The following is a 576,716-nucleotide window of genomic DNA, read 5'->3' on the forward strand; positions in this document are numbered from 1 at the left end:
CTATGCAAAGAGCCTTTGCAGATTTGATTAAATCCTGATGTGCCATAGGTGGCACTGGTAGTAAGTAACCCGCCTGCCAATGCAGGAGACAAAAGAGACCTGGGTTTGACCCCTGGGTCAGGAAGACACCCTAGAGGAAGGCATAGCAACCACTCCTATATTCTTGCCTGGAGAATCCCCATGGACAAAGGAGCCTGGAGCGCTACAGTCTATGGACTGTAGGGTCGCACAGAGTTGGATACGACTGAAGTGACTTAGCACGCTGTAAATGTAATCACAACTCTTCTCAGACCGAGGTAGAAGATATAACTACAGAGCAGAAAGTTATGTAACAATGAAAGCCAAGATCCGAAAGATGCAGCCACAGCCAGAGAATACCCACAGCCCCTGGAGCATGGAAGAATCTAAGACCAAAATACCTCCCAGAACCTCTGGAAAGAACCAGCCCTGCTGACAACCTTGAATTTAGCCCAGTGATAACTAATTTCCAACTTCTGGCCTCCAAAACTACAAGAAAATAAATTCCTGTTGTTTTGAACCACTAAGTTTGTGGTAAGTTTTTAGAGCGGCAATAGGAACCTAGCACAGCACATATATAATATGATAGAAGCACATATAAAATATGGTAGAAGGAGAGAAAGATGAGATTGAAAAGGAGTAAGAGGAATCTGTAGTGTCCAATGAGTAACAGAAATTAAGGGAGAGGTTTCAAAAGAATATCCAGGATTGAAAACAGACAGAAATTCTATACATCTCAGATTACAATTTCAAGGTGCAGAAGGGAGCAGAGGGCATGAGTGAAGGGGGTCAACTGTAAGGACTTTTAAATTGATTTGGTTTCCTTGCTCATATCCAAAAAGAAGTTTGAGTTTTCAATATATAGGTTCAAGGTCAACTCTCTTCTATTCCCTGATGTTCAAAGGAAAATATTTTTCTATGTAACTTGCTGGGCTTTAAGCTTTTCACATGCATATTTTGAGGCTGCATATAATACAGTGGTGCTCTCACTGGAAGATTTCCATATCAGCTGCAGGAAGCTGGTGAGATAGCGGGCTGAATTACTCAGGTAAACTTAGTTTCTCGGTGTCATTGTTTGAAGTTTCAAGAAGTTAGAATACAATTTTATACCTAACTGATTAATTCCTTTCCAAGCCTCTGTATTTTATAAAATGATGGTTTTGATGTAAGTGTGTGTGTGTGCATGCACGTTGTTCAGTGACGATATGACAGTAAATGAATTTACATAAAGTCAGCTTCATAGATCTGTATGTGAGGTTGTCCAGGCTCCCTACCTGATCTGACCTTGGGACCAAAGAATGTTTACATCCGTGATGAGTCTATCAGTTCTTGATGAATCACAATGCTTGCTATGTTTAATCATTGCTGATAGTAACAGCTGACAGCAAAACCTGAATTATATTTAATAGAAGAGAAAAAACATTTTTTTACAAATGACTGTTTTTGCATATGGATGGAGTGAACTGAAGGTTATTCTGTGTATTTTTATAAAGTATATGAAATTACAGAGGCTGCATTTATTTCCTTTTGAAAATAAACCCTGAAAATGCTTCCTGATAAGCCCTTTAATTTAAAATACCAGAATGTAATATCCTTTGACTTTATAGTATGAGAACTGCTTGTCCTAGCATCCCCGAGGAGTGAGATTCTCCCTCATAGGTCAAAACATTATTTTGATTGGGTAGAAGGTAGGGGAAAGAGAGTATTGATGTCTTTAATGCTCTTAACCATTGAGGACGGGAAAGAACAAGCAAATTTTGTTTAAATATCATGTACTTCCTTCACTGTCCCATCCACTGGCCAAAGGGGCATGCACTGAGCTCCGCTGGACAATTGTTTGGATTTTTTTAACAGGAGAAAACTTCCATTTCTATGTACCTAACTGGGAAATGATTTTCTTTGCCAAAACAAAGCAGAGTAAAGCAACACTTCATCACCAGTCTGAACACACAAGCATATTTCCTCTCCATAAACATCTTTAAGGTGCTATAGATTCCTCTGCAAACCAATCTGATGGGTTGCAGCTGAGGATGCTTTCAGAAGGCATGTGACTGTAGATGCAGTAGCTTTTATGTAACCATGGCAACAACAAGCTTCTTCTCTAGTGTTTTAATTTGGGAGAGGGTAGGGAAAATAGCATGGGACCTGATAGGAACTCCTGTTTCAAGCTGGGAAGGGAAGGGGTAGCTATGGCTATGATATGTAATTTGTCCTTTTCATACCACATGTTACAAGGGTGGATCTTGGACAGCTTTTGCGTTTTTTTCCTTCTAGTCTGTCGTCCACTGGCCCCCATTCTTCTACACTGATTTAAGCTTGATGCAACTTGGAATGACACTCACAGGCACACAAGCTAAGATTCTGGGTAGAACTGTTAGTCCTAGCCCTTCCTCCTTCACACTCCTCATGTTTGTAATGTCCTTCTCTCCAAGCAAACATGACCCAAATCTTCTTTGTGACAATCACACTTAAGTCCTGCTTCTATGGGAACCCTGTTGTTCAGTGGCTAAGTCCTGTCCAACTCTTTGAGACCCCATGCACTGCAGCACTCCAGGGTTCCCTGCCCTTCACTGTCTCCCTGCTGTTGTTCAGTCACTCAATCGGGTCTGACTCTCTGCGACCGCATGGACTGCAGCACATCAGGCTTCCCTGTCCTTCACTATCTCCCAGAGTTTGCTCAAACTCATGTCCGTTGAGTCAGTGATGCCATCCAACTGTCTTATCTTTTGTTGCCTCCTTTTCCTCTTGGCCTCCATCTTTCTCAGCATCAGGATCTTTTCTAATGAATCAGCTCTTCACATCAGGTGACCAAAGTATTGGAACTTCAACTTCAGCATCAGTCCTTCCAATGCATATTCAGGGTTGATTTCCTGTAGGATTGACTGGAAACCCTGAGCACTTGTAAATCACCTCAGTCATTAACCCCTTACTCAACTTTTTCCTTAGCTTTAGGACTGGTTTTAGCTGGTCCATACTCTCCTAGCATCATCCAAGTTTCTCGGATTACGCCTCCTGACTAAGAATTGAGCAGGACCCTCTCCTGCACTGGCCGATTTTCCATCTTTCCCCACTGAGAGGTGTCTGGTAAGGCAAAAACGTAGCTAGAGGATGACAATCTTATTTCCCAAATCCTGGCTGTTGCATGGCCTTGCTGTGTGTGGCAGGCTTGGGAGCAAGGTTTGAGAGTTTCATGGTCCTTGAGGTGCAGCTGTCCTTTCCTGGAAGCCAGCTCTGGCCAGTGGCCTGGGAAGCGGGCTTTCTGGGGATCTCAGCTCCTTCTTATTTCTTCACACCATCATGGCTGTGCCACCACACATACCTCTCTCCTAAGAGAACACAGGAACTAAAACAAAGCTCAAAAATGGCTTTTGATCAGTTTTGTGTTTCAACTTCATTAACTGCCCACTGTTTGCTCTGAAATGCGAGGCTGTGGTCAGTCTGTAGTTTGTCCACCCACACTGGATCTCCTTCAGCTCCATGGTAGATGTCCTGTGGGTTATGTGCTCTGGAAGCAAAGAAGGATGATGACTGTTTTGGGTCAGGGACAAGGAGATCCTGGGAGGAAGGAAGAGGCCACATCCCCCTTTTATCTGTATCACAATGACCTTTTAAGAGAGCTTCACTTGGAATAGAGAAACAAGAGGCTAGAAATACTGGGAATGTTGGTAAATGGGACTAAAATTGGTGCTGGGTCTGACAGTGGATGGAGAGGACAGAGGCTTCACTAGACTATGATTTCCACCCCAGCAAAGTGGTTTTCCCCTTAAGGGCTGAGATAAGTGGCTTCTGGGGGTGTTCAGCCCTAAATGCTATTAATCCATATGTAGTTAACTGGGATATTTCTGCATCATACCAATGTTCTCTTGGTAACCATTTTATCTAAAATGGAACATTTCCAAAAGCTGATTATAAGCATGTGAAAGAAATCTTAGCTGCTATTTTTTCAAACTTCAATCAATTTACAGGGATGATTATATTCAACTACTGAGGGAAGGGTTGACGTAATCTATCCAAAATTGTTCCTGAGTCATCGCTGAAAATGTTTATATCTACGGACTGATTCTTGTCTTGTGGTTTCTTTTCCTTTTAATTAGCAATCTTCCCCTCTTGTGAGTGTATGTATGTGTGTATGTGTTTCCTTTTCCATCCATTTAAAGCTTCTATCCTAGAAAAGATTCCTACAAACAGTAACTGCTATTTGAATGGTGAAATCAGCAGCACAGCAAGTGAGGCTCTTATAATGAGGTGAGACCTGTTGCCTCTTCAGTCTCATAAGAAATATTTGAACACATAGATATTTTTAAATGTTAGGAAAGATTGCGTGAAAAAGCATATTGACTCCACCTGTTACACATTAGGAAGATTCATTTGATTCTGTGTCAATCTATTATTTTTAGAATCATTTTAACATCCATTTTCCCTTCTATTGCTTACTTGTCCCTGCTCCTTTATTTAGACTCTTTGCCATGCAAATATTATTTAAGCCTTACTCAGCCTTATGTGGTGATTTTAAAATGTTTTAATGTTCCATTTGACATTCCCACTGGTCCCATTTCTTGTGCTGAAAATGTATTAATTCCCATATCAATATATATGTATATACATTCTTGCCAGTCAGGGGTATAAAAAGATATTTCTTTTGCATATATTAGACAAGTCATTATAAGTAGAAGACAGAAGGTGAGAGGGAAAGGAGGGAGATAAAAAGAGCAAAGAAGAAAATGAGAATATAAAGCAAAAGTAACGGAAGTAAGAGAGAACTCCAAAATACAGAAAGTAGCAGAAAGATGGAAAACATACTCAAGTTAAAGATAGAAAATAGTGAAGCACCCTCTGACAGGGAAAAATGCACAGCAAAATCAAATAATAATGAAACAAATTATTAGAGAGAAGAGAGAAGGAATCAGATTAGGGACTGAGGCAAACCACAAAGGAAAACAGAAAAGGAAGTAAGCCTTTGGTACTGGGTCATTTCAATTTAACTGAAATGCTCTGATTTCCTGTACTATCAGGCACATTTTTTCTAACTTTATCAGAAATGTTATCCCCCAAGTATTATTCTTATTAATGTTCTCTTCATTTCTGCAGGAGGCATAAAAATAACTGATGAGTGTGGGAACATAAGCCGTGCGGTTAGTGAGGCAGGGGTGATAATTAGAACATGCTGTACTATGCAGTAAACAAAGCTATTATGAACGGGAGAGTTCTTTATAGAGTGTTTAGAAAGAGGATGGAAATAATATACTTTCCCTTGACTGGCTTAAAAGCTCAGCTGGTTTCTACCCTGAGAAATTTAAAAAAAAAAAGGCAGTTGGAGTTAATTGGCCAGTGGATTTGGAATCTAGTTAAATGCAATCACAAATATTATTAATAGATGCATTATTTCATATTAATTTCTAACTTACATGATCCCTTTCCTATTGAAAACTTCATTTTTTGAGCTAAGTCTCAAAAATTTCATGAAGCTAATTTAATGAAAACTCTGTGATTTTTGAACTCATGTTTTAAGAGTTCTTTTTTTTTTCTTACTAACCTTTAATAGTTCTGATTTACAGTTCTAAAAATGTGAAACACTATTTGTAACCTCTGATTTATTTTGTACTTCACTTGCCACACTCCCACTTATAAATGCAATTAATTCTCTGATTCTGGAAATATTCTCCGTTATGCAAGCATGCTCAATCGCTCAGTCATGTCTGCATCTTTGTGACTGCATGGACTGTAGTAGCCTGCCAAGCTCTGTCCATGGGATTTTTCAGGCAAGAACACTGGACTGAGTTGCCATTTCATCCTCTAGGGGAACTTTCTGACCCAGGGCTCTCAAGGGGGTCTCCAGCGTCTCCTGCATTGACAGGTGGATTCTTTACCACTGCAGCCCTGGAAAATCTATTCTCCACTAAATCAGTCCAATATGACTATATGACAATATTTGGAAGAAACATTTTCAAAGCTATATCAGATTTATTAAATATTTTATAATGCATTTTCTCTCTCCTTCCCCATCTCCAAGGAAAGATATTAAGAAACTCATGTTATACTTTGTCTTCTCATCTAAGTCGATTGATCATATCACCCATATTTTTCATAATACAAATTCTTTTCAGCTACTGTAAAACATTATATTTATTGTCCTTCCTAAAAATAGAATTCTTTATTAAACTAAAAGACCCTAATATTTCAATATTGTACATAGTTCTTTTCATGGTAAATATTGCTTAATCACATTTTTGGGTTAGTCACAATGGTCTGGGGATAAAGTGATGCATGTATGTGCTTTCTATGGCCACACACTCTGGAAAAGAACTGTGAAAAAAGTCTGATTACTGATACAAGAAACTGTAAGCCAAGTAGGGAAATCCTGAATAACACAGGAAAATAGGTAAAGTTATGGATGGCCTCATAAGATAGAGTACACTTTACTTGTATGTGAAAACAGGGTCCAGAACTCAAAGCAACTTTTTAGGTAAAGACATTGATATATTGCCTAGTGCTGATACTTGTAAGGAGTAGAGAAATTCTGTCTGGCTTTATTTGTGCTCATGTGCCCAGTATTGGCCTTGGTTCTAGGAACAGGAAGAAATAATTGTCCTTATCTTGATGGATTTGATGATCTATCAGGAGTGGTGGAGATGGGCTCATAAGCAACCAAGTCTGCTGAAAATTGCTGCAGCTATAGTCCAAGGGCATACAGAGGAACACAGGTCCAGAGCGTGGGCAACAGGCCACGAAGGCAAATGGCCTGGTGAGTATTCACGCCTGGCAATAGTTTCTGAACTTGTTTCCCTGCTTGCCCTTACAATCTATCCTCCAGAGTGATCCTTTTGGAAACTTAAGGCTAATAATATCATCTATCACCTCCAGATTCTGCAGAAGCTTCCATTTCATTTTAAACACAATCCACAGGCCTTGCCTGGTATCCACACACCTGTGATTTGGCCTCTGACAACTTCCAGCCTCATGTCCATCTCCTCCTTTCTCCACGCAGGGCCTTCTCTCCTCTTGTATCTCCCCCAGCTAGTTCACACCCTTGGACCATGCTCTTCATTCCTACTGTTATATCTATTCTCCTCTCACTTCCTATAGGGCTCTTCAAACATCTGCTCAGAGAGGACTTCCCTAAACAAACTACTGAAGACAGACTTCCTCTTTCTCTTCTTTCTCTATCACTAAAATTGCTTTATTATTTTCCATATAATTTATTACCTCTTGATGTTATACAACTTATTAATTAACTTGCTTACTGCATGTTTATTTTCACCAAAGTATGTAAACTCAGTGAGAGCAGGGATTTTATGAGTCTTTTTCTCTGAAACATCCTCTGTCTAGAATGTTGGTGTTATTGTTTAGTCATCAAGTCGTGTCCAACTCTTTTGTGACCCCATGGACTGTAGCCGGCATGCCAAGCTCTGCTCCATGGGATTTCCCAGGCAAGAATACTGGAGTTGAGTTGTCATTTCCTTCTCCAGATGATCTTCGCAACCCAGGAACTGAACTCGCATCTCCTGCATTACAGGCAGATTCTTTACTGCAGAACCACCAGGGAAGCCCTCTGTCTAGAATACTGCTTGTCCAAAAAAAAAAAAAAAAGAAGAAGAAGAAAGAAAGACTTTTAATAAATACATGCTTTAAATAAATAAGTAAATAAAAATGGGAAATAGTCCTAAGGGAAAGTGTAGTCATCGTCTAAAAATAAGCAGAATTTTCACTCAATCTGAATCACCTTTCAAAAACTGAAGCTTTCCTCCATTAGCCTTTCTGGTCTCATAAGGTAGGACTTTCAAAGATATTCAAGCAAACCCTAAGTTCTCATTTGTTAAGAAGAATTCCTCCTGTAGAAAATTCCATGCCTTAGACATAAGATTGGTTTAAATGAGCTCAAAATTCTTCCAACACTAATAATTCATGATTCTATAGACAAAAATACTTAATCACAGGAGACCTATGGTTGAATACAAAGTATTTAAAACTATTTCAAAAAGTAATAATGTCTTGGGTCTGAATCTTTGTGATAAATAAAAGTGGATTCAAATATATTTGTGAAATTTGAAATAAATAAATTGAAATAAGCTTCTTGATAGAATGAACTTAACTATGTGAATGGATATTGCTAATCTTCAAAGCAGGAATATCCTTTGCAGTATTAACCAGATTAATTTGAATGTGAATATATTTGGTTACAGAGCAACTTACATACTTTAGGAAATAATTTTTTTCTTTCTTTCTTTTTTTTTTTTAATAAAACAGTCAGTTAGCAGGACTTGGCAAATGTGTGAAGTGCTTAGAATTTGCTTTCTCTGTCCTACCTCTCTTTTCTGACTCCCTTTCCCCCTTTGAGTGCCCTTGTGCCTGAAACTAACACAGATCTGCAAACTTCTCTGAACTTCACACATCATGGAAAACAATCTGACAAGAATTTTTCAAAGTTTTCACTAAACATAATCTAAAATAAATTGTGGAACTTATTCTATGTGATGATGGTCATATTTTAAAATGATTTAAATAGCAATAAAAATAACTGCAATTTTTAAAACAAAATTCTAAGTGACTTCATCCTTCACCATAGAGATAAACAGTGCAGATATGATCATTCTTATAGGAGAGAAAATTAAGGCTCAGAAAGAGAAAGTGGCTCCTTCTTTTCCCTGAATTACTAACAATGGAACCGGGACCTGATGTGAATACGTTCACCATAATGTTCAGTGTCAAAGATGCCTAGTAAGACATCACCAAGCATTGTGGCATCAGAGTAAGTGGTGGTGCCTGCTGACAGAGGAGGTGTGGACTGCCTCAGGGTACTTGAAATAAGAGCTCAACAGAATATATCTTTTACTAAAGTACTACTGAACCTGTTCCCTAACCCCATCCCCCAAGACTAGCTGTGTAGAAGAATGAGAAGGTTGGTTTGGCTTCTGGAGAGAAAGGTAGTGCCAGTCAGTGGGGAGAGGTCCCATCTCCACTTGTTTTTCTTTCCCTGCACTGAGTCTGACTGTTTGCTATGCTTCTTCATTGCCATCAACAACATATGAAACAGAAGAATTGTGTCTTTAATAGTGAAGGCACAATGGAATTTGAATTTGGGAGGCTTGCCAAACATCTCCTCTTTCTGAGCCTCCACTTAGTTTTTTTTTTTGCTACCAGCCATAGAGAAGGTCAGGAGAAAAAGGCATGATGATAAACTCACTTGTAAAATTGTTCTAACAAAGCATCTGTGAGCTACTGCTTGATCAAAATGACAGACATCAATCAGAATAATAACTTCAAATATGAGATTTTCAATTAGTGAGTGAACATAAATAAACGTGTCTGGAAAATCAGCATAAGGGATTTTAGACAGAGACAGCCCATACATAACAAGAGAGGGGCAGGAATCAGGGAAAAGGTATACAGTTTGGCAAATGCAAAAGAGACCCCAGAACTCAGGGTCAGAAAAGACCTAGAGAAATCAGCTTTCAGATAAACGAAGGCCTATGCATAGTTGTCCTTGAGTGATGCTTTTGAGCTCATATATTCCTTATTAGAGATGCACAAAGAAGACTAGCTTCCATTTTGCAAGGGATGGAATAAAAAAGCTTCCTCTGCTGCTTAATATCACTTCCCAGATCCCCCTAACCAAATCACCTGATTAGACAAACTATCAAAATAGAAGGTCTAGCACTCTTGAGGGGATATCCTTTAGGTGTGGAAAGGAGAAAATGGAATGTTACAAAGGTCTGGGAATTTTCTGAAATGTTGAGCTTGGCTTTTCAGCTAACTGAATAATCCAGAGTTTAGTCCATGGTATCTGACAACAGAGTAAAAAAGTGATTAACACAACTAGGACAGGCTTACTTTTCAAGCATAAACAAGGAAGAAGAAAGGAGGAGATGCTTGACTGGCTGCATGCCTCACAGACCAGTGTAATTATAATAACAACAAAATAAAACCTTGGAAACTCTATGTATATTCTACCTTTCATTATAAAGCCACTAAGGTCTTTTCAAACAATAACTCATTAGTCTTTACAATACCCTTGTGAAAGAGTTGAGGATGTATATGTTACTAGTATTTTGCATTTCTATTGTATTTTCCCTCTAAGGAGATAGAAGTGAGGTGGCTTGAGGTTGTAAACTAGAAACCACTTCAAATTGATAGATGGCTTTGAATTCAGGCTTTGTCATGGCTTCAAATGTGCTCTTTCACCATGAAAAATATTGTATTTGTGGAGAGGAAAGAAAGGGAGGTAATGAGTAGGCATCTGCTTTGATGGTCCCTCGATGGCTCTTTTTTCTCATCTCTCTGTACCCAGTTGTTCTGAGTTCAGGCAATGAACACTTGGCCACATTGAGAGGAGTCTCAGCCCAGTTTCCCATCTTAAAGAAACAGAAGTCTGACTTTCAGACACTCCTCTATCATAACTAGTTCAGGGCTTCTTAGTATTTCTCTAGTTTCTGGTGAAGTGAAAGTGTTAGTTGCTCAGTCATGTCTAACTCTTTGCAACCCCATGAACTGTAACCTGCCAGGCTCCTCTGTCCATAGAATCCTCCAGGCAAGAATACTGGAGTTGGTAGCCATTCTTTCTCCAAGTGATCTTCCCAACCCAAGAGTCAAACCCTCATCTGCTGCATTAAAGGCAGCTTCTTTACCATCTGAGCCACTAGGGAAGCTCTAACATGATTCTAGAATCTCCTGCATTGCTCTCCTCACTCAGGAGCCCAAATCCATGACTGATATTCTTAAGCTGGTAAAGTCAGGTAAGGACCTGAAAGAGTTTAATTATAACCACCTTAAACCTTCCGCTTTCAATCTAATGATGATGCCCTTTTCTTAAACAAGAGACTGAATTAAAGAGTCTTTTCCAACATACAGCTTCCTCAGGGAGTTTCTTAAATATTTCTTGTGACCTCAGCTCCTTAACAAAAGATATATTGAAAACTATTCTGAATGGTGTAAGTAGACCCTCAGATGGGTTGGAGGTCTGTGTCTAAGAAACAGTAAGCACTCTTTAAACTTTATGACTTAAGAATGCAATGTAACATATAAAATAGTGGGCACAAAGCAGAGCTGTATTATCATATGTAATCAATGATATAAATATAATCAACAATAATTGATGATCTAAGGTAATATAGACTATTAGAGAAAAGAGTTATTGAAATGTGCTACCAAATTCCTGCATATCATGGGAGTCTTTTTGTGTTGCTGTTTCTGACTTGAGAAGAAGGGTCATTCTTCTATAATCTACAGATTTATGATTTCTTTTTTATTATGTGTCATGAAAATTTTAAAACATGAAGAACTGTTCTATTATCCAGATTTATCAAAATGAAATTGTTTTGAGGACTATAATGTTGCAAATTCAGTTGAAATGACCTTTACTGCTCCCTAAGCCATTTTGCTCTTTCCCTCCCTCAGGGTAATCAGCATTCTTTAATTTGATAAGCATCTTCATACTTGTTATTATTGTATTATTTATACTTATATTCACATGCAATGTATAGCATTGTGCTGTATCTAACAATTTTATTCAACGAGAGTTATATAAATGATTTTTTATCTAGGCTTTTAAGTCAGTATTATTTTTAAAGATAATTATGATGATGTTAATATTGTTGAGTTTTATTATTTAGAAGAGTCTGAATTGGGCAGTATTTTAATCAAATAGAAATATGACCAAACTTAATGTAATCTACTATACCTGAATAAACAACTTGTATTAACACATGAAAATATTTTGCTGTATTTATTCAGATTTCTATCTCTCTATTTAATACAAGGAAGCATGATTGAAAGAATTAAATCCTCACTTTCCAGTCCTTTCCCTTCTTTATTGGTTAGATATAGTCATTATTCTGAAGTTGGTATGTGCTATTTCCACACTTTTTTACAATTTGCCTGTAATATAGTCTTGAATATAACACTTTTTAGTATTTTGGGGTATTTTTATTTATACAATCCCCTGCTTCTGCTGCTGCTAAGTCGCTTCAGTCATGTCCGACTCTGTGCGATCCCACAGACAGCAGCCCAACAGCCTCCCCGGTCCCTGGGATTCTCCAGGCAAGAACACTGGAATGGGTTGCCATTTCCTTCTCCAATGCATGAAAGTGAAAAGTGAAAGTGAAGTCGCTCAGTCGTGTCTGACTCTTAGTGACCCCATGGATTGCAGCCTACCGGGCTCCTCCATCCATGGGATTTTCCAGGCAAGAGTACTGGAATGGGGTGCCATTGCCTTAGTTCAGCTCTTTACATGTAGTTAGACTTTCATCTAAAATGGATTTCTATCACTGTCCCTTACTGTCTCCTGAAGTTTGCCTAAGTTTCCATTGAATCGGTGATGCTATCCAACCAGGAAGTCAAGAGATACTTGGAGCTGCAGGCAAGTTTGGCCTTGGGGTACAAAATGTAACAGGGCAAAGGTTAAGAGAGTTTACCAGGAGAATGCACTATTCATAGCAAACACCCTTTTCCAATAACACAAGAGATGACTCTATACATGAACGTCACCAGATGGCCAATACCAAAATCATATTGATTACATTCTTTGCAGCCAAAGATGGAGAAGCTCTGTACAGTCAACAAAAACAAAACCTGGAACTGACTGTGGCTCCTTATAGCAAAATTCAGGATTAAACTAAGGAAAGTGGGGAAAACCACTAGGCCATTCATGTATGACCCACATACAGAAGAGGTGATGAATAGATTCAAGGGATTAGATTTGGTAGGCAGAGTACCTGAAGAATTATGGACAGAGGTTCATGACATTGTACAGGAGGCAGTGACCAAAACCATCCAGAAGAAAAAGAAATATAAGAAGGCAAAGTGGTTGGTTAAGGAGGCTTTACAAACAGCTGAGGAAAGAAGAGAAGTGAAAAGCAAGGGAGAAAGAGAAAGATATTCTCAACTGAATGCAGATTTCCAGAGAATAGCGAGGAGAGATAAGAAGGCCTTTTCAATGAACAATGCAAAGAAATACAGGAGGAAAAAAAATGGACTGGGAAAGAATAGAAATCTCTTCACAAAAATTGGAGATATCAAATAACATTTCATGCAAGGATGGGCATGATAAAGGACAGGAATGGTAAGGACCTAACAGAGGCAGAAGAGATTAAGAGGTGGCAAGACTACACAGAAGAACTGTACAAAAAAGGTCTTAATGACCTGAATAACTGGGATGGTGAGGTACCCACCTAGAGCAAGACATACTGGAGTGTGAAGTCAACTGGGTCTTAGGAAGCATTATTTTATTACTTAGCTGCTGCTAAGTTGCTTCAGACCTGTCCGACTCTGCAACCCTGTAGACGGCAGCCCACCAGGCTCCTCTGTCCCTGGGATTCTCCAGGCAAGAATACTGGAGTGGGTTGCCATTTCCTTCTCCAGTGCATGAAAGTGAAAAGTGAAAAGTGAAAAGTGAAAGTGAAGTCGCTCAGTCCTGCCCGACTCTTAGTGACCCCATGGACTGCAGCCTACCAGGCTCTGCCGTCCATGGGATTTTCCAGGCAAGAGTATTAGAGTGGGTTGCCATTACTTAGAGATCTATATTTATTCATTTTCCCTGTGAACAGCTGTTTTTCAAACAATATTTGTAACAATGTCTCCCATTGGTTTTTCAATACCTCTCTTGTCACCCATCACATTTTCACATATCAGTTCAGTTCAGTTCAGTTCAGTCGCTCAGTTGTGCCCGACTCTTTGCAACCCCATGAATCGCAGCACACCAGACCTCCCTGTCCATCACCAACTCCCGGACTTCACTCAGACTCACGTCCATCGAGTCGGTGATGCCATCCAGCCATCTCATCCTCTGTCGTCCCCTTCTCCTCCTGCCCCCAATCCCTCCCAGCATCAGAGTCTTTTCCAATCAGTCAACTCTTCACTTGAGGTGGTCAAAGTACTGGAGTTTCAGCTTTAGGATCAATCCTTCCGAAGAAATCCCAGGGCTGATCTCCTTCAGAATGGACTGGTTGGATCTCCTTGTAGTCCAAGGGAGTCTCAAGAGTCTTCTCCAACACCACAGTTCAAAAGCATCAATTCTTCTGCGCTCAGCTTTCTTCACAGTCCAACTCTCACATCCATACATGACCATAGGAAAAACCATAGCCTTGACTAGACGGACCTCGGTCGGCAAAGTAACGTCTCTGCTTTTCAATATGCTATCTAGGTTGGTCATAACTTTTCTTCCAAGGAATAAGCGTCTTTTAATTACATGACTGCAGTCACCATCTGCAGTCATTTTGGAGCGCCAAATAAAGTCTGACACTGTTTCCACTGTTTCCCCATCTATTTCCCATGAAGTGATGGGACCGGATGCCATGATCTTCGTTTTCTGAATGTTGAGCTTTAAGCCAACTTTTTCACTCTCCTCTTTCACCTTCATCAAGAGGCTTTTTAGTTCCTCTTCACTTTCTGCCATAAGGATGGTGTCATGTGCATATCTGAGGTTATTGATATTTCTCCCGGCAATCTTGATTCCAGCTTGTGTTTATTCCATCCCAGCGTTTCTCATGATGTACTCTGCATAGAAGTTAAATAAGCAGGATGACAATATACAGCCTTGATGTACTCCTTTTCCTATTTGGAACCAGTCTGTTGTTCAATGTCCAGTTCTAACTGTTGCTTCCTGACCTGCATACAGATTTCTCAAGAGGCAGGAAATGTGTCTAATTTGGGTTTTTCATTTTGTTTCATTGATGTGATATATCTGTATTGTCCAGCATTACAGTGTTTTAATAAATATGATAAACGAGACGAGCCCTTACTCCACTTTCTCCTTTCCTTTTCATCTAGAGTATTCCTTGCCCTTTAACCTTCCAAATGATCTGTTGGTCAAGTTCTTGGAAGTTTTTTGTAGTTGTATCAAATTTATATAAACTTTTAGGTAAATCAACATATATTGATGGGACTTTTATGTTTCTAGCTATATAAATATTACTTTATATTCTTCAAAATTATTCACAACTTTCCCTAACATTTTTATATCATTTGCTACATTAGTACATTTACACCTAAGTGCCTGAGTTTTCTTGCCATTTTTAATGATATCTTCTGTTATTAGTTTTCAGATTTATTACTGTGTATTAGATTGCAAAGAAATGGTAGATTTTAGAATGTAAATGTTGTGTAAAGCAATATTACATCGCCCTCATTAATTCTAACAGACTACTTGTAGACTCTCATACTTTGCAGATAATAAAGCTTTATCATTCAAGTTTTATCATCTATTTGATGTGTCAAATCATTAGATAACTTTGATCACTTTAAGGACATGCTCTTCCATTCCTAATTGGCTATAGCCCTTTGTTGTTGCTTATCATCCATAAATGCTTTATTTTGTTCAATTTTTTACATCTACTTAGATGCTCACAATACCACTGCCCTTTAATCTGATGATAGGGAAGAACAGTTTATTTTCTAGTGTTAAACTATCCTTGCATTGCTGGTATAAATTCTAGTCCATTTGTGGAGCTAAATGTAGTATGAATGATATTTGTCAATCACTTATTTTCTTATATTGTCATTCATTTTAATAAAATTTTATTCTAGCCTTAAAAAACTGTATAGCGTTCCTATTTTTTCAAAGACTGGGATTACATATATGATTCTAAATTCATCTATGTATCATGTGTATAAAATTGGGCCAGGAGAAGAGAAAGAAGGTAATATTAACTATTATTTCAATTTCTGTAATACATAGGTTTCTTAGAATTTATTTTTTCAGTTTATGTGTTTCTATCAGATGGTCCATTTCATTTTTATCTCCAAGTTCATTGGTATAAAATTATATACAGTGTTAAGCTATGATGTTTTAAAATTAACATCATTTTTACATTAATATTCTCTTTCTGTTTTTATGAATAATAGTATTCAGTTGAGCTATATTATTTGTTGCACATTCTTGCTAGAGATATTTATATTTGTTGATTCCTTTTAGGAAGTGACTTCTAATTTTACTATTATACTTTTTTATTAGTTTTGTTTTCTATTTCATTTGCATTATGTTTTAATTGCTATTATTTTCTCTCATTTACTGTTTGTATTAGTTATATTATTTTCCTGGCTTTATCTGTTAAAAGTTTATTCAAATTTGTCAACCTTTTTTTTTAAATTTTTTAAATGTATAACTTAAAGTCATCAATTTCTATTTAAGTTTAAATCCTATAAAGTTTAATGTTTATTGATTAGCTTTCTATTCACTTCTAAATATTTTATTTCTATTTTTCCTTTCACTCAGGGCTTATATGTAAGGTGTATATATATTTTGTATGTAGGTGTATATACATTAATAAATATACAATAGGTATATATATATTTTGAAAAATACAAATGCTCAGGTATTGCTATTTTTCTCCAGATCTCCAGCTATGTTTCTAATGAGCAGTCCTATTTAAAAACAACTGGCAAACTAGTACAGCCACTATGGAGAACAGTGTGGAGATTCCTTAAAAAACTGGAAATAGAACTGCCATACGACCCAGCAATTCCACTGCTGGGCATACACAGCAAGGAAACCAGAATTCAAAGAGACACGTGTACCCCAATGTTCATCACAGCACTGTTTACAATAGCTAGGACATGGAACCAACCTAGATGTCCATCAGCAGACAAATGGATAAGAAAGCTGTGGTACATGTACACAATGGAGTAGTACTCAGCTATTAAAAATACCATATGTGAAATACATTGCCAGTCCATGTTCAATGCATGGGACAGGGCACTCAGAGCTGGTGCACTGGGATGACCCTGAGGGATGGGATGGGAAGGGAGGTGGGAGGGGCTTTCACTGGGGGACACATGTACACCCATGGCTGATTCATGTCAACGTATGGCAAAAAAACACTACAATATTGTAAAGTAATTAGCCTCCAATTAAAACAAATTAATTAACTAAAAAATATAAACAACTGGACTATATAATGATCTTTTATCTAGGGCTTTTTTCACTTTTTCTGTTTCATATTCAGTGCTCCTACTTCAGTTAGTTTATGTTCTCCAATTTCTTCATCTAATCTTCTTTCTTCTTTTTTTCTGATGCTCTTTCTCAAGACTTTATCAAGTGTAGCAGAAAAGCTTTTGTATGTGATGTGCTGAGTCACTCAGTCATGTCCAACTCTTTGTGACCCCATGGACTGTAGCTACCAAGTTACTCTGTCTTTCGGGATTCTCCAGGCAAGAATACTGGAGTTGGGTTGCCATGCTCCCAACCCAGGGATTGAACCTAGGTTTCCCTCATTGTAGGTTAATTCTTTACCAACTGAGTCACCAGGGAAGCCCAGGAATAATGGAGTGGGAAGCCTAACCTTCTCCAGGGGATCATCCAACCCAGAAATTGAGCCAGGATATCCTGCATTGCAGGTGGATTCTTTACCAGCTGAGCTACCAGGGAAGCCCAAGCTTTTGGGCTTGGGCTTGTATGATAAATATTTTATATATTTAAAATATATGATATATATTTTAGAAAACACATATATGATATATATTTTAGACATATATATGATATATATTTTAGAAAACTTTTTAAAAATCCAAAATCTTTATTATTTAATTTTATATTTTTATTTCTACATTTATTTAGTCAGATAATATGTCCCATGTGACATTGATTCATTAAAATGAAAGAAAACTTCTGCTCCATGCATACTTCAAAATTATTTTTTAAACATAAGGTGTTGTAAATAGTTATAAAAAGTAGAAAAAGATATAGATTTAGATATATTTAAATCTATTGATGTATTTATTTCAATAATTTGGATGTTGACTTTTTTATGGTCTGCTTGATTTTTCAGGGTCTGATTGATTTATATTAAAATATACACAATAAATAAAATACTCAGTATACCTTGACTTTTGATTTTTCTAATTATGTTAGATTTTGCTTTGTATCTTTTAACATTATTACTTTAGGAATATACATGCTTATGACTGTGATGCAGTGTTATGATTGTTCCTTTTACCACTGCATTACTTCTTTCTTTTCCTTAGATTCTCTTTGGTATGACATGTGTTGCATGAATTTAATATTACTCTATTATTTTAAAGCATTCCTTTAGTTATTTTTCCATTCCATATTTTCTTTCTCTCTTTCCTTAATTTTTTAATCATCCTGTGTCACTTTGTCTTAATGAATCTTCACCAAGCAGCATGATGGATTAAATAATCTATATTACATTTTCTGACATTAATAAGAGGTTTCATTAACATTTTTAATATTACATTTGTTGATATACTTGATCTCATTTCCACCACACTTATGTTTTCTATTTATGTTTGTCATTGTCACTTTTCTATTCTCCTCCAAGCTTTTGCTTTATTTATTTATCTTTTTAAAATAATTTTTAAAATTTTATTTTAGATTGGAGAATAGTTGATTATCAATTTTGTGTTAATCTCAGGAGTATAGAAAAGTGATTCAGTTATGTGTATACATATATCTATTGTTTCTCATATTCTTTTCTCATTTAGCTTATTATGAAATATTGACCAAAGTTCCCAGTGCTATATAATACGTCCTTGTTGGTTATCTCTTTTGAATAGCAGCGTGTATATGTCTGTTCCAAACTCCCAGTATCATCAGGTTTTTATTTCCTTTTTGTTTTGTTTTTCTTTTTTCTTCTGGTTTGAAAGTCCTGCATTACATTTCTTTTCTTTCAAATGTTTAGTCATATATATTCATATATATGTATATATATGCATTCACATATATCATAATTATTTATTAAAATACAAATTATTTGCTAGGTCTCTTTCAGGATATGACATAACAAAGGAAATGTTATATTTTGATTTCAGACTGAAAATATCCTCTCAAATATTCTTATCACTAATTGTTTAGAATTTTAGTTCTGCCTTTTAAAAGATATAAAGCAGTTAATATTTTTTTTGCATTTAATAATTATATTACCAATATGTCTTATCTATTTCATTACTTGTCATTTTTCTTAGATCCTACTTCAACCTTTAATAAAGTTTATTCTTTACTTGTGATCTCCTTAAAGACTTGTGGACATTAACTCAGCATTTACCTAAGAAAAAATATAGATGGTTTGCCTACTTTTCAATAATGCTGGCTCTAAAATTCTAGACTGAGGACTTTCTTACGCGTTACTTTGACATCATTACTCACATTCTTTAGTGATACCTCCAGGATGGTGATATCTGCTCAGTCCATTTGCTGTCTCTTTGTTTGGAATAAATATTTTCCCTTAGTTTTCCTAAACTTTGACATTTGTCATTTCTACTAGTAGCTGTCTTATGGGGTGAAATTCTTTTTTTAAATATTCCATTTATAAGATTGGAGAATGATAGGATAAAGGTGTGGGGTGAGGAAGATTGGTCCAGAAAACACTCTTTTAAACACATTGGAAACATCAACATATTTACTATCATGTGTCCTACTATTTAGTTAATAATCTTATGTCCAGAGTAAAGATGAGAAAATGGAGACATTATCCCTTCACAAAGTGTTTACTTATTATACAGAGTGAAGTAATTCAGAAAGGGAAAGACAAATACCATATATTAATGCATATATATGGAGTTTAGAAAGACAGTACTGATGATCCTACATTCAGGGCAGCAAAGGAGACACAGATGTAAAGAACAAACTTTGGATTCTGTGGGAGAAGGCAAGGGTGGGATAATTTGAGAGAATAGCACTGAAACATGTACATTACCATATGTAAAATAGATGGCCAGTGAAAGTTACATGCATGAATTAGGACACCCAAAGCCAGTGCTGTGGGACATCCCTACCCCAGAGGGATGCGGTAGGGAGGAAGGTAGGAGAGGGCTTCAGGATGGGGGGGGGGGGACACATATATAACCTGTGACCGATTCAAGTTGATGTATGGCAAAAACCATCACAATATTGTAAAGTAATTATCCTCCAATTAAAACCAATTATTTTATTATTAATCATAGTAAAAACTCAGCTTTTAGATCTGAACTTGAGATTCTCCAATTTGAAGAAAAGTCAGCCACTGTGTTTTGAACATTGATGTTCTTGTTCCCTTTAATCTTATTTTTGAGAATTCTTAGTGTTATTAACTATATCCCAGCCATTTTCTATAATAAACACATGGCAGTGATATGTATAATGTTGAAAGTGTTAGTTGCTCAGTTGTATCCAACCCTTTGCGACTCCATGGACTAAAGCCCACCAGGCTCCTCTGTCCATGGAACTTGCCTGGCAAGAATACTGGAGTGGGTAGCTATTCCCTTCTCCAGGGGATGGTCCCAACCCAGGTATTGAAACTGGGTCTCCCACTTTGCAGGCAGATTCTTTAACATCTGAGTACCAGGGAAGCGACAAGCAAAGTAAGCAAGGAGTAGTCTGCAAGTGAACTGGAGTCTGTTTTGCTCTTTATTGTTGCTTTTTCCATCTGTTGGTTAGTACAAAAAGGTTTATATGGAATGTGATCCTCACGTTTTGTTTGCCTGTTTTCAATTATTGTATCCAAGATGGTGTACTTGAGGGAATTCACATGCTGGTTTTGTTTCTGATTATTTTATTTGATGGATTAGAATACTGTTAGTTAATGTTAGTCACTCAGTTGTGTCCAACTCCTTGTGACCCCATGGATTATAGCCTCTGTCCTTGGAATTCTCCAGGCAAGAATACTGGAGTAGGTTGACGTTCCCTTCTCCAAGGGTTCTTCTCAACCCAGGGATCAAATCCAGGTCTTCTGCACTATAGGCAGATTCTTTACCATCTAAACCATCAGGGAAGATCAATACTCTAATCTGCAACAAGTTCCTGCGACAACTTGTTATGGTGAGTACAGTACAATGAATTACCCTCCCTGGATTTGTCCTCATTTTCTCATATACAATATGGACATAACATTGATATCTAACTAATAAGACTCTTATTGATATTATATAGATTGATATTTCAATATACTTAAAAGAATGTTTCATGAAACTATTTTTCTCTTTGCCATACATGTCTATGTTATCACTCTCTAAGTCCTATTAACATTATTAAGAATTGCCAATCATTCCCTGCTATCTACCATGTTGCCGCCTCAGTTCAGACTCTGATTATTGCTCAACTAGACTATTATAATAATTTTCAAAGTGGCCTATGTGCCTACACCTTCACTTTAATTATTCCTCTACAGTGTCACCAAAATTGCTTTCTAAATTGCAACTCCACTCACATCGCAGTCCAAAGTCTTCTAGTGGTCTCTCATTACTTTCGCATACCTTAGTGTGACTTCTTTCAGCTTCTGGCCTCAATTTGATCCTTCGTGCTTCTCTCAGTCTACGATTTTCTTCTTACGTCTCTTCGGACACAACGGAGCAACTAACACTTTCAATTGTCATCTCTCCCTCCTCTGTGTTTGTGTTCATGTTATTGCCCTCTAGAAGACCCTGACCAACACTGGCCACATGTCTAGTCTTCATTCATCTCCTCAAGCCAGCAGGATCCACCAGCATCTCCTCCTCTTAGCAGTGTTTGTTAATCCTAACCCCCAGACTGAGCTCCAGGCTCCTGGTCTGTGTTGATAAGAACAGATAATTTTGCACTTACTATGATTGCTCATTTTTTTGTCTCTGTCACTGATCCTAAAGTGAACTCCTTGAAGATAGGGACCCTGTGCTGTTAATCTTTATTGGAAAAATAACCATCTGGTATATAGTGAGAAGGCTCAATATATATTTGCTAAAATCAAGAATAGATGATTCATGTACTGAATTTTAATAAATGATTCACAGTGAGGTGCATGGAATCAATATGGTTAGACCATTGATGAATAAAGGCCCATTAGATTTATTTTCAATATTATCATTTAATTTAAAAAGTAATGAATGAGGTACCTACCTGGTAGACAACAATTTGTTACCAACCATTGGCCATAATGGAAGGAAATGGCAACCCACTTCAGTGTTCTTGCCTGGAGAATCCCAGGGACGGGGAAGCCTGGTGGGCTGCCCTCTATGGGATCACATGGAGTCAGACACGACTGAAGTGACTTAACAACAATAACAATTGGCCATAATAAAGGATGTAAAGTAATTTAGATCCATATCAGGCTCACAGAGGTATTAAAAGAAAGGTTAAAAAGTTATATAGTACAACACAGAGTGTTATATTGAGCCTTAACATCAACAATGGTTTTGTGACGTTTTCATTCTGGAGCTCTAACAGACATTTTAATCTATCTATTCCTGTAAGTAGTGAAAGTAGGAAAAATGTTAGGCACTCAGTCATGTCTGACTCTTTGCAACCTCATGGACTATATAGGCTGCCAGGCTCCTCTGTGCATGGAGTATTCTAGAAGAATACTGGAATGGGTATCCATTTCCTTCTCCAGGCAATCTTCCCAGTCCAGGGATAGAACCTGGGTCTCCTGCATTGCAGGCAAAGTTTTTACCATCTGAGCCACGAGGGAAGACCTATTCTTGTAAAGTAAGTGCCTAATAAAGACACCATGAGCCCTATCTATGCATGCCCACCACCTTGGTCATCTGTACCTTAATGCTGTCTGTAGAGTATGGCCACCCTTCAGTCCATGTGCGTAATTCCTACTAATACCAGAAAACAGCAACCACCAAAGCAGTAAGAGTGAATTTAATTTTAAAAGTGCAATCATGTTCTACCTTGTGCAGAACTGGACTTGGAATTATTTGTGACTGTGATTTAGCATTATTTCTGGGGGGAGAGTCACTCTGTTTAATACTAATAGTCTTCCCAGGAAGTTTCATTAGAGTGAACTGCAATTTTTATTGCTCAGGATTTAACAAACTCCCATCTAAAGTCTCAGTGCCACTTTCTGCCAGCCTCCCAATCTCAGGTGAAATTCTAAATTCCAAGAATGTCAGCCCAGGACTCAGCTCATCACCCAAGTTTCCTGGCTGAATCTCATACACCAGAGACCTCACGCCTCTTCCCTCCTCAGGAGCGCCTTTCTCCTGAAATTTCTCTGCTCAACACTCCTGACAGCAACCTGTCTGCAGATGCACCAACAGCTGCTCCTGCTGAAAAATGGGCTTGTCTCTCTCACGGGGGCTATGATTTCTGGCATATGCATGCCTCCTACTGTCTCTTTGGTTTTAAAGCAATTTTCAGCACACCTGCTTGCTTGAACTTTACTGACAAGCCCTCTTAAGAGTTCACTGAAGAAAAAAATATCCGTTTCCTAGGTACTTCCCTGTAATTCTAAATTTCACTTTAAATCTCCCAGTAAAGTGTTTACTCCTGTGGATGGAGAGACAATCTGTGTAGAGGCAGCCTTGCTGCCTTAGGCGGATCCCATCAGCTCTCATATCACAGCAGATAGAGAAAGGCATGATCCATTAAGGCAATAAGGCCAGCTTATTCCTCCCACCGAAATTGCACCTTAGAGTGTATTTGCTATTACTGTGTCCAGTCTGAGTTTAAGTATCACCAGAGAGATTATATCTCACTCAAAAATTCTCCAACTAGTTGCTGCTTCTTTTTCGGTTTTGGTTCTACCAGCTTTTCAACTTGAGTCCATCTCTTAGATATACTACTCATTTTGTTTTTACTACATTTTCTAGCCTTACCTTGAAAGTGTTCTCCATAAAGTTGCACTCTTAATTATGTAACAGGCCCATTCGTGTGACCACTGTCCTTCAGTGTCACTATTTAGCCTCTGCATAGGTTACTTGAAAGTGAATATTTACTCAGGTTATACAGTCACCCAGCAATTTAAAACCCCTTTTGATTTTCTATAGTTCAGGGGCCTGTCTTAAGGTAATTGTCTCAATGTTCCAATGCAGTCATCATATGACAATGATTGATGTCAGAAATCACTTCTGATGATTGCTCCTATGGAACTGGTGGGTACTCTCAACTGTGGTCAAGGTTGACCAATTTCAAGTATCGTGAAGCCAGTGAATTGAATAATAATTGAAAGTTTCTAATGCAGGCTCAAGTCAGCTGAAATTTATCTAAAATAGTGAGAAAAGATGGTCTAAGTGCAGCTGTAGGCACTTAACACTAATATCATAAACAGGAGGTAACAGGAGGCCCCTTAAGGCCCATCCACAACATCTCAAAACCGAAACTGATAAGCATCCCTAAAGTAGATGATGGCTGGATTCAGTGGGCCTTTTGGACTTAGAATTCTGTTACAATGTCCCAAATAAAACAACATAAAAATACAGAAGAGGGAGCAAGACAATCCATGTAGGAAATAAAGCCAGTGCTGTTAACCCTTCGCATGTAGAATTTAGTCATCGATACATGTAGGCAGTAAACAATCACCACATAAAGAAGAACTCCTCTTTGTTTGATTAATTCAAGTTCTCTTTTTAAGTAAATTTTCTACTGCAAAACATTAAGAAAAAATTTTCTTCTTGGGTGAAGAGAGTGGTAAGTTGAAACAATATTAGCTTAAATAACTACTGTGGATTATTAAACACTGGACTTCACTATACGCTGATGCAATGGATATTGTTATCTCCATTTCATATCTGATTAGGCTCAGTATCAATGACAGCACAGCCTGTTAGTACAGGGCCAAAATGTGAATCCACTTGGTTCTTTCTGACCCTAACCCAATACTTTTCCATCTTCAGCTCAATCATAAAGATGGCTCAGTCTCAGCTACCAAAATCATATTGACTCCAGTGCCATCCCTCATTCTCTCTTTATCTTAAATAGCTCTGTTTCTATGCTTGTGCAAAAGGCAGCTTTGGGATGGGGAAGACCATGGCTGTGAAAGGAAACCAGCTCCATTTACTCTCTAGCTCTGCTTCATACAAGCTCTATTAACCTGGACAATCAAATTAACCTCTCTGAAATTCAGGTTTTTCATCTGCAATGGGGGAATAAAAATTCTTGAAATAGACCTGTTGGGAGGCACAAACACCTGGCAGACAATAAATGTGAAGCAAATATTAATTCCCGTCCCTTTCACTGTCAATTTGTCGGCTCCAGATTGAATATGATCTTCCTGCTTTGACCTCCCGTCTCCCTCCTTATACAATTCAATTCCATTCACTTAGCATCTGAGCATAATTGACACAATGAATACACGTTGAGTGAATGAAAGACCTCTTCAAGATTCAGATCAAATGTCCTCAGGACTCTGAAACCCCAGCCCCACCCTCGTTAAGATCCATGACTGTCATATCCACACAGCACTGGTTTACAGACCTTCATTAATGTTTATCATGTTGTCTTACAGTTATTAGCTCCTGAATTTTCTCACTAAATGATAAGTTTTTCAAGAGTAAAAAATATTTTTCACTTTTCCTTATAAACTTAGCACTTAACAAGTATCAGAAAATTGATTTAACAAAGTATTATGTAAAGATTTAACCTGAATTATTAATATTAGTTAACATTGATTAATCTTACCTATAATATATTTAAAAGCATTTGAATTCAAAAAAGAAGTTAAGGGGATTAAACAAGTCAGTCCTAAAGGAAATCAGCCCTGAATATTCATTGGAAGGACTGAATTTTAAAAGGATTCATTGAGCTAAAGCTGAAGCTCCAGTACTTTGGCCGTCTGATGCGAAGAAACGACTCACTGGAAAAGACCCTGATTCTGGGAAAAGACTGAGGACAATAAGAGAAGGGGGTGGCAGAGGATGAGATGGTTGGATGGAATCACTGAATCAATGGACATGTGTTTGAGCAAGCTCCGGTGATAGTGAAGGACAGGGAAGTCTGGCATGCTGCAGTCCATGGGGTCACAAAGAGCTACACATCACTTAGCAACTGACTGAACCACAAAGGAAGTTAATTAGAGAAATTTTGACTGTACCTTAGCCAGATATGAGTAAATTAGTTCACTTAGATGTATATCATAGTTCTGTTGCATGCTAATGCAAGAGTTATATTTTGAACAATCACATATTTAATGATTGAGGGTGGAAAAATGTTAGGTGTAAATTATCTACAGGTAACTCTATGGTAAGTTGGTTTATGAAACAAAGAATTTGTTCTTTTACAGTTTTTTTTTTATTTATTTATTTTAATTGGAGGCTGATTACAATATTGTAGTGTTTTTTGCCATACATCAACATGAATCAGCCATGGGTGTACATGTGTCCCCCTATCCTGAAACCCCACCCACCTCCCTCCCCATCCCATCCCTCACTGTCATCCCAGTGCACCAGCCCTGAATGCCCTGTCTCATGCATCAAACCTGGACTGGAAATCTACTTCACATATGGTAATATACATGTTTCAATGCTGTTCTCTCAAATCATCCCACCCTTGCCCTCTCCCACAGAGTCCAAAAGTCTGTTCTTTACATCTGTGTCTTTTTTGCTGTCTCACATAAAGGGTCATTGTTACCATCTTTCTAAATTCCATATATGTGCATTAATATACTGTATTGGTGTTTTTCTTTCTGAGTTACTTCACTCTGTATAATAGGCTCCAGTTTCATCCACCTCATTAGAACTGATTCAAATGTATTCTTTTTAATAGCTGAGTAATATTCCATAGTGTATATGTACCACAGCTTTCTTATCCATTCATCTGCTGATGGACATCTAGGTTGCTTCCATGTCCTATCTATCATAAACAGTGCTGTAATGAAGATTGAGGAACACATGTTTAAAAAAGTAAATAACTCCCTTAATCAAATTATTCAGTAAATAGCAAGTTTTCTTAAAATAGGGTCCTGCTGCTGCTAAGTAGCTTCAGTCATGTCCGACTCTGTGCGACCCCATAGATGGAGGCCCACCAGGCTCCCCCTGTCCCTGGGATTCTCCAGGCAAGAACACTGGAGTGGGTTGCCATTTCCTTCTCCAATGCATGAAAGTGAAAAGTGAAAGTGAAGTCGCTCAGTCGTGTCCGACTCTTAGCGACCTCATGGACTCCAGCCCACCAGGCACCTCCGTCCATGGGATTTTCCAGGCAAGAGTACTGGAGTCGGGTGCCATTGCCTTCTCTGAAATAGGGTCCAGTGTACACTAAAATGTATATGTGCTGAGTGCTAGGTCACTTCTGTCATGTCCTACTCTTTGCAACTCCATGTACTCTAGCCCACCAGGCTCCCCTGTCCATGGAATTCTCCAGGCAAGAATACTGGAATGGGTTGCTATGCCCTCCTCCAGGGAATCTTCCCAACCCAGGGATCGAACCCACATCTCTTAGGTCTCATGTATTGGCTGGCCAGTTTTTTACCATTCATGCCACCCCCATATATACATATGTATATATTTATATATATGCATATATTTATATGATATATATGTATATATATCATTGTGAACAAGGATACAAAGCAAATTAAAAAAAGAAACAACACACCTCCCACCCCCTACCTCAATAAAGACACTCACTTTCACACACTGGATTCAGCTTTGTGGTAGTGTTTGCGGTATTGCTGATGTTAGGTGTGCACTGAAAGCAAATGCATCTGTCTGTGTTTCCTCAGGAGTTTCCAAAAAAAGTATGAGTTCCAGTCACCACCATTGCCACTTTTGAATAGGGATAAGGCTCAGTTATCTTCTTAAAATAGAGCCGGCCAGCCTCATCTGGTTGTCTTAGAGAATTCCCAGAATGGCAAGAACAGGAGAGATTCATTGTAATCATATGCAATTTGACCTCAGCTCTCACTCTCATTTCAAAAGCACCAGAAAACAGTTGGGCTTCATTTATAAACAGTATAAAGGGAACTTCTTCTGGTTGCTGCCTTCTACCTTGCCTAGCATGTTCTCATCATTCCATCCCTTGTGACTCAGAACGACTTCCTATCTTATAGCCCTCATTCACTGACCCTTTGCTCTAAGCTGTCTGCTAATCTACCCTTCGAATGTTGGTTGATAATTATGCAATGTCTTCATTTGTTTGCTCAGGCTTGTTCTCAGCTTTCAATTAATTGTGAAAACCTATCAAGTAGACTTTCATATAGTGAACATGGCTCTGCTGCTTGTGAAGCTCCCCAAGGATGGTGGCTGAAGATGGTTTCTATTTTGCCTATTAGAAACCCATTCCTGCTAAAAGGATACCCACCTCTGAGAGGACAGAGCTCCTCTTTGGGCTGAGCTAGAGGGCAGGACCAGGCAGAAGTCAAGGCTGACTTTGTTTTTCTTTGGAATGGGCATTTGATTCCCTCCCAGAATGGGGAGAGTGATGCCTAATTAAGAGAACGAGCAAATATACTTGGCTTTGGGAAGATGACTCACCCCTAGGAAAACCCATTACTTTCTCAGAGCCCTGCTATATTCACAATTTCTCCCTTTTTATGGCACATATAAAGTGGTTAGAACTCCCACACACTTTTCCTTTAGCATCTCTGAAAATTGTTCAGCCCTGTTCAGGCCTTCACCTGTGATAAAAAGCTTATATTGCATATTCTCAGACAGCGAATGGCATCGAAGACACCTAATGTGACTGCCCAGTGCATTGACATTCATATTTAGTACTCAAAGGCAAGTCATTTCTGAGGGAGGGAGCTGGGCTTGTTCTGTAATACTCTGAGACAGTCCTGTATCTCCTGCTGCGGTTCCTGACAGATCTTATAAAAGATCGTAAATTACTATCTGTTGAAATATATGAATTTAATGGATTCCATTAATGCACACCTGCACAGAAGAGATTTCAGGAGCCCAAAGATATGATCAGTCAAACAGCTTTAATAGTTATTAATTACAGAAGCAGACTATTTATCCCCTGCCTACATAGAAATCTGCAAGTAGTGTAATACTCACACTTCAAGGCTTTCTGGATGGAAGAAGGAAATGGGCTTTGGTTGAAAGGATCAAACACTTATTTTAGCTAATGCATTTCCATGCTGGGATTTTTTTATTTATTTATGGAAGAGTGGTCACTATTTCTGTATGTGGATTTTAAGTAATTTAGTGTCATGGAGAGTGTGGATTTTTTTTAAAGAGTTGTATAAAAATGCCTTGACCAGCATTTAATATAGGCCACTTCTTTTTTACCTGTAAGTGCATGAAAATAAAAATATTTAGATAAAGCCTAAAGCAACCATGTATGGTTGTGAGAGTTGGACTACAAAGAAAGCTGAGTGCTAAAGAATTGATGCTTTTAAACTGTGGTATTGGAGAAGACTCCTGAGAGTCCCTTGGACTGCAAGGAGATCAAACCAGTCAATCCTAAAGGAAATCAATCCTGAATATTCGTTGGAAGGACTGATGCTGGAGCTGAAGCTCCAATACTTAGGCCACCAGACGTGAAGAAGTGACTCATTGGAAAAGATCCTAATGCTGGGAAAGATTGAAGACAGGAAGAGAAGGTATAACAGAGGATGAGGGTTGGATGGCATCACCGACTTGATGGACATGAATTTTAGCAAGCTCTGGGAGTTGGTGAAGGACAGGGAAGCCTGGCATACCACAATCCATGGGGTCACAAAGAACTGGACACAACTGAGCGACTGAACTGAACTGAACTGAACTGAAGCAACCATTCAGGAAAGTTCAAGTCAAATGCTCCTGTGTAGTCTCGACAGCATGTAGGTTGAAGTGATTGGGCACTTTGGAGTATATGCAGTATCATAAGCAGTAGCTATTACTCAGTTATCTAGGGACAAAGGTCTCATCAACTTTACCTCATAAGAATCATAATCATAACAGAATTTAATTTTCATCACATGTTGGATGCCTTACAGCATCTCTATGAGGCAGATACTATTGTAATTTCCATTTTATAGCTAAAAAATTAGGGCATGGGACAGTGAAGGGTCTCAATTTGGTCTCATACTTAGGGCTGAATACAAGCTACATATTGCCCGACTCCATGCCCTTGACCACTATGCAATGCCGCCTTCCAACCATATGAAAAGAATGCCCAGATAACCCAATTTTCATTCTGGCAACAATTACTTTATCTACCTGAACACAAACTTTGTGATACCAGCTATATAAAGGCATATCACCTAGAGGAGGGTAGATTTCTCAATACAGAATCAGTCTCTCAGTCTGAGAAATCTGATGAGACGAACAAGAGGGCCAAGAATCATGTCCAATTGTGTCCACCATTTTTGCCATAAGCATCTTAGACATCTTTGCCACAAGCATTTATGCTGCAAATCTTTCTACCACTTACAGAACTAACTATAAGGCAGTTTTGCAGCAAAAGATAAAATAATTAAAAAGGGAAAGTATTAAGAGGAACATAATAAAACATGCTGCTGCTGCTGCTGCTGCTGCTGCTGCATCGCTTTAGTCATGTCCGACTCTGTGTGACCCCACAGACGGCAGCTCACCAGGCTTCCTGTCCCTGGGATTCTCCAGGCAAGAACACTGGAGTGGGTTGCCATTTCCTTCTCCAATGCATGAAAGTGAAAAGTGAAAGTGAAGTTGCTCAGTCGTGTCTGACTCTATCGACCCCATGGACTGCAGCCTACCAGGCTCCTCCGTCCATGGAGTTTTCTAGGCAAAAGTACTGGAGTGGGGTGCCATTGCCTTCTCCTAATAAAACATGAGGAATGAATAAATAAAATTTAAAATACTTTAATGCAAAATACAAAATAGTTGAATACATTTAAAATGTCTGTAGATTCATGGAAATATGGCACAAAAAATCGATTTTATTTTGTGGCTCATATCTCTCACTTGTCTCCTAAGTCTGAGAAACACTAGGCTGGAAGAAGAACAAGCTGGGATCAAGATTGCCGGGAGAAATATCAATAACCTCAGATATGCAGATGACAGCACCCTTATGGCAGAAAGTGAAGAGGAACTAAAAAGCCTCTTGATGAAAGTGAAAGTGGAGAGTGAAAAAGTTGGTTTAAAGCTCAACATTCAGAAAATGAAGATCATGGCATCCGGTCCCACCACTTCATGGGAAATAGATGGGGAAACAGTGGAAACAGTGGCAGACTTTATTTCTGGGGCTCCAAAATCACTGAAGATGGTGATTGCAGCCATGAAGTTAAAAGACGCTTACTCCTTGGAAGGAAAGTTATGACCAACCTAGATAGCATATTGAAAAGCAGAGACATTACTTTGCCAAGAAAGTTCCGTCTAGTCAAGGCTATGGTTTTTCCTGTGGTCATGTATGGATGTGAGAGTTGGACTGTGAAGAAAGCTGAGCACCAAAGAATTGATGCTTTTGAACTGTAGTGTTGCAGTCCCTTGGACTGCAAGGAGATCCAACCAGTCCATTCTAGAGATCAGTCCTGGGTGTTCTTTGAAAGGAATGATGCTAAAGCTGAAACTCCAGTACTTTGGCCATCTGATGTGAAGAGTTGACTCATTGGAAAAGACTAATGCTGGGAGGGATTGGGGGCAGGAGGAGAAGGGGATGACAGAGAATGAGATGGCTGGATGGCATCACCAACTTGATGGATGTAAGTTTGGGTGAATTCCAGGAGTTGGTGATGAACAGGGAGGTGATTCATGGGGTCGCAAAGAGTGGGACATAACTGAGTGACTGAACTGAACTGAACTGATACTGTTTTTGTTTATTCATTAATCTGTCTCCTTGTTTTGCATCATTCTTTTTCTTTTTCCCTAAAATTTCTTCAATAAGAGAAGTTCAGTTTCCAAATATTAGTATGCATATTTGTAACTGAGTTTTGTGTTGCGTTGTGACAGTTTTCTATAATATTGTTGTTCTTGGCACACTGTCACATGTCTGTTGATTCTTGTTCCAAAGTTCTATGGGAAATGTGACTTCAACTCTATGCCTTTGGGGTCCTGGACCTCTTTATCCTCCAGTGTAACCTGTTTTAAAATAAGCAACCAACTTAGGGCAAATCATTGTCAGCTGGCAAGATTTTTTGTATTCTATATGTCAAGCCAAACTGTCAACCAGTTATTTTCTTTTAGGGAAAAAATTGCCTTATAGCCAATTAGTTATGTGGTGAAAAAAGTGCTTGTGGCAAAGATATTTACAACAAAAGTACATAGAAAAAGGTCTACTGACTGAATTAACTAAGATATCTTTTTCCAGTTATGCAACTGGGGAATGTGCCTATAGTCTGGGGAATTGAGGTCTGTCCTCAACTATCAGAACCAGAGTCAGAGGCAGATCATTACAATGAAGATTGCTACATGCTCTGTCCCTTATCTAGATATTTGACCATGGCTATACCTCCACGTGGGCTTCCCTGATGGCTCAGATGGTAAAGAATCTGTTCTCAATGCAGGAGACCCATATGTCTTTTGAACTTATTTAAAACTTATTTCTTTTAATATTAGCTATATTCTGGTGGACAAAAGACTCAGAGACATCTTTCCATTTCCCATAGGGCTTAGCACAATGCTATGAATGTGGGTAGTATTCTATGTTTTTATTCAATCAATATTAGAGACTGATTCGGTATAGGCCATTATTTTGCTATCTTTTCAAATAGCGTCCTTATGAGAAATTCCTGGTCGTCCAGTGGTTAGGACTCTGCTGAGGGCGCAGGTTCATCCCCTGATCTGGGAACTAAGATTCCACAAGCCATGTGGTGTGACCAAAAAATAAATAAACACACACACACACACACACACGCACATACACACACACATACTTTCCTTGTGATTTAAGGTACTATTTTAGTCCCACTTCTATGAAACCTTTAAAGACAACAGTAGCTCACCCTATTCTTTTTCTGAATATACACAAATTTATACTATTGATTGCCCTTCTTGGGGACCAGTCCTCAAATTAGCAAACATTTATTGAGGAATTACCAAGTGCCAAGTGCTACTTGAAATACTTCTAATGTATTTGAACTTTCAAAAATCACAAAAATCCACTAAAAATTTATCATTATTACCCTCATTTTACAGGTGAGGAACTTGAGGTACAGAGAGATCAAAATTTCTCTGCTGTCCCCAGTTGTGAAGTTCAACTTGGTAGAACCAGGATCCATACCAGAGCCTTTGATACAGAACCAGAGTCTTAACTCTTGCCTCTCAGAAGCCAGAAGATTAATGAGGGCTTCTAATTAAATGGAGAGGTTAACTGGACATGAAAATTAAAAAATAAATAAATAAATAATAACACTTGAGGAAGCTTAGCAGTGAAGTGGAGGATAAAATGGTATAGGTAGCCAGAAGTTTGTTTTGTTTTTAAGATGAAAGGCCCTTCAGTTCAGTTCACTCATTCAGTTATGTCTGACTCTTTGCAACCCCATGAATTGCAGCACTCCAGGCCTCCCTGTCCATCACCAACTCCCGGAGTTCACTCAAACTCACGTCCATCAAGTTGGTGATGCCATCCAGCCATGTTATCCTCTGTCATCCCCTTCTCCTCCTGCCCCCAATTCCTCATAGCAACAGAGACTTTTCCAATGAGTCAACTCTTTGCATGAGGTGGCCAAAGTACTGGTGTTTCAGCTTTAGCATCAGTCCTTCCAATGAACACCCAGGGCTGATCTCCTTTTGGATGGACCGGTTGGACCTCCTTGCAGTCCAAGGGACTCTCAAGAGTCTTCTCCAACGCCACAGTTCAAAAGCATCAATTCTTTGGCACTCAGCTTTCTTCACAGTCCAATTCTCACATCCATACATGACTACTGGAAAAACCATAGCTTTGACTAGATGGAACTTTCTCGGCAAAGTAATGTCTCTGCTTTTCAATATGCTATCTAGGTTGGTCATAACTTTACTTCCAAAGAGTAAGCGTCTTTTAACTTCATGGCTGCAATCACCATCTGCAGTGATTTTGGAGCCCCCCCAAATAAAGTCTGCCACTGTTTCCACTGTTTTCCCATCTATTTCCCATGAAGTGATGAAACCAGATGCCATGATCTTAGTTTTCTGAATGCTGAGCTTTAAGCCAACTTTTTCACTCTCCTCTTTCACTTTCATCAAGACGCTTTTTAGTTCCTTTTCACTTTCTGCCATAAGGGTGCTGTCATCTGCGTATCTGAGGTTATTGATATTTCTCCCGGCAATCTTGATTCCAACTTGTGCTTCTTTTTTTGTTTTTTAATTTTATTTTATTTTTAAACTTTACATAATTGTATTAATTTTGCCAAATATCAAAATGAATCCATCACAGGTATACATGTGCTCCCCATCGTGAACCCTCCTCCCTCCTCCCTCCCCATACCATCCCTCTGGGTCGTCCCAGTGCACTAGCCCCAAGCATCCAGTATCGTGCATTGAACCTGGACTGGCATCTCGTTTCATACATGATATTTTACATGTTTCAATACCATTCTCCCAAATCTTCCTACCCTCTCCCTCTCCCACAGAGTCCATAAAACTGTTCCATACATCAGCGTCACTTTTGCTGTCTCGTACACAGGGTTATTGTTATCATCTTTCTAAATTCCATATATATGCATTAGTATACTGTATTGGTGTTTTTCCTTCTGGCTTACTTCACTCTGTATAATAGGCTCCAGTTTCATCCACCTCATTAGAACTGATTCAAATGTATTCTTTTTAATGGCTGAGTAATACTCCATTGTGTATATGTACCACTGCTTTCTTATCCATTCATCTGCTGATGGACATCTAGGTTGTTTCCATGTCCTGGCTATTATAAACAGTGCTGCGATGAACATTGGGGTACACGTGTCTCTTTCCCTTCTGGTTTCCTCAGTGTGTATGCCCAGTAGTGGGATTGCTGGATCATAAGGCAGTTCTATTTCCACCAACTTGTGCTTCTTCCAGACCAGCGTTTCTCATGATATACTCTGCATATAAGTTAAATAAGCAAGATGACATTATACAGCCTTGACGAACTCCTTTTCCTATTTGGAACCAGTCTGTTGTTCCATTTCCAGTTCTAACTGTTGCTTCCTGACCTGCATACAGGTTTCTCAAGAGGCAGGTCAGGTGGTCTGGTATTCCCATCTCTTTCAGAATTTCGCACAGTTTATTGTGATCCACACAGTCAAAGCCTTTGGCATAGTCAATAAAGCAGAAACAGATGTTTTTCTGGAACTCTGTTGCTTTTTCCGTGATGCAGTGGATGTTGGCAATTTGATCTCTGGTTCCTCTGCTTTTTCTAAAACCAGCTTGAACATCTGGAAGTTTATGGTTCACATACTGCTGAAGCCTGGCTTGGAGAATTTTGAGCATTACTTTACTTGCATGTGAGATGAGTGCAATTGTGCAGTAGTTTGAGCATTCTTTGGCATTGCCTTTCTTTGGGATTGGAATGAAAACTGACCTTTTCCAGTCCTGTGGCCACTGCTGAGTTTTCCTAATTAGCTGACATATTGAGTGCAGCACTTTCACAGCATCATCTTTCAGGATTTGAAATAGTTCAACTGGAATTCCATCACCTCCACTAGCTTTGTTCATAGTGATGCTTTCTAAGGCCCACTTAACTTCACATTCCAGGATGTCTGGCTCTAGGTGAGTGATCACACCATCATGATTATCTGGGTTGTGAAGCTCTTTTTTGTACAGTTCTTCTGTGTATTCTTGCCAGCTCTTCTTAATATCTTCTGCTTCTGTTAAGTCCATACCATTTCTGTCCTTTATCGAGCCCATCTTTGCATGAAATGTTCCCTTGGTATCTTTAATTTTCTTGAAGAGATCTCTAGTCTTTCCTTTTCTGTTCTTTTCCTCTATTTCTTTGTATTGACTGCTGAAGAAGGCTTTCTTATCTCTCCTTGCTATTCTTTGGAACTCTGCAGTCAGATGCTTATATCTTTCCTTTTCTCCTTTGCTTTTCGCTTCTCTTCTTTTCACAACTATTTATAAGGTCTCCTCAGACAGCCATTTGCATTTTTGCATTTCTTTTTCATGGGGATGGTCTTGATTCCTGAAAGGCCCTTCCTGCTGCTACTGCTGCTCACTCTTCGCGACCCCATGGAATATAGCCTATCAGGCTCCTCTGCCCATGGGATTTTCCAGACAAGAGTACTGGAGTGGGGTGCCATTGCCTTCTGCGAAATGCCCTTAAGCATCTTTAAATGCTGATGGGTTAGGACAAGACAGAAGCTAGACCCTGTAGGAATGAGAGAGAATAATTCAGCAGAATGTGGTCACTCACCCAGTTCACAGTGCTTTGGACCAGGAGAACAGCCATCTTCACCTTTATGGACCATGACATGGTGTCCTAGAAATCTTGCTTTTTTCTCATCAACTGCTACACTCTTTTTACATGAAAAGTTGATCCTTAAAATCTCCGATTACTTTGCATAGCTCAGATTATAAATTCTAAATTCCTCCACCTGATTCCGAAAGTCCTCCATGGTCTCCCTTGTGCACTCTGGCCTCATAATTTATTCAGCAAGCTGATCATCTCTCCTCTGGTCCATTCCACACAGAGCGACTTCCAGTTTCCCATTATCTTTGGCTAAGGGAGCCTGCTCTGCCAGTAAAATCACTCGTATTTTATTAACAAGAACTATAGGAAACTTCACCTCCTTCACAAAGTCTTTCTTTCTTCCCAGGCAGAATTAAACATTCTCTTTTGTGTCCCCCTGCATACGCTGCACATACTTCTTTCATAACAACTATAATATTTTATTGCTCTAATTTGTTTACATGAGTGGTTTTCCCTATTAAATTGAAAGGTGCTTGAGAGCAAGGGCAACTCCATCAGCCTCAGTTCTCTCCTATGAAACTAGCGCATAGTAGGTGCCCAGATATTAGTTATGAAGAATGAATAAATCCATGTGTTTGTAAAGGAAGATAGAATATATTATTGGTTGATGTGGGGTGAGGAAATATGATGAAGACATTTTTTTTTCCCTCCTCTAAAGAGCTGGAATAATGTACTTGGTTTACAAACAAATCATTCTTTCAAGAACAGCCCAGTAACTGTCTCAATAAGTGAAGGATGTATATTAGAAAGGTATTATACTTTCCTTCGACATTTCATTTCCTGTCATTTTTTATGTGCCCATACAGCTGTAATAACCTTACTTCTACAATCCTGATGATTAGGAAAACCATTTCTACACATAAAGTTTCTGCATGTACAAGTGTGGCTTAGAGTAGGTAGATGTGGATGATGTAGCTGATGGTCATAATGGTAAGTTCCCCAGCTTTACCCTTCATGGCTTAAGTAGGTCCACAGAAATCACTGACAGAGTTTCATATTGTACCATACTGTATTTACATTTATAGGAATAGCATATTTCTTAGCATAAATAATATGGTACATTTTGACATTCTTTAATTTGACCAAAAGTTCAATCCAGTGAAGGAGATCAAAATTATATTACTACCCATTCTATGGCTGTGAAAGCCAAAAAGATGGTTAGTGACGGAGCCAGAAAGAGAATCTAGGAATTCTGAATCCCTATTTTACTTTTTTACAATACGCAATTTGACTTTCCAAATAGAAGCTCTCTTGGAAGGAAGCACCACTGACAAAATTCAGACAAATAAATGAGATAATTTTAATCTAATTGTTATTTAGATAATAAATATATCAGATATTTATCTAATTATTATTTATATAATAAGTGTCTCTTGACTTAACAGGACAAAGAAAGACATTTTCATTTCTAAAGCTTATACCTGTATTATATGACTGTGGAGTATTTTTGTATGCCTGACTACTTGGAGATTAACTGTTATTAACCCCATTATTGACATCATCATCTTCAATATTGCTAGCAATTTTATACTATTTAATAATTCTTACAATACTTTTATTCATATCCTCTAGCCTGATTTCCACAAAAACTTTGTAAGATAAGTAACATACTTATGTATCCATTTTACACACAAGAGAACCAGGTCTCAGACAAGTTAATAATCAGATGGTAAGGGGCATGACTTACTCTTGACCTCAGGTGGTGTAACATTGATTATATGCTCCTTAAACAGTTGCTGTCCCCTCAGACTTTGCTATCCCTTTTGTTCTGGCATTCTTTTCATGGCATAAGGAGGTCTCTACAAGGCCTAAATCATAGAATCTCAGTACTATCCCTTTGTTGAGCATCTACTTCGGTAGGAAAAAAATGAATATTATTAAGGTATATACAGAAAAAAAAAGATATATACAAAAAGACTGTGGAAGTGAAAAGGAAGTGAAAAGTCCCTTCTTGTTTGGGATCCTGGAACTTTGGGAAGGAATGATATTGTGCTAAGGTGACTAAACCTCTGATGGGTTTTGGGTATTCCCATGATTTTCTATCACTTATAGAATAAAATCTAAACAAACCTTGGATTTCCACATCCAGGGCTTTTCTACTGCCCTATCTTCATCTCATACCATGAGAAGGCTTTAGCTGTACTCCATTTCTTATATTTCCCTAGTTATAGCACACAGAACACTCATTTTTAAAAAAATATTTTGTGCCCTTACATAGACTATTTCCTTTCCCCACAATGGACTGTTCTTAACCCTGTCTTTCTTACAAGCCTTAGCCTGTTACCTTCTCAAAGATACTTTCCAGCAACCCCTAGGAAAACGTATGATTCTCTCTTTATGTGCTAGTATTCATCGTCTTTTCCTCCATTATGGAAATTTATGGTCATCCATCTGTTTCCTCTACTAGAAAATGAGCTATTTGAGTCATTTAAGGTCAGGGAGTATAACCTATTTGACCTTTATGAGCTCATCACTGAACCCAATACTAATAATTTGTTGAATGAATAATGAATAGATCCTATAGACAGTAAAGGAAAACTCTCATTAGACTGAACACATAGTTTTCAATAGAGAAATTTCTTCTGCATTAGCCCTGAAAGTCATTTCTCCTTTACTTTAATCACTGCTGGTATAGAGATTGCTGCTGCTTCAAAACAATAAGCCCAAATTCTTTTTTAAATTCTGCATTACTATCATAGATGATCCTCTTTAAAATATTAAAACTGGTAACCATGTACTTTCTAATTTCTTTCTTATCTAGAATAAATAATCATTATATATTTAATTATTTCAGTTATGATATAGCTACACACATTTTGGTTCATTATTCTCTGGTCTGGGAGAGGTTTGTCAGTGTTCCATTTCAAATGGATTTCCTGGAGTCTGCTTGTAACTCTCTGGAACACTTCATAGAAACAAGGAGAAAAAGTCAGAATTGGCCTGGAGCTCAGAGCTGCCTTAACATTGGGAAAGGGCTCAGAGGAGTCTTCTAAAAGTGAGAAGGTAGATTATTATATTGCATTATTAATATGCAATGGATATGCATTTATTCATGTATGGTTGGCTCTACCTTTTCCGCATTAAATTACTTTCTACCTTATGAAAACTTAGTTCCAAATGCTTTTCTGAAGTGCAAATTGTCCAGGGAGAAAAGATTGTTCTGTTAGGTTGGTATTTGAGGCCAGCCCTAGGTAAAATGGTGAAGTAGATGATGATTTTTATTGGTATCTTTCCATCCTAAATAAAAAGGAAAAGAACAAAAATAAAGAAAACTCACTCTGCTAATGTATCATTATCTTCATTTATTTCTGTTTCCCATAGTTTCTACAGGAAAACACACCCTAACTATTGTGCATGCACCCTATGTCCCTTTTAAGGATAATGATAAGATAGACATTTGTTGTGATAACAAACAACTTCAGATCTCAGTGGCTTAATACAGAAATATTATTTTCCTGATCACATAAATCTAACATAAGTCCAACAACTCCACAGGGCAGCTATCTTACAAGTAGTAACTTAGCAACCCAAGTTGCTCCCATCTTTTTCCTGACATCCCATAGCATAGGCTCCACAGCCACACCAAAGGGGAAGAGAGCCTGAAGGGTTGCCTCCCAATTCTAAAACACTTTGACCAGGAAGTGAGATTTATCATTTTCATTCATAGTCGTTTGACTAGAACCAGTCACATGTTTGCATCTAATAGTAAGGAAGTTAGGAAATGCTGGAGAATTCCCAAACATTGAGTGAGAAGTTACCATCCATTCTTCACTCTATCTCCAGCTCCTGCTAAAACAGAAGTGGGCAGGAAGTAACACTAAAGCTAATCCTATATAGCAATAAAACTTGCCCATTTGGAGTTGTATTTTCTAGTAGATTCTGGGGCAGGCAATCAATTCAGTTTGCTGTTTCTATCACCCTCACTAGATAATATTTTTCTCAACATCCTAAACAGATTATGGTATTTCTCCCCCTTGTGGCTAAAATGTTTCTGCCCCAAATTTATATTGAAGTTCTAAACTTACAGAATGTGACTATATTTTGAGATTTGGTCTTTAAAACTCAATTAGCCTAAAATGAGTGGAGCGGGCCCTAATCCAGTCTGACCTGTGTCTTTTTAGGCAAAATAAATTGAACACACAGGGAAAAGCTAAGGATACACATATGCAAAGGAAAGACCATATGAAGAGGCAGTGAGACAAGAAGAAAGGCTTCAGAAGAAACCCGTTTCACCAACGCCTTGAACTTGGACTTCTAGCCTTCAGAACGTTAAAAAGTACATTTCTGTTGTTTAGGTTACCCAGTCTGTGACATTTTGTCTTGGCAGCTGTAAAAATTTAATGGACTCATCTTTGGCATGCCCACGGTATCAGACAGGATGGACTGACTAAGTTACACTGTAATATGTAAACTCAAGCTCTCAATATTTGAAACACAAGCAGTTTATTTCTTGATCTTTGTAGGTTCCCTTCATAGGTCAACTTAAGGCTCTGCTCTATGAGATACTGACTCAAAACCAGACTTATAGAGCCTCCAACGTCAGAAACATTGAGAGCTGTTCTTATGCAGGAGAGAGAAGCCACTAAAGTACTTCCTGGCAACCACTTCCTCTATTTCCCTGACCAAAGTGGGCCCTGTCTTGGCCCAAATCCAGGGCAGATGCAGGGGATATGGCTCTTTCATTGTCAGGAAGGAGTGGTGCCTGGAGTACTTGAGGACTGCTCTGTGGCTGTCCTACCACACCCTGTGATCGTGCAGATAATGATGAAATGTCTGCAGATGTGGAGGGTCATTAGAGGAAGTAACTGATATTTCCACTGACTTTACTCTTACATATGTTGGAAGCATGCTCAAGCACTCTGGGTTGAGTATATTCTATCTTCTGCTAACTTTATCCAAGTCATTTTTTTTCCGTATGTCATTTAAAATCTCTAGGTTTCATTTTTTTCCTTATTAAAAGATGGAACAAGACCAGATAATCACTAAAGATCTTTTCCTTATTATAATTCTGAAATTTCATTATTTTGTACTTGCTCTCTATATCCTGCTAATTTAACTTTTATTTTCCTTTCTCCCTTCCTTTCATCTATCCTTCCTTCCTTTTGGCTTTTTTCCTTCTTTTTTTTTCCTTTCTTCCTCCCTTAAAAAAAAAAAAAATACAGTAAAAGTACATTTTAAAGGCCTATGACATATCGGCCTCTGAGTGAGATACACTGAAAATGGAAAGCTGCTCAAACTTCTTGGTGTTTTGTGGTCAGAAAAATGAGGGGATGGGTAGACACATGAATAATTATGTACCAATTAGCAGATGTAAAGACACCTCAAAAATAATTAGAAAGCTAATCAGCAGGCTTCAGAGAGTAACAAATATGTACTAAGCAAATCATGAAAAAAATCCATGATGAAAATGCCAATAGTTGAAACCATAATGAAGATTCCCTGAGTGAAGGAATTCCACAAAAAGCAAAGCAAGAAAGAACATCACTCAGAGAGCTCCACAATGTGGACCAACTGATAGCAGCCACGACGTGGACCAACTTATAGCAACCAAAGCTTGGTTTGCAGCATGTGAGCCAGTAAGACTGAGAGAGTGGCTCGACTCAGACTGTAGACAACCTGAGAACGTGATAAAGACAGGAACTGGAGACCTACCACCAGTTGTGAAAGAAAACAGTATGATGAACAAGGTGAAGCTGCTTTGTAAGTATTTAACAAAAGCAAATAATAATAATGATGTTAAGAATGTTATGAAGAAATAAAAACAAGGGTCATATAGAGCAGAACTATATCTTAAGGCAGTTATCCCCACACTTTTTGGCACAAGGGACCGGTTTTGTGGCATATAATTATTTCATGGACTGGGAAGGGGGAATGATTTGATAAATGTAATAAATAATAATATTCATTGTGCACTTTATTTCTAATCCAATGCAACTACTGATCTGACAGGAGGTATTGTTCCACAGCCAGGAGTTTGGGGACTCCCGTCTTAAGGGACTTGCACTGCATCCCAGGAGGCTTACAAGTGTGTGTGTGTGTGTGTGTGTGTACACAGGGGTCCCCTTAAGGATGCTTTGATGGTTACTTTTACATTTCTACTTAGTAAGACTATGAGTTCCTATTGTTTCATGAAACAGTAGTCAAGATATTACTGTTGATGGTATTTTGTAGATGTGATTAGCACTTATAATCAGCTGACTTTATATAAAGGAAATTATCCTCAATGATGTATGTGGGTAGCATTCAATCAGTAGAATGTTTTAAGAATAAAAACCAAACAGAGAAGCAACAACAGCAACATATAAAAACTGAGGATTCCCAGAGAAAAGCAATTCTGTCTCAAGATTGTAAAATAGAAATCCCCCTGAGTTTCTGGCCTGCCCTCCAAACTTCAAACTTTTCAGTCCCCACAAGGGCTTGAGTTAATTTCTTAAAATTTATCTATGTATCTATCTGGGCTTCCCTATTTGCTCAGATGGTAAAGAATCTGCGCACATGCAAGAGAACGGGGTTGGGAAGAGCCCCTGGAGAAGGGAATGCCAACACACTCCAGTATTCTTGCCTGGAGAATACCATGGACAGAGGAGCTGGGCTGACTAGAGCCCATGAGGTCACAAAGAGTTGGACATGACTGAGTGATTAACACACAGAAACAAACATAAACACATGTCTATCTATCTATCTATCTCCTATTGGTTCTGCTTCTCTGGAGAACTTGACTAAAACAGGTGGGACAAGAGAAGCGAGAATAAATCTTTCATCTACTTTTCTGAGAGCAAACCTCTGTCTTTAAGGCCTTTGTTAAAATGTTTTTGGTAATTGACAAGGATCGATTTCAGAAATATCATTAATCACAGGAATTCTTCCTCTTCAACACAGGAAATAATTTTTCTTTGGCTTTCTTTTGTTGCTTAAAAGTGAAAGTGTTAGTCACTCAGTCATGTCCAACTCTTTGTGATCCCATGGACTGAAGCCCACCAGGCTCCTCTGTCCATGGAATTCTCCAGGCAAGAATATTGAAGTAGTTTGCCATGCCCTTCTCCAGGGATTTTCCTGACCTAGGGATCGAACCCGGGTCTCCTGGATTGCGTGTAGCCTTTACCTTCTGAGCCACCTGGGAAGCCCCACCTGAAATTACAACTCAAATCTTTCCTTTCTTCCTAACTGTATCGCTATGTCATGGGCAAAACCTCGCTCATTTCAGACCAGTGATTTCAGACACTTTTGCTGGTTTGATTGAAGACGACCACAAGATCCAGCATCTGAGCTCTCGGAGGCGCCCTAGAGCTCTGCGGAGGCTGTCACTGACAGTCAGGCTCTCTGTCTGCACTACGGTGCACAGTGGCACACCCATCCGTCTAGGTGTATGAGAGCCACTTCCACCGTCTCCCATGAGTGCTCTCATCTCACTCTGTGCAGGGTAAGTGATATGACTGACAACCGAGAAGCTCGCCCAATTCATTTCCAAGACACTTCAATTTGGACTACAGTATAATCATACCCCAGATCAGATGGAACAGTTTCTTGTCTCTCAGATAGTGAGTATTCAGGCACAAAAATGATCAATTTAGCATATGTTCTCTCTCTGTCTTCACTTCTGTTTGCAAACTTCTAGAGGGAAATGTGTTAGGGAAATGTATAGCAGAGGGTACCTAGATCAAAAGATTGGAACTGTCTTACTTTTTAAAAATACACTTTTCATCCTCCATGCCGTATCAAGGAATTGCTGAAAAGCAACCTACATGGCAACACCTAGTGAATTATATTTTTATTGTTGTCATTCAAAACCTTATGCAAATTATCTCTACATGTTTTCTTAGGACCCATGTTATTTCGCGTTGGTCAAGTTCTCCTTCTGTCTTATGTTAAGAATGTACTCTCTTTGTTACAAAGTACTATACCACGGTATCAAGAGGAGAGAATGGTGATTTTATGGCAGGAATGACAACTAATGGCTCAATGGAGAAAGTTTTGTTTGAATGGAATGCTGAAAGACAGAAAAAAGTTTAAGTGAGGTGCGTCTAGAAACAGTCTTTATTGCCTGCCTCAAAAGATTTATTTTCAAATTCTTCATCAGGAACAAGTTTAATCTCCTTGTTAGTCAAAGAGCATCACTAACAAGAATATTTTCTTGGTTAAAAAAAATGGAAGAAAGTAGTCATATTTCTTTATGATTAGTTCAGGTCTTATTTAGATCCCCATCTAAGAATGCAAAAGTGCAAAAGTCTGAAGCAGAATTTCAATAAGACAATCTATTTTTAAGGCAGTCCCGAAGTATGGCTATTGAGGACAGTTAGAAAAGAGCTTCAATATGAAGTGATGGAGAAATTTTGGGAAAAAATTAACAGAACTGGATTTGCCCATGTGGTGATTTTCCTCTTGGCACAATGGTCATGTTCAGTAAATGCTTTGCCATGCTGAATTCAAGAAGCTTGGAGTTGATCCTGTCTACCATCCCCACAGCTTCCATCCTATGTCTTCAAATCTTATCTGTTCTTCAAGAACCTGCTGTGGTCTCCCCTGCCATTTCAATAACTTAGCCCCTTTGGATAGGGTCATTCATCCATTTAGTAAATATTTATTGAGGGCTTAGACTGCATTTTACAAATCTAGACTGTATTCTGGGCTTCCCAGTTTGTGCTAGAGGTAAACAGCCTGTCTGCCAGTGCAGAAGACTTAAGATACACGGGTTCAATTCTTGGGTAGGGGAGATCCGTTGGAAGAGGGCATAGCAACCCATTCCAGTATTCTCACCTGGAGAGTCCCATGGATGGAGGAGACTGGTGGGTTACAGTCCAAAGGGTCACAAAGAGTCAAGCACAACTTAAGTGACTTAGCATTCACACAGGCTTCATTCTATTTTAGTGTAGTTGTTTTCTAATTATTTCTTGTGTTTCTCCATGGAGGAAGACGTACTGCCTGGAACTCTGAAACTTTTCAGTAGGAATCACTGTCTACACCCATAGTTTTAACTCTCTCCTGGATTCTGAGACCACTTGTGCTCCAGGAGAAATTAGAAAGGGACAAATGCACACTAGTTCAAGGAATCAACACTGTTTGGACCTTTATTTTTCTTTGTTTATTCAAAGATTTATTGAGCATCTACCCTATTTCAGGCATGAGGATAGAGGCCATACAGAAAGTAAAGATGCATAGACACATTTCTCATCCAGAATTGTCTAATTAGGCAAACAGATAAGTAAGGGTAAGATTTAAGGCAACGTGGGAGGTACAGAAATTATAATAGAGGACTCTAATTTCCATGGTGATGTGAGAGGAGGAGTATAACAGAAACAGTCTGCTTAGAAAACATTGATTTTTTCTTCTGAGCTTCTATGTAGCTAGGTCCTCACAGTGTTAGATACCCTTGGTACTCCTGGTTTTCTTGTCTGACTGTTAAGATCCATACCATCTTTGTCTCTCATTCCTCTTTTGCTTCTTTTACCTTTATTTGTTGCATTGGTTTAGGTTACAAACTTGGTTTAAACTATTAGCTAATGCTTCTTGTACTGAATTTAAACTTTCCATAGGGGAATGTTATTCTGGATTACGTTTATGTTCTAATGTAACTGTCAGTTTTGTGACACATGCCTGTTGGGTCTATTGCTTAATTTTTAAATATCCATCAAGATTCCAGGGGTCATTCATCATTCTACAGCTACATGAGTCTGTAGTAAGCCTTTGACTCTGGTAATGTATTAAATGCAATTTTTTTTTTTCTTTACAAAGTGGAAGATGACCAGAATTTGAATTCCAGGCCACCAATGACTTTCACAATCCATCTTTTTAATTTACGAGAGATATGTTAAAACACACACACACACACACACACTTATCCTGCAAATTTAAGTTAAACTTCTATCCTTTTGCACCATGTTGGCCCTCAAGGTCATTGTTTCCTTCTTAACTAAACTAAATGTAGGCCTAAGGGTTTGTTGAATATCCCAGTCCAAAGAAACCCCCATCCCTTTGTTCCATTTGTATCAAAAGGGCACGGGTAATCTAACATGAAAGATACCCAAGGATTCATTGTAGTGCATTCATGTCATATGATAAAAGAAAGAAGGAGAAAACTGTATGATAAAAATGCAATACACAAATTACAGATGAATCGAGAATTTGTTCCTCTCTGACTCTGTGAACAGAGTTCACATTTTCACCTTATTGTTTAATTGAATATGGTTATTTAGGACACTTAAGATTAATTCAATTGCTAATGTACATCAGAATCTTTCTTTTACAATAAAAGGCTGGATGTGCAGGTTGGTTAGGAGGGAGAGCCCTGTAGAGGAAAGGGAAAGGAAGACAGAATAAAGCAGCATCCTGTCTTGTGGGGGAACAAAATTTGTCATCCCAAAATGTCTCTTTGACATGTAGATTATTTTGATCTGAAAACAATCAAGGACCAAAAGACTCAGAAAGAAATACTGACCTTCTCCCTGACTGCCTGAAGGATTTAGTTAGGAAGCTTGTTCTTGGAATAGAATTACAAGAGACATTGACTAAAAATATGAACTAAGTATGGTGGGATGCCGGAGTCCAACTCCACCAACCAGGGATTCAACCTGAAGAGATGGACAGTGTCAGCCAATGAGACAGCCTCTCAGTTTTCTATGGACTGCCTGTTTATTCCAAGTTTAAGATTAGGTCAGAGGTTTGACATTTTCAGTTCCCCCTCTCCCAGATTTATTATCTCCATAAATCATTGTTGCTCTTCAAACTGAGTTCCTGCTTCAGTGATTCTCTGGGAATCAGCCTTATCGTCTACTATCTACCTCCTTTAATGTGTCCTATAGTTAACTTGTGATTACATTGTAGCTCATGCTACATTCCTCAGTTTACTACTTATCTTTCTAAATTCTGTTTGCCCCTAACATCCTGAGCTCTCTATCTCTTAAAAAGGCTTCTAGCTATAGTGTCTCTAAAAATTCCTAACTTCTATAAGCTATAGCAAAATATGCTAACTTTACAACATTCCTTAAATCTTTAACTTCTAACTGTTTTAATTATTTCTAAACCCTAAATTCAGTAAACTCCTTTGCCATAAACATTCTCCTCACAAATAGGCTTCAAATATCAATCCCTCCCATGGCCTCAACCTACGGCCTATGTGCTCATCCTGGAACAGTCTTTTGTAAAAGTCCTTGAACAAATGTCAATGATTAACTTTATGAATTATTTTCTGAGCAATGCTGCAGAAGGCTTTGTGCCTTCTCATGCTCCTCTCAAGACCAGTAAGCACCTTAATGTTCCTTTTCAGTCAATTCAGCCGAGGAGAGGAAAAGACAAGTCAGAATTACAAGGCCTCCTAACTCCTTCATCCCGGGATCCATGCCTGCAGAATGAGGAGAGGGGGCTGGTGACCGTACCTCCATTTTGTCATTAATGCCTAACGTGGCTCCCGACGGTGGGAGAAACTCAGCAGGGCTTAGAGACCTGAGCCCTCTCTGTGTCTCACTGTCTCTGCTTGGAACCAGCAAATTCTGAATTACCAAACAATTGCTTTTTCATCTACAAGGGAATTGTCTTCCTCCCCTTTGAAGTTCTAAACCGCTAAACCCAACATCCTCTCTTGTCTTTAGCTAAAGATGTTATTTAAGGCAAGACATTCAACCATTTTGGTAAGTTACTCAGTTTTCCTGGGTCTCTCCCATGTACACATGTTATTAAACTTTAGTTTTATTTTCTCTAGTTAATCTGTCTCATGTCAATTTAATTCTTAGACCAGCCAGAGGAATCTAAAAGGGCAGAGGACAATTTCTTCCCTCCAACAGCCTTATTCTCACCCATATAACATTCCACTCAAGGTACTCACTAGGCACTGGCATGGGCTTGGGCAACTCTCTTACTTAATGTGACATCTCAGTCATTAGACTAAAACCAAGAATGAGGACAATAGTCAGGACAACTGATAACCAACACATTATAAATATCTAAAATCTCACATCCTCATAAGGCATCTTCCTTCACTAAGATCTGTGTAAATCATTAACCAGAATTCAGAAATAATGGGTTGTTTATTAATATATTCATCCTTCCATCTTATACTATAAAAAGTTCGTGAAATAGAAAATGTACAATCCAACATGGATAAAAATACTTTGATACTTAAAAAAAAAATCTTAGTTATCTAAACAATTCATATTGTTCCAGAAAAATATCTACTTCTGCTTTATTGACTATACCAAAGCCTTTGACTGTGTGGCTCATAACAAACTGTGGAAAATTCTTCAAGAGATGGGAATACCAGACCACCTGACCTGCCTCTTGAGAAATCTGTATGCAGGTCAAGAAGCAACAGTTAGAACTGGAAATAGAACAACAGACTTGTTCCAAATCGGGAAAGGAGTACATCAAGGCTATATACTGTCACCGTGCTTATTTAACTTATATGCAGAGTACATCATGCAAAATCCTGGGCTGGATGAAGCACAAGCTGGAATCAAGATTGCCAAGAGAAATATCAATAACCTCAGATATGCAGATGACACCACCCTTGTGGCAGAAAGCGAAGAGAACTAATGAGCCTCTTGATGAACGTGAAAGAGGAGAGTGAAAAAGTTGGCTTAAAACTCAATATTCAGAAAATTACGATCATGGCATCTGGTCCCATCACTTCATGGGAAATAGATGGGGAAACAATGGAACTGTGAAAGACTTTACTTCGGGGGGCTCCAAAATCACTGCAGATGGTGATTGCAGTCATGAAACTAAAAGACACTTGTTCCTTGGAAGAAAAGCTATGACCAACTTAGCATATTAAAAAGCAGAGACATTACTTTGCCATTAAAGGTCTGTCTAGTCAAAGCTATGATTTTTCTAGTAGTCATGTGTGGATGTGAGTGTTGGACTGTGAAGAAAGCTGAGCACCGAAGAATTGATGCTTTTGAACTGTGGTGTTGGAGAAGACTCTTGAGAGTCCCTTGGACTGCAAGGAGATCCAACCAGTCCATCCTAAAGGAAATCAGTCCTGAATAGTCATTGGAAGGACTGATGCTGAAGCTGAAACTCCAACACTTTGGCCACCGAATGCGAAGAACTGACCCATTTGAAAAGACCTTGGTGCTGGGAAAGATTGAAGGTGGGAGGAGAAGGGGGTGACAGAGGATGTGCTGGCTGTATGGCATCACTGACTTGATGGACATGAGCTTGAGTAAACTCTGGGAACTGGTGATGGACAGGGAAGCCTGAAGTGCTGCAGTCCACGGGGTTGCAAAGAGTTAAACATGACTGAATGACTGAAATGAACTGACTTACTGAAATAACTCATATGGCTGAAATCCTTTTAAAGAATACCGGTTTAAAGATTTTTAAAGATTATTTGTATTGAATACACATTACTGACTTATTCTATATATTTTAATGGTAATTAATATCTTTTAGAGCATAATTGAAATGCTAAAATCCCAGCCATCATCCCTTGATGAAGAATGGAGTGAAGATATGGTATTAATTAGTATGGCCTAGACATTAATTTGGAGAAGGCAATGGCACCCTACTCCAGTACTCTTGCCTGGAAAATCCCATGGACAGAGGAGCCTGGTGGGCTGCAGTCCATGGGGTTGCTAGGAGTCAGACATGACTGAGCGACTTCACTTTGACTTTTCACTTTCATGCATTGGAGAAGGAAATGGCAACCCATTCCAGTGTTCTTGCCTGGAGAATCCCAGGGACAGCGGAGCCTGGTGGTCTTCTATGGGGTCGCACAGAGTCGGACACGACTGAAGCGACTTAGCAGCAGCAATAGCAGACATTAATTAAAATATTGCATTTAGGTGTTTACCATTTTTGGAATAGAACTGAATGCAGAGTTTCTGAAAATAACAAGGAAAGATATGAAACCCTTCTTAAGTGGACAATGCAAAGAAATAGAGGAAAGCAACAGAATTGGAAAGACCTGAGATCTCTGAGAAAATTGAAGGTATCAAGGGGACATTTCATGCAAGGATGGGCATGATAAAGGACAGAAACCATAATGACCTAACAGAAGCAATGAGATTTAAAAAAAAAAAAAAGTGGTAAGAATACACAGAAGAACTATACAACATAGTCTTAATGACCTGAATAACCATGATGGTGTGGTCACTCACCTAGAGTCAGATATCCTGAGTATGAAGTCAAGTAGGCCTTAGAAAGCATCACTATAAACAATGCTAGTGGAAGTGATGGAATCCCAGCTGAGCTATTTCAATCCTAAAAGATGATACTTTTAAAGGGCCACACTCAACATGTCGGCAAATTTAGAAAACTAGGCAATGCCCAAAGGACTAGAAAAGGTCAGTTTTCATTCCAGTCCCAAAGAAGGGTAATGCCAAAGAATGTTCCAACTACCATGTAATTGCCTTTCCTCCCATGTGTTTACCTACATACAGAGATTTTGTTAAAAAATATTAAACTGCAGGGAAATTTTTAATTAAGTCTGAAATATACTGCTTATTCCACTTCAGTGAACCTGAGAGTTGGCAAATTCCTAACATTATGATGTTTTTCTCATCAACTATACTTGTGTGTGTCTAGCACACCTTTCCAGGGCTTCCCTGGAAAAGTCAGCTGGTAAAGAATCTGCTTGCAATGCAGGAGACCCTGGTCTGATACATGAGTCAGGAATATCCCCTTGAGAAGGGATAGGCTACCCACTCCAGTATCCTTGGGCTTCCCTCGTGGCTCAGATGGTAAAGAATCCAGCTGCAATGTGGGGGACGTGGGTACAATCCTTGTGTTGGGATGATCCCCTGGAGGAGGGCATGACAACGCATTCCAGTATTCTTTTCTGAAGAATTTCCAGGGATAGAGGAGCCTGGAGGGCTACAGTCCATGGGGTCCCAAAGAGTCAAACAAGACTGAGTGACTAAACACAGCACAGCACACCTTTCCGCAGTTAAAAAGATAACAGAACTATAGAAATTGACACTCAGACCTGGAATGTTCCTAATCTCTCTTGTGGTAATTTGATTCTGCTGTGTGACCAAGATGCTGCAAACCCTACCTGAAAACCACATATCAACAGGATACTGGATCTTGAATAACAAATTAAAAACAGAGAAAATCTTTTCTTCAATAATAGAAAATCACTCCCACATAGAGGCTTGTCCCCTACATGCAATCCATTTTTAAGCATGAGAAAAGTTTTAGTTAACTTCTATGATCTTCTCATGTTCTTCCAGCTACTTCTTCTGCTTTGTCATCCAAGCCAAGTCAGTTGGGGGGTGGGGGGGGGAGCTATGATACTTAAAATAGATGTGCTGACATCCAGGGTACCTCCAAACCTTTCACTGTGTTACTTTCAATTCAGGGGTTCTGTGTTCTCTATTTCCCACTCTTCTGTCTCTTCTCTAACACTATTTCTTTTAACTTCCTGAAGAGTTACGATTTAAGGTTGTGAAAACACAAGGAAAAGTACATTATGCATGCAGAGTTTTATAATATTTAATTGAGCTTTTCCTGGCTGACCAATACAAAAGGCTCAGAAATTCATGTGTGACATGTATGTCCAGTTGTGTTCATTTCACCTGCTAGCAAGGTTATGCTGAAAATCCTTCAGGCTAGCTTTCAGCAGTATGTGAATGGAGAACTTCCAGATGTACAAGCCGGATTTAGAAAAGGAAAGGGAACTGGAGATCAAATTACCAACATTGGTTGAATCATAGAGAAAGCAAAGGGATTCAAAAATTCTTAAAGATATGGGAATACCAGACCATCTTACCTATCTCCTGAGGATTTTGTATACAGGTCAAGAAGCAACAGTTAGAACAGGACATGGAGCAACAGACTGGTTCTAAATTGGAAAAGGAGTACATAAAGCCTGTATATTGTGACCCTGCTTATTTAATTTTTATGCAGAGTACATAATGCAAAATGCTGGGCTGGATGTATTACAAGTTGGAATCAAGATTGCCAGGAGAAATATCAACAGCCTCATATATGCAGGTGATATGACTCTAATGGCAGAAAGTGAAGAGAAACTAAAGAGCCTCTCAATGAAATTGAAAGAGGAGAGTGAAAACCTGTCATAAAACTCAACATTCAAAAAAACTAGGATCATAGCATCTGGCCCTATCACTTCATGGCAAATAAAAGGGAAAAAATTGGAAACAGTGACATATTTTACTTTCCTGGGCTCCAAAATCACTGCAGATGGAGACAGAAGCCATAAAATTAAAATATACTTGCTCCTTGGAAGGAAAGCTATGACAAAACTAGACAACATATGAAAAAGCAGAGACATATGATGTCAGCATCTTTGCCTACAAAGATCCATACAGTCAAAGCTATGGTTTTTCCAGTAGTCATGGAAGGATGTAAGAATTGGACCATAAGGAAGGCTAAGTGAGGAGAACTGATGCTTTTGAACTGTGGTACTGGAGAAGATTCTTGCAACTTGGACTGAAAGGAGATCAAACCAGTCAATCCTAAAGGAAATAAAACCTGAATATTAATTGGAAGGACTGATGCTGAAACTGAAGCTCCAATACTTTGGCCACCTCATGTGAAGAACTGACTCATTAGAAAAGACCTTGGTGCTGGAAAAGGTTGAAAGCAAAAGGAGAAGGGGCAAGCAGAGGATGAGATGGTTAGATGGCATCACCAACTCAATGGATAGGGATTTGAGCAAACTCTGGGAGATAGTGAAAGACAGGGAATCCTGGCATACTACAGTCATGGGGGTCTCAGAGAGTTGGACATAACTTTACCTACTGAACAACAACATTTTTGGGGTAAATTATCTAAGTGTGATTTGGCAGATGTAGCTATATGCAAAAATACATAAGGATTATATTAGCTAAATCAGTGTTGGTTATAAAGAATAAGTGAAATAATGTGCACAAATATTTAAAACAGTTCTTGTCACATAGGAAATAATTAATATTATCTGTTTTATTGGACTGAACCTAAAAAAGTGCAACTTGCAGCATCCACAGCCATGTTCTCTAGGATTTTTCTTTAACTCAGGCTTGGTTTAGATAAATGGCCTTATCAGAGGGTATCCATCCCTGCCTGCTTGGGGATGGGGCAAGAGGCTTCAGGCAGAGGCAATGATGGCATTAAGATTGTTCTTGATGATCTTTGGCAGAAGTCTACCTCCATGGTGGAAATGGAGGCAATGGGCTCCAACTCCCAAAGGATGGTAATGAAATTCTAAATAGGAATTCAAAGTGAATACAGTAGAGCCTAGGGGAAGGCCATGACTTGGTAAACAAAGAGAAGTCAGAGGAATACCCCACATACATCAAGTAGTGGGCTATTGACAGTTGAGGAAAATCATGCTCTCCGTTGTGCCTTCATAATAATGCTCTCATGTTCTCAATTTGGGGGCCAAGATTGGCTCAAAAACTGGATTGGACTAGAACTGCAGTTTGAAATGTCTGCAGGTGAGTAACTTGGGAATAAAGCCATTTCAGAATGTATTTGAAATGTTCTAAGTATTGTGTTGTATTTCTCCTGGTTCAAAAATGTCAGGGTTGAGATGCTGAATACTATCCCCAAAGCCTGACATTTATAAGTGATGAAGTCAGTCATAAAACCTTACTCTTCTCTTCCAGTACCGTCAACTGCTTCTTTTCTTAATAGTAGTGTTGTCATAATTGTGGCTTTATGTATACTTAATCTTCCAGCTGGAATGTAAAGGAGATGATGTATTGGGTTAGCTGCACCTAGCCAAGATTGCTGCACAATAGTGCTTCATAAATGATTATTGATTAATTTATAGATTGCTTTTGTATAATCTAATTACCTCATATAATGGTATCCACTTATGCATGTAATAATTATTGGTTGTAAAGAATGGTGATATTTTAAAATTTAAAATGTAAAGATTAACTTGTAATTGTAGGACAATAGAAGCAAAAGTATACTGAAAATATTTTCCACATTTTTTAACTCTTTAGTTCATATTGATGGGCCTAAATATATAAATTATTCCGTATGTCTCATTACATTCTGATAACATTATGAAGATAAAACAGCCATATATTTACATGTCTAGTAGGAAACATAATAAATTAAATCCTAAAGCAGGTAAAACAGATAAACATTTAAGATTGCTTCAGATAAATTTGTGTGTGTTAGATCCCATGGTAGATGCTTGCATAAGCAGGGTTCTTATTGCATGCATGTGTGTGTGTGGGCACGCTAAGTTGCTTCAGTCATGCCAACTTTTTGTGACTCTATGGACTGCAGCCTGACAGGCTCCTCTGTCCATGGGATTCTCCAGGCAAGAATACTGGAGTAGGTTGCCAGATAACAGAATTTATTCTCTAGAGTTTAAGTATAAAGAGATTCTAAGTTGAAATTTCAGAATCATGTTAGGGTCACTTTTCTTTTGCTTTGGGCAATAGTTACTGAATCAGAAATCCTGTATTAATGTTGCTTCATGTATAAGCTTTTATTTAATTTGCCCTTGCAAAATGGGTTCTAGACACACTTCCACTTCCCCACATAATTCAACTACAAATCAGTTTTGTCAAGGAGCATCTGATGGGTAGAACCTAAACATATCTTTGGGCTTCCCAGGTGGGACTAGTGGTAAAGAACCCAACAGTCAAGGAGATTCAAGAGACTTGACTTCGATCCCTCGGGAAGATTCCCTGGAGAAGGGCTGGCAACCCACTCCAGTATTCTTGCCTGGAGAATCCCATGGACAGAGGAGCCTGGTGGGCTACAGTCCATGGGGTCACAGAGAGTCGAACACAACTGAAGTGACTTAGCATGCAGGCTTACAAACATGTCTTCATCCCAGCTACAAGTTAGCTGGAAAATACAGCTTTCTTTTTATTTATTTATTTTTGCTACAATTAGGTACTGGAAATGTAGAATTCATATTACCTGGAAACAAACTATTGAGTACTGTTTCAAATAGTCCCTAATGTTGAACAGCTACTTCAGATGTCAAGAAAGCATACAGCCATTAAGAATGTTTTGTCATTTGTGTTTAATTTCATGTTCAACAACACATCCTCTAAAAGTCCCTTTCTGTCCTTATCATGGATTGTACTAAATAGACTATGTGCATCTAAAATCTTCATTTTTTTTTAATGAAAGAAGACAGTTTGCACAATGTTCTCTCTTTATCAAATGTATTTGATAGCACACTGACAGTTTCAGGAACCTGGATGTGACTCATTCACTTCTGAAGCTATGAGGGTTCTGATTATGTCACATCACATAATTCGTGAACTAAACTTCTGAATCCTGGTTTTGATTATAGTCAAGGAAGTATGGTAAACTGAAAAGAAAAACATGTGCCAAATCCTTTCTTATCTTTATTGTTTTAGCACTTGAGAATATTGATATAAGTATTTGTAAAGCTAGGCAGAAGCTCTTTAGTAACTTTATTAACCTACCATTCCCAAATTATTTTAAAATGTGATATAATGCAATAAAGAAAACAGATCTTTAAAATTTAAACTTGATGTTAGTAAAAGTTAAACATCTGCAACGTGATTAGTCAATTCTTACTTATCTTAGTCACAAGTCAAAGGTCATGTTTAGATTAATGTCTATATTTTAGACAAAATTGCCTAGATCCCTGGGTTTCAGATAGGATGTCCAGGAGGTAGAGTAGATTAGAAGAGTGTAGCATGACATAATAGTGGTATTAAATAAAATGAGAGTAAGTTTCAAAAATGTAGATAATAAAGCTAAAAAGTGAATTATATGATTATATCAATATAATTAATAAACAGGAACAAATCTGGCTCTATATATTTTATCAGTCAGAGTTAAGTGGGAAAAAAAATGTTACTTAAACAATTCATTGTGTTAGAAGTAGGGCTGATGGAGGTCCAGCATCTAAGAGGCCCATCAGCAACACAGTGATTGATAAGAACCAAAGTATCATATCTTATCAATAATGGTAATAATCTCACTATTAAGTAAGGAGGTCTCCACACTCCCAGCTAACTATGGGGTTTCTAAGATTCCACATTCATAGACAGTAGCCATCTGAGTGACTTCTTTACTTGGAGCCAGCAGAAAATTCTTCAGACCAATGGTAAGGTGGAATATGAATTAAAATAAAAAGTAGGAAATGAGGTCTTCTAAAGTCACATTCTTCCTGGAATACAAGAAGGGGGTTAACAGCAACAAGATGAACAGAGATCATGATTACTATTCTACAGACAACCTGCTTTCTATTTGTTGTATTCTTCTAATACAAATCCGGGAAATAAGTCTTCAGGAAGTCTCTGAGAAAATGAGAGACATCTTGTTAACAGCCCTTACTTCACCTGCCTTAATAGAGAAGGGGTAAAAAGGAAGAGAAATACTGATAGAAACTCTCTAAATAAGTATCCTACCACTTTTCTTTAGACAGCCTACCCTCTTTATCTGACAAGCATACAGGGCTCTTAGTTTCCTTTTGCTCACAAGTTTTCCTCTTTTCTGATACCATCCAGGCTTCTTAACCGAGGTCAATCTCTCTATAATTCTATTTATTTCTTTTTTCTTTAAAACTTTTTATTTTGTATTGGGATATAGCCAAATAACCGGAGAAGGCAATGGCACCCCACTCCGGTACTCTTGCCTGGAAACTCCTATGGACGGAGGAGCCTGATAGGCTGCAGTCCATGGGGTCGCTAAGAGTCAGACACGACTGAGTGACTTCACTTTCACTTTTCACTTTCATGCATTGGAGAAGGAAATGGCAACCCACTCCAGTGTTCTTGCCTGGAGAATCCCAAGGATGGGGGAGCCTGTTGGCTGCCATCTGTGGGGTCGCACAGAGTTGGACACGACTGAAGTGACTTAGCAGATAGCCAAATAACAGGTTTCCCAGGTGGCGCTAGTGGTAAAGAACCTGCCTCCTAATGCAGGAGACATAAGAGATGCAGATTCGATCCCTGGGGTCTGGAAGATTCGCTGGAGGAGGGCATGACAACCTACTCTAGTAACCTTGCCTGGAGAATCCCACTGACAGAGGAACCTGGCAGGCTACAATCACAAAAAGTCATAGGGTCGCAAAAAGTGGGACATGACTGAAGCATCTTAGCATGCACACATGCATAGCCAATTAACAATGTTGTGATAATTTCAGGTGAACAGCAAAGGGACTCAGCCATACACATACATGTATCCGTTCTCCAAACTTCCCTCTCATTCAGGATGCCACGTAACATTGAGCAGAATTCCATGTACTACACAGTAGGTCCTTGTTGGTTATCGATTTTAAATAGAGCAGAATCTACTGTTTTCTTACCTAGTTCACATGCTCAAACTCTACATCTCTGCCAAATTCTTGGAGCATTTTAAGTCCCCAGCTCTAAAATTCAGCACTTGATGTATCATCTATCCTGTGTTATTGTTTCTTCTATCTTAATTTTCTTACTCTGCTGAACAAATTGCAAATGATACCAAGCAGTGTGAGATAGCTAATCGCAGAAAAAAACAAATTACAATAGTCAGGAGTAATGGGTACAAGACAGCATCACAAAATTTGATAAGAACAAATGTAAAGCCTGACTTTGGCCAATGACAAAAGCATGCCATGAACTGCAGAGCAAAATTAATTCAATTCTGTGCATTTTGGAGTCCTTAAAATAATAAAATAACAAAATTCCCATACATAGAAGCAAAAATGGAGGCATGTAGAGAATAGTAGTACATATGGTAAAAACTTTATATAAAAATAAGAATTACATCTTTTATTTGTTCATTTATTTCTATATAGTCATTAAGTATTTTTGATGATGTGAGAGATGTCTCACACTGAGTTGAGTATGAGGAATTTATGGGTGAAAAATGAGCTGCTTTCTCCTGAAAGATCTCAAAAGTTGCTGTGCAAATTAGGGACTTCTGTACAGTATGAGGAACAGAAAATAGAGGCATGTTCAAAATGTTAAGTGATTACTGATCCATAGACAAATTATAGTGAATAAGGGGTCCACAAAAGCTGAGGTTGATTCCAGGATCCATCGTGTTTGAAAAGAGCAACAGATTGTAACCACACAGTCAGGCAGTCAAGACAAGAAGGATGCGGTTCAGTTCAGTGCAGTTGCTCAGTAGTGTCTGGCTCTTTGTGACCCCATGGACTGCAGCACTTCAGGCTTCCCTGCCTATCACCAACTCCCAGAGTTTACTCAAACTCATGCCCATTGAGGTGGTGATGCCAGCCAATCATCTCATCCTCTGTCATCCCCTTCTCCTCCTGCCTTCAATCTTTCCCAGCATCAGGATCTTTTCAAATGAGTCAGTTCTTCTCATCAGGTGCCCAAAGTACCAGAGTTTCAGCTTTAGCATCATTCCTTCCAAGGAAATCCCAGGGCTGATCTCCTTCATAATGGACTGGTTGGATCTCCTTGCAGTCCAAGGGACTCTCAAGAGTCTTCTCCAACACCATAGTTCAAATAGCATCAATTCTTCGGCGCTCAGCTTTCTTTATAGTCCAACTCTCACATCCATATATGACTACTGGAAAAACATAGCTTTGACTAGACAGACCTTTGTTGGCAAAGTAATGTTTCTGCTTTTTAATAAGCTGTCTAGATTGGTCATAACTTTTCTTCAAAGGAACAAATGTCTTAATTTCATGGCTGCAGTCACCATCTGCAGTGATTTTAGAGCCCCCAAAAATAAAGTGTGTTCCTGATTCCACCGTTTCCCCATCTATTTCCCATGAAGTGACGGGACCAGATGCCATGATCTTAGTTTTCTGAATGTTAAATTCTAAGCCAACTTTTTCACTCTTCTCTTTCACTCTCATCAAGAGGGTCTTTAATTCTTCACTTTCTGCCATAAGGGTGGTGTCATCTGCATATCTGAGGTTTCTCCCGACAACCTGGATTCCAGCTTGTGCTTCATTCAGTCTAACACTTCTCATGATGTATTCTGCATATAAGTTAAATAAGCAGGGTTATGATGTACAGCCTTGAAGTACTCCTTTCCCAATTTGGAACCAGTGAGGGATGACAGAGGATCAGATGGTTGGATGGCATCACCGACTCAATGGACATGAGTTTGGGTAAAGTCCGGGAGTTGTTGATGGACAGGGAGGCCTGGCATGCTGCAGTTCATGGGGTCACAAAGAGTCAAACACAACTGAGCTACTGAACTGAACTGAACTGAGCTGTTCCATGTCCAGTTATAACTGTTGCTTCTTGACCTCCATACAGATTTCTCAAAAGGCAGGTCAGGTGATCTGGTATTCCCATCTCTTGAATAATTTTCCACAGTTCGTTGTGATCCACACAGTCAAAAGCTTTGGCATAGTCAATAAAGCAGAAGTAGATATTTTTCTGGAACTCTCTTGCTTTTTTGTTGATCCAATGGATGTTGGCAATTTGACTTCTGGTTCCTCTGCCTTTCTAAATCCAGCTTGAACATCTGGAAGTTCACAGTTCACATACTGTTGAAGAATTACTTGCAGTCCAAGGGACTCTCAAGAGTCTTCTCCAACACCACAGTTCAAAGGCATCAATTCTTCAGCACTCAGCTTTCTTTATAGTCCAACTTTCACATCCATATATGACTACTGGAAAAACCATAGCTTTGTCTGGACAAATCTTTGTTGACAAAGTAATGTCTCTGCTTTTTAATATGCTGTCTAGATTGGTCATAACTTTTCTTCCAAGGAGCAAATGTCTTTTAATTTCATGGCTGCAGCCACCATCTGCAGTGATTTTGGAGCCCAAAAAGTTTTTTGGAATTTTGGAAAATTTTGAGAATTACTTTCCTGGTGTGTGAGATGAGTGCAATTGTGTGGTAGTTTGAGCATTCTTTGGCATTGCCTTTCTTTGGAATAAGAATGAAAACTGCCCTTTTGCAGTCCTGTCGCTACTGCAGAATTTTCCAAATTTGCTGGCAGTGCAAATTTTGAGTGCAGCACTTTCACAGCATCATCTTTTAGGATTTGAAGTAGCTCAACTGGAATTCCATCACCTTCACTAGTTTTGTTCATACTGATGCTTCCTAAGGCCCACTTGACTTCGAATTCCAGGATGTCTGGCTCTACGTGATTAATCACACTATTGTGGTTGTCTGGGTGTGGTTAGATTCTAATTAACACATATGAAAATAATTAAGAGATTGAGATGTACTCTTGGAGACCACATGGAATTGAAAGGCTGAAAAAATAGTCTTATGGTAAAAAATGACAAAAGAAAAAGAGAAATAAAAAAGAGATAAAGATAATCATATTTCAATACTTGAAGGACTTATATAAGGAAAAACTTAGACCTACTCTGAAAACATACAGGGAAAAATGAAACTTTGTGACAGAATGGTAAGGAGATAGATTTTCAGCTAACTAATGAGAATTTTCTAACAGTAAAAGCTGTTCAAAATTAAAATGTGCTGCTTTGGTTAGGAGAGCCCTCAAATAAATGACCCTTGTTCATTTGGAGTTGTATTGCATCATATATGAGGTTCTTGCTTCCCTGGTGGCACAGATGGTAAAGTATCTGCAATGTGGGAGACCTGGGTTTGATCCTTGGGTTGGAAAGATCCCCTGGAAGAGAGCATGGAAATCCACACCAGTATTCTTGCTTGGAAAATCCCCATGGATACAGGGGCCTCATGGGCTACAGTCCATGGGGTTGCAAAGAGTTAGAAAAGACTGAGCCACTAAGCACAGCACAGCACAGCACAGCACAGTTGCTCTGTCATGTTTGACTCTTTACAACCCTGTGGACTGTAGCCTGCCAGGCTCCTCTGTCCATGGAATTCTCTAGGCAAGAATGCTGAAGCAGGTAGATGGTCCCTTCTGCAGGGTATCTTCCTGACCCAGGGATCAAATCCGGGTCTCCTTTATTGCAGGATGATTCTTTACCATCTGAGACACCAGGGAAGCCCATCTTATAATAATGATGAAGATTTGATTGTGCTTATTTTCATTGTATATTTATTTCCATTATGCTTACTGATTATCTTCTAGTTACCATAATAGAGAACTTATATTTAGCTAGTTTATTTTGTTGTTTCTGAAACAGGGCACAGCCATGACTAATGGGAAGACACCAACAGGACAAGTTAAAGGATATGGACAAGGTTACTCAAAGTAGGAGCAGACTCCCAGGGAGGTATAAGCTTTGTAGGAGCCCCAGAGTTCCCCATAAGATGACTAAGCTGCTGTTACTACCACTGCATGATGCATGCTAGGTCACTTCAGTTGTGACTGACTCTGTGGGACCCCATGGACTATAGCTTGCCAGGCTCCTCTGTCCATGGGATTGTCCAGGCAGGAATACCGGAATGGATTACCACGCCCTCCACCAGGGGATCTTCCTGACTCAGGGATCAAATCTGCATCTCTTATATCTCCTGCATTGGCAGACAAGGTCTTTACCACTAGCACCACCTGGGAAACCCCTGCTCCCACTGCAGTTAGTGAAAAATCAGCCAGGACATTCACCTTATTATTTTCACACAAGCGTTTGACACTTCATTCCCTATTCCCTGGGTTCTCTAGAAACTCTGTAGAAGAACCTGCTCACCAAGTCCAATAGAGTGGTACAAAAGAGTCCCAGAGTTTTCTGCTTGAGAGTGGACATTAAAGGGTAAGTTCCTGGGAATAGGATGCTGTGGCAAACATTGGCTACAGGTTTGATGATCTCAACGGGACAATGGCCTTGGATGTGTCCAGCTTTAAGGGATGAAATGAGCAATCTGACTATGACTCCAAGCATCCCCCAAATCTGAAATACTCAGAGAGATTTTTGACATCTTTCCAGAATAGGTATTTATGAAGTATGCTGCTGTTGCTAAGTCGCTTCAGTCGTGTCCGACTCTGTGCGACCCCATAGACAGCAGCCCATCAGGCTCCCCGGTCCCTGGGATTCTCCAGGCAAGAACACTGGAGCGGGTTGCCATTTCCTTCTCCAATGCATGAAAGTGAAAAGTGAAAAGTGAAAATGAAGTCCCTCAGTCGTGTCCGACTCTTAGCGACCCCATGGGCTGCAGCCTACCAGGCTCCTCCATCCATGGGATTTTCCAGGCAAGAGTACTGGAGTGGGGTGCCATACTGAGTAACAAAAAATGGCTAGTTTTTTTAATTAGGAATCAGAGTCTACATTTACATACATAGAAAAATTATAATTATTTAATTACAGACATCACCATTTACTTTACTGGATAATATGCTTATTTATAATTATTTCTTACATATACATTCCTCTATGGGGACACATGGTGTGGAGGATAGTGCTCCTTTCTATTCAACTTTGCAGTGGATGACTTTTGGACCCAGAGCATTGCAGACAGATGTGTTCCTGTCCCAGTGTTCACAAGGGTCAACAAAGTGAAATTACACAGTAACAGAAGTACCACATTGAGGGACCTGGGAATGATAAGAGAATGCCCTTTACTCTGGGATGAATACTAAACCAGAGAAACTAAAGAAGACCAATATTCATTATACCAAAATACAACTAGGGTGCAGGAATCCTGAGCTACAAATGTAAGACCTGATTCTGGACTGATTCTTTTTATCTGTAATGGGATTAAAAAGAAATCGCTCAGCCGTGTCCGACTCTTTGCGACTCCATGGACTGTAGCCCACCAGGCTTCTCCATCCATGGGGTTTTCCAGGCAAGAATACTGGAGTGGGTTGCCATTTCCTTCTCCAGGGGATCTTGTCCACCCAGGGATTGAACCCAGGTCTCCCGCATTGCAGGCAGACGCTTTACCCTCTGAGCCACAAGGGATAGCCAAAGTCTCTGTAGCTGTGTATACACACACACACACACACACACACACACACACACACACACACACACACATATACCTGTGTACAGGACAAAGGAATAGTATCATCAAAGTGCTGCTGTTTATGCAAAAGATGGTGTTGTTGTTCTTTAGTCTCCCAGTTAAGCCCCATGGACTGCAACACACCAGGCCTTCCTGTCCCTCACCATCTCCTGAAAATTGCCCAAGATCATGTCCATTGCATCGGTAGTGCCATCCAGGCATCTCATCCTCTGATGCCCTTTTTCTCAACATCAGGGACTTTTCCAGTGAGTCAGCTGTTCACATCAGATGACCAAAATACTAGAGTGTCAGCTTCAGCATCAGTTCTTTCAATGAATATTCAGGACTAATTTCCCTTAAAATGGATGGATTTGACCTCCTTGCTGTCCAAGGGACACTCAGGAGTCTTCTCCAACACCACAGTTCGAAGGCATCAATTCTTTGGCACCCTGCCTTCTTTATGGTCCAGCTCTCACAATCATACATGACCACTGGGAAGACCATAACCTTGACTATATGGACTTTTGTCAGCAGAGTAATGTCTCTGCTTTTCAACACACTGTCTAGCTTTGTCCTAGCTTTTCTGCCAAGAAGCAAACATCTCCTGATTTCATGGCTTTAGTCACCATCCACTGTGATTTCAGAGCCCAAGAAGAGGAAAGCTGTCACTGCTCCCACCTTTTCCCCCTCTATTTGCCATGAAGCAATGGGGCTGGATGCCATGATCTTTTTTTTTTTTTTTTTTTGCCTTTCAAAGTATGTATTTATTTACTTATTTTTTTTATTTTATTTCATTTAACTTTACAATATTATATTGGTTTTGCCATATATCAAAATGAAGCTGCCACAGGTATACATGTGTTCCCCATCCTGAATCCTCCTCCCTCCTCTCTCCCCATACCATCCCTCTGGGTCATCCCAGTGCACCAGCCCCAAGCATCCAATATCATGCATCAAACCTGGACTGGTGACTCGTTTCATATATGATATTATACATATTTCAATGCCATTCTCCCAAATCATCCCACCCTCTCCCTCTCCCACAGAGTCCACAAGACTGTTCTATACATCAGTGTCTCTTTTGCTGTCTTGTATACAGGGTTATTGTTACCATCTTTCTAAATTCCATATATATGTGTTAGTATACTGTATTGGTGTTTTTCTTTCTGGCTTACTTCACTCTGTATAATAGGCTCCAGTTTCATTCACCTCGTTAGAACTGATTCAAATGTATTCTTTTTAATGGCTGAGTAATACTCCATTGTGTATATGTACCACCGCTTTCTTATCCATTCATCTGCTGATGGACATCTAGGTTGCTTCCCTGTCCTGGCTATTATAAACAGTGCTGCGATGAACATTGGGGTACACGTGTCTCTTTCAATTCTGGTTTCCTCAGTGTGCATGCCCAGCAGTGGGATTGCTGGATCATAAGGCAGTTCTATTTCCAGTTTTTTAAGGAATCTCCACACTGTTCTCCATAGTGGCTAGTTTGCATTCCCACCAACAGTGTAAGAGGGTTCCCTTTTCTCCACACCCTCTCCAGCATTTATTGCTTGTAGACTTTTGGATCGCAGCCATTTTGACTGGTGTGAAATGGTACCTCATAGTGGTTTTGATTTGCATTTCTCTGATAATGAGTGATGTGGAGCATCTTTTCATGTGTTTGTTAGCCATCTGTATGTCTTCTTTGGAGAAATGTCTATTTAGTTCTTTGGCCCATTTTTCGATTGGGTCATTTATTTTTCTGGAATTGATCTGGAGGAGTTGCTTGTATATTTTTGAGATTAGTTGTTTGTCAGTTGCTTCATTTGCTATTATTTTCTCCCATTCTGAAGGCTGTCTTTTCACCTTGCTTATAGTTTCCTTTGATGTGCAGAAGCTTTTAAGTTTAATTAGGTCCAATTTGTTTATTTTTGCTTTTATTTCCAATATTCTGGGAGGTGGGTCATAGAGGATCCTGCTGTGATGTATGTCAGAGAGTGTTTTGCCTATGTTCTCCTCTAGGAGTTTTATAGTTTCTGGTCTTATGTTGAGATCTTTAATCCATTTTGAGTTTATTTTTGTGTATGGTGTTAGAAAGTGCTCTAGTTTCATTCTTTTACAAGTGGTTGATCAACTTTCCCAACACCACTTGTTAAAGAGATTGTCTTTAATCCATTGTATATACCTGCCTCCTTTGTCGAAGATAAGGTGTCCATATGTGTGTGGATTTATCTCTGGGCTTTCTATTTTGTTCCATTGATCTATATTTCTGTCTTTGTGCCAGTACCATACTGTCTTGATGACTGTGGCTTTGTAGTAGAGTCTGAAGTCAGTCAGGTTGCTTCCTCCAGTTCCATTCTTTCTCAAGATAGCTTTGGCTATTCGAGGTTTTTTGTATTTCCATACAAATTGTGAAATTATTTGTTCTAGCTCTGTGAAGAATACTGTTGGTAGCTTGATAGGGATTGCATTGAATCTGTAAATTGCTTTGGGTAGTATACTCATTTTCACTATATTGATTCTTCCAATCCACGAACATGGTATATTTCTCCATCTATTAGTGTCCTCTTTGATTTCTTTCACCAGTGTTTTATAGTTTTCTATATATAGGTCTTTAGTTTCTTTAGGTAGATATATTCCTAAGTATTTTATTCTTTTCATTGCAATGGTGAATGGAATTGTTTCCTTAATTTCTCTTTCTGTTTTCTCATTATTAGTATATAGGAATGCAAGGGATTTCTGTGTGTTGATTTTATAGCCTGAAACTTTACTATATTCATTGATTAGTTCTAGTAATTTTCTGGTGGAGTCTTTAGGGTTTTGTATGTAGAGGATCATGTCATCTGCAAACAGTGAGAGTTTTACTTCTTCTTTTCAATTTGGATTCCTTTTATTTCTTTTTCTGCTCTGATTGCTGTGGCCAAAACTTCCAAAACTATGTTGAATAGTAATGGTGAAAGTGGGCACCCTTGTCTTGTTCCTGACTTTAGAAGAAATGCTTTCAATTTTTCATCATTGAGGATAATGTTTGCTGTGGGTTTGTCATATATAACTTTTATTATGTTGAGGTATGTTCCTTCTATTCCTGCTTTCTGGAGAGTTTTTATCATAAATGGATGTTGAATTTTGTCAAAGGCTTTCTCTGCATCTATTGAGATAATCATATGTTTTTTATTTTTCAATTTGTTAATGTGGTGTATTACATTGATTGATTTGCAGATATTGAAGAATCCTTGCATCCCTAGGATAAAGCCCACTTGGTCATGGTGTATGATCTTTTTAATGTGTCGTTGGATTCTGATTGCTAGAATTTTGTTAAGGATTTTTGCATCTATGTTCATCAGTGATATTGGCCTGTAGTTTTCTTTTTTTGTGGGATCTTTGTCAGGTTTTGGTATTAGGGTGATGGTGACCTCATAGAATGAGTTTGGAAGTTTACCCTCCTCTGCAATTTTCTGGAAGAGTTTGAGTAGGATAGGTGTTAGCTCTTCTCTAAATTTTTGGTAGAATTCAGCTATGAAGCCGTCTGGACCTGGGCTTTTGTTTGCTGGAAGATTTCTGATTACAGTTTCAATTTCCATGCTTGTGATGGCTCTGTTAAGATTTTCTATTTCTTCCTGGTCCAGTTTTGGAAAGTTGTATTTTTCTAAGAATTTGTCCATTTCTTCCACGCTGTCCATTTTATTGCCATATAATTGCTGATAGTAGTCTCTTATGATCCTTTGTATTTCTGTGTTGTCTGTTGTGATCTCTCCATTTTCACTTCTAATTTTATTGATTTGATTTTTCTCCCTTTGTTTCTTGATGAGTCTGGCTAATGGTTTGTCAATTTTATTTATCCTTTCAAAGAACCAGCTTTTGGCTTTGTTGATTTTTGCTACGGTCTCTTTTGTTTCTTTTACATTTATTTCTGCCCTAATTTTTAAGATTTCTTTCCTTCTACTAACCCTGGGGTTCTTCATTTCTTCCTTTTCTAGTTGCTTAGGTGTAGAGTTAGATTATTTATTTGACTTTTTTCTTGTTTCTTGAGGTATGCCTGTATTGCTATGAACTTTCCCCTTAGGACTGATTTTACAGTGTCCCACAGGTTTTGGGTTATTGTGTTTTCATTTTCATTCATTTCCATGCAAATTTTGATTTCTTCTGTGATTTGTTGGTTATTCAGCAGCGTGTTGTTCAGCCTCCATATGTTGGAATTTTTAATAGTTTTTCTCCTGTAATTGAGATCTAATCTTACTGCATTGTGGTCAGAAAAGATGCTTGGAATGATTTCAGTTTTTTTGAATTTGCCAAGACTAGATTTATGGCCCAGGATGTGATCTATCCTGGAGAAGGTTCCGTGTGCAGTTGAGAAAAATGTGAAATTCATTGTTTTGGGATGAAATGTCCTATAGATATCAATTAGGTCTAACTGGTCTATTGTATCATTTAAAGTTTGTGTTTCCTTGTTAATATTCTGTTTAGTTATCTATCCATAGGTGTGAGTGGGGTATTAAAGTCTCCCACTATTATTGTGTTATTGTTAATTTTTCCTTTCATACTTGTTAGCATTTGTCTTACATATTGTGGTGCTCCTATGTTGGGTGCATATATATTTATAATTGTTATATCTTCTTCTTGGATTGATCCTTTGATCATTATGTAGTGACCTTCTTTGTCTCTTTTCACAGCCTTTGTTTTAAAGTCTATTTTATCTGATATGAGTATTGCTATTCCTGCTTTCTTTTGGTCCCTATTTGCATGGAAAATCTTTTTCCAGCCCTTCACTTTCAGTCTGTATGTGTCCCCTGTTTTGAGGTGGGTCCCTTGTAGACAACATATGTAGGGGTCTTGTTTTTGTATCCATTCAGCCAGTCTTTGTCTTTTGGTTGGGGGATTCAACCCATTTACGTTTAAGGTAACGTGAACCGTGAACTTCCTGATGTTCAAGCTGGTTTTAAAAAAGGCAGAGGAACCAGAGATCAAATTGCCAACATCTGCTGGATCATGGAAAAAGCAAGAGAGTTCCAGAAAAACATCTATTTCTGCTTTATTGACTATGCCAAAGCCTTTGATTGTGTGGATCACAATAAACTGTGGAAAATTCTGAAAGAGATGGGAATACCAGACCACCTGACCTGCCTCTTGAGAAATCTGTATGCAGGCCAGGAAGCAACAGTTAGAACTGGACATGGAACAACAGGCTGGTTCCAAATAGGAAAAGGAGTACGTCAAGGCTGTATATTGTCACTCTGTTTATTTAATTTATATGCAGAGTACATCATGAGAAACGCTGGGCTGGAAGAAACACAAGCTGGAATCAAGGCTGCAGGGAGAAATATAATAACCTCAGATATGCAGATGACAACACCCTTATGGCAGAAAGTGAAGAGGAACTAAAAAGCCTCTTGATGAAAGTGAAAGTGGAGAGTGAAAAAGTTGGCTTAAAGCTCAACATTCAGAAAACGAAGATTATGTCATCCGGTCCCACCACTTCATGAGAAATAGATGGGGAAACAGTGGAAACAGTGTCAGACTTTATTTTTCTGGGCTCCAAAATCACTGCAGATGATGACTGCAGCCATGAAATTAAAAGATGCTTACTCCTTGGAAGAAAAGTTATGACCAACCTAGATAGCATATTCAAAAGCAGAGACATTACTTTGCCAACAAAGGTTCGTCTAGGCTATGGTTTTTCCTGTGGTCATGTATGGATGTGAGAGTTGGACTGTGAAGAAGGCTGAGCGCTGAAGAATTGATGCTTTTGAACTGTGGTATTGGAGAAGACTCTTGAGAGTCCCTTGGACTGCAAGGAGATCCAACCAGTCCATTGTGAGGGAGATCAGCCCTGGGATTTCTTTGGAAGGAATGATGCTAAAGCTGAAACTCCAGTACTTTGGCCACCTCATGCGAAGAGTTGACTCCCTGGAAAAGACTCTGATGCTGGGAGGGATTGGGGGCAGGAGGAGAAGGGGACAACAGAGGATGAGATGGCTGGATGGCATCACTGACTCGAGGGATGTGAGTCTGAGTGAACTCCAGGAGTTGGTGATGGACAGGGAGGCCTGGCGTGCTGCGATTCATGGGGTCGCAAAGAGTCGGACACAACTGAACGACTCATTTCATCTGATGAATCCGTTGCAATGTACTTTATTGTTATGGGTTCGAATTTATACACGCTTTTTGTGTTTCCTGTCTAGAGAATATCCTTTAGTATTTTTTGGAGAGCTGGTTTGGTGGTGCTGAATTCTCTCAGCTTTTGCTTGTCTGTAAAGCTTTTAATTTCTCCTTCATATTTGAATGAGATTCTTGCTGGGTACAATAATCTGGGCTGTAGGTTATTTTCTTTCATCACTTAAGTATGTCTTGCCATTCCCTCCTGGCTTGAAGAGTTTCTATTGAAAGATCAGCTGTTATCCTTATGGGAATTCCCTTGTGTGTTATGTGTTGTTTTTCCCTTGCTGCTTTTAATAGTTGTTCTTTGTGTTTGATCTTTGTTAATTTGATTACTATGTGTCTTGGGGTGTTTCGTCTTGGGTTTATCCTGTTTGGGACGCTCTGGGTTTCTTGGACTTGAGTGATTATTTCCTTCCCCATTTTAGGGAAGTTTTCGACTATTATCTCCTCAAGTATTGTCTCATGGTCTTTCTTTTTGTCTTCTTCTTCTGGGACCCCTATGATTTGAATGTTGTAGCGTTTAATATTGTCCTGGAGGTCTCTGAGATTGTCTTGATTTCTTTTGTTTTTCTTTTTTCCTCTCTGATTCATTTATTTCTACCATTCTATCTTCTAATTCATTAATCCTATCTTCTGCCTCTTTTATTCTACTATTTGTTGCCTCCAGAGAGTTTTGGATCTCATTTATTGCATTATTCATTATACATTGACTCTTTTTTATTTCTTCTAGGTCCTTGTTAAACCTTTCTTGCATCTTCTCAATCCTTGTCTCCAGGCTATTTATCTGTGATTCCGTTTTGATTTCAAGATTTTGGATCAATTTCACTATCATTATTCGGAATTCTTTATCAGGTAGATTCCCTATCTCTTCCTCTTTTGTTTGGTTTGGTGGGCATTTATCCCGTTCCTTTATCTGCTGGGTATTCCTCTGTCTCTTCATCTTATTTAAATTGCTGAGTTTGGGGTGTCCTTTCTGCATTCTGGCAGTTTGTGGAGTTCTCTTTATTGTGGCATTTCCTCACTGTGTGTGGGTTTGTACAGATGGCTTGTCAAGGTTTCTTGGTTAGGGAAGCTTGTGTTGGTGTTCTGGTGGGTGGAGCTGGATTTCTTCTCTCTGGAGGGCAATGAAGTGTCCAGTAATGAGTTATGAGATGTCTATGGTTTTGGGGTGACTTTGGGCAGCCTGTATATTGGAGCTCAGGGCTGTGTTCCTGTGTTGCTGGAGAATTTGCTTGGTATGTCTTGCCCTGGAACTTGTTGGCCCTTGTGTGGTGCTTGGTTTCAGTGTAGGTATGGAGGCGTTTGATGAGCTCCTGTCAATTAATGTTCCCTGGAGTCAGTGTTTGGACTTAAGTCTCCTGCTTCCAATTATCAGTCTTATTTTTACAGTAGTCTCAAAACTTCTCCTTGTATACAGCACCATTGATAAAATATCTAGGTTAAAGATGAAAAGTTTCTCCACCACGAGGGTCACCCGGAGAGGTTCACATGGAGAAGAGAAGAGGGAGGAGGGAGTTAGAGGTGACCCGAATGAGATGAGGTGGAATCAATAGAGGAGAAAGCGGGCTAACCAGTAATCACTTCCTTATGTGCACTCCACAACTGGACCGCTCAGAGATGTTCATGGAGTTATACAGAGAAGAGAAGAGGGAGGAAGGAGACAGAGGTGGCCAGGAGGATAAAAGGCAAGAATGAAAAGGTGAGAGACAGATCCAGCCAGTAATCAGTTCCCTAAGTGTTCTCCACCGTCTGAAACACACAGAAATTCACAGAGTTGGGTAGGGTAGAGAGGGGTTAGGGAGGAGAAACAGGCGACCCGGTGGAGAAAAAGGAGAGTCCAAAGGGGGAGAGAGCAGTCAAGCCAGTAATCTCACTCCCTAGTAAAAAATGGGTACTGAAGATTGGGTTCTTAAATGTACACAATTGGTAACAAATACCTAAAAGAAAAAATTACAAATCTAGAGTAGAGTTTGAAATTTCAAAAATACAATGTTAAAGAAAAGAAGAAGGAAAAGAAAAGAAAAAAAAAGTCACAAAAATTATAAAGAAGATATAGGTACAAAATTGATAACAAATACCAAAAAGCATAAATTAAAAATCTAGAGTAGAGTTTGGAATTTCAGAAATACAATGTTAAAGAAAAGGTGAAGAGAAAGAGAGAAAAAAAAAAGTCACAAAAGTTATTAAAAAAAAAATAGGTACAAAATTGATAACAAATACCAAAAAGCTAAAAATAAAAATCTAGAGCAGAGTTTGGAATTTCAAAAATACAATGTTATAGTAAAGAAGAAAAAAAAAAAAAAAGAAACAAGGTCACAAAGTTATAAAAAATATATATATGAAGTTTGCTTTTTTTAAAAAAAAAGTGTCTTTTTTTTTTAAGTAATAGTAGGTTATAAAAGTGAAAACTAAAGGAGTAATAGAGGACTTAAAGATTTTTAAAAAATTTAAAAAAAGAAAGAATGATCATAAAAATAATAAAAATATATATAGGACTTTCTCTGATGTTGTTGTGGGTATTGTGGGGTCAGTTCATTTTTGGCTAGTTCCTTGTTCCGGCTTATATTTCTCAAGATCTATAGGCCCCTTCCTATGTAGTCGGTACTAACCACAGGGTTTTAATCTATTGCCTGTCACTTCCAAGGTGGTTCCCTCTGTTATAGCTTCTTCTGTTTGCTGGTCTCTTCAGTGTCTGATTTCTGCCCTGATACAAAGGGGGCGGTGGTGGACACTTTTTTTTTTTTAAGGCTCACTTGTTCAGTCATGCTGTAGGGAGGGAGGAACGCTGCAAACAAATAACACTGGCGTGTGCTCTCAGTGCCTCAGCCACGCTGGGCCTACCTCCGCTCACGGCTCATGTAGCCTTCCTGCCCACACTACTCAGGCTCTAGGTTGCTCCGCCAGGAACCATCCGCGGCCGGCCCTGGGCTGCTTGCACCTCCCAGGTCTGAGCCGCCCAGGTTCAGGCACTCGGGTAGTCCTCAGAGGTGCAGACTCCGTTGGGCCTGCGTTTTGTGCACTTCCCAGGTCCGAGCAGCTCAGGTGATGAGGTGTTTGGCGAGCGTGGTTGCTGCCACTTGTCGCCTCCCCTCTGCTCGGTTATCTGGGTATACAACCAGCGCACCTTCTCAGGCGGATGTTGACTGTCCAGAACCCCAAGAAGTTTTAGTTAGCAAAGAAGCCTGCTTACAGTTTTGTAGATAATGTCTCTCTGGGACTGCGATTGCCCCCTTCTGGCTCTAGCTGCCTGTCACTGGAGGGGGATGGTCTGCAGCCGGCTATCTCTGTTCAGTCCTTTGTTCTGTGCGTGGGCCTGGCGGTGTCTTAGGTTAGGGCTGGCTTTTCACGTGGTAGATATCCCACAGTCTGGTTTGCTAGCCCAAATTATTTCGCTCAGATAGCACTCGGGATATTCAGGCCAGATCCTTACTCTAAGTGATGCAGCCCACACTGCGCCTCCCTGCCCAGCCCCTGCTTGCTAATGGCGGATGCAGGCGTCTGCGCTGCTTCTCCTCTGGGGGAGTTACCATAGGGCTCCTAATCTGTGGGTTTTAATTGTTTATTTTTCCTCCCTGTTATGTTGCCTTCTGTGCTTCCAAGGCTCAGCACAGACTCGGCAGTGAGAAGGTTTCCTGGTGTTTGGAAACTTCTCTCTTTTTAAGACTCCCTTCCCGGGATGGAGCTCTGTCCCTCCCTCTTTTGTCTCTTTTTTTTATCTTTTATATTTTTTCCTACCTCCTTTTGAAGACAATGGGTTGCTTTTCTGGGTGCCTGATGTCCTCTGCTGGCATTCAGAAGTTGTTTTGTGGAATTTACTCGGCGTTTAAACGTCTTTTTGATGAATTTGTGGGGGAGAAAGTGTTCTCCCCGTCCTATTCCTCCGCCATCTTCCTTTTTTTTTTTTTTTTTAAATATTCAGTTTGAAGTCAGCTCTTCCAGTCTTATCCTTCACCCTTATCAAGAGGTTCTTTAGTTCCTCTTCACTTTCTGTCATTAAAGTGGTATCATCTGCATATCTGAGGTTGCTGATATGTGTCCTGCCTATCTTGATTCCAGCTTGTAACTCATCCAGTCCAGCATTTCTCATGATGTGCTCCAGATATAGATTAAAAAAAAAAAAGGGTGACAGCAGACAGCCCTGTCATACTCCTTTCTCAATCTTGAACCACTCAGTTGTTCTGTGCAGGGTTCTAACTGTTGCTTCTTGACTGACATACAGATTTTCAGGAGACAGGTAGGATGGCCTGGTACTCCCATCTCTTTAAGAATTTTCCACAGTTTATTATGATTCACACAGTGAAAGGCTTTGGCATAGTTCATAAAGCAGAGGTAAATGTTTTTCTGGAATTCCCTAACTTTCTCTATGATCCAGAGACTGTTGGCAATTTGATCTCTAGTTCCTCTTCCTTTTCTAAACCCAACTTGAACATCTGGAAGTTCTTGGTTTGCATAATGCTGAAGCCTAGTATGCAAGGTTTTAAGCATGGGCTGCTGCTGCTGCTGCTAAGTCGCTTCAGTTGTGTCCCAGTCTGTGAGACCCCATAGACGGCAGCCCACCAGGCTCCCCATCCCTGGGATTCTCCAGGCAAGAACACTGGAGTGGGTTGCCATTTCCTTCTCCAATGTATGAAAGTGAAAAGTGAAAGTGAAGTCGTTCAGTCGTATCCCATTCCCAGCGACCCCATGGACTGCAGCCTACCAGGCCCCTCCGTCCATGGGATTTTCCAGGCAAGGGTACTGGAGTGGACTGACATTTCCTTCTCCGTTAAGCATGGGAGATGAGTGCAATTGTCCCATGGCAAGCACATTCTTTACTACTAGCCTTTTTGGGAATTGGGATGAGGACTGACCTTTTACAGTCCTGTGGGCATTGCTGGGTCTTCCAAATTTGCTGACATATTGGATGCAGCACCTTAATGGCATCATCCTTTAGGGTTTTGAATAGTTCTGCTGGAATTCCATTGCATCCACTGGCTTTATTAACAGCCATGTTTCCTAAGGCCCACTTGAATTCACTGTCCAGAATGTCTGGCTCTAGGTGGCTGACCACACCATTGTAGTAATCTGCTTCATTCAAATCTTTTTTTGTACAAGTTCTTCTGTGTAATCTTTCCATCTCTTCTTGATCTCTTCAGCATCTACTAGGTCTCTACCATTTCTGTGCTTTATTGTGCCCATCTTTGGGCAAAATGTTCCCTTGATATCTCCAATTTTCCTGAAGAGATCTCTAGTCTTTTCCCTTCTGCTGTCTTCTTCTAGTTTTATACACTGTTAATTGAAGAAAGCCTTCTTATCTTTCTGTACTGTTCTTTGGAAATCTGTGTTCAGTTGGGTATAACTTTTCTTTTCTCCCTTGCTTTTCACTTCTCTTCTTTCCTTAGCTAGTTGTAAGGCCTCCTCAGATAACCATTTTGCCTCCTTGCTTTTATTTTTCTTTGGGATGGTTTTGTTCACTGCCTCCTGTACAATATTATGGACCTCCATCTATAGTTCTTCAATCACACAGTTTACAAATTCCAATCCCTGGAATCTACCCATTTACCACCACTGCATATTCATGGGTGATTTGACTTAAGTCATACCTGGCCCTGGCTGGCCTAGTGATTTTCCCCACTTTTTTTAGTTTAAGCCTTAATGTTGCCTTGAGAAGCTGATGAGATGAGCCACAGTCAGCTCCAGGTCTTGTTTTTGCTGACTGTATACAGCTTCTTCATCTTCAGCTACAAAGAACATAATCAATTTGATTTTTGTATTGACCATTTGGTGATGTCCATGTGTAAAGTCATCTCTTGTGTTGCTGACACAGGTGTTTGCTTTGACTACTGCATTCTCTTGGCAGAATTCACTTAGCCTTTGCCCAGATTCGTCTTGTTCTCCAAGGCCAAACTTGACTGTTATGCCAGGTATCTCTTGGCTTCCTACTTTTACATGCCAATCCCTGACCCCGATGATCAATAAAACACCGTTTTTTTTTTTTTTTAATGTTAGTTCTAGGAGGTCTTTTAGGTCTTCATAGAATTGATCAGCTTCAGCTTTAGCATCGGTGGTAGGGGCATAGACTTGGATTACTGTCATGTTGAATGGCTTCCCTTGGAAACAAAATGAGACTATTCTGTCATTTTTGAGGTTGCATGCAAGTATTGCATTTTGGACCCTTTTGTAGACTATGAGGGCTACTCCATTTCTTCTATGTGATTCTTGCCCATGGTAGTAGACATAATGGTCATCTGAATTAAATTCGCCCATTCCCAGCCATTTTAGTTCACTGATTCCTAAGATGTCGATGTTTATTCTTGCCAATCTCCTGCTTGAGCACGTCCAATTTATCTTTGTTCATGGGCCTAACATTCCAGGTCCTATGCAATACTATTCTTTGCAGCACTGGGTTTGCTTTCATCATCAGACACATCCACAACTGAGTGTTGTTTCTGCTTTCGCCCAGCCACTTCATTCCTTCTGCGGCTTGTATTTGTCCTCCATTCTTCCCCAGTAGTATATTGGATATCTTTAAATCTGGAGGACTCATCTTTTGAATTCATATCTTTTTTTTTTTTTTTTTTTGTACAGTTCATGAGGTTCTCATGGCAAGTATATTAGAGTGGTTTGCCATTCCCTCCTCTGGTGGATCACGTTTTGCCAGAACTATCTGCTATGACCCTTCTGTCTTGGGTGGCCCTACATGGCATGGCTCATAGCTTTATTGAGTTATGCAAGCCCCTTTGCACTGACAAGGCAGTGGTCCATGAAGGGGATGCAAAAGATATCATTTAAAAAATCCTAAAAGTAAGATAACAGACTAAAAAATATATTTGAATGTAAATAAATAATAGAGTAATATCTACCAGGTAGAAGTTTACCAAATAGTTATTGTGACTGAAAAACAAATACTTGGCCAGCTTTGAATGTAGATATTATAGAATCAATTTCTTAGTACAAGGTTAAATCTGAATTTTTGCAAACATAAATGAATGTAGCAATTTACTTATTGAGAATCTAAATGCTGCTGCTGCTGCTAAGTCGCTTCAGTTGTGTCCCAGTCTGTGAGACCCTGTAGACGGCAGCCCACCAGCCCACCAGGCTCCCCCATCCCTGGGATTCTCCAGGCAAGAACACTGGAGTGGGTCGCCATTTCCTTCACCAATGCATGAAAGTGAAAAGTGAAAGTGAAGTCGCTCAGTTGTGTCCAACTCTGTGTGACCCCATGGACTGCAGCCTACCAGTCTCCTCCATCCACGGGATTTTCCAGGCAAGAGTACTGGAGTGGGTTGCCATTGCCTTCTCTGAGAATCTAAATGGTCATATATTAAAGTTTAACATGGTGCAGAAACAATCATTTCTCTGCAAAATTAGTTACTCTTAGCTTCAATAGTCCCACTGATACACTAAGAGCAAAGTTTATTTATAACATATATACCATAACATCACTAATCTAGTCACATGTACCAAATTGCAATTCAGGGGGGGAAATCAGTAATATATTTTTCTTTCCTTTTTTTTTTTTTTTAAAGCTTTGAGCATATCTCAAAAATCCTTCAACTTTAGATACCAAAAATAGTTAGCAATCTCTAAAATATATTTCAGCCATGCCAAAAGTTTGGGACTCCATAGACTCAAGGGGATGCGAAAGTATTGTCTTAAAGTGTACTTTTAAAGGATGTGATTTTGAAGTTGGTAAGTGAGAAGAAACTTTGAGCTATTTTGTTTCCCTTCCACTATTTCTTATAGGCTTTATATTCTTCACTACATTGAGATCAGAAATGATTTATCGTAAAATATTGTTGCACATGATTTTGCAGTTTTTCCTCCTCATGACATTTAGCAGTAGCAAAGTTGAAATTCTGCTTTTAATTCATCCTCACGAGATAGGAAGACTCCTCAAATAGGACTATTTTCTTGAAAAATTCTTAGCCTAAGCTGAATTAAATAACTTAAAATTAAATATAGCTCTTAATGCTTCTAAAGATTAGCATTGTGATATAATCTAATTTCTATTATCCTGCCTTTTTATTAGCATTTAAATTTTTATAAACATTTGCTGGCTCAAAACGGATATTATGTTCTTGCAAATGTTATCTATCTAATGCACTCTCTCTTATTCATAATAACTGCTAATATTGTTTAACTATTTGAAGTTTCTTAATAATTTTGTACAACAAATTAACAGCTTTCAAAATCAGCATTAATTATCTTAAGATTTTATTATTGTAATAAATAAATATGCTTTAATTCAGTTGCCTGAAGAAGAAGGTTTTCAAGTTGCATCTAAAATGCTTATCTAAATATAAAAATGAATATCAATGAATATTCAAATGTTAATGCCAATTCAGGGTCCACATAATTTCATATTGACATCACTGTGATGATTAGAAATGATGGGAATATGTGTGGCCATATCCCCATTTAGTAGGTAGATGACCAATATGCTAGAAACAAAACAGATGTTTGGTTACTTTGTCTTTCATGGCTGATGAAACGATGCATCATATTTTTATGAATACTGAAGCCAAAGTTAAACTTTAGAGCATCTCTATGTTAAAAAAAAGATCCTAAAATAAAGTTAAGAAGAAAAATAAAATAAAAATTCCCTAAATCTGTAAATAATCCCTAAAGAGGAAACTTGAATCATGAAAAAAAAAAAAAAATCCTACAAGAAATTTCTTAACCCTGCCGGTAATTGGGTACTGGAATTTAAAACAGCAATGAGATGCCATTTCACACTCATCAGGTTGGAAACAAAATTAACAAGTATCAAGCATTGGTGACAACACATATAAGCAAAAAGCCATAAGTGACTCATTAATACATAGTAAATGGGAAGATAGTATACTTAGCAGCCAGCAATTTCATTTTTAATCCATATCCTACAGAAATATTTGTATATGTACCCCACATATAATATTGGAGTTGAATTGTAACCAAACAATACCATTTAGCAATTTTTTAATTTTAATGTTTAATTTAATAATTTAATAAATGGGATCTATTTTGTTAAGTTAACAAATATAAAAAGTATTCTTGGTAGAAAAAGCAAGCTGTAAAATGATAACTAAAGCGAGGTAATACATATTTTTAAAAGAGGCAAATTATGTCGTTTGTGGCTTCACCACATGGTAAACATATAAAGAAAATGCTTGGGAATGTTGCACAACAGTTTTAAGATGGTGATTGCCTCAGAGAAGGTAACCAAATATAGCTATTCTATTATATTACTCAGAAAACATATGTGAAAAATGAAATCTCTAGAAAGCAAATAATGCTTTTTATAGATGAGTAAACTAAGGTATGGAGGACTGAAGTCACTGTCCCATGACTGCACAAGTAATTAGAGATGAAGCAAGAATTTGAGCTAAGGCTATCTTGTTTTAGCCTACACTCTTAATTATGGCAATACACTGTGTTAAATGGTGAACTTATTTCAGTAGGTGTTGAAAAAAAGGAAAAGAAAAAAAAAAGCTATTTCCATTAATTGGCAGGCAGATGATTTGAACCTTTTCTAATTGATTCAAAACACCTCCCCATGGCCCTGGAACCTTAACAGAGGTGGGGGGGGGGTATTCAAATATTTAGCTCAAATGATGGAAGATCTGTTACAAAATAAAGGACAATTTAGTGTAGACCATGAAGTCCAAGGGATTTCTATATAACCAATCAACCCAGATATTTGGTTGCTCTTGGTAATTGGTGTTTCTTTGTAGGAATTCGAGGCTGGCATTTCTTAGAAAATTTTATGACTTTCTGTATTCTGAGAAAACATCAGTTAAGATGTTGGGGAGATAGGGGAACGTATTATAATTTTGTGAGATTTAAAATGTGACAAGCAACATTGAGAGTTTACTAATTTAAAGGAATCTGTCAATGTCAATTCCAAGCAAGAGCAATTAACAGAGACATTTCTGGGAGTCAGAATCAGTTCAGATCAGTTCAGTCACTTAGTCATGTCCAACTCTTTGCAACCCCATGAATCGCAGCACGCCAGGCCTCCCTGTCCATCACCAACTCCTGGAGTTCACCCAGACTCACGTCCATGGAGTCAGTGATGCCATCCAGCCATCTCATCCTCTGTTGTCCCCTTTTCCTCCTGCCCCCAATCCCTCCCAGCATCAGAGTCTTTTCCAATCAGTCAACTCTTCGAATGAGGTGGCCAAAGTACTGGAGTTTCAGCTTTAGAATCAGTCATTCCAAAGAACACCCAGTAATGATCTCCTTTGGAATGGACTGGTTGGATCTCCTTGCAGTACAAGGGACTCTCAAGAGTCTTCTCTAACACCACAGTTTAAAAGCATCAATTCTTTGGTGCTCAGCTTTCTTCACAGTCCAACTCTCACATCCATACATGACCACTGGAAAAACCATAGCCTTGACTAGACAAACCTTTGTTGGCAACGCAATGTCTCTGCTCTTGAATATGTTATCTAGGTTGGTCATAACTTGCCCTCCAAGGAGTAAGCGTCTTTTAATTTCATGGCTGCAATTACCATCTACAGTGATTTTGGAGCCCGCAAAAATAAAGTCTGACACTGTTTCCCCATCTATTTCCCATGAAGTGATGGGACCAAATGCCATGATCTTAGTTTCTGAATGTTGAGCTTTAAGCCAACTTTTCCACTCTCCTCTTTCACTATCATCAAGAGGCTCTTTAGCTCCTCTTCACTTTCTGCCATAGGAGTCAGAACAGGGGCATACAAAAGTGATAACAATGGAATCCATCGCATTGTAACTGATACTATGTGTTTGTGGTGGTCCTGCCTACTATAAACAATGAGTCACCCTTACAAATAAAACATATAAGTAAATTTAGCTGTGTCATGCAAATCCTATGAGCAATCTTCCAAAAATAAATTTGGAAGCAAAATAAGCCCTCAAATTGGTGAGTTCAACAGATGTTTGTGCATATCATGAATGATGCTAAGAGATCAGTATGGTACATTATCAAGTGTCACCCGATGATGAACGTTGGTGTTTGAATATTTGCTGTAAGCAAATATTTGTAAAGTAGACAAAACACTTTCATCACTGAAAAGGAGAATGAGCTTGTGGTATATAGCATAATGTCCTCCAAAGATGCTTGCATCTTGAACCCTGCAATCTAAATATTCTTATACTGCAAATGGGATTCTGCAGATGCGATTCTACTCTTCTTGAAAAAAGGAAATTATCCTGAACTATACAAGCTAGTCCAATGTAATCACAGATATCAAACAATGAAAGAGGGAGGCAGGTTAGAAAGAGGAACATTTGAAAGTGCTATACTGCTCACTCTGAAGATGCTGAGAGGAGCCACTAGCCAAGGAATGCAGGTGCCTCTAGAAGGTGAAGAAAGCAAAGAAATGGCTGTTCCCCTAGAGTCTCAGAAAGAAAGCAGCTTACTGACACAATGTTTAGCCCAGTGATAAATTTTAACTACAAATTATAAGATAATAAATTTATGCTTCCTTAAAGCAGTAATTTTGTGGTAACTTGTTGTAGTAGCAATGGGAAACTGATGAAGACCTTGTACAAAACACTGTGAAGATGCTTTTGAATCCACCCTTTTAAAAATGTTTTTACCATGTATTTATTTTTAATTGGAAGATAATTATTTTACAGTATTTTATTGGTTTCTGTCATACATCCACATGAAGCAGCCATAGGTATACATATGTCCCCTCCCTCTTAAAACTCCCTCCCACCTCCCACCCCATCCCACCTATCTAGGTTGTCACAGAGCACTGGTTTGAGCTCCCTGAGTAATACTGCAAATTCTCACTGGGTATCTCTTTTAAATACGACAGTGTAATTTTTCCCATGCTCCTCTCTCAATTCAGCCCACCTTCTCCTTCCCCTACCGGGTCCACATGTCTGTTTTTATGTCTGCATTTCCAGTGCTGCTCTGCAAATATGTTCATCAATACCATCTTTCTAGATTCCATATGTATGCATTAATATACAATATTTAATTTTCTCTTTCTGACTTACTTCACTTTGTATGATAGGCTATAGGTTCCTGCACCTCATCAGAACTGACTCAGATGTGTTCATTTATGGCTGAGAAATATCCCATTGTATATATGTATGACAGCTTCTTTATCCATTCGTCAAAGGACATCTAGGTTCCTCCCATGTCCTAGCTACTGTAAATAGTGCTGCAGTGAACATGGGGGTATGCGTGTCTTTCTCAGTTGTGGTTTTTCTCAGGGTATATGTCCAGTAGTGGGATTGCTAGGTCATGTGCTAAGTTTTGTTTTTAGTTTTTTTAAGGAATCTCTGTACTCTTCTCCATAGTGGCTGTATCAATTTACATTCCCACCAACAGTGCAAAAGAATTCAAAGAATAGCAGATTTACAATATTGTGCCAATCTCTCTTCAGTAGCAAAGTCACTCAATTATGCACATATACACAATTTTTGGTTAATAGTCTTTAACATTGTGGCTTCTCAGAGGATACTCAGTGTAGTTCCCTAACTCTAACTCTAACCCACAAGCCACATGGTGTAGCCAAAAAACAAAAGGTGAAGAAAGATTCACTCTTAATAGTCCAGCCACAATATTAATGAAAAATGAAAGAGAATTTACATGTTGGCAACATTTGTCATGATTTAAAGATCAAGAATATGGAGAAAGGAGATTAACGCTTTCCATGTTTCTAAATTTTTATTTTAAGAGTAGTTTTTAAGTATTTGTGGTGTATATTTCAATATTCTAAATTGCTTTATTTAACTCTTATTTTTGCATATACAGTGTGTATACATGTATCAGGTTGCTTCTTAATGATTTCTACTATCAAATGAAAATATTAGGTAAACATCATTTTCATGTATTATTGAAATGCATTATTTTGTCACAGTATAACAGTTCATAATAATACAAAACTATGCATTGATTATTGTGTCTTTTCCTTTTTTCCCCATACAAAATCCTCTACAGCTTTATATAGTTCTGTCATAGACAAATAATTTCCTATGTATTATTGTTGTGGCTCACTATAATTTTAACATATGTCAATAAATTATTATAAAAGTATAAAATATCTTCTGATTGCAGGAATTCCTGAGGATTCCTGGAAATTTTTAATTCACACTTTCTGATTCCTGAAGATAAATATGTCTTTAAAATTTGGCAATTGTTGGTATCAAGAGTGCAGCAGTGTGACTCCTCTTAAAAGTACAAAACTAGTGTATCCTTTTTCGAACCCACACATTCAAGATTATGTATTCTAAAAGCTATAATATGTGAAACATGCAGTATCTTCCAATCAGCACTGGCAGAAATAAAATTAAGTGCTGTAAACAGCAAAGGTGAATTCCTGGAAAAATATGATACATCCATGATTATAATCATACAGTTTCCATCATCTCCACAATGTAAGAACAATGGTCAAATCATTTCTACCTATGTGGTAGGAAAAGGACTAAATGGAATAGATATGGGAGAACTACCTATATTGAATAGATTTCTATTTCTGAGTCAGATTTCACAGCATTATCATTTGAGTCTCCATCTATTATTAATAGAAATGGAAAGCCCAGACTTGAAGTAGCTAAGTTATTGGCACAAATTCCTTGATTCTTACCTTACTTGATACTCTGAACGATTCACACAAGTCATCATCTAATGAGGGATTAGCATAGACTTTGAATTAAACATTTCTGGGGTTTGAATTGCTCATTTTACTCTGCTTGTAACTATTTCTATGAAATGAATGAAATGTAAACCAATCACTGGCAAACTAAAACATAAAAGTAACAGCTTTTCATATTATGTTTGCCATTTTTGTGGGCTTCCCTGGTCCCTCAGCTGGTAAAGAATCCACTTGTAATATGGGATATCTGGGTTAAATCCCTGGCTTGGGAGGATCTCCTAGAGAAGGGAAAGGCTACCCACTCCAGTATTCTGGCCTGGAAAATTCCACAGACTGTATAGACCATGGGGTTGCAAAAAGTTGGATGCGACCGAGTGACTTTCACTTTCACTTTCTTCTCATTTCTGTGGCTACAAAATCAGACTGTTTATATGTGTGGCCCAATATTTCAGAGATGTTCAGGAAAATGACAAATGATTCAGACAAAAACCTGTTCTCTTGACACCTCCCTTGCCAGGGGATGAAATGAGGCCCTTCATGTCACAGTAGAATGTGTACTGGGCACAAGTGTTCCTTAGCAGCTGGAATGAGGATGAGCACCTCTGGGGATGGCTTCATGAGAATTCCATCTCAAACACAGAAAACAACCTACTTGAATGTCCTAATTAAGACTTCTGAAATTGAGATAGCAAAGAAACAAGCAAAATCCATTCTCTTTATTTAGACATTCTGACAGAAAAGTGTAATGGAACATCTGTTGTGTAGTATGTTTAAAACAAAATCACAACAGCGAAGTTTTTTTCCATACTACCTGAGGTAGAGTCTGTCTTTTGGGAGCTTGACTAGACTGAGACCCCCATGTGGTCTGCCTACTCTTGGTTGGAGTTAATGGTTCTTTCCTTTTCCTCTCATTCTAAAGACCTTCCATATTCTAATTGTCCATTCTTTTCACTCTTCTTTGGTTTTTCAAAAAGGAAAAAAAAAAAAAACAGCAATACCAATGAAAAAAATAGCATGCCTTATATTCATTGACTACAATCATTTAATCATTGACTATTTAAGCTGAAAATGTTCTTATTACCTATTTCGAGCAGCTTCATTTTTAGAGTCACAAAATAAGACCTAAATGATTTTGGTATCACTACCTATAACTTTTAATCCAGAGTCTCTTCTATTTAACAATAGATACTATCTGAATTTTCATTTTCTGTTTTTTCTATTTATTTTACTAAATTCCAAGATGTCGAAAATCCAACATGGGCTTACATCCGCATTTCTAACTATCACATTTTATTTGAATGCAAAATCAATCTTTAGAGGGGAAAACAAATTTCTTCAGATGCATATTTCATTGCATAAGAAATCAACAAATAAGGACTCCAGTGAAGTGATGATGGTTCAGTTTGTTACAAATCATCAAAAATATGTCAAGATATGCATTCCAAGAAATGCATTTTAATGCAATAATAAAGTCTTTGGGGGTAAAATATTGCATAGAGAATACTTTCAAACCCATATATATGCATATGTGAAGTTAATGAAAATCTCTTAGTCGTATCTGACTTTTGTGACCCCAACGACTGTAGGCCACCAAGCTACTGTCCATGGAATTCTCCAGGCAAGAACTGGAGTTGATTGCCATTCCCTTCTCCAGAGCACCTTTGCTTTCAAATCCATACACACACACACACACACACACACGCACACACACACACACACACCAGTTCAGTTCACTTCAGTCACTCAGTCATGTCTGACTCTTTGTGACCCCATGAATCGCAGCACGCCAGGCCTCCCTGTCCATCACCAACTCCCGGAGTTCACTCAAACTCATATCCATCGAGTCAGTGATGCCATCCAGCCATCTCATCCTCTGTCATTCCCTTCTCCTGCTGCCCCCAATCGCTCCCAGCATCAGAGTCTTTTCCAATGAGTCAACTCTTCGCATGAGGTGGCCAAAGTACTGGAGTTTCAGCTTTAGTATCATTCCTTCCAAAGAAATCCCAGGGCTGATCTCCTTCAGAATGGACTGGTTGAATCTCCTTGCAGTCCAAGGGACTCTCAAGAGTCTTCTCCAACACCACAGTTCAAAAGCATCAATTCTTCGGTGCTCAGCTTTCTTCACAGTCCAACTCTCACATCCATACATGACCACTGGAAAAACCATAGCCTTGACTAGATGGACTTTTGTGGTCAAAGTAATGTCTCTGCCTTTTAATATGCAATCTAGGTTGGTCATAACTTTCCTTCAAAGGAGTAAGTGTCTTTTAATTTCATGGCTCCAATAACCATCTGCAGTGATTTTGGAGCCCCAAAAAATAAAGTCTGACACTGTTTCCCCATCTGTTTTCCATGAAGTGATGGGACCACATGCCATGATCTTCATTTTCTGACTTTAAGCCAACTTTTTCACTCTCTTCTTTCACTTTCATCAAGAGGCTTTTGAGTTCCTCTTCACTTTCTGCCATATGGGTGGTGTCATCTGCATATCTGAGGTTATTGATATTTCTTCTAGCAATCTTGATCCTAGCTTGTGTTTCTTCCAGCCCAGCGTTTCTCATGATGTACTCTGCATAGAAGTTAAATAAGCAGGGTGACAATATACAGCCTTGACGTACTCCTTTTCCTATTTGGAACCAGTCTGTTGTTCCATGTCCAGTTCTAACTCTTGCTTCCTGGCCTGCATACAGGTTTCTCAAGAGGCAGGTCAGTTGGTCTGGTATTCCCATCTCTTTTAGAATTTTCCACAGTTTACTATGATCCACACAGTCAAAAGCTTTGGCACAGTCGATAAAGCAGAAATAGATGTTTTTCTGGAACTCTCTTACTTTTTCGATGATCCAACCGATGTTGGCAATTTGATCCCTGATTCTCCTACCTTTTCTAAAACCAGCTTGAACTGGAAGTTCGTGGTTCATGTATTGCTGTGTATATATATAATTTCTTGTATTCTGACATGTCAAAGTTCATTCTTCAATTATGTAAAAATTTGGGCCTCAGCACTTAAATTCATTATAACCAGTGTAGTTATACCTCTGGAAGAAGTTATTTATTCTTTGTAGCAATTGTCACTTTCTTAGTAGTAAAATTGTAGGTGTACCTATTTTTTTAGGGTCTCTCTATGAGTTTCCTATGGTCAGAATCTAGTTTGATATTGTTTATTTTTTAATACTTAGTACAATATCATTTTATTAAATCTCAGGAGTATGAGCATATATTGTTTGCCTTATGAGAAAATCCTATCATCCCCCTTTCTAGTCATAAATTCAGAAGATATGTTAAGACTAACTTCAGCTTTTATTGCCTGAACTTATACTAATTGGGGATGATGATATTCATCATGAATTTATTTGAGCACATATTATATGCAAGATTCTGGGTTTAAAAGAGCTTTACCCATATTCCACTTAATCATGAATTTGAATAATACAACATAGAGCAAATTTGAAGAATGTTTTGGGTTAAATTGTTTCCTTTAAAGATGGAGATATGTTGTAATTTTAATCCCCAGTATCTATAAATGTGACCATATTTAGAAACATTTGGTCTTTGCAAATGTACTCAAATTAAGATGAAGCCATATTGGGTTAGAGTGGGTCCTTATATGACTGACATTCCCATAGGAAGAGGAGAGACACAGATAAAACTAAGTAGAGAATGCCACGTGAAGATAGAGGCAGCAATTGTAGTTAGATCTCTGGAAGTCAAGGGACACCAAGGATAATGCAGCCACCAGAAGCAGGCGAGGCATGGAATAGATCCTCCTCAGAGCTCTAGTGTAGAAGGAAATGGCAGCCCACTCCAGTATTGTTGCCTAGAGAATCCTGTGGACAGAGGAGCCTGGTGGGCTGCTGTCCATAGGGTCACACAGAGTCCGATACGACTGAAGCAACTTAGTATGCATGCATGCATTGGGGACTGAAATGACAACCCACTCCAGTATTCTTGCCTGGAGAATCCCAAGGATGGAGGAGCCTGGTGGGCTGCCGTCTATGGGGTCGCACAGAGTTGGACTCGGTTGAAGCAACTTAGCAGCACCAGCAGCAGAGCTCCTAGTGGGAGTCAATCCTACTGACACCTTGATTTCAGACTTCTGGCCTCCAAAGATTGAGAAAATAAATTTATGTTGTTTTTTGCCACCGAGTTTCAGTACCATGTTACAGTAAACCTAGGAAACTAACACAAAGAGTTAACATGTTATAATGGGATTAATACTTGAACAATAAACAGAAGGGAGTGTGCATTCCCTCTCTTCTACTTAGTATGTGCATGCATAGACAAGTTACTTAACCACCTCTGCTAATTAATTTCTTTATTTATAAGATAAGGACTGTTATACATACTTGAAGACTTACTGTGAGGACTAGAGATAAATTGTAAGATATCTAATAATGTCATTTGGTGATATGTATTCAGTAAGTTATTATCTTTGTTACTAATTACCAGAAGCATTTCACTTTTCATAATTTTAATACTGCTTCAGATTAGAGTTGCATTGTATATCACTTCATATTTAGTTTACATCACATATACTATTGGGATGTGCACATTTTGGATACTCAATAAATAAATTTTTGATTGACGTAATGGTTTTGAAAGCATTGCAAAGGTGAATAGCAGATACTAAGCTGTTGTCTTTCTTCATGTTTTGAAAAAATTGGAGGAAAAGGATTGATCTGTCAGTATCAATGTGTTTAAAATTTATAAAATTATACAACCCTTTAGAAAGAGCATAGAAAGATTTCAGCTGGGCATTGAACAAGAAGCATATGACACAGAAGGGACCTTTTGAAAAGTGGTATACCCCACTCTCTTTGGCTGTTCAAGAAACCAGACAGTGATTGCTCTTTGAAACATCAGTATCTGTCCACATGCTTCCAGCCATGTCTCTCTGGAAATTAAGAAGTCAAGTGAAATTGAACATTTGTTAGTAGTGCTTGCTCATTTCCCTCTTTGTAAATATGATATTTAATATGCATTGGGGAGGCTTCTTGTCCCATCTTGATTGATCACTTGTAAATTACCAGGGACAATTCCTTTTGGTGAATGAGAAACATAAACTCATTTATCTTTATATCATATCTTCTTCAAATTAAAGTAAAAATATACAGTTTGCACACTAAAGTGGGTCTACTGTGGAGCAATGTGGCTATAAAACAGCATGCTAGCAAGCATGACATGATGAATGGAATACGATAAACTGCCATGATTGCCATTTCTCCCCCAAGCTGATCTCAGGACTCTCACCTATTGGGGACACAATAACAACACTCCAGGGAGCCCAGTAAACCACCTTGAGGGCAATGATCCTCAGATTACACAAGGTAGCTGTTCATCCAAGTCAAGATGAGAAATATTGACCACATGATACATCATGTAGGCATAGCTTCCCCTCCTGTATTTAAATGCATACTACAACCACAAAAGGCACAATGCTGGTTAGGGGTGAGAGCAATATTAGGACAAGAAGTATCTTGAGAAGGTCTGATGCAAAAGGCAGAAAGAAAAAGGACTAGCAACTTCTTCAAACTTCCTAAGAACAGAAGGCCAAGGGGAGGGAATCATCCCTTTCCTACCTTTAAAGGCACTGTTTTAAGAAAGAACAGAATTATTACTGCGGAGACATGTTAACTTTGAATAGAGTCCCTGACACGGATAAAAACCAATTTAATAAACTCTCTCTTTTGGATTCTACTCATACACTCTAGGAACTTGAGACTTGGGAAGTGTGAAATACATGGAGTAAATCTTCTTACAAAATACTTCACTGTACTGTGCATTTTTTAATAATGTAGGTCAGGTTCCAAGTTCTGTGTAGGTAGGAACATTGAAGTTGATCTTTCACACTGTGCTATAAGGAGTCCATTATTTCCTACTTCCCTAGACCATTCACACTAAATTCTCCACATCATATTTCCTTTTCATATAAAATGTGCACATTTGATCCATTTCTTCATCTTCCTAAAATAGTTATTTTTTATATAAATATATTTATTTATTTGGCTGTGCTGGGTCTTCCTTGCTGCATAAAGCTTTTTGCTAAGTTTGGTGAGAGGGGGCTACTCTCCAGTTCTTGTGTGCTGGCTTCTCATTGCAGTGACTTTTCATACTGCAGAGCACAGGCTCTAGAGCATTTGGACTTCAATAGTTGTGGCACACAGGCTCAGTAGTTGTGGCTCCCAGGCTTTAAAACATGAGCTCAGTTGTTGTAGGGCACAGCTTAGTTGTCCCATGGAATGTGGGAATCTTCCTGGACCACGGATAGAACCCCTGTCTGGCAGGCAAATTCTTTACAAATGAACCACCAGGGAAGCCCTCCTAGATTTTTAGATGCACTTTTCCATTGGACAATACATTAGCTATTATTTTTATTATTATTTTGCATTGCCTTTATGCTCAAGTTTTATCTAATAAACAAGGGGGAAAGGAAGTATGGAAGGACAAAAAAGAAAGCTGTTTCTTAACAGCGAGTAGTCTTAGCATCTAGTAGACTCTCAAGAAATACTTAACTAATTTATGGCAAATGCAGCAATTTACTAGTCAATCAAATATATATTCAATTTATTTTATTTATAAGTCAAGTAGAGTAAGGGTATTCAAGAAGTCATAAAAAACAGTGATTTGGACACTTTTCTTTCTAGCCAAGATAGAGTGATAGCCACCAGATTTACCTTTCCATTTGAATCAACATATAGACAGAATATGGAGAAGGAGATGGCAACCCACTCTAGTGTTCTTGCCTGGAGAATCCCATGGACAAAGGAGCCTGGTGGGCTGCTGACCATAGGGTCACCCAAAGTCAGAGATGACTGAAGTGACTTCACATGCATGCATGCACTGGAGAAGGAAATGGCAACCCACTACAGTATTCTTGCCTGGAGAATCCCAGGGACAGAGGAGCCTGGTGGGCTGCCATCTATGGGGTCACACAGAGTTGGACACGATGAAGTGACTTAGCAGCAGCAGTATATACAGAATATATGAAACAGTAGTTCTCAAGATGCTGAGCATCAACGTATAAAGGACAGTAATTCCTGTACATAAGAAAGGATCAAATGACAGGAGACCTTTGATTGCCCCTGCTTACTCGCAAGAGAGGATTTCCAGTCTGCAGGAGCTGTGAGCCCAGAAGAAGCTCAGTGGAATTCTTGAGTTGAAGAGATGGAGTTGAAAGTCCAGGGAAGCCAGGTGGCTAAAGTGTGCAGGGCAGAATATTTGAGAGAGCTACACAGGCAATTTGGATTCTGCAAAGCAAACCAGTTGAATATTCAGCTGAATACATGAATATGAGGACACTTCCTATAACTGGGGAAAAACTACTCTAAAGGATAAGAGGGAACAACCTATAGAGCTCACACAGAGTCAGAAAGAGTTTGTGTATCCACCAGCCAGGGTGAAATTCCTCATAATTTATGGGGCATCAATAGAGAAATCCTTTGTCTCTGAAGTAAAGAAAAATTAATCCTAGAACAAATGTTGTTTTTATCCTATCTAACAAGGCTTTATAGCAAGACCTGAAAGGATCAAAATATTTTCAAGTGACATAACTGTATCTCAGAATAAAACTGAATTAATATTTATAAGCTATAGGAACAAAAATATTCAGGACTCGACAAGTGAAAATCTACAGTCTAGGAGTGCAAAAAAAAAAAAAAAAAAAAGCAAGAAAATAAAATTCATAATGAAAAGAAAAATCAATCAAGGGAAACTGACTCAGAAATTACACAGATCATAGAATTGATAGAGTAGGACACTGAAACATTTATTATAATTGTATCTGATATGTTTAAGAAGTGGGAGGAAATATAGAACATGTTAAAAAGAGACATGAAAGCTATAAACTCAACATAAAAGGAACCAGTAGAGATGAAAATTGCATAGTCTACCATGAAAATGGTATTAATGGCAGACTCAATACCACAGAAGGAAGTGATTTAAAGTCACTGCAAAAGAAACTTTTCAAAATGAAACAATGAAAGATAAAAAGAGACAGAATGAGAACCCTAAGAGAATGTAGGTAATCATAATAACTGAGCTATAATTATAATTCCTGAAGGAGTCAGAAAAAAAAAAAAAAAGCAAATACTTGGAAAAATATTGGCCATATATTTTCCAAATTTGATGAAAACCAAACACCTCAATTCAAAAATTGCAGAGACTTCCGATCATCCCAACCTGAACAAAGCTAACAATTTCTCAAACCCATCCATTAAGAGAAAACTCTGGAAAGTAGCTGGCAAAAGGATTGGGGTGGAAAATACATTATGAATGAAAGAACAAAGATAAAACAATAGTAAATTTCTTGTTTGGACCAATGTAAAAGAAAAGAGAACAGGCAATCATCTTTAAATTATTAAAAGAAAAAGGAAACTAAACTGAGAAAGATTTATCCAGTAAAAGACATCCTCCATCAATGAAAGAAAATAAGAGCCGAAAGAGTTCATCACCAGCATACATGCCTTATAAGATGTGATAAAAGAAGTCCTACATGCCGAAGAAAAAACTTGACCTATAAAAAAAAAAATATACTATATTATAAAAATAATAGAAAATATGTACTAAGTGCATATGTAGCATAAATATTAAAACATATGTAAAATCATATAAGTGTCAAAAATAATTTAAACTTCACAAGGAAAGAATTATACAATTGAAATATTTTTGTGCTATGTTCAGTGTAGTATCACTGGAAGGAAGACTACTGTCAGTTGGAGAAATCTTAAAAACAAACTGTAAACAACCGCTAAAGTCTCAAGACAAAAAGGTATAGCTAACAAGGCACAAAAGAGATAAAACTGTCATTCAAAAAAAAAACAGTTATTCCAAAAGAAGTTAGAAAAGGACAAAACTCATTTGGCCAAATAGAAATCAAGTAGCAACATGGTAGAGTTAAACCCCATCATATCAATGATTACAATAAATAGAAATAGTCTGTTCCAATGAAAAGTCAGATATTTTAGTTGGATAAAAAGCAAGACAAAAGTATGGACTACCTACAAGAAACCCACTTTAAATAAAAAGACAAAAATAGGTTACAAATAAAAGAATGAACAAAAACATAGTATATGAAAAGGAGCCTATCAAATATAAGAATAGTCATTTCATTAAACTGACCTCATTCATTCATAGAAAAAAGCAATTGTAAATATTTTCCCACTTAATTAAAAAAATCAAAGGAAGCAAAAATTGATACAATCACAAAGAGAAATATTCAGACCTAGGCAAAAACTTATACATAAAATTTTATAGCAGGTTTATTTTTTAGTAGCCAAAACCTAGAAAGAATCCAAATGCTTATCAACTGGTGAATAATATATTGGGATAATGCCTTTTGCAGCAACATGAATGGACCTAAACATTATCATACTGAGTGAAATAAGTCAGACAGAGGAGAAATATTACATGACATCCATTACATGTGTGTGTGGGGGAGGAATAATATAAATACAATTCACAAAAGAGAAAGAGATACACAGAATTAGAGAACAAACTTGTGGAGAACAAATTTGTGGTTGCCAGGGGAAAGATTGGGGGGCGGGATAGTTAGTTTGGGGTGGCCATGTGCACAGTGTTATATCTTAAGTGGATAACTAACTAAGGACTACTTATAGCCCATGGAACTCTGCTCAATGTTATGTGGCAGCTTCAATGGGAGAGGGGGTCGGGGGAGAATGGATACATGTATATGTGCAGCTGAGTCTCTTCGCTGTTCACCTGAAACAAATCACAACACTGTTAATCGTCTATACCCCAATACAAAATAAAAACTCTAAAGAAAAATAAAGTTACCTTTAAGGGAAAATGAGAATATATTTATATAATGGAAAGTGACTAATCAATATAATGAAATATTACAACATACTGCAACATGAGTGAATAAATAATTATTCTGAGTCTAATAATTCAGACTAGAAAGAGAATCTACTGTGTTATTCAATTTATGTAAGATTTTCCAAAATTCAAACTGATCTATAGTGACAGAAATCAGATAAGTGGCCATCTAGGTGTTGAGAGAGAGTGGGAAGGAGAAAGACCGGCAGAAGTGAGAGATTACAAAACAGCATCTGAAAATTTTTTTTGAGTGATGCATATTTTATTTCTTATCTTGACTGTGATAGTTCCATGCATATACACAATATGTTATCAAACAAATAGTTTAAATATATACACAGATTTTGTGTTTTAATCACTCAGTCATATCCAACACTTTGTGACCCCGTGGATTGTAGTCCACCAGGCTCCTCTGCCCATGAAAATCTCCAGGCAAGAATACTGGAGTGGGTTGCCATTCCCTTCTCCAGCAGATTTTCCCACTCAGGGACCAAACCAAGTTCTCCTGCATTTCTGGCAAATTCTTCACCATCTCAGCCACTGGGAAAGCCCATATATACAGCTTTAGTTCAGTTCAGTTCAGTCGCTCAGTCGTGTTTGACTCTTTGTGACCCCATAAATCACAGCACGCCAGGCCTCCCTGTCCATCACCAACTCCTGGAGTTCACTCAGACCCACGTCCATCGAGTTGGTGATGCCATCTAGCCATCTCATCCTCTGTCGTCCCCTTCTTCTCCTGCCCCCAATCCCTCCCAGCATTAGAGTCTTTTCCAATGAGTCAACTCTTCCCATGAGGTGGCCAAAGTACTGGAGTTTCAGCTTCTGCATCATTCCTTGCAAAGAACACCCAGAGCTGATCTCCTTTAGAATGGACTGCTTGGATCTCCTTGCAGTCCAAGGGACTCTCAAGAGTCTTCTCCAACACCACAGTTCAAAAACATCAATTCTTCGGTGCTCAGCTTTCTTCACAGTCCAAATCTCACATCCATACATGACCACTGGAAAAACCATAGCCTTGACTAGACAGACCTTTGTTGGCAAAGTAATGTCTCTGCTTTTCAGTATGCTATCTAGGTTGGTCATAACATTCCTTCCAAGGAGTAAGCGTCTTTTAATTTCACGGCTGCAATCACCATCTGCAGTTTTTTTGGAGCCCCCCAAAATAAAGTCTGACACTGTTTCCACTGTTTCCCCATCTATTTCCCATGTAGTGATGGGACCACATGCCATGATCTTCGTTTTCTGACTGTTGAGCTTTAAGCCTACTTTTTCAGTCTCCTCTTTCACTTTCATCAAGAGGCTTTTTAGTTCCTCTTCACTTTCTGCCATAAGGGTGGTTTCAGCTGCATATCTGAGGTTATTGATATTTGTCCCGGCAATCTTGATTTCAGCTTGTGTTTCTTCCAGCCTAGCGTTTCTCATGATGTACTCTGCATAGAAGTTAAATAAGCAGGGTGACAATATACAGCCTTGAAATACTCCTTTTCCTATTTGGAACCAGTCTGTTGTTCCGTGTCCAGTTCTAACTGTTGCTTCCTGACCTGCATACAGGTTTCTCAGGAGGCAGGTCAAGTGGTCTGGTATTCCCATCTCTTTCAGAATTTTCCACAGTTTATTGTGATCCACACAGTCAAAGCCTTTGGCATAGTCAATAAAGCAGAAACAGATGTTTTTCTGAAACTCTCTTGCTTTTTCCATGATCCAGTGGATGTTGGCAATTTTATCTCTGGTTCCTCTGTCTTTTCTAAAACCAGCATGAACATCTGGAAGTTCACGATTCACATACTGCTGAAGCCTGGCTTGGAGAATTTTGAGCATGACTTTACTAGCATGTGAGATGAGTGCAATTGTGCAGTAGTTTGAGCATTCTTTGGCATTGCCTTTCTTTGGGATTGGAATGAAAACTGACCTTTTCCAGTCCTGTGGCCACTGCTGAGTTTTTTAAATTTGTTGGCATATTGAGTGCAGCACTTTCACAGCATCATTTGTTAGGATTTGAAATAGCTCAACTGGATTTCCATCACCTCCACTTGCTTTATTCATAGTGATGCTTTCTAAGGCCCACTTAACTTCACATTCCAGGATGTCTGGCTCTAGGTCAGTGATCACACCATCATGATTATCTGGGTCTTGAAGATCTTTTTTGTACAGTTCTTCTGTGTATTCTTGCCAGCTCTTCTTAATATCTTCTGCTTCTGTTAGGTCCATACCATTTCTGTCCTTTATCAAGCCCATGTTTGCATGAAATGTTCGCTTGGTATCTCTAATTTTCTTGAAGAGATCTCTAGTCTTTCCCATTCTGTTGTTTTCCTCTATTTCTTTGCATTGATCGCTGAGGAAGGCTTTCTTATCTCTTCTTGCTCGTCTTTGAAACTTTGCATTCAGATGCTTATATCTTTCCTTTTCTCCTTTGCTTTTCACTTCTCTTCTTTTCACAGCTATTTTTAAGGCCTCCTCTGACAGCCATTTTGCTTTTTTGCATTTCTTTTCCATGGGGATGGTCTTGATCCCTGTCTCCTGTACAATGTCACGAACCTCCGTCCATAGTTCCTCAGGCACTCTGTCTATCAGATCTAGTCCCTTAAATCTATTTCTCACTTCCACTGTATAATCATAAGGGATTTGATATAAGTCATACCTGAATGGTCTAGTGGTTTTTCCCACTTTCTTAAGTTTAAGTCTGAACTTGACAATAAGGATTTCATGATGTGAACCACAGTCAACTCCTGGTCTTGTTTTTACTGACTGTATAGAGCTTCTCCATCTTTGGTTGCAAAAAATATAATCAGTCTGATTTCGGTGTTGACCCTCTGGTGATGTCCATGTGTAGAGTCTTCTCTTGTGTTGTTGGAAGAGGGTGTTTGCTATGACCAGTGCATTCTCTTCTCAAAACTCTATTAGCCTTTGACCTGCTTCCTTCCATACTCCAAGGCTAAATTTGCCTGTTACTCCAGGTATTTCTTGACTTCCTACTTTTGCATTCCAGTCCCCTATAATGAAAAGGACGTCCTTTTTGGGTGTTAGTTCTAAAAGGTCTTGTAGGTCTTCATAGAACCGTTCAACTTCAGCTTCTTCAGCGTTACTGGTTGGGCATAGGCTTGGATTACTGTGATATTGAATGGTTTGCCTTAGAAACAAACAGAGATCATTCTGTCATTTTTGAGATTGCATCCCAATACTGCATTATGGACTCTTTTGTTGACTATGATGGCTACTTCATTTCCTCTAAGGGATTCCTGCCCACAATAGTAGATATAATGGTCATCTGAGTTAAATTCACCCAATCCAGTCCATTTTAGTTCACTGATTCCTAGAATGTCGATGTTCACTCTCGCCATCTCCTGTTTGACTTCCAATTTGCCTTGATTCATGGACCTGACGTTTCAGGTTCCTATGCAATATTGCTCCTTACAGCATCGATCCTTGCTTCTATCACCAGTCACATCCACAACTGGGTATTGTTTTTGCTTTGGCTCCATCCCTGCATTCTTTCTGGAGTTATTTCTCCACTGATCTCCAGTAGCATATTGGGCACCTACTGACCTGAGGAGTTCCTCTTTCAGTATCCTATCATTTTGCCTTTTCATACTGTTCATGAGGTTCTCAAGGCAAGAATACTGAAGTGGTTTGCCATTCACTTCTCCAGTGGACCACATTCTGTCAGACATCTCCACCATGACCCACCCGTCTTCTGTGGCCCCACGGGCATGGCTTAGTTTCATTGAGTTAGACAAGGCTGTGGTCCATGTGATAAGATTGGCTAGTTTTTTGTGATTATGGTTGCAGTGTGTCTGCCCTCTGATGCCCTCTCACAACACCTACCGTCTTACTTGGGTTTCTCTTAATTTGGACGTGGGGTATCTCTTTACGGCTGCTCCAGCAAAGCGCAGCCACTGCTCCGTACTTTGGACAAGGGGTATCTCCTCACGGCCACCCCTCTTGACCTTGAACGTGGAGTAGCTCCTCTCGGCCCTCCTGTGCCCATGCAGCCACCACTCCTTGGACGTGGGGTTGCTCCTCTCGGCCACCTCCCATGACCTCGGGCGTGCAGTAGCTCCTCTTGGCCACCGCCCCTGACCTCGGACATGGGGTAGCTCTTCTGGGCAGCTCCTGTGCTGATGCAGCCTGGCACTCTCAGTTGCTGCTCCTGACCTTGGGCGAGGGGTATCCCCTCTTGGCCACGCTTCAGAATCTAATAAGGTATATACAGTTCAGCTCAGTTCAGTATCTCGGTCGTGTCTGACTTTCTGTGACCCCATGAATTGCAGCACTCCAGGCCTCGCTGTCCATCACCAACTCCCGGAGTTCACTCAGACTCACATCCATCAAGTCAATGATGCAATCCAGCCATCTCATCCTTTGTCATCCCCTTCTCCTCCTGCCCCCAATCCCTCCCAGCATCAGAGTCTTTTCCAATGAGTCAACTCTTCGCATGAGGTGGCCAAAGTACTAGAGTTTCAGCTTCAGCATCATTCCTTCCAAAGAAATCCCAGGGCTGATCTCCTTCAGAATGGACTGCTTGGATCTCCTTGCAGTCGAAGGGACTCTCAAGAGTCTTCTCTAATACCACAGTTCAAAAGCATCAATTCTTTGGTGCTCAGCCTTCTTCACAGTCCAACTCTCACATCCACAGAAGCTCTAAAATTGTTAACTTATAAGATCTGTGAAATATAATGGCATTTGCCATTTCTAGTTTGAAAGAAAATCTCAGAAAAATTAATAAAATCTCTGTGGTGCAATTGATTTCAGAGACGGACCACAATGCTTGATTTCAGAAGCAAATCAAAACAGAAGCTCAGTTTTCCACAAAATTTCTGTGTCTGGCCAATACTGCCAGAGACAGGTCAATTTCAGAAATTTACATTCTTAAATTATGCATCTGAATAGGAATTTGTGCACTCCAGGGGGACACATAAAGCTATGAGTTAAACATGGATTCTTCATAAGCCAGCATTTATCTTCAGAATTTTCAAAGTTAAACTTCTGTCATTAGTCCATTTTTTTGATTTGATGGAAAAGATGTTGTTGTTAGAGTGCTACACTCAATATGTCATCAAATTTGGAAAACTCAACAGTGGTTACAGGACTAGAAAAGGTCAGTTTTCATTCTAATCCCAAAGGGCAATGCCAAAGAAAGTTCAAACTAGTGTACAATTGCACTCATTCCACGTGTTAGCAAGGTTATACTTGAAATCCTTCAAGCTAGGCTTCAGCTGTATGTGAGCCAAGAACTTCCAGATGTACAAGCTAGGTTTAGAAAGGGCAGAGGAACCAGAAATCAAATTGCCAACAGTCATTACATCGTGCAGAAAGCAAGGGAATTAAAAAAAAAAAAAAAAGCATCTGTTTCATTAATTACATGAAAGCCTTTGACTCTGTGGAACACAAGAAATTGTGGAAAATTCTTAAAGAAATGGGAATACCAGACCACCTGACCTGTCTCCTAAGAAACCTGCATGTGGGTCAAGAAGCAACAGAACTGGACATGGAACAACTGACTGGTTCAAAATTTGGAAGGAATTTGATAAGGCTGTATACTCTCATTCCGCTTATTTAATTTATATGCAGAGTAAATCAGGCAAAATGCTGGGTTGGATAAATCACAAGCTGGAATCAAAAATGCCAGGAGAAATGTCAACAACCTCAGATATGCAGATACCACTCTAATGGCAGAAAGTGAAGAGGAACTAACTAAAGAGCCTCTTGATGAGGGTGAAAGAGGAGAGCCAAAAAGCTGGCTTGAAACTCAACATTCAGAAAACTAAGATCTTGGCATCTGGTCCTATCACTTCATCAGTTCAGTTCAATTCAGTTGCTCATTTGTGTCCGACTCTTTGCAACCCCATGAATCACAGCACGCCAGGCCTCCCTGTCCATCACCAACTCCTGGAGTTCACTCAAACTCACGACCATCGAGTCGGTGATGCCATCCAGCCATCGCATCCTCTGTCATCTCCTTTTCCTCCTGCCCCCAAACCCTCCTAGCATCAGAGTCTTTTCCAATAAGTCAACACTTCGCATGAGGTGGCCAAAGTACTGGAGTTTAAGCTTTAGCATCATTCCTTCCAAAGAATACCCAGGGCTTATCTCCTTCAGAATGGACTGGTTGGATCTCCTTGCAGTCCAAGGGACTCTCAAGAGTCTTCTCTAACACCACAGTTCAAAAACATCAATTCTTCGGCGCTCAGCTTTCTTCACAGTCTACTCTCACATCCATACATGACCACTAGAAAAACCATAGCCTTGACTAGATGGACCTTTGTTGGCAAAGTAATGTCTCTGCTTTTCAATATGCTGTCTAGGTTGGTCATAACTTTTCTTCCAAAGAGTAAGCGCCTTTTAATTTCATGGCTGCAATCACCATCTGCAGTGATTTTGGAGCCCCCAAAAATAAAGTCTGACACTGTTTCCACTGTTTCCCCATCTATTTCCCATGTAGTGATGGGACCACATGTCATGATCTTAGTTTTCTGAATGTTGAGCTTTAAGCCAACTTTTTTAGTCTCCTCTTTCACTTTCATCAAGAGGCTTTTTAGTTCCTCTTCACTTTCTGCCATAAGGGTGGTGTCAGCTGCATATCTGAGGTTATTGATATTTGTCCTGGCAATCTTGATTCCAACTTGTGCTTCTTCCAGCCCAGTGTTTCTCATGATGTACTCTGCATAGAAATTAAATAAGCAGGGTGACAATATACAGCCTTGATGTATTCATTTTCCTATTTGGAACCAGTCTGTTGTTCCATGTCCACTTCTAACTGTTTCTCCCTGACCTGCCTACAGGTTTCTCCAGAGGCAGGTCAGGTGGTCTGGTATTCCCATCTCTTTCAGAATTTTCCACAGTGTATTGTGATCCACACAGTCAAAGGCTTTGGCACAGTCAATAAAGTAGAAATAGATGTTTTTCTGGAACTCTTACTTTTTCTATGATTCACCAAAATTGGAAAACTCAGCAGTGGCCACAGGACTGGAAAAGGTCAGTTTTCATTCCAATCCCAAAGAAAGGCAATGCCAAAGAATGCTCAAAGTACTGCACAATTGCGCTCATCTCACACGCTAGTAAAGTAATACTCAAAATTCTCCAAGCCAGGATTCAGCAATATGTGAACCATGAACTTCCAGATGTTCATGCTGGTTTTAGAAAAGGCAGAGGAACCAGAGATCAAATTGCCAACATCTGCTGGATCATGGAAAAAGCAAGAGAGTTCCAGAAAAACATCTATTTGTGCTTTATTGACTATGCCAAAGCCTTTGACTGTGAGCTAATAGTTAATGGGAGAAAGGTGGGAAAAGTGGCAAATTTTATTTTCTTGGGCTCCAAAATCAGTGACTGCAGACATGAAATTAAAAACACTTGTGACTGAACAATAACAACATTTGGGGTTTTATATTTAAGCACTCTAAGTCATGTCATTGAAATTTGAGGGACTTCCTTGGCAGCCTCAGTTAAGACTCTGCACTTCTACTGCAAGGGTTGCAGGCTCAATCCCTGGTTGGGGATTAAGATCTTGCATGCTGCATGGTCAGAAAAAAAATTTTTGAAACTTATTCATATAGGTTTTGTTTACTCATGTAGTGTTAAACTATTGAAGATGAACATCACAATGCAAAGATACCTTAGTTGGGGAAATTAGTTCAAAATATCTTGATTTACTAGATGAGCCTTAAGAGCTTGAATGATTGGTAAGATCTGGTATGATAATAGTCTTGATATATTCCTACTTCTGAACCATTCCTTAATTATAAGATAGATTTGTCACACTTTTGTTCTTCCTTACATTAGCATTGGTCTCATAGTTTTAAGTGAATGACCCAATCTTCCAAATTACTTGTAAAGCCTTTGAATGCCAATCCCATGCCATCTCTTCTCTCACATCTCTTAATTTACTTAACACAGGCAAAGCACAGAGGAGGCATTCAGTGGTTGCTAAATGGTATAAAACACTTACTGTCTATTCATATCAGAGCCCATTAACATTAGACCTTCCCTGGAAGCTAAATTTATATCTTCATTTTTACGGCTGTGAGAGGCTAATATTCTAAAAGGATAGAGAATATGGTGACTCTGTATTTTGAGATATTTGGGCTAGTTTTAAACCATAAAGAGAATCTGACATTTTTGTTGTCCAAATCAAATATTTAATAATTCAATAAACATGTTGATATCACCAAATCAAAGGCTAGTGATTCATCCATTAGATTTGGAGTACCTATCATATACCAGGTACTGAACATTTATGGAAGAAATCTTTATCAGCAGTCAAAGGAAAAGATGATTAGCAGCAAGTTGGGAAATTAGACTAGATAAATAAAATAAGAATTCCAGTTTCTTAAGGTATTAAGACTACGTGACTTCCCTGTGGCTCAGGCGGTAAAAGAGTCTGCCTACAATGCTGGAGACTCGGGTTCGATCCCTGGGTCAGGAAGATCCCCTGGAGAAGGAAATAGCAACCTACTCCAGTATTCTTGCCTGGAAAATCCCATGGACAAAGGAGCCTGGTAGGCTACAGACCATGGGGTCACAAGAGTCAGACACGACTGAGCAGCTTCACTAAGACTACATCAGATAATGTAAAATTCGGTGCAGGAAAAAGCACATTTTGTGTATTTCATATGTGGTACTAATTATTACCATGATGTGATGGGGCTGAGGTGGAAAATCTCTTTGCTTTCTATAGTTTTATGATTCAGTAACACAAATTGGTATATAACTGGATAGAATTTTCTCCAGAGTACAGTTTGCACTTTTTATCTTTAGTTCCCCCTCTCTAGGGAGAAAAATGCCTTCTCTACTCAGTTAAGCCCATTTGCAAGATTCTGAATATTATACAGTCTCACATTCAACACTTATCCTTAAGGAAACAAATAGGATGTACCTAAGCAATGTTTCCTTCATTCTTTCTGAGGTTATTTCTCCACTGATTTCCAGTAGCATATTGGGCACCTACTGACCTGGGGAGTTCCTCTTTCAGAATCCTATCATTTTGCCTTTTCATACTGTTCATGGGGTTCTCAAGGCAAGAATACTGAAGTGGTTTGCCATTCCCTTCTCCAGTGGACCACATTCTGTCAGACCTCTCCACCATGACCCTCCCATCTTGGGTTGCCCCACGGGCATGGCTTAGTTTCAATGAGTTAGACAAGGCTGTGGTCCTAGTGTGATTAGATTAACTAGTTTTCTGTGAGTATGGTTTCAGTGTGTCTGCCTTCTGATGCCCTCTTGCAACACCTACCGTCTTACTTGGGTTTCTCTTACCTTGGGCGTGGGGTATCTCTTCACTGCTGCTCCAGCAAAGTGCAGCCGCTGCTCCTTACCTTAAAAAGCCTCTTGATGAAAGTGAAAGTGGAGAGTGAAAAAGTTGGCTTAAAGCTCAACATTCAGAAAATGAAGATCATGGCATCTGGTCCCATCACTTCATGGGAAATAGATGGGGAAACAGTGGAAACAGTGTCAGACTTTATTTTGGGGGGCTCCAAAATCACTGCAGATGGTGACTGCAGCCATGAAATTAAAAGACCCTTACTCCTTGGAAGGAAAGTTATGACCAACCTAGATAGCATATTCAAAAGCAGAGACATTACTTTGCCAAGAAAGGTTCATCTAGTCAAGGCTATGGTTTTTCCTGTGGTCATGTATGGATGTGAGAGTTGGACTGTGAAGAAGGCTGAGCGCCAAAGAATTGATGCTTTTGAACTGTGGTGTTGTAGAAGACTCTTGAGAGTCCCTTGGACTGCAAAGAGATCCAAGCAGTCCATTCTGAAGGAGATCAGGCCTGGGATTTCTTTGGAAGGAATGATGCTAAAGCTGAAACTCCAGTACTTTGGCCACCTCGCGTGAAGAGCTGACTCATTGGAAAAGACTCTAATGCTGGGAGGGATTGGGGGCAGGAGGAGAAGGGGACGACAGAGGATGAGATGGCTGGATGGCATCACTGACTCAATGGACGTGAGTCTGGGTGAACTCTGGGAGCTGGTGATGGACAGGGAGGCCTGGTGTGCTGCAATTCATGGGGTCACAAAGAATCGGACATGACTGAGCAACTGAACTGAACTGAACTGAACTGAAGCAGTGTTTCCACATGAAGCAGTGTCTTCACTTGGTCTTTTTGAAAACTTGCATGCAGATGGAGTAGATAGTGCAGGCATATCATCAAGGCTGGTTGGAGAAGTGAGCGGATTCTCTTTTAGGAGATGAGGTCAGTTATAGGGAATTGCTCATCAAATGCCTTTGGCACTCTTACCACCCAAAGCCACCAGGTTCTTAATATATGCCCTGAAAGATGTATATGTGTTTGCTAGTCTGGAAACAGCACAGACTGCATTCTGCTCTACTTTTTCAGGAAACATTTCTTTAAAATGCTTTGCCATCTGATTAAACATATTTTAAGCTGTTTTTTTATGTTGCTTTCATAACAACAAGATGTCCAGTGCTTTCCATGGGAAATGATAAGAATTCTAAACAGTAAGAGAGGGCAGCTGAACACTTGATTTCTGGCTCTGGCATTGCCTCAACTGAGTTATCTTGAGCAAATAATTCATGTCCTATGACTCTCAGTTCCTTGAGGTATCCGAAGGTCTCTGCTTCCCCTCTTCCCACAGAGAGAAACTTTCAACCCCTATTCTTTTTTTTTTTTTTAATTAATGCAACCAAATAAAAAAAGTGCATAGGCCAAATTTGTCAGGCATTAAATATATATCTAGATTTATATAATATTAAGTCTCATTTAAACATATTTTCCTAAATTTGTAAGAGTGTTGTACTTTTATTTGTAGTCATTTTGTTTTATTCCTAAAAATGTTATAGTCAACCTGGCTTCAGTTTGCTAAACTTTGGCCTATAAGGTATAATTAAAAAGCAAACTTTGGCCAACTCAGTATTGAAAGACAAGGACAAAATCGGTGGACTAATACAACTTGAGTTAAAAACTTACTATAAAGGTACAGTACTCAAGACAGTATGGTATTAGTGAACGAGCAGACAAATAGATCAACAGAAAGAACAGAGGGTCCAGAAACAGACACATAGATATAGTCAAATAAACTTTGACAGATAAATGATGGAGAAGATAGTCTTCTCAGCAAATGGAGCTGGAACATCTAGACAGCCACATATTTAAAAAAAAATCTAAACACAGACTCTAATGTCCTTCACAAAACTTAACTCAAAATGTATCAAAGATCTCAATGTAAAATGCAGAATCATAAAATTTATAGGTAGCATAGAATATAACAAAGGAGAAACTCTAGACAACCTTGAATTTGGTGATGACTTTTAGATAAAAAAACTAAAAAAAAATGAAGCAAAAAATTAATAAGCTGCACGTCATTAAAATTAAAAATTTCTATTCTGCAAAAGATACTGTCAAAGAATGAAAAAGCAAAACATTGCCTGGGAACTATATCTATTTCCAAAAGACATAGCTGATAAAAGATTATTATCCAAAATAAAAAGAACTATAAAAACTCAACAGTAAGAAAATAAGCAATCCAATAAGTAGATCAAAGACAATAGCAGATACTTTACAAAATAATGTACAAAATGACAAGTAAGCTTATGAAAATATGCTCCACATGTCATCAGTAGTGAGATGCCGCTAAGCACCTAAGACAATGGACAAAATCCAGAATGCAGAAAACACCAAATATTGGCAAGGATGTGTGTCAACAGGAAATGTAATTTCTTGCTCCAAGGAATGCAAATTGGAATAGCCAGTTTGGAAGAGAGTTTGTCAGTTTCATACAAAACTAAACATACCTGTGCTATATGATTAAGCAATGCTTCTTAGTATTTACCCAAATGAGTTGAAAACTTATGCTCACATAAACCCTGCACACAGAGATTTACAACATCTTTATTCATAGTGCCCAAAACTTGGAAGCCACTAAAATGTTCCTCAGTAGAAGTAATGGATAAATAAATTGTGGCATATTCAGGAAATGGAATATTACTCAGTGACAAATGGAAAAGAGTTATCAAACCATGAAAAGACACAGAAGGAACTTAGATGAATATTACTAAGTGAAAGAAGCCCATCTGGAAAGATTGCATGTTATATGAATTCAACTAAATGACATTCTGGGAAAACAACAACAACAACAACAACAAAACTATGGAGCTAGTAAAAACATCAATGCTTGCTAGGGGTTTGGGGCAGGGGGATGAATAGGTAAAGCCCAGAAGAATTTTATTGCAGTGAAATCACTCTGTATGATACTATATGATAAATACATGTCATTATGCATTTATCAGAGTCATTGGAAAAGACATTGATGCTGGGAAAGATTGAAGGCAGGAGGAGAAGGGGATGACAGAGGATGAGATGGTTGGATGTCATCACTGACTCAATGGACATGAGTTTGAGCAAGCTCTGGAAGTTGGTGATGGACAGGGAAGACTGGTGTGTTGCAGTCCATGGGGTCACAAACAGTCAGACACCACTGAGTGACTGAACTGATGCATTTATCTAAACCCGTACAGAATGTAAAACACCAAGAGTGAACCCTAAGGGTAAATTAGAGTCTGGGGTAATGATGATATGTCAATGTAGTATACCAGTTATAACAAAGGTACCTCTCTGTGGGGGATGCTGATAATGGGGAAAGTCATGCAAGTGTGGGACAGGAGGCAGAAGGGAAATCTCTGTATCTTCTTCTCAGTCTTGTGGCTCAGACAGTAAAGTGTCTGTCTACAATGCAGGAGACCAGGTTTGAGCCCTGGGTTGGGAAGATCCCCTGGAGAAGGAAATGGCAACCCATTCCAGTACTATTGCCTGGAAAATCCCATGGACAGAGGAGCCTTGTAGGCTACAGTCTATGGGGTTGCAAAGAGTCAGATACGACTGAGCGACTTCACTTACTTTGCTAAGATAGCAAAGTATATTTAGAATCAAAACCAAACCAAGAAAAACAAAATGACCATAGAATATGGGCACCATTGGCCCATCATTGATATGTGACTTTTCTACAAGGATTAGACCTTCCTTCCAAGGAGTTCATAAAAACACTGTTGAGAATGGTAAAACTTTAAGGTTTATTTCAAGAGTTTATCCAAATGTGGACTACCTTGAATCAATAGAAAGAACAAATGAGGATAAGAGGCTCGGTTTTGGAGAAGAAGCTTGGGTTGGGCCCTGATGTCTGAATGAATGAAAGTGTTAGTTGTTTAATCACATCCAACTGTTTGGGACTCCATGGACTGTAGCCCAAGGCATTAAGCTTTATCCATAGAATTCTCCAGGCAAGAATATTAGAGTAGGTAGCCTTTCTCTTCTCCAGGAGATCTTCTTTGACCCAGGAATCAAACCCAGATCTTCCCCATTTTAGGAAGATTCTTTACTATCTGAGCCACCTGGGAAGCCCCTAATGTTTGAACAGCTCTTTATTAATCAGGGTTTGCCAGAGAAACAGAATCAATAGAATTGGTTCATTTTAAGAAACTGGCTCATGCAATTGTAGAAGCTAAGTGAGTTCAAAATCTGATGGAGGAGTTTGTCAGACTGGACAGTCAAGAAAGAGTTTCAGTTTAAGTCCAAAGGCAGTCATCTGTAGCATCAGGAAGAGCCAATGTCACAGATAAAATCCAAAAAGTAGCCTGCTGGAGAATTTCCTCTTGCTCAAAGTGGTCTTTTCTTTTTTTAGGCCTTCAGTTGATTGAGTGAAGCCCACCCACATTATGGAGAACAATCTGCTTTACTCAAAGTCTACTGATTTAAATACAAATTAGATATAAAAAAACACCCTCACAGAAATATCTAGAAAGATGTTTGACCACATATCTGGATACTGTCACTCAAATAAGCTGATGCATAAACATAATCATCACAGGCTTAAATAACAGGAAGCAATTGTACAATTTGGTGAAATCATAAATAATTGTAAGATTAAGAGATACCATGGACAAATATACACTTTGTGGTTTTGCTAAATGCTAGGAATATTCATAGGAATGCACACTCTACAAAGATAGGAAAAGAAAATGAAACTTCATCTCTTTAGCCAGATACTGTTTGGAACCTTTTTACATTAGAGAGGAGATAGAAAAATTATCAACAACACAGCACTCTTCAATACTTTAAATTTTAGGATGCATGACTAGACATGGATACCTTCCTTTTCTTCCTATTCAGTATGTTCTTAGAAATAAATATAGGGAGCTAGTATTCAGATGAAAGGCAATTGGATGATAAATAAAATAAATAAGCTAAATAATTTTTCTTATCTCTTTGCATTTTTAAAGTATTATATATTTAACTTTATTTTTTCCAAACCTTAGAATTGCTTGCTCTTTCTTACAATTTATGTTTCAGATCAAAAGTCACAATTCAGAGAAGTCTTTTTGTACTTATTTGCTCAGTCACAGCCAACTATTTGTGACTCCATGGACTGCAGCTCCTTTGTCCAAGGAGATTCTCCAGGCAAGAATACTGGAGTGGGTTGCCATGAAGTCTTCTTTCTCTGCAATAAAAATGTTTATCCCCATTCCTTTGGGTCATGTGGTGCTCTTTTATTTACATTATAGCAAATGTCACTGACCTACACAATGGATACAGTGTGACTTATGAAAATAAAAGATCCGTGGGGGCAGTAGGCACCTCTTGTGTATGTATGTCATGATGTATGTCCAGATCTGCAATAGTATCTGGAGCATAGAAAACATATAACACTTAACTAGTGCAAAGGAATTTGAAGCTTCAATTCCTGTGAAATATTTTAAGACCATTTTGTGCAAAGATTTATGTTTTAAAGGGATGACTTTGTGGAAATATGTAAAGTTGTGCCTTTGAAAAAAATATCTCCAGTTATCTGCAGGGTACAAAACATTGCTCCATACAAATAGAGGCCGAAACAGCTAATTTTAAAACCCTCCTTTTATAGGTGAGGTAACTGCCAACTAAGGTCCATCTTGTCAAGGCTATGGTTTTTACAGTAGTCATGTATGGATGTGATAGTTGGACTATAAAGAAAGCTGAGTGCCAAAGAATTGATGCTTTTGAACTGTGGTGTTGGAAAAGACTCCTGAGAGTCTCTTGGACTGCAAGGAGATCCAACCAGTCCATCCTAAAGGAAATCAGTCCTGAATATTCACTGGACGGACTGATGCTGAAGCTGAAATTCCCAATAATTTGTCCACCTGATGTGAAGAACTGACTAATTTGAAAAGACCCTGATCCTGAGGAAAATTGAAGGTGGGAGGAGAAGGGGATGACAGAGGATGAGCTGGCTGGATGGCATCACTGACTCAATGGACATGAGTTTGAGTAAACTCTGGGAGTGGGCGATAGGGAGGCCTGGCGTGCTGCAGTCCATGGGGTCGCAAAGAGTCGGACATGACTGAGAGACTGAACTGACTGACTGAACTGAACTGCAGTCCACAAAGTCTAAGTAACTTTATCTAGGTTGATTTGTAGGAAAGATAACTTTAAAACTTCAGAGCACTCAACAATAGAAAGAGTTATTTTGCTATAAACATGTTATTCTGTTACTATGTCATGTCCATCTGTTTGCAACACCATGAACCACACACCAAGCTCCTCTGTTTTCTACCATCTCCCAGGGTTTGTTCAAATTCATGTCCATTGCGTTGTTGGTGCTATCTTAACATGGTATTCTCTGCTGCCCTCTTCTCCTTTTGCCTTCAATCTTTCCCAGCATTGGGATATTTTTCAGTGAGTTGTCTCTTCACATCAGGCAACCAAAGTATTGGAGCTTCATCTTCAGTATCAGTCCTTCCAATGAATAGTCAGGGTTGATTTCCTTTAGGATTGACTGATTTGATCTTGCTGTCCAAGGGGTTCTCAAGAATCTTCTCCAGCACTACAACTTGAAAGTATCCATTCTTCAGTGCTCAGACTTCTGTATGGTCCAACTTTCACATTCACACATGACTACTGAGAAAACCATAACTTTGGCTGTATGGACCTTTGTTGGCAAAATTATGTCCCTGCTTTTTAATATGCTGTCTACATTTGTCATAACTTTCCTTCCAAGCAGCAAGCATCTTTTACTTTCATGGCTGTAGTCACCAACTGCAGTAATTTTGAAGCCCAAGAAAATAAAGTCTGTCACTACTTCCAAATCTCCCCCTTCTATTTGCCATGAAGTGATGGGACCAGATGTCATGATCTTAGTTTTTTGACTGTTGAGTTTTAAACCAACTTTGTCACTCTCTTTCACTCTCTTTGCTTTCTGCCATTAGAGTTGTATCATCTTCATATGACATTATTGATATTTCTCCCAGCAATCTTGATTCCAGCTGCGAGTCTTCCAGCCTGAAATTTTTCATGATGAACAATGTACTTTTCATATAAGTTAAATAAGCAGGGTGACAGTATAGAGCCTTGACGTTTGGAACCAGCCCATCGTTCCATGTCTGGTTCTAACTGTTGTTTCTTGGCCTGTATACAGGTTTCTTAGGAGGCTGGTAAGGTGGTCTGGTATTCCCATCTCTTTAAGAATTTTCCTCAGAAATTCTTTAGCATACACAGTCAATGAAGCAGCAGTAGAAGTTTTTCTGGAATTCCCTTGCTTTCTCCATTATCTAACAAACGTTGGCAATTTGATCTCTGGTTCCTCTGCCACTTCGGACCAAACTTGCACATCTAAAAGTTCTTGGATCATGTACTGCTGAGGCTTAATTTGGAGGATTTCAAGCACAACCTTGCTAGCATGTGAAAGGAAAACAATTGTGGTAGTTTGAACATTCTTTGGCATTACCTTTCTTTGGGATTGAAATGAAAGCTGATCATTTCCTGCCCTGTGACCACTTCTGAGTTTTCCAAATTTGCTAACATATTGAGTGCAGCACATTAATAGCATCTTCTTTTAGGATTTGAAATAACTCTAGTGGAATTCCATCACTTCCACTAGCTTTGTCCATAATAATATTTCCTAGGGCCCACTTGACTTCACACTCCAGGATGCCCCATTCTTTGTGAATGACCTCACCATCGTGGTTATCTGGGTCATTGAGACCTCTTTGAATATTTGTTTGTATTCTTGCCTCCTCTTCTTAATGTCTTCTGCTTCTGTTAGGTCCTCACTATTTCTGTCCTTTATCATGCTCATCCTTGCATGATATATTCCCTTGATATCTCCAGTTCTCTTGAAGAGATCTTTAGTTTTTCTCATTTTGTTGTTTTCCTCTATTCCTTTGCACTCTTCATTTAAGAAAGCCTTCTTGCCTCTCCTTGCCAATGCTCTGAAACTGCATTCAGTTGGGTATATCTTTCCCTTTCCCTCTTGCCTTTCAGTTTTCTTCTTTCTTTAGCTATTTATACAGCCTCCTGAGACAACCATTTTGCCTTCTTGAATTTTTTCTTTGGGATGATTTTGGTCATTGCCTTCTGTAAAGTTTTACGAACTTCTCTCTATAGTGCTTCAGGCACTCTGTCTACTAGATCTAGTCCCTGATTGTGACAAAGGTCACATTTGTCACCTTCATTGTATAATCATAAGGGAATTGGCTTATGTCATACCTGAATGGCCTAGTGACTTTCTCTTCTTTCTTCAATGTTAGCCAGAATTCTGCAATGAGGAACTCATGATCTGAGTCACAGTCAGCTCCAAGTCTTGCTTTTGCTGACTGTATAAATCTTCTCCATCTTCAACTGTAATGAACATAATCAATCTGATTCTATTGACCATCTGGTGATGTCCATGTTTACAGTCCAAGTGTAAATGTCCATATATAGAGCTATATAGTACATATAAAACTATATAGTACAGCTAAAATAGCTTTTAGAATAGCTTTTTTCAAATCAGGTTCTTCATAACTTTATTCTACTTAGAGATTCCTAGTATCAAAATAAAGTTTAGAAAACAACATTTAAAAAGGACTCTCCTGTTGCTTTATTTTAAAAAGTAATATCTACTAAATAGCATACATAATAATATACAATATTCAACCCCTAATATCTGGCTTCCACTTTTACAATGCCTGTATATTTTATAAACAAAAGAAAAGATAGTAATGCTTGACTTTTTTAAGGCAATAAAATCCAATAAAATTGTAAATGAAAAACTTTTAGAAACATGAAGTCTTTAGAAAATAATATAAAGTATTTGAGTAAAGAGGCAATACAAATCCAAAGAAAATATTATGAAATAAAGGTCAAAGTCAGGATTTGGTTGGTCTTCATATTATCAACCACAAAACCATGAAATATGAAGCAAATTTCTCAAAAAGACTCTAGTTAGGTTGTTTTGGAAACCTCATCACCAATAGAGGATCCAGTCCCCTTTGAAAGAAATTTCCAGTTCAGTTTCATTTTAGGGCAGCCTAAGTGCTCTTAAGGTTTGCATATTTCAGGATCTCACATTTAAAGAGACAAAATGACAATCTTTTGGCTTTGAGGAGGGACAAAACAAGTTTAATGTATCAAATTCCTAAAAGAATTTCAAATCATAAAAGTCACTTATGGGGATGAGTTTTTGAAATTACTTAATACGAAGGATATTTGGATTATTTAACTTCAAGAAGAGAAGGTATTTTTTGATGATTTTTTTTCAAATACATAGGAGAGTAATTAGATTTATTCTGAATATATCTTGTGGTCACAGAGCAGTCAGAACTAGAAGCAATATCTGGACAATACAGCAATTCCAGCTTAAAATAAGAAAATTTTAATAAGTGGAGCTGCAATTGGATATCTCAATATATAGAGTTATCCATTCCTAGAAAGATAAAAATAAATCAAATATTAGTGTGATCCTCAGTACTGCAGTAATCAACACTTTCATGAATAACTGAGCCAAATAAACTCCATGGTGTCTTCTTGAGGTTTGCTGAGTTTAGATGAGATTTTTCTACTCAAATGACAATTGGAGCTAGATGCCAGCTCCATGATTTGTAAGCACAGAATGGTTTTAGAGCTCTTCAAATTACATCTCAAACAAAGTCTTACCATTCTCATTAATTATAAAAGTTCTATCTGATTTACTGAAACACATAAATCTCTTCTAATGTAATCAATACACTGAAGTGACTATTACACTTAAAAATATACTTTATTCCATTATTGAAGAAAACATGGTTTTCTTAGCCTGATGAACTTGGACAAATAAACCCACCTTCCAGAATCTCAGTTTTCTCATCTATAAAATGGAAGTTTTATGTTCCAATTTCTATTTCAAGTTCTGCATCAAGTAAACACCTAGTCATCATCAAAGGCTGGACAACAATTTAAAGAAGACACCTATGGTTCAGTTTCAGACCTCTGTTTAGGAATTCTTCTTACCATCAATTTATGACACAAGAATACAAGTCTTATTAGGTTATAGTCAAAATTTGTTTTTATTCCAAAATCCCATTTTTCAGTTTGATCACTCATCTTATTCACTAGTCTTGACTCTGAGTGACTTTTAGCTACTTCCAAAAATTGAATCTATCTGCAAGAGATGACTATTTATCACTATTAAGGCCTTTTTAAAAAGTGCTACAAAAAAGGCTTTGAAGAAAATTTCAAAAGAGTTGAAACAGGATTCTGAACTATAGCAGCATCATTAACAATAATTGTATAATTGTCCAAAGGACAAACATTTTTTGACAGTATAGTTTCTGATATGACTCAAAATGGTGACAGTATATTTCTTCAAGAAAATATTAAGGAAAAATACAAAGCAGCATCTGAGAGACAGAACATAATAAACCTTATAACAGTTCAGAGGAGGCGAGGGGAACCCCTTTATATTGACTAGTTAAAGATAAAATCTGCCTAGACTCTGAAAAGTGAGCAGATTATTGGCATCTATTATTATCTGAATTTTTAAAATTACTTCATCAGAAAGTATTAATTCGTAATGCTAGTTAGATTTCACTTAGAAAAGAGTTGAATTCTGAGGGACTAGAACAAAATGGATTTAAGCTTTGTCTTGGCAAAAGTCTGAAAGGGCCAAGAGCAGAAGCCACAGTCAGAGCAAACTGAAGTGGATTGAAGACCAAAGGGATGGTCCTCTCTCTGCCTCCTTGGTAACATGTTCAGTTCTCTCACGTTTAAAGACCAGCATTTTCTTAAGGAAGTAAAATCTCACCCACTGCCAACTACCAAATACACCAACAGACAACATCAATAAGAAACTGAACCAGTGTCTACCTTAGATCACGCACTCAGTTAGTTCACTCAGTCGTATCTGACTCTTTGTGACCCCATAGATTGCAGCCCTCCAGGCTCCTCTGTCCATTCTTCAGGCAAGAATACCTTAGACAGCTAGTTCTTAATCCCTGTTTACGTACTTTGGTGTATAGGGTTTTGTTTTTTTTTTTTTGTTTTTGTCTTTATTTTTTCCTAGGAAGATGCTATCTAACAAGGCTCTCAATTTGACTTTTATAACCATGCCAGAAAAACAGCTATTAAATGACAAGATTATCAGGACATTTAAACACACAGAGATGGGTTTACACAAGGAGGCTGGTGATGATGAAAATGATCTTTTCTCAGAAGTGTCACTCAAGTGAAAACCACTTACTCTTTCTCTGTCTCCAAGAGCTGGGATAGGAATGTCAGTAAACTGGTGTGTCACATGTATGCAAATTTCTAAGTGTTCTAAAGGTCATTTACAATCCACAAGGCTTGGCATTTTCCTTCCAGAACACTAAAAGAAATAATTTAATTAACTCTTCCAAAGAAACATAATCAGACTTAATTGGAATTTGTGCTGGTCAAGATATTTGATTCTAGGATCTAGATAACTGAAAAATAAATGATACAAACACACACACACATTATAGTTGGTGTCAGTAAATTAAGTATGTGAAAAGGAGATCAGAACTTAAGAGTAGGCATGTCATAGGAATTCAGGTTAGCACTCTGGTAGTTTTTCCTTGGCTCCTTTCTTCAAACTCTTAATCTGTAGAAAATATGTCAAAAATGAGTCAATAAGAAAGCTTGCCTCTGAAACAGGAGCCTCAACAACAAATGTCCAACTGTCATTGTTTAAGCTGCAGCTTACTTATGAGCAATTGAATCACATTATTTCAGCTAAATTATATTTTACTGCAGTGAGAAGCCAAACAAAATAAACTTTTTTTTCCTTGCACTTCAGACTTCAGTGATATGGAAAAACATTGATGTCTCAAGAAAACAAAAGCATCTTTAACCAAAAGGAATATCCCAGGAATGATAACTAGCTCTTGTAGACCTAAAGGATAGATTAATAATAATAATAATAATATTTTAGTCAGATATTTATCATCTGTATGCATAGTTACTTAGAGAGTGATTGTCACCATATAGAAAGCAAACAGTGGATATTCCTAAACTGCATTTGGCATGTTATAACTTTTTCTAAGATTTGTCTTGCTAAATGACTAATAATTGCCACTAATAATGATAAAAACTATTATAAATTAAGTAAGGCAGTATGTTAACTTATTTGCATGGATTTTCTCTTTTAAGTGTTACCAAAACACTATGTTTCTATAGGTGAGAAATCTGAGACTCAGAAAGGTAAGTAATTTGCTCAAGGTTACCCAGCTAGTGAATGGGGTTACACTGGTATGTTAGCAAGTGACAATACAATGTCAACTGGCTAAGAGTGGGGAAAAAAGGAAGAATGAATTATTTCATGAACCTGAGCATTCAATAGCAGATATAATCTCAGTATGCCAAAGATATCATTGAGATTCAGTCTCTTGCTTCTGTGTGATCTTCACTCTTAGGCACATTTTATATATGATGGCAAAGATGATGGTAGCATCCTAGGTTGTGTCTGTAGAAGTAGATATTATATACCCACAGAGATATAATACCATAGTCTCTGTCACTTTAAATCAATTTCTATTAGGGTATTTTAAGGTGTTGCAAATAAACACCTGATGAAATGTGAGGTTCAAACATTTCTCCAAACTTAGAGTTTGATACATGCATTGAAGTTTTTGCTAACAATGTGATGGACAAGGTGATTAGTCTTCAAAATTTACAAATAGCTTATGATGCCTAACAGCATCAAAACAAACAACACAATCAAAAAATGGGCAGAAGACCTAAATAGACATTTCTTCAAAGAAGACATATGAATGGTCGATAGGTACATGAAAAGATGCAATGAATTTCTTTTATGTCATATTTGCTGTTTTTCTGGGGGACAAAAAGTGTTTGAGTTCAGTTCGGTTCAGTCGCTCAGTCATGTCTGACTCTTTTCGACCCCATAAATTGCAGCACGTCAGGCCTCCCTGTCCATCAACTCCTGGAGTTCACTCAAACCCATGTCCATTGAGTCGGTGATGCCATCCAGCCATCTCATCCTCTGTCGTCCCCTTCTCCTCGTGCCCCCAATCCCTCCCAGCATCAGAGTCTTTTCCAATGAGTTAACTCTTCGCATGAGGTGGCCAAAGTACTGGAGTTTCAGCTTTAGCATCAGTCCTTCCAAAGAACACTCAAGACTGATCTCCTTTAGGATGGACTGGTTGGATCTCCTTGCAGTCCAAGGGACTCTCAAGAGTCTTCTCCAACACCGCAGTTCAAAAGCATCAATTCTTTGGTGCTCAGCTTTTTACACAGTCCAACTCTGACATCCATACATGACCACTGGAAAAACCATAGCCTTGATTAGACGGACCTTTGTTGGCAAAGTAATGTCTCTGCTTTTCAATATGCTATCTAGGTTGGTCATAACTTTCCTTCCAAGGAGTAAGCATCTTTTAATTTCATGGCTGTAATCACCATCTGCAGTGATTTTGGAGCCCCCCCCCCCCCTCAAAAATAAAGTCAGCCACTGTTTCCATTGTTTCCCCATCTATTTCCCATGAAGTGATGGGACCAGATGCCATGATCTTTGTTTTCTGAATGTTGAGCTTTAAGCCAACTTTTTCACTCTCCTCTTTCACTTTCATCAAGAGGCTTTTGAGTTCCTCTTCAATTTCTGCCATAAGGGTGGTGTCATCTGCATATCTGAGGTTATTGATATTTCTCCCGGCAATCTTGATTCCAGCTTGTGCTTCTTCCAGCCCAATGTTTCTCATGATGTACTCTGCATAGAATTTAAATAAGCAGGGTTACAATATACAGCCTTGATGTACTGCAGCGAAGAAAAAAAAAAAGAAACTCCATTAGGAGGAAGGGGAAGTACATCACTAACTCTGTAGTGATAAGAGTTCCTCTTGATGGTTTTAGTAAAGTCATGAGGATGACTCACAGAGCCCCACATGAGGTCTATGACTAATCTGAACTGACTATTGTGGAAAGGAAACGAGACACTCTCATTGGTAAAACTCAGGTTAAATGCTAATATGGTAGAGATGAGATAGAGATTAGGCTATGGCTCCACCCAAACATAAACATAGTTTCAAAGAGGAAAGTTTAGAAAGAAATAAGTGATTTGCTACAAACTATACATAAGTATTGTCTGCATAGTAGATATAATTAATTTACATTAATTTCACTTTACATACTTGGAAAATATATAAACCAAGATCTGTTTTCTATCTGTCTATATCTATCTATGTCACACACTAGTAAAGTAATGCTCAAAATTCTCCAAGCCAGGATTCAGCAGTATGTGAACCATGAACTTCCTGATGTTCAAGCTGGTTTTAGAAAAGGCAGAGGAACCACAGATCAAATTGCCAACATCTGCTGGATCATGGAAAAAGCAAGAGAATTCCAGAAAAACATCTATTTCTGCTTTACTGACTATGCCAAAGCCTTTGACTATGTGGATCACAATCAACTGTGGAAAATTCTGAAAGAGATGGGAATACCAGAACACCTGATCTGCCTCTTGAGAAATTTGTATGCAGGTCAGGAAGCAACTGTTAGAACTGGACATGGAACAACAGACTGGTTCCAAATAGGAAAAGGAGTTCGTCAAGGCTGTATATTGTCACCCTGTTTATTTAACTTACATGCAGAGTAAACCATGAGAAACGCTGGACTGGAAGAAACACAAGCTGGAATCAAGACTGCTGGGAGAAATATCAATAACCTCAGATATGCAGATGACACCACCCTTATGGCAGAAAGTGAAGAGGAACTAAAAAGCTTCTTGATGAAGGTGAAAGTGGAGAGTGAAAAAGTTGGCTTAAAGCTCAACATTCAGAAAACGAAGATCATGGCATCCGGTCCCACCACTTCATAGGAAATAGATGGGGAAACAGTGGAAACAGTGTCAGACTTTATTTTTCTGGGCTCCAAAATCACTACAGATGGTGACTGCAGCCATGAAGTTAACAGACGCTTACTCCTTGGAAGGAAAGTTATGACCAACCTAGATAGCATATTCAAAAGCAGAGACATTACTTTGCCAAGAAAGGTTCATCTAGTCAAGGCTATGGTTTTTCCTGTGGTCATGTATGGATACGAGAGTTGGACTGTGAAGAAGGCTGAGTGTCGAAGAATTGACGCTTTTGAACTGTGGTGTTGGAGAAGACTCTTGAGAGTCCCTTGGACTGCAAGGAGATCCAACCAGTCCATTCTGAAGGAGATCAGGCCTGGGATTTCTTTGGAAGGAATGATGCTAAAGCTGAAACTCCAGTACTTTGGCCACCTCATGCGAAGAGTTGACTCATTGGAAAAGACTCTGAACTGGGAGGACTGGGGGCAGGAGGACGACAGAGGATGAGATGGCTGGATGGCATCACTGACTCGATGGACGTGAGTCTGAGTGAACTCTGGGAGTTGGTGATGGACAGGGAGGCCTGGCGTGCTGTGATTCATGGAGTAGCAAAGTGTCGGACATGACTGAGCGACTGATCTGATCTGATCTGATATCTATCTATTTATCCACCCATCCATCTGCATGCATGTGATAAGTCACTTCAGTAGTGTTCAACTATTTGTGACACTATGGACTGTAACCCACCAGGTTCCTCTATCCATGGATAGAGGATATTTTTACAGACAAAAATACTGGAGTGGGTTATTATGCCCTATTTCAGAGGATCTTCCTGACCCAAGGATCTAACCTGTGCCTCCTGCAATTCCTGCATTGCAGGTGGATTCTTTACTGCTAAGTCACTGAGGAAGCCTATCCAGACATTTATCTATGCCTTTATATCTCAACAACTTGATCTCTATTATCATAAGGGAATGTAGTCTTCAGCCTAAGTACAAAGCCCCAAATAAATTAACCCATAGCCTCTGAGTATCTAATGTCCCAAATTCTAGTGATTGTTTATTTAAGCAATTTTTAATAGCAGATTTCCTTATGTGAGTTTTTTGTGTTTTTTTACAATTCATACCATAGCGTTTCAGTCAAACCCCCTACCTCACACCCCTCTGTCATGCATGCATACCTCAAAGGCCATTCTTCTGAATTCAAAAGGTCATAATCAAGTCCAGGAGTCAAAATGTCTACCTGAGTGATGTTTTATCCTGAGTTGTGGCAATCGCTTCAAATTGTGGTGTTATTATTGTTTACTTGTGTTTTTACATTCCTTTTGCTCAATTACATAAGGTTTTCCTTCTGTTCTCAGGACAGAAACCAAAGTCCTGAATCTAGCATTTAAGATCTTTGATAATCTGGACTTGATGTACATTTCCTATAACTAATATTTCTATACACCATTAGCTCTAAATATGTAAGAAGTTTAGCATTTGAAGATCTTTCTAAAAATTAAGAATTCTAGACTTCACTTGCTGTTGATTCTAACTCAAGTTGTTTAATATGGTCCAGAAATCTATATTTTTAATGAACGTTTTTGCTAGCCAAGATGGACTCTGTTCCATTGTGTAACAAACACACCTCCAAATCTTAAGGGCATGGAACAATCAAAGTTGATTTTCTTCTTGACAAATTATACAACATAGGTCAGCTAGAGGCTCTTCTCCAGGACCATAGCAAAAAAGTTTAAAAAAAGTTACCATTCACCTAAAGTGAGGAAAAGAGAATGTATTAAACTGCTCACTAACTCTAAAATCTTCCACTCAGAAGTGACACCATCTTCTCATCTCTTTTGTTTAGACTTTATTGTACAAAATTAGTTCTGCGGCCATGTTTAAGCTGAAGGGATGCAAACTATTTGGTAAATGATATTTATGCAGATATTTTGAGGACTTTTTTTTTGGACACAGGTGCCATAGTTTTTAATCCTGAGTTAGCTTGCCCCACAAAGATTTAAAAAACAACAAAAAAAATGAAATGTTAGTCACTCAGTAGTAGCCATTCAGTTCTCCAGGGGATCTTCCTGACCCAAGGAGCCCAGGTCTTCGGCATTGCAGGCAGATTCTTTACTGTTTGAGCCATCAGAGGAGCCCAAAGATTTCAAAACCTACCTTTAATTTTCCTCTGTACATTTGTATATCCATTACCAATGCTGAATTTGTCTTCCCTATTTCTAGCTGCAAAAGAAATTCCAACCCTAAGTTTATCTTCTGGAACTAAGAAGTCAAAAGGAATTTTCTGCTCAATAATTTATTTGCTTTTACTGTATTTTCTAATACTCACCTTGTTCAAAAATAATTTAATATATCTATAATATACAATGTAATCTTATTTTTGAGGAAACAAATCTTTTAGCAATCAAATCATGGCAAAAGAAATACAAAGGAAATTAACTTTATCTACTCAGCAGAATACAACTATCAACAGATTATTTTCTGAGAATTTCTCTATAAATCAGTTGTTTAAAAATCTTTTATATTTCTCCATTTGGACAGTATCATAGTGATTGAGATGTCTAGGAGAGTATTGCCAATGTTAATTAACTCATTAGGCTGTATGTTCAAAATGAAACAATATAAAATAAAATAGTATAGAATAAAATGCAACACCTTTACAATGAAGAAAAATGCTAAAATTGAAACCATATGTTTGCTATGTATATTTTAAGCTAATACTGAGGCAAGTCTTTTAAATTAGAGAAGAATGAAAAGCTAGGTAGAGATTTTGTAGATATTTTGAAAAGGAATTTTGAGTATTTTCAGGATTTATATATTATCGGCAGAAGATCTTAATTATTCCTAATTGCCACTTCAAATTGTATGATGTCCTTGCTTCAACAAAGGTGTATCACTACTAATACTTTAAAATTTCAAACTATGATTAGCCCATTGTTCAAATTATGATTGCAATAATGAGGGTGAGAATAAAAAAGTTAATGAGTAAAAAAATAAGGAGAATGAAAATATACAGTGCTAACTAGGAGAGACTTTTAGCAAATAGAGGAGAAAACAATAAAATTGAAGTGGGTATGTTTATGTTGTGAAAAGTTGTCTGATAAGGAAAAGCTGAACTACTACCAGTAAACTAAGAATATCAAAGAGAGACTATGGTCTGTGCACGATCCATTTGACAGAAAAATAAAGTTGACTGTAATATAGGAACATTTAAGTGAGACAACTTGCATAACATAGGACGGGAAAAGAGGAGAATGAAATTAACTTGCTTGCTTTTTAAAGTAATGTGTTTTAGTGAGACTTGAACTTCCGAGATTGATAGGAGTAGGGGTGGGGAAAGCTGTGAAGTGAAGTGAGTCCTGCAGTTGTGTCCGACTCTTTGCAACCTCATGGACTATACAGTCCATGGGATTCTCCAGGCCAGAATACAGGAGTGGGTAGCCTTTCCCTTCTCCAGGGGATCTTCCCTACCCAGGGATGGAACCCAGGTCTCCTCCATGGCAGGCAGATTCTTTACCAGCTGAGCCACAATGGAAAGCTGAGAAGGTGCCTAAAAGTTGTTTTATTTAGCACTTAATAATAAGACCATCTGCCCACTTAAGTTTCCTAAAGATGAGGAAGGAATCCCACACCCACAGTCCCACACCCTCTCAATGAGCAGAGTGCAGAACCTTTGTCAGCTTTTCATTTGTTGATCAGTGAAAATTGGCACCTCTCTGTGTGGAGAAGTTTGTTAGTCTTCATTACGTTATGTCCACACCTCAACTGATCCACCATTTTCAGGCTCAACTCTGAGAATTTCTCCAGTTCCGCTCAGTTCAGTCGCTCAGTTGTGTTTGACTCTTGGTGACCCCATGGACTGCAGCACACCAGGCTTCCCTGTCTATCACCAACTCCCGGAGTTTGCTCAAATTCATGTCCATTGCATCGGTGATGCCATCCACCCATCTCATCCTCTGTCATCTCCTTCTGCTCCTGCCTTCAATCTCTTCCAGCATCAGGGTCTTTTCCAATGAGTCATTTCTTCACATCAGGTGGCCAAAATATTGGACCTTCAACTTCAGCATCAGTGCTTCCAGTGAATATTCAGGACTTATTAAGGACCCCCATTTTCTGAATTGAACCCCATGCTCAATTCTGAGAACTTCTCCAGAGTAGATCCCAAATTATTAATGGATTAGAACTCGGACTGTTAACAAATACAGAGCTAGGGAAAAACATACTAGCAATAATCCAAGGAGGACAGTGACAATTCCAAATTAATCAAGTGTATACTGAGTGCCTATTTGTGGATCAGCTATTGTACTATGAATTTTACATATGTAATTTCTATTTGGACTTCCCCAGTGACTCAGCAGTAAAGAATCTGTCTACAAGGCAGGGGACCCAGGTTCCTGGGTCAGGAAGATCCCCTGGAGAAGGAAATGGCAGCCCACTCCCGTATTCTTGCCTGCAAAATCCCACGGAGAGAGGAGCCTGGCAGGCTATAGCCCATGGGGTCACAAAATATTTGGACACAACTTATCAACTAAACAACAACACAAAAACAACAAAATTCTAGTTACCATTTGATCAGTGTTTTATTGACCATATTCTCAGAAACTTTAGACAGGAGCTGGAGGACTAACTAGCACAGACACAGGTTCAAGTCAGAGGAAGCAGAAACCAGAGTAGAATCATGATGGATGGGTGTAGACCACTGGAGGCTGAGGGCAAACTCTGAGTTCTGAAAATGTGCCTTTTGTGTCCCTGTCTTTTCCACTTCTCCTACTTTGAATCCCCCTCACAGAACTGTTGAAAATTAAAATTGGTTATCAGAGTCTTCATCACACTGACATGTGAGTGAAACCGGCTTTAGGTGCCAGCTAGCTAAGAACACCAGACAATTTCTCTTGAACTGAAGGTTTAGAATAAATAAATGTACTCATTTATATATTATTCAGTCACATATTGAATACCTTATACGTGTCACACATTAGGTTAGGCTTTATTGTCACATGTCAATAGAAGCTATAAATTGAAAACTGAAATTCCAGGTATTAATTAAGAAAGGTGAGTTTGAAGAATGAGATTAGCAAGGCCTTCAGTCTGCTCTAATATCAGACCTCAATGCCTTATTTCCTCAATTTCCCCTTATTTGTTTAACTTGTTCATGGAAATACAGGGAGAACATGGCCACTTAGATTGGAAGAAATAAGTCTCAGCTTACACACTCAAACAGGCCTTCTTATAAGAGATTGTCAACAAAATAAATACATGCATGGAATGTAGTTTTATACCTTGGAGAGGAAGTTGAAACATCATATAAGAAAAAGCATATCTCTATAGGCGACCACTCTTGCTTGGAAAATCCCATGGATGGAGGAGCCTGGTAGGCTGCAGTCCACGCGGTCGCGAAGAGTTGGACACGACTGAGTGACTTCCCTTTCACTTTTCACTTTCCTGCATTGGAGAAGGAAATGGCAACCCACTCCAGTGTTCTTGCCTGGAGAATCCCAGGGATGGGGGAACCTGGTGGGCTGCCATCTATGGGGTTGCACAGAGTTGGACACAACTGAAGCGACTTAGCAGCAGCAGCATATATACCTCTATAAATGAGTAAAATTCAAATAAAATTTTAATGAAAACCATATCCCAAGATACTCTAGTTCTTTCCTGAAGCAAAGAGACACTGTCCTGTGTGATAGGGCAGTGAGGAGGAAGTCCAGGCATTGTTGTATGAAAGTTCAGGTTCAAAACAGTAAGGCCACCTACGAGGTCTTCCGTGTCAAGAAATATGTCATATTCTTCTATCACTAAATTGTTCTCCAGGGCATGCATTGTTTTCCTATATTGGGACCCACAACTGTCACTTGCCTTGAAAACCCAGATATTTCTAGGATATTCCAGCAAGCTGCTGGAAGTCACTTCAAGGACATGGGTGAGGTTCAGAGAGTTATCTTCCCACATACCCACAACCTCAGCGTAAAGGAAGGACCAGGAAAGGACAGGCTTGGCTGAGACTATGCTATGAGGTCAGGTTGTTCCCAAATTTAAGCTAATATTTCAAAATAGCAAGCAGATCACTGGTTTCAAAATATGGCCCCCAGATTAGTGACATCAGCTTTGCTTCAGAACTTAGTATTAACACACTTCCTCAGTCACTGCTTCAAGATTGTTGAAGAAGAAACTAAATTGGGGGCCCAATGATATGTTTCAAGAAACCCTCTCAGTTCAGTTCAATCATTCAGTCATGTCTGACTCTTTGCAACCCCATGAATCGCAGCATGCCAGGCCTCCCTGTCCATCACCAACTCCCGGAGTTCACTCAAACCCACATCCATCAAGTCAGTGATGCCATCCAGCCATCTCATCCTCTGTCGTCCCCTTTTCTTCACACCCCCAATCCCTCCCAGCATCAGAGTCTCTTCCAATGAATCAACTCTTCACGTGAGGTGGCCAAAGTACTGGAGTTTCAGCTTTAGCATCATTCCTTCCAAAGAAATCCCAGGGCTGATCTCCTTCAGAATGGACTGGTTGGATCTCCTTGCAGTCCAAGGGACTCTCAAGAGTCTTCTCCAACACCACAGTTCAAAAGCATCAGTTCTTTGGCACTCAGCTTTCTTCACAGTCCAACTCTCACATCCATACATGACCACTGGAAAAAACCATAGCCTTGACTAGACAGACCTTTGTTGGCAAAGTAATATCTGTGCTTTTGCATATGCTATCTAGGTTGGTCATAACTTTTCTTCCAAGGTGTAAGTATCTTTTAATTTCATGGCTGCAGTCACCATCTGGAGTGATTGTGGTCCACTGGAGAAGCGAATGGCAAACCATTTCAGTATTCTTGCCTTGAGAACCCCATGAACAGTATGAAAAGGGAAAATGATAGGATACTGAAAGAGGAACTCCCCAGGTCAGTAGGTGCCCAATATGCTACTGGAGATCAGTGGAGAAATAACTCCAGAAAGAATGAAGGGATGGAGCCAAAGCAAAAACAATACCCAGTTGTGGATGTGACTGGTGACCGATGCAAGGTTCGATGCTGTAAAGAGCAATATTGCATAGGAACCTGGAATGTTAGGTCCATGAATCAAGGCAAATTGGAAGTGGTCAAACAGGAGATGGCAAGAGTGAACATCAGTTCTAGGAATCAGCAAACTAAAATGGACTGGAATGGGTGAATTTAACTCAGATGACCATTATATCTACTACTACGGGCAGGAATCCCTTAGAAGAAATGGAGTAGCCATCATGGTCAACAAAAGTCTGAAATGCAATACTTGGATACTTGGATGCAATCTCAAAAATTACAGAATGATCTCTGTTCATTTCCAAGACAAATCATTCAATATCATAGTAATCCAAGTCTATGCCCCAACCAGTAACGCTGAAGAAGCTGAAGCTGAATGGTTCTATGAAGACCTAAAAGACCCTATAGACTAACACCCAAAAAAGATGTCTTTTTCATTATAAGGGACTGGAATGCAAAAGAAGGAAGTCAAGAAATACCTGGAGTAACAGGCAAATTTGGCCTTGGAATATGGAATGAAGTAGGACAAAGGCTAATAGAATTTTGCCGAGAGAATGCACTGGTCATAGCAAACACCCTCTTCCAACAACACAAGAGAAGATTCTACACATGGACATCACCAGATGGTCAACAGCGAAATCAGTCAGCAAAAACAAGACCGAGAATTGACTGTGGCTCAGATCATGAGCTCCTTATTGCCAAACTCAGACTTAAATTGAATAAAGCAGAGAAAACCACTAGACCATTCAGGTATGACCTAAATCAAATCCCTTATGATTATACAATGGAAGTGAGAAATAGATTTAAGGGACTAGATCTGATAGTCTGATGAACTATGGACTGAGGTTTCTGACATTGTACAGGAGACAGGGATCAAGACCATCCCCATGGAAAAGAAATGCAAAAAAGCAAAATGGCTGTCTGGGAGGCCTTAAAAATAGCTGTGACAAGAAGAGAAGAAACCCTCTAGGTGATGCTAATTCCTAGCAAGTTTAAGAAACAGTGACCTACATGGCACTTTCACTGGGGCCCACCCTATTTTGTGGATTCAGGAAATAACCTAAGGTTTAATAAGTTTCTAGTTCTTTCCTGAAATCAGACTTTGATGTCATCCAAAAGGGCTAGAATAAAAGCTTCCTGTGCTGGGAGTTGGGAGTAAAAAAGTAGGATGAGATGAGAATAAAAAGTAATCAGGATGGTGTGAAAAAAAATCCAGAAATGAAAGAACAAGGATGAGAGATCCCAAGAAGACACATATATTAGCATATTTTCTAGCTTAGTCCTAGCTTAACTGCAGTCTTTGCCGTGATAGAACTTTACACTAGTGACTACTGGGTTGCAGACCTGCATTAGGTCTACACTGGGGACCATGTTATCCTGGGATTTTGTTTTTCTGTCTCTAAAGGCAGTAGCAGTAGGTTAAGCTGTCTCCCTGTTTGTGAGCTTTCTTCTGCCCCAATTTGTGTGTGTGTGTGTGTGTTTTCTTTTTGAAATGCATTCTAATGTACTTACATCTTTCCAGGGATTAGGCCTGACAGCAGCAGCCCACAATAAAGTGAGCACTTGGTCATACAACAATGAGGAAGAATGAACTACAATTAAGCCAACATAATTGCATACAAGCAACACCCTCCAAAGTAGGGAACAATGAATCTTTGGCTCAAAGTAATAAGGGATCAGGAGATGAAAATGTTGAAACAGCTCACTGGAGCAGTCTTAAAACTCACAAAGAAAGGAAAAATCAAAACAAAAAATTGCCATGGATTCCTAATCCCAAGAAATCAGCCTGTCCTCCAAAATGTGAGATGCATACTTTCTAAGGTACATGGTTATTTGCACATAGGTGCTCAGTCATGTCTGGCTCTTTTTGACCCCATGGACTATAGGTTGCCAGACTCCTCTAACCATGGGGTTTTCCAAGCAAGAATACTGGACTGGGTGGTCATTTCCTTCTTCAGATGATCCTCCTGACATAGGAATCCAACCCGTATCTCCCATGTCTCCTTCATCTTCTGCATTGGCAGGCGAATTCTTTACTACTGAGCCACCTTGGGAAGTGGTACATGTTTAATGACCACCACTTAATCCCTCCTGGTTTGGATGGACAGTGGACTGTTGTTTGGAAACCATGTTCATTTGCAAGGGTAATGAGTCTTATAATTAGCTCATATTTAAATTGTTGCAATTCATTCTATTTATTAGTACTTTCATTCCAACAACCAATTAAGTACATACCTTCCTTGAAATGATTTTTAGAATTCTCCAATCTCTACAAAGTAGACGTAGGTTTTCAAAGTAGTTTTTCTTACTGCAAGTCATCTAGAAAACAGACTTACTCTCAGAGAGAAACTGTGCCAGTGAAGAGCTTGGAGGTACAAGCTAAAATGAATATGCTTATTACTTTTTAATCTCTTCCTGATGAGGGAGCCAAGAGGCCATTGTACTGTAAAAGAGGGGGGAAAAGCAGATAGGTATTTCCATTTTCTTTAGAAATTATTTTTCTACTTGGGACTTCATAGCACAGGATTAAGTAATCTTGATTGAGTCTATGTGTTCCTATACTCCCCATATCACACAATCTTTCATAATTAAGAATTAGTGAATTAACAACTCACTTAATTTTTCAGAAAATATTTAATAAGTTTTTACTAGGCTTCTAAATGTGATTTAGTCATTACCCAAACAGGTCATGCTATAGTTCTTTTTCCCAAAGAACACATCCTCTATTGTAGGGTTGTGTTTGGTCAAGACTAAGATGCTTGACAAATCCTAGATTGCTAAGTGCAGAAGCAGAGAAACTACAGACACACAGAGGGAAATACATTACCTTGGAATAGAGAAGATGAACATACTACAACTGAGCTGGACATGAAATTCTTCGCAAAACTGCAAGGATCCTACTTTCCACCTTCTTCCTTGTACTCTCCCTACAAACTTACAAAACTGAGCAAAAAGTTTTCAGTTCATTTGAAAACCATCTGCACCATAATCTAACCAGGGAGTGTATTTTGTCACATTAGCCTTTTATAGGATATGGAGGACATCTGTTAAAATTTAGCTCTTGTCAGTGATGAAGAAACTCAGTAGAAGAGGCATCAGATTGGTTGAAATTTTAATAAAGCTGTAGGGGCTTTTGAAACTTTCCCGAATGAGGAAGAGACAGAAATGGAGAGACAGAGAAATAATGAGAGACAAAATAGACACAAAAGGGGGAAATCAAGGGAGAGAAGAAGAGAAAAACAAACAAACAAAAAATTGAGAAGAAGGAAAAGTCAGGATATTTGGAATATTTCCATTTTTTTATGTGAAATCTTGTGTTTTAGAAGCGCATTCTATGTGTGAGTGGGTATATGTGTTCATTCTCTATTTGATCTTACCTGACATATGTTTGCTTTACAAGTGTGATTAGCCAGTTGTGTTTGTGTCATGTGGGAAAACCTTTTCTGCTCACTACAATAGAAGCAGGGTCATGTGATTTTGGTGTCAGATACTGACAAACACAATTCTGGATCCCTTACCTGTGCTTCAGATCAGATCAGATCAGATCAGTCGTTCAGTCGTGTCCAACTCTTTGCGACCCCGTGAATCGCAGCGCCAGGCCTCCCTGTCCATCACCAACTCCCGGAGTTCACTTAGACTCACGTCCATCGAGTCAGTGATGCCATCCAGCCTTCTCATCCTCTGTCATCCCCTTCTCCTCCTGCCCCCAATCCCTCCCAGCATCAGAGTCTTTTCCAATGAGTCAACTCTTCACATGAGGTGGCCAAAGGACTGGAGTTTCAGCTTTAGCGTCATTCCTTCCAAAGAAATCCCAGGGCTGATCTCCTTTAGAATGGACTGGTTGGATCTCCTTGCAGTCCAAGGGACTCTCAAGAGTCTTCTCCAACACCACAGTTCAAAAGCATCAATTCTTCAGTGCTCAGCCTTCTTCACAGTCCAACTCTTACGTCCATACATGACCACAGGAAAAACCATAGCCTTGGTACCTGTTAACCTAGTGACTTGAATACACAGGGTTAGTACTAGATTTCCTTTGGACCCAAGTTAGTTGAGTTAGAAGCCAGGAGCCATAGACTTGGAAGATAAGCCCAGAGACAAAGAAAACTGAAGCTATAAGGATTGATAAAATTAAGGACTCTCTCTTATCTCAGATATGGATCAAGCATGTGTTAGAAATGTTTGTGCTTACTAATGAAGTACCTTTCATTTGCCTTTATATTGTTTTTTTTTGCTTAACTTAAGGAGAAAATGTGCTTTATTTAAAGGAACCAAACAGAATGAAAGCACAACAAAGAAAAGAAATCATTTTGATTTAAATCTTGGCAAATATTCAACTTGCAATAACTTGAAGATTTAATACTATTACATGCACAAAAAAATAAAGCCTAATGCTCATCCAAGCATATTTCAATCAAAACTCTCTCTGAGAACCTTCCTACTGACAATACAATTTCATGCAAAATAAACAATAAGATGCAAAAACTACTGTAAGCAGTTTAGGAAATTACATATCAAATATCTTCCTAAGAGCCTGGGGAAGTTTTGCCTAACAAAACTGAGCAGAAGTTTTGCCTAACAGGTCTCATTGCATATGCAGATTTAAATAATTCACTTGTTTAAGAAATCTCCTATTCTCTGTTTACTGTAGCACTTCAGTGGTGGGTTGTCACCAGCAGTCATGCCAAGAGTCAAAAGGAAAAAGAAGAAAAAAATTTATTTTTCTAGTACTGAAGAAAATGACATGAAAATAATTAACAAGCCTAGGGTTTTGCAATAAAGTCAGGTAATGATAGTATATTCAATCAAAATCTATTCTCCGTAAGTGTGATTTCATAAACAGGGTAATTTACACAGATATGAATAGACATACACTGAAAAATTGTATGGTCACGCTTAGTTAGCTACCTGACCAACTGGTCCCGTATGTCTCTTATTACATAGATAAGAATCCCAGAGACAGATGCTGTCCAAGGTCACAAGACCAGTGAGCATGGGCACTTGAATGAGTTGACAGAACTTCCAAAGTTGGTTCCTGTCTTAACACATGGCATCTTGTATATGTGAACAAATCTATACAAAATATTAAATGTGTGTATGTGTATGTATATCCTCCCAAACTTAAAAGTTATTTAGATTTTGATTAAATAGAATAATTCTCCAGTTGTCTCATGCACTCACAGATCTCTGATGATTTAACCAACAATAGAATAATAAGATAAAAGGACAACAACAATAAATTAACCAGATCTTCTCTAAAAGAGAAAATTAACAAAGTCAATGTCTGCAATACAAGTTGTACTAGGGTAGTTATTTAGAAGTTTTGGGGCTGAACTTTGAATAGAAATGGTCTGATTACCAAAATTCTTGTGCTTTCAAAAGATTAATTTTTCTTTCAGTCTCATTTAGAAAAATTAAATTAGCATATATTAGAGGGAATATAGAAATACTTTTTTACCACCTCTTTTTCAGATAAAAGTGGTCCACAGAGTCTAAAGTATTTATTGATAATGAAAGCACAAAATAGATGTGACCTTAGTTGGATGTATTATTTGTGATTTCCAGACTGTATTTCACATTTTCAGTTTTTCTCTATAATATCTTCACAGGCATTCCAAGACCTCAACTTTGCTTAAATATTGAAAAAGAAAAAAAAAAAAAGTACCATGCTTAGAACAGTGGGAAATTCAAAGTAGAAGAAAATGTCCTGTCTCTAGTGGAGTTCACATACTTGCTTGGAAGAGATGACCTTTTTAGATGAAAAGTGAATTTCCAGTTCAAGGCTGTATTCCATTCAGCAGCAAAAATAAAAGAAAAATGGCATAGAGGAAAAGTTGGATCCAATCAAGTGTGGGAGAAACTGTCCTAAGTTGGAGATTGAGAAGGTTCTTCTGAGAAGATAGAAATGTGTGAAACAGAAATCAGTGAGGAAAGAAAGCCTTCACTTGAAAAAAATCTGGAAGGATGAAAGCCGAGTTAATAGTGTTTTTCAAGGATAAGATCTATATGATTATGGTATTTTAATGAGAAGAGTCAAAGTTTGCTTTATGTATATACATATATATATATATATTTAGTCATTAAAGCCTTTGCAATAAATATATATTACTAATATAGTTATAAGGAAAAGAATACAAGGCCTAGTGAAAAGTTTAAACAAAGAAGCAGGGTCTTGATATCTATATAGCATTATGGGCATGATGAGGGAAGCACGGTGACTAGAACTGATCTGTGGAGGGTGATAGAATGGAGTGACAACAGAATTTGCACTCAAGTTTAGTAATGTTATGAAATTAGATTTGGAAACTCACTGACTAAGATAAATCAGATGACGGCTGATCCTCATTCATCAAGTAATTCATCATTTTTCAACAAATATTTATTGTGAATATTAGCTTTATCACAGGCATTGCTCTTGGGAGAAAAATAGCTGAACTTTCTTAGAAAGCGTACTGCATGGGGAGAGAGGGTTTGCTGTGTAAATTAATGATAAAATAAAATTTTAAAATCAGATTGCTACATTCTTGAGGAAAATTAAGTGGAGAAGGTACAAAGGAGATGAAACCTGTGGGGTCCTGCTGCTGATTGTGAATCCTTATCTGAGAGGGTGACAGAAGCTATGATATTAATGATAAGTCTTAATGAAGAAAAATGGAGTGGATCTGGTCTAATAGGTGTGGGTACCAACCAGAATTTCTTGGAGGAGGAAAAGACAATCCAGTCCAGTATTCTTGCCTGGGAAGTGCCATGCACAGAGAAGCCTAGTGGGCTTATAGTCATTGGGGTCACAAAGAGTCATACAGCACTGAGCATGCATGTACACATACCAACCACAATACATGAGACTATGTGCATACAGAATGGTAACGTGACACCTAAAATCTCAGGACTTCTCAGAACACCATAAAAAAAAAAAAAAAAAAAAAAAAAAAGTTACAAAGCCAAAGGAGGGGGGCGGGGGCGGGAATCTTCCTTCCCAGACAACTTTCAGCTACTCAAAGGCAAACTGCCCTTTAATGCTTAAATGGCCTTCATCCGATCAGCTTCCCAGTGGAAAAAATAAAGACAGATCAACAAACATAGGATCCTGTTCCTAAGTCTGTAGTTTTCAGTTTCATAAATGCAACCCTTTTCTTTATTTGGGGAGACAGCCTAAATAAATATTGCTCTCCCTCAGATATGAGTAAATATTCAACTACACAAAAACTAAATATCTCAGAGTCATTTGTTGACAGTATTAAAAAAAAATTCATTGTAAATATCAGGAGGAAAATCATTCTGGACAGATGGAAAATCTGGGTTAGAATAGCTTGAATGAGCTGTAGATGACTCCAGAGAAAGCAGATTTGGATGGTTGGAGACAGGTGTTGTCACGAGTCTTATTCTGACCATGCTAAGCATGGATGCTTTGTTAGTCAACTTGATTGCTATAACAAAATACCATAAATTGGGGGACTTGAACAAAATGCATTGATGTCACAGTTCTGGAGGATAGAAGTCTGAGATAAGGGTGCAATGTGGTTATATTCTGGTGTGGACCCCCTTCTTGGCTTGCAAATAGGTCTTTTTGCCCTGTCCTCCCATGTCAGAAAGAGTAAGCGTCGTTCTCTTCTTACAAGGAGACTAATCCTGTCTTGGGGGCTCTATCCTCATGACCTCATTTAAACTTAATTACCTTTTTCAACTAGAAAAATACACACAGCCTAAAAGAAGAAATTATGCTTTACACCGAGGGCTTACGCCTGTGAGACAGCCTCTCAGATAGCTCTGAGGGACTGCTCCAAAGAGGTAAGGGAGGAGTTAGGATATATAGGAGTTTTTGCAATCAATCAGTCAAGCAATCAGTACCCCCAAACCAGGTAGTCAGAATATCCAAAGATTACCATTACTTAATGCAAACTAAACATCTCAAGTTAATGAGTTTAGCACTTTCCTATATATGGGAAGATGCAAAAGTCTAGACTTATTGAAATCACTACTTTGATATACACCCTAACTTTCTAGGACCAGTATGCTATTTTATCCATCCTGAATCCCACTGCAATGACAGTGACTGACAGCTTAATGGTGCAAGGTCCTTTGTTTGCTGATATGACAGGCAACATGCTTTGTCTACACTCCCAAAGACCCCATCACCAAACACGATCCCATCAAACGTGAATTTGGGTGGAGGGAGGAACAAAAATTCAGTCCATACAGATGCTAATTATATTTACATGTGGTGAGGTCAAGGATGCAATGAAATATTCACATTCGGTGTTTTGGTAAGAGGGCAAAATGGAATACAGGATTTAAGAATCACATTATGTAGATTTTTTTTTTTTTAAGAAATGGGACTAGATGTAATTGAGAAGTTGGGGAGTATACATAATACTGATGGGTATCTATATTAATATGAAAGCAATAAGACCCTTCCACATGAGAACATGAAAACACGTTAGTTAAGTAAAACCTAAAGCTATCTTTCTGGCGTTTCCCCTGGAGAAATCATGAATACAAGTCTTGCCCTTAGTTTAAATAAATCATTTTGTTTAGTTTATAGTTGTGTATCCTTGTATACTTATTGACGTTAATCAAACTTATAAGGAAATATTTTAACAGTGGGATTTCCTGTCACAGGGAAATTGGAACTTATCCTGGTACTAGTTATCCATCAAAGCACTGAAGGAGGAAACAGACAGAACAGGCTCCATCTTGAAAACAAGACTCCATCTTGGGCCGGACTGTGGACTTTGAGCTATAAGCCCAGTATCTATGGAAACAACAGACCAACTGGAAAACCAGACCCCCCAGATGGAAGACCCCCAGGGCTCATATATAGAGTCTCCAACGCCTAAAATGATACCCGAATTATCTGTGTAACCAAATAGAATCATAAATTTTATTATGCTTATTGGGGTATGACCACAAGCCTATTGATAATCGTCTACTAGGCTTAAGGCGTATGAATCGCAGGTTAACTTTGATTGTATCTTTCTTTTCCTTTGTTCAGAATAGTTTCAGGGAATTTGGGGAGGTGGGTTTGGGCACGTACACTTAGGGTATATAAGGTTTTCACAAAAACTGGTCGGGATCCTTGGCTAAGAGGAGACTTTGCCTTGGGTCTGCTGGTGTAATAAACTTCACTCCACTTGTCTGCATTGTTCTTCTGAGTGAGTTTGTACGCTTGGCTACAACAGCACAACTTGGTCAAGATGTTAAAACTTGTTTACTATAGATCATGGTCAAGAATTAGATGGCACATAATCATCCAATTCTTTTTATAATGAGTTAAGCAGTAATTCTCTTTCTTTACTTAATTTCACCAAGAAAAAAGATCTTATATTCAAACAAACCTGGTTTTGAATCTTAATACCATAAATTTCTAGTGAATTTAGGAAAGTTACTTAACAGTTTTATTATTTTCTATACCTTGGAAATACGAATATTACCTTTCTTCCAAGATTGTTATAAGATTTAAGTAAAATAATGAATAGAGGGAGGGATTAAACATGTAACTGACACATAGTGTTCAATCAATGCTATCGATTGTTTTGTTAACATTAGAGGAGAGGAAACATGCAGTCAGGGATTTAAGCATTTGGACTTAAGCAGTTGGACATAAACATTTAGTTTCTTTGAAGTCTTCTGTTGAAATTTAAAACATTGTGTGCACTTTTATTTTCTCCCATAGCAATCTGTTTATGTTGATATAAAATCTTTCTCCATCAAATTATGGTACATACTGACTCTCCAAGAAAAATCTCTGTGGCTTTACACACTATCTAGAATTCTGCTTCATACCACCTGGGATGCCACGCACTGAAAAAGAGTGCTTGAACATAGAGAAGGGCTCATCATGCAGTCTAGATAAAACTGTTGTTCAATATTAATGTAACATTCATATTTGTGAGGTACACCCTGGATCTCTCAAGTAAAAAGACAGAAACATCTTAATATTTGGCAAATAATAGACTATTATCTCATATAAGAAGCTATTCCTCAGTCGGCCTTTACAGATGGATGTTTTGATCCACTTATATAAATTCTTGTGAACTGAGTTTGAGTGACCTTTATTAATCAGTCATATTAAATATAGGGATATGCCCTACAAATATACACTTGGGATGGGGTAGGTAGGTAATTAAGTTCAAGTCTGAGCTATTGAGTCCTGGGAAATATGAAGTATCATATGGAGGATGATACACTCAAGGTTATGGTTCTAGTATACACACAGACAAAGAAAAACATACTCAGTATTATTTCCCTTGAGGCCCTTGTGTTTTAAATAACTTTATTTAACAATATGCTTTTTGACATTTTTACTGATCATAGGTAGATGCTTGATAAAGTTCCTGATCAGCACAAGATAACTTACTTCAACCAGGGTTACTGCAGTGACTGTGTGTTATCTTACACAAAGTAAAGGAACCAGAGACTTGGTCTAAGTGTGAGTAACTTTTGTTACTAAAGAGGATTTTTTTTTCTTTGCTTATAATAGTTGACATTTGTGGACCTTTATTACTTAGCTTTGTAAATTTAAAGACCCAGAATATAATTACTAATCGGGAATGTAAACTTTCCTCTCTGGCAGTTAACGTTGAAAGAGTATTTGGAAGTGGGGACATGTCTGATATTCAACCCCTGAGGAGGCATCTGAGCCCCTTAGGAGGCATCCTTTATCAGTCTGCCTTTTATATGTCCCAGTTTCACAGAATACCTGTTGGTATTTTACCGTCTCTTACTATCTCTCATAGCACTTAGCATAGAATTGCAAATTCCTAGTGATTGATTAAACCAATTTAGACTGGTTCACTTGCAGATGGCCCAAAGGGAAAAACACAAAAACAAATAAAATGGGGGGGGTGGGATGCAAGTTCTTTCTTTTCCAGAGCCTTTGGAAATTTTGTAATACAGAGAGCAACCTCTCCTCACTCACTGTTTCTTTTTTCAAGATTCCATACAGGTGGTTTTGTGCCCGCCACCACCAACACAATTTGTAAATACCAGAATATAAAACAGGCCATTGTTCCAAGCAATTTGCAGTTTCACGTTGATATCTTGATGTCTTTTTTCCTGAGTCATTCATTACAACATAATAGGGCAAAATCACACACTCACACCTCCTTCAGATGAATGTGACTAATTCACAGTTTGAAGAAAGGACAGGGCCAACTCTCATTCTTTTTCCACTTTATGGACTGTGTATGCAACTCAATCCAATTTGGACTCTGCATCTGAAACTTTGAAAATATGGTGACCTAGGAAGGGTTTGTCAGAGGCGGCAATGGCACCCCACTCCAGTGCTCTTGCCTGGAGAATCCCATGGACAGAGGAGCCTGGTGGGCTGCAGTCCATGGGGTCGCTAAGAGTCGGACACGACTGAGTGACTTCACTTTGACTTTTCACTTTCATGCATTGGGGAAGGAAATGGCAACCCACTCCAGTGTTCTTGCCTGGAGAATCCCAGGGACGTGGGAACCTGGTGGGCTGCCATCTCTGAGGTCGCACAGAGTCGGACATGACAGAAGCAACTTAGCAGCAACAGCAGCAGCAGGAAGGGTTTGTGGGGAATAGGAACTAAGACAGAGTGTGTTGAATGCTTGCTGAGTCACTTTAGTCATGTCCCACTCTTTGTGACCTCACGGACTGTAGAGCACCAGGCTCCTCTGTCCATGGGATTTTCCATGCAAAAATACTGGAGTGTATGCCATGCCAATACAGGAGGGTTGCCATGCCCTCCTCCTCCAGGGGATCTTTTCTACCTGAGTAGAAAAGGGCTCAAACCCGGGTCTGAGTAGGGCTTAAACCTGAGTCTCATGTTTTCTGCACTGGCAAGCTGGTTCTTCACAACTAGCACCATCTGGGAAGCCAGAGGTGTGACTTAGTCACATGCTCCTACTCTGATTGATTCTATTTGGAGGCCTCAAGAGGAAAAGGCAATTTCACTTACAATTAGTAGCACATAGAAAAAGAGGAACTAACAGTTGGGGATAAAAAGTAACTGTGCAGTGCTTATACTCATGATAATATTAATTTCTCTAGAAAATGTTCCCAAGTCAGTCACTTGGTCCATTCAGTCTTAGGCTATGACTTTGATCAATGACATGGCTCTGTTTGGGGAAATTAGTTTTGTTCTTGGCACCAACTTCAACGTTTGAAGGTGTGTTCTTATGGAGATATTCTTTGATGATTCATTTTATTGTTAGCAGATATCTTAAACTATTCACATTTATAGATTATTGTAAGGAAGCAAAACTTATCACTCCGAAATGTCTCTTTGGCATGTAGATTATTTTAAGCTGAAAACAGTAAAGGTCCAAAAGGCCCAGGAAGAAATGTTGACCTTCCCCCGAAGAAGGAATTCATAGGGCCTGGACTCCATCTTAGGCCTGTTCTTGCTGATCATGCTCGGCCACCTTTCCAATGGACTCTGAACTCTGTGTTTAGTGCCTATGAAAACAACAACAGAAGGATAAGACCCTCTCCAGACAGGGGAACCTTGAAGATCATATCTAGGTTACTCATTGCCTAAGAGAAACCATACACTAATCACCCCTTCCTCCAGACAGGCCATAAATTTTTCTGTATCTATTGGAGTGTAACCTCAGGTTTATTGATTATTGGCTAATTGTTTGACTGTTTGAGCACATGAGCACATAGCACGTGAATAATGGTGTTATTGGGATTGTATTTTCCTTGGTTTATGTAAGTCTCAAGGAATTTGGAGTGGTGGGTTCAGACACGTACTCATGGGGTATAAAAGATTTTCACAAATGCTGGTCGGGGTCCTTGGCTAAGAGGAGACTCTGCCTTGGGCCCGCCGGTGTAATAAACTGCACTCCACTATCTGCATTGTCCTTCTAAGTGAGTTTGTTTCCCGGAACATGTGGCTACAACACCCCAAAGAGCTAAAATTATTTCATAGATGTTTTGTTTCTGGGAGAGAGTTCTCACCAGAGGTATTTACAAAGAAAATGGGCTAGGTGTGGTGGAGGAAATGATTCAGGGCTTAGAAGTCAAGTCCACTCTGTCTCTAATTGTCTCTGCATCTCAGAAGATATTTATTTACCAAAGATTTCCTTTTTGATCTCCATGTGAATTGCCTTCCTCCCCTTTGAGGTCCTAAATCCCTACCCTAATCACCTCTTTTGTCTTTAGGTGAAGACTACGATGGGGGCTTTAGGTATTTTGGCAAGTTACTCTGTTTTCCTGGATCTCTCCTATGGATGCATGTTGTTGGGCTGCAGTCTACAGGCTTGCAAACACTCAAAACTGAAGAAAGAGCCTGGAGCAAGGAACAGAGACATCTGTGGGTTAATGAATAAGGGATCTTACATGTCTGAAAGAAAATGTCCTGGGACAACTCCCCACTCTGGAAGGCAGACAGCAGGTAGGACAAGGCAGCAGGCTTCACTCTCAGGGAGAGAAGGAGATTTCCAGTTACAGAATTTCTGAGTCAAGTTGGCTCACTGGTTACTAGGAGCACCAGCTGAGGAGCACACTGTACACTATCCCTTCAAAAATCATCCTAGAGACATCCTAATCTAAAGAGTAGAACAATCACTAGCTTCGCTGGTGCAAGTGAACAAACATTTACTGATTAGACTCTATGCTTAAGACAGAAGGTCAATCATGTGAGCAGGGCATGGGTGAAGTTGGCACTGGTCAGGAGTGGGATTACAGAGAACAAGAGAATAGCCATCTTGGGTGGCCTGATCATAAATATGTTATGGAACTTTGGTTTGATTTTTTCCTGTTACTCTGTCTTGTGTCAATTTAATTCTTAGATCAGCCAAAAATACTGACAGGGCAGAGAAAAAGTTCTTCATTTCTGACAATATTCACTATTTACCATTCATTTCCTGGGATTATGAGATTTAGCCCTCTGTTTCCTAAGGATCAAAGAGATTTCCTTCATATATTTTATTAATTTTTAATTATCATTATCTCATAAAAACTGAGGGGGATATATTTTATTTCCAAAATGATGTATTTCATTATTTTATAGACATGCTATAACTTTGAATACTCAGACTTCATGATTTAATAGAATTTTAAAATATCCACTTTATGTCTTTGTTTGATCAATGGGTTTTAAACTGGGCTTCTAGATCCCTTTTCAGAGTCAAGGCAGAAAAGAAGTAAGAGAAGGGAGAGCCCCTTCCTCCTAACCTAATGCCTTATTGAGTATTCTCACTTTCACTGCTTTACACATTAGGAGACATATTTGAAAAATAAAAATTAGATAACTACCAGTCAAGACTACAGTATTTTAGTTCTTTTATTAAATGAAACATTTTTATTTGATATTGATTGATTGTTTTTTCTAGGTTCCCTTTATGTGGGCACTTAGAAATATAATATAAATTGAATGATTAACCCCTTCTCTCTGAGTCCCTCCCTGGCCCATTCTAAAGTATAGCCTGGGAAGTGTTTCTTTTTCTGTTTCTAACAGATTGTTTCAAGTGTATTTTTAGAAGCATCTTTGTAGTACTGCAATAATTTATTTCCCATCCTTCACATCACAACATGGATTCCTAGAAGGTAAAGACTTCAGCATTTTTCTTTGTATCTATAGTATCCAGCTCTGAGGAAGAGTCTAATAGGCATGTAAGTCAAGATGCCAATTGAATTTGATCTAATATGAGCAGAAGACCTCAAGAAATGATGCAAATTTCAGTCAAAATAGGTAATCAAGTGAGAGAAATACTTCTCTAATCACAAGGAGATTGTGTATTCTCACCACAAACGGCTGGGTAAAAGACAATTATTATTATATCTTTGAAGCAGTAACTCTCTGCCTCTTAGTTGAAAACTAGATTACCTGAGTGATGAACTGACTCCTTCTGTCTTTCATTAAATGTTCATCACAAATCTACTATATACATAGGGCTACACTAGGGACTGGGGTACAAAGATGAACAAACTGTGGTGGACAGTTCTGAGGTTCTCATGATGAGGAAATAAGACCTCCCTAGAGTCAAACTGTAGCTCAAGGTAGAATACAGGGGGCCAATTAATTAGTTCTAAGAGAATGCACTCCAGGGACGTTCAGAGGAAGACAGAATATTTGGGAACCAGGTTTCTTCAGTTAGGGAATGGGGTTTTCAGGAGGCCTTTAAGAATGGTTAGGATGGACATAGGCATACACTGTGTGTCTGGAACTATATGGAAGAAGGTGACACAGACGGAGCCAGACGGGGAGGGGAGATGCAGACAGCGGTAGCCAATCGCAGAATGAGCAGGAAACATGCAAACAAGCTGAGTCGCTATTCACAAATAGTTCAGGTTCAGTTGTCTGGTATGTGTCCAGTATTATACTAGGCTTTGTGTTGTTTACTATTCCCCCACATACAGTCACTGAAAAACAAACAATCTAATATATATTGAGAATTTCCAGGTGCCTAATTTTCCCAAACGACAAGAAAAACATGAGTATTATACTTGGAAAAAATACAATAAAAATGGAAGTTATCAAACATTGGTATGGTTTAGAAGAGGACAATATGTCTTTATTTTTTTGGTTTGATGCTTACCTGCCCCTACCATGAAGGCAAAGAAATAGAACTTTCAAAGTCTCTTCATACAACTCTAAAACATTGCAACCAAAAAGTCATGGCTTTCACACCAGACTTTCTGGGAGATAGTCAAACACCAATTTTTCTGACTTTTCGTCCTGTGAGAGCACAAAATGTCATGGCTAAAAATGACATTTGGAGTGAGTTCACTTTATTAGGGAGGAATCTTAGGACCAGAGAGTTGCTCTCTTTTGCTTGGAGACTTTATATCCTCTCATTTGAATCCCTGGCGATGTGTGCTTTTCCTTTTATTCTAACCCAAAAGTGCAGCTTCTGCACCTAGGGCCTCGTTCGTGTTCGCATCTCAGGGAGGGAACCCAGACTCATTTAGGAACTTGGATCGGCCGGTTTCTTATCCAGAGTGAGGAGAAAACCTCCACATTTGGAGCCCTAGAAGTTTTCTGGCCTCCTTGAAAAATGGGTCTCTGGCTGTAGAAAGTTTCCTCCCTCTGCTAATAATTCTGATTTCCAGGAGGAGAAATTAGGAGAGATTTGGAAAACATACACATCCTTGAGAGGGCTAGGCTAATCTCCATCTCTGTTCCTTGTCTTGATAAAATTTCTCAGCATGTTAAAAAAATAAAATAGGATAAACCAAGCAGTAGCCTACAATTTGTTCTTTAATTTTTATTTATTCAATACTAAAATCAACACCTTCCTGCACACTGACTTGTATTTTCTCTTCTTTTGTTAACTTTTTATATTAATAAGTGGGGAAATCTAAATGACCCAGATTCATTCAGGGTCATTCATTTTCAGTGTTTAAAAAAAAAAAAAAAGAACAAATTTGATATTTGAATGTTTCAGTCATTTTTTTCCCATCTAAAAAAATCAGCTGCTCATTCAAACTTAAATGTAAATTTTTAAAGTGTTAATAAGTCAGAGATTTTACATCTTAAATATAAAGATCAAATCCTTAAAGCAGAGAAGTTACCAATGGTGGAATTATGAACTTCATTGAATTTGGTCTTCACTGTTTCTGAAACCAGATGATGTGGGTTATCTACTTGTCTTTCAGACAGAAGAATAAATGCTTCTAAATCTCATACATAGAATCCAGAAAAATGGTATAGGTGATCTAATCTGCAAGACAGAAATAGAGACACAGCCCTAGAGAACAAATGAATGGACACCAAGAGGGACAGGGAAGGAAAGAAGTAAGATGAATTGCTAGATAGGGATTGACATATATACACTATTGATACCATGTATAAAATACATAAGTAATGAGAACATACTGTACAGCTCAGAGAACCCTATTCAGTGCTCTGAGATGACCTAATGTGAAGTGAAGTGAAAGTCGCTCAGTTGTGTCTGACTCTTTGCGACCCCATGGAATATACAGTTCATGGGATTCTCCAGGCCAGAATACTGGAGTGAGTAGCCTTTCCCTTCTCCAGGGGATCTTCCCAACCCAGGGACTGAACCCAGATCTCCCACATTGCAGGCAGATTCTTTTTACCAGCTGCGCCACAAGGGAAGCCCAAGAATACCGAAATGGGTAGCCTATCCAAAAAAGAGGGGATTATATGTAGAGCTGATTCACTTTGCTGTACAGTAGAAATGAACACAACATTTAAATCAATTGCACTCTAATACAAATCAATTAAAAAAAAAAAAAGTGAAGTTCAATCAGACCAGGAACCTGCATCAGGAGCATAGCATTTGCTCCTGATTTTCACCTTTCTAGGTTCACTCTACCAGCAGAAGGCTGCCTCTGCCTCCCAGGAACCATGTTTAGTTTTTTGACTCTTACTTGCTTATTACTGGTCAAAACAAACAATGAAAACCCCAAAACTTTCAGACCAAATTCACAAATGAAACTCATTTACTTACCAAAGGAAGGTTTCAGTTCAGTTCAGTTCGGTCGCTCAGTCGTGTGTGACTCTTTGCGACCCCATGAATTGCAGCAGGCCAGGCCTCCCTGTCCATCACCAACTTCCGGAGTTCACTCAGACTCACGTCCATCGAGTCGGTGATGCCATCCGGCCATCTCATCATCTGTCGTCCCCTTCTCCTCCTGCCCCCAATCCCTCCCAGCTTCAGAGTCAACTCTCTGCATGAGGTGGCCAAAGTACTGGAGTTTCAGCTTTAGCATCATTCCTTCCAAAGAACAGCCAGGACCGATGTCCTTTAGAATGGACTCAAATTTTAAACTTCTTCCAAACCTACTCGTTTTTCTCTTTCTCTTTGGAATTTCTTTCTTTTTTCTTTCTTCACATTCTTTTGTTGTCTTTTATTTTTATTTTACAGTCCATTTCTCCCAAGAATGTTCTGATAATATGGCAACCGACCCTGTGGAAAACTAGCAAGCATGCATTGTGTTTGTGGTCTTGCTTGTTTCCATGGAGTAAATATTACTTTCATGGGTACAAATACTCCTTTCATGGATAATTTGCCTTGTATGAGTATGTGTAAGCAAACTCCAGGACACCAAATTCCCTCAAAACCTCTCTCTCACACTCATGCATTCATGGGTGCACATACATACACACACACACCCCTGAAAAGCCACCCATCAGAGAGAAAAAGAGATGCCTAGAGAAAGAAAACCCCACAACCAAAGAATACAGCCAAGAATTCTCCCACTTATTAAAATGTCATTTTGGTCTCCTGGTATTTGAAGTTTGGGGCCATCCATGTTCTAACTCTTCTCTGTAGAGTTGAAGAAAAATTCAGTTCTCAGCTGGGTTCTTACATTTTTGTTTTCCTTCTCAGAAAAAGTGAGCTCTAGGGAAGAGGAAAAATCTGAAGAGTTAGTGTGTATGTTTTCATTTGTTGCTTTGAGATTCAGAACTTTTCTGTATTGCCAGTTTGAAAAACATTTTTTTTTTCTCTTTAAGTGCACAGGGACCTAGAGATGATAAGCTTAGGACTTGGTTTCAGTCCTAAGGCACAACATCATAAGATTTAAATAATGTCTTATAGGTTTTCATGCTGTTTTTTTCACCAGGGAGTTCTAAGCATGCTAAAATGTGCAAGGTTTGCTTTCAGAGTTCATTTCCCATTGGTTTTCTTTCCTTTCAACATTTTTTCCTCTAAAGACTTTTCTCTCTTTCCTGTTCCTTCTTTTTATTCCCTTTCCTCTTTCATTCCCTCTCTTCTCTATATCTTTAATCACCTTTTTCTTTCCCTTCTTCACCTCTGACTCAACTCTTCTTCCAAAATTCTTAAAAATCTTCACTCAAATTTCTTACAAGACATAGCCATGCAGTAAGGTCTCATTGCAAAACACTGAAGCATTTTGGAGCAAGAAAAAGGTCACTGACATAAGCAATGAGAACAGCCCAAAGAGGAGCTGAAGCTATAGAAGGAGAGGGACCATTCAGTCAAAACCTTAAGCAAATCCTGCTGCTGCTGCTAAGTCACTTCAGTCGTGTCCGACTCTGTGCGACTCCATAGACGGCAGCCCACCAGGCTCTGCTGTTCCTGGGATTCTCCAGGCAAGAACACTGGAGTGGGTTGCCATTTCCTTCTCCAATGCATGAAAGTGAAAAGTGAAAGTGAAGTTGCTCAGTCGTGTCTGACTCTTAGCAACCCCATGGACTGGAGCCTACCAGGCTCCTCTGTCCATGGGAGTTTCCAGGCAAGAGTATTGGAGTGGGTTGCCATTGCCTTCTCCGTAAGCAAATCCTAGAGGAGTCAAATTCAACATGACTGCTTGTCATTAGAACTGCTCAGCCTATAACTCTGCTGCTTCTTTCTGGCATATCGCAGTATATGTTGAGTTGGGTTTGACCATGATACAGGTGTAGGAAAGTAAAATGTGAGAGGCAGTAAGATTATTTCAAGACAAATGATTCAAGAGCTGATGCCATGACAATATTTTCAGGAAGGTAGAGACTAAGTCAGACTGGGTTCCAGAGTGAGGAAAAGGCAAGACAAAACCTCCAGAAGATTTTTAGTAAAACTGCAAGATGAGCAAGAAATTAAATTTGTTATAAGACTCTGAGATTTGGAGGTTGTTTGGTACACAATTAATAACATAACCTATTCCAAAGAATACAGTAACCAAGAGGAAAAAACATAACATAAGCTATTGGCTTTCAGAAATAAGAATGTAGAAGCTCAAAAGAAAATGAGGTTAAATTATTGTCACTTCAAGGAAGATTTCCCCAAGAGTATAAAAGATGGCTGAAACTAATCCTGTATTTTGGATAAATACAGAGAGCACTAATTCCTGTTGTCCATGAACATGACATGCTTAAGGTCCAACATGTACTTCACAGCATTTGCAAATGTTGCTGCAGCTAGCCAAGAGGAAAATGTGCCTTGTCATAAATGTTCCCATCCCTGCTAGATCAATCTCTAGGTCTGTGCCAGCCTGGGATTTAAGTGAATCGATTACTTTCTCATGCTATGGGATAAGCAGTACTCTATCATCATTTTCATATTTTATTCACTAAAATATATCTATCACGTATTTACTTCATTCAGTGTGTTTTATTATAACCTATGGGGAAATATGTATGACCATGGAGAATTGTTTTTCCAGAATAAGTACCCATTGTTTTCATGCCATCGGTGGCTTCTGGAAAATTTTCCCATGAACCTTTTCATCAACCATTTTGATTCATCAACTCATTTCAGGTAACATTCAGTTAAGGAATTCAACAGGATTCAACATAGCAGGATGGTGTCAAACTACAACATTTGACCTCAACTGTATCCCCAAGTTCTTATTCCCAACTAGGTGAACAGAGAACAAATCACATGGTCTACTTTAGAGAGACAGGGGGAGCTTTCTCCTCATGTTTCTGTATTGACCTTTCCACTTGGCCTGCAGTGTTAATGCAGGCACAGCAGACGGTATGGGTGATTGCAGCTTCCACCTCCGCCAAGGAAGAAGTATATGGTAATTCCATCTTCCTCAATAATAGGCAATGACTTGAGGTTAAAATCTGTATATCTTCTTGGTCCAAGAAGGTTTCATTGGTCACTTAAGGTAAAGAACAACTTTTGCACCACCTTTAGTAATTAAATGGACCCCATTACCCAGCACATGCACAATACAGAGTGATAAATGATAGTTATCCCTCTTGCTATTAGGGACAATTTTATCACCAAATATGAGAGATTTCAAAACTGTATTAGGTGTGAAATTGCTAGAACAATGCCAAACTAAAATATAATAAATTATATATTTCATTTACTGTCTAAATGTTATAACTTAAAGTGTCCTCCAATAATGTTATTGGTAATAGTTTCATTTCTTTGAAACTCCTAAGACCTTTTATTTTTTAAAAAATGTGAGAATGAATGTTCACAAAATATCAATTTGGGCAAGTTTTATTGGTAGGCAGAATAGGTATTTCCCACAAAGCCTTCAGGAAAGCAGCTCTGATTTAAGTAAATTCCTGCCTGCCAATTGCCTGACATTGCATCTGAAATTTCCACCATTAGATATAAATTTGTTTATACCCATGTAATATATATAAATACATAATTTGTTTGCACCTCCACCTATATATAATGGAGAGTTTCCTGCTCAAAGCAAATATTTTTAAAATGAGAAGTGCTCTCAGTCACTTTTTATTATCCACACATTTTCAGTTATTATGACATCTTTTCCATTGTGATAACATCTATTTAAAAGAAACTTCTTTAAGATGAGATCACAACATGTCTGTTTTGAAGACAACAGAATAAAGGAAGATGTAACAAGATAAATGTGAAAATGGGGGGATGTATGGAGTGGGAAGGAGGATCATAAACATTGTAATTAAAGGATACAAGATGTCAAGAGACCAGGGCAAAAAAAAAAAAAAAAAAAAAAATATATATATATATATAAAACCAAAAGACACTGTAGAGATCAGACTGCATCAAAATCTTGGTATTTCCCAATAATGCTCTTTTAGAATATAAGGAGTTGCTAAGTGATTGCGATTAGAACCTGGGAGCAGAGCTTTTCCTATGATGGAGTGTCCCATTAAAGCATACTGACTCTTTTTATTTCAGAACAAATTTGACCTGAGTCCAATGAGATCTATCAACATCCCATCTCTGCTGACTCATTTAGCTGCAAGAAGTTCACAAATCAATTCAAAATACAAAAATAGGGAAGGTGCAAAAAATAACAAAGAATTGAAGAGATACCATGTAAGATTTCTAACATTCTTTTTAAAAAGTAAAGCAAAGAAAGAAAGAAATGAAAAAAAAATAAAACTGTTTGGAAATTATTTTTAGGGGGAGACTGAGTACAAGACCCCTGTACCAGGTGTATAGTATGCAAAAGACATAACCTTTCATCTCTAGGAACAGTATATGGATGATCATGAAACTGTACAATTTGGAAATGGGCTTCCCCACCACGGCTGGAATACCTGTCTCCTGCGTCTCACATCCATAGCCTAGATTTATTATCATGGAAGCTAAAGGGAGAGATGTGGGACTCAGCTGTCAGCCCGTGTTGACACCATGCAGCAAATGCTGTTCAAATGGACAAATTTTCACTGGGATGATGCCTACCTCAATCGTTAGTCACTCACCCTTCATAGCTTATCTGCTTTAATTTGTTTATCTTGTTTGGTCATTAGTTTTGTCTAGATTTTATATTCATTATTCTGTATCGTATCTCTGACATTTAAGTTTAGGAGGTGATTGTTTACCATATACACTGATTCTCCTAGGCCCTCAAATATTCCACAATCGATGCTAACAAGATAGTAACTACGAATAGTCATTATTTGGCTATTTTGGGACACATTCTCTGGCTCATTTTAATGCATTCTTATGTTTCCCGTCTCCTGGGACCTCTCACATATTCCTTTTGAACCTTTACTCTTTAATGCTACTCAGACAGAGCCTTTGTACCTCTTTGGAATGAATAAAAACAGTCTATCTCAGGTGATTTAAATCTCTCTCTCATGTGCCTTTAAAAATGCACACTTTGCTTTTATCAAGCCCATATTTTGCACTTTCGAGAGAAAACACTGAAGCTGGCATGGGTTGTCTTATCAGCCTGTATTATAGACGAGGGGACCAAGTAGGGACAGGCTTGTCTTCTCAGTTCCCGAGTCGCAGCCACAGAAGGAATGTATTATGGATGTTGTACATCATTTGTCTGGCCTGTTTGCTATTGTACTTTTTGTTACTAGTTTATCTGTTTACTGCATCTGGAGTTTGCATGCGGCCTTTAATTGGGACTGAGCAGGGAACAGTTATTCCTGGGGCCTAAGTAAATATGCACAGCCCTGGGTTTCCTGGGAGTTTGCTAAGCTTGATGCTATCAATTCGCTGGTCCTACGGGAGTGAACCTGGGTACCTACTGGTACCAACTGCTCCTTCCACTCTCCTTCTTTGCTTTTCTAGCTTTACTTAAGCTTTTTTTCTCCCATAGTGAAGTTACCACTGGTGTCCAGTCATTGACCCATGACTTTCTAAAAGTCTATTAAAGCTCCTTGGGATATTTAGATGCATTCCATGTATTGGCAAAATCGGTGTGCATGGCCTTCTTTCTCTATCTTATGTCCTTAGGCTACAGTGTTCATATAATAATAGTATGACATAGTATAGTATCGTATAATGGACCTTGGTATGAAAACAGACAAGATAGCTTTAGATGGCTATGATTTCATGAGTAGACCTAAAGCAGGCTCTGCTTCCTGCTATTCTAAAAAAAAAAAAAAAAGATCTCACCTACTTATGTCAAACTGCTCAGACATACTGACAAAGCAGTGAATGCAAAAATGCGGCTGACTTCTGCAGGATTGTGTGAGCAGTCAAGCATCTCCGGCCAAGTGCCAGACTATCCAATACAAGGTCTGATACACTGTGTCAGACAGCCCTGTACCCTAGACTTGCACTGGAAGGGATATAAGATGGAAAAAGAAGGCAACAGGAGTGTTTCTCCTCAGCATCATGTGAGGTTCATACACTGATAGTTTAATTCTGAGCACAAACCAGCCACCTAACCATAGCTAAGCTTTTTTTTTTTTTTGCAATATTCTGTTATTATCCTTTCCATAATAACCAAAATACAAAAACACTTTCAAGACAATGATAAACACTGAAGTAGAATACAACTCCGTGTATCAGGACCCCAGATTAACCAAGTTAGATGTCTAGTCCAGGGAACAAAATATTCAAGCTTTAAATAAATACACAATAAAAATAGCACACTCTTACTATAGGGTTACTGGACTGTAGCAGTAAATGAACTGAATAAAATTTTATGGCTTCTTAACATGCTGAGGTTTTTGCAGTGTCTTCCATCTTGTAGCTTAACAACATTTTGCAGTCTGCTATCAGTGAAACTAATAGTGCAGATGAAAATTTTATGAAAAATGAGAAATCTGCATTGGGTTTTATATTATGTCAGTGAAATGAATAAAGATCGTATTTTGGCATTAACAGCTAATGGTGAGAAAAGGAGTGGGGGCTTACTCCATTTTGGGCCTTGGAATTGATGTTTTTTAAAGAGTCAGCTGTAATTATGATATTTGAATGTCATTATCGTTAAACTGATGAATTATTTAGGAAGAAGGTGAACAAGGCAAAGAGTTCCTCAGTGTGCTCATGCATTTGAGTTGTATTTTACCGGTCAGGTGCTCCTTTTAGAGGGCTGTATTAATCACATGGATGGTGCAGATATGTTGTATTATTACTTCTCTCAGCAAGGTCAAATTTCTCTACTACAGAGTATTTGAGGGATAAGAATAGAGGAAAAGGGGAAGAGGAATTGCTAAATAATCAATCATATTGTAAATGTTGATAGGAAATAGTCCTTACTCTTTGAAATGGATTGTTTTATATCTTCTATTTGAGTTGTTATAATGATCTCCTTATCAACTATTCACTGGCCTCTCAGCTTTGCTTAGCTTAAAGCAAGCTTTTTGATAAGGAAGAAATTTAATTTGAGAAAAATAAGACTAGAAGAATGATATCATGTGGATGAGAGAAATATTTAAAGATACAAGTAACTTTTCCTGCACACATTTTCCTTAAACCAAATGTCATATTGATATTGAGCAACTTTTATTTTCTCATTTCTTTCTCTAACACTCCCTCTCCAGGAAATAGCATTTACTTGTTTCAGTAGTTTCGTTCCTTAGGAGACTAAAATAATTTTCTCTCTAGATTTATTTTAAAAATTGTATTTCCCTTACCTGGCTTATATTGTTATGTCCCTGCTTCCAAATAGACACTTGGCATATTGAATCCTTCATGATCACTGATTACCAAGGAGTATAATTTTGTGTGTTATACAAGATGGAACATACTGACTTTTACTTTGGGATGCTAAAGTTAATGGCGTATTGTATCTTAACTTCATCCTACAAAATACAAGTAAATATTTTGCTTCCTACACACTTTTGTGCATTTTTAATAGTTTATAGAATAATGCATAGTTTTATAGTTTATAGATTGAATACTTTTGTTCTAGACTATTCTGAAAGTTGTTTCTGGATCAAAGACATTTTTTTCCCCCTAAAAAACCTATAGATTTTAATAATTCTAATGATGTGATCGCTCCCATTTGCCATTATTTTTGTAATTTTGTTTCCCCTGCAGTTTTCACAGGGGATTCTGCTATGACTCATGTCCCATAAGAAAACAAAGAGCTGAATGCTTGGAGTTGACTTGTATGACTTTAGGGACAACTCTAAATGATACTCTTTCCCCGTGTTTCTTCTATTCATCTTAGTTTTTTTCAGAAAAGATCCAGAAATGCATGACTAAACTCCTGTCTAATATAAAGAGTATGCACTTAAATGAACTACCTGTTCTACTTTACATTAGGGGGAAAATGCAGTGGGGAGTCTATGGAGATAAAGAACACTCAACATCCAAGTCAATTTTCAGTCAATATGGCAAGATTATAACAGGGAAGTGCAAATCAAAATTGCAGTGAGATATCACCTAACACTTAGAACAGCTATAGCATGTGGAGAAAAGCAAACTTTTGTGTACTGTTGATGGGAATGTAAATTGGTGCAACTGCTATGGAAAACAGTATGGAGCTTCTTCAAAAGATTAAAAATAGAACTATCGTATGATTTGGAAATTCTATTTCTGGCTACTTATCTGAAGAAAACAAAACATTAATTTGAAAATATACAGGCAATTACATGTTTATTACAGTATTATTTACAATAGCCAAAATAATGGCAACAACCTAAATGTCCATTAATGGATAATGAATACATAAATTGTGATATGCTGATACACACACACACACACATATGTATATATGAAATGAAATATTATCCATCCATGAAAAATAATGAAACCTTGCCTTTTGTGACAACATACATAGACCTTGAATGCTTTAGGCCAAGTGAAAGAAATTGGACAGAAAAAGAAAATTACCATATGGTTTCATTCGCATGCAGAATCTAAAGCAAAGCATAACAAAACAAACAAGACAGAACAAAACAAAAGTTTTGATCTCGAGAAGAGATTAATGGTTGCCTGAGGTGGGTCATGGAGATGAACAAAATAAATAAAGGGGGTCAAAAGACAGCAGAGTTCCAAGTATGAAATGAGGAAGTTATGGTGAGACAATCTACAACACAGTGACTATAGTTAATAGTACTGTATTCCATATGTAAAACTAGCAAGAGATGTTGAATGTTCTCATCACAGGAGAAAAAGAGTAACCATCTATGGTGTCAGATGTTAACTAGATTCATTATGGTGATCAGTTTGCAATACATAAAAATATTTCAAATCACAGCATTGTACACTTCAAATTAATATAATATTATGTTAATTAAAACTGAACTAAAAATAAAGAAAAAAATCAAAACTAAATTTTTTTTCATTAATCTTTTTTTGGGTGGTTCTTAAATTTTAGTGTTAAATATTTAAGGTAAAGAATTTCCTTTCATTAATTTGAGAAAATATTCTACAATTATTGCTTGTTAAAATACTTTTTGATTTTTTTGAAAACAACTCGAAACAACTTATGTCACTTTTAACTTGGTATTGTCTTTCATCTGTTTATCTAGGTTTTTCTCCTCTCCAGTGTTTCAAATACCTCACGTGTTTACCAAAACCAGTCCCACACAAGCACACATAGATACGTACACTCTCATGACAAAAAAAGAAGCCTGTTAATTTATTCAATATTTACATTGAATGAGTAAAATTTTATTTTCTTCAACAGTATTTATATTTCATACCATTTAATGTATAATAGGGGCTTCCCAGGTGGCATTAGTGGTTAAAAAAAAAAAACACCTGCCAACGCAGGAGACTCAAGAGATGCAGATTCGATCCCTGGTTTGAGAAGATTCCCTGGAGGAGGGCATGGCAACCCACTCCAGTTTCCTTACCTGGAGAATCCCATGGACAGAAGAGCCTGGCAGGCTACATTCCATAGTGTTGCACAGAGTTCTACACGACTGAAGTGACTTAGCACACACACAAAGCATAGTGAAAAGTAAGGATCAGGCACACATCTTATTCACATGTGAATTTGTAAGCATTAGAGCTGACACAAATTAACAAATGAGCATTATTGTTCAGTCGCCCAGTTGTGTCTGACTGTTTGCAACGCTATGGCTGTGGCATGCCAGGCCTCCCTGTCCTTCACCATCACCCAAAGTTTGGCTAAGGTCATGCCGATTTCATCAGTGATGACATCCAGCCATCTCCTCCTCTGACACCCTCTTTTCCTTCTGCCCTCAATCTTTCCAAGCATCAGGGACTTTACCAATAAGTTGGCTGTTCACATCAGATGACCAAAATACTGGAGTTTCAGCTTCACCAGCAGTTCTTTCAATGAGTATTCAGGGTTGATTTCCCATAAGATTGATTGGTTTTATCTTGCTGTCTAAGGGATGCTCAGGAGTCTTCTCCAGCACCACAGTTCAAAAGCATTGATTTTTTTGGTGCTCTGCCTCTTTACGGTCAAGCTCTCACAACCATATGTGACCACTGGGAAGACCACAGTCTTGACTATAGGGACCTTTGTCACCAGAGTGATGCCTCTGCTTCCCAATACATCATCTAGTTTTGTCACAGCTTTCCTGCCAAGAAACAATCCTCTTCTGATGTCATGGCTGCAGTCACTATACACAGTGATTTTAGAGCTCAGGAAGAGAAAGTCTGTCACTGCTTCCACTTTTTCCCCTTCCATTTGCCATGAAACAATGGGGCAAGATGCCATTATCTTTGGGTTTTTTTTAATATTTCGTTTTAAACCAGCTCTTTCATTCTCCTCACAAATGACTAGCTTTGACTAAAGAGTAAAAAAGTAATAATATTCTGTTTCTTGTTACTTAAGATGCTTACTCCTTGGAAGAAAAGTTATGACCAACCTAGATAGCATATTGAAAAGCAGAGACATTAGTTTGCCAACAAAGGTTCCTCTAGTCAAGGCTATGGTTTTTCTAGTGGTCATGCATGGATGTGAGAGTTGGACTGTGAAGAAAGCTTATCGCCAAAGAATTGATGCTTTTGAACTGTGGTGTTGGAGAAAACTCCTGACAGTCCCTTGGACTGCAAGGAGATCCAACTAGTCCATTCTAAAGGAGATCAGTCCTGGGTGTTCTTTGGAAGGAATGATGCTAAAGCTGAAACTCCAGTACTTTGGCCACCTCATGCAAAGAGTTGACTCATTGGAAAAGACTCTGATGCTGGGAGGGATTGGGGGCAGGAGGAGAAGGGAATGACAGAGGATGAGATGGCTGGATGGCATCACCAACTCGATGGACGTGAGTTTGAGTGAGCTCTGGGAGATAGTGATGGACAGGGAGGCCTGGCGTCCTGCAATTCATCGGGTCGCAAAGAGTCGGACACGACTGAGTGACTGAACTGAACTGAACACAAATCCTTGTAAGATTGCTATTATTTACTTGTGTCTCTTTTCTCTATTGATTTTTAATTAATGTTGTTTTCAGAAATTGTGCAAGTCATTCAGTCTTGACTCTAGATAAGCTCTAAATTTAGTTCCACTCCCTTTTTGACAAAAAACACATATACAATCTGAATTTCATGAGAACGAGATGCTAATAACTTTAGTGCTTGAAAACCATATATACATATACTGTGTTTGCATTCTTCTGGAGAGTTAACATAAATGTAGTCAATTGACAAAAATCTTCCTTAGAAATAATCAGTACTATTTTGATCCCACTAATAAGTTCTGATTTTGTTTATTTATTTGCTATTCCTGCCTATGTTCTTGTTGTTTTTATTCAATTGTAGTTTAATAGATCATATAAAGGCAGTTTATTTTACTGTTTGAAGCAGCAATAATTGACGGTCCTAATTTGAGAAAGATACAATAAGTTTCAAAATTTGTATCTATTTCTTACACCATTGGATGTGCAGTAGTGAGGATTAAAAACAGAAATCAAGTCTTTCCTTCTGGAGCTTTTTAGAATCAGAGTTAGAAAAAGTATTTCTTTGGGATTTTGTCAATCAATATTTACAAGACTTCCATGAAATGTTTAGAACTGAGGCTCCATGCTGAACAAGTCAAATGTGGCTGAATTTCACCCGGGGACGAATGTTGCAGGTATTAAATTATCCATGGGCTCCAGTCAAGCAATTCAATACTCAATCTGCTCAAAGCCCAAGGAAATAAAAATCACATAAGGAATTCCAGTTTGAAAGAATATTTTCTTTTTAATTTCTGACGCACAATGGCAGGCCATCTGACATCATGTCACATCAGCTTAACTCCCTGGCTGCAACAGACCTGTTGTGCAGTATCAGTGGGGGAAATGTACAAAGAGATTCTTGTCCTCAATCAGATTTCCCTGGTATCAGTCTGGACAGCAAGCAGTCAATCCCAATTGAGCAGGCAGATGGAGACAGAGCAGATTAATAAGTGGATCCTCTTTATCTGAAGAGCTGGCAGGCATCATGGTTCACCAGGCACCTGAGTTATATTTTTAAATAGGTCAGCACATCGAGCGTTTACAAAGGGGAAATGGAGTTCTCTGGAAGATTGGCACCAGTAGGGAACACAGTGTGGGAGGGGGAGCTCAAGGTGTGCTTTGATGGAGGCAGTGGATTTGAAACAGTGGAGGATGGAACAGAAAGACTTGCTGTCTCTGTTTCACGATCCAGTTTGAAAAAAAAAACTGTACTTGGAAAGCACATAAAGCCCATCTGGATAACCTCTCTGAACGTGGTCAGGCATTTTGGTTTTTAAAACTTCATATACCATTACCACTGCCACTAAAGAACCATCATCAGGGCAAAACACAGGGTTCTTATTCATTTCTTTTTTATTTTGCATTTTACACAACACAGACTTCTCTGGAAGCTACACAAGAAGTAGAGAAATTGGTCCTTCAAACAAAAGCAGGTAAACATGAGGTATCAGATTCAACTGTAAAATAATAACACAGGAGTGTGTGTGTGTTTGTGTGTGTGTGTGTGAAAAAATTCATTAAATTGCCTTGAAATCAAGCTCAAAAGGAAATAAAACTTTGTTTTGAACAGAAGCAGCCAATAAACCAATATATAAGTAATACCCTTTAATGATCCCCAAGATTCCCAAATTTTACTACCTTTCCATAGGCAACAATGTGATCAATAGCTTATACTTTGAACATTAGCCTGTCTCAACCAGGGAGCTTCAGTCCCTAAAAGAAAACAAGATAAAATCTGTTACTATGTTTTCCAGAGTATGGATTCCAACAGATGGAGTTATAAGAAGGTCCAAGTTTAATTATTAACTCCAAGAACAGGTGGTGTATTTCAAACATCCCATTTCCAAACAAACCTTGACTTACCAAAGAAGTCCAGGGAGCATAAGTGAGGACTTACCAGTTAGCTGCTAGCTTGTGTTAACGGATAATTTACTATTAAAAGAAAAAAAAAATGTCCAGTGTTTTGAAATGATAGCATTTGTCTTTGACTCCTTTCTCTATCTGGTGGTAGAGGAGGATTCTTGGGATTGTGCCACATTACCCAGATTGAACAAGGCAGGATCAAGTGATTCACACTCACAGGGTTTGCCTCCACACTTGATTTGACAGCTGGAAGTCAAACTCCATTTGCTTGTGTTGTTTCCAAGGGTAGATAAAAAAGACATTTGAAAAGAATAATTTGGGACCTCTAGGGAGAATAGTGTATTGATTGAGATGAAGTGTGGAAGCCTAAAGGAGCAAATTTCTCCTAAAATGAGACTCAGGAAAATTAAGTAGCAAGGGAGCAATGAAGTAACAATAAACGCTTAATTTGGAAAGGTTTTTTAAAGTCTCCCAGAGTTATTGAATCCTCTGATCTCAGCATCTTAGATTTAGTCAGTGATTAAATGATTATCAGATATGACAGTGCAGTATGGTGAGAGTTTCCTCTATAACGTCTGTGTGGGGGCAAACATTTTCTTCCCTTGAAGGATGGAGGCACCAGTATTGGTGCTAGATGTCTGAGCTGTGCTGGGATGTAAAAGTGAAATGGCACAACCTCAGTCTTCCTTCAAGTGGTTTGAGAAACCAGAGAAAACCAGGAAGGTAGGTAGAAACAGCCTCAGCATTGAGAGTTGAGGTCATCCTGGAATCTAGAAAGAGGAAAGTGATCATGGGAAGATTGGATGCAGTGGGTACAGAGCAGTAATCTTGGGGCAGGGAGATACAAGTGAGCTGGAGTTGGTGGTAGGCCTGAATTTTTCAACTTGACAACTTGGTTCTAGGAGAGCCTGGATCACTAGATCTAGAAGTGGTGCTCTAAGGCATCCACCTCAGCTTAAAAATACAAGCAGCTTTGTCTTTCCTCAATTCTTCTCATGCCCAGCAGAAAACGTTTCCAGTGCTTTTGATTCTTATTGCCCACCTCTCCTTCTCTCACACTGCCTCTCAGGAGCTTAGCTATAAAAATGATAGCCAAATGGATCTTCCAAGGAAACAAATGATGATCACTCCTAAAACGACCTCCATGTCCTACAGACCAATAAAAGATTGATTATATCTCTGAATAAAACATCCTTCTCTGACTTCTGGCATGACTACAACTAGAGATGGATTTTGTTGTTCAGTCATTAAGTTGTGTCCGACTCTGTGACACTCTGGAGTGCAGAGTGCCAAGGTCCTCTATCCTCCACCATCTCCTGGAGTTTGATCAGATTCATGCCCATCCAGTGGATAAGGAAATGGCAACCCACTTCAGTATTCTTGCCTGGAGAATCCCATGGACAGAGGAGCCTGGCAGGCTACAGTCCATGGGGTTGCAAGAGTCAGACATGACTTAGCAACTAAACCACCATCATCACTATGTCCATTGAGTCGGTGATGCCATCCAACCATTTCATCTTCTATCATCCCCTTCTCCTCCTGCCTTCAGTCTTTCCCAGCTTCAGGGTCTTTCCCAATGAGCCAATTCTTCACAACAGGTGGCCAAAATATTGGGGCTTCAGCTTCAAGATCAGTCCTTCCAATGAATATTCAGTGTTTATTTCCTTTAGGATTTATTGATTTGATCTTCTTGTAGCCCAAGGGATTCTCAAGAGTCTTCTGCAGCACCACAATTTGAAAGCGTCAGTTCTGCACTCAGCCTTCTTTATGGTCCAACTCTCACATCTATACATGAATATTGGAAAAACCATAGCTTTAACTGTGTGAACTTTTGTCAGCAACATAATGTGTCTACTTGTTAATACACTGCCTAGGTTTGTCATAGTGTTCTTTTTAAGGAGGAAGTGTCTTTAAACTTCATGGCTACAGTCACCATCCTCAGTGATTTTGGAGCCCCCCCAAAATGAAATCTGTCACTGCTTCCATTTTTTCCCCTTCTATTGCAATGAAGTGATGGGACCAGATGCCATAATCTTATTTTTTAATGTTGAGTTTCAACAACTAGAGATACCAACAATGAAATATAACCATATAGCTTTTAACAGAATATAATTAAAATAAAATTTAAAAGTAAAAATAAAATTCCCACTTCTGTAACATAACACATTTCATTTGCTATAGTCTCAGTTGTTCAGTTTAGTCTAGCAGACATAGAGTCAACTCTTAAGAGGGGTAGAAGGATGAGTAAGACATTATCCCCATCACCAAGAAGGGAAGAAAGTATTCATCTAGAGTAACCATGACATATTTAGTCTAAGGAAGAAAACAAGCATTTACTTTGACAATTCCTTTTATTATGTGAAGCATTTTTCATATTTTAACATAGACTTTAAATCTGTCTTTCTTGAGATTTTCATTGGGCGCCTATGCAGTATTTTCTTAGATATTTTACTGTTTCAGATATAAAAGATGTTTCTCATATTTTTTATTAGTAATACAGCTGTAAAAACATCTTTTAACATGCTATTTTCTTCTCATGTTTTCACACTCTATTTACATGAATATGCCAAAAAAAAGCAAGCAGATATTATTAACATTTTTTCCTATAGAAAAACACATATAGATCCTTTAATATTCATTTGCCTTTGTTTAGTTCCTCTAGAAATATGGCACATCCCACTAAGAACTGGCTAGTTGCTCATAAACGAACCACAGAACATTCTGGGGCAGCTTTAAAAGAACATCCTAACATCACCTAGGTGCATTTATTGTATATATTTACATACCCTTACTCTTGAATTTAAAATCATTTTGCTGGTTTTCATGCTTTGTTTTGTCTTTTTTACCCTTTCTGAGTTCTAACTTCTCTTGGTTTTACTAATGTAATTAATGCTTATGTTTAATTAATTAATGTTTAATTAATGTTCACTACTGTTCAAGAAAATTCTCTCTCTGAACAATACTTCTCTGTTTTTTCTGTTCATGGGAAATACCAAAACACCTGCCCCAGCTTAGCTCAGACCTTGGTTCCCTCCATCCTTTATCTAGCCACAGTAAGGCAAGATCATGGATGAGTCCGATAATTAAAGGACAAAAATCTGGCTTTGATATTCAAGCTGCCTTACTCCCAGGAAATGTGTGGATGGATCATAATGAAAAAAATCAGTACATAATAAATTTCAGAAAAATTTCCCAAGCTACTTATATGTCTACTTTTTTGCTCACTGAAAGTGAAACATCATCATCTACCAGGAAAAAAGCCTTTGAGTTGCATTTACCCTTTGATTTCCTTTTCTTATTCATTAACCTGGTCGTTCTTTTCATACTTGGTGTGAGTGCAATGACTGTATTGGAGTGAAAACCTCTATCTTGATGCTGAACAGATTTGAACTATTCATCAATTTTGTGTGTATGCTCATAATTGCATATACATATAAGGATAAAGCATCTGCCTGCAATGCAGGAGACCCGGATTCGATTCCTGGATCAGGAAGATCCCATGGAGAAGGAAATGGCAACCCACTCCGGTACCCTTGCCTGGAAAACCCCATGGACGGAGAAGCCTGGTAGGCTACAGTCCATGGGGTCGCCAAGAGTCGGACATGACTGAGCGACTTCACTCACTCGTAACTATATATATAATTTTACTAGCTTTAATACAGCATATACATAATCAATAATATAATACAGAAAAAAATCAGTGGTTTCTTCAGTCTCTCTCAATACATTTTATACAACAAGGATGGCTCCTTTCTTTCTCTTAACCTATAGATCTCATTTATATAATTTATGTACATATGAATGTATGCATATATTCTTAGGTACATGTTTTCTCTTCTGAATATGTTATAAACTCCTGAGGACAGAGTTTGTGACTTGTATTCCCCTTGTATTCTATTCAGTTATTATAATAGTACTAAGTATAATAAATATCAGGTGATTAATGAATTTATGTTAAATATTATATATATATATATCTAAGATAACTTTTAGTCTATTATCACAAATGACCCTCAAGTTGCATTTTCTACCTATAAATGTCCTAATTATTTTACTATCATTTGCAATCTATTTGATATTTACCAAGAAAAAGCAGATGTGTTTATAGTGGCTAGCATTAAAGTTGTCAAAGAAAGCAATCATTAAGGTACAAGAAAGACTCATGATGTGATTAAAATCAGCTCCCTCATACCAGAATAGGCAGAAACCAAAGTACGAAAGCAAACTTAAAGTTCTGCCTCTTTTATATCTGTAGTCATAATCGGTGGCAACCTCCTTTTTTAGTTTGGTTTTTACCTTCTTCCGAGAATAGAAGACACTTCATTATGTTTCCTATTTTTTCCCCCTTGATAAATGACTCCATTTTTCCCCAAGTTGGTTGGCAAAATGGCCAACATTAAATGTTCATTTGTTTAAACTAACAGAGTGTGGTCAGTTGATTCCCAAGGGAGGAGAGAAAGCCAAACAGGTCTAAAATGGCATCTTTTAAGAACACATTCAATTCATTATCTTTTTCATAAAGTTCACATATGCAAGCATTAATCATCACGGTGTGGCTCTGGGCAGGAAGTTCTTACCTAAGCAAGTTCTACTCTATAATATATCTTTAGTGTTTAATGGCCTTTACAGCTTAGATTTTATTGTGTGCTCACTCATCTGTTGTTTTATGAGCCAGTCTGTGTCTTTGTGATGAACTGATTAAGCAACTGGTTTCGAAGTTAAATTCATAAGCAAGTCAACACTCCATCCATGTCTAATAACCGCTTTAGCCCATTATGCTCTTATCTCTTCTCTAGCATATACAGTGTCAGGCGTGGGGAAAGCTTCTGGAAGAACTTAAGACTGCTTAATAAATTAAGCCATTGAAGAACTCAAGATGATGATTGAAAAATGAGAATATTAAAGGAGTACCTTGATGATCTTCTTCATTTTACAAAATGTCATCTATGTTAAGATGAAAAATAAACTCCAGAGGAAACAATAGTACTATGGAGGAGGGGAGGAATAAGGATCAAGAAAAGAAAGAACTTTCTCAGCATACAACATGAAATAAATTAACTAAAGAACAGTTGAGGTTTTACTCAATGACATGATTTCAGAAGAATTTGGATGAAGATATGCCCAAGGTAATGAAGTGAATCATATATATGTTGGGAGATAAACTTGGTGACATTCACAGTCAAAGTCCATGATGATAATCATTATTTGAGAATGAACAGAGTAAGGGAGCAAAAATTGCCACCCTTAAGTGCCTCTTTGGCATATAGCTTATTTCAAGCTAAGTATAATTCAGGCCCGAAAGACTCAAGAAGAAACTTCAATCTTCACCCTAACTTTCCCCCTAAAAATATAGATAGAGGGGCTATCACAGTAATAATTCTATCACCAGAGGTCTCTGCATTGAATAAGGGCTAGGGATAGAGGGAGGACTTCTTAGAGACCAGGGTTGTCTTCCTACTCTTTGAGTTCCCAAAGCACTACCTCCATCATCCTCTTGTGTCTTTAGCTGAATAAGAAATTTAAGGTGAGGGCTTCAGTCATTTTGGAAAGTTACTCACTTCTTCTGGGTCTGTCCATTATATACATTTTATTAAATATTGCCTTGATTTTCTCCTATTAATGTGTCTCATGTCAATTTAATTCTTAGGCAAGTCAGAAGAACGCAGAAGAGTAGAAAAAAATTTCTTCCTCCCCAACAATAGTCTTAACCACTTACCAACCAACCAGTTTGGTTGTTTTCTCTTTTCTTCCTTTCTTTCTGTTTGTGTTTATTGAATTTTTTTAGTTCAACTTAAAGCCTTTTAATGATGATTATTTCATATATAAGCATAGTCACAGCTTCAGTTTGTTCACTGATGCAAACACAAAATTCAGAGTGAATTTGTGTACTAATGGGTAGTTTTATACCATTCTATGTTCAGCTACCTTCTGTGGTTAGCATGATGTGACTTTTCAAACAAACCTGGCTTATAGTATCAAAATTCAGAACAGTCTGCCTCATTTTTCTTGCATAAGGAAATAAAATTGCTTATTTTTTTAGTTTAGAAGGAAATTTACACTTTTAGGTAATGTGTACTAAAAAATAAGATACAAAAAAAAAAAAAGAAAAAGAATGTCAAGAACATTTCCAGTTCATCCTAAAACACATGCCAATTTAGCTCCCCTAGAAAAGACAGCAGAATTTCTTTAAAACTTAAAAAAAAAAAAAAATTTGGCTAAACAAAATTCCCTATTTCTTTAATTCAATCTAATTTGGGCTTCCTTGAATATGCAAAATAATTGATTTCTTACAGAGATTTCTCCTATATTTGTAGATGGAGATTAAATCACCCCTTAGCCTTCACTTCTCTGTATTAAATTAGAACTCTATCACCTCCCCAGCACTGTTTTATGCCAGCTCTTTAAAGATTTATGTTGCTTTCTGCTGAATTCTTACTCAAAATTATTTCTGAACAAAATTGGGCTGAATTCTTTACATGCTAAAGCTCATACTGCCTTTCTAAGATTGATGTATATCATCATCTACATTTTGAAAGTTGAGGAAGAAGTTAAAGAGGAATTAGGCCTGTCATCATTAATAGACCCTGAATCATGGCTAGGATTAGAAATGAGAAGCTCACACCACAAATAATAGCAAGATGAACAGCAACTTCATCACTCACCAGTCACCAAACAGGTTGCCCTCCAATATCATCTTTATTTTATAGCACTATATTTCTTACCTCTGGGGATCTTTGTGAAATGGATGGGATGATCAGCTGGGCTGTGATGGATGAAACCATGCTGATTACTTGTTTTCCAAGATTGAAGACTCTCTGAATGTTAAACCATATCCAGTCTGTGGTGGACAGACTTTAAGTGGCCCCATGATTCCCACCTCCTAATGTACATGCTCTCGTGTAGCCTTCGCCCTTCAAGTGTGGATACAAACTGTGCCTTTCTTCCAACTAGTAGAGTTTGCAAAAGTAGTAGGATACACTTCCCATGATTATATCAGGTTTTATATACTCTGTCTGGCCAGACTTGTACTTGCTTTCACTCTCTTACTAAAGAAGCAATCTGCTATGTTGTAAACTGTCTACGGTGAAGATGACAAAGCAGGGGGCTACAGAGTCGAGGATGGCCTCCAGGTGACAGCTAGCAGAAAGCTGGGCATCTCAGACTGTACACACACAAAGAAATGAACTTGCCAATAACTGAGTGAGCTTGGAAGTGGATTTTCCCCAGTTGAACTGCCAGATGATAATGTAATCTGGTCAAAAGATACCTTGACTACAGCTTTGTGAAATCAAAACAAAGGACTCAGCTAAGCTATGCCCAGACTTTTGACCCACCAAGACTGTGAGATAACAATTGTATGCTATTTAAGCTTTTTTTACACTCTTTTTACACAATGTATAAAATTTACATGTCCTCTTTTCAGATAAGGAGTTAGGAATACTGGCTAAGATGAAGAGACTTTCGCAAGAAGCTCCATAAAGGGACCGTAACTCAAAACTGTGCAGATGATGATAAAGACATTTGTAGGCTTTAATCAAATGATATCTCAATGTAAGAAGATATGACACAAGATCAGATTTAACACTAGGATATGCATTTTACTCTTTCCCCATACTCTTCAGGAAGTTACACTGTAAAAACTAGAAATGAAGGAAGAAGATTTAAGTATAATACAGAAATGTTGATGTGATTTTTAGTATTGTAAGGAGCTGTACTTTATTACAAATTTTAAATAAATTTTAAATTTGAACCATGCCTATTGGCCTCATGTTCAGTTAAGTATTTCCTTAAAACAAGAAAATAAAAAGAGTTATTTATATTTCACACATGGGAAAAATAAGAAAAAAGAAAGAATAAAGAAGGAAAGTGTGAAAAACAGAAAAGGTGGAAAAAAAAGAGAAGTGAGGAAACAAGGGAAAAGGGAGAGAAAGAAGATCGACACAATATGATAACAGTACTTTCCTTAGAATACATAAAATACAATTATTTATATACCACTACAGTAAATTGGACTTCCCTGGTGGCTCAGATGGTAGAGAATTCCCTCACAATGCAGGAGACCTGAGTTCAATCCCTGGGTCAGGAAGATCCCCTGGAGAAGGAAATGGCTACCCATTCCAGTATTCTAGCCTGGAGAATTCCATGGACAGAAGATCTGGAAGGGCTACAGTCCATGGGGTCACAAATAGCTGGACACTACTGAGTGACTAGCACACTCAGAGCACTCAGTAAATTAGTTGCTTTAACTTTGTGTTAATATAGAATAATTCGCTTAAAGCATATGTTTAAAAGGAATAGAAATTCCTTATGTTATAGACATTATTACATATCTAAATTATACTTCTGCATAGTACTAAAAATTAATGACTCAATTTTTCAGAGTTTTGAACAAAATGCTCACAACTTCTGTATTTTTTCTAAGTTTCAGCTTATTCTCAACTACTTGTCAAGTTTGTATTACCAGTAATCCTCTTTTAACAGTCTTTCAGGTTTAATACCTCCTAATCTTTCCTTGTCTTCCAACTCTAGCTACCCACAAGACTGGTATTTGAGTTAAGAGAAGTACATTGACTGAAAGTGACCACTCTGGCACAAGCTGTTTTACTACAGGAGGTCTTAGTAAGGAACACAGAACTAATAAGCCACCACCAACCAGAAGAGTTTGGGAAAGGTCAAAAGGAGACACCATACGTCCAACCACCTCCCAGAATCCTTATCGCTGGGATCCATTTTGGCTGAGCAATGTGTGTGCCACCAGGAAGGACTCTGGGTCAGAATGATTGACCAAAGACTACCAGGAAACTAATCTCATCACCATAAAACCTGAGACTGCGAGCCATGTGGCAGAGCAGTTCTCCAGGGCTGCCTACTCTAGTGCTCTCCACCCGGGTGCCCTTTCCAATAAAGTGTCTTGCTTTGTCAGTATATGTATCTCCTCAAAAAATTCATTTCCAAGTGTTAGACAAGAGCCCACTTTTGGGCCCTGAAGGGGTTCCCCTTTCTTGTAACACTTACATCCTTTTTTAATTGACCATGATTAACTGTTTGCTTAATTGACCATGATTAACTCTGTTCACTTAATATAAAAAATTAAATGAGAAGGACCCATTTATAAACCCTGACACACTCTGGCATACTAAGCCAATGGTCTTCAAGACCTTCAAGGAATAGAATTTAAAACTTTTGACAAAGCTTAGTCAAGGATTTTTGGAGAAGGCAATGACACCCCACTCCAGTACTCTTGCCTGGAAAATCCCATGGACGGAGGAGCCTGGAAAGCTGCAGTCCATGGGGTCGCTGAGGGTCGGACACGACTGAGCGACTTCACTTTCGCTTTTCACCTTCATGCATTGGAGAAGGAAATGGCAGCTCACTCCAGTGTTCTTGCCTGGAGAATCCCAGGGATGGCGGAGCCTGGTGGGCTGCCATCTATGGGGTCGCACAGAGTCAGACACGACTGAAGTGACTTAGCAGCAGCAGCAGCAGGCAAGGATTTCTGAAGAAGGGTAGCATTCAGTCACTGATTCTGTAGCTTAACACTCTTGTACACTGTGATTTTCTTCTCAGGCGTCCAGGGCCCCTCATGCCTCCCTTGGATAATCAAATTTTCTATTTTGGTTTTCCATGTGCATTATTATGCTTGCTGCTGCCAAGTCACTTCAGTCGTGTCCGACTCTGTACGACCCCATAGACGGCAGCCCACCAGGCTCCCCCGTCCCTGGGATTCTCCAGGCAAGAACACTGGAGTGGGTTGCCATTTCCTTTTCCAGTGCATGAAAGTGAAAAGTAAAAGTGAAGTCGCTCAGTCGTGTCCGACCCTCAGCGACCCCATGGACTGCAACCTTCCAGGCTCCTCCGTCCATGGGATTTTCCAGGCAAGAGTACTGGAGTGGGGTGCCATTGCCTTCTCCGATTATTATGCTTAAACATGTTCTAACTCTTGTACTTTCTCATCCTTGAGGAATATTCACCAGAAGGAAAACCTGCCTTGTACTATTAGCTGATGTTTGCTGTCCTGTCTAGTTCCTGTTTAGAAAATAAAAGTGAAAGTGTGTTAGGCACTCAGTCTTCTCTGACTCTTTGCGACCTCATGGACTGTAGCTTGCCAGGCTCCTTCATCCATGGGATTTTCTAGACAAGAATACTGGAGTGGGTTGCCATTTCCTTCTCCAGGGGGTCTCCCTGACCCAGAGAGCGAACCTGGGTTTCCCACACTGCAAGCAGACTCTTTACCATCTGAGCTACCAGTTCTGGTCTAGAGTTCCACTTGAATGACTCCACCAAAACCAACCTTCCACTTAAAATACCCTGTCTCTATATTTTATTCATGATGTGAAGGTACCTGACTAAAGGATGTTGGATCTGAACCTCAAAAATACTGGAAAATGCCTTCATATTTCAAGGTCTGATCCAGGCCTTTCCATTTCAGTTTATTATTTGATCAATCTTGATGACACAATTTTAAAAAATATTATTTAGTTTGGAAATTCTAGGATCCATTTAAGGAGTCTAGAGTACTTCTCAGATATCACAATAAAAGCTATCATTCTGCTTATATTACATATAGGCAGAGTGTGTGTGTGTACCTATATATCTAATAGGTAAAAATAAGATTTTGACTACTTTTTACTTCCCACAGTCAAAGATATAGCATTTTGTATAGCATTTGATGCATTGACAATTAATTAAATGCTTTGGTGAAATAAATGCTTGCTAATCAACAGTTAAAAGCCAGTTTAAAAACAATTGAAAAACCTAAACTTAGAAGTAAACAGCTCAAAAAGGTTTATTTTTCTCTATTATTATGTTAAATGGCATAATTAAAAATACTCAAAGTACCCAGTGCTCAATGTGGAAGATGACTCCCCAAGTAAAGGTAGTTTAAATAACATTTTTAAAGAAATAGGACCAGGTCCCTTGGAGGCCAATAATGTCATGTTGCCTCAGCCTCATGATTCAGTGTTTACCAGAGAGATCATTCGAGTAACAAATGCAGGAGAACAGCTGCAAGTTTCCATGGGGTGGAGGTAAATTTAGGTGTGAAAAGAAGCTAATTGCCTTAGTGTGTGCCAGACTTTTCAGGTGCTAACAAGATCCTATTCAAGGACCCTGGGAGAGTTGAAAGGGGTGCCTGGAACTCAAGTTATTGACTCATATCCTAAAATCAGTAATAAAAAAAAAGTCCTTGAATGCAGCCAAGGACAAGAAAGAAGGTTAATCTGTCTATTATCAATCTATATAGATAAATAAAGATAAACTTGATTTAATTAACATGTATTATTTCTTTCAGGAGAGATGTGGTCTAAATCAAATGCCTTGACCAAGGTGAATACTTAGAACAAGATTCAATTTCTAAACTGCTCATGTCTAGAGACTGATAAATACACTGTGCACAATTTCTACAGTATTTTGGGAGAAGATGGTTCTCAGATCCAGAAATAAAGTAAAAGTTATTTCAGTTCTTCACTGTGACTTTGAATACGTAATACATATGTGTATGTAAGTGTGTGTGTAAAGCATATGTGTATGTAAGTATGTGTGTATACATTTTTTGTGTATGAATCATACTAAAAAGTACTCAGTGCTCAATTGCATATACTTAACAGTTAAATAAATGTTCTCTAAATGGTCTGAAATGATAAAGAGCAAAGTAGCAGAGAAATCAACTAGTTTTCAATTGGACTTTTCAGTGCCATGGGGGGAAAAAGATTTAAGAGTGATTAAACTGTTTGATAGCATCTGCCACAGGTTCCTGGTGGTTGTTTGATGGTGGACTTACCCTTATGGGATATCCATGCCTGTGCCATCACACGTTGACCATTGGTAAGACCTCATGGTAGGACAAATAGATTTGCAAATCTGGGATCTTACACAATTCATCTATCTACAATCCTTTGTGGCTTTACACGGATGCATGCTCAGTTGCTTTAGTCGTGTCTGACTCTTTGCAACCCTATAAGCTGTAGCTCGCCAGGCTCCTCTGTCCATGGGATTCTCCAGTCAAGAATATTAGAGTGGGTTGTCATACCTTCTCCAGGTGATCTTTCTGACCCAGGAAAGGAACCCACATCTCCTGCATTGATGGCAGATTATTTACCGCTGAGCCATGGGGGAATCCCTTTCCAGTTCTAGGACTGGACTATTCTCAAGTAACAACGCAGATAGTATTATTTTTCAATTTGTTTCCTTTACAAAGTATCCACCACTATTTTTATCAGTTCTTTACTCTTAATTTCCCAGAGATTTTCAGTCAGGGCTAGAGAACAATTATGAAGCTGAAATTTCAGAAAGTTAACATTTGAGCCAGCCTTCATTGACAATGAATGGGTAAAGTACTCTCTAGAATTTTCCTAAAATTCTTCACTCCTACATCTACTTGCTAAACTTCTTTCTCTACATTTGCTCAAAAGTCACTTCTTTCAAGCAGTTTTCCAAGACTCTCCCACTTCTTATTGTTGCATAGTGTTTTGTCCACACTTAAGTTATAACTAGGGCTTCCCAGCTAACGCAGTGGTAAAGAATCTGCCTGCCAAAGCAGGAGTTGCAAGAGATATAGGTTTGATCCCTGGGTCTGATCCCTACGTCAGGAAGATCCCCTGGAGTAGGAAATGGCAACCTGTTCCAGCACTTTTGCCTGGAAAATTCCATGGACAGAGGAGCCTGGCAGGCTACAGTCACAAAGAGTCACAAAGAGTCTGGCATGACTGAATGACTGAGCACCACCACCAAATTGTAACTCGCCCCTCAGCCTTAGAGCTAGGCCTAATGTTGGCTGCAGATTCATTTTTCCTTAGATTCTGTTTTCTTGCAGTTTCTGAAGTCAAGTAAACAATTTTCATATTATAGATTGGATTAGTTACAGGAGGACAGACTTGCAAAAACAAAAATAAGAAATGCAGGACTTCACTGGTAGTACAGTGGATAGGACTCTACCTTTCAGTGCAGAGGACGCAGGTTCAATACCTGGTCTGGGAAGATTCCACAAACTTTGGAGAAACTGAGCCCACGTACCAAAAATACTGAGCCCATGTTGTGCAACTATGGAAGCCTAGTTGCAGAGCCTGCACTCTACCACAAGGGAAGCCTCCACAATGAGAAACCTGCACATCAATCACAATGAAAAGTGGTTTCTGCTCATTACAACTAAAGAAAACCCACACACAGCAACACAGACCCAGTGCAGCCAAAAAAAAAAAAAATAAAAAAATAAAAAAATAAAGAATACAAAGAAAAACAAGCTTATCCTAATCTCCAAAACCCTGTTAATCATGCCCACTTTTTTTTTTTTTTTTTTTTTTTTGGCAAATTCTACTGAGATGGGCTTCTGCCATAGGACTTAACTCCCTGTGTATCTCCTACCTTCCCTTTGGAAGAGGCATCATGAGTCCTTTCTTTCTGAGGGCCTCATGTCCTCACTCTGGTCCTAACAATGCAATCAGGGATGCTCTATTTATTTTCAAAGATGAAATATATTTTCAGAAAATCTCCATTGTCTACTCAATCTGTGCCTCAAGCTGAGATATTTACACCTCATTGTTTCTACATCTCTTCTCTTGAAAGTTAAGCTCTTGGAGATGGGATAAAGATATGACAAGGTTTCTCTTCAGCTCTGGGAAAATGCTATGACTTGAGGTGGAATGTGGTGCATGGCTGATATATGTGGTCATATTTTAGGACTCCAGAAATGAGGAAGGTATTTCAGTAGGGCATACATGGGATGCATGTGGGGGTATACTTGAGAGAAGAGATGCTTGTAATGTGTTTGTTTGTTTGTTTTTTCCCTCCCAGTGGATGATTTGAGAAAGTTTAGCTTAGTTTTTTTTTTTTTTCATACTAACTAGTTTCAGGATGCCAAAGAGACCATATGTATTTACCAACCTGTTTCTTAGGAAAATAGTTTATGCCATTGAACTGCTTATTGAAGAATTGAGGAATAAATACCATACACAAAGTTTAGGTCATTGACAAATGCTCAATACTTCTTGATAGATAAAAACTGAAATGAATTGAGAAGGATTACAAAGTAATAATATTAATACATGTAGAATCTTATGTTATATGGTAAAACACAAGTCTCTGATGAAAGAAAGAACAAATAATGTTTGAAAAATGAGTGGCATTAATTAGGAAAAGCCTATTATAATGAACCCAAAATCTTCTATTGTGTCAATTTCCTATTCTTTCCTCCCTGGAAATGAAGAACAGCTGGTTCCTGTCCTCTATTTAATAGATCATCATATTTCAAACACAATTCTCAGAGCACCCTTTAGTCTCCTCTTTGCCAAGCTAAACAACATCACTTTCTTAAACTTTTCCTGTGGGACATATTTACCCTTGAATCATAGTGTACACACTTGAAGTATATTGCCTTCCGTAATCCACAGTTTAAGCTTGTTAATTTTAGGAAAACTGCAAAAAAGGAAAAAAAAATGTTTTGACAATAACTATTATACTTTGGTAATTATTTTGTTATTAAGAAAAAAATAAAGGCTTGTGCATCATGGATACATGTCAAAGACAGTTTAACCTAAAGGATATATATTTAGGTTTCTTATTCCAAAATCATTCTTAAAATAACATTCTTCAGATAATGGGAGTTATGGCTGACCTGTCCATCTCAGTTGCTTCTATGGTCCCTAGTAATGGCCATGTACAAATGTACACGTGATGATGTATATAGATCAACAGTAGGAATAAGTCAGACAATCTGTTGACTTTAAACAAATAGATTGCTTTAGGGATTCCCTGGTGGTTCCGTGGTTAGGATTCCGAGCCTCCACTGCAGAGGACTGGATGTGATCCCTGGTCAGAGAACTAAGATCCTGCAAAGTGCATACTGCAGCACAAAAAAAAAAAAAAAAAACTATTTTTAGAGCAGTTTTAAGTTTGCAGAAATATTGAACAGAAAGTACAGAGTTCCTATATGCCCCTTTCTCATCTTTGCCCATATAAACCGATTCCTTCTTTTATTTATATCTTGCATTTACTGTGGTATATTTGTTACAATTGATGATCTCGATTGACTTATTTGACTTAGAAGCTATTTCCTGTCATAAGGCTTGAATCTGAGCCCCTCAGAGCTGTCTTTTAAGGGAATGTAATCCATACGGTAGCACTGGAATGTAGCTCCAATACTTTGGCCTCCCAATGCGAAGAATTGACTCATTGGAAAAGACACGGATACTGGGAAAGATTGAAGGCAGGAGGAGAAGGAAACCACAGAGAATGAGATGGTTGGATGGCATCACCGACTCAATGGACGTGTGTTTGAGCAAGCTCCAGTAGTTGGTTATGGACAGGGAAGCCTGGCATGCTGCAGTTCATGGGGTCGCAGGGAGTCAGACACGATTGAGCGACTAACCTGAATTGGACTGAATCCAATACAGAGACTGGAAGTGGGTTTCCTCCCATCTGCCAAGTGGATTACTTGACAATTTTGAAGAGATGCAATGTTTTCTGAGGTTGCTTCCATGCTCAGCATGAAAGCAGGTCAGCTTTGATTAACAATTATTGTTATGCACAGAGATGAAGAGGATGGTTGCATAGATGAAGTCTATTTACTATATTAGACTATCAGAAAGGCACTGGATTATAGAGCAGGAGCCAGGATTCTAGGTCCCTCCAGTCTAATTTTTTGACCTCCAAGAGCTTATCTGACCTCTCTGAACCAAAAGTGCAATAAAATGGAAAAACATTATTTTAACTTCGTTAAAGTAGCACATTGAACTAGAAGTCTTGAAAGTACTTACAGCTCTGAAATGCATGATTCAAAGTGTTTTTGAAGAACACTGCTGATACAGCTTTCATCAAATCAACCAAGAGACATACAGCTGACATTTACCTCCTTGTAGTCTCCATGTCTATAAGTGACTATTTCCATAACTGAATACAATAACTTATTTCTGGCCCAACTATAACCAAAGTTATACACTAAAAACTCCAAAAGAGGAAAACAAGATGGAGAAGAAAAAATAACTGAGATATTTTTCATTTGATCATTACACTCTATTTTGGTGACTGTCAAAAATAATATCTAATTTACAGTGTTTCATATTTAAGCATCTGGCAGTTTGATTAATTTGATTAATTCATTTCTTAGAATTCTATCAACTCTGCCACACCATAACTTGTATAAAAAACTACACAATGCAAAATAGCTTTAAAAGGAATTAAAAATGTCATTATTTGAGATTTGATGTTATTAAGTTCTCATTTGGAAAAGGCAAAATAAGGTGAAATTAGAAAATTAAGAGAAAAGGAAAAAAATAGATTTTCAGGCTAAGAATGCATTGCAAAAATATGTAACAGATGCTTTATTTTAAGGCTTATAAAATATATATTGCATATAATAAATATTCTGAAGGATACTAGATTGTTGGTTTCTTTAAAGGAGTATTTGTTGGGAAATACATGCTTATATTTTAGGGCAAGTTTTTGATTTCCAGTTAAAAATAAGATTGCCTTCTGCTTGGCACTCAAGTGTAGTAAGTCCAGCAGGATCCTCATGGAGAAAGTCTGCTCAAGCACTGGGTTACCTCCTTGTCAAACATTTTGCTCTGGGGGGAGAAAATCAATCTATTTGCTGCACTAGTCATTATGCAATCTGCTATCTGGACATCATATTGCTGATATGTTGAAAACATCTCTAAACTGACAGCTTTCTGAACTGGTTTTTCCAGCTCTCCAGCTGATGAGCTTATAGCCACCCCACATTTTCCTGACCACTGCAATTTCACAAGCAGGGTCTAGTGAGGTAATCACCTGACCTCAGCAAAACCATTGTGTAAAGGGAATTTTGGTAACCTTGCTGTCAGCACAGCTGGATGGACTCACATTGCTTTCCTTTGCAGATTTGGAGTCTGTGAATTCCAGCAGCCTGAGATGGTGTTCCTGGGTTCTTGCTAGCATGTGTTTGCATCTGGCTCATGCTTCTTTCTCAGGTGGTTAAGCAATGCCCATTTCTGGAAAAGTTCAGGAGCACAAAAGAATATTTGCATGCAGCCTTTCTTGTGACACAGGACTTCAGGACTGACCTATTATTTCAAAATAGAGATAGAAGAATCTGCAGAAGGGCAAAATCCACATAGTCACCCAATGCTTCTTGAGTGCTTATTGCAGGTGTAAATGCTTTTTTTGGTATATGTGCACATTCAGATAACGATTGCATAAATTTGCATATTTTATTCTAACCCTCATAGATTGTTGCAAAGTCCAAGGCAGGATTATCATCCAGAATAATATCTTCATGGAGATTTTAAGTTTTGAATGATCTCACACTTATTAAAATAGCTTCCGACTCATTGAGTACTCCCTGGACATTGAAATTGGGAAGGACAGAGACAGAAACTGTGGGGAAGGGGGGAAAGAGCTGGAGACACCAGGAATTTGGAAGCAAAGGGAAAGAGAACAGCAAATTAATTCTTAATGGGATTAGTGATGATAGATTAGGATATTGGATTGCTGGTGTGGTGCAACATTATTCACATTTTGAGATGAGTATTTGTCTTCTCTCACCTCCCTATTCCCCCGTCATCCCCTTGTGTTCCATCTAAACTCCAATTTCCCAACTGTTTTCCCTTCTCCAGAATCCTGCTCATGACTGACATGCTTCCTCAGAGCTGCAGACTAACCCAGTAACTCCACTATCACACCAGATCAAATGTTTCAGCCCTTCAGTTCTGACCCTCAGCTACACTGTAAAGTATGGGGAGACCTTATTTATAAATAACCAGAAACAAGTGACTAACAACAGTATTCATAATCTTAGATCTCATTGAGATATTAATACCTAAAGAACATGGGTAAAGACTGCTGCTGCTGCTAAGTTACTTCAGTCATGTTTGACTCTGTGCAACCCCATAGATGGCTGCCCACCAGGCTCCCCGTCCCTGGGATTCTCCAGGCAAGAACACTGGAGTGGGTTGCCATTTCCTTCTCCAATGCATGAAAGTGAAAAGTGAAAGTGAAGTCACTCAGTCGTGTCCAACTCTTAGCGACCCCGTAGACTGCAGCCTACCAGGCTCCTCTGTCCATGGATTTTCCAGGCAAGAGTACTGGAGTGGGGTGCCACTGCCTTGTAGAGACTGAGATACCTTAATTGAAATAAACAATGGAAGGATTTTTAAGGGTTAGGGGAGGCCTTAGTCAGAATGATCATTCTAATATTCATCAAATCAATAGGCAGGTGTCTAAATATATAAGCAATTTATGTTGTTGTTTAGCAAATTCTAGGTGTTGTAATTGAGTGCTCACTGAAATGGAAAGTTTATTTGTTTGTTTGTTTTAATCTAATGAAGGGTATCTTCCTTCTCACTGTACCAAGATATGGTATCCAAAATAAAAGCAGAAGCAGTTTCATGAGAAACAAAGAGGAACTTTATGAGTCATGTAGATGTTAGGTGATAGTTCAGCCATTCATTGTCAACATAATGAAGTTAAACTTGACAACCCGTCAATCACCCTTCTGTTGTCCTAAATCATATGGGCCATTCTGAAGAGTTAGGAGCAATTCCAATGTGACTACCTTCTAATTGCACTTAACCTTTTTCCTAAACATCAAGCAATTGCTCTTAGGATCCACTCTCAGTTATTAAGCAGTCTATGAATACCAGTGAGTTCAGGGACCTTGAAGCACTGGCCATCCCTTATGCAGAGATATAAGTTAGCATAGGAAAATAATATACCTCTTATTTTTGGTCTCAACTTCTAAAGAAAAAGAGTTAGAAGAGCTAAGATGTCTCTTCAAACAAAGCTGGTGATAAATTTTTCATCTAAATGAAGAATATTTGATTTTCATACATTTTGAGTCCTCTCTTGCTATGATGTCACTAACTATGGTCTCTTGAATATTGTTATCCTTCATATATATAGTGTTGCAATAAACTAAAATGATTAAGTTGCCCTGACCCCTTGAGTAATACCTGGTTATTTGTTCCATGCCCTTCTAAGGCAAGTCTCTATGAGATAGCTTGAGAGAACCCCTTTGAATCCTGAACTGCACTGAACTTAACCTCTTTGATGTTTTGTCCTTAACATAGCTTATATTATTAATTGCAAAGAACAAGAGTGGTTGAACTCTGCATCTTTGCTTTAAGCTCTTCAGGTAAGCAGATGAGAACATTTGCTGACTGCCCACTGTGAACAGGGCACTCCACTGGACACTGAGTTTATAAGCAAAGCAATTAAGCAAGCAAATAACACTGCTTTCCTGGATCTGAAGTTTTAATAAAAGAGGGATGTTGTAGGTGGAGATAATACACACATCCTATTCCAAACCATAATGAGAGCTTCAATTAATAATACTATTTTGAGAATCGATTCCCTGTCTTGGTGAGATTCAGACTTTCTCTCAGGTCATTGTTGCTGCTGTGCTGTATCATTGCACTCCAGTCCCTCTCTCTGCTCACCTCTCACATTCAATTTGATGGAACATCCTATAAACTTCCTGGGGTAGATACTTATTTGTTTGTACATGCTCTACCTCCCTATTTATATGGTGAAATTTCTGAGATCAAGTAGACATACGCTCTCATATTCCTTACTCTTGGCAGAAAGGACTCCCAAAGGAGTCCATAACACTCTCTTCCTCAGGTTCGTACAAGACTAATCATTTTTCAGACTCAAGATCTTAATGTAAATGTCACCTTATCAGTGAGGACTTCCTGGACTGCCTATTAAGAACATTCTTCAACACTACCAAGGAATCAGTCTATTCTTTAGCATCCTGTTTGTTTCACAGCAACTCTTATAATTATTTACTTTATATGCTTCTTCATTTTCTATTTTCCTATTAGACTAACTAAAATAATCATGAAAGATTATGCTGTGAAAGTGCTGCACTCAATATGACAGCAAATTTGGAAAACTCAGCAATGGCCACAGGACTGAAAAAAGTCAGTTTTCATTCCAATCCCTAAGAAGGGCAGTGCCAAAGAATGTTCAAACTACCACACAGCTGTGCTCATTTCACATGCTAGCAAGGTATTGCTCAAAATCCTTCAAGCTAGGCTTCAACAGTACATAAACCAAGAACTTCCAGATGTGCAAGCTGGATTTAGAAAAGGCAGAGGAACCAGAGATCATATTGCCAACATGTGTTGGATCAAAGTAAAAAGCAAGAGAATTCCAGAAAAACACCTACTTCTGCTTCATTGACTACACTTAAGACATTGAATGTGGATCACAACAAGCTGTGGAAAATTCTTAAACAGATGGGAATATCAGACCATTTTACCTGTCTCCTCAGAAACCTGTATGCAGATAAGACGTAACAGAACAGAACGTGAAAAAGATGGACTGGTTCAAAATTGGGAAACAGTACATCAAGGCTGTATGTTGTCACCCTGCTTATTTAACATATATGCAGAGTACATCATGTGAAATCCTGGGTGGGATGAATCATAAGCTGGAATCAAGATTGCTGGGAGAGATATCAATAACCTCAGATACGCAGATGATACCACCCTAAGGGCAGAAAGTGAAGAGGGACTAAACAGCCTCTTGATGAAGGTAAAGAGGAGAGTGGAAAAGCTAGCTTAAAGCTCAACATTCAAATAACAAAGTTTGTGGCATCCAGTCCATTCAGTTCAGTTCAGTTCAGTCATGCCTGACTCTTTGTGACCCCATGAATCGCAGCACGCCAGGCCTCCCTGTCCATCACCAACTCCCAGAGTTCACCCAAAATCATGTCCATCAAGTCGGTGATGCCATCCAGCCATCTCATCCTCTGTCATCCCCTTCTCCTCCTGCCCCCAATCCCTCCCAGCTCCAGGGTCTTTTCCAATGAGTCAACTCTTCGCATGAGGTGACCAAAGTATTGGAGTTTCAGCTTTAGCATCAGTCCTTCCAAAGAACACTCAGGACTGATCTCCTTTAGGATGGACTGGTTGGATCTCCTTGCAGTCCAAGGGACTCTCAAGAGTCTTCTCCAACACCACAGTTCAAAAGCATCAATTCTTTGGCGCTCAGCTTTCTTCACAGTCCAACTCTCACATCCATACATGACCACAGGAAAAACCATAGCCTTGACTAGACGGACCTTTGTTGGCAAAGTGATGTCTCTGCTTTTGAATATGCTATCTAGGTTGGTCATAACTTTCCTTCCAAGGAGTAAGCGTCTTTTAATTTTATGGCTGCAATCACCATCTGCTTCATGGCAAATAGATGGGGGGAAAATAGAAACAGTAACAGCCTTTATTTTATTGGGCTCCAATTTCATTGTGGATGGTGACTGCAGCCATGAAATTAAAAGACACTTGCTTCTTGGAAGAAAATCAATGACAAACCTAGACAGTGTATTTAAAAGCAGAGACATCACTTTGCCGACAAAAGTCCATCTAGTCAAGGCTATGTTTTTTCCAATAGTCATGTATGGATATGAGATATAGACCATAAAGAAGGCTGAATATTGAAGAACTGATGCTTTTGAACTGTGGTGCTAGAGAAGACTGTTAAGAGACCCTTGGACAGCAAGGAGATCAAATCAGTCAATCCTGAAGGAAATCAACTCTGAATATTCACTGGAAGGACTGATACTGAAACTGAAGCTCCAATACTTTGGCTACCTGATGCGAACAGCTGACTCATTGTAAAATACCCTGATCCTGGGAAAGATTGTGAGCAGGAGGAGAAGAGAGTGACAGAGGATGAGATGGTTGAATGGCATCATGGATTCAGTGGACATGAGTTTGAGCAAACTCTAGGAGATAGTGAAAGACAGGGAAGCCTGGTGGGCTGCATGCCAGTGGGTAATAAAGAGTCAGACACAAAGAAGCAAAGGAAAAACAACAACTCATGAAACAAGAAAATTGCTGATTTCATTCTCCAGTGTAAAACCTGAGCTTAGTTCATTCTCTATTTCATTCATTCAAAAATATACATTCAAGTACTTATATTTCAAACATAAATACAAAATATATTTTAAAATGTTGAATTATATACAATTCATGCATCTGGATCCTCAAATGGTGAAGAGATGATGATAGAAATAAACCTTTGCCAAAAAATCACATATATGTAATGTATCAACTCTAAAGAGGCTTCTGATTCTCAGTTAAATGTCAATTTTTAAAACCAAAATTATAACTCTGAAATTAAATTTTAAGAAATTACAAGAAAAAAATTGCTAGAAACAATCAGTATATTTAAATTAGAAGAGTATCCAGTTTTTGATGAGTTTGGACACAAAAGATGATGTCAACTGTAAGTGACTGACCTCTTGAGTTCTATGGCTCACACTGATTAATGCTGTACAGGTTCTGAGTACCTAAAGCAGACTAGAGTCTGGGAATTCAGGAGTGTCCCACTTTGTAAGTAATGAACACTGATAGAGGAAGTGGATCTATTCAGATTACTGCCTTAATTTCACATTGTGTAGCCTATTCCTTGATTGTCAACCATCTTGACACTGGAGATACCCTCTCCAGTCCAGCTGACAGACATAATTATTTCTTTTTCATGAAGATCTTACTATTTTTGCCAGTTGTTAAACAGCTACAAATGGCAGTGGGGTGGAGCAGAGGTTCTTACCAAAGTGGTTTTATTATTGGATCCAAATTAGATAATCAGTTGCAATAACCCATGTATCTGGCAGCATTCTGGACTTTTTTGTAATTGTGTATGAAATATTAAGGTTAAAAGGAAAAGTCTGAAACTTGTTTAGACTGAGAACATACCAACTTTCTTACCTTTATTGACCTGGTAATATCTACCTATCTTAACCATGGCTCTGACAGTACTTTTGGATCAACATGGAAAGATCAAAATAAAATCCTAAGGTCATGTATATGTGGAATTTCCATTGTTTGCTATCAACCGAACTTGAGGGAAAGCCAATAGTTTGATTCACAGATTGCCTTAATGGTCATCCAGGTAATCAATTAATCAAAACTAGATATCTAGGGGACTCTGAGGATACAGTGAAGTACAGGAAATTGTCATAGGACTCAAGGAATTCACAAGACATGGACAAGGGGTGCTTTCATGGAATCCATAATCCTAGGGCTGGAGGCAGCATTAGAAATAATCTAATCAAACACCTCACTTTACAGTTTTGCAAAATGAAGCCTAGAAAATGTAAGTGACTTGTTCAAGGTTATTAAGTGTACTAATGGCAGAGGAGAGCCAGGGCCTTTGATTCCCCACCAGGTAACAATTTAGAAGGAATTAATTGACATCAACTGAACATAGAACAGGAACTGGGACAACACCTTGGGGAGTATAAAGGTGCTCAGGACTTGCCAAACAGAAATCTGGAGAAAGAAATTACAATAACAGCCTCCATTTATTGAGAAGCTATTACGTGCAAGTCACATTGCTTGACATTTTATAAAATGTTATCTAATGCTCATAATAGCTCTGCAAGGTAGATATTATTCATTTCATTTTCCAGTTGAAGAAATAGATTCAGTGAAGTTAATGAACTAGCCCAAGGTCATAGAGTTAGAAATAAGATTCACACTGAGCTATGCTGAACCAAAACTCATATTCTTTCTGTTCAACCAAATTTTCTCAAAGGAATATGAAAGATGTAGAGGCCATGTTTGATCTGACCAGCAAGCTCAACTATCGGAAGCACGCAGCGGGTAGATTCAGATGATCTAATTGGCCATGATTATGGGAGACTTTTCACGCTGGACTAATGAGTGAGGACTTTGATAAGGATTCATGAACTAATAGAGACACATTTGAAAACTGCTGCTTCAGAAAAGGGTCTCTTGTAGTGAAGGCTATGTGATCAATCAGTTAGAAGATTGATGAAGACATAGATATCAAAACAAGAGCTTGCTGTTTCCTAATTCCTCGAATTTCTTTATAATACTCAGAACTATTCTGGCAGGAGAATTGGAAGGACAACTTCAAGTCCCCAGCAGATACTTTTCCTTCCTGCAAAGCTAGTATTAATTTTCAGCTTGTACTTCCTGTTGAAAACTATTTTGATTCGTCATACATCTGTTCTGACGGAAGTACCCAGGCCACAGTTGATGTTGCAATTTTGGATAAAACTCTTTTGTATATCTAAAATAAATTTAAGCTTTTAAAGGCATCCTACTGCATCCTGTGTGTTTCCCTATTGCTATTGTTCAGTTACTAAGTCATGTGCAACTCTTTGTGACCTCATGGACTGTAGCAGGCCAGGCTCCTCAGTTCTCCACTATTTCCCAGAGTTTGCTAAAACTCAGGTTCATTGAGTTAGTGGTGCTATCTAGCCATCTCATCCTCTACCACTGCCCCCTTCTCCTTTCACCCTCAATCTTTCCAGCTTCAGGGTCTTTTCCAATGAGTCAGCTCTTCCCATCAGGTGGCCAAAGTATTGGAGCTTCAGCTTTAGCAACAGTTCTTCCAATCAATATTCAGGGTTGATATTCTTTAGGACTGACTGCTTTGATCTCTTTGCAGTCCAAAGGACTCTCAGAAGTCTTCTCCAGCCTCAATTATTTGGTGTTCAGCCTTCTTTATCATCCAACTCTCAAGTCCATACATGACTACTGGAAAAAATATTTGTGTGCTCATGCCCTCAGTCATGTCCAACTCTTGCGACCCTATGGACTACAGCCCACCAGGATACTCTGTCCGTGGAATTTTCCCAAGCAAGAATTCTGGAGTGGGTTGCCATTTATTCCTCCAGGAGAGCTTCCCCAGCCAGGGATCAAACCTGCCTCTTCTGCATCTCCTATATCAGCAGGCAGATTCTTTACCATTTAGCCGCTTGGGAAGCCCATTATAGCCTGACAGACAAGAGGTATCAGAGAACAGAGTCAAAACCATAGTTTTGACTGTATGGATCTTTGTCACCAAAGTGATGTATCTGCTTCCTAAAGTGCTTTCTAGGTTTGCCATAACTTTCCTTCCAAGGGACAAGTGCCTTTTAATTTCATGACTGAAGTCACCATCCGTAGCGATTTTGGAGACCAGGAAAATAAATTCACTAGTAGATCTAATACTAGTTAATCTAATATTAGTGTTACAAAAATCCTGAAACTTTACATTTTGTTGTCACTGTTTTCTGAGCACAGCAAATGAGGCTGTTCAGCATTTTGCTCCTGTTTGCCTTTTCCTTACTCTAGTTTCCCTCCATATTCCCACCACTCATTAATAGACACAAGTCATTTCCAAGGGCTCAAAGAGCTTTTTGTCTTTTCTGCCCCTTCTATGGGAACTCCCTTTGCTCCCTGGAACACTTCTGTTCAATTTTTAAATAATCTTAAAAACAACATTCTGTAGAACATTATCATATTTATGCTACAATAGACTCTTGTACTTAAACATCTCAAAAGAATTATGTTTTTTGGCTGCTGTTAATTTGATTTCATGTTTCCCTTTAAACATGATTTCTCATAGATGGAAATTCTGATTTTCAACAGAGGTTTGATTTTTTCCAAACTATAAAAGCATTGGAACTCTTTCATAAATATTTTTAGGAGAAACTATTGAAGAAATGAAGAACAGAAAACTGAAAGAAAGGCAAGAAGGCGATGGAAAAAGAAAGACATATTTATGCATGAACGAATTAAATCTGCTAGTAGTTGAGTTTTTTTGTTTTGAGATTTCTAATGTCTCAATTTGTAGTTGGTTAAAGAGAGAGGTTGATTGTTTTACCTTAACGTGGATACCAGTTAGATTTCCCAATGTATACCAAGTGCTACCAGCCAAGAAATCCAATCTACATGTGGGTCACTGGGAAACTCAATCATGTATAAATATTGAATGAGTACATAAGAATCCAGATTGAAGTAGAATTTGATACTTGTTTAGACTGAAAGCTCTTTAGAGAATTATTGGGAACATGTTACTTAAGGAAAGAGATGATGATGATTTACTTTTTAGCTTCTATGCCTTGCACAGTATCTGGCTCATAGCAATGTTTTATTCAAAATGTAGGTGAATATTAAAACAATATTCTATACTCTATGCTTGTTGACTGAGACCTGATTTTATTACTGCTGTTACTGCTGCTACTGCTAAGTTGCTTCAGTTGTGTCCGACTCTGTGCAACCCCATAGACGGCAGCCCACCAGGCTTCCCCATCCCTGGGATTCTCCAGGCAAGAACACTGGAGTGGGTTGCCATTTCCTTCTCCAATGCTTGAAAGTGAAAAGTGAAAGTAAAGTCGTTCAGTCGTGTCTGACTCTAGCAACCCCGTGGACTGCAGCCTACCAGGCTCCTCTGTCCATGGTATTTTCCAGGCAAAAGTACTGGAGTGGGGTGCCATTGCCTTCTCCGAAGATTTCATTACTAAGTAGTGCTATATAACCCATGTGAGCCCCAGTTTCCTCTGAAGAGGAACAAATGTATATCTACTTCCTTTTGCTGTTCTGAAGATTACCGGAGATAATATATTTTAGAAGACTGATTTTTTTTTTTAATATTAAAATACTTAGGAAATCTGAATTACAGCTATTAGGAACAGACTGAAATAAGTTAATCAGTTCTCCCTATAAGCAATAGCATTTTTGAGGAGGCAAATGAGGAAGAGTTATTGGTAAATATTAATTATTATGAGGGTTAATGCTAAGGGTCAATTTACCTTTTTTCCCAGTTTCATATCTCAAATTATTCTTTTCATGCCTTATCATCTTATCAGTTAAAATTGCCTATACTTAGCCTCACATTGTAAATACAGCCAAGAAGTTAAAACAGCCAAGGTATATCTTAGAGAGATCCAAATAAATAGATCACTGCTGACAGATTTTTCTCCATAACGATCTATCACTGAAACAAAAGAACTTCCACTAGTAATCTATAAATATCAGTTGAGCACTAAAAGAAATTTCTAAGAAATATGCCATATCAATTACTATAGAAGCTGTGTTTTTTAAAATAATAAAAATTTATCAACTTGTGTCTGATTGGATGCAGTTCATCAAAAAACTACAGTTCTATTTGGTTTAGCATTGATCTATAGGAGCTGAAGTGCTGGGTTTAACTCTTTTTGTTTTGTAACTTTTATTAAAAAGTTCTTCACCCATTTCTCCCACACCTCTGGCACCACCAATCTATTCTTTTGCATCTATTAGCTTGGCTTTTTGTTTATTTATTTGTTTTTAGATTCCTTATATCAGAGAGATAATACAGTGTTTGTCTTTCTCTGACTTATTTCACTAGCCTAATACTATTTAGAGCCATCCGTGTTGTTGAAAATGGAAAGATTTCATTGTGTTTTAATGGATAAAATTATTTAGGTATATATCACCATTTTTTTATCTATTCATTCATTGAAAAACATTTAATTTGTTTTCATATCTTGGCTATTATAACTAATGTTGCAGTGAACATACAGATGTATATATTCTTTCTGAGTTAGTGTTTTCATCTTCAGATAAATACCTAAAGTAAAATTTCTGGGTCTTATGGTAGTTCCATTTTTAATTTTTTGAAGACACTCCATACTTTTGTGAAGAAGCTTCGTAATTTTTTGAAGACGCCATAAAGGATGCACCAATTTATATTCCTCCTAACAGTACACAAGGGCTCATTTTTTTTTCCACATGCTCGTCAACAATTGTTATTTCTTGTCTTTTTGATAATAGTCATTCCAACAGCTGTAAGATGATATCTCATTGTGGTTTCAATTGCATTTCCCTGATGGTTAATACTACTGGGCATCTTTTCATGTACTTGTTGGTGATCCATATGTCTTCTTTGAGAAATGTCCATTCAGATTTTCAGCCCATTTTTAATGGGATTTTTATTTTTTTTCTATAGAATTGTGTGAGTTCTTTATGTATATTGGAGATCAACTTCTTATCAGATATATGATTTACAGATATTTTCTTCCATTCATTAGATTGTCTTTTCATTTTATTGATGGTCTCTTTTGCTGTGCAGAAAGTTTTTAGTTTGCTATAGCCCCACTTATTTACTGTTGCCTTAGTTGCTTTGCTTTGGTGTCAGTTAAAAAAAAAATCACAAAGGTCTATGTCATGGAGCTTATTGCCTGTGTCTTCTTCTAGAATTTTCACAATTCCAGGTCTCACTTTAAATCTTTAATCAATGTTGAGCTATTTTTTGTGTATTGTAAAAGATAGTGGTTGAGCTTTTGCATGTGACTGTCCAGATTTCCCAACATCATTTATTGAAGAGCCAGTCTTTTCCCCATTGTATATTCTTGGCTTCTTTGTTGTAAATGATTGGGTTTATTACTAGGTTCTCTCTTCTGTTCGATTGATCCATATTTCTGTTTTTATGTCAGTCACATACCTTTTGATTATTGTAGCTTCGTAATATAGTTTGGAATCAGGGAGCATGATGCCTCCATCTTTGTTCTTCTTTCTCAATGTTGCTTTGGCTATTTAGCACCTTTTTGGTTTAATACAAATTTTAGCATCATTGCTCTATTCTGTGAAAAAATACTATTGAAATATGATGGATATTACCTTGAGTCTGCAAATTACTTCGAGTAGCATGGACATTTTAACAATACTGATTCTTGCAATTTATGAGGATGTTAAACCTCTCCATTTATTTGTCTCTTTTTCGAGTTCTTTCATTAATGTCTTGTTAAGATATTTCTTGGTATATATCTAGTGTCTGTCAAAGTAGGTACCAGGAAGAAAGTATTAATAAGAATAATAACGGAAAACTTGTTGCTGCTTGGAAGGTGACTGACAAAAAGGAACTAATCCTCCTTGAGTTCTTTCTTAGCACCAGACAAGCAAGGGCTTGTTGATATGGAGGCCATTGTTGTTCTTTAGTCACTAAGTCCTTTAGGACTTTTTGTGACTTCACAGACTGCAGCACACCAGGCTTCATTGTCCATTAGTATCTCCCAGAGTTTGCCCAGATTAACATCCTTTGAGTCAGTGATGCTATCTAAACATCTCATCCTTTGCTTCCCCCTTCTCCTTTTACCTTCAATCTTTCCCAGCATCAGGGTTTTATCTAATAATTCAAGTCTTGGCAACAGATTGCCAAAATATTGGGGCTTCAACTTCAGCATCAGTCCTTTCAATGACTATTCAGTATTGATTTCTTTTAGGATTGACTGGTTTGATCTCCTCACTGTCCAAGAGACTCTCAAGAGTCTTCTCTAGCATCACAATTTGAAAGCATAAATTCTTCAGTGCTACTTTATGGCCCAAATCTCACATCCTTACATGATTACTGGAAAAACCATAGCTTTAAATATGTGGACCTTTGTCAACAAAGTGATGAGACTGTTTTTTAATATGCTGTCTAGGTTTGCCCTAGTTTTACTTCCAAGGCACAAGAGTCTTAATTTCATGGCTGCAGTCATTGTCTGCAGTGATTTGGGAGCTCTGGAAAATAAATCTGTCATTGTTTCCAATTTTTTCCCATCTATTTGCCATTAAGTATTTGGACTGAATGCCATGATCTTAGTTTTTGGAATGTTGAATTTTAAGCCAGCTTTGCCACTCTCCCCTTTCACCCTCTTTGCTTTCTGCCATAGAGTTGTATCTTCTTCTTATGATGTTGTTGATATTTCTCCTGGCAATCTTGATTCCAGCTTGCGTCTTTCCATCGAGCATTTTGCACGATGTACTCTTCATATAAACTACACAAGCAAGGTGACAACATACAGCCTTGAAGTACGCCTTCCTCAATTTAGAATAAGTCTGTTGTTTCATGTCTGGTTCTAACTGTTGCTTCTTGTCCTGCATACAGGTTTCTAAGAAGACAGGTAAGGTTGTCTGACTTTCCCATCTCTTTAAGAACTTTCCACAGTCTGTTGTGATCCACACAGTCAAAGTCTTTAGTAATGAAGCAGAAGTAAATGTTTTTCTGGAATTCCCTTGTTTTCTCCGTTATCTAGTAGATGTTGACAATTTGATCTCTGGTTCATCTGCCAATCTAGCTTGTACACCTGGAATTAATGAGTCACATACTGTTGAAGCATAGCTTGAAGTATTTTGAGCATTACCTTGCTAGCATGTGAAATGAGACCCATTGTGTGGTCATTTAATTGTGTGGTCTTTTGAACATTCCTTGGCATTGCCCTTCTTTGGGATTGGAATGGAAACTGACCTTTTCCAGTCCTGTGGCCACTGTTGAGTTTTCCAACTTTGCTGACATATTGAGTGCAGCACTTTAATAGAATGATCTTTAAGGATTTGAAATAGCTCAGCTGGAATTCCATCACCCTCATTAGCTTTGTTTGTAGTGATGCTTCCTAAGGCCCACTTGACTTTGCTCTCTAGGATGCCTGGCTCTTGGTGAGTGATCATGCCATAATGGCTATCTGGGTCATTAAGAATTGTTTTGTACAGTTCTTTTGGTATTCTTGACACCTCTTCTTAATCTCTTCTGCTTCTGTTAGGCCCATGTAGTTTCTGCACTTTATTATGCTCATCTTTGCATGAAATGTTCCCTTCAGTTCAGTTCAGTCACTCAGTCCTGTCTGACTCTGCGACCCCATGAATCGCAGCACACCAGGCCTCTCTGTCCATCACCAACTCCCGGAGTTCACCCAGACTCATGTGCATCGAGTCAGTGATGCCATCTAGCCATCTCATCCTCTGTCGTCCCCTTCTCTTCTTGCCCCCAATCCCTCCCAGCATCAGAGTCTTTTCCAGTGAGTCAAATCGTCGCATGAGGTGGCCAAAGTTCTGGAGTTTCAGCTTTAGCATCATTCTTTCCAAAGAAATCCCAGGGCTGATCTCCTTCAGAATGGACTGGTTGGATCTCCTTACAGTCCAAGGGACTCTCAAGAGTCTTCTCCAACACCACAGTTCAAAAGCATCAATTCTTTGGCGCTCAGCCTTCTTCACAGTCCACCTCTCACATCCATACATGATCACAGGAAAAACCATAGCCTTGACTGGACGAACCTTTGTTGGCAAAGTAATGTCTCTGCTTTTGAATATGCTATCTAGGTTGGTCATAACTTTCCTTCCAAGGAGTAAGCATCTCTTAATTTCATGGCTACAGTCACCATCTGCAGTAGCCCAGAAAAATAAAGTCTGACACCGTTTCCACTGTTTCCCCATCTATTTCCCATGAAGTCATGGGACCGGATGCCATGATCTTCGTTTTCTGAATGTTGAGCTTTAAGCCAAGTTTTTCACTCTCCACTTTCACTTTCATCAAGAGGCTTTTGAGTTCCTCTTCACTTTCTGCCATAAGGGTGGTGTCAGCTGCATATCTGAGGTTCTTGATATTTCTCTCAGCAATCTTGATTCCCGCTTGTGCTTCTTCCAGCCCAGAGTTTCTCATGATGTACTCTGCATATAAGTTAAATAAGCAGGGTGACAATATACAGCCTTGATGCACTCCTTTTCCTATTTGCAACCAGTCTGTTGTTTCATGTCCAGTTTTAACTGTTGCTTCCTGACCTTTATACAGATTTCTCAAGAGGCAGATCAGATGGTCTTGTATTCCCATCTCTTTCAGAATTTTCCACAGTTTATTGTGATCCACACAGTCAAAGGCTTTGGCATAGTCAATAAAGCAGAAACAGATGTTTTTCTGGAAATCTGTTGCTTTTTCCATGATCCAGCAGATGTTGGAAATTTGATCTCTGGTTCCTCTGCCTTTTCTAAAACCAGCTTGAATATCTGGAAGTTCACAGTTCACATATTGCTGAAGCCTGGCTTGGAGAATTTTGAGCATTACTTTACTAGCATGTGAGATGAGTGCAGTTGTGAGGTAGTTTGAGCATTCTTTGGCATTGCCTTTCTTTGGGATTGGAATGAAAACTGACCTTTTCCAGTCCTGTGGCCACTGCTGAGTTTTCCAAATTTGCTGGCATATTGAGTGCAGCACTTTCACAGCATCATCTTTCAGGATTTGGAATAGCTCAACTGGAATTCCATCACCTCCACTAGCTTTGTTCATAGTAATGCTTTCTAAGGCCTAGTATCTGCAATTTTCTTGAAGAGATCTCTAGTCGTTTCCATTCTATTGGCTTCCTCTATTTTTTTGCATTATTCTCTTCAGAAAGCTTACTTATCTCTTCTTGATAGTCTCTGGAACTCTGCATTCAGTTGAGTATGTCTTTCCCTTTCTTCTTTGCCTTTCACTTCTCTTCTTTTCTCTGGTATTTGTGAGGACTCCTTGGACAATCATTTTGCCTTCTTGCATTTCTTTTTATTGGGGCTGGTTTTGGTCACCACCTCCTAAACAATGATACAAACCTCTGTCCATAGTTCTTCAGGTACTTTGTCTACCATTTCTAATCCCTTGAATCTATTCATCACCTCCACTGTATAATTATAATGTATTTGATTTAGGTCATACCTGGATGGTCTTGTGGTTTTCCCTGCGTTCTTCAGTTTAAACCCAAATTTTGCAAGTAAGAATACCATGATCTAAGCCATAGTCAACTCCAGGTCTTGTTTTTGCTGACTGTATAGAGCTTCTCCATCTTCAGCTGGAAAGAATACAATCAATCTGATTTCCGTATTGACCATGTGGTGATGTTCACATGTAGAGCTGTCTCCTATGTTGTTGAAAGAGGGTGTTTGCTATGACCAGTGCTTCTCTTGGCAAAACTGTTTGCCTTTGCCCTGCTTCATTCCAAGGCCTAACTTGCCTGTTCCTCCATGTATCTCGTGACTTTCTACTTCTGCATTTCAGTCCCCTATGATGAAAAGCACATTTTTTTTTTTTTTTTTGGTGTTAGTTCTAGAAGGTCTTATAGGTCTTCACAGGTCTTATAGGTCTTCACAGAATCAATATGCATGTATTTTCATTTAATCCTTGCAAGAGAGTAATTAGAGTTTTACTGTTACAGAGAAGGTAATTAGGGCTTAGTGAGCCCAGGTAACTTGCCTAAGGCCCACTAACCTGTGTGCTAAGTGACAGAGCAAATATTGAAACCAGTGTCTCAGATACTTATTGCAAGTTATGCCAAAACTCTTCCATTTACCTCCAGAATGTCTCTTCAAATTGTGAGTCTGTCTTTTAGTCCTGCATGTCTGATTTGTATGTAATGCACCATACTCCCATGCCTTCTGGCCTCTGTTAGGTTTAATTGATAGAAGCCTCAGGAGAAGATGGGAAGGAGATAAAGGAGAGGGAAAGGGGTATTTCTTACCTGGCTCTTTTGCTGTCAGATCCCCTTGGGGCATCTGTGTCCTTAAATAGAAGACCACCACTTTTCTCAAGGTGGTCTGTTTAATAGAATACTGTCCTTTGGGGTCTTGGTCACTTTATCTTCTCCTTGTTCTTTAGGCTTAGAGGTGGTAACAGGTCTCCAGGTGCTGACCCGGGTTCCTGCTCTACTTGTGCTTCCTCTATACCAGCCTGCTCCTTTGTGTTAGATCCTCCTGGAATTACCATAAATTGAGTATGCCATCTGTTTCCTATGACACTTTGGCTGATACAGGTGAATCTGGAATGCCTTTCTCATGTAGAAAGTTGCATAAAAATACAATGCAAGGTAAATGCTTTCTCCAAAATTCATAGCACCACAATTGTGTTGCTAAATCTGTTTTTAAAAGTGAATTGAAATTTAAAACTGTTTGTGACTTAAGAACTCATACCTAAGAATGAGTGCTGTCCTAGCACTGTGTTCCCCAGACAAGAAGCATGCTATGACTTTTAATCATGAAAAATGCATTCACTGCAGAAATTCAACATGAAGTTTATGTAGAAAATGTTTTCAGTCAACAAAATGCTTCAAAGCAGTGAGTAAAATTTTAGAGGAAAAGCAGATTTTGGGGGATGCTGTGGGAAATACCAATTAAGGATCATGTTTTTCAATGTCTGTCTTAAACTATAAGAAACACATGTATCCTTCAATGAGAAATCGTTGAAGATATGGTTAAGTGCTTGTAATAATTGCTTATTTTGTGATGAAATAAATTTCTTAAAAACTCATTGAAAATATTTTTTAACAACCTTCTTAGCACAAACTATATGCCTTTCTTAGTAAAAAGTAAATGAATAAAAATAAATAGTTCTTGGATTTATTTTTTTCTGTTTTTTTTCTGTTTGTTTGCTTAGCTCTTCTTTCTCTTTATTATAACAGGATTTAAATAAAAGGAAAATAGTGTTAAGAGAAAATTATGAGAGTTTATTTTATATACTGTTATGAGTTTCAGAGAAATCCAAATTAAGCTTAAAAATAGGGGGTTTTAAACTACAGAGTTGGCTATTCTAATTCACACATCAAAAAGTAAATGTTTGAACTTTACCTTTGAGGATTTAAACAAATTTCCATAGACAACTCCTTTAAGTTTAGTAAGAAAAAAATTATTTTCTTAGACTCATGTCAAGAAAAGAAACCAAGTTCTTATTCTTCTTAGAAATGAAATCCAAATATAAACCACACTATATTTTATTTTAAAATGCTAAAAATTATTTGCATTTAAATTATTTAAAAACTATAACCCCAAGGGAAAAATACTAAATAATGATACAATTTGAATTACCTTTAAGAATACATTTGACACTGGCAGTAGTATTGCCCTGTGGATTATCCATTCCAACCTGCTCAGTCACACCTGGAGCTAGATTCTCCCTGTTTCCTGTCTTTGTAGCTGTCCCCTCTATTGCCGAAGTCGTCTTTTGAGTCCCCCTTGACAGTTGAATTCACTGGTTCTCAAATTTTAGTGTTTGAATGAAACTTCTGTAGGATTTATGGTAAAACAAGTTTCCTGAATTCTCCTCCTCTAATTCAGTAGAGGCCTAGGAATCTGTAGTTGAGCAAGCACCTCAAGCTTCCTGATGCCTATGGCTGGAGAACCAGATCAGGAGTAAATATGAATTTGATATTCTCTAGGATTTTGCATTCATCTTGGTCATAGAGAGGAGCCAGTAGATTAAGGAGATCAACGTATTCCATCTATGACAAGTCTTGACTCAGCAACAAGACTCACTCTCTACAAATGTAGCTTTTTGGGGGTGTCCTCCTTCCAAAAAAACAGAATTCTACTTGGTTCTCAAGATGAGGGGTAACCTTGACTCTCAGACACGCTAACTGGGTAGTATGTGTTTTGCTGTGTCCTGTACAAGTTACCTCTGCTGTCAGCACTCTATCTCTCTCTTAAGACTTGACATTCTCAGTGAGAACTTGGTAACTGCTCCAAGTGTTTGCTCATGCATGTCTACAGATCATCTCTCTTCAACTTCTCCGTACTCTGAGTTACCATTATTTCCTGTTGGATCCTTTGTCTTGAAAGAAGAATGGCAGAGTAGTTGATTTTACATGCACCAGAATCAGACGGTCTAAACTGGAAACTGACTTTGTCCTTTACTAGTTCGTTGACCCTGAGTATGTTACAGATGTCTCTAACTCAGTTGTTTCTGTGTAAAGCGAAATTAGTGATTATTCATAATATTGTTCAGAGAATTAATGTGATATGTACAAAGCACAAAACACAGTTTCTGCCACATATTAAGTACTAAATAAGTATTAGCTAATAGTATTATCAAAGTGATTACCTTACTAGATTACACAGTTTTGTATGATCTCTGGTAGAATGGGCTCTCTCAGTCGCCTGCCATTCTTGGTCTCATCCTAGAAGGAGGACACAGCTACCCCTGGTCTATATCCCTCACCCCCTCAGACAATCAGCCAGCTGTCTGAGGGTAACAGCTACCTGAGGTTATTAGCAAGGTCTTATTGCTCTATCCTTTGTGCTTTTCTGGGAAAAGAGGCTTCCAATCTTTTATTGTTAACACACAAAGACATGGATAAGGCTCCTAAAATTTCAAACTGTTCTTTCATGGGTTTCTTCCTTTGTTGGTTTGCCAGAACGATTATGTATCAAAGATTATCTGGCTAGAGTCAGCAATTCCTTTGACCTAAAATTAAGAATGAAGTAACCTGACGAAAACTATAAAGGGGAAAAAACCTTATCAAGAAGAGAAACGGCATAGATTGTGTCAGATATCTAGCCACTCATGTAAGAAGTATTTGCATGCATAATGGAGTAAGCATGAACTCTCAAAATTGCTAGCACTACCAAACCAGTCTACTCCAGACTCCACTTGGGGCAGCAGGCTAGGCTCTTGCTACATGTTCTTCTTTGGAAGGCGGGCTTTCCCAGTTCACACATTTCACCATTGCATGGATTCTTCCATAAACTGAATTTCAAAGGTAAAGAGAAGAGGGGGTGCTAGTCTAACGCTGCCTCTTAACCTAATACAGTGAGGGATGCGGAGAAGCGTAATGCAGCCTCTATCCTGTACTTTGGTGATGCTGAAAGGCCCTGATTTGCTCCCTCTTAGCGAGGAGGCAGCTGTGTTGTGGTGATATCAGTCCATCCGATTCAGCAGCAGCCTGCAAGGTCCCGTGTGACATGGAATAATGTCCCAGAAATCCGCACTGCCAGCGAGGCCCAGGGATCAGCAGAGCATTTGTGGCTCTGGGGCTCGACCTGAGGTTTGCCTGGGACGTCTCCATGTAAATGAGTGCTGGGGACACGATTTGGACAGCTTAATCCTGCAGTGTCAGGAAGGCGGGAGCCAACATAAGCTCCAGACACGCTTTCATTCAATACTAGAATACAATTGGACTATCTCAACTTCTGTTTCCCATTATCTCCCAGAAACCCGCAACAGTTTACTAGGAAGAAAGAAAAAAGGAAGAAGGGAGGAAAAAAAAGACCAGTCTCGATCCCCACTGAAATCCTATTCAGAGGATTTGCTGCAATGGCATTCCAGCTTCAAATAAGACTGATTAAAATAAAATTACTCAGTCTCCTGACCCATAGCAAATTTCATGAGCTGCAATTTGTCTAGTAGTTGAGCTGTGAGTACAATCTGATTGGCTATAATTTAGGTTTATAGTTCCTTTTTCTTTTTTTCCCTTTTAAACACAGTAGAACCCAGCGATCCTGAAGTAAAAAACTTTAGAAAGGAAAAAGGAGGATTTAGTAAAAGTTTAGAAAAAATGGAAAGAAAAAAAATTAAATATGTTAACAGTTTGCTTTTCTAAAACCTTGAATTCTCAGTGTCTCTAGAGCTTTGCAGAGGGAGAATGTCCTTGCTTTGTGCTTGAGGTTTCCATTCTAAACTTCCTAGTTCTGTTTGCCCTGCTAGATTGCCTTTGTTTTTTTTTTTTTTTTTTCTGTAGTCTTTATGTCCTTTTTTCTCTGTTTACATCTCTGATTTCTAGGTCTGTGAACCATGGTAGATTTTCCAACTCTGAAAATGCTGAAGACCCACAGTGCCAAGAATTTCCAACCTCTCCTCCAGGGAAAGTGGCTTTTTCTTCCCAGGCTCAGCCAGTTTTGCCACAGTTATCAGTGCTCTTGGAGACAAGTGTGCTTCCTTTCCAAATGAGCGAATGGCCTGTAAGTCACATTAGCAGTCCTGGCTGGAGGGCACTGTGGAAAATGCCTTTGACCTTCTATCATTCCACGTGCTGGTGTTGGGACAAATCTTTTCAATATCCAGAAAGGGAAATGCATTCAGGGGACAGAAACTGTGGGTAACAGTTGCCTGTTTTCTCTTTACAAAGCAGAACCACAGAGATTTATATATATATATATGGTAAGTCTGGGCTTAGGACTGCAGTCCTGTTATTAAGATGTCTCAGGTGAGTTAAAGTGAAGTATGGTGATCAGTTCAGTTCAGTTCAGTTCCTCAGTCATGTCTGACTCTTTGCAACTCCATGGACTGCAGCACACCAGGCTTCCCTGTCCATCACCAACTCCTGGAGTTTACTCAAACTCATGTCCATTGAGTCGGTGATGCCATCCAACCATCCAATCCTCTGTCGTCCCCCTTCTCCTCCCACCTTCAATCTTTCTCACGATCAGGGTCTTTTCAAATGAGTCAGCTCTTTGCATCAGGTGGCCAAAGTATTGGAGTTTCAGCTTCAACATCAGTCCTTCCAATGAATATTCAGGACTGATTTCCTTTAGGATGGACTGGTTGGGTCTCCCTGCAGTCCAAGGGATTCTCAAGACTCTTCTCCAACACCACACTTCAAAAGCATGGTGATATGGAAGGTCAAATGGAGAGACATTTGGAAACACAGGCGGATGTCCAGCCTTTTCAGTGATACATCACTATGACTGAAGAGTAATTATATACTTTGGATACAGAATTTCCTTAATTTTCTCCAAGATGAAGAAACACGCCAGCCCTTCCTTTCTCTAACCAGACCTCGCTTCCTGGCAGTCAGGGACTAAAGAGGTTACTTGGGGGCAGCATTTAAAGAGCAGATGGACCCGGGCACAGATTCCCATGGCTGTGCCGGTGTCTTCTGGAAGCCACGGCCTGGTGAGTTCTTCAAAGGAGGGGATGAGCAACACCATCTTTATTCCCTTGGAGGCATCTGTGATATTTCTTTAGCCGGATAAAGAATTTTAAAGTTTTACTGCCCTAGAGGTACATGGAACACAGTAGATGTTCAATTAAAGGCTGTAGAAAGGTGAATGACTCCATGGAGCTGCTCTGCTGTAGACGGTGTTCTGAGTGGGGAAGGACCCCGGCAGCCTGCTGCGGGTCTCTGCTGTCAGGGAGACAAAGCAGGAATGCAGACAGCATTACCTGCCTCTGGGACTCCTTACAACCATCCACTGTTAGGCAGAAAGGAATTGAGAAGACCTCTGCCAGAATAATGGATTCAGGAATTCCTTCCCTTTCCCATGTTGCTCTCTAGATGAAAAGAAGCTACTTCTGTGGAAAGTAAAACAGCTTGGGTTCAGACAAAATTTGGCCTGAATATGAGCGCTACAGGTTGCATGTTAACTGGGACAAATTGCTTTGCATCTCTGAGGCTGAGTTTCCTTTTCTAGAAAATGCAAATAAGACAATCTACCTTGCAGGAATGTTAGGAGGATTAAATAAAATGAGGTCTCTAAAACTCTTGGTACCTAGTAGGATCTTAATAAGTGAACTTGGTTATGATAAAAACATATGAAGAATACTTGACACTCTTCTGCAGAAATCCCTCTAATTCACTTCTTCTCATATATTGCTTAAGGCCACTCTAAAAAGGGGGAGATTTTTTTGAACTGCCCGTGCTTATTTTAAAATTTGTAATCATTAGAGAGTCTAAAATGGGAATCTACCATTCTATTTTATAGAGTCTCATTAATTTGATATTCAGGAGAACATGGAAAATTGATTCCAACTGTAAGTCATTTAATTTTTTTATTATGAAAAGATTCAAACTTATGCGTAAGGGGGTTAATGAAATCCATGTACCCATCAGCCGTCTTCAGGTAGGATGGACACTCAAACCCTGACAGTCTCATAGGACCTCAGATTTCCATATTTCCACCTCCAGATGACAAAGATGACCTGGACTTATATTCTTATTTTATACTTGAGAAAACTGAGATTCCTAGAGATTGTGATTTGTCCAAAGTCACATTTAATCTGAAAGTGGAGTCCATCCCAGGGCCCAAATCTGATGCCCACTCCCAGGCATTTCTCTTTCCTGACACTTGCCATGGATAAAGATGGGAGAAGAAGCTTGAGAGGTAATCCAAGTGTTAGCTTGGCTACTCTCTCTTTATCTGCATCTTTCATCCTCTTAAAAATCAATTAAAATAGTTACTGACTTCTGACAAGTAGCTGTTTTCTAGAAAAATTTACTTTGTGTAACCCAGAGTGTATTTCAGATTTCAGAGTGGCAGTTTTCATGTTCCAGTGAGGTCACTCAGTCGTGTCCGACTTTTTGCGACCCCGTGGACTGTAGCCCACCAGGCTCCTCTGTCCATGGGATTCTCCAGGCAAGAACACTGGAGTAGGGTGCCATTTCCTTCTCCAGGGAATCTTCCCACCCACGGTTCGAACCCAGGTCTCCCGCATTGTGGGCAGATGCTTTAACCTCTGAGCCAAGCCAAAAACACACTGGGTTGGTTATTCTACTTCCACTTAACTTGATGATAGTTAGGAAATTTTTCCCATTAGTAATACTCCTTAGTCAACATAAAAGGTGATGTCAGATTAAAGAGTTTCTCACTCTAAATTGCTGAACATCCCAAGGAAGTACATCGCTTTCAGCAGGAATGATCATGGTCCAATTCTGAAAACCCAGGAGAGTTTTGGGTTTTTGGAAGACTGGACACCAGAGGGTGCTAAAGAGCTGCACAATTTACTTCTGGGTCTTTAAGAAGTTTCCATGGTGACGGGGTCAACTGGCCTTGAGAGGAGAGTTGAGCTTGTTTGGTGCTAGCGGATGTGTTCCCAGCTTAGAGCTCTGTTGGAGGCATCTGCCTACCTGGAGCCACAGGCCATGTTAATGGACCGCGGTGTGCCATCGCCTGGTTGCTGCTGACTTGACAGTTGGTTTGGTCAATCCCATTGATTGTGAGGAAGTCAACTGTTAAAAATAGAATCAATGGTGCTATCACCAGCTCACTAGCCATTTACAGGCACTCATAAATACTGAAAATGACTGCCCAGAGGCTGAGCTTCCAGGCTTCTTTTAGCTTTACTTTGAATTTGCTGATTCTTGCTACATCAGCAGAAGAGAGAATTTGAAAGAGCTGAGAACAGCCCAAGCTGCATGAGTCTCTCAAGAAAGAAATTATTAACAAAATGTCGACTCCCATGCATAAAGCTTCTTTTGAAAATCTTTCCTAAATTCATTAAATATCAGGTTTGGTGCTTTGGTCCTGCTCTTCATTCCTGGTACCCACACTTCTACTTCTCAAGAATAAATTACTCCTTTAGCTATGAAATCAAGTCCATTTCCTCACCTGAATGTACCTTCTTAGGGTTTGACACAATGCTCAGCACAATGTAGAATAATAACAGATTTTCACCTTCAGAATCTTATAATGACTTAAATGTAAGAGACATATAGTGAGCAATGTGGACTATTTTATAAGCTCTAGGTTTGTTTGGTATATTGAGTTAACATACTGGTGGGATCTCAGTTTAATTTACATTAAGAATATGGAAAATGTATGAGTGTGTGTGTGTGTGTATATATATATATATATATATTTATACATGTGCTCAATCACTCAGTCGTGTCCGACTTTTTGCTCCCCTGTGGACTGCAGCCTGCCAGGCTAATCTGTCCATTGAATTTTCCAAGAAAAAAATATTGGAATGGGTTGACATTTCCTCCTCCAGGGATCTTCCTGACTCAGGATCAAACATGTGTCTCTTGCATTTCCTGCATTGGCAGGTGGATTCTTTACCACTAGCACCACCTGGGAAGCTATATATATATATATATATATATATATATATATATATATAAATATATATAAACATATATGTATATTTATTTGTTCTTTATATACTCATATATATATGATTTACATATACTCAAGTAAACAATACATGACTGAGTATTAATTTGTGCAGGTTGAATACTAAATAACACATGGCTTTGAAAGCTTAGTCTTATAGTCTTGTTTTTCTTCTAATCATATACTCCTTCCCATAGTAATTTAATTCTGTATTCATGATTTATGATGATATACACTTTAATACTTTTATTCATACATCACACTCTTCACCACTCATTCATTTTTTCAATAATTTATTCAGTTTTGAATTCAACAAATATTTTGGAGACTCACCATATACATATCTTAAGGCAGAGTAAGAATCTGCCTTAGGATACAGCAATGAATGAGATGCAATTCCTGACCTCATTGGAGCTGACACAAGCAAAATGTTAGGTAAATCTTAAAATAGAGATATACATGTAGCATTACAGGAGAGATGGAACACTATCAACTCCTGATGCCTGAGATTAGACTAAACTTCTTCAGGGAAAAGTGGCATATGGACTGAATCTTAAGGAATGAATTAAAGTTAGCCAGGTAGTAAGGGGAGGATGAGGCTACCCAATGGAAGGTCAATGTGTGAAGTGTCTCAAGGTGACAGGTGCTTGATACATGCTGAGACTGACAAATCTTTTAGATGAAGAGATGAAGTGTCAAGGGACCAGCAAAGAGAGACAAGCAGAAAAGATCAATTACAAAGAAATTTGTATGTCATCCTAAGGGGTTTGGACTTTATGCTGTTCGAAATGGAGAATTATTGAAGCGTTTTAGACAGGAGATTGGTAAGGTCAGAGCCGCATTTTAGAACGATCACACCGGGCACTGATTAGAAGAGGACAAAGCAAGAAACAAGAACACCAGATAGGCAACTGTTTCAATCATTCAAGAAAATTCCATAGAAAACTGAACTCAAGTAATAGTTGTCATGAAGATGGGCAAAGGTGTTGAGAGACGTAGATCTTTTATTGTTATTGATGAGCTCTGGGGCATACTTGAGAGGCAGGCAGGTGGTGATGAAGCCCTGGATTCCAGATCATGCCATAATCTGGGTGAATGGTTGTGCCATCTTCATAGAAATATGAAGCCAAAGCCCTCCTGAAAGCCTCAGTTCTGGGATGAAATATTCCATGCTTAATACTACTATATCTTTGAACTCATGTCATCACCAAATTGTACCATGAGCACTTATCACACACTGTTGTATTCTATAATTGTTTAAGGTAAGGTATATTGTATTTTATAATTGTTTAAGGTAAGTGGGTCACATTTCCATGTCTATCAGATAACAAAAACAAATATTCTACCTGTGTTCACCTGCTCAGTTATTTTTATAACTGGAGCACATAATCATGTTCATATTCATATTTAATGATCCTCTGATTTCAGTTTAGGGTCGAGGTTCATAATGTGAAATTGTGGGTTACAAAGAAACATTTTAACCATGGGATCAGCTCCTATATTTTGGCCACCCGATGAGAAGAGCCACTCATTGGAAAAGATCCTGATGGTGGGAAAAATTGAAGGCAAAATAGAAGGGGACAGTAGATGATGAGATGGTTAGATAGCATCACCGACTCCATGGACATGAATTTGAGCAAACTATGGGAGCTATTAAAGGACAGGGAAGCCTGGTGTGATGCAGTCTATGGGGTTGCAAAACTTGGACATGACTTAGTGACTGAACAAAACCACCATGGGATCAGAATATGCAAGTAGCTTTCAAGTTCTTTCCTGATAGACCTCCAACTAGCTTCATATATACATATGTTTGTATATATATAGTTTTTTTCATGACATTATGACTTCTTATGTGTTCTTTGGATTTAAAGGAATGAGAAAAATTAAGTTATAATCGATTAGTGACTTGGAAACCTTAATTTTAGTATATACTTATACCATTAAACCAAGATAAATCCATGGTTTGGGGAATACACTTTTTTTTATTACTTTTAATCATTTTCTCACAAATGCATTTGGAGAATTCTGCAGATCACAGTCTTACCAAACCTCTGTACTGCATCCCACCTGCACAGACAGCAGTGCCCCTTCCTTAATGTCCTCTTGCTTGTTCTGAGGGTGGTTTAACAAGGTGTCCAAAACAGAATCAGAATCACTTCCCCCGTGGGCAGAACTCATAGATGACTATTTCAACTTAGAGAGTAACACAGAGAAGGCAGTGGCAACCCACTCCAGTACTCTTGCCTGGAAAATCCCACGGATGGAGGAGCCTGGTAGGCTGCAGTCCATGGGGTCTCTGAGGGTCGGACACGACTGAGCGACTTCACTTTTACTTTTCATTTTCATGCATTGGAGAAGGAAATGGCAACCCACTCCAGTATTCTTGCCTGGAGAATCCCAGGGACAGGGGAGCCTGGTGGGCTGCAGTCTATGGGGTCACACAGAGTTTGACACGACTGAAGCGACTTAGCAGCTCCAGACCAATAAATTTATACCTCTATTATAATTTAATGGCTACATAGCACACCTAAGCATATTTCATATAATTTATTTAATCAATGCCCTGAGGTATTAGCTTTTGCTGAGCCTTTGTAAATACATAGTATGATTCCATGGACAAATGCATGCACTTATTGTTGCACCCTTCTAAGTATTATTAAGATTAATTTCAAATAGTGAAATTTGAGTCAAGAGATATACATATGTTTTAATATTTTTAGAATTTTTATTTTATCTTGGAGTACAGTTGATTAACAATGCTGCATTAGTAGGGTTTACAGCAGAGTGATCAATATTTATTTTGCCAAATTTTCCTCTGGCAATGCTGTACCAACTCACTGTCCCATGAAGACTACAAGAAAGTGAGAAAGTCCTTGGTGCCCCTGTACTCTCACAACATAGCATGGAATGTGGGGCTTTTCATTATTTATTGATTCAGTGAATATGAATATGAAATTATAGTGTAGACCTTCCTCAAATAGCAGAAATATTAATTTAATCTTTTGATTGTATTTTACCCATTTGTTTTTCTCCTTTTGCAATAGACTTATTCTCTTTGTCTCAGTCTGTAGGAGTATCTTCAGTATTGGTGATGTGTTTATTTGCACATGACCAATCTTATCATGTTTAAACCATGGCTTTGCTGTATATTTGTAAACAGTAAAAGTCTCATAGAAAATGAATGTTTGGTAAAGATTTGAAATGAATCACTGATAAAACAAGGTAAGTAGGCCTGTTTTTTTTAATTACTCTCTATGAAATTTATACATTTCCTCCATGGTTCAGCGGTTTTTTTTTTTTCATTTTTAAGTGACTTTTGGGGGCAATTTTGTTATTTTTCATTTTCTTTGGATATTCTTCTAGTGACTTACTTTTCCAGTGTTAATTTTACAGGGTCTTTCAAAATTCTGTTTTATGACAAGTGTATTAAAGTTATGTTGTCTTCCGTTTCTAAAATTCTTACATTTATTTATTATTATTCTTTAATATTTTCTTTGTTATGAACATTGGAATTAACTTCCAATGTTCATATTTTTTTTTATACAAAGAATCTTTTTCTGGCTTGTTTTTCAGTTTTAATCTTCAAAAACATAATTTTGGCTCTTATGTTTCTCTCTCTCTTTTTTTGTTTGCTTTGATAGAATTAAATATTCTTCATTTTCTAACCCTTTGAGCTGATAGATTAATTCATATATTTTTTGTTTAATGATAAATTCATATTTATGAACTTCATGAATGTATTTTAACAGCATTATTGAGGTGTAATAATTGACAGGCAATAATATTTAAATTGTACTAGTGGATATGCTATAAGACAATTGTCACAGTCAAAGTAATGAACATCTCTAGCCCCCCAAACATTTCTTTAGACTTCCATGTCCTGCTGTATTGCTTCCCTCCTGCCTTGCTCCATATACTGCTCTCCATTCCCAGACAGCTGCTGATGTGCTTTCTGTCACTGTGCGTTACTTTGCAGTTTCTTGAGTTTTATATAAAAAGACTCATGCAGAATGTTCAGTGCGGGAGGGGAGGGATTGGTTTCTTTCACTTAGTATAATTATATTGGGATCCATCCACAATGACACATGTATCAGTTGCTCATTCTTCATTATTGCTGAATAGTATTTCAATGTACCAACACATTGTGTGTGTGTGCATTAGTCACTCAATCATGACTGACTCTTTGCAACTCCAGGGACTGTAGCCCATCTGGCTCCTCTGTCCATAGAATTCTCCAGGCAAGAATACTGGAGTGGGTAGCCACTATTCCTTTCCCCAGGGGATCTTCCTGACCCAGGGATTGAACCTGGTTTCCCACACTGCAGGCAGATTCTTTACCATCTGAGCCACCAGGGAAGCCCAACAATATTACAGGTTATTTATCCATTGATTCATTGAGAAACATTAATATTGTTTCTAGTTTGGGGATATTACAAATAAAAATGCTGTGAACGTCCGTATACCCATGTTTATGGACATAAGCATTCATTTTTGTTTGAAAAATACTTAGGAATAAAATGGCTGGATCCTATGATAGGTACATATTTAACTTTTTAAGAGACTACTAAGTTTGTCTCCAAAGGGATTGAATCACTCCTCTCAGCAGTGTCCAAGAGTCCTAGTTCCTCTACATTTTTGCCAAGGCTCTGCATGCTCAGTCTGCTTAATTTTGCTATTTTAATAGGTACCTAGTTGTATATCACTGGGATTTCAAATTGCGTGAAATTCTGCGTTCAGATGTATCCTAGGTATTCTGTGATTTCCTTTTCAAATAATATTATTAAATGGAGTTCAAAATTCCTACTGTTGGGATGTTTTGCTTTCATTAGTTTTATAATCATTATATAATATCATAAAATTATAATTTATATTTCAGTTGGGTGTTCTTTGGAAGGAATGATGCTAAAACTGAAACTCCAGTACTTTGGCCACCTCATGCGAAGAGTTGACTCATTGCAAAAGACTGATGCTGGGAAGGATTGGGGGCAGGAGGAGAAGGGGATGACAGAGGATGAGATGGCTAGATGGCATCACCAACTCGATGGACATGAGTTTGAGTGAACTCCAGGAGTTGGTGATGACAGGGAGGCCTGGTGTGCTGTGATTCATGGGGCTGCAAAGAGTCGGACACGACTGAGCGACTGAACTGAACTGAACTGACTCTTGAACCACATGGGTTTGAACAGTACATATCCATTTATATGTAGGCTTTTTTTTTGTTTTCAATAAATACATATTATAGTTCCAGTTGATCTGTGGTTGGTTGTAACTGAGGATGCAGAATCCATGTAATAATAGTAGACTGTAAAGTTATATATGAATTTCCTACTGTGGTGTAAGACTTGACCCTAATCCCTGCATTTTTCAATGGTGATTTATATTTCTAATATGGACAAAAATAGTATTTACTTAAACTGATCTCGTATAGCCATTAATTAAGATATGATAATTATATAAATACTTAACACAGTGACAGAAATTATAAATTAAATGAAACAATTGTTTTAAGGTCAGCAGTGACGACTCCATCTTGTACATGATGGGACATTGAAGAGAAAGGACTGAGGACTGGGGTATATGAGAGGAACCTAAGATTACGAGTTGCGAATCTGGTTATCTTATATTTATGCTTGGATAGCTAACCTTGGAAATTCTCTCAACAAGAATCTTTACATATATTTCCATTCCCTGAAGGACTAGATTCAGAGTCACATAAAGAACCAACAATTTTAAAGTATCCTAAAGTTCTTAAATGATAAAAAGTCATAAAACAATAGTTACATAAAAATGAATACAATAGTTGATACATAAAGGGTAATTTACTGAGTGTTATAATATGCAAAATTTTAAAATATAAACCTGTTCATTAAAATTATATCTCTGCATTTTGCTTTACAAATTTTTCTAACAGCCAGGACTTATCAGTATGCATATGGATGGAAAGTTAAGTATCTGAGGAAGGTAATTACTATCTAATCAAATCACAGACAAATTTTGATGCCACCAGTTAAAATAACTGTTTGGACAATCGGTCATTAAGAAATGACAAAGGTATCATTAGAAATAACATTACCAAGTCAAAGAGAGTAATGAAACTCGAGATCCAGATGGATTTTAAAAATAACATTTAAAAAAAAAATAGGAACCTAGATTTATGAGATACTCATGAGTACCTACAAGACAATCATTATACCTGTTAGGTTTTCAGACAGCTTTTTTGGTCCTCAATTTCCTAATCATTAATCAGAGGATACACTTACATGTTCGCCACATATGGTTAAAACTCTGATAGTTCATCATTTTGTATTTTTATGTACCCCTCTTTCTGACAAAACTTAAAAAAAAATTACATTGATTAGAAAGAAATACTTATTCCTACAACTCAGAACAGTGGCCAGAAAATGTAGTGCTCTAAAGTAAACTCTATTAAGAAGTCCTGGAAGAACTGGATCATTTAGCCTGGAGAAAAGAATACTGAGGGAGGGTTATTGTTATCTCCTGAGGCATTTTCTCAGTATCTAAATCCGAAGGCTTTCTTATGTTTCTTGTTTAAGCCACATGTAAATGAAGACATTAATATGATCTGGTGGTAATTTTCTGTCCATGACCTTACTGGGACCGTCAGAATGTTCCTGTGAACTGCATTTTTCCCTGGCTGTGAGCTGCAAGTGTGGCAAGTTAGTGAATAACCAAATGTGACTTCCCAGGTGTGGCTAGTTGTAAAGAACCTACCTGCCAATGCAGGAGACATAAAAGACACAGGTTCGATCCCTGGGTTGGAAACATTCCCTGGAGGAGGAAATGGCAACCCACTCCAGTTTTCTAGCCTGAAGAATCCCATGGACAGAGAAGACTGGTAGGCTACCGTCCATAGATTTGCACAGAGTTGGACACGACTGAAGTAACTTGGCATGTAGGCAAGGATTCTGATGGAACGAAATAAAGTGATCCATCCCACAGCACCCTGAGGAGCCTGGACCAATGAAGAAAATCTTAAACCAACATAAGAAATGTAGTTTTGCTTTTTAACATGTACAGCAAAGACTCTGTTCAGTAAAACAGTGAGTTATCCCACTGAGTTCTGGAGTGCCCTAGGGTTAACGCACAAACATTCACATACACACGCACATAACCACTACGATGGTAAGTAAAAACTGTTTTCAGAGTGGACGTCTTAATCCCATAAAGACACTTACTGAATATTCATTACTTTAGCCATTTCATAAATATTTTCTCAGAGCTGACTATGTAGTTGATACTGTCCTGAAAACTTAGCACGTTGGTAAGCAGAATTTCATGTAAATTGTGTTCTTTAAGCTTAAGTGCAAGCAAGATAATGATAAAACTTTTGCACAATTAAACATCAAATTATCATGAAAAATGCTATAAATGGTAGTGAAAGCTACCACAAGAGCCCAACAGAGAGAATTAGCCTCGGTATGCAAATCATTATAAGATGATATTTGCACTAGGCTCTGAAGGTTTAACAGACATTAAAGTGAAGTAGAAAGATTATTTCAAGCAGATGAAATAGGATGTGCAAGTGCCCTGCAGTCTCAGAGACTTGATTTCATTACTTCCTACCCAATGTGTGTCCGCAGTACTTATTATATGTCTGCTATGTGCTATGTATGGGCTTCCCTCATAGGTCAGCTGGTAAAGAATCCACCTGCAATGCAGGAGACCCTGGTTCAATTCCTGGGTGGGGAAGATCCCCTGGAGAAGGGATAGGCTACCCACTCCAGTATTCTGGACTACAGAATTCCATGGACTGTATAGTCCACGGAGTTGTAAAGAGTCAGACACAACTGAATGACTTTCGTTTTCACTTTCACTTTTATGTGCTATGTATAGTTACTGTTCCCTATGTTGGGAACAGGGTGATGAAAAAAAAATTGGGTCTGGGATCTCATGGAACTTTTAATCTAGGGCAACAGATAAATATTAAATTAAGAGTTACACAGAATATTGTTAAATTACAATGATAATAAACCCCAGAAAGCACATGATACATTGCCTTACCTCAGATATGGGGCGGAGTTACAAGATGGGAACAGGAAGTCCTTAATGAAATGATATTTATGCTGAAACTTGAAAGATAAAGATTTGATTATTCCAAAAGCAAGAGAAAAGTTTTCTAGAGATTGAAAATTATTGATTCAAAGTTTCTGAGCCAGGAAGTATCTTGGTCCATGGGTGGAAAAGAATGGTGACCACCGTGGTGGGAGTAGAGCAGAGCCAGGCAAAGAAAGGGTCAGAAGAACTGGCCTGACCCTGGAAGCAATGGTAAAGGATTCAGTCTCTATTTTAGTGGCATTAGTCAGCTACTGAAATAGTTTAAAGGAAAGAGATGTAATGGGATCTATATTTTAAGACTATCTGATGACTACTTTGTGGAAAATGGGTTAAAGGTAGGCAGCTGTGGAAAAACTTGATCAATGTGGAGACTATTGGCATCTTTCAGGTACAAGATGACATAGCTCAGAATACAGACTTAGAGCAGGAGAAGGAATTTGATTCATGTTTAGGTAGCATATTTAGGAAAGATCCAACGCTGTTTTGATGCCATGACCTAGACCCAGTCACCGTGTTGCCAATACAAGCAAATGACAGCATGTACCATACTCTCTGAGTTCTGCTTGCCATAGTGTTACATACTGGAAAGGTTACATCTCTATCCATCACTGCTCAGTGACCTTAAATTTAGCTTTGGTGCACATGTGAATCACACTGATATTTTAGTGCATTAAAGTTAAGTCATTAACAGGGTACTTTCTGAACTAAGGCTCAATACTTACCTGAAAGAGGAAAAGAGTATTTATTAGATGTCAACAGCATAATGGCACATTTTAAAGAAGTATTACATCTGATGGTAAAATAAGGAGAATACAATTGCAATAAAAATAATTTAAGTCAGAGAGACTTATCCTGATGAAAAGTAGAGAAAATTCAATACTTAAATGAGGTAGATTAAAAAGGTATTAGGTCATGAAGCGAACTGTGAACCATAGAAACTTCTAGAGCTTTGGCAAGGGACTCTGCAGGTTGTTCATCATAGTTTTCATAATCAGTGCTTCCCAGTTATGCAATGCGCAGCCTAATCAAAAGTTTCTAGATAAAGAAGGCTGAGCACCAAAGAATTAATGATTTTGAATTGTGATGCTGGAGAAGACTCCTGAGAGTCTCTTAGACAGCAAGGAGATCAAACCAGTCAATCCAAAAGGAAATCAACCCTGAATATTCATTGAAATGACTCTTGATGAAACTGAAGTGCTAATAATTTGGCCACCTGATGTGAAGAGCTGACTCACTGGTAAAGACCATGATGCTGGGAAAGCTTGAGGGCAGGAGGAGAAGGGGATGACAGATGATACGATGGTTGGATGGCATCATTGACTCAATGGACACGAGTTTGAGCAAACTCCTAGAGATAGTGAAGCACAGGGAAGCCTGGTATGTAAGGGTTGGACATGACTGAGTGACTGAACAACAAAATTCTGGTCCAACTCTGCTGTCTGTGTGCCCCATGTATTTAGACAAGTCATTTCACCTGTTGGATCTTCAGTCTAATTTTAGAATTGAACTGTGTTGCCTAGATATGTGTGAATCCAGTTATACAGTTCTATGATTCCAAGTCAACACTGGAAGCTGACAATCAGGTAGCTTCTTAAAGTGTTGAAACAGTGTTTTCTGCCTAGGTCTGGGGTAGACTTTTGTTCACTCAAGGATTTTTCTAAAGATAGTTTGGTATATTTAGTGAAACTGAAATCAGATTGGGATAGTTATTGAAACTGAGTATCTGACTTCTTTCTGTTACTAGACCTCAGCAAAGCCTCATTTCATAATTCTGTGGTTCATTCAGCCAAGCTTTGTCTCTGAGTCCTAGATTAGAAAGTGTTTTACAAGATGGGGTCTCGGTAAATCTGCCAACACAAAAATGTGCAATCCTCAATGCCTGAAGTCAGTTTTCCATACAACTTGACGAGGTTTGCTATGAGACCAAAATACATTTTCAGCTGTTACAGACAGCCCTTAAACATTTGCAGCTCGATGCAGTTGAATATTCACACTGTGTTTTTAATTAGGCTAATGTGTGCTTGCTCCAATGTATAATAAAAGACATAATCCATAATTATAACCCCTTTGCACTGCTTCCTGTCAGAGGGATTGTTTAAAAAAAAAGTCTTGTTCTATCTTTCAATTTGTTAATGGGATTATGATGAGCAAAAAAGCCTGATTACCATGGCCGAGCAGGCATGCCTTAGCAAGGTGAAAGGATTAATACTACAGGTCATCAGTAATTTAAAGATGTCAATTGCCAGGCTCATCCATGGGTTTCTGAGAAATGAGAGAATCTAGAAAATGTTTGCTCCTAGGAGGTGAGCACATCAGCTAAGTGAGTGGGGAAAACATATCCTCATACAACTCTTCAATTCAAAATGATGTGCCAGTAAAAGGAAATACTCCAACCGTGAATCGACATATTACGAACAAAAAATAAGAGTGAAAGGAATGGAATGCATTTTCAGTGAATGGAATTTAAAACATATTTTATAGAATCAATCCTATCCTGGCTCTTCATCATGAATCTTGGCATCTAATATCATGTACTGTGGGCTTCCCTTGTGGCTCAGCTGGTAAAGAATGTGCCTGCAATGAGGGAGACCTAGGATCAATCCCTGAGTTGGCTACCCACTCCAGTATTCTGACCTGGAGAATTACATGGACTATTCCATTGGGTCACAAAGAGTCGGACATGATGGAGCCACTTTCACTTTCATCATGTACTGTTGTTACCTGTGTAAGATTTTTTTTTTCCTTAGATGGATTTCATACTCCACAAAGCAGGAATTTCAGCATGTAGCACTGGACATTGTCCATAGTGGGTTCAGGTCACAAGGTCACTGATAATCATGATGAGAATAATCCCTAATGTTCCATAGATGCCTAGGCCAGAAAAGGCCATTTCAAGCCAATCTTGGTGGTGGTTTAGTTGCTAAGTTGTATTCAGTTATTGGGACCCCTTAGACTGTAGCCTGCCAGGCTCCTCTGTCTGTGGGATTCTCCAGGCAAGAATACTGGAGTGGGTTATCATTTCCTTCTCCAGGGGATCTTATCAACCTGGAGATTGAGCCCTGGTCTCCTGCACTGCAGGCAGATTCTTTACCAACTGAGCAACAAGTCATCTTAGCAGACTTCAATGGTAGGTTTATTCTCATTTTAAAAATATATAGAATTAATGTTTAGTGGACTATAACACAAAATACTTAATTCTGTGTCTTTTGTCAAATATATTTTTCCCTTCTGGACTTTTTGAATATAGTCACTTTTATGGCTACTTACCTCTTTATGACTATCATGGCTGTAGAGTTCACTAGGTGACATGAGGATAAAAACAAGTTTTGGGTTGCACAGAATAAGCATTCAGAACCTTGAAAACAGAATTTTAAAATTAGTGTTATTCTCAATCTGAAAAGAAATCAACTCTCTCCAATTGTTAGGGAGTGAGAAAATTCTTAGCCTCTTTGCAAATTATTTTATTGAATTATCTCCCCTCTTCTTGTATGAGAAACTGTATTTTCTCTAGGCTGGGGAACAGCAGAGGGAAAAGAATGGCTAACAGCCTCTGTGCATGCAATGGGAAAGAAAGCAGAATACTCACTGGAGATGAAAAAATACAGACAAGCTAAATATTAGTTCTTTTGAGTATAAGTTTTAAACAATTTCTATTTAAGTAAATAAAATCTGAAAACAATGAATTATTTAAACTAAAAGAGCAGTGATTTAAATATCTTCAAGTCAATAAACCAAGGAGGTTGTATTTTACTGATTCTGACAGTATAAGTAATAATAAGTTCTTTTTCCAGGACTATTTTTCAGTTGTCTTTGATGTATCTCTGTTGTCTTAGAAGAAAATAAAAGAGCAGAATAGTGTGGGGTTTTTTTGGAATTAATTTTGTCAATAACGTCTCTTCTCTTTATTACACAATATAAGAACAATTAAGTCATTTTTAAAAAGAAAGTAACTTTGAAGATAGCAATTTTATGTTATTGCCTTTCTTAAAAAAAAAAAAAATGAAGGACCTAATAAGGAAATACTTTTTATTACATTTGTTATTGATGCTATAAAACACAATTTTAACAGCCAGGAAATACAATGCAATTGATCATATGTTAGAAATGCATTAATTTGAGTTACTGTATTTTTCATATGTAATTTGAAATTATGTATAGACATAAAAATGTCTTATTGCATGGTATAAATCTATGCATTACTATTTCATTACATTAAATTAAAACCATGTCTATAAGAGATTTTCCCTAAAGTTTCCCTGAATTTTCTGACAGGGTTTCCTGGAGGATGCTCTTTTAGATTGAACTGACCATGGTCTATTATTTGGGATAATTTTCTTCATAGTCCCAGCTCTGGTCTATAGTTTGCTGCTTTTGACCTATTGTTTCTTGAAACAGTCATCGAATGAAAATAATGTCATCCATAAAAATGACCATTTAGTAATAAAAAATAAAGGACTTTACTGAGGACAGAATAATCAAACGAGAGACAGCAGTTTAACAGCCCTTTTTAAAGGCTACTTTGTTTTCAGAAGGAGATGCTGCCTCCCAGATCCATCTCCATCACTCAGTGTGTCAAGAAGTGATGGCAAAGGAGTGTGCTCTCAGCCTGTTTGGGTTCCTCTTGCACAGTTAGCTGAGCTCAGAAGAAAAAGGATGCTTCCAATCAGCAGGATCAGAGAGTATTTTTCCAAAATAATGGTATCCCTTTGATCTATTTGAAGCCATCAGAACATTAACAAAATATCCCACTTTTAACCATATATGGGACTCAAATTGCCTAAGTATTTGCCATGTAAATGTAGTGTGTCTGTGTGTGTGTAACTTTAGGTCTCTGTGCTCCTCAAAACCTAAATGTTTTAGTTGCTAATCCTGTCTTAGGTAGAATTTCAAGAAACATTTTTCATAATATTGTACTGATCTGCTTTCCTCACCTCCGCCACACAAAGCATAATTATCTCACTATTTTATATTCTATCTCTACCTATCTGAAACTTTTCTAGAGTTAAATTTGTAAGAGAGTAGAGTTTCTTTGACTTCCAACTAGTAACTGAAGAATGCTTCATATTTTACTGTTTTTTTTCATGTGATGATGCAGTCTCCTGCTCAGGTTCATAACCTTGGAGGTCATCTTTCATCCTGAACACCCTTTGATTATAAATTTACATCACACAAATCTCCTTCTATCATCTCCAGAACATAGCAAGGCTGTGACCAAAGCTGTCTCAGGAAGATGCCAATTCAATAATTCATACCGTTATTATATCTCGGCTGGTCGCAGTAATTCATCCTAGTTGTAACACCAGTAACTCTCTCAGCCCTGTATTTTAGTAGTGCTGAAGAAATCTCCCATCTATTGCCAGTGCTGTGGCTCTAACATATCTGACCTATTCATCTAATACAATTGAATTATGCATCCAAGTGTCTCCATTTCATTAACAATTTATACAGCTTTTAGCACTTCGATACCTAAATTCTTCAACAAAAGATAATATAATCAATGGTTATGGGGATTGAGGGCCATCATAACACGAGAAGCAGCTTTTGGAAAACCTAATGTTTCTCTAAAAGAATCCACCTAGAAAATTACAAAGCAAGCAGAAACACAAAGAGAAGGTGTCAAATCAACCTTATTAAAGGAAAAATCTAAAAGTAAAACTATAATGGAATGAAGAAGCATTATCTGAAGCTACTTTTGAAAGTTTTGAAAGCTCTTCATTAAGCTAAGAGAGAGAGGAGAGTGGTAGAAAAGTATGTCTGTTTATTACATCATTTAATATATATTTATTAGGCATCAAATATGTGCCAGATACTTTCTAGAATAAAGCAGTAAGCAAAATAGGGAAAGGCCATGAAGCATTAAAGGAAGTGAATGAACAAAGAGACAATGACTATGTGGTTGTGTTTGAACAAAGTATGCCTGGGAATGGCAGCACTTTGGCTATAGTTTGAGGATCTAACTCACTTCCTAATCAACACCTAACAGAATGTTCTCTTATGTTCTTATGAGAACTCCTATTTACTTATATAAAAGCAGAATGTGGGCAAACAACTGTCCAATTTTATAAAATAAGTTTGGGTTGTCTTGTATTCATATCTGTTAAAAGAGCCAACAAATGAGAAAACAAAAGCACAGAACAGCTTTAAGGTTCAATATTAGTCAACAATAAATTTAAGTTTAAAATGCTATAAAGCAAAACAGAAATATATTAGAAAAATAGAGAAAAGAAAAAAAAATCTACAGGAAGCAAATGAAAATCAAGAATCAATTTCTTTTCACTGAAGAATTGCTTGGGGCTAGTGCACTGGGACGACCCAGAAGGATGGTATGGGGAGGGAGGAGGGAGGAGGGTTCAGGATGGGGAACACGTGTATACCTGTGGTGGATTCATTTTGATATTTGGCAAAACTAATACAATTATGTAAAGTTTAAAAATAAAATAAAATTTAAAAAAAAAAGGAAAAAAAAAGAATTGTGAAGAACTTTCAAGGAAGACTTAAAACTAGAAAAAAATTATAAGGCTTTTGACTAACTCACTCTTAGGAACTGATTTAAGGGAAAAATGCAAATTCTTAATGATAAAGTGTAGATAGCTCTTTCAAGAAGTATAGCAATAAAGTGGAATCAAAGTAAGCAATAGGTCTGAGGATGGAATTTTCTAGAAGGGGAGAAAACTGAGCTTGTATGTTCTCAGTTACAACTCAGTTGTAAGAAGTTAATTTGCAGGGTGGGGGGAAATAAAACAATGAAACAAGTAAATAAGTAACAGAGGGTGTTATTCACAACATACAGTCCTAAAGGAATAGTAGAATCATTAGATAAAGTAAGGTTGCATAGTAAATGTTAATGGAAATACAAAATGTATAGGTATGTTTGGAAGGAAAAAAAGTTAAGGAAGGACAGTAGGATTGAGCTCTCTCTCTCTCTCTCTCTCTCTCTCTCTCTCTCTCTTTTTCTCTCTCTGGCAACAAATGGCTTTGATAGCTCAAGAAGGAAATTCACTCTATTGAGTGTGTATCGTGTGGATTTACTTAACAATATGGTGGGCGTGCTGTGATTCATGGGGTCGCAAAGAGTCGGACACGACTGAGCGACTGAACTGAACTGAACTGAACTGGAACAGTATGTATGCAGAATTTCCATATGGAGTTATTTAGTTAACAGAACCAGTGTTGACCCCACCACAAGAAAACACATTTTCAGAAATATTACAATAGCAGCTATGTACTAACAATGCTTGTTTCATGATGTCATCCAGCTGAAGTTTAAATAAGTTATATGTCTTGTGATGAGAAAACAGTTAATGGATATTGCTTTTAACTATAAGTCATGCAACTATTTAATATGGTGTTTATCTACAATGAGAAGATCTAAACTTTAGTTTGAACTTAAAAATTAATGGTCACTACTTTCTCTCAACCTCATTCTGTCTGCCTCAACTTCTAAACCTGTGCAATACACTCAGGAACACCTCTTTCATTACATAGAAATTTTCCTTTATCTTCCAACTATTCTTATGAGTATTTCTACATCTTCAACCACTCAAAAATATTAACTTTTTTTTTTTAAGCACCATTTCTTATGACCTCTAAGTTGTAGCTTTTCATCCCCCCACAAGCTTTCTCCCATGGCCAAAAGTGAGCTTGGGTCCACATGATTGCTCCCTTATGCTGCTCACCATTGGCTTCTCTTCTGATTTTCTTTTCTTGGAAGCCTATTTCCAATTATACTGTCCACATCACCGGTCACCACCATTGATTGACATCTTAATCATATCTACAATATCAATGAAGAGTTTGAAAGCTTTCTGGAACCCATTTCTCCACTTGTCTTTATCCCATGAGGATTCAGTATTCACAATTATGCCCCTTTAAGAACTCTGGGCTTTGAGGTTAATTCCACTTGGCTTTCCCATCCACTGTGACGTCAGTTCAAGATGAGGGTCACACTTGGGCTTAGAGTATATTGAGGTCTTCTGTTATCTCTCTCTTCAAGTTCATCTCAGAAACTACATCTATAAGTGTATTCCTAACACTCATGATCATACTACTACTCAAAAATCTCTTATGAATATAATTCTATATTAGATAATATTATTCATGTTACTTTGCATGGAGTCTAACACCCTTTAAAATTTCACTTTAAATTTACAGACTTTTGAAGTTTTGAGGAATACCTTATTTCCTTTAAAATACCCTTTTCTTTAAAATGAGAGCTTTCACTTTATGATGTCTGAGTAAACTCTTAAGTTTTCATGCCTCTGTGCTTCAGCTAATTCTGTATTTCCCATCAAGACCAAGTTTTTCTTCATTTTTCCCTCTTTCTCTGTCTCACTTCTTCTGGGCCCAGCTCCAATATCCCACATTTAACTTTCCTTAAGTCTCTGCTTCTAACATAACCATGCATGTGTTTCATCATAATCTCACAGCACTTGGCTCATGTCTCTCTCTTTCCTTATTATAGTGAACTTATAAATAAAGTAGGCATGCAGCATTGATTCAATGATAACTTTCCTTGGTCTATGTTTCCATACTTATAAAAAGACATAGCTAGAATGCTGCTGCTGCTACTAAGTCGCTTCAGTCGTGTCCGACTCTCAGCGACCCCATGGACTGCAGCCCACCAGGCTCCTCCATCCATGGGATTTTCCAGGCAAGAGTACTGGAGTGGGGTGCCATTGCCTTCTCCATAGCTAGAATAGATGTCACCTAATATTCCCATTAGCTCAAATATGTTATGATTTATTAGCAGAATATAAATTCTCATCATTTTTCATATGCCAATTACTCCCTGTAAATAGTGGCATGGCACTTGTACTGTAGTGCTTTACCAGCTTCCTTTGTCTAGTCACTGTTTATTGACAGTTTCCTGTATACAAAGCCCAATATGTGTAATGTGTGTGTGTGCATATAAAATTATGAGCCATAACCTTAAGTGGATTCAGTTCAGTTCAGGTCAGTTCAGTTGCTAAGTCGTGTCCGATTCTTTGTGACCCCATGAATCACAGCACACCAGGCCTCCCTGTCCATCGCCAACTCCCAGAGTTCACTCAGACTCACGTCCATCAAGTCGGTAATGCCATCCAAACATCTCATCTTCTGTCGTCCCCTTCTCCTCCTGCCCCCAATCCCTCCCAGCATCAGAGTCTTTTCCAATGAGTCAACTCTTCGCATGAGGTGGCCAGAGTACTGGAGTTTCAGCTTTAGCATCATTCCTTCCAAAGAAATCCCAGGGCTGATCTCCTTCAGAATGGACTGGTTGGATCTCCTTGAGTCCAAGGTCTCTCAAGAGTCTTCTCCAACACCACAGTTCAAAAGCATCAATTCTTCGGCACCCAGCTTTCTTCACAGTCCAACTCTCACATCCATACATGACCACAGGAAAAACTATAGCCTTGACTAGATGGACCTTTGTTGGCAAAGTAATGTCTCTGTTTTTCAATACGCTATCTAGGTTGGTCAAAACTTTTCTTCCAAGGAGTAAGTGCCTTTTAATTTCATGGCTGCAGTCACCATCTGCAGTGATTTTGGAGCCCAGAAAAATAAAGTCTGACACTGTTTCCCCATCTATTTCCCATGAAGTCATGGGACCAGATGCCATGATCTTCATCTTCTGAATGTTGAGCCTTAAGCCAACTTTTTCACAATCCACTTTCACTTTCATCAAGAGGCTTTTTAGTTCCTCTTCACTTTCTGACATAAGGGTGGTGTCATCTGCATATCTGAAGTTATTGATATTTCTCCCAGCAATCTTGATTCCAGCTTGTGTTTCTTATAGCCCAGCATTTCTCATGATGTACTCTGCATGTAAGTTAAATAAGCAGGGTGACAATATACAGCCTTGATGCACTCCTTTTCCTATTTGCAACCAGTCTGTTGTTCCATGTCCAGTTCTAACTGTTGCTTCCTGACCTGCATATAGGTTTCTCAAGAGGCAGGTCAGGTGCTCTGGTATTCCCATCTCTTTCAGAATTTTCCACAGTTTATTGTGATCCACACAGCCAAAGGCTTTGGCATAGTCAATGAAGCAGAAGTAGATGTTTTTCTGGAACTCTCTTTCTTTTTCCATGATCCAGTGGAGTTTGGCAATTTGATCTCTGGTTCCTCTGCCTTTTCTAAAACCAGCTTGAACATCTGGAAGTTCATGGTTCAAGTATTGCTGAAGCCTGGCTTGGAGAATTTTGAGCATTACTTTACTAGCGTGTGAGATGAGTGCAATTGTGTGGTACTTTGAGCAGTCTTTGGCATTGCCTTTCTTTGGGATTGGAATGAAAACTGACCTTTTCCAGTCCTGTGGCCACTACTGAGTTTTCCAAATTTGCTGACATATTTAGTACAGCACTTTCACAGCATAATCTTTCAGGATTTGAAATAGCTCAACTGGAATTCCATCACCTCCACTAGCTTTGTTCGTAGTGATGCTTTCTAAGACCCACTTGACTTCCCATTTCAGGATGTCTGACTCTAGGTCAGTGATCACACCATCGTGATTATCTTGGTCATGAAGATCTTTTTTTTAATGCAGTTTTTCTGTGTATTCTTGCCACCTCTTCTTAATATCTTCTGCTTCTGTTAGGTCCCTACCATTTCTGACCTTTATTGAGCCCATCTTTGCATGAAATGTTCCCTTGGTATCTCTAATTTTCTTGAAGAGATGTCTAGTCTTTCCCATTCTGTTGTTTTCCTCTATTTCTTTGCATTGATCACTGAGGAAGGCTTTCTTATCTCTTCTTGCTATTCTTTGGAACTCTGCATTCAGATGTTTCTATCTTCCCTTTTCTCCTTTGCTTTTCACTTCTCTTCTTTTCACAGCTATTTGTAAGGCCTCCTCAGACAGCCATTTTGCTTTTTTGCATTTCTTTTCCATGGGAATGGTCTTGATCCCTGTCTCCTGTACAATGTCACGAACCTCTGTCCATAGTTCATCAGGCACTCTATCTATCAGATCTAGTCCCTTAAATCTATTTCTCACTTCCACTGTGTAATCGTAAGGGATTATATTTAGCTCATACCTGAATGGTCTAGTGGTTTTCCCCACTTTCTTTAAGTCTGAATTTGGCAATAAAGAGTTCATGCTCTTAGCCACAGTCAGCTCCTGGTCTTGTTTTTGTTGACTGTATAGAGCTTCTCCATCTTTGGCTGCAGAGAAAATAATCAGTCTGATTTCAGTGTTGACCATCTGGTGATGTCCATGTGTAGAGTCTTCTCTTGTGGTGTTGGAAGAGGGTGTTTGCTATGACCAGTGCATTTTCCTGGCAAAACTCTATTAGTCTTTTCCCGGCTTCATTCCGTACTCCAAGGCCAAATTTGCCTGTTACTCCAGGTGTTTCTTAACTTCTTATTTTTGCATTCCAGTCCCCTATAATGAAAAGGACATCTTTTTTGGGTGTTAGTTCTAAAAGGTCTTATAGGTCTTCATAGAGCCTTTCAACTTCAGCTTCTTCAGCATTACTGGTTGGGGCATAGACTTGGATAACTGTGATATTGAATGGTTTGCCTTGGAAATGAACAGTGATCATTCTGTCGTTTTTGAGATTGCATCCAAGTACTGCATTTCAGATTCTTTTGTTGACCATGATGGCTAATCCATTTCTTCTAAGGGATTCCTGCCCACAGTAGTAGATATAATGGTCATCAGAGTTAAATTCACCCATTCCAGTACATTTTAGTTCGCTGATTCCTAGAATGTCAATGTTCACTCTTGCCATCTCCTGTTGACCACTTCCAATTTCCTTGATTCATGGACCTGACATTCCAGGTTCCTATGCAATATTGCTCTTTACAGCATCAGACCTTGCTTCTATCACCAGTCCCATCCACAACTGGTTATTGTTTTTGCTTTGGCTCCATCCCTTCATTCTTTCTGGAGTTATTTCTCCACTGATATCCAGTAGCATATTGGGCACCTACTGACCTGGGGTGTTCCCCTTTCAGTATCCTATCATTTTGCCTTTTCATATTGTTCACGGGGTTCTCAAGGCAAGAATACTGAAGTGGTTTGCCATTCCTTTCTCCAGTGGACCACGTTCTGTCAGACCCCTCCACCATGACCCGCCCATCTTGGGTGGCTCCAAGGGCATGGCTTAGTTTCATTGAGTTAGACAAGGTTGTGGTCCTAGTGTGATTAGATTGACTAGTTTTCTGTGATTATGGTTTCAGTGTGTCTGCCCTCTGATACCCTCTTGCAATACCTACTGTCTTACTTGGGTTTCTCTTACCTTGGACATGGGGTATCTCTTCATGGCTGCTCCAGCAAAGCATAGCTGCTGCTCCTTACCTTAGATGAGGGGTATCTTCTCACTGCTGCCCCTCTTGACCTTGAATGTAGAATAGCTCCTACCAAATAAAAGGAATTCTTTGAACTGTCACACTTACATGGACATATTGACTTTACACACATGTCAAATCTTTCTGTAAAGCATACATATGGAGTCCTTTATTAAACTGAAGACTTACTCTAATTTTTTGAGTTGTATGTTTCCCAATACTCAGTTGTATTTATCTTCAAGTCTGTTCAACCTATATTGTGTGACATCCTAATTATTCAATTTAATTGTATATATGTTAACTGATGAAAGATGCATATTAAAAAATACAGCTGTTAATTTTAAGAAAAGTAGTTTAATTTGAATGTCTGTAATGGACATAACCTAAAGTCATCCCTAATGAGTCATACTCTTGTATAATCTCTCACCTTAAGTGCAGGTAGAAACTGTAATTTGCTTCTAACCTACAGAATATGACTAAGCTGAGGGGAAACCATCCCTCTACTTAGGTTATGTTATGTGCCAAAAGTGATGGCATGTTACTCCTATGATTCTATTACATTACCAAAGACTCCATCTTAGTGCACTAGAGAGAGGGATTCTTACGTTGGCCTTAAAGAAGTAAAGAGCCTTTTAGAAAACGACGTGTGGGGAAAACCATGTAGCAAAGAACTGGGGGTAGTTTCTACGACCTGAAGGTCACCTTCAGCAAAAAACCAGTAAGAAGCCAAGAGCATCAGTCACAAAGCACAAGGAAGTAACTGTGGCCAAAAACCTGAAGGAATTTCAAAGATGATTCTTTCCTCAAATGATAAAATAGGGTGACTGACAATTCGATATCAGCTTAGTGGGCCTCTGAGCGGAGATTCCAAGTATAAGTTATGTCAAGAGTCCTGACCTTAAAAATCTATAAGATAATAAATGTGTATTGTTTTAAGCCTCTAAGTTTGGGGTAATTTGTTATGCAAAAATAGAAAACTAATACAGTGCCATAGAAAGATTCATTAAAATCAATTTCTTAGTCACAAAAAGGCTACCACATAATACTGCTCTCCAATTTAGTCAAGGCAAAACAATGATAAATGTTGGAGGAAAAAATGTAAATATACACAAGTATATTTCAGATGTTGCTCCATTTTAAAGAATCTCAGTCTAGAAATCATAAATAATGCATTAACAGAGTTTATGCAAGGAAAATAGTGATAAATTATAATTCCAGTTGAGCTATTTCAAATCCTGAAAGATTATGCTGTGAAAGTGCTGCACTCAATATGCCAGCAAATATGGAAAACTCAGCAGTGGCCACAGGACCGGAAAAGGGCAGTTTTCATTCCAGTCCCAAAGAAAGGCAATGCCAAAGAATGCTCAAACTACCACACAATTGCACTCATCTCACACGCTAGTAAAGTAATGCTCAAAATTCTCCAAGCCAGGCTTCAGCAATACGTGAACTGTGAACTTCCAGATGTTCAAGCTGGTTTTAGAAAAGGCAAAGGAACCAGAGATCAAATAGCCAACATCTACTGGATCATCAAAAAAGCGAGAGAGTTCCAGAAAAACATCTATTTCTGCTTTATTGACTATGCCAAAGCCTTTGACTGTGTGGATCACAATAAACTGGAAAATTCTGAAAGAGATGGGAATACCAGAGCACCCGACCTGCCTCTTGAGAAACCTATATGCAGGTCAGGAAGCAACAGTTAGAACTGGACATGGAACAACAGACTGGTTGCAAATAGGAAAAGGAGTGCATCAAGGCTGTATATTGTCACTCTGCTTATTTAACTTATATACAGAGTACATCATGAGAAATGCTGGGCTGGAGGAAACACAAGCTGGAATCAAGATTGCTGGGAGAAATATCAATAACCTCAGATATGCAGATCACACCACCTTTATGGCAGTAAGTGAAGAAGAACTAAAGATCCTTTTGGTGAAAGTGAAAGAGGAGAGTGAAAATGTTGGCTTAAAGCTCAAAACTCAGAAAAATAAGATCATGGCATCTGGTCCCATCACTTCATGGCAGATAGATAGGGAAACAGTGGAAACAGTGGCTGACTTTATTTTTCTGGGCTCCAAAATCACTGCAGATGGTGATTGCAGCCATGAAATTAAAAGACGCTGGTAAAGCGTCTGCCTGCAATGCAGGATACCTGGGTTCGATTCATGGGTTGGGAAGATCCCCTGGAGAAGGAAATGGCAATCCACTCCAGCACTCTTGCCAGGACAATCCCATGGACGATGGAGCCTGATAGGCTACAGTCCATGGGGTCGCAAAGAGTCAGACACGACTGAAAGTCTTTACTTTCACTTTACTCCTTGGAAGGAAAGTTATGACCAATCTAAACAGCATATTAAAAAGCAGAGACATTACTTTGCTAACAAAGGTCCATCTAGTCAAGGCTATGGTTTTTCCAGTGGTCATGCATGGATGTGAGAGTTGGACTGTCAAGAAGGCTGAGTGCTGAAGAATTGATGCTTTTGAACTGATATATCGGAGAAGACTCTTGAGAGTCCCTTGGCCTGCAAGGAAATCCAACCAGTCCATCCTAAAGGAGATCAGTCCTGGGTGTTCTTTGGAAGGACTAATGTTGAAGCTGAAACTCCAATACTTTGGCTACCTGATGCAAAGGGCTGACTAATTAGAAAAGACCCTGATACTGGGAAAGATTGAAGGCAGGAGGAGAAGGGGATGACAGAGGATAAGATGTTTGGATGGCATCATCGACTCAATGTACATGGGTTTGGGTGGACTCCGGGAGTTGGTGATGGACAGGGAGGCCTGGTGTGCTGCGGTTGATGGAGTCTCAAGGAGTCAGACACGACTGAGCAACTGAACTGAACTGAACTGATAATCACCAGGTTTATACTCAAATTACGGAGTGGACAATACCAAAAATTTGAGTTATTTTATGCATCTCTGTTTTAAGTTTGAATAAATAATTTAAAGAGTATATCCTTAAAAAAATCATTTCATATTTTAACTCTTTCAATTAACAAACTCGCCACAGTGATTTATTATGTTGGATAAAAGGGTTTTCTCTACAATACCTAGAGAACTCTGGCCTAATGAGTGACTATAGGATGAGCATCCTATGGCATCTCTTCCACAGGTATTCATACAGAGAAAGAAAAAAAACAAAAAAAAAAACAAAAAAAAAACAACTCTCCCTTAGACTATAGGGAAGTTTTGAGGAGTGAAGGCATTTTATATGAATAGCTGTTGGGGAAGAACAAATGGTATGGCTTCAGTAGGTCCTGGCCTTCCCTGGAGGCTCAGAAGGTAGAGCCCACCTGCAATGGAGGAGAGCCGGCTTCAATCTCTGGGTTGGAAATATCCACTGGAGAAGAGAATGGCAACCCACCTCAATATTCTTGCCTGGAGAAGTCAATGGACAAAGGAGCCTGGTGGGTTACAGTCCATAAGGTCACAAAGTGTCAAAAACAAATGAGTGACTAGCACTTTCAGTAGGTCTAAAAGGGCCCCTACAACAAGCATAACCTGGTGTCAAGTGCAGTTGTAGGTAAGAGTGTGAGTTTTAAAAGTGATGAGACTCCAGTCTAAGAGAAAGACGTTACTATGTGATCACAAAATGACTGAACGTGGATGGACACATTCCATTTCCTTAGTTTTAGTTCTCTGTCCTTCAGTTTTTAGGAAATAGTATGTTCATTTCAAAAATCACAAAATCATTGAATCCATGATGATTTTAGGAAAAATCAATTTGGAGCTTTTGCTGTAAGTCCAGTTAAGACTCAATCCAATTCCCAAGATGTACAATTTAAATAAAGGAGAATCTCAAGACCTGAGGAATGAATTCACTAGCATTATTCCAAGTAGGAAGAAAGAAGAAAGTTGATAATGAATCACCCTACTTAGGTGTCTACTGTTGAAGAAACCTCAGTTAGCCAAGAACTCCATTAAAAAATATGGCAGCACTGTTTATAATAGCCAGGACATGGAAGCAACCTAGATGCCCATCAGCAGATGAATGGATAAGAAAGCTGTGGTACATATACACAATGGAGTATTACTCAGCCATTAAAAAAATACATTTGAATCAGTTCTAATGAGATGGATGAAACTGGAACCTATTATACAGAGTGAAGTAAGCCAGAAAGAAAAACACCAATACAGTATACTAATGCATATATATGGAATTTAGAAAGATGGTAACAATAACCCTGTGTACAAGACAGCAAAAGAGACACTGATGTATAGATCAGTCTTATGGACTCTGTGGGAGAGGGAGAGAGTGGGGAGATTTGGGAGAATAGCATTGAAACATGTATAATATCATGTATTAAACGAGTTGCCAGTCTAGGTTCGATGCATGATACTGGATGCTTGGGGCTGGTGCACTGGGACGACCCAGAGAGATGGTATGGGGAGAGAGGAGGGAGGAGGGTTCAGGATGGGGAACACAGGTATACCTGTGGTGGATTCATTTTGATATTTGGCAAAACTAATACAATACTGTAAAGTTTAAAAATAAAATAAAATTTAAAAAAATAAAAAATAAATAAAAAGTATGGTATATAACCTTTGGTTATTGTAATTTTTATTGCTACTATATTATCCTTACACTGAATGCCTATTATCCCAGCTACTGATTCTCACAGGTATTTGTTAGCAACTTTATCATGTTGCAGTTTATACCACTTAAGCAGGCCATGATGATATATTACAGTCAGCTAAAATGTAGAACATTCTTAGATTTATTTTGACACCTAAAGCAACTTTTCATTAGGCTGGTAACAAGCCATACAGATGCCACAGTCCTCGCAAAGGCGTCATTAGGATGTCGAAAAAGTGCTGACATAAATGCGGACGTTCTCAAAAACATGTTTAAGAAACTGATAAGGTGGAAGCTCTTAATTTTCTCAGGTAGCAGTAGGAGAGGAATCTATATGCAAATGGCAAAGCAACAGTGCCCGTTTCTCTTTACAGAAAAAGTTCCCATTATGCACGTCTAAGAGCTCCACCCTCTCTGACTGACTTTTTTATGAAATTACAGAGAGCACTGGGGCATTGTTTGAGCAACATCAAGTGCCTTCAACAGGCAACAGCTGCTTTGCCATTCTTGGGATGGCCTAATCATTTCATGGGACACATAAAGGACTCAGGATGAGTTAGGCAGAGGAACTCACCGAAATGTATTATTAAGTAATGAAACATAGAAACAAAAACAAAGCCATGCAACTTATTCTGAATCTATATTTTACCATCTATATGACGGAAAAGAAAAGAAAGGTACAATTCCCATGGACCAGCCTGCCAACATTAGTTACTAATGTAAGGGAGTTCCGCATGTATCTCTGTGCAACAATTTCCCCTAGAACTTCTGTTGATTTGAAGTCAAGTGGGACCATCAGCCTACCAGATGCATTACTTTAATAAAACAAAGTTTTCATACAATTCAAGTGGGATTATTATAGATATATATGTTTTAAAAAATGATATGCCAGACTGAATTAAGTATATCAGAAAACAGACATATCACATAATCTGTAGTTATTCATTTGTTTATTTTATATTTAACAGTATTCATAACTGTTTATTCAAATCCCTTTTTTCTTTACAAGTTAGTAATCACATCTCAATTCTCTGTCTTCAGCTAAACTGATCAAGTCATCCTCTTATGTTACTGATATCTTTTCAAATCTTTTTTTTCTTTTCAAACTTTGAGTCATTGCTTTTTATCTTGATCATTTCTGCCTTCCTGTGTAGCAAATCCTCTATTATAATTTTTTAAAACTTAAGAGTTTTGAAAAAACATTCCATTCTTATTTCCACCCTTGTACTCAGTGTTTTTAAATGGCTATATACACAGTTTGAATAATTTTTATTATTTAACACTTACCATTTTATAACACACAAATAATCTTCAATTTTCTATGCTTATCATGCTAAATATGATATATCTTACTTAATGGGACTTACTTGAACCACTCCAATCTCTGCCCTAAACCCTGTCTAGAATTTCAGCAAAATACTCACTTCTAATTGTTGTTGCTGTTAGCATTAATGATAAGAATTAACAAATAATACTACTAACTATGTTTACTTTATTATTCTAATTATCTTGACGGTGATGTGATCTGGTTTTTATTATACATGGAGACCTGGCCTGAGTGCTGTAGATCACATGTTACCTCTTAGTGTTTAAATACCAAGATCACATGCCATTACAAGATCACATATTTGGTATGCTGCATCATATGTTTAACTTAACTGGATAAATCAACACAATAGACTCAAATAAGTTTAAATGTCTTGCTAGACTCACACACGGCAGGTTGTCATTACCTTGTGAATACTTTTCCATCTATTCATCCTTTTTCTTCCATTTCAGATGACTGAGAATTGACCAGAGAAAGAAGAGGATAATCTGGCACAGAACAAATTAAACACAAATGAAACCTGGGAAATCACACCCAAGAGGTACTGGAAAGATGTGAGAGACATCAAAAGATACTTCCACATGCATTTTCCCTTACCATCTAAGCTCAGTTTATCTGCAATATTATGTGAATATCCTGACTACCTGTGTAATTCTGGGTTCCACTATGGATTCTCACTTTAGTTAAAACTCACAACTACCATTATGCTAGCTTCCATGAATTATTTTACTGCACCATATGTTGCAAAGCTAAGTTCTGGTTTGTGGGAAGTTCTAAGTATGTAAAAAATACAAAGAACTTATTTTACACAAAGTAACACACTACATATATTCATAATATGCAGTTTTATGAGTAACTTATGTCCTGGAGAGGCAGTGTATTAAAAGGGAAATAAAAGCTCCTGTAGATACTCTCTGATTCTCTAAACATCCTCATTAAGAAAGACATGACCATGGAAATAATGACTCTCAGATCAATCTTGATCACTATGGACTGTGACCTTCAATAACTTATTCAGGGGGAATGTCAAGGAGCTGAGTCAAATCTTAAAGCACTTCCTAAGCAGACCAGTGCTTACCAAATCAGTTCCTGTCAATGTCTTCATGAGAGTTCTGTTTCTTAAATTTACACACAATAGGTCATTAATACTAATTAAAAAAATAAAAACATTGAAAACAACTATAAAAGTGAACCATTATAGAAATAAAAATTGTTTGTAGGTCTCAGAAAGCTAAAAAAATTTAGTAAAGAATTTTGAGCTCAAAAAGCTATGAGAAGGAAAACCAGAGAGATGAGACTTTTAACCAGAAATAGATTTTCCTGACAGGAGTTTAATCTGAAATGATATCACCTTAATCTCTGAACAAACTAAAATCATTCATTTGAAATTTCTAATTCCCATATATCTATGAGAATTAAATATAAGTATTTGCTGGTGGAAAATAGTATTTCTGTCACCTCAAGGCACAATGGCTAGTACTCAATCAAAACTGCTCAGGAAAAAGACAGATAAATTACCATAATTTAAATCAAGAGCACAAGACTTTAGAAACAAATATACAGAATATCTGCAATGGAGTTAATAATTATAAGCTTGAAATATTCAAAATAAAACAGAAAATTATTGCAGAAAAGAAAAAAGTTAGAACTCTAAATATATATATATATATCTGAAAAATGCAATTTTACCAGAAAAGTGGGTTATATACGTGTGTACATGTAAATGCCATTTCTGGGGAAAAGAATTCAATATGTAAGCTTAATAGCATATTAGATATAGAAGTAAAAGAATTACAGGATTGATCATTAGAAAATATTAAAGCAAAAAAAGAAAATATTAAAGTCCAAGAAAGCAAATAGAAAATTTAAAAGATCATAAGAAGCATGTGGAAACTTGGTGAAACAATTTAAAATATAATTGGAGTTCCATGTAAACGAGGAGAGAGAATTCCACAGATATCATTGCTTTCAAGACATCATTGCTGATTCAAGAAATGCTAAAATTTTCAACCAATAAATACTAGATTAAAAAAGAAAAACTATAGCAAGTTACTATATCAGACAACCAAAGACAAAGAGAAAAATCTTGAAAACAACCAGAAAAAAAATAAATCCATTACCTTCAAAAATCAATAATAAGGCATACAGCTGAATTTAAAGAAGAAATGATGACAAAAGCTAAAAGAAAATAATTGACAAGCTAGAATTTTATATGAGGCAAAAATATCTACAAGTATGTCTTATGGACAGAACTACAATAAAGATATGCTAAAGGGATTTTTTCAGGCAGAAAGAAAATAATCTAATATGGAACCTGAAAATGCAAAAATGACAGAAGTTATCTAAAAAGTAAACCTTGTGGTAAATCTAAATTAATGTTGATAGCTTAACTCAGGGATGAGCACATGATTTTATATAATGAGTCAGATAGTAAATATTTTAGGTTTTGAAGGCCACGTATGTCCTCTGTTTCAGATTTCTCATTCTTTTCTTTATATATATATATATATATATTCTTAGCTCCCAGGCCATAAATAAACAGACTAGGGGCTAGATTTACTGAATCCTTATTTAAAGTAACAACAATAAAGTAGCACGGGTTGCCATGCCCTTCTCCAGGGGATCTTCCCAACTCAGGGATTGAACGCATGTCTTTTATGTCTCCTGCATTGGCAGGCGGGTTCTCGACCACTAGTGCCACACAGGACAGCCTTGACTATACGGACCTTTGTTGGCAGAGTGATGTATCTGCTTTTCGATACACTCTGTAGATTTGTCATAGCTTTGCTGCTAAAAAGCAGTCCTGTGATTTCATGCCTGCAGTCACCATCCACAGTGAATTTGGAGCCCAAGAAGAGAAATCTTCCACTGCTTCCACTTTTTCCTCTTCTATTTGCCTTGAAGTAATGGAGTTAAATTTCATGATGTCAGTTTTTTTGTTTGTTTGTTTGTTCGTTTTCTTTTTTTTAATATTTAGCTTTAAACCAGCTTTTTCACTCTCCTCCTTCACCCTCATCAAGAGGTTCTTTAGTTCCTCTTCATTTTTTGCCATTAATGTGGTATCATCCACATATCTGAGGCTATTAATATTTCTACCACCTATTTTGATTCCAGCTTGTAACTTATCCAGCCCAGTATTTCTCATAATGTGCTCAATGCATAGGTTAAGTAAACAGGATGACAACAGGCAATCCTATTGTACTCCTTTCTCAGTCCTTAACCAATCAGTTGTTCCATACAGGGTTCTAACTGACGCTTCTTGACCCGCGTACAGGTTTATCAGGAGACACGTAAGATGGTCTTATATTCTCATCTCTTTAAGAGCTTTCCACAGTTTGTTATGATCCACACAGTAACAGGCTTTAGTGTAGTAAATGAAACAAAGGTAGATGTTTTTCTGCAATTCCCTTGCTTTCTCTATGATCCAGTGATGGTGGCAATTTGAATACTACTCAGCCATAAAAAGAATGAAATAATGCCATTTGCAGCAAAATGCAACATCAATGCACCTAGAGTTCATCACATTAAGTGAAGTGAGGCAGACGGAGAAAGACAAATATATATCATCACTTGTATATGAAACCCTATAAAATAATAAACTGTAGTAACTTATTTACAAAACAGAAATTGACTTGTAGACACACAAAATACTCTTATGGTTACTAAAGGAGATAGTGAAAGGGGATAAATTGTATGTAAAACAGATAAATAAGGACTTACTGTGTACAACAAGAAACTATAGTCAATACTATAATAGAAAAAAAAAAAACTCTGAAATTCCATTTATATATAAAAATGAATAACTTTGTTAAAAACCTTGAAGATGACATTGGAAAATTGACTATACTTTGATAAAAATAGTTATTATTTTTTATATTTTTTTAATTGCCATAATGCCTATTTGTTTATATTTTATCTGTGTCTTATTTTTTCAAGTTTTTTTAAAAATAAATTTTAATAGGTATATAGTTGATTTACAATGTTGTATTACTTTCTGATGTATAGCAAAGTAATTCAGTTACCCATTATAAATATCCACTCTTTTTTTAGATTCTATTCCCATATAGGCCATTACAGAGTATTAAGTAGAGTTCTCTGTGCTATATCATATGCTCTTATTAGCTATCTATTTTATATATAGTGGTATGTATATGGCAGTCCCAATCTCTCAATTTATTCTTTCTGTTACTTCACCCTTGTGAACTATAGTTTCTTTTCTACATCTGGAATTCTATTTCTGTTTTATAAATAAGTTCCCCATTTTTTTAGATTCCCCAATTTCACATACAAGCAATTTCATATGATATTTGTTTTTGCCTGTTTGACTTGCTTCACTTGGACACCCTCTAGGCAGTTGATCAAATGGCATAATTTCATTCGTTTTGAATGGCTGAGTAATATTCTATTGTATATATGCATCACATCTTCTTTATTCATCCCTCTATCAATGGGCATTTAGGTAGCTTCCATGCCCTGGCTACTGTAAACAGTGTGGCAATGAATATTAGGGCACAGGCATTGTTTAAATGTATGTCCAGGAGTGGGATTTTTGGATAATATGGTAGTTCTATTTTTAGTTTTTTAAGGAACTTCCATAATATTCTCCAGAGTGCCTGCATCAATTTACATTCCCACCAATGATGTAGGAGGGTTCCTTAAAAAAATAGGTATTCTTGATTGAGGATTGTAAATAGTTGTAGAGAAGGATACCACTGTTACAGAGTTAAGATCTGACCTCAAACAGACTTTCAGGTCTTTGCTAAATCTTTGATTTTCCTCAGCAACTCCTCTCTTGTTCTCTTCAGCAACTATCTAGCGCTCCGCATAGTCTCTCCATATCTACTATTCAAAGATATAAGAAGATATAAGAAAAAATTTATATATCTTATATATTTGATATAAGAAAACATGTTTATTGACTAGGTCATCCCAGGTGGCACAGTGGGAAAGAATCCACCTGCCAATGCAGGAGATGCAAAGATGTGGGTTTGATCCCTGGGTCGGGAAGATCCCCTGTAGTGGGAAATGGCAACCCACTTCAGTATTCTTGCCTGGAAAATCCCATGGCCAGAGTAGTCTGTCGGTCAACAGTCCACTGTTTTGCAAAGAGCTGGACATGACTGAGTGACTGAGCACACACATATACCTGTTATTCAACCTCTACTTTTCTCTTTCAATAATGGTTTCTTGAAACACAGAGAGAAAATCAAGGTCATAGAGCATGAACTACCCATATTCTGGTTCTTACATTTGTTTCCTAAAGCTTTTATTAATTTATTTATTTTCCATCAGACTTTCCTTTCCAGGTCTAACTTCCCCATCAGTGCTCCAGAGATCTACCAATTTCCTGCAAGACTTTGTTTCAGCAATTTTTAATCCTTTTCATTGTCAGTTGGTTCTTTTCCACTGCCTCTTTACTTTCAGGCTGCAAATCTATGTAAATCTCCCTCTTTTTGCAAATAACCTTCCACAAAACTGTGTGCCTCTCTATCTTCTGATCTCACATCACTGATATGTTTCATCATTGTTTTTTTCAGATTATTCAGGTTCACTGTAAAATATTTGGAAGTTTCAGAACTGTATACTTAAATAAGATTTGTTCAGAAGTGATTTTAGTTAATCCTTTAACATACTGGTGTATTCTTTCTTGTACTTTATTCTGTGTATGGGTTTTTTTTTTATTTTTAATACAGTCTTGTGGCTCAGATGGTAAAGAATTTGCCTGCAATGTGGGAGACCCAGGTTCAATCCCTGGGTTGGGAAGATTCTTTGGAGAAGGAAATGGCAATCCACCACAGTATCCTTGCCTGAAGACCTCCATGGACAGAGGAGCTTGGTGGGCTACAGTTCATGAAGCCTCAAAGACTCAGATACAACTGAGTAACTACAGTTTCACTTTCTGTAGCTTAAATTCTATTGTTTTCACCTTATTATATCAAGAATGTTATATTTGTTATCACGTATTTCTTGAAAAATAATTTAATGGTAGTATGTTAGTCCATTTATTGCTGTAGCATATCTTTATTTTTCCTACACTTGTGGCATTAACAAATATTTAACATTTGTCAATGAACAAATAAATATATGTTTGTTAGGTTCTATTTATGATCTTCTTTATTTTCTCATGTAAAATCAAGTTAATATTCAGTGTGTCATTCCCACTTGAATCCTATTAATATTGCTAATAAAACAAGTCTGAAAGAAAACTCTCAATCTTTATTTATTTAAAAATATCTTAATTTCTTCTTTATTTTTGAAGAATAGTTGTGCTAGGTATGGAACTTTTGGTTGAGTCTTTTTCTTTTATGACTTTGAGTATGTCATACCACTATATTCTGCCTCTATGGTTTCTGATAAGAAAGAAGCAGTTAATTCTATTGAAGATATCTTGTACATCATGAATCACTTTTCTCTTGCTACTTTCAAGATTCTCTTTGTTTTTCAGCTTTTTCGTTATATGGCCTGGCTATAAATACCTTTGAGTCTCTCCTTTCATTTGTTGAGTATCTTGAGTGTGTAAATTAATTTTTTATCAAAAATAATTTTCATCAAGTTTTTGTCAATTATTTGTGGTTTATATGGTCTATTGAATCACTTAGAACCAGAAAACATTGAACAAATGCTCCTAGAGGAAATATAGGATTAGATACCTGAGAGCCTCTGGTTACATCATTTAATTAATTAATTAATACATAGCCTTGTTCTATATGTCTTGCTATTTAAATACATACAACTATATACATATATATGTATGTGTGTGCATATATATATATGATTATTATATATATGGTTTATTAAATTGAACTCATTATATATATATGATTATATATATATATATGTATATACATGTGATTTATTGCATTGAACTCACTCCCAGATGCACTGTAACTAATGCCTGAACAGAATTTAACACATATCTGTAAGGCACCTCTAAGGAAAATTGCATTTAAGAACACTAGTCACTCTTTACCTCTAGACCTAGCAGCCATTATAAAGAGTAAAATCATCAACACAAAGGACAAAAGTGCAAAAGAGGCAGCAAATTGAATGCAAAACACATTTGTTTACTATATGAGAGGTGAGACAAGAAATAATAGTATCATCATTTTATCTGGGAATGTTAGTGCTGTTGACTAATTTTTTTTCCACCCTGCATGTTCATAAATGGCCATAATATTACCATGAGCATTTATTGCAGGGTTACAAATAAGTTTTAGTGAGTAGATGGATTTGCAAATGTGGATTCTGTGAATAATGAGGATTATCTATACACACATGTACACACATTTATTACAATATCTCAAATGATAAGTAATATTAGAATTGTTGATAAGTACATAGTCGATTTTAAAAAATCAATTGTTTTTGTAAATAACACCAAATAGCAATTAGAAAATATTTTAAAATCATGCTATTTTCAAGAGCCTCAACAGTATATCAGATACATATAAGGAAACCTAATGAAATACATGGAAGACCTTTTCTAGATAATATAAAATATTAATTATATTAATAAATTGGAAAACTCTATACTTTTTAGTTAATTATTCATAAATTGGAGGATAGATTCAATGCAATTATGCCATTATTTGGAAAATTTGAAAAACTCCGCAAATTGGAAAACTCAGCAGTGGCCACTGTGCTGGAAAACGTCAGTTTTTACTCTAATCCCAAAGAAACGAAATGCCAAAGAATGTTCAACTATCATAAAATTGCACTCATCTCACATGCTAGGAAAATAATGCACAAAGTTCTTCAAGTGAGGCTCCAACTGTACGTGAACCGAGAACTTTCAGATGTTCAAAGCTGGCTTTAGAAAAGGCAGAGGAACCAGAGATCAAATTGCCAATATCTGTCGTATTATAGAAAAAGCAAGAGAGTTCCAGGAAAATATCTACTACTGCTTTATTGACTATACCAAAACTTTGACTGTGTGGATCACACAAATTGTGGAAAATTCTTCAAGAGATGGGAATACCAGACCACCTGACCTGCCTCCTGAGAAATCTGTATGCAATTAAAGAAGCAACAGTTAGAACTGGACATGGAACAACAGACTGGTTCCAAATCGGGAAAAGAGTATGTCAAGGCATATAGGAAAGGAGTATATTACCAGAATGTTGCATCATTGGCAAAATATGTACCCTGCTTATTTAACTTATATGGAGAGTACATCATGTGAAATGCTTGGCTGGATGAATCACAAGCTGGACTCAAGATTGCCGGGAGAAATATCAATAGCCTCAGATATGCAGATCACACCACCTTTATGGCAGAAAGCAAAGAAGAACTAAAAAGCCTCTTGATGAAAGTGAAACAGGAGAGTGAAAACACTGGCTTAAACCTCAACATTCAAAAAACAAAGATCATGGTATCTGGTCCCATCACTTCATGGGAAATAGATGTGGAAACAATGGAAACAGTGAGAGACTGTTTTTTGGGGATCTAAAATCACTGCAGATGGTGTGTGCAGCCATGAAATTAAAAGATATTTGCTCCTTGGAAGAAAAACTATGATCAACCTAGACAGCATATTAAGAAGCAGAGACATATGAAATAGAATATTTTGAAATACATAAAGGATATGAAAATTTTAAAATTTACTATCACCATTGTTACTATCAACATTACCATTAAGATGCAAGTGTTAAAGCAGCAAATGATGCTCAACTACAAAACAATACGGTTGAGCATAAGCAAAACCATGCATGACAAGGAATGCCTCTTCAGGATCGGTGCAGCGCCAAGGCCTCAAGGCAGGAACGAGCAGAGGTCTCAATTAGACACAGTGCCTTAGAAACTCCTTCAGATGCTATGGACCTGTGCTGGTGTAAGTGGAGCTTACATCTCTGAACAATGGCAATAGGGCTTGCCTCCTGGCCATTCATCCCAGGAGAAGAAATGCAAAAGAAATTCACTTCTCACTCTCCTGGGCAGGGGAAAGAGATTGTCATCCCCATTTTCCAGGCTAAATATGAGTCTACCTTTTGGTTTTGTGTTTCAATGATGATGATTATTTTTTTCGATCCTACAAACCATAATCAAATAGCTTTATGTTCAGTTTTTTGGTTATCAAATGTTGACAGTGACTCCCTGAACATTTTTGATTCTTCCAACTAGTTATCAAATGGTCATTCTTGGCCCCTTGTCTACCTTTATTTCAAAAGTTCTGGGTTAAAGGGCAAGCATTGGAGTTCTCAATTCTGACCGAAATTCAGGCTATCTGGAAGTGTTTATTTGAGTTTCAGAAACAATAATTAGGTACCAACAATGAAGATTCTTGCTGAGACATTTTATTCTCATGAGAATTTTGCTATATGCTTTAAAGGGAAGAAAACAGGCAAGAGGAGGCAGAAGCCCAAACTCCTGGTTAATGGCTAATGGAGTCCCAGTCCCGAATGCCACATTTGTGGTCATTTTGGTACAATCAGCCATTAGAGAACTGTTCAGTTCCAAAATTTTGTGTCGTTTAACCAGTGCACCTTTCCAAGCTATCTTGGAATCTAACATGATTACCAGAATTTTGCATCATTGGCAAAATACGGAAACAAATAGATTTGGATAACTTGTAGTAATATTTATCCTTGTTGTGTTGAGCTAAATAAGTTCTTCTTATTAAATTAACTTTTCAATAATCAAAACATTTGTCCTTTCAAGGTCAGTTGTGACACAAAAACATTGATTATAATTTTCATCAGTCTGACCCAAGTTTTATTGATTGGATTGAGGAGAGAGATTGTTAAGTGCTCAAACATATCATTTAAAATACTATTCTTTAGGGTAAACATGTAGATTGTTTTTAGATATGATTGTATTCAATCATTTGGGGGATATTTTATTGATTTTTCACTCACTTTGAACATTTCTTCTTTTCCTCTGACTTTGTATTTACTTTCCCAGAGTAAAATGCATTTCTAAGATCCCCGACTCCCTCTGTACCAAATAAACATACATGCAAAACAAACAAACAAACAAAAAAAGATCTGTACTCTTTTACTACTGAAGAATTCATAGATGTTCATTTATCCCCTAATAAGAGGTGAGCTGTTATTTGATGGACCTTCTTCTTCTAAGATTGATATATTTTTTAAATAATCTTCTATAATGAGAGTTATAGAAATGAACTTAATTCTGTTAAAATGACAGAATCTGAGGAAACTCTAAGTCCCAGAATGAACGTATATGGTATTTTACATGGAAATTTTATTTTTCTATTAAAGTATATAGATTTTCAGCATACTGTGACTTAGAATACACTTTTGACTCAGGTTTTTGTTGGTGGCTCAGGTGGTAAAGAATCTGCCTGCAATGCAGGAGACCCAGGTTCATTCCCTGGGTCAGGAAGATCCCCTGGAGAAGGGAATGGTTATCCACTCCAATATTCTTTCCTGGAGAATTCTATGGACAGAGGGGCTTGGAGGGCTACATTCTATGGAGATGCAATAAGTTGGACACGACTGAGCGACTAATATTTTCACTTTTCACTTTGCCTCATATATGGAAGGACTAGTCTTTTTGTCTAATATCTGAAGCAATAAAGTAGTGACGTCAAAAGGGAAGAAGAAATATTGGAAAACGAAGGAGGAAATGTCTCAAAGAGATCATTTAATTTTTAACAGCAATAATAATTCTTTTCAAAATTGCCTAGCTAAATACCTTATTTAAATAAAATTTCTTTCTCGACAAAAGCTTCTGATTCTTAAAGAATGCGTGATTTATAACATTCCTGTGGAAAAAAATAAACTCATTTGGGAGGAATTAAAAATAAAGAAAAGAAAACTCTCCATCTAACTTATTAAAAGGATACATGGAAACAGTGTCAGACTTTATTTTTTTGGGCTCCAAAATCACTGCAGATGGTGACTGCAGCCATGAAATTAAAAGACGCTTACTCCTTGGAAGGAAAGTTATGACCAACCTAGATAGCATATTGAAAAGCAGAGACATTACTTTGCCAACAAAGGTCCGTCTAGTCAAGGCTATGGTTTTTCCTGTGATCATGTATGGATGTGAGAGTTGGACTGTGAAGAAAGCTGAGTGCCGAAGCATTGATGCTTTTGAACTGTGGTGTTGGAGAAGACTCTTGAGAGTCCCTTGGACTGCAAGGAGATCCAAGCAGTCCATTCTGAAGGAGATCAGCCCTGGGATTTCTTTGGGAGGAATGATGCTAAAGCTGAAACTCCAGTACTTTGGCCACCTCATGCGAAGAGTTGACTCATTGGAAAAGACTCTGATGCTGGGAGGGATTGGGGGCAGGTGGAGAAGGGGACGTCAGAGGATGAGATGGCTGGATGGCATCACTGACTCGATGGACGCAAGTCTGAGTGAACTCCAGGAGTTGGTGATGGACAGGGAGGCCTGGCGTGCTGTGATTCATGGGGTCACAAAGAGTCGGACACAACTGAGTGACTGAACTGAACTGAACTGATACTTTAAAAATAATGTAATTTACTATTGTGATGTATTCCTGAATCCCCCACCTTAAATTTGTAGTAACTTAAGTTTTTCATATGATCTGCAAAGGGGTATGGCAGTTACTCCTAAATTTTTTAATTGGAGGAGTCCACTAAAATTTTCAATCCACAATAACAGGAACTGCAAACCAATACCTCTTCATTTCTTCAAGTGCCTATCACAGCATCTGATCTGCTGCTCTGTCAGCTCAGTTTCTCGGTCATGTCTGACTCTTTGTGTCCCCGTGGACTGAAACCCACCAAGTTCCCTTGGTATGTAGTAGTTATTATTAAATGACTTAAAAGTAAATCCATATTAATAGACTGGTTGAATTTAACTGAAACATTTTTTAATTGCTAGGATATCTTAATACAGGATCAAAGACTCACCATTGACTGAAGTGAATTTCTTGATGTGACATATTTTCAGGTCAAATTTGTATACATCCGAAAATAACTTTTAATTCCTAATAAAACAATGACTATCATCAATTATTCCTAGGAAAACTAAAATCCAAAATATCTAAAGTAGTTGTTTAGTTATGTGAAAAAATCTTTTCTTCACTTAAAAGCTTCATAGTTCTTTCTTTGTTTTCTGTTTTGGTTTGAACCATGTTTTCTGAAGCATGTCTTCTACTTCAAGAAAGAAAACATCTCTTATCACTATGGAAACTCGCTCTTTCTCTTGAAATCCTCTTTGATATCCAAATCACATTTTTTGGATATCATGTTGAATAGATAATTTAGAGTATAAACTGAAGATTTGTTCTCTGGAGGATATGTTATCCTGGAGAATATCCCCGAGGCTCCTTGCGTACTTGGATTTTGTGACAAAATTTTGTTGGACAGAAACACTTTAGCCTATTTTATTATTAGGCTGATTACCTTTAAAAGGTAATATAATAAGTAAGCTTATGATAAATGTATTACTACTATGTGTATTCTGATCGTTTATGAATTTGGTTCTTGGTTGTCTACATATATACTGCTGCTGCTGCTGCTGTTGCTTCAGTCGTGTCCAACTCTGTGCGACCCCATAGATGGCAGCCCTCCAGGCTCCCCCGTCCCTGGGATTCTCCAGGCAAGAATACTGGAGTGGGTTGCCATTTCTTTCTCCAATGCATGAAAGTGAAAAGTGAAAGTGAAGTCGCTCAGTCGTGTCCGACTCTTAGCGACCCCATGGACTGCAGCCTACCAGGCTCCTCCGTCCATGGGATTTTCCAGGCAAGAGTACTGGAGTGGGGTGCCATTGCCTTCTCTGGACATATATACTAGATGTGTGTAAAATGAAACAATTATCCTTTCAAATTTGCTTGTAGTATTAAAAGCTGAAAATGATATATTTTCTAACAATATTGTAATTTTATGTTTTATTAGGAATTTTCATCCAGTATTGACTGAAAAGACCAATAGACTCTCTCAGCATGCTATGCTGTGCATTTATTTACTGTTACCACTGATATAATAAAATTATATTAGAGTACTTCATCAGCCCACACTATCCTGTATTAATTTACTTACAAAGTCATTCCCAGTAATAGCTGATTGGTCCCATGAAAACTGTGAAGACAATTCCTTTAACAAATAAAAGGGTTGGTAGTCAGTAGGAAATGAGGAGGAATAAGAGCTTATGCAATATATAGCAGAAGCATGTGTTCAACCACATTCTTCCAGCCACCTTTCATCCTGTTTCATTTTTTGTATTTTGTACTCAGTGTCATTGGTACCCAGGTTCCTGAAACCTTCAATAAAAATACTACCATTATAATCATCAACATAGATTACAATGAAAATGTTGCAGAGTGTCATTGGAAAGGCTTCTTAAAATATAATGAACAGTTCTTGCTTGGAAATCCTAACTGGAGCCCAATGCTTCCTCTTTTGTGTGTAGCAATTTAGTGGTGTAGAAAAGCTGAAAATATATTGGGGCAGATTTATTCATTGCTTCATGTGTTGGACCACTAATTCAAGAAATATTTATCTGATATCTTTTATTTACCTTAGGATGTGTTTGGCCTTGGGGATAAATGTGATCTTTTGACTAGAAAAAATGATATTTATCAGTTATAGTACAATAGCAGTAAATAATGAAATTAGCAGAGGCAAATGCATCTTCATTTGCCTAAGAAGGTCAGTAAAGTAGGTGATGCTTGGTTAAGTTTTGGAGAAAGGGTAAGGATGTCTCAGAAGGAAATGTTGGTAAAGTATACTCCAGGGAGAGGAAACTGCTAAATACAAAGATCACTTAGGTATGTGGGAGAGAGAGACTCAATGGAAACTCGAGTACTTAAGTATTGGGTATTGTTAGAATTTGGCACTTACGAAGAAGGCAATGGCACCCCACTTCAGTACTCTTGCCTGGAAAGTCCCATGGATGGAGGAGACTGGTAGGCTGCAGTCCATGAGGTCGCTGGGAGTCGGACACGACTGAGCGACTTCACTTTGATGTTTCACTTTCATTCACTGGAGAAGGAGGTGGCAACCCACTCCAGTGTTCTTGCCTGGAAAGTCCCATGGATGGAGGAGACTGGTAGGCTGCAGTCCATGAGGTCGCTGGGAGTCGGACACGACTGAGCGACTTCACTTTGATGTTTCACTTTCATGCACTGGAGAAGGAGGTGGCAACCCACTCCAGTGTTCTTGCCTGGAGAATCCCAGGGACGGGGGAGCCTTGTGGCTGCCGTCTATGAGGTCACGCAGAGTCGGACATGACTGAAGCTACTTAGCAGCAGCAGCAACAGATGTTCAGTAAACTATCCCATCATTATTTTTATGGGTGTGGTTCAGGGGATGGAAAGCAAGAGAACATGAGCAGATTCAGTGACAGTCCTTTTGTCGATGTGATTGTCTCCCGTTTCGAAAACTGGATTAAATTATTCCTTTCTATTTAATACTAAGATTAGGTGAACTGAAAAAAACTTTCCATCTTGCGTTTAGTTTCTACAAGGTGATGTATAGAATTAGGTTCATAGTCATCCTCTTCTGTCCCCTTCTGTCCCCCCTCCCCTCCTTCCCTTTCGGTTCTCTTTCCCTCTGCCTCTTCTCACCTTTTCTCTCTCCCTTCCTTTCTTCTTCATTTTTTTAAGTTATGTGAATATAACTCAAATCTGAGACTCTTGCCTTTGACTTCACATGTGTAGAAAGAGCTAAAATGCATTTATAAAATCCTAAATCAACATACCAGCTTTTTACACAGGTGGTCAGGGCAAGGCAGATAATTTGATTACCTTTAGAGCAGAACCGAGCAGGCTCATTATCCCAACAAATATCCAAAATCTTTCTTCCTTTGGTTTTTATCTAATATCTTCAATTCTACTCTAGAGTTCTAAGCTCCCAAATATCACTCTCTGCCTGCACTGTGGTCTTATCTCATATCTCTTTTACCACTACCGATCCTTGCCGTGTAATTGTTTGCCTCTTGAGCCATCTTTTGCTTCCTGTCACTACTCCTACAAACACCCTGTGTGCTACACCCACTTTTTCTCCTGCCTCTGGTTCAGCCTCCACTCAGGCCAGCCTTGGTACCACCATCCATTATTTTGATTATTTTCTTGCCAACCACCTCCATGCACTTGATCTCTCTCATCTTCCATCATACCAACTTTGTAAAACTTTATTCCTAATTAACATGGTCTTTCCTGACATTTTTCTTGGGCATTATAGTGCCAGGAAAAAAATGCACACCTGCTATGATTGATGTCATTATAAATTCAATATCTTCAGTCTAAACTGGAATCCAGTAAGTTTCAGATTTGGTAAAACTCTTCAAGTCATTTTCTCTCACCTTTCTCCTTCCTCTTCCTTTTCTTCTTTAACAAAAAAAATATAGATTTTATTACCTATGTTGAAAATGGAAACCCTGGAAGTTAAAAATGAACAAACTTGCCTGTGAGCTTTTTATATCTAATAGGAAAAAAAGATGTTTGACCTTCTTTTCTATATTGTTCTGCTCTGCTTTATCCAAATGTATCTTTAGAACTCAATTGCTATCCAGCAAATTCTCTTCCTCACAGTTTCTCTTGGGAAGATCCAAGCCTTGAAGCATTGTATCATGGAGCACTCTTTTCTTTTTTTCTTCCTATGACTGTTGCATATTAGGTAGAATTCTTTACTGAGCAATAATTCAACTTGCTTGCACTGACCATCCAACTTTAATTTTCTTGGCTGCTGAGATATTTAGCTCTTTTTAGGCTGAACCTTGGAATTTACTTCCAAGACAAGGATAATCTGAGAAATTCTAGACTCAACTCATTTGGCTTTTGATGAGGCTTCAAAATCATTGAATTTGAATTAAATTTGAACTCTTCTGACTGAGCACTCAGGAAAGAGGCTGAAGTCTTTAAGAAAACTCAGCAATAGAGAGAGGGAAGAGTCGCTCTAGAAATTTTAATGTGTTGCCACCTTCAAGCAACACTGCTCTGGTAAGTTGAATTCCTCATTTCTTTCCCAGCAATTCCTTGCTGATAATCACCTACAGTCTCCTCAATTTGCAAAACCCTCTGGAATCCATGCTTTTGTATTTGCTATATATGTCTTTCCCTGAACTGTTCTTTTCCATTTTCTCTCCTCTGAGCCTTTTCTCTCAGATAGTCCTCTTTTTGTGGAGAAGGAAATGGCAACCCACTCCAGTATTCTTGCCTGGAGAATCCCAAGGACAGAGGAGCTTGGCAGGCTACAGTTTATGCAGTTGCAGAGTTGACATGACTGAGTGACTAAACCACATCACAAATCTCTTTTTATATATGTTAGCAATCACTTCTTTCTCTGCATTTATATTTTCATTTCAAATGTACTAGATAATGTATCTAAATTAAATATGTTTTATGTTTAAATATCTTGTTGATTATTCTCATGCTTCTCTGAAAATATTAAATAAATAACAGTATCTTAATATAAAAAATAATTTTATTTGATTATAGGTTCTATCATTTTTTTCTGGATTGAGTTATCATTACAATTATCCATAGTATACAATTGACCAAATGATATAATTATTTTGTTACATTTTGAGAAATAATTACTTCACAAAAATTATGGGAACTAATCTCTTAATGACATAAAGGGCACTTATTTATAAGCTTATAAATTCACGTGTCTAGCTATGAATATTATTTCTAGAACAAGACAGAATTCACCAACTCTTTCTAGTTTCCATTTTTAAAGACTAAACACGATAGATCTTGTTCAGTAAATATATAGAGGGGAATAGAATACTCTTGTCAAATGTTTTTCAATTCTTTGACTCCTTTCTGAGTTATAAGGAAAAAAGAAAGAAATCACATAGTGATTTAGCATTAGAATTTATTTTTAATATTCTATATGACATCAGTTCAATCAGTTGTCTCTTAATTTTTTTGAAAGCAAGCATTAGAAACACCTGGTTCGTAAGAGGGTTTTTTTTTTTTTAGTTACCAAAGTCATTCTTTCTCAGGCCCCAATTCACCACTTTGAATTGTTCTTTTATTTGATGTCTCAGTGTAGGTTCTGATAACGGCAGGTGATAAACCACAGTAAGCTTTTCTTTTGCAAAGATAATGGCCATTTGAGAGGGTAAGCAGAAAAGGAAAATCTGGCAGGAAGATCAGCTTCAGAACAGATGACACCTGAACTGTTCAGGTTCTGAAAGTTGATGTCTCAAACACTCCCCAAACCTTCATACCTTTAGAAAAGATATCATCCTTGAGAATTCTGCTAGAAAAGACATACATTTCAGTCTGTCTCCATAATTATGTCTTTTATCATCCAACAGCATAATCACCTCGTGTTTGTGTTTTCACTAAAAGGTACATTCCTTACAGACAAAGCTTGTGTTTTTTACCTACCTTCCATTTGCAAAGCAGGGCACATGGGAAGTGTATAACTAACGCTTATAAGAATGGATGTAATAAAATAATACAAAAGTTATCAAAGATAACTAACTCATTTTGGTTCCTTCCTGCTTTGTGCCTACCTTATGTAAAAAAAAAAAAAAAAATCCTTCTGGAAAAAGAACTTATGAATTATCTACCTTCATTATAAATTAGCTACTACTTCACTTGCTGAGAACAGCAAATGAGATTAAAGCAAAAAGAAGAAAGGCAAGAAGACTCAGTATAGGAAAAAGATTACAAAGAGGAAAAGGAAAGACAAATAATGCAGAGTTTATAATTGGAGCTAAAACATACCTGGTAGTTGGAAATAAAATGGCTAAAGGTTTCCTAGTATTCTAGGGTAATAGAATCAAGAAAAAACAGAAAATTTTGAATTCAGTAGTTTTTGAAGTACAGTAGAAAGATAGGAAATTCCAATTAAAGGGTAAAATATGATATTTATGCACAAATTGAAGGCAGCTTCATATCTGAAACTGCAAATTCACTGCAATAAAACCCATCCCTTTCCCTGCCAGAGTTTATTCTTTTCAAGGTGAACATATTCTCTTATAGCTCCAAGGCTGATCTCTTGGGCTGATAAGGTCTTGGTTGTATTTCCATTGCAGTAGAATCAAGTAGAGGACCTTGTAAAATTAACGTTCCTCTGCTGCTCTGAAGATAAGTACTTGGCTGACCCCAGAAGTGCAGAGCTGACTATCAAGTTCACCTTCTTTCCATATCCCTGTGTTGAAAAAAAGGCTGAAATGGTGAATAATTCATCCCAGTGATAAGCAATGTGGCCTTGTTGGTAAGGGCTTTGTGATGTTATCACCTTCCTTTCTCTGAGTGGAAGCCTATCAAAGGGTTTTGCTTTATGTCTATTCCACTAAGGAAGGAAACAAAAAAAATTAATGAAGGTCAAAGTGCAAAGGTCCAACTGGAATAATTTCAGTCATTTTTTAAAGTCTGATATTATTACATTTGGGATATTGATTATGCAAAAAATGCTGGTTTCCCAGTATGGAATGTAATGAGTCAGTTAAAATATTATGATTTATTATGGACCAGGGAAACCCACCATCCATAAGTCTTTACACTGACCATCAGTATACTTGAAATGTTGAAATGTCAGTTCCCCAAACTTCTTTCATTCACCTTCATAGGAGTCTCTTCTTTCTCTTTCAAGAATATATGTGCCCTACACTCATCACTAAAAAGCTTTCAGTAATTTATCAAAAACTTAAAAACCATAACTAATCAGAAACATTCGCCCTGAGCACAGGACTTGATCAACTACTTCAGGCAGTATATTTGAACCAAGAAGAGTCAGGGAAGAGTAGATATACCCAAGGGAGTTAATTTGGTTATCAATACAATAAATCTAGGATAGACTTAGAATCCTAAATCTAGGACTAGGTTACTATTTCAAAGAACATTTACATTTCATTGGAATCAAAGTCATAACTTAAACTAAGAAGATGATTCTAATATTTAAATTTCTGCATCTAAATAGGACCATTATTTGTGTTTCAGAGCATTTTATAGTATACATAAAAATAACCAATATATTTTATTGTCAGTTCATAAAGCTGGTCTTCCTGGCAACATTCATTCATTCATATAACAGATATTTCTTTTGAGACCAGTGTGTGCAAAGCACCATGCTGATGCTATGAGAATAGATATAATGAAGATAATAGGTATAAATAAGGGTTTCCCTTCTATAGGCCAGGGAGATAAGTAAGCAACTGAAAACCAAAAACATTGTCTTGTAACACAAAGATAATTGAGAAATACTGGAATTTGTATACCAGTCTGAATATGGCAGGGAAGGTTTTATTAAAGATATTACAGGGTTCTGTGTGCTGGTGGTAATAGGTAGGTAGAATTGTATCCCAAACAAAAATAGTTTTATATTTACAGACATAAACAGGAATATATTATAGAAAGTACACATGTTTCATCTTTGGCAAAGTGTCAAGTGAAAAAAAAATGGCCATAGAATGGGCTAGTCAGGTAGATGGAGTATATATAATGGTTGTATGCTGTGCATAGAATTGCATTTTATTCTGTAGGTGGTGGGAAACCATGAAAACCATGAACAGAAAGGTGGCCCGGTCACTCACTCCATTCCTCTCGGGTGACATTAGCTATATTTCCAGATGCATGCGTGCATGCTAAGTTGTTTCAGTTTTGTCCAACTCTGTGCAACCCTATGAACTGTAGCCCACCAGGCTCCTCTGTCCATGGGACTCTCTAGGCAAGAATACTGGAGTGGGTTCCCTTGCCCTCCTCGTATTTCCAAGTACTACCATTCTAAGTACAGAGTGCCCTCTTTTAGCATTTTTGTGTCCTTTTTGGGCTCAGAATTTATTAAATCAACCATATGAACATGATGTGTACTAACTTATTCATTTCGTATTTGGATAAACCCACATGGGTATGGAACACATATTGTAATTTCCTGAGTCCACAGCAGAACTTTATGGATATAAACAGAATTCTTATGGATATATAAGAAATAGAGCATAATATTTCTTAGTTTTTTAAGTAAGAAAAAATAGAGAATGGACATGTGTTGAAGTTTAAACCTTGGTATTTGTTTTTTAAATGTATCTCTAACCCTTGTGGCTCAGACGGTAAAGCGTCTGTCTACAATGTGGGAGACCTGGGTTCCATCCCTGGGTCGGGAAGATTCCCTGGAGAAGGAAATGGCAACCCACTCCAGTACTCTTGCCTAGAAAATCCCATGGACAGAGGAGCCTGGTGCAGGCTACTGTCCATGGAGTCGCAAAGAGTCGGACACTACTCATTTTCACTTATTGATGTATAGTTGATTTACAATGTTACATTAATTTCTGTTGTACAGCAGAGTAATTCATAGGTATATATTCATATTCATATTCTTTTCCATTTTATGGTTTATCAGAAGATATTGAATACAGTTCCCTGTGCTATAAAGTAGGACCTAGTTTATCCATTCTATATATAATAGTTTGCATCGGCTAGTTCCCATTTTTTTGTTTGTTTGTTTGTTTTTCTTTTTCTTGACCACGTTGCTTGTGGGATCTTAGTTCTGCAATCAGGGATTGAACCTGCACCCTTGGTAGTGAAAACGCAGGGTCCTAACCACTGGACCAGGGAATTCCCTGTCCTATATACCTGTTTCACAGTCTTGATCAGTATAATTACAACTAATAACTTTTTCTTTCATGTGTTTCTCCTTGAATTAGAGCCTCTCTCCCACTTAAAAAGGTTTTAATCAAATTTTAGAAAGATTTAGAAACATTCACCAAGTTTCTTAGCAGAAAACTCACCACTTAGCTATCTGAATGAAAGTGGTTTTCTTGAACACACTTTTTGTCTACTTCCTGACTTATACCTTCAAGTCTCTCCTGTCTGCATGTGTTCATCTTTGAACATTTTTACCTTACTTTGACATTCATAAGTACCACTCATCCAGGCTTCTTCCTGGTCTTAATTGTCCCCACATTTTCCCTGCCATTCTCTCATTATTATTTATGTCCACTGTTGAGTTTCTTTGATTTACTCCATAGCTGTAAATTTGTATTTCCCTAAAATTAAACTAGAATTGATCATTTCAGAGGTATAGGGGTCTAATTTGCCCTAAAATATCTAGAAATATTGCAATAATTACAAACCCATCTTTTAAAAAGAGTTTAGAAAATTATTTAGGGCTCTCTGACTGGAATGATTATAGCAGTAAGAACAAGTTATAGGAAAAAAAAAAAAAAAGTTTTCCCATGTACCTAGAAGGCCACAGGTAAGTCTCATTTCAGAATTTGTTTGATTCAGTAGCTCACAGATACCATGGAGCCAGTTTCATCTGGTTCTTCTGCTCTGTCTTTTATAAAATAAGGTTTATTTTCATAATGGTAGATTGGCTGTAGCAGTTTCAGACTTCATATTGCCATACCAAGCTGTCCAGCAGAAGGACTTACTGGCTTTGGAACATGCCGGACTTTTAGCTAGAGCTATAGATCTTGACTTGTCTGAGTACTTGAGTCCAGTGGTATTTGTCTCCTAAGCAAAATATTTCAAAGCCCTGCCCATCTCTGAGGCCCTTACTTTAAAAGTGTCTGTATCGATCATGGGCTCTGCCTTTAGGTGATTCACAATGACAGATTCTGGTGGAGAGAGGCTGATAATTTGCTCTTGTCCTCAGGCTGCATCTTCATCAGGAATTCAGCTGTCCTCTTTGTAGTCATAGAATATCTACAGGAGATCCTCAAAAAGGCCTCTGTGTTAAATTTGTGATGCTACATTCTGTTATGTCACTTACTGCCTGATTTTTCTTGTGAAAATCTAGCTCAGAGATGAGAATTTGCCTTTTTTAGGCCTTTCAGACTTCACATGTCTAGACTTTGAGCCATTGGATTCTGTCTGCAAGCAGAGGAGCTTGCTGATAACCTCCTTTCCACCACTCGAAATAGTACAAGATGGCAGAACATGAGATACCTGAAACCCTCGACAGATGAGATTGACTGCAGTTTATTAGTTGCTGTGTATTAGTGGCTTGCTGTGCCACACAGGAGCTGCAACTATGAGCAGAGTGAATCGAAAAAGATTGTGGGAGGCAGGCATTGTAGTATCACAAGGGTTAGGCACCCCCTGGTTCCATGGTAGGATTGGCTTTACTGAATAACTTTGAGGTTTGGCAGGCAGGCAGAATCCACTGGTTTGAGGACTGACTAGGGCACAGCTGGGCCAAGTAATAGGGGAGCTAGCTTGGTGGGGAGACTTTTCCACTGAGTTGGGAGCATTTCTAGCAAGAGCAGGGAACTCACATTTGGTTCTTTGGGAACCTGTGAAGATCAAAAATGTGAAGGTAAAATTTCAAATTGTAGATTTCATAATTCAAGGAGTTCTCTTTTAACAATGATTAAGTTTTTTTTTTTTTTTTTCCCCCACTGCTTCAAAATAGCCATTATCAGACCAAGCCAAAATCTTTGTTTCTTTCTGAAGCTGGCCAGGATTTCAATGTTTTCTTAGACTATTGTTGTGCTTAGTATATACATGTTCTAACTTTAAAAATACAAAAGCTGTGGTTAAAACATTGTTTTTACTGTCTAATATTTCAAACATTCCAATCTGAAATATGGAACCTTCTCGCTTTTCTAATACATTCTCTGGTTAAACTATTATCTTGTGATACTTCACTTCCGATCTTTTTTTTTTTTTTTTTTTAACTAGGATTCTTGGTTGCAAGGAATAGAAATTAACTGTAGAAAATTTATACAGAAAATATAAGTTATTGAGTAGCTTATAGACTCCAACAGAATGCTGGAGAAACATGTTCATAAATACGAGCAAGAACTAAGAAGTCTAGACAGCAAAAATCGCTGGCATATAATGGCCTAGGAAGGGTCTTGATCTTAATACTGCTGGACTTCCCATGACCACATTCCAACAGCAAGCCAACTAACACTGAAACTTGTGCTAAATTCTCAACTCTTTCCTGGTGGGTCAGACAGTAAAGAATCCACCTGCCATGCAGGAGACCTGGGTTTGATCCCTGGGTGGGGAAGATCCCTTGAAGAAGGAAAGGGCCACACACTCTAGTATTCTTTCCTTGAGAATTTTATGGACAGAGGAGCCTGGTGGGCTATAGTTCATGGGTCACAAAGAGTTGAAGACAATTGAGCAACTAACACTATCCTACTATTGTTACCAGACTCCTGAAGCCATCATCACGGTAAAAATGCTCCAATTGATAAAATCTTATTTCTTGACACATAATGGTGTGTTATTCACATAAAATGAATAAATCTTAAGTGTGTAGCTCAATGACTTTTTACAAATCTATTAACCTTGCCACTAGATCTGATATCAAGATGGTAAAATTTTCAGGACATTAGATGCCTTCAGCATCCTTCACAGCTATTTTTTCCCTAGATCAGCTTTTGTTTTTTTCTGCTCTTTAATACAAATGAAATTATATGTATACATATATGTATGTATATATGTACATATACATATATGTATTCATTTGTGTCTGACTTATTTTTACAAATATTAATTATGGCATTCAAAAATGTTGTATGTGTCTGGCTTATTTTTACAAACATTAATTGTGAAATTCAAATGTGTTGTATATATAATTTGTTAGTCATTTTTATTGCTGTATATTATTTCATTATACTAATATATATTCATTCATCCATTGAGGGCCCCTCTCTCTGGGTTTTTGGTTATTCTAAATGAAGTTGTTATGGACTTCATCATACTTGTCTTTTGGTACTCATTTATATTAGTGTCTATTGAGTATATATATATAAGTGCATTTCTGGCTCATAGGTTAGGCAGATGTTCAGTCTTGTTAATAACTAACATCTATTGTTAATAACTACAAATGTCTTCTATTCTGAGCTCTGAATTTTTAATTTCTCAAGGATTTCCTCAAATTAATAGAGATTTTTAAATTTAGTGAGGTTCAATTTGTCAATTTTGTTCTTGTGTTACTATTTTTTTGTGCAAAGTTTAAAATAATATATTTGCTTACCACAAGATCATTAAGATATTATATTATTGTACTATTTTTACTATCTTTTGCATTTAGATAAATGACCCATCTGGAATTTATATTTATACATGCTATAATGAAGGAGTCAGGGGTTATTTTTCCATATGTAGTCTTAGAGGAGGTCATCAAGACAGCATGACGGATGATTGACCTGTGAGTTGGACATAGACAACTGCAAGCTCCTCACCTCCTCTCTGTCCTTAGAATATGTGTTCTGACCATCTTTCTAGCACTGGGATCATTTTCAAGGATGTAGCCTTGAGAGAGCAATGAGTTATTGAGACCATCTGAACACATGTATGTGACTGAACCCCTATTAAAACCTCTCTATAAGCTCTTAATATGTATTGAGCACAGGCAGGGATTTAATCACATTATGAATCCCTAGAAAAGACTCCCATGTAAGTTTGCTTCTTCTTGGCCCCACCACCTACCAATCTGAGTGGTTGCTTCCTTCATAGATCTCTCTTTGCTGCCCATGGGGAGATCAGTTAGCAAATCACATATAGATATTCAGTTGATCCTACGGTATTTGTGGAAATAAACAAGCAAAGCCTATTCAGAGGTTTCTATAAAATAGGAGTTATTGACCTCACTTGTATTTGGTGGAGACTCAAAAGCAGGCAGAGAAGTAGGAAAGTTTTATAGCTGAAAAATGGGAAGGACTGAGATATTCCTTGATTGACAGCTTTTTATTTTTATTTGAGTTCTTCTTTCATTTTCTCAGTAATTTTTTTTTCTAGGAATTTAATTATTTGGGTCCAAGTGCTATTTTAAAAATATGTTCTTTCTTAATTATTTGCTCAGTTACTTATTAAGGATAATTGCTTATCTGTGGAAGATTTAGATATGGATGTGGATAAGGTATAGAAAATCTGCTTGTTCTGTCCATCATTGAGAGAGAGAGAGAGAGAGACATTTGGTAAAACCTCTATGCCTGTGAGCTATTTGTCTATTTCTCCTTTTAGTTCTATAAATTTTCTGCTTTCAATATTTTGAAGGGGGTTTCTGCTTCTGCCTTGGGTTACAGGAAGCTTCAAAGAAAATCACTTCCATCTTAAAAATGAATAAGACCCAGATTATCTACAAAATTGTATTTTTCTTGAGCCCATGAGACCACTGAGGTAGCAAGGCAGCCCCAAACCATAAACCACCAAGTGGATTCTTTCTCATTCCAAGTCTTTCCAAGGTAAGCTGAAACATGTGATCTGTCTCAGCTATGGCAGAACATAGAAAGGACTTCTTCGCTGCAAAACAAGCAGGTGAGGATGAGCTAAAATTTTAAAGAGCTCTCAATGTCCAAGTGTGGGCTAGTAAGACATTGCCAAGTATTGCTGGGGACACCTGGCCAAAGGAAAAGCAGTATTCATGTGAAAGGTCTTTCCCACCATGTGGTGAGGAGCAAGTCTGCGGCAGAGTCAGAGACTAAGTCCACTGATAATGCAGCAGCTGATGGGGACTACGGGGTAGGGACATGCCTGAGACACCTGTGGGCTTCCCAACCCTTCTCACTCACAAAGTAAAAGATTTACATCTGTAAGCGAGAGACAAAAAAGCCACTTTCGTGGGGCCCATGGACAACAAAAGCGCCAACTGGGGATAGTCATAGAAAACTGCATCACAGAGACAGGGGTGAGATGCATCCTTGGACCAAATCTGCTCTTGTGACAGATGTGCTACTGTTGAGAAAAGGGTGAGGAAAAGAGGGGCAGCATCATGCAAAACTCCCCTCATTCATAAGGATCTGGATGCCAGGGAGGTGAGGCAGGTAGGCTAAAAAAGTCCCACCCTCAAAGCTGCTTCACAGGACCTTCTGAAAACTGAGGCTGGACCAAAACAACTGAAAAACCCTCTTACCTATATCAGAAATCTGTGGTCAGCATCTAGGTTGCAGGACTTCTATGGTCAGCATCCAATTGCAGAGAATATGGATAGAATACACAGATGTGATTCTCCTATGCATATTTGGAGACTGAGCCTTTGCTATAATGCTGTTTCCATCTTTATTCTTTTTTATTTTTTTAATCTGGGAAATGCCAGCTTTGATGTGCTTCCTTTCTGAAGTTGCCTGCTTCTCTATGAGAAGAAGATTGTCTTCCTTTTGCACTGGAATGGTGTGAGGACCTCCCTCACAGCTCTTGTTATCCTTGAACTGTGATTGACATTAGCATTTCATGGGTGAGAATTGCACATCGTTTGTCTTTAAATACATTTCTATAATACAGGCACACTTGAGTGTCATCTGTCATCATCAATGTGTATATGAGTGAGCAGATCTAGGATTGCATAACTCTTGGCTATTTTCTTAATGTTTCCTAATTTCCATTTATCAAATGAATGATACCCATAACTTTATTTTAAAAAATATCTCAGGCATTAATAGTACTCATATGCTTGTGGGACTTTATCCAACTGTCTGGAGTTCAGATTTTAAGTCTTGTGTTTTTTTTTTTTTTCCCCAAATGTCTCAAGTTAGCCATCGTGATTTCCCAGAGACTCTGAGGTGTCTAGTGTGTTAGTTTGCATTTCTCATGTCCTTGGTAACCCATTCACATAGCCATTTTTTATGTTTCTATCCAACTATAAATCCTATCAGTGCATCCAAACAGAAGACTTGGGAAGAATGGAAGAGAGAGAGCATCAGTCAATCTGTTAAGGTGAGCGCTTTAGGATAACTGAGTGACAAAAATGGGCAAGGACACTAATCCTTTCTGGTTTCTGACATAAACATAGGCTGGGTTCTTTCCTCCTCTTGATCAGGGGACGTTTACACATTTACACAAAGACATGAACTCAAGTAAACTCTCTCTAAGAATTTGTTGGGATTTTGAAAGTTCTATAAGTCAGGCTTGAAAAGGGGCAGGCCAACAGGCAAAGTGGGCTAGCCAATGTTACCTGAGAGAGAGCCACAGGCCCAGGGAGGGGTATATCTGTTCATCAGGCCAGAGGAGAGACCACTGACTTTAGTGTACTCTATGGTGTCCGAGTGGTATCTCAGGCCTAGTGCTAATTTAACAAAGATCATTAGAGTTTTAACCTTTATGGGCCCAGCTAGGCTTAATCTGATTCACTCAGCAGCTTTGAAGAAAGTAAAAATCTAATATTTTATTTCATCAGGGATGATGAAGTGTCTGATATTGATCTGCCTAAGCAAATCAGATATGGTCCATGCTTCCTTGGATCAAAAATAGAAAAATGAAACTCATTGATCATTGAAAAACCCCATGGCTCTCATTTTTTACATATGTCATTGGTATATAAGCTCAAATTTCATATTAGGTGGAATTGATGAACCAGCTTAATATCTAAGTATTTATTGTTGTTCAGTTGCTAAGCATGTCTGACTCTTTGTGACCGCATGTACTGCAGCCCTTCAGGCTTCCTTGTCCTTCACTATCTCCTGGAGCTTTCTCAAACTCATGTCCATTGAATCAGTGATACTATCCAATCATCTCATCCTCTGTCATTCCCTTCTCCTGCCTTCAATCTTTCCCAATATCAGGGTGTTTTCCAATGAGTCTGCTCTTCATATCAGGTGGCCAAAATATTGGAGTTTCAGCTTCAGCATCAGTCTTTCCAATGATTATTCATGGTTGATTTCCTTTAGGATTGACTGGTTTGAACTCTTTGCAGTCCAAAGGACCTTCAAGAGTCTTCTCCAGCACCATAGTTTGAATGGATCACTTCTTTATGGTCCAGCTCTCACACCCATAATGACAACTGGAAAAACCATAGCTTCGACTAGACGGACTTTGTCTTAAAGTGAGGTCTCTGGTTTTTAATACACTGTCTAGATCTGTCATAGATTTACTTCCAAGAAGCAACTGTCTTTTAAATTGATGGCTGCAGTCACTGTCCACAGTGACTTTGGAGCCCAAGAAAATAAAGTCTGTCACTGTTTCCATATTCTCTCCATCTATTTGCCATGAAGTAATGAGACTGAATGCCATGATCTTAGTTTTTTAAATGCTAAGTTTTAAACCAGCTTTTCACTCCTCTTTTTCACCTTTATTAAAAAGCTCTTTCGTTCCTCTTTACTATCTGCCATTAGAGTGGTATCATCTGCATATTTGAGGTTGTTGATACTTCTCCCTGCAATCTTGATTCCAGATTGTACTTCGTCCAGCCTGGCATTTTACATGGTGTATGCTGCATATAACTGAAATAAGCAGAGTGATAATATATAGCCTTGACATACTCCTTTTCAAATTTAAACCAGTGCATTGTTCCATGTCTGGTTCTGTTTCTTTTTGACCTACATACGTGTTTCTCAGGAGTCAGGTAAGGTGGTCTGCTATTCTTATCTCTTTAAGAATTTTCCACAGTTTGTTGTGCTCCACACAGTCAAAGGCTTTAGCATAGCCACAGAAGAAGTAGATGTTTTTCTGAAATTTCCTTGCTTTCTCTATGATCCAATGGATACTGGCAATTTGGTCTCTGGTTCTTCAGCTTGTATATTTGGAAGTTCTCAGTTCACATACTGTTGAAGCCTAGTTTAAAGAATTTTGAGCGTTACCTTGCTAGCAGGTGAAATGAGCACAATTGTATAGTAGTTTGAACTTTCTTTGACATCACTCTTCTTTGGGATTGGATTGAAAACTGACGTTTTCCAGTCCTCTGGCCACTGCTGAGCTTTCCAGATTTTCTGAGATATTGAGTGCAACACTGTAACAGCATCATCTTCTAGGATTTGAAAGAGCTCAGCTGGAATTCCATCACCTCCAATATCTTTGTTCTTAGTAATGCTTCCTAAAGGCCACTTGACATCACTACCCAGGATGTCTGGCTCTAGGTTAGTGGCCACACCATCATGGTCATCAGAGCCATTAAGACCTTTTTTGTACACTTCTTCCATGTATTCTTGCCACCTCTTCTTAATATCTTCCACATCTGTTAGATCCTTACCTTTTTCTGTCCTTTAGTGTACTCATATTTGCATGACATATTCACTTCATATCTCCAATTTTCTTGAAGAGATCTCTAGTCTTTCTCATTCTATTGCTTTCCTCTTTTTCTTTGAATTGTTCACTTAAGGCTTTCTTATCTCTTCTTGCTATTCTTTGGAACTCTGCCTTCAGTTGGTTATATCTTACCCTTTCTTCTTCACCTTTTTTTCTTCTCTTCTTTTCTCAGCTAAGTAAGGCCTCCTAAGTAAGGCCTCCCCAGACAACCATTTTCTATCTGCATTTATTTTTCTTTCAGATGGTTTTGTTCACTGCCTTCCATACACTGTTATGAACCACCGTCCATAGTTCTCAAGTACTCTATCAGATCTAATCCCTCGAATCTATTTGTCACTTCCACTGAATAATCATAAGGGATTTTATTTAGGTCATACCTGAATGGCCTTTTGACTACCCTGGGTAGCTCTGGTAAAGAATTTGCCTACCACCTAGGAGACCCCAGTTTGATTCCTGAGTCAGGAAGATCCGCTGGAGAAGGGTTAAGCTACCCACTCCAGTATTCTTTTGCTTCCCTGGTGGCTCAGATGGCAAAGAATCCGTCTGAAGTGCAGGACACCTTGGTTTGATCCCTGGTTTGGGAAGATCCCCTGGAGAAAGGAATGGCTAACCATGCCAGTATTCTGGCCTGGAGAATTCCATGGACAGAGGAATCTGGCAGTCTATAGTCAATGGGGTTGCGAAGAGTCTGACATGACTGAGTGACTTTCACTTCATTTCACTTTAAATGGCCTACTGGTTTTCCCTACTTTCTTCAATTTAAGTCTGAATTTTATCATAAGGAGCTCATGATCTGAGCCACAGTCAATTCAAGGACTTGTTTTGTTAACTGTATAGTGTTTTTCCATATTCAGCTGCAAAGAATATAATCAATCTGATTTCGGTATTGACCATCTGGTGATGTCCATATGTAGAGTCATCTCGTGTTATTGGAAGAGAGTGTTTGTTATGACCGGTGTGTTCTCTTAGAAAAATTCTGTTAATCCTTGCCCTGCTTCATTTTGTTCTTCCAAGGCCTGCTACTCAAAGTATCGCTTGACTTCCTACTTTTGCATTCCAGTCCCCTATGATGAAAAGGACATCTTTTTTGGTGTTAGCTTTTGAAGGTCTTGTAGGTCTTCATAGAACCATTCGGCTTCATCTTTTTTGGCATTAGTGTTTGGGGCGTAGACTTGAATCACTGTGATATCAAATGGTTTGCCTTGGAAACAAACCAAGATAATTTTGTCATTTCTGAGATTTGCACCCAAGTGTTGCATTTCAGACTCTAGTCAACTATTTGGTTCAGTTCAGCTGCTCAGTCATGTCTAACTCTTGTGAACCCATGGACTGCAGCATGCCAGGCTTCCTTGTCCATCACCAACTCCTGGAGTTTGCTCAAATTCATGACCATTGAGTCAGTGATGCCATCCAACCATCTCATCCTCTGCCGTCCTCTTCTCTTCCTTCCTTCAGTCTTTCCCAGCATCAGGATCTTTTCCAATGAGTCTGCTTTTCACATCAGGTGGTCAAAGTATTAGAGTTCAGCTTCAACAGCAGTCCTTCCAGTGAATATTCAGAAATGATTTCCTTTAGGATGGACTGGTTGGATCTTCTTGCAGTCCAAGGGTCTCTCAAGAGTCTTCTCCAACACCACAGTTTAAAAGCATCAATTCTTTGGTGCTCAGCTTTCTTTATAGTCCAACTCTCACATCCACACATGACCACTGAAAAAAACCATAGCTTTCACTAGATGGACCTTTGTCAGCAAAGTAATGTCTCTGCTTTTTAATATGCTGTCTAGGTTGGTTATAACTTTTCTTCCAAGGAGCTAGTATCTTTTAATTTCGTAGCTGCAATCACATCTGCAGTGATTTTGGAGCCCCCTAAATATAATGTCTGTCACTATTTCCATTGTTTCCCCATCTATTTTCCATAAAGTGATGGGATCAGTTGCCATGATCTTAGTTTTTTGAATGTTGAGCTATAAGTCAACTTTTTCACTCTCCTCTTTCACTTTCACCAAGAGGCTCTTTAGTTCTTCACTTTCTGCCATAAGGGTGGTGCCATCTGCATATCTGAGATTATTGATATTTATCCCAGCAATCTTGATTCCAGCTTGAGCTTCATCCAGCCCAGCATTTTACATGATATACTCAGCATATAAATTAAATAATTAAATAAGCAGGGTGACAATATATAGCCTTGACCTACTCCTTTCCCAATTTGGAACTAGTCTGTTGTTCCATGTCCAGTTCTAACTGCTTCTTGACCTGCATACAGATTTCTCAGGAGGCAGATAAGATGGTCTAGTATTCCCATCTCTTGAAGAAATTTCCATGTCAATTATTAAGGCTACTCCATTTCTTCTAAGGGATTTTGCCCATAGTTGTAGATATAATGGTCATGTGAATTAAGTTTGCCTATTCCTCCCCATTTTAGTTCATTGATTCCTATGTCAGTGTTCACTCTTGCCATCTATTTGACCACTTGCAATTTACCTTGATTCATGGACCTAACATTCGAGAGGTTCCTATGCAATATTGCTCTTTATAGCATTGGACTCTGCTTTCACCACCAGACACATGCACTACTGAGCATATTATACTTTGGCTTAACCTCTTCTTTTTTTTTTTTTTTTTTTTTTTGAGGTATGTTTCTGCTCTTCCCCAGTAGCATATTGGACACCTACCGACCTGGGGGACTCATCTTCTTATTTCATATATTTTTTGCCTTTTCATACTGTTCATGGGATTCTAAAGACAAAACTGCTGAAGTGGTTTGCCATTCCCTTGTTCAGTGGACCATGTTTTGTCAGAATTTTCCACCATGTCTTATGCATCTTGGGTGGCCCTGCAGGGCATGGCTTATAATTTCATTGAGTTACACAAAGCTGTGATCCATGTGATCATTTTGTTTAGTTTTCTCTGATTGTGGTTTCCATTATGGAGGCCATGCAATTGAAGTTCTTGCTTCTTATGTCTGCCCTCTGATGGATGAGGATAAGAGGCTTGTGCAAGCTTCCTGCTATGAGGGACTTGCTATGGGGAAAACTGTGTCTTTCTCTGGTGGGCAGGGTCATGCTCAGTAAATCTTTCATCCAATTTTCTGCTAATGGTGGGGCTGTGCTCCCTCCCTGTAGATTGGCCTGAGGTGGCCCAGTTCTCTCTGCTGTAGTCTCTATGTTAGGGCTGCAGGCTCTATAGTAGGGCTAATGGTGACCTGCTCCAAGAGGACATATGCAAATATGCCAGCCTTCCAGGAGTGCTTTTGGCAGTTCCCTGGACCCTGTGGCAGGCCACTGTCCAATCATGTCTCTGCAGGAGACTCCCAACCACACCCAAGCAGTCTTTCAGGTGTCACTGCTCCTTTCTCCTGGGTCCTGTTGTGCACAAGGTTTTGCTTGTACCCTCTAAGAGTCTCTGTTTCCCCCAGTTCTGTGGAAGTTCTGTAATCAATTCCCACTGACCTTCAAACCTGGCAATTCCAGTCCCTTTGCTCGAACTCCAGGAATACCTAAATATAATTTAGGTAATTTTATTTAGATAATTTGTTTAGGTTTTAATCTGGGAGATAGTATGATTTCAAAGGAAAAAATCATTTCACAAAATAGTAGCTTCTCAAAAGGTTATATGTTTCAGGAAGGATTGTCCCAGGGATTCCTTATCAGAAAACAGAGCTGTCCTTGGGCATATGAAGGTAGAATCATTTGAGAATGATCCACCTGTAGCTGTAAATATGTGTATTTGTGTATGTACTTTTCTTTTCCTCTTTGGAAATTCTCTCAGGATTCACTTGAAACCAGTTAAACTTCAATTCATAAGGAAAAATACATGACATGCTATTTTAAATATTCTTATTAAATAATGATATTCATCAGAAAATGTTTATGAATCCCAATTCATTCCCCATGGTACAGACCCTTTACTCTCCTGGGATAGCTGAAATGAGTATAATAAGAAATTTGCATTGTTTTCTAATTATTGTCCTGGTGTTGCTTCTATTGCTGGAGTTGCTTTTATCACTCTCCTTCACCCTTTTAGAAAGACTAACAAGCAACGTGTTAAACTAAGATACTTGAAATGCCACAGTCCAGTGTACTGTGTTTCAACCCTTTCCTTTGAGGTAAAGCAGCCATATGATTATTCCATTCAGTTTAAATTCTTAATTCAGTACCAACCCTTTGCCTTCTTCAGAAATTCTCCCCTAAAGGAGTTCTGTAGGATTGCCTGGATTTTTGTCTCTCATAATTTAAAATCTATCTTTGTCTTTAACATCTGACCCTATGATGATGATGATCTTGTAGGCTCTTTTAAAAAATAACTGAAGCTGCCAACCCATTGCTCATTAAGTTAGTAGAAAATACACTCTCCATGGGAGTTTTCTACAAATAAAATGATTTGCAAGTGCTTCTTCCAACTCCCTCGCTTCAAACCAAGGCTTTTACATTATTCAAGTCTCCATTGCACACTACTATTTTTAATTTTGTTTAATTTTTTTTTCCATTTGTGTGTCTGACTTTGAAGATCTATAGTTCTTTTCAACATTTAAGGTTTTTGGGCCCCTTACCTGTTCACAAAGGCATGCTATTTGAATTAATATTAACCATCAAAGCTTATTGAATTCCACTGACAGCAGTCATTGTGTAGTTAGCTTTGTTTAAATACTTATTGCCCACACTGTCTTTTAGTTTTCAGTGGCCTTCTATCTGTGTGACCAAAGAAGCTATTTGATTAAAAAATCTAACTGTTCTTCAATGGTGAAATTTCATAGCCCTGAAAAAGCAGAACCAGGATCACCTATTCACTTTTTTAAAGACTATAGAGAACTGAGCAATGCATTATCTGTGATGTAACAAAATGTGGAATTAAAAGCAATATATTACTTTCAAAACAGAATAATTCATTTAAAAAATGACAGGAAAGTTTTTGGTCCTGGATGGATGTGTTAGACTGGTGATACTTCACAAGTTGATTACAGATTCCCAAATAGAAGGGGAAAAAAGATAAGACATTGCAATTCGGCATTAATTTACTTCCTCACTCATTCATTGACTCCCTTAAACATTCAATTTCATTTAAATATATTCTGAGAACTCACAGCAAAAGACACTTTACTAACCATGCTGCTGCTGCTGCTGCTGCTGCTGCTGCTGCGTTGCTTCAGTCCTGTCCGACTCTGTGCAACCCCATAGACGGCAGCCAACCCGGCATCCCATCCCTGGGATTCTCCAGGCAAGAACACTGGAGTGGGTTGCCATTTCCTTCTCCAATGCATGAAAGTGAAAAGTGAAAGTGAAGTCACTCAGTCGTGTCCGACTCTTAGCGACCCCATGGACTGCAGCCTACCACGCTCCTCCGTCCATGGGATTTTCTAGGCAAAAGTACTAGAGTGGGGTGCCATTGCCTTCTCCACTAACTATGATGGGAACTCCCAATTTTAAAGGAGGAGAAAGAGAACAATAAAAAGATAGCAGTAAAAAGAAAAGGAAAAAAAAAAAAAAAAACACATAGGATAAGAATTAACATTTATTGAGGGAAACTACATTGATGTTTTTGTTAATATTTTTAATAGACTCCTTTGTGCCTGACATGATTCTTTGTGCTTTTATGCAATTAGGTCATTTAATAAAAATAGCTCCATTAAATAGCTATTATTATCACCATAATAAGAAGGTGAAATTGTATGCCATATAGGTTACATGACTAGACTGTAACAGTCAGAATTTCAATCTTGGCTTCCTAGACTGAACTCCACATATATGCAGATACCAACTGTTCAGTAGGAAATTTCTCATGTCAAATGAATAAACAATAAACAAAGGCATACCTTCTTTTCATTAGACAACTGAAATGTATTCTTTTAAGCTGGTTTTTCTGATCAGTGTTGCTGGTGGCCTGAGGGCACTTGACATTTGGAAGTTGTAATTAGGAGGAGATAAAAGTCACTAGAAAAATTAGATAAGAGGTGAAAGATAAATTTCACCAACTCCTTTATTTTGACTAATCAGTTATGATAAAATGGCCTCTACCTATTTCCTTTACTCTTTATCTTTGGATTGCCCATCAGACTATAGCTCGTGAGTTCTCTCTTCTTTGTCATGCTCATATACTTATATAACATTTAATAAATATCTAATATGCATCATGGCTGTTGTACATCTACCTCTATGAGAGATGCCATGCTAGATTAATGCTCAGGCAACTTTAGAATCAGAGTAGGCACTTGGGTTGCAGGCTTGGAATTAATACAGGAGTACGTAGAGAAGAAGAAGAAGAAAAGTGGAAATAATAAGAACCCAGCTTCCTAGCCTGCTTTTAGGACAGTGCCACTGAAATGTGAAGTCTGGTTTCAAATGTAGGAAGACAGTTTACAAAAGAAGAGCAGGAGCATGGGCCTTCTGGTCCTTGCTTTGTGGTTGAATTTCTTCATGCACGTGTGCCCGAGTCAGTGACATTGTGACTGCTTTAGAGAGGAAGGTAAGAGAAGGCCTCTGGCCCTGAAGGAATTTCTGTTGACCCAAAATCCAGTAACTGAAAGGAAGCCAAGCAAAGTCAGTGACTAAAATGATCCTTCATTAAATACTCTTTGGATAATTGCATCTGTTTTTCTGTCCTTGTGTTATCCATTCTGTTTCTCTACTTTCCCAGCTATATATATATATATATATATATATATATATATTTTACTTCTATCATCTGACTTCTCATGCTCTCTCTACCCTAACTACCCTTTTTCATGGACTCCCATTTGTAGACCGAGTTGTCCATCAGGAAATAAAGAAGCAAACCTAAAAAATAATTTACCAGGACAATCAATTTTTCTAACCAGAGTGTGTTTACTGGTAACCATATGAATGCACACACACATAACATTTAAATGGCCATGTAAAAGCACAAGAGTTAGCTAGAATCCAGATAGCAACTGCATGTTCTATTAATAATCAAATGTGTTGATCAGTTTTCCTTCTAATATGCATCTCCATGCCTTAATGCCTAAGGCTCCCCTGGTAGCTCAGCTGGTAAAGAATCTGCCTGCAATGCAGGGAACCCTGGGTTGATTCCTGGGTCAGGAAGATCTGCTGGAGAAGGGATAGGCTACCCACTCCAGTGTTCTTGGGCTTCCCTGATGGTTCAGCTGGTAAAGGCTGTCTGCAATGTGGGAAACCTGGGTTCGATCCCTGGGGTGAGAAGATCCCCTGGAGAAGGAAATGGCTATTCACTCCAGTATTCTGGCCTGGAGAATTCTGTGGACTGTTTAGTCCATGGGGTCACAAAGAGTAGGACACAACTGAGCAACTTTCAATCACTCACTGTTTCAATGATTGTGTTCATTTTGATCCTTCATTCCGAAATGCCCTGCTACATACTTAACTCCATTGATAAAATGCTTTACCATCCCCAGAGGGTCAATTCAGAGATCAGTAAATATTTATTGAAAGGATTTGTTGAATGAATAGCAATGCCCTCCTCAGAGAGGAGCTCTCCATTCCCTTCTCTACATGCTTAAAGATTTCAGAATCTACAGAGAAACTTCATGGGGGATAGTGAAGAAGAGTGGTTCCTGAATGCCACACTGATGGGGATGGAACATCTGTCATTCATTGATCATGTGATTTCATCTGGCTTGTTTGATTGTGTCAACCTTCCGCCATTAAGGAGGGCTGCTCATTCTACTCCCCTATCGCTGTGAGCCCCAAAGGAACATCTGCCAATTAGAAAAGACATGATCATATATTTGGGAGTAATCTTCAGAACTTGGTGACAGATGAGATTGAGAAGAGAAAAGAACAGAGGAGCCCCAGTTATTGGGTTGAGATACCAAGAAATGTGGGAAGGGAGTGCTAAATCTGGGAATATTTTGGACTGGCATAGGAAGGGTAGATGATACCCATTTTCTCTATAAAGCTTTCTTGGTGACACCTGTGGGCAAAGACATATAGAGTTGGATTAGTGGGATGGATGAGATCAGATCTGTAACTCTGATGATGAATTTAGTTTTTGTCTTTGTCCTTTTTTGCTTTCAGCTTTATTTAGACAGGAAGCCCACTGAACCGAAACAGGTATTACCCGCCCACAGTACAGAGCTGAGTGCACTGTCAGTGCTATATAAATCGCCTTCTTCTTCAGGATAATAACAATATAGATCATTCCTCTCTTCTGGGATGGCAGATCTCATGTTCATTTATAACATTTTGGACATCCAATTCAGTTTTCATCTTCATATTTAAACACCATTGCATTTGTGATAATGATAATAATGAAAACTAAAGATGGTTGGCATATTTCACATTTGAGACTTGGGGGTTCAGAAATCCAAGGTAGAATTTTCTCTCCTGTCTCTTTACTATGAAGTGTCTGTATTATTAGGATGGTTTGCTGGATGCTTATCCCTTTCTTTAACTAATTGGTGGAATTTATTCTCTGGTTTTGAACGGAGTCTTCCAATTTCCCAACTGAAAATTCTCAAATTCACTGTTATCTCTGTCATATGCTGTCCATACACATTTACATGAATACTAGATAAGTTTCTTAGGTTAAGAAAGGGCTTATATATCTTTGAAACTGTACCTCCAAATGATTTGATTATTTGAATTTGATTGAAAATTACCTCAAAGGGAAGTTTTCTTATATCTTCATGGATGAGATTATTTTTGTATAGAATAATTCTCTGTAATTTTTGGTTGTCACTTAGCTGAACTACCACAGAAGTTTTAAATTATCAAACATTCTTAGAGTATCTCTACATATTTATGAAGTCAAAATAATCAGTTTGTAAGTGAGAAGGCCTGTGAGTGATGATTTAATATCAAGTAAGCAAAAACAACTTCTCATATAATTGAGATCATAATTTCAGTCAAATACGGTATTTGTATATAAATATCCAGAAGTCCCTATCTGGAAAACAAGTACAAAACTATTCCCTTTAGAACTTTATGCTATACGAGAGCCATTTTGTTGGTGTCTGAGCATCACCTAAACAATCCATTTTGAGAAGGAATATAAATTCTCATTATTCTGAATTTTATGTATCAAACATTTTTATAAGGTTGACAAAGACAGTTGGGTTTTTTTTTTTGTTTCTTGTTTAGCTAATTAAGTAGCATGTGTAATGTTCATATATGCTTACTATGTTTGCCCTTATTTCTAACACTGAGAGACCATATAGATCTGGGGATTACAGTAAAAACATATTTTTAACCTCATCAATAAAGATGAGATAAGGGAAATCAGGGAAACTGCTATATATATTGGAGTAGAGATAAAATGTGGAGTGTTTTGACTATAAAATAGGAATTTGGCTTTGGTTTAAAATTTTCCAGTCCAAACTCTGCCAGGTGAAACACAATAGCTAGTTCTCAGTTTATATTCCTGAGTATATGTGTTCAGCTTCCATTACAACTCAGTTGCCAGAAAAGGAACAACTGATGACATGGGCTGTCTCTCTATTATAGTGAAGCTGCAGCTTTATAAAGTAAAAACTGTCATGCTAGATTCTTACCAAGGAGAGTAAAACTAAGTTAATCTTGGTCAATTTCAATGTTTTCTTTTGCTTTATTGTTATTACAAACCATTCAGTGGAAAGGAAAAGGAAAGTGTCACCATAGGTTCATGAAACTTGAAGCTAAAGGCTAAATGAGTTTCTCAGACTGAGCTCATTCAGAGGGAGAGGCATACATATCTCCACACAACACACTGACTAATCTGCATTTACTGAACACCTGGCTTTATTTGGCATCTAAGCATTTGTGTTCTTGCCTGGAGAGTCCCAGGGACAGGGGAGCCTGGTGGGCTGCGGTCTATGGGGTCACACAGAGTCGGACATGACTGAAGTGACTTAGCAGTAAGTGTTTGTGACTAGAATATTGAAGGCCATCTCTCTATTTATTGGAAATATGAGGAGAAATTTTATATATATATATATATATATATAAAGAAAAAGATATATATAAGCTTTCTCCTGATAAATATATATATTATATATAAATTTATATAATTATATATAATATATATCATTATATATTTATAAAACTATAAATAATATATACATATATATGTGTGTGTGTGTGTGTGTATATATATATATATATATATATATACATAAAAGATAGAGAACTTCCCAGGCGGTGCTAGTGGTAAAGAAGCCATCTTGCCAGTGCAGGAGATATAAAAGACATATGTTTGATCTCTGGGTTTGGAAGGTCCCCTGGGGGAGGGCATGGCAACCCATTCTGGTATTCTTGCCTGGAGAATCCTCAGGGACAGATGAGCCTGCTGGGCTACAGTCCATGGGGTTGCAAAGAGTCGGACAAAACTGAACCGACTTAGCACACACGCATGCAGAAGACAGAGAATAAAGCATATACAGCAGAATTAAAGGCTTTATAATTTTTTATGTAGGGTTATATGAGGGGAATATCAGTGAAAATTATCAGCTTTACTGTCCTATCATGATGTCCAGGATGTTTATAATTTCAGAAATACGTGTAGATGGAACACCATACCTGAAAGAAATCTGAGAGATTTTATACTTCAGTTTCTCTTTCTTCAACTGGAATGTTTGCCAGAGTTCATGGATCTGGCCAGAGGCAGACTGTGAAGTGGAAAAATGGAGTCTATTTCCTGGTTCCCAAGACAGCATTCTTTTCTTTGTACTGAACAGAGATTTTTACCTTTGACTCTAGAATTGTTAAGACCTCAGGTGCCCACATAAAAAAGGAATGCTCTGCATTGTTTTTCTATAAGATTTTGGTTTACAATAAGTTTGATCATGCTTTCAATTATGACAACTGACTAGCAAACAAGCTCCTGAGGGAATAGGCTGTAGACTAGATATATGGATAATAAGAATTCTAGAAAAAAGGGGGAGGGAACACTTATTTTTGCTTCTATTCTAAATGTAAGGTGAACAAACTGATCAGTGAAATCCTCTGCTTTAATATGGCACATAACTATGGTGTGTGTCTTAATTTGCATGCACATGCATCCTTTCCAATCAAAATAGAAGAACAAAGCACTGCAATTAATTCTTTTATTTGTATGCATATCACAGAAATCCATTTAACCTTAAATGTCCTTTGAGGACAGATTTTATAATGGTTGCATCCTACATCCAACTATATGTAAGAAAACCAAGCTACTGGTTTGGACCAGACTGGTACACAATTGTCTAAGTTTAAATGCTTTCATCTCTCCTATAGCTTTATTATTCAAGGTACTTTACTCCATCCCAGTGAGGGTGCTTGTGGATAAAAAGCAAACAAATTTACCTTTTTTCCATTTTGCCCAAAGTCCTCAAAGACCATGTAAGGACTGAGTGAAGTAAGCACCTGGGATAACAGCCTTTACTGTCTGAGAAACAAGTATAAATGAAGAAATACCACATAAAGCTGTGGTTCTAGTTTAACTCAGTTCAAACCATAAATGTGCATCAGACAGGAAAGTCAAAAGAAAGATTTCCAGAAATGCTCCAGCCTGGCTAGTTCAGACTTGTGATGTTAATCACAAATCTCTAACTTCTTGGATCAAACTAATTACTTAGTATCTCTGCTCCCCATGCTAAATGAAGGAAGTAACCCAATCCTGTATATTGCAGAATTGTGCCCGCTTCTTAAATAAAGTGGTAGGTCCTTTTAAAGCTGAACCCTGGTTCTGGGAAACCCCCACTGGGCAATTCACATGCCCAGTTGCAGAGCTTCCTTTATCAATATCTGACTTCTTCCTAAAGATCCAAATTGAGAGTTCAGTTCCTAGTCCTTCTACTCATTATCCAAGGACAATGCATGACTTCTTTAAATAGAGTCATTCGAAACATTAAATAAATAAAAGCAAAAAAAGAGCAGAAAAGAGCCAAATAACGGGTACAGGGAAGCTGCTTGTAGTGGAATTGTTTTCCATTTACATACCTGCTACCACTCTTCATTCCATGTTCCCATTTGTCCCGTTCCAACTGCAAGGAGTAATGCACTCTTCCCATCACTTGCCTTTTTGCTCTTCCAAGAACATGTCCAGTGGTCCTTTCCTAACAAATTAATTTATAGCAACTCCTTAAGGAGAAATTATCTTGGGAGACAGAAATTATCAACAGATCTAGGACCCTAGGGATTTTAAAAACTTCAAATCTATTGCTTTATGATATTTAAAAAGGTATGGCATTTCATAATTAACTTTCATTACTCTATTGTGATAACAAAGTCATTTTGAATAAGAATATGCTTTTAAATTGTTGAACATAAAACAAAAAAGAGATTTAGTTGTGGTCAGGCTAGTTGTTTCTTGGAATATACCAAATGAATTCTATTAATCTTCTTCATCATCATAGAATCTCTTCAAGCATTTATGGACTAATGGCAATCGAGTGTTCCTTAAGCTCAACAGAACAATTCTATTTCAGTGCAATTCCAAACCACTAACTCATCCCAAACGTCTCCCCTACCTGATGGAGGAACAAGTTCCCTCAGGTTTTGTTGCATCCCTTTCCCACTTCAGACACAAAGGACTATTTTTCCAGGAGCCAACAAGAAGCATGACCAAAGAGAGAAATATATTTGGAGTGCTACAGGGAATCCGCTGACTTTCCAACCTAAAAGAAGGTTGGGGCTTAGACATTGTAATAAAGCTGTCAGGGAAAATATTGAAGGCACCCCTGGCCTCTCTTTCCTGAATCAGTTAGTCTTTATATAAAGGTCAAAGTTCTGGGACACTGAGCAGTTAAGAAGACGGGCTTTTGTGGGGTATTGTGTTGGGGCAGGTATGGATAAGGTGGCTTCCTGGTGGTCTTGGAATTGTCCTGAGCAGATGACTGCTTGCTCTGTCTGTCCAAAGTTTGCTTTCTTGCAAACAAAGAATACAAGCCAACCCTGTACTTCCTCAAGAGTGCAGCATGAAGTGAACGTGTCAGCTCTTCACCCGCCTTTGTCACCTGCTCCTCGTGAGGTTTCTCTCCCTGGCAGAGCTCTGTGACTGATTTGCCTTTATTTCTTGGCAGCAGTCAGCGTGTTTCTCTGCAGCTCAGCAGAAGGGCACACCTGCTGCCTCCCAACTTTTGAACTGGAAACCAGAATTTGACTGTGGTCCTCGGGCAAGCTCTGCCCTCTGTGGGTCCCTGGGAGGATGACAGAGCTTGAGATGACACTGATGATACACATGGAAGAGATAGCAAGAAGCTGAGCCTTCATGGCCCAGGGAGTCAAGGCAACACATTTGAGGTTTGCAGCCTATGCAGGCACTGCTATTGCAGTAATGAGAGACTAGAATATGGTGATGGTGAAAATACAGCAAGGTCTTATTGAAGTGTATTCTCCTACAGCTGGTTAATTAGGAGTGGGAAAAAAACACTCTGAAATGCTTGGGTTCACAGACCTGCAACTATTAACCTTAACTTTATAATATGCCAGGCAACAGAATGAGATATAAAAACTCTAGGGGAAAAAATGTCATTTGAATGAACTTTTAAATTTCAAAAACAGTACACACAGTATTTGAGATTTTAATTTTGTGTTTAGTGGACAGTATTGATGTGCTTCTTAATCCATACTCTCTCTGTGCCCTCAGATAAATGCTCCATGAGGACAAGGACAGTGCCCGATTTTTCACTTTCTGTGACTGAAAACTGAAATTCAGAGACAAAGACCAGAAAAGAGGAGAGGTGAGGAGCAGGCGAGTAGTGTAGCTCTCTAGGGCCACTGCTTTGTAGGAGCCACTCTCTAGGAGCTGCTTTGTAAGAAACTGATTTGTTTGTCTGCTTCCATCCTAACAGCAAAGTATATACCAAACTTACTCCTTCTAAGAGCAGCCTAGAGCATAGAAGGGGCTCCATCAATTCATAGTCATTGAATAAATAGATACAGAAGTAAAAATGACCCTTTTTGTTAATAGAAGGACAAGTGATGACTAAACTAAGCCAGCCTCTCCCAGTCAACGGAGAAACTGGTTCTCAGCAACATTTTAAATTCCATGACTTAAGGGAGATTATTTGTCTAGATTTCTGTTTCGTGCTCCCCTTTCTTAATCGTTATCTGTTTTCTTTTAGGTACTTAACAGCTTTACCTGTTTCTTCTCATCTATTATCAAAGTCTGTTCACTTACAAAGCTCTGAAATCAGTCTCAGACACCTACTGGGAATGGAAGTCTCTTTGTTTCTTCTCATACGGTTATTTCTGTATTTTAGTCTTGGATTTTCCTCTGTGCTTTCCTATCTCCCTACAGGATACTTGGTCTCAAGTTTCACTGGCCTGCAGTCTCTATCACTGGGCAGGTCTTGGAGTTATCTTATCAAAGTCAAATTGTATATTAAAATCAATAAAAACTGAGAAGATCATGACTTACTGCTGATTTCCTCTCTGAATCTTTTTGTAGGAAATCAGACTCAGATGTCCCAGTGAAAACTAAGGCTCTCTTAGAAACCACTTTGTTTCTTAACCCAAACTCCTTTCTTACCTCTTAAATTCCTAGTACTGTGGATAGCATTTTTATACAAAAAACAAAAGCACAGATTTTTTTAAAAACTCTCGAAACACTATCTATCATCAACCAGTTCCTCAAATAATATCCAATTCATCAGAGCAATCTTTTGATTCCAAAACCAAAATCTGTTTCAGATCTTTTCACTTTTCTTAACCCTTATCATCCCTCTAGGCCAAGCCACCAACATATCTTAGATGAATTCTGTAGTAAATTCTTCATTGCTTCTTTGCATTTTCATTGATTCTGAGTCCATTCTCAGTCACCAACCAAGAAATCTGTGTATGAATCAGTCATAATACTGATCTCACACAAAGTCATGTTCATGTTCCAGTCTATCCCTCTAATATTATATCCTCACAATTTTCTCATCTCCCACCATGTCCCAGCTGTAAAGGCATCTAATATCTAGAATAGAAAAAAGCTGTTTCTCTGAACTTATGGTTGCCAGAGGGGAAGGGGAACAGATAGTTAAGGAGTTTTGGATTGACATGTACACACTGCTATATTTAAAATGGATAATCAAGAAGGACATACCCATATAGCACAAGGAACTTTGCTCAATTTTATGTACTAACCTAAATGGAAAAAAAAAATTGAAAAATAAGATACATGTATATGTATAACCAAATCACTTTGCTGTACATCTGAAACTAACACAGCATTATTAATCAACTATACTGCAATATAAAATAAAAACTTGAAAAAAGCTTTTTCTGACTCCAAGATCTTTGTAGACATTATCTATAAAGTTGGAACTAGCACTCTAGCTCACCATTTAACACTTTTCTTTCTCCTTTCAGGTCTCAGGTTATTGTTTTACTTTCCCAGAAAATTGTCTCCTGTATCCACACCTACTCCTTTGCTTCCTTTATTTCATATCACTGAATTTGTTTTCATCATTTTACTCATTCACTGTTTGCCTTCCTCACTGGAATGTAACCTCAACGAAGACAAAATAATGTCCTGTTGTTCAACACTTATACTGCCAACATGGAACATTGTGATCAACACAATCAGTATTCAGTAAACAATTGTTGAATGAATAAATCAAAAAATGCATGCATAAAATTAAAATGTAACTTTCTTTGGTGGATATTCACACAGGTGCCCCTTAGTCTGCACCAGTTAATCTTTAGTCTGTTAAAACTAAGCATCTCATTTTATAATCTTCTGGAAGAATTCACACACTCTTCTGTTAATCCAACAAAACATCATTCTGATAAAACACAATGGTTTTCAACATTTTTTTCAGTTCTGAATAATTGTATTTGGCTTGACAAATGAGTAAAATGCATTTTTGCCTATGTATAACTAAGGGGCATAATTTATATGTAATCAGTTTAGGGGTATACTCTTTTCTCAGGTGACACACAGCTTAAAATTACACTTGTAGAAAAATGATACAGGAAGAAGGGAAGGAACTACTAATTGCCTTGGAACACATCACATTTTAGTGCCATCTAAGAACATTGGACTTTTTGTTTGTTTCATGGAAAATGCAACTAGCATTATTATAAACTTATACTCCAAAGAAAAAGGCTGTGTATTTGGTCAAATGGTAACTTACATCACTTTGCATTGTCTTTAACAAAGCAGACACAGATGGGGTACTCACTCCATTGTGGAAAGAAAGAGAAAGGAAGGAAGGAAGAAAAGGAGAGAGGGAGGACAGAAGGATGAAGAAACAAAGAGGCAGGCTTGTCGGCTGCCATTCTTTCTTGTCATTCAACCACCATATTCCCTTCTTCCACTTCTGCTTCTCCTAGATTCTCAATTTACAATTTGACTCAGTAAGACCTTGCTGTCAGACAATACCTAGGTAAATTAAGGTGATCAGGATGAACTGAGTTAGAACATCAGCTGTGCCACTTACCATAGCTGTTTTAAACAGTTTTGGCATCTATAAAATACTGTTATTAGTACATAATCTACTTGAAGTGTTATGGCAATTAAGTGACATAATGAATGAGCAGTAATAGTACAGAGCCGTAAATGTGGAAGTGGTGGTGGTTTAGTTGCTAAGTTGTGTCCAAGTCTTGCGACCCCATGACTATAGCGCTACAGCTTCCTCTGTCCATGGGATTCTCCAGGCAAGAATACTGGAGTGGGTTGCCATTTCCTTCTCCATAAATGTGGTAGACCTTAATTAATATTTACCTACAGTTATTGATAAACCATGTCAACGTGGAATCCAACCACCAGAAATCTTTAATTACCAAAATAAGCTGATAATAACTCTTGGGATAGAAAGCACCACCACTGAATGCTGTTGGGGTGAAGGTTGAGATTCTTTAGGTAATTTATTTCTCCTCTATCCCTTTGATGACTTTCTTAGCTTTTTCTCAGTGCTCTTCTGAGGGCACTGTGTGCTGTGCTTAGTCACTCAGTCGTGTCCGACTCTTTGTGACCCCATGGACTATAGCTCACAGTCTCCTCTGTCCATGGGGATTCTCCAGGCAAGAAAACTGGAGTGGGTTGCCATACCTTCCTTCAGGGGACCTTGCCAACTGAGGGATCGAACCCAGGTCTCCCACAATGCAGGAGGATTCTTTACCAGCTAAGCTACCAGGGAAGCCCACCCTTCTCTACACATGACTTAAAATTCATGTAAATAAGCCCAAAGCAGAGATGCTTCACCTAGTGAGACATTTACACATAAAATATAGTATTGGTCTCTACTCTTCCTTGAGAAACTGCAAGTTTGACTACATGGGTCAACCAGAGTTGACTGCCAATCACAGATTGTATGTATCATTTATTCATTGGTAAATTGTTGTGGGGATGATACGGGATCTTTGCCCAAAAGTAGGAGACCACATAAACATATTTATGGCTGATGACCCCAATTTATGCTTTTTGCTATTTTTCTTTGCGGAGAGCTAGAGTAAGAATGACAGTGCAGGATGAGCCCTGCTGTCATTCATTTACAATATTTAATTGAATGCACTGTCTTTGTATTTTATCTTTTATTCCTGGCCCCTAGGGACACTGGGCAGTATGAGGTTCTAAGTCACAATTCCGTTCACTAAGTGTGTGCTGGAGCTTGTAATGAGTTTGTCTAAAGCCTTTCACACCTCTGCTTTCCATAGAAGGTTCATTTATCTTTCTGAAACAGAACAGAGCTGTTTTTAGATTTCCCTGATTTCCACAGACGAGACACTCCTGGGAGCCTGCTGTAGGAAGTATTCAGTAAGGCACATTCTTAGCTGACTGGCTGATAGGGGAATAGAGAAAAGCAGCCAGAAAGCCCATGTCCTATATGCTTCGTCCAAGCTTCAGAGTTATTAATTGTACATCACAGCATTCTCTTTCCTTTAAATACATGTCTAACTCCTTTATTAAAACTTCACACTAATTGCTTCCATTGCATCCCTCAATGGGTTGATTTCATATGCAATGTATTAATTACACTCTGCAAAGACTCTAACATAAATTCCTCTGGTGTCTGTCCCTTATTGCTTCTTAAAATTGTGCTCTTTCATTTCCTTACCTGATGATGACTTATTCTAGTTGCTTTCCCTCTCCTCTTGTTCTACCTTCATCGAGACATAGCAGTCATATAAATGGAAGAGATTTCCAACAAAGTATTGACAGAAGTGGGTTCACATTCTTGTATACATTCCTCTATTTCATCAAGTCATAAGGTATGCTAGACAATTTTTTATATTCATTTTAATTTATTTATTTGTCTGCTGGATGACAGCTGTGTCACGTGACATCTTTGATCTTCACTGTGGCAAGTGAAATCTTTAGTTGCAGCATGTGGAATCTAGTTCCTGACCACGGATTGAACCATGACCCCTGCATTGAGAGTGTGGTATCTTAATCATTAGACTACCAGGGAAGTCTCTGCTAGACACTTTTTGCTATGCTATAGCCTCTTTATAAAGCATTATGGATGCGAGTAACAGACCAGAATTGTGGGTCAGAATAATTCAACACAATATTAATGAAAGAGTAGGAGGCTACAGTAAGGAGGGAGAGTGAATGAAGACAAAAGGAAAACAAATGTGAAAAATGAGAACTCTTCCTGGCGTGTCCCATACGTTTTACTCTTGAAAGCAAGAAATAGCCATCAGAAGTCCCTGGAGTGGTCGCAGCACACCACATAGTCTCTGTCCAAGGTGATAAGTATTACCCTGAACACTCAGCTCCAGCAACAGAGTTTCCAATGGACAATTATGCAATTATTCACTTCCTTTGTGCCACAGAAGAAATACATTGTATTTGACTCAGATAAAATATTCATAGATTTCCTAATGATACAAATTGGATGTTTGTAGTGATTGTATACAATCGATTTTGAAAGACTAAGAGGTAAATCCATATTTCTCTCAATTGTCCACATGATTTGTGAATGTGATATAGTCTTTGATATTTGAAAACCGGAATATTGAAAGGCCAGTGTTTTGAAGACCTGATTGCCATTTTATTTTCTAATAGTGTAAATTGAGCTATAAATACTGTTTCCTGGAGCAACTAATACTGGTTGATCAGCATATGACAAGGAGTCCAGAGGGCAAAGACTCTTGAGAGTCACTTGGACTGTAAGGAGACCAAACCAGTCAATCCTAAAAGAAATCAATCCCGAATATTCATTGGAAGGACTGATGCTGAAGCTGAAATTCCAATAATTTGGCCACCTGACATGAAGAGCCAACTCATTAGAAAAGACCTGGATGCTGGGAAAGATTGAAGAAAGGAGGAGAACGGGACAACAGAGGACGAGATGGTTGGATGACATCACTGGCTCAATGGACATGAGTTTCAGCAAGCTCTGGGAGGTGGTGAAGGACAGGTAAGCCTGTGTTCTGCAGTCCATGGGATTGCAAAGAGTCAGACATGACTGAGTGATTGAACAAACAAAACTAGAGGGTGATCTTGCTAGTTTAGCATGGAGAATGAATGATACTGTTCCCATTGACCTCAGAGCCATATACTTGTATTATGGTCCATCACTTCAAACAGACAGATAAGTACAAATAACAGATAAACCCAAGCTTCAAGGAAAATATGAAATTTGAGAACTAAAGTTATGCAAAGGCATTAACTAGGAATAAGAACATGTGAGTTCTTATTTAATCAGTCTCTCCAAGCTTCAGTTTTATAATTTGTAAAATGAGAACAGTGCCTACATTACCATTTTTGTTGTTATTGCTGCTTATTTGCTAAATCGTGTTCGACTCTTGTGACCCCATGAATTGTAGCCCACCAGGCTCCGTGGTCCATGGGATTTCCCAGGAAGAGTCTGGAGTGGGTTGTCATTTCTTTCTCCAGGGGATCTTCCTGACCCAGGGGTCAAACTTGCACCTTCTGCACTCACAGTTGGATTCTTTACCCGTAGGCCACTTGGGAAGCCCCATCGATATTTTAAGGACAAGTCATTTGATGATCATAATACTTTAAGGAAATGAGTAATTCTGAGTATTTTTATCATTCATGTTAGCCAAATTGGCCTATATTAGTAGGCCAAGTTGGCTTATTATTAACCCTGTATTAGTGTCCTTTTTGGAGAAGGCAATGGCACCCCACTTCAGTACTTTTGCCTGGAAAATCCCATGGACGGAGGAGCCTGGTGGGCTGCAGTCCAAGGGGTCGCTAAGAGTCGGACACAACTGAGCGATTTGACTTTTACTTTTCACTTTCATGCATTGGAGAAGGAAATGGCAACCCACTCCAGTGTTCTTGCCTGGAGAATCCCAGGGACGGGGGAGCCTGGTGGGCTGCCGTCTCTGGGGTCGCACAGAGTCGGACACGACTGAAGTGACTTAGCAGCAGCAGTGTCCTTTGTATCCTTTATCTTGGAAGCATAGGTGTGCATTCCACACATCTATTGTTTGATTTCTATTGTTTGTTTATTTGTGTTTCTTTCTTTCTTTATTTTTTGCATTTTCTTGAGGAATTCTCATTGAGTACCTGAAGCTGATAAATTACTTTTGAGAAACCTAGAAGCTTTTTGGAGCTTTTGGAGCTTACATTTATTACATGGAAATAGTCTTCTCTATCTATTCTGTAAAACAACTAGACATTTGAAACATCTCCCCAAAGATCTGCATCTCAAAACATGAGCCTGTCTTGATGGAGCCCTTCATAAGAACGTGGGTCTGTAAATGGGATCACTGGTGCTTTATTGATGTTATATGCCCAAGGCAGCCTTCTAGAGAGTTTTTCTGTGTTGTATTTCACTATTATAACTCCATCATGGTCAATTAGCAAGACAGACTCTTGGCTTTTAGGTTTGAAAATGAGGCTTCTTGATTATTTATGTTTCTAAGATGTTATCGAGTAATTCAGCTTAGTAAAGAACTTCGATGTATTCCATCATGATGACTGTAAATCCAGGTGTTAATACTCTCAGATGGCCCATCATCTCACTGGAGATACCTAATAAAGCGGCCATTAACCGACTGTATATGGTGATGTAAACTATACCGCTAGCTGAACTTCCCATTACCAAGAGTACCACTGTGGAGGCGGAGGAGATTATCTAAGTAGGGACCAGCCATGATCATAAAGAAAGCATAGAAACAAAGATGTTCTCTTTACCCAGTGAAAATATGTGTGCATAAGGCATCAGTCCTGAAAGGGAGGTATGAAGGAAGATTTGATATGTTGCATTATAAAATTAGTAAGGTAGATTACTTTCACTCTGCAGACATTGAGCAGTGTGGAATGTAACAGCTTTTAGTGATGCTGGTTTGTCCCAGAGAATTTTTAGTTATTTTTGCCTTGGCAAATCCACTGTCACAGAGGACTGAAAATCAGACAAAAGAAGCAAAAGGCGCTTGTGCTTCTGCCTGTAGATACACCCAGTAAATGTTCTGACATCGCAAATATTTGGGTCAGAAGTTGTCACTTAGGTTTATGCTTTTGGGAGATAGAAAAAAGAACTAATTCCAATGTCCTAAACAAAATTGCATGTGAGATATTGGAATGGTGAACAAAACCAAGACTGTGACCCTGGAGACGTAGATTCCAGGGTTAGTTCTTCCTTCACACTAACAAGCTCTAGAGACCCATCACATCACTGTGGATCCTAGTTTTTTCTTAGTTGAGGAAAGTCAGGATGGATAAAGACAAAGTTTGTGTGCTGTCTTTGCTTTATCCTGAGCCAGGGAAGATATTATCAAATAATCAATTAAAAAAAATTGAACCCAAATGTGACATCACAGTCCTCTACACAGTTCTCCAGGAGCAGCTGCCTGACAAGTGAGCCAAATCCAGGTGTGGGAGGACATTGTCAGAGCTGTAATACAATTTACCACAGGACTATACAATCTGGCACCATGGTCTTTTCAGTTTCCAGTCTTTGTATTTAGTAAAATTACTCAATCCCCTACCCACATGGAGTCAGAGGGCATCTCCCAGCATTTTCGTCCCCTGTGCTCTGAGAGCCAGCATTTGCATCAGCCCATCGCCTGTCAGTGTTATCCCCTTTGGTTCCTCGTCTTTTCACTCTTTTTTTTTTTTTTTTTGTAATAATCAGACACTCCAATCACTTGGGGCATTTTATTATTATTATTATTTGTGTTTATTTTTAAAATGTATTTGGCTGTGTTGGGTTTTAGTTGCAACACGTGGGATCTGCATGCGGGACCTAGTTCCTGGTCAGGGATAGAACCTGGGCCCCCCGCATGGAGCACAGATTCTTAACCACTGGACCAGGGAGGGAATCCCCTCTTTTCACTCTTACTCTTTCTGTCCTTTTCAATAACTTCTTCTGTCACTGGACATACAGTTCTGACTCAGGAAAAAAAAAAAAGCATTCTTTTAATTTAGCCTAGGGAAGACAATATGGTTGTGTACTAAATACCCTGAAATATTTGAATATTCCTGACCATTAGGTGGCTTTTCTACATTTCTTTACCGTCATGACTAATAGACCAGCACTGGGCTAAACGCTGTGGGAAATTGAAAGAGTCAGCTGAAAGCATGGTCTCTGCCTTGCTAGAGTTTATAATCTAATGGAGGAGAGAAAAATATATACAAAACACCCCCAAGGAAACATAAAGTACTATAACAATATACAATCTTTAAAATAGCATCCATCCTGCAAACTGTTGACAGATTAATCTTCCCCAAGCACTGCTTTTATCATGTCCTCTGCCTCTCAACAGCCTTCACAGCCTTATTTCTTATCACATTAAGTCCAAACCCCTCTGCTGTTTTTCAGGACCTCTTTAATCTGGTTTCACCTGGTTTATCCAAATTTATGTCCCACTTTTTTCCCCACCAGGCCAGAATATTTCCAAATCTTCGGTGGTGGTGTCTTTCCAAGCTTAAACATAGAAAGTATGACCCCAAACCTACTTTACCTTACAGTTTTTTGGAATATTAAAATATTACCCCAAATTTCAATACATAAAACAACAACCACAACAAAAGATCAAATTTGACTTCTTCTTTGAAACTATTTCTTAATGGGACAGACCATATTGACTTTTCAGTTATTGAAATTTTAATACTATTTCTATACTCTTTAGATATTTATTTTCAGATCTTGAGCTGTCCCCATATTATCTGAGAAACTGTGAACTGCAGTCTCTAAAATCCTTAATCCTGGTTGCTTTAACTGTATTGTAATGCCTTGTAGAATTACTGAGATAACTAGAGATAATATATTTAATGGACTTAGAAGTGGTTTTGGCTGTGTGTGTTGTGTGCTAATCACTCAGACTTGTCCGACTCTTTGTCACTCCATGGACTGTAGCCTGCCAGGCTTCTCTGTCCATGGAATTCTCAAGACAAAAGTCCTGAAGTGGGCTACTCTTTCCTTTTCTAGGGATCTTCCTGACTTAGGGATTGAACCCGTGTCTCTTGCATTGCAAGCACATTCTTTACCATCTGACTGCCAGGGTTTAGGCTAGTTACCACTAAACCAACTTTTATTTTCCTTTGCTGCTGCTAAGTCACTTCAGTCGTGTCTGATTCTGTGTGACCCCATAGATGGCAGCCCACCAGGCTCCCCCGTCCCTGGGATTCTCCAGGCAAGAACACTGGAGTGGGTTGCCATTTCCTTCTCCAGTGCATGAAAGTAAAAAGTGAAAGTAAAGTCACTCAGTCATGTCCGACTCTTCACAACCCCATGGACTGCAGCCTACCAGGCTTCTCCATCCATGGGATTTTCCAAGCAAGAGTACTGAGTGGGGTGCCATTGCCTTCTCTCTTTAAATGGCTACAAAAATAAAAAAGTAGAATAATAGAAATGTCAAGACTGACTCTTAACCTACTGTGTCCATAATTCTTAACATATAGGGCAAGAGTATATATTTCTCAGATTTCAAGAATACATTTTGGGGAGATTACACATTGTCTGGTGGTTCAGATGGTAAAGAATCTGCCTACAATGCAGGAGACACTAGGTCAGGCAGATCCTCTAGAGGGGTCGGTAGTAGGCTCAGCAAGCACTCAGAATATCATAGAACCGTCTTCAGTGTACCCAGAGTTTGAACTTCTACTGAAAATCATTGCTATTCTGAGACACAAAAGCACAGACTTTGATCTAAGTAGGAACACAGGGAACTCTTGAACATTTTAGACAGAGAATTGGCCATTGGCATGCATGGGTTCTTTACTGTCTCAGCCACCAGGAGCAAAGAGATCAAACCAGTCAATCGTTATCTTTGTTTGTTTGTTTTGTTTTTCAAATGCTAATTTTCATTTATTATTTGAGCTTTAAAAAATATCAGTAATTATTTTACATGGTTCTCACATATGCAGATCTCAGAGATTACGGTCTTAAGGGAGATCAACCCTGAATATTCACTGGAAGGACTGATGTTGAAGCTGAAGCGCCAGTATTTTGGTCATCAGATTCAAACTCACTGGAAAAGTCTCTGATGCTAGGAAAGATTGAGGGAAGAGGAGAAGAGGGTGTCAGAGGATGAGATGGCTGGATGGCATCACCAATGCAATGAACACGAACTTGGGTAAACTCTGGGAGATGGTGAGGAACAGGGAGGCCTGGAGTGCTGCAGTCCATGGAGTCACAGACAATCAGAAATGACTGGGTGACTGAACAATCAACAACAATGCATGGATTTTTTTTGGTAAAGGCACACGCAAGTTTAGGGTTTCCCTGGTGGCTCAGCTGGTAAAGAATCCTCCTGCGATGAAGGAGACCTGGGTTCGATCCCTGGGTTGGGAAGATCCCCTGGAGAAGGGAATGGCTACCCACTCCAGTATTCTGGCCTGGACAATTCCGTGGACTGTAGAGTCCATGGGGTTGCAAAGAGTAGGAACCGACTGAGCAACTTTCACTTTCACACAAGTCTGGACATGCAGAGAGCAAACTGGGACATACAGTGTCCTTCTGCACACAGGTATATAAGGCAGTTGCTTCGCCTCTGTGATGCAGATGGACAGCAGTAAGAGTCACCTGGTTCTTCAGGAGCTGAATAGCTTCTGGACATGGTCCTCCAAACCAGGATATATCAAATACATATAGCCCATAATGCTGTCTCACTGCTACCTTGCAAAATTTCTCTCCGGTTTTGAACTAGCACATGCATGGCCGTGAGAAAATAGAAAGAAAATGCAAATTATTTTATTTTTCAAAATAATGGATGTTCTCATAATAATGTACAGAGTAGTCATTGCTGGTTCTGGCTCTACCTTCAACAGCTATATGAGCTTTGGCAACTGACTTCTGAACTCAGTCTCCAGGAAAGCTAAGAGAACTAAGTAAATTATTTCTGCAGTTCTTTTGATTTCCATAGTACAATGATTTAATCAGTCTTCAAACAAGTAAATTCTCAGAAACTCGTAACTTTAACATGAATTTTAAGGATAATACAGTGTGATAGTACTTTGTCAAGGTTCTGCTGAGTTATCCCATGTGCTCCAGTGGCTTGACCAATTTTACAAAAGATTGAAGCCAATTTCAAGTATTAGAATTCAAGTGTCAGCATTTTTCCACATGAAGTTCTAGGTCCATATAGGGTCCTCATGCCAAAGCTATTCCTGAAAGGACCTTCCCACACCTGTGTGTCTCTGTGTGAATGCACATACGTGTCTGTGCGAGAGGTGGCTGAGCGAGGGTAGGGAAGAAACGTGTCCAGGAATCCTTTCAGGTAAAAGACACACCCAGTTAAAGGGGCAAGGGGAGGACTATACACAGTCCCATGAACTTTTGTGGTTGGATTTGGGGCACAGAAACACTTAGCCTGGCAGTTTTGACTATATTTGCCTTTATTCAAAGCAACCATTTAAGAAAAAGTCAAGAGGACAAAATCACGGTTATATTCATTGTTTGCACATCTGGTGGTAGAAGGATAAATTTTGAAAATGCCCTAATAAAAATTGAAGGCAAATGGAGTAACATCCAAAGAAAATGTTGGTTCTGTATTAAAAGTACCTCATTTATACCAGCTCATTCCAGATGCACAGCTGGTTGCCCTGCAACCTCCACTGTAATTCTGTAAAAGCCTCCCTTGTAGGCTGTGCCGCCTGTCTGCTTTGTATCCCCTGTGATATCCTAGCCCTCCCACCCCGCCCTTTTCTGCTTTTACTGTTTCCATGTTTATCCCAAGGAAAAGTTTAAAAAAAAAAAGGCAACAAACATCCTACTTCTTTTTTGTTTTTGTTTTGTTTTTTTGGAGAGCACTTGTGCAGTGGGAAGCAACATATCTACAGCACCTAGTGATTCAACTGGGAACTATAAGACTATACTACATGCCATAGCTTTGGGCCAGCTTTTATAGCTCAATAAATTTGGGGTTTGTTAATGGATCCGCTATAAAAGATTAAAATTCATTTATAAATACTGATTCCCAGTCCATTATATTAGGATTATCTACAGATTAAAAATGAAAACTATGTTAAAACAACATTAAAGCCTTAGATTCAGATCTTCTCTATTTGGCACAAATCATCTTCAGGCTTGAGAGCAAAAGAAAAGAACAAAGAAGCTATTATTTTGTTAGAGAGAGAAAAAGAGTAAATCTTCTTAAAATCCTGGTCAAATATACAACCAGTTAAAGGGTCCTTTGATGAATATTTCTTCCTCTCTAACTGGTTTCAGACTTTGGACATTCAGAAGAGCAAGTATCATTTGAACAAGACCCTCCTGATTATAATTTAAGCATAATAATAAAGATAACATCACTTATTTTTAAGTTCATACTGCCCAGCATTGGCCATTCAAGTGACCTTGTTTACAAAAGCAAAAATCTCACACAGACTACCTAAGGGTGATTATTTTTATTCAACCGACTTGTCAATGCCATGGACATGGTCACAGGCTTCTAACATTATGGAGATCAGTCACTATTCATCAAGCAGGTGTGGGCTCTCCTTTTCTCTCAATTGTTATGGTTAGTAAAGATACACAGCAATCTTTCCTTTGTGGGTTAATCACCAAGCTGAGAGTAATGATGCCTGGCACGCGTAAAGCACTTGGTACTTTCAGAAGAGCTTTCATATATGCTGTTCTGTGACCCTGACAGTGTTCCCACGAAGTGTGTGTGGTGGTACAGCCCATGGTGTAGATGAGGACATGGAGCAGAGAGCAGGAGGTGCTCATCTCAGGCTACCCCACCAGTGCTTGTGTCTACTGCCCTGCTTTTCCCCATCTGTTCACTCTCAATTGTGTAAATACATATTTAGGAATCTACTCTTGGTCAGAAAGCCCAAGATTTAACAAAAAAATAGATTTTTTGTTAAAATCTGAAATCACACCAGGGAATCCCATGTGATTCTTGCCAGGTTAACATTATCCCAATAACAACTTTTTATGCTAGATGACATGACTTTATGATTCTGGGTCACTAAAAAGGAGTTTGTGCGTACTTGCTGTATGTGTGCACTTTAAAGCTAGAGTTTTTAATTTATGTTTCTTTCACCTGTCATGTAAAGCCTCTCCTGGGGTGTGTGTGTGTGTGTGTGTGTGTGTGTGTGTGTGTTTGTGTGTGATAAGCAATGGAACAGTAATGCAGCATTATATGTTCTATTTATTCATGTAAAAAACATGATTTTGTTTAAGAAAATTATAGTAACTCAAATACTATTTGAATATGTGCTCCTTGCTTTAAACATTTAAAAAGTCTACATCTATGACAAAAATTTCCTTTAACCAATCATCCAATCTGAATCCTCCTGCTTGCTGTATATTTTCTACACAACGTTTTATATATATATATAAATATATATATATATATATATATATATGTACCTATGCCTGTTTGTTTTTACAAAAAAATACATTATGGTTTGTGTATCATTCTGATGGTTTTGCTTAATTTTTAGTGAAAATTTTGTCTTGACTATCAACCTATTATCAATCTGTATATCTATCACTCTGTAAAGACAACTGCTTCTACAGTATGCCATAATACAAATGCACAATGTTTTAATATCATTTCCCTGTTAAATTAACATTTGCATTATTGCCAAACTTTCCCTGACATAACAGTGCTGGGCGAACACCCTGCTATATGACTCACTTTGCATATGTGCCTGTTTCTCTAGGGCAGAAATGATTAAGCGCTGGTGCTGTATCATAAAGTATGCAGATTTTTAAAAATTTAAATAGCTATTGCTTAATATACTTCCCCTCAATGATTGTGCCAATTTACATTTCCACCAGCTATAGATGAGAGTGTGCTATACCTTCACGTAGTTGTCTATATGCGATTCTTTCAGAACTTAAGTATAGTCTAAATAACAAATGTATAAGCCATAAGCACCAGAAGCCTCCTTTGATGTTTGGTTCCTAAAGTTGCATTTTGAGGTACAATGGCAAACTGGGTGGCGAGAGCAGAGGGGAAACATTTTAAATACTCTGGAGTGTGAGCCCAAGCGAAGATGTTTATCTGAGAGAAGAGATTTAAAAACAAAAAACATGCAGCTGTCCTCAGATGCTTAAAAGATTCATGCTCAGAGTTCCAAGAGCATAGAACCAGGGCCAAATACAGAAAGGGGAAGGACAGAGGCATATCAGTATCGAGTCAGTGAAACTTCACCCAACACAACCTTTGCTTTCACAGGCCAGATATGCAATCACTCACATGGTCATATCTCTATGAAAAACTTACGAGGTAAGATACTTTTACTAACACTTTCTCTTTCTACCCCAGCTTTCCTTCTGCCAAATTATTATTATCAAGTGACTTTGGAGTGGCTCTCGGTTTCCTGAAATCTGAGTAGAGAAGTTCATTTGCAGACACATACAATGCAGATTTAATGGGTTAAATTTATACAATATACAGTCACATTTGTCTGGTTAGATTGCCTCTATCTAGGTTCCATAGGCTAGTATATGCAAGAATTGGATGTGTAGAACTTGAATGAAAACAATCATAAAGCTACACTTCGTGTGCATAATAACCCAGTAATAGCCTGTCATTTTCTTATCTTCAAATTCTGATAGACTGAGAGCCACTGTCCAGTGACCAGTCCTATCTTCAGTTCCCTGCTTGGCTCCACACACACGTCTCTCATCATCCCTGGAGATCTCTACGCCACTGCACCATACCATACGGTTCTCCTTGTCAGCACCCAGGCCATGACTTTGCCTGCACTTGGCAATGGCACCCCACTCCAGTACTCTTGCCTGGAAAATCCCATGGACCGAGGAGCCTGGTAGGCTGCAGTCCATGGGGTCGTGAAGAGTCGGACACGATTGAGCGACTTCACTTTCACTTTTCACTTTCATGCATTGGAGAAGGAAATGGCAACCCACTCCAGTGTTCTTGCCTGGAGAATCCCAGGGATGGCGGAGCCTGGTGGGCTGCCGTCTATGGGGTTGCACAGAGTTGGACAAGACTGAAGCGACTTAGCAGCAGCAGCAGCAGTCCCTGCCTAACGGGGCCTTTTCCTTTGCGTCTACACTGGTTCTTATTAATTACTTAATGATCTGGTATATTGGTAAAGATAACATAAAACAAAGTATAAATATTGGTAAAGATAACATAAAACTCTTAATAGGCCACTATAAAAGGGCGTTTATCATAAATTGGCTGGTGTGTGTCATTAATTCACAAAGGATTTTAGGCTCATAACTGCATGTATATGCGTGCACACACAGACACAGACGCCGAAATGTTCTGACATCTTTTACATTAAAAGCTTGATATGAAAAAAAAAAAAAAAACTTGGTAGATGTTTACCCAAATTAGATAGTAGTCTAAGCACTTTATGTGACATAACAGACAAGTTAAGATGTGGACAGAAAATTTAGCAAACTATTCAGTTAGCAAATTATCAATGGTTAGAAACACATATCTTTCAAAACTTGCAAACTATTCAGTTATCAAATTATCAATGGTTAGAAACATATATCTTTCAAAACTTGCTAAAAGAAAGACATTTTTTCCTACTTATCCCATAAAGCAATGATACTATAAAATTATTAGCATATAGAGAGATGATTAAAGATCAAGCAGTCAAAAAATTTCAGGAAAATGGTAGATAGTATGCCAGGCAGTTAATAAATAAATACAATAAATGTAAATATGCTATTTTGCTGGGTTTCTATACTGTTCAGAGTGGATACTATAGTTTTGCTTATGATTTAACTAAATATTAAGTTTCATGATTGGTTTTATATTTAAATTTTTTATTCTTTACCTTTAAGAGGGTCACCAAAACACTTGGGCTTCTAACTCTATAGAATCTTGGATATTTTTCTACTGCTGCTGCTGCTGCTAAGTTGCTTCAGTCGTGTCCGACTCTGTGCGACCCCATAGACGGCAGCCCACCAGGCTCTGCCGTCCCTGGGATTCTCCAGGCAAGAGTACTGGAGTGGGGTGCCATTGCCTTCTCTGATATAAATGATGATGACTTTTTTAAAAGTATATTGGTTCCCTTCAAAGTCAGTGAGCCTCACGTATCTGGAATAAACCAGAGACTGGATCATTATCAGCATGATATTTAATAGAAAAAAAATTATGAACAAGTTGAAAGATCAAAATCCCATGATTCTTTTAAGTTGCTCTATATCTCTATTTCTCAACATGAGAAAGAATATCTTAAGAGAAAAGATTAATTAGACTCAATGACTATTTTCTTAAGATAAAAGGGAAGAAGAAAGAAGAGGAGGAGGAAGAGAAACAGAAGGGAAGGAGGAGGAGGATGAAGAGGAAGAGGGAAACAAGCTAATTATATATCTACATAGCCAGTCCTTCTAGAATGAAGTTAAAATTAACATTCCATAAGATAATACAAGTTGCATATGTAACTATTCAAAACAGAGGTGCCCAAGTAGGCACACACAGCAAGCGACCAAGAGTTCTCTTTTCTTCTAATTTAGATATTACTCAAAACGCACAAGTTCAGAGTGAAGTAGCACACTGCTCCCCTGGCATTCACTATGGCTTGCCTGTGGCAAAATGCTACTTCTCCTTCCTATATTAAGGGATGGGAAAATAAAAAAAATTTTTTTTTCCAAAGCATGTTTGAAAAAGCCCAAGGGCTCTTGAATATCAAATAGATGATATTAAACAACATGGATGATTGAAGTGTAAATGAATTAAAAAAAATCTGGAGTTTTTCCCCATTACATTAAATATCCTTAAAAAGCTATGAAAAAAGAGAGCTAAATATCTGGAAAATGCTCTGAAATATTTGATGAACAAAAGCTAAACTCTGCTTATCTGTGCACACAAAATGTATGTGCATATATAGAAGCACATGAGTATGTGTGTAAAGATAGAACTAGTTTATATTTATTTTTCAGCCTGAAAAAGTTTTGATGTTGAAAATGTTATGATAAATGTTGATAGAATTGGAAGCCATTTGTTCCATTTGCTTCACCTATGAATAATCAGATATTATTTCAATTTTTTTTGTTGAAAATAGCATTTGAAGCTGTAGTAAGCTGAGCCCTCAGGTGTGATTTTTCTTGACACTGCCTTCACCATCACTCTCCAATACCCTTCTGTCCTGATTAACAGTACGCTCTGACTAATCAGCACTTTGGAGAGTTTACAAAGCAAGCACTCACTTTAAGTTTTCCTGTCACTAAAGGGCAGCTTTTTTCCTGTGAACCTTTATCTAAACATGGATGTGTGCATATATATACGTTCTCATGGCCCACTCACATTAAGGAAACATCTAGCAGATCTATTCATTAAATGATACACATGGCTGAAACTCAGGTTCATAGAATTCTACAAAAAAGTTCTAAATTCTTAACAGTTTTTGGAAACTAGCAATATGAAGGATCTTTTGAGAATTTTTGTTTTTCTTGTCTTAATTTTTATAGTTTAAGTCCAGCAATGGGTGGAGAAGAGACACACCTAGTATTTGAATCATGAAATATGGTAGGAAAAATTCACTCTTCAAAGTATATGTGTATATTCACATATACACATATGTGTATTTAGATTTTTGTCCAAAATGGCCTATGTTTTAATCACTTTGAGAATTGACTTGATCACAATTTCAAAGTTTCCTTTATGTTTTAGACTATCCTTTAAGTCCCTCTTTTTTCCTATAGACTAACATAGATATCGGAAAAGGCAATGGCAACCCACTCCAGTACTCTTGCCTGGCAAATCCCATGGATGGAGGAGCCTGGTGGGCTGCAGTCCATGGGGTCGCTAAGAGTCAGACACGACTGAGCGACTTCACTTTCACGTTTCACTTTCATGCATTGGAGAAGGAAATGGCAACCCACTCCAGTGTTCTTGCCTGGAGAATCCCAGGGACGGCGGGGCCTGGTGGGCTGCCGTCTATGGGGTCTCACAGAGTTGGACACAACTGAAGCGACTTAGCAGCAGCAGCAGCAACATGGATATAAATCTTCTTGTTCTAATCGGAGAGAGTATGGGTGCAGTTTGAAAATATGTGTGAATATTTTTGACTTTCGCAATGACTGGAACTGAGAAGGGCAACATATCAATTGTAGGGTAGTTACCCTGCAGCAAGAGTGGTGACTCTGCAAAGAAATAATTGGTTTGCATTCCACATTAATTTCCAGTATTCTATTGGACATTCATGGAGGTGAAAAAGCAGTTTAGCAATACCCTCAGCTAGAACAATACTTGGTTCTAGATTATAAAGTAAGAATGTTATTTTCTCAGTGATAATGTTCGTGACAGTGCTCAGAAATGCCTTGTCTTTTGTGTGCTTTGCAATCACTCTTCTGCAAGCACTTTGAATTTCTTTTTACTTTTGTTGTCAGCAGACATAGTTACACTTTGGGCCTTACCAACATAATTGACCCCCTTCCTCTATATCCTCCATTTTAAGAATCCCCCTCTCTGATAATCATCACTCACATTTTTGGCTTACACTCTAAGCATCAGGTTGAAGAAAACTTTGACCTCACAAGTATTAACAGTTAGGTGATTCCTCACCTTTTTAGGGTCCCTCACTCCTTCTCCATGTCTCCATTTTCTTCCTTAGTTTAGACTCCCTCTTTATTGCCTTTTCCTTTTTTAGCCTCTCAGTTTTTCTGATCTTTTTTCTTTATTATACTGACTTGTAAAAAAGGACCAAATTTAGTTAGATCTACACTTCCACTTACTCTGAAACTTAAAGGCAAAACCAATATAAACAAAAACACACAACCATGTTAACTGATACAAGTTTACAGTTATGACCACCAACTACACAAGGCTCCTTGGTCTTGCCTGCTGCTGCTGCTAAATCACTTCAGTCATGTCCAACTCTGTGCGACCCCATAGACGGCAGCCCACCAGGCTCCCCTGTCCCTGGGATTCTCCAGGCAAGAACACCGGAGTGGGTTGCCATTTCCTTCTCCAATGCATGGAAGTGAAAAGTGAAAGTGAAGTCGCTCAGTCATCTCCGACTCTTAGCGACCCCATGGACTGCAGCCCACCAGGCTCCTCTGTCCATGGGATTTTCCAGGCAAGAGTACTGGAGTGGGGTGCCATCGCCTTCTCCATTGGTCTTGCCTAGGAAGACTGAAATATTTTCTTTCACTGGTTGTCTTTCCTAGAGGATGCTTTCAACAGATATTCTATTGTCTTTCTTTCTGTATCTCTTTCTTTGAGAGTGCAATATCACAATATTAGTAAAATCCATCCTGACGTTTTTACTTAAATGAGTGTACCTCTGTCTTGTTAAGCCTCCCCTAACCCTGTATTAGCTTTCTCCCAACCTTATCACCACATGTCATGCTTCATATATTATTTATTTGTGTTTTATGACATCTTTAACCACATTAAAATGCAAGTTTGATGAGGGCAAATATTTTTGCTAAAATTTTTCATAGTATTTATAATTTTGTTTCATATGTTTGTACATATGTTACATACATATGTATATATATGTATGTATACATATGTATGTATGTATACATATGTATACGTATGTATGTATACATATGTATATGTATGTATGTATACATATATATACATATATATATATGTTATATATAATATATATGCTGAAAACAGCATAGAAAATTTTCTACCAGAAAGGCCCTTTAAATCAAGAGTCTCAAAGCAGGAAAGAACAGGAATATTGGAGAATGAAGCCAAAAATTATAAATCACGGAGGAAGTGATGTGTAGAATCAAATCTATGGTAAGGAAAGTATACCTTAAGGTGGATTTGGGGCATATCTTACAACTAGTGACTGTGGTGCTCTTTCTATTGGTTCAGTTCAGTTCAGTTCAGTCGCTCAGCCGTGTCTGACTCTTTGTGACCCCATGAATTGCAGCATGCCAGGCCTCGCTGTCCATCACCACCACCTGGAGTTCACTCAAACTCAAGTCCATCGAGTTGGTGATGCCATCCAGTCATCTCATCTGCTGTCATCCCCTTCTCCTCCTGCCCTCAATCCTTCCCAACATCAGAGTCTTTTCCAAAGAGTCAACTTTTCACATCAGGTGGCCAAAGTATTGGAGTTTGTTTTAGACTGATCTCCTTCAGAATGGACTGCTTGGATCTCCTTGCAGTCCAAGGGACTCTCAAGAGTCTTCTCCAACACCACAGTTCAAAAGCATCAATTCTTTGGCGCTCAGCTTTCTTCACAGTCCAACTCTCACATCCATACATGACTACTGGAAAAACCATAGCCTTGACTAGATGAACCTTTGTTGGCAAAGTAATGTCTCTGCTTTTGAATATGCTATCTAGGTTGGTCATAACTTTCCTTCCAAGGAATAAGCGTCTTTTAATATAATGGCTGCAGTCACCATCTGCAGTGATTTTGGACCCCAGAAAAATAAAATCTGACACTGTTTCCACTGTTTTTCCATCTCTTTCCCATGAAGTGATGGGACCAGATGCCATGATCTTCGTTTTCTGAATGTTGAGCTTTAGGCCAACTTTTTCACTCTTCTCTTTCACTTTCATCAAGAGGCTTTTTAGTTCCTCTTCACTTTCTGCCATAAAGGTGGTGTCATCTGCATATCTGAGGTTATTGATATTTCTCCTGGCAATCTTGATTCCAGCTTGTGCTTCTTCCAGCCCAGCATTTCTCATGATGTACTCTGTATATAAGTTAAATAAGCAGGGTGACAATATACAGCCTTGACGTACCCCTTTTCTTATTTTGAACCAGTCTGTTGTTCCATGTCCAGTTCTAACTGTTGCTTCCTGACCTGAATATTGGTAGCCAGATCCAATAGCCAGATCCTGTAAGGTGCTGGAAGGATGACTTTATTATATTAGAGTCATGTTGTATACAAGTTGCTTATGGAAGATAATCATTGATGGCTATTTGAGCCCTGTTATATGTCTAAGACCAGAGAATACATTAAAGATTTGATTTAAAAAATAGTATAATGGAAGTATCTTTCTTCATAAGAAGCTTATACATGGAATAATCAGAAACTGAGGAGGGTATAACATAATATTTAAATCAAATGATTGGAAATGAGATAACATGATTATGATTGTTGACAGGCTCTAAGTTGTATGAGATTGGTTCAGATAATAAAGTTGGTCATACTCCCAAGAGAGGGCTCACTAAGCCAAGAGAGAATAGAACAAACTTGACCACATAGATTACATTTGATATTCAAGTTGCTGAATGAGAAATGAGCAGATGGGACTGGTAGTAGAGCTTGTAGGTGATAATTGTTTTTGGTGGTAATGACTGAATCATGGCTCAGAATATATATTAAATGTGATGTAAAGGAAATTAGGTGTTTTCAGATTGTAGTGCTGGAAAAGACTCTTAAGTGTCCCTTGGACAGCAAGGAGATCAAATCAGTCAACCAGGCAGTATCAGGACTGAAGCTGAAGCTGAAGCTCCAATACTTTGACCACCTGACAGGAAGAGTTGACCCATTGTCAGAAGAGTCTGATTCTGGGAAAGACAGAACAGGAGGAGAAGGGGATAACACAGGATGATCTGGTTAGATGACATCATCGACTCAGTGACTATGAGTTTGAGCAAACTCCACGAGATACTAAAGGACAGGGAAGCCTGGCGTGCTGCAGTCCATGGAGTCACAAATGTCGGACATGACTTAGCAACTGAGCAACATCAAGGAAAACGAGAAACAAAATCTGGCACTGTGGGATGACACGAGCTAGGTTAGCAAGTCAGGAACCATGTGAATATCCTGAATACCCCTGGGCAGGACCCAGCCAGCAAGTCAACATGGGAAAAGAAAGTCTCAAATAGGACTGGTCAAATATCATTTAGTGTTGGAACATGAGCTCTAATGTACTTCCAGAGTTGATCATCTATGATTCTGTGATGCAATAAGGGTGAACTGTTAGGGTTGTTAATTAGTTAACAAAGAAAACAAGGTAGGCAGGAATGGATACTGTCTGTGCAAGACAGATTTTAAAAAAGAAACAATAAAAACTCAAAGGTAAAGATTAATGTGAGTTAGAGGCATCAGAGGAAGCTCCCATTGGAGAAATACAGCTTGAGGGTAGCCATGGAGGATGAGTGGAAGCATAAAGGCTGTAGGAATTGGGCATGGAGAAGAAAAGATTAAAATCTTTCAAGTAGAGAACAGGTATAAACATCTTCAAATAAAATATAGAAGAATATTAAAATGAGCATGGCCATGAAATGGTGAGAAGACTTGGCTGTTGAATGAGAAAGAGGACCGTATTGCTGATTCATTTCAGGCAGATTCAGTACTTTGTTGCAGGATTTGGACATTACTCTTCCTCAGTTCTTATCAGTCTGCCTGGGTAAGCTCTGTGCTCAGGCATGTGCATAAAAGCTCCTAAAGTAAACCCATACACAGTCATTAGGAAAATGAACCAGGTCCCTGGGGAAACATTGTGATATACAGTGTCTGAGCTTCTTCAATATCCTTATGTAATAAGGTGCCTTATAAATGTTATTAGCTGCAGGTTTTATGGCAAATTTTATGCCATTTTGATTATGATGCCGCTGGATGACAGCTAGTTTACGTTGCTTAAACATCCTCCGTATCTAATGTCGAAAGGAAGCTAATTAGCTATAACCGTGAAAATGGCTGTGTCATGTGAAAAGGGAACTATGTAGAGTAAATTTCTTTACCCTAGTATTGAGAATGTTATACAATGATTACCTCCAATTTTAAAACATTTAGGCAAGCTAAAAGTCACAGAAAGAAAATTTAAAAAATGAGAAGGTATAACTGTTGTTTTTTAAAAATATTTTTTCTTATTTGTAGCAGGCATCATGACCCAAATTCCTTAATGGTTTATGCCCCAATGAATCACTTTGTTTCAGTCACCACTTCCATGTGGTTATATGTTTATTAATGTTTCCTGATGGATCATGAGTCCATATTTCTTTAGAACATCCTCGACGACATATTCTGAACATTATTTAAGACTCATTATTCATTGAAATAAAACATGCAAAAGCACAAGTTGGGTAGTGGGTATATTTTATTAGTGTGTGTTGTATTCCAAGTCCCTCGTCAACATAAAACTCTGTAAAGAGTCTATAAATCTAATTAAGGGCATTAGAATAAGAAAAAATCACTGAGTGGTTAGTTAGGACAGGCAAGCCTTATGTGGAAGGGGAAGGATATTCTTAGTTACAGTTATAAATGGTTATTGAAAAATCCTTAATACTTAAATACAGAATTGACACAGATAGTGTTGACCACGAAACCAGCACAAGCATGGGAAATAGATAAAGGCTACTATTTCTTTCATTGTAGAGACATTATTTCAGGAAAGTAACCTCAAAAGTTCAGAGATATTTATGGCAGATTTTCTCACACACCATTTAAAAAGTCCTTTCTTTAAGGAATATCTTTTCCTTTTGTTGATAGACCAGTAAACTGACCATATGGGGTCAAATTAGCAAGGTGGAGCATGGGAGGTGGGATGGGGGTGGAAACTGCTTTCAATACAGCCTGTGTCATACCACAATTTGTTAAAATAAAAAACGGATTGGCAAACTAAGAGTCCACAGCCTGGATATGGTTCACAGGTATATTTTCTTTATTCTTAACAGCATATTAATATTACCCTTAATATTCCCTGGTGGTCCAGTGATTAGGACTTGCCGCTTTTACTTCCAAGCCCAGGTTCAATCCCTGGTCAGGGAATCAAGATCCCACAAGCTGTGTAGCGAAGCCAACAAAAAAGGCCAATGTTTGAAAATAGATTTCATACAAAATGTTCATATTTTGACTCTGTTGGAGATCTGATAACACTGAGACTGCATTCTTTTTTTTCTTAATTTATTTATTTTAATTGGAGGCTAATTACTTTACAATATTATATTGGTTCTGCCACACATCAACATGAATCCGCCACGGGTGTACACGTGTTCCCCATCCTGAACCCCCTTCCCACCTCCCTCCCCGTACCATCCCTCCGGGTCATCCCAGTGCACCAGCCCCAAGGATCCTGTATCGAACATGGAGTGGCGATTCGTTTCTTATATGATATTATTCATGTCTCCATGCCATTCCCCAAATTATCCCACCCTCTCCCTCTCCCACAGAGTCCAAAAGACTGTTCTATACAACTGTGTCTCTTTTGCAGGGAGCAGCCTCCCAGAGGTGGGTCCCATCCCTCCGGGCTGACACAGTTTCAACCCTCTCTGGTTGTCCCAGTCTAGCTTAATTCATGATTTTATGAGCTACCTGACCCTGAAGGGATCCTTCCTTCAGGAAATGAGAGACTCTTTGGCTTGCATTTGATAGCTGAAAGGGAGCATTCACATAAATTCTTTTTGAACAGAGAATATTGTTTACTAGTGACCCTATGACTCTCATATATGAGGGAGCTGGAAATTTCTTTCCAAAAAAAAAAAAATATATATATATATATATATGAACAAGATTGTCCATTCCACCATTGAGGTCATCCTGGCTTATTGGATTCTTTGTCAGTAACAGAAAGAGAAGTTCCTAAACTTCAGAAAACTGAGTGAATACAATCGTCCAATAGACATCTCTATGGAGCCTAAGTCCCTGGGGCACATAATCTTTCCATGAAGTGATTAAACTGTTAGTTGCCAAATTTATTTAATTTATCTTTATTTGTATTTATTTGTATTAAGGTATAATTGGCATACAACATTATATTAGTGTCAGGTATACAGTTTACTTCTACATTTATGGCTTTTTGCCCCTAAAATGTCTGGTCTCATCAGATTTAAATTTTGTATCAATTTCCTGGTGCCTGGCATGCCACAGATACGATAATTTTTCCCATGCTTAAAATAAACTCTATTCCAAGATTTCTGGTGCATCTCTTTTGGAGCAAGAAAGAGTGAGTCCAGGGAAACTCAGACAAGGAAAAAAGTGGTAATTGAAAGAACTGATGTAGAAAAAAAGGAGGCATCAAGATAAAACTGTGTGTTACCAAGTGTAGTGAGCCAAAGTTGGCCTTATCTGTCCACCCATTTCTGTACGGCCTAGAGTATTTGAGTTAGTATCAGTTTAACCATACCCCCTACAAACTAAGAATTGGTTTTAGGTTGATGCAGAGCTCACCAGCTGAGCTAATGGAGATCTTTTCCTGTTTCTTTTTTCACAGACCAAATGGGATGGAGGATTCCTATGTATCTTTCATCCAGTTCTGTAAGCAGCAATGATTGACACAGAGACCTGTAAACATCTGTGTTAAAAATAAAAACAAAAAATGAAGAAACAACAAAACTAAACCACATCTCAAAACCAGGTATTCCTGATTCAGTTTGCTTGTTGGGACACCTGAATCACCTTCAGCAAAAAGAAACCAAATTCAAGAAAACCAACTACTTTTGTTCCAGATAACCAGTGGAAAAGAAAAAAAAGAGTCAATCAACATAGCATTTTCTCTAAATTGACACAGGGCTATCTATTTTGATGGGTTTTTCTCCAAACTGAGCAGCTTAGTTGTTACAGAATCATACATATAGAGCCTCATGCTTGCTTATTTATTCTGTGCAGAAAATTTAAAATGACTGAAACAAGGTCTCAGTGCTCAAGAAACTTACCATATATTTTTCTGAAATAAAGCTCACCTACAAATTGCTGTAGCATCAGTCAAAATATTGAAAGTGTTAGGTGAATGGTTTAAATAAAGAACTAGTATTTTATAGAGGAGAGATAAGCCTACAACAATGTTTGGCATATAGTCAACCTTCAATAAATCTGTGTTGAATAAATGACCAAACAAATGAATGGACATTATTCACCACTGGCTTGATTAGATAATGCCTTACTGAGAGGCTGAGCTATGTATGCATTGGTCTGCAGGGGATAGTAGAATTGCCACAGCCAGTGATGAGGTAAAATAGAATATATTCTAGATGGAGGCAATTTTATGAAAAAGAGTGTGAGAAATACTTGGGAAACAATGAACAGATAAATTTGACTAAATGAGAAAACTGGGAAACTGTAATGGAATAGTCCAAATAGAGTCAGGAGCTAAGTTAGAGACAATTTGTGAATAAAATATTTACATCATACAAAACAAAGACCAAATTGAGAGATTAATGGAGTTCAAGTTTTGTATCAATCTATATTAAATAATTTGGGCAGCAGCATTCCAAGACAGATAACCACAATGGTGTGATCATTCACCTAGAGTCAGACACCCTAGACTGCAAAGTCAAATAGGTCTTAGGAAGCATCTCTACAAATAAAGCTAGTGGAGGTGATGGAATTCCAGTTGAGCTATTTCAAATACTACAAAATGATGCTGTGAAAGTGTTGCTTCAATATGTCAGAAAATTTGGAAAACTCAGCAGTGGCCACAGTACTGGAAAAGGTCAGTTTTCATTCCAATCCCAAAGAAAGACAATGTCAGAGAATGTTCAAAATACCACACAATTGCACTTATTTCACACTATAGCAAATAATTTTCAAAATTCTTCAAATTAGGCTTCAGCAGTACGTGAACTGAGAACTTCCAGATGCTCAAGCTGGATTTAAAAAAGGCAGAGGAACCAGAGATCAAACTGCCACCATCCATTGGATCATCAAAAAACAAGAGAGTTCCAGAAAAACATCTATTTCTGCTTTATTGACTAAACTGAAGCCTTTGAATGTATGGATCACAACAGACTGGAAAATCCTTCAAAAGATGGAAATGCCAGACCACCTTACCTGCCTCTTGAGAAATTTTCATTCAGGTCAAGAAGCAAGAGTTAGAACTGGACATGGAACAACGGACTGGTTCCAATAGGGAAAGTAGTATATCAAGGCTGTATATCGTCACCCTGATTATTTAACTTATATGCAAAGTACATTATGTGAAATGCTGGGTTGAATGAAGCACAAGCTAGAGTCAAGATTGCTGGGAGAAATCTCAATAACCTCAGAAATACAGGTGACACCACCTTTATGGCAGAAAGCAAAGAGGAACTAAAGAGTCTCAATGAAAGTGAAAGAGGAAGAGTGAAAAAGCTGGCTTATAACTCAATATCCAGAAAACTAAGATCATTGCATCCAGTCCCATCACTTCATGGCAAATAGATGGGGAAACAATGGAAACAGTGAGAGACTTTATTTTCTTAGGTTCCAAAATCACTGCAGATGGTGATTGCAGCCATGAAATTAAAAGACGCTTGCTCCTTGAAAGAAAAGCTGTGACAAACCTAGACAACATATTAAAAAGCAGAGATATTACTTTGCCAACAGAGGTCTGTCTAGTCAAAGCTATGGTTTTTCCAGTAGTCATGTATGGATGTGATAGTTGGACCACAGTCTGAATGCCAAAGAATTAATGTATTTGGACTGTGGTATTGAAGAAGACTCTTGAGAGTCCCTTGGACCACAAGGAAGTCAAACCAGTCTCTTCTAAAGGAAATCAACCCTGAATATTCACTTGAAGGACTGATGATGCAACTGAAGCTCTGATAATTTGGCCACCTGATGCGAAGAGCTGACTCATTAGAAAAGCTTCTGATGCTGGGAAAGATTGAAGGCAGAAGGAGAAGGGATGATAGAGGATGAAATGGATGGATGGCATCACTGATTCAATGAACATGAGTTGGAGCAAGCTCTGGGAGATTGTAAGGACAGGGAAGCCTGTCGTGCTGCCGTCCATGGAGTCACAAAGAGCCGGACATGACTGAGTGACTGAACAACTACAAATTCCAAGACAGATGCCTAAGTCAGTTTTTGGCTCTTTTTTTCTTTATTTCTCTTATCTATGATATCACATTATTGAAACTCACAAAAGGCCAACGATATATGTATCAATGAATCAACCAGAAATGAAATATGGGTAGAGTACGACCATGTAACCTTTAATTTTTCCTACTGCATCATTGTAAGTTTGACTTCAAAAAACAGCTAATTTTTACAATTATTTTAATTTACAGCCTTAAATACCCATGCTTCTCCTAAATGTAAAGAATCAAACTGGATAATGAGTGCCATGTAGTAACAATAAATTTAGTATCTGAAATTTTAAATTTTTAACCAATTATTTTATTGTCAAGTACACCTTCATGCAAAATGATAGTTTAAACAGTAATTTTCCAAGCTGCACTTTTAAGGTTTTTTCTTACTTTGTTATTTCACAGTCCTGTTCAAAGTAACTGAAAACAGAACTTCAAAAGTTAACCACTTAAATCTGATTTTTCAAACAAAGCAGAAAACCTACTCAGATAAGAAGGAGTATGTTGCGAAGTCACTTCAGTCGTGTCTGACTCTGTGCAACCCCATAGATGGCAGCCCACCAGGCTCCCCCATATAAACATAAATAACTAGAAGAGGCAATTTTAAATTTCATGTGCTGCTTCTTATAAGCTGTGTCAACATCCCAAATTCTAATACAAAATTTTAAGAACACATTCACAAAGGCACCCAGAATTTCATTTGGTTACTTATTCTCAAATTTTCTGGTGCCATGTCCCTTCAGCTATGATTATTGGTACAATCCGGTCATTTTGTGGGGAATGGATTGGCTGTCCCTGGTGGCTGCTTCGTCAGTGAAATGTTTAATAGTTTCCTCTTGCTAGAACAGGGCCCCAGTGAGAAATGAGACTCCTGTGCTACTTTTGGAATTAAAGAAACACATATCTCTAGTGTTCTGTCTGACTACCTCATACTCTAGCAAAACTAACACCTAACACACAACTTGCACAATCTTTTGAACGCACCAGTTATAAGTATACTATTGACATCTGGCAAAAGAGTAAGGACTTTTTACAAATATATGTTTCTGCAATTCCTACAGCATCAGAACATAGTGTTACAGTCTGTATTACTAATTTTTTTTTCTTCCCGAATATATTTGTCCCTTTTTATTAAATTACTCATTATTCTATTTGAAGATTCCTTCTCAAATAGAATGGGGGCATTTTCAAAGCGGGGATTTAATGAATATAATTAAGACAGATATATACTTGTTTCTCATTTTTATTGCCCTAAATATTTTCCCCTATGTTTAATTATTTGGGGCCTAAGTTCTGCTTTAAATAAGTATCAGAATTGACCCAATGAGGAATGCAATTTCTTCAAAAAGAGAACTAGAATCCTGATTGCAATATATCCATTAAAATGTCCCCACAAACTGCTCCAATCTAAATTATCTCAGGCTGCTGTGTCTTTCCAGCCTTATTGATTTGAAAAATAACAAACAAGTATAAATGACATTTACAGCTCTTAATTGGTGTCATTAGCAGTTCTTATTATTCTGCAGGACAAGCACTAACCCTTTATTGAGAATTCAGTGATGCAGGTCTGCTTGGGACTCATCAGCCTTAAAGACAAGTAATAAAACAGCTGAGTGACTGACTTAGAGCCCTATTCATCAACAAAGGCCATAGGCAGCTGGGCCCTATTTTCCCTTGATTTGTTCTATGCAATTATTTAGACCTTGGAACTCCAAAAGGAAAAAGGCACAGCAATGGGAAGAATTTGAATTAATTCCTCATGCCCTTCAGTCTTAGAAATCCTTGGGGTGCATTTTAGGATTTTTATTTGTGTGGCTGTATCTGTGTTTGGTCATTAATGGATTCAACTAGACATATGAAACAATGGGTAGGAAAAGGTAGAAATTTCCTCTGTTCTTCCTTATCTGCAGTCGTCTTTGGCATCCACTAGATATCTACTGATGACTCTGTGGTAAAGAATCCACCTGCCATTGCAGGAGGCAGGGGTTTGGTCCCTGGGTCAGGAAGATGCCCTGGAGAAGGGAACGGCTACCCACTCCAGTATTCTGGCCTGGAGAATTCCATGGACTGTATAGTCTAGGAGGTTGCAAAGAGTAGGACATGACTGAACAACTTTCACTTCACTGTCTCCATATCTGGGTAGCTTTCATCATATTAAAAAAAAGTTCAGAAAGGTAACATGAAATGGGCATCCATCTTGTAACCCTGCCTCTATGAGGTTGACTGAATAATTGGATGTAAACAATAATACATATAAACCTAACAGTCTTTGAATCAGGTTCATTATAAATGAGTTGCACAACCCATGTATGTGGGTTTATATTTTTTAATTTCATTATTTGCCACGGAAATGTAGCTGAGAAGTGGTATCTGATTTTTTACCTACAGCCTGCTTTTTACTTAGCTGCATCAGCCTGGCCTGTATGAAGCAGAAAGTAGGTCAAGTAGTGTAGATTGGGCAAGTGGCTCCATTAAAATCCAAACCCTGCTCCGCCACATTCTTCCTCAATGTCCTTTCCTGCCATTAGACACTTGTGTAATGGAACTGCTCAGCCTTGCTCTCAGACTTCATTGTAGCAGTCTGCAGTCATATCAGAATGACACACTCAAATTAATAATCCAGGAATTTAAGAAAAAAAATACTACATTATAAGTCCAAATTCTATTATATGAAACAGAAAAAAAGTGTGTATCAAAAAATCAAAGGCCATTTGATAAGCTGGTTCAAAATTGTCAATCAAAATTTAAATATATATAGATAAATGTCTGAGGAGTAACTTATATACATTCCCTTGCACATATGAAAATCTGATGTAAATTTCTGCCCAGAAGTGAGGTGTTTACATTCCATAAGGAAAGGGTGGATGTCTTCTTTTCATTTTCATTTGCCTGCCAAAACCAAGCTTAGAGTTGTGTGTTTTCCATGTTGGAGCCAATATTATGACTTGTCTATGAAAAACAAGGTATAGGTGACAAATGCAAGCTGTTGCGTGTTTCCCACTATGGATCTATGAGCCCCCAGGATTCTGTGCTCCTATTCTTGTGCTTAAACTGCAGGAAGCAGCCCTATTCCATCAGAGGGGCATGGCTACCAGGGGTGGTTATTTTCTACTCTCATGCCCAAAGATCAGTCATGTGTCAGAAGACAATCTTAGTTGGGAATAAAAATTCTAAATCCCCAAACTCAGTCATTCTGGCCTTTCTTCCACCAATGGAGAGGAGGGGTCTTACCTAACTCTCTTTAGCACTGCCCAGCAGCCAGCTGTAGACAGTCAGCTCCAGAGAGCTACTAAATGGGCTCATACAAGACTATGTCATCCTAAGCCATGATAAGCCAAACAGGAGCAGCAGAGGGCGAAAGATTTGGTTTCTGTATCAGATTCCAACCCTTTGTTCTTAGTCCTCATTAATCTGTTTCATGCTCTTTCTGTTCAGTTGACTCCCATTTTTCTGCTGAACTTACTATAGTGAGTTTTTATGTATTTCCATCTTCAGATCAGCTTCCTAATATTCATGCACCATTTGTGCAGATGCAAACAGACAAATACAAGATTATATGAAGGGAAAATGTTTTGGTTGCCCTAATATATCAACAGCAATTCTTCACTCTCTCAAAGTTATATCTACCTAGAACTTGTTAGATTTTCTAAAGGGTTATTTTTACTGTCAGTTACCATCACCAAGATTTCTATTTACTGAGTCTTTGTGACCAGGTGCTCTGCTAAATGACTTAGAGCCATGATTTCCTATAAATATCACTAAAATCTTTACAGATGGATATTACTATCTTTAATTAAAATATAAGAAAACTGAGACTCAAAAATATAACATATTTTATCCAATGCCATGATAGTGATGATTAAGATAAACTATTAATAGATTTTAAAGCCCATGCTCAAATTTGAAGCCCATATTTTAAAATGCTATTTTATAGGGTTTCATCTGATTAAAAACATTATTCCTAAAAAAAAATCAGTTTATACATTCTAAACACAAGGTTCTTGGATCCGCAGAGGTCAAGAGATTAATTTTATGGAGCTGTGACATCACTGAAAGGTAAGGTGGGTGTGACTGTTTCAGCGTGGGATGATACTCAGTATATTCTCAAGAGGACCTGACCCCAAATGGTTGTAAAGGGTGGCTTGGATGGTAAAGAATCTGCCTACAATTCAGGAAACTCAGGTTTGATGCCTGGGTTGGAAATATCACCTAGAGAAGGGAATGATTACCCACTTCAGTATTCTTCAAGAAGAATTCTACAGACAGAGGAGCCTGGTGAACTACAGTCCATGGGGTCACAAGGAGTCGGACACAACTGAGTGATTAATCCCAGATGGTTATGGAGCACTAAATAGGTTTTCCTACTCTCAGGTATTAATGTACAAAGGAATACTGTACCCTGGGTGCTTGATGTTCAAGTGCATCTTTTCAAATGGAGGTGCTGGAACACTGGTGTAAAGCATTCATGTTTAATTACATGCTGTGAACTATGAAACTTAGAGAAGATGTACAGTGTGGAGATCAATGCCTCATTTCACTGTGTTGAGAGGGCAACTAACACTAGAAGAATACTTTCCATCTTAAGTACATGAAAAGTACAGAGGAAGCCAGAAACTGATGATGGAAGCAGGAAGGTGTAGGTCTGGTAGAGTGGTTCTCAATGCTTAATGTACAGCAGAATTATCTGTAGAATCAGATAAAAAAATATCAATGACCAAGCACTATTCCAAGCCAACCAGAATCAGAATTTCTGGGGTTGGGTTGGGTATCTGTGTTTTTGGTGTAGAGTGAATTGAGGACCACTGATCTGGTGGTTATCTTCCAAGACAGGAGGAATAGGATTTTGAGGGTAGGAAGGATTATAGAAAAGTTTCATAATTTTTCCCAATAATTCTCAATAAAAGTTGGGATCATCTCTTGATTTCTCACTATGTCCAAAACCAGAAGTATACACACCCTCACTCCCCAACACACACATGTATGTATATCCTCTATGATATTTTCTAACATTCCCCTGGGCTCTATCATTCAAACTGTGCTAGGATATTTTCAAATCAATTCATTTATTCTAAGTTGTAAGTGGTGATTTGCTACTTTTCAGAGATATTTAACAGAAATGATGTTCCCATGAAATTCCAGACATCCAAAAATAGGAACTTTATCCAGATGTTTCCTAGAACCCACATGTCCTTTTGTATAAAGACTCATATATGGAGACCAATGGTGATGAGAAGTCATTTAGTAGATTAGTTCATTGACTGTAACAGCTTAAAAGAAAAGTTGGTGAGTTATGTGTGAGATATTTCAAGTTTGGGATTCCCATGGGAGGTTAATGCAGGGGATTTTGAGTGGGATGATATTTCTTAAGAAAGACTTCAGTAATGATGAAAATAGCATTCTGAGCAATGGGCTTCTGATTTCAGAAATGATAGGTAGATACCTGTTCTACATAAAGCAGAATTTTGAAAATGAAAAAGATTTTCAATGTCCAGCCATTTGTGGAAGTCTGTTATTCTGTATCATCTTATGGTGAAATTGTGTTCTCCACCAGGCTGACAAACTCCACACTTGAATGCCAAGCATTATATCCAGAAAAACCTGTTAACATTACCAGGTGCTGAAGAAGATCCACAAATCTGTATCTACATGACATTTACACATTTCTGTTCATGAGCCTCTGTGAAGATGGGAGGTTCTTACTGAGGTCTCCTCCTCCATGTTTCAGTGGGTGAGGTGAGGTTATACAGATTGGATTCTGTGGGTCCTCAGATATTCACAAACCTACTCAATTTTAATAAGAACTAGTTTGCGCATGCACGTTAAGTCACTTCAGTCATATGAGACTCTGCCACCCTATGGACTGTAGACCACCAGGTTTCTCTCTCCATGGGATTCTCCAGGCAAGGATACTAGAGTGGGAACCATGCCTTCCTCCAGGGGATCTTCTCGACCAAGGGATCAAACCCACATCTCTTATGTTTTCTGCCTTGGCAAGTGGGTTTTTTTTTTTCACCACTAGTATGACCTGGGAAGCCCGATGAAATGGTTCAGTTCAGTTCAGTTCAGCCACTCAGTCGTGTCTGACTCTTTGCGACCCCATGAATCACAGCACGCTAAGCCTTCCTGTCCATCACCAACTCCCGGAGTTCACTCAAACTCACGTCCATCGAGTCAGTGATGTCATCCAGCCATCTTATCCTCTGTTGTCCCCTTCTTCTCTTGCCTGCATTCCCTCCCAGCATCAGAGTCTTTTCCAATGAGTCAACTCTTCACTTGAGGTGGCCAAAGTACTGGAGTTTCAGCTTTAGCATCATTCCTTCCAAAGAAATCCCAGGGCTGATCTCTTTCAGAATGGACTGGTTAGATCTCCTTGCAGTCCAAGGGACTCTCAGGAGTCTTCTCCAACACCACAGTTCAAAAGCAACAATTCTTTGGCGCTCAGCCTTCTTCACAGTCCAACTCTCACATCCATACATGACCACAGGAAAAACCATAGCCTTGACTAGATGGACCTTTGTTGGCTAGGTAATGTCTCTGCTTTTTAATATGCTGTCTAGGTTGGTCATAACTTTCCTTACAAGAAGTAAACATTTTTTAATTCCATGGCTGCAGTCACCATCTGCAGCAATTTTGGAGCCCCCAAAATAAAGTCTGACACTGTTTCTACTGTTTCCACATCTATTTCCCATGAAGTGATGGGACCAGATGCCATGATCTTCATTTTCTAAATGTTGAGCTTTAAGCCAACTTTTTCACTCTCCTCTTTCACTTTCATCAAGAGGCTTTTTAGTTCCTCTTCATTTTCTGCCATAGGCTCATGTTAGCTGTATATCTGAGGTTATTGATATTTCTCCCAGCAATCTTGATTCCAGCTTGTGCTTCTTCCAGCCCAGCGTTTCTCATGATGTACTCTGCATATTAGTTAAATAAGCAGGGTGACAATATACAGCCTTAACGTACTCCTTTTCCTATTTGGAACTAGTCTGTTGTTTCCTGTCTAGTTCTAATTGTTGCTTTCTAACCTGCATATAGGTTTCTCAACAGGCAGGTTAGGCGGTCTGGTATTCCCATGTCTTTCAGAATTTTCCACAGTTTATTGTGATCCACACAGTCAAAGGCTTTGGCATCGTCAAGACAGCAGAAATAGATGTTTTTCTGGAACTCTCTTGCTTTTTCCATGATCCAGCGGATGTTGGCAATTTGATCTCTGGTTCCTCTGCCTTTTCTAAATCCAGCTTGAACATCTGGAAGTTCACAGTTCACATATTGCTAAAGCCTGGCTTGGAGTATTGCTTTACTAGCGTGTGAGATGAATGCAATTGTGCAGTAGTTTGAGCATTCTTTGGCATTGCCTTTCTTTGGGATTGGAATGCAAACTGACCTTTTCCAGTCCTGTGGCCACTGCTGAGTTTTCCAAATTTGCTGGCATATTGAGTACAGCACTTTCATAGCATCATCTTTCAGGATTTGAAATAGCTCAACTGGAATTCCATCGCTTCCACTAGCTTTGTTCATAGTGATGCTTTCTAAGGCCCACTTGACTTCACATTCCAAGATGTCAGGCTATAGGTGAGTGATCATACCATTGTAATTATCTTGGTCATGAAGATCTTTTTTGTACAGTTCTTGTGTGTATTCTTGCCACCTCTTTTTAATATCTTCTGCTTCTGTTAGGTCCATACCATATCTGTCCTTTATCGAGCCCATCTTTGCATGAAATGTTCACTTGGTATCTCTAATTTTCTTGAAGAGATCTCTAGTCTTTCCCATTCTGTTGTTTTCCTCTATTTCTTTGCATTGATTGCTGAAGAAGGCTTTCTTATCTCTTCTTGTTATTCTTTGGAACTTTGCATTCAGATGCTTTTATCTTTCCTTTTCTTCTTTGCTTTTTGCTTCTCTTTTTTTCAAAGCTATTTGTAAGGCCTCCTCAGACAGCCATTTTGCTTTTTTGCATTTCTTTTCCATGCGGATGGTCTTGATCCCTGTCTCCCTTACAATGTCATGAACCTCCGTCCATATTTCATCAGGCACTCTATCAGATCTAGTCCCTTAAATCTATTTCTAACTTCCACTGTGTAATCATAAGGGATTTGATTTAGGTCATACCTGAATTGTCTACTGGTTTTCCCTACTTTCTTCAATTTAAGTCTGAATTTGGGAATAAGGAGCTCATGATCTGAGCCAGAGTCAGCTCTTGGTCTTCTTTTTGCTGACTGTAGAGAGCTTCTCCATCTTTGGCTACAACGAATATAATCAGTCTGATTTCTGTGTTGACCATCTGGTGATGTCCATGTGTAGAGTCTTCCCTTGTGTTGTTGGAAGAGGGTATTTTCCATGACCAGTGCTATGACCAGTTCTTTTGGCAAAACTCTATTAGCCTTTGCCCTGCTTCATTCCGTATTTCAAGGCCAAATTTGCCTGTTATTCCAGGTGTTTCCTGACTTCATACTTTTGCATTCCAGTCCCCTATAATGAAAAGGACATCCTTTTTGGGTGTTAGTTCTAAAAGGTCTTGTAGGTCTTCATAGAACCGTTCAACTTCAGATTCTTCAGCATTACTGGTTGGGGCATAGACTTGGATTCCTGTGATATTGAATGATTTGCCTTGGAAATGAACAGAGATCATTCTGTTGTTATTGAGACTGCATCCAAGTACTGCATTTCAGACTCTTTTGTTGATCATGATGGCTACTCCATGTCTTCTAAGGGATTCCTGCCTGCAATAGTAGATATAATGGTCATCTGAGTTAAATTCACCCATCCCAGTCCATTTTAGTTCACTGATTCCTAGAATGTCGACGTTCACTCTTGCCATCTCCTGTTTGACCACTTCCAATTTGCCCTGATTCATGGACCTAACATTCCAGGTTCCTATGCAATATTGCTCTTTACAGCATCGGACCTTGCTTCTATCACCAGTCACATCCACAACTGGGTATTGTTTTTGCTTTGGCTCCATCCCTTCATTCTTTCTGGAGTTATGAAATGGTTCAGGAGTTCTCAAATGCCAATGCAATGATTCACCTTAGTGATAAGATATATTTTAAACTGCTCAGTAGAGGATGTCAAAGCAGCAACATTTATTTCAGCTGACAAGTGTTACTCTGTAAATGGTATGAGACCCATTCCTAATCTGTAGGATTGCTTTGAAAAGCCAAGGTTGAGAGAGAGAAAGCTATGAGGTCTCCATTGTTCAATCAAACATTCACAGAAAGTAAAAAACAGATTTCTTCCAACTCACATAGCAAAAAACTTAATGAAACCTGTTATTGACAGGCCATCATAGATAAAGGTGAGTATTGATGATGCTATTTTAGACAGTATGACTTTTGAGTCTTATTATTTTGGAAAGAGTTATCCTCTTTTAAAAGCTATGTGAGTATACTACCCAAAGCAATCTATAGATTCAGTGCAATCCTTATCAAGGTACCAATGTTATTTTTCACAGAACTAGAAGAAATAATTTCACAATTTGTATGGAAACACACACACACACACACACACACACACACACACACACAAACCCAGAATAGCAAAAGCAAGCTTGAAAAAGAAGAATGGAACTGAAGGAATCAACCTGTCTGACTTCAGACTATACTGCAAAGCTACAGTCATCAACACAGTGTGGTACTGGCACAGGCAGAAATACAGATCAATGGAACAAGTTAGAAAGCCCAGAGATAAATCCACACACCTATGGACACCTTATCTTTCACAAAGGAGGCAAAAATATATAATGGAGAAAAGACAATCTCTTTAACAAGTGGCGCTGGGAAAGCTGATCAACCATGTGTAAAAGGATGAAACTAGAACACTTTCTAACACCATAAACAAAAATAAACTCAAAATGGATTAAAGATCTAAATGTAAGATCAGAAACTATAAAACTCTTAGAGGAAAACATAAGCAAATCACTGACATTAATTATAGCAAGATCCTCTATGACCTACCTCCCAGAGTAATGTGAATAAAATTAAAAATAAAAGGATGGGCCCTAATTAAACTTAAAAGCTTTTTCACAATGAAGGAAACTATAAGCAAAGTGAAAAAGCAGCCTTCAGATTGGGAGAAAATAATAGCAAATGAAAAAAACCAGCAAAGAACTAATCTCCAAAATATACAAGCAGCTCATGTAGCTCAATACCAGAAAAACAAACAACCCAATCAAAAAGTGGGAAAAAGAACTCAATAGACATTTCTCCAAAGAAGACATGCTGCTGCTGCTGCTAGTCGCTTCAGTCGTGTCTGACTCTATGCGACCCCATAGACGGCAGCCCACCAGGCTCCCCCGTCCCTGGGATTCTCCAAGCAAGAACACTGGAGTGGGTTGCCATTTCCTTCTCCAATGCATGAAAGTGAAAAGTGAAAGGGAAGTCACTCAGTCGTGTCCGACTCTTCGCAACCCCATGGACTGCAGCCCACCAGGCTCCTCCATCCCTGGGATTCTCCAGGCAAGAGTACTGGAGTGGGTTGCCATTTCCTTCTCCAAAAAGAAGACATACAGGTGGCTAATAAACACATGAAAAAATGCTCAACATCATTCATTATCAGAAAAATGTAAATCAAAGCCACAATGAGGTATCATCTCATGCCGATCAGAATGGCTGTCATCAAAAAGCCTACAAACAGTGAATTCTGGAGAGGGTGTGGAGAAAATGGAACCCTCTTACACTGCTGGTGGGAATGCAAACTAGTACAGCCACTGTGGAGAACAGTGTGCAGATTCCTTAAAAAACTAGGAATACAACTGCCATCAACCCATCAATGCCCCTGCTGGGCATAGACACTGAAAAAAAGAGACACATGTACCCCAGTGTTCATTGCAGCATTGTTTACAATAGCTAGGACATGGAAGCAACCTAGATATCCATAGGCAGATGAGTGGATAAGGAAGTTGTGGTACATGTGCACAATGGAATATCAGCTACAAAAAGGAACACATTTGAGTCAGTTCTAATGAAGTGGATGAAACTGGAGCCTGTTATACAGAGTGAAGTAAGTCAGAAAGAAAAACACCAATACAGTATATTAACACATACATATGGAATTTAGAAAGATGGTAACAATGATGCATACTATATACAAGGCAGCGAAAGAGACACAGATATAAAGAATAGACTTTTAGACTCTGAGGGAGAAGGCAAGGGTAGGATGATTTGAGAGAATAACATTGAAACATGTATATTATCATATGTAAAGTAGATGAGCAGTACAAGTTTGATACATGAAGCAGGGCACTCAAAGCTGGTGCTAAGGGACAACCCAGAGGGATGGGGTGGGGTGGGAGGTGGGAGGTGGGTTCAGGATGGGGGACATGTGGACACCCATGGCTGACTCATGTCAAAAACCATCACAATGTTGTAAAGTAATTATATTCCAATTAAAGTAAATAAATTAATTTAAATATATAAAAGCTATGTCTCCACAATAAGCCCATGTGAAGAGTATAAGGAAGACAAAAAGGAGAAGCAATATTTATAGACCTAACTATTCTTTAGGCTTATGAAAGTTTTAACCTCAATAGAAAATTGTCATTTATCCCAGTCATCTTAATTCATCTGAAAGTCATTTAGGGGCTTCCGTTGTGGCTCAGAGGTAAAGAATCTGTCTGCAGTGCAGGAGATGCAGGAGACTCGGGTTTGATCCCTGGGTCAGGAAGATCCCCTGGAGGAGGGCATGGCAAGCCACTCCAGTGTTCTTGCCTGGAGAACCCCAGGGACAGAAGCCCCTGATGGTCTATAGCCCATAGAGTCACAAAGAGATGAATACAACTGAAGCAATTGAGCATGCATCTTAATTAATGATTTAGAAGAAAGCAAAGTCAACTAGAATTCACATTAGTTTTATACCTGGCTTCCTCACTGATTGACTTTGTGACCTTGAACTATTTATTTAATATTTCAAGACTTCAGTTTTCTCAACATAAAATGAGGGAATCAGATTAAATGATCTCTAATATTCCTTCCAGCATTAACAATGTGCAAATGTATTCGTTGAAGATAGGAAACCTCAAATGAGCATTTGGTTTAAGTGTGACTGGTTTTATAATCAGATTTATTGTCTATGACCTATTCAGAATCCACTGTCTACCGGAGGAATTCTAAACTCTGGTTTCAAACATCACTGCATTCAGAACCTCAGCACTGAGAGACTCTAGCTTCTTTCTACCCTGCCATTTTATTTAATGGATTAGAGGACCATGCCCCAGTAAGAGGATGTCTGGCTGAGGCTATTCAGGTGAGCTAAGCACAGAACTGGGATATTCTACTTGAAAATCAGTACTCTATACTACCTTTTGTATCTTTATTTAAAATGTGTATTTCTATATATAATCTGAAACCTAATTCTCGGGGTCACCTGATTTTAAGGATAAGTGACAAAAGTAAGTAAATGAAAAGGTTGATTAAAGTTGGAAATTGCACAATAGTCAACCCTAATATTTTTTTTTTCCCGTCTAAAACTACATGTACAAACTCCACCACTTATGAATTAGGAATTGGCCAAATTATTTCAATGTAGTTCTTAAAGTTCACATTAAGTGATCATGATCTTTAAGGCTTTTAGACTCAAAAGTCTCTCCAAGTAAGGCCATAGGGATGGGCTTATATTTCTGTTGTTTTGTTATCTGTTCTGCATCTGAAGGCTAGGAAGCCAAGATTGAAAACAGAAATCATCTCTAGCACAAATTGTCCACACAAACATGAACAAATCATTTCTCCTCGAATATTTTCTCCACATCAATTAAACAAGGGTATTGGAATATAAAGGCTTTATTGCTCATATTAACTCTCAAATTCCAAGATTCCAGTAAATTTATAGACAGATATACTTTATTGACAGACCTATGCCCCCTCCACCAAATTAAACTAGATAATAAACACGATGTTAAAATGAGTGAGAAGTTCAAGTTTCCAGCTCAAGATTTTTTTTTTTCTCCTCTTCTTCTTCATGGTATGCTGTAGGAACTGGTTAAACTAGAAAATTTTAAGTTATAAATATTTAAACTGCTTTTTTACAACACAGAGCTTAGATGCAAAGGCATTAGGCACTTTAAGAAATAGATTGAAAAGAAATGTCATTATCTTGATTTTCTGAATTGATTTGCTTAATAACAATACTTAGCATTTATATAGTGTTCTGTATTTTCAAATTGCTTTATAATCATTAATCAGTTAATTCATGCAACCTCTCTGTGAGGTCAAGATTATTATCCCAATTTTACAGACAAAGAAATGGAGATATGGAGAAATTAAGTGACTTGCCCAAAGTCATTGAGGAAGTGAGTGACAGGCTCTGGATTAAAACTTTGAGACTGAGTCTACACTGGCTAAATGAATTGTAGAATTGACATAATCAACTAAATAATTAAAGAAGAAATAACCATTTTCTCCAAAATAGCTAGAAAATTGATATAGCACTGGGCACTTACAGGCTTGAATTATCTAAATGGTTATTTCACATTTCACATATAGAAATAAACTATAGACATATTTGTAATTGAAATCTTATGTGATGTTTTGCTTTCCTTAATCGTAACAGTCTGTCCCAATCTTATTGACTTATTGGTGCTCTGTAAAATGCTCTCTTTTATTTGAGAAATCCCCAAATGGCCCCAGGATGCACTGCATTCTAATCTTTCTCCCTGCCCTCAACCCCATCCCAGGGCAGAAAATTAGTAAACATCTGGATAAACAGAGAATGTTTAACTTAAGATATGAATACTTTTTATTATTATTATTATTATTATCATACAGCCAAGAGTAGTAAGGAGAAATAAGAAATATTTTGTAGACCAGATACATTTTTGTTTGGTCTTTAAAATATGAGTCATATTCTGATAAAAGGAAGCTAAGGCAGAAGAAACACCCTGAGCAAGAAGAAAACAGTGAGGAAGAAATAGGTTGGGTAAAAGTTGCAAGACAGAAGTCAGGCTCAGTGGGAAAGATGTTGCAAAAGAGGAGATAAGAATATACAGTATGATGAGGCAGAGACACATTAAGCAGATCATAAGCTTGATTCAGAGGCATATTCGAGACTTTCAGGCAGAAGGGTGGAAACCCATATACAGGTTTATTTATTCCTCTCAATTAGTTTTTACTGTTGTTACTGTTTTCCCCCAACTACCTTTAAAATTTTATAATGAAAACAATGCTTGAAGAGAGATGCTGGAAAGCTTCTAGGCTTTGTTATGCTTTTAACTAGCTCTGGAACCTGGGACAAATCGCTTTTGTTAGCAAACTCTACTTCATTAAACTGGATAAAGTAAAAAAGGGGGCTGATGTTACCTGAGCATCATACAGGGGTACTGTGTCAGATCCCTTCCATCTATCATCTCATATAACACTGAAGGGCATTGGGAAATGGAAGTTATTTATTTACGGATGAGAAAACAAAAATTTAGAAAATTAAAGTAGCATGCTCAAGGGAGTGTCAGAGCTGGTTTTTGAATTAAGGTTTACACAGAGTTTAAATCCTAAGCTCTAAGCAAAATTATCTGATATCTACCTGTATATGGAAAACATGAAATTAAGATAAACTTAAAATAAAAGAAAAGTAAGTACATTTTTCAAGTAAACTGATAATTTCCCAATGCTACTGCACATTAGGATCACCTGGGCAATTATTCTTCTTGGTTGTGCTGGGACTTGATTGCTACATGCAGGCTTCCTCTAGCTCCAGTGAGCAGGAGGTACTCTTTGTTGCGGTGTGCGGGCTTCTCTTGTTGCGGAGCACAGGCTATAGGTGTGTGGCTTCAGTAGTCGCAGCTCACAGGCTCAGTTGTTGTGGCACAAAGGCTAAGTTGCTCCATGGCATGTGGAATCTTCCTGGAGCAGGGATGGAATCCATGGCCCCTGCATTAGCAGGCAGATTCTCATCCACTCTTCCACAAGTGAAGTCCTCCTCTGGGAATTTTTTAACTATTATACCTGATCCTACTCAAATTTTCTGATTTAATTGACAAGCAATGTTACCTAGGCATTGGAATATTTTAAAATTCCCTATGTGATTAGGGACCATGGATCTAAGCAAACGATGTTAGACTCATCTGGGAGATGCAGCAGCTAACCATACTCAACATGAGAAATGATAAAGATATATTCTGGTTGAGATTTTTTATAAAACTGTAATAGAATTAACATTGGATTTTCCCAGTTGCTCAGCAGGTAAAGAATCTGCCTGCAATATGGGAGATATAAGAGATGTGGGTTCAGTCCCTTGGTCAGGAAGACCCCTGGGAGGAGGAAATGCTACCAACTCCAATATTCTTGCCTGAAAAATCCCATGGATAGAGGAGCCTGGTGGGCTACAGTCCAAAGTGTCACAGAGTCAGACAGGACTGAGAGACTAAGCTTGCAATAGAATTAACATAATGTATTGATTAATTAATGCAATGATAAGTATCTAAAATATATTAAAATATCAAAAAATGGAAATCATTTACCTGATTTTCAAGGGTTTGTTCTCTTCCTCTGATTTTGTCTTATTTCTGTCTGTGTCTGTCTCTTCTTTTGGTCTCTTTCACTTTGTCTCTGTGTCTTTTCTCTTTTCATGACAAGATCTAACTGGAATCAGCTTAATCTCTGATTATTTCAAAAATCATCACAGGCTATAATTGCCTCATTTGCAGAATCAACTCATGCTTTGCTCATAAGTGGGGAAAAGAAAAGACTTTGGGGATAGACACATCCAAGTTTTAATCTATCGATTGTTGTTTGGTCGCTCAGTCATGTCCCACTCTTTGTGACCCCAAGAACTGCAGCACGCCAGGCTTCCCTGTCCTTCACCATCTCCGGAGCTTGCTCAAACTCATGTCCATCGAATTGGTGATGCCATTCAACCATCTCATCCTCTTTGGTCCCCTTCTCCTCCTGCCTTCATTCTTTCCCAGCATCAGGGTATTTTCCAGTGAGTCAGTTTTTCCCATCAGGTGGCCACAGTATTGGAGCTTCAGCTTCATTATCAGTCCTTCCAATGAATATTCAGGGTTGATTTCCTTTAGGATTGACTGGTTTGATTTCCTTGCTTGTCTAGCAATTACATAAGTGTGTAGTTTTGAGCAAATTGATTAACCTTATTAAATCTCAACCTTTCTCACCCATCAAGTAAGAATAAATACATTTAACTCATAGGAAAATATGCTAAAATAAGGGGACTCAAACATGCTTCCCTGATCCACATCCTGGCAGAGACTGGTCCTTCATTTACTCCCCTTTCTGTCACTTTGGAGAAGGAAATGGCAACCCACTCCAATACTCTTGCCTGGAAAATCCCATGGACGGAGGAGCCTGGTAGGCTACAGTCTATGGGGTCACAAAGAGTCGGACAGGACTGAGCGACTTCACTTCACTTTCACTTTCTGTCACTTAGTAATGCCATTCAAAGTAGTAGCTTACACTTAGCTTCCTTGCCACAGTGTCTATTCCATATAGTTTGGTATTAATCTTTATTTTCTTTTATATCATTTTACCATCAGACTTGTTCAAGCTGGATTCAGAAAAGGCAGAAGAACGAGAGATCAAATTGCCAACAACTGTTTGATCATTGAAAAAGAAAGAGAGTTCCAGAAAAACACCTACTTTTGCTTTATTGACTATGCCAAAACCTATGACTGTGTGGATAACAGCAAAATGTGGAAAATTCTTAAAGAGATTGGAATAACAGATAACCTGATCTGCCTCCTGAGAAATCTGTATGCAAGTCAAAAGCAACAGTTAGAACTGGACATGGAACAACAGACTGGTTCCAAATAGGAAAAGGAGTACATCAAGGCTGTATATTGTCACCCTGCTTATTTAACTTATATGCAGAGTACATCATGAGAAACGCTGGGCTGGAAGAAGCACAAGCTGGAATCAAGATTGCCGGGACAAATATCAATAACCTCAGATATGCAGCTGACACCACTCTTATGGCAGAAATTGAAGAGGAACTAAAGAGACTCTTAATGAAAGTGAAAGAGGAGACTGAAAAAGTTGGCTTAAAACTCAACATTCAGAAAACTAAGATCATGGCCCCATCCCTTCATGGCAAATAGATGGGGAAACAATGGAAACAGTGACATACTTTATTTTGGGGGGCTCCAAAATCACTGCAGATGGTGATTGCAGCCATGAAATTAAAAGCTTTTCTCCTTGGAAGAAAAGCTATCACCAACCTAGACAGATAATAAAAAGCAGAGACATTACTTGGCCAACAAAGATCTGTCTAGTCCAAGCTATGGTTTTTTTCTGTAGTCACGTATGAATGTGAGAGTTGGACTATAAAGAAAGCTGAGCACCGAAGAATTAATGCTTTTGAATTGTAGTGTTGGAGAACACTCTTTTTTTTTTTTAATTTTATTTTATTTTGAAACTTTACATAATTGTATTAGTTTTGCCAAATATCAAAATGAATCCGCCACAGGTATACATGTGTTCCCCATCCTGAACCCTCCTCCCTCCTCCCTCCCCATACCATCCCTCTGGGTCGTCCCAGTGCTCTAGCCCCAAGCATCCAGTATCGTGCAGCATCTCATTTCATACATGATATTTTACATGTTTCAATGCCATTCTCCCAAATCTTTCCACCCTCTCCCTCTCCCACAGAGTCCATAAAACTGTTCTATACATCAGTGTCTCTTTTGCTGTCTCGTACACAGGGTTATTGTTACCATCTTTCTAATTCCATATATATGCATTAGTATACTGTATTGGTGTTTTTCCTTCTGGCTTACTTCACTCTGTATAATAGGCTCCAACACTCTTGAGAGTCCCTTGGATTGCAAGGAGATCCAACCAGTCAATCCTAAAGGAACTCAATCCTGAGTATTCACTGGAAGGATTGATGATAAAGCTGAAATTCCAATACTTTGGCCACCTGATGTGAAGAACTGACTCATTGGAAAAGACCTGATGCTGGGAAAGGCTGAAAGTGGGAAGAGAAGGGGACAACAGAGGATGAGATAGTTGGGTGCATCACTGAGTCAGTGGACATGAGTTTGAGTAGCTTGTGGGGAGTTGGTGCTGGACAGGGAAGCCTGGCATGCTGCAGTCCGTGGAGTCACACAGAGTTGGACTCAGCTGAGTGACTGAACTGAATTGAACTTAACTGTCAGACTTGATTTACTGTCTCTAATTGTGCTTACTTCATTAGATTTTTTCACTTGCATTTGTTTTTTGTGTAGAGAGAGGAATATGATGTTTATTTATATTATTTTTTTTTTAAAATTTCCAGTCCTCTCTGACATCATCCCTGTCCTAATTCTTTTTATCCTCATTCAAAACAAAATACCTCAACAGTTCAGTTCAGTACAGTCGCTCAGTCATGTCTGACTCTTTGCAACCCCATGAATTGCAGCACGCCAGGCCACCCTGTCCATCACCAACCCCCAGAGTTTACTCAAACTCATGTCCATTGAGTCCGTGATGCCATCCAGCCATCTCATCCTCTGTCGTCCCCTACTCCTCCTGCCCCCAATCCCTCCCAGCATCAGACTCTTTTCCAATGAGTCAACTTTTCACATCAGGTGGCCAAAGTATTGGAGTTTCAGCTTCAACATCAGTCCTTCCAATGAACACCCAGGTCTGATCTCATTTAGAATTGACTGGTTGGATCTCCTTGCAGTCCAAGAGACTCTCAAGAATCTTCTCCAACACCACAGTTCAAAATTATCAATTCTTCAGTGCTCAGCTTTCTTCACAGTCCAACCCTCACATCCATACATGACCACTGGAAAAACCATAGCCTTGACTAGATGGACCTTTGTTGGCCAAGTAATGTCTCTGCTTTTTAATATGCTGTCTAGGTTGGTCATAACTTTCCTTCCAAGGAGTAAGCATCTTTTAATTTCATGGCTGCAGTCACCATCTGCAGTGATTTTGGAGCCCAGAAAAATAAAGTCTGACACTGTTTCCACTATTTCCCCATCTATTTCCCATTGAAGTGACAGGACCAGATGCCATGATCTTAGTTTTCTGAATGTTGAGCTTTAAGCCAACTTTTTCACTCTCCTCTTTCACTTTCAACAAGAGATTTTTTAGTTCCTCTTCACTTTCTGCCATAAGAGTGGTGTCATCTGCATATCTGAGGTTATTGATATTTCTCCCAGCAATCTTGATTCCAGCTTGTGCTTCTTCTAGCCCAGTGTTTCTCATGATGTACTCTGCATATAAATTAAATAAGCAGGGTGACAATATACAGCCTTGATGTACTCCTTTTCCTATTTGGAACCAGTCTGCTGTTACATGTCCAGTTCTAACTGTTGCTTCCTAACCTGCATATAGGTTTCTCAAGAGGCAGGTCAGGTGATCTGGTATTCCCATCTCTTTCAGAATTTTCCACAGTTTATTGTGATCCACACAGTCAAAGGCTTTGGCATCGTCAAGAAAGCAGAAAAAGATGTTTTTCTGGAACTCTCTTGCTTTTTCCATGATCCAGCGGATGTTGGCAATTTGATCTCTGCCTTTTCTTAAATCCAGCTTGAACATCTGGAAGTTCATGGTTCATGTATTGCTGAAGCCTGGCTTGGAGAATTTTGAGCATTACTTTATAGCGTGTGAGATGAGTGCAATTGTGCAGTAGTTTGAGCATTCTTTGGCATTGCCTTACTTTGGGACTGGAATGAAAACTAATCCTTTCTACTCCTGTGGCCACTGGTGAGTTTTCCAAAGTTGCTGGCATATTCAGTGCAACACATTCACAGCATTATCTTTTAGGATTTGGAATAGCTGAACTGGAATTCTATCACCCCCACTAGCTTTGTTTGTAGTGATGCTTTCTAAGGCCCACTTGACTTCACATTTCAGGATGTCTGGCTCTAGGTGAGTGATCACACCATCGTGATTATCTTGGTCATGAAGATCTTCTTTGTGCAGTTCTTCTGTGTAGTCTTGCCACCTCATCTTAATATCTTCCTCTTCTGTTAGGACCATACCATTTCTGTCCTTTATCAAGCCCATCTTTGCATGAAATGTTCCCTTGGTATCTCTAATTTTCTTGAAGAGATCTCTAGTCTTTTCCATTCTGCTGTTTTTCTCTATTTCTTTGCATTGATCCCTAAGGAAGGCTTTCTTATCTCTTCTTGCTATTCTTTGGAACTCTGCATTCAGATGCTTATATCTTTCCTTTTCTCCTTTGCTTTTTGCTTCTCTTCTTTTCAGAGCTATTTGTAAGGCCTCCTCAGACAGCCATTTTGCTTTTTTGCATTTCTTTTTCTTGGAGAGCTACCCCACACCCAAGGTCAGGGGCGGCGGCCGAGAGGAGCAACCCCATGTCCAAGAAGCAGCTGCTGCGGAGGCACAGGAGGGCCAAGAGGAGCTACTCCACTCAAGGTCAGAAGGAGGAGGCCTGAGGAGATACCCCTCATCCAAGGTAAGGAGCAGCAGTGTGCTTTGCTAGAGCAGCCGTGAAGAGATACCTCAAGTCCAAGGTAAGAGAAACCCAAGTAAGATGTTAGGTGTTGCAAGAGGGTATCAGAGGGCAGACACACTGCAACCATAATCACAGAAAACTAGCCAATCTGAGCACACGGACACAGCCTTGTCTAACTCATGCCATGTGGGGCCACCCAAGACGGACGGGTCATGGTGGAGAGGTCTGACAGAATTTGGTCCACTGGAGAAGGGAATGGCAAACCACTTCAGTATTCTTGCCTTGAGAACCCCATGAACAGTATGAAAAGGCAAAATGAGAGGATACTGAAAGAGGAACTCCCCAGATCGGTTGGTGCCCAATACGCTACTAGAGATCGGTGGAGAAATAACTCCAGAAAGAATGAAGGGATGGAGCCAAAGCAAAAACAACACCCAGCTGTGGATGTGACTGGTGACAGAAGCAAGGTCCAATGCTGTAAAGAGCAATATTGCATAGGAACCTGGAATGTCAGGTCCATGAATCAAGGCAAATTGGTAGTGGTCAAACAGGAGATGGCAAGAGTGAACGTCGACATTCTAGGAATCAGCAAACTAAAATGGACTGGAATGGGTGAATTTAACTCAGATGACGATTATATCTACTACTGTGGGCAGGAATCTCTCAGAAGAAATGGAGTAGCCATCATGGTCAACAAAAGAGTCTGAAATGCAGTACTTGGTTGCAATCTCAAAAACAACAGAATAATCTCTGTTTTTTTCCAAGGCAAACCATTCAATATCACAGAAATCCAAGTCTATGCCCCAACCAGTAATGCTGAAGAACCTGAAGTTGAACGGTTCTATGAAGACCTACAAGATCTTTTAGAACTAACACCCCCAAAAATGTCCTTTTCATTATAGGGGACTGGAATGCAAAAGTAGGAAGTCAGGGAACACCTGGCGTAACAGGCAAATTTGGCCTTGGAATACGGAATGAAGCAGGGAAAAGGCTTATAGAGGTTTGCCAAGAGAACGCACTGGTCATAGAAAACATCCTCTTCCAACAACACAAGAGAAGACTCTACACATGGACATCAAAATCAGATTGATTATATTCTCTGCAGCCAAAGATGGAGAAACTGTATACAGTCAGCAAAAACAAGACTGGGACCTGACTGTGGTTCAGATCATGAACTCCTTATTGCCAAATTCAGACTTAAATTGACGAAAGTAGGGAAAACACCTAGACCATTCAGGTATGACCTAAATCAAATCCCTTATGATTATATAGTGGAAGTGAGAAAGAGATTTAAGGGACTAGATCTGATAGACAGAGTGCCTGATGAACTATGGATGGAGGTTTGTGACATTGTACAGGAGACAGGGATCAAGACCATCCCCAAGAAACAGAAATGCAAAAAAGGAAAATGGCTATCTGAGGAGGTCTTACAAATAGCTGTGAAAAGAAGAGAAGCAAAAAGCAAAGGAGAAAGGAAAGATATAAGCATCTGAATGCAGAGTTCCAAAATACCTCATAGAATCTACATTATTAATTGTTGAAATATATGAGAAGCATAGTTTACAATCAAGCTTTCTGAAAAGCAGTAAGATTCTCATTAATGGCATCATTTTTCCAGTTGGTTTCAATGATGAAGATTTAGGCAACCAAAAGCATTGAGGGAGTCTCTGAGTGTTGCAGTATGGGAAAGTGGAAATATGTCAAAGTCCATAGAATTTTATTTTTGTCTAAAGTTATGCTCACACAGGACATCAGTAACCTGATCTTGAACATGACTTTTTCTTGATGTTACATGACAATGAGACTGGGAAAAAATCCTCACCAGGGCCCTTCAGCAAAAACTTGATGCCCTAAAGCATGAGATTTGATCCCCCTATCTTAGCACAAGACTTCAAATGATTGTTAGACTTTAGAATTCTTTTAAATCCAGCTACTGTGCTTAACTGGAAAGGAGACAGCGAATTTCAATAGCTGATATACAAAGTTATCTAGGGACATTTACCCCTCTTTCATTGCAAAGATTTTAGGGGCTTTTACCCATCTTTCATTGAAAAAAATCTTGATTCAAGTTTCTTTATTTGAAATTCATGGGTAAAATTGATTTTTTTCCCCTAGCTCCTTCACCAATATAGTTGGTATTTGAATGGCAAAATATATTTCCAAATTGTTTCTTTTCTGGACACTGGAATCTGGAGGTGCTTCTCTGGTCTTTCTGTTTACTCAAATTTTGCTCAGACTTAAAACCCCATTCCAAACACCGCTGTGATGCTGTCTCTCATTTAGCAGTTCTTACTGATCTCCCTTAAATCATTTTCAGTGAGGATGTGCTGCACCACAGCAATTGAACAATTTTAATTATATGATATTTTGTGCTCTGCCATATCTTATTTTCTACAATGCATGCATTTTAAGTTCATGTGTCAGCATTGATTGGAAGCTTCTGAATGACACGGTACTTGTTTCTCAACATGCATCCTCTACAATTCTGTATAGAAGGTCCTCACAAATTTATGCTTATTTTTTGATCCTCAGTGACTTTGGTTTTAAGGAGAAGAGGAATGGAAATAATTTTAAGATAGAAAAGTTGGCCTAAAGAACAAAGGGTAAATTTAATGAAATCTTGGATTATTTACATACACATTTACTTTATGACTTTTCTGTGGCATTTGAAAAGCTTAACCTAGTTCTCTCTCCCTTGCATTTTTCTAAGTCCCCTTTCTCTGTTGTTACTTGGTATGTGCTTTGGGAATGCAAATTATTTTTTTTTAAGATTAGACCAAAGCAAAACATAATTAGAAAAGGAGATCAAAGATGCATCCTCTAATATGTCTCAAGGCCAAATATGAATGATTTCTGAATTTTACTAAATGATTTCTGCTATTTTACTAAATCATGTCACACAGATAATCAAAAGTTATGCTACCACATTTAATCGTGCATTTTGAGATGGATAGTGTGAATTTATCCAAAATAATATTGATCTTCTTTAACACTGCAAGTGGACTCTTTGGCTTGGCAAGCTAAAACTTTGTCTGAAAGCTAAAGAGCATGGTGATACTTTACAAAGACATAAACAGAAATGAAAATGAAAAGCAATAAAAAGCAAAGCATAGACTAGAATCACCTGATCTCACAAAGCATTTGGAAGCTCTCTAGATTAGCAAGAGGTGGAAGCATCCCTTGTAATAGCAGGAAGGAAAGACTATTCTGCATAATTGGTTGCCTGACCTGGCATTCCTACTTTCATGATAAAATGTTTGCTAAAATTGTGAAGCTTAATGAAAGTAAACACAGTATTTTGCCTTAAAGGAAAATAAAATATAGAGTGGCACATCTATTGTACTCTCCATATATGTGAAAGATTATAATAAATAGGAGTAGGAAGACTTTCTCTGCCTTTTAATGTATGATAGATGGAAGCAAGCAAACAAGTAAAATCAAACAATCAAGGCAAAAAGAATATTTTATGGTAGACAGTACCTCAAAAATCAATTAATCCAATCTCCTTATTATGATGAATAAACAAGCTGCCTGAAGGAGGTGAATAACTTAGCCGCCTAAGTTGACCCCTAGTTGACATAGTCTGGTCAACTTGGTCAAACACAGAAAATGACTAATTCTCAACTTACCGTTTTTTCACTACATCATCATGCAAAAGAGGGACTCTGATAAAAGTACGTAAGATTGTGGGATGTATTTTCAAAGAGAATTGCAGATGTGTATTTTGAAAAAAGCTTTGTAAAAAGTGTAGATATCTACCAAATGTGCTGTGTGCTGTGCTAAGTCACTTCGATCATGTCCGACTCTTTGTGACCCTTTGGATCATAGCCTGCCAGGCTTCTCTGCCCATGGGATTCTCCAGGCAAGAATACTAGAGTGGTTGTCATGCCCTACTCCAGGGGACTTTCCAGGCCCCGGGATAGAACCTGTGTTTCTTATGTCTCCTGCATTGGCAGGTGGGCTCTTTACCACTAACACCACATGGGAAGCCCATCTACTGAACAGCCTGGTTCAATTGCAGGGATATTTGAGGAAGAAAAATCGAGTAGATGATGCTAACATGTCTCTGTGTCCCAGAAAGGAATTTCAATGATATCTTTTTTGGAAGCAGGTTGATCCAAATTTCACAGACTTCACAAATGGTCATAGATGCTGTTCTGAGGTAAATAATATTTGTTTCTAGAATAATGCTAATCAAAGCCCCTTACTTCCCAAGAAGTGATGGTGACTAGACTGTTAAATGTTAAGGACCCCAACTGGCTGAATAACCCAATTTTGTGACCCATTAATGTGCAACCTTAGGGAATGACTTGGCTTTCAAATCTGAGACTGTTGATGTTGGGGCAAAATATGGTTATAGAACTCCACCATCCTGGACTTTCAGGAATCAATTCTGTTACTCTCCATCCCAGCAATTTGGGAAAGTTGAGTTACTATTAGTTTCATTTCATAATTCATTAGTTTGATTGACTGTCACTAAGCTGAACATCTGGAGACAAATGAAAGGTACATAAATAACAATCACATTTTTACAAGATGGGAAAATAAAAATCTATTTTGGAAAATACAATGGTAATAAACTGCTCTAGAAGCTGTGTAAATGAAGGGAAGCCATCCATGTTTCACTTTGTCATAAATCCAAGTAAAACAGCTTCTTTAGAAATACAAGATTCCAACTGGCTATGTGTTTTATCTTGGCAATTTCTGTAAGTGTGTGAAAATCTATCTAAAATACATATAAGTTATATATATATACATATACACATATATGTAAATATACACAACTATATTCTTTGAAATGTTTCTATGAGGTGAATATATGTTAGTGGAAAATTCTTCCCCAGTGTGATTTTGTGTCTGAATTCTAAAGCAGAGGGAACTGTAAAATTCACTGCTCCATCACTGCACTCTCCATAATACCAACCAGATCACAGAATCTTGTGCATATTCAACTGGCAAATGAGATCACCATCTTTTTCTTTCTTTAAAACTCTCTAATTGCTTCTAATTACACTTCAAATTGCACCCACACTTATTGTCATCACAAGGCAATTTTTCATCTGACCATGCATGCCTACCTTATTTCAAACCATTATGTCCCTTTACCCCTCCTCCAGTCTATTAAACTTTATTTTATTTATTTTTTTGTTGAGCACCACAAGAACTTGTCCTCACCTTAGGCCTTTCATACTCCCTTGTCTTTTCCTGGAGGCCTGAAATTCTAGGAATTTTATGTCTGTCTCTTTCCAACCAGTTCCTCGGAAGGACCCTATTTGACTCTCTAATTTAAAAGAGCTCCATTCATTCCAGTCAGTTGCTGTTCAGTCCCTAAGTCATGTCTAACTCTTTGTGATCCATGGACTGCAGCACTCCAGGCTTCCCTGTCCTTCATTTTATCCCAGAGTTTGCTCAAACTCATGTCCATTGAGTTGGTGATGCCATCCAACCATCTCATCCTATATCACCTCCTTCTCCACCTGTCCAGAATCTTTCTCAGAATCTTTTCCAATATGTCAACTCTTTGCATCAGGTGACCAAAGTATTGGAACTTCAGCTTCAGCATAAGTCCCTCCAATGAATACTCAGGGCTGATTTCTCTTAGGATTGGCTGGTTTGATCTCCTTGATTTCCAAAGAAATCTCAAAAATCTTCTCCAGCACCACAGTACAAAAATGATTCTTTTGTGACTCAGAGTAGGTACCAGATAAACATGAAACAAATTCATTTATTGAAATGAAAAACAAATCCCCCTATTGAAATAGGGGTCTAAGAAGACAAGAGAGAAAATATCTAAACCCTAGAGTATCCTATAACATCACAGTTAAACTGGGCCTTCTCTCTCTCTTCTTGGGGAAAGGTGGTGAGGATTGAGCATCTTTCTTTACCACAAGGAAGAGAATCACAAGATTTAGGAAAGTGAGGATGGATAACTCCAATGATTTCCAAATGAAACCTTCTTACTCTTTACAGGACCCGAGGAAAACCCATTACTGGACCCTGGAAGATGCAGCTTACATAATTCACTTTCCTGTCCACATGATTGTGCTTAAATTAGCATGAGATAGGGTAGAGAAATCTAAGAATTTATCAATATCCCCTGCTGTTTCTGACGTACAAACATTTTGAGAATTAAGTGAACTGCCAATCTTTCTACTTTCAGTTCAGTTCAGTTGCTCAGTTGTGTCCAACTCTTTGCAGTCCCATGTACCATAACACGCCAGGCCTCCCTGTCCATCACCAACTCCAGGAGTTTACCCAAACTCATGTCCATTGAGTTGGTGCTGCCATCCAACCATCTCATCCTCTATCATCCCCTTCTCCTCCTGCCCTCAATCTTTCCCAGCATCAGGGTCTTTTCAAATGAGTCAGCTTTCTGCATCAGGTGGCCAAATATTGGAGTTTCAGCTTCAACATCAGTTCTTACAATGAACACCTAGAACTGATCTCCTTTAGGATGGACTGGTTGTATCTCCTTGCAGTCTAAGGGACTCTCAAGTGTCTTCTCCAACACCACAGTTCAAAAACATCAATTCTTTGGCACTCAGCTTTCTTTATAGTCCAAATCTCACATCCATACATGACTACTGGAAAAGCCATAGCCTTGACTAGATGGGCCTTTGTTGACAAAGTAATGTCTCTGCTTTTTAATATGCTATCTAGCTTGGCCTTCCAAGGCATAAGTGTCTTTTAATTTCATGGCTGCAGTCACCATCTGCAGTGATTTTGGAGTCCCCAAAAATAAAGTCAGCTACTGTTTCCACTGTTTCCTCAATCTATTTGCCATGAAGTGATGGGACTGGATGCCATGATCTTAGTTTTCTGAATGTTGAGCTTTAAGCCAACTCTCCTCTTTTTTTTCACTCTCCTCTTTCATTTTCATCAAGAGGATTTTTAGTTCCTCTTCACTTTCTTCCATAAAAGTGGTGTCATCTGCATATCTGAGGTTATTGATATTTCTCCTAGCAATCTTGATTCCAGCTTGTACTTCCTCCAGCCCAGCATTTCTCATGATGTATTCTGCATATAGGAGACACAATATGAATTCCATCTTCACTAACACTGTGGTATAAAGAGATGCCTTTGTTCAAGTCACCAGTCTCCATATGTACTCAACCTTTGATGGAAACTATGGTGGGTTAGTGGCAGGTGACTGAGTTATAAAGTTAATATTTCTTAAAACCTCTTACATTTCCAGCAATGTGTTGACTTCTATATGCTTTAAAAAGAAAAATAACTATCATGGCACTGATTATACCTCAAGTAACTAAATGATATTGTGAGGAAACAGGCTTAGAGGACACAGTCAAATTACTGCACAGCAAAATTGAGTGCTGTACAGATTTAGTCCATCCCTCCTTGCTGTTTTCAGAGTCTGACTCTTAACTGGATAGACACTGAGTCAGGATATTAGACTGTTGATTTTACTTTAAATTGTGTGTGTGCATGTGTGTGTGTGTGTGTGTGTGTGTGTGCATGTGTATATGTGATACAAGATGGTTTGGATTCCAACTATGGATCTGTACCACATGTCAAAAAAGGTTAAACTTGTCCGGAGCCAAAAATCATTAAGTTTCAAAGCTCACTCATAAATGATCTTCAGTAAATCACTCTGGTCTTCTGGCCAACTCTGATCTAAAATATATCTGAGTTTAATTACAAAGTGACTAAGAAAATTGCTCAGAAACAAAATCTTTCATAAATAAAATATAAAATGATAATTTGTGATGAATGCACAATGAGGTTAATGTGGCCTGAAAGAGTCATATGCGTTTAATTTTGGAGGTGAGACTAAAACTGGTTTCTGAAAGACTCTTAGCCTTTTCATGGTTGAAAATGAGAGAAGACACCAACTGAGGGAGTGAGGATGATTAACATGCTTTAATGGTGACACAATGATATTCCTCTTAGAAAATTTCCTTAAACTATATTTATTCATTTAACATATATGATATCCCTTCTGTACATTACTGGAATATCAAGGAAGGCAATGGGAAATTGAGTACAGATTTCAAGGTCAGAATTCTGATATTTCCTGGCATTTTTGCTAACTTTATGGCCTTGGCTATGCTACTTCATTTCTCTGAATCTCATTTCTTTTTTCTATAAAATGGACATTATAGTACCTACCTCACAGAATTACTGTAGGGGTTAGGTAACATGAATGATATTTCCTACCTAGCCCAGTACTTGACATATTCTATAAATCTTAGGCACTTTCCTTCACCCTGAGGTGGGAAGGAGATTGGTTGTCTCCTAAGTCCAAAGTGTAGCTAATAAAGATGTCATCACTCTGTCAAGTTAAGGAGCTGTGATGTTGTGATAAGATTCTTCACCGATTGTTATTTGCCCCTGTTAGTCACTGCTAGAGTCCCATTTCTCAGAATTCAGTCTCAGGGCTTCCCTGACAGCTCAGTTGGTAAAGAATCCAAATGCAATGCAGGAGACCCCAGGACGATTCCTGGGCTGGGAAGATCTGCTGGAGAAGGGTTAGGCTACCCATCCTAGTGTTCTTGGGCTTCTCTTTTGGCTCAGCTGGTAAAGAATCTGCCCACAATGTGGGAGACCTGGGTTCTACCCTTGGGTTGGGAAGATCCACTGGAGAAGGGAATGGCTGACCACTCCAGTATTCTGGCCTGGAGAATTCCATGGACTGTGTAGGCCATGGGGTCACAAACAGCTGGACACAACTGAGTGACTTTCACTTTCAAATTCTATTTACCAAAGCTTTAGTGAACACTGATCTGGTCCAAGTTGTGTGTTCACAGAGGAATGGGTAGCTTCCTCAACCTCAAGAAAAATCATTTTTAATTGAAGAAAACCTTTGCAAATTAACATAGAAAAGTAAGCAATGAGGAAATTAGAATATAACCAAGTCTTTAAGTGAGTTGTACAGACTAAAAGGAGAGGAAGGGAAATTCATAATGAACTTAGGTCTTAAACTGGTATGTGAAGTATAAACAGCAAATTAATATGCAAGTGAGAGAAGGAGAGAATATATACGCTGATGGTAAGGCTGCAAGGGGATGCAAATGAGCATTCCGAATCATGGGAAGTGAGCAACCAAACCTGACTACAGGGTGAGGATGAGGAGAGTGAGAGAGAAACTGGAAAAGTAAAGTTAGGGTGAGATTTTAGAACTCTTTAAAAGTCAGGCAGGTGAGTGTGGAATTTAACTTCTACATGAAATATAACTAACTTCACTTTGCAGATGAAGGAAGGGGGTTTGGGGTCAGCAAGTCTCCAATGGTCAGTTTTAATGACAAGTTTCCAATCACAGCAGTGAAATGCACAGTGTCCAGGACTATAAAGCTCTCCCATGTAGGAGTTCAGAAATAGCATCTCCACCAGCATACATTTAAAATATGATTTGATCTTTTCAGATATTTTATTTAGACACAACTTACATTCTTTGTTAAAAAAAAAAAAAAAAGGTGGATCCCTCTGTAATAGAAACAGGATATCCAGAAAAGAAAAACACTAATCAAGTCCATGTAATTCTATCTGATGCTCTTATCCTCAGGATAGTGAAAATCTGATGGATTAAAACAGCATAATAGACTTACTGCCTTTACAAAACTCTATGGGATGTTTCTAGGGTGAAAATCAGCAATTTTGAATTCTGGTGAGCAGCAAATATTGTTTGGGCAGACTTTTTAATATTTCTGGTCTTCAGAAACCTAATCTCTTCCCATTTGGGGGCGACAGTGACCTTAAATCAGCTATTCACAATCTGTTGGCAAGTGAAATCAAAATATATGCTTAGACAACCTTTTTTGCACATCTTCATGGAGGGGGAAAAAATAATAAAAAGGAGTTCTCGGCTCAGAATATAAACTATGCTGACAATTACACTTGGCCTGCCTAGACATTTCCTGTGCTAAACTCCACGAAGAGAGTAATGCAAAGCTGCCTTGCACATGGAGAAAAATCAATTTCATAAGAGATATATCTTCATGTGTCATGATCCACTGTATGATTGTGGCCTTTGATGTCTATTTAGCTGGCAGCAAATTTACAGCCATAACTTTTAATTCCCAGCAATGAATGCAGCAAAAATAACTTAACAGTTAAATAGGAACCTTGTGCTCATTGGGTGACTGTAATCAACTGCCAGGAATGACCTTGAAATTGGACATTCCTCTCTGCTTAAGCGCCATTAGCAATATTTTTCAGAAAGCAAACCATTTAGCTGGTTGGCCAAAAAAAAAAAAATACCGATAAAAATCTATTCTTGGCTACTCTCTAAATTGCATTGCACTATCTGTTCACCAGCTGAGGGTGAAGAGCATTGTATATTAAAAGATTTTCATTATGTAATAATGTGAATACCAGCAGCAGTAATTATAAAATCAATAATTCGTAATAAATATGTCCTCCTCATATAATTACTAAATGATTGCAAAACCAATATTATGCACTAGTTAGAAAGGAAAAGGTTGCTGTTAAAGACTGTCTATATTACACATTATTGTTCAAATCTTAAACACCCTTGGTCAAATGAAGCAAAACTTCATCCTCATCAGAATAAAACTAAATGCTATTTCTTTTCAAGCTACTAAAAAGTATTTGATCCATGGTGAAACTAATTATTAGATTTAAAACACTTGTCTTCAGCATGACTATGTATGGTCCCTCTACTGCTTCCTTGATTTGGATTGCATCCTGTTGTGATTTTTACCTCAATGAAGGTATGTATAGGTACCATCATTCATTTGCTTCAGGAATTCATCTAGTTGCCATGTCTCATGTCTTTTAATGAAGCCCAACCCATAGAGAAAATTTTGTTAATCTTATATTTCAATTTACCATAAGAAGGAGCCTGTTCCTACTGGGAGAAAGTCACCAAATTCCCTTTTTCTGAAGATGGGGTGTGTTTTGGTCTTTGCATTATTTCTGAGCTGTCCGCAACCATCTGTGGTTGCTAAGGGGTCATGGCTATTTACTTCTGGTCCTAGCAACACGCTGGAGTCAGCGACACCACTCTGATTGAAACTCAGCACCTTTGGCATCAGAAGACTTAGAAGTTAGTCCCCTAACTCGAGCATTCTCCCATAATTCCACAAGGAATAGTTAATATGCACATTTGTTAAGCTCCTATTGTGTGTGTAGACAGCCCTGTGTTGAAAAACAGGAGGAAACAAAAGAGAGAGAGAGAGAGAGAAAAACAAGCTTCAGGCAATTTATATTATTAGGATCATTAAGTATTTTGGAAAAATTGTAGGAGAATTATATTTTATGTCACAAAATTAAAAAGTTATGTGTCACAAAGACTGTAATAGTCTTGACTCATGAAAATAATAATAATAAGCTTGCCTGATGAAAACCCTCATGCATAACCACATGATACAGAAAAATCTGATTGGTATATAGCAACCTAATGTCAAGATCAAAATGAACACTGAGGCCTGCAACCATGACAATTCAAATACCAACTCCATATTTCTAGGGCTTATTTCTCTGGCCACTCAACCTAAACCTGGTAGTTCACATTCCTGAGCTGTTCAAATACCTGCCTAGCATTTTGCTCTTTTTACTTTACATATTGTATTAGAGCTCTCCAGAGAAATAGAATAAATAGAATTCATGTGCTGGTGTGGTGGTGTGTGTGTGTGAGACAGAGAAAGAATGTGTACAGAGAAAGACAGCTAGAGAGACAGAAAGAGAGATTTCTTTTAAGAAATTAGCTCATCTCATCATAGAAGCCAGTAAGTACAAAATCTACAGGGTAGGCAGGTAGGCTGGAGATCCAGAAAAGAGCTGATATTACAGTTCAAGCATAAAAGCAGTCTGGAGGCAATATTTCCCTTCTTGTGGGACCTCAGTCTGTTTTTGCTTCAAGCCTTCAACTGGATAAGGCCCACCCATATTAGAGAGGGCAATTTGCTTTACTCAAACACTACTGATTTAAATATTGCTCTCATATAAAGAATATCTTAGGGAAACAACCAAACTAGTGTTTGACCAAATATTTGGGTACCATGGTCTAGCTGAGTGGGCACGTAAAATTAAGCATTACACATCTTAACTCCACAGCAAAGAATCTACCAATTGAAAAAAAGACTTTTGATACCAATTCTTATCTGAACTCCATTTTTTATGTAATAATATAGAGAACTAGCTCCTTGCAGTTCCACATACTTGACACAGTGTGGGGCTCATCTATCTTTTTTTTTTTTTTTTTTTTTCAGCAAATGTGTATCATGAGGTAATTCTTAAGGGGAACTCCCATTTCTAACTAGTCTTAAAATATAAATTGTTTACAAATATAACACATATGACTATTGACGCAACATAAATTGATTTTTTTTTTTTTTTGATGTCTAACGGAAGCAGAGAGGTGATCATAGCACGTCACATGTTTCTGACTTTTCTGCTTGGTCTGGTGCAAATATTTACAATGAAAATAAGTATATGATGTTTCACAACATCAGAAACTTAGTGACTAGACAATTTTATGAAAGAATATTGATAAAGATTATTAATGACTATTTGGTATTAGCTTTTGGAAGTAAACTAACTAGTCTTAAATATTTGTAAGCTTTGGTGTACTAATTCTATTTCTAATAATTTGGTCTATAAAAATACTTATACACTTGTCCAAATATGCAGGTGTTCTCATTGTAGTATATTTGTCATGGGTATAAAATGGAAACAGTATACATGCTTAATCAAAAAAGAATCAATAACTATAGTATGGCTCTACTCTGAGTATAGAATAACTATTAAGAAGTGTAAGAAAGACATATGCATCATCAATGGGAAAGATCTTCAAGATATATTCCTAAGCAAAAAAAAAGTCACAGAATAACATATGGAATATGATTCCTTTTATTTTTAAAAGAAAGATATATGCATATTTGTACATATATGCGAAAAAATACTCAAAAGACTATCAGAAGAAACATCGAACTACATCACAAGGAAGAAAAGCACAAGCATACAGAGTGCAGTAAAGGGAATATTTTGTTTTAATCTATACACTTGTTTTTTTTTTCCAGTCATTTAAAGTTATGCATACCTGTAGTCTATTAATTTTCCTTGCTGTATACTATATAACACCTCACTTAACAAATACATACAAGTATGTTCTTTGTTACATATATACATGGCTACTGGAAAAACCATAGCTTTGACTAGATGGACCTTTGTTGGCAAAGTAATGTCTCTGCTCTTTAATATGCTGTCTAGTTTGGTCATAGCTTTTCTTCCAAGGAGCAAACGTCTTTTAATTTCATGATTGCAGTCACCATCTGCAGTGATTTTGGAGCCCCCCAAAATAAAGTCTCTCACTGTTTCCATTATTTCCCTATTTATTTGCCATGAAGTGATGGGACCAGATGACTTGATCTTTATTTTTTGAATGTTCAATTTCAGCCAATGTTTTCACTCTCCTTTTTCACTTTCATCAAGAGGCTCTTTAGTTTTTCTTTGCTTTCTGCCATAAGGGTAGTGTCATCAACATATTTGAGGCTATTGATATTTCTCCCGGCAATCTTGATTCAGCTTGTGCTTCATTCAGCCAGGCATTTCTCATGAGGTACTTTGCATATAATTTAGGTAAACAGGGTGACAATATACAGCCTCCACATACTCCTTTCCCGATTTGGAACCAGTCTGTTAGTTCCACATCCAGTTCTAACTGTTGCTTCTTGACCTGCATACAGATTCTGAGGAGGCAGGTAAGGTGGTCTGATATTCCCACCTCTTGAAGAATTCTCCACAGTTTGTTGTGATCCACACAGTCAAAGGCTTTGGCATAGTCAATAAAGCAGAGATAGATTTTTTTTTTTTTTTTCTGGAACTCTCTTACTCTCTCAATTATCCTACAGATGTTGGCAATTTGATCTCTGCCTTTTCTAAACCCAGCTTGAACATCTGGAAGTTCATGGTTCACATATTGTTGAAGCCTGGTTTGGAGAATTTTGAGCATTACTTTGCTAGTGTGTTAGATGAGGGCTATTGTCAATAGTTTGAATATTCTTTGGCAATGCCTTTCTTTGGGATTGACATGAAAACTGACCTTTTTCAGTCCAGTGACCACTGCTGAGTTTTTCAAATTTGCTGGCATATTGAGTGCAGCACCTTCAGAGCATCATCTTTTAAGATTTGAAAGAGCTCAGCTGGAATTCCATCACCATCACTAGCTTTGTTTGTAGTGATGCTTCCTAAGGCCCACTTGACTTTGGACTGTAGAATGTCTGCCTCTAGGTGAGTGATCACACCATCATGGTTATCTGGGTTATGAAGTTCTTTTTTGTATAATTCTTCTGTGTATTCTTGCCACCTCTTCTTAATATCTTCTGCTTCTGTTAGGTCCATACCATTTCTGTCCTTTATCGAGCCCATCTTTGCATGAAATGTTCCCTTGGTATCTCTAATTTTCTTGAAGAGATCTCTAGTCTTTCCCATTCTATTGTTTTCCTCTATTTCTTTGCACTGATCACTGAAGAAGGTTTTCATATCTCTCTTTGCTATTCTTTGGAACTATGGTTTCTAATGGGTATATCTTTTATCCTTTATCTTTTGCTTCTCTTATTTTCATAGCTGTCTATAAGGTCTCCACAGACAACCATTTTGCCTTTTTGCATTTATTTCTCTTGGGGATGGTCTTGCTCCTTGTCTCCTTTACAATGTCACGAACCTCCATCCATAGTGCTTCAGGCATTCTCCCTATCAGATCTAATCCCTTGAATCTATTTGTCACTTCCACTGTATAGTTGTAAGGGATTTGATTTAGGTCATACCTGAATGGTCTAGTGGTTTTCCCTACTTTCTTCACCTTAAGTCTGAATTTGGCAATAAGGAGTTCATGATCCAAACCACAGTCAGCTCCCAGTCTTGTTTTTACTGACTGTATGGAGCTTCTCCTTCTTTGGCTGCAAAGAATATAATCAATCTGATTTCAGTGTTGACTGTCTGGTGATGTCCATGTGTAGAGTCTTCTCTTGTGTTTTTGGAAGAGGGTGTTTGCTATGACCAGTACATTCTCTTGGCAAAACTGTTAGCCTTTGCCCTGCTTCATTCTGTATTTCAAGGCCAAATTAACCTATTACTCTAGGTATTTCTTGACTTCCTATCTTTGCGTTCCAGTCCCCTGTAATGAAAAGGACATCTTTTTTGGGTGTTAGTTCTAGAAGGTTTTGTAGGTCTTTATAGAACCATTCAATGTCAGCTTCTTCAGCATTATTGGTAGGGGCATAGACTTGGATTACTGTGATATTGAATGGTTTGCCTTGGAAACGAACAGAGATCATTCTGTCATTTTTGAGATTGCAACCAAGTACTGCATTTCAGACTCTTTTGTTGATGATGAGGGCTACTCCATTTCTTCTAAGGGATTCTTGCCCATAGTAGTAGATATAATGGTCATCTGAGTTAAATTCACCCATTCCAGTCCATTTTAGTTCGCTGATTCCTAGAGTGTCGACGTTCACTCTTGCCATCTCCTGTTTGACCACTTCCAATTTGCCTTGATTCATGGACCTAACATTTCAGGTTCCTATGCAATATTGGTCTTTACAGCATCAGACTTTACTTCCATCACCAGTTACATCCACAACTGGATGTTGTTTTTACTTTGGTTCCATCCCTTCATTCTTTCTGGAGTTATTTCTCCACTGATCTCCAGTAGCATATTGGGCACCTACCCACCTGGGGAGTTCATCTTTCAGTGTCCTATCTTTTTCCCTTTTCATACTGTTGTTAGAGTTCTCAATGCAAGAATGCTGAAGTGGTTTGCCTTTCCCTTCTCCAGTGGACTACGTTTTATCAGAACTCTCCACCACAACTCGTCCATCTTGGGTGGCCCTACATGGCATGGCTCATAGTTTTAGTGAGTAAGACAAGGCTGTGGTCCATGTGATCAGATTGGTTGTTTTTCTGTAATTGTGGTTTTCAGTATGTCTGCATTCTGATGGAGAAGGATAAGAGGCCTATGGAAGCTTCCTGATGGGAAGGACTGACTGAGTGGGAAACTGGGTCTTGTTCTGATGAGAGGGGCGGCCATGCTCAGTAAATCTTTAATCCAATTTTCTGTTGGTGGGTGGGGCTGTGTTCCCTCCCTGTTTTTTGACCTGAGGCCAAACTATTGTGGAGGTAATGAAGATAATGGGAGCCTCTTCAAAAGGTCCCATGTACACACTGCTACACTCAGTGCCTTCAACCCTGCAGCAGGCCACCGTCAACCCATGCCTCTGCCAGAGACTCCTGAACACTCACGGGCAAGTCTGGGTCAGTCTCCTGTGGGGTCATTGCTCCTTTCTCCTGGGTCCTGGTGCACACAAATTTCTGTTTGTGCCCTCCCAGAATCTGTTTCCCCAGTCCTGTGTAAGTTCTGGCGGCTCTATGTGGGTTAATGGCGAGCTCCTCCAAGAGGGCTTATGCCATACCCAAGTCTGCTGCACCCAGAGCCCCTGCCCCTTCAGCAGTCCACTGCTGACCCGTACCTCCTCAGGAGACACCCAAACACAGTTCTGTATCAGTCTCTGTGGGCTCTTTGGGTCCTGGTGTGCACAAGGTATGTTTGAGCCCTCTGAATGTCTCTGATGGGTATGGGATTTGATTCTAAACATGATTTTGCCCCTTCTGCCATCTTTCTGGGGCTTCTTCCTTGCCCTTGGATGTGGGATATCTCCTCAAAGTTGCTCCAGAGCCATGCAGCTAGTTCAACTTACACATAGATATTTAAGATACATTTTGTCCACATTGATGTACAAGAATATCTACAGAAGTATAATTGTGTTATATAAAGTAGGAAAAAAGGAATGGCCATGATTTACAGAATTTGATCTAAATATGAATGGAGGGTAAATATATAGGTTAGAGACATTTTTGTAATACATTATAAAGGAAGTTCATAGAGATGTAATAACATTAAGAACAAAGGATTTTGCCTAGCATGAAAAAATCAATATAGCAAGAATAAATGTCTTTAATGCATTTAATTTTAGAGAACCCAAAGAACTTTCTGCATACTCACTTTTTGTCTTCACTTGGTTGTCAGAAAAGTAAAATTTATGCATGAGATCCAGAGATTCACAGAATCAGAGACATTTAGTGAATACACAGACCTTATTATACCATGATTATTTTATCAGTGAGTGCCTTCTTTCAGTTGTTCCAGTCTTCTGGTCCTACCACTATACTTCTATTCTTCAATGCCAAGCTGCAATATGGATATTCATTACTACACCAAATGTATTTTTCAAAAGTAAACTAAATTTTAAAAAGTAGTTACAGCAATAGGTAGGATTTAATTATGTTTGTATAACCATTATTTGATGATTGGACAAATATTTTATTATGATAACTTTCTTACAATAACTTTTGTTATTGGAATTATGATATTAACAGTTTTTTATTTTATAATTTTATACTTATCTATTAATAATTTCCCTAAAATTGTCATACACCCATAAACAATTTTCTTTAGAAGGTAATATGTAATATAATCGACCAATTCATTCCCTTCTTCCTTTTCAGTATGCATTTAAGTATGTATGCATCTATCTATCCATCTATCCTATACATAACTTGTCTTGTCAGCTTTCTATCTTGGGTACTATTTTTGCCATACGTGCTACATTCTGGAACTCTTTTTTTTTCTTTAGGTCTCTGAAATAATTGTTATTCTGGAACATTTACTTGCTGTTCAATCATTTTATAATTCCTACTCACACCATCTTTCTTAGTCTTACCCTCATTTTGTTGATGTTCATCATCAAAAAGTTTCCTTAAAGTGTGCAGGAGATGTACATTTGTTTACACATTTCAAAATGCCTCCAACTAGTTAGAATTAAAACTACATTAAAATAATTTTCATATGGTCTTTGAAGGCTTTCCACCATTCTTGATTCAGTGTTACTTTTGAAAAGTCTAATTTTACTCCAATCTCATTCTTTGTATGTGTAATACCCCCCAACCCCAGTTTAGTTGATTTTCTTCATCTCTGTTGTTTTATAATTTTTCAGCGTTGTGCTTCATTGCATCAACTTTCAATCCTTACACAGAGAAAAGTTACCAACTTGGTTACTGCTGCTGCTGCTGCTAAGTCGCTTCAGTCGTGTCGGACTCTGTGCGACTCCATAGACGGCAGCCCACCAGGCTCCCCCATCCCTGGGATTCTCCAGGCAATAACACTGGAGTGGGTTGCCATTTCCTTCTACAATGCATGAAAGGGAAAAGTGAAAGTGAAGTCACTCAGTCATGTCCGACTCTTAGCAATCCCATGGACTGCAGCTCACCAGGCTCCTCTGTCCATGGGATTTTCCAGGCAAGAGTACTGGAGTGGGGTGTATATTAAAATATACCTAAGGAAGGGTCTTTCATTTAACAAGCACAGTTTAGAATAACTAATATCCTTTTTTTTTGAAGCATGTCCTCCATTGCAGGCATAGCATGTTACTCATTTGAGATGTTCATGTATAATCCAGGTTATTATCAACACAGATACTGCATCAGTTCAGTTCAGTTCATTCACTCAGTCGTGTCTGACTCTTCATGACCCCATGAATCGCAGCACGCCAGGCCTTCCTTGTCCATCACCAACTCCTGGAGTTCACCCAGACTCACATCCATCGAGTCAGTGATGCCATCCAGCCATCTCATCCTCTGTCGTCCCCTTCTCCTCCTGCCCCCAATCCCTCCCAGCATCATAGTCTTTTCCAATGAGTCAACTATCTAAATATTAGTGGTAACTGGACAAGTTAACTCTAGTGTCTCTTTCCCTTCTGTTGCATAACTCAGACGAGCAATGTTTTGCATCTTATTAATACAATATTGCTCTCTTGTTAAGACCTAATGTATGTGCCTCTTGCTTTCTCATTACTCAGCTTCTTTGTGAATAGAGACCATGACTTATATTGTTTATATACTTCTACTGCTTAGAATTTTACAGAGAATGTAGATAATTTTCAGTGGGTTTCTGTTATTTTCTCATGAATCCATTCATACAGATTTTAGCTCTGATCCTTCACTTGTATTCTGTAATTACCATCCACAATAAGTCAAACTCGATCCTAGCAAAGCAAAAGAAGAAGTACCACAGAGGATTTTTGATATTCTCCTATTTCCCTTGCTCACATATGCTTTCTTCCTTTTCCTGTCCTGTTACTATGGGATGGATGTTCTTTTACCATCTCTTAACTTCTCAAAGCCCTCAAATTAAGTACATTAATAGCACCTGCTCTTCATATCATTGCTTTATTCTCCATCTTTGTCTTTCTTTCTCAAGCTTGGTACCAGTTATATTCAAATTTTCCATCAATATTTCATCATCTTAGGAGTTGTATTAGTTATTGCTGTGTAAAAATAACACATTAAAATTTATTATTTAAAAAAACAATTATTTATTATTTCTCAAAATGCTATAGAAAGTTGGCTGGGCCTGGTTAGGCTTGACTGAGCTGAAGTAAACTCTTGTATATGTGATTAGTTGGTGGATTAGTGGGGTCTAACTAGTCCAGATGGCCTCACTTGCTAATCTGAGTTGGCTGTCAATTGTAGCAGTGGAGTGACTTGGTCCCCAGTCTTTTATCATCCATAAGTCTACCCTGGGCTTGTCCACCTGGGCAGCAGGATTACCAGAAGGAAAGCAGAAGTATACACAGCCTTTAGAGGCTTAGGCTTCAAATGGCTTACTTTTACTTCTCCTGCATTCTGTTGGTAAAAAAAAAAAAAAAAAAACAAGGTCAGTCTAGATTCAAGATGTAAGAAATTAAACTCCACTTCTTAATGAGAAAAACTGCCAAGTTTAGCTGCAAAAGGACTTAGGTCAAGGAAGAAAATTAGTATAGTCATTTTTAAAATCAGTGTGAAATTTGTGTCCTCTGGTCATAAATTTTCATATCTTTCCTACATTAGAAATGCACATATCCCCTTGTTCTAAGACTCCCCAAAATTTAATTTAATCACGTTATTGCACTTGAAGTTAATGACCTTGTGACCTCTGTTAGGTCCAGAGGTAGTTCTTACTGTGTAATGTGTCAATTCAGAGACCTATGAACAGGAAAGGATAGATTTTTTTTTTATTCACCCCCTGCTGTAGGGTCTGCTGCTACTGTTGCTAAGTTGCTGCAGTCGTGTCTGACTCTGTGCAACCCCACAGACGGCAGCCCACCAGGCTCCCCCGTCCCTGGGATTCTCCAGGCAAGAACACTGGAGTGGGTTGCCATATTCTTCTCCAGTGCATGAAAGTGAAAAGTGAAAGTGAAGTCGCTCAGTCATGTCTGACTCCTAGCGACCCCATGGACGGCAGCCTACCAGGCTCCTCCGTCCTTGGGATTTTCCAGGCAAGAGTACTGGAGTGGGGTGCCATCTAGGTGTGTTTATTTCTAGACCTTCTCATATGCCAGAAATTATACCCATAGCTCTTCATATTAAAGTCCAGAAGCACTTTATTTTTCCAACACTCTAAAGTCCTTTTTTTCTTTTGGATTTTCTACTTCAACTTCTGTTTGAAAACCAGCTGATTCTCTCCTGAACTGACCTCTTTCTTGTAAAACTTTGCTAAAGGCCATGATTTGAAGCCAACTCACGATGCCACTGCATCTTTCCAACCATTTTCCTGTGAGCCATAGCTCAGTGGGCAAGATCTTCCATCTAAGTTATTGCACATGGCAATTTTGCCAAATATCTGAGACCAGATTAATGTATTTTCTTAATCTTAATCTTTCTTAATTAATGTGTTTCCTTGTTGCCTAGTGTCTAGCACTAAACTAATGCTTCAAATTTTACTTTTGTGTTTTTTCTTTTAATGATGACAGTACCTAGCTTTTATTGTCAGTTTATTTATTATTTAGTAACACTAGCTGCTATTGCAAGCAAAACCATTCCAATTCTGATACCAATTCTGATGTGTGTTTTTCCACACCACCAAGCAATTAACCCAAATCTGACACTTTCTTCCTGGAAATAGCAGCAGATCTCATAGGTTAATGGCTCAGCAAACAAGACTGCCCTCACTTCAGATGCCAGTTGCAGGTCCAGGTTTCTTTTTGTGCTTCTGATCAACTAGCTATACATTGGAGGTTCCCATGACCGCCTTCTTAGGTTTGATTAAGTTGCTTGAGCAGTTTACACAATTCAGAGAAATGATTTAGTTACTAGATTACCAGTTTATTATAAAAGACTATAAATCAGGGATGGCCAAATGGAAGAGGTTTCTAGGGAAAAGGTGTGAGCAAGGAACACAGAACTTCCATGCTTTCTGGGTGCACCATGCTCCCAGCACCTCATCAAGTTCACCATCTTGGAAATTCTCCAGAGCATGTCTTTTGAGGTTTTATGGAAGCTTCATTACATAGGTATGATTGATTAGATCACTGATCATTGCTGTTTGAATTCAATCTCCAGCCCTGTCCTCTTTCCTAGAGGTTAGGGGTATTACTGAAAGTTTCAACCTTCAATCACATGGTTTCAATGTTTCAATCATATAGTTGGCTCATTGGCAACCAATCACCATCATTGGGTGCTTTCCAAAAGTCACTTCATTAGTGTCAAGAAGGAGTTTCTCATCTGAGGAAATTCCAAGGGTTTTAGGAGCTCTGTGCAAACAACATGGATGAAAACCAAATATATGTTTCTTATCATAGATCATAATATCACATACTTCAGTGCCTTAATGCCATTTCTTACTCTAGCCAATTGTGATGAAAGTATTAGGTTGGTGACCTTTTACATGGAGTTTAAGGACATAGGTCCCATTTATAACCAGAATGCTAAAGAGGAGACATATACCAGATTCCTTAAGAGCTTATCATACAGTTACAGTTCTGAGCAGTAACTCCACCCACACATTGCTTTACACCATAGTCCAAAGGCAACACGGCAGTTAAATTAGGAGCAGAATAGCTGACTGTACTCACCATTGTTCTCCTCTTTATTCCATATGATTCAGAATTTTTTTGTAAAATTCAGTGAGACATTGAATATCTTTCAAGGTGTGTGTGCGAGTGTTTGAATGTCTTTCAAGGTGTGTGTGTGTGTGTGTGTGTGAGACAGAGAGAGAGAGATGCATATATGGAAGCATTTGGAAGGAATCTGGGTGAAACAATAAAAGTTCCCTTCCCTGTGTAAAGCAGGAAACTGAGAAAACATCAGAGGGACCCACGATGATGCCACTGGTCAGAGAAATAGAGAGATTTACTCCAGACTGTGCTCTTCACTGCCTAGAGGAGAGTCAAAGACATACACTAGTCCTGTAACCCAGGAAAAATTTTCCTAATTGTCATTTGTTTGTGATTTTGACCTGTATATGCCTGGAATTTCTATGATATTTATCACCTCTGCATTAATGTGGCAATTGATATAAATTCTTCCCTGGTAGCTCAGCTGGTAAAGAATCCACCTACAATGCAAGAGACCCTGGTTCGATTCCTGGGTCACAAAGTTCCCCTGGAGAAGGGATAGGCTACCTACTGCAGTATTCTTGGGTTTCCCTGATGGCTTAATGATAAAGAGTCTGCCTGCAACACAGGAGACCTGGGCTCAATCCCTGGGTTGGGAAGATCCCCTGGAGGAGAGCATGGCAACCTACTCCAATATTCTTGCTGGAGAATCCCCATGGGCAGAGAATCCTGGCGGGCTACAATCCATAGGTCACAAAGAGTAGAATGTGACTGAGGAACTTAGCACAGCACAGCATATAAATGACCTCTTTTGTTCAAAATACTTTCAAAAATGCAAATTGTCTAGATGTTCATTAAGAGGCTCTATCTAAACTAACATATCCTCCATAAAATCTATAAATATTTTAATGTAGAAGCTATTTTGAGTTCTTAGGAAAACAGAGAGTTATTTCCTCCTTCAGACACATTGTATGGTGACTTACCCAACACCACTTCTCCAATTCTGTGACACCAACTAAGAGTCTACAAACTCAATTAAATTCTGACACTGTTTACCTGAAAGTTGAATAAGATCCCATAAGCTAAAGAGTTCAATCCCACTGTATTATCACATTTCAGATGCCAATTGTAAGTTCCAGGCCACTCATATTTTCACTGACATGCTGTGAATAAGGAGTTCCTAGGATTCCTTCCTGGAGTTTGATCATCTGCTAGGACAGGCTTCCAGAAATCAGGAAAGCACTTTAGTTACTCTTGCTAGTTTATTATAAATGCTACAACTCAGGAACAGCCAAACGGATCAAGTGTGTAGGGTAAAGTGTGGGGGAAGGTGCTTGTGGGGCTTCTCTGCCTTCTCTGGGTTTGCCTCTCTTCTCAGAGGTTGGGACAGTGGGGCTGAAATTGCCACGTTTCTAGTTAAAATTTGGTCTTTTTGACAAACAGCCTCCATCCTGAAAGTATCTAGGTTTTTAACTAGAATTTTAACTAGAAGCATGGCAATTTTTATAGAGTTGCTTAATAGGAAAAAAAAATGATGCTTCTATTTTTTCTATCATTAAGGGAATTCCAAGAGATATAGGAGTCTTATATCATATAAGACATATATATATATGGTCTTTGTTGTAGAAGATATATATATATATATATATGTAGCTGTGCCACACCCACCTACTTCATTCACTAAGTAGAAGGCAGAACGTATGCTGGATATTGAGAAATTTGCTTTTCTGTGGTGAGAAAAATGAATCCGATTATGCATGCTATAAACAAGACAGTATTTTTTCTAATGGACAAAGTGCACTCAGTGAATTAAAAGGGCTGCCATTGTGCTTCCATAATTCTTTTTCTGTCCTCAAAGTGAATAAAGCAAGAATACAGTAAGTAAATAAACAAGTGAATAAAATCAACAATAAAATCTTTATCACTTCTTTCTGCCTAGAAGTATACATAATACATCTCACATAATGTCATTTTGATGGTGCCACCAGAAGAACCCAGTACCCAAAAGAGGCCTTGCACCCAAGTCCTTATGTGTGCTTTCTTTTCTTATTATTGAAGTATAGTTGATTTAAAATATGTTAGCTTCTGATTTACAACAAAGAGATTCAGATATATATATATATACACACACACATATACATATATATATATTCAGTTATATATAGATAATTTCTTTTTCATATTGTTTTCCACTATAGTTTAAGATTATGAAATATAGTTCTCTCTGCTATACAATATAAACTTGTAGTTTATATTTATATATGTAATAGTTTGTGTCTACTAAACCAAACCTTCAAATTTATCCCTCCCCCACTTCCCTTTCCCCTTTGGTAACCGTAAATTTGTCTCCTTTGCCTATGAGTCTGTTTCTGCTTTGTAAATGAGTTCATTTGCATCATTTTTTAAGATTCTGCATACAAGTAATATCAAGTGACATTTTTCTTACTCTATTTGACTTTTATGCTTAGTTGCTCAGTAGTGTCCAACCCTTTGTAACCCCATGGACTGTAGCCTACCAGGCTCCTCTGTTCATTGGATATTTCAGGCAAGAATACTGGAGCAAGCTGCCATTTCCTACTCCAGGGAATCTTCCCAACCCAGGAATGGAAGCTGTGTCTATTGTGTCTCTTGCATTGGCAGGCAAATTCTTTATTGCTGCTCCACCTGGGAAGCCTCTATCTAACTTAATATGATAATCTCTAGGACCATCCATGTTGCTGCAAATGGCATAATTTCATTCTTTTTATGGTTGAGTAGTATTCCACTGTGGGGGTGGGGGGTTCCCAGGTGGCATTACTGATAAATAACTCACTTATGCAGAAGACATAAGAGATACAGGTTCCATCCCTGGGTCAGGAAGATCCCTTGGAGGAGGGAATGGCAAGCCAACCTGCTCCAGCGTTCTTGCCTGGAGAATCACATGGACAGAGGAGCCTGATGGGCTACAGTCCATAGAGTCACAAAGAGACTGACAAACCTGGGGTGACTTAGCACTCATGCACACATGTGTCTGTATATATATGCATACGTATCATCTGCATGCATATATATTATCTGTCAATGGATACTTAGTCTTGGTTGCTGTGAATGCTGCTGCTGCTGCTGCTGCTAGGTCACTTCAGTCGTGTCTGACTCTGTGCGACCCCATAGACAGCAGCCCACCAGGCTCCGCAGTCTCTGGGATTCTCCAGGCAAGAACACTGGAGTGGATTGCCATTTCCTTCTCCAATGCACGAAAGTGAAAAGTGAAAGTGACGTCGCTCAGTCATGTCCCACTCTTCGCGATCCCATGGACTGCAGCCTACCAGGCTCCTCCATCCATGGGAGTTTCCAGGCAAGAGTACTGGAGTGGGGTGCCATTGCCTTCTCCAGTTGTTGTGAATAGTGCTGCCATTAACACTGAAGTGCATGTATCTTTTCTAATCAGGGTTTTTTTTCCAGAAATATCCTTAGGAGATGGATTGCTATATCATATGGTAACTCTACTTTTAGTTTTTTAAGGAACCTCCATACTGTTCTCATAGTGGCTCCACCAATTTCCATGCTCAATAACATTGTATAAAGGTTCCCTTTTCTTCACATACTCTCCAAACTTTATTATTTATAGAGTTTTTATTGATCGCCATTCTGACCACTGTGAAGTGATGCCTCATTGTGGTTTTGATTTGCATCTCTTTGATAATTACTGATGTTGAACATTGTTTTATGTGTCTATTGGTCATCAGTTTGCATTCTTTGGAAAATGTCTGTTTAGGCCTTCTGCTCATTTTTTGATTTTTTTGTTGTTGTTGTTGTTGTTGCTGTTATTGCTTGGTTTTGACTTCTATAAACTGTTTGTATATTTTGGAAAATAATCTTATTTTACTCACATTGTTTGCAAATATTTTCTCTCACCCTGTGGGTTTCTGTTTTGTTAATAGTTTCTTTCTTATTTGTTTATTTTTGCTTTCATTTCTATTGCCTTGGGAGACTGATATAAGATAACATTGCTATGATTTATGTGAGAGAATGTTTTGCCTATGTTCTCTTCAAGGAGTCATTTGGTGTCATGTCTTACACTCAAATCTTTAAGCCATTTTGAGTTTATTTTTGTGTATGGTGTGAAGGAATATTCTAGCTTCATTGATTTACCAGCAGCTATCCAGCTTTCCCAGCACCACTTGCTGAAGAAACTGTCTTTCCTCCATTGTGTATTCTTGCCTACTTTATCAAAGATTAATTGACTATAGGTATGAAGATTTATTTCTTGGCCCTCTTTACTGTTTCATTGTTCCATATATACATGTTTTTGTGCCATTGTTGTTTTGGTTACTGTAGCTTTGCAATGTTGCCTAGTATTTGGGAGGGTTTTGCCTCCAGCTTTGTCCTTATTCTGAAGGACTGCTTTAGCAATTCTAGGTCTTTTATGGTTTAATATAAATTTTAGGATTACTTTTTTCCACTTCTATGAAAAATGTCATGAGTAATTTTATAGGGAACATATTAAATCTATAGCATGTTTAATTAAACATAGGCATTTTATCAATAATTCTTCCAATTTAATCCAAAAGCAAGATATATATTTTCATTTCTTTGAATTATATTCAATTTCCTTTATCAATGTTTTATAGTTCTCAGTATATTACTTTTTCACCTTCTTACCTAGGTTTATTCCTAAGTATTTTGATGCAATTTGAAAAGTGATTTTTTCTCTTTCTGATATTTCATGTCAGTGAAATGCAACAAATTTTTGTATGTTAAACTTGTATTCTGCAAACTTAAGTAAGTAGTTTTTCTAGTAGTTTTTGTATGTCTTTAGGGCTTTCTATAGAGTATCATGTCATATGCATGTGATGATATTTTACCTCTTCCCTTCAAATTTGGATATCTTATATATCCTTTTTCTTGTCTTATTACTGTGTGTAGAACTTCTAATACTATGTTGAATGGAAGTAGTGAGAGTGGGCATCCTTGTCTCATTCCAGAGTTTAGCAGGAAGGCTTTCAGTTTTCACTGCTGAGTATTATGTTGGCAGTGGGTTTTTCATAAAGGGCTTTTATTATGTTGAAATATATTCTCCCTATACTCACTTCAGTGAGTTTTTATCATGAATTAATGTTGGATTTTATCAAATGCTTTTTCTTTATATATTGAAAAGATCATGTAATTTTTGCTACATGATCTTTCTTTTCTTTTGTTAATATGGTATATCACAATGTTTGATTTGTGTATGTTGAACCCTCATTGTGACACTGGGATGAATCTAACTTGATTTCCAGTATGATTTTTTTATGTATTGTTGGATTCAGTTTGCTAATATTTTCTTGAGAAGTTTTGAACCTACATTCATCAAAGGTAATGGCCTGTAATTTTACTTTTTGGTAGTACCTTTGCCTGGGTTTGGTATCAGGGTGATGGTTGCTTCATAAGATGATTTTGAGAGCTTTCCCTCTAGAGGCTGGGTTTTTGAAATGACTCCAGCTGTGGGAGTGATAGGCAGAAGATACATTCCAAGGATGGGGAATGGTGAGGAGCTCCTAATTGTCTGAGTCCAGTCAGTGGCCACATCCTCTGCATCACCTCCTCCAAGATGTATGTATGTATGTATGTCAATGGGTTATAAGAAAGGACTGAAAGTTCTCAACAGCAAATAGCTTTATTTTGCACAACAAAATAAAGTAATACTGGGCTATAACCCAAATTATAAACACCCATGAGTTCACACTGATACAAATAAAAATAAACAATTGAAAAGGAAGAGGAATATTCAATGCAGAATTCAAATCATTTACTATCCCCACAAAGAGGTGAAATAAAACTCATCGGTCATTATGAGCTGCACATAGTGACCACAGTGACTTCCTTCCAAAGAGAACAGTATGGAAAATGAGTGAAAAAAAAAAGTAATTTTGCATTAGAGAAGCTTAACAAACACTTTTTCAGCCAAGCAATCAAAGTCAGTAACAATGATGTCATGTTGATAGAATGTGTTCTTTATATAAGTAGAATGCCACTTCATCTCTGCAGTTTTCCATCTCAAAGAATTATGAGAAAATCATCAGATAATGAAATAAATCAAAATTGAGGGCTTTCTACAAAATATCTTACCAGAACTCAACAAGGTCATGAAAAACAAGGAAAGTCTAAGAAATTGCCACAATTAGTAGGAATCTAAGGTTCAGTGTCACCAAATACAATTTGATATCCTAAAGGTCAGTTTTCATTCCAATTCCAAAGAAAGGCAATGCTAAAGAATGCTCAAACTATGCACAATTGCACTCATCTCACACGCTAGTAAAGTAATACTCAAAATTCTCCAAGCCAGGCTTTAGCAATACGTGAACCATGAACTTCCAGATGTTCAAGCTGGTTTTAGAAAAGGCAGAGGAACCAGAGATCAAATTGCCAACATTCGCTGGATCATTGAAAAAGCAAGAGAGTTCCAGAAAAAACAACTATTTCTGCTTTATTGACTATGCCAAAGCCTTTGACTGTGTGGATCACAATAAACTGTGGAAAATTCTGAAAGAGATGGGAATACCAGACCACCTGACCTGCCTCTTGAGAAATTTGTATGCAGGTCAGGAAGCAACAGTTAGAACTGGACATGGAACAACAGGCTGGTTCCAAATAGGAAAAGGAGTACATCAAGGCTGTATATTGTCACCCTGCTTATTTAACTTCTATGCAGAGTACATCATGAGAAACTCTGGGCTGGAAGGAGCACAAGCTGGAATCAAGATTGCTGGGAGAAATATCAATAACCTCAGATATGCAGATGACACCACCCTTACCGCAGAAAGTGAAGAGGAACTGAAAAGCCTCTTGATGAAGGTGAAAGTGGAGAGTGAAAAAGTTGGCTTAAAGCTCAACATTCAGAAAACGAAGATCATGGCATCCGTTCCCATCACTTCACGGGAAATAGATGGGGAAACAGTGGGAACAGTGGCAGACTTTAATTTTGGGCTCCAAAATCACTACAGATGGTGACTGCAGCCATAAAATTAAAAGACGCTGACTCCTTGGAAGAAAAGTTATGACCAGTCTAGATAGCATATTGAAAAGCAGAAACATTACTTTGCCAACAAAGGTCCGTCTAGTCAAGGCTATGGTTTTTCCAGTGGTTATGTATGGATGTGAGGGTTGGACTGTGAAGAAAGCTGAGCGCTGAAGAATTGATGCTTTTGAACTGTGGTGTTGGAGAAGACTCTTGAGAGTCCCTTGGACTGCAAGGAGATCCAACCAGTACGTTCTGAAGATCAGCCCTGGGATTTCTTTGGAAGGAATGATGTTGAAGCTTAAACTCCAGTACTTTGGCCACCTCATGCGAAGAGTTGACTCATTGGAAAAGACTCTGATGCTGGGAGGGATTGGGGGCAGCCTCACGGATGGGGACGACAGAGGATGAATGGCTGGATGGCATCACTGACTCAATGGACGTGAGTCTGAGTGAACTCCGGGAGTTGGTGATGGACAAGGAGGCCTGGCATGCTGCGATTCATGGGGTCTCAAAGAGTCAGACATGACTGAGCGACTGAACTGAACTGAACTGAACTGATGAGTCCCTAGTCGTAGTCTCCAGGAAGACTGACTCATTAAAGCCTAAAAACAAAATTGTAACAGGGAAGCACAAACTCATACAAATGCACACACACACACACATACACTCACCACAAATATAATAATTATTGACAATAGATAGCACAATAGAAGTAGAGGAACATCCTAGACCTCCTGCATTTTTATCTGCCTCTCCGTCCAAGGAACCCACATAGTTCATCTTTCTTGACTCCTGTCGTTAACAACAACAACAAAAATATGTCAAGTTTCCTGGTTTCTATTTGAGTGTATTTCAATACAACCTGGTGTATACAGACCATTCCTGGTCCACCTCTCAGAAAGGTTTACTCCTTCATTTCTGTATGACACCTAATGTTAGAAACTCATTTACTTTATGGGAGTTCTTTAATACTTGGATAAGAAAAGTAAAACATGTCTTGCCTCAGGCCAGTAAATAAATGACTATCTTCAAATTTAATATAAAAATGATTAATTTTCATAGATAGTGGTATAGTCTAGTAAAACCTTGTACATTTGCTCTATTAAATAGGTGAAAGAAATAAAAATTTAATGAAATATTTTATTTATAGGATTTTTTTAGTATAAAGTAAGAGAGTGATGCTGTTCTAAAGCTGGAAGGAATTTTTGACACAGGTTTTTATATTTTAACATAGAAATGACATGCTTATCTATACAGGATTCCATTTTAATGGATCCATTCATTTTATTCATGTAGCTAAACTGGTTATCCTATTGCCCTTAACTATGAAAAAAGCTAAATACTTTTTCACGTTAACATCATCAATTTAATGTTTTACAAAAGAGTTTAGAGTTAACTTTGGATGCGTGTGTGCTATGTCACATCAGTTGTGTCCGACCCTTTGGCACCCTATGGACCATAGCCCACCAGGTTCCTCTGTCTATGGGATTTTCCAGGCAAGAATACTAGAGTGGGTTGCCATGCGCTCCTCCAGGAGATCTTCCTGACCTAGACATGGAACCCATGTGTCTTATGTCTTCTGCATTGGAAGGCAGGGTTTTACCACTAGCACCACCTAGGAAGCCCAAGAGTTAACTTTTTGTTATTGTTCTGTTGCTAAGTCATGTGTGACTGTTTGTGGCCCCATGGGCTGCAGTACACTGGCCTTCCCTGTCCTTCACTATCTCCAAGAGTTTGCTCAAACTCATGTCTCTTAAGTCAGTGATGCCATCCAACCATCTCATACTCTGACACCCCCTTCTCCTCCTGCCCTCAATCTTTCCCAGCATTAGGATTTTTTCCAATCAGTCAGCTCTTTGCATCAGGTGGCCAAAGTATTGGAGCTTCAACTTCAGCATCAGTGTCAGTCCTTCCAATGAATATTCAGAGGTAGCTTTAGCAAGAACAAATAACAGTAACTCCAAATAAGTAGAGAATGAAATTTTGAAGTTTCATATATTTATGTTGTGTATAGGAACATTTCACTTCTTCCAGTTCATTGACATCTAACCCTCACAGAATATTTATTCATTTATATATTGATTAATTTCTTCATAAAATGTTTTAATTAAAAAAAAAAGACATTTGTTGTAATACTACATAAACCTCTCTACCTAAAACAAAATGGCATTATACTGTTGTTTAGTTGCTATGTCATGACTGACTGTTTTGCAATATCATGGACTATAGTCCTCCAGGCTCCTCTGTCCATGAGATTTCCTAGTCAAGAATACTAGGATGGGTTGCCATTTCCTTCTTCAGGGTATCTTCCTGAACCAAGGATTAAACTTGTGTCTCCTTCATTGGAAGGTGGATTCTTCACCATTGAGCCACCAAGGTTGGGCCCTCAATCCAACGACATAGATCCGGTGTCCAACCATGTCCTTGTAAGAGACAGAAAAGGAGAACAGACACATACTGAGGAAGAAGTCACATGAAAACCCACATGCAGACTAGGCAGAAGCTAGATCTGTGCTACTCTGAGCAAAGAGATACCAAGAATTGTCAGAAGCCACTAGAGAAAGGAGAAAGTCCTGGAATGGAGTCCTTGGAGCCTCCAGAAGGAATAAACTTTGCCAACACCCACATTTTGGACCTCTGGCCTCCAGGAGTGAAAAAGAAGAAAGTTTTGTGGGTTGAGACCATTTGGACTGGATACATGACTAAACCCCTTTAATACTTCCATGGGTCATATATTGCTATCTCCAGGAAATTGGCTTCAAGACCCTCAGGGCTACCAAATTTGGAGGAACGCTTAAGTTCCTATGTAAAATGCAGTTTTAGATACAGTTGTAGATACAGAGGGCTGACTATATAAACTTTTAAAATTCTTATGGGCAGATGAGGAGATCTTCTTGTCTTGTGGCTATCCAAGACAAGTCTTATGTATGTAAGATTTTTGGGTGTTTATTGATACGTACCAAGCTGTAGTGATATACCTATTTTTTTTAATTTATGGTCTTTTCATACCCTCTGGGAACTAAGGCCTGTTTCAGATTTTACCCAGGGAGCTCCTAAAGTTCTGAACCCATATCCCATCATTGTGGGATTTTTTTTTATTTTAAACATGTCCCTTCTTCTTGGCATTCTAAGATGCTCTGGGTTCATCTTGTAAATTGCTGCCCTCATTCTAATATCATTCATTTCTTCAGTGAGCTCTTGTTCCTTTTATTGGAGCATAAAAACCAAGGGGTAGACAATAAGTATGTTCATTCTTACTTGGATATTGTTTCTAGGCTCCCTCAGAGCAAAAAAAAAAAAAAAATTATTTACTAGCCAATGTGAATATGAATATCTATAAATATTTTATGTGTAATTATTAAATATATATGTATTTCTGTATGTATCAATATTAAACTACACATGAGGCCATGCTATCTCTTATTCTAATTCATTATCATGTTATCCTTCTAGCCTCCTTATACTTATCTCCAATAAAGCATCCAGGTTCCACCATTCTCTATCCACTTATTTAAGTGTTCATTTCTGTTACTGAACACTTGCTTTATATGATTTGATACCACAAGTATACTATTAGCAAAATGGATAACCCTTATCCCAGTGAGAAATAATTTTGCAAACTAGTACAAGACATATGTACTATTTCTTTTGCCTTAGGCTTTACATATTCCCTTCATTTCTAGCAACTTAGGTCAGGACACTGCTATCTCCCTGTCCTCTTTAGTGAGTTTATTTCATATATTTGTGATACATTTATAGTGTTTTGTCACATTCTGCACTCCATCTTGTGATTCACAAGCAAGGTTCACTCTTGTGTTGTAAAGTTCAATACATTTTTACAAATGCATAGTGTAATGTATCAACATTAAGCAGCATATAGAATTGTTTTGCAACTCTAAAAAATCACCTGTGATTCAACTCTCTCCCTTCCCATGAGCCCCTGAAACAACTGATCTTTTTGCAGTCATTATAGATTTACCCTTTGCAAGATGTCATACCACTGGGATCACACAGCATGTAGCCTTTTCAAACAGGTTTCTTTCACTTGGAAATTTAAGATTCATCCATTTCTTTTCATGGCTTGCTAGCCCATTGCTTTTTATTACTAAGTAATATTCCACTGTACCAGCATACTGAAATTTGTTTATCCATTCACCTAGTGAATGGTTGTTTTTAGTGTCTTTATTACTATTATTAATAGAGCTGCTCTGGACATTTATGTCCATGTTTTTATATGGATATAAGTTTTCAGATCAGTTGGGTAAATACCAAGGAGTACAATTGCTGGATCACACGGTAAGACTATATGTGGCTTTGTAGGAAACTGCCAAACTGTCTTTCAAAATAGCTGTACCATTTTACATTCCCATGAGTAATAAACGAGAGTTTCTATAACTCTACTCTCTTGGTAGTAATTAGTCTCATCAGGTTTTTGGGATATTAGGCATTCTAACGTGTGTGTAATAGTATCTCATAGTTATTTTAAATTGAAATTCCCTAATGATAAATAAAGGTCCATCTAGTCAAGTCTATGGTTTTTCCAGTGGTCATGTATGGATGTGAGAGTTGGACTGTGAAGAAAGCTGAGCACTGAAGAATTGATGCTTTGGAACTGTGGTGTTGGAGAAGACTCTTGAGAATCCCCTGGACTGCAAGGAGATCCAACTAGTACATCCTAAAGGATATCAGTCCTAGGATTTCTTTGGAAGGAACGATGCTGAAGCTGAAATTATAATACTTTGGCTGCCTCATGCGAAGAGTTGACTCATTGGGAAAGACCCTGATGCTGGGAGGGATTGGGGGCAGGAGGAGAAGGGGACGACAGAGGATGAGATGGCTGGATGGCATCACTGACTCAATGGACGTGAGTCTGAGTGAACTCCGGGAGTTGGTGATGGACAGGGAGGCCTGGCATGCTGCGATTCATGGGATTGCAGAGAGTCGGACATGACTGATTGACTGAACTGAACTGAACTGAATGATAAATAATGGTGATCTTTTCAAATGCTTTTTGAAATCTGCGTGTCTTATGCGGGGCTTCCCAAATGACTCAGTGATAAAGAATTCACCTGCAATGCAGGAGCTGCAGGAGATGTGGGTTCAATCCCTGGGTAGAGAAGACTGCCCAGGAGGAGGAAATGGCAACCCACTCCAGTATTCTTGCCTGGAAAATTCCTTGGACAGACGAGCCTGGTGGACTGTAGTCCATGGGGTTGCAAAGAATCAGATGCTACTGAGCAGTATCTGTTAAGATATTTCTCACATTTAAGTTGTGTTGTTTATTTTCCTGTTGTTGAGTTTCACACATTCTTTGTATAGGTAATATTCCTTATCACATATATTTTAAAATTTTTTCTCCCATTTTTGGTTCCAGTATCTTACAGTATTTTTCACAGAGCAGATATTTTGAAAGTTAATAAATCTGGCTTAACAATGTTTTTTAAATTATATACTTTTGGTGTTTTTCAGAAAAGTCTTTGTTGTTGCTCAGTCACTAAGTCATGTCTGACTCTTTGTGTTCTCCATAGACTGCAACACACCAGGATCCTCTGTCCTCCACTATATCCCGGAGTGTGCTCAAACTCATGTCCATTTAGCCAATGATACTATCAAGCCATCTCATTATCTGCTGCTCCCTCCTTCTTTTGTCTTCAATCATTTCCTTCATCAGGGACTTTTCCAATGAGACAGCTCTTCCCATCAGGTGACCAAATAGTATTGGAACTTCAGCTTCAGCAATAGTCCTGTCAATGAATATTGAGTTGTTCTCCTTTGGGATTGACTGGTTTGATCTCATTGCAGTCCACGCATGGATCACAGCCTTGTTGTGGCAAAGGAACTTGTATAACTCAGTGAAGCTATAAGATATGCCATGGAGGGTCACCCAAGATAGACGGGCCATAGTGAAGAATGCTGACAAAACGTAATCCGCTGGAGAAGGAAATGGCAATCCAGTACAGTAATCTTGCCTGGAAAACCCCACGGATAGTATGAAAACTCATCACCATTCTTCATAAGAAACATCCTCTTTCTATGGAATTGCTTTTGCCTTTCTTCAAAGATTTAGTGACTAAATTTATAGGGGCTATTTCTGGGCTTTCTATTCTGTTTTATTGTTCTATGTGTTCATTCTTTCACCAATATCACATTTTTTATTATTAGCTTTTTAGTAAGTCTTCAAGTTGGATGATATGACACATAATTTTATACTTTTTCAGTCTGTATTCGTTAGTCTAGGTCTTTTATCTTTCCATATGAATAGTAAATCAGTTCATTGCTATCTGTAAAATAGCTGACTGAGACTGTGATTGAGTTGTATACAATAGATCAAGTCTGAAAGTATTGGGATCATAACAATGTTGAATCTTCTAATTCATGAACAAGAACTATCTTTTCATGTATTTATATCATTTTTTACTTCTTCTGTCAGAGTTTTGCATTTTTCACATACAAATCCTATTATTTATATTATTAAGGTCATACCTGGGCTTCCCTGGTGGCTTAGCTGGTAAAGAATCTGCCTGCAATGCAGGAGACCTGGAATCAATCCCTGGGTGGGGAAGATCCCCTGGACAAAGGACAGGCTATTCACTCTGGTATTCTGGCCTGGATGATTCCATGGTCTGGAGAAGTCCATGGGGTTGTAAAAAGTCAGACACGACTGAGTGACCTTAACTCACTCACTCAAGGTCGTATATAAGTAGTTCAATTTTGGGGTTGGGCTGAGATGATAAAGGGTACACTATTTAAAAGTTTAAATTCTAAATGTTTAAATTCTAAGGAAAGTAAGTGTCTTTTATATACTGACCTTGTATGTTGTGATATTGTTAGTCATTTATTAATTACTAAGAGTTTCATTATCACTTCTTTGGAATTTTTACACACAGACAATTATATCATCTGAGAGTAAAGAGTGAAAAAGCTGGTTTAAAACTCAACATTCATAAAACTAAGATCATGGCACCCAGTCCCATCAATTCATGCAAATAGATGGGGAAACAATGGAAACAGTGGGAGACTTTATTTTCTTGGCCTCCAGAATCACTGCAGATGGTGACTGTAGCCATGAAATTAAAAGAAGCTTGTTCTTTGGAAGAAAAGCTATGACCAACCTAGACAGCATATCAAAAAGCAGAGACACTACTTTGCCAACAAAGGTCCATCTAGTCAAAGCTATTGTTTTTCCATTAGTCATGTATGGATGTGAGAGTTGGACCATAAATAAAACTGAGAGCCAAAGAATTTATGCTTTTGAACTGTGGTGTTGGAGAAGACTCTTGAGAGTCCCTTGGACTGCAAGGAGATCAAACCAATCAATCCTAAGGGAAATCAACCTTGAATATTCACTGGAAGAACTGATGCTGAAACTGAAGCTCCACTACTTTGGCCACTTGATATGAAGGACTGACTCATTGGAAGACTCTGATTCTGGGGAAGATTTAAGGCAGGAGGATAAGGGGGCAGCAGAGGATGAGATGGTTGGATGGCATCACCAACCTGATGGAGATGAGTTTGACCAAGTTCCAGGAGTTAGTAATGGACAGGGAAGCCTGGCGTGCTGCAGTCCAAGGGGTGACAAAAGCTGGACACGACTGAGAGACTGAACTGAACTGACAGTAAAGACAGCTTAATTTTTTTTCTTTCCTAATCTGCATATGTTATTGCATTAGCTTAGACTTCTAGTCTGATTTTGGAAATGAGTTATGAGAGAAGATATCATTTCTTTATTTTCTGTCTTAAAGGAAAATGTCCAGTTTCTTATCAGTATCAGATCAGATCAATCACTCAGTCGTGTCTGACTCTTTGCGACCCCATGAATCGCAGCACGCCAGGCCTCCCTGCCCAACACTAACTCCCAGAGTTCATTGAGACTCACGTCCATCGATTCAGTGATGCCATCCAGCCATCTCATTCTCTGTCGTCCCCTTCTCCTCCTGCCCCCAATCCCTCCCAGAATCAGAGTCTTTTCCAATGAGTCAACTCTTTGCATGAGGTGGCCAAAGTACTGGAGTTTCAGCTTTAGCATCATTCCTCCCAAAGAAATCCCAGGGCTGATCTCCTTCAGAATGGACTGGTTGGATCTCCTTGCAGTCCAAGGGACTCTCAAGAGTCTTCTCCAACACCACAGTTCAAAAGCATCAAGTCTTCAGTGCTCAGCCTTCTTCACAGTCCAACTCTCACATCCATACATGACCACAGGAAAAACCATAGCCTTGACTAGATGAACCTTTGTTGGCAAAGTAAAGTCTCTGCTTTTGAATATGCTATCTAGGTTGGTCATAACATTCCTTCCAAGGAGTAAGCGTCTTTTAATTTCATGGCTGCAGTCACCATCTGCAGTGATTTTGGAGCCCAGAAAAATAAAGTCTGACACTGTTTCCACTGTTTCCCCATCTATTTCCCATGAAGGGGTGGGACCGGATGCCATGATCTTCATTTTCTGAATGTTGAGCTTAAGCCAACTTGTTCACTCTCCACTTTCACTTTCATCAAGAGGCTTTTTAGTTCCTCTTCATTTTCTGCCATAAGGGTGCTGTCATCTGCATATCTGAGGTTATTGATATTTCTCCCGGCAATCTTGATTCCAGCTTGTATTTCTTCCAGTCCAGCGTTTCTCATGATGTACTCTGCATAGAAGTTAAATAAGCAGGGTGACAATATACAGCCTTGATGTACTCCTTTTCCTATTTGGAACCAGTTTGTTGTTCCACGTCCAGTTCTAACTGTTGCTTCCTGACCTGCATACAAATTTCTCAAGAGGCAGGTCAGGTGGTCTGGTATTCCCATCTCTTTCAGAATTTCCCACTGTTTCTTGTGATCCACACAGTCAAAGGCTTTGGCATAGTCAATAAAGCAGAAGTAGATGTTTTTCTGGAATTCTCTTGCTTTTTCCATGATCCAGCGGATATTGGCAATCTGATCTCTGGTTCCTCTGCCTTTTCTAAAACCAGCTTGAACATCAGGAAGTTCACGGTTCATGTATTGCTGAAGCCTGGCTTGGAGAATTTTGAGTATTATTTTACTAGCATGTTAGATGAGTACAATTGTGCGGTAGTTTGAGCATTATTTGGCATTGGTTTCCTTTGGAATTGGAATGAAAACTGACCTTTTCCAGTCCTGTGGCCACTGCTGAGTTTTCCAAATTTGCTGGCATATTAAGTGCAGCACTTTCGCAGCATCAACTTTCAGGATTTGGAATAGCTCAACTGGAATTCCATCACCTCCACTAGCTTTGTTAATAGTGATGCTTTCTAAGACCCACTTGACTTCACATTCCAGGATGTCTGGCTCTAGGTCAGTGATCACACCATCGTAATTATCTTGGTCGTGAAGATCTATTTTGTACAGTTCTTCTGTGTATTCTTGACATCTCTTCTTAATATCTTCTGCTTCTGTTAAGTCCATACCATTTCTGTCCTTTATCGAGCCCATCTTTGCATGAAATTTTCCTTTGGTATCTCTGATTTTCTTGAAGAGATCTCTAGTCTTTCCCATTCTGTTGTTTTCCTCTATTTCTTTGCATTGATCACTGAAGAAGGCTTTCTTATCTCTTCTTGCTATTCTTTGGAACTCTGCATACAGATGTTTATATCTTTTTTATATCTTTTTATCTCCACCAGGTCATGGTGGAGAGATCTGACAGAATGTGTTCCACTGGAGAAGGGGATGGCAAACCACTTCAGTATTCTTGCCTTGAGAATACCATGAACAGTATGAAAAGGCAAAATGATAGGATACTGAAGGAGGAATTTCTCAGGTCAGTAGGTACCCAATATGCTACTGGAGATCAGTGGAAAAATAACTCCAGAGAGAATGAAGTGATGGAGCCAAAGCAAAAACACTACCCAGCTGTGGATGTGACTGGTGATAGAAGCAAGGTCCGATGCTGTAAAGAGCAATATTGCATAGGAACCTGGAATGTCAGGTCCATGGATCAAGGCAAATTGGAAGTGGTCAAACAGGAGATGGCAAGAGCGAATGTCGACATTCTAGGAATTGGCAAACTAAAATGGACTGAAATGGGTGGATTTAACTCAGATGACCATTATATCTACTACTGCGAGCAGGAATCCCTCAGAAGAAATGGAGTAGCCATCATGGTCAACAAAAGAGTCTGAAATGCAGTACTTGGATGCAATCTCAAAAACGACAGAATGATCTCTGTTTGTTTCCAAGGCAAACCATTCAATATCACAGTAATCCAAGTCTATGCCCCAACCAGTAACGCTGAAGAAGCTGAAGTTGAATGGTTCTATGAAGACCTACAAGGCCTTTTAGAACTAACACCCAAAAAAGATGTCCTTTTCATTATAGGGGACTGGAATGCAAAAGTAGGAAGTCAAGAAACACCTGGAGTAACAGGCAAATTTGGCCTTGAGTACGCAATGAAGCAGGGAAAAGACTAATAGAGTTTTGCCAATAAAATGCACTGGTCATAACAAGCACCCTCTTCCAACAACACAAGAGAAGACTCTACACATGGGCATCACCAGATGGTCAACACCGAAATCAGATTGATTATATTCTTTGCAGCCAAAAATGCAGAAGCTCTATACAGTCAAAAAAACAAGACCAGGAGCTGACTGTGGCTCAGACCATGAACTCTTTATTGCCAAATTCAGACTTAAATTGAAGAAAGTAGGGAAAACCACTAGACTATTCAGGTATGACCTAAATCAAATCCCTTATGATTATACAGTGGAAGTGAGAAATGATTTAAGGGCCTAGATAACAGATAGAGTGCCTGATGAACTATGGAATGAGGTTCGTGCCACTGTACAGGAGACAGGGATCAAGACCGTCCCCATGGAAAAGAAATGCAAAAAAGCAAAATGGCTGTCTGGGGAGGCCTTACAAATAGCTGTGAAAAGAAGAGAAGCAAAAAGCAAAGGAGAAGAGGAAAGATATAAACATCTGTATGCAGAGAGTTCTTATCATTATGTGTATTGTTAAATGTAGGCTTTGTTAATTTTTTTTTAATCAAGTTGAAATTGTTCCCTTCTTTTTTGAGTTTACTGAGTTTTAATCACAAAAGTTGTTGGAGTTTATAAAATTTTTTCTTCATTAATATATAGAAGAACAGCATTATATCAACTTCTTGGAAGGAGTAAATTTCTAATTATGCTAATATTGTTTCTCGTATAGTGATTGTTTTATAGTAAGTGAACTCGAAAGTATAAACTGCTCGTTTCTTTAGTTGCTTCTTGAATATGAGGAAAAGAAATGAAAAGAGATCTTATAATTAAACACTGTCTATGTTTCTTAAATATTTAATATTTACTTAAACCGACATTTTAAAAATCAATAATTATTAATTTCAAAAGAGCAATGAAACTTAGTAGAGCATATATTCTGCAGTGAGTCCTCCATAAACACTAACTGCATAGCTCTAAAATTTACCATGTGTGTGTTCTTCTCTCTCAGGGTAGAAAATACATTTGATATAATTTTTGAACAATAAAATATTTTTATTTCCAATTAAAATCGGGTGCAAGAACCAAACCAACAACAGGTAAAAATAAAAGAAGTCAGAATTTTTTTTTTCTCTCTGTAATGCCTCCTATTCTCATGCTGATTAAATTCTCAATGCCCTTTAAATATCAACTTAAATTCAGGCTTACTTGAAGTCTTTCTTGTTCCTATTAGCCTGTGGACATCTATCTTTTAAGGTTGGTTCAGTATCAACTAATTTCACATGATTCTATATGTTATTAAATTACTGTGGGTGTCTGGGTCCTCAGTGAGAATATGAGCCCTATGAGAGCAAGATCACCTAGTGATTTTTATCTGGCTGAGCACACATGTCAAAACCCAAGGCCACAGACTTCTGTCCCATCAACATCAGCGTTTTGTTCCTGATACAGGGCCCCTGTTGCAACCAACACTATCTGCTCACCAATACCTATTTAAAACTAACTGGTATATACCTGTTTCTAAAGCTTTGTCTCAATATATTTCTTTCACTCCTGTTTGCTTATTTAAGTCTGATCTGCAAGCTCATTTCACGTCTATTTTATTCAGATGATCTTTTCACTTTATCTCACAGGATTCACTGTTAACACATTTATTATCTGTACAGAAATCTATTGTATTTTGTGTTTTATGTCATTTCTTGCACTTTTGTATTGTCAGTTAAACTTCATAAAATTATTTGTCTTCTCCAAAATGAATAAAATACTTTCTGAAAGCAAAAATCACTTACTTGATTTTTTATATTTTCTATATGCATAATATTGAACAATACACATGCAAATGATTCATAATTGATGATTTTAATGCCTTTAGCATAAAAAGTTTCATCCAATAATGGTTAAATGATAAGTTCATGTCAGGCTTGAAGACATTGTGCAGATAAGTCAATATTAAGGATCAAAAAAGAGACTGTGGAAATGAGTCAAGGAAAATTTCAAGATGATAAAAGAGATGGGTAGGAATAGGGACATAATGGAGCTTCCCAAGTGGTGCTAGTGGTAAAGAACCCACCTGCCAATGCAGGCTAGACATAAAAGATGCGCGTTCCATTCTTGGGTCTGGCAGATCCCCTAGAGGAGTGAATGGCAAACCACTCCAGTATTCTTGCCTGGAGAATCCCATGGACAAAGAAGACTCACAGGCGGCAGTCCCTAGGGTTGCACAGAATTAGATATGACTGCAAAGACTTAACATGCATGTATAGGGAGGTAATGCGTTTCTTATTTTCCAAAGGCAAAGAGAAGTTCTCCACTTGACTGAGGAAAACAGCTTGATTCGGAGGAGAAAAAAAAAAAAAAATATATATATATATATATATAAAAAAATAGGTGAAATATGAAATCTTATTGTAAATTAGTAGATGAAGAATTGAACTAATGAAAAATAAATTGGAAACTGACTTAATAATCAGAATTTTAGTTAAGAATCCATCCTTAGATTATCTTGTCTTTCGCCAAAACATTTAGTTAGCATCTATTATGGACAAAGCATTGTTCTAGGAATTGTGCAGCTCCAAAAATGTCTAAATCGTGGCCTTCTGTCTCCCCATTTAAGTGCCAATACTACCTCTGACATTAACATTCTGTCAAATTTAGGATTAGGCACTTTGCCTCTTAGGTTTCCATGTTCTTCTTCAGTAAAATGATGGGGCTGAGCTAGATGAGCTTTTTTCTCTAACACTCTACAATTGGATGAGACAAATGGCACAGTCATTTTCCTTCTTAAGATACCTCTGTTCATCCACACCCCTAAACATTTGTTTGCTGTCATAGACAACACTTTTAGTACTAAACTGAGGCTGCTAACAAGATTAGATTTTGACATTCACCACACCTACTGCCAAGGAAGAAGGAAGCCTCTGGGAAGGCTAATTGTGGGACCTGTCATTCTGAGGCCTTGAGCAAATGAAAAATTAGCTGATGCCCAGTGGGAGGTGAGGAAGATTGCAGGTAAAACATATAGGAGATGAAAGTGTTTTGGAAGCTGCCAAGAACAACCTGGTAGTTATCTCAGTAGTGAGAGCAAAGCTCAGGAAGGGAAACACTGTTGAAAATAGAAGTCTACCTGTTGGAGAGATCTGTATGCACCTGCAGTGTATGCAAGGAGAGGTAGAGTGTTCTTAGAAAGGCAGAATACACCTGTGAGATTTCACACGGGTGGTTCTAGCCTCTCTCTTAGTAGTATGCTGTAAACAGGATTTCTCTCACACCTAATGCAAACTAGTGTTTTGGTTCTCATTTTTACAGGTTCTACTAGTAACTTTTCAGTTCTGGTTCATATCATACCTCTCTCCTCAGTTTGCAGTGGTCATTCTCAGGTGTGCAGAAATAGGTAGGTGAAAAGTTATTTTGTAAGCTTCACAGCTTCAGCTTCTTTATATTATGTCCTATTCTTTCCCCTCTTTCCCTAAACAAAGCTAGACGAAAGTGAGTCTCCTTTTTTTCAACCTGTGAAAATGTTACATATCCTAGGAAAAGCAACTCAAGTTTCATTTACCATATTTATGTCCTCTTTCTTTTCATGATACAAGGTATATCACATACAAATTTTTGAAGGGAAAGGAATAATTTTCCATGATTTTGTTTCCATTTAATTCTTTTTTTTGTTACTTAGCTGATACTTAAAGTTTTATGTTATTTTTAGATTTTTATGTGACTTTTCAACTAGTCAGTAAGTATATGGAGGGCATGTAGCAGGAGGTTTTCTCTGTATTTGCCATAGCACCTTCTCTTGTCTGGAGCACATATTAGTTATTTAAATGATACTTTTCAAGATATTGTTGGTTCAATTTTCTCAGTTTAGAAACATAGAAGGCTTACTACTCTAGAGAATTTTATGTTTGATTGACTGTTACAAAATGGACTGGGCAGATTTTAATGATGTCAAGTAATTGATAAAGGTTTACAAGGGTCTGGGTTAACCTTTTTCATTCCTTTAAAAGGGCAGATTACCTCACAGGCCACAGTGCAAATGTCAATGACTCACTGTAGGGAATTGGGTCCAGCTGGTGCATGGCTTAATCACTGGAGAGTGCTAATGAAATATTGATCCCAATATAACACTCTTTGGGAGAGTGTGTAAGTTACTATCTGCCCCTAGTACATGTGGGTATATTAAAATTATGGGGCTGTGAAATATACAGAGATGGAAGTTCATAGCTCTCATCAGCTCCATGAAAACCACTGATTCAATGTTGTTTGATGGGCTTCATCACTAAAGCACAGTTTCTTATTAGTAACACATCCAACTACTCCAATAAGTCCAAAAAATAGAAGATATGGGCTGGTGCCTGTAACACCAGTAGTTCTGGATTGGATCAACATATGTTTCAGACTCTGCAAAAATAGAAGGTTGGCAAATTCAGTGAATTAAATGGTATTTAGAGATTATAGACTCTGATCTGCAGATATATAGCTACTAATTGTACTTAGGTGAAGGATCAGAGTTGAGAGAAGAGAAAGCATTCTACTAACATTCTATTTTATAATTCTAGTCTCTTTCTGAGGACTAGATTTTTTCTGATTTATGAAAAGCACACAGTGAATAATATTCACCCTTTTTTAGTAAATACAGAGTACACTGAACTTGGTTGGTATGGTCAATGGTCCAGATCCACGCACCATAGAATGAAAGACTGTCAGACCATGATACTGATGGTGAAGTAGTCAGGTAAGATATTACCTGTTACCTATTGAGACTCTGGCCATATGGACACATTTGGTTGTATTTAGGGGGCCTAGAATCATCTAGTCAAGGCTATGGTGTTTCCAGTGGTCATGTATGGATGTGAGAGTCGGACTGTGAAGAAAGCTGAGCGCCAGAGAATTGATGCTTTTGAACTGTGGTGTTGGAGAAGACTCTTGAGAGTCCCTTGGACTGCAAGGAGATCCAATCAGTCCGTTCTGAAGGAGATCAGCCCTGAGTATTCTTTGGAGGGAATGATGCTAAAGCTGAAGCTCCAGTACTTTGGCCACCTCACGCGAAGAGTTGACTCATTGGAAAAGACTCTGATGCTGGGAGGGATTGGGGGCAGGAGGAAAAGGGGATGACAGAGGATGAGATGGCTGGATGGCATCACTGACTCAATGGACATGAGTTTGAGTGAACCCCGGGAGTTGGTGATGGACAGGGAGGCCTGGCGTGCTGCGATTCATGGGGTTGCAAAGAGACACGACTGAATGACTGAACTGAACTGAACTGAGAATCAAACAGCAAGAACACAGACTCTGTTACTCTGTTAATTACTTTTGCATTCCTTCAATAAGGTACAAAAAAGAAACAAGCTCTAAACAGAAATTTCCCACTAGAAGCAAATGCAGGAAATCTGTACTGTTATATCATATTTCTAAAATTCTAGAAGAAATGTATATGACATAGTATTTATATTGTTTAGTTTATTACTTTATAGATAACATTGAAATATTTTTCAAGAAATGGAAATATACTGGAAAATAGCATAGGGTTATTTGGAAGGAGGAAGAAATGTCAGGAAACCAAACTTACTAGCTCTGTCCTGAAGAGCTCCTGGCATACCCTCTAGCCTCATCTCCACTTGCCATTGCAAAGTACATTCCATGACTATACTTGAAATGTAACAAAGGAGCAAAATTCTGGGAAGCTGTTATACTGTTTTCTGCTTTGTTGTTGCTGTTATCTATTGAAGCATAGTTGACATTCAATATTATGGTAGTTTCAGGTATATGATATAGTTATATGACAGTCAAATACAGTATAAAATTATCATCATAATTTCAATGATCATCCATCATCATGCAAAATTATTACAGTATTATTGACTATATTATTTATGCTGTATATTGTATCCCTGTGACTTATTCACCTTTAACTGGAATTTTTGTACCTCTTAATTACCTTTACCTATTTAGCTGACTCATTTGAAAGGACACTGATGTTGGGAAAGATTGAAGGTGGGAGGAGAAGGGGACGGCAGAGGATGAGATGGTTGGATGGCATCACTGACTCAATGGATGTGAGTTTGAATAAACTCTGGGAGTTGGTGATGGACAGGGAGGCCTGGCGTGCTGCAGACTGTGGGGTTGCAAAGAGTCGGACACAACTGAGCAACTGAACTGATTTATCCCAAGCCCTGAATACCCTGCCCCGCTCTCACAAACAGTGTGCTTTCTTTCGCTATAACTTTGTTTCTGATTCATTTTATTTAATTTTTAATATTCCACATATAAATGAAACAAGAAATGAAACAAGAAATGAAACCAGTATTTGTCTTTTTCTGTTTGTTTTATTTCACTTAACATTATGCCTTCTAGATCCACTTATGTTGTCAAAAATGGCAACATTTCATTTTTTTTTTTTTTTGGCTGAGCAAAGAATCAGACATGACTGACAAACACAGTATTCTCTCTTTTTTATTAGTTCATCTTTCAAGGTATGTTTCAGTTGCTTCAATATCTTGCCTATTGTAAATAATGCTGCAATCAACATAGGGGTACATATATCTTTAGAAATTACTGTTTTGTTTTCTATTGGTAAATACTGAGATGTAGAATAACTGCATTGTATGTATAATAGTTGTATTTTTAGTTTTTTGAGGAAGGTCCATTCTATTTAGCCTCCTACCAACAGTTAACAAGGGTTTCCTTTTCTTCAAGTTCTCACCAATACTTGTTATTTATTGTCTTTTAGAGGGTGACCACTCTGCCAGGTGTGAGGTGATACCTCATTGTGATTTTTAATTGTATTTCCCTAACGATTGGTTAAGCTGAGCATTTTTTCACACATCAATTGGCTATTTGTATTTTTTTGATAAAATGCCCTCTCAGATCCTCTACTCATTTTTAAATCATATTGCTTGCTTTTTGATATGAAATTGTGTGATTTTTTTATATAATTTGGATATTAACCTTTTATCAGATAATATCATTTGAAAATATTTTCTCCCAACAAAAAGATTGCCTTTTGGTTTAGTTACTGGTTTCATTTACTGTGTAAAAGTTTTTTTTTTTTTTTCAGTATGATGTAGCCCTATTTGTTAAATTTTGTTTTCTGTTCCCCTTGCCTGAGGAAACATATACAAAACGTATTTAGAAGATCAATGGTAAAGAATATATTGCCTAATTTTTCTTTTATCTTTATGGTTTTAGGTCTTACATTTATGTCTTTAATCCATGTTGAATTTATTTTTGTGCATAGTGTGAAAGAGTAATCCAGTTTGATTATCTTGGATGTAGCTCTCTGGTTTTCCCAACACAATTTATTGAAAGGCTATTTTATTCCCCTATTGTGCATTATTGCTTCCTTTGTTATAGATTAAATAATCATATAATTGCAGGTTCATTTCTCATTTCACTATGCTCTTCCATCAATATGTATCTATTTTTGTATGAGTCCCATACTGTTTTGTTGACTGTAGCTTTGTACTATAGCCTGAAATCAGAGAACATGATACCTCCATCTTTACTCTTCTTTCCCAAGATTGTTTTGGCTATTTGTGGTGTTTTGCATCTTCATACACATTTTAGAATTCTAGTTCTTTCAAAAATATCATTGACAGTTTGATATTGTGTTAAAGCCATTATTGCTTTGGATAATATGGGCAACTTAACAAAATTATTTTTTTTGATCTATCAATACAGTATATATTTTTATTTATTTTTATCCTTTTCAAATTCTTTTATCAATATTAGTTATAGTTTTTAGACTATGTCTTTCACCTCCTTGGTTAAATTTATTTATAAGATTTTTTAAAAATCTTTTTGATGCAATTGTAATGGGATTAATTTTCTTAATTTGTCTTTCAGATATAGATCATTGTTACTGTAGAGAAATTCCACAGAATTCTAAACATTTGTATCCTACTACTTTTATGTTGTTCAGTTGCTCAGTCGTGTCCTACTCTTTGCAGCCCATGGAATGCAGCATTCCAGGGTTCCCTGTCCTTCACCATCTTCTGCAGCTTGCTCAAATTCATGTCTATTGAGTTGATGCCATTCAATCATCTCATCTTCTGTCGTCCCCTTCTCCTCCTGCCTTCAATCCTTCCCAGGACCAGGGTCTTTTCTAAAGAATCAGCTCTTTGCATCAGATGGCCAAAGTATTGGAGTTTCAGCTTTAGCATCAGTCCTTCCAAAGAATATTCAGGATTTACTTCCTTTAGGATTGACTTCTTTGATCTCCTTGCAGTTCAAGGGACTCTCAAGAGTCTTCTCCAACACCACAGTTCAAAAGCATTAATTCTTTGGTGCTCAGACCTCTTTATGGTTCAACTCTCACATCCATACATGACTACTGGACAAACCATAGCTTTGACTAGATGGACTTTTATTGGTAAAGCAATGTCTATTTGTTTTTAATATGCTGTCTAGGTTTATCATAGTTTTTCTTCCAAGGAACAAGCATCTTTTAATTTCATGACTGGAGTCACCATCTACAGTGATTTTGAAGCCCAAGAAAATAAAGTCAGTCACTGTTTCCATTGTTTCCCCAACTATTTGCCATGAAGTGATGGGACAGGATACCATGGATACCATGATCTTAGTTTTTTGAATATTGAGTTTCAAGCCAGTTTTTTCACCCTCTTCTTTCACTTTCATGGAGAGGCTCTTTTGTTCCTCTTCACTTTCTGCCATAAGGGTGATATCATCTGCATATTTGAGTTTATTGATATTTCTCCTGGCAATCTTGATTTCAGCTTGTGCTTCATCCAGCCTGGAATTTTGCATGATGTACTCTGCATATAAGTTAAATAATAGGGTGACAGTATGCAGCCTCGATGTACTCCTTTCCCAATTTGGAACCAGTCCGTTTTTCCATGTCCAGTTCTAACTGTTGCTTCTTGATCTGTACAAAGGTTTCTCAGGAGGCAGATAAAACAACCTGGTATTCCCATCTCTTGAAGAATTTTCCACAGTTTGCTGTGATCCACACAATCAAAGGCTTTATCATAGTCAATGAAGCAAAAGTAGATCTTTTTTCTGGAATTCTCTTGCTTTTTCTATGATCCAGTGGATGTTGGCCATTTGATCTCTGATTCCTCTGCCTTCTCTAAATCCAGCTTGAACGTCTGGAAATTCTCCATTTATGTACTGTTAAAATGTTGAACATTACTCTGCTAGTATGTGAAATTAGTGCGACTGTGAAGTAGTTTGAACATTTTTTGGCATTGCCTTTCTTTCGAATTGGGATGAAAACTGATCTTTTTCAGTCCAGGGCCACTACTGAGTTTCTCAAGTTTGCTGGCATATTGAGTGCAGCACTTTCACAACATCATCATTTAGAATTTGAAATACCTCAGCTAGAATTCCATCACCTCCACTAGCTTTGTTCATAGTGATGCTTTCTAAGGCCCACTTGACTTCACACTCCAGGATGTCTGGCTCTATGTGAGTGATCATACCATCATGGTTATCTGGATCATTAAGATCTTTTTTGTATAGTTCTTCTGTATAGTCTTGCCACCTCTTCTTAGTATCTTCTGCTTCTGTAGGGCCATACAGTTTCTGTCCTTTGTTGTGCTCATCTTTGCATGAAATGTTCCTTTGGTATCATTAATTTTCTTGATGAAATCTCTTGACTTTCCCATTCTGTTGTTTTTCTCTATTTCCTACAACTTTACTCAATTTGTTTATTAGTTCTATTAGATTTTTGTTAACATCTGTAGCATTTCCTATATGTAGTGTCATGACATCTGTAAACAGCAGCAGTTTTACTTTTCTCTTCTCAATTTGGATACCTTTTATATATTTGTTTATTTATTGTCTAATTGCTGTGGCTAGGACATTTATTTCTGCATTGAATACAAGGCATGAGAGTGGAAATTCTTGTCTTGTTGCTGAACTTAGAAGTACTTTCAGCTTTTCACCGTTGAGTATGATGTCAGCTGTGGGTTTGCTTTATATGGCCTTTATTATCTTGAAGTATGTTTCCTCTGGCTTCCCTCATAGCTCAGTTGGTAAAGAATCAGCCTGCAATGCATGAGGCCCTAGTTTGATTTCTGGGTTGGGAAGATCTACTGGAGAAGGGATAGGCTGCCCACTCTAGTATTCTTGGATTTTCCTTATGGCTCAGCTGGTAAAGAATATGCCTGCAATGTGGGAAACCCTGGGCTTGATCCCTGAGTTGGGAAGATCCCTTGGAGAAGGGAAAGGCTATCCACTCCAGTATTCTGGCTTGGAGAATTCCATGGACTGTATGGGGTCGCAAAGAGTTGGACACACCTGAGCGACTTTCACTTTCATGTTCCCTCTATGCCCACTTTGTTGAGACTATACATTATGAAAAAATGTTGAATTTGTCAAAATATATTTTTTGCATCTATGTTATATGTTTCTGCATCTCTATATTAGAGATAGTGGCCTGCAAATTTCTTTCTTTCTTTTTTCTTCATTTCCTTTCTTTGGTGTCTTTGTCTGATTTTTTTTTATCAGTGTATGTTGGCCTGGTAGAATGAGTTTATATGTATTCTTTCCTCTTCAAAGTTCTTGGACAACTTGAGAAAAATAGGTATTAAATAGCCTTTAAATCTTTAGTAGAATTAACCCATGAAGCTATGTGGCCCTGGACTTTTAATTGCTGAGAGTTTTTTGATTGTTGTTTCAATTTCATTGATAGCCATTGTTCTGTTCAGATTTTCTAATTCTTCCTAGGTCAATTTTGGAGAATTATATGCTTTTAGAAATTTATACATTTCTTTAGGTTGTTCAATCTGCTGACATTATTTTTGTAGTAATCTCTTACGATGTTCCTGTGGTGTTGGTTATAACTCTCTCCTTTATTTATTTATATTATTTTATGTATTTTGGCCTCCTTTCTTTTTTTCCTTTATGAGTCTACCTAAGGTTTATCTTTTCAAAGAAATTGCTCCTTCATTGAGTTTCATTGATCATTGCTATTTTTTTAGTCTCTATTTTATTATTGCTCTGATCTTTATTATTTCCCTTTTTCTACTAACTTTGTGCTTTTTTTTAAAAAAAATATTCTTTTTCTAGTTTCTTTAGGTGTAAAATTGGATTGTTTGTTTTGGGATTTTCTTTATTATTTGAGGTAGGTCTGTATAGCCATTAACTTCCCCTTTGCCATGTTGCATAAATTTTGGAATGTTGTGTTTCCATTTTTATTTTTGTCACAGTATTTCTTACTGGCCCCTTTGATTTCTTCAGTGACCTCTGGTTATTTGGTAGTATGTTGTTCAAATCTGGAGTGTTTGTGGTATTTTTTTCCAGTTTGTTTGTTTTTTCTCATAGTTAACTTCTAACCTCATATTGTGACCAGCAAAGATGTTTGATATGATTTTTACCTTCTTAAATTTATTGAGACTTATCTGGTGGCCTAACACGATCTATCTGGAAGACTTGGGAGTTTAATGTAGGATTCAGAATCCTCAGCTTTCAGGTGGAGACTCTGAAGCTGTGATATCTCTTCTGCTGTGGGTCACACAGCAGATACTAGATAGACCACATCTCTGCTCCTCCTACCTGTCAGTGTGTTTTTTCCCTTTTATCCTTAGTTGTGCAGAATCTTTTTTCGTAGTTTTTAAGTAATTCTCAGAGATAGTTTCTCTATATGTAGTAGTAATATTGATATGTGTGTGGCAAGAGACAAGCCGAGAATCTCCGTACTCGGCCATCTCATCCTTTTCTCAATGGCATGCTCTTTGTTTGATCACTCTACTCCAGCTCTCTATTCCCCAGACAGCTTCTGAATTTAAGGCAATTAAGCATCGAAAAACAAGACTGGGAAGAGTCCCAGTAGCAGCTGCAAGTCAACTGAAACAAAGTGGATATGGCATTAAACACCAAACTATTAACATGACTTAATGATCAAGATTTGGGAAATATTTTGATCAGCAGAGAATTCTGGAAATATTTCTTAGCAAATAAGATCTCCAAAATACAAAGTTTATAGAGCCTCAAAAATTTTATTGGAAGTTGTATCACCAGAAAAGTGTGAGCTTAGAAAACCCAATAGCAAAATTAACCTAAAATGAGTAGGGTAGGGAATCTCAACCCCTCCTATAGGATAATGCAACCTAAACATTAAAGATTGCAATAAAACTTGGACATGCCATTCTCCACCAGGGTGCTTGTGCCAATATTCATCTCAAGTCAAGAACAATCGTCTGAACAGAAAAAAAAAAAAAAACCTTGGCCAACTGAACAAGAAACCATTTTCCATAATAACTAAATAAGAATAAGACAATATAATGCTATCTTTGAACATACCTGATCCTATAGTTTACCTTTCTATGAGTGTCCACCAGAGTGTAATATATCTAGATGCATTGCTGTTCTTGAGATTTTTTTTCCATTTTAAACTGAATACATGGTGTTGAATGCATGTGTGTTTGTCCTTTTCTTTCTCTACTACTGTATCTTGCATTGGAAGAGATAAAATTTATTAATTAATGCTCCTAATTCCAGGATACAGTGAAATCACAACATCCCAAATCCTTCTCCTATGGTTAATTGTATCACAGTAGTATACTTGGAATTCAGAAAGGTAGCAAATAAATGGCTTGGCTAAATAACATTTGGAGAAAAATTTCAGTAATTTTTGTAGAAGAGTGTGAGACTCTTCAAATTTTTCATCAAAATACAGTAATATAAGAGAGGAGTGCATACAGTTTGAAGGAGTTTGAAGCATGTAGTTAGAAGCACATGTACAATTTGACAAGTCTAAAGTACTATGCTTTATCTGAGAAAAATATATCAAATTTTCATGGAATTCCACTACTTACCACTAAATAAAGTTGATAAGCCATGTTTATCTGTGGTATTTTGTACCCCGAGTATATTGGCTTGTTATCCTAGTTTGAGAAACATGACTGCAGCAGTTAAGTAGTTAAGCTGTTTGTGGTTTTGGTCCAAACAACCACATTGCAAAGATTCCACTTAGGGAATGAATGGTCTTTAGCAAGTTCCTTACTCACTCTAATTTTCAACTTAATCATTTCTAAATTGTAGATAATACCTACTCCATAGGGTTATTAAGAGAATGAAATGAAGTGCTATATGCAAAGCACATAGCACAGTGCTTAGAACATAACTGACACTTGACAATCAGTAGATATCAATATCATTCACAGTATTGGCTCCATTAGGGTATGGCGTTCAATATGTAAACATCCATTCCCATTTAGAACTAATATCAGATGACATGCTTTTGAACACACATAACCACAAGCTTCCTCTAGGCACTTTTCAAAATGCTTGGTCCATTGACTATATTCATTGCAATCTGATACCCGTTGAGTTTATCTTTTAAATAATCATTGATCCCATCATGCTATTTTATAAATAATGAAGTATATTAAAGCCATATGGTAAGACTTACCTTTTAGTAAGTCCTTTTATTAGGGAGCAATTTTCTTTCTCTGAAGAAAAAGAATGTTCCTAGTGTAAATCATTTGAAAGAAAAGGCAAGACCTCAGAATGGAAGCAAAAATGCAGAAAACAGGACTTTAATAGATAAGGAGGGAAGTCTAGCATTTCAGTTTTAGGGTATTTGAAATGAATTTGAAGGTTTAAAGCAGGCTTGAAGACATTATTTGGGGATAGGGCTAGATGACTCTTATATCTAGACTGTTCATGTATAGGCACAGTGATCTCCCACAAGATTTGTTGTTGACTTGCATATTACTTTGAGATATAACTTCTTTATTAAGTTACCAGTTATATTTTCCACCTATGCTTAGATATGGAGGATTAAGAGTATCCATATGTATATTGAACGGGAAGCTATAACATCAAGTCCACTGAAGTGAGGGGAAGGAGTGATCAGCAGGGGATCCCTAGAGAAACTGAAATCTCTTCACAGAGCAACATTCCTTCCATAGCTCCTGTTTGTTTGATATTAACAGAGTCAGCGTGTTTTCTTACAAATTCACCTGTATGCCTCTCATCTTCACAAAGTTACTTAGCCAACCCTAAGGCAATCTTGCTGCAATATGTGTTTGCAAAAGCTATCTAGCTCAATTCAGGAAAGCAACAACTTTCCAAACTCAGAAGCTCTTAAGATATGGTCCATGTGACTTAGAGTCTTAAAGTGGGAAAAACATAATTAACACTTCTCAGCTTCAAAGAAGATTATAAACACTAGCTAATTAAACTTCCCAACACCTTCTTTGTACAGATGTAGTTATATCCTCTTTCTGGACAGGATAAGACATTTATTCAAGGAGGAAAATACAGCTGCTCCTTTCTTACAGGGCAGGAATGACATCTTCCTTCACTCAGTAGGGGGTCTAGGCTTAAAGTTAAGCTTAATCAAACATTTAATCAGTATAATTTTACTGAAAAGCTCTGTGCCTAATTTTGTGCTCTTTTATTAAAGGGGGGAAAAAGGTGTCAGGATCTCCTGTCCTTAGAAAGCTGAACATGAAGTTGAAGAGACCAGACACTAAAATGTTATATTAAAAATAATGCAAAGAGAATACAATCAGTTGTTAGATTTCCCTTTCCAGACTACCTTTCAGTTCTCCATTATGTGTACTTTTATTAAAAAGATCTTTCTGAAATGAAAATCCAAATCCAATCATATTATTCTTCTGCTTATAGTCCTTCCATAATTTTATATTACTTGAAGGATACATTCCAATGGAAAAATATTTATTAACTTTCACGATCTTGGTCACTATTTACCTGCTTGGTTCAACTTCTTTCATGCCCATATTTGCACAGCAAGCCCTAGTGCTAGATAATTGCTTGCTAATCTACATATGTGCCACATCTTTTTGGTAATTCCTATGCCTGTACTATCATTCAGTTGTTGTCCCAAATGTTTCAGGCAACAGAAACTCTCCCTCATAAACTCCTCTTTTCATTCAAAAATCATATCAAAGGTCATACATCTCTTCATAGCTTTACTGATTCTGACTTTCTTCTTCCCCTGTAATAAAATGCATTAAGATAAAATGAATATTAGATACCCACATTCCATTGTGATTATTTGTTTCTCTCTAATTAGACTATAAGTATAAAAGAGCAGAGATTGAGTTTTATATATTTATTTACAAATTCCCAGAGTCTGGCCAATTAAAGTCATTATTGAGTGACTGGATGGCCATTCCAACTCATGTCTCACACTCAATCCATTTCTCACACTACACTCTGTCCTTAGTGAGAATTCTCTCTCATACCTGGGCTTTTGTATATGCTGTTCTCTTGGCCTAGGATACTCTTCACTTTAAGTATGCTGCTGCTGCTGCTACTAAGTTGCCTCAGTCGTGTCCGACTCTGTGCGACCCCATAGGTGGCGGCGGCCCACCAGGCTCCCCCGTCCCTGGGATTCTCCAGGCAAGAACACTGGAGTGGGTTGCCATTTCCTTCTCCAATGCATGAAAGGGAAAAGTGAAAGTGAAGTCGCTCAGTCATATCCGACTCTTCAGGACCCCATGGTCTGCAGCCTTTCAGGCTCCTCCACCCATGGGATTTTCCAAGCAAGAGTACTGGAGTGGGGTGCCATTGCCTTCTCCATCACTTCAAGTATATCATCTGGCTAATACATGCTCACATGTCCAGGCTCAGATACTCAGCTCAAGTGGTGTGTCACCTTAATAACATTCTCTAACTGGATCAGGAATGCTTCTTATGTGCCTTCATAAAAATGTTACACATCCATGTCATAAAACTCTTCACTTATGGAGTTTTAGATGGTCACAAATTAGGCCATAACTGATCGTTTACATTTGGAAAAACAGCAAAAAACAAACAACCAAATAACAACAACAACAAAAAACCCTCAAACATAATGGGTTGAATTAATAACAGATTCACATGGGTTTAAGCAATCTAGGAAGATTCTACAAAAATACCTGTACTTTAAATTAGTAACCAAGTAAATGGAGTAACAGGCAAATTTGGCCTTGGAATATGGAACAAAGCAGGGCAAAGATAATAGAGTTTTGCCAAGAAAATGCACTGGTCATAGCAAACACCCTCTTCCAACAACACAAGAGAAGACTCTACACATGGACATCACCAGATGGTCAACACCGAAATCAGATTGATTATATACTTTGCAGGCAAAAATGGAGAAGCTCTATACAGTCAGCAACAACAAGACCAAGAGGTGACTGTGGCTCAGATCATGAACTCCTTATTACCAAATTTAGACTTAAATTGAAGAAAGTAGGGAAAACCACTAAACCATTCAGGTATGAACTAAATCAAACCCCTTATGACTATACTGTGGAAGTGAGAAATAGATTTAAGGGCCTAGATCTGATAAATAGAGTACCTGATGAACTATGGAATGAGGTTCGTGCCATTGTTCAGGAGACAGGGATCAAGACTATCCCCATGGAAAGGAAATGGAAAAAAGCAAAATGACTGTCTGGGGAGGCCTTACAAATAGCTGTGAAAAGAAGAGAAGCGAAAAGCAAAAGAGCAAAGGAAAGATATAAGCATCTGAATGCAGAGTTCCAAAGAATAGCAAGAAGAGATAAGAAAGCCTTCCTCAGTGATCAATGCAAAGAAATAGAGGAAAACAAAAGAATGGGAAAGACTAGAGATCTCTTCAAGAAAATTAGAGATACAAAGGCAACATTTCATGCAAAGATGGGCTCGATAAAGGACAGAAATGGTATGGACCTAACAGAAGCAGAAGATATCAAGAAGAGGTGGCAAGAATACACAGAAGAACTATACAAAAAAGATCTTCATGACGCAGATAATCACGATGGTGTGATCACTGACCTAGAGCCAGACATCCTGGAATGTGAAGTCACGTGGGCCTTACAAAGCATCACTACGAACAAAGCTAGTGGAGGTGATGGAATTCCAGTTGGAATTCAAATCCTGAAAGATGATGCTGTGAAAGTGCTGCACTTAATAGGCCAGCAAATTTGGAAAACTCAACAGTGGCCACAGGACTGGAAAAGGTCAGTTTTCATTCCAATCCCAAAGAAAGGAAATGCCAAAGAATGCTCAAACTACCACACAATTGCACTCATCTCACACGCTAGTAAAGTAATGCTCAAAATTGTCCAAGCCAGGCTTCAGCAATATGTGAACCATGAACTTCCTGATGTTCAAGCTGGGTTTAGAAAAGGCAGAGGAACAAGAGATCAAATTGCCAACATCCGCTGGATCATGAAAAAAAGCAAGAGAGTTCCAGAAAAACATCTATTTCTTCTTTATTGACTATGCCAAAGCCTTTGAATGTGTGGATCACAATAAACCATGGAAAATTCTGAAAGAGATGGGAATACAAGACCACCTGACCTGCCTCTTGAGAAATCTGTATGCAGGTCAGGAAGCAACAGTTAGAACCGGACATGAAACAACAGACTGATTCCAAATAGGAAAAGGAGTACGTCAAGGCTGTACATTATCACCCTGCTTATTTAACTTATATGCAGAGTACATCATGAGAAACGCTGGACTGGAAGAAACACAAGCTGGAATCAAGATTGCCAGGAGAAATATCAATAACCTCAGATATGCAGATGACACCAGCCTTATGGCAGAAAGTGAAGAGGAACTCAAAAGCTTCTTGATGAAGGTGAAAATGGAGAGTGAAAAAGTTGGCTTAAAGCTCAACATTCAGAAAACGAAGATCATGGCATCCTGTCCCATCACTTCATGGGAAATAGATGGGGAAACAGTGGAAAGTGTCAGACTTTATTTTTCTGGGCTCCAAAATCACTGCAGATGGTGACTGCAGCCATGAAATTAAAAGACACTTATTCCTTGGTAGGAAAGTTATGTCCAACCTAGATAGCATCTTAAAAAGCAGAGACATTACTTTGCCAACAAAGGTTCGTCTAGTCAAGGCTATGGTTTTTCCTGTGGTCATGTATGGATGTGAGAGTTGGACTGTTAAGAAGGCTGAGCACTGAAGAATTCATGCTTTTGAACTGTGGTGTTGGAGAAGACTCTTGAGAGTCCCTTGGACTGCAAGGAGATCCAACCAGTCCATTGTGAAGGAGATCAGCCCTGGGATTTCTTTGGAAGGAATGATGCTAAAGCTGAAACTCCAGTACTTTGGCCACCTCATGTGAAGAGTTGACTCATTGGAAAAGACTCTGATTCTGGGAGGGATTGGGGGCAGGAGGAGAAAGGGACGACAGAGGATGAATGGCTGGATGGCATCACTGACTCGATGGACTTGAGTCTGAGTGAACTCCGGGAGTTGGTGATGGACAGAGAGGCCTGGTGTGCTGCGATTCATGGGGTCGCAAAGAGTCGGACATGACTGAACAACTCAACTGAACTGAACTGAATGGAAGGCCTATAGAATGCAGAGAAGGAAGAGAGAATCCCATCTGGATAAAATAACATCAGCAGGAAACTGACATGGTAATTAGTATAGTTGCTTCAGAGGCCCATGAGAAACCAGGATTACCTTTAGAAGGGGATTCATCCTGTGGAGTTGTCCAAGAAAATAAGTAGATATTATAGGGGCAGTTAAGAGAGAGCCAAGGAAGACACGTTCTGCTAATTAGCTTAGGTAAAATCTTTAACAAATCTAAACATTTTTAGAGCATCTCGTGGATGCTCTCATGTTCCTCATGTATATCTTTTTTTCTGTTCCCTTATTTATTTTTTCTTCAGCCCTTGGTAAACTCCATGCTTTATTCCCTTGAAATAAGCCCTTGTTTTCTTGTCAAAGTCTGCAGTCACTTTGGAGTCTTTATTTGAACTACAGTGGACCCCATGAATGAAAAGAAGGAGTTGAACACTCAAACTGACTTTGGTCTCTTCACCAGCTATGGCTCAGTCACACTGGAAGCTACTTTTCTTAGATCAAGGGTAACTCACCTGAGTGAGTGTTCATTTTCTCCCATCAGAATCGTAAAATAATCCTATGCATAAAGCACATATCTCCTATTGACATCATTTAGATCCTACTCTCGAGTAGTATTAAATCTGGCATACTTGTGCTAAGGAGGCACTTTTGTCAAGGCAGATTGCACATCAAAGGTCATCAAATTAGCTGAATGAACCTGGACCTGTTAGAGCCAGCTAACAACATGAGCTTATCTGAAATATATTGTCCTTGATCTCCAAATCTCTCCTGAGATAGAAAAGAAAGTAAGATCAGCTGTATCAGACTGGCTCAGGGGCAAAGTCCAAGGATATTTTAATGACCAATCAGCCACTTATTATAGTAATAGTCATTAAGTGCCCTGGAGATATCTGATCTGAGGATATCTCCTGATATCTTCAGGAGATAAATGACCTGAAATAGAAGCAAAAGAAATTTTAAATGCCTGGGTTCTTTCATTCCAAACAACTAGGTAGTCTCTTGGGATTAGACTAGACCATATTAAGTCACAAAACTCTTGCCTAAACAGTAGCATAGCTGCCTAATTTGTCTTTCCTTGGGGTCAGTGATTCTTACCCTTAAATGTAAATTTAATTTACTGTCTGCAGTAGTGGGGGGACTATCTTATAAAATAGTAATATATTTGCTAGGACTTCAAGCTCAATAAAAGCCAATTCAAAAAATGTGGGATTGATTTCAAGAATATACAGTTTAACCAATGCCCCAGGGTTCTCTGTGGTAGACCATGAATTAGACTATTCATTCTAGATTTTAGCACTGTGCTGGTATCGAAAGAAAAACAAAAGAAAGGGCACACTAACAGCAAAGAACATGTGCCCTAATGTCAGAGCAAAATCTGTCTAATCAGCCTGCTCTCAGGCAGGAGGCAATCCCTGTCAGCTTCACTGCTCCAGCTGAAGTTCTTATCCTTCTCCCACCGCCTGTGGGCCTTGATCTCAACAAAACTTTGAGGAAAGGAGTCTTGAGCTCCATCTCGTGGCCAGAAGAAGCCTTTATTATTAATACTATTATGTTTATTTTGCCAAAGGCCAACTATTTAAAAAATGGAAACCTACTTAAACAGTCTTTTTGCTATTGCAGAGAATATATATGAAGGTATTTGTAGAAGTTATTAGAACAAAACAGAGCTGCCAAAGATTCCTGAACTCTCCCCTCCATTGAGATCCCTCACACGTATTGGTATTGAAATACGTTTATCTGAATTCCTTTTTCTATGCTTTTATCTTATTTCTTCTTTTGAAAAGATTTTTTTCCCTGTGGTTACAGTTCTTTATTAAAAAAAAAAAAAAAAGCACTGTTGCTATTTAATTAAAATAAATAAAATGTCCCTGATTCAATCTAAAGACATCAGTCTCAGACTGAGTAGGACTGAAGTACCGACCTTTGACTTGGTGATTTTTTTTTTTTTTTTCAATGCTCACAGAATACATAGCAATATCATGGTTTGGAAGTTTCTTGTCTATGTTGGAGTTAATGGGCAAAGTAGTGAAGGACTTTCTATGAGATAAGACTTGTATTTAATATTAATAGCTTATTGCAAATACCACCACACTCCAGTACTCTTGCCCGGAAAATCCCATGGATGGAGGGGCCTGGTAGGCTGTAGTCCATGGGGTCCCTACAGTCAGACATGACTGAGCGACTTCACTTTCACTTTTCACTTTCATGCATTGGAAAAGGAAATGGCAACCCACTCCATGTTCTTGCCTGGAGAATCCCAGGGATCGGGGAGCCTGGTGGGCTGCCGTCTGTGGGGTCACACAGAGTTGGACACGACTGAAGTGACTTAGCAGCAGCAGCAGCATTGCAAATACAAACTAGTTTATTTAGTTTTTATCGTAATCATAATGTCCAGGTAATTAATCATATGTAGAGCTAATATATTGTATATGAAATTAGAAGAGCCTAATAGAGATTCACTCAAACATTTTCATTCGAAGTTAAACTATTGTTTGACGGTCTAATAGAGAGCTAAATAGAAAATTTCACTTATTCCCAATTTTACATGAAATTTCAAAGGGTTCAGGTGCCTTTCATAAAGGAGATTTTAGATCTTTTCTAGCAATAAACACTGATATGAAGCAATCTTCTTTTTTCTAAACAGAAAGAGACATGCAAAGATAGCTGATCTCTTCACCACATGATTGACCTGGATGCAGTTAAATTGTTCCTGTCTTACACTTGAGTCCTCAGTGTAAAACATTCCTGGGTTAAAGAAAATAGATATACATTTTTGTCTCTTTTCACTTTTGCTTCAAACTGGCCTATTTTATTAATGGTTGTAGTTTATCTCCAGGCTTAAAAAAAAAATCAAATTTCTTCATATGTGTGCAGATTTTCTATTTTTTTTCCAAAAATAAGTCCATCTCTTTCCAATAGATCCCTGATAGGCATTGCATTTTTCACCCTTAAATCAATTTAGCCTTAAGCTCTATTTTCCTCAGTTGAATGCTCATCTTGATAAACTTCTTAGGGCTTGGTCCCTAGAGATTTTGTTAAACCTAATTTTATTAAAACTTAGGATATGAAAACCTTGTTTGCATAATTATCTATATTAAATATTTCTACCTATTTCTTTGGAGACTTCACTAGTAATCTCCCCATTTTTTCTTTGTACTTTATAATTTTTTTTTTTTCTAAAGATTTCAGACTTGCTTTCAAACCAGGAAGGTCTATAAAGGGAAATGTGGTATATTTTTTTAAACTCAAATCAACCAAAATTCTACATACCATGCATTGTGTTGGATAAAAAGTTAGGGTTGTTATCATTGTCATTTCCCATTAATTTGTACTAATGATACATGTCCTATTATATCATATACAGTTGTGAATAATTATGAAGGTGGTTTTACTTGCAAATGCTCCATGTATATAAAATATTATCATGTTGTCCTTCTTATACCAAGAAATCATGTCAGCAGGGGTTATTTTAGCCTTTTTCCCAGTCAGCTCATAGATAGTAGTTTACTTCAAAATTACCATGTGCCTACCTCTTCATGAGTATTTTGTGATAATTTTAGTATTCTCTAACAGTGAGCAAGCTGATTTGTAGCTCAGTCCCTCCACCTGAGCAATTTGAAATAAAAGATCCAGAAACTGACCTCTCAAGTAAAAGGAGGATGAGCCACCTTTCTCATCAATATCACTTCCAGGTCAAATCATTATTCCAAAAATTTCACTTTTTGGAAAGCCAAGCAACCCTTCAACACAATGGACATTATAGAACGTTATAGACAAAGGCGGGAATCCTCATCTCAGTGGCAAGGAGTCACATGAATGAATGAAGAATTTCATCTTGCAGAATTTTTGTCTAAGAGACAGATCCATATAAGAGTCTGAGAAACTGAGCGTGGACTCTCCAGTGCCCTTCAGATGATGTCAGATATATCCACCTGCATGAAGCAGAACTGAAATAGAAGTATATAGGGGTGATAGTATTCTATCTGCAAACTTGAAAATAATGTTGCCCCTTGATGTACATTGTATCATGAAGTAATCAAAGCAGAAATATTCAAATCAACACAACCAGCAAGTTGATCACAGAATGATTGAAAATAATAATATATCTTTAAAAGAAAAGCTTAGAGCAAAATTGGGCAACTAGAAATAAAAACGCAATAAAAGGAGAACGAAAGAGGTGATATCTAACAGTGTAGAGGGGAACGAAGTGTCCTATTCTGATTGGTGCTGCCTTTTTTATGTGGATATAAGAATTTGATGTTACTGACTGTGTAAATTATTGATAATCTGTCTTATTCTGATCTCAACTAGACTGATAGCAAGTGCAATAATGATAATCGGCTTTTCAGTGGTTCTCCACCAAACCTACTAGGAAGTCAGAGCTTTGAATTCCTAAAAAGTACCACTCCAGGTACTTATGGAAGCTACCACAGTACTCACATATGCATACAAACTACCTCTCAGTTATCACTCTATTATTCTGTATCTTCAGGGCCACACCTCCACCGCTGCCATTGATTGCCTGTACCCCGTGGCTCACAGGTGCACAACTGCACCTTTCCCTATGCTCTCAGTGACCACTGGGTACCAACTTTCTTCTCTGAACTCTATGGGTATTGTTTACTCACATAAATTCCACTGGTTACTGCCACATATCTTGGACACCACTTCTTTCCAGACACAGCATTTTCTTCCTGGGAGCCACTGCCAATTTTCTAGATCCCAGTGGGGCAACCCTTTGTGCTACAATCACAGTTTACAAAATGCACTTATGTTTAAGATAATTGTTTAATGAAATGTGTATGGATCTTCCTTCAGAGTGCCTGGCTAATCACCCTTTACAAATCATTCCAACATTTTTATGAGGATTCAAATGATACAACCCCACAAGGGTCAGAATGGTTTTCTTAAGCTGTACTTAAGACTAGATAAGTTCACTTAAAATGCAAAGTCTTTATTTCAGAGATACAGAAGAATAGTATAGAACAACCCAAACTTTGGAATCAGGCTGCTTTGGGTTCAAATTCTGACTGTCATGCTACTTAACTGTAGACAGTTCAGCTTCATTTTTTTTTTTTAACTTTTCAAATTGGCATCACATTTACCTCCAAAGATCATTGCGAGCATTTAATAAGATAATATCTATTTAGGTATTGTTATAGCACTAGGTTAATGAAAAAAACTAAGTAATTTATAATTCTTATTATCATTATTATTAGCTGCATTTCCCAGGAGCATCCTAGAAATGTTTGTTTCTGAGTCAAAGGGCAACTTTCTTGGACCTTCTGATTATGAAGGAAAAGGATGAGACAAAGAACTTTACACTGATGTATTCATGGCCTAATGTGGTACTCTGGGGAAGAGGAAACAAGGAAGGTTGGAAATAAAATCTTTTTGTCTTCAGAACGAGTAATAGTGGTAAAATCCACAGCTCTGATCTGGTCCTTCTGGTAAGATTAGCTTTATTAACTTTGCTGAGGAGGTCCAGTAGAAGATTTACCTGAGTGAGTTTGGCCTCACAAATTCCATTATCTCTCCCCCAACCCATCACACCAGCCAGCATGGAAATGGGCCTTTTATTATAAACTAATTACTATTCACTTTTTATCAGCTAACAAATCGATTTGCACAGCACTTTTTAAAATTCAGGAACTGCTATATGAATTTGTTGAAACAAAGAGGGTCATTACCAAGTCCTATTATACATCCTGCTGGCTCTCTCCTGGGTTTTAATTATTCCAGCCACGAGTAGATATTGGAAAGGAAGGCAGGTCACTGAGGTCCTGCCAGTTTGAGTCATGTGCACTGGGTCTTCTTAAACCTGTCAGCCACATGGCCTTCCTTTCTTCCAAGACCCAGCAGTGATAGTAGATGAGAGTAAGCAGCTGTCTCCTCCTCACCTTCATCCTCAATTAACCACGAGTGAGCTCCTACCAACACTCACTGTACAACCAAAGAGTCCCCAGGGTTTGGAGAACTTTTAAAGATTTAGAATAAGGGATAAAGGAAACTAGCAAAGAATTATAAAAATGAGACCCCCAAATGAATGAAGTGATTTGGGGATGCCCCAAGTCCTCCAAGTGGGCTCTAGACCCAGTAGCGGTGGTTTTGTGATTGCCTAGGAGAGGAGGTGGAAGTCTGGCCCTGTTTTATGTCTCAGAAACAAAAAACTGTTTACAGTGGCTAACAGGGAGGGAGAAACGGAGGTGAACTCCGACTCCATAATACTTTTTAGAAGCATTAGCATTTTGTACCTTCTAATATACTATATAACATATTTATTGTATTCATTTTTCAGCTTTATTGAGAAACAAAATTGGTTTAAGGTATTTAAATATGTGATGAAATATGTACGTTGTGAAAAGATTCCCACAAATGAGTTAATGAACACATCCATCACTTTACTTCTTTTCTTTCTTTTCTTCTTATTTTCTTGGTTAGAGCACTTAAGTTTTAGCAAATCTCAGTTATACAGCAGGGTGTCAACTCTATTACCTATTATCAACTAGTGACCATGTTACATATTAGTATCTCAGATTTCATTCGTCTTGTAACTGAAGGAAGTTTGCACTTTTTTTTTTAACCAGAAGACCAGTTTCTAGTCTTCTCACCCTCTCAGTCTTAGGCAACCACCATCCTACTGTTTTCATGATTTAATTTTTTGGTTTTTTTTTTAGATTTCACATATCAGTGATGCCATGTAGCATCTGTCTTTCTCTATCTGACTTATTTCACTTAGCATATTGCCTCCCAGGTTTGTCCATATTGTTACAAATGCAGAACTTCCCTTTGTAAGCTTGAAAAAATAATATTCAATTATTTGTATGTACCACGTTTTCTTTACCCATCTGTCTGTCAGTGGAAACATTAGGTTGTTTCCATTCCTTGACTATTGTGAGTAATGCTACAATGGACATGGAGAACAGATATCTCTTTGAGTTAGTAATTTCATTTCCTTTGCATGTATACCCAGGAGTAGAATTTGTAGATCAGATGGTAGTTCTAATTTTAATTTCTTAAGGAGAATCTGTACTGTTTTCCATAGTGACTGTACCAGTTTACATTCCCACCAACAGTGTACAAGGGTTTGCTTTTCTCCACATGCTTACTGTAATTTGTTATCTTTTGTCTTTTTGGACAATAGACACTCTAACAGATACAAGTTATGTGTCATTGTGATTTAGATTTACATTTCCCTGATGACTAGTAATGTTGAATATTGTTTTATGTACCTGTTGGCCATTTGCATATCTTCTTTACAAAATATTGATTCAAGTCCTTTGCCCATTTTTAATTGAGTTATTTGTTCTTAGGCTATTCAGTTTCTTCAGTATGAGTTTGTTGTCTATTTTACATATTAACCCTTTATCAGATATGCGATCTGCAAATATTTTCTCCCATTCTATAGTCTGTGTTTCCTTGACGGTTTTCTTTGCTGTGCTGAAGATTTTCAATGTGATATAGTCTTTATTTCTCTGGCTTTTGGCTTTCCTTTTAGTGTCAAGTCAAAGAAAGGTATTGCCAAGGCTAATGTCAAGAACTTTCTTTCTTATGTTATCTTCTAGGAGATTTATCACTTCAGGTCTCATATCCAAACATTTAATACCCATTAACAGAGGCATGGATAAAGAAGTTGGGGAATATACATATAATGGAATATTATTTGGCTATATAAAAGAATGAAATAATGTAATTTTTCAGAAACTTGGATTGACCTAGAAATTGTCATTCTAAATGAAGTCATACAAAGACAAATATCATATGATATTCTTATCTGAAATCTAAGTTTTAAAAATCTATACAAATCAACCTATTTACAAAACAGAATTGGCTTATGGTATCAAAAACAAACATGGTTACCAAAGGGGAAATGTGAGGGGGAGGGATAAATCAGGAGCTTGGGATGAACACATGCACACTATTGGGTATAAACTAGATGATCAAAGGGACCTTCTGTGTAGCACAGGGAACTCTCTCCAAACTCTCCGATAACCTATATGAGAAGATGATATAAAAAACAATGAACATATTATATGTATAACTGAATCACATTCCTAAACACCTGAAACTAATATAACAAAGTAAATCTACTATACTCCAATAAAATTAAAATGTTGAAAAAATAAAAACAAAACCTTCATGAAAAATAAAAGTCTTTAATCTATTTTGAGTTTATTTTTGCATATGCTGTAAAAGGAATTCAATGAGTTCATATATAGATACTTAGTTTTCCTAGCACCATTTATGGAGAAGACCATTCTTTCTCTATTATAAATTATTGGTTTCTTTGTCAAAAATTAGTTAAACACATATGCATAGGGTTTTGTTTATGCATATACCCTACTGTTGTGAAAAAGCTTTGCATTTTAAAAGTTTTGCAATCAGAATGTGTTATACCTCTAGATCCGTTCTTCTTTCTCAGGATTACTTTGTCTATCTGGGTTCTTCTGAAGTCCCATATATAGATTTTAAAGATTGTTTTCTATTTCTGTAAAAAATGACACTGGGGTTTTGATTAAGATTACATTAAATCTATAGATCACTTTGGGTTGTATAGTAATAATTTTGACAATATTAAATTTTCCAATCCCTGGACATATAACATCTTCCCATTTCTTTTTGTCTTTAATTTCTTTCTTCAATATTTTGTAGTTTTTAATATACAAATATTCAGATTACCTAGAAGGCTATCTGCTGCTAAGTAGCTTCAGTCATGTCCGACTCTGTGCAACCCCATGGACGGAAGCCCACCAGGCTCCCCTGTCCCTGGGATTCTCCAGGCAAGAACACTGGAGTGGGTTGCCATTTCCTTCTCCAATGCATGAAAGTGAAAAGTGAAAGTGAAGTCGCTCAGTCGTGTCCGACTCTTAGCGACCCCATGAACTGCAGCCTATCAGGCTCTTTCATCCATGGGATTTTCCAGGCAAGAGTACTGGAGTGGGGTGCCATTGCCTTCTCCAGAAGGCTATCTAGGGTATAGTAAATGCTTAATAAATAGTGGTTTAGTAAATATTTCTTACTAATTCTTCTAAACAATGGAACAAATCACTTAGACAACTCATTCTTTCTTTATGTCAAATTTAGGTTTCATAATTTGAGTCCTTTATTGAAATGGAAATAAGAATTCTAGTTTTACACTTGCTCTCAAAATGTATTCCTAACTTGGGAGTTAAGCCAATTATCCTTCTCAATTCTCATCTATAGTTAAGGGCTTGATGAACTCATCATCATAGTATGTGGACTCTTGTCTTAAATCTTTATTTATACTTATACTTTTGCCATATTTCCAAATACCTTTTATTTCCATTTCTTATATTTGGTATAATGTCCTACTGACCAAAAGTTTCTTTCCTTTGGAAACATGTATTTAGCTTTCCTCCATAAAGGTAGATGATTCTAAAAGCAATCTTATTTTTTTTCCTATAGCTTAGAAGGCTACAATTAGTGGCAAATATACTTAAGCATATTTTTGCATTGTGTATCCTAGGAGCCCATGCTGATCTGTACCTGAAAGAGTGGAGTAGGGAAAGGTGAATTCTGCATGTTTATCTTTGTAGCAATCCCAAGAAACTCAGCCTGTTTTCTTTATTTTTCAAAAGTGCAATAACCCCTGTATACCTTGTAGTATGCTTAGCATGAAAAGCATAAACTTTATGTTAATCTAAGTCAGAGTTCAATTTTGTATTTTTAAATTAGACCTCTGGTACAGATAAATTGGAAAAGACTCAGATGCTGGGAGGGATTGGGGGCAGGAGGAGAAGGGGACGACAGAGGATGAGATGGCTGGATGGCATCACCGACTCGATGGACATGAGTTTTGGTAAGCTCCTGGAGTTGGTGATGGACAGGGAGACCTGGTGTGCTGCAATTCATGGGGTCGCAAAGAGTCGGACACAACTGAGCGACTGAACTGAACAGATAAATTATAAATTCAATCTCATTTTCCTTTCCCGAATGTGTGATGGATCAGATAAAATTCCAGTTTTCCCTGAGGATTGTACTAATGTTTCTAAATATTGTGATCTGCTTGACTGGTTTGTTTTATTTCCAAATAATTCAGCAAAAGATATGTTTGTAATATCTGCATGAGGTACAACTGGAGATGAAAGCAAGAGGGCACACATTAAAATGTTGTGAGGTGAACACTTTAAACCTAAGAAGATCTTAAAATATTTTATTTTTCTGGAGTCCAGAGACTTTATTTTCATTAAACTATAATTTCAATAAGAATGTGAACTGTGATTATTTAAATCAACCCAATCAATGCCTAGAAAACTGTCTGGTACCTAGAAAGAGGGAAAAAATATCTTGAATTAATTAATTAACTAATGTATTGTTAACATATTTTAAACTTTATTTATTTTTGGCTGTGCTGGGTCTTTGTTGCTTTGCTCAAGCTTTCTCTTGTTGCAAGAGGCGGGGACTACTCTTCACTGGAGTGCACAGGCTTCTCATTGCTCTTGTTGCAGAGCACAGGCTCTAGGTGCCAGTGTTTCAGTTGTTGCAACATGTGAGTTCTAGACCACAGGCTCAGTAGTTGTGATGCAGGGGCTTAGTTGCTCCATGTTGTGCAGGATTATCCTGTACCAGAGATTGAACTATTGTCCCCTGCATTGGCAGGCAAATTCTTACCCACTGTACCAACAGGGAAGTCTTACTATACTTTTTAATGTACAAATTCTTCCTACAGTTGGATTTAGGGCAAACCAGATATTCAGAAAAGACAGAGATTATTTGGTATCAGTAAGGATAGCTTATAGTAAGGAGCTTCCCTGGTGGCTCTGACAGTAAAGCATCTGTCTGCAATGCAGGAGACCCAGGTTCCATCCCTGGGTCTGGAAGATCCCTGTAGCAGGGGAACGGCCGCTACTCCAGTATTCTTGGCTGGAGAATTCCATGGACAGAGGAGCCTGGTGGGCTACAGTCCATGGGGTTGCAAAAAGTTGGACATGACTGAGCAACTAACACACACACACACACACACACACACACAGATAACTTAAGACGTTTTTTTATAAAAGAACCAAGACATTAAATAGATATTGTAATGCATAGACTACACTCTCTGTTTCAAGAATTCTGTGGGTGATTTACAGCCTACCTTTGAAGGTTCTCATTTAGATTTTGACATAATAATCATGTCTACTAAAAGGATGAAATACCTGATCAAGTACAATTTCCTTGGTTTCATCATTGATGGTGGGACCATCATTTTGACATTTGAGCTTTGTATCTCTTCCCACATTTTCATAGACTACAAACAAAGCTGTTGGAGAGGATGCTTAGTGAATGAATATGAGATCATGAATGTACCAATAGAAGGAATCTCTGCCTTAACTGAGCAACCCAGGAAGTAGCTGCTGCTGCTGCTGCCAAGTTGCTTCAGTTGTGTTCGACTTTGTGTGACCCTATGGACAGCAGCCTTCCAGGCTCCTCTGTCCACAGGATTCTCCAAGCAAGAATACTGGAGTGGGTTGTCATTTCCTTCTCCAGGAAGTAGAACTTGTTGCAAAAATTAATGAATTCTTGATGATATTTCATTATTAGTGGAAAAAGCTCCAAAGAAGCAGGGAGAGGAAAAGGGGAAATGATGAGGGAAAGAGGCAGAGCCAACATGTGATGCTGGACATGGCTGACATCTGCTTGGTGTTAAAGGAAGCATCAAAATGTTCCCTCTTGTAGTAGAGTCTTTCAACACCGGTCACTTCTTACATTGTTTCAAGTCAGGAAGGTCCTAGGTTAGAGGAAGGAGAATTGACCCTTCTATGGACCAAACACTTATCCACAAGAGAATACACAACTCATGTCAGACTTGAGCCTTTTGGGAGCCAACTGCAACTCCATCATCTCATTCCTCACCAAAGCCCATAGATGGGAGGTACAGATTCAGTCAAGGTCATAATCATAAATGTGGGCTGAGTCTAAATTAAATCAGTCTGAGCTATGTAGTACTGGTTGCTGTAGCTAGTACTGGGGAAAAACAACAGGATCAAGATTTTAGACACAGGTGAGCTTAAGAGGCTCTAAGGTGATGCATAAATGGCCACTGGAACAACTGATCCATTGAAAGGCCCTGGATCAGATTTTCCAAATGAAATGGGCAAAATACATGATCCAGGAGGATTCAGGCAGTAAAAATAATAGTATGAAGGTGGAGAGACCATTATACAAAGTATCTAGGGAGGGATGAATCAGAGAGAAGGAAAGAAAATAAATGGAAGTGTGTGCATATTAAAATATCTAAAGGAGGTCTTTGTGCAGAATAAGTGGAGTGCCTTGATAATGTGAATCATAGTAATACTTGGCAACTTCTTAATTACTCCTTTGACCCAGCATCCACAAGTTGCCCAACATACTGTTGAAACAGGTATGGCACTTAGAAAATACAAAGGGGATGAAGAATTTCCAGAATACAAATAGGAATAAAGGATGCAAGTAAAGAAAAAAAGAAAAAGTAAGAAATGGCAGAAAGCAAGGGAGAATTTTGAGGTCAATGAAAACTAAAGTCAAGTATATTCCCATTCTTTTGCTGAAAATAACACTGAATATTTTTAACACTAAAAAATGTAAATTACTTTCTAAGAAATGAAATATACATGTTGTGCATATAAAAGAGTGAAAGTAAATGCAGAAGTTGAGCAACATTCTTTGAAACAGAGATAAAATTTGCCATACGCTCCTATAGAGCACTATTGAAAAATTACACATCCGCTTAAGTTCTGGATAGTCACTCTCCATATATATATTTAACATATTGTCACTATATTTCTTCTTAAAGTTTGCATTATGTTACATTTAATTGTCTACCCGAATCTTTGGAGAGTCATCATAATTTATTCTGAAGAGTCTTAACATTTCCTTTGGAAGAGCAATCTTTAATTACATAAATTCAGGATATTGAAAACTTACAAATACTGTTTGGCAGGCTTTATTTATATCCCTTAAGATACTTTGACCTTACTGACTAAAAATAAAATACTACCAACTGATACCATTTAAATTTTTAATCTATTTTCTCAATAAATATTTATTAAACCCTGTGTCAGGTCTTCTGCTGGGTGATAGTAATGCAACAAAGAACAAAATATACATGTTTCCCAACCTCGTGGAGCTCACATTCCGGTGTGGAAGACAGACAAATGCAAATGAACTGAAATAATTTTCAAAGTATAAGTTTAATAAGTACAATGAAAGAAAGAAGTGAGAGGCTGAAAGATCAAGAGTGTCCTTTTATTAATAGACCTAACATAGATTTTCAAACATTTAGAATAAGTAGCTATGTGAAAAACAAGAGAAAAAAGCTTTCAGCAGAAATGGTAGTGTATATATATTTTTTTCTTTTTTTCTTTGAGAAGGAGCTTTGGGAGTTGAAAAAACTGAAAGAAGTGCAGTGTGGTTGCAGCATAGAGGGAACAAGGAAGACATTGATGATGAGTTTGAAGAAATAGACAGAAGGCAGATCATGCACGACTGGTCAGACCGTGATAAGAAATTCGGATTTTATTATAAGTGAAATGGGAAACTGTTTAAGTGTTTTGAGCAGGTTAATGGTTTGAGTATAATTTAAGAAGATCACTCTGGCTGCTAAGTAGGAAATGGATTAAATGGAGCCAAGATGAATGCATGGAGACCAATTAGGAGGCTATCGGCATTAGTCAAGAAAAGTGATGGTTGGTAGTTTAATCTGAAACACCCTAGATTAGGAGATTAATAAATTTTTCAAATAGTAATCAAATGATAGAAAAAACGTACTATAGAAATTGTTCATATGTATTATAATGAGAAACTAGAGAACACAGAGATCATTTTTGATTTACATGGAAAGATGGACCTCACAGAAGATAAGTTAAGAAAATAAGCTGTTTGAGATTCATCTTGTGGAACTGAGGACTGGAAAGAAGGAAATCCAAATATAAGAAATGTAGTATATGATGAATTGTAGAAGAAAATTGTACAGCGCTTGAAGGATCATGAAACAATTCCACTTGAACGGAGAGTGGGATGAAAGGGGTGATGGGAGATGGGTTTCTGAAATAAGTGGGACAAGCATACAACTTCAGTGTTTGGTAGCAGTAATGGGGTGTTGAAGGAGTAGCATCAAGGCCCATTCTGTTCTTTGGGAACAGCCGAGGAAAGGGAGTACAGCTGAAGGAATTTCCATGGAAGAGAAGAACATCTGTGAGGTGAATTGAGGGTGGAGTGCAATGGTCCTAAGGCAGGAATACTGAGGACCTTGTCCCAAGAATAGGAAGAGGGAGCAAGCAGTAGGAAGATTTGCAAAAGACAATGATGGTTTTAGTTTCTGTCATCTTTTCTAGTGCATTTCATTGCCTTCTGATTTTTTGTTCCTTTTAAAAGTTGGCCACAGGACAGAAACTTCTCTTCAGACTTGAAAGTTTCAAAACACCTTTCTAACATAATTGGGGAAGTGTGGTATTTCAACTGGTTGTACACTTCAGCCACATAATTTCTTGCACCATAATAACTATGGTTGCTAAATTAGTACTCATCATAGGAAATCATTTGTAATTTTCACTACTAAATTCCTGTATATAATTAATAACCTTGGGTTAAGTGAACTTCTTCTCTTACATAATTATTCTGTTTTTTATTGGTGTCTTATTGTCAAAAGCTATTTCTACATTCCCAAACCTATTGATAATATTATGACTTGATAAAATAAAAAGTAAGCATTTTGTTGTCTTTTTAAAACTATTTGATGACAATATATAGATCCATATTTAGACAGAAATCTATAAAAAATTTTTGTACTAAAGTCATTGAAGATCTACTATATACTAGTTACTGTGCTAGGTACATTATTTAGACCATATGTATTTTTTATAAAATTACATAAATACTTTAAAACCTACTTTCCCACTAAGACAACTGATGTTTTGTAAAGGTAAGCAGCCAAGGAGCAAACAAATAAATACAGTTTACATTTGCCACCATTTTCCTGATTCTGAAGCCTGTGCACTTTCCTTTGTGTCAAAAATGCCTTAACTGATCTAGAGCAGCGCTTTTTAAATATTTGGGGGTCTACATACCTTTTACATTCTTAAAAATATTGAGCATTTCTCCAAAGGAGACATACAGATGGCTAGCAAACACACGAAGAAATACTCAGCATCACTCATTATCAGAGAAATACAAATCAAAACCACTATGAGATACCATCTCATGCTGGTCAGAATGGCTGCTATCAAAAAGTCTACAAACAATAAGTGCTGAAGAGGATGTGGAGAAAAGGGAATTCTCTTACACTGTTGGTGGGAATGCAAACTAGTACAGCCATTGGAGAACAGTGTGGAGATTCTTTAAAAAACTGAAAATAGAACTGCCATATGACCCAGCAATCCTGCTGCTGGGCATACACATTGAGGAAACCAGAATTGAAAGAGACACCTGTACTCCAATGTTCATCGCAGCAGTTTACAATAGCTAGGCCATGGAAGCAACCTAGATGCCCATCCGCAGACGATGGATTAGAAAACTGTGGTACATATACACAATGAAATATTACTCAGCTATTAAACATAATGCATTTGAATCAGCTCTAACGAAGCCTATTATACAGAGTGAAGTAAGTCAGAAAGAAAAACAGCATATTAACAAATATGTTAAACATATATTAACAGAAAGACAGTATATTAACAGTATAATATACAGGATATTAATGCATATATACAAAATTTAGAAAGATGGTAACAACAACATTATATATGAAACAACAAGAGACACAGATATAAAGAACAGACTTTTGGACTCTGTAGGAGAAGGCGAGGGTGGGATGATTTGAGAGAATAGATTGAAACATGTATATTACCATATGTGAAATAAATGACCAGTCCAAGTTCAATGCATGAAGCAGGGCACTCAAGGCCAGTGCACCAGGACAACCCAGAGGGATGGGATGGGGAGGGAGGTGAGAGGGGTTTCAGGATGGGGGACACATGTACACCTGTGGCTGATTCATGTCAATGTGTGGCAAAGAAACACCATTATATTGTAAAGTAATTAGCCTCCAATTAAAATGAATAAATTACTTTTTAAAAAGTATTGAGAACCTCAAAGAGCATCTGTTAATATTTATTACATCTATTGATAGTGACTGTAATAAAAATCAAAAGTAATAAAATTTTAAGTTTTTCTTTATTCATTTAGAAATAACAGGTTCATTATGTAGCAAAAATATCTTGTTTTGTGTAAAGAAAAAGTATATCTTCTATAACAAGAAAATTTAATAAGAATGGCATTGTTTTATATTTTTGCAAATATATTTGCTGTCTAGTGATAAAAAATGCCTACGTTCCCATAGCTTCTATAATTGGGATATAGAGTGTGTTTCTCTGATGAATTATATGAATAAATGCTAACTTTACTTCAAATATGACTAAGGGTAAATAAATAAGAGTTAGATATGGTAGGACTGTTTTTAATAGCCTTTTCTTTACAGTTGTGGATTTTTTTATATATACCAAAAGTCAACAAATTGTTCCCTATATGTTGGTTGCAATATATAAAACCATACCAACAAGCTTTTCGCACTGTTCCATTAAATTCTTTTTATATCATTTTTTTAATTGCTCTTGTTTGTGCCTAATTTTATAACATTGTGCATTTGTCATCTGGAAAATATGAGTTTATTGAGCTTTGCAACATTGATAAATACATTGATCAATGTCATCCATCTTTTCAGAAAAAATTAAGTATTGGGAAATTGTTTAGTTTAAAATAGTAGATGGAACTCCCTGGTGACTCAGACAGTAAACAATCTGCCTGCAATGAGGGTGAGACCCAGGTTCAATCTCTGGGTCAGGAAGATTCCCTGGAGAAGGGAATGACTACCCACTTCAGTATTCTTGCCAGGAGAAGTCCATGGACAGAGGAGCCTTTTGGACTACAGCCTGTGGGATTGCAAAGAGCTGGACACAACGGAGTGGCTATCACTTTCACAAGGTAGTAGAAACAAGTTTTTCAAAGTTTTATTTTTTTTTCAAAACTTCAACTTTGAGTAATGGAAAAAAAAATGCTGTCAATTAATTGCCTTGAAATGACAGGCTCACATAGTTCATTTTCAACAAAATGTCTACTCAATAGAAAGAAAGAAAGTGAAGTCGCTCAGTCATGCCCAACTCTGCAACCTCATGGATAGTAGCCTGCCCAAAGCTCCTCCGTCCATTTGAAAATCCCATGGGATTTTCAAGGCAAGAGTACTGGAGTGGGTTGCTATTTCTTTCTCTAGGGAATCTTCCCAACCCAGGGATCAAACCCAGGTCTCTCACATTGTAGACAGACGCTTTACCATCTGAGCCACAAGGGAAGTCCAGAAAGAATATGGGAATGGGTTGCCATTCCCTTCTCCAAGAGATGTCCCCAACCCAGGGATTGAACCGGGTCTCCTGCATTGTAGGCAGACGCTTTACCGTCAATACCCAAGCCTAAATAGCCAGTTGTTTATCAATGCCTTTGAAAAATGACATTCCATATTTTCCTAAAGTGATTGGTTCAGTTTATAAGAGTAGAGATTTAATAAACTTAGTATTTTTAGCTACTTCTTTAAGGGCATTTTTAAATAAAATGCCTTTTGCTTTTCCTGAAAGTATGGGTGGTGAATATACCATGACTACTGCAAGACACTGCTGGTGGATTTATTCGTACTAAAGGAAATGTCATTTCTACTCACTATTGCTTTTGCACCATTGGAGGCATTGTCAATACAGTGAAAAAGATAAATACGGTCTCTAAAATTATTGCAAAACTAGTTTTGATTCTGCCCTCCCCCTGAAAAGGGTCTTGGCTACCTCCAGACATTCAAGGCCTCAATGTTGAGAACCCCTGTTCCCTAGAAGATCTCAGCGTTAGCCAGCTGAACAGAATGTATAAAGATCTGCACTGTGCATATTGTTGTATCTTCCATTTCTGCATTGTATAAAGGTCTCTTGATCTTGACTCTTATTTCTGATGGACTGTGAAATTATATAAAACAAATTTACATAGTATGGAGACATAAATTTTGCCTTAGCCGAAGTCTTTTAACAGTATGAAAACTTCAGAGTTGTTTTTTCCTCTAAAACTGCTTTTTAAAATTTTTATTAAAAAGGCACTAGCTTTTACCTACAAGCCCTTTCCCCTGAAGTCCTTTCATGCTATTTCAGATGTCATAAATACTTAACATTTCTAACAATTGAAATAAGATTTATTTCAAAACAGCTGCTTAGCAAGAATTTAAGTAATTTTTCTGATCACTAGTTTAACAAAGTTTTGTTTTTATTTTCTCTAAAATTTTTGACAACAGAATCAGTCTAAAAATTAGCAGAACAAAAACTTTTACTCAACAGTAAACCAGATTGCTATAGCCTTTCTGTTGGCAAAGAAGGCAGTTCATTTAATTTTGTAGATAACAAGAACAAGCACCCATAGATGTCTCCAAGAGTATTGTCAGAAAAGAAAAAAAAAGTAATAGGAACCTCTCTTTGCCTGTAATAAAGCAGGACTTCACATTCCCAAAGGAATTATAATTCTGTCATTAATCAAGATTTGGTTATTTTTTCTTATTCTGTACAAATTCTAATTCAAAAACTAGTCTAAGGTAATTTGAGCTTCATTCACCCAAAATTATTCTTCCCCCATCTCCTAAATACAAGTGATAAATAAGGAATATTTCACATCCTTCCTGCACATCTCCCCTCTTCTGTCTTGATTCCAATCTGCGAGTCCAAAGAGTATGCTCCCTATTAAAGACAACCAGACCAACTCCTTCCCACCCTCCTGGATTCATACTTCATGTCATCCTCTTCTTTTCCTTCTCTTTCTTCTCCATGTTTCCCTCCTTCTCTCCTTATTCTTCCTTTCTTCATTTATAAAGAAAGAAATTTATAATATGTAAGTATTATTTGTTTCTAAACTATTATTGAACACTACTATTTCCATTGTAAAACTGAAGCTTGTCTCTTTATCATGAAAAATAAAGTTCTCTGAAACACAATGGATTTACACCTTCAGGATTAATTTTGTGTCAGAGGTGAATGGAGATACTAATTCTTTTTATTGGTTTAAGGAAATAGTGTAACCCAGGAGTTAATGCCATGTATAGGAAGCTGCTTTATCTTCATACACAGAGTTAACATTTACTTTTCTGCTTGATTTTCATACTAACACAGAACGATTCCTTGTTTACGTTAATACTATTTAAACACTATTGCATTTGGCATCTGAGTCTGTTTCAAAGTATCAAATGGGGGAAACATTCCAATTTATACATATAAATATATGTGTGTATGTATATGACAGATATTCATATGTATGCATATAAATTATATATAGCCTTGGATATATGCATATATACATGTATATATATACACAAAATCAGAATTAAGCCAAATGTTCAAAATAAATCTATTTGACCCATGAGTTCTAAAACTTGAGATGGGACAAAATGCCAATACTTCACATGGATTTTCTGGTTTTCACTTTTACTCAAATCTTTCTATATACCACAAATATTTTTATACATATTCAAACATAATAGCTATTATGAAACCTTTCAGAAATCTTACCCTGGGAAGATCAATTATCCTCTATGATGACTTAATTACAAATTATACATTTCTTTCTTCTCAATTTATATATCTTTATAGACATAAGGTTGTATATATTGTCACCCTGCATATTTAACCTATATGCAGAGTACATCATGAGAAACGCTGGGCTGGAAGAAGCACAAGCTGGAATCAAGATTGCTGGGAGAAATATCAATAACCTTAGATTTGCAGATGACACCACCCTTATGGCAGAAAGTGAAGAGGAACTAAAAAGCCTCTTGATGAAAGTGAAAGAGGAGAGTGAAAAAGTTGGCTTAAAGCTCAACATTCAGAAAACGAAGATCATGGCATCTGGTCCCATCACTTCATGGCAAATAGATGGGGAAACAGTGGAAACAGTGTCAGACTTTATTTTTTTGGGCTCCAAAATCACTGCAGATGGTGATTGCAGCCATGAAATTTAAAGACGCTTACTCCCTTGGAAGGAAAGTTATGACCAACCGGGATAGCATATTGAAAAGCAGAGATATTACCCTGCCAACAAAAGTCCATCTAGTCGAGGCTATGGTTTTTCCTGTGGTCATATATGGATGTGAGAGTTGGACTATGAAGAAAGCTGAGCACCGAAGAATTGATGCTTTTGAACTGTGGTGTTGGAGAAGACTCTTGAGAGTCCCTTGGACTGCAAGGAGATCCAACCAGTCCATCCTAAAGGAGATCAGTCCTGGGTGTTCATTGGAAGGACTGATACTGAAGCTGAAACTCCAATACTTTGGCCACCTCATGCAAAGAGTTGATTCATTGGAAAAGACCCTGATGCTGGGAGGGATTGGGGGCAGGAGGAGAAGGGAACGACAGAGGATGAGATGGCTGGATGGCATCACCGACTTGATGGACATGAGTTTGAGTGAACTCCGGGAGTTGGTGATGGCAGGGAGGCCTGGCGTGCTGTGATTCATGGGATTGCAAAGAGTCAGACACGACTGAGTGACTGAACTGAACTGAACTGATGGACATACGAAAATATATGCTATTTGTTTATGTTGAACAAAGCGTTTTGAAAGAAAAAATACATCTGTATATGTCTCTAAGGATGTGAATAATTCCATATACATTTTATACACACAATAAAAATAAACCCTTTTGTCTATATATATATATAACATGAACAAGCTATATTTTACTCTCCTATAAAATAGTAATTAATCATATCACATATCAACTTTTTATGATATATGAACCCTGATTGTAAATTCCTTGATATGAAGGAGCATAGTTTCTTTCTATAACCCCAATTTCTAGAATTCTTTCTCAAACTAAGTAAGTATCAAAAATGTGTATTGGATGAAATGCTGACTTATTTTGCAAATTAAATATATCTCTCTCATCCTTCTAGGCAAATCACTTAATTCCCTAAACCTGACATTTGGTGTTAAATTTATCAATCCTAGCATTTCTTTATAGGAGGATGTATATCCAATTATGTATATGTCATTCCACTATTTTTTTAACCAAGTTCAGTTTAGTTTTCATATATTGATCTATGAGTTAATATAAGAAGAAATTTTAATTTACTTCTCTGAACCTAGGTGGCTTGACCCCTCATGTCCAGGTGAATATGTCTCCTTTCATTAACGGAATGTGGGGATATCTAGTGTTTTCTTGGCCCCACGAAGCACCTGAACACTTTGCACTGTTCATTTTCCTGATTCACGGTTAATCTATCTCCATGTATTTCCTATTTATTTTTTCACAAGCACCTCTGCCTTTATCCAACCCCTAAACACTGGTCATACCAAATACTCTACTTTCTTCTTATCCCATCCCCAAAATTCACCAATTCTCTGTAAGCCACTTATTTCAAGGTCTGAAGCTTTGTATTACAGAAGCTCCTTCAATAGCATCTGCTTCCATTTAATTAGTTGGGAAAGTCAAATTGTCACCATTGTGTGCAGTCAGTCTGGAAAATGTAATATTTTTAGCTGTGTAAGTTTGCTATTGCCAACAGATTTGAAAGTATCTTAAAAAGAAAGAAGAGAATGAATATTAGGTGAAAAAATATAGTACCATCTTTATCATGAAAAACAAACTCTCTTTTTCTCCATCAGCATCCTCAATAGATATGTACTGCCAACTCCATCAGGTTCTACTTCTGTGCCTTGTGGTTTAAGCTGTTTCATACCCACGAGACCTTTTTTATTGCTACTCCTGACACATTATAATAGCTGTGTGCTTATAAGTATACTCAGGCCCCATATGTTGCTCAAAAATGGGTTCACCTCTTCATGGATGTGGAGCCAAATGACACAACCAAGCCAAAGAGTGGAAGAAGAAGGGATTTTAATATTTGAAACAAGTAAGAAGGACTCTGGGGATTTCTCCCAAAGTGATGTCTCTCCAAATAACAAGGTTGGGAAGTTTTAAGTTAAGGATACATGCACGTATATGAAGTGGGCTTATAATCTTCCAGGTAGAGATGGGCTTTTCTCAGGTATACTCCCTTGATAGATAGGAAATTTCAACATAAAACTGGGACAAAGGTCATTCAGGTTGAGAGAGACCAGGCTCTTGTTGATTGAAGTTATGAGCTCTAGCAAGGGTTGGCATTATGAATTCTCAGGCTTCAGTGAGTCTGGTAGTTGAGTGCTCAAGGGATTGAGATTCTGTAAAACAGCTCAAGAATGTGCACCAGGGTAGTCTTTACCTTTAAAAAAGATCTGGGAGTCTTTACAACTGATTATCTGTGATGTGGCTAAGTTATTTTCCTGGTCTGGTAATAACGGTTTGTTCTTACATTCTTTTGTTTCCTTAAAGTCATTATCTACTGAGACCTACACTTCTGCAGGGCTAAGCATTGCAATCAGGCTTAGATCACAGAATAGTTTAGGGCCTAAAATGACTTCTATTATGTCCAGAAAGTTATGTCTTATTCTTCTTCCTCCTGAGATCTCTGACTCTCTCTGACTAAACATAGACTCCTTACTTTGCTGATGATACCTTCTTCCCTTCTAGAATGTCCTACTTACTGAATCTCAGGATCCAGCTAAAGTCTCAGCACTTAAAGGAAGATTTCACATCTGAATTGATGTTTGTCTTAGGAGGTTTATTAGGTGCAGATACTTATTATTTTTTCACCATTTCATTTCTTTCATTTTTACTTCAACAACTAGAAAGATGCTAAAGGCAAAGAAAATACTTTAGTTCTTTCTGTCTGCTGTAATGCCAGTGAAGTTTTAAGAACAGGATAGGTGGTGTTTAAGAAATTTTTCACGGTTGCTATACTGAAAAACTAAAATGTAATCTTGTGTACTCTTTTTTTATTGCTACAAATGATGATTTATGAGATTTTTTTCAGTATTTGTATATAACATTTTGCAGGGTTTTTTTTCCATAAATTCTGGGACTGAGTTTCTGATATGCAAAAACTCATGGAAAGTCAACAATGATAAAGTATGAGTAGAAAAATTTATCAAACTCTGGGAGATGGTAGGGACAGGGAGGTCTGGTGAGCTGCAGTCCATGGGGTCACAAAGAATCAGACATGACTGGGCAGCTGAACAATAAGAAGATTTACATAATAGTAAATATCATTGTGAATTTTTCTTTCTTTACTCTGGATTTCTTAGGATAGACATAGCTTGAAAATTCCCTTCTAGGCAATCACTAATCTGCCTTCTGTCACTTACTGATATATTGACATTTATGAAACTATTGTGATAATAAAGGGATACTATACATACTCTTTTTTAGTCTGGCACCTTTTCATCAATATACTTATTCTGAGATTCATCCATGCTGTTGAGTATATCAATAGTTCATTCTTTTGTATTACTAAGTAAAATACCACAATTTGATTATCCATTCATCTGTTGGTGTGCATTTGTTTTTTTCCTAGATTTTTCATTATTAAAATAAATCTATGAAAAATAATGTGTAAGTTTTGAATAAAGGTATACTTTTATTTCTCTTAGGTGAATACATAGAAGTGGAATGGCATGATCATATAGAATTTGTATGTGTAACTGTTCAAGAAATTGTCAAATAGTTTTCCAAAGTGATTGAATCCCTGTAACAGTGTAAAAGAGCTCCACCTGTTACACAGACTTGCCCATGTGTGATTGTAACTTTTTACAATGTTAGTCATTCTACTGGTAAATAGTATAGTTCACTGTTTTATTTTTTAAATTATTATATATGGTTTTCATTTTTTGAATTTTTAAACTGGAAAGTAATTTCTTTAAAATGTTGTGGTATTCTTTGCTGTACAACACTGCGAATCAGTCATATGTACACATTTATCTCCACCCTCTTGAGCCTTCCTCCCACCTTCCTATTCTACCACTCTAGGTCATCACAGAGCATTAGGCTGAGCTCCTTGTGCTATACAACAGTTTCTATTTTACACATAACAGTGTATATAGGTCAACGCTACTTTCTCAGCTTGTCCCCCTTTTCCTTCCCTGTCTGTGTCCACAGATCCACTCTCTATGTCTGTGCCTCTATTCCTGTCCTGCAAATAGATTCATTGGTGCCATTTTTCTAGATTCCATATATATGCATTATTATTGATATTTGTTTTTCTATTTCTTTCTTCACTCTGTATGACAGATTCTAGGTTCACCCACATCACTTCAACTGACTCAATTTCATTCCTTTTTATGGCTAAATAATATTCCATTGTGTATCTGTACCACATCCTCTTTATCCATTCATCTGTTGATGGACATCTAGGCTGTTTCCAAGTCCTCCCTATGGTGAACAGTGCTTCCCTGAACACTGGGGCACCTATCAAAGGGAGGAGGAATACATAATGAAGAAAGGACAGCCTCTTCAATAAGTGGTGCTGGGAAATCTGGGCAGCTACATTTAAAAGAATGAAATTAGGACATTATCTAACACCATATACAAAAATAAACTAAAAATGAATTAAAGATGAAAATGTAAAATCAGACACTATACAACTTTCAGAGGAAAACTAAGGAAAAACACTCTGACATAAATCACAAGGTCTTTTTTTATCCACCTCCTAAAATAATGAAAATAAAAATAAACAATTGGGACATAATTAAATTCAAAAGCTTTTACTCAACAAAGGATACCATAGCAAGATGTAAAGAAAAATCTCAGAATGGGAGAAAATATTTGTAAATGAAGCAATAGACAAAGAATTAATGTCCAAAATATACAAAGAGCTTATGGAGTTCAATATTTTAAAAAATTATCTAATAAAAAATGGGCAGAACACCTAATCAGACATTTCGCCAAAGAAGACATACAGATGGTCAAGAGGCACATGAAAAGATGCTCAAACAAAAGCTACAAAGAGGTATCCCCTCACACTGGTCTGAATGGCCATCATCAAAAATCCACAAACAATAAATGATGGAGGGGGTGTGGAGAAAAGTGAACCCTCCTACATTGTTGGTGGGAATGTATATTGGCACAGACATTGTGGAGAATAGTGTGGAGCTGTCTTAAGAAATTAAACATAGAACTACCTTATAACCGAGAAATCCCACTACTGGGCTTATACTCTGAGAAAACTGTAACTGAAATAGTTCACTGCAATTTTAATCTACATTTCCCTAATAATTAATAAAGTTGAATATCCTATCATGCAGTATCTTGTTTGGTTAAACATTTGCCCATTTTTATTAGGTTTTTTGTTTCCTTATTGACTTAGACAGTTTTTTTATGTATTATTTTATACATGTATTATAAAGATATAGGTTTTATTCTTTTAGTGAATGTCAAAGAGTAAAATTTAATTTAAATGAAATCTAGTTATCAAATTTTTGCTCTATGATATCATATCCAACCCACTTTTGCCTAACTCAGGCTTACAGAAGTTTTCTACTTGCCGTTTTTAATCATATATTTAGTTTTAGGATCTAATTTAAGTTCATTTTTAAACAGAGTTGAGGTATGGACTTAAGTTCAATGTGTCCATCAGTAGAAAAATAAGTACACATATACACAATGGAATAATATCCATTAAAAAAAACAACAACAACAAAGAATAAACTTTGCCATTTGCAGCAAAATGGTTAGACTTGTAGACCATTATGTGCTTAGTCACTCAGTCATGTCTGACTCTTTGCGACCTCATGAACTATAGCCCATCAGGTGAGAATACTGGAGTGGGTAGCTAAATAATTCAGGAAGAAAAAGATAGATACCATATGATGTCACCTATATGTAAAATCTCAAAAATACAACAAACTAAAGAAGCAAACTCATACAAAAACGAAACAAAACAAAACAAAAAAGAAGCAAACTCATAAAGAACAAACTCATGGTAACCAGTGGGGAATGGGGTTAGAGGACAGGGTCAATATAGGGGTGAAAGAGTAAGAGGCACAAACTATTAAGTATAAAATAAGTTACAAAGATATATTGTACAATATGGCACATACAGCCAGTATTTTATAATAACTGTAAATGCAGTATAACTCTAAAAATTGTGACTCTATATTGCACATCTATAAGTTATATAATAATTTTTTAAGTAGATATATGTTCCAGCAATTCCAATTCTGGGTATTTATCTGGAGAACATGAAAACACTGATTCAAAAAGTTCTTTCAGGCCCCCTCAAATTGCTCCATAGTACAGTGACACTCTGCTCAATTTTTAAATTTTCTTGTCTTACTATGCTTCATTTTGTCTTCAAATTCAAATTCACTAATCTTTCCTTCTGCAACTATTCTACTGTTAATGACATCTAGTGTGTTTTTCATTTCACACATTAAAAATATTAATAAAATCTCTAGAAGTCTAGTTTGAGTCTTCTTTTAAATGCCTAAACTTGCTGCATTTAACTTTCTACATTTATGGGATATAATTATAACAGTTTTAATGCCCTTGTCTATTAGTTATAATATCTGTATTAGTTCTGGGTTGGTGTTGATTTATAAATGTTGTCCTTGATACATGGCATATTTTCTGCTTCTTTGCATATTTAAGTTCTGAATGGATGTAAGACATCATAATTTTGGCATATAGGTACTAGATACTGTACCTATTCCTCTATTCAGCTTTGGCCTGGAAGACATGTTATTTAAAAATAGTTTGATATTTTTTGGCCTTGCTTTTAGTATTTGTTAGGTTGGATTGGAGCAGTGATTAGTGTAGGTCTAACTATTTTCCACTACTTATATGGACCCTTTCTATGTTCTCTAGTTCTTCTTCTGTGAATCAATAGTCTAGCTGTTGGGAAAAGATACCATTCCTGGCTATACGTGACTTCTGGAAAATTTATTCCTACTCTTGGCTGGGGCAAGTGAACAATGTGGGAAACATTAGAAAGCAAGGTCAGAAATATAATGAACTGGATGGTCAGGTAAGACTTTAAGGATCATGTACGAAATTCAAATTTCATTTTAAGAGGAATAAGGAGACTAATACTATGGTGATAATCATTTTGCAATTTATAAATATCAAATCAACATTGTAAAACACAAAATTTTATTTCAATCATATCTCAATAAAGTTGAAACAAATACAGTAAGCTATTGAAAAGATATTAAAAAAGGAGTATATTCCTTGCCCTTCCTGTTTACTGGGAAATTTTAAATCCTGTTTCAATAGTATATAGATGGCAAGCTGAAAGTAAAGAAAAAATTATAGTGCTTTCAGCAGATGGCATAACATGTGGGGGCAAAGTTTGAAATCCAACAAAATCTCTTCAAAAAAATATTTGTAAAGTTATATATGTAAAAGTTAAATAATAATAATAATAATATGAAAAATGTTTACTGAGAAAAAAAAAATAGAGATAATTTACACCTGTAGAATAAAAGGGTTTTGTTAATTCAAAAAACACTAAGGAAGCCTCAATGATGTGCTCATATAAAAGATGTAAACATTACCCTCTGCCTCCTAAAAGAGTTATGGTTTATTATGATTTATCAGAGAAGATTCTGAGTTAGAACAGGAAGAGAGGTTATCTGAATAATGAAATTATTCAGTAGGTGACTTTTGGAATGAGCACTTCTGATGTGTCTAGAGGAGTACATGGGATGAGAAGAAGGAATTGCCTCTAGAAAGCATATCATAACCATAGCATATAGGCATCAAAAATATCATGGTATATTCAGAGGACATTAGGTAAATTACTTTTACTATAACATTGGATGCCTTAAAGTAGAAGTAAAAAGGGAAAAAATGGACATTGGTGCTATACTGGGGATGACATTTAAGACTAAACTATTTAAAATTTATTCTATAAGCAGTGAAGAATTAATATAGATTTTTAAATAAAAGAGAGAGTGGGATCAGTGTAGGACATAATTTGAGCGGTGCTTCAGGAAGAAAATCCCAACCTACAAAGTTCTGGATGACAGAGTAATGGGATGATACGAGCATGGAGAGCAAAGGAATGGAAAGACTTAATGCATTATGGGAGATGTGATGAGGACATGAACCTGAATGGGTGATGATGTGAACTGAAAAAATAATAATAATAATAACGTATTATGGATTTACTATGTCTCTATCTCAGTGATAAGTGCTTTACATGTATTTTCTAATTTATTCCTCTCAATATCGTTTTGATATAGCCATTATTTTTCTGAAAATTAGAAGTGAAACTGTAAAAGTTGAATGACTTGCTTATAGCTCTATAGGTGAGAAACATCAAACTTAGACTTGAACCAGACCATCTTCTATACCCATGCTTCCAATTTTTTTGTTTCACCACCCTTCAAGAAATAGACTCTTAGAAGTATTAGCTTATCATTAGAAATGAATATAGAAGGACTAGGAAAAAGAGATAAAAAAAACTGGAAGAAAAGAGATAGCTTTAATCTAGCACTTGACCATGGAGAGTGCATTTATTTAAAACATAACAAAAAGAAAGGAAATATTGGAAAGGTAGGAGAAAGAGAAGATAATGCTGAGAGTCAAGGAAGATGAGAAAATTATACAAATACTGATTGTTAAGGAGTTATTTCTCTTCTTGAAAAGACAAACTATATATTTCTATCTTCTAAGGTATGTGGGGGAAGAAGTCACACAAAAAGAATCTGATGGATAAGAAAGTTGATGCCAGAGACTTCATTTTTTGTTCACCAAGTTAGCTCATCAAAAATAGGGAAGATTGAAGGGGGCAAATTGAATGAGAATTGGATCATTGATTTGCCCTTTTTGTTTCGTTTTGCTACTATTTAAGAGGTTAGTATATATTTGTAAATACATGGAAATTATTGAGGAGAACAGAAAAATGAAGATCTTAAATGGTATGGCAATTTTTGATAGAACAGATAAAGGAGTGGTACAATTATATTAGTGGCATGAGTTAGCTACCATTGGTGAAAAGAAAAGAGGCATGGATTCATATGAATTATATGGAAACAAGTCAGAGAGATGAAAAAAAAATTAGAATGTAATTTAAAAGTTCAGAACATGACTTAAGAGGCAGACAAGGTCACTAGAAGAGGAAAAGTGTGCTGTCTCTTCACAAAGAAGAGTATTTTGAAAAAAAATTCTACTTACATATATTGTAGACAATAGTCCTTCAGTTTCATAAGCAATCCAAGATATCACACCTTTGAGGGAAATTATAAATAACTATAGGGGTTCCCACAGTTTTACCTATAATCTGATCCTCACAGAATTCACAAATTCTCTAAAACATGGCTGCCACTCTTCCTACCACCTCATGGGACAGGATCTGGCTGCCAGAAGGCCTTTGATAGACGTTCTTCATTATAGTTTAGAAGAGATTATTCCTTGACTTGTGGTTTCTTCCACCACTGAATTTTTCTTTCCTTCTTTTTAAGCAGAATTGAAATGTTCAAAATTCCCACCAGGCCATGAAAGATTCTATTTTTCAGCCAAACTCTCTCTCTTTTTTTTTTTTTCCAGGCAGGACACATAAAATTTAATTTCCTGACCTCTTTTGCTGATGTATAGCAGTCATTTTTCCACAACATTAGACTAGGTAATCTATTCTTAGGGGAACCTCGTCAAGCCTGACTGATATTCTGCATTTTTCTTTCTTTTCCCTATTTTATATATATTTTTTACTCTTTCTCCCCCATCATATTTTCTGCCGTGGAAATATGATAATAATAATAAAATATCTAGGGAAAGATAGAATATATTTACTAGTCCATGATGCTAAGATGAAGTGAGAAGTAGAAAGGTCATGTTTTCCATTTTGGAAAATAAAGTGAAATGATAAATTTGCATGTTGAGAAAAATCCACAATCTCAGCTGGAAATATCCCATTTGTAGATTGTTTTGATACTGGTGTCATATTGGAAGATGAATTCTAGTGCGAATGAAAAGTGCTGGTACAATGACAGCTGTGGAGACCAATATCTTCTATTAATGCAAAGAAGACACAAAATACCAGTGGGTTTTTTGCTATCCTGTCAGAATTAGTCACCCAACTTGCTTTCAGGGGACTGCCAGCATGCCACCTTGTTTCCTTGACAAGGCTGAGCACAGGACCAAGTTCAGAGAGGGCACACTCTTGCTTGTCATGATAATGTTAGACTCTTCCTATTTTCCTCTCTATTTATCCTGTGGCCCATCAGAAAAAGTAACACAGTCCACACATTCTCATTTTTTCTCTCCACAAACAAGACACTGGACAGCTGTCAGACTGGAATAACTTCTACTCACAATCAATTTGTATCTGATTCAAAGAACTGAGCCAGAAATGCAATGAGAAAACCCATTCCCATTGCCTGGAGGTTTAGGCCAAATCTGGCCAGAGGGTGGTGAGAAATGAATTGGTGCAGTTGGTCAGTACAGACCATCTATCCTGTAATGATATGATAAGCAGCATTAAGCATTTATTGAGAACCCTCTGCCATTGTACCAAATGCACTGCTCGGTAGAAAACTGAAGGGGAAAAGTTTACAGTTTAATTGGAGACTGACTTACATAAGGAAAACATAAAGTCCTATATTCTCAGCATGAAATGGATGATGCCAAGTAAAAGCTATAGGAGTTTAGAGACTGGAGAGCCCAGCACGCACGTTGAGTTAAGCTATATGTTAAATATATATAATAAGTCATTCCTTACAGTGGGAGTGAGTTTTTAAATCTCAGTTATCCGAACTTGAAATCTACCCTTTGAATTTCACTCAAATATTTATTTTACTTGGCTCTGTAAGCCAGGTGCTATATTGTTCTTTTGTGTCATTTTTTCCTAAGAATATGTCTGAAAATTTGAATAAATATGTAAAGCTAAATATTCTGATTTATGAACTTTTAAAATGACCTTTAGTATTTCATTAGATAAAACAGAATTATAGCATTAAATAATATTAATGGAGATGGAGCAAACAAATCTGACAGATTCTCACATTTCTTTTTCTTGTTTCACCAGCCTTCAATGTGATTGTAATGCAGCAAAAAAAAAAAAAAAAGCATTCTCATAACAAGCAATAATCCAAGAAGACCACCCTCCCCTTCCTTAACACAGTATGCTCCTAGCTGTGTTGAATGAATTAGCCACCACATTTGTTTAAGTGTTTGAGTTTTAAAGACAATGCTTTATACCATTGAATTGCTTTTGTTTTATTGAGGTATAGTTGATTTACAATGTTGTGTTAATTTCTGCTATACACCAAAGTGATTCATGTGTGTGTGTGTAAATGCATGTGTATACCACAATTTTATTCCAGACTTTTCTCCCTTCTCTCTACTATCATACATTCTGGTCTGTGCAGTTCAAGGATGCATTTTTGGACAGTGTAGTTTGAACTGAGAAATATTTATAAGTTGAAAAATATAAGTTATTTTTCTTTGGTATAGGCTCATTTAACTATGGGCAGCAAATGGGACTACAGTCTAAATATAAACTGTGCCTGGTAGGTTGTAGACACTCAAACAATGTTTGTTGAGTAGTTGAATGTGTAGAAAAAATTCATGGAAAGCCGAATTCCAACTAGCTTTCCTTATTCCATGGGCCCGAATGACTTCAGAGATTTTCTTTTTTTAATTTATTTATTTAACTTGGAGGATAATTACTTTACAATATTGTGATGGCTTTTGCTATACATCAACATGAATTGGCCCAACGGGTCATGTATTGCTGAAGCCTGGCTTGGAGAATTTTGAGCATTACTTTACTAGCATGTGAGATGAGTGCAATTGTGCAGTAGTTTGAGCATTTTTTGGCATTGCCTTTCTTTGGAATTGGAAGGCAAATTCACCTTTTTCAGTCCTGTGGTCACTGCTGAGTTTTCCAAATTTTCTGGCATATTGAATGTAGCACTTTCACAGCATCATATTTTAGGATTTGAAATAGCTCAACTGGAATTCCATCACTTCCACTAGCTTTGTTCATAGTGATGTTTCCTAAGGCCCACTTGACTTCACATTCCGGGATGTTTGGCTTTAAGTGAGTGATCACACCATCATGATCATCTGGGTCATGAAGATCTTTTTTATACAGTTCTTCCGTATATTCTTGCCACCTCTTCTTAATATCTTCTGCTTCTGTTAGGTCCCTACCATTTCTGTCCTTTATCGAGTCCATCTTTGCATGAAATATTCCCTTGATATCTCTAATTTTCTTGAAGAGATGTCTAGTCTTTCCCATTCTATTATTTTCCTCTATTTCTTTGTACTGATCACTGAGGAAGGCTTTCTTATCTCTCCTTGCTCTTCTTTGGAACTGTGCATTTAAATGGGTATATCTTTCCTTTTCTCCTTTGCTTTTCACTTCGCTTCTTTTCACAACTATTTGTAAGGCCTCCTCAGACCGCCATTTTGCTTTTTTGCATTTCTTTTCCATGGGGATGGTCTTGATCCCTGTCTCCTGTACAATGTCATGGACCTCCATCCATAGTTCATCAGGCACTCTGTCTATCAGATCTAGTCCCTTAAATCTATTTCTCACTTCCACTTCTCACATCCTATCTCAGTTGTTTCAAAATCCCATCTACTACATAAGCTAAACCAAAAAAAAAGGAAAGGAAAACTATCAGAATGATATTCCGATACAGAAAAAGGAATGTTTGCTCAAAAAAAAGGCCCATTTCTGGGGAAAGACATTTTGTCCAGGAAGGGTGGAAAAGGAAAAATTGTCACATGAAAGAGTGAGTTCTGAGTTTAGATTTGAAAATCCCCATCATTGGAAGCTATGGTTTTTCCAGTAATCATGTATGGATATGATAGTTGGACCATAAAGAAGGCTAAGTGCTTAAGAATTGATCTTTGAACTGTGGTGTGGAGAAGACCCTTGAGAATCCCTTGGACTGCAAGGAGATCAAACCAATCAATTCTAAAGAAGTCAATCCTGATTGTTCTTGGAAGGACTGATGCTGAAGCTGAAACTCCAATACTTTGGCGACCTGATGGAAAGAGCCAACTCATTGGAAAAATCTTGATGCCAGGAAAGATTGAGGGCAGGGGGAGAAGGGGGTGACAGAGAATGAGATGGTTGGATGGCATCACTGACTCAATGGACATGAGTTTGACCATACTCTGGGAGATAGTGAAGGACAGGGAAGCCTGATGTGCTGTATCCATTGGGTCACAAAGCATCGGACACAACTTATTGACTGAACAACAACAATGGTTGGAATTATTGAGGGCTTCAACTAGCAATGTATTTCGACGAGCTCTCTGCTGGCTTTGATGAATTTGTGGAATTGTCTCCTTGTCTACTCATTACCACGAAAAAAAACAAAAACAAAAAGAAGATGTGACAATTCCAGCAATCTTCTTTAGCTTCTGTTGTTTTCCATTAGCAACGGGAGCATATTCTTTTAGTGAAACACAAAAGCTGGTATCCCAGGCTACCGCTGAGCCTTGCAGCATGCGGGGCGATTCACTCATTCGGAGAGACGCTCCGAAAGGTGGTTAGAGACTGTTTTAGCACTTTATTTGTCCCAATTATCTACTCCTGCCTATTAGGGTGAATGGAACATCATGGCATTGTTTATCATGGGCTTTATATTCGCTAATAACATTGTTGTTTATTACTGCAAACATGCTGTATGCAGTCAGCTCTGCTTCTGTTTATCCCCACTGCTCCAGGTTCTGGGTTTGTTTTCTTGCTTTGTTTCTTCCTTTTTTCCTTCTTCTCCTTTTTTTTTTTTTCCTACCCCAAACAAATTAAATGAGCTAACCAAATTTCCCACATTGTGTGACTAAAGATGCCTCTCCAATTAAGCTTCAGGTTGATTAATTTCAGGCATTTTCAGAAAATAGCAGGCTGATACCTATATGCTGGATTGCTCTCCGATCACATTTCAATGGCAAGTGCCTGCTGGAGCTTTTCCTTCCAGGTGCTCACAGTCTGAGTACACTAGTCTGAGTAGCCATTGGAGGAAAGGATGTAGCAAATTGTTGCCTTTAGATCATTTAATCTTCCCCAAAGTCCTCTTCTTCCACATACTGTTTTACACAAACATATCCAGGGACTCTCCATGGCCTGAGGCCTGCTGAATGTGCTTTAAAAAATGCCCCTCATTTGAGCCTGTAGGAAAGATAGTATCTGTGTAGTCTATTTTTCCTGTAACCACACTGAATTGTGAGAACTCTGCAGTGTTCTTTCTCTCCACATATGCTTGCTGCATCCTAATACCTAGTGCCTTATTTAAGAAACAATTAAGATAGATGATCAATACCTTAATCAGGAGGAAAGATGCCTTAACTATGCCAATAGTAAAATGCTCTTTCTCTCCCTCTTTCTTCCTGGTGGAGAGTGTTTGTAATCTGGACTACTAAGACATGTGCCCGTCATCACTAGAATATGGGAGTAGGGAAGACAGATCCTGTTCAAAGTAGATGGATGGGTTAGGAAAGTAAGGCCAAATAGAGCATCTTGTTGAAAAGATATGTGCTAATTCACTGCTAATAATTAGGGACAACTATGTTTCAAACTGACAATAAAACTCAGGTTTACCTGATAGGGAGAGACTTTCCCTTGAAAAGTGGCCACAGAAGCAGATACATTTACAGTTTATTAAAGATATGGAAAAGCATGGTAACCATGGGGGAAAAAAGTCTATTTTTCAGACTCAGGCCCTGTGCCTGCATCCTCTCCATGAGGACATTTTCACTCTAAGATCTTCACCTACTTTTGGGCTTTACTTTTTGAGCTTCAGTGTCCTCATTGTAGAATTGAAACTATGACCATCTTATGTGCTATGCTGTGCTGAGTTGCTCTGTCATGTCCAACTCTTTACAATCCCATGGACTGTAGCCTGCCAGGTTCCTCTGTCCATGGGGATTCTTCAGGCAAAAATACTGGAATGGGTTGCCATGACCTCCTTGATCATCTAATGATCTTGTATAATAAATAAAAAATAAGGGTAAATACCTTAAATACCTGTGTTATAGAAGAAACCCTCCATGGACTTCATCTTACATACTTGAAGTGGAGACATGGAAACAGAAATTATTACCAGTAAACCAGTTATTCATTTTAATACAAGAGTTAAGTCCAGTGTATATAAATATAATCTACCTGCCAAAGAAGGTGAAATAACTGGAAGAATATATTTTTAAATGTATTTTATTAAAGTATAGTTGATTTATAAAATTGTGCTAGAAGAATACTTTTTAAAGCTCAAGTTTATGAAGCAAATAAGGAGTTCTTAATAGATAGGGGAAAATAACACAGGCAGGAAATAAGAAAGTAAAATAAAATTCCAAAGATTGAAACACAAGACAATGACAGTTTTAAAAGTGAGTAAGTGTTCCAGCTTCAGGAAATGATGGAGTAACTTGGTCTGACAGCTCACCACCCATGAATGACAATTATAAAATCTGATAATTACTTAAGAAAAACATTTGAATGCAGAAATTTCAGGTATTATCTACTCATATAAGATTGATTGCATTGGGCCTGAGGACACTTCTCAATCAGCAGGTACCTCAAGCTACATAAAGCTATATCCTAACAGGCTGGAGATATCAGAGAGCAAAGACTGAGGCTGGCAGAACATTCAAAAGCTAGGAGTAGAATCCTTCATTGTTGGGAGCTGAAGAGATGAGTCCCAAACTGTGAATATAAAAATCCGTCCAAATCCTTGCTGCTGCTGCTGCTAAGTTGCTTCAGTCATGTTCAACTCTGTGCGACCCCATAGACAGCAGCCCACCCGACTTCCTCGCCCCTGGGATTCTCCAGGCAAGAACACTGGAGTGGGTTGCCATTTCCTTCTCCAATGCATGAAAGTGAAAAATGAAAGTGAAGTCACTCAGTCGTGCCTGACTCTTAGCGACCCCATGGACTGCAGCCTACCAGGCTCCTCTGTCCATGGATTTTCCAGGCAAGACTACTGGAGTGGGGTGCCATTGCCTTCTCTGATCCAAATCTTTGCTTGACCTTTAAACTATACATGTAGTATATAGTTTATATACTACAGTAGTTTATATACTATATATAGTTATATAGTATATAATATATAGTTATATAGTTTATATATATACACTTATATATATATAATATTATATAATATATAATAAATATATACTGTATATTAATATAATATATTAGTATATATGATATATAATATTATTAATTATATATAGTATGATATATTATATATATTATATTATATATATTATAATATATAATTATAATATTATAGTATATAATATATAGTATATATAGTTTATATACTATATGTAGTATATAGAGGAGAGGGATTTCCAGGGGGCTTAAGAATAAAGCAGAAGGTGAAAGTTAAGACATCAAACTACAGAATCAGGAGAGAAAGTTTGGAGTTTAACTGTAGACAGGTTAGCTTTTTTTCTGACACAGAACTCCTTCTTCAGAGGAACATTACAGAATTAAGAGCTTTTATATCCAGGATTGAATTAAAACAAGCAAACAAACAAAACACACATACAAAATTAGGTATACAAAGAAAATAGGAAAATGTGAGCCTATATTCAAGAAAACAAAGGTTAACAATGGAAATTCAGTTCAATATCACCCAGATGCTAAAATTAACAGAAAAGTGCATTAGATCAAATATTATAAATATGTTCAAAGGATTAATAAATGAAAAATGAGAGAATGAAAAACCTTGGAAGAGAAATAAAAGTACAAAACATCAAATGGTAATTTTTGCATTAAAAATAAAATAATTAAAATGCAAAATTAACTGGAAAACATTAAGAGCAGATTTGAAACAAAAAAGTAAAAAGTACATTTACTTGAAAGTAGATTATTAAAGCATACATTCTGAAAGAGAAAGAGAAAAAAAGATTTAAGAAAAAAAGACAATGTGCAGAAATTTGTGGAATAATAAAATATTAAGTTGTCAAAAATATGTACAATTGAAGCCCAGAAAGAAGACAGCCACAATAGGAAAACAAAAACTTTTAAAAAGATGATAGCTGAAAATTTACCAAATTTGTGAAATTTAGATGCTCCCAGGTCTAAGAAGTTTAGTAAGTTCCTAGTAAGATAACTACAAATATAGCTACACATAAGGGTCACTGAGGATTGGACACAACTGAGCGACTTCACTTTCACTTTTCACTTTCATGCACTGGAGAAGGCAATGGCAACCCACTCCAGTGTTCTTGCCTAGAGAATCCCAGGGATGGGGGAGCCTGGTGGGCTGCCATCTATGGGGTTGCACAAAGTCGGACACGACTGAAGCGACTTAGCAGGAGCAGCAAAAAGAGTTTCAAATAAGTGAAACTAGCCCTGAAAAAAAAAAAAAAAAAGTGAAATTCAGATCATTCTAAATAGGCAAAAATTAAGAAAATGCTTTTCAGCTTCTGCACACATACACACAGAAAAATGCTAAAAATAATTCTTCAAAATGCAGAAAAACGGCACCAGGTTGAATGTCAAATGTATAGGAAGCAATAATTATCAGTAGGAATGACAACAAAGGGATAAACATAGCAGAATGATATTTTTCAAATATTTTTCTAAGTATTCAAGAGGATATGGCTATTTAAAACAAAAGGTATGTAGAGTTTTAAATAATTACATGTCCAGCTCCTTGCGACCCAATGGCCTATAATGTAGCTGTCCAGGCTTCTCTGTCCATGAGGATTCTACAGGCAAGGAAGCTGGAGTGGGTTGCCATGCTCTCCTTTAGAGGATTTTCCCAACCTAGGGATCAAACCCAGGTCTCTCACATTTCAAGCAGACTCTTTATCATCTGAGCCACCAGGGAAGTCCTTACTTTAGTTAGAGAGTTTAAGTAATCTAGATGAATTATATATGAGAGCACCAACATAAAAAAGTGATAACTAGGACTGCATTCTTATGCATCATCTGAAGAATATAAAGTCAAAATGCATAACTTAATGTTTAGGACAATAACTTCATAATGAAAACAACTGAATAACTATAGCTAAAATACACACACAGGAATCAAACTGGAATATTAAAAATAAGTTATTAAAAAGAAGGCAGAAAAACATAGAAATGGATAAATGAGAGAAAAAATATATTACTTTTACATATTTATAGACATAAACATTAAAATATATTTAATAAACATGAAAGTGAAAGTGTTAGCTCCTCAGTCATGTCCGACTCTTTGCAACCTCATGGACTATGGCCCTCTAGGCTCCTCTGTCCATGGAATTCTCCAGGCAAGAATACTGGAGTGGGTTGCCATTTCCTTCTCCATGGAGTTTCCCGACCCAGGGATCAAACCCAGGTCTCCCGCACTGCAGGCAGATTCTTTACCATCTGAGCCACCAGGGAACTATTTTCAGTCATACCCAGAATATATTATAAACCCACAAAACCATAACAATATGATACTGGCACAAAAACAAAAATATAGCTCAATGGGACAGAACAGAGAGCTGCAAAATAAGCCCTCACGCATGGTCAATTAAGTGAGGCAAGTAAGGCAAGAATGTACAGTGGAGAAAAGACAATCTTCTTCAATAAGGGATTCTGGAAAACTGGACAGCTACATGTAAAAGAATGAAGTTAGAACATTCACTAATACCATATACAAAAGTTAGCTCAAAATGGATTGAAGTTTCAGTGTAAGACCAGAAACCATAAAACTCCTAGTGGAAAACATATATTGAACAGTCTTTGACATAATTTGAAACAAAAGTCTTTTGGATCTGCTTCCTGAAGAAAAGCAAATAAAAGAAAAAATAAACAAATGGGACCTGAAAGTGAAAGTCGCTCAGTTGTGTCCAACTCTTTGCAACCCCATGGACTATAGAGTCCATGAAATTCTCCAGGCCAGAATACTGGAATAGGTAGCCTTTCCCTTTTCCAGGGGATCTTCCCGACCCAGAAATTGAACCAGGGTCTCCTGCATTGCAGGCAGATTCTTTACCAACTGAGCAGCTTTTGTACAACAAAGGAAATCACTGACAATATAAACCTACTGAATGGGAAAAAATATTTGCAAATGACTTGACTGGAAAAAAGGTTAACATCCAAAATATATAAACAGCTCATACAACTCTAGATTAAAAATATATATATATATCCAAAAAAAAAAAAAGTGCACAAGGCCCAAATAGACATTTCTTCGAAGAGGAAGTATACGATGGACAATGGACACATGAAAAGATGCTCAACATCACTAATCATCAGAGAAATGGTCATCAATACCATAAAGAGAATCAACTGACACATGTCAGACTGGATATTATTAAAAAGATCATAGTTAAGAAATATTGGTGAGGATGTGGAGAAAAGGGTACCCTTGTACACTTTTGGTGAGCTATTTATTGGTACAACTACTATGGAAAGCAGTATGGAAGTTTCTCAAAAGCTAAAAACAGACTACCATGTGACCCAGCATTGCTGCTGCTACTGCTGCTAAGTCACTTCAGTCGTGTCCGACTCTGTGCGACTCCATAGACGGCAGCCCACCAGGCTCCCCCGTCCATGGGATTTTCTAGGCAAGAGTACTGGAGTGGCTTGCCATTGCCTTCTCTGGTGACCCAGCATTATGGGGTGTATATCTGGGAAAAAAAAAAAAAAACTAGTTTGAAAAGATACATGCACCCATATATTCATAGCATTATTCTTTACAATTACAAAGATATGGAATCAACATACACATCCACCACCACCAACAACAACATAAAACGGATAAAGAAAACGTGGTGTATATATAAAGTGGAACAATACTCTGCCATGAAAAAGAATGAAATGTTTCCATTTGTAACAACATGGATGGACTTGAAGGTTATTACGCTAAGTGAAATAAGTTAGAGAAAGACAGGTACTGTATACCACTTATATGTGGAATCTAAACAGTAAAACAAATTAGTGGATACAACACAGAGAAGCAAACTCACAGATACAACAATAGAAGTAATAAGTCTTACAGGAGTGCTGCTGCTGAACAAATGACTGGTTTAAAGTTGGGAAAAAAGAATAACAAGGCAATTTCACAGCAAACTGGAAAATTCTTAAAAAGTTGGGAGTACCAGACTACTTTACTTGTCTCCTGAGAAACCTGTGTGTTGGACAAAAAGCAACAGTTAGAACTGTACATGAAACAAAGACTGGTTCAATATTGGGAAAGGAGTATGTCAAAGCTGCATATTGTCACTCTACTTATTTCACTTATATGCAGAGAATAGTATGTGGAATGCTGGGCTGGATGAATCACAAGCTGGAATCCAGACTGCCAGGATAAATATCAACAACCTCAGATGTGCAGATGATACCACTCTAACGGGAGAAAGTGAGGCTGAACTTAAGAACCTCTTAATGAAGGTGAAAAAAGAGAGTGAAAAAGTTGGCTTGAAACTCAACATTTAAAAAACAAAGCTCATGGCATCTGGTCCCATCACTTCATGGCAAATGTTGCTGTTGTTCTGTCACTAAGTCATGTCCAACTCTATGTGAACCCATCAACTGCAGCATGTCAGGCTACCCTGTCCTTCACTATGTCCCAGAGTTTGCTCAAACCCACGTCCACTGAGTTGGTGATGCTAGACAACCATATCATTCTCTGAAACCCCCTTCTCCTCTTGCCCTCAGTCTTTCCCAGCATCAGGGTCCTTTCCAGTGAGTCAGCTCTTCACATCAGGTGGCCAAAGTATTTGACCTTCAGCTTCAACATCAGTTCTTCCAATGAATATTCAAGATTGATTTCCTTTAGGATTGAGTGGTTTGATCTCCTTGCTGTCCAAGTGATTCGCAAGAGTCTTCTCCAGCACCACAATCCAAAAGTATCAGTTCTTCAGCACTCAGCCTTCGTATGGTCCAACTCTCACATCCATACATGACTACTGGAAAAATCATAGCTTCAACTATACAAACTTTTGTCAGCAAAGTGATGTCTCTGTTTTTTAATACACTGTCTAGGTTTCTCATAGATTTCCTTTCAAGGAGCAAGCATCTTTAATTCTATGGCTGCAGTCACCATCCACAGTGTCTTTGGAGAGAAAGACATAAAAGAAAATTTTTTGAAAAAAGAAAATCTGTCACTATTTCTATTTATACCCCATCTATTTGCCAAGAAGTGATGGAACCAGATACCACGTTCTTAATTTTTTGAATGTTCAGTTTTAAGCCAGCTTTTTCACTCTCCTCTTTCACCTTCATCAAGAGGCCCTTTAAGTTCCTCTTCACTTTCTGCCACTAGAGTGGAACATCTCCATAATTGAGATGGTTGATATTTCTCCTGGCAATCTTGATTGGAGCTTGTGATTCATCCAGCCCAGAATTTCACATGATATATTCTGCATGTAAGTTAAATAAGGAGGATGACAGTATACAGTCTTAACATACTCCTTTCCTAATTTTGAATTAGCCTGTTGTTCCATGTATAGTTCTAACTATTGCTTCTTGTCCTGCATGCAAGTTTCTAGGAGACAAGTAAGGTAGTCTGGTACTCCCATCTCTTTAAGATTTTTTCTCAGTTTGCTGTGATCCACACAGTCAAAGGCTTTTGCATAACCTATTAAGCAGAAGTAGATCTTACTATAATCCCCTTGCTTTTTCTGTGATCCAACAAATGTTGGCAATTTGATATCTAGTTCCTCTGTCTTTTCTAAATCCAGCTTGTACATCTGGAAATTCTAGGCAAATAGAAGGGAGAAAAGTGGAAGTAGTGACAGGCTTTATTTTCTTGGCAACAAAATCACTGCAAAGGGTGATTGCATCCAAGAAATTAAGACACTTGCTCCTTGGAGTAAGCAGTCCATCCTCAAGGAAATCCAAATGGTCTGTCCTAAAGGAAATCAATCCTGAATATTCATTGGAAGGACTGATGCTGAAGCTGAATTCCAATTTTTGGCCACCTGATGTGAAGAGCTGACTCATTTGAAAAGACCCTGATGCTGAGAAAGACTGAAGGCAGGAGGAGAAGGAGACGACAGAGGATGAGATGGTTGGATGGCATCACCGACTCAATGGACGTGAGTTTGAGTAAACTCAGGGAGTTGGTGATGGACAGGGAGGCCTGGGGTGCTGCAGTCCATGGGGTCGCAAAGAGTCAGACACGACTGAGCAACTGAACTGAACTGAACTTCTCTTTGGAAGGAGAACTATGACTAACCTAGACAGTTTATTAAAAAGCAGAGATATCATTTTGCCGACAAAGGTCTGTATAATCAAAGGTATGGTTTTTCCGGCAGCCATGTATGGTTGTGAGAAATGGACCATAAAAAGGCTGAGCACCCAAGAATTGATGCTTTTGAACTGTGGTGCTGGAGAAGACTCTTGAGAGTCCTTTGGAAGGCAAAGAGATAAAAACCAGTCATTCAATCCTAAGGAATTCACCTTGGAGAATGGAACAACAGAGGATGGGATGGTTAGATAACATCACAGACTCAATGGACACAAATTTGAGCAAACTCTGGGAGATAGTAGAGAACAGAGGAGCCTGGCTTGCTTCAGTCCATGCGACCACAAAAAGTCAGACATGACTTAGAGAATGAACAAGAGTAATTCTACTTTTAGTTTCTTGAGAAATTTTTTTTTTTTTTTTTTTTTGAGAAACTTGCATGTTGTCATTGTTGTTTAGTTGCTCAGTTGTATCTAATTCTTTGCAACCCCATGGACTGCAGCACACCATGCTTCTCTGTCTTCCACTCTCTTCCAGAGTTTGCTCAAACTCATGTCCATTGAGTCGATGATGCCATACAACCATCTCATCCTCTTTTGCCCCCCTCCTGCCTTCAATCTTTCCCAAAATCAGAGTATTTTCCAATGAGTCAGCTCTTTGCATCAGGTGGCCAAAGCTTTGGAGCTTCAGCTTCAGTATCAGTCCTTCAAATGAATGTTCAGAGTTGACTTCCTTTAGGATTGACAGGTTTGATTTCTTTGCTATCCAAGAGACTCTCAAGAGTCTTTTCCAGCACCACACTGAAAGAATCAAATCTTCAGGGCTCAGCTTTCTTTAAGGTCCAACTCTCACATCCATACACAAAATGAGAAACTAATATAATATTTCCATTTCCACCAACAGTGTACACATGTTCCCTTTTCTCTGCATGAATCCGCACTAACATTTGTTACTTGTGGTCTTTTTGATGATAGTCATTCTGACAGCTGTGAGGTGATATTATGGTTTTTATTAAAATTTCTCTGATGACTAGTATGCTGAGTATCTTTTCACATTCCAATTAGCCATTGGTATGTCTTCTTTGGAAAAACATCTATTCAGGTCTTCTGCCTATTTTTTAAACAGGCTGTTCTATTTTGGCATATTGGTTTATACAAGCTGTTTTTATATTTTGAGTATTAAACCCTTAACCATCATGTCATTTGCAAATGCATACTCCCATTCAGTTGGTGGCCTTGAAGTTTTGTAATTTTTTTTTTTTTTTTGCTGTGAAAAATCTTTTACATGTAGTATGTTTATTTATGCTTTTAATTCTTTTGCTTTAGAAGACTGATCCAAGAAAATGTTAGTATGATTTATGTAAAGAGTGTTGTGTCTTTGCTCTCTTCTAGGATTTTTATGGTCTAGTTTTCCATTTAGGTCTTTAATTCATTTTGAGTTTCCACATATAGGCATCCAGTTTTCTCAATATTACTTTTTGAAGAAGACAACCTTTTCTCCATTTTATATTCTTGCCTGCTTTGCTACAGTTTAATTGACCACAACTGTGTGAGAACATTTTGGGGCTCTTCTTTCTGTTCCATTAATTTATCTGTTTCTGTGCCAGGGCTATGCTGTTTTGATCACTGTAGCTTTGTATTATAATTTGAAGTCAGAAAGCATGGTATCTTCCTTTTTTTTTTTTTTTCTTCAAGATTTCATTGGCAATTTGGTGTTTTTTGTAGTTTAGAAGGAAATGGCAACCTACTCCGGTATTCTTGCCTGGAAAATCCCATGGACAGAGGAACCTGGTAGGCTACAGTTCATGGGGTTGCAAAGAGTCAGACATGACTACCTTCACTTTCTTTCTTTATATAGATTTTTGAATTACCTGTTCTAGTTCTTGGAAAATGCTATGAGTGCTTAGTAAGGTTTGCAATAAACCTATAAACAACATCGAATAATATAGATAATTTAACAATGCTAATTCTAATATATGAACACAGATATATTTCCACTTGTATGATCTTCATCAATATTTCATAGTCTTCACAGTACCTTCCTCAGAGTATATTTTTCACCTCTTTTGTTAAGTTTTATTATTGTTGTTCAGTCTCTAAGTCATGTCCAACTCTCTGTGATCCCACAGACTGCAGTACACCAGGCTCCTCTGTCCTCCAGCAGAGTTTGCTCAAATTCGTGTCCATTGAGTCTGTGATGCTACAGAACCATCTCATCATCTGCTGCCCCCTTCTCCTTTTTCCTTCAATCTTACCCAGCATCAGGGTATTTTCCAATGAGTCAGCTCTTCACATGAAGTGACAAAAGCACTGGAGCTTCAGCAAGAGAACTTCCAATGAATATTCAGAGCTGATTTCCTTTAGAGTTTGGTTTCATTTCCTTGAAGTCCAAGAAAATCTCAAGAGTATTCTCCAGCACCACAATTCAAAAGCGTTTCTTTGAAACTCAGCCATTTTATAGTCCAACTCATATTCGTAGATGCCTAGTGAAAAACCATAGCTTTGACTATACAGACATTTGTTGGCAAAGTAATGCCTCTGCTTTTTAGTATGCTATTTAGGTTTATCATAGCTTTCCTTCCAAGGAGCAAGCATCTTTTGATTTTGTGGTTGCAGTTACCATCCAACAGTGATTTTGAAGTCCAAGAAAATAAAATCTGTCACTGCTTCCAGTTTTTTCCCATCTATTTGCCATGAAGTGATTGGACTGGATGCCCTGATTCTAGTTTTTTGAGTGTTGAGTTTTAAGCCAGATTTTTCACTCTCCTCTTTCACCCTCATCAAGAGGCTCTTTAGTTCCTTTTCACTTTCTGCCATTAGAGTGGTATCATCTACATATCTGAGGTTGTTGATATTTCTCCCAGCAATCTTAATTCCAGCTTGTGATTCATCCAGCTCAGCATTTTGCATGATATATTCTGCATACAAGCTAAATAAGAGGGGTGACAATATACAGCCTTGTCATTCTCCTTTCCCAATTTTGAACCCTGTCAGTCGTTCCATGTCTGATTCTGTTGCTTCTTGACCAGCATACAGATTTCTCAGGGGACAGGTAATTTGGTCTGTACTCCAACCCCTTTAAGAATTTATCACAGTTATGATCACACAGTCATAGGATTTAGCATAGTAAGTGAAGCAAAAGTAGATGTTTCTCTGGAACTCCCTTCCTTTTTCCATGATGTAACAAATTTGGCAATTTATCTCTAGTTCCTTTGCCTCTTCAAAACCCAGCTTGTACATTTGGAAGTTCTCAGTTCATGTACTGTTGAAGCCTAGCTTGAAAGATTTTGAGAATAACCTTGCTAGCATGTGAAATGAGTGTAGTTGTAGTGTAGTTTAAGTTTATTCCTAGGCATTTTATTCTTTTTCATGTCATTTTAAAGGAATTTTTTTTCCTGCTTTCTCTTTTTGATAGCTTATATTATTGTATAGAAAAACAACATATATTTATATCAATCTTGTATCCTGCCACTTTGGCAAATTCATTTTTTTAATTCTAATATTTTTTGAATGAAGACGTTGTGGTTTTCTGTACATAATGTCATGCCATCTTCAAATAGGTACCATTTTACTTCTTCCTTTAAAACTTGGATACATTTTTTTTTTTTTTTTCTGTTTAATTGTTGTGGCTATGACTTTCAATACTGTGGCTAGAACTTGCAATACTGGGCTAAATTGAAGTAGTAAGAGTGGTTGTCCTTGTCATTTTCCAGATTTTAGATGAAAATGTTCAATTTTCCAATATTGAGTGTCATATTAGCTGTGGGTTTGTCATAAATATCCTTTTTAATGTTGAGATAAGTTTTTATCTATACCAACTTTAATGACAGCCTTTATCATGAATGGATGTTGAATTTTGTCAAATATTTTTTCTACATCTGGTGAAATGACCATGATATCAATCCTTTTTTGTTGTTGTTAAATGTGGTGCATCATATTGACTTACTTTCTGATACTGAATCATAATTGTATTCCTGAAGCAAATCCGACTTGAAAATAATGTGTGATCCTTTTTATATATTGTTGAATCCACTGCTAATACTTTGTTGAAGATTTTTGCCTATATATTTATCAGAAATTGTGTTCTGTATTTTTTGGTACTATTTTTTGTGGTTTTTGTATCATGGTAGTGGTGGCCTCAAAGAATGAATTTGGGACTTCTTCTTCTTCAGTATTTTGGAATAGTTTTCAAAGAATAGGTTTTATCTCTTCCTTATATATTGTCTTGTGAAAACATCTGACCCTGGATTTCTAATTTTCTGATAATTCAATTTCACTGCTAGTGATCCTTCTGTTCATATTTTCTATTTCTTCCTGATTCAGTATTAGAATATTTGTAGAAAATTTTCTATTTCTTCTATGTTGTGAAATCTGTTGGCATAAAGCTGTTCACAAAATTCTCTTGACATTTTTTCCATCTCTATGATACTGGTTGTGGGACTTCCCCATGGCTCAGCAGTAAAAGAATCTGCGGGTAGTGCAGCAGCCACAGGAAATGCACGTTTGATCCCTGAATCAGGAAGATCCCTTGAGCAAGGTATAACAACCCACTCCAGTATTATTGCCTGGAGAATTCCATAGACAAAGGAGCTTAGCAGGCTATGGTCCATAGGGTCACAAAGAGTTGGACATGACTGAAGCAGGCGGCTGCGATAACCGGCCCTCTAATCACAGGCGACTGCGACGACCAGCGTGCTAAGCCCAGCGAGAGGAGCTACCCCACGTCCGAGGTCAGGGGCAGCAGCCGAGAGTGCCAGGCTGTGACAGCACAGAAACGGTGGAGAGGAGCTACCCTGCATCCGAGGTCGGGGGGGTGGGGGCGGGGGGGAGGGTGGCGGCCGAGAGGAGCTACCCCGCGTCTGAGGTCAGGGGCGGCCATGAGAGGAATTACCCTGCGTCGAGGTCAGGGACTGCAGTGGGGAGGAGCTACCCCATGCCCCCACGCCCGAGGCCAGAGGCGGCTGGGAGGAGCAACCCCACATCCAAGGAGCCATGGCTGCACTGGCACAGGAGGGCCTAGAGGAGCCATCCCACGTTGACGGTCAGGAAGGGAGGCAGTGAGGAGATACCCCTCGTCCAAGGTAAGGAGCAGGGGCTGCACTTTGCTGGAGTAGCCCTGAAGAGATACCCCACACCCAAGGTAAGAGAAACCCAAGTAAGACAGTAGGTGTTGGAAGAGGGCATCAGAGGGCAGACACACTGAAACCATACTCACAGAAAACTAGTCAATCTAATTACACTAGGACCGCCTTGTCTAACTCAATGAAACTAAGCCATGCCCGTGGGGCAACCCAAGATGAGCGGGTCATAGTGGAGAGATCTGACAGAATGTGGTCCACTGGAGAAGGGAATGGCAAACCACTTCAGTATTCTTGCCTTGAGAACCCCATGAACAGTATGAAAAGGCAAAATGATAGGATACTGAAGGAGGAATTTCCCAGGTCAGTAGGTGCCCAATATGCTACTGGAGATCAGTGGAAAAATAACTCCAGAGAGAATGAAGGGATGGAGCCAAAGCAAAAACAATACCCAGCTGTGGATGTGACTGGTGATAGAAGCAAGGTCCGATGCTGTAAAGAGCAATATTGCACAGGAACCTGGAATTCAGGTCCATGGATCAAGGCAAATTGGAAGTGGTCAAACAGGAGATGACAAGAGTGAATGTTGACATTCTAGGAATTGGCGAACTAAAATGGACTGGAATGGGTGAATTTAACTCAGATGACCATTATATCTACTACTGTGGGCAGGAATCTCTCAGAAGAAATGGATTAGCCATCATGGTCAACAAAAGAGTCCGAAATGCAGTACTTGGATGCAATCTCAAAAACGACAGAATGATCTCTGTTCGTTTCCAAGGCAAACCATTCAATATCACAGGAATCCAAGTCTATGCCCCAACCAGTAATGCTGAAGAAGCTGAAGTTGAATGGTTCTATGAAGACCTACAAGACCTTTTAGAACTAACATCCAAAAAAGATGTCCTTTTCATTATAGGGGACTGGAATGCAAAAGTAGGAAGTCAAGAAACACCTGGAGTAACAGGCAAATTTGGCCTTGGAATACGGAAGGAAGCAGGGCAAAGACTAATAGAGTTTTGCCAAGAAAATGCACTGATCATAACAAACACCCTCTTCCAACAACACAAGAGGAGACATTACACATGGACATCACCAGATGGTCAACACCGAAATCAGATTGATTATATTCTTTGCAGCCAAAGATGGAGAAGCTCTATACAGTCAGCAAAAACAAGACCAGGAGCTGACTGTGGCTCAGATCATGAACTCCTTATTACCAAATTCAGACTTAAATTGAAGAAAGTAGGGAAAACCACTAGACTATTCAGGTATGACCTAAATCAAATCCCTTATGATTATACAGTGGAAGTGAGAAATAGATTTAAGGGCCTAGATCTGATAGATAGAGTGCCTGATGAACTATGGAATGAGGTTCATGACATTGTACAGGAGACAGGGATCAAGACCATCCCCGTGGAAAAGAAACGCAAAAAAGCAAAATGGCTGTCTGGGGAGGCCTTGCAAATAGCTGTGAAAAGAAGAGAAGCAAAAAACAAAAGAGCAAAGGAAAGATATAAGCATCTGAATGCAGAGTTCCAAAGAATAGCAAGAAGAGATAAAAAAGCCTTCTTCAGCCATCAATGCAAAGAAATAGAAGAAAACAACAGAATGGGAAAGACTAGAGATCTCTTCAAGAAAATCAGAGCTACCAGAGGAAAATTTCATGCAAAGATGTGCTCGATAAAGGGCAGAAATGGTATGGACCTAACAGAAGCAGAAGATACCAAGAAGAGGTGGCAAGAATACACAGAAGAACTGTACAAAAAAGATCTTCACAACCCAGATAATCATGATGGTGTAATCACTGACCTAGAGCCAGACATCCTGGAATGTGAAGTCAAGTGGGCCTTAGAAAGCGTCACTATGAACAAAGCTAGTGGAGATGATGGAATTCCAGTTGAGCTATTCCAAATCCTGAAAGATGATGCTGTAAAAGTGCTGCACTTAATATGCCATCAAATTTGGAAAACTCAGCAGTGGCCACAGGACTGAAAAAGGTCAGTTTTCATTCCAATCCCAAAGAAAGGCAATGCCAAAGAATGCTCAAACTACCGCACAGTTGCACTCATCTCACACGCTAGTAAAGTAATGTTCAAAATTCTCTAAGCCAGGCTTCAGCAATATGTGAACTATGAACTTCCTGATGTTCAAGCTGGTTTTAGAAAAGGCAGAGGAACCAGAGATCAAATTGCCAACATCCGCTGGATCATCGAAAAAGCAAGAGAGTTCCAGAAAAACATCTATTTCTGCTTTCTTGATTATGCCAAAGCCTTTGACTGTGTGGATCATAATAAACTGGAAAATTCTGAAAGAGATGTGAATACCAGAAGACCTGATCTGCCTTTTGAGAAATCTATATGCAGGTCAGGAAGCAACAGTTAGAACTGGACATGGAACAACAGACTGGTTCCAAATAGGAAAAGGAGATCGTCGAGGCTGTATATTGTCACCATGCATATTTAACTTATATGCAGGGTGCACAATGAGAAACGCTGGACTGGAAGAAACACAAGCTGGAATCAAGATTGCCGAGAGAAATATCAAAAACCTCAGATATGCGGATGACACCACCCTTATGGCAGAAAGTTAAGAGGAACTAAAAAGCCTCTTAATGAAAGTGAAAGTGGAGAGTGAAAAAGTTGGCTTAAAGCTCAACATTCAAAAAACAAAGATCATGGCATCCGGTCCCACCACTTCATGGGAAATAGATGGGGAAACAGTGGAAACAGTGTCAGATTTTATTTTGGGGGGCTCCAAAATCACTGCAGATGGTGACTGCAGCCATGAAATTAAAAGATGCTTACTCCTTGGAAGGAAAGTTATGACCAACCTAGATAGCATATTAAAATGCAGAGACATTACTTTACCAACAAAGGTCTGTCTAGTCAAGGCTATGGTTTTTCCTGTGGTCATGTATGGATGTGAGAGTTGGACTGTGAAGAAGGCTGAGCACTAAAGACTTGATGCTTTTGAACTGTGGTGTTGGAGAAGACTCTTGAGAGTCCCTTGGACTGCAAGGAGATCCAACCAGTCCATTCTGAAGGAGATCAGCCCTGGGATTTCTTTGGTAGGAATGATGCTAAAGCTGAAACTCCAGTACTTTGGTCACCTCATGCGAAGAGTTGACTCATTGGAAAAGACTCTGATGCTGGGAGGGATTGCGGGCAGGAGGAGAAGGGGATGACAGAGGATGAGATGGCTCGATGGCATCACTGACTCAATGGACATGAGTCTGGGTGAACTCCGGGAGTTGGTGATGGACAGGGAGGCCTGGCATGCTGCGATTCATGGGGTCACAAAGAGTCGGACACGACTGAGTGACTGAACTGAGCTGAACTGAACTAAGCAACTGAGCATGTATGGTATTGATTGTAAACTTTCCTCTTTCAGTTCTTATTTCATTTGTTTTCTTTTTCATTTGAAAAAAAAAATGAATCTGGTTTATGAGTTTTCTTTTAAAATAGAGCAGCTAGTTTATTTGATGTTTTCTACTTTTTTGTCTCTATATTACTTATTTCCTTTCTGAGCTTTATTATTTCCTTCCTTCTACTGACTTTGGGCTTTAATTTTTTTTTCTTTTTAGAGTTACTTTAAATAGATTAGATTACTTATTTGAGATTTTTCTTGTTCCTTGAGGAATCTCTTTCATCATAAATATAATTATTAGAACTATGTTTGCTGCATTCCTTAGGTTTTGGAATTTTGCTTTTATTTTTAGTCAAGAATTATTTTTTTTTATTTTCTCTTTAATTTCTTCAATGACCCATTGGTTTTAATAGCATGTGATTTTGTCTAACGTGTGATTTCCCCTTTTTTTCTTCTAATTGATTTCAAGTTTTATATGATTATGCTTAGAAAAAATATGTCGATATAGTTTCTATCTTAAATTTGTTGAGAATTTTTATGGCCTATTATGTGATCTATCCTAGAGGATATCCAATATACACTTAAAAAGAATGTGCATTCTGGTGTTTTTAGCTGAATATCTTATAGGTATCTAGTAAGTCCAGCTTGTGTAATATGTCATAAAATCAATTAATTTTTTGTTTGGATGATGTATCCATGGATGTAAGTGGAATGTAAAATCCAATACTATTGCATTATTGTCAAATTATTTATGCTTGTTAATATATGTTTTATATATTTAGGTGCTTCTATAGTTGGTATATATATATTAAGGTATGCTAGATCTTATTATTGTGTAGATCCTGTTATCATCATATAATGTCCTTATTTGTCTTTTGTTACAGACTTTGTTTTAAAGTCCACTTTGTCTGCTTTAAGTGTTGATATCCCAGCTTTCTTGTCTTTGCAGTTTGTATAACTACATTTTTCATCCAATCACTTTTAATATCTTTCTATCTTTAGGTCTAAAATGAGTCTTTTGTAAGCATAATATGGATGGGACTTGCTCTTTTATCCAATCAGCCATCCTATGTCTTTTGTTTCACATATTTAGTCCATTGACTAAAATTATTATTGATAAGTATATATTTATTGCCATTTAAAAAATATTTTCTCTGTTCCTTTCTTCTTTTTTTTTGCCCTTTATTCTTCTTTTAGTCCCTTCTCTTGTGATTTGATGATTTCTTGGTGCTATGCTTGTGTTCGTTTTCCTCTAGTTTTTATATATTTATTTGTTAGGTTTTTTGATTTATTTTCCATGGGGTTTATATATGTTGTTGTTGTTGTTTAGTTGCTAAGTCGTGTCCAGCTCTTTGCAACCCCACAGACTATAACCTGCCAGACTTCCCTGTACATGAGATTTCCCAGGCAAGGAGGCTGGAGTGGGTTGTCATTTCCTTCTCTAGGGGATCTTTTTGACTCATGGATCAAACCCCATCTCCAGGAAATGCTACATATGTTGACCTATAACTTTTTTTTTTTTTTTAATTGGCAGTCATTTAAATTCAAGCACATTTTAAAAGCTTCACATTGTTTACATCCCCCTCACATATTCTGTGTTTTTGCTATCATATTTTATATCTTCACATTTATCCCTTCACTTTATTGTAGTTATAGCTCATTTTACTTTTTTTTTTTTAACCTTGTGATCTTCATGCTAGCTTATTTAAGTGGTTGCCTTTACAATATATTTGCCTTTACTAGTAGGATTCCTTTCCTAAAGATTCTTACTTATTATGGCATTTTCTTTCCCACATAGAGAAGACTCTTCAATATTTTTTAGGATAAGATTAATATTTATGAACTCTTTTAGTTTCTGTTTATCAGAGATATTGTTTGTCTCTTTCAATTCTGAATGATAAACTTGCTGGTTATATTATCCTCACTTTGGGGGTTTTGTCTTTCAGCAATTTAAATATATCACACGTTCTGGTCTGCAAACTTGCTATTGAAAAATCAGTTGATAGCTTTTTGGGATTCCTTATATGTGACTGTTTTTCTCTTTCTTTAAAATTGTCTTTTCTTTATTTTTAAGTTTACTGTTTTAATTGTGATATATCTTGTGGTGTGTCTCCTTGGATTCATCTTGTTTTAGACTTTGTGATCCCTGTACCTGAGTATCTGTTTGCTTCTTCAAGTTTACAAAGTTTTCTGCCATAATTTCTTCAAATACATTTTTGACACTTTTTTTTTTCTGGCATCCTTATAAGGTAAATGTTAGTATATTTTATGTTGCCCCAGATGTTCATTAAACTGTTCTCAATTTTTAAGCTTCTTTTATTTTCACTGTTCTGACTGCATATTTCCATTATTCTATCTTCCAAATCACTAATTCAAGCATGCTCTTAATTCCTTCTAGTGTGTTTTTCATTTGCTATTATATTCTTCAGCTCTGACTTGTTCTTTTTGACATTTTTTAGTTGTTAAAATTCTTACTGTGTTCAAGACCACAAGTTCAGTTAGCATTCTTATTACTAATGTTTTGTCCTCTATTTCTGGTAAATTATTCATCTGTGTTTCATTATTGTTGTTGTTGTTTATTAGTTTTGTTTTATTCAAAAAATTGCTCTTTCTCTCCATTTTATTTTTTCTATTTCTATAAAATAAGGTGAAAGTTACCTTATTTGGCTTCTGAAATTATTTCTTTCTGTGTGAGTTTCTCTATATAGTATACACATACCTCGCAGTGTTGATGGGAGAGCTAGATCTAAATTGAACATAGGTCATATATTTCTACAGTGTGTTCTGGCAGTTATCATTTTGGTGTGAGGGGAAGCTGAAGATGGACTGGCTAGAGACATAGCCAGGTATGAACTGGGACATCTCCTATCGTCAGTGGCCATCAGCACACTATCTGGTGTTGAAATTAGATACTTAGGTTCCAGAACAGAAACCCTGAATGCCAGATCTGAGATGGTTTATTTCCCTCTAAATATGAGCCCTCCCCACTCCTGTCGATGGCACATTTGCCCCAGAGAAAAATGTATTTTGCCAAACGATCAAAAAAAATATCTTGAGTCTCATATGAAGTGAGCTATATTGATATGTCCCTTCATTATGACGGTTAAGTTAAAAATGTTTGTAAACATATGTAAATTTTACCTAAAAATAGCTTGAAATTATAATAATAAAGTGCAGATATGGGTCGATTGTAGATTTTCCAAAATTAAAGATTAAAAGAAATGCTTTTTAAGAAAAAAACTACCAAAGCCAGTGGAGATCTTTTTTGAAAGTTAAGCTGCATTTCTCTGAAAAGTAATAGCTTTTTTTTTTTTTTTTAGCTGCACAGTGCAGCTTTCAGGATCTCTATTACCTGAATGGCGGTTGAGCCTAGGCCACAGCAGTGAAAGCCCAGAATCCTAACCACCAGGCCACCAGGGAACTCTCATAACATCTTATATTTTATTATAAAATAAACATGATTTTGAAAGATTTCAGATAATTTTTGTATGTTCTTGGGAAGTGAGTAACTAATTATAGATACATACATACATACATACATAAAAAACGAAAGCTCCATTCTCTAAACTATTTTTTCAGTTGATAAATTAGAGGATGAAATGGCTTTCAATGGAGAAGGATTATGTTTCCCAGTATTATAAAAGAAATTTGGGATCAAACTGAGTATATCTCCCTGGCCCTGTGACTGTGATTATGTTGCTTTATATTTCTTAACCTCCCTTATTTCATATACAAAAGAAATGATATTTGTAGATTATAAGATTGTTAGTAGGAACAGTGAATGGTGAGAGCAACTATTTCAATGCTCACAGCAGAGGAGAGCTCAAGACTTTATAAATCAGGTCTACTGATATATGAAGTTAAAGTGAAAAGAAGTGAAAAACTGTCTCTGTTAAAGCCATAAAAGCAGTTGTATATTTTGCTGTTTTAGTTTCCAGAGTGGAAAAACATAAAAGCATGGGGTGGGAAGAATCATGGAAATTGAATAGGTATTCATTAATTGTATTATTTATTAGGAATCTATTAAATACTAAACAGTATTCTAGGCTCTGTGATTACAATGATGAATGAAACAAAGTCTTGATTTCATGGAATTTGTAGTCTATTGTATAAAATACAGCACTCAAACCTTCAGATTGTACTGCATTAATATCCAAATATGGGTAATATGCAAAGCATTTTTTTTTTTTTGAAAGAAGAGGGACTAACCATGGCAACTGATATACTATTCTTGGTTTTTACATTGATGAAATATAAGTGTTATTTCCTATTATCCTTCCAATACCCAGCACAGTTTCTATTCAATTAACATCAATTTAATGAAAAACTTTTGGAACAATACTTCCTTAGACTTTTGTGCAATTAAGAAGGGGAGAGATTATAGCTCCATGAGCACATTTGCATTGCATAGGCATAATTCCAAATGTCCACCTTTTCCCATATCAATTCTTTTAAGCCAAATGACTGAGTCCTGCTGGAAACAATTAGACTTGCTGTGGCTCTGAGATTTGCCCAAATCAAACCATGCCTTTCCTTCTCTGTATGCTATTGATCTAGGCTGAAAGACTAGATGTTCTACCTCAGTTTACATTACATATTCTAGTCCCTTTCCGCACTCTAAGCTTTTCCTAAATCCCAGATTTCTCATCTAAGTCTTGAAATACTTTGGAGTTTATTTTACCAAAGACCATTTCCCTCATGTGTATGTTAATTTGTATTGTGTCCGACTCTTTGCAAACCCATGGTTTCTAGCCCACCAGCTTCCTCTGTCCATGGGATTCTGCAGGCAAGGATACTCGAATGAGTTCCTATTTCCTCCTCCAGGGGAGCTTCCCAATCCAGTGAGCAAACCCTCTTCTCCTGTGTCTCCTGCACTGGCAGGCAGATTCTTTACTGCTGTGCCACCTCTGGCTATTTCAGCCTCATTGTGAGATCTGGTTCCAGTCTAAATTGAATGCTCAGATTTTAGATGGTAACCCTCATATCTTTGAGGGTTACATCACAGACTTCTGTGTAATCCTCCAAAATATAAGACCTTCTGGTTATGATTAATTATTTCCTTCTTGAATCTAAAATTGTTTTAACCTCTAAACACTGTAATATGACCTGTTTCCACCTCCATCTCCCACATAACACCCTCAGTATTTAATGGTGAAGCTCCTGAGCTCTGATTCTCAACAGTCAAGCTTTACCTTCTCTTTATACTGAACTGCAAGGACTCCACCATCTGGAATATTGTGAGGTAGACTTCCACCCCTCAAAAAACATAGATAATCTTCTCTAAAAGGTGTGGTCAAAGCAAGTCACATGGACCTACCTGATCTTAGGGAAGCCAAAGAGAGAGAACTGACCTGAACGTTTACTGACCAGGGCTAATAAGTACCAGGATGGAAAGCTGTTTATCATTTGTAAAGTAAAAAATGCATAGCTATTTTTTCTTAATGACAAACAAAAAATGAACAAAATTAACAAAGCTAAGTAATTTTAACATTGATAAGATGCCACAGTGGAGACCAGGTTGGAAATCATCTAAGGAAGAATGAAGATGATTTCTTTTTCATTCTGCCTATTAGTTTTCCTCTTAATTTTGTATAATAAATGCTTTTGCATAATTTATTATTTTTAACAAGAAATCCACACATTTTCTCATCCCTAAAAAACAGCTCTAATGGAGAGATACTATTATTTAAAGTGTGTCAACTTGGAATAATTACTTAGATATGAGAGAATATCCCAACACAGGATTAATATTAAAATAGTTTAGTCCTATAATGGAATCATCAAAAATAATAAAATAATGCTTATAATAAAGACATTTTAGTGAAACATAAAATCTTTTAATAATTGTGCCTGGAATAGGTGGTTTGATTTAATACTAAGAGAAAACTAGTCACATTTTATATTGTTTCATTTTTTTTTCAATTAAGGATAATTATTTTTAAACATGAAAGGACAAGACATATTTGTAAGAAAATCTTAAAACCCCCCAAATTCCAAATTTGTCAAACTACTTTAAATCTTTTTGTTATTAAATATTATACTTCAAAGTGTTGACAGAATTTGCAGAAAATCTATAGGATCAATCAATACTGATCATCTACTAACAGTTTTGGAGAATGGAAGAGGAACAGAGAAATTCAGGTGATCACATCGATCTAATTGTCACAGAAGGAAACAAGCAACATGACTAAGATGTTTTAAGTAGGGCAAAATATTGCAAAGCAATGGTAGATTTCATAATATTTAACAAATTTTTGTTTGTTTCTCTAAGAAGATTTTTAATTCACAGGCTACAAATGAGTTTAATGTTGATCTCAATTAACATTTATTATCATTATCATATTTGTAATTGTTAGGTGCACTTATAAAAATAAATCACTGAGCTTATTTAACAACAACAGCAACAAAAACTAGTTACAGATTTACCCTGTTTCCTCAAATGTTACTTTTACTTGATAAACAGATCAGCAAAATGATAGATAACATTTGTGAATACCTTAACATGATATTTATCAGCTCCAGGCCCCAAATGACATCATTTTAGACAAATATAAAGGCGTGAATTGGATAACTTTGAAACTGAATTATAACTGGCTGACTGCATGATGATTAAAGTTGTAATTTCAAATTGGTAGAGAATCTTTCCCAATGTATTCTAGATCTCAGTCTTAGCCTTTTGTGCATTTATATTAATTTACTGAAAAAGCCCAGTTCACAGATAGCTAAAAGCCAAAAATAGGTAAAAAATATTATATGGCAAAATCCAATCCAAATCTGATTTGTGAGATTTGATTAGGTATATTTCATGAAAATAAATGTGAGTTTTATGGTCAAATCCCAAGTAACATACATCCTTAGCTCTATCTTGAAATCTGTACAGTTTTGAAAAGGTCATAACATTTTAATGGAAGAATGTCAAACATGAGGTGACAACATAGTAAATGGTGATTTAAAAAGATTTGGTGCTGTAATTTCATAAAAATAATCCTTAGTTCATATTTTACTTTTTTTGTAATTGGCCAACTGGAACCAGAATATTGTGTTTTTAAATACTATACTGCTGGGGAAGTATGTCTAATATTGTGAAGATGGGGAATATCTAAGTATTGTATCCTACGATAATGCATTAAAGAAAAGAGGGGTGCCTACACTGCAGAATCAGAGTTTCTAATGAGAGCACAATGGTGATCTGAAATTATTTTAAGAACCTTAATGTACACAAAATGTAGCTTCCACAGATACATCTAGGTCAATGAATTAGACTCATAAAATGTATGATTTGCATTCAAGAAAATGGAAATATTCAATAATTATCATCTAAAATGGAATAAGCTTATTAAAAGAAAATATTTTTAGTTTATTCATGTTTTAGGAAGTCTGAATGCAGTTTGTCAATGATGTTGAAGAGGAACTTTCATTACTCAGGAATCTAATGTACAACATGATGACTACAGTTAATAATATTGTGTTGTATATTTGAAAATTGATAACAGAATAGATGTTAAAAGTCCTCATCACAAGAAAAAAAGAAATAAACTCTGCATGTGTACAGATGTTTCCTAGACTTACTTTGGTGATCATTTCACAAGTTAACATAGTCTTATCATTTTGCAGACAGAGGTTCATATAGTTAAGGCTATGGTCTTTCCAGTAGTCATGTACGGATGTGAGAATTGGACCATAAAGAAGGCAGAGCACTCAGGAATTGATGCTTTTGAACTGTGGGATGCTGGAGAAGACTTGGGAGTCCCTTGGACAGCAAGATCAAACCAGTCAATCTTAAAGGAAATAAATCCTGAATATTCATTGAAAGAACTGATGCTGAAGCTGAAGCTCCAATACTTTGGCCACCTGATTTGAACAGACAACGCATTGGAAAAGATCCTGATGCTGGGAAAGATTGAAGGCAGAAAGAAAAGAAGGCAACAGAAGATGAAATGGTTGGATGGCATCACTGACTCAATGGACATGAACTTAGGCAAACTCCAGGAGGTGATGAGGGACAGGGAGGCATGTCATGCTATAGTCCACGGAGTCAGAAAGAGTCTGACATGATCTGGCAACTGAACAACAAATTCACTGTGCTGTACATCTGAAACCAGTATGTTTCACACCCATTTTGCCTCAATAAATAATAATTTAAAAAATTTTTAAAAACAGCATTTTCCTCAGAAATCTACTACCAGAATGCACAGGTTATCCATAATAAAACAAGGAATGTGTTATAAAAAAAAAACAAAAAACAAAAAACTGTTGATAACATTAACTTCTAGAAAATAAAGCAAATTTCATTCCTCTGACTTATTTTCCTTTTTTTATGTCCTTTATATTTGCTTGATTTATTACTTTCTAGATATAATCTAGAACTTTTGAATTTGAATTTGAATATCAAATAATACATGATTATAATTTTATTTTAAAAGTAAAGGGGAGAACTTAAATGTTTAATATGGTAGAAGTGGTGAGGTAGAGGCATAACTTTGCACAGATAACTTCAACTTCTGAAATACCTTCCAATCTTGAGATACTCTTATTAGAAGTTTTACAGCTTTCTTCCCAAGAGCTCAATTAGTAAAAAGTGAGATATAGAGGCTTCATATTATCGTTTCATAACTATAAGAAGAGAATTCTGAAGACTGAGTAATAGATGACAAATGACAGATTATGCAAGTATGACAGAAGCTGGATTTGATGATTTTGAATAACCAATTTTTAACTAAAGAATATGGCTGGGACTTCAACTCTATAAATTAAACTTCTGAACTGTTGAACTAATACATTGGATTTGCCTTTGAAATAAAGACCATTTTTCCCCCTAGAAAGTCTAATACATTGGAATGTAAATAATGACTCAAATTGGACTATTAATTCTCCAAGTAGTCTTCTAGGTTGGTGGGGTTTTCTGTATGCCTGTATTCAATTTCCAATAAAACAAAGTTCTCTATAAAATAACTGGAAATTTGTCAGTGTTCTAGACATGGTGCAACTTCTAAATATGAAATTACAAAATATATGGACAAAAATAGGGGCTATAAAATTGGGAGCAAACCTGTAGCAGTTTAGCAATCTGGACAAGTTCATTCTTTCCTTCAGCCAATCACAAGCAAGTTGAAATCCCATGAAAATAATGTGTCATTTTTGTATTCATCAAAATTTTACAGTTTTCAGAGTATAGGTCTTTCACCTCCTAGGTTAAGTTTATTTTTAGGTATTTGATATTTTTGTTTGTTTGTTTGTTTTGATCAGTTTCAAATGAGATTGTTTTCTCGCTTTTTCTTCTGATATGGAACCACCTAAGATCACAGATTGCCAAAGCAATCTTCAGAAAAATGAGCAAAGCAGAAGGAATCATGCTCCCTGACTTCATAATAAACTACAAAGCTACAGTAATCAAAACAGCTTGGTACTGGCACAAAAATAGACACACTGATAAATGGAACTGAATAAAGTGTCTAAAAATGAACCCAGACACTTAAGGTCAGTTAATTGATGACAAAGTAGGCAAGAATATATGATGGAGAAAAGGTAGTCACCTCAGTAATGGATGCTAGGAAAACTGAACCATTACATGTAAAAGAATGGGATTAGAGCAGTCTCAAATACAAAATGGATTAAGGACTTAAATATAAAACCTGAAATCACAAAAGTTCTAGACTAGAACACAGGTAGAACATACTTTGACATAAGTTGCAGCAATATTTTTTGGATCTGTCTCAGGTAAAATAAATAAAAACAAAAATAAATATATAGAACCTAATTAAACTTAAGAGCTTTTGCACAGCAAAGGGAACTATCAAACAAAAGACAAAAATATAACCAACTAAATGGGAGAAAATATTTGCAAAAAATATTATCAATATGTAGTTTTTATCCAAAATATAAACAGCTTAAACAACTCAATATTTTTAAAAAATATGACAACCTGATTCAAACCTGGACAGAAGACCTGGATAGATGTTTTTCTGGAGAAGATGTACAGATGACTAACAAGCACATGGAAAGATGCTTGACTTCTGCAATTATCTGGGAAATGCAAATTAAGATTCTAATGTGATATTACCTGTCAAAATGGCTGTCATCAAAAAGATCACAAATAAAAATGTTGCTCATGATGCAAAGAAAAGGGAACACTTGTACACTGTTGGTGGGAATGTAAAATAGTTCAGCTTCTGGGGAAAACAGATTCCCTGTATGCAGGTCAAGAAACAACAGTTAGAACCAGACAGACTGATTAGAACAACAGTTAGAACAACAGACTGGTTCCAAATTGGGAAAGGAATACGTCAAGGCTGTATATTGTCACCCTGCTTATTCAACTTATATGCAGGGTACATCATGTGAAATGGTGGGCTGGATGAGTCACAAGCTGGAATCAAGATTTCCAGGAAAAACATCAATAACCTCAGATATGCAGATGACACCACCCTTACGGCAGAAAGTAAAGAGGAACTAAAGAGCCTCTTGATGAAGGTGAAAGAGAAGTGTGAAAAAGTTGGCTTGAAACTCAACTTGCAAAAAGCCAAGATCATGGCATACAGTCCCATAATTTCATGGCAAATAGATGGGGAAATAATGGAAACAGTGACAGACTTTATTTTCTTGGCCTTCAAAATCACTGCAGATGGTGACTTCAGCCATGAAATTAAAAGACGCTAGCTCCTTGGAAGAGAAGCTTTCACAAAACTAGACAATGTATTAAAAAGGAGAGACATCAGTTTTGCCAACAAAGGTCCATATAAACAAGGCTATGGTTTTTCCAGTGGTCGTGTATGTATGTGATAATTGGACCATAAATAAGAATTGATGCTTTCAATGCCATTCTCCCAAATCATCCCACCCTCTCCCTCTCCTACAGAGGCCAAAGTAATTAGCCTCCAATTAAAATAAATAAATTTAAATTAAAAAAAAAAGGAATTGATGCTTTCAAACTTTGGAGAAGACTCTTGAGAGTCCCTTGGACAGCAAGATCAAACCAGTCAATCCTAAAGGAAATCAACCCTGAATATTCATTAGAAAGACTGATGATGAAGGTGAAGCTCCAAGACTTTGGCCACCTGATGTGAAGAGGTGACTCATTAGTAAAGACCCTGATAATGGGAAAGATTGAGAGCAGAAGGAGAAGGGGATAACAGAGGATGAGATGGTTGGATGGCATCACTAACTCGATGGACATACAGACATGAGCAAACTACATGAGCTAGTGAAGGACAGTGAAGCCTGGCATGCTATAGTCCATGGGGTTGAAAAGTGACTTAATGAGTGATCAACAAGTATATACCATATATATCAATTTAAATATAGATACAACACATAAACGTATAAGCCATATATTTATTCAGTCTTAAAGAGAGATGGGAATACCAGAACACCTGACCTGCCTCTTGAGAAATCTGTATGCAGGTCAGGAAGCAACAGTTAGAACTGGACATGGAACAACAAACTGGTTCCAAATAGGAAAAGGAGTTCGTCAAGGCTGTACATTGTCACCCTGTTTATTTAACTTATATTCAGAGTACATCATGAGAAATGCTGGACTGGAAGAAACACAAGCTAGAATCAAGATTGCCGGGAGAAATATCAATAACCTCAGATATGCAGATGACACCACCCTTATGGCAGAAAGTGAAGAGGAACTAAAAAGCCTCTTGGTGAAAGTGAAAGAGGAGAGTGAAAAAGTTGGCTTAAAGCTCAACATTCAGAAAACGAAGATCATGGCATCTGGTCCCATCACTTCATGGGAAATAGATGGGGAAACAGTGTCAGACTTTATTTTTCTGGGCTTCAAAATCACTACAGATGGTGACTGCAGCCATGAAATTAAAAGACACTTACTCCTTGGAAGGAAAGTTATGACCAACCTAGATAGCATATTCAAAAGCAGAGACATTACTTTGCCAACAAAGGTCTGTCTAGTCAAGGCTATGGTTTTTCCTGTGGTCATGTATGGATGTGAGAGTTGGACTGTGAAGAAGGCTGAGCACTAAAGAATTGATGCTTTTGAACTGTGATGTTGGAGAAGACTCTTGAGAGTCCCTTGGACTGCAAGGAGATCCAACCAGTCCATTGTGAAGGAGATCAGCCCTGGGATTTCTTTGGAAGGAATGATGCTAAAGCTGAAATTCCAGTACTTTGGCCACCTCATGGGAAGAGTTGACTCATTGGAAAAGACTCTGATGCTGGGAGGGATTGGGGGCAGGAGGAGAAGGGGACGACAGAGGATGAGATGGCTGGATGGCATCACTGACTCGATGGACGTGAGTCTGGGTGAACTCCTGGAGTTGGTGATGGACAGGGAGGCCTGGTGTGCTGCGATTCCTGGGGTCGCAAAGAGTCGGACATGACCGAGCAACTGATCTGATCTGAAAGAATGAAATTCTGCAACAGATATAGCATGCTGCTGCTAAGTCACTTCAGTTGTGTCCGACTCTGTGTGATCCCACAGATTGCAGCCCATCAGGCTCTGCCATCCCTGGGATTCCCCAGGCAAGAACACTGGAGTGGGTTGCCATTTCCTTCTCCAATGCATGAAAATGAAAAGTGAAAGTGAAGTCGCTCAGTTGTGACCGACTGTCAGCGACCACATGGACTGCAGCCTTCCAGGCTCCTCCGTCCATGGGATTTTCCAGGCAAGAGTACTGGAGTGGGGTGCCATTGCCTTCTCTGAGATATAGCACATACATCTATATATGTATACCATATATATAACAGATATAACATGTGTATAGCATATATTTATTCAACCATAAAAAAGAATGAAATTTTGCCATTTGCAAAAACATTGATGGACTTAGAGTACATTATGCTAAATAAATAAATAAATCAGACAGAGAAAGATAAATATTGTATGTTATCTCTCATATGTGGAATCTAAACAATAAAACAAATGGATAACAAGAAAGAAACAGACTCACAAATGTAACAAACTAGTGGTAACCAGAGGGGAGAGAGAAGTGGGAAGGGGCAATATAGTGATATGGAATTAAGAGACACAAAGTACTCTGTAGAAAATAGTTAAGAAACTATGGTATACTGTTCAGTACAGGGAACTGTAGGCATTATTTTATAATAGCTTTAAATGAACTATAATCTGTAAAGTATTGAATGAATATGTTGTACACCTAAAATTAATATAATATTGCAAATCAACTATACTTCAATTTAAAAAATGAGAAATCATGCAATTTCTATAAGAATGTCAGACAATAATAATCAATAAGACTCTGCCAGCTCTAATCCTTTATTGTTTTGCATAAAACAGGCTATTATATAATCAGAATCTTAGAGTTTAAAAGTACATTCAAGCTGATGAAATCTACCCTCCTATTGGAGGATATATTTTAAGAATAATGAACATCAAAGAATAGAAGTTAATTGAGCTTTGAAATGCATTTTTTTTTTTCACTTCTTTTTGTAGCACAGACTGTTGGGATTCCACTCTTGCCTTCATGCAGGGACTGCTGGTTGTCCCCAGTAGGAAACACAAATCTTCTGAGGCTGTGCAGCATTCCTTCTATCTGTTCTCCTTAGAATGTCTTTGTTGGATCTATCTGAATGTAGGGGATAATTGGAATCCTTTTGTGCCTAGTTCATTCAGGACGAGAAGCAACCTTAGATGGAGGATGATAGGGCAATTGTTTATGTGACAGTCTCTTACTGTCTTTTAGGTATTCTAGCCTATTTGAGAGCAAGGACTGTTCATTTATGTTCCTTCATAGAAGTTAGTTTTGTGTCTTCTGCAAAAAAAAGGAGCCCTGTGTGTCTTTCAAGAGAGTTTTACAATGATTCATTTGTTATATCCCCATAGTAACTCTGTGGATAGTCAAGATTAAGTATCATTCTCATTTTCTAGGAAGCAAAGTAAGGTGAGATGACTCGTTCAAAATTAATAGAACAAATAAGCAGCAAAACTGGAACTGGAATTAAGTTTTCCCTGATTGGTTCTGTGCAGTTTCTGCTGCTTCACTTCCGGATGTAGGATTTGTCTTACAGCTATTACTTTACAATTGTCTGTTGAGACCAAAGTGACGAAGCAACTTCTCAAAACTCCTTTCAACTTGTATTCTATCTACTAATTCAATCTTTATTTCTATACTAGAAAATTCATTTTCCTGAATTACCTATATCAGTTCCTTAATTCAGCACAATTATCAATTAATTTACTAAAAAGGCAATTTGTATGATTCCTTGCCTTAAATGCAATCCCATTCAAATGTATATTGCATGCAATACTAAAAAGAAAATCACCCAGATAACACTGATTATTCATTGAGTTATCATGAAATATGGAGTGGATCTTACAATTAATGTAACTCCATTTATCACATGGTAATTCTCAACAATGCTAAATTCTATTGGCTATTTGTAGGTTGATAACTGTTATATAGTACTAACAGATGTTAAATTAGTTTATAAAAACACCTAGGAACAACTGTAGCAGCAGATTGCTTGTAAGTAATAGGCGAGATTATAAAATTCAGATAACATGAAATACAATAGGTTTATACTGAGAGAAAGAAAAATACATACAAATCTTAGCAACAAGGTATTGAATGGACTAAATTAAGATAAATTCAAAACAAACGGATTCTATATGAGTTAATATCATTAATAGTAAAGATAGTTCATTAGGTACTCTCCTATCAGGGAACTTCCATGCTTCTCTTATCCATTTTTGAGATGCTTGCTATTATATATTCCCTTGAAATTCATGATAGTGTTTACTACATATAAATGCATATGTCATATATAGAAAATTAGCAATTCATAGAAAATGATGAATAAAATTTACCTAGAAAATAAGGGGTTATAAAAAGTTCCATATTCCCTCTAACTCTGTGAACAAGTTGGTTATTGCAGTCAGTGAAACTGGGATGTTTCAATCATATTCTAATGGAAACAAGAGTGCCATCTTCACAAAAGCGACACTTCCGTATAATGAGGCTAGATTTGATTCTGTTTGATTTCTCTCCAGAGATTGTGTTATGCAATAAACACAGAAACAGTAACACAACAGATGTTTGAAAACAAAAACAACAACAAAAAATAAGCATTTCTTCCCTCCAGAAGTTGCTGCTGTCCACATTAGTTTAAATAAATTTAAAATTTCTCAACCACAATTACAGATTATCTGATAAACATTGGTGCGAGGGAAGATATTTTTGAGAGAAGGCATTAATGGCATTTCTCTATAAAAATATGCCAGAATATTTAATGAAAATATGCGTTCTTGCTGAAAATTTTTAATTAATCGGAATTTTTGACATTTGGATTTGTAAGGGAGGAGAGAGAGGTTCTTTTGGTGAGAAATCAGAAGGCTATGTACAGGGTAGATTCTAAACAGCATTTTAATTCTGTTCAGTAAAATCATTTATTACTCTGGCTACAAAAGAGCCAGCCCTGTTGATTCTCAATGCTTTTTAATGCTCTGTGACTAGCATTACAATGACTGATGCAACACAATGCATGGAGGAAAAAGTTCTCTCTCCCTCTCCCTCTCTCTCCGATCAATATGCTGGAAGAAAATGTCACAGACTCCATTGAAGGTAATAGGTTTAGATCACCATTACACTTTCTATTCAATGAGCTGAGGCTGTTTGGGCCATTTCTGTTGGAAAATTCACCTGTTTGAAAGATTCATTTTATTCAATGCATTAGAACAAAACAGCAGAGAAGCGAGAATGCTCCACCTCCGGCTTGTACCCTTCCTTCTTTCTGTTGCAGATACATTTCAGTCCCAGCTACACAGCCAGATCTAATTGAAATATATGGAAACCTCAGCAGCAGGGTCATTGAAAAAAAGGTAGTAGAAAGAGCAGGTGTAAGTTTTTCTTCGTTATCATTCTCCTATTTCTCAGCACTCATTCCTTCCATTCAGTCTCTCCTCCCGGGCTTCTCTGAATCCTCTGTCATAACATGCTCCATGCTAGCCTCCTCTTTGCAAGAAGTCCTCTCCTGGGGTCACGCCATTCCTTCTGCCTTCATCATCCTCTGTCTAGTCCTATGATCCATCAAAGGTAATTAAAATTATATCACACCAGTCTCAGATGTTCTTGCAAAAACTGGTGTAATGACTCATTACTTACTAATATTCCACACATTAGAAGATCATCATCTTACCTTTAATAAGTACCTCCCACAGAAGGTTTAGGAAGAGGGAATAATCTGTTCTATCCTTCTGTAAGCCTGACTCAAAGACTTTTGGCAATGGAATTTCAGTTCATTCTCTCATCTGTAAGTGGTTTTGAGAAGGAACATCTGAGTGGGTGGGTGGAGGTTTGTAAACTCACAAACTACATCACCTCTCTATTTCCATTGTTTAGCTAGCATTTTTCTCAATTTTTATGTAAAGTAATGTGGAGCAGGCAATGGCAACCCACTCCCACTCCAGTACTCTTGCCTGGAGAATCCCATGGACAGAGGAGCCTGGTGGGCTACAGTTCATAGGGTCATGAAGAGTCAGATACGACTGAGCGACTTCACTTTCACGTTTCACTTTCATGCACTGGAGAAGGAGATGGCAATCCACTCCAGTATTCTTGCCAGGAGAATCCCAAGGACAGAGGAGCCTGGTAGGCTGCCATCTATGGGGTTGCACAGAGTCGGACACGAATGACGTGACTTAGCAGCAGCAGAAGCAGCTTCACATCCTCCCTCCAAACAGATTAGTGTCCTTAAGTCTGATCTAAAATAAAATTGGAACCAACACTGGGTATGTCCAGATGTTTCCTTTCCAGAACCTGAAAATACACAATCGTCAGCATTGATTACGACCTTTTTTTTAAAAGGCAGTATTGCCTGGTATTCAACACCTGACATCAGACAGCATGTAAGTTTTAAGGTGTTTGGTAACATCAAGTATGAGCATGCCAAGTTAATATTGTGGCTTAGTTGTTTCATTTACCAAGTCTCTTAGTACTTTATGGCATTTAGGCATATATGATTACTGCACAGTTGCTGTAGAGCTATATAGTTAAAGCACTTACTGCTGCTAAGTCACTTCAGTCGTGTCCGACTCTGTGTGACCCCATAGACGGCAGCCCACCAGGCTCCCCTGTCCCTGGGATTCTCCAGGCAAGAACACTGGAGTGGGTTGCCATTTCCTTCTCCAATGCCTGAAAGTGAAAAGTGAAAGTGAAGTCGCTCAGTCGTGTCCGACTCTTAGTGACCCCATGGACTGCAGCCTACCAGGCTCCTCTGCCCATGGGATTTTCCAGGCAAGAGTACTGGAGTGGGGTGCCATTGCCTTCTCCATAAAGCACTTAAGTACTTAGCAAATATCTCACCTTGTTAATACCTATTTAAATAAAATTAACTATTTTTTAAATTTTATTTTATTTTTAAACTTTACAATATTGTATTAGTTTTGCCAAACATCCAAATGAATCCCCCACAGGTATACCCGTGCTCCCCATCCTGAACCCTCCTCCCTCCCCCCTCTCCATGCCATCCCTCTGGGTCGTCCCAGTGCACCAGCCCCAAGTATCCAGTATCGTGCATCGAACCTGGACTGGCGACTCGTTTCATACATGATATTATACATGTTTCAATGCCATTCTCCCAAATCTCCACACCCTCTCACTCTCCCACAGAGTCCATAACACTGATCTATACATCAGTGTCTCTATTTCTGTCTCATACACAGGGTTATTGTTACCATCTTTCTAAATTCCACATATATGCGTTAGTATACTGTATTGGTGTTTTTCTTTCTGGCTTACTTCACTCTGTATAATAGGTTCCAGTCTCATCCACCTCATTAGAACTGATTCAAATGTATTCTTTTTAATGGCTGAGTAATACTCCGTTGTATATATGTACCACAGCTTTCTTATCCATTCATCTGCTGATGGGCATCTAGGTTGCTTCCATGTCCTGGCTATTATAAACAATGCTGCGATGAACATTGGGGTACACGTGTCTCTTTCCCTTCTGGTTTCCTCAGTGTGTATGCCCAGCAGTGGGATTGCTGGATCATAAGGCAGTTCTATTTCCAGTTTTTTAAGGAATCTCCACACTGTTCTCCATAGTGGCTGTACTAGTTTGCATTCCCACCAACAGTGTAAGAGGGTTCCCTTTTCTCCACACCCTCTCCAGCATTTATTGCTTGTAGACTTTTGGATCGCCCTATGAGGTACCATTTCACGCCAGTCAGAATGGCTGCGATCCAAAAGTCTACAAAATTAACTATTTTTATGAATGAAATAGGGCTTCCAAGTGGTGCTATTGATAAAAGAACCTGCCTGCCATTGTAGGAGACTGTGGCTCCCATCCCTCGGTCAGGAAGAACCCCTGGAGGATAAAATGGCAACCCACTCCAGTATTCTTCCCTGGAGAATCCCACAGACAGAGGAGCCTGGCAGGTTATGTTCTATAGGATTGCAAAGAGTCGGACACTGTTGAAGTGACTTAACATGCATGTATGTATGAATGAAACAATAAAAGTCCCTAAGATGTTTAAATGAATCAGTTGATCAGAGTTCTTTCATCTGATAAATAGTCATCACTTTGCAGTCCAGAGCATTTACATGGAAGAGAGCACAGATGGTGTTATTGGGAAACAAGAGCAATGGACACAGACTCAGTGGGGTCCCCTCTTCTTCCAAAATAAGCATTTATAAAATATATGGACCACATTTCAACTAATCAAATGATACATGCAACTTAGTTCTCAAAAGGAAAACTTGGGTGTTATCTTCCTATGAGTGATGTTTATGCTGGGCAAAAGATCATTAAAAATTCAGATTCCAAAGCTCTGGATGTCCTTAGGCCTTCAAATCATTTAACCAAACAAAGAGAATTCTCATGCTAATGAGGGCAAAAAATTGGATTCCCCAGTTTACAGAGTATACCAAACTGAACAAAATTGTCAGCATAACATTTAAATTACTTTTTTGATAAGCTTGGCCATTTACAAATCATCAGACAATTACATCTTCCAAAAACTATTTAGCATCAATTCACTCTGCCTTTTCAACAGTGCACTTGACTAATTCCAAATAAATTGAAAAAAATTACCTTGCAGATTGCAAGAAACTGACCAAAAACAATCACTAGAGTTTTAAATTATATATTGTTAAGCAAAAGAGTTTTCCTTTGCTTCATCATCTGTGTTCCAGACATTAACCCTTTAAAACAAAGAGAAAGACAGCAATGAATATGGGACCTAAAACCAAATTTCATCATAAGAATTTCTGTTAAAGAATTTTTGTTATACTTTTTACATTACATTTAATGGGCTATGTGAGGTCATTCTCTACACCTCTTTCTACATGTAAAGTCATACCTTTGTCCCTGCAATTACTGATTATTAACTAGAAGCTTCTTAATAGAGGAGAAATTAGAACTTACAAAATGATGCTAATATTGAGGGAATCAAATCAAGGATCCTAATAACCATAGCCTTTCCTGCAAAGTAATGAAATCACTAAATTTGGTTCTTCTCCACAGAAACTGTCCCAGGACCTTAGGACTCCAATTCTTGAAACACCTTGTGGGCTCTCATCTAAAATCTGTTCAGAAGAAAAGATCTAAAATCATAGGTCTTGGACAACAACTCCATCTAAAGAATCCATAAGGTCAGAGAACAGCACTGGCTTCTGTGGATCAAGTTTGACAAATACTGTTTCAATATATCCATATACATCCATATCTCAGGTATATGTAAGAATTGGATTCAGAATATTTTGTATTCAAACATATTGTGCGTATTTAGTTACTCAGTCGCGTCCAACTCTTTGCGACACTTTGAACTGGAGCGCGCCAGGCTCCTCCATCCATGGGATTTTTCAGGCAGGGATACAGGAATGGGTTGCCATTTCCTCCTCCAGGGGATCTTCCTGACCCCAGGACTAAACCTGTGTCTCCTGAATTGCAGGCAGATTCTCTACTCACTCATCCATCAGGGAACCTATATTCAAATAAATATGGGGTACTCCTTAATCAAAATATATTTTAGTCACCCTTGCAATAAGTTGGCATTTCATCAGAAAAAGTTCATTTTAAAAATTATATTAGCTTCACCATTTCTTAATAAGATGAAAAGTAGGACTTTTTACTTAACAGTGAGTCAATACTATGTAATATAAACACAAATGTCAGTAGTAAATAAACCTATGATTTATTTTTTGTTTGGGCCCTCTTCTGGCATTCTCCATTTGCCTTCAGAAATGATGGCCTTGTTACATGAAGACTGGGATAGCTGCATCAACAAGTCATAACAAGTGAATTTCCCTGATTCAGTGCATGGCCTTCCATGCAGCCTTGTCCTTGAAAATACCTGTCCTTGTGAGCTGGATTCATCTGATGTGGTGTTTGGTGTAAACCATCAAGGTGATGGATTCTTCTTGATTAAAGAGATGGGGATGTCAAAAGCCTTGACAGATATAATGTCCATCAAAGATGTTTTAAAATCCAGTGAGAAAAAGAAATTCACAAAGTATTAAAAACAGAGATATATCTGTGAGAGACAGAGAGGAGAAGGAGGGAGATAAAAAGTCACGTCCCATGTCAACTTCTATTCTGTTCCCAAAGGAAAAAGGAACTTCTAAGAGGTCACTGGTCTTTGGCTAAAGGATACATAACACTCTGAACCAATAAATCAGGGTCTTGTGGGGACTTGAGAAAAGTAAAAGGATTGCCATTGCTCCAGTTCACCCCTTCTATCAGGGGGATAACAATATAGGACAGTGATTAAGTAAAGAGGTATTAACAGACCAGTGGCCAAAAATCCTCCACTGAGAACAGTCTGGGGCAAAAGCAATTTGATTTAAAATAACTACTGGTCCTAGAATAGACTGGAGCCTCCTGTCTCTCTGTAATTGTTAAAAAGAAAAACAGAGACAGGGAGAAAACACAGAGGAACATTTTAACCCTTTGTATAGTACAGTTGTCATTCTTATCTTAGCAGTTATTTTATCCACTCTATGGTCCTAAGTTTAATTTCATTCAAAAGTCGTAATAGTCTCTTAGCTGAAGTGCTTTACAACTGATCATTAATTTAGCTTCAGGGCATGAATACTAAAGAAAAGAAGATACCAATTAAATTTCAATTGGCTATTTTTTAAAGCTGCAAACAGCAGAATCCCCATTTCAATTTAATTAACTGAGAGCGGGAGTTAGAGAAACAAAACCCTTGTACTTTCATATTTTGTACTTGTATTTCTATATTTTTTCAAAAATTTGCTTTTCTAGATGAACAAGAATTGAACATCAAAAACCAATAAGAAAATAGATACTACTGACTACATCGGACCATTACCACTGCCATTATTACAAGTTTGTATTATATTTTGCCACAAAACAGAAACCTCTGTGAGAGTGGTACTCACTTTATTTTCTTTCTTTTTAAATTTGAAACCACTGGGAAAGACAGAGATCTGTGCTTCCCAGGCAGCCTCAACATTTATCAAACCATCCCAGAGAGAAACTCAAAATGACATTTTTCAGTGCATGAAAGAGAAACTGTTCCTTATAGACGAAAGAATATTCCTCTGTTGATAGAAAATGAAGTCCAAAAAAGGGAAGAGAGCAAATGTGGAAAATTATTTTCATTTAAGCCATGCAACCCATATTCTCCCTTTATTTTAATGTTTGTTTTCCCTCTGGGCCAAAGCCAGCTTCAGTTTAGGTAGAGAATTTAGATTAACACAACCACAAGGGTTCTAGATCTCTTCTTTGGCCTAGAAGAGTAGCATGATTTCTACTATTCCTGCTATTTTTTCGGAAGCTCTCTAAATGCAAAAGTCTTCACAGAAATGAGAAGCAGTAATACCTTTGATTTGTTTATTCAGGTCAGTCAGTTCAGTCGCTCAGTTGTGTCCGACTCTTTGTGACCCCATGGACTGCAGCACACCAGGCTTCTCTGTCCATCACCAACTCCTGGAGTTTACTCAAACTCATGTCTGTAGTGTCAGTGATGCCACCCAAGCATCTCATCCTCTGCCGTCCTCTTCTCCTCCCACCTCAATCTTTCCCAGCATTAGGGTCTTTTCAAATGAGTCAGTTCTTCCCATCAGGTGGCCAAAGTATTGGAGTTTCAGCTTTAGCATCAGGCCTTTCAATGAATATTCAGGACCGATCTCCTTTAGGATGGACTGGTTGGATCCCCTTGCAGTCCAAGGGACTCTCAAGAGTCTTTTCCAACATCACAGTTCAAAAGCATCAATTCTTCGGTGTTCAGCTTTCTTTATAGTCTAACTCTCACATCCATACACAACTAATGGAAAAACAATAGCTTTGACTAGATGGACCTTTGTTGGCAAAGTAATGTCTCTGCTTTTTAATAAGTTGTCTAGATTGGCCATAGCTTTTCTTCCATGGAGCAAATGTCTTTTAATTTCATGACTGCAGTCACCATCTGCAGTGATTTTGGAGCCCAAGAAACAGTCTGTCACTCTTTCCATTGTTTTCCCATCTATTTGCCATGAAGTGATGAGACCAGAAGCCATGATGTTAATTTTCTGAATGCTGAGCTTTAAGCCAACTTTTTAACTCTCCACTTTCACTTTCATCAAGAGGCTTTTTAGTTCCTCTTCACTTTCTGCCATAAGGGTGGTGTCATCTGCATATCTGAGGTTATTGATATTCCTCCCGGAAATCTTGATTCCAATCTGTGCTTCTTCTAGCCTAGCATTTTGCATGATGTACTCTGCATATAAGTTGAATAAGCAGGGTAACAATATACAGCCTTGACGTACTCCTTTCCCTATTTGGAACCAGTCTGTTGCTCTGCGTCCAGTTCTAACTGTTGCTCCTTGACCTGCATACAAATTTCTCGGGAGTTTCTTCAGGTACTGAGTGAATACTGAATAAACTCAGGATTTTATTCAGGTAAAGTTTATTCATGTATCAAGAATATAATGTGGGCTTCCCTGGTGACACAGATGGTAAGGAATCTGCCTGCAATGCAGGAGACCTGGGTTCAATCCCTCTGTTGGGAATATCCCCTGGAAAAGAGAATGGCAACCCACTCCAGTTTTCTTGCCTGGAGAATCCCAATGGACAGAGGAGCCTGGAGCTCTACAGTCCATGGGATCACAAAGAGTCAGACACGACTGAGTAAGTATAGCACAGCACAGCACACAGAGTATAATGCATAGCTGAAACCCTGTCGTTCAGGGTTTTAATTGGGTAGATATTGGAAGTGCTGTTGCTCTTTGTAGGATACTGAAAGGGGAAATAAGGCAAGGGTGTTTGTAGTTAGAGATAAGGAAACAAGCAAGAGTAGATTTGAAAGGTTTATTTGTCTATCTGGGCTTCCCTAGTGGATTAGTGGTAAAGAATCTGCCTGCCCACACAGGAGACATGGGAGATTTGGGTTTGATCCCTGGGTTGGGAAAATCCTTTGGAGAAGGAAATGACAGCCATTCCAGTATTCTTGCCTTGGAAATCCTAATGGAGGATCTCAGGAAGCTACAGTCTGTGGGGTTAGACACGACTTAGCCATTAAACAACAACAACAACAACAACAATTGACTGATGGGTTGATCAATCATGTATCTACCTATTTCCCTGAGAAAAGAAAGAAGAACAAAAATGACTTTGAGATCTTGGCACAGAGTTCATACAAAAACCATGCTGGATGAATTGATGTATTTAGACATTAATAACAAAGAAAAAAATGTGGACCCATTCTCAAAAATCATATACCTTCTTTCACATTTATCAAAATTTCAAAGACAGAACTTGATGTTTCTAAGCTGTGTTTCCAGGGTCCACGGCCTGTGGTAGATGGTGAAGGACAAGGAGGCCTGGCATACTGCATGCAGTCCATGGGGTCACAAAGAGTTGGACATTTTTCCTCCAAGCCCATCCAGATAGGTAGTATTAGAAGATGGGGATTCTGCTTCATTTCCACCATGGAGCTATGACTGGCTATTGTCTAAGCTCTCCAAGCCTTACTTATCTTATCCAGACCACTCCACAAATATTTGTGGAGCCCCTTAGTGCTGGTTCCACCCCAGATGCTGGGACTAAACCAAGGAACAAAGCAAAGTCTCAGCTGGTCAGGGAGAGATAATAAACGAATCAGCATGTAAAGATACATCAACAGGAGAAGGTTTTGGAGGAAAGAAAAGTGAGGTGGTGAAAGAATTGGCTGCTAGGGTGGGGCCTGAAGTTTCCCTTAGGGAGTTTTACAAAGGTCTTTCTAACACAGTTTGATTTGGGAAGAGAAGGGAAGAATTGGAAGAAATGCAGTGTGGGTGAACACTGAGGTGTAAACAGCTTGATAAGCTTTGTGTGTTTTGAGGAGACAATCACATCCAGAGCATGGGGAACCAGCAGGGAGACAAGGAGCAGGAGGGAAGGACTTAGCATGGATGTGGAAGAGGAAGATTGAATTCCAACCAACAGGCTTTATAGCCATTGTAATACTTCTGCTACTATGGTGCCTGAGAAGAGAAACTATTGTCAGGTTTTGAGCTGAAGATGGTCTTGGCTGTGTTCACATCTGATATGAACATGGATGATAATCATATTGATATCTCTGACTGGTTTAAAAAAATTGAGATAATGCCTGAAAAGTCAACACAGAAAAGTTGCCATGGGGCTCGATCAGTACCTGCAAAGTCTAAATATACAAATTGTAAAACCTATTCTATAGGCTCATCTGCCTTGTCAATGTTCTCTTCTGTGTGGGCTTTGCCTCCCATCTAGGCTTTGAATTCCTTGAAGAAAGGGCCATTTTGTACCTTTTTTTCTGTCAGAGAATCTAGATTTGCACATGGTGGCTGGCTTAAGATTTTTGTGAATTAATAGGTTGCTGCTGCTACTGCTGCTAAGTCACTTCAGTCGTGTCCGACTCTGTGTGACCCCATAGACAACAGCCCACCAGGCGTCCCCGTCCCAGGCAAGAACACTGGAATGGGTTGCCATTTCCTTCTCCAATGCATGAAAGTGAAAAGTGAAAGGGAAGTCGCTCAGTCGTGTCCAACCCTCAGCGACCCCATGGACTGCAGCCTACCAGGCACCTCCGTCCATGGGATTTTCCAGGCAGGAGTACTGGAGTGGGGTGCCATTGCCTTTTTTGGAATTAATAGGTTACTGTAAGTATTAATAAAAATATCTGTCACACACCAACAAAAGTGTCTGTAGGGCCTCCCTGCTGGCTCAGCTGGTAAAGAATCCTCTTGCAATGCAGGAGACCTAGGTTTGATCCCTGGGTTGGGAAGATCCCCTGGGTAAGGGAAAGGCTACCCACTCCAGTATTGTGGCCAGGAGAATTCCATGGACTGTATAGTCCATAAGGTTGCAAAGAGTCCGACATGCCTGAGTGACTTTCACTCATTCAGGCATCAACTCCCATTGCAAGCAAGTCTTGTGTTCACTGGGAAGGAATATACAAGCAAGTCTGGGAAAAATCTCCTCGTGAAGAATGAGAGTGGGCTATTCCCCACTCAGACCCTTGTTCCTAAAAGTCTCTCTGTCCAAATTTCCCTTAAAGTATCTAGAAAAGAATTGAAAGTTAGAGTTGCTCAGTCGTGTCCGACTCTTTACGACCCCATGAACTATTCAGTCAATGGAATTTTCCAGGCCAGAATACTGGACTGGGTAGCCTTTCTCTTCTCCAGGGTATCTTCCCAACCCAGGGATTGAACCCAATCTCCCCAATTGCAGGTGGGTTATTTACCTTTTGAGCCACCAGGGAAGCCCAAGAATACTGGAGTGGGTAGCCTACCCCTTCTCCAGCAGGTCTTCCCAACCCAGGAGTCGAACCAGAGTTCCCTGCATTGCAGGCAGATTCTTTACCAATTGAGCTATCAGGGAAGCCCTAGATATTATTTTAAACAATATGTTTTAAGATTGTTTAATTAGACTGTGAATGAAAGGAAATAATCCCACAATACATATTAACATATTTATAAACTTTATGAAAATGTTCTTTCTGCTGCCCTATTCCAGAACCACAGTCATTGTCTGAGGTTACTCTTCTGAATTAGAGTAAAATATATGTTCATCATCCATAATATGCAAAAGAGTCAGAGGATGCAGCAGACACAGAAGTTGTGCCTGGGGCCACATGTGATTATGGACAAAATACTGAATATTTCTCAGAGAACACAGATCCTGGCCGGACCTTTGTTTGCTACTTGGGGGGAAAGGAGTCAGACTGGGCTTTATTGCCCAGTTTCTTTAATGACAAATACAGGTGCAGACACATGCTGCCAAAAACATCACAGGGATGTATTGATTCCAAGCATAAACATATAGATAAAATCACTTCTTAAATTGCCTAAAGGAATCAGGGTGCACTATTCCCTAAACAAAGTTTTATAAGTGCATTTTAGGCAAACAAATATTCAGGGCTTCCCTGGTGGCTCAGATGGTAAAGAATCTGCCTATCAATGCAGGAGACCTGGGTTCGATCCCTGTGTTGGGACGATTCCCTGGAGGGGAAGGCAACCCACTCCAGTATTCTTGCCTGGAGAATCCCATGGACAAAGGAGCCTGGGGAGCTATAGTCCATGGAGTCACAAAGAGTCAAACATGACTGAACAACACATTTTCACTTTCAAACAAATATTCAGGTAGTTAATGCTACAATAAACTTTTTTATTTTTTTATTTTTTTACAATAAACTTTTTAAAGAGAGTGGTTAATATGTACTGTAGTAATCAGAGAAAGCTTCTGGAAGCATATGAGCTTTAAGATGGACTAAAAGTCACAATTTTCCAATTTTACTTTGTTAGTCAAAGTTAAGCTTCTGGTGAAGTCACTCTTCAGCTTCATTTAACTTGCTCACTTTGTCTTCTTTCTCTGTCTTTGTCTTTTAAAATTTCAAGTGCATATTTTGTTCTATTTTAAAATTAATTTAGTCATGAAGATTCTATTTGTTCTTTTATTTATTTCTCATATTTCTTCTTTTTTTCCAGACATTCTTGAACTTTATTTTTCTCTTCCTCACCTGGTTTCCTAGACCCTGCAAATTCAAGGATATACCACCTACCATATGTTTGCTGAGAAATTGTGCCAGGAGTCCTGGGTTATATCAAGTCCTGTCTACCTCAGGCAGCCATTTTGCTTCCCTCATTTGCTTCATGCTTCCCTCATTAATGTGCTGAAATGTTGCTGATTGCCTCTGTGGCCCCTTAATTAAAGACAATTAAAAGTTGCTGGGTTACCATGGGGATGACTGATTACCCAGCGGAGTTCACGTTTGAGAAGATGAACCCTCAACAGTTCTTTTGCATGAGAAACAAGGACTTAGCCCTCAGGCCCCTTTATTTCATTCCCACAATATTAGTAAGTTACCTAAGCTCTTATTAAGGTTGGAACTCTGGTCCCTTTTGAATGGAGTCATCCCTCAAAACAATTTCTCAAATGTCTCTTTATTCCCCTTTCTCAGGCTCCTTCTTGAATCTGCCACCACAGAATGGAAGAGATAGAAATGCACTTAAACAGCTAATTAAGCTATAAAGAGTTAAGCAAGTCAGCCAACAAGATATCAATGCAGCCTGTTACATATCTCAGGCTTATGGAGGGAGACTTCCAGAGTGCTCCCTGTCCTCTTGCTCCCAGCCCAGTTTTTATTAAGTCATGTACAGACTCGTGTGCACTGGTCCTCTTGGCTGCCGGCCTGGGTTCACAAAGGCAGGCGCAAATTACTTTCTGATTGCTATTTCTACCCCCTTGTCTGGTTATTTTAGCCTGGGACACTATCTTCTTTTTCTTTCTTTCTTTCTTTTTTTTTTTAATTAACAACAGAAAGGAGAGATGAAAAAGCAGAAAAGTTAATTTTTCCATAAGACACTAGTCTGACCTTTTAGAATACCATTAACTGACCCGATCCTTCCTCTTGGGTTTTTTTTTTTTTTCCCCCTTATTTTGCCTAGTGGACTTTCTAGTCCTATGCTTCTTCTGATTGCTTTCAAGACTTCCATGGGAGGGGATTTTCCTTAAAATATCAGGGTTACCTCGGGAATCAGCGAGCCTGTGCACAGTAGCCTCAATCCTACCTGGATGGCCCTTCCAGTGCCCTCTGACAGGCTGGGATTTCTGCCCCCTACAGCTGCATCTGTTCAATGATTACCTGTTTGGTCCCTTCATCTGGTTCTCAATCACTTCTAGGAAATGGAACCCCCTAAAGGAGAAATCTTAACATATCCAGGCAAGTCCCAAAGGTTTTGCCTTCATTAAGTAACTCAAAAGATGTTTAACTGCTTTAAAAAATAATAATAATAATTAATTTTTGTCTGTGTCGGGGTCTTCACTGATGTGGTGGGTCATCTCTAGTGGCAGCGAGCAGGGGCTACTCTCTACTCACAGCTCTTGGGCTTCTCACTGCATAGCTTCCCTTGTTGGCTCCCGGGCTCTAGAGTGTGCAGGCTCAGCAGTTGTGGCGCAGAGGCTTAGTTGCTCCACAGCATGTGGGATCTTCCCAGACCAGGGATCGAATCCATGGCAAGCAGATTCCTATCCACTGGACCAGCAGGGAAGTTCTGGTTTAACATCTTTTGCCTCAAAAGATGAATAGAACTCCTATGGGCCATCTTATATGTATGAAAATGCACAATTTTCCCACACTTATTTGCCATGTCACTCAATAGATGTTGGTCCTTGCTATTCTCAGAGGATTCTACCCTCAGGAGCTCCAGGACTTCCAGGTAACTTTTTTGTATTATGATCATGGCTGTCTAGACCATTAATTGACCAAGATGCCTTCTCAATTGTAGTATTTATCTTCTACTCCTGCAGCCCAGGTCCCCATGTTCATGACAGAAATCAATGTTTCTAGGGGCTCCTAAGCCTGGCATTGGGATCAGGGGAATATCAATAAGTTTAGAGAAAGATCGTATATTATCTAAACTGACTCCATGCAAAATTTTATTTGTTAAATTGAACCACAGAATAAAGTGTTTTTAAATAAACCTCACCCTCTGCTGTAGTTATGACTATCTTTCTTTTTCACTTTTGATTAGAATTTTGAATTTCTATTTAATCCCAGTCACTCATACTATCTAAAATGCCTGGTTTGAAGGAGTTAGAATGGTAACTCACAAATGTATTCAACCCAAGGGAAATAATAGAACAATGTAGTCAATGTATTCCCTATGTTTCTTCCCATTCTTCCTACCTCTGTGTAAGGTCTTCACAATAGCACACTGCATTTGTATTCTAAAAAATTTTTGATTATTATTACAGAGAGCTTCTCTAATGCACCCTGCATGTAACGCCCCAGCAATCCTTGATGGATTTGCTACCTTCACAATAAAATAATCTTAATAATTTTTAAAGCCAATAAGCAGAAACTAATTTCAAGAGCCGGCTTTGTGCATGCTAGATCCTAGCCATGGCACTTAGTATTTTCCACAGATAATGGAAGCATAATAGGTGTGAAAGGCTGACAATTTGGACTTTGTAGGTGGCGAGGAAAGGGTCACCGGCGAGGCCACCTGTCCTTTGTTCGTGCGCGGCGCAGCCATGTTTCAAGTAGTCCCGGGGTAAGGTTCTCTCGCACTGTGCTCGCAGCAGGACGCTAGCCTGACCTGTAGAGACCACCTCGGAGAGCATGTGTAGTTCACTTTCCAGGACCGGCTCTGTCCTTGATCTCTGTGCTGTGACTGACATCAAGGTGACCAATTAGCGGGCACCGTGATGGTGTTTTCTGTGATGTTCGAAGGGCGCAGAGGTCACCGTGATTCAAGCCTCACTCACTCCTGGGAGGCTGCACAAAGCCATGTCTCTGAAGTCTGACTTCAACACAGCATCCCACAAATGAAGGTATGGCTCCTTTTTTGAACTTGACCAGGAACCTGCTCGCTGAGCAGGGTACTGAAATGCAGCTGCTCCAGCAATTTTGAATAGTAAAGATCTGCTGATTGCCAAAGCTGAGCTTTACCCGGTGACAAGGTAAACCGGGTCATTCTTAAGGGGAGATGAAGGCAAGAGGACCAGGAAGGAAGAGACAGCTTACAGGATTTTAGGGCCTGTGGGACTAAAACTTTACAGTGAGTAAACCCATATCAATGTTTTCTTTCAACTTCCTATTCCATTAAACAATTTGCCAATATTTGTTTTACATCAGTTAACAGTCATGGAATCTTGTGTCTCTTTAAAATTTGCAAAGTGCTTTGCCATTCTAGCAACATTGTGAGTTAAGGAGATTAATTGTTTGCAAGTATCTGATGAAGCAAAATAAGACTTTAGGAAACCCCTAGTCCTGTGTATTCTTTGCTTCATTTAGTTGGCAACAAGACAGGGCCCGCCCAATGAGTCCAGGATGAGGAGATGGATGATTCCCTGCTTAGGAGGCTAAGATACCAGCAGGGCAAGCAGCCCTGAGAGAATCAGGCAGGAGGCAGCTCTGATGATCAGAGTAAGATCAGAGACCATCAGCTTGTACAACTCAAGGAGCAGCCCAGAGGTGAATGTTTAACCTGTAAACAGACCATTGCTGTGATCTGTTTTATCCTACTGGGATGTGGTTCTGGTAGGATTGGCAGATTTAGCAAATAAAAATATAGGCCGTCAGTTAAGTTTGGATGTCAGATAAATAACAAAAAATAATATGCACTCATATTGCATGATATATATGTGTATCTTTACTTGAAATGAAAATTTAGCTTGGTTTTCTGTGTTGCAGGCCCACACTGGGGTGGGTACCAGGGCTGGAAGGATTCTGGAACCCAGTCAGTAAAAATGTCAGCCAATGGTTGAGAGTAAGTAAAATCAGGATCTGGATATATGAAGACTCTGAAATTTCTAACTGTGCTTTAGTGACACAGTATTTTTTTTTTTCTTACTATGTTTTCTTCTTGGTAAAAAATATATAGAAATAAACAACCAAGCTAGTGTTGATATGGAAGCCACTTGGCTTCCTAGGTTGTCCAAGCCAGTTTAAACATCTTTTTACTTTCTGTTTGCCTCACTTTTCCTCTCAGGACCAGAGCCCTCCTAGTTCCTCTGAATCCCACTACCCCAAACATGTTTTGGGCATCCCTCTCCCCATCAACTCACACACACATACACACAAAGGGGTATACACTTTTGAAATCTTCTCAATGTTCCCTATCTTAATTTCCTATAATGTGACTGAAGCAAATTCTGTAGACTACGTCATGCTGTCATAATTGATGATGATATTCATGGTTTACATTGCTAAGGCACAGGAATAAGGCCGTCCAGAGGTTGATCTTGAAGCAAAGAGTCAGACTCCAGTAGCCAATGAGATGGTGTTTCAGGTTAGGGAAACTTTCCTTATCTCTGAAATCAGGCCATGTTGGAAACTTCTGGGAAGCAAGGATGGCTCTGCCTTCAGGGAATGGGAAAATCTTTGGGCCCTGCATTTACATTTAGGCTGACTTCCAGACAGGAGTCTCTGCTTCCTGAGGAGCCAATACATAGCCACCATACTCTGATCTTTTGACCTGCTTTATAAGCTCTCATCTCAAATATTTTCTCAAATTCTGATACCGCCTACCCAAATGACAATATTATAAACGACTGCCCCTCCTCACTCCAAAAAAAAAAAAGGGAAAATGAAAGAAGGAAGGAGAGAAGAAAGAAAGCACCATTTTGCCCGTATGGACCCCTAAGGGACGCACTTGAATCTGGTTATAATATAAAAAGAACTCCATGATATTCAGATGAGAAAGACTACAAAATGTGTAAATGCCAAGTGTCATTATAATCACAGAGTTCATCTTGCTAAAGAAGCTTATAATTTCTCAGACATTTACCACAGCTCTCTCTGCCCCCATGGAGATGAGTTATAATCAGATGCAACCACAGGCCATTGTCTCTGAGCCAGACTCAAAGGGACTCTCCATTAAAAAATACTAACATTATTCATTTGTCTTTATTTGGTGTGGTGATTATATCTGGGGAGCGAGACACCAGACCAAAACATCACACTACTATTTGAGGCAGGGCTGCTGCTGCATTTTAATCTAACAGCCCACTGCTGCTATGATTGGCATTTGTGTGAAAAAGAAAGAATAACAGTTTACAGGTGAAAATCTCCTTATCCTTCTTGGCTATTGACTCTCTCTCTCTCTCTCCCTTCCTCATTGTTAATCTTCTCTTCCTGCACTGTCTTCCCTACCTCATCCTCTCCCTCCTCCCAGTCCTCTCCCCTCCTCCTCTCCCCTTTCTCCTCCCTCCACCCCTTCCTTCAGGGCTCTAGTGCTGCGGCAGCATCTGTAATACCAGGGGACTGTCCTCTAACTGACAACTGAATTGCCCCTGTGAGTTTTCAGGGCTCCAGTTTATTTCCAGTCTGGGTTGTTTTGGGTAAGATTTCAAACTGTATTTACAAAAAGGAAGAAAACGAGCTCATTAATCTCTTCTGCTTTCTCAGTCCTGCTTGCTCTATTTCTTCAAACTTTTTCTTTTTTTTTTCCCCCTTTCTCTGAAATAGACTTTGAAAATAGAGTTTGGTACCAATAAAATTAATCTGATCAAGTCATGCCAACTGGAATTCTAAAATGTGCACAGTCCAATTATCACCCCAGTCCCTATTAAGGGACTGCTCTGGCGTTTCTCTCATAGGTGAGGACCTCTGGGAAGATGAGAGGGGAGATTTTACAGGACAGCCCCCAGAGACATAGATTTCTACCCCAGCTATATGCCCTTACATTCCTGTGACTTCATATTTTGCCTTCCTCTTTGGCATTAGATCTCTTTCACTAATTTGACACTTTAATTACTGTATCACCAATTTTCTCCTTGCTTTGAGGTCATTTCCATCCATCCCAAGACACATGATATGTGATAATCTTAAAAAGCAAAGGAACAACAACAAAATGATCCGGTTTATCCGTTTATCACCCTAGTTATTGTCCTATTTCTCATCCCCCTCTTCGAAGCAAAACTTCTGAAAGCATTGTCTATATTGCAAGTTTTATGTCCTTTCTGCATGTGTTTTTTGAGTAGATAGTCACCCAACACATCCAAAACTATTCTCGTCAAACTTGCAGATGAACAAGTTGCTAAATTCCAAGGTTAATACTTAAGTCTTTGATTATCTGTAGAAATGAGGTTCAGGGTTGGCAACTGGAGACTGCTGACATAAGGAATCAAACTTTTCCTAGGAAAGAAGGCTTGATTCAACATTAATGTGCCAGCCCTGGAGGCAATGAGGTGAGTTGATGAGACCAGGACTGCAGATCATACAGTTGAAAGAATCAGAAGCTAAAATAACAACTTGTCTGACATAACCATGGGGTTTGGGGATGTGCTGTGGAGAAGTAGCACTAGAAACATTTTTATAAGAATAATGATGGCATCAAGATGGCATCATTATATCGGTGATGGTTGAATATGGTCACAGGAGTACTGGTGGAATTGGATTGCAGGATACAGGTTTTCTGCCGACAGCCATTTTCTAGTTAGTTATGTTATATATGGTTCTCAGTATTCCCCGTTGGTTCAGATGGTAAAGAATCTTCCTGCCACATGGGAGACCCAGGTTTGATCCCTAGGTTCGGAAGATCCCCGGAAGAAGAAAATGGCTACCCACTCCGATATTCACCTAGAGACTTCATGGACAGAGAGGATCCTGGCGGGCTACAGTCCATAGAGTCGCAAAGAGTCGGACATGACTGAGCGACTAACACTTTTACATATGACCTATCTTCTTATTCGAAGTTGACTAAATAACATATAAACCTGGTTCTTGCAAAATCAGGTATTGGCACTTCAGAAAATGTTGCTTGCAGGGCTGCTGGGCTGTGAGGTGTGTTTGCCCCACCGGGACGGCCCTAGGCTGGGAAGCTGTACTGCCTCTGCCCTTTGCTTCCTCCCCACCACTCTTATCAGGCTGTCATTTCATATTGTCAGCTTTCCTATTGCTTCTAATCTGCTGTGAATTGAGAAAACAAAAACGTGTGTGCTGAAATTATACCTAAAATAAGACCAGAGAGGGTCTCAGTGAAGACGGTGAGACTGACAGGAGAAATCTTGCATGTTTAGCAACTCTAGCTTTCCCAGTCTGTTTTGCTGGAGTTACGCCCCCTTCCTCAGTATTGTCCCATGTACTTGCATGCCTGGGTGTTCCTGTCCCACTCAGAATCCTATAACTGACTAGAGATCCAGTATGTAGATTCCATCCTAACTGTTAATTTCCCCTGAGTCCTACAACCCAGATTAATCTCCCATAGTCTCAGGTACTATTGCTGTATGTGTCTCCAATGTATTGGCCCTCAGCATAGACCTCCTTATATCTTTATCTTTCTCTAAATTTATACAGTCCCCACAACTAATTTATGGGCTCCTTGAGGTCAGAGACCAATTGTCTTTTGTTTTACTTTATTTATTTTCGGTATTTATATCTACCTTGTTCCAAAAAGGATTTTAAGTGACTCACAAAATAATACAAGATAAATGGATAAAGAAATGGAAAATAAAGACATGGAATCTTAGTAGAAAATAAGATGAAATCAAGGATGATATTAACACATATTTATGTTTGCTGTGATGTTCTCTGCAGCATTTTAGATGGATTGTTGTGTATCTTACCTAACAGCGAACCCATGGATGGATTCATGATCAATTACTTAATTTATAGTAGATATAACACAGACAAACAGATAACCAACCAAACAAAAAGTCCAGTTGTTCAGGGAGAGCCTATTTATTGAAAAAACAAACAAAAAAATGTCTCCAGGGGTCTTTATAATCCTGAGGCTGTGTCAAGTAGTAAACAAAGTTTTTTTGTTTTTTTTTTTAATTTATTATGTAGCATCTACACAATAAACATAAGCAAAAGAGTTTCATCTGGCAATTCTGTATAATATCCAACAGTTCTGGCTGAGGCACCCAATCAAGAATTAGGTTTTCTACATTGTAATACTCTCATTGATTCAAAACCATAGATATGAACAATATTCAAAGGATAAACAAGCTGCCTTCTGCCCCTGGAAGAAGCCAGCACCAATTGAACACACACACATACGCACCCTGCAAATGTTCATTTTAGATTAGTTTGTGCTTTTATTTGGCTCTGAGAGTAAATGGGACATTTCTAATGAGTGCTCATCATTTGGGCAGCCAGACTACACAGAGATGATATGAACCGCTAACCACCAGGGACAATGTTTGCCCAGATGTGACTCTATCTTATGCTACAAAGCATTGTAAATGTCAAACCCCTGGTTGGTATGCAATTCTCCATTTACTGTACACAAAGCCTGCTGGAGAACAAAAGGGGCCAGATAGGGATGTGTAAATCATTATAATGGGACCAACAGATCAACAACATCACCCCTTAGAAATAGGATGGCCTGAGGTCACGCTTCTTAGATCACTAGCCCCTTTTCAAAATGTCCTTTTTTTTGTTTGTCCTGTTTTTCAAGAGGCATCATGGGCTTTTTGTAATTAAAGTTGTATTGATTTTGTATTTTTAAAAAAGGATTATAAAAAAACTAGCATGAACCAGAACAAAGGCAGATAATGGATAGTAAACATGTGGAAAGATAACAGTCCAGAAATGTGCTCATAATACCTGCTCCCTAAAGTTGATTCAGATACCATTTGTTTCAAATGCCAGCCCATGTACCAACAGTTTCCAAGAGTGATCCTAGTCAGTGACTTAACATTTACTATAGCAATTATGATTATAGGCTTTCTATGCACAAGACCTTTAATTCATCTTAAGGAAATTCTTGTTCCAGGGTCACAAATCAGTGGCTGAGGCCTGGGGCATGATGATAAAAAGCTACTTTAGAACTTCAGGAATCTCCTACATTTTAGCACTCCTGCACACTCAGAACGCTCAGGCTGACAAGTCCTCAGGAGGCATATTAAGGTGATGATTAATTTTTTCATAATAGCAACAAAGGTAATTGGAACCATTTAAGAAGAAAAACCTGACCACTTCTATAGCTCTGTTCTCCAGAAAAGAGTTAGCGTACTTTTTGGATATTAATTTTAGGGTACAAATGCAAATTCTCTAAGTGTCTTGAACCTATGCTTAGAAAATAGTTACCAGAATGAGTGCATTAGAAATTTCCCCAACTCCGAATCCCTGAAAATGTCCACTGAGTTACATCTACAGTTCTTCATAGTGTTTCAATGGTCTGCTCATTCTGCTGTGTGATGACTGCCATGTTCTTTCTGCCTTTCTTATTGTATCTCACGAGAGTCATGTCGCATGTCTGAAGAAGACTGAAGAGCTTTACTCCTGCTGACAATGAGAATGCCATATCTTGGAGGACAGGGCTAGCTCTTGCCACTTTCAACATCATTAAATTGTACAGTTCTTTATCTAGACTACTTTTCAAGAGAATGAGGAGCTCGTCCTTCTCCATCACACTTCATCAACATTTCCCGTTTTGACCCTCACTGGATTGCTGGTCTTCAAGTGACACCGCTGTAGCAGTGGCTCAGCTGGTAAAGAGTCCGCCTGCAACGCAGGAGCCCCAGATTCAATCCCTGGGTTGGGAAGATCCCCTGGAGAAGGGAATGGCAACCCACTCCAGTGTTCTTGCCTAGAAATTTTTCCATGGACAGAGAAGCCTGGCGAGCTACAGTTCATGGGGTCGCAAAGAGCAGGACATGACTGAGCACTAACGCTTTCACTTCCACGTGACATCAATGACTTCACTGGCTGCACTCAGCCCTCAGGCCATGAGCTGAACCAAGTTCAGAGTCATGCTGCCCTGTTTTCCCTTCCCCCTGCTCCTTTACTGCAATCCCTTCCTTTATTCCTTAGGGGCCCATTCCCTCCCAGTTTCAGTCAAAACCCAAATCCTTTTGCAAATCAATTTAGATAAATGAATTGTTGTTATTTGAATCTCTGTTAGGAGATTGAAACTAAAGAGAAAATGAGATGTTAGATTAGCTGTGGTTTCCATATAGCTATTTGTTGTTTACCAGCTAGCATGCATAATGTGGATTTGACTAAGACAATCAGAAGGATACCTGGAATAGTTAAACCAAAGTGATTGATGTTATACTTGTGAAAATTACAAAGAAAACTGTTAGCTTCAGAGTCATGAAACCTGTGATCTAGCTATAGCTCTGTTACTAACTAGTCGTGTCACCCTGGGAAACATCATTTAATTTTCTGGGAACAGATTTCTTCTTTCTATTAAATGTAGGGAACTGTAATCTCTAAGTCAGTTCCAGTTTTCTCCTCCAAGGAGAATGAACTTCTATTCTGGTTCTTTATTATCAAACAAGCGTATATTTTCTAGATGAATATTTGAAAATTTGCTAGGTCCTAATGAGGAGGGGGAGTCCATAAGCAATCACTAAATCAATATTTAAGGAATATCCACTTTAAGTAAGAACTTATGCAAAACACACTGAAAAATTCAAAGCCTTTGAAAACATGATCTTCTCTGTAATGTGATTTTAAGAGATAAAAAAGTTGTGAATGTAAATAAAGTTAGCATATAATTTGTTAACCCAAATGTGGGACACACAGTCACCTGAAGGCAGATGGGATGCAGCAGAAGGTTTTCTGAAATCTTGAAATGGGACACGGGGATTCTGGGCAGAGGAAACGAATGAGCACATATATTGGTTGGAAAATGTCAAAAGAACAAGTTTTGTGGTTTGTAAACTGGAGGTGATTCTCTAAGAGAAGTGAGGACTGTTGGCTTGTGGTAGTTTTTGAATTCCAAGGGGAGACATTTGGAATGTATCCCATTCCATCTAATGAGCAGTTAGAGGGATCTGCTCTTTCCAGAGAGAGTGAACAACTGCATTCTCTAGATAAAGATTTCTCTGTGAAGATAGAATGTTGATTCTATATTAACCTTTAAAACCTGAGGTAAAGTTGAAAAAACAATCTGACTTAAAAGAATGACATCACCAGAATATTTTAAAAACATCTATGAATGTCTGTGTTTCGAAAGAGCTCATGGGGGGCATCTTCTGGGCAGAGAGAGATGAAGAAACAAACATGAATATAAACTCTACATTTGGTTTGTGCCTGGAAGCCATTGGCATTAATTAAGATTCTATGGCTTCCAAACAATTATGACATAATTAAAGTAAGATTCTTTCTACAGTAAAACAATAAGAAATGACTTTTATAAACCGTGGGAACCATTAAAACACCACATCAGTATCAAAATGAGCAATATTTACTAGTATTAGCACTATTAAAATGCCTTTTGAAGACAAACTTGGGCAATTATTACTCAGAAAAAACTCACATTTGGAGATATAGAGCAGTGATAATTAAATCCCACACTCTATATATCTCTCTTTTTTGTGTTTGACAGGACAGAGTCTTTAAGAGAATCTATTTTAATGGCACTGAATTAGCAAGAAATTCAAACAGAGAAAGGGCACTTAGCAGGAGGCTGGTATTTGAGGAGACACAACTCTCATTATTGTTATTGTTATTTTTATTATTATTCCTACTCTTTTGGAGGTGCTAAAGCTCCATTTGTGGGATTGGTACATGCACAAATAAGTTCAGCCTCTGGCTCATAAACTTTCTCTAATGGGTAGAGCACACCCTTAATTAAAATGGACAATGTGCAGCTAAGCCGGATGATTATGCAGGTCTAATAGATAGAGCACTTGAGACTTGGGTCACTGGTTTGAATCAAATGGTGAGCCCATGTCCAACTGATCAAAAGCATGTGCAAAATAAAGTCAGGGCTTCCAGGGAATTTTGAAGTTTTTAATGTTGGACAGACAAACATGGTCAAACATGGTTTATTTTCTCTCTAGGACATCGGAGTTCCAGCACATGCACAGGAGGCATATTTGTTGGGATAGGGAGTAATTAAAGTGAGAAATAGTAGGGAGATAGTCAGTGGTCAATTGCTTTCACTTTGCTGGAATATATGATTAAATCATGGTGGCCCTGAGTGGAGATTTAAGAAAGATAACTCAAATGTCATAAAGCACTATCTGTATACCATTTCTACCATTTTTTAAAAGACCTTATATGATGGAGCTGTTTCTGAAAGAGAAAATGAATGCATTTCCTCTGAAAATATTAATGTCTCTAAATAAATGTGAAACATATAAACATGAGAAGAAAGGACTAAAATATCATTTGAGAAGGGACCAGTGTCATTCTTAAACATTTTTTACATGGAAGGAATGAGATGATATACATATAAACTAGCTTCAGTATCAAGTAGTGAAGTTTATACCTGAATTTTTCTGATTTTTAATTTTTTTTAATTTTGAATTTAGTTCAGCAAGTCTAAACTATTACATATACAATTATAATTTCTGTTATTCTACACAACATGAAAAAGAAAGCACACTTCTAGAACTATTTTCTATAATTTTGAAGAGAAATAGGACTTTTCGACTAAGACCCTCAAAGTTTTAACTTTAGTAGATTTTAGGTAATTGTTTTCTGTACTTTAAATGCTGTTAACAGTTATTGAAAAGATGATGAGGTTGTAGAGGAAAGTCTTAGATTTTTAGAGGAAAAGGATGCAAATCAAGCAGGTGTTGTGTGTCATACACAGTGCTCAGTCGGGATGTTGAGAAAAACATTTCACACTTAATATCATGAATTTCCATCCTTAGCATGCCATCTGAATGCATGTTTTTCTGTTTAATCATGTCAAAGGTAAATTAAGCCTGATACAAGTTAAAGTGGTGAGGGCAAATTTTAATCAGTAATATTGCAACAGGGACAAAGGTCCAGTGTGAGCTGTGTTCAGCTTCAGTTTGTACAGAGGTGACTGGGTGGTTTAAACAGAGAGGGGCTAGGGACTGAACCTGGGCTTCAGCCAGTGAGGGACGTGAAACGTTACAAAAAGCAGGAAAGGGCTTTGGTCCATGGGAAATCCATCTGGATTTTGAAACTGGGTCTAATTCAAGTTAGGCTTCTACTCTCCAATAGAGGCTGTAGATGGGGCCTTATCTTCAGGTGTTGGCTAAGAGAAACAGTAAATTCTTTTGGCAGGCTTGAATTTTCTCAGGCCAACACTTTAAGCAGGAGAGCTTGAGTCATCCTTGGGATGTGGCCTTGAACTATCAGAAACTATGTTAGTGTTTATTCAAGTCTTTACAGGTCAAGGTTGAGGCCTAATTGAGAAAAGGGCTCAGAGGAGCTTGACTAGAGTTTGGTTCAGAAGAAAGATTGTCAGCCACAAGTTCCTAGGAAACAGAGGCATTTCTATGGAATTGTTTGTGTGTGGTGCTTAGGTTTGTCTGTTGACCACTTGCAGGAACCACAGGCATTACACCCTGTCTAGCCCTGTATACAGACACACCTTATGTTATTGTACTTCACTTTACTTACTTTATGGATATTGGGACTTTTACAAATTAAAGGTTGGTGGCAATCGGGCATTATTAGATGATGACTAACAATTTTTTGGCAATTAAGTATTTTTTTAATAAAGGTATGTACATTGCTTTTTAGACATAATGGGATTGCATCCTTCACAGACTACAGGAAAGTATAAACATAGCTTTTTTATGCTGGGGAAAATTTAAAAAAAATGTATTACTCCATTTATTGTAGTATTTTCTTTATTGCAGTGGTCTGGAACTAAACTCACAATGTCTCTGATGTATGCCTGTAAAAGGAACCTTTTTTTTTTTTTTTGTACAGAGAACTATTATTACTACTGGTGGTGAAGTAAAGAAAACCCATCTTTGATTTGAAATTACTCACAGTTTATTTAGGGGAAAAGATACCTGAAATAAATGGAGAAAAATGAAGACAGAGCAGAAGCCCTTGCCCATTTGCTTGGAATTCATCCTTCACTGAACCTCACTGAAAACTCTTCTCACCGTGTATCATCTTTATTGTCTTATTTGCTTTTAGTCTTGCCTTTTCCATATCCTGAAATTATTTATTTTCTACTCTCTGCTTGTCCATTTCATCCTACTGGGAATTCTTACCTTCTTGAAGCTTTTATAACACTTAGAATCCATACTTCACAACGAAGCATTTTAGTTGCACATTTGCCTTGCTTGCCTTCCATTTCTTTTGCATCTGTGAAGCTCACTTCCCGGTGAGGTTAACACCTCATCTATGGTGGAGTTTCTTTTATAATTCCCTTATATTGGGCACTCAATGTTTGTGACTGATAGAGGGTCATTGACTAAATACTTCTGCTGAATAACTGCAAATAAAGGGTATCAAATAGGTTATGCTAGGCTACACTGAAATAATAAGCAACTTCTTAAATGTTAAAGATGTAAAATTACAGAGGTGCATTTCTGCTGTCTCCAGGGCAGCTATCCTTGAGGATATAGCTCAGCTTTGCACTGTCCCCAGGACCACTGAGGCCGTGGAGAGAATTATGCAGTAGAGTCTCACAAAAGCAAATATAAATTTCTGCCACTACTGCTTATATTTCACTGGTTAAGACAAATCACAGAGAGATGTCAAGACCTAGATTTAGGGAGGAACTGATCCCTTGAAGGCTCAGAAAGAAGAGAATCAGAAGAACTGACAAGTGGCTCTAATATTTATATTAGTAACAACCAGTTTCAGATCCCAATAGCAGAAAAACACAGTATTCTATAAAGAGCACTAAAAGCTAGAAAAATTGATGAAAACATACCAGAGAAAGAATTCAGAGACAAAAATATACATCATCTGATTTCAAGAAGCACAGTTGAGGAATAATATTTTTAGTACCAATGTTTTATTTCAATTTTAGAAAGCAAAATCAAATGGATTATTACATTGAGGGTGAATCAAAAATGAGGGGAAAGCATATCAAAGATACAAATAAAAAACTAAAAAATGTGTTAACATATCAAATAAGTGTGACATTTGATAAAAGCAAGGCTGGTTGCAAATTACATTCATGGGGAAAAAAAGGAACACTTTATGTGGAAAAGCAAAGTTAAAAAAAATGGCTAATTAGGTGGTAACATAGACTTGGGATGAGCAGCATCTGACAAGGAAAGATAAGCAAACACCTTGAATTATTGAGTGTGTACAAATCAGCATGTCTCCACTCATTCCTGTCAAGGTTACCAGGAGCCAGACAAAGAGATGAATGACACACACCTTCATTATTTAGGCCAATTCTCCACTCTGGCTGGAGGTGATTGGGTTGCCCAGATAAACCATTTAACGTTTATCCCCAGGCAATGGGTCAGATAGCAATTTATCTCATTTGGTCTCTAAAGAAACTTAGAGAAAGAGAGAGAAGGAGACACCATGAAATTGCCAGCTCTGTTCTCCAAACATCTGAATTCTGATCTCTCACCATTAGCTTGATTGAACACTCTTTGTCTGTTTTAAATGTTAAAGACATTTCTATATATGTAAATTTGGTCTGAAAGAATATCTGGAGAGGAGTGAACACCATTCTGTTAGGCTACTGTATCATAATATGTTGTCCCTGGAATAGCTTACATATAAACTGTTAAAAACAGAAGTATGTATTCCTAGGAAACAAACTTAACAAAATGGTTAATACAGAATATTTCTATGGACAAGTCAGGAATGGGTGATGTTACTTATAGGTCACCAAATTGTGAAATAAAAGTGAATCAGACTTTAGGACATTTTGAGACATACATATTTTTGGCACCATTTAGGCTAATTATCCCAGTTGTTGCTTGAATTCCCCCTCCTCCTTTTAACCAGATATGTTGGCTTCCACTTTGTAGAAAGTGGGTTTGCCTAATAATGTTTGACCGTCTTGATAAAATTACATCCTTCAGCATGTTTATCTTCCTCTCTTTACAGCTATAATTGGTTATTGTTTTTAGATACTAATCATAGCTTCCTTTGAATTTAAGGGTATTTTGTGATAGCTTGTCTTAGTAGATGGCTCTTTCTTAATGGAGCAGAAAAATCTGGTTGGTAAGAAGCATGTTTTCTTCATGTTTGTTCCCTATTCCCAACCTAGTACCCAACACAATGCCTTCTATATCATAGGTACTCCATGAAAGTGCTTATAGTACTTTGAAAGTTCCTTTTGTGCATAAAGCCACATCCTAATATTTTCGTATCATATACATACCATCTTTGAACTATCTTCTCCCTGTAAGACGGATCATTTTCTCCTTCTAGGGACAACTCAAGTATCTATTTTGAGCTCATCCCCAAAATAGAGCCCACAGAGAAATAAATGAGAATATCTCAGTCCCTGCTCTGTAGGCTGAGCAAGAATGTTTTCACACATAGAAAAAAATTACAAACCGGAAAGATGAAATTTTAAAAGCAGCAAAATGTGTGGTACCTACCGTATCACAAACATTATGGTTGGTTACTTAAGAAATCCATATGAATTGAATAGGAACCTAGAATTCTTGCCAGTAAGACCCCCAATTAGAAACTGGTCTCAGGCACATGCTCATAGTTGAACGTCAATGTATAGCCATACTCACATATGTCAAAAATAGCATCCATTAGAGTATTCAACTATGAAGGAAGAAGTGAACTAGTTTAAGATTGTGTATCTTGTTAGTGACATTGAAGGGAAAAGCAGAGAAGGCTTATTCCATCATTTCATGTGCTACTTCATGCCACATGGTTGCTTATAACTACTTTCTTTGCCAGGAATTCAGATTCTAAATGATATGTAAATGTATACAAATGAGCTCAAGAAAACTCTCTTATGGCCAAGAAGGCTAGAGAAGGAAAGCTGTTAGAAACGATTATCACAGTCTAAACCACATATCCTGTATCAGTTGACTCTCCATCCTCCATGATGTGACCTGGTGAGTTATGCTCAGTCATGTCTGATTCTGTGACCCTCATGGACGATAGCCTGCCAAGCTTCACTGTACATGGAATTTTCCAGGCAAGAATACTGGAGTAGGTAGCCATGGAAGCCCCATGATGTAACCTAGTGAACTGTAAGTGGCAGAAAATCTAGTCTTCCATGATGCGTCATCTCAGATGTTTGAAAATTAAACATTTTTCATGTTTGCTTTTTTTTTTTTTTTTTTTTTTGCCATTTTGTTTGTTTGGCTTTTAGACAATGGAAATTTATTTCTTATTGTTATGGAGGTTGGAAGTCCAAGGTCAGGGTGCCAGCCTGGTCAAGTTCATGAAGATCCTCTTCCTAGTCCCAGACTGTTGATTTCTCTTCATAGCCTCACATGGCAGAGCAGAGTGATGACTTTGCACTTTGAGCAGTATTAGCATAATTTATAGAATACATTTTAAAATGATTGGACTTATGGTAGTCTATCCCAAATTCTCTAAAAATGAACAAACTTTGTTTAAATCACAATTTCTCTTTGTAATTAGGAAAAAGAAAAAAAAAAGCTTGTGCTTACAATAACATACATTTATAAACTAAGTCCACATTTCAAATGGAATAGGTACAGATAATACAAAATTTTACCTTATGTAAAATTAATATACGTCTTCCTCTTACAAAGATTTGTCATGTTTTGCATCCCTGTCACTGGCAGGGCTTTTAATACAGGTCTATTCTCCTTCCTTGATAGTAGGTGCTTTTAGGTAGGGACTGTGGATTTCCTGTAATACTATGCAAGGCCATCAGCATAGCAGTACTAGGTAAATCCTAGCTGAATGAACTGATCCAAGGTGGATTGTGGCCTTGACTGATAAAGTCCTTGATCTAATTTGGTTTTTCTTCAAATACAAACAAGCAGAATGAAGGAAGCTGAAAGCACTGCTTTGAATTGAAGAATGCCTACAGCAGAGAAGACAAATTAGAAAATGAAATTATCACCTTCTTCCAGATGTTTCTTCCACACCTGTTATAAACCTTGGTTTAGAGAAGAAAAGTCAAATGGAATTTTTTCTGGGTATAACAGCTTGGCCATATTATTTTCTCCTTCCAGTTTGAGTGCTCAAGTAGAATGAGAAAACAAGTTTCTCACTGAATTGTTCTCTGGCTCTGCATTCATTTTCTTTCAGACATTAGGTTCCCTAATGTGTTTCCTAGTGGTTCCTACAATAATCTCCCAGTCTGTGGCGGTTGGTTGTAGTCCCACCAGACTTCTGAGACCTGTTTTCTCTGTGGTCTTTACTTCAGCAGCACAGCTACCATTGGCCTCATTGGGTGAGCTGGCATTCAGACCTGAGATTCGTGGATCCTGGAGAAACCCCGGTGGGTGTCTGACATGAGGTTAAAAATGCTCCTTTACCTGCTGACTCTGTGTTGAGTAGGTGCAGAACATCAGGCTCAGTCCTCTCCAACTTTCAGCAAAGCTCCAAAGCTTCAGGGATGAAGGCAGTAGAAGGCGAGTTGGCTGCAGGGCAGTGAATGAACATCCCTTTTCTTTTAGCCAGCCCGTGCAGGTTGTGGCCCCTTGCTTTGTTAAAGGTACAAGCTTCTCTGTTACTTAGGTTAGATATGCCATGCCTCCAGCCAGTTCCACGATCTGTTCTCATCCTTCAACGACTCCTTGGGTGGTTCTATTTTTTTCTTAACATGAAAACCCCGTGGAATAGTGCCTACTTTATTTTGTGTAACTTATTTGTATAACTTTTAATGAATCTAGTTCTGCATGCAAAAATGTAAAAATAGCTGGAAGGGAAAAAAAATGGAAATAAACAAAACAAAAAACAGCACCTACATTTTTTTTCCAATTAGAGCCAACAGTTTACTCGCATCAGAGCACATTTCTGGCACCAGCCAGCCTGTGTTTGTTTTTAATACCATTGTGCCTTGTCATATAATATAACAGCTTTTTATTTTCAATGATATTAACTGTCTGCAGGGAGAAAGAGGCAGAAGACCTCTCCAGGACCTGAGAGTCTTATAAATAAATGAGTTTTTTAACCTCTGCTGTAATACAGATATCTTTTCAATATAATATTAAGACCCTTTGTGACAGGATCTGTCATTTTAAATACAAAAAACACTATGCCTGTGGAATAAAAATACTTACTTGGCAGATGAAAAATATTTATGTTCCACTTTTACTTCCCATGGATGACAATACAGATTTCTTTGTTGTTCTATTCTGCCATAATCACAGGGAATAAAGGAGAAAGTAAGACATAGCCAAATCATAGTTAGGTGGGCCAGCCCATTGATGGTAAATCTCAGTGCCAGAAGTTTCACTGTGCCTCATTTTCTTAGTCCTGAGACTAAGTCATCTCCATCAATGAGTATAACATAGTTAGAATCTTCTGGGGTTCCCAGATGGCACTAGTAGTAAACAACCCGCCTACCAATGCAAGAATCTTCTGGAGATATTATGAAGGTCCAGGTAGCTCCATGTAATCATGAAAATCACATTGAACATCAGTAGGATTTATGACTTATCTCATTTTGTCTTTTAGAATATTTCTAGTCAGAAGCTAAATCCTTACAAAACACTGAAAACTCCTAAAGAAGGTCATAAACTTTAACTGACTACAGCCCTTTCTGGGGTATGGAATTTTCAACATTGAGTAATTTGGCTACTATTAATAACTACACATTTTTGTATAGCTCTGATATTCAAAGTCCTGTGCAAGACCCCATTATGGATATGAAAAGATAGCTTTGCTTCAAGGAAGCTGATACCAAAAAAATTAAATAAAATTTAATACCCTCAAAATGTATATACTTTTCAAAATTGTACAGCAATTCAAAAAAGAATATTATATGTGTCACACACTGCTAAATGGATTTTATGAATGTGTTCTGTGGTTCAGAGTTAAGTAAGATAGCTGTGTCCTGTAATTTGTGGAAGTTTGATGATTTAAAAAAAAAAAAAAAGCTAAATTATAAGAATTGAAGATTTTTATATATATATATATATATATATATGCTGCTAAGTCGCTTCAGTCGTGTCCAATTCTGTGCGACCCCAGAGACGGCAGCCCACAAGGCTTCCTGTTCGTGGGATTCTCCAGGCAAGAACACTGGAGTGGGTTGCCATTTCCTTCTCCAATGCATGAAAGTGAAAAGTGAAAGTGAAGTCGCTCAGTCGTGTCCAACTCTTAGTGACCCCATGGACTGCAGCCTACGAGGCTCCTCTGCCCATGGGATTTTCCAGGCAAGAGTACTGGAGTGGGTTGCCATTGCCTTCTCCAATGCATGAAAGTGAAAAGTGAAAGTGAAGTCGCTCAGTCGTGTCCGACTCTATCGACCCCATGGACTGCAGCCCACCAGGCTCCTCCATCCATAGGATTTTCCAAGCAAGACTACTGGAGTGGGGTGCCATTGCCTTCTCCATATATATAATGACTAGTCTAGATGAGCCACTGAAGATATCCAAACACAGGAGGGCTTTCAAGGTAGTGCTAGTGGTAAAGAACTCACCTCCCAAAGCTGGAGACACAAGAGATCCAAGTTTGATCCCTGAGTCAGGAGGATCCCCTGGAGGAGGAAATGGCAACCTACTCCAGTATTCTTGCCTGAAGAATCTCATGGGCAGAGGAGCCTGGCAGGGTACAGTCCATAGGGTTGCAAAGAGTCAGACATGAGTGAAGTGGCTTAGCACACAAAACATAGTAAAGTATGTCAATATAATGATTAGCTTGAGATGACAAAAACAGTGACAGCTTGTATCATTTTTCACTAAAACTGAAGTGTATATGGATTCAATGTCTTTTATAGTTATTATTGTTCTTCATGCTATCCATGGAGACTGAATAGGACTGATTGGAACATTTAATTATCACTAGAAAACTGTCGGAGAAGACAATGGCACCCCACTCCAATACTGTTGCCCAGAAAATCCCATGGATGGAGGAGCCTGGTAGGCTGCAGTCCATGTGGTCGCTAAGAGTCAGACGTGATTGAGTGACTTCATTTTCACTTTCCACTTTCATGCATTGGAGAAGGAAATGGCAACCCACTCCAGTGTTCTTGCCTGGAGAATCCCTGGGATGGAGAAGCCTGGTAGGCTGCAGTCCATGGGGTTGCACAGAGTCGGACACGACTGAAGCGACTTAGCAGCAGCAGCAGCAGAAAATTGAAGCTAAGGTAATTTAAGGAAATCTGTCAATAATACAAATGGTGGTAGCATTTGTTCTAGAAGACATGGCTTCTGATTTCTCTCTTTTTTTTTTCTTTTTGGTACCTAATACAGTGCTGTTCCAGATTAAGAACAAATTATTATAATAATAACAGGAGGAAAAGGAGAAACCAGAGGAGGATGAGGAGACCAAATATCAAAATCCATTAGCTATAGTGACATTCCAGAGAACACAGGAAAAAGGAACCAAGTATAATATATTTATTAGTTTTTTTTTTCTTTTTCTGATTTTGAAGACTTGTACTGCTGATGTTAGCCCTTTTGACTAGATGTGACACCAGTCTGGGTTGGTCGGCTGCCTTTCATTACTTTGGGAAGGAATAAACAAGAAATTGCTCTCAGTTATTGCTGCTGACTAGCAAGATGACTTGACTAGCAAGATGGTAATGCAGCTCTTTTGGCCAGGACCCCAAACCAGGAGTAGGTAAGTCAACTGCTGTTACATGTCAGCCATTCAGGCATCTGCATTTTTATACAAAACTGTCCTCTGCTTATTGAAAATGGACAAATCTCTTGCAAATCCCCTGAATGATTTCAATTTTTATATAGAAATACTGAAAATCAAACAAAATCAAAAGTAGGAGGCACATTGCACAGATTGTATATAATTCTCACTTCTGCCCTTTCTTCATATTGATCAGCTCCCCGTAAAGCATAAATCCTATAGTGAAGTGAAATTTCCTGTTTTCTAGAGTCTGTGGTGTATGCTAGGTATACATTCAGAGTCAGAATCATGTTATCTGAGTTCTTTTTCTGGTATCACCACCTATCTAAGTGGTGGCATTGGGAACATTATTTTACATCTATATGCTTCAATTTTCTCACCAGTTAATTGTGAATAATTACAGTGTTCTTGTTGCAGGGACAGTTAAGGATATAAAGGATGTGATGCATGCACAACAATATGAATGCTTTGTACTTTGTGCTTTTGCTGTTTGATCTTTTGAAGACACCTATTTCAACAAGAGGGGGCTTCCCAGGTAGCGCTAGTGGTAAAGAACCCAATGCAGGAGACCTAAGATATGCAGGTTCCATCCCTGGGTTAGGAAGATCCCTTGGAGGAAGGCCTTTCAACCCAATACAGTATTCTTGCTGGAGAATCCCATGGACAAAGGAGCTGGCGGGCTGCACTCCATAGGGTTGGAAAGAGTTGGACACAACTGAAGTGACAGCACAGCACAGCACATGGCAACAAGAAGATAATGGGATTAGAGTAAAAAAGCCTGAGACCTCCTAAGTCTCTGTTTCCTCATCCATTACCAAAATAGGAATAATATTTATTTTCTTGATCTATTGGTCAAGGTAGACAATGCAAAGATTGTGTTAATCCCCAAGCCTCAGGGGTTTAACACAATACAAGCTCATTTCTTGCTCCTCTGAGTTCAGTGAGGGTGTTTGATGGGAAGCTTTCCTCCTTGCTGATTCCTAGCTCACGATCCCTCCATCCTCTGGTTCTGCTTGCCTTCATCCCTTCCACATCCTCTCAGTTCTGTCTATAGGCAGGAATGAGGAAATGGACAGATAGATTTTTGCAGAGGGGAAGTTTGCAGCATAGGTGGTAAAGAGGACTCAGAAGACAAGTGTTCAGCCACTTTTCCATATGGCTGAGACACAGACTCAACGCAACACCCATGTTAATCTCTGTGCCTGTGGGCTTCTTAGGACCACAGTAAAACTAAGAAGGGATGAGGTAAACTCTGGAAAACTTAGCTCTTCCTTAGCCTAATCACACTAAACAAGGCTATTCTTGGAGGAAGGATGATTTTTAAGCACCCTGAAGAATTCTTTCTTTACTTTAAGGTAATATTTATTAAATTATTAGAGTTGGAAGGACCCATTAACCAAGCACCCTGCTATAGCCACTATGACAGATGGACCTCCAGATCTGACAGATGGACATCTAGGTTTGCCCTTTCATTTTGCAAGTTTTCATTGCTAGTCCATCTTTTTGCATGGTTATGGTAATAGTGGCTCATATGTACTGCACACCCTCTGAGTAGTTTGGAAGTATAAGCCCATTCAGTGTTTAGGACAGCACTCTAAGGTGTACTACCGTGTGCATACTTACTTTACAGAAAATACTGGCCAGAGAGGACATGGGTATATCCAGAGCTACAGAGAACTTAAGGAGCAAGCTGGGGATTAGGCAGCCCAGGATCTTGATTCTTCTACCTCATAGTAACATCAGCTACTTATCCTAGTTAGAATCTTAGAATATAGACAGGAAAAAGGCCTTTCTTTATTGATCCCTTAAATTTCAAAATCCTTATTAAGTACAAGTAAAGTCTTTCACCAATGGTTCTGCTGAATCCTTACACCTTACCTTTCTCCTCCATGTCTTCTCTTCTCCATGTCAACCTTCCCAAATCTTTCAACCACATTTCAGAGGAGATCACCATACTCTCACTCCCTAGTTGTCAATGTCTCTTGAAAGGTTGTGCCAAAAATGGAAAAATAAAAATAAAATTCTGTGGTCTAATCAGACCGAGACTCTGATCTTTATGGATATGTTCACTAAATCTCCTTCTCTTCAGCTTCATAATGTATTTGTTTCCAGTAACTAAGGAACACTAAATCTGTGGTTTCTTTTATAGTCTGGGAACTTTCTGGAGACATCATTCTTATCCTCTGTCCTTCCAGTCTTCTCTTACCCACTCTTATTTCAAACATTTATTTCACTGAAGAAACACATCAGATTTAAAATTTTAACTTTGGAAAGAAGGCCTTCCATGTCAGGTTCTATTTTACATCCTGAAAAGTGGAAGTGTTAGTCACTCAGTCGTCTTTGACTCTTTGCAACCCCGTGGACTGTAGCTTGCCAGGCTCCTCTGTCCATGGGATTTTCTAGGCAAGGATACTGGAGTGGAGTGAATTGCCATTTGCTTCTTCAGGGGATCTTCCTGACAAAGGAATCAAACCTGGGTCTCCTGCATTGCAGGAAGATTCTTTACCATCAAGCCACCAGGGAAGAATTTTGCATCCTATGCTTATATAAATGCCTAAATGTTTCTTTTATTGAAAGGATCTTTCTAACTTTTAGTTTATTAAAACAGGTTTAAATAACACTCTTTTAATTACTGTATTCAAATACAAGGTTAAGTCCAAGCTTATTTTCAGCAGCTAAATTAGAAAGATGTTTTAAGCATGTTAAATTTGGCCTTTAAAAAATAAGACAAAAAAAGACAATCTGCCAGATTTCTATTATTCTGGTCCCTGGATTGAATTGGCATTTTAAATCAAGTGTCCTGAAATGTCATCACAGAGAGATGCTAGAACATCTGGCTCCATGGCACCCTGGGTTACTCCTTTGTCATTCAGGTGAGAGGTAAGGTGGGTTTTGAAATGTGTTAACCTATTATAACATTCATCTATTACACAAACCCGGATAGATGGTGCAGATTGGAGCTCTGTGAAACCCTGTATAATCACCCTCTACACTTTGTCTCGATTGGAGTGCAGCTTCAAAGTTGACTTCTGGTCTGTGGAAACAAAATCCCTCTACTTATAAAACACAAACAAATAAGCAAAGTGGAGCACAGCAGCAGAATGAGTTTTTCTGGCAGCCCCTGTAAGATCCCAGGATATCTTGCCCCAGCTTCATTTCCTGCCCCGGTTTGGCATCATCACACTCAACAGACTTTCCATGTTAATGTTGTTACTCTCCCTTGAGAATGATCTCTTCTTGCAAGGATGGGGACCGAAGTCTCATGTAAAGTCATCATCAGGCATTCACATGCCTATTTGCCCCCTAATTGTCAATGCCTCCTTAAAATGTGGCCATGCCTCTCAAAAAGAAATTAAAATGCTCTAGAAATAGCTAATTCACCTAGAATAGCATGTGTTTATTGTTTACATACGTCTTTTCAGTGAATTTCTGTTATTTCAGTGAAAAAGTACAACTCAATTTTTAGTGCTTGCCAGACACCGAGTTTGTGGCTTATATTATAAATTGGGGACTTTCTGGAAGCATCACTGTTCATCTTCTTCCCCTCCTCACCATGCTCTTACTAGAAAACTTAGGTTTCCAGATCCATACGGAAGCTTTATTTTTTCTTGTATCGCCACTCTGTTCTGAGCAGGCCGTAGGTCTCTGCTGAATGTGAGCTTCAAATCCTAGTACCTGGGAATTTTCCCTCCCCAAGTTAGAATGAAAGCTCTGCCAATCATGTTCCCACTGATGGTCAATGAATTCCTACCTTCCTAAATCTCTGGACTCAAACAATGTTGGATTTAAAAACTCCTGCCCCTCAATGGGTCAAAACTGGCCTTGGCACAGGTAACACCAACAGGGCCATCCCTGACCACAGGTCCTCACCGAGTGTGGCTTGTGTTATGGACGTTATCTCCCTTGACTGGCAGGCGACTCCCCTCCTCCACTTCCTCATCCACCAGAACAAAGCGTGCATGCAACAAGCCCCAGTGTTTGCACAGCCCTTCCAGAGTTTCCATAACACAAGCTCCCGTTTTCATTTGCAGTAATGAGAAAAGCTCACAACAACAGTTCTCGCAGCTTCCCTCCTTATTGTTCTTGTTTGGAAATGGGCTATAAAACTTTACCACCTCATCATTATAGATCACTTTACAAAAATAAAATAAAATAAAATCTAATTTACATTTTGTTCCGACTGGTTTTCTTGACTGACAGTTGTCCACAGCTCAGTGGCTGCTCTGTTCAGTGTACTTTAATTTTGAGCTTTCAAGTATTTCGGAAGCCCATTCAGAAGTAAATTCTCAGAGAAAATTGAGCTCTGTCATGGATGGATTAGTACTATAATAGTTGGTCACATATCTTGCATGAAACCTTTCAGAAGCAAGGCAAATGAGAAGGAAATGAAATTCATTTCATACTTCTTCAAGCACGCTAAGAGACTTTCTCTCCAAGTAATCTGTGAAGTAGCACTGGTTTATTGGAGGTTCGCATAACTACCATTACATTATACCTTGTCACAATCTCATGTGTTGGGTGACTGCTTTTTCTGAACGGATGGTACCTGCAAAGTGCTCTCTGAAGGCACTGAATAGCGAATGTCGTTTCTTTGATCAAAATGTATAGGTCTAAGGAATAGCATAAATAAAGGTACTTGAGCTAAATTGGAACATTACAGGTCAGAGGTGAGTGATATCTGAAAAGCAGATATATGGAGGAGTCATCATATTTGCTTTTTGATATATTGATGAAGCAAAAGATCAAAAAGGGAGGGGAACTGGAGTAAGGGAAGGGAGAGTAAGAGAGGGAGAGAGAGAGAGAATTGTTATTAGATATACCTTATGGGAAAAGCAAAAGCTTTATTGATTTTAGCAATACCGCAATGTGGTATTTGGTTATTTTTCAAATTGCAATAATGCTTACATTTCACTGGAAAGTATGTGTGTTGCATATAATTTTAGCATGTGAAAAACTCCATTATCTCACAAAGACATATGTAAAATATTATTTGGAGGAGGGGCTGAAAGACTTCATGTGAATTTTTTTTTTTTTTATCACTCTTTACTTTTCAGCAACATTATTTCTTTAAGGACAACAAAAATATACAAAAAGTAAGAAAGGTCAATTACTATGGCTTTATTTTATAAACAATGACAAAAACAAAAAATAGTATGATTGATTTTTTTTTTTCTCGCTGCTAGAATCGATTGGCTCTTTAGTTTCTCTAAAACTTGCTGCCTCGCTGTGGTGACGGCAACAGAACTGAAAAGTTTGACTTGGCAGCTCCTATGGGACACATCTCACTCACAGTACTGAAAGCAAGGAGCAGAGATGAGAACTGTTCTAATCCTGTCCCGTCCTGGCCTTGTAGATGAATTGCTGTGAATCCCAGGGCAATCTGATTAGAAGTAAGATGGAATAGAAACAGAACTGGTTTGGCCATCAATCTAAGGATCTGAATGCAGACGGGGAGGTGGCATCTGTGTTGGGTGGTTTGGGAGTCTGAAAGGTGAAATGTAATCCTTTAGTGGCCATCACTGGGTTCACATCCCATCGTTAGAGAATCTATCATTTCAGTTTTAAAGGCTGTCAGAGAACTGGGAAAGTGCCTGGGATTGAAATGTGTAGGTCTGGAAAGAAGAAGCGTTTTGAAAGGTAAATGAGTGAACATTAAAAGTAAATCTTAATTTTGAAAACAAACTTATGGTTACCAGAAGGGAAATGATGGGGTTAGGGGGAGAGACAAACATAAGCTTGGGATTAACATACACAAAGTTCTCTATATAAGATAGATAACCAACAAGGACCAACTGTATAGCACAGGGAAATCTACTCAATATTCTGTTATAACTTACATGAGAAATTAATCTGAAAAAAAATGAATATATGTATAACCGAATAACTTTGCTACACACCTGAAACTAACACAACATTGTAAATCAACTATACTCCAATAATTTTTTTTTTTACTTTTTTATTTTTATTACTCACATTTCAAGTTCCTGTCTTGTGGAAACCAGTTATTACTTAATTAGTTAATTAATTAATCAGCTAATTAATTAATTTTAAAAATCTGCTGAGTTTTATTCTACTGACGTTTGCCTAATTTAAAATTCTTTGGTGACAGTGCTTTATGGAGCTGGGAGAAGGATAAGACCTGGATTATACTCACCTGGCTGTTCCTTGTAGTGGCCACTCTGTTGCCATCTTTCTTTACTTTCAAGTTTCCCGTTCCTTTCAGACATAGAAGCCTTTCTGTGAAGTTCCATCACCTACCATCATCTTTTCCTTTAATCTGGGCTGTCTGTCCAGATCTCTGCTTCTGTTGCCATTGTCCCAGGTTAAAAGAATACATATGCATATATCAGACAGCATAAACAAATAAACCCCAGAGATATTTAGGGAAGAAGTTCCTAGAAACAGGTAATTTGAAGTACCTGTTAAATGTAATTATTAGGTTCCAATATTCTGATTCTAAAGTACCTTCCCATGTTAGAGCTTTAGACTATGTATTGTTCAAAAGCCCTCAGTGATTCTGACACCAAGAATTTTTAGACTCCCTCTAGAGTGATGATCAATTATGATTCCTGATAGGAGGCAGGAACCTAGAATTCGAATTTGTAAACTCTGTAATTCTCAGTTTATCCATAGGAAAAAAAATGGGGTAAACTATTCTTGGCATTTTCCAGGGTTGTATGATTAATTAAAGCACACAGAAAATTAAAATACATAGTCACTGTATTTGTTTTGAGTGAATGCTACATAAATTAATATTATTGCAGCTTCCCTGGTGGTCTAGTGATTAAGACTCTGTGCTTCCAGTGCAGGAGGTGTGGGTTCGATCCTTGGTTGGGGAACTAGGATCCCGCACATCATGGGGCATAGTCAAAAAAGTAATAATAATAATAATTCCAACAGAAGGAAGCTGTTACTACTGAGTACCTACTGTTGCTAATATGCAAAAAGTCAGATGTTTATATCAACTGTTCATTGCAGTGTTAAGATATTTAAGGTTTTACTTGTGTGTTCTGAGAAAATTGCCACAATGAGGATGGTGGGTAACTTACATTTTCTGCTTATTCTCCCACATGCCTCAAGTATTGGATGAATGCTATATTCAATTCATCATAAATCATCTAATATAGCTGGTCATGAATGAAAACTAATCCTGTCATAATTTTAAAGAAATAACAACAAAAATATAAATTAAAGAAATGAAAGGGCACTAAAAAAAAAAAATTCTCTGAGCTTAATTGATCTGAATCTTCAGGCAAACTCTGGGAGAAGGTGAGGGACAGGGAGACCTCACAAGCTACAGTTCATGGGGTTGCAAAGAGTCTCACACAACTTGGCGAGTGAACAACAAAAATGTTTGAAAATGCCAGTGGAAACCTACATGTAGGCTTCCCATATCCTCTTAGACTTTAATGGGCAACTGATTTTCAGCTGTAACTTACCAGTTAGCCAAGATATGTAGTAGTTAAGTCTGTAGTGCAATTTTTGTAGTCATTTATATGACTTTTGCTACTCTTCAGGAAGGAAGTTGCTGTCACATGTCTCTTTACTATTGCAAAGTCATCCTTAGCAATGCAAAGTCTCTTCTGGAGGAAATGTTGCAAAAGTCTATTCACAGAACAAGCTTCCACTGAGAAATATTTTATTCATTTTTGAGAATATAGGCCCAAGCTAGTTTTTAAAAACACATTAGAATGTACTAGTATCCACCAAAAAAGTTATTTTTTTGCAAATACTTGGGAATTTGTGCAAGTATTCTTTCCAGCTAGGAAATGTCACTGCAGCTGAATTTTAAATCAAGTGTTCATATTTCTTTGGGGAGTTTCAGATCAGCAAAAGAAATGGAATATTTACAATTTGGTGCATAATTCATTTTCTGTGTGTAACTTTTTTTTTTTTTTTTTTTCAGGCTGAATTGTGCTGCATTTTAGACAAAAATGGAGATCATAAATTATTAAGAATCATTCCAGAAGCTGGAATAAGTAGATTATTATTAGCATCATTATCATTGTGGCTAATAAAAGAACTTAGCAGGAAGGGGGAAAAACTAATAGGATCTAAGATTGCTGACAAAGGTGGCTTAATGTTTTAGTGCTTGCATATTTATCAGAACACATGTGGGACAGGATTTTCTTGAATCACCACTCTGATCTATGTCTTTTCCAGCTGTAAAACCCAGAGCACATTTCAGGGCTGTCATCCTGCTCTCCTTCTGGCCTATCTCCTTTAGAGAGCTGGCAGGGTGATAACATCTCTTAGCAGGTGGGTGTGAAATCAAGGCAGGTTTTCATAAAGACTCCCATTCACTGGGGATTTGAATCCACCAGCAAGCACTGGGCTCCCATAATCCCTCCAAGGGGTCAGTGAGGTGTGTTGACATGTGAGGCAAAAAGGATTAAACATCTCTGTAGTTGACTTTGCCTTGATATTTCTCATTCATTTTCCTTCCGTTCCAAAACTTTTCCAGCCCCAGTGGATATCCCCACCTAAAATCCAATCATTAATCATTCATTCCTTTAAGTAGAAGTCTATTCCTCATAAAAATGCTAACCTCCTTGCCAGGGAACACCCACTGGGCTCCTTTTTCTGATAACCAGGCCCGAGCTGCTGCTGGCAGTGGTCTGAACTCATGAAATCTGGTTTCAGTTTGTCTCTGCTGTGCCTGCTCTAAGGGAGATCCTCTGGTGAGTGGTGAAGAGGTGAGGCAGGCCTCATTTCCCTGTGTGACAACACACCCCCAACCCCTGTCTTCCATTCCCTGCATTTTCCTTTAGAGACTCCATGGAAAGCTGTACAGTATAGCAGCTTTCTTTAATGAAAGAAAAAGACATTGCAACTAAAAGAAATGAAAATCTCTGAGGAAGAGAAGTATGCTTGATTTACAATGTTCTGTTAATTTCTGCTGTATAGCAAAGTGTGATTCTTTTTTTTTTTTACATATGATTCTTTTTTTTTATTCTTTTTTTTTTATTATTATGGTTTATTATAGGATTTTTTTTTTACATATGATTCTTTTTTATATTTTTTCTATTATGGTTTATTATAGGATATTGAAAATAGCTCACTGTGCTATACAGTAGGACCTTATTGCTTATCTGTTTTATGTGTAGTAGTTTCTATCTGCTAATCCCCAATTCCTAATTTATCCCTCCCCAACCCCTACCTGTGGTAACCATATGTTTGCTTTCTATGTCTGTGAGCCTGTTTCCGTTTCATAAATAAGTTAATTTGTGTCATATTTTAGCTTTCACATATAAGGGGTATCATATGGTATATGTCTTTCTTTTTCTGACTTAGGAAGAGACTTTTAAAATGTCTACTGACAGAAAAAAAAAAAGTCCAAGATTTGGAAATAGATGGAAGAATTTCTGTATTTCTTTCAGCTGGTTGCTAGACATTGTCTAGCAGATGTTCAGGTGAATCTATAAGAGCGTGCACCTTTGATTGTCTTTATATTGAAGAATTTCTGCAGGGGAAGAATGTGGAGTATATACAACCTATTATTGTTTAAATCATATTTTTAGCATAAGCTTCATATGTTTTAAATTTTGCCTCATTGGTCCAATCAGAAGTAGGAAATAAGACTACTGGTGGCTTATATGAATTTTGATTCTCTCTTAGCCATACAAAGCCCAGAATAAATTTGTGAAGTGACACTCAATCAAGTTTGGAATCCAGTCACCATTTTCTCTTTAATCTCTTGATATGGGCTTCCCATATGGCACTAGCAGTAAAGAATCCACTGTCAGTGCAGGAGACTCAAGAGAGCCGGGTTCAATCCCTGTGTTGGGAAGATCCTCTAGAGTAGGAAATGGCAACCTGCTCCAATATTCTTGTCTGGAAAAATCCCACAGACAGAGGAGCCTGACAGGCTACAGTCCATGGGATTGCAGAGAGCTGGACATTACTGAGCACACACACAGAAAGCAGACAATTTTATCCTTCCAGTTACATAACAAAAGACCTTAAGGTAAATATTTTAAAAACTAGGGCATGGGAGACAAGTCAGTAATAAACGTTTTTATGGTTGAACTTGAGGGGAAAGAAAAACTGAAGATGTGTCACCATGTTTTGTGGTTGTGAGTGCTATAGATTGTAAGTTAATTCAGTGTTACTCAAAGTGAGGTCCTTGGACCTCAGAAGCATCAGAAGCATCTGGGAGCTCGTTTGAAGAACAAATCTTTGGGCTTCATTGTTGTTCAGTCACCCAGTCGTGTCTGATTCTTTGCAACTCTGTGGACTGCAGCATGCCAGGACCCCCTGTCCCTCATCTTCTCCCAAAGTTTGCCCAAGTTCATGTCCATTGCATCGGCGATCCCATCCAACCATCTCATCCTCTGATGTCCACTTCTTTTCCTGCCCTCAATCTTCTCCAGCATCAGGGACTTTTCCAATGAATCAGCTGTTCACATTAGATGGCAAAAATACTGGAGCTTCAGTTTCAAAAGCAGATCTTTTGATGAGTATTCAGGGTTGATTTCCTTTGAGATTGACTGGTTTGATGTCATCATTGGCCAAGGGACTCTCAGAAGTCTTCTCCAACACCACAATTCGAAGGCATTAAATCTTTGGCACACCGCCTTATTTATGGTCCAGCTCTCACAGCCCTATGTGACCACTGGGAAGACTATAGCCTTGAACATATGAATTTTTGTCAGTAGAGTGATGTATCTGCTTTTCAACACACCATTAAAGTTGGTCCTGGCTTTCCTGCCAAGAAGCAATTGCCTTCTGATTTCATGTCTGCAGAGCCCAAGAAGAGGAAATCTGTCAGTGTTCCACCTTTTCCCCTTCTATTTCCCAGGAAGTAATGGTGCCAGATGCTATGATCTTAGGTTTTTAATGTTTTGTTTTTAGCCAGGTTTTTCACTGCCCTCCTTCACCCTCATCAAGAGGTTCTTTAGTTCCCCTTCACTTTCTGCCATTAGAGTGGTATCATCTGCATATCTGAGGTTGTTGATATTTCTCCCTCCTATCTTGAGTCCAGCTTGTGATTCATCCAACCCATTATTTCTCATGATGTGCTCAGCATATAATTTAAAGACGAAGGGTGACAACAGACAACCCTGTCATACTTGTTCCTCAATCCTAAATCAATCAGTTGTTCCATACATGGTTTCATACTTGTTCCTCAATCCTAAATCAATCAGTTGTTCCATACATGGTTCTTATTGTTGCTTCTTGACCCACATACAGATTTCTTAGGCAACAGGTAAGATGGGTTGGTATTGCATCTCTTTAAGAGCTTTCCACAGTGTGTTATGATCCACACAGTCAAAAGCTTTAGCATAGTTGATGAAACAGGCAGATGCTTTTTCTGGAATTCCCTTGCTTTCTCTTTGATTCAGCTAATGTTGGCAATCTGATCTCTGATTTCTCTGTCTTTTCTAAAGCCAGCCTGGACACTGGAAGTTCTTGGTTCACATAATGCTGAAGCCTAACATGCAAAATTTTAAGCATGGCCTTACTAGCATGGGAGATGAGTACAATTGTCTAATGGTTTGAATATTCTTTAGTACTGCCCCTTTTGGGAACTGGGATGAGGATTGACCTTTTCCAATCCTGTGGCCACAGCTGAGTCTTCCAGATTTACTGACATATTGAGTGCAACACTTTGATAGCATCATCTTTTAGGGTTTTAAATAGCTTTACTGGAATTCCATCACATCCACTAGCTTTATTGACAGCAGTGCTTCCTAAGGCCCACCTGAATTCACATGCCAGGATGTCTGATTCTGGAAGACTGATCATACCGTCATGATTATCTGGTTCATTAATATTTTTCTTTCTTTTCTTTTTTTTTTTGGTACAGTTCTTCTGTGTATTCTTTCCATCTCTTCTTTATCACTACAGCACGTACTATGTCTATACATTTTCTGTCCTTTATTGGGACCATTTTTGGGCAAAATGTTCTCTTGATAATTTCAATTTTCCTGAAGAGATATCTAGTTTCTCCCCTTCTGTTGTTTTCCTCTATTTTTAGGCATTGTTCATTGAAGAAGATCTTTTTCTCTCTCCTTGCTATTCTTTGGAAGTCTGTGTTTAGTTGGATGTACTTTTCCCTTTCTCCCTTGCTTTTTGCTTCTCTTCCTCCTTCAGCTATTTGCAAGGCTTTCTCAGATAATCACTCTGCCTTTTTGCTTTTATCTTTCTTTTGGATTGTTTTGTTTGCTGCTACCTATACCATATTATCGACCTCCATTTATAATTCTTCAGGCACACTGTTTACCAGATTTAATCCCTGGAATCTATTCACCACCTCCACTTCACATTCATAGAGGATTTGATTTAAGTCATACCTGGCTGGTCTAGTAGTGTTTCCCACTTTCTTTAGTTTAAGCCTGAATTTTGCTCTGAGAACCTGATTATTTGAGCCACAGTCAGCTCCAGTTCTTGCTTTCGCTGACTGTATACAGCTTCTCTGGCCTTCCCTGGTAGCTCAGTTGGTAAAGAATCTGCCTGCAATGCAGGAGACCCTGGTTTGATTCCTGGGTCTGGAAGATAACCTGAACAAGGGATGGGCTACCCACTCCAACATTCTTGGGCTTCCCTGGTGGCTCAAATGGTAAAGAATACACCTGAATGTGGGAGACCCGGGTTCAATCCCTGGATTGGAAAGATCCCCTGGAGAAGGGAATGGCTACCCAGTCCAGTATTCTTGCCTAGAGAATTCCATGGACAGAGGAGCCTGGTGGGCTACAGTCTATGAGGCCACAAAGATTTGGACATGAGTGAGTGATTTTCACTCACTATACAGTTTCTCAATCTTTGGCAACAAAGAGTGTAATCAATTTGGTTTCGGTATTGACCATTTGGTGATATCCATGTGTGATATTGTCTCCCGTATTGTTGAAAAGGGTGTGTGCTATGACCAGTGCATTCTCTTGGCAGAATTCAGTTAGCCTTTGCCCTGCTTCATTTTGTACTCAAGGCCAAACTTCCCTGTTACTCCAGGTATCTCTTGACTTCCTACTTTTGTATTCCAGAACCCAGTGATTAATAGAACCTTTTTTTTTTTTTTTTTTTTGGTCTCTAGGTCTTCATGCTGCTGCTGCTATTGCTAAGTCGCTTCAGTCGTGTCCGACTCTGTGTGACCCCATAGACGGCAGCCCACGAGGCTCCCCCATCCCTGGGATTCTCCAGGCAAGAACACTGGAGTGGGTTGCCATTGCCTTCTCCACTAGGTCTTCATAGAAGTGATCAACTTCAGCTTCTTCTGCACTGGTGCTAGAAGCATTGACTTGAATTACTGTGATGTTGAATGACATGCCTTGGTAATGAACTAAGATCATTCTGTCGTTTTTGAGGTCACACACAAGTATTGCACTTTGGACTTTTTTGTTGACTATGAGGGCTACTCCGTTTCCTCTATAGGATTCTTGCCCACAGTAGTAGATATAATGGTCATCTTAATTAAATTCACCCATTCTCATTCACTTTAGTTCACTGATTCCTAAGGTATCAATGTTTATTCTTACCATCTCCTGTTTGATCATGTTCAATTTACCTTGATTTATGGATCTAGTATTCCAGGTTCCTATATGATACTGTTCTTTGCGCATCGGATTTTACCTTCATCACCAGACACATCCAGAGCTGAGCATCAATTCTGCTTTGGCTCAGCCACTACATTGTTTCTAGGGCTATTAGTAGCTGTCCCCTGCTCTTCTCTAGTAGCATATTGGACAGTTTCAAACCTGAGGGACTCATCTTTCTGTGTCATATCTTTTTGTGTTTTCATACAATTCATGCGGTTCTCACAGCAAGTATAATGGGATGGTTTGCCAATTTCTCCTCCAATGGACCACGTTTTGTCAGAACTGTCCAGTATGACCCATCCGTCTTGGGTGGCCCTACATGGCAAGGCTTATAGCGTCACTGAGTTATGCAAGCCCCATCACTATGAGAAGGCAGTGATCTGTGAAGGGGGTTTGGACTTCACCCAAGGTCAACTTAACCAGAATCTCGGGAGATGAGTACAGGAATTTGGACTTTAGCAAGCATTCCATTGGTGGTGATGCATGCTCAGGCAGAATTCTAGAGTGGGTAGGGTTATAGACTTACATCCATTTCCTTACCTACCATTTGCTCTCATAAGTTTAAGTCCTTGTCAGTGGTATACATGTAATCTCTAGTTAGGATTTGCTTTGAATGTGAGCTCCTATGCTAAAAAAAGAAAAAAAAAATTGGACTTTCTCATTTTGTAATGAGATTTAATGATTACAGATCTTCTTTCAAAGTTATTTTTGAAACAGTCATGTACCTTACATATGGAGAGAAAACAGATACCATAGTAGAAAGCAGAAAGAGTTGACTAAGAGGAGGTCTTCTTGTTCAGTTCCCATTACATCCTCATAGTCACTCTTTTTGTGTGATTTTTTTTTCATATTTGTAGTAATATGTTAAAACATATTAAGAAAAATGCAACAGTGTTTGAGAACACATTATAAAAAGACAAAATAACAAGATAAAGGGATAAAAATAAACAAGATTAACTGGCTAAATGAAAATTACAAGTAAATAAGATACATTGAGACAAGGTAAGACAATAAAAATAAATAGGAAAATAATTAAATACACTCATCAGAGTACAATAAAAAACAAAGAATTGTCAACCTGCATAAATTTAGCAAAAATCACACATTTAAAATTGGAAAACTGATATTATTCTCTTTGCTGCTTCTTGTTGTGTCGCTTCAGTCGTGTTCGACTCTGTGTGACCCCATAGATGGCAGCCAACCAGGCATCCCGTCCCTGGGATTCTCCAGGCAAGAACACTGGAGTGGGTTGCCATTTCCTTCTCCAATGCATGAAAGTGAAAAGTGAAAGTGAAGTCGCTCAGTCGTGTCCGACTCTAGCGACCCCATGGACTGCAGCCTACCAGGCTCCTCCGTCCATGGGATTTTCTAGGCAAAAGTACTGGAGTGGGGTGCCATTGCCTTCTCTGATTATTCTCTTTAGTAGTAATATAAAAATTGAAGGCTAAAAACTATAGGCAGAGAAGCAATATAACTTATAGTTGATAACATGGTTTGATGTTAGATAAGTACATGTTCAAATTCTGCCTTCAAGTCTTGTACTCTGATAATAGAACAGTTTTGTTTTTTTTTTTCAATGTCTCTAAGATCATTTACATAATTGATATGGTAACAATATTTGTGGAATGCATTCTTGATTTGAATGAGACAAGATGAGAAAAGACAGCACAGAATCAGACTCTTACTAAATATTTAATTATTACTGTTATTTTTTAAAAGAAAAGCTCCTTTCTTCTTTTTCACCACCTCTCTCTTTCCCTTTCAATCCCTTTCCTTCCCTTCCAACAACTTGGTTCTAAAGCCATCAAGTGGAAAGAATAAAGTGAGCATAAACATATGAGTTGAGAAGTGCCCTTTATGGTTCACATAGGGTTAGCAGTGCATTCATGAGAGAAGGAAGATGACTGTAGGGAGTCAGAGGCCCAGTAAAGAGAGAAGGAGGTCAGCATGTGCTGGTGTCCTGACGTGGGTGTCAGATTATTAGCCGGTGGGAAGGGCACCCACACAGAGGAACATCTCAGAATGTGTGTCAGAGTCCACGTATGGTGATTAGAGAATCCTCAGTGTTGGATTCAAAGTAGGACTCAAGGTGGGACAGCCCAGCAAGGTGGTAAAGCCCACGCAGAAGGCCAAAGGGCTGCAGGTTCATATAAGGTGCCAGAGCCTGAATGGAATGACATGGGCTTCAGAATAGGGTGGGAAGAATGGCAGTGATAAAAAGATATTAATGAAAATATAAACCAGGTTTCTCACAGACTCGGAAGTGTATTTATTTATGTGAAGAATAGTTTGATACACTGGTTAATAAAGATGTTTATAAAGCTTTTTCCATAATATGAGGCAACATTAAAAATACATGAAGTATGGATTGAACTCTTTCTAGAAGACTACTCCAAAATATCAGTAGTAGTTATTTTAGTGTCATGAGATTAATGATTTCCTAATCACATTTCTTTCCTTATTGTTATTTTTACCTACAATATTCATGCTTATTCAGTTATTAAACATCTACTATGTTTCAGAAATGTTCTTATGATAGACACAGGAATATTATCTTCTTTATCTTTGAAGAGTGCAGTAGCTAGGTATTATGAGGTCTAAAATAAGAGATGCCTTAATAATTATTTTTAACAGTATATGCTCAGATTGACTTAACATTCTTGCCATCAGATTCTCACAGACTTGCCATCAGATAAGCCAAGGCAAAATGTAAAACACTTTTCATTGACAAGTACAGGCATTTGTATATAACTGGTCAGATGGACTCTGACTGAGATATTTAAACCAGTAGTAGAGTTCATACAATGCAGAACAGGAGTAATGGTAATACAAAGGAAATGTACATTCTGAAACACCTAAGGGAAATACATATAATAATAATCTATTATCAGCTATTTTTGACACTTCCAGACTTTAATAACTTTTTTGTAAATATGTGATTACTTTGAAAGTTGGATGCATTTTTCTACAAATAGGTAGGTTGTCAGGCACAGGCTATAACAGGTAGAATCACCTTTGGTTATGTCTATAAGACATAAAGTAAAGTGGAGATTTGGGAGTTATTAGGGTCTAATTTGATCTATGTAGATAACCAATCCAGATAATAAGTCCTTTGGGTGAATTATTCATACTGAATTATCTGGTTTGACTGTCTACATGTAAACATAGATCAAATTAATAGGATAATTGTCAAACTTGTTTTTCACCTTGTGGTATGTGGACTCGCTCTCAGGACGTAATTGGCACTCTGGGAGAGTCTAGCACAACACTGAGTAAACGGGAACAATAACTAATGCAGACTCTGCTGAGTCGAGTAGAAAAAACAACTTGTTATAGTTCTACCCAGAAATTGGGTCTTTGAAACGAGATATTCAGAATTGTTAAGGGTAGTCTGTATTCAATGATATATATCCTGAAAAAGTTGACTAATTCTAACTCTGTTTCTCAAAATCAAACATGGAAATATCAAATTAAATTCTGATCTATAGAGGAAAGGATAATGAAAACAATTTTTAAAATGCACTAGTAAAAAATAAATGGGCACTAGAGAGAGGTCAGTTAAAACAATATTAAATAGTTTAAATTTATTTGTTATTAGATAATTGCCCTTCTGAAGCTTGACAGACAAAAAAAAAATGGGTTTATGAAAAGAGTAATACGTGAACACAGTAATTATGTCCTCAAAAAATGACATTTATCAGCATTCAAACCTCATGTATTCTTAGCAAAACACAAAAATAAGAGAGATTGTACAAATAATAAGGTAAAGGCAACATTTTCCATTATAGAAAATTTAGACTATTCAGATTGTTTCTGAGGGAACGGTGTATATATTAACCAATATTAGATAGATCTTATTTGTTAGATAAGACAATACAAATATCTACATATGCAAACCTCCATTTCTACATGGTACTCTAGTTCATACACAATAGCTGCTCTGGGTGTGGTTGTTGAAGAGTTGGGAAAGGATCAGCCACTGAGTCATCAGTAAATCAACCTGGCAAGTAAAATGCACTTTCTAGATGCCTACTGTTAGCTGCCATAATGTATTAGTAGTGGTGAGAAAGTGTAAGGAATAAAAGATATATATACATGTATATATACATATATATATCCCTTGGGTTCAAGGGACAAACATGACTAAGTAAGGAACTGGGTCAGAAGGAGCCATTGGATAATTGGAAGGAATGATGCTGAAGCTGAAACTCCAGTACTTTGGCCACCTGATGTGAAGAACTGACTCCTTAGAAAAGACTCTGATGCTGGGAAAGAGTGAAGGCAGGAGGAGAAGGGGATGACAAAGGATGAGATGGTTGGATGATCACCAATTTGATGGACACGAGTTTGAGCAAGCTCTAGGAGTTGCTGATGGACAGGGAAGCCTGGTGTGCTGCGGTCCATGGGGTCACAGAGTTGGTCATTACTGAGCAACTGAACTGACTGAGGGAACTGGATATGTGAAGTGGGAACATTAGCTAAGACCAAGGGGGTTATGTTTGGCAAGTTCTGAAGGCATGCTGTGGGATGGGCAGTGATGACCAGTAAGGTCCCTGGATTGGTAGCATCAGGATTACCTAGGAATCTGGTAAAGTGCAAATACCCAGGACCCAACCCAGATACTAAAATTTAAACTTTGAGAATAGATCTTTGTACTTTTTCTCTTAACAGATTTTTCAAATATAGCATACAAATCATGGAATAGTCTAAGTAAGAAGGTGTCTTTGTGTATAGTTATGGAGGAGAAGGATAAATCTGACCTGAAGTCTGAAAGATGAACATTAGGGTTAGGAGCCTGGAAAGGAAGAGAAGGCATTCCAGGCAGAGGTAAAAATGAATAACAGTAGAAATTGATTCATATTCCTGCTGGAGAAGTCATCTGTTAAATTTTATGTATATTTTCACCTATTTTTGTCCTCAAATGCACTGTAAAATTTCTAAGGGCAGAGACCTAATTTAAATCATTCTCTCGTTTCAGTGCTTCACACATAAGTGCTCAGAAAACGAAAGAAGGTGGAGAAAGTAGATCAGAGAGAAGAAAGACAAGGAAGAAGAAGAAGAAGAAAAAAATATATATATATATATATAGGCTTTGTGAGAAAGTGAAAGGCCATTAGATTTAGAGCCAAAAATAATGTTTAACTAATATATTTGAAATTTACCGTATTACCTTTGGGCTTCCCAGGTGGCACCATGGTAAAGAATCTACCTGTCAATGTAGGAGACACAGGAGACATGGGTTTGGTCCTTGGGTAGGAAAGATCCCCTGGAGGAGGAAATGGCAACCCACTCCAGTATTCTTGCCTGAAAAATTCCATGGACAGAGGAGCTTGGCAGTCTACAGTCCATAGGGTTGCAAAGAGTTGGTCATGACTGAGCCTGCAGGCACCCATATTACAAATAGCATTCTTTTACTCTAGGTTTTGTTTTTACATCAACACAATGGCAATGCAAATTTCACCTCAATGATGTTGGTGCAAAATAGACTCCTTGATGTAATTTATCTGGCACTGTGTCTAGGGTGTGATTGTCATTGTTGTTTTGTCACTAAGAAGTTTCTGATTCTTTGCAAACCCCTGGACTATAGCCCACCAGGTTCCTCTGTCCACGGGATTTTCCAGGCAAGAATACTGGAATGGGCTGCCATTTCCCTCTCCAGGAAATCTTCCCAACCCAAGGATCAAAACTGTGTCTCCTGCATTGGCAGGCAGATTCTTTATTGCTGAACCACCAGGGAAACCTTAGTGTGTGATGTTGCTCAATAACTATTTGTTGATACTGAAATAGTGACTTTTCTGTGAATGGTCAAGAGCATGGTGTCTCCTGGATTCTCTTCCTTTTTTCTTATTCCTGTAGTCTTTCCCATTCCTTTAGAAGTCTTTCTTTTTTTATCATTTATAATCCTTAATATATGGCATTGAAAGGGCTAAACATTTTTGCATGGATGATATTGTATAAAAATCACAACATGATAGGAATTTTAACTATTTTTTAATTTGTAGACAGAATCCAGGATTTCAGAAAGATTCGAATAAGATTTCTATCAACACATGGATATCAAGTGCAAGGTAAAGTTTGAGCCCCGGTGGTTTTGAGCTTCACAACAAAGACATTACTATATCAGGCTGCTTCTTCAGTCCCACAAGCATCTCACTATGCTCAACTGTCTAGTAAGACAAAAACAAAAGTTCATTAGAAATGACATCAAGCTATTTAAACCATCTACTTAAAGAATGCCCTTTGGTTTATGTTGCTTTGCACCTGGAGGGTTTATGTAAAAACCTGACAAGTCTTTTGATTAATAGCTTACAGTATTCGTAGGTGTCCCCTGTCATCCTTATGAAGAAAACAGGGAAGTGTTACCTGAATGTGGTTGAGTGTCCAGGTAGTAGTTTCTGGGTCACCTTTACTTAGCAAAATATGTGCTTGTTTGTTAATGAAGATAGATATCAAAAATGCAATCACACCTACATACTTCATGTATGAAAGTGAAAAGTGAAAGTGAAGTCACTCAGTCATGTCTGACTCTACGACACCATAGACTGTAGCCTACCACGTTCCACCATCCATGGGATTTTCCAGGCAAGAATACTGGAGTGGGTTGCCGTTTCCTTCTCCAGAATATCTTCCCGACCCAGGGATTGAACCCAGGTCTCCCACACAGTAGGCATTGTAGGCAGACATTTTACCATCTGAGACACCAAGGAAGATATTTCATGTTTATATACCTATACAAATACATAAATTGGTATATGTAGAAGTAGAAGTGTAGGTCACTCAGTCGTGTCTGACTCTTTGGAACCTCATGGACTGTAGCTCACCAAGCTCCTCAGTCCAAGGGATTCTCCATGCAAGAATACTGAAGTGGGTAGCCAGCCATTCCTTTTTCCAGGGCATCTTCTTGACTCAGGGACTGAACCCATGTCTCCTGCATTGGCAGGCAGATTCTTTGCCATCTGAGCTACCAGGGAAGCCCACCTGTATATATTTATATATATAATGTGCTACTAATATATGCTATGCTATGCTAAGTCACTTCAGTCGTGTCCGACTCTGTGTGACCCCATAGATGGTAGCCTACCAGGCTCCCCCATCCCCGGGATTCTCCAGGCAAGAACACCGGAGTGGGTTGCCATTGCCTTCTCCAATGCATAAAAGTGAAAAGTGAAAGTGAAGTGGCTCAGTCGTGTCTGACTCTTAGCGACCCCATGGACTGCAGCCAACCAGGCTCCTCCATCCATGGAATTTTCCAGGCAAGAGTACTGGAGTGGGGTGCCATTGCCTTCTCTAATACATAAATTAATAACATTTTAAATAAGATATCAGCTCACAATGAATGCATTTTTAAAATCAGACATTTTATGTTTAAATGGTAAGTTTCAGTGTTCTGGAAAATTCACTTATTTGTAACTCTTCTTTCCCAAACAATACTCAATAAATAACAAATTGTGCACATCCCTTTTTTGTGGGTCTGTTGCCTCAATTATGTGTACAATCACTTCATTTCACAACTTCACTTTGCCTGTGTAGGGCATGGCCCTGGTTGGTAATTGTGTGGCCTATTGTTTGCAGCACATGGATAATTATTATGCTGTGAACATCAATTTGTCGTATTGTGCCGAATGGCACCGCTTCCCGAGGGACATGATGATAGCTGTGATTCTCCTCAGTAGGGGGTGGGATGTTGCTCAGGGCTAGAGCTCTGCCCAGTAATTCCCTCTTTACAAGTAAGACTATACATAGTACATCCTAGAAGTCCTTCATTATAGCATTTGTTTTCTGCTTGTTAACATCATTTCACGCTGGATGGGCACTAGTGTAATTTTCCATTTTGTTTCATCAAATTAAGGGAAGAAAGGAGACTGTCTTGCAAGTCTTTTATTTTATAGACAGTTGGTCATTTCATTAACACTTTTCATATTCTTGTTTGTCATGATGACTGACGATAGTAAAAAGATTTTCTCCCCATTAACTTATGAGAGAACAGCACTTTTATTTATTTATTTATTTGGGGGCTGAGAAGTATTGATCGACCAAAGAGGACATTTATTAAAATGTAACCAGCGTCTTGGCACTTGCAAGTGGCCCACACTTTAACCGATTAAATAGTCATGAAGAAAGAAATCGATACATCTTGGATTCCTCTACTCTGGTCTCTGCCAGCAAAGTGGCCTCACAAATTAAGAATGAAATAAACAAATGTGTTTACGCTGAATGTTTAAAGCACTTTGCACTTTAATCAGGAAGTAAAAGGACATTACTAATATTGGTTGGGTAGGTGGTTTGAATGTGGTTACTTTTGTACAATCGTGGTGATAAATAAGAAATTTACTACTGAAGTTCCCAACCACAACAGAACTAAATTGTGTCCATGGGACTAAGGCAATTGTGACTGGTTGTCCTAAGAAGTGGAGGGGTAAGGTCATTGGACGTTCACTGGGGTTAATGCTTATCCAGTTTTCATTGTTTTTGTTTTTTGGTAATCCCCGTTTACATAGTCAAAGTTATCCAAGTCTTTCAGCCCCAGGGTTGTATAGTTTGGTGACTTGGACAAGATGCTGCTTATGTGGGCACAAAAGAAACTGGTGATATTAATGGTTTCAGTAGTCAGTCGTAGTTGATTTCCCATCAAATTCTAGAGTCTTAGCACAAAATCCTGTGAGTATCTTCTAACATGTTTGGATATTTTCAGAGATGCAGTGCTCATAATCAACAAATTCTGATGTCATAGATTTTTTTGAAACTTTGTGACTGTTTCAAGCCATCTATTTCAGGTCTCTTAAGAACCCACTAACTTTCATGCCTTTTCTTGCCAAATTTTGTCATCTCAATTTTCATTTATCACTCTAGGCTACATGTGATGGTCTTATATCACATAAGCTTATATCACATAAGCCTTTGAAGAGTACTTCCAAACATCGACAGAATGATAGAACACCAAGAACAGCTTCACTGAATCCCAGTGTAAGGGCTTACTCACAATTAGATTTTGCTCAAAGCTTTTCTGATTTTACCATATACTTTCATCATCCTTGATAAATGCATTTTTCCAAGGTAAGTCCATGCTTTATATATTTTTAAAAAGAATAAAGACTTCTACTTTGCAATTCCAATTCATGTATACAAATGTATAGAGCAGTTGATCCAGCACTCAGTGTATTTATTTATATTATTCTTAATCTGAGGAGGAGATTATGAAGTTGTTTTGTTGGAGTTGGAGGATATTAGAAATATCCGTTTTTAAAACATCACCTTCTCAGTTACACAGGGTGTCAATGGTGCCTTTACTCTTCATGAGTGCCTACAAAAGTGCTCCTCTGTTCCTCAGGGATGAAGCAGTCTGTACCAGACAAGAAGATATTATATTAGTGCAGTTGAAATGGACATGGTATATAATTGTTTGATCTTGTATCTACTTAACTTAAAAAAAAACATTAATTGTGATTTTAAAGTGTTTAGCTGTAAGATAGTTTATGAGAGTTAAGTTTCTTAATCTTGGCTTTGCAGAGGTATTGAAGTCAAGTGTTATATCTTAGTTGTAATTATTAACTTTTTCCTGCCAATTATGTCTGCAAAAGGCATTGACAGGCTAGAGGTATCCATAGAATACCTTCCCCATGGAACCATGCCCCACATGCCTCCTTGCTGCTGCTGCTGCTAAGGTGCTTCAGTCGTGTCCGACTCTGCATGACCCCATAGATGGCAGCCCACCAGACTCCGCCCTCCCTGGGATTCTCCAGGCAAGAACACTGGAGTGGGTTGCCATTTCCTTCTCCAGTGCATGAAAAGTGAAAAGTGAAAGTGAAGTCGTGTCTGACTCTATGCGACCCCATAGGCAGCAGCCCACCAGGCTCCTCCGTCCATGGGATTTTCTAAGCAAGAGTACTGGAGTGGGGTGCCATTGCATGTCTCCTTAACTTCCTACAATTACTTCCTTCTCAGTGCTATCCTGTGAGATAATCTCTGTCCTCTCTGACTTCCATGACATAAATAACCTCCACTGCACATTTCCCACTTATTTATATTTCTCTTAGATTACTTCTCTACTTGATTCATGTTTTTAAATCTTGATTCTCTACCTTGATCATAAGATCTTTTATGGGCAAGAATAATAAATGGTGATTATATATTATTCTTTGATACACTTAGCATGGCTTCCCTGGTGGCTCAGTAGTAAAGAATATACCTGTCAATGCAGAAGACACAGGAGGCCCTGGTTCAATCCCTGGTCAGAAAGATCCCCTAGAGAAGGAAATGGCAAGCCACTTCAGTATTTTTGCCTGGGAAATCCCATGGACAGGGAACCTGGTGGGCTATAGTTGCAAAGAGTCAGACACGACTTAGCAACTAAACAACAACACTTAGCACATTTCTAGGCATATAGCATATGTTTTTGCATTTGGATTCAGTTGACTCATATATTTAAGTGCTGAGTCTTCATCCAAATCCTTATCCAGGCAAGGTCTTTGATTGTCAGAAATGACACAGTGACTTCACTTAGTTTGGTTTCACTTCAGTTATCTTCTAATGCTAGAATTATAAGCCATCTTGGTACTTCTTTCCCTTTATCATTATTTTACTGGTTGGTAATTTTGTTAAGACTGGCCTTAGAGATTTGGCTAACTCACTAACGTGTGACATGAAAAGAGCTATATATTCTGAAACAGAGGTTTATTCCAAAAAAGCATTTCCTCCTATGAAATAGTAACACTTGTGATGTATTGACAAGGATGAATGATGTATAATCTCACTGGTGAGGAAACAAGATGTGAGGTAGCTACATGCTGCCAGATTAATTCAAAGCTATCTCATACAAAGGAGACCCATCCATATAGGTCTTTGTTAAAAGAAGCTGCATTTTGGATGGGAAGGAGAATGGATATAAGGAATCACTAAATGGACAAAACAACCTATGAATATAAATTTCAGATGTTCTTAGTTTCTAAAGGAAAGTTGAACTAACAAAGGAGGAAAATAAAATTCCTATATGCTTTGGACACATTTTTAAGTCAACCGGTTAACAATGAACAAAAAAGGGCCTCAAAGAAGAAAAAAAACTCCTGAAATCAGTAAAGATCTCATAACCCAAAGAGATACAAAGAAGCAAAATAAAGCAAGAAATAAAGTCATTAAATTCAAAGAACAAGCTGAGACACAAGGACTGTGGAGATAAAGGGAAAATATGTACAGAGTGAGGGTCTTATCTCACTTAAGCAGAGGAACAATGGAAGCAGGCTACCTCCCTTTTCCTCGACAGAGTTGAGGGTGTACTGCAAACAGAGGTGGGCGAGGGGCAAGGCTGAGGGTGTACTGCAAACAGAGGTGGGGGAGGGGCAAGGCTGAAGAAAAGTTTTCACCCTTAGGATTCATATAAAAGCTTTTTCATGCCAAAGTAAGTGATATGTGTGTGTGTGTGTGCCTGCGCATGCATATATGTGAGCTCATTCTCTAACACTGAGTAGCATTTAGTTTTACATTTTCTAGAAAGTCATACAAACCAGTTATACATTACAGTATACCTCATAGGAATGTGTGTGTGTGTGTTGGTTGCTCAGTCGTGGCCAACTCTCTGCAAGCCTATGGACTGTAGCTTGCCAGGTTCCTCTGTCCATGGGATTCTCCAGGTGAGAATACTGGAGTGGATTGCCATTCCCTTCTCCATCATAGGAATCTACAGAGCAGAAAATGGCTGTGTTGGTTTGGTTTAACTTAGGCTGCTGCTTTCTACTTTTAGTCTACTTTATTTCCTTTAAAGTGGTTTTCCATTTGAATGATTATGCAAATATCATTATAATATGTAATAGAATATACATAAGCATTATACATAATATATGGCATCATATATGCCATAATATATAGCATATATTATGCATGTGCTATCATATATTACATATATATACATATACATATATACATATATATATACACATATATATCATATATTGCATATATATATATGATTCTTCATCAGTGAGGCTGATTCTCGTTGCTTTGTCTATATCCTTCTGAGCTGGTTCTATAAGAATAATACTCTCATCTTAAGGTGCACAAGTCTCTGCTTTATTTAGTACATTCCAAATGTTGAATGACCCTGCTTCTTTTACACAAAGTTCCATGTCAATAGATTTCTAGTACTTTAGACATTCAAGAATGATTTTACTACTTATTCGGTGACAGACAAGACTCTTGAAGAGACACAATATATTCCCAGTACATCAGATGAGTGTGTTGAAAAGAGTCTTGTGAGCTGGACTCAGGTTAGCTCCTGTGCTAACTCTCCTTCCAGGTGGAGGTGGAGGCTTTTATCATGTCTGGGACTGGAAGCCAGGCCCACCTGTATGCACTTATTCAGACACTGGCACGAGTGGAGTGGTGACTAATCAGCAACTAAATGATTATTTGCAAAATTTCTCTTGAGTTATATTTGAATGTAACTACTTACTCAACATATACTGCAATGCAGTAATATTTCCTGTTTGTTATTTTGTCTTTTGTGCTGGTTGCTGAGGGAGTAACAAAGAACTGTTGGACATATTTCCTGCACAAAATGAGACTACATTATCAGGAGGGAAATAGCTAACTAAGTGTAGATGACTGTGCAATAGAATTTAGAGAAAAAATCCTGCTTAAAGGGGTTTAATGGCCTTCTGAAGACCTTAGTCGTGGATGCTTACTACCCTTGCTTATACATATATATTTAATTTAACTTCCTGTCTTTTACTTTTCCAATAATTCAATCTTTTTAAAGGGTTGGATGTGTACCACTAACACTATGCAATATGAGTTGCAGTGCAAAGTTCCTACTCATTCCTATGGCTTATGCATGAAGTATTAAATGTCACTGAATCACATAATGAGAGATTTATTCCCTTTCAATTCTCTTTCAATGCTACTGATTGTGTGAAAACAGAAGTCTCATTTGGGGGTTAGGAGGTCCCTCTATTTGAGCTAATATCCCTTTTTAACAAAATTGGAGTAGGCATTAGATTTAGGGCCTTAGACTGTCAATGTGTAAAAGCTCTAATTTCAAAATATTGCTTCAGTTTTGTTGTCTTTATCTTAACTCTTGCTGGTTTAACAGCTTAAATTCAGGGAAAAAAATTGTATACAAATATGTGTGTGGGGGGGTGGTGTGTACATGCTCAGTCATGTTCAGCTGTTTGTGACCACATGGTTCTTATGTCCATGGAATTTTCCAGGCAAGAATATTGGAGTGTGTTGCTATTGCCTACTCCAGGGAATCTTCTGGACCCAGGGATCGAACCTATGTCTTTTGGGTCTCCTGCATTGGCAGGTGTATTCCTTACTACTGTGCCAACTGTGAAGCCATATATATGTGTATATATGTATTTATACAAACCTCATATATGCAGATGATACCACTCTAATGGCAGGAAGTGAACTCAAGAACCTCTTGATGAGGTTGAAAGACGAGAGTTAAAAAGCTGGGTTAATGCTTAACATTCAGAAAACTAACATCATGGCATCCAGTTCCATCACTTCATAGCAAATAGAAGGGGAAAAAGCAGAAGAAGTGACAAATTTTATTTTCTTGGGCTCCAAAATCACTGCTAATGGGGTCTTCAGCCATGAATTTAAGACACTTACTTCCTGGAAGAAAAGCTATGATAAACCTAGACACCATATTAAAAAGCAGTCATCACTTTGTCAGCAAGGGTCCGTATAGTCGAACATATGGTTTATACAGTAGTCATGTATGGATGTGAGAGTTGGACTGTAAAGAAGGCTAAGTGCCAAAGAATTGACGCTTTTAAACTGTGGTACTGGAGAAGATTCTTGAGAGACCCTTGGACTGCAAGGAGATCAAACTAGTCAATTCTAAAGGAAATCAATTCTGAAGTTTCATTGAAAGGATTGATGCTGAAGTTGAAGCTCTAATACTTTGGCCACCTGATGGGAAGAGCCAACTCTTTGGAAAAGATCTTGATGGTGAGAAATATTGAAGGCAAAAGGAGAAGAGGTTGACAGAGGATGAGATGGTTTGATAGCATCACTGACTCAATGGACATGAATTTGAACGAACTCCAGGAGATAGTGGAGGACAGGGAAGCCTGGAATACTTCAGTCCATGGGGTCATAAAGAGTTGGACATGACTTAGCAACTGAACAAAAAGTAATTTATTTCAGGAATATAAAGTTTCCTGAATAAACTGATTTAAATTTAAATACAATTTTTATTAATAGAAAATAAATACACCGGTAGGTGGCAGTTTTAAATTTGGAAAAACTCACATTAACCCAAAACCTCTACAATTCAAATGTCTCCTGTTCTGGTGTCCTCCTGTGATAATATGGAGGCTTGGTTGTCTTCTTTATCTTTATTCTTAGCCTTTTAATGGTTTTCCCTTGTGGCTCAGCTGGTAAAGAATCTGCCTGTAATGCGGGAGACCTGGGTTCAATGCCTCGGTTGGAAAGGTCCCATGGAGAAGGGAAAGGCTACCCACTTCAGTATTCTGGCCTGGAGAATTCCATGGACTGTATAGTTCATGGGGTGATAAAGAGTTGGACATGACTGAGTGACTCATTTCACTTCACTCAGCCTTTTAATGCTACGTGAGTTCTGTTGTGTCTGACTTTTGCGACCCTATGGACTGTAGACAGCCAGGCTCCTCTATTCATGGGATTCTCCAGGCAAGAATACTGGAGTGGGTTTTCATTTCCTTCTCCAAGGGATCTTCCCAATCCAAGGATTGAACCTCAGTCACTTAAGTTGCCTGCATTGGCAGACAGGTTCTTTACAAATAGTGCCACCTGGGAAGCCCCTCAGTTCAGTTCAGTTCAGTTCAGTCACTCAATTGTGTCCACCTCTTTGCGACCCCATGAATTGCAGCACGCCAGGCCTCCCTGTCCATCACCAACTCCCGGAGTTCACTCAAACTCACGTCCATTAAGTCTAGCCTTATAATATGTCCCTGTAATCATGCCTAGCAAATGAGATAGATGTTCATGTGATATAAATTGATTGACTGAGGTAACAATTAACCTAGGTAGTCAAAGTGAAAAGGAATAGGTGCTGGAGAGTAGAAAGCATGGCATTCAGATTAGTGAAAGGGGAGCACCAAAGGCCCAGATACCAATCTGAGTTGATATAACACCACAAAAAACCTGGTCCACCATGCTCTTAAAAGAATCAGTTCAGTCGGTTCAGTCACTCAGTCATATCTGACTGTTTGTGACTCCAAGGACTGCAGCACGCCAGACTTCCCTGTCCATCACCAGATCCTGGAGCTTACTCAAACTCATGTCCATTAAGTCAGTGATGCGATCCAACCATCTCATCCCCTGTCATCCCCTTCTCCTCCTGCCCTCAATCTTTCCCAGCATCAGGGTCTTTTCAAAAGTCAGTTCTTCACATCAGGTGGCCAGAGTATTGGAGCTTCATCTTCAGCATCTGTCTTTCAAATGAAAATTCATGGTTGATATCCTTTAGGAATGACTGGTTTGATCTCCTTGCAGTCCAAGGTACTCTGAAGTGTCTTCTCCAACACCACACTTCAAAAGCATCAGTTCTTCGGCGCTCAGCTTTCTTTACCGTTGAACTCTCACATCCATACATGGCTACTGGAAAAACCATAGCTTTGTCTAGATGGACCTTTGTTGGCAAAGCAATGTCTTTGCTTTTTAATATGCTGTCTATGTTGGTCATAGCTTTTCATCCAAGGAGCAAGCATCTTTTGATTGCATGGTTGCAACCACCATCTGCAGTGATTTGGGAGATCAAGAAAATAGTCTGTCACTGTTTCCATCCTTTCCCGTCTATTTTCCATGAAGTGATAGGACTGGATGACATGATCTTCATTTTCTGAATATTGAGTTTTAAGCCAGCTTTTTCACTCTCCTCTTTCACTTTCATCAAGAGGCTCTTCAGTTCCTCTTAGCTTCCTGCCACAAGGGTGGTATCATTTGCATGTCTGAGGTTATTGATATTTCTCCAAGCAATCTTGATTCCAGCTTGCACTTCATCCAGCCCAGCATTTCACTTGATGTTCTCTGCATGTAAGTTAAATAAACAGGGTGACAGGATACAGCTTTGATGTATTCCTGTCCCAATTTGGAACCAGTCCATTGCTCCATATCCAGTTCTAACTGTTGCTTCTTGATCTGTATACAGATTTCTCAGGAGATAGGTGAGGTGGTCTGGTATTCCCATTGCTTGAAGAATTTTCCAAAGTTTGTTGTGATCCACACAGTCAAAGGCTTTGGTGTAGTCAATAAAGCAGAAGTAGATGTTTTTCTGGAACTCTCTTGCTCTTTTGATGATTGTACAGAGGTTGGCAATTTGATCTCTGGTTCCTCTGCCTTTTCTAAATCCGTCTTGAACATCTGGAAGTTCTTGGTTCACATATTGTTGAAGCCTCACTTGGAGAATTTTAAGCATTACTTTGCTAGACTGTGAGATGAGTGCAATTGTGTGGTAGTTTTAACATTCTTTGGCATTGCCTTTCTTTGGGATTGGAATGAAAACTGACCGTTTCCAGTCCTGTGGCCACTACTGAGTTTTCCAAATTTGCTGGCACATTGGGTGCACCACTTTACCAGCTTCATCTTTTAGGATTTGAAATAACTCAGCTGGAATTCCATGACCACCACTAGCTTTGTTCGTAGGGATGCCTCCTAAGACCCACTTGACTTTGGACTCCAGGATGTCTGACTTTAGGTGAGTGATCACACCATCGTGATTTTATGGGTCATGAAGATCTTTTTTCTATAGTTCTGTGTATTCTTGCCACCTCTTCTTAATATCTTTTGCTTATGTTAGGTCCATACAATTTCTGTCCTTTATTGTGCCCACCTGTGCATGAAATGTTCCCTTGGTATCTCTGGTTTTCTTGAAGATATCTCTAGTCTTTCCCTTTCTTTTTTTTTTTTTTTTTCCTCTACTTCTTTGCATTGATAACTAAGGAAGGCTTTCTTGCCCCTGCTTGCTATTCTTTGGAACTCTGCATTCAAATCGGTATATCTTTCCTTTTCTCCTTTGCCTTTAGCTTCTCTTCTTTTCTTAGGTATTAGTAAGCCTCCTCAGATAACCATTTTGCCTTTTTTCTTCCCCCTGGGGAATGGTCTTGATCACTGCCTCCTGTACAATGCCACATACCTCTGTCCATAGTTCTTTAGGCACTCTGTCCAATCTAATCCCTTGCATCTGTTTGTCACTTCCACGGTATAGTTGTAAGAGATTTTATTTAGGTCATACCAGAATGGTCTAGTGGTTTCCCCTACTTTCTTCAATTTAAGTCTGAATTTGGCAATAAGGGGTTCATGATCTGAGCCATAGTCTGCTCCTTGTATTGTTTTTGCTGACTGTATAGAGCTTCTCTATCTTTTGCTGCAAAGAATATAATCAATCTGATTTTGGTATTGACCATCTGGTGATGTTCATGTGTAGAGTCTTCTCTTGTATTGTTGGAAGAGGGTGTTTGCTATGACCAGTGTGTTCTCCTGGCAAAACTCTGTCAGCCTTTGCTCTGCTTCTTTTTGTACTCCAAGGCCAAACTTGCCTGTTACTCCAGGTATCTCTTGACTTCCTACTTTTGCATTCCAGTCCCCTTTGAATGCTATTTTTAAAAGAATGGCAGGAAATAAAATAAATATATGACTAGTGCTCTGAATAATTCACTTAGTGCATGTTGCTTTCCACTGGACTTGCACTGGACTCCTAAACCTCATCACACACATTCTGCCCAGTCATGATTCAACAAGGCTCCCATTGACCACAGAGCCACAGTTTACCACCACTTAGATTTTAATATTATTTAGTCCATCTGCTCAAGCAGTGTTTTCTCCTTTTCTTTTTTTGTAAGCCTCCAAATTCACAGAAAGACTATGTCTTGATATTAGATCCAAATTTTAATAGGTTCTAAAGTTACATTCATCAATTTTCCTTAAAGTATACCTGGTTATTTTCCATGATCTAACCTAATCCTCAGAGCAGCAAGTAAAGAGAATGCAAGGAGTCTCTTTAGTAATAGTTACTATCCTATTTTGCATCATCATGATTTGTCCAATGTTCAGCGTAATGTGAAAATCTTAACAAAACAAGTGATAAAAGGAGAAACCATACAACCAGTAAAAGCCCCATGCTTGGAGGATGTGTTTAATAGTTCTAACATGTATAACATTAAAATTTTATCAACAACTCAGGGAAAGGACATTTTGTACACCGAAATCAATTTACCCAGCAACTATCTGTGAGACTTGCTTGTAATTTATTTTGCCTCAAAGAATACACTGCTTTTAAACCTCATTCTATTGCATTTGAGACTGTATGAAGAGAAAGGTATGTGAACATTTCTGTTCAAAACATAAGTGAAAGAGCCAGAACACTTCCAAGTACTATAGACAAAATCAAGTCCTTTGGTAAAAGAAAATAAAATTCTGTGGCACCAGCTTCCCTGTGTGTTTGAGCCTTTGCTTAAAAATTTCCTCCATGTACATGAGCTGCTCTGTTTCTTTGACTAATGAGCCAATCTATCTATGAAAGGAAAGCAAGAAAGTCACAGGCTAAGCTAGCTGTACGGAAACCAAATGCAGGGGCTGAGGAGATTATGAACCACTAGTGCAAAATAGAGCACAAGGTTTCAAGTCACATAAACCTGAGTTTGGGCATCAGTTGTAATGCTCACTGGCTGACTTTGACTAAGTTACTTCTAAATAAACTCCCATTTCATTATCCGTAGAATATGGATAATTTGGGTTTTTGTAATAAATGTAGTTGTTGTGAGGCTTACGTTATAAAACAATTCAAAGCTCCTGACATAGTGTCCAGACCATGGGGGAACTTAGTAGTCCCCAGATGCCTTCCTGACCTTGCTCCATATTGGAGGCACTTCAGACAAGATGATATCCAGAAGCGTCACTGCTGATGAGATCTGGGCCATTGCTGTGTCCTTAGAGCAGGAGTCATATCTGGCTCTCTCACTACCATAGTAGTCTTACACAAAGAACTGTCACCCCATCAAGGAGGTTCGAGACCTAAATGCAGCACATCTGAACATAGCAAGTCCACATGTTGTGGCCCAGCCATCCATCCCGATGCTTCCTTCCCTTTGTCCGCACTTGCTCTGTTCTCAGAGCTGCCAGGCTTCTAGTTTTGCTCTTTCATTTTCCAGAGGACACCATCAAAGCTATGAAAGAAAAGCCAGTAGGTTTGCCTAAAGTGTCACAATAGGGAAGTGGAAGATCAATAATAAACCCACAGTTTACCGACAGCCTTTTATTTATACAATGTCTGCTGAGGCCTTCAGGATGAAGAAAGTATCTCAGTCTTCAAGCAACTCAGGATTTGAAAGAGAACCAAGGTGCAAAGAGTTAGGCATCTTAGGTAAGTGCACTTAAAAATGGAAACCCACAGCGCTTCAGGCCAGGAAATCTCTGGAGAAAGGGACTCCGGAAGCTGAAGTCGATCACAGGGATCGACAGGAGGCTTCAGAGGCTGAGTGGACCTTGGATTACCTCCCTCGATTTGGATAAAGGGGCCTGAGGGGCCTGGTACACACTCACAGAGGAGAGGACAGTGAATCAGCTGTGCACGTGAGGAGCAGACATGAGTGCCAAGAAGAAAAAAACTTGAGAAAGGATTCTTTGATGCAATTATTTATTTCAATTAGAAATTGTTATTGTTAAAAGTTAAACAGCTCCATTAATTTAGCTAAAATATTAAAATTGGTGTAATCTTGTAGTATTTCACCTCCATATAAATGGTTCTATTTTAGACTAATGCTAAATATTTCAGCCTTATTGCTCTTTTCATGAAGTTACAAACACTCGTGCACATGCACACACGTGCACGCACACCCCTTATGTGTGAACATGGATACACATGTATGCACATATATGAATACGTGTATATATACACACAAACACACATGGGATGCTTTGCACTGCATTTGATTTTACATGTCAAAAACTTATGTTAATGAAATAAATTGCATTTTCCTAAGTGTATACTTCTTCCCTACACTATTCCTTAATACAGAAGCTGTATGAATGGAATGGGAACACGTGGGTGACTCTAGGCAAGTCTGCTGCTTGCTTTTCTATCAGAGCTTTGATGATCTCCTCTGGAAAATGAAAGAGCAAAACTAGAAGTCTGGACAGCTCTTAACATTTTGTCCCTCTTTTTCGTAACTGTGAAACAGCAATAATAAAAATAGCCGTGACCTATGTTTGTTGTGTTAAATGAGCTGATATATATCAAGTGCTCAAATAGGATTATCTATAAAGATCTAAATAAGCATTAATTCAATAAACATTGACTATTAGCTGCTATAACTTGCTATGATAGGTGTGATATTCTTCTTCTGATTTTATTAATAAAAAGCCTGATTAAAATCCAGTTTATTAAGTTCTTGGTCACTTGACAATATATGACTATTTGGGTTAGGAACATAAAAGTGAGCACCTTATAGAAAAGATTTGAAGTGAAAAAAGAAAAAAAGTCTTTTCTATGTTCAAATTATAATATCTATGGATAAGTCAAACTGCTAACTCATTGGATTTAAAAATCAAACTACTTATGGTACATCTTGGAATTCTTAGCTTTCTCTGGTCTAGCAGGAGTTTTCATAGCTGGAAAGGGTAGTACCATGCTCAACACTGCTCCACAGAAATTCCCTTAGCCCAGCTCCCTGCACCTCACTGCTATCTGGGAGGCAGGACAGGTTCTCAGAACAATGGGATTTGGCTCTGAATAATTAGCTAGTAAAACTAGCACTAATGAAAAGAGTAAAACTGCACTAATGAAAAGAGAGTCTGACCACTGGCTAGCATGCACAGGCCAACCTAGAGGGTAATGCATGGTGGAGAGCCAACTCAGAAGCCCCTCCTCAGTCACCACCTGCTCTGCACCTTGGTGTGCCTCCAAGAACTAAAATTTGGAAGCATAACTGAGAAGGCTGAAAAATGTATTGTCATCTCTATTTTTTTAAGATATAGTTGGAAATTACTAAGTCCTGGAAGTACACATTTTTATCTAAACAATTTAGTCAAGCTCAGAAATGACTGCATTTGGAGACACAGCAGGTTTTTTGTTTGTTTTGTTGCATTTTTGTTTAATTTTTAAAAAGATATTATACTTTCTGGGTGTTCCCATTGATTATTTTGTAAATTAATATTTCCAAAATTTTGTTTTAGGTAATGTGAATTTGTTATCAAAATATTTCTATAACAAATTTGCATGATTAATACCAAGTTCAACAAAAATGAATAGATCTGTTTCCTAAAGCATTTCTGTTGGGTAATATAAATATATTTGATCTTCGTTCCCAATTCTTGGCACAAAGTTTCTAAAGTCCTTGGGATGTTTTTTATAAGAGTGTCATTATGCTAGTGAGATAACTCTTAAGGTCCCTAGATGGCTGCAGGATGGGAGTTGGTAGCCAAAATACTCAAGTACTTGATTAGACGGTTAGAACTTTTAGTCCTACTCCAGACCTGTAGGGAGAGAAAAAGGGCTAGAGACTAAGCTCAATCACCAATAGTCCAGTAATTTAATCAATTTTGCCCACATAATGAAGCCTCGGTAAAACCTTGAGCCACGAGTTTTGGGGATCTTCTGAGTTAGTGACTATCAGAGTCCTGGGATGATGGAGCTCTTGGAAGGGACATGGAAGCTCTGTGCCCTTTCCTTTCACATTGTGCTTTTCATCTTCTGTTTGACTGTTTGAGTGTTGTATTATTGAGAATAAAACTATAATTGAAGTATAGGACCTTCCTGATTATGTGAGTGGCTCTACAGAATTGGTGGAGTGTCATGCTAAGTCACTTCAGTCAGGTCCAACTCTGTGCGACCCCATAGACGGCAGCCCACCAGGCTCCCCCGTTCCTGGGATTCTCCAGGCAAGTGTCATGGGAACCCCCAAATTTGTAGTCTCTTGGGCAGAAGAACACATAACCTGAAGATACCCAACATATGTGGCTAATGTCTAAAGTAAGAGAAATCTTGTGGGACTGAACCCTAATTCACCAGGTCTCCATTCGCTCTCAGTGTTTAGCATTAGAACCGAGTTGAGCTGTAGGATGTACAGTTGGTGACAGAGAACTGACTGTTGTTGGAAAAGATGTAACTTCTAAGATATATTAAAATGCATTCAAAATGAAGGACACACTTTTCAGAATTATTGTTTTTCTCTGAGACTCTTTACTTAGAGAACATAGCAGAGCCTTTTAATGTTTGAAACACACTTAGAAAACAATTTTATAGAAACTGCTTTAATGTATTTAACAAAGTAATCTGCATCTACCTTTGTGTCAGACACTGTAACTAGAGCAAAGTGAGAGTAATAAATCATTTAAATGCAAGTGATTTTTATTGTTCTAATTTACTATCCAAGAAAACCCCCTCTGCTTGCTTCTATTTCTACTTAAAATGTGAGTTCCTGGTTCTTCTTTAGAAAATCAGTTCCAAAATACCTGGGTTGGCAAAACTTATGATGAACCTCAAGCAAGAATCAATGGTTTCTAAGTAGGTATAAGAGGGTGTTGGACCCAAATGGAAAGAAACGTGGGTGATCTTGAAATGAACCCAGGGCCTCAATCAAGTTTGGCAAACCAAAGTCAGCAGAACCAGTCAGTTAACATAAAATAAAGAAGCAATCTGGGGAGTAAATGTGTGCACCTCAAGAAGAGAATTGTTCTTCAGCTTCTGTTAATTCTTGCCATCCAGCAAATCCATGCCCAGTGTTGACAATTCTCCTGATTTTTCAAGAGAGGCAGAAATCTGAATCTTCAAATTTTTCAACTAATCTTAATTTAAAAAATACTGTGTGGGCAATATAAAAGTACATCTGTTATCTGAATTTGGGCCACCATCTGTGATCTACAAAGATCTTCTCTTGGAATATATGATTATTCATGATCTAGGCACAGACTACCATATTGCTAATAGTCCTACTTATTTATACTCTTGATCATACTGAATTACATATACTTTCTCCTAAGTTTTAAAATTTCTTTCTTTGCCTAGGAAGCTTGTTGAATTCTCATAACACCAGCTAATCTACTACTGCTTTTGAAAAAGAATTTGCTCAAACATCGTTTCCTTTGTTAATGTTCCCTAATACACTTCTCTTTTGCGTGCGTGGTAGATTTGCCATGTTCTCTCTACACCAGCAATGCATTAAAGTGCTTTCATCACAGCCCCACAGTTTGTGTTGAAAGCATAGTTTTATATATATACTCGTATCAGATATTTAATCTGCAGTGTTTATACATCCTGCATATCTGCTAGTCAGATGGATTCAGAAAGGTAGATGTTTTGCTTTATGTAACTCCTCTACTCCTGAAGATCATAGGTACAATCATTTTTTACTTGGTTTCTTCACTCTGTTTACGAATCTGTATCTACATTCTGTGAACATTCTAAGATAGTATTAAGACCAGGTCAATTTACTATTGACTGTTAGATATGATTACTGCTAGAGTCACAGGCCATACTCCACCCAAATATGTCCCTTACTAGGCTCTCCTCTGCTTCATCTAGTTACTTCCATGTCTGACAGGGATGTACACTCTCTCTTATCATGTGTGCCTCCAACTGTGTTCCCATACCCAGAGTCTGAGTTCCCCGCTTCTTCCTTCACTGAGCACCGGTGATAAGGGGGAAAAAAAATTACACTTTGCCAACCCAGCTTTTTCTTTGCTCTCAATCCCTTTCTTGATCTCTCACAAGAAGAAGCAAATCTTTTCTATTTTTTTATGCTTAATATGCCATGCTTTATTTTGTTCTTTGTTTCTTTTAGGTTTATTGAGATATAATTGACATACATCACTGTATAAGTTTAAGGTGTACTGAATAATGATTTGGTTTACCTCATCACTTAGAACAAAATTGAAGAAAAAAAAATACTTGCAATGAGAACTCTCAGGATTTACCCTCGTAACAAATTTTATGTATAACATAAGCTATGTAAATTGTATTTAACATGTTGTATATTACATCTCTAGTAATTATTTTATTTTATAACTGGAGGCTTGTACATTTTTAATTCCTTCGACTAATTCTCTGTACATTTTTTTTACTGATGTTTTACTACTTCTTTTCCAGAAATTTGCTAATTTGAAAGAGAAATTGATTCTTCTTTCCATACATAAAAGACTCATTTAAGTTGCTTACCATTCATCTTACTAAACCAGGGGGAATAAGTCAAGTTCATAGATGACTCTAAACCCTTACTTAGAGGAAGTAAAAAGTTACTACAGGTGTAACTAGCAATTTTAGCCGCATCTTAACTGACCACCTCTCTGTCAGTTCAGATCATAAGCCTTATAAAACATCAGAGTTCAGATTTATTTATCAGGCCTCATTAAATTCCCATAACCTATGTTTGAAAGGGCGAGACAATCAGTTACAGATCTGAATTTCTGAGGAAAGAAGAATGTGTCAACCTAATGTTTAATACTATATGAAAATAAAAGTTCTAATATTGCTAGAGATGTGAGAAAGTTGAAACAATATATATATATTTTTTTTTCACTGCAGTGATTTTAGGTACCATTCCTAAACATGATCTCCAGGGAGAATATGATTTCAAATACACCATCAATGATTTCCTCGTTTAACCCACTTGCAAATTAAAAATAAGGTACTGACTGGAGTTGAATCCTCAAATGTTCCAGGAAGAAACTTTATCTTAGACTACATTTGATGTATCAAACTATTTAAAAGTAATTGACGTAGGCAGTGAACCATCCAGCCACGGGCTCATGAATAACACAGATAGGGAAATGAATGTGCGGGTGAGTTTTCTCCAAGGCAGTCACTCTAGGTCAAATGCTGCTCTGTAGTTTCTAGTTACAGTTCTTAATTTCTGAAGGTTCAAACTCTGTTAACTTCCTAACTTCCTATTTCTAGACAATGGGCTAAATGGCTCTGGAAATGGCATTCTAATGACACTGGAAATAGTAGCTATTTATATATATTTGCATGTTATTCATGGAAAAACTAATAGAAACATGATGAGCAGTTACAAATAATCATAATACAATGTGACATTATTACTACATCATAAAATTTTATCATATTGTTGATTTGTACATCTTATCTTTGACAGTGAATACTAAACATTATGCGATATAAAATCAGTAGCATAGTTAGCTGTCACTCAGTATATTAAAATACAGGACTTGCAGCAAAATTAAAGAAACACCTGCTTTTTCCAACATTACTTCTCCGCAATAGTTGTAAAATCTTTACACTAAAATACAAATACGGGTGTCACTAGGTCACAAAAAAATCTTACTAGGAGGAAGCATACAGAAATTGCATTACTCTTTCATGTGTGTGTATATATATATATATAATATATATTTTACATTCAGAATAAAGCCTTAACTATTTCTTTATTTTGGCCATGCCACAGGGCATGTATGATCTTAGTTCCCCAACTGGGAACTGAACTCATGCCCCGTGCAAATGGAAGCAAAGAGTCTTAACCATTAAGGCACCAGGGGAGTCCTGTAAAATGTTTTCTCATTATAAAAAATAACCTGTTTTCCTAGGAAACCAAGAAAAATTTGCAAATACCAAAAGAAATTCTAGAAGTAATCAATGTTAAAAAATTGATACTTTATTACAATAATATTTATGCTTTATTGTTTGCATTTGAGAATAAACTGAATATTTTGTTTGATGACAGGCAATTCATAGAGAAGACTTTGCATGAGAAGCTATCTATATATGGTTATTATTCTATTTTTTTGAATCATAGAATGCCCTAGGTCATTCGATATGTATTTTTTAAATCTCTAAGCAATTTAATTCTTCAACATTTGTGGAGGAAAAAAATTTTTTTTGTTTCTTTGGAATTTTCCTGATAAAAGAATCACATTTCTGATTATGAAAAAGTGTAAAAAAGATTAACCTGAAGTGTTACTTTTCCCTGGTTCTATAGAAATCAACCTATAATCTATTGTATAATTCAAGTGAAATTCTGAGCCAAGAATCATGAAAATTACAAACAGATATGTAGAATATTATCCCTCAACTGCCTTGATCCTAAATTCTCAATCTTGTTTCATTTTCAGTCAACTTAATAATCATTGAGCAACATTTAAAAAACATTTGTATTTTTAGCCTTTAATCATCTTATAATATTTATCTATTATCTTATAATTTTGAAATAAAAAGTTGTCCCAAATTGATGAATTGTAATATTTATTCTGTTGTCTTCCAGATTTTGATGTTGAAGAGCAGAAGTCTGAGGCAAAGCCATTTTTCCCTTTTGGTATTCCTTTTTTTTTTTTTTTTAATCTGCAAGTCTGTTTGTACAAACATTTTAATATTATTACAACTCATATCATTGTCAGAATCCATGAAAGAATGGGTTCTTGTCATTGATTTCTTGGACTTATGGTTAAAACTCTTTGATCTAAATCTAGAAATTCAGTCCCTTTGCTCTGATTCAGGGGAATTTTTTTCATTTGAAAAAGAAAAGTTTTTTGTAGTCTATTTCTCTGTGGTGGTGATTTAGTTCCTAAGTCATGTCTGACTCTTGCAACTCCATGGACTATATCCTGCCAGGCTCCTCTGTCCATGGGATTCTCCAGGCAAGAATACTGGAGTGGGTTGTGATTACCGTAACCATGGGATCTTTCTGACCCAGGAATCAAACTGAGGTCTCCTAAACTGCACACAGATTCTTTACTGACTGAGCTACGAGAGAAACACATTTGTTTCTTTGCTTTATATTTTATTGTATATTGTGAGAGAGATTTTCAAGTTCATCGTATTCATGAATTACATTCTTATATGAATGTTTTATTTTTTTCTTACATGGCTTGTTCATTTTATACCTTTAAAACACCTTTTTCTTTTAATTTGATTTCATTGCAGCTTCTTTTAATCCCGAGAGTTGTTTTCTTATACATTTTGTTTATATTTCATAGAGTCCAAATAATCTTACAATCTTTTGAAATTTTCGGAGGTTTCTACAATTTTTCTGATTCCGGTAATAGATCAGTTTAGGAGTCTGCTTTCATTAACCACAGTATATTGAAACCACCTCAAAACTTAATGAATCAAGCAAAAATGCTTCATCATCATTCATGTGTCTGTGGGTTTCCTGTGGGTATTGGCTGATCTAGACTAAGATCAACTGGGTTAGCTTGGACAGAGAGGCTCTGCTCTTCTTATCTTTCATCTTATTTCTGATCAGCTTGTTAGGTCAGACACTCTTTTGCTCCTGGCGATGATGAATACGCACAAGGATAAGCCGAAGGACCCAAGACCTTATACTTGTAAGCTCAGAACTGGCACATTGTCACGTTTACCTCATTTTACCAACCAAATCAAGGGATGGGGAATATACTTTGACCCAGATCAAAGTCAAGGTTTAGGGAAACATATTCTATTTTTGTCAAAAGAATACTAAAATCATATGGCAATGACATGTAGACAAGTAGAGGTGAAAAAACTGGGGTCAATAATACAATTCATCAAGGGTCTGCTATTTTCCAAGTGTGATTCTATGTGATTCTTCTATCTTTATAGTAAAGTATATCTTCTATTACTCTTTCTTTTCTTATTTAGCTCATATTTGAGCAAACAACTATAATGTAAATGGTGTCAGTGATTATCAACAGAAAAATTGTATGGATTTGCCTTAGTTATGTTATGCCATTTTGTGTCTTGGTAAAATCCCATTCTCTTATTTATTGAAGGATTTTGGATTGAAAGCTACAATCTAATACTCAATTACTGGTGTCTATCAGGCATGGATGTATGTGATTTTGTGAAACTAAATTGCAATGATCCCCATCCTTCTGTTACCTAGGTCTCTGACTTGGAATTCTTAAGATATTGCAGTACTCAGAATACTCTGCCTCAAGATCTTTCTTCATTTCTATCCTCTAAACTGTTGTTAGGGACACATCTTCCAGAATGTAATATACCCCTCACTTCTCTATGTTTCATGTTCATCACATTATCACGTGCTCTTTTGTTTTCCATGATTTCCATTTTAAAGCAGTAAATCTTCATGGCCTTAGATATGGCAATGGATTGTTAGATATGACACTAAAAAACAAACAAACAAAAGCAACAAAAGAAAAATTGATAAATAGAATTTCATCAGTTGGACTTCATTAAATCTAAAAACTTGTTCACCAAAGGCCTTTATAAAGAAAAGGAAAAGACAACTAACAGAATAGGAGAAAATAGTTGCAAATCATAAGTCAGTAAGGATTTATTCAAAATATATAAAGAAATCTTACAACTAAACAATAAACGAAACTAACAATGCAATTAAAAAATACAATAATGGGTAGATATTTCTCCAAATAAAACATACAAATTACCAATAAGCATACACAAAAAAATGTTCCAGATCACTAATTACCAGAGAAATGCAGATTAAAAGTACAATAAGAAACCATTTTACACATACTAGGATGGCTATAATAAAGGAAATAAAAAGGAAAATAACAAGTGTTGGCAAGGATATGGAGATACTGGAATATTTGTGCATTGCTGATAAGAATGTAAAATGATGCTACCACTGAATACAAGTTCAGTAGTTCCTGAAGAATGGAATCATGGAATTATCATATGAGCCAACAATTTCATTCTATATCTCCAAAGAATTGTAAATAGAAATTCAAGCAGATACTTGTATATCAACATCCACTGTACCAGGAGTCAAAATATCAAAACAACCTAAGAGATCACCAACAGATGAATGGATTAAAAAAAAAAGTGGTACATAAGTACAATAGAATAGTTTTCATTCACAGAAAGAAGTTAAGTTCTGATTCATGCTATTATATTGATGAAACTTTAAAAATATTTTGCGATTATACTATGTGAAAAAAAAGTAGACACAGAAGAAAAATGTTGCATGATTCTACTTACATAGGCAAATTTATAGATACAAAATCAGATTAGAGGTTACCAGGAATGGGATGTGGGGATGGGAAGCAGAGTTTTGTTTGGGGCAAGTGAAAAAGTCTGGAATTAGATATTATTAGTGCTGCCTTAACATTACAAGTAGAATTAATGGCACTGAATTATATACGTAAAAATAGTTAAAATATTTTGTTCTTATATATGTTTCACCTGATGAATGGATAAGAAAGCTGTGGTGCATATACACAATGGAGTATTACTCAGCCATTAAAAAGAATACATTTGAATCAGTTCTAATGAGATGGATGAAACTGGAACCTATTATACAGAGTGAAGTAAGCCAGAAAGAAAAACACCAATACAGTATACTAACGCATATATATGGAATTTAGAAAGATGGTAACAATAACCCTGTGTATGAGACTGCAAAAGAGACACCGATGTATAGATCAGTCTTATGGACTCTGTGGGAGAGGGAGAGGGTGGGGAGATTTGGGAGAATAGCATTGAAACATGTATAATATCATGTATGAAACGAGTTGCCAGTCTAGGTTCAATGCACGGTACTGGATGCTTGGGGCTGGTGCACTGGAACGACCCAGAGGGAGGGTAGGGGAGGGAGGAGGGAGGAGGGTTCAGGATGAGGAATGTGGGTATACCTGTGGTGAATTCATTTCGATATTTGGCAAAACTAATACAATATTGTAAAGTTTAAAAATAAAATAAAATTTTAAAAAAGTATAGAGAAAAAGTAAAAAAAAAAAACAAACAAAAAAAAAAAGTAAAAAGTAAAAGATGCAGGGAGCATGATAGCCTCTAAATTTCTGCCCAAGCTTAGACTTGAAGCATAACCATGAATGTTTCTTGTCTCTTAATTTTAAGAGGAGCTAACCATAGAAATGAATCTCTTCCTTTCCTTGACTCTGCTTCCACTGTTTTATGCATGTATTTAAATGAAATTACTTATTAGATTTAATTGCAATAATTTGCCATTTTACTTTACAGAGTAGATACTACTTGATAACAAGAATCTTACAAAGTGGCTGGTTCAAGAAAGGTGAGTTTGATAAATGTAAATTAGCAATTGTCCAGTTGTTAAAGAAGTGAATTGCTCTCAGTTTGTGGCAATTAAGATAGTTCTACTGAAGGGAAGCAGGTAGAGCTATATGGGTGGCTGGTGTATACCATTATAAAGACTGAATCTGACACCATGCATTTTGTAAATTTGACTTAGCTATATTTGAAAGTTAAATTATAGTGTGATAGTTTGCAATATTATATAATATGCATATTCTAGAACTGAACAATGCAGATATTAATACATTATGTTCTTAACCTGATGATATTAATCATAAGACACCATACTAACATGTTTTCCATACTTCTTTGTAAGAAACTTTCACATATTTATCTAATACAATCCTACAAATAGTTAAATTGTATTGTTGTTTTTCAGTCATTAAGTCCTGCCCGACTCTTTGCAACCCAATGGACTGAAGTACTCTAGGTTTCCCTGTCCTTCACTATCTCCCAGAGTTTGCTCAAATTCATGTCCACTGAGTCAATGATACCATCCAACTATCTCATCCTCTGTCATCCCCTTCTTCTTTTGCCCTCAGTCTTTCCCAGCATCAGGGTCTTTTCCAATTAGTTGAGTTCTCGTATCAGGTGGCTAAAGTATTGGAGCTTCAGCTTCGGTATTAGTCTTTCCAGTGAATATTCATGATTGGTTTCCTTTAGGATTGACTGGTTTGAACTCTTTGCTGTTCAAAGGACTCTCAAGAGTCTTCTCCAGCACCACAATTTGAAAACATCAATTCTTCAGTGCTCAGCCTTCTTTATAGTCCACCTCTTACATCCATACATGACTATTGGAAAAATCATAGCTTTGACTATATAGACCTTTGCAGCAAAGTGATGTCTCTGCTTTTTAAGATGCTATCTGGGTTTGTCATAGTTTTTCTTCCATAGAGCAAGTCATCTTTTAATTTTGTGGCTGCAGTCATTGTCCACAGTGATTTTGGAGCCCAAGGAAATATAGACTGTCACTGTTTCCATTTCCTCCCCATCTATTTGCCTTATGGCAGAAAGTGAAGAGGAACTAAAAAGTCTTTTGATGAAAGTGAAAGAGGAGAGTGAAAAAGTTGGCTTAAAGCTCAACATTCAGAAAACTAAGATCATGGCATCTGGTCCCATCACTTCATGGGAAATAGATGGGGAAACAGTGGAAACAGTGGCAGACTTTATTTTTGGGGCTCCAAAATCACTGCAGATGGTGATTGCATCCCTAAAATTAAAAGACGCTTACTCCTTGGAAGAAAAGTTATGACCAACCTAGATAGCATATTGAAAAGTAGAGACATTAAATTGCCTACAAAGGTCCATCTAGTCAAGGCTATGGTTTTCCAGTGGTCATGTATGGATGTGAGAGTTGGACTGTGAAGAAAGCTGAGCACCGAAGAATAGATGCTTTTAAACTGTGGTGTTGGAGAAGACTCTTGAGAGTCCCTTGGACTGCAAGGAGATCCAACAAGTCCATGCTAAAGGAGATCAGCCCTGGGTGTTCTTTGGAAAGAATGATGCTAAAGCTGAAACTCCAGTACTTTGGCCACCTCATGCGAAGAGTTGACTCATTGGAAAAGACTCTGATGCTGGGAGGGATTGGGGGCAGGAGGAGAAGGGGATGACAGAGGATGAGATGGCTGGATGGCATCACTGACTTGATGGACGTGAGTCTGAGTGAACTCCAGGAGATGGTGATGGACAGGGAGGCCTGGCGTGCTGTGATTCATGGGGTCACAAAGAGTCAGACACGACTGAGTGACTGAACTGAACTGAACTGAATGGAACCAGATGCCCTGATTTTCATTTTTTGAATATTGAGTTTTAAGCCAGCTATTTCAGTCTCCTCTTTCACCTTCATCAAGAGGGCCTTTATTTCTCTTTGTTTTCTGTCATTAGAGTGGCATCATCTGCATATCTGAGGTTGTTGGTATTTCTCTCGGCAATCTTGATTCCAGCTTGTGATTCATGCAGCTGGTCATTCTGCATGATGTACTCTGCATATAAGTTATCCATTGTATTTGTAGATTATGAATTATTTTACCCATCCAAAATAGAAATGTCCTAAACTCAGGATAAATTCAGTGATTTATCACATTTATTCAGTGTATTAATGGCAGAGCTAGTGCAGAAGCTCATACAGTTGACATTAAGATAACATATTAAGAGTTTCTATATTTCAATAGAGATAGTGAAATGTTTTTGCTGATAAAGTTGCCATGAGAGGAAAGACGTTACTGTGTATGCAGACCCTCTCTCTAAGGAGCTACCTGTAAATGATCTGTGCAGCTATCAGGTAAAAGAACAATCAAGGGATGGCCATGGCATGCATACATGTGGAACACAGACACAGCAGGCTTCTCTGAAGCTGACATCAATTACAATGAAAAGTAGGGTATTATTTGGTATTCCCTGATATCTAATGCTCCTCTTTGAGATCTGAGGCATATCTAGAAAGAGGAGACATAAAAAAGAGCAATGTGAATGTAACATCCATTGGGGAAATCAAAGGAAAGTTATGCAAAATGGTTTCCAAGTTCTTGGGTTTAAGGTAAAGAAATCTGTTCAACTCTCAGTTTCAGTTTCAGTTCAGTCACTCAGTCGTGTCCAACTCTTTACAACCCCATGAATCACAGCACACCAGGCCTCCCTGTCCATCACCAACTCCCGGAGTTCACTCAGACTCACGTCCATCGAGTCAGTGATGTCATCCAGCCATCTCATCCTCTGTCGTCCCCCTCTCCTCTTGCCCCCAATCGCTCCCAGCATCAGAGTCCTTTCCAATGAGTCAGCTCTTCGCATGAGGTGGCCAAAGTACTGGAGTTTCAGCTTTAGCATCATTCCTTCCAAAGAAATCTCAGGGCTGATCTCCTTCAGAATGGACTGGTTGGATCTCCTTGCAGTCCAAGGGACTCTCAAGAGTCTTCTCCAACACCACAGTTTAAAAGCATCAGTTCTTCGGTGCTCAGCTTTCTTCACAGTCCAACTCTCACATCCATACATGACCACAGGAAAAACCATAGCCTTGACTAGACAGACCTTTGTTGGCAAAGTAATGTCTCTGCTTTTGAATATGCTATCTAGGTTGGTCATAACTTTTCTTCCAAGGAGTAAGCATCTTTTAATTTCATGGCTGCAGTCACCATCTGCAGTGATTTTGGAGCCCCAAAAATAAAGTCTGCCACTGTTTCCACTGTTTCCCCATCTATTTCCCATGAAGTGATGGGACCGGATGCCATGATCTTTGTTTTCTGAATGTTGAGCTTTAAGCCAGCTTTTTCACTCTCCACTTTGACTTTCATCAAGAGGCTTTTTAGTTCCTCTTCACTTTCTGCCATAAGGGTGCATATCTGAGGTTATTGATATTTCTCCCGGCAATCTTGATTCCAGCTTGTGTTCAACTCTAGAGTATACAAATTATCCCAGGATGGAGCTTTAGGAACTTCATCTTCATCTCATATTCTATTCACTAAATCAAGGAACAGAGCCTGTTATTAAACCGTAACACTTTCAGAACCCAATCTGATAGGATTACATGTTGCCCCAAAGGACTGACAATGGCAGGAACAGCTGGTCTCTTTCAATGTCATTAGTATTTGACTCCTTGCTCTTCTTGTTTTTACTCTCCCAAATCCTCTCTCTTAAAATCATGCAGCCCCAGCAGCAATCTTCTTCCACTGCATTTTATTTCCTTCATTTTCCCTTCACTCTTCCAAAGACAAAGCCACACAACTCTCTCTTGCCTGGGTAATACTTTCAGCTTCAACTCAAATCCATCATCCAGTGTCTCATGACAATTGATCTTTCTTTCCACTTTTGCACACCAGTGTTGTTGCATACAGAGAAGGCAATGGCACTTCACTCCAGTGCCCTTGCCTGGAGAATTCCATGGATGGAGGAGCCTGGTAGGCTGCAGCCCATGGGGTCGCTAAGAGTCAGACACGACTGAGCGACGTCACTTTCATTTTCACTTTCATGCATTGGAGAAGGAAATGGCAACCCACTCCAGTGTTCTTGCCTGGAGAATCCCAGGGATGGGGGAGCCTGGTGGACTGCAGTCTATGGGGTCACACAGAGTCAGACACGACTGAAGCAACTTAGCAGCAGCAGCAGCAGTTGTTGCATACATTCTGAACATTTACATTGGGATTATATACCAATGAATATGCTTCTTTTCATATGGCCAGGAGTATTTGGAACAACAAGTAAAATCAAATAAACAAAAAACAAAATATTTTAATGTACCTGTATATTATGTCCTAGTATGAGATTGTTTTTAACCTGATGGCCATTGTTGTTTCAGTTCAGTTCAGTTCAGTCGCTCAGTCATGTCCGACTCTTTGGGACCCCATGAATGGCAGCACGCCAGGCCTCCCTGTCCATCACCAACTCCCGGAGTTCACCCAGACTCACGTCCATTGAGTCAGTGATGCCATCCAGCCATCTCATCCTCTGTCATCCCCTTCTCCTCCTGCCCCCAATCCCTCCCAGCATCAGAGTCTTTTCCAACGAGTCAACTCTTCGCATGAGGTGGTCAAAGTACTGGAGTTTCAGTTTTAGCATCATCCCTTCCAAAGAAATCTCAGGGCTGATCTCCTTCAGAATGGACTGGTTGGATCTCCTTGCAGTCCAGGGGACTCTCAAGAGTCTTCTCCAACACCACAGTTCAAAAGCATCAATTCTTCGGTGCTCAGCCTTCTTCACAGTCCAACTCTCACAGCCATACATGACCACAGGAAAAACCATAGCCTTGACTAGATGAACCTTTGTTGGCAAAGTAATGTCTCTGCTTTTGAATATGCTATCTAGGTTGGTCATAACTTTCCTTCCAAGGAGTAAGCATCTTTTAATTTCATGGCTGCAGTCACCATCTGCAGTGATTTTGGAGTCCCCCAAAATAAATTCTGACACTGTTTCCACTGTTTCTCCATCTATTTCCCATGAAGTGATGGGACCAGATGCCATGATCCTCGTTTTCTGAATGTTGAGCTTTAAGCCAACTTTTTCACTCTCCACTTTCACTTTCATCAAGAAGCTTTTTAGTTCCTCTTCACTTTCTGCCATAAGGGTGGTGTCATCTGCATATCTGAGGTTATTGATATTTCTCCCAGCAATCTTGATTCCAGCTTGTGCTTCTTCCAGTCCAGTGTTTCTCATGATGTACTCTGCATAGAAGTTAAATAAGCAGGGTGACAATATACAGCCTTGATGAACTCCTTTTCCTATTTGGAACCAGTCTGTTGTTCCACGTCCAGTTCTAACTGTTGCTTCCTGACCTGCATACAAATTTCTCAAGAGGCAGGTCAGGTGGTCTGGTATTCCCATCTCTTTCAGAATTTTCCACAGTTTATTGTGATCCACACAGTCAAAGGCTTTGGCATAGTCAATAAAGCAGAAATAGATGTTTTTCTGGAACTCTCTTGCTTTTTTGATGATCCAGCGGATGTTGGCAATTTGATCTCTGGTTCCTCTGCCTTTTCTAAAACCAGCTTGAACATCAGGAAGTTCATGGTTCACATATTGCTGAAGCCTGGCTTGGAGAATTTTGAGCATTACTTTACTAGCGTGTGAGATGAGTGCAATTGTGCAGTAGTTTGAGCATTCTTTGTCATTGCCTCTCTTTGGGATTGGAATATCACAGAGCTGTAGGCTAAATTATCATTTGCTTCTCTCTCCAAAGTGTTTCCTGCTAACTATTCTAATATTAATATCAAATTATAGAAGAGATTGTCTAAACCTAGGCCCATAGGAAGAAGGCATTTCTTGAATATGAAACTGGAATATACAGAATTAATGACACCGAAATGTCCCTCTGATGATACTATACTAAGATATAATAAGTAGTAGAAGGAATACAGCTAGGAAGAGCACATCTGGGTTTAGGGTTCTTTTCTTTAGTCAGTTTCCTCACAATTTAACGGTATAAGTTACAGGAAGAAGCTGCCACTCTCTAGGGTTTGGTTTTAGCATCTGTAAAAGGAGATAACTAGCTCAAGGGTCTCTGTACTGTGCTTGTATGGTGCCAGTGTTTCTCAGGGGTGCCTCAAGATGCCAGGGTGAGTGAAAGGAGGGAGATAGGGTACAGGTATGCAACTAAAAACCAAACCAAGTTACACTGCAATCCACCAGAGTGGATTTTATATATTCTAGTCCCCAATAAAATCTCCTCTGAGAAGGACTGCTATATAGGAAAGTTTGTACACCTAAGGCAAAATAGTTCATGGGGTCTCCCTCAACTATATGAACTGAAATAAATTATTTTATGTTAAAATGTTAATTTATATTCTTATTTCAAAAGGTGCTACCAGGCGTTCCTTTTGTCTGCAATATTCCAGAGCGTTAAACCTGGGGGTGACTGTCTCCCTTTACTTCACTTCCCTCTCTGGCCTGTGTTCAGGTTTATTATGAAAGAGAGAGATAAACCAATTCCAATCCATCTATCCCAATTCTATTCACGGCCAAGCAATAACAATTATCTCTGTCTTTACATTTTCTCCCATCTCTTGCTATTTCTTGTACAGTAATGAATTGTAACAGCTACTTCTTGCTGACTTCTCTCCCATATAATTAATGTCCTAAGATATTCTATTTACTGGTGAAGCAGTTTGAATCAAGAAGTGATTACTTTTAGAGTAAACAGAGCTGCTAAACCCTCTCCACAAACAAAGCTGACAGCAGTTTTATTTTTAAAATAATCAAATTGAAATCCCCAAAAGCTTCAGTTTTGGGACTTCTTATTTATTATATGTATGTAGATATTTTGTATGTGAAAAGTTTATTAATATTTAGAACAGAAGATCGGAAAGTGCATAGATTGAAGGGGATTAAAAAAAAAAAAGAAACTGATAACAATGTCATCAGCCTGTTTCCCTGTTTGGCCTAAACCATAAGCCTTCATATCAGGTAAAAGTAACAGAGAAGAATAGCTGTTTATTTAAGAATATACATTCTTTCCTAGAAAACATCAAAATTAGACATTGGGCTTTCTGAATTCAAAATTCTAATAATGAATGAATAGAAAGGAAGAAAAAGAAAAATGCTTTTGCCATCAATGTCACAGTGTGGATTTTTCAGTTTCAGTATTTGTGGTGATTCTTGCATTTTTGTAATATTTTAAAATGTTGTACTGTGGACTCAGGCTTCCTTTCACATCGAAAGGAGTATTATCCACAATTAACAATGGATTAATACATGCCCAAGTACAGGTAGATTGACCTGATCACCTTCACATCTTAAAGTCTAGCCCTCATCTCTGCAAGCACTAGAGGATGCCAATCCCAGCCACTACCATAATCTATGCCACAGCTTCAACAAATTTTCGAGTGCATTCTTTTTTAACTTTCCAAGCCTCTGTCTCCAACCACTCTTTCAGACTCATCCCTTCAAATATCTACTTCTTAGGAATCTCTTGATAGCTTCAAATTCATTCTCTAAACTTAAAAAATAATTGTCAATTTCTTCCTTTCTTGCTCTCTACTTCTCCAATAGCTAATTCATGTGGATTCTTTAACGTATTTTCTCCCACTTCCAGTCTCTCTGCCCACATTCATCTTTCTATTACCTCAAATGTGGATATGGAAATAACCTTCTAAATGGCCTCTCTGTCACTCTGCATTGCCCTCTTCACTTCATGTGATGCCTCCCTGCTAAATTAATCTTAAATCTTTAATCAAGCATCAGAACTAGTGACATTCAGACAATGGAGAGATCATTGAGGGTCGAGCAGTTAGGGAAGGTGAAGCTGAGAAGATGGGCCTTAAAGTATGAATAGAGAGGATGTAGATAATCAGAGCAGAGGTTGGAAACAATTCTCAAAAAAAGAAAGAGCATCAAGAAAGCCATGGATGGCGAGCTTCAATAGCATGCATTGGATTGTTTCCAAGTCTCCTGTCTGCCCAGACTTAACACAAATTCAACTCATTTACAACTCTCTGACAGGCATGCTCTTTTGCAAGGACAGAGAAACGGTTTGACAGCTTGGCTTTTTTGAATGCCATCATTGCCCCCACGTGTGACCTTGTCATATTTGCATATTGTTTCACAGGGAATCTGAACTTATTTTATAAACCGTATTCTCTGCACCAGTTATACTAGTTTATTCACAATATTCAAAATGTAATTCTACCCTTTGATCATGTTTTTTCTTATCTAGAAGTCCTGCTTCTCCAAATTCTAACTTCTATCTTTTAAAACCCTGTCCCAGATTGAAATCTCCTTTCTCTTAACTGTACTTCACATAGCTTTCAATATTCATCAGGCACACTGCATGAGTTTCTTTATACTGTTAATATTTTTAAATGTTGTTTTATACCATATAATTTTTCAAAATATAGAAGACCTCTTAGTTCATTGGCTTTTTGTATTATATAAAATGAAGGACAAACTTCCATATTCTATGACACATGTGTTGCTGAAAACTAAAAGTCCCCAAAGTTTGTCCTTAAAGCAAAAGGTTAATCATTGAATTAATAAGGATGGACTATGGTTGCATCTGGGATATTATATATTGATGACAATAAAATAATTCTGGGATTTCAATTGTCCTGACTGGTTGACATAAACAAGCATTTTCCTACCAGAAACTTTTTTTGTTTCTTATAGATTTTAATCAATTTATGTCTTTATTTTAATCAATTTATGACAGTAGCCTAACTATAAGTCTTTTTTTATTAAAAAAGAAAAAAAGTGAAAAAGGCACCAAGAGTACACAATGGGAAAAAAGATAGTTTTTCCCTTATAACTCTGTTAAAACTATTGCATGGTTTACTATTATAGGAGATAGGATGCAGAGTCCTCAAAACTTTGAAAATAGAAATACATAGTTTAGCAGTCCCACTTCCAAAGAAAATGAAATCGGAATCTCTAAGAGATCTGAACTCCATGTTTATTGTGGTAGTATCCACAAAGCCAAGAGAGGGAAATATCTTTGGTGCTCACCAACAGACGAATGGAGAAAATGTGGTATATACACACAACGTGATAGCATTCAGATACAAGTAAGAAAGAAATCCTGCCTTTTGCAACCCTTTGCCTGCTTTCCCTTCTTGTGTTCTCACTGAGTGTCCACATGAAGAGCACCTCCATAGCACATGCAGTGTAGAACTTGCCTCATACCTTGGAAGAGCAAGAAATCACTCATAATATGACTTTCTCAAATCTAATATGGAAACACATAAATTATCCCCAAATATTTCCCTTACCCAAGAAATGCTATTATTAGGGTTTTACTTATCAAATAAGTGCTGATTCATCTAAGATAAAATTTAAACACTTATGAATTCTCACTAAAATTTAGTCGAGCTTTATGGTCAAGCCACTATACTAATATTCAAATACATACAAGGAAGTAGTACCATCTTCTGTAAAATAAATGAAGAGTGTCATAAAAGAAAGTACTGCGAGAGAGAAGAAAAGGGAAACATTGTACAATCCTAAGGAGAAAGGAGGGCAGTCGATCAAAAAGTAAAAGCATTTGTACTGAATTTAGAAGTGTGTATTTTAGGGAAGGAGTAAGGGCAGAAATGTGAGCCCTGAAAGAATAAAACATCAAAACATGCCCATGAGGTAACCAACTCTTCCAAGGAATAAGAAGTGTATAGGAGACTTGGTCAATAAAGCTGTAAAAGTCATTTTGGCAGATAAGAGTAAAGAACTTTCTTTAGGCCAATTTGTTGAGTGCTCTGGGCTTTAGTCCTTGAGTACTAGGACATCATTCTGCCTTTGGATTAAACAGTGAGTCAGAGGTTATCCTTGAACTAGGAGTTTTGGGGCACAGGAAAGAATGTATCTGCCCGGTTAGAATGTTAAGCCTTGCTCACCAGTTCTCAGTTGTGTAAGAATTTTCTTATTACAATACAGGCTGAGATTTGGACCTCTGAGTAGAATGGGAGATAATTTTGAAAGGGAAGACACTGCATTTACTGATAAGATCTAGAAATGGGGCTGCATGGGACTCCAGGAAAAGCCCAGGGAAGAAACAATTCAGTAAAAATGACAGAGGCAGGGAGGCTGGTAGGACTCTGCTTACAACATTTACTATTTTGATTGGCCACAATCCTGTGCATGAGATGTAAAAGAGCATTTGGGAAGGACTTGAGTAAATTATTATTGTTCTCTCAAAATTGACATTTATTAAAATATATCAAAGAGCAAAGATCAGGCCATGAGGATAAATTAAAATAAAACTCGCCATTGCATTAGTAGGTTCAAGTGTTTTTCTTGACTCATTGTGTGGATGACTGAGATAGGAAGGACTTCACTCCATGAAGGAGAAAGTCCTGTATTTTCATCTTCAAATTAAGTTCACATACAGAAACTGACAGAAGGCAAAGGAAGATGCTAAAATCTTTCCCATTCAGGGTCAGTTTTTCAAAGCTCTCATTTTGGAGTAATCAAGTGTTACTAGTGAACAAGCTGAAAAAACTTCACCTGTATTATTCAGGGAAGACTCTATTTAGCATGCAATGAAATTACAAGTCTACTTACCTTAAAAAAGTTAATTTGCATGCAGATAAAGAATCTGCCTGCAATGCAGGAGACCCAGGTTCGATCCCTGGGTCAGAAAGATCCCCTGGAGAAGGGAATGACTACCAATCCAGTGTCCTTGCCTAGAGAACCCATGGACAGAGAAACCTGGTAGGCTACAGTCCATGGGGTTACAAAAAATCGGACATGACTGAGCGACTAAGCACAATAAATGCATACTCTTGTGTGCTTAGCTGCTCAGTTGTGTCCAACTCTTTGCAACCCCATAGACAGCCCACCAGGCTCCTCTGTAGGTGGGATTCTCCAGGCAAGAATACTCAGATCATGAATCTCCTAGACTACCTACACCTAACAACCCTCAAGAGAGAAAACTAAGTGTATATCAGACCCATTCACATTTCCAAACTGACAATACTTTTGATTATATTTGATGCTTTCTTTTAATTATGATCATAAAGAGGCAAAACTGTTTATATCAGTATAGATATGTTTTTTTTTCCTTAATTTAAACTATCTTTTCTCTGATTTAACAGAATAATACATGTTTCTTTCAGAAAAATTGGAAAGCACAGAATGATAATAATCAGAATAAACAAAGAAAATTGCCTACAACCATATCAGCCGTAGGAAAACTAAAATCATTTTGGAAAAACTTCCATAGATCTATTTAACTGTCTCATCTTCACTAAAGTAATTTTTAGTCAATATTGTGTGCATTTGCTAAATGTTTATTGTGTACATTTTATGTGGCAAACGCTGTTCAAAGATGAGTATCACAGATTCACTGCAAGCTAAGATGTTACTGTCTGGATGGAAAGAAAGATATGTAAATAACAAATTATCACACAATTCAATAAGCACTATAATAGAAGGATGCTCCTTTCTAGACACTGTATACCTTCTGGAGTGTGGGTCTTTATCTGCCATGTGGGGTAGAATGCAGTCTCAAAAATGATGACACGTAAGTGATTAATTCCAACTTACAAATCCTAACCATGCTTTTAAAAGTAAATTCTGTTTTTGATTAAGAATTGCATCATTTCACTAGCCTCTTCATACCAGGCTTGACTGTATATAATTGTTTAATAGTTCTAAAAGTGAATCCATCTTCAGACTATTTTATTAACAGGATATTCAAAAGAACATTCTTCAGATCCTGAATACCATGTGTCTTTGCAGGTGTACAATCATGAAAGGGATTAATTTACTTGCATATGCTGCTGCTACTGCTGCTAAGTAGCTTCAGTCGTGTCCGACTCTGTGCAACCCCATAGACGGCAGCCCACGAGGTTCCCTGGTCCCTGGGATTCTCCAGGCAAGAACACTGGAGTGGGTTGCCATTTCCTTCTCCAATGCATGAAAGTGAAAAGTCAAAGTGAAGTCACTGAGTCTTGTCCGACTCTTAGTGACCCCATGGACTGCAGCCCACCAAGCTCTTCTGTCCATGGGATTTTCCAGGGAAGTGTGCTGGAGTGGGGTGCCATTGCCTTCTCCAACTTGCGTATAATTGAACATTAAAGAACAAGTTAAAGCATGGCTATAATGTCCATACTTCATAGTTCAGTCATTGCATCTGCCTGCAATGCAGGAGACCTGGGTTTGATTCCTGGATTAGAATGATCCCCTGGAGAAGGAATTGGCAACACACTCCAGTATTCTTGCCTGGAGAATGCCATGGACAGAGGACCCTGGCAGGCTACAGTCCATAGAGTTGCAAGAGTCGGACATGACTTAGTGACTAAACCAATCAACCACCAACCAGAAAAAAAAATTTTTGACTTTTCATTTTATATTGGAGTACAGCCAATTAATGTTTGATAGTTTCATGTGGACATCAAAGGGACTCAGCCATAGATGTGCATGTATCCATTCTCCCCCAATATCCCCTCCCATTCAGACTGCCATATAATATTGAGAAGAGTTCCCTGTACTATACAGTAAGACAGAGAGGAATTGTAAAAGCTCTCTACAAAGAATTAAATTTTTGGAGAATTTAGAAACAAGCTTCTTCAGAGGAATGACGCTTTCAGAAGTTTCCTGGGCTGAAGACAAAGTAGGGGGCTTGGCAGTAGATGAGAGGAGAAATCAGGCGATTGTTAGGGGAGTGGCCTTGGGAATAGGAGGAAGGAGAGAAGTATTCACTTTCCCCAGGCTTCCTTAGGCCTCCTCTGTCAGCCGACCAGTAATAATTCCACATCACCTCCTGCCAACTGGAGAAGATCTGATTAGAGATTGTACTGGCCTAATGAAGATACCTCCATCTCCCAGCCTCAGCAGTTCTGCAGGTCACATTGATTTCTTTATGGACATGTCAAGCAAAGAGATATCCCCTGCACAGGGAAGAGGCAGGCTCACCCTGAAAGACTTGCATCTGAGGTCAAGGAGCAAACTTTCCTTTCCAGGGCAAGATTAATAGCAAAGAGCAAAGTGCTAAATAGTCAGCCAAATCCACAACCATGAGTCTCAAGTAGAGAAAAGTGAAATCAAAGGCCAAGGGAGCTCACTCTCAGCCAAGTTAAGGGTAGAAGGTGTTTCAGGGCAAAGCAATCTAAATGCAATCTGGAGACACAAGCACAGACTAACTCATGGCCCATGCAATGGCTGCCAAACACTGGACCACAGGTCCTGCTTATAAAACGGAGGGAATGATGCCAATGCGCAAATGAACTCGAGAGAGTTGTAAACACTAAGTGCTTGTTGGAATTGCATAACACTTTGCAGCAAGGATACTATCCAGGAATAAGACGGGGAAAAACAATAAAGTAGAGAGAAATTGTAGAAAACACATATTGATTAGTCATGTATTGTGAAGCTACTAAAGTCAGTTATGATGATAAATTTAATTTTCCTAATAATATAAGAAATATCTTCCACAGTGTGAATCCATTATATATTTCCAATCTGATTTTCCAAAACTTCCTCTACAGACCACATGGCATCCTGATAAACCCTCTGTAAGGGCTAACTAGCTTTCTTCAGAAACACAATTTTTCTCCAGGTTCCAATTCTTTTAGATCCAACCTGATCTCTCCCTGTTCAGTGAAGCCTTCTTTAATTGTACCAGCCACTCATAGCCTTCTTTCTTGAGTATCTTTGATATTTATTATTTGAACAAGCCATTTGATGATTATTACATTAACCTCTATCTTGCTGAACACAATTCTGTGTCCCTTGGTGATTAGACCAATGTCCCATGCAATGCCTTGTGAAACCAAAGACACAGAAACAGCGCATTAAAAAGAGAAAATGTGTAGACAACTTACTGTGGAATTTTTATTTTGTTACTATAGAATACAAATAAATTATATTCAGATGTGAATGTATATGAATTTTATCTTAAATGTTCTCTAACAAGTTGCTTCATGCTTTAATCTTATTTGTTATGGATACAAAATAGAATTATAAATCTTTAGACTGGATACAACTTGAAGAGATTTCTGGCTGGCCTATTTTCGTGTTAATTTAGGACCTGTAATCTACTTAATGTCTCATCTTGATCAAAACACGTTTTCAGAAAACATCAGTACAAGATGAGTTGGTTCAGTGAGGTGTAGCCCCTTGGATGAGCAGTCAGTGCTTGCTCTGATGGCATTAGAAAGGTCCAGCTTGCTCCTTATGCTTTGAGCAGGACTTAGTTGCTTGAAAGGTCTCCTCTCAGCCCTTCTCTATGCCTCTCTGAATTTAACTCTTCTTTCCTCATATCTTGCCGCTTTGGCATCACATCCTTTACGATGGTTCCCAACTTCCTTCTTGGCTTTCATTTCCACCCTGATTGTCAGTGCTGCTTCTGTTTGTCCGACCCCCATCGTGAGTGGAGCGTCCAGAACTGAGGCCCATGTGTAGAGAGTGATCACGGGTCCAGGCTAGGGTAGCAAGATTGCTGAGAACTACACCCTTTGGATGCATGATTGTGGCGGAGGACTATAGGCTGTTCTCACACCTACGTTGTTGACTAATCACTAGCCTTCCCAAAACCCATGGAAGAGCCCCTTTCTCCTTCAGTAGTCTACCAACACATGCTCAAAAGAAAATGTAACATTGTGTTCTTGTAAAGGAGAAATTCTTGAGGAGCCCAACATTTTGTTGCAGAGTATGCACTGAAGGGTACATTTGGACCAAAATGGAAATATTTTCATAACTGGAACATCCTTGCAAAGGATGTTAAAATGCAATAGGTGCTTTACTCAGGAATTGTATGCCAGTTGATTTCTTATAAATCAAATACTATTTCAACCACATTAGTGAACGCCTATCACTAAACTGGATTTAAAAATTAACAGAATGTTTTGAGTTGAGAGAGGTGTCTCTACATCTCTCTCTCTCATACTATGCATTATCAAATTACATATTTACATATAATTACATATTATGGTATGTGAATCAAATATATATATATATATGTGTGTGTACAGTCAAAGTATATGGAAATGGAGAAGGTGAAAAACAAAAAAAAAAGAAGAGTGATTCTGACTGAATAACTATTTTCCTATCTCCAGAAATATCTCATGTAGTGTAGTGTTAGTCACTTCAATTCCATTCAGTTCAGTTCAGTCGCTCAGTCATGTCCAACTCTTTGCAACCCCATGAATCGCAGCACGCCAGGCCTCCCTGTCCATCACCAACTCCCAGAGTTCACTCAGACTCACGTCCATCGAGTCAGTGATGCCATCCGGCCATCTCATCCTCTGTCGTCCCCTTCTCCTCCTGCCCCCAATCCCTCCCAGCATCAGAGTCTTTTCCAATGAGTCAACTCTTTGCATGAGGTGGCCAAAGTACTGGAGTTTCAGCTTTAGCATCATTCCTTCCAAAGAAATCCCAGGGCTGATCTCCTTTAGAAGGGACCGGTTGGATCTTCTTGCAGTCCAAGGGACTCTCAAGAGTCTTCTCCAACACCACAGTTCAAAAGCATCAATTCTTTGGTGCTCAGTTTTCTTCACAGTTCAACTCTCACATTCATACATAACCTCTGGAAAAGCCATAGCCTTGACTAGACAGACCTTTGTTGGCAAAGTAATGTCTCTGCTTTTGAATATGCTGTCTAGGTTGGTCATAACTTTCCTTCCATGGAGTAAGTGTCTTTTAATTTCATGGCTGCAATCACCATCTGCAGTGATTTTGGAGCACAAAAAAATAAAATCTGCCACTGTTTTCCCATCTATTTCCCATAAAGTGATGGGACCAGATGCCATGATCTTCGTTTTCTGAATGTTGAGCTTTAAGCCAACTTTTTCACTCTCCTCTTTCACTTTCATCAAGAGGCTTTTTAGTTCCTCTTCATTTTCTGCCATAAGGGTGGTGTCGTCTGCATATCTGAGGTTATTGATATTTCTCCCAGCAATCTTGATTCCAGCTTGTGCTTCTTCCAGTCCAGCATTTCTCATGATGTACTCTGAATATAAGTTAAATAAGTAGTGTGACAAGAAAGCCTTGACATTCTCCTTTTCCTATTTGGAACCAGTCTGTTGTTCCATGTCCATTTCTAACTGTTGCTTCCTGACCTGCATATAGGTTTCTCAAGAGGCAGATCAGGTGGTCTGGTATTCCCATCTCTTTCAGAATTTTCCATGGTTTATTGTGATCCACACAGTCAAAGGCTTTGGCATAGTCAAGAAAGCAGACATAGATATTTTTCTGGAACTCTCTTGCATTTTCCATGATCCAGTGGGTGTTTGCAATTTGATCTCTGGTTCCTCTGTCCTTTCTAAAACCAGCTTGAACATTAGGAAGTTCACAGTTCACATATTGCTGAAGCCTGGCTTAGAGAATTTTGACCATTACTTTACTAGCATGTGAGATGAATGCAATTGTGCAGTAGTTTGAGCATTCTTTGGCATTGCCTTTCTTTGGGATTGGAATGAAAACTGACTTTTTGCAGTCCTGTGGCCACTGCTAAGTTTTCCAAATTTGCTGGCATATTGAGTGCAGCACTTTCACAGCATCATCTGTCAGGATTTGAAAGAGCTCAACTGGAATTCCATCACCTCCACTAGCTTTGTTCGTAGTGATGCTTTCTAAGGCCCACTTGACTTCACATTCCAAGATTTCTGGCTCTAGATGAGTTAACACACCATCGTGATTATCTTGGTCATGAAGATCTTTTTTGTACAGTTCTTCTGTGTATTCTTGCCACCTCTTCTTAATATCTTCTGCTTCAGTTAGGTCCATACCATTTCTGTCCTTTATCAAGCCCATCTTTGCATGAAATGTTCCCTTGGTATCCCTAATTTTCTTGAAGGGATCTGTAGTCTTTCCCATTCTGTTGTTTTCTTCTATTTCTTTGCATTGATCACTGAGGAAGGCTTCTTCTTGCTATTCTTTGGAACTCTGCATTCAGATGCTTATATCTTTCCTTTTCTCCTTTGCTTTTCACTTCTCTTCTTTTCACAGCTATTTGTAAGGCCTCCCCAGATAGCCATTTTGCTTTTTTGCATTTCTTTTCCATCCTGTTAGTCACTTAGTCTTGTCCAACTCTTTGTGACCCCATGGACTGTAGCCCCCCAGGCTCCTATGTCCATGAAATTTTCCAGGTATGAATACTGGAGTGGGTTGCCATCTCCTTCTCAATGTATCTCAAATTAAGCTAATAATAATTAAATTTGTATGATTACAAAGAAGCTTGAGCACATTACTCTTTAAATAATTTTATTTGTATAAAATATATAGGTAATGCAAATAAGTTCCATTGCTTATCAACACAAATATTGTTTGAAGAGAGTACAAATATTTTAATATAGCATAATATTTGAGATTTAGTATATTAAAGATAAAAAACCAAAACAGTTTTGTTCAAAATACAAGTGACTATACTAGAACTATGATAAGTATACATGTTCAGGGTTAGAAAGATGCTCTTCTATGAGGATACAAGCATAAAATATTATAATATTGGAGAGTACATAGAGAAATACTAATAAACATACAGTGAGGAAGTAGACTGATTTCATTTTGGCCAATAGATTTTTACTCAAAACCTTTAGCTCTTTAATCAGAGCTAACCTAACTCACAATGCTTTGTCCTTAACTCATAAAACACTTGGGGGAAAAAACAAATAGGCACACAGAGTTTCTTGTTGAGGTAATGAAAATATTCTGAAATTGATTATAATGATGGTCATGCATACACATGAATATAATAAGCCCATTCAATTGTACATTTTCAGTTCAGCTGCTCAGTCACGTCAGAATCTTTGACTGCAGCATGCCAGGCTCCCCTGTCCACTACAAACTCCTGGAGCTTGCTCAAACTCATGTCCATGGAGTCAGTGATGCCATCCAACCATTGTATCCTCTATTGTCCCCTTCTCCTCCTGCTTTCAATCTTTTGCAGCATCAGTCTCTTTTCCAATGAGCCACTTTAAATGGATGAAATATATTTGTGAATTATATCTCAGTAAAACCATTTACACATACACACAAAGAAAGAGAACATTTGAGGAAGCCTAGTACCGCTTCCCTTGGGTTTCAGGAAATTATAAACTTTGTGTTAGGAATCAGAATTTTTGGCTTTCTCTAAAATTCTCTTTTCCAAGGAAGGCTTAGAATAAACCACCAATCTTGTTTCTGTCTATGTACAATTTTGGAATAGGATGGAGATTTTGGATATCTCTTATTGTTCTAAAATTGCAAGTAGGCCCCCAAACTGGGGACAATTTAGGGTGATTAGTCAGTACTAATTTCAGAACAGCTTCAGTGGAAAAGCAGGACCAGTTGCTCTTTGGACCTCATCAAGTGTTTTCTGGCAGACTGTATTCTGTTACCACTAACCTCTCAGCAAGTCTCCTCTTAGCGTCAGAAGTTGTAGAGGGAAGTTGAGGAACTAGGAGGGACTGAGAGTCCAGTGTTTGTGGTGAGAAGTTACACCCCTATTTTTGGTGGAGAGCTGCTAAGTGAGGGTAGCCTTGGAAGTATTCCTGTAAAGACTGATATTTTCATTAGAGGAGGGCTTTCTTAGCTATGGAATCTGCAGCCCAAATGCCTAGTGAAGAGCAGTGTGATGAGAGATTTCTTAACTTTTCAAGTGATTCCCAGAGCTTGGGGATTTATGAGCATGCAGATTTCTGAATGCAGTGGTTTACTAGAGTAATTTCAATGGCACTATAACTAGGAACTGTGACAGTTTTCCCTGAACCCACTGAAGATACAGAACAGAACCACAGAGCATTCAATGTTTCCTGTGAAGTCAAGATCTTAGACAGAGCTTAGACAAGGACACAAAGTCATGAAGGTGAGAGTAACACGTGCCAAGGCTGTCCCTCTTTGGTGGGTGCTCTTAGTGACAAAAGGGGCCAGGATGAAGCTTAGCACAACTCCAAACTACAAGCAGACCACCCACATTTACATGGAATCTATAGCTGGTAGGTTAGCGGCTACTGATAGAACCAGCTCTGGCTGGAACAAGACACAAATGCTTCATGCCTCTCTTCCTTTGTAAGAGGATGAAAAATAAAATTGTATGCAAAAAGCCTCTGCTTAATTCTCACTTCCAGCACCCAAACACAACAAAACTTTGTTATCAAAATGGAGGGAGAAAGATGTCCTAGGTTAAGACCATACCCCCACTCCACAGACTCTATCTGGAACAGAGGAGTATAAGGATAGATACCAAACTCCATTGCTACTCCCTTGAGTCACAAGCCTGCTTGCCCCTGAAAGGGAAAGACAGTAACTTAAATCTAGTTGGAATTTGGAACTTTTAACTAGACTGTATATTTAATTTGTTAAAGTGATGAAATGGTTTGAACAAAAAGGTTTGAGATCTACCTGAGGTGTTAGGAAGGGGTGGTGGATAGACATAGTAGAGCCAGTGACTAGAGAAAAATAACACTTCACATTTACTCTCCACTGATCTGAAGCTTCTAATAAACTGGTACACAGCTCTGCTGAGAATGCAAAGGAAACAGAAACTCAGAAAGTACAGTTCCATTCTAGAGACAGCTATGGGAGAAGGGACAGGTGAGCTGTGATTCAGTGTGGGGACTAAGTAGGAGAGGGACAGGCATTGGATCAACAGAGTAAAGATATAAAGCTCTTGCCCATCCAAAGCAATTTATGTTGGTGTAAAGCTTGAACCAACATTTTAGAGTCAGCCTCAACTCTTTCTGAATGTCATCTCCCAGCAGAATGGAGGGAGGATTCCTTTGAAAGCTTACTTCTACTACTCTCTGCTGTTTACAGGTAGCACCTACAGGTATCCATGGGCACTACCAAAGGAAGCAGTTATACGTATTATATAGCTGTCACAGCAGATAAAGCCACAAAGTCAAATAGCTTCCAGTTGACTGCCAGGAAAACTCCTGAAGTGTCAAAAGAAGAGGAACTAGTTCAGAATGTTTCTCTATTCATCCACTAAACATTCCATACCAACTACATGGGGCCTGGGCTAGACACCAGTTAGTTTTCTGAGTTATTTTGAAATGAAAGGTAGAGGATATCAGAATGTACACCTTTACTCCAATGGAAGGAGTGGCCCTCAACGAACCTATGTACCTTCTCTTGAACAGTTATGCCAAGTACTCACCTGGTCCAAAAGTATTGCCACACGCTCAGATCCTTTGAAAGCCTCCCTTCTGAAAGGTCAGTGAAACTCCAATAAGGATGTATGATCCAGATGTTAATGAGGTCTCCAATTACTTCCATCCTCAGAGCCCATACTATTCAAAACTGTTTTTTCTCAACTTTTTCGCTATTCAACTTAGGCATCATTTGGATTTATTCAACACCCTTTTCATTTCAAATGTCCTGAAATTACCCTTGAAAATCCAGTGTCCTCTTTAAAGAAAGACCTTTTTAAAGCTGAGATATATAAATACTAAAAGGATTAGAAAATAATTAATGGAGGGCTGTCTTTCAGAGAGAAGCATCTCAAAATACATGAGTCTTTAGTAATGTTAGAAGTGGTTGAATGTGACTACCTGTTGACCCCAGAACTGGATCGGGCAAACAGGCTCCTAATCCATCCTCTGTCCTTGTTATGTATCCTCTGCCTACCATTCCTAGAGTGGGAGCAGGTTTTAAAGGTGCAATCATGAAAGAGTAGTGCTTTGATGAGACATCTGGACATGTATGACACTGAACCACATTGAGGTCTCTATAAATTCTTAAGATTCTAGCTGGGACCAGCTAGTACTGAGATACAAAAGACAAGCCTCCAATGAAAGTTCCCTTCTTAATACTGCTGGCCACCAACCTGGAGTGGCTGCCTCTATCTTTGATCTTGCCTTGCCCTCTGCTTATGGGGCCAGTTTGCAAACCAGTAGATAATGTTACTGTTTACTTGCTGCTCTTTGGATTTAGCCACTAGATTATATTTGGAACCCTGAAGAATTATTGTACAAAAATAGAAACAAAACAAATGAAATAAGCTTTTTCTGGCTAATATCCTCAGGTATTCACAAGATCTCCCAGTCTGATATGGTTTGTGGCAATACTCCCTCATGTCAACTTAAAAAGTAATTTTCAAGAGCTCATTTTTCTCATTTTAGTACAAGAAACATAATATTAGTCTAGCTTCTGTCATTAAGTTGTTGTCTGGGCCAAATAGACCAGTGTCACTGAAATATTGTAAATCACAAAGCGTTTGCATATTTTAGTATCTACAAAAGTGTGTGAAGGTGAAATTGCTTATAGTATGCTTTTGTTTTATAATTTAATTGGTCTATGTGTGATTCACATTTTGAACAGTAAGGGCAAAAAAAAATGAGAAAAAATACTGCTTTTTTTAAGGCAGGCATTTAACTTAGTCTTTGGAAGTTCTGCTTCAACAGAAGAAAGTCTTTAAAGAGCCAAATAGGCTGCTATTGTTGGAATTCTCCCTGCTCTCTGTTCTTTAAAGGAACTAATATTAATTCAACCTTCAAGGATGAATGACCAAAATCTGTAGGAGCTACTTCTTTGCTACATGGGCATATAAACACAATAATGAGGATGAAAGGGACTACTCAACTTAAGACATTCAACTTAAGAATTCAAGGCATTATTGAGATAAATGAGATATTATTTGAGATAAATATATATTATTGAGATAAATGGCTAAACAAGATTCTGTTTTACCAAGATTAAATCACAATGCCCAGCAAAATTATTTCTTCAATGTAGGTCTTGAAATAAATTTATTCAACTTTTATGAAATAACAAATGCCATAACAAATATGCCAAAGGTGTTTTCCATCCAAATATGATCATATATCCCCTGGAAAATGCTAAGTTTGGAAAAGAGATTATGTAAGACGTTGGTGGTAGAAGTAGCAATGTTTCTTTTCCCTTCTCCAGGGAATCTTCCCAACCCTGGGGTGAAACCCAGGTCTCCCATATTGCAGGCAGATTCTTTACCAGCTGAGCCACAAGGGAAGCTCATGAATACTGGAGTGGGTAGCCTATCCCTTCTCCAGCAGATCTTCCTGACCCAGGAATCCAAACAGGGTGTCCTGCATTGCAGGTGGATTCTTTACCAACTGAGCTATTAGGGAAGCCCTCTTATCTCTGTATTTGCATAAAATTAATCCATCTCCCTCAGATGATCACCACAGTTTCCTCTTTTCCTAGTACAAGTAGCCATTCTCTCTCTTTCTTTTCCCTTTGACCAAGACCTCTCCCCTCTTCCTTTCTCCATCATACCCTCATTTTCTATAACATTATGTGGAACTTTAGGTATTTTGTGTGATTTATGGTTATCTTTTAAACATTTTTATAATTATGGTATCATAATTTATCAAAATATTTTACATACTTTTCTTTCTGTGTTTTATTTTTAAGATTTAACCATATTTTATATATAGCTCTGTTGAATTTATTTTAACTGTTTATTCTGTCATTTTAAGATATAGATCATTTATCTGTTTTGCTTTTGATTCGGTGAGTCATCTATGTTGAAGTATATAACTAGAGTTCATTTGTTTTCACCTCAGTAAATTACTTTATTTAGAAATGGCCAACACTTTACTTATCCGTCACACAGATTTTGGGTATTTTTGTTGTTTCCAAGATTTTTAATTTAATTTTTATTGTTACCAATCATGATGCAATAACCACACATGAACACATCTTTTCATTTGTTGAATAGTCCATATCCATTCTCTACTGATTAATAATAAGACTAAAGTTTGGTCTACATTGCCATATTTCAACAATTATAATATACATTTTTTAATATTTTAATATCTCTACAATTAAGACACATGTTAAAATTGATGGCATCTTGGAGTCATTCTAAGCCGGAGGGCATGTGTGATGGGAAATATGCAATGTGTCTACTTATGCATTAATTTCATTGTTATTTCTGGTAGCATGACAGAATAATCATAATCTCTCTGTTTCTGTCAACAAATAATTTAATAATTATTCAAGGAAAGAATATGGGTTCCAGGAATTATCTGAAAATGTTTTATTGATACCTTTTGGTGAGATCAACAAAGTGCCAGCTTGAGTGAAAATTGTGGAGGTAACAGTGAAGCACTTTTTAAGGAAATGAGAATAACCAGCACTCATTATGATGCAAAAAATAGTAGTATGAGAAAAAATGTAAACAATGATAACTCTGAATGAAAAGGTAATTCAGAAAATTCAGCCTTTGAATAGGAAAATGTTTCCATAATATCTTAGTCAATTTATTTCACTTGTATTTTTCTTTATATATATGCACAGGTATATGTATGTATATATGGATATATGTTTATACATTATGCCTACATACATTAAAATAATGTATATACATATAAAAGTAAAAGTTTATGCATGTTTGCCATAAGATATATTTAGGTATATAATTTAATTTACAAATATAATTTTATATAGTCTAGATTAAATAAAATTCAGCATATGATTTTGTGTTGATATCTGGTATCAGCCTTGTTCTTCAAAATTGTCTTGGGTATTAAAGGCCCTTAGTTTTATCATATGAATTATATGATAAATTTACAATCTTGTTGGGTTTCTTTGGAAGTCTGTCAATACATAATTATGGGAGAAATCCAATCTTACAATATATGCTGTCTTCAATAAAGCTTTTTAATTTCCTCTATGAAGTTCTGACATATTTTACATAAGGTAAATCATAGTTATCTTAGAATTTTTTTATTTTAAATGTATCACTTTAAAATGATATTTTATAATTTCTGGTTTATAGAAATGACATTAATTTATATATATATAGTCAGAAGCAAACAGTCTTGATTAACTCTTTTACTAATTCTAATAGTCTATTGATTGTCTTGGATTTCTTTTAATATAAGCAATCTTAATGATATTTTTTCTACCTTTCTGATTCTTTTATGCTTTATTTATTTTTACTATATAACTGTTATAACAAAAGCCTTTAGTACACCACTGAAGTGGTGATAGTGAACACTCTTTTTGCTTTTGAAACTAAAGGTAAGATTTTTTAAAGTTTTTGCCATTAAGTTCAATATTTTTTAGTTTCTGACAGATATGCTTCATGAGAAAAATGTGTTAAAACAGAATATATTTTTAATCGTGAAAGCTTGTTGAATAATGTCAAACACATTTATAAAATGATTATATAAGGTTTTTTCCTTTGATCTGCTAAGTAGTGAACTTTATTAATAGATTTTTAATTTGTAAAATATATATTCTTGGAATATACTCAAATCGACATGTGTGTATGTTTGAACACACTATAGAATTCCATTTCCTGCTATAAAGCAGGCTATATATAGTAGTGATAAAATGTGCTTGCCTGCATGCACAGTTGCTAAGTCATGCCTGACTCTGCCTCATCAACGACTATAGCCCATCAGATTCCTCTGTCCATGGGATTTTCCAGGCAAGAATACTGGAGTGGAATCCAGACTGGAAAAGAAGAAGTAAAGCTCTCATTGTTTGCAGATAACAAGATCCTCTATATAGAAAACCCTAAAGAAACTACCAGAAAATTACTAGAGATAATCAATGAATACAGTAAATTTGCAGGATGTAAAATAATACACAGAAATCCCTTACATTCCTATACACTAACAATTAGAAAACAGAAAGAGAAATTAAGGAAACAATCCCATTCACCATTGTGAAGAAAAGAATAAAATACTTAGGGCTAAATCTACCTAAAGAAACAAAAGACCTATATATAGAAAACTATAAAACACTGATGAAAGAAATCAAATATTACTCAAGTAGATGGAGAAATATACCATGTTCATGGATTGGCAGAATCAATATAGTGAAAATGAGTATAATACCCAAAGCAATCTATAGATTCAATGCAATACCTATCAAGCTACCAATGGTAATTTTCATAGAACTAGAACAAATAATCTCACAATTTGTATGGAAATACAAAAAGCCTCAAATAGCCAAAGCAATCTTGAGAAAGAAGAATGGAGCTGGAGGAATCAACCTGCCTGATTTCAGATTATACTACAAAGCTTCAGTCATAAAGACAGTATGGTATTGGCACAAAGACAGAAATATAGAACAATGGAACAAAATAGAAAGTTCAGAGATAAATCCACACACCTATGGACACCTTGTTTTTGACAAAGGAGGCAAACATATACAATGGAGAAAAGACAATCTCTTTAACAAACGGTCCTGGGAAAACTGGTCAACCACTTGTAAAACAATGAAACTAGAACACATTCTAACACCATACACAAAAATAAACTCAAAATGGATTAAAGATCTAAATGTAAGAACAGAAACTATAAAACCCCTAGAGGAAAACTAGGCAAAACACTCTCTGACATAAATCACAGCAAGATCTTCTATGATCCATCTCCCAGAGTAATGGAAATAAAAGCAAAAATAAACAAATGGGATCCAGTTAAACATAAAAGCTTTTGTACAATGAAGGAAACTATAAGCAAGGTGAAAAGATAGCCTTCAGAATGGGAGAAAATAATAGCAAACAAAGCAACTGCCACAGACTTAATCTCGAAAATATACAAGCAGCTTGTGCAGCTCAATATCAGAAAAATAAATGACCCAGTCAAAAAATTGGCCAAAGAACTAAACAGACATTTCTGCAAAGAAGACATAGAGATGGCTAACAAACACATGAAAAGATGCTCAACATCACTCATTAACAGACAAATGCAAATCAAAACTACAGTGAGGTACCATCTCATGCTAGTCAGAATGGCTGCTAGAAAAAGTCTACAAACAATAAGTGTTGGAGATTGTGTGGAGAAAAGGGAATCCTCTTACACTGTTGGTGGGAATGCAAACTAGTACAGCCACTATGGAGAATAGTGTGGGGAGTCTTTAAAAAACTGGATTTAGAACTGGCATACAACCCAGCAATCCCACCGCTGGGCATACACATCAAAGAAACCAAAATTAAAGGAGACACATGTACCGCAATGTTCATCACAGTACTGTTTACAATAGCTAGGACATGTAAGCAACCTAGAGGCCTATTGGCAAACAGATGGATGAGAAAGCTGTGGTACATATACACAATGGAATATTACTCAGCTATTAAAAAGAACGCATTAGAATCAGTTCCAATGAGATGGATGAAACTGGAGCCTATTATACAGAATGAAGCCAGTCAGAATGAAAAACACCAATAGAGTATATTAACACATATACCAACATCCGCTGGATCATGGAAAAAGCAAGAGAGTTCCAGAATAACACCTATTTCTGCTTTATTGACTATGACAAAGTCTTTGACTGTGTAGATCACAATAAACTGTGGAAAATTCTGAAAGAGATGGGAATACCAGACCACCTGACCTGCCTCTTGAGAAATTTGAATGCAAATCAGGAAGCAACAGTTAGAACTGGACATGGAACAACAGACTGGTTCCAAATAGGAAAAGGAGTATGTTAAGGCTATATACTATCAGACAGGATCAGTTGCTCAGTCGTGTCCGACTCTCCACGACCCCATAAATCGCAGCACATCAGGCCTCCCTGTCCATTACCAACTCCCGGAGTTCGCTCAGACTCATGTCCAATGAGTCATTGATGCCATCCAGCCATCTCATCCTCTGTCATCCCCTTCTCTTCCTGCCCCCAGTCCCTCCAAGCATCAGAGTCTTTTCCAATGAGTCAACTCTTCGCATGAGGTGGCCAAAGTACTGGAGTTTCAGTTTTAGCATCATCCCTTCCAAAGAAATCTCAGGGCTGATCTCCTTCAGAATGGACTGGTTGGATCTCCTTGCAGTCCAAGGGACTCTCAAGAGTCTTCTCCAACAACACAGTTCAAAAGCATCAATTCTTCGGCGCTCAGCTTTCTTCACAGTCCAACTCTTGAATCCATACATGACCACAGGAAAAACCATAGCCTTGACTAGACAAACCTTTGTTAGCAAAATAACGTCCTGCTTTTGAATATGCTATCTAGGTTGGTCATAACTTTCCTTCCAAGGAGTAAGCGTCTTTTAATTGCATGGCTGAAGTCACCATCTGTAGTGATTTTGGAGCCCAGAAAAATAAAGTCTGACACTGTTTCCACTGTTTCCCCATCTATTTCCCATGAAGTGGTGGGACCAGATGCCATGATCTTCGCTTTCTGACTGTTGAGCTTTAAGCCAACTTTTTCACTCTCCACTTTCACTTTCATCAAGAGGCTTTTGAGTTCCTGCTTATTTAACTTATATGCACAGTACATCATGAAAACGCTGGACTGGAAGAAACACAAGCTGGAATCAAGATTGCCAGGAGAAATATCAATAACCTCAGATATGCAGATGACACCACCCTTATGGCAGAAAGTGAAGAGGAACTCAAAAGCCTCTTGATGAAGGTGAAAGTGGAGAGTGAAAAAGTTGGCTTAAAGCTCAATATTCAGAAAACAAAGATCATGGCATCCGGTCCCATCACTTCATGGTGTCAGACTTTATTTTTGGGGCTCCAAAATCACTGCAGATGGTGATTGCAGCCATGAAATTAAAAGACGCTTACTCCTTGGAAGGAAAGTTATGATCAACCTAGACAGTGTATTGAAAAGTAGAGACATTACTTTGCCAACAAAGGTCCATTTAGTCAACGCTACGGTTTTTCCTGTGGTCATGTATGGATGTGAGAGTTGAACTGTGAAGAACCTAGCGCAGAAGAATTGACACTTTTGAACTGTGGTGTTGGAGAAGACTCTTGAGAGTCCTTTGGACTGCAAGGAGATCCAACCAGTACATTCTGAAGGAAATCAGCCCTGGGATTTCTTTGGAAGGAATGATGCTAAAACTGAAACTCCAGTACTTTGGCCACCTCATGCGAAGAGTTGACTCATTGGAAAAGACTCTGATGCTGGGAGGGATTGGGGGCAGGAGGAGAAGGGGACAACAGAGGATGAGATGGCTGGATGGCATCACCAACTCGATGGACGTGAGTTTGAGTGAACTCCGGGAGTTGGTGATGGACAGGGAGGCCTGGCGTGCTGCGATTCATGGGGTCGCAAAGAGTCAGTCACAAGTGAGCAACTGAACTGAACTGAACTGATATGGAATTTAGAAAGATGGTAATGATGACCTTATTGCCAAATTCAGACTTAAATTTAAGAAAGTAGGGAAAACAACTAGACCATTCAGGTATGACCTAAATCAAATCCCTTATATTATACAGTAGAAGTGAGAGATAGATTTAAGGGCCTAGATCTGAAAGACAGAGTTACTGATGAACTAGGGATGGAGGTTCCTGACATTGTACAGGAGACAGGGATCAAGATCATCCCCATGGAAAAGAAATGCAAAAAAGCAAAATGGCTGTTTGGGAATGCCTTACAAATAACTGTGAAAAGAAGAGAAGGAAAAGCAAAGGAGAAAAGGAAAGATATAAGCATCTGAATGCAGAGTTCCAAAGAATAGCAAGGAGAGATAAGAAAGCTTTGCTCAGTGATCAATGCAAAGAAATAGAGGAAAACAACAGAATGGGAAAGACTACAGCTCTCTTGAAGAAAATTAGAAATACCAAGGGAACATTTCATGCAAAGATGGGCTTGATAAAGGACAAAAATGGTATGGACCTTTAAGAAGAGGTAGCAAGAATACACAGAAGAATGGTACAAAAAAGATCTTCATGACCAAGATAATCACGATGGTGTGATCACTCACCTACAGCCAGAAATCCTGGAATATGAAGTCAAATGGGCCTTAGAAAGCATCACTATGAACAAAGCTAGTGGAGGTGATGGAATTCCAGTTGAGCTCTTTCAAATCCTGAAATATGATGCTGTGAAAGTGTTGCACTCAATATGCCGGCAAATTTGGAAAACTCAGCAGTGGCCACAGGACTGCAAAAGGTCAGTTTTCATTCCAATCCCAAAGAAAGGCAATGCCAAAGAATGCTCAAACTACTGCACAATTGCACTCGTCTCACACGCTAGTAAAGTAATGGTCAAAATTCTCTAAGCCAGGCTTCAGCAATATGTGAACTGTGAACTTCCTGATGTTCAAGCTGGTTTTAGAAAAGGCAGAGGAACCAGAGATCAAATTGCAAACATCCTCTGGATCATGGAAAGAGCAAGAGAGTTCCAGAAAAAAGATCTATTTTTGCTTTCTTGACTATGCCAAAGCCTTTGACTGTATGGATCACAATAAACTGTAGAAAATTCTTCAAGAGATGGGAATACCAGAACACCTGACTTACATCTTGAGAAACCTGTATGCAGGTCAAGAAATAACAGTTAGAACTGGACATAGAACAACAGACTGGTTCCAAATAGGAAAAGGTGTATGTCAAGGCTGTATATTGTCACCCTGCTTGTTTAACTTATATGCAGAGTACAACATGAGAAATGCTGGGCCTGAGGAAGCACAAGCTAGAATCAAGATTGCCAGGAGAAATATCAATAACCTCAGATATGCAGACGACACCACCCTTATGACAGAAAGTGAAGAGGAACTAAAAAGCCTCTTGATGAGAGTGAAAGAGGACAGTGAAAAAGTTGGCTTAAAGCTCAACATTCAGAAACCGAAGGTCATGGCATCTGGTCCCGTCACTTCATGGGAAATAGATGGGAAAACAGTGGAAACAGTGTCAGACTTTATTTTTTGGGGGTCGAAAATCACTGCAGACGGTGATTGCAGCCATGAAATTAAAAGACACTTACTCCATGGAAGGAAAGTTATGACCAACCTAGACAGCATATTCAAAAGCAGAGACATTACTTTGCCAACAAAGGTCCGTCTAGTCAAGGCTATGGTTTTTCCAATAGTCATGTATGGATATGAGAGTTGGACTGTGAAGAAAGCTGAGCACTGAAGAATTGATGCTTTTGAACTGTGTTGTTGGAGAAGACTCTTGAGAGTCTCTTGGACTGCAAGGAGATCCAAGTAGTCCATTCTAAAGGAGATCAGTCCTGGGTGTTCTTTGGAAGGACTGATGCTGAAGCTGAAACTCCAGTACTTTGGCCACCTCATGGGAAGAGTTGACTCATTGGAGAAGACTCTGATGCTGGGAGGGATTGGGGGCAGGAGGAGAAGGGGACGACAGAGGATGAGATGGCTGGATGGCATCACCAACTCGATGGACATGAGTTTGAGTGAACTCCGGGAGTTGGTGATGGACAGGGAGGCCTGGTGTGCTGCAATTCATGGGATTGCAAAGAGTTGGACATGACTGAGCAATTGAACTGACCTGAACTGATATATGAGACAGCAGAAGAGACACAGATATAAAGAACAGATGTTTGGACTCTGTGGAAGAAGGCGAGGGTGGGATGATTTGAGAGAATACCATTGAAACATGTATATTATCATATGTGAAACAGATCACTAGTCCAAATTTGGTGCATGAAACAGGACACTCAAAGCCGGTGCACTGGGACAACCTAGAGGGATGGGATGGGAAGGGAGGCAGGAGGGGGAGTCGGAATGGGGGACACATGTACACCCATGGCTGACTCATGTCAATATATGGCATAACCCACAATATTGTAAAGTAATTAGCCTCCAATTAAATAAATAAAGTAATACTTAAAAAAAAATACTGGAGTGGTTAAATGAATGGAGTCTAATGTCCAAGTAACTATTGCATTTCAATACAAGATTTATCATTTACCAGCTAACTGACCTTGAATTACTTAATCTCTATGTATTTCAGTTTCCTCATGTATAAAAATAAGTATGATGAAAATAGGGCTTCCCTGATAACTCAGTTGATAAAAAATCTGCCTGCAATGCCAAAGACCCTGGTTCAATTCCTGGGTCTGGAAGATTCACTGGAGAATGGATAGGCTATCCACTCCATTGTTCTTGGGCTTTCCTTGTGGCTCAGCTGGTAAAGAATCTGCCTGCAATGCAGGAGACCTGGGTTTGATGAACTATGATGAAAATAATAGTTCATCTTTCGTAAGAGTAATAAAAACATGTGACAATATTTTGTACCTTAGAAATATGACTTGTATATATTAATTAGCATATAAGGCAATGGCACCCCACTCCAGTGCTCTTGCCTGGAAAATCCCATGGATGGAGGAGCCTGGTAGGCTGCAGTCCATGAGGTTGCTAGGAGTTGGACATGACTGAGCGACTTCCCTTTCACTTTTCACTTTCATGCATTGGAGAAGGAAATGGCAACCCACTCCAGTGTTCTTGCCTGGAGAATCCCAGGGACTGGGGAGCCTGGTGGGCTGCCGTCTGTGGGGTCGCATAGAGTCGAACACAACTGAAGCGACTTAGCAGCAGCAGCAATCCTTGGTTATGTAAAAGAAAATAATTCTTGGAGTGGCTTAGTTAGGCATGCTTAAATTTATTTTTATTTTTAAAATTATTTTCTATCCTCTGGTGTAAGTAAGAGATAACTAAATTTTAAAATGATTTAAGAAGTATTCACACTTTTTTAAGATCTATATATAGGTAAAATTGACATATAACAAACTGTATATATTTAAAACATACAATTTGATAAATTTTAAAATATGTGTATAAAAGCAAAATAATTACCACAATCAAGATACATCACTCCCCAAAATTTCCTTGTGTCCCTATGTAATTTTTTTTTTTTCCTGCCCTACTGGTTTTGTCTATTCCTCAGGTAAGAATGGTAGAAGGCAATGGCACCCCACTCCAGTACTCCTGCCTGGAAAATCCCATGGGTGGAGGAGCCTGGTGGGCTGTAGTCCATGGGGTCGCTAGAGTCGGATACGACTGAGCGACTTCACTTTGACTTTTCACTTTCCTGCATTGGAGAAGGAAATGGCAACCCACTCCAGTGTTCTTGCCTGGAGAATCCCAGGGACGGGGGAGCCCCGTGGGCTGCCATCTATGTGGTCACACAGAGTCGGACACGACTGAAGTGACTTAGCAGCAGCAGCAGGTAAGAATTGAGCTGCTTAGTGTCAGTGCAGATTAGTTTGCATTTTCTGAAATCTTATTTAAGTGTAATACTGCAGGAAGTAGTCTTTATTATTTGGCTTCTTTCCCTCTGCACAATTATTTTGAGAGCCATCAATGTTGTTGCCTGCGTCAATAGTTCATTCCTTTTTATTCCCAAGTGGTATACCATTGTGTAGGGATACAATTTGTTTAACCATTCACCATTTGAGGAACATGCAGATTTACTCAAGCTTTTGTCTATTACAAATAAAGATGATATGAATATTCATGTACAAGTCCATGTGTGGACATATATTTTACCATTTATCATAAGTAGATACCTGGGAGTGGAATATCTTGGTCAAATGGTAGATGCATGTTTCACTCTTTAGAAAACTGCTGAACAATTGCTCAAATTGTTATACTATTCCATATCCCCACAAGAAGTATTTGAGAGTTCAGTTCTATTACATACTCAATCTTTTCCTAATTTTAAACATTCTGGAACAGGTGTATAGAGGTTTCTCTTTGTGGTTTTAAATTGCATTTTTCTAATGGCAAATGGAATTAAGTATTTTGTTTCCTGTACTCATTTGTCATCTGTACATCTTTGCTGAAAGTTTGTGTGCAACCATTTGCCCATATTTTTATTGGATTGTTTCCATCCTTATTATTGAATTCCAAGAGATCTTTTTTTGTATTTTAACTGAAAGTCTTGTACTAGAGATGTGTTTTGCAATTATTTTCTTCCAAGAGAAATTAAGCTTGTATATTAATTCTCTTAGCAGCATGTATCAAACAGCCTAGGTTCCTAATTTTGATAAATTACAGTTTATCAAATTGTCTTTAATATTTTGTTCTTTTGTATTGAATCTAATGTTTGCCTAATCTCAGATCACAAAGGAGCTCTTTGTTTTAAATGTTTCATATTTTTCAGTTTTTCTTCAATTCTATGATTAATTTTGAGTCAGTTTTTGTATATGGTAAGGTATTGATCAACATTCATTTCTTAGCAAGTATTATCTAATTTTTCTAGTACCATTTTTTGAATCAGCTATTTTTTTCTCCACTGAATTGCCTTTGTGCTTCTATGAAAATCAGTTTTCCTTATATATGTGGGACTACCTCCAAACTCCATTTTGATCATTAAATTTATGTGTTTATTTCTTCATCAAGACCACACTATCATGGTCTTGTGTAGACTTATAAGTGTAGATTTATAATAAGTCTTGAGTTCAGATAGTTTTAAATCTAAATGCATTCTCCTTGTTGAAAACTATTTTGGCTATTCTAGGACTTTTTCATTTCTATGAAATTTTAGGCTTTGGTTGTCAATTATTACAACAATTCTGCTAGAATTTTTATTTGGGTTGTATCCAACCTATGTGTTAGTTTCTGGGAAATTTGTTTTGCTACATATGGAGTTTTCTAACATGGGCAAAATATTGGTCTCCTTTTGAAAGAGTTGTTGAATTTTGCTAAGTATGTGTTGTTGTTTTTTTTTCCAGTTTTTAGCATACAAGTGTTGGAAATATTTTGCCAGATTTAACCCTAAGTATTTTACATTTTTGGCAATATGGTAAATGATAATTTAAATTTTAAATTTCTCAAATTTGTTGCCAGTGTATAAAAACAAAGTTGTTTCTTGGATGTGGTTTTTCTTCATGGAAACCTTACTAAATATGCATATTTGCTCTAGTAACACTTTGTTGATTTTATCAGACATTTTACATATTTATATTTTTGTCTGAAAATAAAAATCACTATTTTTTTCTTTTTAATTTGATGCATTTATTTCTTTTTACTACTCTGATGGTACTAGCTGGCAGTTTTGGTACAATGTGGAACAGAAATTCTGAGAAGTGGCTTTCCTATTTTGTTGTCTGTCCTAAAAGTAAGGCATTTAACCTTTTACCTTTAGTATGACATTTTTCATAGATACCTTTTATTAGGTTGAGAAAGTTTCATCCTATTCCTGGTTTGCTCACAGTCTTTATCATGAATAGATGTTGAAATTTTTCAAATGTGTCTACTTAGAGGCTTATATGAGTTTCTTTTTTGGTTTCTTAATTTCATGAATTAAATGATTTATTTTCAAATATAAAACTAATCATCAATTACTGAAATAAAATACACTTCATCGTGGTATATTTTCATTCCTATTGCATATATTGTAGGAATTGCTTAAACTTTGTCTTGAATCTTTGCATGTTTTCAAAGTAGTTTTCTACTTTATAAGTCTGTCTTCTTTTAGCATCAAAGTAACGTAGCCTTGAAGAACAGGGATCAACCTCAATTTTCTACAGGAATTATGTAAAATTGGTATTAATTCTTTTCTAAATATTTTCATAGAATTTACCAAAATAGTTATCTGGGCCTGTAGTTTTTCTTGTTGAAAAGTTTCAAACTATGAAATTTACATTTTTATTATAAATAGGATCATTTGATTTATTAGCTATTGAGAACACTTTGATAATACTTATCTTTCAGTGAAAATTTTCATTTAACCTGAACTGTCCAGTTTATTCTCAAGAAGTTGTTTATTATCCTTTAAGTATCTACAGAATGTGCAGTGATGTTTTCTCTCTTATTGCTGATATTGGCAGTTTGTGTCTCCCCTCTTCATCTTGCTCTTTTCCTTAATAAGACTAGAGTTTTATCCATTTTATTGATTGCCTCACAGAATCAACTTTGGGTTACCGTTATTTTTGTTGCTTTTCTCTTTCTGTTTCATATATTTTTACATTTGTGGCTATTATTTCTTTCTTCTGTTTACTTTTAAAAAATAATTTGCCTTTAGCCATACTTTTAAGGTGACAGTTTACTTAGGTTATGGATTTTTTTTCTTTCCTAAATACAGTTATTTTGTATTCTAAAATTTTCCCAAAATGCAACTTTAGTGACATTACACACATTTGATATGTTATATTTTGATTTTTATTTAGATAAAATACATTATAGCTTTATTTTGCTTTTATTTTGTCCACTACATTTTTAAAAACACATTATTTAATGGTCAGATATTTGTGAATTTTCAGACATGTTTCTGTAATTGATTATTAATTCCACTGTAATTAGAGAAAATATTTCATAGTGACTTAAATTATTCTGTATTTATTGACAAGCTTTGTAGTTACTATCAATATAATCACTATAGAGTAGGAAATGAAACTTACTCCACTATTCTTGCCTGGAAAATTCCATGGACAGAAGATATTGATGGACTAAAGTCCATGCAGTCTCAAAGAATCAGACACTACTGAGAGACTGAGTACGTAGTCAACTACAATCTCTTCCTTGGTAAATTATGTTTGTGCACTTGAAAATAATATGTATTTAATTGTTGTTGGGTTGAGTATTTGTAAATATCAATTAAAGTGAGTTGGTAGGTAGTTTTCAGTCTACTTGATTTTCTGCATATTTTTTGTTTTTGAAATGCAAAAAAAAAAAAAACAGTCTTTTTTTTTTCTTCCTTGTTTCTTTATTTTTAATGGAGGATAGTTGCTTTACAACATTGTATTGGTTTCTTCCATCAGTTCCTTTCAGTTGCTCAGTCGTGTCCGACTCTTTGTGACCCCATGAATCACCACACGCCAGGCCTCCCTGTCCATCACCAACTCCCAGAGTTCACTCAGACTCACATCCATCGAGTCAGTGATGCCATCCAGCCATCTCATCCTCTGTCGTCCCCTTCTCCTCCTGCCCCCAATCCCTCCCAGCATCAGGGTCTTTTCCAATGAGTCAACCCTTTTCATGAGGTGGCCAAAGTACTGGAGTTTCAGCTTTAGCATCATTCCTTCCAAAGAAATCCCAGGGCTGATCTCCTTCAGAATGGACTGATCGGATCTCCTTGCAGTCCAAGGGACTCTCAAAAGTCTTCAACACCACAATTCAAAAGCATCAATTCTTCGGCGCTCAGCTTTCTTTACAGTCCAACTCTCACATCTATACATGACCACTTCAACATAAATCAACCACAAGTGTACATATGTCCCCTCCCTCCTGAAACTGCCTCCCCCGAGCCCATCTTCCATCCCATCCCACTCCTCTAGGTTGTCACAGAGCACTGGGTTGAGCTACTTGTATCACATAGCAAATTCCCACTTGCTATCTATTTTGTACATGGCAATGTATGTTTTCATACTATTTGTTTCATTTTTCCCACTCTCTTTCCCCTGCTGGGTCCACAAGTCTGTTCTCTATGTCTGTGTCTCCATTGCTGCCCTGCAAAGGAGGTTCATCAGTATCAATTTTCTAGATTCCATATGCATGTGTAATATAAAATATTTGCCTTTCTCTTTCTGACATACTACACTCTGTGTAATAGGCTCTAGGTTCATCCATCTCATTAGGACTGACTTGAATGTGCTGTTTTTTATAGCTGAATAATATTCCATTGTATACATGTACCACAATTTCTGTATCCATGCATCCATCAAGGGTCATCTAGGTTGTATCTATGTCCTAGCTATTATAAAAAATGCTGTAACAAATATTGGGGGTACATGTATCTCTCTTGATTATGATTTTCTCAGGGTATCCAGTAATGGGATTCTAATCCAGTAATGGGATCCTAGGGCATTCTACTGCTAAGTCACTTCAGTCATGTCCGACTCTGTGTGACCCCACAGACGTCAGCCCACCAGGCTTTCCCACCCCTGGGATTCTCCAGGCAAGAACTCTGGAGTGGGTTGCCATTTCCTTCTCCAATGCATGAAAGTGAAAAGTGAAAGTGAAGTCGCTCAGTCCTGTCCGACTCTTAGCGACCTCATGGACTGCAGCCTTCCAGGCTCCTCCATCGAGGAGATTTTCCAGGCAAGAGTACTGGAGTGGGGTGCCATTGTCTTCTCTGCTAGGGCATATTGTAATTCTATTAATGGTTTTTAAAGAAATCTCCATACTGCTCTCTGTGGTAACTGTATGAATTTATATTCCCACCAACAGTGCAAGAGGGTTCCCTTTTCTTCATATCATCTCCAGCATGTATTGTTTGTAGATTTTTTAAATGAAGGCCATTCTGACCAGTATGAGGTGATACCTCATTGCAGTTTTGATTTGCATTTCTCTGATAATGAGCAATGTTGAGCATCTTTTCATGTATTTGTTTGCCATCTATATGTCTTCTTTGGAGAAATGTGTTTAGATATTTGGTTCATTTTTTTTTATTAGATGTTTGTTTTTCCGTGTAGTGAGCAGCAAGAGCTGCTTTTATATTTTGGAGACTAATTCTTTGTCAGCTGTTTCACTTGCAATTCTTTTCTCCCATGCTGAGGGTCATCTTTTTATCTTGTTGACTGTTTTTTTAGCTGTGCAAAAGCTTCTAAGTTTAATTAAGTTCCATTTGTTTACTTTTTTTGTTTGTTTGTTTCCATTACTCTAAGGGGTGGGTCAAAAAGGATCTTGCTGTGATGTATGTCAAAGAGGATACCACCTATGTTTTCCTCTAAGAGTTTTATACATTCTGACTTTACATTGAAACCCCCCTTTTTTTTTTTTTAAGTCTTTTGTCTTTATTTTATTTTATTTTATTTTTTTAAAGAAGTAAAACACTCACTATTTGCAGATGACATTATACTATACATAGAAAACCCTAAAGATTCTACCAGAAAATTACTAGAGCTAATCAAAGAATATAGTAAAGTCACAGTATATAAAAGTAACACACAGAAATCCCTTGTATTTCTACAGACTAGTGATGAAAAAATCAGAAAGAAAATTTAAGGAAACAATTCCATTCACCACTGCAATAACAACAACAATAGCAAAAACACCACTGCAATAATAACAAAAATGAAATACCTAAAAACACATACCTAAAGACACAAAGGACTTGTATGCAGAAAATTATAAGACACTGATGAAAGAAATCAAAGATGACACAAACAGATAGAGAGATATACCATGTTCTTGAATTGGAAGAACCAATATTGAGAAAGTTACTAAACTATCCAAAATAATATGCAGATTCAATGCAATCCCTATCAAATCACTAATTGTATTTTTCACAGGACTAGAATAAAAAGTTCACAATTTGTATGGAAACACAAAAGACCCAAAATAGCCAAAGCAATCTTGAAAAAGAAGAATAGATATGAAGGAATCCACCTTCCTGACGTCAGGCTATACTACAAAGCTGCAGTCATTAAGAGAGTGTGGTATTGGCACAAGAACAGAAATTTAGACCAGTGGGACAAAATAGACTGCTCAGAGATAAACCCACATGCCTATGGGCACATCCACTTTGAGTTTATTTTTGTGTATGGTATTAGAAAATGTTATGGTTTCATTATTTTACATGTACCTGTATAGTTTTCCAAGCACCAATTATCAAAGAGGCTGTCTTTTCTCCATTATATATTCTTCCCTCCTTTATCAAAGATAAGGTGCCCACAGGCATGTGGGTTTATCTCTGGGCAGTCTATTTTGTCCCACTGGTCTAAATTTCTGTTCTTGTGCCAATACCACACTCTCTTAATGACTGCAGCTTTGTAGTATAGCCTGACGTCAGGAAGGTGGATTCCTTCATATCTATTCTTCTTTTTCAAGATTGCTTTGGCTATTTTGGGTCTTTTGTGTTTCCATACAAATTGTGAACTTTTTATTCTAGTCCTGTGAAAAATACAATTAGTGATTTGATAGGGATTGCATTGAATCTGCATATTATTTTGGATAGTTTAGTAACTTTCTCAATATTGGTTCTTCCAATTCAAGAACATGGTATATCTCTCTATCTGTTTGTGTCATCTTTGATTTCTTTCATCAGTGTCTTATAATTTTCTGCATACAAGTCCTTTGTGTCTTTAGGTATGTGTTTTTAGGTATTTCATTTTTGTTATTATTGCAGTGGTGTTTTTGCTATTGTTGTTGTTATTGCAGTGGTGAATGGAATTGTTTCCTTAAATTTTCTTTCTGATTTTTTCATCACTAGTCTGTAGAAATACAAGGGATTTCTGTGTGTTACTTTTATATACTGTGACTTTACTATATTCTTTGATTAGCTCTAGTAATTTTCTGGTAGAATCTTTAGGGTTTTCTATGTATAGTATAATGTCATCTGCAAATAGTGAGTGTTTTACTTCTTTTCTGATCTGATTGCTGTGGCAGGACTTCCAAAATATGCTGAATAATAGTGGCTAGTGGGCACCCTTGTCTTGTTCCTGATCTTAGAGAAAATGCTTTCAGTTTTTCACTGTTGAGAATGTTTGCTGTGGCTTTGTCATATATAGTCTTTTTATGTTGAGGTAGGTTTATTCTATGCCTACTTTCTGGAATGATTTTTTTTTTTTTTTCATCATAAATGGGTGTTGAACTTTCTTGAAAGCTTTTTCTGCACCTATTGAGATGATCATATGGTTTTTGTCTTCCAGTTTGTTGATATGGTGTATCACATTGACTGATTTGCATATATTGAAGAATGCTTGCATCCCTGGAATAAATCCCTTTTGATCATGGTGTACCATTCTTTCAGTGTGTTGTTGGATTCTGTTTCCTAGACTTTTGTTGAGGAATTTTGCATCCATATTCATCAGTGATATTGGCCTGCAATTTTCTTTTTATGTGATATTTTTGGTTTTGGTATCAATGTGATGGTGGCCTCATAGTACAAGTTTGGGAGTTTTCCTTCCTCTGAAATTTTCTGGAAGAGTTTGAGTAGGATAGATTCTAGCTCTTCTTTCAACTTTTGATACAATTTAAGTGTGAGGCCATCTGACCCTGGGTTTTGTTTTTGGAAAAATTTTTATTATAGTTTCAATTTTAATACTTGTGATGGGTCTGTTCATACTTTCTATTTCATCATGATTTAGTTTCAGAAAGTTGTAGTTTTCTAAGAACTTCTCCATTTCTTCCAGGTTGTCCATTTTATTGACATATAGTTGCTTATAGTAGTCTCATGAACCTTTGTATTTCTCCATTTTCTGTTGTGATTTCTGCTTTTTCATTTCTCATTATATCAATTTGAGTCTTTCTCTCTTTCTCTCTCTCTCTCTCTCTCTATATATATATATATTTTTTTTTTTCTTGACTAGTCTGGCTAGTGGTTTGTCAAATTTTTTTTTTTTTTTCTCTCAAAGAACTAGCTTTTAGTTAGATAGATCTTTTCTATTGTCTCCTTCATTTCTTTTTCTTTTATTTATGCTCTGATCTTTATGATTTCTTTCCTTCTACTGTCTTTGGGGATTTTGTTCTTCTTTTTTTTTTTTTTCCTAAGTTGCTTTAGATGTAAGTTTAGATTGTTTATTTGATGTTTTTATCTTTCCTTGAGGTAAGTTTTCATTGCTATAAACTTCCCTCTTAGAACTGCTTTTACTGCATGCCATGTTTTGGGTGTTCGTGTTTTCATTGTCATTTGTTTCTAGGTAATTTTTAATTTTTTCTTAAATATCTTGATTGACCTATTGGTTATTTAGAAGTGTGATATTTAGCAGCCATGTGTTTGTATTTTTTACAGTTTTGTTCCTTTAGTTTAATTCTAGACTCATAGTGTTATTATCAGAAAAGGTGCTTGATACAATTTTGGTTTTCTTAAATTTACTGAGACTTGATTTGTGACCTAAAATGTGATCTATCCCTGCAAATGCTCCCTGTACACTTGAGAAAAAAGTATATTCTGCTGTTTTGGGATGGAATGTCTTGAAGATACCAGTTAGGTACACCTGGTCTAATATGTGACTTAAGTCTTGAATTTCCTTATGAGTTTTCTGTCCTGATGATCTGTCCATTAGTGTGAGTTAGGTGGTAAAGTCCCCTACTATTATTGTGTTACTGTTGATTTCTCCTTTTATGGTTGTTAACATTTCCCTTATGTATTGAGGTGCTCATAAATTGAGTGCATAAATATTTATAACTATTATATTTCTTCTTAGATTGATCCCTTGATCATCGTGTAATGTCCTTCCTTATCCATTGTAAAAGTTTTTCTTTTAAAGTTTATTTAGTCTGATATGAATATTACTTTTCCTGCTTCCTTTTGACTCTTATTTGCATGAGATATCTTTTTCCATCCCCTGTTTTCATTCTGTATGTGTCTGTAGGTCTGAAGTGAGTCTCTTTTAAGCAGCAAATACATGAGTCTTATTTCTGTATCCATTCAGCCAGTCTGTGTCTTTTGGTTGGGGCATTTAATCCATTTATATTTAAGGTAGTTATTGATATGTATTTTGCTATTGCCATATTCTTAATCATTTACAGTTTCTTCTTCTTAGTCTTTTTCTTCTTTTGTGTTTCTTGCTAAAGTTCCTTTAACATTTGTTGTACGGTTGATTTGATATTGCTGAATTTTCTTAGCTGCTGCTTGTGTATAAAACTTTTGATTTCACCATCAAATATGAATGATATCCTTGCTGGGTAGAATAATCTTGATTATAGGTTTTTCTCTTCCATCATTTTAAATATATCATGCCACTCCCTTCTGACATGAAGAGTTTCTGGTGAAAAATCAGCTGTTACCCTTGTGGGGATTCCTTTGTGTGTTATTTTTTGCTTTTCCCTTGTGACTTTTAACATTTTTTCTTTGTGTTTAACTTTTCATATTTTGGTTAATATATGTCTTGGTGTATTTCTCTTGGGGTTTATCCTGTATGGGACTCTCTGGGTTTCATGGACTTGGGTGGCTATTTCTTTTCCAATATTAGGGAAGTTTTTGACTATAATCTCCTCAAATATTTTCTGATAAAATTTCATTTTCTCTTTTTCTTCTGGGACTCCTATAATTCAAATGTTGGTACATTTAAGATTGTCCCAGAGGTCTCTGAGACTGCCCTCAATTAGTTTCATTCTTTTTTATTTATTCTATTCCTCAGCTCTTATTTCTATCATTTATCTTACAGCACACTTATCTGTTCTTCTGCCTCAGTTATTCTACTATTGATTTCTTCTATAGCATTTATAATTTTAGTAATTGTGCTGTTCATCACTGTTTATTCCTGTTTCTTCTAGGTCTTTGTTTCTTGCATTTCCCCCTATTTTCAATATTTTGAAACTTCTTTACTATCATTACTCTAAACTTTCTATAGATAAGTTCCCTATTTCCTCTGAAGTTTTTAGTTTTTGATAGATTTTCACTTGCTTCTTTCATTTTTTTTTTTTTTTTTTTAATGTGTGGGACTGTGTCCCTGTCTTACTAGTTTGTTTAGCCTGAGGCTTCCAGCAATGGAGTTTGTGGGAAGTTAGGTAGAGCTGAGTTTTGGTGTTGAGATATGGACTTCTGGGATACCTCACTCCAATTAATATTCCTTGGACCCCTGGGGTTGTCTCTTACTCCAGTAGTTCAGACACAGCATTCTCACCTCAGGGGCTCAAGTCAGGTCTCTGGCCATCTGTAGGTCTCCTCCTATCTGCCTGTCTGCTGGGGGTCCCACACTAATGTGTGGTAGGTATTCTAGGTGTGGGGAGACAAGAACTCCATGTCTTTCTTCACTGCCATCTTGGCTAAGCCTCAGAATATCTTCATATTTCATTTAACCAATTATTCAGAATATGGTATTAGAATCTTACTGTGATTAAGGTTTTGTGTGTTTCCTACTGCAGTTTTATCAACTTTTACATTTTGCATTTAGTAATTCTTTTATTAGATATGCAAATATTTCCTACGTCCATTTGATTAACTCATTTATCATTATGATTATCTCATAACATTCATTGCTTTGAAATATACTTTGATTGATATCCAAATGATCACTCCAGCTTTCTTTTGATGAGTTTTATTGTGGAATCTTCTTTATATATATGAATATACATATGAATCTATACATTATATCAGTTCAGTTAAGTTCATGTCCGACTCTTTGTGACCCCACGGACTGGAACACACTAGGCCTCCCTGTCCATTGCCAACTCCCAGAGTTTACTGAAACTCATGCCCATTTACTCAGTGATGCTCATCCTCTGTGGTCCCCTTCTTCTCCCACCTTCAATCTTTCCCAGCATCAGGGTCTTTTCCAATGAGTCAGCTCTTCCCATCAGGTGGCCAAAGTATTGGAGTTTCAGCTTCAACATCAGTCCTTCCAATGAACAACCAGGACTTATTTCCCTTAGGAATGACTGGTTGGATCTCCTTGCAGTCCAAGGGACTCTCAAGAGTCTTCTCCAACACCATAGTTCAAAAGTTCAATTCTTCAGCACTCAGCTTTCTTTTTAGTCCAGCTCTCACATACATACATAACTACTGGAAAAACCATAGCCTTGACTAGATGGACCTTTGTTGGAAAAGTAACATCCTTGCTTTTTAATATGCTGTCTAGGTTAGTCATACAAAATATTTATACATATAATATACACAATATATATGTTTTATATGATTTTTGTTGTTATTGTTTAGTTGTTAAGTTGTGTCTGGCTCATTGCAACCCCAAGGACTGGGACCCACAAGGCTTCTCTGTCCATGGGATTTCCTAGGCAATAATACTGGAGTAGGTTACCATTTCTTTCTTATGGGCTCTTCCTAATCTGGGTATCTGATCCATATTTCTTACACTGGTAGTTAAATTCTTTACTGCTGAGCCTCCAGGGAATCCCTCTCTGGAGTGGGTTGCCATTTCCCTCTACAGGGCATCTTCCTGATGCAGGGATCAAATCTCCATCTCCAGCATCTCCTGCCTTGGCAGGTGGATTCTTTACCACTGAGCCACCTGGGAAGCCTCATATATATAATATTATATATAATATATCTATATGATGCTATGCATGCTATGTGACCTCAGTCATGTCTGACTCTGTGTGACCCCATGGACAGTAGCCCACCAGCTCCTCTGTCATGGAATTCTCCAGGCAAGAATATTGGAGTGGGTTGCCATTTCCTTCTCCCTATATATATGATACTATATATCAAATTTTTATATACTATATGAAAAGTGAAAGCATTAGTCACGCAGTAGTGTCCAACTCTTTGCTACCCACCAGTTTATATCTTCTTTGATTAAGTGTCTGTTAAAATTTTTGATTAAATTTTTAATGCTGCTGTTTTCTTACTGTTGACTTTCAAGCATTCTATGTTCATGAGAGATATTGATCTTTAGTTTTCTTTTATTGTACTGCTATATATATTTTGATATTATAGTAAAGCTGACCTCATAGAATAAATTAAGGTATATTTTTTCTGCTTCTGTGCTCTGAAAGAAATTATAGAGATTTAGAACATTTTCTTCTGAAATTGTTTGTTGAATTCACCAGTGAACCCATTTGGACCCGGTACCTTCTTTTAGGACAATTATTCATTATTGGCTTTGTTTCTTTAATAGAATAGGCCTATTCAGATTGTCTATTTCTCTTTGTGTAAGTTTTGACAATTTGTCAAATTGTATAATTTTATTCAGATTATTAAATTTGTGGGCATATAATTGTTCATAGTACTCATTTATCCTTTTAATGTCTATAGCAATGTAGAAATGTCCTCTCTTTTATCTCTAATATTAGTGATTTGTATCTTCTTTTTCTCTCATATATGCATTCAATGCTATAAATTTCCCTCCAAGTACTGTTTTCATTGTAATCCATAAATTTTGGTACATTATTTCATTTTCATTTGGTCCAAAATATTTGTTAGTTTCTCCTCAGGTTTCTTCTTTGATTAATGAGTGATTTATAAGTGTGTTTTTTATTTTCCCTGCATTTTGAGATTTTCTATTAATCTTTCTCTTATTGATTTCCAGGCAGTTCTATTGTGATCTGAGAGCATACATTGCATGATTTCTAATCTTTTAAATTTGTTAGTATGCATTTTATTTTTTGATCATTCTAACAATCTCTGCCTTTTTATTGGTATATTTACCATTGACAGTCAAATGATCATTGATATATTTGGACTCACATGTACCATATTTATTATTGTTTTTCTATTTGGTGCCTGGTTCTTTGTCTCTATTTTTTATTCCACTTTTTTTCATTATATTTTGAATTCTCAGAATGTGGTAGCAATAATCTCAGAGGAAATGAGCACCTTGTGATCATAGAATAAAGCTTTTGCTGAGCATTATGAAACAGGGAAATACAAGGAGTAAGTTTTTTGGTGAAGTGCTTGAATGCCTGCACCAGTTTTGGATTGCTTAATCCCCTATGTTTTGTTACATGGTTTATGCTCTTTATTCAGCTTTCTGTTGTTCAAAGAAGGGTAGACCTCATTCTTAAGTGATATTTTCTAAGTTTTATTTTGTTTGACTTATGAGGATTATTTTTTCAATTAAAAAATATGTATTTATATTAATTGGAGGCTAATTGCTTTACAATATTGTAAGGGTTTTTTGCCATACGTTGACATGAATCAGCTATGGGTATACATGTGTCCCTCATCCTGAACCCCCCTCTCAGCTCCCTCCCCATCCCATCCCTCAGGTTGTTCCAGTGTACTGGCTTTGACTGCCCTGTTTCATGCATCAAACTTGGACTGGCGATCTATTTCACATATGATAATATACATGTTTAAATGGTATTCTCCCAAATCATCTCACCCTTGTTTTCTCTTACAGAGTCCAAAAGTCTGTTCTTTATATCTGTGTCTCTTTTGTTGTCTTGCATATAGGGTTATTGTTACTATCTTTCTAAATTCCATATATATACATTAATATACTGTACTGGTGTTTTTCTTTCTGACTTACTTCACTCTGTATAATAGGCTCCAGTTTCATCCACCTCATTGGAACTGATTCGAATGTGTTCTTTTTAATGGCTGAGTAATATTCCATTGTGTATCTGTACCACAGCTTTCTTATCCATTCATCTGCCAATGGATATCTAGGTTGCTTCCGTGTCCTAGCTATTGTAAACAGTGCTGCGATGAACATTGGGGTACACATGTCTCTTTCAGTTCTGGTTTCCTCGGTGTGTATGCCCAGCAGTGGGATTGCTGGGTCATATGGCAGTTCTATTTCCAGTTTTTTAAGGAATCTCCACGCTGTTCTCCATAGTGGCTGTACTAGTTTGCATTCCCACCAACAGTGTAAGAAGGTTCCCTTTATTCCACACCCTTTTCAGCATTTATTGTTTGTAGACTTTTTGATAGCAGCCATTCTGATAGGCATGAGATGGTACCTCACTGTGGTTTTGATTTGCATTTCTCTGATAATTAGTGATGTTGAGCATCTTTTCACGTGTTTGTTAGCCATCTGTATTTTTCTGTTTTATTTATATTTCCAATTATAAAACTATATAAGTATCATATATAGAATTCTTATGGTTCATAGCATTTAGAACTTTTTTTTATTGATACTCTGCTATGAAGAATGTAGGAGAAATACTCCTAGTACAAAATAACTATCTTCTCTGAACTTTGATCCTCTTATTTAGTAGGGTCTCCATTCATTGTGTCAATCAAAAACACCATCATAAACATCTGAAGCATCTTAGGGGATAGCACTGTATCTTTTGAAATCTAATGGTTTACATTTCCTCCGATATCTTTTAGTAAGATTTTGTTAATTCCTCCATATATATTCTGTATCTAATTTGTATTTTTTATACAAATAAATTATACATTTCCATTGGTCTTTCAAAAGCTAATTTTGCTCATGTAACTTTATTGTATCCAACCATTTCCTAAACTTTCTTATTACTTCTATTAAACATTTATAATTTCTTTTAGTTTTTTAATGCAACCACATTACCTATTATTAATTACTTTATTTTCTCTTCTCTCTCTCTCTTACCCTCTCTTGAGTGGACTAGAGTTACCAATACAACATTGAATAGATAAACTGGTAGCTGTATTCATTTCCTGAAATTAAAAGAACTATTCTAGGTGACTCACTAGACACTCTGATGTTGATGGTAAATCTCTAATATTATTTATCAGCTTAAGCAAACTCCTCTCTAGTGGAATCACAAATGAATGAAAAATATTATTAAGTGTTTTTTAAAATGGTCTGTTGAAAGAGTCATGCTATTTTTCTGCTTTCTTAATGTGGTAAATTTTATTAATATATTATTTTTCTTAGCCTGAATATTATACATTAGCTTTACTGTTTTCTACTATACCAACATTTTAAAAAATTCTTCCTTGCTTCACCAACTTTGTTGTTTAACATTCTTGTTATTTAGTCATAATTTTGACAAACCTTAATTTCTTTAATATATTTAAATATATTTTTAAGAATTAGATTTCAGAAGTCAGGGATAAAAGTACATACTTTATGTTTTTGTTGATTCTTAGTTCCATTGACTCAATTTTTTCTATCAATGACTGTTTTATTAAATTTCATATATATGAATTTTTATTAGACTGAACTGAAGATGCTTTTCCCCAGAGAGAATTTTTTTCTGTTTTCTTATATTGTTTTATTTTTTAAAATGTATTTATTTTTAATTGAAGGATAATTGCTTTACAGTATTACATTGGTTTCTACCAAATATCAACATGAATCAGCCATAGGTTTGCCTATGTAACCTCCCACTTGAAATCACTCCCACCTCCTTCCCCATCCTACCCCTATAGATTGTTACCAAGCCCTGGTTGGTTTGAGTTCCTTGAGTCATACAGCATGTTCCCATTGGCTATCTATTTTGCATATGGTAATGTATGTTTCCATGTTTCTTTCTCCGTACCTCCCACCCTCTCCTTCATCCCCCTCCAAGGAGGGATTTTGTTTTCTTTTCTGAATATAAAGAAGTGCTACCAATCATGGAACATTGTACTCTTAGCTTGCATTTTCCATGTAGGATGTGTAAATGTGAATTCCAGAATCATATAACAGCAAGACTACTACTATAAATTATTAGATAAAATGTACATATTATATTTTAATATAGTAAATTATAACATGAGTCTCCTCTGAGTATATTTCAATTAATATAATAATTGTTTTATTATTCTTAAAATTTTTCATCTAGAAGCATCATAGAAATTGTTGTTGTTCAGTCACTCAGTCAGGTTCCACTCTTTGTGACTTCATGGACTATAGCACACCAGGCTTCCCTGCCCTTCACCATCTCCCAGAGCTTGCTCAAACTAATGTCTACTGAGTCAATGATTCCATCCAACCATCTTGTCCACTGTCATCCCCTTCTCCTCCCACCTTCTATCGTTCCCAGAATCAGGGTCTTTTCCAGTGAATTGGCTCTTTGCATCCAGTGGTCAAAGTATTGGCGATTCAACTTCAACATCAGCCTTTCCAATGAATATTCAGGACTGATTTCCTTTAGAATTGACTGGCTTGATCTCCTTGCAGTCCAAGGGACTCCAAGAGTCTTCTCCAACACCACAGTTTGAAAGCATTAATTTTTCAGTGCTCAGCCTTCTTTATGGTCCAACTATCAAACACATACATGAGTACTGGAAGAACCATAGCTTTGACTATAACCATAGAAATAGATAGGCTTTACTTTTGACATATTTTTCTAACTTGTGGATATTTTTTTTTCTAGCTTATATTGTCACTAAAAGTGTAAATCCTTCAGAATTCTGGACTTATGGAGCACCAATAGTGACCTCAAGTTCAGCTTACATGAAGCCTAATTTAATTTTATCAAAGTGCTATACCAGATCTTCAGGTAACTGGAAACAATATTGTCTCAATAATATTTGAAGACTCTCTGATCACTTACCACTGTGGCTTCAATATAACAATATTTTTTTTTATTTTAGCCTAAGTAATCTTATGAATTGTATCTTAATATAATTAATGCATTCAAAGGATCTTGTTTAATGACTTTATCCAGTCTGCAGGTGTTTCACAATTAGTAGATTTTCAATATATTCTGCAGAATTTTTTAAATAACAAATAATTTTCTATTTTCTTCATCAAATCTGTTTCACTGCACTTGAACTCTTATGTCCTATTATCTCAACATGATTATGCTCTCTCTGGATTATTCTCTTTTATAGATGGGCTACTATTAAGATTTACTGATTGTGGTGGGGATTCACAGGTGGTGACCAGCTAAGTAACTAGAATTATTCCTTGAGGTCATGTGTATTGAAAATACAAATAAAACATAGTCTTACCCATGAATAAATGATAGTGTAGTAAAAAAGAAAGTAAAAATATTAGTCACTCAGTCATGTCTAACTCTCTGCAACCCCATGGACTGAAGCCCACCAGGCTCCTCTGTTCATGGGATTTCCCAGGCAAGAATACTGAAGTCGGTTGTCACTCCCTTCTCAAGGGGATCTTTTTGACCCAGGGATTGAACTCAAGTCTCCTGCATTGCAGGCAGATTTACTACCATCTGAGCCACCAGGGAAGCCTAAAAGAAAAGCATGTAAAATAATATTTCTATTTCATCTGTAAGAAATCTATGAGCTTATGAGAAAATTAAATAATACAGTAAAAATTTAGCGGTTTGTGCAGAGTAGTGGGGGACAGTGGAGTTAGTGACCAATACTGCCTATGAAATGCAAGAGAATTTCCTCCACACCCAGGTGTGAAGTAACAGGTTCAGACCATAAGGACACATTTGACAGGCATTGGATTAATGTCTTGCTTTGAACGTAAAGTTATGAAATTGGAGAAATTTTGGAAGCGGTGCTAATCAGTTCTAAACAATAAAGAAGGATTGACATGAATAACTTGACTGAAAGGAAACTGCTGTTTGTTTACAATATAGTCCATGTCTAAGTCATGGAAGTCATGGGTATATTACATTATCTTTCCTTTAATTACCCGTTTATTTAATTTTGATGTTTACTTACAGCCTTTACTTTCTGTTCAGGGCATGCAGGCTCTGTCAGTTGTGTTTGTGTTTTTGTTTTTCCCCTCTGATCTCCACACTCAGCACCCTCTTTTTTTTTTTTTTTTTCCCAATCAAGCCAGTCAGAGGAGTTGAAAAATCACCTTTGTTTACTCTACACATACTGAATCTCTAAACCTAACTGGCTGTTCATTTTAGAATATACTGGTTTTTCATTAAAGGATTCTATTAGCATAAATTAATATTTCTGTTATAGGAAAAATGAAAGATTCAGGGTATACACCTCACCTATGCATCCACTGATCTAGTCAAGCTTTCTAGATCACTTGCTTGCATGTTTACCTTCACACAGAAAACAGAGTGTTTCACATAAGGATCTGGGGAGTGTATTAAGGGAATTACCTGAAATCCAGGATTTACTTACATAAAAAGAGGTAGCCAGAAGTCATGTTCGCCAAAGTCCATTTTAGCTCTAACATATAACATTCTAAGCAACAAAATGATTGGTTATGGTCTAGGGAATTAGATTCTTATTAAACCAGAAACAGATTAATAAAATAGTCTTTATATGCGAGGAGAAATGAAACATGATGGAAATGGGTAAACAATACTACCACTCTCAGCATTATAAATAAAAAATAAGTAGTATTAAAGAAATAAAGGCCCCTTAGCTGACAGTGTTTAATATCTGGCCAATCATGTGCTCATCTTCTAGATGACATTTTCATTATCATAGAAAAAAGGATGGTGGGGCTCTCAAATACCAATTTTCACCATTGTATTCTACTTGAAATAGTTTATGCATCAACCAAAACATAAGTATATTCCGAGAGATTATGCCTCAAGGAACTTTTACCTATTATAGACATAAGAAACATTAAGAATACACCAAGGATAGAAGTTAAGAAATGGATACATACGCTAAGAGAAGAAACACTGGACAGTAATCAGGAGATCTTATTTAATCTTGGGTATATCTTTAAGTGATTTAAGAACACTGGACAATCATTAATGATTTCTGGGTTTTAATTTCTTCATCTGTTAAATAATTTTATTGTTAGATGCTTAAGATTTATTTGTCAAATATAACAAGAGTCAGACAGTAGTTAAAACAATAAACATAGATTTTATTTAAGAGCTATGTCAATAGGAAAAAAAATGAGACCTCAGTATGGAGGTGATGGAATACCAGTTGAGCTCTTTCAAATCCTGAAAGATGATGCTGTGAAAGTGCTGCACTCAATATGCCACCAAATTTGGAAAACTCAGCAGTGGCCACAGGACTGGAAAAGATCAGTTTTCATTCCAATCCCAAAGAAAGGCAATGCCAAAGAATGCTCAAACTACTGCACAGTTGCACTCATCTCACATGCTAGTAAAGTAATGCTTAAAATTCTACAAGCCAGGCTTCAGCAATACGTGAACCATGAACTTCCAGATGTTCAAGCTGGATTTAGAAAAGGCAGAGGAACCAGAGATCAAATTGCCAACATCTGCTGGATCATTGAAAAATCAAGAGAGTTCCAGAAAAACATCTATTTCTGCTTTCTTGACTATGCCAAAGCCTTTGACTGTGTGGATCACAATAAACTGTGGAAAATTCTGAAAGAGATGGGAATACCAGACCACCTGACCTGCCTCTTGAGAAACCTATATGCAGGTCAGGAAGCAACAGTTAGAACTAGTCATGGAACAACAGACTGGTTCCAAATAGGAAAAGGAGTACGTCAAGGCTGTATATTGTCACCCTGCTTATTTAACTTCTATACAGAGTACATCATGAGAAACACTGGGCTGCAGGAAGCACAAGCCAGAATCAAGATTTCCGGGAGAAATATCAATAACCTCACATATGCAGATGACACCACCCTTATGGCAGAAAGTGAAGAAGAACTAAAGAGCCTCTTGATGAAAGTGAAAGAGGAGAGTGAAAAAGTTGGCTTAAAACTCAACATTCAGAAAACTAAGATCATGGCATCCAGTTCCATCACATCATGGCAAATAGACGAGGTAACAATGGAAACAGTGTCAGACTTTTTTTTTTTTGTGCTCCAAAATCACTGCAGATGGTGACTACAGCCATGAAATTAAAAGACCCTTACTCCTTGGAAGGAAAGTTATGAGCAACTTAGACAGCATATTAAAAAGCAGAGACATTACTTTGCCAACAAAGGTTCATCTAGTCAAGGCTATGGTTTTTCCAGTGGTCATGTATGGATGTGAGAGTTGGACTATAAAGAAAGCTGAGCACCAAAGAATTGATGTTTTTGAACTCTGGTGTTGGAGAAGACTCTTGAGAGTCCCTTGGACTGCAAGGAGATCCAACCAGTCCATCCTAAAGGAGATCAGTCCTGGTTGTTCATTGGAAGGACTGATGTTGAAGCTGAAACTCCAAAACTTTGGCCATCTGATGCAGAGAGCTGACTCATTTGAAAAGACCTTGATGCTGGAAAAAATTGAGGATAGGAGGAGAAGAGGACGACAGAGGATGAGATGGCTGGATGGCATCTCCGATTCGATGGACATGGGTTTGGGTGAACTCCGGGAGTTGGTGATGGATAGGAAAGCCTGGCATGCTGTGGTTCATGGGGTCGCAAAGAGTTGGACACGACTGAGTGACTGAACTGAACTGAACAGTATGTAATCACCAACTCAATGGACATGTGGTATTTGTTTAGTTGTTAAGTCATGTCCGATTCTTGTGACCCCATGGACTATACCTTCCAGGGTCTGTCCTAGAAATATTCCAGGCAAGAATACTGGAGTGTGTTGCTATTTCCTTCTTCAGAGGATCTTCCCGACCCAGGAATAGAACCCAGGTCTCCTGCATTATAGGCAGATTCTTTACTCACTGAACTATGAGGGAAGCCCCAGTGGACATGAGTTTAAGTAAACTCTGGGAGGTGGCGAAGGACAAGGAAGCCTTGTGTGTTGCAGTTCATGGGGTCACAAAAGTTGGACACAACTGAGTGACTGAACAGCAATGAATGGATCTATATATGAAAGACAAGTGGTATATAACTCAGTGAGCAGAATGGGGAGCTGGGTAGGTGGATGAAAAATTACTAAGAGAAATATCCCCAGAGGATAGGAAATTCTTACTGAAATGATATAATAGGATTTTTGCTGAAAGCAGGCCTGGGTGACCAAATATCTGGGTGTGGTGGATAGTGAATTCTCACTAAGCTGACTTAGCAGGATTATTGTTAAATCTGAAGTAGGCAGCCTCATCAGGAATAGTGGCTATAGCCTAAACAGTTGAAAATAGGGTTCAGAGGAACCAGACTAAAACTGGTCAAGGAAGCAGTTCTTGTAGCCTTCCATACCTAACAATGTATTCAATTCTATTCCATGAAAATTAGGTCAATAGGCCAGAATTTACTTTGATCTGAGAGTATAATCTCAGAGAAGCAGGGCAAGGAGGGAGATGTCAGGGTTTGGTATGAAATCTGCCCTTTTGAGCTAGAGAGGCTCAAGCTATGGATGTTGCCAGGGAGGTAGAGCGGCTGGGGAAGAGTTGCACAGTGTGTGAGTTGGACTAAATCTAGATATAAAAGTCTACATTCGAGTCCCAATTGAGTGGCAACATTTTCTGAAAACAAGACAAAACAGAGAAGAAATAGTCATCTTAGAAAATTATAAGCTGCACAGAATTGTAGAAATGAGATTTAAGGATTCCTATTCAGATTATATTACCTCAGTTAGTTAACTGAAGCCCAAAGAGATTAAATAACTTGGCCAAATTTACTAGGCAAAAAGTAGGAGGTTAAATTCACTTTTACAGCATATTTCAATTTTAAAAAGAATGCTAATTCTTGGAGAGACAAGGTATCTCAGGAACCTATATGCAACTTACAATGCATACAAATTCACATAATCTTAAGAAATCAACAATGAATTACAGTGTCTCTGTAGGTCTATCTGATCTGTGTTCTGTACTGCTGATGCAATACGATTAAAAAAAAAAACTTTAGAGAAATAGTATTTCATATCTGCTTTTTTGTATCTTGCAATATCCTTTCTGGTCAAGTACCCTATCTCAGGAACAGGTATTGATTTTTTTTTTTCCCAGCTACAGTACAATGCTTCACCCTTACCCTCCACATTCCAACAGTTTCTAGCTTATAATTATAAAATGTTAAAGGCACAGTAAGTCATGTAGTTTCCCATGCTTGTTAGAATATTAAAAAGTTAGCTGCAGCTTAGTAATAAAATAACATTATTGACAATAATGAGTTTCAGGAGAGAAGCAGTGCCCTTGTTTGCCAAACCATTCAGTGAAAGGAATGTGAAGACAACAGCTGGCAGTTACTTGTTGCTCAATTCATAAAACCCTATTTTTTTTTCCCTGCACTCCTGAGATCTCCCAAGCTGGATTCAAGGTGAGAAATGCAGGCTACTTAAGAATCCTGGTATCTGTGTACGAGTATCTGTTTTCTAGTCCTGGCTCTGTCAGTGAGTCATACTATTACTGTTAACTTCAGGGAGAGGTTAGAGGGAGATTCTTTTTGCTAGCTGTGAGGTTGGGAAAAATGTTTTCTATAACCATCTCATGAAGGTTTTATGGGATAAAATATATGTATTTGGAAAGAACGTAAAATTTAATACTGTTTTACTTTTTTCTTGGGCACAATTTCCAAAAAAAAAATTACTTTTATTCTATGGAGGGGTATTTTACAAACAATTTTTTTTTAAAGCGTAAATATTATTTACATCTGTGTCTGGATGAGTAACACAGACCGTTGTTTTTATATTGTTGGTAAGGCGTACTTTGAAGGTTAAGACTTGCGAATGACATGACTCAGAAATTGCAGGATGTGGTCTTCCCAATTAAAAAGTGAGTACCTTAACCTCTTTGTGGGGAATACTAAAGGGTTTTCTGTGTCTGCATTTCCATTCTGCTGAGAGCATCAAGAACTATACTCTAAATCTGGTTTTACAAATAATGATGCTCATTTGCATTCCAGAGGAGCCCATATACTGGATATTTCAGTGGAAAAAAACATCATTTACAAATCATAACAAGCAAAAAGAAAATAAGCATTTAATTCCACATAGTGAGATGAAACTTTGTCTATGTCATGAAAAGATCTGCATAAAAAGTGAAAAAAATAAATACATTTAAACACCCAGGAAATCAGAAATATGGTTTTTTTTTTCCCTCTTTTCTTCCAGGGCTTTTAGAACTATGATGGACGTATTATGTATCTGAGCTAATAGCAGTAGTCACATGTAATGTGACTACTGAACACTTAAAATGTGGCTACTGCAACTGAGAATTGGCCTTTTAATTTTATTAGTTGATTTGCCTTTGAGCAACTTCGTGTGACTGTGACTACCATATTATACAAGGCAGATCTGGATGTTTATTTGTTGCCTTTATTGCATTTTCAGAGAAACTTATTGTAAATAATCCTACCTGATGGCTGATTAGACAATTGTTACTTTCTCCTACGCTTTTTTTAAATTTCAAATTCAGGAAACAAACATCTATTAGAATGAGCCCCCTCTCTGATGTTAGTTCTATCACCTAATCCGATTATGGGAAATTAATCCCTTTGACAGAAGCTGCTTTTTATTTACTTAATAAATATAATTTTTATTATTTTTTCAGTACAAAATTATTATTGCACTTCACTAATAAAAAATAAAAGCTGGCAAAAAGCCTCTGTTGGCTCACACACAATGTTAACCTCAAATACGCGTGATGTACACAGGGAAAGACACTCGTGACTTCCACAGATATAGGGACTACCTGCTTTGTCACGTCAGATGCCTTTCAAAGCCAATCTCTGTTCACGATGCAATTCATCACAGTTATCCTAGGTCACCACGTGTTCCTCTGTGTCATTTCACACAGGAACACAACATGACATGATGTAATTAAAGGAACGCAATGTGGTGGCTCCCATTAGAAAGAAAAGACACATTTTCCAGATCAGCTCATAGGTCTCCACTCCAGCTGCCACAGAGAAGCTCTGAAGCTTCTGTGATAAAAGCTGGCGATCTTGTGTGTTCCAATGCACAAGGTCTCTGCATTTCTGCCCATTTCTATTAAAAGCCAAGTCAAGCACTGTCAGAGAGTATTACAGACATTTTCCTTCAAACTGTGATCTTGTCAGATCTCATAAACCAAACAAAGTTGGGGTTGGGTGGGTACTTGGAGAAGAGGCTTAAAAATAAAGATGATTGTGATTGAATCAAGAACTCAGTCCATTTTCCCAATCCAAAGAGGATCCCAATGACCATCCTTGCTCTTAGTGCCTTGGCCTGTGAGCCTAGGCTGAAAGCATGCTCACATACCACACTTTGCTTTCTCTTTCCCAAAGTTAGGGAGAATCCTGTCCTGCTTGCCTGGCTCTGTTCCAGCTCAGCTAATTGCTTCCTCTTGCTTTAAATTCCCCCTGCGGTGTCTATCGAAGGCTGTCTTCTTCATTTATGATTCTAAACGGTTGTGCCATGTTGCTGGGCGCTGGCAAGCAGCTGTTGCTCTCCATTCCAGCTGTGGTAGAATTTTTGTAGTGGCCACAGTGAATTGCGCACATGCCATACTCAATTGAGGAGAGAGAAGTCGTAAAGTCCTGGAGCTCATCCCAACGATGCATGCCATTTTAGTGAAAAATTATTCTATATAATCATATAGATGCAAATGCAGATATATACTCCCACAGTCTAGACTTGTTAACTCACTACCATCTGTCTGAGACAAATTCTCCAAAGAAAACCAGGGTGGTGAGGCCAAGCGTGGGCTGGGAGTTGTGAAATTGGAAACCCTTAGTTTCATGATTTTTATTTTTTGCTGTAGCAGGAAGATGCTAATTTAAATCAGTCATTATAAAAATGTACCCAAATCAGTTTACAGAGTTTCGTTTGAAAGCTATTTTTCTGTTTCTGATTTTAAAAGGGGTATAATGTTTTGCTACCCTTGAGAAGAACTTTAATATTCAAAAAAATGGAGATCATAAAATATTTGGCTTGGACACATATGTGAGGACTTGAGTAAGCATTCAAAATGACTCTGTTTTGGATAAAGATCATCCCTAGATTCTTTCTAATTCCCTTTTATTCCACATTTCCATAATAACTATGAAATATTTTGATCATTGGGAGTTTGCCTCTATGATACTCTTCATTTTAATCTACACTTGCCCTCCACAATACCTCATATCCCTAAACAATTCATCTTTACATATATTTTCCCCATTTTAGACCCTCCATTTTCTCACTAACAAGCAATCTACTTTAGTTTGAGAAGAAACAGCCTGCCTAAAACAATTTCCACTAAAATGAGAATCACTGTGTTTATTTGCCTGGTTCTGTGGTCCTTTAAACTAGTCCAACACATCCAGGCATGGGCTTTAGGGTCCACATTGAAATTTCCTTATTATCCCTTCATTTGTTCCAAATCTGATCTTTTTGTAACTTAACCTCCACTAAACTTTGAAATCCTGGCACATGACCCATATTGCAATTCTGCTACAGGCAGTATAGACTCTTCACTTCCTGTTCTTAACTTTTGATTCTTGAGTTTCCACTTGTTGAGGCTGGACTACGTTTAACTCCAACTCTCCTCGCATCGTGACAACATGTTTTCGAGGTAGAAACCTGTCCTCCCCTGAGTCACCTGGGTACTGCTGTAAACAGGCCACATCTGACACAGCCTCTTATGGAGACTGAAGGTATGGAGGACTAGATTTATAGAACTGCCTTTAATTATCTTCCTTTGATGACCCAGTGTGTAACGAATCTGCCTTCAATAAAGGAGACACAGGAGACGCAGGTTCGATCCCTGGGTTGGGACAAACTCCTGAAGTAGGAAATGGCAACCCACTCCACTATTCTTGCCAGAAAAATCCCATGGACAGAGGAGTCTGGCGAGCTACAGTCCATGGGCTTGCAAAGAGTTGGACACGGCTAAGCACATGGCACATGGCTTGGCACATTAATTCTCCTGTGCTTATTATATTTTGGAGAAGGAAATGGTAACCCACTCCAGTACTCTTGCCTAGAAAACCCCATGGACAGAGGACCCTAGTGCAGCCTACTGTCTATGGGGTCGCAGAGTCAGACACGACTGAGCGACTTCACTTATTATATTTGGAAGAAATATTTTGGATTAAAAATAGAGAGACCTGACTCTAATTCAAAAATTGTATTTCTTTTCTATATCTTTTGGTAAGTCAGACTATCTTTTTAATTGAAGAAATTGTACCAGAGGTAGAGATGTTTAAATTATTAGAGATCAACACATAAAAAAATACTCAGTTCATGCGGTAATTTGTGAACCAAATCCAACATAGATTCCCATCCAGATGAGACTGTTGATGAGCACTTGGGAACTTGATGCTTCCAATGTTCTTGACTTTCAAGAAACTCAGTTGATTGCTTCTTTGACAGATTTCCAGGTTAGGTAGGAAGCTAGCTAATACTTAGAAAGCATCTGTTAACCTAAGCTTAATTGTATACACTGTTTCACTTTCCCCAAGTGTGCTGCTGCTGCTAAGTCACTTCAGTCGTGTCCAACTCTGTGTGACCCCATAGACTGCAGCCCACCAGGCTCCCCCATCCCTGGGATTCTCCAGGCAAGAACACTGGAGTGGGTTGCCATTTCCTTCTCCAATGCACGAAAGTGAAAAGTGAAAGTGAAGTTGCTCAGTCGTGTCCGACTCTGTGCGACCCCATACACTGCAGCCCACCAGGCTCCCCTGTCCATGGGATTTTCCAGGCAAGAGTACTGGAGTGGGGTGCCATTGCCTTCTCCTTCCCAAAGTGTCATCTGCTACAGTAAATGTTATTTGTAGTTGGTGAAGCTGAGGCAGAGATTTAAATAACTTTCCCATGGGACTACAGTACATCATGAAAAATGCTGGGCTGGAGGAAGCACAAGCTGGAATCAAGATTGCCAGGAGAAATATCAATAACCTCAGATATGCAGATGACACCACCCTTATGGCAGAAAGTGAAGAGGAACTAAAAAGCCTCTTGAAGAAAGTGAAAGAGGAGAGTGAAAAAATTGGCTTAAAGCTCAATATTCAGAAAACGAAGATCATGGCATCTGGTCCCATCACTTCATGGGAAATAGATGGGGAAACAGTGGAAACAGTGTCAGACTTTTTTTTTTTTGCCTCCGAAATCACTGCATATGGTGATTGCAGCCATGAAATTAGATGCTTACTCCTTGGAAGGAAAGTTATGATCAACCTAGATAGCATATTCAAAAGCAGAGACATTACTTTGCTAACAAAAGTCCGTCTAGTCAAGGCTATGGTTTTTCCTGTGGTCATGTATGGATGTGAGAGTTGGACTGTGAAGAAAGCTGAGCGCCAAAGAATTGATGCTTTTGAACTGTAGTGTTGGAAAAGACTCTTGAGAGTCCCTTGGACTGCAAGGAGATCCAACCAGTTCATCCTAAAGGAGATCAGTCCTGAGTGTTCTTTGGAAGGACTGATGCTGAAGCTGAAACTCCAATACTCTGGCCACCTCATGCGAAGGGTTGACTTATTGGAAAAGACCCTGATGCTGGGAGGGATTGGGGCCAGGAGGAGAAGGGGATGACAGAGGATGAGATGGCTGGATGGCATCACCAACTCGATGGACATGAGTTTGGGTAAACTCCAGGAATTGGTGATGGACAGGGAGGCCTGGTGTGCTGTGATTCATGGGGTTGCAAAGACTCGGGCACAACTGAGGGACTCAACTGAACTGAACTGAACAGAAGTGTGGATAGAATTTTTGACTCTCAACCTGAGTGTGGTCTCCCTTGTCATCCAGGAGTGCCACACCAGCTCTGAAACTTCCTTCCTTTTGCAGTTATGGAGTCTACAAAGAATTCTTCACTTGTCTCTCTCTGTGCGTGTGTGTGTGTGTTTGCGTATGCTCAGTCGTGTCCAGCTCTTTGCAACTGTATGAACAGCAGCCCACCAGGCTCCTTGTTCTCTCCTATTTTCCAGGCAAGAATACTGGAGTTGGTTGCCATTTGTTTCTCCAGGGGATCTTTTCTGATCCAGGGATCCAACCCATGGCTCTTGCATCTCATGAACTGGCACTTGTGCCACCTGGGTTAACCATATTGGTACTTATCTGCCACTGTCAGTCAGGAATTAAAGCGTCATAGGATTTCAGCAATGTAAAGTCCTTCCAGTGATACTTGCTTTATCTTCCTTAGCAGATCTACATGTTTTCTCTAGTCATTATTATCCTTATAAATAAGAGTTTTCCTGTTCATCAGGGACACAGACAACATGAAATAAAGAACATGCTGCCATCACAGTCCCCAAAACTGATGTAGAAACTCCTGCAGAAAGCTTTGATTTTTTTTTTTTTTTTTTTAAACTAAAGTAGATAGCATATTCAAAAGCAGAGACATTACTTTGCTAACAAAAGTCCGTCTAGTCAAGGCTATGGTTTTTCCTGTGGTCATGTATGGATGTGAGAGTTGGACTGTGAAGAAAGCTGAGCGCCAAAGAATTGATGCTTTTGAACTGTAGTGTTGGAAAAGACTCTTGAGAGTCCCTTGGACTGCAAGGAGATCCAACCAGTTCATCCTAAAGGAGATCAGTCCTGAGTGTTCTTTGGAAGGACTGATGCTGAAGCTGAAACTCCAATACTCTGGCCACCTCATGCGAAGGGTTGACTTATTGGAAAAGACCCTGATGCTGGGAGGGATTGGGGCCAGGAGGAGAAGGGGATGACAGAGGATGAGATGGCTGGATGGCATCACCAACTCGATGGACATGAGTTTGGGTAAACTCCAGGAATTGGTGATGGACAGGGAGGCCTGGTGTGCTGTGATTCATGGGGTTGCAAAGACTCGGGCACAACTGAGGGACTCAACTGAACTGAACTGAACAGAAGTGTGGATAGAATTTTTGACTCTCAACCTGAGTGTGGTCTCCCTTGTCATCCAGGAGTGCCACACCAGCTCTGAAACTTCCTTCCTTTTGCAGTTATGGAGTCTACAAAGAATTCTTCACTTGTCTCTCTCTGTGCGTGTGTGTGTGTGTTTGCGTATGCTCAGTCGTGTCCAGCTCTTTGCAACTGTATGAACAGCAGCCCACCAGGCTCCTTGTTCTCTCCTATTTTCCAGGCAAGAATACTGGAGTTGGTTGCCATTTGTTTCTCCAGGGGATCTTTTCTGATCCAGGGATCCAACCCATGGCTCTTGCATCTCATGAACTGGCACTTGTGCCACCTGGGTTAACCATATTGGTACTTATCTGCCACTGTCAGTCAGGAATTAAAGCGTCATAGGATTTCAGCAATGTAAAGTCCTTCCAGTGATACTTGCTTTATCTTCCTTAGCAGATCTACATGTTTTCTCTAGTCATTATTATCCTTATAAATAAGAGTTTTCCTGTTCATCAGGGACACAGACAACATGAAATAAAGAACATGCTGCCATCACAGTCCCCAAAACTGATGTAGAAACTCCTGCAGAAAGCTTTCGATTTTTTTTTTTTTTTTTTTTAAACTAAAGAATCATTAGAGACAGAAATTGTTGTTTTTGTTGTTTGGTCACTAAGTTGTGTCTGACTCTTTTGTGACCCCATGGACTGTGACCCTCCAAGCTCTTCTGTCCATGGGATTTACCAGGCAAGAATATTTACCACTGAGCCACCTGGGAAGCCCAGAGATGGAAATAACAAGTGCTAAAGACAAAGAAGTTCTGAGTTTATAGTTTCTATTTCACTACAGAGATATGTACATAGGAGTAAAGTAAATTTATAAAAAAAAAAAACAACTGACTTTCACTGCCCTTTTCTGAGGCAGTGTACTTTGTTAGGCTAAAGTTAGCTCTCCAAGCTCTTCACACTCTTCAGCTTTGACTGTTCAGAACTGCACCCAGGGTTGGCTGGCCACATTTGGAGTTAGATGGGACTCTCCCAGGCTCACCTCCAGAAGAGGACCATCTGAGGGTGCTCACAGCAACATTGCCTTACTTCCCAGGCTCATCAACAGGCCTGAGATAGCTTCTTTTCACTTCTATTAATCTTGTTAACAATTTAATGCTTTGCATGTATTCTTTTCTGACCAGATCTCTATAGGCTGCTATATGTTACTTCTGAAATCTAGGACTCACAACACATTTAATAGCATTGTGTTAGATCTCTGTTCTCTTGTTTTCCTTTTAAAATTATAGTCAAGGACAATATCTAGGTGGTATGAGTGTTTATTACCAAAGAAAATAGTAGAAGATACTCAATAAGTCATTGCCAAATGAAAGCCACACTTTTCACTTACATCTCTGTTATCTCTGAATGAAACCCAAACAAAGATCTAAAATGGGGAGCACATTTGAATAGACCAGATGTTCTAAACACAAACCCATCTATTTTGTTCAATGCGCGTGTATGCTTCGTTTAATGAAATCTAGAAAACATTGCCTGGTCTTTCAACCCTTGGATGAGCATCTCACCAATAACTGCCTGGGTCACTGAGAGAAAGTATTTGAGAGTATATTTCTTCCTGGATCGGGCTGTCCATTTAATCACTTTCCAACAGCCTCCACTATTCACATGTCCACTTGATCTACATTAATTATTTTAACCGACATCCTTGTTAAGTGAAATTGTTTTTCCTAGCCAGACTATAAATAGCCTCCGACTTGTTCATCATTTATCTCTTTGGAGATCACAGGGCTGCATTTATAAAGAGAGAAAGTCATGACTTGGCCAAGATGCAGAAAGCAGCCCTCTCTAGGGGCAAAGGAATTTCACAGTTATTGGAGAGACACAGCTTATTTTTTTCCTGACAACACACCCAGGACAGAGCATCGGCTTTCTTTTAAGTGTGAAAGATTGCTTTTTGTAGTGTTCTTTCTCTGCTGTCCAAGGAGGAGGCGAAGGAGAAGCACCAGTAATAAGGGAAAGCTGCAGGAATAACTAAAATTAATAAAGCTTCATCTTCTGTCAGCTCTTCTCATCCACACAACAATATACGCACATGACAAAGAAAGGATTCCATGGTTAGGTTTTATTTTAAAGAGAACAAAAAGGTAGTAAGTTTTCTGTGACTATATGTGAAACAATTAAGATTACTTAATCTCTCAATTTCTCTAGTCCAATCAAAGAATTGACTGCTGAAAAGGGGACAACTTTCAGTGTGGAATATGTCCAAAAAATTCCAGCTTATATTACTGCTTTTCTACTGAGATATTACGACCTCCTTATATCGTTCAGGGCCTGATTATTCTATACTAACAAGCAGCACCATAATGTCAGTGGCTCAAAAAATCAAAACTTTCTTACTCATGCTGTGTCTCCACTTATGATCAGCAGTATTTTATATTCCATGTCATCTTTAATCAGGCACTAATGGAGATTTCATAATTTTGAATGTTGCTAGTCACCTACAAGGGTACAGGTAAATAGCAAGTCACACATAGTTTGTAAGGACTTTTGCTCGGAAGTAAGGTGTCACTTCTGTTAACATTTTATTAGCCAATGTAAGACACATAGCCTGGCCTAGCTTCAAAGGAATAGGCAAGTGCAGACTTGCCATGTTTCTGGAAGATGGGTAGCAGCAGACATATTTGTTAAACAACATTGATGACTTACATGAATCACTTCTTTCAGTATTATTAATTGGTATATATATATATTTTTTTCATGCAGACTTTCCTCTACAGGTGAAATCATATTCAAGTGCCCCTGATTCAATTAAAAGTCCAGAATCTCTTAGAGATGCAGAGCAGTCTCTACACTAGGTTTGGTTTTGCCTACTCTTGATCCAGACACCTACAAATTCTATTTAAAAAAAAAAAAAGTCACTTTGTATGGGCATCATACTGACTAGTCAGAGGGTGACCAGAAAAAATATCAGTGAGATTGTCATTTTCTCTGGTTAAAACAAATTGGCTGTCAAATTGATTATTTTGCTGATCTTAACAATTAAATTCAAACAGATTCTACAATCTATTTGATTATGTGGCAGTTTGCTATTATGACCATTGGGAAGGTGCATTAAACTAAATAAGAAAGACTGAAGCACTGTATTTTGATCAAGAGGATACTATATAAAGTACCTGGATATTATTTCATAGTATTCTAGTTTTTCTTCTGAGCATTTTTTTTTTTTCTGTTTGTTTTCCATCAGCTTTAACATTTCATTTTTCTCTTGGCATAGTTATAGTGAGTGGAAAGTTAATAATTTCTAATCATATTTAAGTTTATGGTATCAGTTTTAGAAATTTGGAATCATAGCTAGAGTTAACAAATTCACTAATGTTCTTCATTCTTTCATTTCACTCTCACTTCTCATTTTCTCAACACTTCTTATGGTCTCAAGGTTTATTCTTCAGCTCTTTTTTCTTCTCTCCTATTTATTGCATCTAACATTGCAAAGTGAAACAGTTCCTGTAATTTTCTCAATAATAAAATTTCAAATTAACTATAATTTCAAGGAAATGAACATTTCCTAGGAGAAGAATAGACAAAAGATAAATATTTCCAAATTTGCCAAATTCTTTCTGTAGCAAGGAATAGATTCCTGATTCAAAGTAGGTTATATTTTTTAAAGCATATATATCAACTACTGGTCTGTAACAAACCACCTCCAAAACTCAATGCCTTAAAGTAACAATCACTTATTTTCTTTCAAGAGTTAGTAGGTCAGCTGGCCTCAACTGAACAGCTCAGCTTTAAGGTGTAGATATAGCTAGGGATGGCTATCGCTATACTATGGGTTGTGTCTGCTCCATGAACATAAATTATGAAGCTCAGAATGAAGACAAGTAACACTTTTCATGGAGATGAAAGAGACACTATAGGGAAAGTTCAATGGTACAAATACATTTTAAGCCTCTGTTTACATCACATTTGTTAACATCCCATTGGCAAAACAAGTCATGGGGAAGAACTCAACATCAATGTCAGAGGGAAGTATGCACCTCCCATGGAGGTAGTAGAAAGGGAAGGAGTAATTCAAACAGTGTTCTCATCTTCTACAATGAACATTATATTGGTTTATGTATCTGGGAAGTCCAAGGGCAGTAATTAGACTGTGTGCACAGCCAGATTCAAATCAGGTCATTGCTTTTCTCCTTCTCTTTTCTTCTCACTGCCTCCATCTCCTATCCTTGATCTCTCAGTAGGTTCATTTTATTCTCAGGCAGGTTTCCCAACGTGACTCAAAATGTAGCCTCTGGTTCTTTGAAACTTATGTTCTCATGTGTTACTATCCAAATGGAAAAGAGACTTTTCTTCTCCTAGAATCTATACAAAAACCTCAGATAAGATTCTGATTATCTGATTAGTTTAATAGCCTTAAAATCAGGGGAATAGTCTATGGGATCGATAAACCTAAATAAAGTGGGGCATGATAATTGACAGCCTCAGTAGAATTCTGTGCACTGGGGAGAAGATGGCACCACAAAGGAAAACTGGCTGGTGTTATAAGCAAAGAAGTGATTAATGCTGAGCAGATAAAACAAAAGATGTTCATTATAATAATACTGTATAATTAATATGTGTAAATATTGTGCAGCTCGCCAGACTTCTCTGTCCATGGGATTCTCCAGGCAAGAATACTGGAGTGGATTGCCATTCCCTTCTCCAGGGGATCTTTTCAATCCAGGGATCAAACCTGGGTCTCTCACCTTGCAGGAAGATTCTTTACCATCTGAGCCACCATCTGAGGGAAGCCCCATAAATACTATACAAAAGAGTAATTATATGATTCCACAAAAAATAAATAGATGTGGAATGGAATTTAAATGGAGTTTACCCATTTACAAAAGTTCAGGTTAATCCTTCATCTGAGTTTTCAGAAAGGGAGACTGTTTCCTCAGTTCCAGAGTACAAAGGTATCTTTTCACTTACGACTTACATAAAATGTGCTTATTTTCACTTTACTTTTAAATGTACAGAAAATAATATCTATATTTAACTGAAATGTTTATAATGAGGTTCTGATAAAAATTATTGAGTGGCCAAGGAGCGTAGTGGTCTTATAATATA

At 38.0% G+C, this 576,716-nt stretch overlaps 1 pseudogene; it reads right to left on the reverse strand.

Annotated features, from left to right (window-relative positions):
• Positions 1-94,749: 94,749 nt before the first annotated feature.
• LOC138985418 (craniofacial development protein 2-like) lies at positions 94,750-97,403 on the reverse strand (annotated as a pseudogene).
• Between the last annotated feature and the right edge of the window lie 479,313 nt (positions 97,404-576,716).

The sequence above is a fragment of the Bos mutus genome, chromosome 24, assembly GCF_027580195.1.
Source record: "Bos mutus isolate GX-2022 chromosome 24, NWIPB_WYAK_1.1, whole genome shotgun sequence".
Classification (NCBI taxonomy): domain Eukaryota; kingdom Metazoa; phylum Chordata; class Mammalia; order Artiodactyla; family Bovidae; genus Bos; species Bos mutus.